The sequence below is a fragment of the Fonsecaea multimorphosa genome, assembly GCF_000836435.1.
Source record: "Fonsecaea multimorphosa CBS 102226 unplaced genomic scaffold supercont1.23, whole genome shotgun sequence".
NCBI lineage: Eukaryota > Fungi > Ascomycota > Eurotiomycetes > Chaetothyriales > Herpotrichiellaceae > Fonsecaea > Fonsecaea multimorphosa.
Genome location: NW_015971657.1, coordinates 1 through 505895, shown reverse-complemented (window position 1 = coordinate 505895; position 505895 = coordinate 1). Strand labels below are relative to the sequence as shown.

The following is a 505895-nucleotide window of genomic DNA, read 5'->3' as shown; positions in this document are numbered from 1 at the left end:
AGTGCATTAGGTGTAGTTGTCAACATCGCTGTCGAATTAGTCCTCCCTTCTCAGGCCTTTGCAGAGACTAAAATTGCAGTGCAGTTCAAAGGCACCAGTACTTTTGGATATCTAGATGGGCCGAAGCCCGAGGATGAGGCTTCAGCCTTGTTTGTCTGATAGCGGGGCTGAAAAGAGTCAAAGTTGGGTTTTGCACTGCACTTTTAGTCTGTATGAGCAACCACGACCAAGCCGCTTGTGCTTGCCCACCTAGGAGGGTGATCTCGACCGCCACTGCACTGCATTTTTAGTCTCTATGAGCAGACGAGGAACGAACTCACCACGACGCACTCTTCTCGTTACCGTCCACCCTTGGTCCGCTCTGGGGAGGAGCAAGCAATACATGTCCCTAGGTATGTATTATCAATGATGGGACGGCCAGGCAGGTTGGGTGTTTTCGGCCAAGGCTCTCAGTCAGTCTCTCACTCACTAATTCTCTCGTGTCAGGCTACGCAGCGTGGCGTAGTAGAGCCGACTCTCTCTCTCTGGTTCAGGTGGTACGAGGTACAGCATCATGGGGGCGGTGGCCCGTCCAGGAGCCATGGAGACTAAAAATGCAGTGCAGAGTTCCAATCAGACACCCGCAGAGTTCCAAGAACTTGAAACCCTTTACTTCTGTGTTCGCCTTCTGCCGAGGTTTCCGACCTGGCGGGCAGCAAGCCAAGGCTCCGCCGTGTCTTAGGCGACTCCTCGTGGACCTCGCAGAGACTAAAAATGCAGTGCCGCGCAATCAACTGACTGGCACCGCAGAGCCTCATCGTCCTTGTTTCGTTAGAGACCAACAACGCAGTCAGTGCATGTTGTCTTACCGTGGGGTTTGTGCAGGTCTACATGGCGGCCAAGGCGAAACCTGAATCCCTTGGTCCTCGTCGACTCGCAGAGACTAAAAGTGCAGTGCAATGCGTAGTGCTTTGGGCCGAGTCCCGGCGGGCCACTCATTGTCCAGGGCGAACCCTCAACGCTATATCCTCATCGACTCGTAGGGACTCAAAATGCAGTGCATGCCGACATAGCGGGCTCACCTCGTGACCAAGGCGAACTCTTGAACGCCCCATACCAGTGCACCGTCCGTGTCGACTCACAGAGACTAAAAGTGCAGTGCTTGTAACGCTGCCCACAATCCTGGCCCGACGCCTGTCCAGGGCGAACTCTGACCGCCGGGTGTTGGTCACTCGTAAAGACTAAAATTGCAGTGCAGAAGAAAAGGATTGCACGGTCGGACGGTTGAGGTGGACGAAAAGTGCACTTCAACGAACGTTCAAGTTATGAGGAAAACCTACTTGTTTTGGCCCTGGCGCTGGCCCTTGGTCCAGGGGCCTCTGTCTGAACACCTAGGCTAAGAATGCAGTGCAGTAGAAAGGCAATTTGCCTGGATTTGTCCTGGTCTCTTCCCTACTGTCTGTGACGGGCTAAATTGCAGTGCAGACAGTCCTGACCTTTCTATTCGGCACCTACCCTAGGTAGGTACTCATACTGATCTCCACAGTCAGAGAGCGAGGAACAGTCTTGCCTGCGCAAGTCGAGCGTGAAATACATGTCGGCCCACCATGCCATCTCATTCATTCAGCTACAAAGCTCCCAGATGCCCAGACGTCCCACACTCTCGCCGGCGTTGCGCACAATACAGAGCCTCTTCTGCCTGTCCTTCTGCTTTTCACTCACGCCGTCATCCTGCATGGTGTCTTCTTGCCATCCCTCAATCACCCGCTGGGCCCAAATGCTCCCCACGGCCGTGCCCCGACCTTCGGCCAGATTGTACCCACCACTCGTGACAAACCCGATGAGGTCGTGCGGGTCGGGACAGGGCACATGTTTATCCCATTCTGTCGGTTCGTTGAATGGGTCGATCAAAAGGGGAGCAAGGTCTCCCACATCGTCAGGTACGTTATCGAGAGGTTCTGCCAGTACTTCGTCATCCTCTAAGTGAGCGCCTGCCTTCTTCTCCTTTCCCTTCTCCTTGCCCCTTGCCTTGCCCTTGTTCTTTGCCTTTGGAGGCGGCGGCTCCTCCTTGGGCACCTCCCCATCTCCTCGCCCAAAAGCACTGTTCGGTCCATAGTTCTTCACTATCTCTTCAGGCGCATTCTTGGGCAGCACATTGATCTTCGCGAGCGATTCACGTGGGTAGCTGACTTGGTGACGGGGTATGGAGAATTTGTTGGCCTTGATCTTCGAAAGTCGTGAATGGCTGGTTTGCGTGTGGGCGTCGGAACGTTTGTCGAGAGCAAGCCAGCGGGAGCGAAGATCGCGAGCAGTGCTCATTGACGACGTTGATGATTGCGTCAGGCTTGTTGCAGGTGGACGTTGCCCGGGCGGCGGCCCATCAGAGTTCCAGCTCTGTGGCTGGCTCTCCTGAGACTTGTCCGTCCCGTCTGCATTTGGTTCGGTAGAACTAAGTACTACCCGTGGCTTTCGATTTGACGGCAGGCGATAGATTCGAGCTGCCGGAGACGGCGTCCCTTTATCGAGCAAAGTGATGCGGACTGTGACCAGAACAGGAACTGGTGGCAGACTGATGTTTGACGACTGCTTCAACAACGACACGCTCTGCGCCGGCAATAGTTGGGTGTATTTGACTTCTTCTACAAGTTCCGGTACAATCTCCGGCTCTCCTTCACTTTCCGGACTGGATGTATTGCGCCGACGGGCTGGATCTTTCTTCTCATCTTCTCGGACCGCTTGAGCTTTCGCTGCTTTTCGCTGTCGCTGAGTGAGCAGGGGGGCCGCCGTCGTCTGCGTTGCAGTGCTTTTGGCAAGCTCCGCGTTGGGCGTGGCTTCGGCAGGAGCTGGATCTTTGGTAGTCTCAAACAAGTACTCCCAGTCGCAAGACCAACCTCTCCCGATCTCGCCACGCCTTCCTAGCCCCAGGTCCAAAGTGTCCCAGGCAACTCTGTGCTTGGGAGGTCGCCTGATCCATGAATCAAACCTCGTTTCGCTTTCTGAGCGCTCCCACGCCTTACCCGCCTCGGTGCCGGCCAAATCACCTGGGAACCAGGGCGCTTTTTGCTCAAACGACAGCTGCTGTTTCTGGCTTAGACCCCCGAAACGTGGCGTGCCACCGGATGACAACGGATAGAACATCAATGAGCGCCACACTGGGTCGACGCATGTCCAGGGAAGCAAAGCAGTCCATGTCCCCTGCGAGTTTTTCGATGCATTACTCTCCGCTCTCGACGCAAGAAGGACCACAGGGATTTGGGGATCTTTAGCCGTGACTGATGGTGTATGGCCCGGTGGCGCAAGGGCTCTTCGTCGATTGATTGCTTTTTGGGAAGGCAGGGTGTTGCTGATCCGCCAGCGTGCCTTGTGCGAGAGTAGTGCGGAGGACGTCAACCTTTTGTCGGGCGCCCAGGAAACGAGGGTCTCATCCAGGAGAGAGGCTTCCGAGGGGCTTGGGATCTTAATCCGCTTGGGCGGATGATTGAGCCTGGGATCGACCGTATCAAACGCGAGCATGGCGTTCTGCGGGAGGACACTGGGGTTGTTGAGTCCAGCAAGAGACGCCCACAACGACGACATCGAATCGGCAGCTTCAACATGGGTCGGAAAAGGACGAAGCACACCCAGTAAGGCTTCCGTTGAGCCTGGACCTTGGATTTCGATGCTCCCGATCTCAAATCGCAGATCTTCAATCAGAACCTGCGGTTTCTGCAATTTGGCGACTTTCAACAACTCCTGCCAGCACTGATAGAAAGCAGATGGGTGGACTCGGAGGAGGATTTGGTGACTAAGTTTCGTCTTCCGTTTCCCCGTCTTCTTGGTAATCTTCGGAAATGCAGACTGAGCTCCTTCGCCTTCCTCGACTCCCATCTGGTCTTTGCCAGCGTCAACTTGAGACCGATCGTCTTGGTCAACTTCCATCTTGTCTTCGCCCTGGCCATCTTCCGGGTTCGCTGTCTTGTTCTGCTGGCGCTGGACCCAGATCACCGTCACTGGCGCAATAGGACGCTTCTCGTTGTCCCGTTCCGAGACCCATCCACGAGCAAACCGGGTCCCAGCCTTCCACTTCTTATGCATAGCCGGCGAGAGCCCCTGTGGGCTGAAAGAGAGTGCCTTCAGCATGCTGTCAAGTGCCGTCTCTGTCCCCAAGCAGGCAACCGTAGACATATAGCTGGTATCCCAGGCTATGCAACCCTGATTACCAGCAGCTCGATGGCTTGGTCTGTAACTCTTTTCCGTAGGGCTCAGCGGGATGGACATCCTCCACAACGGCTCCGTGGGCCGAGTCATATGCGCGCGTTTCGTATGCCACAGGTGCGTTGGCAGCCATGTCTTGTTGACTTGCCTCCTCTTGTATTTCGTCGTCGCTTTCGGAGGCTCGGCCAATTTGTTCTTCTTCAACCGTGGCACACGCGCCGTTAGGACGTGGTTTGCAGGGTCAGGTTGCCGAGCATTGTCCTTGGCCTCTTTCTTCCTCTGGCGCACCGTCTTGTGCTTCTGGGTGAGCTTCTTGAGGGCTTTGGCCGTCTCCAACCGCAATCTCAACCTCCGTGAGGGCGTTCGCGTTCGCTTCGTGACAGTCGGTGTGTTGTCGTCTTTCATCTATAGTCCTCCTGGTCAGCGCCCTGTCAGTACGCGCTGGCATCTCGTGCACGAGTTAAAACTTCGGGGTGGGGTGGGAACTAACCTCACGTTCTGCCCTCCTCCGCAGCCTTCGCGGCACATTTTTGGCATTGTGACTGGCAGTTCTCCGTCTCATGTGCCTGGGGACCTGTTGAAACGCTCGGGTAGACAGTTGCTTCTTTGCCCTGCGCATGCTCTTCTCGAGAGCCCCGATCTCGAACTCTCGGGCCTTGATGAAGGATGCCACATTGAGTTCCCCACCCGCAGACACGACTGCCTCGGGGCGCTGCACGGGAATGGCTCGAGCATCGTGGTTTTTCTGCCGCTTGCGCGCCGCCGATGACTGGCCAGACTGGTCAAAGGCGACTTTGCGCTTTTGCCCGGCCTTTTGTGTTGGCGGAGCCATAGAGGGGTTGGACAAAGCCACACCACGTCGCGGTGCGCGCTCAAGTTCGAAATTTGGGGAAATGGGGAACGATTTTATTTTTGCCGGTTAAAGCGGCAACACGGACTCGAGATCAAGAAGCCGCGAAAATGTCCCAACGTGTGTAATTTACAGCATCCGAACCTCTGTTAGGTATGTATCTAATGTCAACATGGGTGGTAGAGTGACAACTGCATGGTCCCTTATAGTTTCCTGTAGGCTTTCATCGTTCGCTTTTCCGCCGGGCGAGCTTACGGGACCAGGTTTCCGGCTTCCTGTGATGCCCATCGAGTCTGTCACGGCCAGCGACGAAGTCCTGGCTGGTTCTTTCTCATATTTGTTCAAGGCTTGTAGCCAGCTGCTTCTCAATCCGTCTGCGAGCGGCTCATACCAGAAGAAGAAACGCATTGCAGACTCCACGGTGTCCCAGGATCTTGCTTCTGGGTACTGTGCAAAGAAGCTCCGACCCAGAGCTATTGCTTGAGCAGCAAACGGAAGCTCTAAGCCCCAGGATCTGATGGCAATCATCATAATCCAAATCAAGCAGGCTCTCTCTTCTGGATTCTGCGCCTGCGTAAAGGGAAGTGACCGAGTCAACTCTTGCCTCGAGCCGCGGTACGCCGTAACTCGGGAAAACGATCCATTAGGGTTATGCATGTCGAAACCGAAGATAATCACCGCAAGGATCAAGTTCTTCTCCAAGCTATGCTCGGTGCGAGCAGATGATTGGAGACAGGCACAAACTTCGAAAAGGTCAGGGTAATCCTGGTCATCTGAAACAGGATCCTCCTCAATTGGACGTGGGAGCTTGGCAATCTTAGATTTAAGAGAAGTGCTTACTCTTGAGAGGATTCGAATGATATCCAGGCCGAAGGTTCCCCGTCGAGCGATTGCGGCAAACCCTGGGGGTAGTGTCGAAAGGAGTAAAAGAAGATCGTCTCTGAATGGCCGTTGAGGATATGCTCTGCGACTGTTGCGCTTCGTGAAGGGAAAAATGGTCCCGGCACCGGTCTCGAGCATCCAGAAGTAGTCAGATTGAACAAGAAAAGCTTTGACGAGTCCACGCAGCCCGAGGTTGTCAAGTCCTCCCTTCAATGCCACGATAAGTGCCAGTCCCTTGCGATTGGCAATTCTGTCTTTCCTGTACAGAACATCAAGGTATGCCAAAGCCAGCACAGTCATCAGCATACCATCCTCTGGTGGACCCCGAAGATCGGCAAGTTGGTCACACAGGATTGACGCAGCTTTTCTCTGATGGAACGTGACTTCCGATGATGCTTGGCCGGTCGGTGCTCGAGTTTTTTCTAGATACGCCAGGGACAAAGCCACAGCTCCATGGTAAGCACCTTCGTGCGACAGGACTAAAGGATACATCCAGACCATCAATGGATTCGCCATCTTGATCGTCAGAAACAACGGCTCCAAAAGGGGCGAGATCGCCTGCGTATAGTAGTCGAGGGCCTCGGCCACACAAGGTGTTTCTTGACCTGGCAAGGATCTGAATGGGTCCGTCCGTAGGCCGTTGAAGCTGACTTCGAGTGGAGAAGGGGCGCGAGCCCATCGGGAATGTGGCGATTCGTGAGATCCGAATGAGGTTTGTGCCCTTTTGCGTCTGGATTTGAGGAGTTTGTCCTCCTCTTCGCTATTCCTGGTTTGGTGTGGTAGGGCGTAGCGAGGCTGAGCCTGCTGGCGGATGGCGGCCCGGTACTTGCTTGAGATATGCGACTTGACCAACCTTCGGTGCGTAGCGCTATGGTCGGGGTGGTCGTAATTTAGGAAGGTGAAAGCATTGGCATCCTTATGTCTGGCAGCAGGCATGATGGAGCCTCGCGTATCATGCTGGAGGGTGGCAAGGGGAACCAACGCCGGTCGTCGACGTCCAGACTAACGCTGTAACACAGCGGTGGTGGAGGCTTGGGGCCAACCATTCATGGACGTCTTTTTGCGAGGCCAAATACCGCTTGCCCGCAGGCTGTGACAGATAGGGGTGAAGACGTTGTTGACAAGGTTGCCAGTGCCACGGATCAACTATTGGCACCGCTTTGCAGGACGTCGTCGGATGGTCCGACGGCCAGACTTTTCGTCGTCCGTGGTCGTCTTACGCCGAATGCTGACTTAGTAAGCCGCCCTGTCCTTGCTGTGGTTCGTGCAATGTTGTGCATACAAGGGAGTCGTGGTGCCGTGAAGGGCAAAAAGATCCAATCTGCTGCAGCGCTAAGGGGCTCGCAAGGTGATACCCTTTGCTAGAGTGAGTGGGGGAGGTACGGAGGAGTAGGGATCTCGGGAGGCTCAGAAGGTGCTTTTGGAGTTTCGCGAGCCAAGAAGGTTGGACTTGATGATAGCCATTTGGGGCTTAGCGTCACCGAAGCTCACTAAGCCTTTCGAAAGAGGGAAAAGGTGGGTCACGAGAAAGTCATTAAAACGGGACTAACGCGTGGGGGCAGTTCGCTAACGACCACCGTTGGAACTCCAAGCGCCGTGACAACATGATTCCTGGATCTCTACATCGAAGTTTTGAGGGCCGCGGGAGTATTGCTTCCTGGGACTGCTGGTAAGCCTCAGTATATTAGGTTGCGCTTCGAGACTCCCTGGTTCATGCTCCGAGTATTGGAAAAAGGGGGTTCTAGAGTCTGACCTCCCTACTGTACGCCGGCTAACTCCATACATGTGCACCTCGCGAAATGACTGATTTGCATTGTCTGGGTAGCCTCCGTCGTCTCTAAATGGCAAGAGCATCAACGTCACAGCCAGGGGAGTAGTTTCAATATGGATACGCTTCAGAGGGTACCTAGGATGTAGGTAGCCCTCGCTACTCGGCGGTGAAGCATCCAAACCCCCAATAGCAATGTTATATAGGGCGTCTCTCAACATCCCCAATTATTAATGGGCTTCCTCTTTGGGCTATAACCATCAACCACCTTTATTCTCTACAGACATACTCGGATGGCGAATGCCCTTTTCTCGTCGGTCTGAAGCTTCACCGGTGGCTGCTGGGTCCACTGCATTCAGCCTTGGCCACGATATCTCGGGGCCGAACAGCGGAGGTGTGTGCCTTAGCTGGATACCGTGTCCCTCGCCAAAATCCATCCAAGTGATGCACGGGTCAGTATTTGATAATGGGAGTGTCAGCGCCAAACCATTTTGTTTTCATAACACACGTGATAATGGGTTCACCAAATATAACATACCTACTGGTACTTACATACACAGTTTCATTTTCGGAGGATGGGGGCCGATTCAAAGAAGGAACATAGTCGTTGAATTTCCACAGGTTGCTTTCGCGGGGGCTTAATAACGCCATCTGGGTCTTCTCGGCTTGAATCCTTTGTCGCACGGTTTCCTGCCTTGAACCCCTGAGCCTTGTAAGCCTCCAATGGCCCCAATACCAAACCTAAACCTAAACCTCAGCTTCAATGCATGCGCCCGCGCACGATCATCTTGCAGCGGCAACGGAAAATGGCCGTCGTCGTTGTCGTCGTAGGTTCACGCACCGATGCATGTGGATGCTTACTTGAGAGAGAATGGAAATCTTGGTGTCTTCCAATCACAAGCAAGCCGGCGTCTTTGTCAGTATCGGCATCCCCGCCTTTGAGCATGCCAAGCTTCTTACAAAGAAAGCGAGTTGGTCCTTAGTTCAGCCCCTCGGGGTGCCTTCGGAATCGGCGAAACAGCCTGAAATCGCTCAGAAAAGCCGTCTGGAATTCTCTTTCTCGACTTGTTGTGATATAGAGGGACTCTCTCTCCTGGTGCAGCATTCCAGCTACTCACAGCTTTTCCCTTTTCCTTTTTTTCCCACAACCCCCACTGCGCAAGAACGTGGTTGAGAGAAGAACTAATACGGCACGGCCCCTAGCTCTTTTCAGCAGCGCACCGAGCCTCGTCTATTGGGCAATCTCATGACCAAGACGTAGGAAGCCACGAAGCAGAGACATCCGGGGGATACGGCACAATTACTAGAACTTATTCCCACTGCGATCCACGCACCCCCTCGACATCAGGCACCAATCAGACCCTTGACTCAGCTTTATGTAAACCAACAACACCCTCCCTCGTCTTCCCGGATTGGCTTATCTCCCCGGTTCTGCGTTGATCTGTCTGCAGTCGGCAATCCATACCGTAAGATACCTCAACAATCCACTGCTGCGGTGGCATTTGCAACATAAAGTGCAGGCCCACCCTCAATCCTCTGCTATTGTCCCGGCCGACCAACTATCAGGATTTCAAAGACCATCATCGAGTGAAGACAGCTTTGACAACAATGGACTACTTCGCTGCGCCTGCAGCTCCTCGTGGCTCATACTTTGAATCTCTTGTGGATGCCGATTCATCCAGCTCGAGCTCTCCTGATGTATGTTTTCGAACCACAGCGCTCCTTTTCAGCCATCTGCGTCGCCGAAGGGGATATTGACCATTTTGCTCAACACAGAATATGGCAGACGTGTTTCGATATGGCAGTATTGAGTCTGACATGTTTCCCCCCGGCCACGGCTGGGACCCAGCTGATCTCGACACGCTCGACACCTTCACCCACTTCAAACCGGACACCACCAGACATGCCAGTGCTCAGTCGTCTACAGACTCCGAACAAACGGTTGTCCCACCCTCGAAAGTGGTGAGGCAATTCCTCACCGATGAGGCCCGAGCAACCGCTAACGAGCAGGGCCAGCGTCGGAGAGCACAGAACCGGGCTTCGCAACGAGCCTTCCGCGAGCGTAAAGAGAAACACCTCAAGGGCCTGGAATACCAACTGGAAACCCTCAACGAAAAACACCAGGACCTTCTGTGCTCGTACAACAAGCAGAGCGACAGCATCATCAGACTGAATCGCAAAATCGCCCAGCTACAAGCCGACCTGGAGGCTTTTCGCTTCACCGCTGCAATGGCGGACCCTCCCACTTCCCAGCCCTGCCAACGTCGCAAATGGCACGGCCCAAACCCAAAGGTGATGCCAGACAAATTCGACGCATTCTCAAACGCCGCCAATTTTGGGCCCGTGCTTTATGACGGCTACGAGCTAGGTCCAGATGGAACAGTCGTCAACACTGTCGATACCCAAAACGCTAGGCAGGCGACGAGGACCGGACGAAGGTTACCAGAGTTTGAAGATCTGCTGCGCATGCAGTGATCGTTTTGGTCCCAGACTTGCAATTTTTCGTCAGTATTATTTTCAGCAAGATCTTTTGAGTTCAAAGAATCAACTTCATCAGATTCCAGACTTAGACCAAATCAGCGAAAGCGTCAAATATGAAATATGGCCGACAACAGCGAATTGTATCTATATCTATCTTGATCTACTTCGTTCCCGGACGCAGTCCAGTGCAGACGTTGAAGCAGACTTGACTAGAAACCTGATTTCTCAAAGTTTGTCTGAATTGTATAGTGCGAGCCCGGGACGTCTTCTCTCCGACCGATTCTACATAGGGGTGCCGGTGGTGATCATTGCTAGCACTAAGCGCGTCGATCGGTGAAGGTGTTTTGCTTAGCAGCTTAGGTCATAGTTTAGCAAGCACAGCTGCGGCTCCGGAAACCTAGAAGGTAGATAGCCTTGTCAGCTCCACGCCAGAGGACTGCGCGAGGGACGGAGAGCATTTTTGCCACATCCACAGCAAAATGGCAAATAAAAGGATATATGGACTAGTGAGGTTGTGGCCGGAAAGTCACCGGCCTCTCGTATCTGGGGAGAAGGGCGTTGTGAAAGGTCCAATCGCGAACTGCAGGATAGATACGAATACAGGGTTTGAAAGCTCACTGTAATGTCCCGTCCAGGTTCCTTCTCTGCGTAAACGACCTTGCCGTGGTCGATAATAATGGCGTACCGTGCGGTTCGCTCACCAAGGGTCCAGCCGATGGATTTCGAGAATTTGGTTTCCGGGTCGGAGAGGAATAGCTTGCACGCGGAAACGATTAGTGAAGGTGATCTTCGGACACCGCAAAAAGTCATCACATGCTGTCGTGGGCTCGTGACGGTAGCCCTGTCTCTCCTCCTGTCTCATTCTCAAGCACGGACTTTGGCCCATCCTCTTCCGAGAAAGATTCCAATCCAAATATATGGAAAAGAGATGGGGACTCACAATCTCATCCTTGATGCCATTTGCCTTCCCCCAGGCGCTCATAACAAAAGCGTCGTTATACGCCAAAACGGCCACTATATCCACCTTCTTTCCCTTGATATCTTGAAGGGCGTCAATGTAACCGGGAAGGTGCCTCACGCTGCAACCCGGAGTAAAAGCGCCGGGCACGGCGAAGAGGACTACCTTTTTGTCTGCCCATTCTTTGGACGCATTGTAGTTTTGTGGGATTCCACAACTGGTGATGTCCGCGCTTTCGGGGGTATATGGGATGTAGCTGCAGGTAGCGAGAAAGGTGTCAGAATACAGGTTGAGAGAGCTTCCAGAGAGAAACTGCAGGAGGAGAACGCGGCGACTCACGAGAAGACAACATCCGGAGGAAATTGGTCCCCTTCTTTCAGCCCGGCCATGGTGGATAGTGATCTGTGGTTCAAATAGCTCGGATGAGAACAGGCTTCTATCAAGTGTCTGGAGAAACTCAACGTTGAAACAGAGTTGATTTGTGCGTTCGTATGTAGCGTTCTGGTAGAAGTGTGCAGTGACCGCTGACCGCAGGAGCCCCTCATTGACAACCCAATTTGGAGGAACCGCGGCACCCGGCGGCGGTCGCTGCCCCGCGCAATGATTACACACCTGCCTACCTACCTAGCCTACCTAGGTAGGTACCTAGGTAGTTTGAAGAGAGCCAGATTAGGCTCCCTTCCTCGGCCCAGGGAGTTGCTCAGCCACGCTTATCGCATGCCCAAAGGCTCAGCCTACTAAACCAACGTCGGACACTCAAGTACACTTCCGCAACTCATCAGGTATATGGACTAACTGGTCATCTAGCTGAAGAGTTGACTGAGAATTCGTTATGGGCGAACCTGCCCCTTTTCCACATGTCCTCCCCATGCAAGACTATACCAAGAAATCTTATCCATGTACAGCGACAAGCGAGTTTCTAAGACACAGGCTGAAAAACGCGATGGGCAAGGATAAGTGTGGAGCAACAAGGGAAGAAGCGATGAGTGTGCCATGAGGAACTTTAAACGAGCATTTTGAAAACTCGATGTCGGTGGCATTTGCACTTAAGCCGAGCCTAATACCTATAAATCAGAGATGCAGCGTGCAAGATTGACCCTGTCTATTTTGGTCCATTTTGTCTATGAAACTGAGATGTTCCCCTGTGTCAAGTCGTTGGACCTCGAAAAGAAAACACGGTATTTGGAAAAGGCTATCCTGAGCGGAGACAAAAAGGTTTATTTAGTTGTTTGAAGCTGCAAAGTCACACAATTCTGATGTTCTGAACATTTTCATGAATGGCGTAGCGATCACCTAGGATCTCTCCCTGCATATGATGCGGATTCTAAAACAGATATATTACACAACGGCAGACTCCAGAGTAGATGGTCCCGTAGTATATGGTCAATCTTGTGCATTAGCTTGACCTGTGCCACTCTCTGCTCTCCGTGAGGTATTCATGCTCTCACGTCTTGCCCAGACTAATGACCAGCCGGTTGCTTATTCGACTTGAGTAGAGTAAAACCTTAGAGAATTCCGCTCTAGCCATGCCACTGAAGATGAATTTGGCCGCTTTTGCGGGGTCTTCCTGCCATCCTTGACGCTCCCATTGCTAAGCCCTGACACAAGATATGCAGTTGTGTTTGACCGCTAATAATTCAGACTTGTGGTCGGTTGACCCTGTATCATCAGGAGAAGACAGAAATATTGATCCTAGGCAAGCCAGAATAATTGCGCTTTTGGTTCCCACTGAGTCTCTGCCACGTCGAGCTATCCATCTCATTACTTAGCACTGCGGCGGAATAGCTGTGGATAGATCCTCACCGCATCTGATCAATAGCGCGGCAGCCTTTCTGTTTTCGTCCAGACAGTCTCAATATCAAGGCGAATCGAGGAATCCGAATCCAACATTTGACATGTCAGAGAATGTGCATGCTCTTGTGGAGCATTTCCCGGGGTACAAATGTCACTGAGTGTCTGCATGAACGACCCATACTCGGTTGCAATGTTGCACGAGCACTTTTCGTCCGTTCTCTCGAAGGAAGTCCACAGGGTGTTCAGAGCTGGCGTTCCGCCTCTTGCCACAGAAAGTAGCATTGCAAAGCAGCATCCTAATTGCCAAATGTCTGCTTTCAGGCTGCTTTCCTCACATCTCAACTGCTCGGGGGAAAGGTATTGGTATGAGCTGTTGATATAGTCGGTGTTCGAACCATGTCGGAAGACCTTGCTAGTCCCTACATCCGTAATGACAGGAATGAGACCGCCGATGTGATCATGGTGCAAGAGTATATTGTCGGGTTTGATGTCTTTGTGCTTGATGGAAAGACGGTGGAGATAACGAATGGCATCGACGATATCATGCATCATACGATACACAAAAATGTCTGATGTCGGCAGATCTGGCTCAAACCAGGGACATTTCCTCTTCCTGTGGGTATCGGAACCGCGAAGGAACTGTAACAAGGTGTATGGGGCCCAAGGGGCGATGACAAAATGGATATTGTGTGGCTCCTCGTCAATATTGTAGGCATTGATGAGTTGGATGATATTCCGATGGAAACACAGTTCCAGAACTCCAAGCTCCTTGAGAACCTTTTTGCGATCCACGACCGAGAAAACATTTTGAAACGTCTTCTGAGCGAACACTTCTTGTGTCTGGCAATCAACAATCTTTCTCACAATCCCATAGCTGCCTGAAATCGGAATAGCCGAATTGTCAACGATGTAAGGCACATCACGCGCAGTGTCGTATGTGTGGATATATCTGGGGCTGAATGTGGCGATCGTTCTCTCAAGGAGGCAAGAGATCTCTGGCCTGAAGCAGACGCCTGTGAGCTCAAAATCCCATGACGGTCCAAAGTAGTGACGGGGACTTACACTAAGACTTCGAGAACATCTGACTGGGGCCTGGGCCCGTGGCCCCACCACCAGTTGCGTGATGATGCTTCAGGACCAAACCATGGAGACAAAGTCTGATACCATTCTTGATTGGAACGAGAAATGCGATCCTTCAAATAGCGGACCTTTGCTACATCCACATTGCTGTCGTTCAAAATAAGGAGAGACGCATATAATGCGTTCAGCGCACCATCGTCGCCATCCTTTTCCACTGCAGAGCAAAAGTCCAACAAAGTCAACGATTCAAAGAGCAGTGTTCTGACAGACTGCAAGCTGTCAAGAATTCCACGATCTGCCTCAAAGTCCCCCTGGCGTTCAGGATGACTGAAGAGTTTGCCGAGGCACTGAGCCCTGCCGGAGAGTTTTGCGATGTGTTTTAGGACTTGAGCTATCAGGGGCGAGTCTGTACGCGCCTGGGCCAATTCGCTCAGGCGAGCACAGACTTCAAGGATTTGCGGTATGTAAGCGGCAGCGTCTTGTGACTCGTTGGGTTTCGTGGGCTGCATATTTTCATATTTGTGAATGAACAAAGGGAGATATGAAAGGCCTTCGTTGACGTTCGGACTGGAACGTCCTCTGGACACGATTTCTACGCACCGATGGCACCTGTCACACAGGACGCGCTCAGACGCTCAGACGCGTCAAGATTCCACTCTCAGCCAAAGCCTTGGCGTGCTCGGTCGAGTACTGGTCCCGGCGGAACACAACGCGGAGGACACGCTTCCGGCCGGTGAAACATATTTCCGTATGGTCTGGCCAAAAGCCACAGCGAATTCTCCCTTCGCCAGATTACCAAACAGTCCGATTCTTCGCTTTGCGATCTCAAATGCGCCGGCAGATGCCTGGATGGCGGACCTCTTGCCGCAGGATCCCGTCCCTCCTGCTGCTTTCCTTCGACCCCAGACCTCGATCCTAGACCTCAACGCCTAGAGCTTGCGTAGCCTACCGGAGGCCAGACTTCGTCAGGCTTCCTTTCTCGCTATTTTCGAGGTCTTGCCGCTGGAACCCTTCCCCCTTGCTGCTTTTCCTTGACCCCAGATCTCAAAGCCAGCTAGGAAGGCGCGGAAGGAAGAGCTTGCGTGGCCTATAGGACACTAGACCTTGTCAGGCTTCCTTCCTTGCTGTTTTTCTCGGGTCGCGCCGCTTAATGGATCTGACGGAGCCTCTCGGGACAAACATACCTGTACGTTTACCGTCGGGTTAAGGCTCAGGTATCCATAATCGTCTGGAAGGGCCGCAGAAGAGCTGCAAAGGCTGCTTTTGGAAGGTCTTCATCGCCTCCTCCAGCATGGGTGGGACGTCTTGGTGGGACGAATTGTCCTGCAGCCTTTGTCATGGGTCTATCGAGTCCCTGACGGATCTGTCGGGTCTGGTAGGCCGTATGTTGTCCTGGTTGGGTGAACTTGACAAGGCTGAGTGCAAAGGAGGAGGACCCTTGGAGCTGGGACCTTACTCAGAGGGCGGGCTGAACGAATACACAGTAGACTCTGGGGGCAGAGTGGAACTCAATGTTTGAGCGGATCGTGTCCTCCATTGACTTTCGCTGGAGAGTCTATAGGTATATTAGGGCTTCCTTCGTCCACTCTTGCTCTCAGAATCCAACTTCTCTTCCGGCATCTCGCACAGACCATCCTTCAAAGGCAGCGTTTGCTCGTCCTCTTTGCTGGTCTTCTCCCTGAACACATCACTCCCTCAAGCTCATTTCCCTCAGATCCAGCAAGCAAAGTCCCTGCTATACAAAATGGCCGCCCTCCGCCCTCCGTACACATTGCAGACCGCACAGGAAAAAGTCAAATTCGCCCAAAACATGTGGAATAGTTGCAATCCAGTTCAAGTCTCCAACGGGTATACAAGTAACTGCATTTGGCGGAACCGCGCCTCCTTCATCCGCGGCACGGCCCAGATTGTCGACCTGCTCACCAAGAAGTGGGATAAGGAAAGGTCTTACCGTCTCCGAAAAGAGTTGTTCGCCTTCACGGATGATAAGATTGCTGTGCAGTTCTGGTATGAGTATCAGGATAAATACGATGGCATGAAGTGGAAGAGGTGTTACGGCTTGGAGGATTGGACCTTTGACCGGGAAAGTGGAAAGATGAGGAAGAGACATATGAGTGGCAATGATATCGTGCTGGGAAGGGATGGGGATGGCGTTGCGGTGCCAGAAGAGGGTATTGAAGGGAGATGGTTTGTCGACGGCGTGGATGTTGACGATGACAGCGTCACGGCGAAGATTACGGAGGCTCACTGGTGACCCAAAAAGCGACAGGACAGGATGGCAATAATGAGATGGAAAATACGGGCTTCGACTTGCTGGTTAGATTGTGTCACCCTTTTGAAATTCAATATCAGTGTTATGATCAAGACCCCAATAATGATCGTCGGTCATCAAGCATAAACCAACCGCAGCAAGGGCTGGACTCTGTCCACCTGAAACCTGTACAAATATTATGCTCTTGACAGCCTTTTTTCCTCCGACAGTCAACAGTTTTCACCGTTATAGCTCAGGGTTTTCCTCAGCCCACTCGCTTTCTTCTGGCTCTACAAAAGGTGCCAGCCTTGACTTAAACTCATCGAGATCCATATTATCTTCGGCGACCGCCATTCCACCAGGAGTCTTGGGTGGTATGAGGACGTTAGGAACAACGTGAATCACGCCATCAGCTGCAATACCGTCTAGGACGGCAACTCGACTAAAACCATTGATCTTCATAGTGATCAGTCGACCAAATCGAGCAATGTCAATGCTCAAGCTCTTGCCTTCGAGGCCGGTTGGAAGATCCACATGAATGAATCCTTTGGGCACCTTGTGATGAGGTGGCGAGCTGGCATCCGCGTCGAGCTTGTAGATGGCATCGGAGTAGAGAGTGATATTGTCACCAGCATGGTACAAGATGAGAGCCTTGAGATACTTGAGGCCAAACTTGCTGAAAAGAAAGGCATTGATTCTTGGACCAAGTCGTTTGAAGGCAAAGTTTGAAGGTGCAAACAAGGTGCCTCCCTTGTGGCTTGATGTGTCGTTAAAAGCGGGATACAGGCCAGTCTTCTCCAGAGCGAGGTCGAGAGTGCTGAATTCACCAGGGAGGGCAGAGATTATATCGACAGCCTTCGGCGGGGGAAGAAGAATGCTGTCGATGCCATGGATGACACCGTTGGTTGCAAAGATATCGATGGCGACGATGCGAGAGTAGAAGTTGACAGTTAGGCCTCTCAACGAGACTTGAGTTGAAAGCCGCTGGGGAACCTTTCCGATGAACTTGGCTTCCAGAGCGGTCGGGATGGTCCGACTGACCAGGATGCGGGGAGCAGGGTAGAATTCAGGCGAGACATGGTATGTAAGGAGCTTCTCCAAGAACTCTTTGGGTGGCTTTGGAGCATGCTTGGGGATCTTTTCGAATGCTCGATCTGTCGGAGCAAAGACGGTGTGGTTTGATTTAGTGCTATTCAGGAGCTCGACGAGATCCGGAAACTCCTTGACGGCAGCGCTGAGCTTTGTCGTATATTTGCTCTTCGAGATTAGCTCCCAGATAGTCTGATTTGGGCGATGGTGAGGATGATGCGGGCGGCGAGGCTTCTTGCCAGGAGGGCCATGGTGAGGCGGATGGTGCGGTGGGCCATGATGAGGAGGCTCTTCGAATAGGTCCAAATCGTACTCTGCAGTGTCTAGCCAGGCTTCACCAGCAAAGGCGTCCTGGAAATCTTCGCCATAGCTGACGACTGTGTCGTGTGGAAAATCAACGATCTCTGCAAATGCGCGTTTGGCCGAGTCAGCAGCCTTTGTAAACTCCTCTTCAAGATCTTCCCAAAAGGTTTCGGCTCGGTGCTCGTGGTTCCAGAAAGGATGCTCGGCAGGGTGGTCGGTCTCCTGGTTCTCAATGGAAAGGGACTCGAAAGTAACCTGGTCTGGAATCACGAAGGCAGCAGCAATAGCTGCCGCCGAGAGGAAAGAGACGCATCTCATGGTGAACTCAGGTAGGGATGGTCAACTGCGATGGTTCTCAGACGTTGAACAGAGGGAATTGGAAGAGGTGACAGAGATTGAATAAGTTCGAATTCATCCAAACAGGCAGAAGCGAAAAGGCGTTGTACCGACCACACACGTTCCTCCTCACTCGGGACACGCCATGATCTATGACATGCAGAAAGGAGATGGTGATGCGAGGTGGGAGGGAGCATCTGAGAGGGCGACGTAAGATGCATGCACCCATGAAAGCTTGTGCTCGATATGACTGGTTGGTATTCGATCTCTGGGCCTAATGGGCCGTTTCCGGGCCTGACTAGGGGCTCACTAGGCTGTCATCGTAAGCTCCTCGGGTACCGACTGGGTGCTTCCCCTCCCTAACAACTCCTTGTATGGGCCCGAGCCAGCTCCCCCAGGCTCAGGAGCTTCTCATCACCCCACCATTGGTGGCCACTAAATATTGGCATGAGGTGATGACGGCGGAGGACCGCCACGCACTCGTAAGCTCCTAGTCGGCGAATTGCCAGCTCCGTTCCGAGGCAGGGAGGCACCCACAAGACCTAAATAGCAATAGGGTTCAATAGATACCTGGTACTTTGCTACGTACACGGTTCTCCCGTACCTTATTTTCAATCGTGGTCCTGTGCGAGGATGTGATCTGCCATCAACAACCGACGAGATCATCACAACAATGCTGATTCTGCGTTAGGGAAACCAGTGGGAAGCATGTTGAGCTGCAAAAAGGTTTGATAAATCGCCGCCGCAAAGCTGAATGGTGGAAAGCAGTCGTTCACTGACGCGCCGTGAAGGTTTTTGACGAGATAGTCCTGCCGATTGCCATGTGAAATGGTCATACCAATCATGATACCCATGGCGCGGGTTGCTCCTGGTGTCAAGATGAAAAAGAATGTCGAGCACGTCGGCAGAGTATCTTCAAGAGGTGTAGTTGGCAGCTGCGATCCAGAGGAATGCGATGCGCCTCCCAATCCACCACAGTTGCCAACTTCTGTTGCAGAATGCCTCCTTTTGTTCTCTATAGCGAGTGCGAACAAATTCATTTCCATTGAGACCCTGTTGGCGCTCTCAAGTCGTTCTTTTTTGGATGCTTCCCCTCCCATTTTGGTTCTCGCTTCTTGGTTCTCTTTTTGGACTCACCTAGAACATTTCGCATTGTCCAATGCGCCCACTGCGCCAGCATTCCTCAGCCTGACCCAATCATATTTCAAGCCTGACATCAACAGTCTCCTGGTTCTGGCCAAAACAAAACATATTGCACATCGACTTGAGTGGAAGACAAGCACAATCGCGTGGACGTGAAGAGAAGGGAACAGGGAAGAATTGTGGTTGAGGTTGTGCGAGCTACGCAGTTAACCAGGACGCGGAATTCACATCAGAGGACTGGCAGAATTCTGCCTATGTCCAAATACGACGCTTTGTTGACATCCAGCCCTCGCATGTGATCTCGCGGCTCGTGAACCATATCATTTTTTGCTCACCTCAAATTGGCGGCCCTAACGCGGTCAGATACATACGTTCGTTCACCAACTGAAGCGCTTTCTGCTCATAGCTAACCCTTTATTAGGCGCGTTGGATGGAGACAGCAGCTTTGCAGGCTTGAGTTCGTCGATCAAAAGGGCGCGCTCATGATGTCGTCCTCACTTAAGACTTCAGCTCGACCCGGAGGACCCGCTACGCTTCAGTCCAAGACGGAAAGACCATCTGCAAAGAGGAATGTTCTGGCTGAAATCCAACCTAGAGCGCAGCCTGCACCTGTCTCGCCTTACAGTCGTGCCCAAGCCCCTGCAAGCTCGTCGCCCCGACTACCACACCACGAGTCACTTAAACCTGAAGGCAATTTATCCATTCGTGAGAAGACTGCCGGGAAACGCCCCGCCATCGAAAACAAGCGGCTCTCCACTGTAGCGGATGATATTGCCACAGAGAGTAAGAGGGACTCGCAAGTCTCAACAACGTCAGCAGTATCTGCTACTACCAAGGGGAAAAGAAAGACCCATGTTGGGCCATGGCAACTAGGAAAGACCCTGGGAAAGGGTGCAACAGGGCGAGTCCGTCTGGCAAAACATGCAGTAACTGGCCAAACCGCAGCGGTCAAGATTGTCTCCAAGAAGTCTGCCGCACTTGTCCAAAGTGCGAGTATGGCTCGCATGGACGACGAAGAGACGCTTTCGATGATTGCGGCGGGTCCACGAACAATGCCATTTGGTATCGAACGCGAAGTTGTCATCATGAAGTTGATTGAGCACCCCAACATCATCAATCTTTACGACATCTGGGAGAACCGTGGTGAGCTTTACTTGGTCCTCGAATATGTTGCGGGGGGTGAGCTGTTCGACTACGTTTCGGGCAACGGATCTCTACCTGAAGATGAAGCAGTGAGACTGTTCCGCCAGATCATCGCTGGTCTTTCATATTGTCATCGTTTCAACATCTGTCACCGCGATCTCAAGCCAGAGAACATCCTCCTCGATGGCAACCGAAATATCAAGTTGGCAGACTTTGGCATGGCAGCTCTGCAGCCCGATGGCACATGGCTCAATACATCATGCGGTAGCCCGCACTATGCCGCGCCTGAGATCATCCAAGGCAACCAGTACCGTGGCGACAGGGCTGACATCTGGAGCACAGGGATCATCTTGTACGCAATGCTCAACGGCTTTCTACCTTTTGATGGTGGATCACTGGTTAACACTTTACGTTTGGTCAAGAAAGGAGAGTACTTTATCCCTCCAAATTTGAGTCCTGAAGCTGCGGATCTTATACAACGTATCCTGCAAAAGCGACCAGAAAAGCGAATCACAATGGATGAGATCTGGGAACACAGACTTCTCAAGAAGTACGAGAAGTATCATGCAAGCTTGGTGGCACCCGAACCACTCATTGGAGTAGCTCCGCCTTTGAGTATCGAGTCACAAGGCCGACGCGTCGTCAAACGTTCCGAAATCGATGCCGAAATTTTGAGGAATCTTTCGACCCTGTGGCATGGCAAAAAGCCAGACGAACTGATCAAACAACTGACGAGCGATGAGCCAAACCATGAGAAACTTTTCTATTGGGCACTGGTAAAGTTTCGAGATGATCAGCTTGAGAATTACCCGGGCGACCCTCTTCATTACTCTGCAAGTGACTATCACCATGTTAGCAAACCGAAACCTAAACCCAAACGTGCTCCTAATGGTCGCGGACACAATCGACGAGGTTCTCAATTCTCCATTGTCAGCGACGACAACAATAGGCGAGACGGGTACTATAAGAATCCCGGCACCGCGGCAAGCAAGGCAACTCAGAGCAGCTATGACCCTTACCGTGCGTCGAGGACGCCAATTGCTGGAGATACCTTAGAGCCGCCCACAGTCGTTGTTCGTCATCGGCCAACCACTCCAGGTGGTCGATCTGTGAGCTCAGCGAGCAGCGCACGACACAAGGCCGTGGATCGACTGAGGCCAGACGTTCCCGCTCTCCCGAGTTTCACATCCGAAGAGCTTGAGAAACTCATCCAGAAGAAGCGTGCCTCGTATTCCACAGCAACATCCAAAAGCTCCCTGTCTAGCACAAGGCGCGTTCATGGTATCCGGAAGTCGATGAGCTACAAGCGACAAGTCAGCTTCCAACACCGTCGACAGAATTCATCCGGTACCACAAACCCTCGTGCTCGAACGTTGTTGTCAGACAATCATCTCGCAGACCGTCCTGCCACTCGAGGGACTACGAACGGAAGATCTGAGACACAGAGCAATCCGAGTCTACCAACACCTTCCCAAGCCTATCGTCCGCGCAAATCCAGCTCCGAGATCGACGTCAAGAAGCCACGCGTGGCCAGCTCTTACTGGAAAGATGAAACACGTAAGGTCAGTGCTGAACTCGGCAAGATTTGTGAAGAAGCGTTCAATCGATCGTCGGTGTCTACAGTTAGCGAAGTCAGCCCAGCTCCGCCAATGGATTCATCGGCAACATCAATGGCAGCACATGCTTATAAAATGCCAGAGAGCATCCGTGATCGACCCCTTCCTGCAACACCAATCCTTCAAGAATTGACGGAACGTCGACAGAAGATCATTGAGACCTGGGGTGACGCTGACCCAAATGTTTTAGCTGACATGCTGGCTGCTGTTGACAAGCGTATCGATGCCGAGTTGGGCAAAGAGGGAAGATTTGACATGCGAGCGGCTTCTGATCCGACACATGGGGCTGGACCAAGCAGATATCATCGTCCTATGTTGCCGGTCGATACTATGGAAGACTTGAAGCGCAATCGTGAGGATAGCTCTAGAGCAGCATCGGATCCCGTCAAATTGAAGACCCCCCAGGTGCAAAAGGACACCACAATTCGCCTCGTGACTCCGGACCCAACTTCGCCCTTCGCTCGAATAGAGCCCCTTCGAGTCAAAATGAACAAGGCTGCGCCAATCAACTCTCTCAGGGGCGGCCCAGCCGAAACCTACGAGCGTGTTGGGTACGACCCGCGGCTATATGCCAAACGGGAACTTGACACGATTGATGAGAACCCTGGGTCGCCAAAGAAGAAAACTTTCCCAGCATCGTCTAACGCCGCACGAAAATGGTCATGGCTTGGGAAACGTGGGTCTGGTCCTCAGGAACCCCTAGATTCTAACAAGTCTTCCGAGGAGACTGGTCAAGAGACTGTTTCCAACACCTCTCAGATTGTCCAACCAAGCGAATCCGGCAACTCTTCTACCCTCTCGACAACAAAAGCGAGTGAGCCACAATCGGGTGATATTGAGTTGCATATCGAGAAGAAGAGAAAATGGTTCCAGAAGATGTTCGGGAGACCATCGAAGCCTAAGGACGACGTCTCGGCACTCCCGATTGGACATCGCATTGTGCGAGACCTATCGGATGGAACAGACACCAACGAACCAAATCGCGAGGTCAACGCTAATGATAGAGTCAGAGTTCAGAAGTCTTACCCTCCGGCGACCAGTGTCGATGCCGCCATGGCAGCCGCAGCAGTTGGGCCTATTGAAATCAATCAGAATTGGTTCGCAAAGTTTTTCCATGTGAAACCCGCGACTCGTGTGATCTGTCTTCAAATCAGCAAGGCCAAAGCGAAGAAAGAGCTTGTCAAGATTTTGAAAGAGTGGCGCAAGTACGGATTGAGAGATGTGGTTTCCGAACGACGAGGAGGCAGTGATGTTGTACGAGGGCGCGTTGATGCTTCAAATTGTAAGTGTCCATTTGTTTTTCGCCATCACCGAAGCTGACTTTTTTGTGAAACAGACCTACAACTCAAGCCTGTCCATTTCCATGCCTATCTGTATTCCGTGCTTGAACACGGTCGAAAAGCCAATTTGAGCATTATGAAATTTACTCAAGAGAAGGGAGCAGCGAGCAGTTTTTACAAAGTTGTTGATACCCTTGAGACTGTCTTGAAGGAGCGGAACTTGTTGGTGCTCGATGCGCAGCGCAAGAAGGCCATTGAGCGTAGTCTTAAGGACGCAGGTTTGTGAAGCAAAAGCATCATAAGCAAGTTGGATCACTAGCGGTTTTTGGGGACAAAGCATAATTGGGGGCTTGGAAAGCAAAGCCTGTTTGCTTTGAGCCCTGTGTACATTCCTTTGCAAAGACAATTGGATTGTTGGAGCCTTGGAGAGCAAGGGAAGAGTCTCTGCTGGTTAGGATACATATGGTTGTTTGGTGCCTGGACAAAGGGCACATGCATTGATCTCAGGAGCTTCTGCAGGAATATTCAAATGCCAATGGAACGCCGAACCACAGAGGAAAGGCCAATTGTACGATCCCAACCTCTCAAGCCTACGACTCCCTAGATGATGAATGTTTCTCAAACTTGACGTACCACGCCCCAGTCCCCGGGCCGAAATATGGGCGAAGTTTGTTAATCTCTTCGAAGAACAGAGACGTGGTTGCGTATTCTTGATGGTGCTGCGCATGTGTTTGGTCAGCTGTAATGTCCTCCCATGTACAAGAAGGTGGGCCATGGGGGGCCAAAGACGACGATGGTGGTGGTGATGGTGGTTGTGGTGAAGAAGACACTGACCTCGACACCATCCCAGCCCAGGTAATAACACGCAAGCCTGCGCTCGTCTGGGGCGATCATCTCCTCGAGGGCCGCCGTGGCTGTGCCGTATGTCTCGTTCGTGTTCAGCGCGTACGACCAATTGCCTCCCCTGAAGCCTGCGGCTCCGTAGCAGTCCGTGTACGTCTTGTGCATGGACTTGATGAACCCGGGGTCTGACTCTGCTCTGGGATGGTTTGGGGTGAGGTTGATGATTGCCTGTTTTTTTTCCCACGTTTGTTGGCTCACGGGCGATAGGCAGGGGAGGAAGGGATATCGGGGAAAATAAAATGAGATTATAAAAATCGACGAAAGGCAGAGTTTGACCTCTCTCTCTTTTTTTGGAGGGGAGGATTTCCATTGGACTTACGAATTCGCAGACTGGGGCTTCGAGTGCCTTGTTCAACTCCGGGACCTGGGAGTCTTCGAATTGGAAGAGCAGGGATGTCGCTCCTCCTCCTGTTCCGTCATCGTTGCTGCTGGTGGGCTCTGATGTGAGCTCTTTCAGTTGAGCTCTCAGCTCTGCAATCTGAGCGTGGTGGCGAGTGCCCTGTGGCCATTCTGGCTTGATTCGTCCACGCGTATTATATCAGCGAATCTTCCCCCTTTTCCTCACATCTGGTTGTTGGACTATCCATCCATACGGCTGATTCATTGAGAGTGTGGAGTGAAAAAAGAAAAGGAGAAGACTAACGAATGACCCAACACATCTCATTCTCTTTCACCAGCAAGTGCGAGGATTTGACTGGGGTGATATACCCACAGTACTGGTCGTGCACGTTGTAGGATCGTGAAATGTGTTGTCGCAGCTTGAGAAACTCGGTCAATTTGACTTTGGTGGGTGGAAGGACGAAGCGGACGATTTCTGAGAGGATGGCCATTCTTAGAGAGGCAGGTCGTAGTTTTTTTGATCTCACAACAACTCTGTTTTCTTCAGTGTAGCGTTCGTTGGGATGCGGCTTCGATGTATATTGATTGAGGTATATATATGCCCTATCAGGAGCATACAGCGTATTCAATGCTTTGCCTGATATGGCAGGTCTGATTGGTCCGAAGTGTCTGTGGCTTTGATGTGCTCAGCCCACAAAATGGAACCGGAGCGACTCGGCCGAAGAATCGACGGCTGCCGTGAGCCCGCGACTGGCTTATGGTAACCACATGTTGCATGACTTTGGCGGCTGAGAAATACTAGTCGCCCATTCAAATGGGGAGTTTGGTTGAGCCATGGACAGGAGACATCAGCAACACAGAATTTGCTTTATGACAAGGGTCAAGAGGGTCCCAGGCGTTAATGGTATTCTGAGTGACCCGATTTTGTCAAGGTCGAGACATGTTCAGCAACTGCAGGCTGCTCATCGTGGTGCGGATACCTCAGCATACCAGCTTGCAGCTTTTGTTCGAGCCTGAGTTCAGCGCGCCTGCCTGTGCATGTCAGGAGATGATCGACTGTGTTCATGATGCCCTGCCCACTTATCCTAGTTGTTCGCGTTCTTTGTCAGTAACGAGTAAACCTCCTTTCGCAAAGCGGACAGACGGAGTGCTAGAAGGTCTTTGCTGGAATGATGAGTTGATGGATCCTCCTGTCAGGATAATGACCATAGCCATAGACGAAACTGGGATATGCGAACAATGACCGTTGCTCGTAATTCTGGAGCTGAGTAGCCTTTGTCGGCGCATTGATTGGACTGTGCTTGGAGAGCCCTCCTCCGCGCATTTTGGTTTCAGTTTGTGCCGTGTGAGGTTTTACGCTCGCCATAACCATGCTGAACGAGGCTTTGCGCTCTCCCCTACCGACTGCCCCAACGCAATAGTGGTCGATATATCAAATAAAATCTGCAGATTTGGTCTCGATTGGAATGATCAGCCTGGGATGACGAGAAGAAGTTCTTACAAGACATTGTTTTACAGCCGTACTCCACCACAGTATGTGTATATATATACACATATATATACACACATACATATCTGGCCTCGGTGTAATGAGCATGATGACATATTCAGATAGCTGACTGGGCCTCGGATCAATTTCTTTTTTAAGTTGATGCCAGTGTGGACAGGGGGTTCGTTCCTGGGAAGGGTAGGGGTTTTCGTACTTCAGTCTTACAGCGTGGGCAGAAGTCGCGGCCTCGTTGTTGACCGCCTGAAGCCCCCATGATTGCTTCAAAATGTCTGAATTTGATGGACGCGTTGTAAATCTGTGAGAGTCATTGGGCCTGGTCCTTGACAGTGCCCAATGCTGTCAGCTCGATCACGGCCTGCCTCTGCTGCACAGTATCTGCATCATGCACAAATCTTGATCAATGGCAGATTTGGTAGGTCTTTGTCGGTGTCCATGGGAACTAGAAAGAAACAAGATTCCTTTCTCCATACCACACTTGTCGAGAAAAGGCAAACAGCGCTGGATCTGGAGTGATCGTGGACACACTTCGAAGGCAAGGAACAAGCCTCCTACTCACAGCATGCTGTGTCGTAGGGCCCTGCGCCAGCCCGCATTCGGACGACGGACGATCCATGTCTTGGAAAATTTGAGGTGCCAGTATTATGAGCGATATGAAGATGATTCGTGAAGCTGCCCTGAGTGCAGCTGTTACGGCAGAATATTATGACCAGAAATTAGATGCTCCACCGTATCGATGGTCAAAGAAGAACAGAGCAATGATATCGGGGTGAATGAAAACATGACTGTGGCCCACTAGCGCCTCGTACGCCTTTTGCAGAATTATGGTTAAGTTGCGAGATACCGCTCCTTATAGGTTACGCCTGGTGGGACCCGGCGTCTGGATCGATAGTGTCATGAATAGCTGTGTCTCTTGTTTCCTTCGCGAGCTCCCTTCTACGGCAGCTTGCTATAGCCGTTGCGTCGGACGTTTCTCCGCGATCTTGAGATACGCAGCCTGCCCAGGACAGGGTCGAAAAAGGTGTAGTAAATCCAGTAGCACAAACTCAGTGGCCCGAAAATCGACATCGGGAGCGCGTTGAGTAAAATGTGTCCTGGATAAACTCGCACAGTCAGTGGCGTTGTACAATGAAGAATGAGATCGCAACGACGAGCGAACACATTTGGGAAAGGCGCCCTGTGGTAGTTAGATGTTGAGAGAGAACTCACCCCAGACAAATGGTCGCCTCTTGATCAGTTCCCACAGCTCTCCCTTCATCTGTTCTTTGGCCCCTTCCCACCGCCATGGGCCAACCAGTCGGAATTTAGTGTTCATGTTTGCACCGCATGCCCACACGATGAAGACTTTCCACCCATGCTTCAGCACCTGGGTTATGGATGGTGCCGAGCCGATGTCGAGGGCGAGTTGGTATGCGTAGGATTCATGATCCACTCCGTGGTGTACCCGTGCTTCAGGCTTTGGCTTCAGTCTCCACCACTCTTCCGCATCGAGATCCAATGGTGGAGACAATGATCGTAGGTTTGCCTTTGGAAGAAGGTTGAGGATCCGAAGAACCCACAGCTGGGCTTGGAACTCGGCTAGAGGTGGAATTGCTCCTGAGAGTCGTTCGATGTTAGCATTTAAGAGATCACCAAGATAGATAGATCGACGCATGAGAGCAATGCGGGACCTTACCGAGCTGTGGCCGAATGAAGCCTATAAAACCAACGGTCTCATCACCATCCTTCCAGAGGGCACGGACATCGGCATCGTTAGAGTGAGGATATCCTTCACTCAGGAATGGGAATGTCAAGTGACGGTAGCCGGTTGCATAGATCACAACGTCCGGTTTGATTTTCAAGGTTTCGATGTGCTTCGACTCCTGTGTATCATTCTTCTGGAAATGAATAACACCTTCATCATCAACGTATTCTGGAAATGGGGCAAAATCGACGGTGTGGCCCTTTGTGTCGACTCGCGGCAGGTCAATGATCCTTCTCATAAATCGTTCTAATCTACTGTCTTTGATATAACGCCTGTTGAAGTACGGCTGGACTTTGGTGGACTTGACAAAGAGCACTGGCGGGATAATTGTTATCCTGGAACGCTTTACGGGAGTAAGAAACTCACCCTCAGACATGTGATAACCCTTGATGATTCCCGCATGCTGACCGTACCCATATCGACTATTGTTCAGGAGAATCCAAGCGCCTTTCGTCCACCAGTCATAGAACAACCACTGCCACCGGGAATTCCTCAGTTTTGGGTGTGCATAGGCAGTGTCAAAGAGACAGTTCCAATTGGTGTCAATTGGCGACGGATTGTACTCGTCCTCCCTCTTGCCCATAACAACGAAGCGCTCAACATGCTAGAAGTGCCACAGGTTAACATGGAGAGGTCTTGTGCGTGCTTAATATATCTTACCTTGGGTGCCAGGACGAATCCATTGCGGTGGCAAAGCGTCACCGAATTGGTGGGAGAAGTCACTGCGAAATATGCCATGTCCATTGCCGTTTCTCCTACACCGAGGATCACGACATTGCTGCCTTCGGTGAATATCTCCCGACCTTTGTATTGGGAGGAGTGAATGACAGTGGGCACTTTCTCGATGCCGGGAATGCTGGGCGCAACGGTATCCACGTGCAACCCTGAACACACTGCAACGGCATCGCAAGCCCATTCCGCACTGGTTCCGTCGGTGGATGAATAGGTCACGATGTGGCCTTTGCCATCCTTGCTGCGTCGTACATTAGTGACTGCAGTGTTGAGCTCGATATGTGGTCGCAATTTAAAGTGATCGCAGTAGCCTTCGAGGTACTCGACGTATTGATCGAGAGTGAGAAAGTCACCGCAATCAGTGCGCTCTGCCGGTATCCTGAAGTCTGAGAAACAGGTCAAGTACTTGGAAGACACCATCTGTTTCGAATCAGCCCTGCCACTATTTGAGCGTTGGATAAAAGTCCAGTTTTTACCTCGCCCTCTGGATAGGTGCGATAGCGAAATGTGCCTCCAATGCCATCTTTAGCTTCAAAGAGTCTGGCCTCAACGGGCTCAATGTTGAAGTTCTGATTAGCTTGGAGGAGGTACTTCAGCGTGACCAGACCTCCTGGCCCGGCGCCGATGATGGCAACACGCATTTTCAGCAAAGCTCACAGGAAGACATATGCTTGATGGTCGAGGACAGGCAAGGTTCAAGGTTACACAGCAGGGGGGAGGTCTTCATGACCCAGAAGATTGGGAGGTCTCGGCTTCGCTTGCATGATTTCCCCCACTTCCACGTTGAAATGTACCGAGTAACGACTGCTTCAGGGTGTGTGCAGCAAGCTGACGAGGGAGCGTTGTCCACGTATCAAGTGGAACTGCTAGTCTCCTCGGGTACATCTCATTTCGGCCTTTGCCGTGAAGATTCCACAGGTTCTTGACTAGACCCCGACGGCCCGGTGATAGCTGCGTCGCAAGCGGGAGATATGAAAGGTTCCGGCTAGAAGGAACGAGACATGAGGAAAAGCAGAAAGCGAGTGGTTGAGGGCAACCTGTTGGTATTGGGGTCAATGGGACCTTAAAGCGGCAGTTGTGACAAGTGCGTGCCGGAAGACCTCAGCGAAAGTTTTGGCGGTGCTGGGGTCCGCCAAGAGTTTTATTTCCGCAGCTGGCGCAGTTGTTGGAGCTTCAGTTGCCGGCAGCGACAGCAAGGTCCAGTCTGTCACGACCTCTACCCTGTGAGCAGAGCACACTGAATCCAGGGTATGTCACAGTAAGGTCGTCACAGAGTTATCCAACTGTTCAAACTCCCGAACCAGCCGCGACGATGGGCGCAGGTCAATCCAAGCCCGACGAGTCAACCAAGCATGTTTTTGCAAGCGATACACCTATTCAATTTTCCCAAGAGTAAGATCCGGAGGCCATTATCGCGTACTTTGCACATATTGCCAGAGGAAGCACGACTGACACCCGTTCCAGGCTGATAGATTCCCTCCAAGCATCCTCAGAAGTATGTCTACTCTCCTCGCGGTCCGGAAGAACGGTTTTCACTACAATGCGCGGAGGAGGTTATGCTCACAGCTCGTTCTTGATATAGACAAACTCGACCCGCGCAAAGACGCTAGAGCTGCACATCGCACAACGCGTCGCCGCCGAGCTAGAGAAGATTCGGAACCAGGAAGCCTCGGCCCTCGAGGAAGCACGGAAGAAGATTGCTGCAAGTGGAGAGGCTGGCTCAGAAGACTCATCTCTACTTCAACTTTCGCCGATATCACCAAAGGACCTCCTTCCGGGCTCTGACACCGATGAGAGCAAGAAAGCCCCGTCGAGCCAGAGAGTGCAACAAGAAATCGAGAAACTGAAGCAGACACTGGGCCAGCGGAAAACGTTAAGAGAAGTGCCAAAGGAGGTGGAGAACGCGTAAGTTGGACTTTGTCGAGCATCGTGTATTCGGCTTCAGACCTCGTGCTCAAGCTAACAACTGGCAACCAGGAGACAAGATGTCATCTCCTGCCTGCGGATAAACGATCGGAAACCGCTCGACTGCTGGAAAGAAGTGGAGATCTTCAAGCGGGAAGTACGGAAGATGGAGGAGAACTATGTCTCCTCTGTACTGTAAAGCCATGTTTACACATCGGAAAGCTTGCATTCCGCTCGAGGCTCCGGATCCAATGTATATAGGTAAAAACAGGGTACCACATGGGAATGGAACAAAAAAGATTGCTGAGAAGCCTATCGCTTGTATGCAAAATATCGGTCCATTTTGAAGCTCCGCCAGCCCTCCTGACATTCGAGCCAGCATTGAACTATTCTCTCTCGCGTCGCTCGAGAACATTTCGGAGGTCGTCAACAGAAGTTGAAGACGAGTATCTCTCAAGTTGTGACCTTCTTCCCCAGATATCTCCAGGTACTGGGTGTTTGCGAGATATTCAATGCTATTACTGCATCGTATGCCGTGTGATCTTCAAAAGCTCAATCCTGACTTGAACTCTTGCGAAAGTAATTGCTCGAATTGCGCCCTTCAAGTAGGTGTTTGCGGATTTGATTGTGGCAATTGCTCCAGTTTGTTGGACATCACAGCACCTTCACAAGCCGACGTTGACTTTTGTACTGTCTTGGAGTTTCGGAGGCATCCAGGGCCAGAATAGACAACGTGTTTGCCGAGTTTTGACCGGAGCCGCACTCCAAGAACTGCTTGCAACGCGGTCTTCCACATACATACTTCAAGAGTACCTAGGTACTGTGCTCACATATCCATGAATAACTCTTTGCACATGCAGCGCACGAAGCAAGGGTGGAGCTGTTATTTCTGATCAATTGAGCGGTCACAACCGATTCGCAGTGGCTTAAATCGCACAATGGATAAACCCGTTGCGTGACAGCCAAAATGTCTTTTGGATCTGGCATAGAAGTCAGGTTCTCTCCAGGTCTCTCCTAACAATCCAAGCACCGCTCGGTCGCAGCCTTCTGTAATATTGCTCAACAAGCATGACGCGCTTGAAGCCGCGTTTGGCATACCACTCCAGCGCGTCCTCGTTCTGCTCCCACACATGTGCGTATACGCACACTGTGTCCGCAGCTTGAGCAATAGCCGAGGATAAGATTGTGTCCAGCAGGAGCGTTGCGAGGCCGAGACCACGGTAGGGCGAGAGGAGAGCTAGGGCTTGGATATAAATCTGAGAAGGTGGAGGGTGTGGCTGCGTGATGAGATAATGATTTGGCGAGCATGGCTCTAAGCGGCAGCGGATCCAGCCAACAGGCTGTGACGCGTATAGGACGACGCGAGATAGTTGGTTGACCATTGGATCAGTCACTGTGTTGGTAAAGAACGCATCGCCATACCGGACAGGGAGGATTGTAGCTGTAAGACGCCGAATTCCCGCAATGTGCTGTTCTGCAATTGGTGCAACAAGGGCTTCAGGGAGATGAGGAATAGAAGCGCCATCAAAATGCTGTAGGCGGTCCCTTGATAGATCCTCGGCTTCCAACCTCACCCGTTTGGGCTCTTGGGAGACATCATCAGATCTCCTGCTTTCGACTTGGCCTTCTTCCGCGTTTAGATTGCAAACAGTTGGTTTGGTCGTTTTCTGAGACGCCTGTTTTCGTGCTGCTTCGATGATCCCCAACCCACGGCTTTCAGAGACACGCAGACACCCATGATGGTCGGTCGTAATAGCATCTGTCTCTCTGGCAGTTGGCGGGATGGAAGGGGCTGGGGTCACCGATTTCGAGAAATAGGAAAGAAGAGTAGCTTGAGGCATGATGGTCTAGCATCCTTCAAGTTCATTGGTACACCGCTCCACGCTGAAGCTGGTACACTGCTCTCAAGAACCGCGAGTGCGCGACTACGAGAAACGATAGCGCGATATGCGCGTGGTGAATGCCCCAAAATACCCGGTGCAGCGGCGATCGGGGCGGCAGTTACCGGCGCTAAAAAGAAGGTTATCGATGCTTATTGAGGCATGTTAGCGAACCCTAAGCAGAGCCCCAGAATCCGGCCTTTTTTCATTTCTGCGTCCTGCATCATCGTTGCTCGCCTGCACAGCCGCTGCTAACCCACACACGACATCTTGTGTCCTGTTGACATAGTTGTATCCGGTCGCTGTTGGAGCACTTCTCAAGCGTGTCTTTGCCTTTAGACCCCAGACTTCCGGACACCAAGGTGTGCCTTTAACGAGCACGAGCCTCCTCGAGTCTGCCCGAGATCCCTCCCCCAGAGTGCGTGCGCCCCCTTCCGTCCGCCATCAGCCTTCTCCAGCGCGAGACAATACAAACAGAGTGGCACAATAAAAAGATTCATGGCCGCTATTGAATGAATAGGAGGTTGTTGGGTGCGGCAGGGTGTGAAGGTGTTTGAATAGGCAGAGTGTACCGGCGCAGAAGTTTCCTTCACACATCACAAGATCAGTAAGTGAATACACTGCCGGACAATAGTGTGCAACACTGTGAATTATGGTATTGTCTGTTATTGTCTGGTTGTCAATGGAGCGTCTGGCTTCTGCTTCGATGCTTTTTCTCTTAAACATCCCCTTCCCTCTTCCCTCGGAACTTTACACGACGAAGACAAACGCACCTTTCTCCTCATATCCCTGTCCTTTCAAACTGTCAAAGCTGCTGGTCGGCTTTTGCATATCTGCTTGTGTTTGTTGGCCCAATATGGCTCCCAGAAGACCATACGTCTCCTTGTTCCCCAACAGCATTCTCGACGTCGACTTGTGGATGCGCTTCATGGAAGATGAGGAAATCACAGCTGACTGTCCGCCACCAGTCAAGGACGTTCTTGACATGGCTTCCACGAAACTATCCAGTTCCAAGACTTCCAATGTCAGCTTGACTGTGTCTGATCAAGAACAAGCGGTTAGTTGGCCAGAAAAGCTTGCTTCATGCCCCTTCCACTGACTGGAACTAGATCACGTATCTCTTGGAACATTCAATCGAAAGCATCCTTCACGATCTTCTTCTCGACATTCACCAAGATGAAAAGATCGCTCGGATGCAGACTGCCGTCCTTGAAGTCGAACAGAGAGCTGAGAAACTGAAATCCAAGGCCTCCCAAGATGCAGAAACCACCGACAATACTGAACATGAAGCTGTCGAGACTGACGCTGCTGTGCTCAAGTCCGGCCAGGTTCAGCTCAAAGGAAATCCGATGAAGACAGTCAAACACATCAGATGCCCGAACTGTCGTCTCCGCCGCTTGCTGTACCCTCGCGTTGGTTATAATGCTCGTCCTGTCCCAGATGCCAATGAACAGTACTGCAAAACTGAACCGATGATTGTTCTTGACAAACATGATGTCCATGGCCAACGCAAGAAAGGTGTCAAAGTTAAAGGTGCGGCCAAAGGCAAGAACAAGAAGAAGAAGGATGACCCAAGCTCACCGGCTGCATCTGAGAACTCCGATCCACTGACTCCATCTTCGTCCATGCCCACCGAATCATTTGAATTCAAAGAGATCGACTATCCAGCTGCCAAATGCCCGAACCGCGAATCTCACCTTGGTGACCACTGGAAATCTGTCAATGTCTTCGCCACACATCTCAACGGAAGCTGCTACCTCAAGAAAGATCGTGCGGCCGGCCGCGAAGCCAATGCAAAGATTGGTGGCACTCCGCGTGACAGCAGGGCCAATTCACCCAAACCAACCGCCAACGGCGGGGTCAAGAGAAAGGCGGAGGACGACGACAAGGAGAAGGGCCTCGGCCCAAAGAACAAGAAGCAGAGGACAGGTGGAGACGGGAAGAGGGGGGACAAGAAGGCTCCTCCGAGCAAGTTGAAGGAAGTCAACAATGTTGACGATGGCAAGCCGGGCGAGAGCCCATTGAAAGAGGCCAACGGCGACGCGCCTCAAGCGACGCCAACCAAGGCGGCAAGAGACGCGAGCTCTGAGCCGCAAATCAAGCTCAAGCTCAAGGCGGGCGTGGGCGCTGGTGCTGGTGGAGAGGGGGCCGCTCGCAAGAAGCCGGGCAAGGCCAGCAAGAAGGAGAGATGAAATGTGTAAAAATAATTCACATGGGCATAGCGAGGGCGGTTTCTTGTGCTTGTTTTTTCTGTCGGCGTTTGAAAGGGAGTGTGCCGCTGTGGCGGCACCCACCTGTGCGTAAAGACAGGTGATAGAGAATGTTTATGAAATTTGTAAACTGTGCTTCTGCGTGACACGGCTTTCTCGTATCTATTTCATGTCTCTCGTGATGGTTGGTTTCAAGCGAGCACCTCTTGCTTTCATCACAAGACGGCACGTTTAGTTGTAGCTGGAGCGTATATATCCCGCAAGCCTGTCATTCCCTTCACTCCTCACGATTCAACGAATCTATCTATATACATGTATGTATCTTGGATTCAGCGACCGCTGAAATCCAGGTTCATATCATGCACATGTCCTCGGCATTAGAAATAGCCTTGAAGGGGAGGGATGTCAAGAACAACGTCAAGTACCGCTCCACCTCCGTTTTCAAAGCGAAACCCAAGAAGCCGCTGCTGGTGTTTGGGGATGCTTGGATCGTGGCTATTGAATCGCGACCACGACCACCACAGACCCATACGACTTGAACGGCCTAGGAGGTCGCCGCCGCCGGTGGTAACATGGCCTCGACGATGTTGCCCGTGGCGCCGCCCTCGCGACTGTGCCAGATCTTGACCATCTTTAAGCCGGCGGCCTCGAGCAGCTTGTTGAACCCCTCGGCGGTCCTCTCCTTGCCGCCCATGACCATGACGACGTTGTCCATGGCGGCCGCGGGCAGGTCGGCCTCGTACACGCGCTGGGGCATGACCATGTCGGCGATGAGGACTTTGCTGTCGGGGGACATGGCGTCGCGCAGGTGGGAGAGGATCAGGACGCAGTTGGCGTCTGAGTAGTCGTGCATGACGCGGCGGAGGAAGTATGCCTTGGCTCCCTTTACGGGTTGCGGGGTCCAGAAGTCGTGCACCATGGCCGTTACCCCGTCGGGGAGGAGCTTCGAGTCCTTGCCCTGCGCGATGGGTTCGGGCAGGTCTTGGAGAACCATGCGGTCGGGGCGGAGGGACGGGAACGCCTGTAGGATCTGGATGATGGACTGGCCCTGGCCGCCGCCCACATCCACAAGAGTGGCCCGGTCCCCGTCGTGCTCCGGGTCGTAGAGCGCAGAGAAGTCGTAGAAGCCGATGATCGGGACAGAGTCCTCCTGAGACATGAAGCCCAGTTGAAACGCGCGGAGCCGGTCGGGAAACTGTGCCATGATCTCCCACACGGGATGTCCATCCATGCCATGGCGGTGAGTGTATGGGTTGCGAAGAGGGTCATCGGGCTCCTGCACGGGCTTGCCGTCCTGGGCGGCTCGTTCTTTCACGTACTTGTGGAAATGGACCATGGTGGAGAGGCATTCGTCGTTGATGAACTGGAAAAAGTTTCCCGGCCCCGGAACCTGGATGTATGCTCGGGAGAACTTTGTGTGCACGTAGTCATAGTCGGGGGTTTGCTCGAGGAATTTGGTGCCGACGAGTAATCGAAGTTGTCGTTCTTTTTTGACAGGTTATGATCAGTCAGTTGCATCCGGAAAACGTTTGCGGGAAGAAAAAAAAAGCCCCAATACCTAGCAGTGAGTCCTGGACGCCAGTGACTTTTGACAGCTCGGCCAGAGAGATGGAGCCGTCCACTGGGATCTTTTCAAACACGCCCAGCCCCATCAAGGTTCGAATACTGACAATCTCCAGCATCTGCCATTGGTTAGCACTCCTGTCAAATCCCTCGGAGCCCCCAGTGTCATCAAAGCGTGTGCACGGACATTGACCGAGTGGTGCATTGACATGTCCGACGGTGCCATCACGAGACGGACAATGTCCTTGGCTATACCGGCGACATTGGTTCTGGCAATGTAGCCCTTGCTGCCTGGCGCGTAGTCACAGGCTTTGGCGGCTTCGGTGAGTTGCTGGATCAGCTCCTGCAGCTGGGCAGCTTGGTCTTGTTCTGAGGGGGACGACATCGTGATCTTCACCGCCTCCCGTGTTCTCGTCACTTGCAAGGCACAGAGACAGAATGAGGCTTCCTTGGCAGTCAAAAGGACACTGTCTCAAAGGTTGGGGAGGAACAGGTGAGCGGACGGAGGGGTAGACTGATGGATCGACAGGAACATATTTCCGCTTGCTCGAAGCAATGTGAGGGGCATTGTGGGCCAAATGACCAGCTCCTCAATCCTTGTTGCAAAGGTCCGAGTTGCAAGGAGCTAGGTTCTCGCTTGTGGTCTGTCCCAGAACGACTCGTTTACATTGGTGGCTGTGGGTGGCTTGAGTGCGGCACCCGCGGCAGCTTGCCAACTGCTGCTCTTCCTAGAGAGTTTTAGGCGAAGTCCATGCACGAAATGCACGGTTACTTACAACACGTGGAAAAGGGACCCTTGTGGGCTCACTAGCTAATCGTATTGACAGCCCCCTCTTGGGTGCCTCTGCCCTCTGCCCATGTTCGCGTGGTCCACCTGGTCACATTGCCCGAGCAGCTTGACCAGTCAACGGGCGAGCGGGACCAAGGAAATGAATTCCCCAACAATCAGCCATGAAGCTTACTCTTGCGTCCACTGGGTCTCCGAGTCCATCGGTATCCCTCGCGGTCCTTGAAAAGAAGGCCACCCTCTCCTCCCTCATCCTTCATTGTGGAAACTTCTCATCCTTGACCTGCACCTTCCGGGCACGCGACCATTCCACTCTGACTTCCTTCCTCATGGAGCCTGATGAGAACACCGATTTCGTTGACGAAGGCTATGCCAGCACTTCGGCAAACAGCAGCTATGTGACGAGGTGAGGCTCGACTTCTCACTTGGGGTGGGAAATCCTGACCACGAGAACAGTATAGCAACCGAGATCCGTGAGGGGATCGAAGAGTATGGCTGACAGGATTGAACCCAGCTACAACGTGTCTGGCCGAAAACCGGGGCCGCCGGGATAGACTGTCCGTCCTTGGTGACCAAGCAGGCCAACAATCTTTTGTCGACGCCCGAACACATACCGAGTACTAGCAGGTTGATGCATCAGTGCGGCGTTTCACCCAACTGAAGTGTATCTGCTCAAAGCAGCCAGCCTGCGAGGTGAATTGAGGACTGACATGGTCTCTGTCGAAAGCTTTCAACCACAAAGCCCATGAGATGATGCACCCGTGCGCTCAGCAGGCCATGAGACAGCTCCGGAACAGCCCTTCACAAATTTCCAGACGGACATGTGAATTTCTGCTTACCTTTCAGCCATCATTCCGTTCGGCGCACTCCAGGCTTCCAGCCCATCAGGTCACGGCAGTTTTTCCGGTGTACACAGAGCCATTACTAGGCCTGCGGTACGAGACCTAAATCCCTCGACGGGTGCTGCAATATTAATGAAAGAGCTGGGGATCTTGAGGCTACATCCGTGTTACAACTTACAAGGGACTGTGTTTAGCGTTTCGCCCACGTGTACTCGGTATTCGGTAGTACATCCGCGCGTCATGGTGGGTTGGTTGGTGGTTCAACCGCATGCGCGAGGCTGTCGGTTTCCATTGCCTAAACATCGGCATAATTGAAGCCTAGTAACCAGTGACGGGCGGCTGATCTGCGCCCGATCCACCCCGTTAAATGGCATGGAAATTGCTCTGAGGCTGTGTTGCTTCCTAAGTCCCGACACCCCTTCCAATATTCCATCCTGCTCTTGTTGGGCTCTGTTTGACTTGTAATGAACTGCACCAGATGATGCTGTCACTACCTGGGTGCCCAATTGTCCCAAGGGTTGCTTGCTTCAGTCTAGATTAAGCCGAGTCAACTCCTGGATTGAAGCACTTGACTTTGGCCTCCTCTGATGGCACAGCACCTACATGCTGCTAAGCATCATAGAGGTTGCGGATTACCGTGAGCGGTCACCTGGCGAAGAACCGATGACCCGCACTTCGATTGATCATCTGCCGTGTATGGACAGAGATCACCCCAAGATGACCTCCCTGGCCGCTGCGAAAATATCCCGAGGGCTATTCTGCAGGGTGGCAGCAGCCTTGGTGTTCTTGATCCTCCTTTTAGGGGCTCTAGCAGGATGGTATGTATCTGAGATTCATTCCAAGATATTCAACCCGAGGGCTCACACAGTGTGCAGGATGTTTCCAAACAAACCCCCGTCCGTCGTTGGACGCCAGCCGTACGGCGGAGAGCTTCTCGCCAAATATCCGTCAGTTTCTCTTATGGCCAAGATCCGCCTGGCGCCCATGCCCTGAGATACGTCCATCTGACTCGAGAGGAACAGGACGCAGAACTTCACCATGCCCGTTGACCATTTCCACAACATATCCCGCTACGAACCCCACACGAATACCACTTTCCAACAGCACTACTGGCTCGACATCAGCAACTATGTTCCAGGAGGCCCAGTGATCATCCATGCCATCGGCGAAGACAACGCCAACTACGACCTCGAATGGCTGCAGAAAGGACTCCTGCACGAAATAGCCAACGCGACCGGTGGTGTCGCCGTTCTCTGGGGCCAAAGGTAGACGGCCCTCTTATTGGGCAGCAAGACCACCTGATTTCTGATTCCATATTTTACAGATACTATCCTGGCGGCTACGACATCGTCCCAGACCACCGGTGGACCCGAGAAACCCTCCGCTTCCACAGCACCGAACAAGCCCTCGCAGATCTCGCCTACTTTGCCCAGCGAGCAACGTTCTCGGGCTTGGAGGACAGGGATCTCACGGCGCCAGGCACACCCTGGATCATCCTCGGCGGCTCGTACGGCGGTGTGATCTCCGCGTTGACTCGAATCCAATACCCGGACCTCTTCTGGGGTCATCATCGAGGGCGGTTTCCACGAGTGGGACTTCCCGGGCCTGTTCGCCAACGAAACATCCAAAATCGACATGCCTCAGGCCGTCAAGCGGGCCAAGACCAGGGAGGTCGCGGCCGTGGTGGCGTGGTTGAGGGAGTGGAATGCCACGCATTGATGCTGATGGAGGACGGGGAAATTTCCATTGGAAAGTCAAAGATTTTGGATGGTAGATACTCATATATATATATATATATATATCTTATATGTACTCGGCTATGTTGCACGAGACTGTACAAACCCACTCTTTGTCTCCACGATAGTGTAAAGCAAGACCGGCCGAACGGGGACAGGAGTGTTAGGCTCGGAACCCGCTTCCAAGAGGGGAAATTTCTCTTTCCATGTATAGACGGATATATGTATATGTATATCTGGAGACCGAATTAATTACGTATGTACACGTTGTTTTCGTGTTTTTTATTTTCAATTGCACCACCTTGCGACTTTTCGTCTCTACTTTCATCAACACGGTTCCTCTGGTTCGTCAATGCATTCAAAGGCTATCCTCTCCGGTATTCTAACCCCTCTCTCTCTGTGTGGCTTGGGTATTGTTTCCCCCGGTGTCTGCAGGTGGGGGACTTGGAGCGGACTCCGCCCAGAGAGAGAGGTCCAACTTCCTCCCCTCAAGGGCGGCAGGAACTACGTACAACTCAATAATGGCCCGGCCCCTTCAGCCCCATGCAGTTGGCATAGTAGGTGACGGTGGCGGACCAGTCGGAGAACATGGCCTTGACGCCGATCTGGCGGCCCAGGACGTCGAGGGCCTCGTACTCTTGGCCATCGTAGGAAATGATGTCCGCGATCGAGGACCAGTAGTAGTCGCCGTTGGCGCGGACTTTGGACAGAGGGCCCGAGCGCTCAAAGGACCACGCGATGATGTCCAGGCCGGCTTCCATGGCCGTGGTGGCGTAGATGGACGGCACGATGGTGTCGTTGTTGGGCCCTCCACGAGAAAGGAGGTATGAGTATGGGGGCGCGATAATGTTTACGCCGCTGGCCTTGAGCGCGGGCAGTCGGTTGACCGCCGTGGTGAAGTTGGACGCCACGTCGCCGTCCTCGTCCAAAAACACCGCCTGCGCCCCCCACGCCGGGTACTCGTTCAGCCACAGGTAGATGTCGGCCGGGTTGAACGACTGCGGCCACACGCGCTCGTGCGCAATGCCCTTCTTGATGAACATGTCGATCATGTCCCGCGCGTACTGCGCCTGCGTGTAGCCGTGGAACGGCATCGGCACTTGTGACGGCGGCGTCTTCAGCTCGGGCGTGAAGTTGCGGAACCCCGGCAGCGAGTCCACAAGGTCAATGTAGCTTTCGAGCGTCATCACCTGCGCGCAGTTGTTGTACAGGTCGGTTCGGAACGCCGGCGTGCCGTGCTGGTAGTCCTCCGGAGTGGCGGCCGAGGCGTTGAAGCCGTCCATCTTGCTGCAGAGCGTCGTGTACTCGGCCATGGTGATGTCGCTGGTGCAACAAAGCGCGTTGGCGTCGGCCGTCTCGTTCGCCGGTGTGAACGGTACCGTGCACTTTGCCGCGAGCTCCGGCCGGAGCAAGATGTCGGTCGTCGTGTGCAGGTCGCACAGCGAGTGTCTGCAGACCAGCCCCAGATCCGCCGTGAAAGACACGTCGCATTCGAGGATCCCGGCGCCCATACGGGCACCAGCCATGGTGGATTCGACAGACTCTTCCGGAATCTGCAGGGTGCCGCCGCCTCGATGGCCGATGCTCCAGGTCGTGACTTCAAAGGGTCCGTTGTAACAGGATTCGAGCTTCTGCTTGAGGGGGCCGTCGGTCATGTTCTGGATGAGGTAGTAAGGGCGAGGCCCCAGGGAGATGTAGTAGGGGTCGTCGTGTGCTGGTTGTTGCCATCGAGGCTTGTTAACAGGGACCGCGCCAGCAATGTCCGCTGCCAAGGCAATCAAGGCCACACAACCCGGTGTTGCGCGCATTTTCTAGAGGAGATGGGAAATTGTGCCAGAAGCTCAGAGATCTGCCTGCAGCTACCTGGAAAAAGAGAAGACAGACGAAAAGGATCGTGAATAAGATGGCGGGCACGAACCTTTTGTACCTCCCGCCGACCTGGAAAGCCATCCAGGAAGCTATCCAGCAAGCCCATAGCTTTCTGCTCCATCAACTGCATGCTTTGTCTGCGTCATGACCGCACGTGGTAGATTCGAGGGACAGCACGTCCTCCGATCTGGGAATCTTTGTGAGCTTCCTCCAGCTTGGTGAAGCTTAGCAAGAGCGAAATCCGCCTCTCTGCACAAGTCGTACCACCACCGTGGTGCCTGTGGTATGGGATCGAGCAAATAACATCCCTCATCAAGCAACGTGGACTGTGGTACCTGCATTCTGCGGTCTGGGTTTCGACGGATTGCCCGGCTGGTGCTGGTGGTACATGGGTGACTGAAGCTGTTTGCTAGACTGAAAAGCGATATCTGCACCTGCACCCCGCTCATGGAGGTGGTTCGATCAACGGTGCTGACCATGGCTGAAGCCTTGGCTGCATATAGACTACCGTCTTGGCCGCCCTGCTTCCCAATGAGAAGACAATCTCCTCTTACACGAATGCCACAGCATCGCCGTAGCTCCTTGGCACGCCGGGGCGGAATGCCACTCCGCCCAGGAAGGAATCTCGTGAGAGGGTTAGAGTTGCCCTCCCGGAGCTGGACTGTAAGCACGCCCCTGTGCCTGTCTGAGCTTGGCAACTCCGCTCGGAGCTGTCCAATGGAGCTTGAGGTTGTTATCATGTTTTTGAACTTGTGATCGTCATTGGATGTACACTGCAAGACTCCCATCATGATCTGTAGGAACCAGACTGGGGAGACGCTGAGGCAATTGTGAGATACAAATCGACAGACAGAAACAAGGTCAGTGACCAAGGGCGTCCGTGGCCAATTGGCAAAACAAACTTAAGAGGTGCAAATAAATGTGTCGTGGCTGTTGACCAGCATCGTCCGGAATTTCACCCAGCCTTGCAACTCAGGCGGCTCGGGCGATCCTATGGAGCACCGTTCTGCTTTCTCTACTGTAAATCCTTCCATAAGTGGCGTAGTTGCTGGAAATATATAGGAGGATAGTGTATGAGACTTCGTGAGCGATGGGCTGCCGTGCATGAGCTAGCCCTTGCTGGGAGAGTGTGGTCTGCGTGAAGTTATTTGACAGTATCCGGAGAGCTCCCAAAAGAGGTGAATGGGTCAACGTCACCGGTTGATCTGGAGCGTTCCAACCAAAATGGCGGAATGGCCGGTGGTGCAATCATCGTGGCGACCCCGTGCTCAGAATCGATCGGTACGTTTGCCGGCATTGATGGGCGTTTGTCTCCATTCATCACGGTCAGCATCTCCTTGTTCTGTCTCTTGGATGACAGATACCAAGCGAGAAAGACCACAAAGGTGCAACCCCCGGTCAAGGCGAAGTAGAGCCATATCCACTTCGAAACGACTTGGTTGGATTGTCCAGGCAGAAAGTTGAAGAAGCCGGAGCTGAAGAGTGTCGCCATCTTTCGACCCCGAGAAGTCAGTGTCACAAGATCAAAAGCGAATTCGAGATGAAAGACCCGGGTCCTGCCAAGTGGGCTCCGGCGAAGGCTGGGGAGACAGCGAGAATCTGTCTGGAACCGTAACTTACAAAAGTACCTGGAAGAAACAGGAGCGTTACCACTGCGATGATGCGCATGTCGGTGCTGTCCTTGCGGGTGAGTATGGCAACATTCCTCGAATCTTCGGCCATGTCCTTCATGGCGTTGCTATGAAATAGGCCTATTTCGGCGATCCTCTGGGAAGTCGCCGCGGTCTCGATGTTGAGCTTATTGTCTTTTTGACCGATCATACTGTAGACCTGTACGAGCAGATCAGCTAGTTGACAAGCAGGGGAGATAGTCGAGGCTCCTCATACCGTCTGGACCTGAGCCCGTGTCCGTGCTGATAATACCTCTCCGTGAACTTGAGCTCCAACGATCAATTCTCGCAGATATGAAATCCTCGTATCAAGGCTGTTCTGGAGGTTCAAGCCAGCGTTATCCAGACGCATATTCAGATGGCTGTTGAATCGATTCCGGACGGCACAGACGATGTCCAAAGCTCTAAGGCTCGAAGCAAATGTCATGTCGCAGAACGACAAAGTTCCAGTGACGCCTGTCAGCTGCAGATTGCTGTCAGCATGTGCCGATAATGACAAACAGACAGTACCTTCTGAGTGATTTCGTCGAAGTCGAGCTCTTTCAGGAGCTTCTCTCGTTCCCGATTTCTTTCTGCGTTCCGTTCCGGATTTGAAGAGAAGCCATGTCTCATGCCAGTTCTATACTCAATATTCTCGATACCTTGCGCACGCTTTTCAAGAAGCACAGCGAAATAGTGGACCTTGGCCTCTAGCAGGAATACTGGGAGCAGCATTGGGTCTTGCAGATATTTTGTGGACTGGCGAAGACATTTGAGCATCAGATCGGTTTCATCAGCTTGCATGCCGTTCACGATACCAGAGACGACTTTTGTTTCCTCGTTGTAGACGAGTCCAAGACAAAAATTCCAATCTCTCGATCTCGCGCTGCGCACCATAAGGCCCGTTATTGCTTGTCCTGCGGAATTCTTGGTTTGGAACTCTGTGGCTATAGGTAGCGTGCTCAGCATCATGCGCAGCAGTTCCGTGGGCAGACTCCACGTGGTTCTGATTGTCTCGAAGGTGTTGCGAGATATTGGCAGCGCCAGAATCTGTGCATCGCTTTTGTGCTGCTCCGGGCTTCCAATCAAAAGCTGGAGTCGGAGACGACCTTTGGTGAGATTCTTGTCGAGCGCCCTGTCTGCCGGTAAAGTTATATGGACACCAATCTGGTCTGAAATGTCGGACTCGGCAATTTCGCCATCAAGCAACACCAGCTCGCCGCCAGCCTATGACATGTCAATTGATGTATTGGTGGGGACCCTTGAAGCGGTAGCTAACATCAGGCTCCCACACCTCGACCCATCTGTTACCCGCCCGAGGTTCAAATTTGGAGGAGTCGTTGAGGAGTTTGGTGTAGTAGAAGTCATACATAGTGCAGGCCACTCATCCGATAAGGACTTGGGCAACGATGTCTGCTGTCGAGCAATCTGCCTGTAGAACGCACAAGCACGAACAGTCACAGGGCATATAGCACATAGGTTGACTCGCAGTGGTGGGCTGACACGCCTTTATGAGGCTGAGTATGCCAGCCGAAGTCTGCCTTGCCCTGCAAGGTACTTTGTCGGGCCATGCAGCCAGCCTCTTCCAAAGCAAGACAGGCAAAAACCTCCATGTAGACGCCCCACATCCATGGAGCTCTGTGCATCTTGCAGCGACATCAGTTCAGATGAATACGATGACATGTCTCAAAGTGGTGAACAGAAAGTGCACGGCCAGACCAGGCACCAAGGAGAGAGGAAGCACCAAGTGTCAAACTGCGCCGCCGAAGAGGCTCATTTGGGCGTTAGCAGTTTGTCCTCCCTGGTGCTGCCTACCCATTTCTAAAATAATGTTATCAGCTAATTGATTTCCGAACCTAGGGGTACTCCTGTCTAGGCTTTATGAAAAGCCCTTCCTATCTTGTCACACGCAGATCCGTAGCGACAGTCCATTGACGCAGTATCTCATGCAGACAGTCACAGCTAGGGTACTGGCATGAGGGACAAGTCATCTACTTCAAGCACGTCTGGGGCGCCTCGGACGCCTCAATTCCGTCACATTGGCTAACTCAGGGGACCCGACTGGCCTCCTTACGAGGAGAGCCTCCTAGCCACCAATTCCAGCCGACACGGGCCCAATCGATGGCTCCATATCGGTAAAAACGCCTGGTCCCCAGACTGCGTGATATCCCGGCACTTCCGCCCGCGCTGCTCTGGCATGAGTGTCCAGGAATGATACCTCGTACTCAAAAAAAAAGCAACGCAGATATACACCCCGAGCCTGATCCCCTCTTCGACTAATGTTCTTTATCTTGAAAAGAGACGACAACACCATGATCTCCCCTCCGGAAAATGCTCACGAAAAAGGGGGGGCCCGAAAAAGACCTGACAGATTGACTCGATCGACCTTTACTCGGTATTCCCGCCCACCCAGAAATTCGTCCCTTACCTCCCTGCTCCGGAAATCTTCGCTAACATTGCACTCGGCTTCTCTTCCGCGGCCCTCGTCAAAATCCACCCACCCCCCTCTAGCGAGTCCTCAGGAACGCTTTCGCTTGCTTTTTGCCGGTGGGAGGGGGAGGAGGGGCGATCTGGCTTGGGATCTACCCGCCCGCTCGTGCTCCGTAGGTACACACAAATCCTATCCGACAGATCCGTGGACCCGTGGGAGAGCAGAGCCGGGCATGCATGTCCCATAAGGCTAGCGAGGGTCCCCCATGTATTGCATGCCTAAGCTTTCTTCGCAAGCTTGTCTACAAACAAGCTTTGCCCAGCGCACGGGTAGCTCGGAGGTCATATCCGAGGCTGTGTTTTTTTTCCCTTCCCTTTTTTTCCTTTTCTCCTTGCGGGCCCTACTGATTCGTGAAGCTCCTCGTCCACCAGTCGGGCCCCTGCACGAGAGAGCTACTAATCATCCCGTCAGCGATCACCAGTGTGCTGTCTTGCTCATGATCCATGCCAACTTAACTGGATGGAGTAGGTGATCGACAATATGCACGAAATACTCGGTAGAGCTGCAGGTTAGACCTCTTCGCGGGTGCCACATCCAGACGCATCCTAATTGAACGTCAAGAAACGTCCTTTGCAGGTAAGATAACAAGTGATCCTACTAGAGGACGAGAATATTAGACAGGAAGCCAGGAGTTATGGATCAAGTTCAATAGTAATGTATTAATCTACACAGACCTCCATTATTCATTCATGGTGGCTGCCACTAGAAACGGAAGTTTTGTGCGTATGGAGACAACGACTTCTAGACAGGAAGAAAACTCGTTCAAACAGCCTTGTCGTTCGAAACAACACCTTCACTGGTAGGCTCGGCGACATATGACTCCCTGCGGTGGCCAGCAGTCTCCGGGTCGTAGTTCTTGGTGCCCGGCACTTCACCAGCCAGCTCTTCGAGCGTCTTGCGCTTGGTCTCAGGAATGAGGAGGGTGGTGAAGCAGCCGCAAAGCATAAAGAGGGCGAAGATTTCCATAACATGGTTGAGCCATGGAGACGGGTTCTTAGATGTAGGATGTCCCTTGGTTCGGAGAGGTCCAAAGACAGTCTGGGCGACAATGGCTCCGACTTTGCCGGAGGCGGCCGAAATACCGTGCGAAGTAGATCGGTAGCGGGTTGGGAAACACTCGCCCGGCACGATGAAGGTGGTGGCGTTAGGTCCGAAGTTGAAGAAGAACTGGGCGAGGACGTAGAGCGCTAGAAGACCACCTTCGTGAAGATGGCTGTAAGCGAAACCGATGATGATGAAGATGATGGTGAGGATGGTGAAGCCCATCAGCTGAATGGTCTTGCGACCGATGGTATCAACGGTTGCAACCGTCACCCAGTACCCAGGAATAGCACCTGCGCAGACAATGATCAGGTTGCCAACAGCAGTGTTGTAGAAAATCTCATAGACGTTGTTACCCTTGGCGTAGCCAATGGCTTGGAGAATAATTGAGTTGTTGAGACCCAGGCCGTAGAAAGCGACATCCAGGAAGAACCACGAGCCAGCAGTCCCAAGAAGAACCTTGCCATGCTTCCATTGGCTGTAGTGTCGCCAGAAGTCGCTCCAGCTGGCCTTGGGAGTCTCGAGGCGCTGGCGGGAGTCTTGCAAGACAGCGGCGCGGCTGACTTCATCGGGCTTGCCCTCGTGTTGACCAGATTGGTAGGCCTTGACGTCCGCGACGGCCTTCTCAGAGTCACGAGCAACATCGAAGGTATAACGAGGAGTCTCGGGAATGGTGAGACGGAAGTACAAGGCAATGCAGCCTGGAACGGCGCCAAATCCAATAATAACACGCCACATCTTGTCAACTGCAAGTTGGCAGACACCATCACAGAGAGCAACGGTTTTGGCAGTCTTGAGAGACTGGTGGAAGCCAGAGACGACGATCAGAGCAATGATAGCAGCGGAGAATTGGCCGATACCCTGCATAGCAAAGACGGCACCCATCATGGCGCCTCTCCATTTGGTGGTGGCGAACCTGGGAATAATCAGCCTCGTCCCCTTCAAATATACAGGAGATCAAAGTAGAGTAACTCACTCAGAAGTGATGATGGAAGAAAGAGGATAATCACCTCCAATACCGATACCCATCATAACTCGCCAGAAGATGATGATACCAACAATGGAGATGGAAGGAGAGTCGGAGGAAAGCGCCTGAGCCAGAGTTGCGAAGATGATCAAGATCAATTCGAGACCGTACATCCGCTTGCGACCAACGATATCGGCGAGCCAACCAAAGCCGACTTGACCAATGACAGTACCGCCAGAAGTTGCAACTTTGATGGCAGTGTCCGAGTTGGAAGGAATCTTTCCAGCGTTCTTTGGGTTGGGGGCATCCTGCCAGTAGACGACACCCAACATGGCCGTCACCAAGTTGATGGCGAAGATATCATATGCGTCGGTGAAGAAACCAATACCGGCGACGACAATGGCACGGACATGGTACCAGCCAAAGGGAGCCTTGTCGATCTCGGCAAGAGCAAGTCGTCGTCGCTCGTTGGGGTCCTGGATATGGGCAAAGTCGTTGTGGAAGTTGTGGAAGGCGGCGTTTCCGCCAGCAGTCTTCGTCGCCATGGCGGGCAGGGTCTTTCAATAGAAGGCGGACGTCTTCCAAGAGTCTAAGGGAAAGTCAAGACTAGACAAGCAGTGGAGGAAGGCTTGCTGGAGAGACAAGACAAGAACCGAGCGTACGAGTCCAAGCAGGCAGGGAGCTGTGCTACATATACCTTTCGCAAGATAGGTCACATCGCGTCTGTACCAAGGCTCTGGGCAGGCCGCAGGCGAACTGAATCTGAAAAGTTCGACAAGGTGGAGTGCCAGTGGACCGACAAGGCGAGTTGCCAGCGTCAAAGACTATACCATGACACTTTCCCCACTTGGACTGTCTCCCTTGACAGCATCGAGGAGGGCGCCGTGAGAGCCAATAGATAAAGGCCACTAGGACACGCCATGAGCAGAAAGAAATAGGATTTTCAGTGAGCAGGCGCATCGAGATGAATCTATCGAGGACGCCGCGGATCAGCAGAAGCAACAGTGGAGGGAGATGCGAGGCAGAGCGGGTGGTCACAGGTGTGCACCCTGGCGTTCTCCGCTTCGCCACCAATAAGATCTGTGGGCCGGGATCGGAATGCCCTAGCTTCGTAAGGTGTTCTCTCGTACCGGTTTCCCACTGTCCTGAGGTCCTCGACGACCCATTGGATGTCCAAAGCATCACGATTCCTCTCGCTTCAGATAGCCACTTTGTTCGAGAAGCCTTGAAACTGTCTTCTGGGCGCCAAGCAGGCCAGTGGAACAGTCTCCCTCGGAAAGTGCCCCAAACCTACGCTGAAAGAGCAAACCACGAGCTGAGCGCTTGGAACGTGGCCGCGGTGCTGTCGAATTTTGATATCAGGACGCTTGGCTCTGATTTCATGGCTCTCCATTGTGATCCAACAGACACAGACACCAGTGGTGAGTTGAACGATCAGCAATCTCCCTGGACAGACTTCAGACGATGAATTCTGGCGTCAACCGATCATGTTTGGTCAAGAGCCCGTTGGCAGAGTCAAGACCCATCCAGGCTCATTGAGACAGGTACCTAGGCAGGTAGGCCAGACCAACATGGCCGTAGCAATCTCACTGGCAACGGTTAATCAGACCATGGTATTGTGTTTTGGGTGTTGTGTTTTCGCGTTTCCACTTCAGCTTTAGCTCAGCCAAACTGCAGGCTCGGGTTAATGGCTGGTTCGAGAGCTTGCAGGGATTTTAGCGGGCCATATGCAGGCAACAACCAGGGGTGAGGATTGTCATGGTGGACAGCGAGTGGCTGGAGGAAACGAGCCTGAAAGGGTCTGGAGCTAGGAGGAGGCTCAGTTACCCAGTGGACGTTTTGGTCAACGGGCGTTTGGTGGCGGGCGTCGGGCGACAGTCTGGGCGCAGCCCTGCAGAAATTTCACCTGTGACCTGAAGCCACCGAGGATTTCAGGAAGCGGTCCAAAAGGGTGGGAAAGAAAGGGAGTTGGATGGGGAGGAGGGGCGGGGCGGGCAGCTTCCCTGAAAGAGGCCCTCCGAAGCGGCTGCCAAGCCACACCAAGCCACACGTGCCAGCTAGTCACGGTGCTTGAATCGACCACGTTTCTTGTTGATTGGTGAGAACACAACCTGCGCCCAGCTGCCCGCCAAGGCTCCGTCGTTGATTGATCTCGACGCTGGCGAGGCTTGGAGTGACACTTTGAAGCCTCAGAGAATGCCGAGTCTTTTGCGTCTTTCTTTCCTCGTAATTGATCACCCAACGCTGCCCACGATGAAATTCCCATGCAGCCAAGCACGCCAGAGGCAATATACCGGCCACACCCATGGTGACTACGGTGACTAGGTACGGTGGTAGTTGTGTCTGACTCCTTGGCCATCAAACTCAAATCAAAGGGATGGAAGCGAGGGCGAGGGAAGAAAAAAAAAGGAAGATCTCCATACAAGCTTCCAGCGTAGCAAGCTACCGAGTACCGAGTACGTATTGTATTGCTCGCCTTCCAAATACGGCGAGCAGCACTGCGCATTTGTCAACTCCGTCCGCAGGCAGACCCCGAGTCAGGTAAAACGCATCGTCTTGAGTTTATCGAGATCAAACGAGAAGTCATACTATCATCATATGATGTTAGTCCCCTCTAAGATCAGCAGTTTCAAGCGGGCTCGGAGATAGTGGTGAATTCGACACATCCATACAGAAGAGAACAAGAGTGGAAGGTGTCTCCGCTGATGATGAAAGGATATGCGCAAGGACAACAGTCTGCAGCTCCACCATATCTCGATCTGGCTTCTGGGTTGTCGACATATGCTCAAACTTGTCAACGACATCAAGAGGGTCATCGGCGTCTGGGCTGAATGAAGCAATTCGATCGTCTCTGGGCATACCTCAGAAATGCTGGGCACACCTCAGAATCGTCTCAAGGTAAGGTGGAACAGGGGGGGAGCGATATCACCCTGTCAGCTCCAGGTGGTGCTGGGTCAAGGTCTAATGGGGTACGAGTATGCAGCATGCTACCTGTGTCCGGGACGAGGAGTCCGTCCAGATGCTTCACCTGATGGTTTATTTTGCCCTTGCCTTTGTGGCTTTAGTGCCTCAGTTTCAATATCTCTCAACCGGTCGCCGTGGCCAGCACGCCCCCTTTCCTAAAGTCATACGAGTAATCCTGCAATTGGTGTAAAGAGAAATAGACCAAGGGTGTCTGGTGTGAGACATTCAAACGCATGGATTTCGACGCGATGGTAACCTTGCTATGGCCTGAGTGATGCTCCTTTCTCTCCGGCCCATTACCCCATGTCACTTGTCCCCCTGGTCCCCTAGTCGCAAGACTGCCTGCCGCTTCAATCCCTGCTAGCGGCCTGCACGAGAAGCAGGAGAGAACATTCCTTCGACTTTCCTGATTTAGAACAGGGACCAATGGCGGTCTCGGCCTCGACTCAAGCCAACCCTGGCATGCCTTGGTCACAAGGAATCCTTCTTGTCGCTGTAGTCTGACTTTTCTTCTGCCGCAAGGGGGTGCCTTCCATGCGAATGTCAGCAGACTGGCTGCAGAGGCCGTTGACCGTCGAGGCGCAATGTTTCCAGGTTGTCGCATTCTGTCCCGGGGGCGCAGTGCTGCCGTGTGAGAATGGCAGGCCTTTTAGCTGGGGGCCGAGCGGCAAGGCAGATTACCGAACCTGCCGTCGTGATTGAGGTTCGCCAACTTCAGGTCATGCACTTTGCTCTATGACTCAGTGACTTCTGGAGGTGTTCCATGGTTCCCTGTGAATCGCTCATCTATTTCATCTTGACAGTGCGCAAAGAGGCAAGGGCATGGCATAGCCTCATGGAGGACCCAGCTCAGGATTCGCAAGCCCATGCTCGGCCGTGTCAAGGTGAATTGCAAGGCCATTCTACAACTACGACCTTGCGAGGCTGACTCGAGGCCGCCTGTCAGGCTGGGATCTGCTTGGACGTGGATATGTCAGGGTACACGAGCGCCGGAGCCAACGACCAAGTGAGATATTTTTGAAGAGGAGGTGACGAGTTATAGAGCCAACCTCCACAGGCTCCTCTCGGTCGTGACAGCAGGTCTGTTATCTCTGCTTACAGTGTCATTCTCAAGGGTCAATACGCAACCACGGCGACAAAAAGGCACCCTGTCACAGCAATTGTGTCCGCATATTCTTGTGCCCATCCCCGCCTCCAGAGTTCCGTTCACGCACAAGTCTCTTCTTCAACAAGCAATTCTGATGCAAAAGAACATCCTGAGCTCTAAGACTTCACGCCAGAGCGAGTCACGCAAGACTGTGCCAATCGAGACGCATTGACCAGCCTCCCATCAGGCAAGACGGACGGACGCACAAAAGACACAAGAAGGTTGTTGACGGACTTCGAAGAAAGAGGATGGGGTAGTCAGACTTTTCCAAGAATGCCCCAGCGCCAGATTCGTGCCTCGTCCCTCCTACGACTGTGGTAGGTGCAACGGCCAGCAATAGAATGAACATTCAGCACGAGCACGACGCCCTTGACGCACGCTTCTTCTACCAACGACAGACAAACCTGTGTCTGTGTCGAAGAGAACCTCGTGCTGAGGACTCTTTCCGCGGACCACAGTCCTGCCTCCCTATCCCTGAAAAGTGTTCCGAGTAGAGACGATTGATCGTTCCCAACGACCAGATACATACCTAGCGAACTGAACTTTTCCGACCTCAGCATTACGATACGATAGGTTAGGGCAAGATGTGATATCCCCCGTCAGAGCATCCTTGTCCTGCAGAACCCGCTCGATGAGAACGATGCCTCTCGCGGATCTTCTATCCCCCCCAAATTTCGACACACCAACTAGTTCTGCACACCGATAGCCTCTTCCTCTTTCCAAACAACAAAGCTTTAACACGATCGAAAACGGAGCATCCACCCAGACAGACTCGCCCGGGTAGGTTCCTGTACCGATGGCGAGGAGTCGTACGAACGGGCGACATCTCGATCTGGTGTCGTCGAAGTACTTCTGGCTGTTAAAGGGAAAGGTAGGCACCACTATCTGGAGGCAGAGGGGACATATCTGCGCGTCCACCAAGGCTATAGATTGCATACCTCGTACTCGGGACTGAAACCGCCCTGTATGGTATAGCTAGATACTCTCAGCTACCTAGGTATGTACAGCCATATTAAAACCACATTTGCCATACAGGATAGATCAATCTCGACCTGAACAGGTTGATCTGTACAAGTTACGTCTACATGTATTGATCACTCCACATGGTCTGTTCAACCGTTGCCCTTTGCCTTCCAATTCGTAGTCTTTTTCTGGTTTTTGAAGCGAGAAAACCTCCATTTCATACCTGTCAACTCCTCCTTCCAGAGGACTTCAGGTGTCCTCGTCAAAACCAGCACCTTCGAAGGCATGACTTCATCGACCGGAGCTGCCAACATTCGCATCGTGTTTGTCATTCTCCACTTGGCCCATTCAGCGCAATGCATGCCCATTCATTGCTTCCCCGTTCTCCTTCCTGAGGACATTCCCGCTTTTGAGGTGTTCTTTCCCAGCTTGCAGCGCTCCTTGAAGCCCAAATTGCTGCCTCACTCCCTCAATACGGTGGGTTGAGTTGATGTTCTTGACCAAGACAATTTGGAAACAAGTCGCGGAACCTTGTCGAGAGATGATGGTGCTCCAGGCCAAGAAAAATTCCCAGATTCTGTACCATCTCACGCCATACTTCGCCTTGACCTTTTCAGCGTTGCCGAGCCAGTTCCTGTACCATCGCCAGAGCGTCGCACTGTAGTGCACACCGATTGTGTCCACGGATTTGACTTCGAAACCGGCACCTTCAAGTTTATCGATGACGAATCCCAGAGGAGTCGATGCGTCGGCGCCAGGAAAGATGTACTTGTTCATGAAAAGCCCCCAAATGAGGTCTTCGTACTGCCAGTACTTCCTCAGGCCGGCGATCTGCAAGAAGAAAACACCGTCGTCGTCCAATAGATCGTTGACTTGGCGGAGGAAGCTCGAGAAGTGTCTGACTCCCACGTGCTCGGCCATTTCAAGACAAGTGATCTTGTTGTACTTCTCGTTAGATCTGTTGGGAGGGGAATGGGGGATGTCACGGTAATCCATGCAGAGAATTCGAGACTGGGACTCTGGGATGTTCAACTTCCGAAGACCGTTGTTTCCCCATTTTGTCTGGTTCCGGCCCAGTGTGATGCCAGTTGCGTGTGCGCCATAGTTGGCACTGGCATATTTCGCCAGGGTTCCCCAGCCACAGCCGATATCAAGGAGCGTCTCGCCCTGTTGAAGTCCGATCTTCTCACACACCACGGCGAGTTTGTTGTCTTGCAGCTCCTCCAAAGACTCTTCGCGGTTGATGTCGGAGATGATTCCCGAAGTGTAAATCATCCGCGGGCCGAGAAACCATCCGTAAAAGTCGTCACCACGGTCGTAGTGATCACGGACTTGTTCTTCATCCTGGGAGCGGGTGTGCATAATAACTTCAGGAATCATACCGGTGAAAAAGAACCGGAACAGCGAGAGTGTGAAACGGAAACTTGCCCAGTCGTGGCGATACTCCATGGCTTCCAGGCAATCACCCTTGAACGAGACCTTTTGGTCAAAGTACATCTCGTGGAATGTCTCCATTGGGATTTTGTTTTTTCCATGGTATCTTGCTTTATCCTCCTCACTGTGGAAGTCGAGGTAGTGTTCGACCGGACGGCCCGGGTACGTTGCCTTCTCATTTATCCGAGGCGAGATGGTTGAGGCGACGGACCAGAAAAGCATGAGGATGGGAATGCTGGTCAAGACAGCCATGAAGAGTGTGGTGTAGAACCCGCCATGCAGTTGGCGGGCAATGTACCATGGCACGGCAATGAGCAGACCAATGAGCAGGAGGTTGTTGAAGGAGTCACCTCCTGCGGCGTCGGCAGGGAGAGGGGCATTCTTGATTGAAGGATACTAGAGGAGGCAATCATAAGTCTGGGGAGCACAGAGAGCTTCCATTGAGCTACACAACGTACAGAAGTCACTCGGACACCACAGTTTGAAGAAGGTTGCTCCGGAGGTGCACGAGGTGTCTGGATGAATTCAAAGTCCTCAGGGGACTCTGGATGTTTGCTGGTCATAGCGACTGCGGTTGAGACGGGGGTTATGTGGAAGAAGCGAAGTGCAATGCGGTGAACATTTCGAGGTGTGGGAGAGGAGCATGTGCGGGCCGGAGCTTGGTGGTACCTGCATATCGAAAAGTGGAGATGCGCCAATCCTTTGGATATCACCAGCTACAGCCAGGCAACATTGCACCATTGAAACAGAGTATACATAGTACTCCTGTCAATCTTCGTCTATCTTTCCAGCGAACTCTCCAAGGAGTATATCGTCTGTGGCAGGGCCCCGGTTGTTTCTTACCCACTCCGTCTCAACCCTGAAAAAGATCCACATCCATCGCCTCAACACCTCCAAGAACTCCATGAGAAAAATCCCGCCCTCCAGGTCATTAAAGTGATCCAAGTGTGGCGAAAGCTTGAAACTCCAGGTACAACGCAGTAGAAAGTCTATGACAATGGCACTATAATACACCTCTTTGGGATGGAAGTACCGGTGACGTCGCAAACCCCAGGGGTATTCGGGGTTGTTTCTCTCGCGGCTGGAAGAGAGAAGCGAAAGGTCCCAATCTTTGGCCACATCCCAGTAGAAAGAATAGAAGGAGTTGACAAACACGAAAAACAGCCTGTAAATCGTCAGAGCAACGCAGCATGTGAGCGACAGCTTGTGCTCACCATAGTCTGAAGAGCCCAGCCTCGCTCAGATAGAATTTGCTAGGGTCGTAACCTCGTTGCAAAGCACTCAAGATGATGACGGGAAATGCGCTGGAATATTTCAATGCATTGGCCAGGTGTTGGCCACCCCAACCCGAAGAAGTCGATCGATTCCTGCGAACCCGATAGTACTCAATGAGACACTGCCTCAATCGAATCATGCTCGGGATGCTGATGATCAGAGGCACGAGGTATGCGCCTCCACATCCGCGATTTGGCCTCGCCGTACTGGTTGTCTTCGAGTCAAGGAGCATGCAAGTCGAAACGAACAGATCACCCAGGACTTTTGCGTAACTCGTGAGAACGTCGGCCAGTAAGATATCCCCGAACTTTCCATCCTGGACTTCTGCCAAACCTCCCAAGCCGATTCTCTTTAAGGATCTTAGAAAGTGTAGCCGACCAGACCGTGACATGCGTTTGAGTGGTAGGAGAAAGCACACGGCGAGAAGCACGAGGTAGGACTGCGGGAGAATCTGCCATCGTAGAACCGCGCGCTGGTCGCCCCGGGTGACCGCCCAGAAGAGAAGAAGGGAGGCAATCAAGGGAATAGTGAGGAAAGAGGCAAACCGATACGTCGAGTAGTGGTGGTGCTGGGCTTGTCGAGGAGGATACCGAATTAGTGCGGGTACATCCTGCGCCGGTCAGCTCGGTACCGATGAAGGTAGTCTCAACAATAAACTTACAATCTTGATGAGATGCAAATAGTGTAGATTGAGACCCCATGCCCAAATGCCTAGGAGCTGCATTAGATCATGAACAAATGGTGCCCGTCCGGCGGCATACCAAGAACAACTATAATTGCGACTCTGTAAGGGAGCGGCAGAACCAGGCTGAAAGAGTCGACCTCAGGCTCCACGGCGACGTCTCCGTCCATATTGATCTGAGCATATCATGCTTTTTATGACTATAAAGAGTCTGGGAGAAAGAGTAAAGAGCGAGAAAAGAATAATATCGAAAGAAGGAGGCGGATAGTCCAAGCCACGCACTCAAGGCGCAAAAGTTGGGGATCTGGCTCTGCGAATTGATACTTGCGCCTCGTTGGTGATTAACTTCCGGAGCAGCCTAATTAGGCAGACTTCCACCGCCGTTTTACGACTCAACGCAGGGTGCAGGGATATCTCCCGCCGTAGTTGGCCGCTAGTGCCGCCGCTTTTGGGGGACCTTCCTTCTCTCAATGCCAAGATCGCTGTCTGCTGCGGACCAGAAACAGGGGAAGGGATCTTCCAACTCTTCGCTACCCTGACTGTCGCTTTTGAGAACCTCGAGGGACGGTCCTTCCGGTTTTCTTCTCCGCCACCAAGAGGACATTGCCTGACCTTCTCAAGATCGACTCTAACCGTCTTATCTCTCATCCCCTCTCATATATTCCAGCGGCTCTATCGGCACCACATAAGGCTTCAGCAACAGAGAACGCAGTCTGGCGGCGATATAGATAAAGCCATATTTCCAGCACGCTCGGGCTCTGGCGACACTAAGGTGGCCATTGAGAAAAAAGGTTCCATTCTTTGTGACACTAAGGTTCCTATACAAGAGGGCCGACATCGAGGTAATCAAGAGTACGGAGGTTGCAAGAATAAGAGCAAAAACCGACGTTCAAGAGAAATAAAACCTATCCAATTTTAGTGAGCATGAGTTCTATCCTGCATAGCTATCTGAGCGGAAGGCTCTCAATCCGTACGGAGCTACAAAGCTTCCCCCCTACGATTGAACTTTGCCAATTGAAGCTTCGACTTGCCCTGAATATCTTGTGCTGCTGATGACAGCTCTCTGAGATGTTAGACCGCCTTTCCTTTTGAGACAGAGCTGACCATCCATTGGATTTGGACGAAGGCTGAATCGCCGATGGCAAGCCTATCATGTTCGATGGCCTGACATGTTGCTGCCCAATGCGCCCTATTTGGCTGCGCGAATCCAAGCCAAAGACATAATTTCGTCTTTCGTGCCAGGCTCCCACGGAATTGCAGACTGTATCATCACGCCGCGATTGAGGTGTCGCAGGTAAAGGACCACTAGCGAGCCGCATCAGGCCTTCCAACTGCGCCCGGAAATGCAGTGTAGTGCAAAGCTCTGGCCGAAATATGGAAAGAGATGACCACAGCACCTGCGCTGGGATTGCACCCCAGGTAATTGAGATGCCAGTACCGTCCTGCGCTCCCTTCTCCAACACTTTCTCAATTCATTTGATATAAGGTACAATCATCTGAAAGCCCGGCGCCACAGTTTCAACTATGTCTTTCGGTGCAAGTCCCAGCGACCTTGTCATGCTTCTCACGGCTCTCGATCGGCTGGCCCGGACTCTCCTCAAAGAGGCAGTCGAAAGCTTCGTGCGGTGCGCAAGAGTGTATGAGACTTTTTCTAAATTCGCAAGACATCTTGACAGCTGTGAGGCAAGTCACGGCATTCAGAGCAGCGACCTGTTTAGACATTCTCAAGGGGAAATCGCGAGGCTGCTGCAAGAATTCTTCGGCAAGATCAAGGACTTTGAACCTTTTCTCGGTTGCAATCGTCATCGAAATTCGCTCCGAGGTGCTATCGCCAAAATCCAATGGTCACAACATGCAAAGGCCTTGGAAGACCTTCGTCAAGACCTCGAGACCCAGATGAACACTATCACCTTTGCGATTCTAGTACCTGCGAGGTAAGTCATCGCCGTCACACAGGGTTTTATTTGGCATTCTTTGCTATATCAATCATCAGCTAACGCAGAAAACTCAAGGCCAAACTTCCTCACGCAGGTTCTGCCGGGTTTTCCGGGACCAGAGTCTATCCCTCGCCTGCCCATCGGTGATCACTTCACCTTCGAAGATGCACGTCGTGTGGTTCGTTTGATCTCCTTCAGGGATATACCAAATTGGGAGGTTAGTGGCATCGAACAAGATAGGAGATTGACCTACCAACAAAGAGCTCTTAACTAAGAGATTTACTAGCATTTCCACGAGTTCCTTCTTCGAGTATTCCCCCACGGTCGCCGAGGTCACAGCGCCATTGCGGCAAGATCCTACGTTCTACATAACGCCGATACTGGAAAAGGCATTCTACCAAGCAGCCCCTGCGTGAAGGTCTTTCGAGAGTTCATCTCGCCGGATGAACGCATCGAGATGAGCATCATCTTCCCCTATGAGGACTCTTACACTACGATTTGTCCTAAGTGTAAGACTAGGCGCAGGGACACTACGAACGTAGCTGTAACGTGGTATGTTAAATTTACTCGACACTAAAAGGCTTCTGATGTATCCCCAGCCAGCTAACATTGAATAGTCGTAAATGCGGTCTCTTTGTTCGCTTTCAAGACTCATTTAGGGACGCAATAGATCCCCTTACCCAACTTGCAATCGACGACGTTCGCGGAAGCGGCTTACGCGCGTTTATCAACGACTTCGTTGATGAGGCCGAGAGGAACGGCTATTTCAACGCGAATCACAACAAGCACCAGCTAAAGGACTTGATCGGTAACAATTTCCCAGATTCGAGGATCCATTATGCGAGAGGAGCGTACAAAGAACATTCGGAAATCCAAGATTTTCTGCGAGTGACGGTCTACATCCCGCAATGGCCAAGCTTTGAGCAAGTTTCGACCTTCAGGAATGCTGAGAGGCTCTTAGCCAAAGTCATGAAAGGCTTACAACGCAGACTTGAGCTTCTCCAGACTGCCACAGACTCGCCTTTGGCTATTGTCGGGAGGGCAATAGGCTCCCGAGCCCTCGGTGGCCGCCCTGAATCGACTGTGGAATTTTTGAGATTAGCCTGGTCGATGTACGATTTCCGGACACAAGGAAAGCGCAAATCTGTGCAAATTATTCGTGTCCTAGCAGCCTACTATCAATGCGCCAAGGAATCCAGGTACCAATTCCACCCTTCGGTCGTTAAGGCACGATGTCTTCTCTGGACGTTTGCACAAGTCCTTGCACTCGAGAGAAAGCTCCTCCTCAGCTGCGCGGAAGCCCTCAATCCCTGGTGCAAGCCAGAAGGAACGACATACGAGGAAAGCTCCACATTCCACAAGCTCTTTTCAGTTCTCTTCATACCTCATGTTATAGTAATCAGATGTACTTTCGACGTCCTTCAAGATGCGGGATCATTCTTGTTTGGCACGAGTCAACCTCCAGAAGTCCTCTGGGCAATTTTTCAGATAATTAAGGACTCGAGAAATATTTGTCTTTGGTTTTGCTCAGATGGACACTTAGGAAACTACGACCTGGATCTCACACCGTCGCACCTCTTCACTGGAACAACATTCACAAGAGAGTTTCACCGAGCGAATTCGCCCGCCCGGGGTTACTTGGAGTCGATCTTGAGGTCAGGAAGTGAAACTTTAAAGGCCGACATGCTCAGATGGATTTTTGATGCCTACTAGGGGTGCTATGGTTCCACTAGACGAACATGAAGGACTAGTTGGCCGGTTGGTATAGAAAGTGCATGCTTAAAAACAAGTGAAAGAACTAGTGCTAGATACCATCCTAACACACTCCGTGTTTTCCCTTCTCCCATAAGGCCGCAGTTCTAAGCTTTCTCATTTACCGAGTTCATACCCCCCCCTATATATACTTATCTCCTGGCGTTTCTGGGGTCCATTGTGGCGAGGAGGGAGAAGCCGATCACAGCGACGAAGTGAAGTAGGGTCTGCCGCCGACTCGCCATAAGAGAAACGAGCGACGGGCATTCCTACGGTGGTATTGACCACGGCGATAACGGTCCCGAGAATGAGAGAACGGCACTGGGCTTTGGCTCATTCTTCAGGGTCCTCACGATTTAGTTACGATGAGAAGATCCCTGAAGGAACGAAATGGAGACGGAGACTTTTAGTGAGTTATCTTAACGATCCCACAGTTCCGCTTGAAATTATTAGTTCACCGTTTAAGTACAGGGTTGCCTACTGTTAAGTTCATCGCATAGAACAGAGAATCGACGTCTGTGTTTGTTCGAGCGAAATCATGTCTGGTGAATCCCACTTCTCCCCATTCATAGCGCCGTTCGCAACAATTCCGCCAACAGTCGTGAATCTTTCCCATACCTACACACATGAAGTATATAGTCTTCACTTCGATACTCTGTGTGCGATATCGCTAACAATCCCGAATCAAGCTACCAAATCACCGGTAGCGACTGTCCATCCATTGCGCATCCTTCAAGACGTCTTGACATAATCGGGTTTGAAAGTGGTCGTCTTCACCTCCGCGACCAAACTTTCCCCAAATTCTCCCTCGTACCCGTGAGCGGCAAGGTATTCTCTGAACTTGGCGTCCTCGCTCTCAAGTTCTCGATCTCGGTTAGGGATGAATACCCACGAGATAATGCCACCAGCTGCGGCGAATCCAGCACCGATAAGGAAGACTGCCTGAGTACCCTTTTGCACGTCGCTAAAGGAATCCTGGATAGGCGTGAAAACTTGGGTCCCAATCGCAGCACCAGCTTTGCCCACCGCAGCGGCGAACCCCATAAAGTGGCCGCGCAGAGGAGTCGGAAAGCTTTCAGCTGCTGTCAAGAAAGTGCAAACTCCAGGTCCCATCTCTCCCAAACTGTTGAAAATGCCATAGAGAACGACAAACAGGGGGAACACCGATTGAATAGGGTTCAACGCGCCTCCCAGGATGAATCCCAAGAGTGCCCACAACCCAAAACCGAGAGTCATGGTCTGCTTGCGGCCGATTCTATCCATTAATACCCCGCCAACAACACAGCCAGGAAGGTAAAAACTGTTAATTAGAGTACCATATCCGATGTTCTGGATCAAGGTGTTGTTAGGATTGAGTTGACCGATGATGGTGGAGCTGAAAATTCCAAATGGGTAGGTGACACTGCCGACGGATCAGCGAAATCAAGGAGTGGCTAGGATGGTGTCCAACTTACAAATCATACATGAACCACGCGAGGGAAGTTCCCACCATGGGCTTCCAATATCGCTTGATGATCAACCAATAGGGTACGTTTCGCTTGATAGCATGTTTGCGATACTGACTGGATTCGACCATGCGGATTCGGAAGAAGAAAAGTGTCACCGGAAGGACGAAGCCCAACCCGAAGCAGACGCGCCAGATTCCGCTTGAGATCTTATCGTTGTAGCATTCGATGACGATCAGCGCGACGATACCCGCAATCACGAACCCTAAGTCAATGGAAAAATCCGTGGCCATGGCGACAAGGATGCCTCGTCTGCGGCGGACATATTCACTCTCGTCTGACGCCTCGGCGCTACCGGTTCCGCAGGTTGGGTACTCGCCTGTATCCAGTTGTTAGACCCTTGACTGGGACCTGGGCTTTCAAATTGTACTCACCTCCGGCACCGAACCCAGCAACACCGCGAGCAACGATCATCATCCAGAACATGCCCAGCTGAGTGACGCCATGAGCAGCCGTGGCCAAGACGATACCAAGAACAAGGAAGAAGGTGGCGAAGACAATGCCGGTACGACGCCCTATCTTATCGATGAGGAAGCCAAAGAAGAGCATGCCGAAGATTTCGCCAATGAGGTATGCGTTGGACAACCGGGTCTTGATGATGCTGGACATGCCGTCTTTGTACAGTTCCGTGAACAGGGGCTCCATATACCTGCAAGGGGATCGTGTAAGCATTTCGTTCCAATTCAGCAGCGACATGGCATATACCCAATGATTTGCGCATTGTATCCATCAGAGAACAGAGCAAGACCGGCAACCAGAACGGTAATAACAGACGAGACCTTGGTGATCCTAGCGACTTCTACGTGGCTGAGTCTTCTATCCCCAACCTCAACGTCCTGTCCATTGGATTGACCTCTATGGGACTCATCACGCGTGATTTCATAAGAAGGCTGGTACTTCTCGGCTGCCATTGCTGCTGGTGGGAGGTTGTCCGTAGGGCCTGGCGCGAAAGGCTTAAACATTGGTCGGGAGGGTGGACGTAGATATCTATATATGCATCTTCAATTAGGCCGTTGAGGAAGTTCTTTCTTCTACCGCCTCAAATTTCTCATCTTGATAGACCCCTTCAACCTCGAAAGCGCCATCTCGCCGTGACTCCGTCAAATCAGTGGCAAACTCCATCGCCATCGGCTTGAAGAACAGAACGGGGAACACGAAGAGGAAATCCCTGCATGGTAACTGCCTGCCAGTTGTGTGGGAACGTGCAGAACGTGGCATATACCTGGTCGTCCAAAATTGCTAAAGATATGCGGCGAGGGACGTTCAGCCTTGATTGAAGTTCTCCTCAAAAAGCTCCCTTTCGGGACAAAGCCTGCCAGGGCTTGACCCACGTGCCAAGGTCAAACAAGATGATTCGGATCTGCAAGACCTGGCAGGATGGCGATCGTTATGCAATGCCAAATAGAGAGCCATCGAACGGTTCGTCAACGTCGCATCTTTCTGCAGCCACTCGGTTCGAAGTGCGATGTTGCAGTGTCTGACAACAAGGAAATCCTTCTCGAACGGTAGGATTGTTTGCGCGTGGCCACGCATTGAAATCCGGTGCCCGGGTCTGACAAAGTGGAGCTGGGATCGCACTGTCGACAATCGACACTTGCCGCTTTCGATCGCAGAGAGTGCATTCCATTGGAAGCTCTTTCGATTGGCTACTGAGTGAGAGAAAACCAAGGAAAGCATATAAGTGGTCCAGGTCAGGTTGATAGCAGAGGCAGCGAGGCAGTTCTGGAATATCTAACCAAAAATCTCCAGACATCGTATGTTCGTGCATTGGCGCAAGGAATAGGCAAGATGTCGGTGCCCGAAGAGCAGATGCAGTTCTTTCGCAAGAATGGCTACTTGATTCTTCGTAATGTCCTATCCGAAGAAGAGACCAAGGATCTCCAGCGATGGGCGCAGGAAGTCCATGACTGGCCAACAGACGCAAACAGTCCCTGGATGCCGTACGAGGTATATGCTTTGTGGAGGCACCAGCAATGAATCGCTGAAGATCTGGCAGGAAATCAATGCTCAAGGGCAGACCGTGTTGTGCCGGACAGAAAACTATGCAAATTCCCATGCAGGCCTGAATGGCCTCCTTCGTGGACAGAAGTTGTTGAATCTACTCAAACAACTGTCGGGCGAGGACATGTTGCTGTTCAAGGAGAAGATCAACTACAAGCTCGCAGGGAGCGGTATGACCTTTTCACATAAAGTTGATAGCGGCCTCTTGCTCACCAACGCGTAGGCGGATTTGCGCCCCATGTTGACTCGACAGCATACACTCACATCAAAAACATCAAACACCTCGCTATCCTTCTGGCTGTTGACCCATCGGATATGTCCAACGGTGGGCTGGAGGTCGTTGAAGGGAGCCACGAAATGAACGTACCCATTGGTGAAGACAACTGCATCGAGCCGGACTGGGTTAAGCAGCAGAAATGGACCCCAGTGGAGCTCAAAGCAGGTGAGTAGAGCTAAAAGCCTTCTCTCAAAAAGTGGTGCTTTCAAGTCCCACCAGTGTGCAGGGTGCTCTGTTCCAAATGCTGACCTGATTTGTAGGGCAAGTTCTTGTTTTTGGCTCATATCTTGCACACCGGAGTGGCGCCAACCATAGTAATCAGGACCGAAAAGCACTTTATGCCACATACAACTGTGCGAGAGAAGGCGATCTGCATGACGAGTATTATGCGCATAGAAAAGTTGTATGGCCACCTGCACAACTGCGGAAAAAGGGCGAGGAATATAAGGTAGGAGCACTGGTGTATGGCTTTGGAAGCCCTATGCTCAGTGTGGATGCTGGGAAGCAACTCGAGGTATGGGCCGAACTGATTGCCGTTGCTAAAAATCATCCTTCGAGGGCGGTTGCTGACTTTTTTCTCACCAGTTCGATGAAGAAGAGTGGAAGTCTAAACCCAGAGCTGCAAAGGCTGCGTCCCGCATTATCGACATTCTCAACCAGTATGGGAATAGCGACTACATCGGCGAACCGATATCGCAGATCGAACATTCGTTACAGTGCGCCTATCTTGCCGCTCAGAATATGGCGGACCCTCAGACAGTTGCTGCCGCTTTGCTCCATGACATTGGGCAAATCATCCCGGAAAGAGATGCTGAGCACATCCTGGGTGGAGCTCAGGTACGGAGCATGCGTCAAAATAGCGGGATCGGCGCAGATTCGAGGAGCTCAGATAGCGTGGGCAGGGTTTCCCATGAGACATTGGGGGCTCAGTATCTGCTGGCGTTAGGTTTTCCAGCCAAAGTGGCTGAACTCGTCGAGGCTCACGTTCCTGCAAAGCGTTACCTCTGTGCCACAGAAAAGGGTTACTATAGCACCCTGAGCGATGCAAGCAAGGAGAGTTTGCGATTCCAGGGCGGCCCGATGAGCCCAGATGAAGTGCGACTATGGCAGGAAGGCAGCTGGGCGGACGAGAAAGCCAATCTGAGGAGATGGGATGACGGAGCCAAGGTGGTTGGCTTGACTGTACCTGGGTTAGAGACATATCGACCAGTTTTAGAGCAGGTCTTGAGTTCTTGAACATGGGGAGCCAATTGGGCTGGTTTTGAAAAGAGCGAGTGTGCGGCCATGTTGAATGACTAGTGAAATGTGATTCCCAATGCCAGAGATGGTGTGTTTGCGAGAGAGAGCAAGTCGAACATCGAAGGTCTACCGACCTCGCGACCTAGGTACCTAGGCACATGTAGGAGTGAGAGGTGCCAGGACCAGACTGAGAAAGTTTGCCGGGGCTACATACGGCACTGCGCCAAATTCATCCTATTTCATCTCGACGCCGCTCAATGTGAAACAAACCAGACCATTACCTTCCCCTACACAAGTTCCGGCGAGCAGGATGAGGTGGTATGGAGCAGCCTCCATATTGTCGACTCTGTTCTGGCCGGCTTGTGCCATCTTCGCCGACGATGCCTTCCACATAGACTTCCACCATGCGCTTCTTGGAAGCCCGCAACCTCATACTACCTTTTTCCACAAGCCACATTCGAACACCAACGCCTCTCTTCTCTACACCGTCTCCGACAAAGCTGTCCTGGGCGCCGTTAACCCGAAGGATGGGTCAGCGCTGTGGCGTCAACCTCTGGCAGGACAACCCATTGACAATGCATCGAGTTCGTATCTGATTGCGGGCGAAAGAGACGGCCAGCTAGTGAGCGGATATGATAGGACTGTGGCATGCTGGGACGCTCTCGATGGAAGACTCATCTGGGACTTCACTCTGCCACAGGGGACTGTAATAGGTGGACTGCAGGCCATTCCCCTCCAAGGCTCTGTCACCGACGGAGTTACGCAAGACTTCGTGGTCCTGGCTATTCCGACGGACTCTCAAACACATATTTCAGTCAGTCGGATTGCTGGCGATGGCAGCGGACAAAGATGGCAGTATGTGGACTCAAGCACCGCGCATGGCTCCTTCGCGTCAATAGCAACGTCGTCTAAGCATATTTACTATGTCACAACATCTCACGGTTTGTTGACGAGCAACAAGGCGAAAGTTGTCACCCTGGATAGCGCAGCAGGGCACGAAGTCAGCCAAACCAGCATTGCCGTCGACTCAGAGCCCTTGGCAGCCGGTACTCGACATGCAGCGGCAGCCTGCTCCAACCTTCCGTTCCTGATCTCCGCTGAGAGACCGTTTAACTCGCTCAAGTTCACCCTCCTCAATAACCCGAAAGTATCCTCCCTCACTTTGGACGAGAAAGGTGAAGAAATTGAGGACGTTACTGTCCATGCTCTTTGTAACCAAGCTGCAGCTACTCATTTTCTCCTGCACATTAAAGGAAAGAAACGACAGTGGGCCGAGGTTTATCATGTAAACACGAAATCCGGGCATGCGTCGAAGGCCTACTCGCTGCCTGCTACCGAAGAACAGAGCGTCTTTTCTGCGAGCAGCTACGAGGGGGCTACCTTCTTCATTCGTTCCACTGAGTCGGAAGTCTTTCTGTATTCTTCGGAATCTCACGGACAACTAGGGAGATGGAAAAAGACAAACTTCAAAACCAGCCCTGGAAGCTTCCGCTCGCACGCGACCGCCGAGGTTGCGAGCAGAGGGAAGGCTAGCTACGCTGTTCGAGTTGCTGAGTTCTCCACGAGTGGAGATTGGTCCCTGATCCGCAATGGGGAGTTGCAATGGAGCAGGCCCGAGATGCTGGCCTACGCCCACCTTGCTGCGTGGGACGAAAATGGTGCTCCAGACGCCTTGGCTGAGGAACTCGATCTTGAGTCTTCAGTCAACCCCTGGATGGCCTACATCCATCGTATCAAGCGGCATATTCATGATCTTGCATCACTTCCTGAGTATTTGCGCAGCCTTCCCGACACCATTTTCAAATCTACTCCCGACGCTGATGCGATCACACGCCAAAATCTGGTAGGGACAAAAGTTGTGATTGTGGCCACTACTCGAAAAGAAGTAATCGCGCTCGATGCCACCACTCCAGGCGTTCTCAGGTGGCAATCAGATCTTTCCTCCCATATCCCGGAAGACGCCGAAATGAAAGCTGTTACAGTTAGTGATGGAAGGGTTTCAGTCTATCTCTCCAATGGATCCTTGATCGTTTTGAATGCGAGTAATGGAGATCTAATCGAAAACAAACCCGGCACCATCCCCATATCACACCTCATTCACATCCCTGGCAGCCCTGCACCAGCAGTCATCAAAGTTGGATCCGATGGTGTACCTCACCCTTCCGAGGACTTTGTCCCCGGTACTGCCCTGGAAGGCAACGTTGTGGTAACAATAAGCCCAGAAGGAAAGGCAATAGGCTGGACCGTTGGTCGCAGTGTCGAGAAGACGTGGATCCTAAAACCACAAGAGGGCATGAAGATTGTGCGTGCTGTCGCTCGGGCAGAGCACGATCCAGTTGCCTCGATAGGCCGTGTTCTAGGAGACAGATCTGTGCTGTACAAATATCTCTCGCCAAACGTTGCCCTTCTGCTGGCCACCTCGGACACCGGAGCATTGACAGTGTACTTGATCGATGCAGTGACGGGAGCTGTTCTACATACTGCAGCTCATTCCGGCGTGCTCTACTCAGACATCCCTGCTGTGATATCCGAGAACTGGTATGCCTACACCTTCACCGCTCGAGACCCATTGACCTCCGGCCTTTCCAACCAACTCGTCATTTCCGAACTCTATGAGTCCTCGGTGCCAAACGATCGGGGCCTTTTGTCCTCGCGAACGAATTATTCCGTCTTCTCCGTTGACGGCGCCGCGGCCAAACCCCACGTGATTTCTCAGTCATTCACTGTGGCTGAACCGATTTCTCATTTGGCTGTTTCGCAAACGGCGCAGGGGATAACTACACGTCTGCTGCTCGCGACATTACCCGACAGTAATGCAATAGTCGGTATCCCCCGCGAGATCCTCGACCCTCGCCGTCCCGTCGAGCGGGATCCCAATGCCACGGAGCGAGAGGAAGGCCTCACCCGCTACGTCCCGAACCTAGACTTTGATCCAAAATACTACCTTACACACTCTCGCGAGGTGTTGGGCATCAAAGAGGTCCTTTCTTCCCCTTCCCTCCTGGAGTCCACGTCGATGGTCTTCGCCTTTGGCCACGATGTGTTTGGCACGACGACCACGCCCAGTATGGCCTTCGATGTGCTGGGGAAGGGTTTTAACAAGGTGCAGCTAGTTCTCACTGTCGTGGCGTTGTTTGCGGGTGTGGGCGCCCTACGACCACTGGTGAGAAAGAAGACGGTTGAGGGCCGGTGGAAGTAGGGATCTAGTTGGAGCGATATATCCAGCTTCACTTCTGCGGAAGAGATTGTGTTGACGAGTTCTACCCCGGCCAGGAGAGGTGCAACGACATGCATGAAAGTGATCAAAACCGTCTGATCAGACAGGTTACCTTGCTCCCGCGGTGGACCTGATTGCAGTGGACTGCCGCAGCGAGAGCAGAAGAGCTGTTCGTTTCTGTGCTGGAACATCCTACGAAATGAAGATAAGAAAAGGGCACAGTCCGTGGGGAGGCAAGACCTTGGAATAGGATCTTCTTTGCTCATTAGCTATACTGTACCTCTTTATATAGAAAGAACGTCGGTGGCTTGCCAGACTCCCGTGTCTCTCTTGCTTTGCACCTTGCATTCCCTGTAGGACTCGCACCGTTACATTGCCTCCGCCAGTTGAGGGGCTAAGAGTTCCATGAAATGTTCGGCGTCCGCGATTATTCAAACACTCGTACGGTCGCGTGGTATTTGCATGAGCGCCTAGGTGGATGGGCACATCCCCGAGACCCTGGCCATAGAACAAAGCTATGCTTCGGCCGTAGACACGTGGCAAGGTCCCGACTAATTCTTTCCGCACCTTTCTAGCTTCCTCTCGCTCTCCGAACCCATTGCTTGCGGTGCTCTTGACGTCCTGGAGGATCGTGCTGGCGTGCCTTGTGGGGGCTGCGGGGGACTGCCGTCCGTAGGTACCATTGATCTGTTTGGGAAAATGGGGCGGTTTCGGATGTAGAACCGTCTCCCATGACTTTGATGTTTCCTGTTTTGCCGGATGACGGTGCCGCCTTGTGGAAAAGGGGGAGTAGGCCATCCCGAAATGTAGCGGCCGCCGGCCGGAGCTCCTGGAACTTAGGCGTTGTTTCGGATCCGGTCTATTGCTGCAGGTCCAGGGTCAAGCATATGCTGTCGCAGCTATCTTCAACTTGACGGAAGACGGGTTTGCCACGTGCCATTACCGTATGTGGTGCCGAGTACAATTTAGGATCGAGATCTCTCGACCGGTCAATGACCGGTTCCTCATCCGAAGGACTTCCGCCAAATACTCAACAAAGCTGGGAAGCCACTCTCAAGTAGGAATACATACCCGGGGTTTCACAGACACTTCACGACATCCATCATGCCAGCTGAGACTGCCGAGCGCCACGAAACTGCCGCAGCTTCTCATTTCAGAACTCGATCAGTTTCCTCAAACTGTCGTCCTGCAGCCGGGGGTAATAAAGATAATTATCCATCAGAAATGTTGTCACGTCGTCAAAGCTGCCAAATTCGAGGTTTGCCGCAACCAAATAGCTGAACCGGGTGCTGAAAAAGCGTCTCTGCGGCAGCACCGGATCCTCCTTCTTGGAGAGTTCTGGACGCATGAAAACGTCTTCGACGTACGATCCAATGGAATAGATCCACAGCAAGTCTTGGGTGTGGTCACTTGGGACGACAGAAAAGTCTTCGGCCGCAGGCCGCAGGGCTTCCATAACCGCAGTCATTTCCGCGTGGTAACGTTTGGCCTCACGGTAGACGCCGCCAGGTTGATAGTGCTCTTCGAAGATGCATCGGTCAAAACAGCGCATAGCAAGGCATAATGCGACCTCGAAATCAAAAGCGACTTGCGATGGCACGCTGCCAGGCGCGTAGATTGTGGTCATGGGCTTACCATCCTTCTTCGCTGCTTCAAGCAAGTCGCACCAATAGTGCAGGGAGCGAGCTCGGACTGCGACTTTGCGAGCATGAGACCAGCGGAAAATCTCCGAAGCGCCCGGGGATTTCGAGGTCGCATATTTGAATTTCAGCTCTTCGATTGCCAGAAGTTCCCTGATGTCAGCGAATATCGCTCTTAGGGTCGGGGAAACAGTGGTCGGGCCAGAAATTGCAGGTGGAGCAGTTTCAGGGAAAGCGTTCTCCACGTCTTGCAGCAAGGCGGGCGAGTCTTTCAACTTGGTCGCCCAGTTGTGTGAACGCCACGGCCCGGGGTCGAAGTCGCCAATATCCAACACCGGGCGAGAACGTATGGCTGTAGCAAGGAGAACGACCGCACCAAGCAGAACTTCCTTCTCCATGCGCCCGACAACTGACCAGCCACCCAAGGAATCGACGATTTTCTTTGAGGCAGTCAAATGAACAATTGCGGCATGAATGTTGCCGCTGAGCATCTCGGCTGCTCCAAGCCAGCAGCAGGAACTAAAAATTTTCCACAACTTTGCCGTGTCTCCAGCCTGTGACTGTGACTCAACAGACTTTTGCAACTCTCTGAGGGCCTGGAATTTGTGTTTCTCTGCGTGTACCAATGTCTGCTCAAACGGCTGGCCGCGGACCCTCAGCCTGCTGCCGCTGCTGTAATAGGCGTGGGAGATGATTGCATGACTAGAAGCTTTGTCGGAGACGAAAGCTGGCATTTTCTTCAAGGATTCGGCCGTGAGCGCACCGTGATTGTGACGTAGGGCTATCTCGGAGGGCCAGGTGTTCAACATGGATTGTGCTCGAGCCTGTTGAAGTAACAGGTGCTCAAGCGCACTGACCGGTATGACCGTTGTATTGAATGGATCAGTGTTTCCTTTGAAGATGGGGATGGAACTCTGTGGAACCACTTGCAACTGATTTCCATCTCGCCTGGCTTGAACCTCCCTTCTCTTGCGTCCGACATTGGCTTCTCTGCTGGAGTTTCCTCTACTTCTCTGCGTGACGATGCGATATCTGTGGAAGAGTTGGCCGTGCTGGTCGAATTTCTGCCGGGATTTAGCACTTTGTCGAGAGGATTTCTGAGCAGACGGGGCGTCAGTGTTGCGCGTTGGTGGAAGGGGGTTTGCTTCTATGCTCGAAGCTGGCTCTGAAGAATCAGGGAGAGCTGCACCACTGGATTCGTCGTCTGTATGCTCAGCAGCCTGCTTTCTGTATTTTGGGTGGGACACAGTTGCAGCATGAGACCGGGCTGCAGATTGAATCAGCTCCTGTTCCCGCTTGCTGGAGGGGAAAGGGTGAGAGTCGACGAAGCGGACCGCAGTTTCCTTGTTGGGCGGCATCTAGTCCTGCTGTTATCGATTAATCGTAGTTGCCAAGTGCGCAGACATGCTGACAAGGAGGATTAATTCCCTGGACCCCGATCGATATCCTATCCGGCCGTACGCGGATGGAATTGGTGACTCGAAATCTGCTCGGATCCGGGTCTCTTGGTAAGTAACCGAAAGACAGTTAGAAGCGGGGCGCCAATACCACAACACAGGATGAGTAAATGGCACAAGCTATGGACGTCTTAATAGACGGGCCGGATGGTCTTATAACGGGATCGGGGCAAAGCGGCGATAGTGGATGTTGTCGGACAGACACAGGCAGCAGGACGACAATTCCAAGCGGCATTGGTTCGCCGCCTGCAGCAAAGTCGACCGAGGTGTGTCTCTCTAGCAGCAAAACTTCCTGCTTGCGAAAACGCTGGACTGTTTTGGGAAGGTCATTGATTGGCGAGTGACAAACAGGGAGCCAAACGAAACTTCGATTTGAAGATATGGCGTCCTCTCAAGTGTCGAGGGGAAGTGCATTATTGAACGTGTCTGCAGGAGCGTGGCATCGAGAAAGACTCTTTGCCACCGTTGACATCCTCCTATTGTTGCTTGTTTCACCTCGAAGATATCCTGGTACCATCTGCAACGGCCGGAGTGGTGATATGCAGTAAGACTCGATGCAGAAGCTCCGAAGCTGGGAGTGCTATCTCCATTGGTGAAAAGCACTGCCCATATTCAGCTTAGTCTGGTCCCTGGTTTCTCACCCTCTCTGCGCTCGTAAAGCCCGTCGGGGAGATTCTGTTGCCCGAAACTTAGGGGCTGGTGGGCATAACTAGGGCCTCCCAGTGGGCAATGACTCGCCATCGCTTGCATGGGCTGAAGTGCACCAAAACGCGTATACGATGTGGCGATTGCTTGGCTTTGCTGATGCGACCGAAAGGCAATTCGCAACGCCTTCTTTGTGGAACAGGCTGAATGCCTTGTAATACGCATGCCACTAACCTTTGGTGCCAATTCAGGAAGGTTCAGAGCCCCCAATGAAGGATAGTTTTTGTGGGGAAGTCCTGAGGCGTTCGTGGCCGTTGCACGAGTACAAATCGAGTATTCCGTAACGTCCACACCATCAATTTCCCTGGGATACCTAACTGCAACGTGAACAGTTCCATAAGTAGCGGTGGTAAACGGGAGCAGGCAGGAGCGCCATAGATGTCGAAGTCTGTGAGAAGACAGTCGCAGTCATCTGTAGTGACGGGTGAATTTTGATGGACAATGGGGAGGCTGCTGGGCCGACCTTCTGGAACGAGCATAACTTGGCATTGTCACCGCGACAAAAGAAGGATATCGAGTCATCGAGGATGACAGAGTGCAAAGGGTGGTTTCGAGACGTGGAATTGATTGTCAGCGGCCGTGGAGTAGAGACATACCTAGGTAGACATGCCTATGAAGTACGGCGTATGTACTAGGAGATCACGAGTACAGTCGTTGTAGACAATAAGACGCACTTCCCTAAGATGACCTTGCGTCTTGGGGTCAAAGTATCAGGGATTCGATACAATGAAGTCGTGATAACCTTTTTCTCGGGGGATGTTGTCGCCATTTATTGAACGGTCTGTTGCAAGTGTGTTGAATTTTTCCTGCTTAGTCGGCGATTACACAAGGCTGCAGCCCCGGGGCTCGTCTTACCTACAGCCTCCCGTACTTTTGGGCATTGGGGGCCGCCTACAAGGGACTAGTAGGCTATTAGAGGCGCCCCCATCAGCCTTGTGTGGAGTGAGCTTCAGCCTCGTAGCCTCGCCCCAATAGAAGCTTCTCGCACCTTCTGTGGTTGGATCCACGCACCGCCCCGTGCGTCATTCGTCCAGCGTCACTGTGTCCAGGCTTCCAGCTGCCCGTCCTGCCGTCTTTCTTTTCTCTTCCAGCAGCACGAGGACCTTGTTCAGGCTATGCAAAGATTGCTCTGAGATCAGCCCATACCTAGGTGTCTCAATGCCCTAGTCTCCCCTCGACCACACGCCTGTCAAAAGTTCTGCACTCCATTTCTATTGGGTTCTGCCCGATCATTCCATTGACTCCACTGGCACGAGCCCAAAATCCCGCAGCCCGGATCCTGTTTGCCCTGCCAGCCTCGTCATTCCCTACCTTTCGATTTTATTTCTTCCCTCTCACTTGTCCTACCTCTTCTCGTTCAGAGCAGAAACCAACTTTCAACATCACACACACTAATATTCAACCAATCACACCCTTAACATCACCATGGTAACAGAGACAAAACTCTACGATGCCCTCTCCATCTCCCCTTCGGCGTCCCAGGATGAAATCAAGAAAGCATATCGAAAAGCAGCCCTGAAATGGCATCCCGATAAGAACAAAGACAACCCCAATGCCGCTGAGAAGTTCAAAGAGGTCTCTCAAGCATATGAGATCCTGTCGGACCCGGAGAAGAGAAAGGTGTACGATCAATATGGCTTGGAGTTCCTTCTGAGAGGTGGCCAGGCTCCTCCACCGGGCGCTGAGATGCCTGATGGTATGCCTGGCGGTGGTTTCGGTGGCATGCCAGGAGGTTTTAGTTTTGGAGGCATGCCTGGTGGTGGTGGAGGCGGTACACGGACGTTCCATTTCTCCACTGGCGGTGGTCCTGGAGGCTTCAGCTTCTCGGATCCTAACGACATATTCGCACAGTTTGCCCGAAGCGGTGCTGGCGGACCTGGCGGCGCCGGTGGTGCCGGTGGTGGTGACGACGCCGACGATATTTTCAACTTGTTCAGTAATCTAGGCGGAGGTGCTAGAGGGGCCGGGAGTCGACGAGGCACAGGCAACTTTACCCGCCAACATGCCAGACCACAGACTCCCGAAGTCACTGTCATTGAGCGGCCCCTGCCAGTTACCCTGGAGGAGCTCTATAAGGGGGCGCACAAGAAGATGAAGATCAAGAGAAAGACATTTAACCCCCAGGGACAACGGGTGACTGAAGATAAGATCTTGGAGATGGACATCAAGCCAGGTCTAAAGGCCGGCTCTAAAATCAAATTCTCCGGGGTCGGAGATCAGGAAGAGGGCGGCACGCAGGACATGCATTTTATCGTCGCCGAAAAGCCTCACGCGACTCTTACCCGCGATGGCGACAATCTGGTAACAACGATCGAGCTGGACTTGAAAGAGGCGCTCACAGGCTGGAAGCGGACTGTCACCACGATCGATGGAAAGCAACTGAATGTTTCGGGCGCGGGTCCAACTCAACCTGGCTATGAAGAGAGATTTCCAAACCTGGGCATGCCGATCAGCAAGAAACCTGGCGAGAGAGGCGACTTCATTGTCAGAGTCAAGGTCAACTTCCCCAGGTCGTTAACTGCTGCCCAGAAAGCCAAAATCAAGGAGGCCCTTCCATAAGCGCCCGTCACAAAAAGGCATACCGGTACGACACCTTGAGATGTTGCCCGCTCAGTTGTGAAGGCCGAGGGCGAAGACAGATTTAACAGCAACAAAGGAGATGCGTGGTGCATTGCGTGCTGGTATCAAAAGTCCAAATGAACAACGGAAGAGTGTGGAGGTTATGCAGGTCCACACCTCCGAGGGAGACGCAGGATGCAGCAGCAAAGATTGTCTCCTCATCGGAGGAGCTGAAAAAGCGGCTGCTTGATGTGTGACAGTCAGTCTCAGGAGATGACGTTTAGCATCACGCACGAGGTCACGCCCCGCCTAGGGCCAGACTCCCAAGGACGTGGTAACAGGAATGAATGAGGCTCTGCGCCCCGGAGTGAAAGGCGCATTTATGAGAGACGAAATGGATTCAGTGACGACTTGCATACAAATGGCCTCTCTCACATTGCATAAGGTTTCTTTCTCTTTTCCTGGGAGGAACGGCTTATGATCCATGAAGGGCGGCGCAGGTCAGTAATTACGGCGTTAGAATGAGCGATATGGATTGTTGTCGCCTCGCCTTTTTCTTGGTAGATAGTTACAATTCTTGTCTTGTTTCAAATAACATTGGACTTTGCTGTCCACTTCTTTTCCAGCCATCTTTCATTCACTTTGTGCTAGGCTTCTGGCAGTGCTGTGTCGTTCATCTCACTACATTCTTTCCTCATACTCAACGCTCATTGCCCAAATTCACCATCTTGCTCTGTGCTTCTGATTTTCCGAAAGTCTCGGCATGCTCCTCCTGATCGACCACTCAATTCATTCTCGCGAGCCAATCCCAAATCCACCCGATCGAGGTCACAACTTTTCCACTGGCGCATCCACGTCCACCTCGGCGACCTGGTCGATGCCCTGATAGTGGGGCACATCCAGGCCATACTTGTTCGCGACATCCTGGCTCAAGAAGCGGCCACCAATGAAATGTCTCTTGCCCTTGAAGAACTTGACGCTCGGCTTCGCGGCCGTGAGACTGATCAGGTAGTCGGGCATGAAGTCGTGTCCGATCTGCCCTTGTTCCGGCGGACCGGACGCCACGTCCCACGACGAAGGGATATCGACGGCCAAGACGGGCTTTTTGGACTCGATCATGGCCTGCAGGACCGTGTCGAAGGGAGCGCGGACGGGCGGTTTGAATGAGAAGCCGAACAGGGCGTCGATGATGAGGTCGGCCTTTTTTAGGGAGGAATTGTACTCCTCGGTCGTGGTGAGGAAGGGGATATGTAGGTGCCGGAGTTGCTTCTGGAGGCCCGTGAAGATGGGCGCATTGGTGGGTTTTGGGTAGTAGATTTCTGGGTGGTAGCCATAGTGGTATAAGTGGCGGGCGCAGACGAGGCCGTCTCCTCCTGCGAAAGATTAATGAGTTGGTTATGATGAGTACTAGAACTCGTAGGATCTTGGTGGTAACAGAGATATAGAGAAAATCCAAGGACGTACCATTGTTCCCAGGTCCACAGGCTATGAGGATACTCTTTCCTTTGGATGGCGGGTGGACTTTGTAGACTTTGACCAGAAGAGCAAATATCAGCTTCTGCCTCACCCCTAACGATCGTCATCCGTTGCCCGCTTGTAGCTTACCTGCCTGTGAAACGCTCAACCCGGCCAGTTCCATCAATTGATCAATAGTGAACCCTCCCTCCTCGCTCATGAGCTCTTTATCCAGCTCTGCCGCTTTCTCTGGGCCAAGAGTCTATCCACAACGACGGTCAGCGGTCTCCAGCACAGAAGCGTACGTAAACGTATCGAATAACCCAAGGAAAATGCATATGACGCTGGATATATTGAGGCTCACCTTGAGCGCCATCTTGGAGAATCTCCTTGCTGTCAAAATCGGTCGAAGAGCCCTTTTGGGAAGACAATTCCGGATCATAAGAAGTATACCTCGCAATAAGGTTCTATACAAATGATATTATCTGATAAATATCATCCGGATGCAGTGGGATGTTCAATATGGTGAGGATCAACCAACACCATCAATATCTCGTCATAGTTCGGCGTCACTCCCCCATTCCGCCAATCAGAAGCTCGACCAAATTCCGCACGAGGCTACGAGGCTGAGCTGCGCATCTCCCTAAAACTTCCTCAATTGAATTTCTTCGTTGAGTTAGACCTTTCAATTCCCGCCAGCCCACATCCACGCCACCTATTTCCACGCACCGCAGCTGTAATATCACCCCCAGATCGTCCTGCAAACAGCATTTCCATCCTCCTAGGATACCGGATAGAGAAAGCCGGCAGCTATGGTCCTCCGAATCCGCCTAGCCCGCTTCGGCACGAAACGAAAACCAATCTACAATATCGTCCTCGCGCAAGCCAAATCTGGGCGAGACAACAAGCCCATGGAGGTGCTGGGGACGTACAATCCAATCCCACAAGCGCCTCTGGCAACCCCGGATACACCAGAGCTCCTGGAGAGTGGGGAGAAATACGTGCCGAAGAAAATGAAGGATATACAATTAGATACAGCAAGGACGAGGTATTGGCTTGGTGTTGGGGCACAGCCGACAGAACCGGTTGGCAAGCTGCTGAGATTGGTGAGTCATGCTTTGTTCCTTGCCGCTTTCTTGAGGGAGCATTGCCTTTGCAGATGGAATAGGACGAAGTTCCGAAGGATGCTCTACATACTTCCGCATTGCTTTGTTTCTCTATGCTCAAACCTTGCCTCGGCGCGCAAAGCAACCCCAACTAACAAATTATCCTCTCCGCGCACAGATTGGCATGCTCGAAGAGAAACCCTCCAAGGTCAAGAGATTCCCGACACAGCCATACAAACCAGAAGCACAGCCACCACCAGACACCGAGTCCGCAAAGCAATAAAGTTGACTGCACCACTAAAGATCCACACTTTAACGGCGCTTTTGTACGAAGATTCGACACAAGGTCTGGGGGAGGCGTCCAGTCTACATACCATTAGCGGGAGCATAGTTATTGGCGTTTATGAAAGAGGACCATTGGAGCTCGAGAGCATGTGGCGGCATGAGAGGAACACGACCTCTGTCCGACTTGACGGTGACAAATGGTTACAGTGAAGGACAAACCCTGTACACTACATTGGCCTTATTACAATATTCTAGCTTTGGACGAGGAAGCTCACACCATCGATTGCGGAAAGCATATCAAAAAACATATGACTACCAAAATTATCCGGTTTACGAGCCATACTTGTCCTACCACAGCAGCTCGCTCTCCACTTCGCTGCAGTCCATCAACTACAGCAGGGTCTCAGGGGACAAATCTTTCACACTGACAGATGCATCTATCTTGGGAATCATCTCCCGCTCGATCCATGCTGAAATCCGAAGGCCAACTCAGCTGCGTGCGGAAAGACTATGGGACCCCATAAACATTGCCGCTCTCACTTTGTCCGTTCTCCCTTACACGATCCATCCATGTCCCATCAGTGCTATCACATACCATGCATTATGGTTTGGGGTACGATAAATATCTCCTAAGTCAGCTTTCCGTGCGACACCCCGCTTTCACCAAATGTCCCGCTGACAGGGTTTGAATGTTGGAAATCCGACATCTGTCCTCGCTCGAGGAAGTTAGCTGCATATTTCTGTTGACAGACCACCCTCCTTTCACAGCTCGTCCCTCCTCAACTCGCCGTTCCGCGACCCGACCGCGACGATCCTCGACTTCCCCTCCGGGCCGTCCAGGAGTCGCAGAGGACCTTCAACCCACTTGGTGAACAAGCTGCTGCTCAACACCTCGGCGTCCGGGCTGAGGTTGGGGAACGCTCCAAACTCCCAATCGAGGTCGCCGCCGAAGCGTTTGGGCAGGTTCTCGGCGCCCAGGTCCCGGCGCAGGATCTGGGCGCTCTCGTGGTGGCCGAGGACGAATATTTTGCGCGTCGTCTCCTTTTCGAACCACATGGTGATGAATTTCCAGATCTGAGGGAAGAACGCGGGAGCCCCGACGACCTGTCACAGAGGCATATCAGTAGCTGTCGTGATTCAATAAAACGATCCTCAGGGAACCTCATGTTCTGGGGAAACCGCGTCGCTCTGCGAGTGAACGGGCGTACATATATCCTCTTGACTGTCTCGGGATAGTGTGCTGTGGCCATGGTGCTAGCGGCGTTGAGCAGTCTCCTCAATCTCCAGAACGTGGGGATCCCGACATGGGACAGGTCGATGATGTTGCTGTCGAGTCGAGAACCTGTCAGTACCTTACTGACGGGTGGGTTGAAAGGTTCCTTGACCGGTTGCGCCAGATTAAGGAGGAACAAACTTACATTGATTTGCTCGTCCGCCGATGCTGGAGTTTGCCGCACAAAGGCTGGACAAACTGAGTCACATACTCGGCAGCAAGGAAGACGCTCGACAATGCCGGGTCCATCTTGTGCAAGGCGAGGATGTCTTCGGGCTTCACCTGGGCGACGACATAGACCATGATGGGGACGCCCGTGTCATCTCGCCGGCCTGTCCATTGGGGTTGCTAGAAGGAGCATTCGGCCGATGAATAGAGCTGCGTCTCGTGAAAGGGGAAAAATAGATTGTTGACTTACCAGCCTCCGGATGGTCTCGAACTTTGCAATGTCGACATCGTCGTACGTCTTCTCCAGCTGGATCTCGTGGCGCCATTTGGCCGACGCCGCATACTGCTTGAACGCGGCGTGAACATCGTACTTCCGCGCGACCAGATATCGCCTGCGCTCATGTTTAGATACTTTCAAACTCCACCGTCCCCCTAACCCATCCACCTCAGGCACCAGGTCCTTGTAGAGCATTACTTGATGCACTTACAAGAGATTAGAATCCTCGTTGCCGTCAGCGTGTTCCGAGGAATCGCCGGCACCAGCCGCCACCAGCTCGCTCTTGGGCCACGACACGTTGTTCTTGCGGCACAACTCCCTAAGCTCCGTGAGTGCCTTGTGCTCGCGCTCGACCGCCGAGTCCGTGCGTGTGACCGATCTCGCGGAGAGACTGGTCCGCCGCCTGGCCAGGGAGCCATGGGTGTTTGTCCTGAACATTGCCCTTTTTGTCCCAAACAAGTCGGAATTGTGTACTTCGTATTGTCACTCGTGGGGCCCTTCAGGTCGGGAAAAAAACAACAACAAAGTCTTTGGGCTCTCACAACCAACCAGATTGTCAACAATTGGAATTGTGTCCTGCGGAGAGACAGTGTGTGTGTGATATTTTATTCCATCGCCAGGGGATGCAAGAATGCGAAGAAGCCGCGTGAGACGGTGATCAGGTGGGTCTGCAAATGTCCACCCCAGGAGGGATACACTCGTATAAATACGATACGAGAACAACAGCCTTATCATATCAGATATGATCGGCGAGCAAAGGGGAGATCGATATCTCAAGGGGTTTACATTCCAACCCGGAAAAGAGTCGTGGTGGCTGGGTCAGATCGAGATGAAGGAAGAGCACCAACCAACACACAGAACCCGTCTCTGTACCGCCCCCCCGAATCCTTGATCGTGGCAAATGACAGACATTGGACTCCAACCTACAACATCCCCTTTTGGGACTCGGCGGCAGCGAGTAGGCTGGGAACGATATCCTGGGGGAGTGATGGGACAGGCACGAAGGACGAGATAAATATAGCCAAAAACGCGCGCCTCTTTCACGGCCTGTCACCGGAACGCCGCCTTCTTTTCCATTGCCTTTAGGCGGGAGGACTCCGCGGCGAGTGCTGCGCCCGCCACTACATACAGTATGTATTCTGAGGGAGGCCGCAGCAAGGTAGGCGGCTGTGATAACCTTTCCCTTTGACAGATATTGTATCAAAACTCCCCGCGACGACAGGTCAGAAGCCCCATGGCAATGCGGCCCTTTCTTTTTTGCAGAACGCCTCGGACGTCTATCAAGGCGATGTTGAACAGCCGTTCTCCCAGTCCAGGAGGAATCGATGAGGATGGACGACCAAGACTTCCCTTGTGTCCACACGAGGATACCCGACGCTCTGCCAGGGCTGATCCGTCTTGTCTCCTCCGCGCTTCTTTTGGGTAGTTTTCTTGTGGAAGTTGTGGGAGTATTGGTGGATGGAAGGGGTAGGTGCTCTAACTGTCAAGTTCGAAGCTCAAGCGCCGCCAGGACGATCTGGTTACGGTTGGCACGACTATCTACGGCGACTCCAAGGGATTGAAGGGAAGCGCAACATCCAACAGGTAGGTCATCAGTAGAAGAGGACAAGGCATTCATTCAATCAATGCATGATTCACATTCTTCATCGAAGGCGTCATTGGTCCGCTAAGAGCCCCTCTAGTATTCTTCCTCTGGATCCCACTTTTTCTTTTGCCCAAACCGCTATGCAATGCAGTCATATCAATGGTGTCTTGTACCAAACCCGCCACACATCATCTCAAGGCGCCCTCAATCTCTCCAACAACAGTTTTGAACCTTGGTTCGTCCAAATACTTGCCCTCCTTCAACTTCCTCAACGCCACAGGGACCTCGAAAATCTCCTTCGCCGCAGACTTGACCTCTGCGCGCGGAATTCCGACCAGAATGGTCCCCAGAGCCACCAGTGAGCGATACGCCGGTTCCGTGGATTGCGAAGCAGGGTTGCCGGATGCGGCAGAGTGATTTACCGCGGGGAAAGAAGAGAGAAGTTTGGAAAGTTCACCCAATAGGTCGAGCGCGTGGTTCGCATTGTTGTCGGCGTCGCTGGCAGTTGTGGCAGTGGTAATGAGGACGGCAATGTTGAGATACAGCGTTGTAAGAGCTATTGCCACAGAAACATCGGAAGAGGCGAACGGTGTGAGTGGTTTGAGGCTCTCAATGATGTTGTCGACGTTTTCTTTCACAAGTTCCCTTCCCGCAGGCGATCCGTACAGCAGATTGGAAAAGAAACGCATGGCAATCATACCCAATTTGTTGTTTGTGCGAACAAAGGAGTCATCGAAGATACCACTCCCGAGGATACCCGCGACCACGTCCAAGCCATCGACATCTTCGGTCGGAAATTCTTTTGCTGCTGCTGCAATAAAGCGGAGAAGATCCAGACCAGCGAGTCGGTTAGATGGCGGTTGCCATTGCGTGGCTATCTTCGTCAGCGCCGCAATGGAGAATTTGAGGGAGGGGGAGCTAGATAATGATGGACGGCCTGAGAAGTTGTACTTCTCGAGCTGTTGGGCGACATCTGTTAGTGCTTGAAGTTCCTCGGACTGAAGGGCCATTTCGCTGCCAGCGTATTCGGTGTTTTTCTTGGAGATTTGCCCCATGGCCGCCGAGGGCTTCCCAATCACGACAGGAAGGTACTCCTTCTGGGGTAGTGTCCGCTTAACAGGCGGGGATGGTGCTGGTGGTTGATATGACGAGGATGTGGCATCGCCAGGTCTGTATCGATTCTCGGTACCCCACGGATCAGCTCCCACTGGCGCTGACTGTCCAATAGTGGCACCTTGGGTGTTCTTGATGATGAAATTGGCTGTTTCTTCAAGATAGGACATGGGAAGTTCGTGGTCTTGCAGGAATTTTGTGGCTGCATCGTAAGGATTTTGTGTGACGTTGTATGGCAGCTTGAGTGGAGGTTTACCGTCCTCAATGTCAATGTCGAACACATAGTCGTATTCTTTTCCATTGTACGCCGTCTTCCCACTCGAGGCAGTTGAATCCACGACCTGTCCGATCTTGATCCATTGCTGCTGAGACATTGACCACTGATACAGACAGGCACTTCCATCGTCTTCCTTGATGATCTGATTCTGGCCTTCTTTGGTGCCGACCTTTCGTTTGAGGAAGTCAGGCCCAGGGAGATCTGTCATATTGATTTGCCCCACAGTTTGCTGGGGAATGCTGGATGCTTGGACTGACTCTTCGAAAGCTGCGAGCGTCTCGGCATCGGCCACTCTGTCTTGGTCGCGTGTGAATATGCGGGCCATTTTGTCGCTTGAACCAACAATGATATCGCCACTTGGAGAAGTAGACACAGACCAGATGGAGATGGCTGGTAACGTAATGACCTGGACGCAATTCTGCCCCTCCCAAATGCGGACAGATCGATCTTCTCCAGAACTGACAATTTGGCCCGAAGGAAGGACAGCCAGGGAGTATATGAAGGATTCATGGCCAACTAAGGAGGCAATAAGCTCGCCCTTCAGAGTCCATAGACGGATGATGCCGTCATTTGTTGCGGCAGCAATTTCAGCACCGGTGTAATGACCTTCAGGCAGCTTCGCAAGAGCGCGAACAATGTCCTGACCGTCCCAAGAATTCACCATCTTGCCCCGGACGTCAAAGACTCGGATCGCACGGTCGGCACAGCCAGTGACGACTGTGTCCCTGCTGAAAGCAAGTACCGCCCAAACCGTGGCTGTGTGATTTGGCAGGTCGAAAGCAACTTCCCATCTGCCGATCTCCCAAACTTTTGCCGTAGCATCCCAGCTGCCACTCACAAAGTAGTTTGCCGGTGCACACACGTCTATCGAGCAAACTTGGTTGCTGTGGCCCACCATGAAAGCGTCTGCGTTCATGTCCGTTGTTGACGATGGTTGTCGAGCCTCAATGAGCGCATCCTGGCCAGACGAGAGAACGAGGCCGTCCTCATATTCTTTTGAAGGAGGAATATAAGCAAGACAGGTCTTGAATTGTGCGCCATGGGATGATTCCGTATCTTCGTAGATCGGTGGGGAAGTGGATGTTCGTTTCCAGACTCTGGTTGAGCCGTCGCGAGATGCCGTCACGGCAAAGGAGGGATCAGGAAGGAGGACGGCGCGAACCTGTAGTCTAATATCAGCGTGTGCGGTGGTGGACCTGCTCCGAGATGCCTACATCGCTCTTGTGACCGCTCAGGACCGCGCTCAGCTTGAAATCTGTCGTCGCGCCGCTCATTTTGGTCATTGACTAGATGCAGTGGTCATTTGGAAGCGAGCAACAAACAAAAATAAATATGTGCGGCTCTGCAGTGACAGGTGAGTTAATCGATCACACAATCACATGTTCACTCACTGGTGTCACTAGGTGCAAATTCACTATCCAATTCTCACAGCCTTGCGGTGGGTGATGTATGACGTAATAGTGTTCAGCCTTGTCAGGTGGGTGTCAGGCGTGCCAGACTCGGAGTTCAACACCATCCGCGAGTATATCATGCAGGCTGACAAAATCATGTGCTGGCATATATTTTGTAGATCGATATAAAGGTTACGAGAGCTCTTGCTGCGCAGTACTTTCCCCCACAACTTCGGGCGAAGTGTAAGACTGAAATGCCCCAAACTTATACACAAGGTGTGGGCTGGAAGCAATCCTCTCAAACAATGCCAGATACATCCCGACCTGGTAGAAAGAAGCGCTGGCACCATAAAGACTTCAACGGGTGCATGAAGTGCAAACAGAGGCGCGTCAAGTGTGGGTTGGAAAAGCCAGCCTGTCTCAGATGCCAAAAGCTGGGAGTTCTCTGCCCGGGCTATCGGCCATTACAGATCCGGATTTTTGAGCTCACACGCCGGCGCGACGATTTCCAGTGCGAAGAGGACGTGGCCAACTTTGATTACTTCGTCGAATCCGGATCAAAGATTGTGGCCCTGTCTCAGACAACCTCTCAACCCTTCTGGTCAAGATTCGTCCTCCAACTGGCCGAGACCAATGCGATTATCAAGCACGGACTGATCGCCTTGGGCGCTCTTCTACGGCCTCTACATGCAATCCCTTCCTCTCAGAAGTATGACACTATTTGCCCACCGCAAGCTGCTACGAAGCATTCAGCAGCAATGTATCAGTTGAAGTCAGCAGCCTTGGGCGCTCTACCGCCAGAAGCGGCCATAGCATGTTGTCTCGTCTCCGCCGAGCTTGATAGATGGACGGAGAAAAGCACCTCTCCTGTCCTTCAAATCATGTTAGCATACCGTCTCCTGGAAGGGAGAAGCAGGGCAAATGCAGCGGCACCAAGCACGACCAAAGACGATTGCCAGCAACTATTCGAGCCTATGGTTGATGAATTACTCGTCGATGCGTGCAGTAGTGCCGACAACTTTCCGACCCTGACTTCTGGGCTAATGTCCAACTATCAGCTTGCCAGTGGCCTCAACAGGGTCGAGTCCATCACAACTTACATGGACGCCCTTCATAGTGTTGCGTCTCTGCTGAAAGCGGCTTTCCGTTCAACTTGCCCCTACATCGTTGCCACCGCTGCTGAGATGGATAAGATTTCCCTGACCATGGACACCCTCGGTCACAAATTGCAGCATTTTCATGCTGTTGGTGAGGTGCCGGTGGAATATCAACTTCTCCAAGTCCACCATCAAGTTGCCCGGATCATGTTCTACACACTGGGCAGGGACGATGAATGGATATACGATGCTTTCCTGCCGAATTTTGCATCCATCGTCGAACAAATGCAACATATCACGTCATCTTTGAAAATGATGAGAGCACAATCTGCCATCGCACCGACTTTGGGCTTGATCCCCCCGCTGTTCCTGGTGGCGACGAAGTGCCGCCACCCCGAAGTTCGGCAGAAAGCGTTGCACCTCCTCCATGGCGTGCTGCGGAGTGAAAGAGGCTGGACGAGCTGTATGTCGGCTGCGATCAGTCAGTTTGTGATCCGAGAAGAAACAAAAGAAGGAGAAGAGCAACCCCAGCCCTGCGCCGGGACACTACAGAATCACCCCGACAATCTGTATGGAAACTCTCTCCCTGAGCGGCGCCCTCGGAGGAGAATCAGACTCGACGAAGTGGAATTCTCCAGCCGTGAAAACAAGATCTACCTCGCCTACACCGTCTACTCCTCCAATCCCAACAACTCGCCGGGGTCAAAGCGCATCGCAAGCATACCATATCTGTCTCACCCGTCACTCGAGACCAACAACAGCACGACGACATGCCAAATGTCAAGAAAAGTCCTACGACACTGCGGATATACAGGCGTTGTTTTGTTCTCGCCACAGATTGAATGTCACTGCGTCGTTCGAAGCGATAGCAGCCCTTCGGTGAGGAACAGAGTGGATGAAGTCAGACTTCAGGATCTATGGCACCGAATCGTTTGAGCGAGATCACCAATAAAGTTCATTGATAGGGATTGCTCTAGGAAGACTCCATCTATGAGAGTCAACGGGACAAACGCGATTGGGATACCGTAAGCAAGCTACGCGGTGCTGAAGAGTTGGTTTGATGGCGGAGACTTATTCATATTTTGTAGGTGATGCCTGAGAGCATTGGATTAAGACGAGTTACGATTATCTAGATGTTCCGAGCAGTCCATTAACCTTGCCGTCGTATTAGCGCTCCTTGGAGCTGCATACACGGTCGTATAGGATACAACGTGAAGCATTTTGCAACGTCCCATCATCACAGTCACCCTCGACCACAGCTACATAACAACGGTCTAGCAAATATTCAACCTCGCGACACTTGGATCGTGATCTGACTTCTGATCCGCGTACGTCACCCACGTATTCACATGCACATGTTTGATATCGGGCGTGGCCCCCGGAGCGTCGGCGATCTTGGGACTCACGTACATGTGGTCCAGCTCCTCACAGCTGTCGTCGAATATATAGGTGTATCTCTCGGTGGCCGCGATGCCCGCAGCATCGTCCACATTCACGAGCCCCGAGACTGCGGCGAACGTCTCCAGCGGCTCCACGAAGGTGTATTCATTGAAGTCTCCCGCAACGATGACGGCGGCCTGGGGATCCTCCGCCAGGATCTGGGAGACGAATGTCCCCGTCACATTTGCTTGGGCGTTGCGCTGGTCTACGCCAAGGTTGACCGGTGGGCGCGGGTCGCCCTCGATCGAGGAGCTGCCGTCCTTGGATGTGAAGTGCACGACCACCGTGAAAAGCGTAGACTTGTCCTTGACCGTTTCCCACTCGGCGGCCAGGGGTTTGCGACTGTCCTGCCAGGCTGCATTTGTGGGGTCGATGCGGCCGGGATTGTACTTCAATGAAGGACCCGGGAGTACTTCATTGGCGTCGAGCGAGGAGCCTGGGTTGGGATTCTTGAGGTTTAGGACGGCTGGATTGTAGAGGTAGGCGACGCGGATGTTGCCGCCAGGTTCGCCACCGTCTTCGTCGTTGATGGGGTCAATATCGACGTAACTGTACGACACTCCGCCAACGTCTTCGATCGCCGTCGCAAGCGTCTCCAATGTGACGTTCGCGCTAACGACGCCGTCATCAGTAGGGCCACTATTATCTTGAATTTCCTGCAAGAATACAATGTCCGGGGAGTTGAGGAAGTAGGCGATATCATAAGCGATGCCCGGGAGGGTGGTGGAGTTGGAAGCAAAGTTGTCAACATTGTACTGGCCGATAGTAATCTTCTTGCAGCTCCCTTTCGAGTTCCAGGTGATCGGATCTGGCAAAGCCGGCTGCTTCGAGTCGATGACGGAAAGTGCTGTCAATGGAAGGATGTAGTAGGCGCCAAATTCTTGGTACACGACACCGGTGATGTCTTCAAGGTCATCACCCAGCTTGATGTCGTCTGGGTTGACGGTCCCATCAAGGGGGGCACCGACAATAATGGCTTCAGGGTTTCCGTCTCCCGGAGTCAAAGTCAGGCCTCCTCTGTTGTTCTTGGAGGTCTTTCTCCAGTTCCCAACAACCCATGTCTCATTGTACTGGTTCGGTTTGGCAACAGCATTGGGGCTCTTGACGGTGACCAGCTCACCCATAAGGCTCTCCCAGAAGTCAAGACCGTAGGACCACGGCTGAAGCACAGGGTTCACCACAGAGACCAGGCTGACATTGTTCGGTACGCCAAAGACATCGCCGTTATCGAGATACGTGAACTGCTCCGTGGGAGGGCTGGTGTCTTGTTTTCCCAGAACCACTGGGTTCACCGCATTCCCCCGGGATAGAAGCTTGACGTTGGTAGGCCGGGAAATCTCTGTCATGTAAAGATACGCTGAGCTGGAGCGGTACTCAGAAACAATCCCATCGAGCACAATGATGTCTCCCGAAGTCAACGTAACATTGGTGGAGATCCGGCCGAAAACATAGACTGACTCTGAGGTACGAATGTCCGAGTCTGGTGTGGTAGAGCGAATCCACAGCCCATCTGGGCCGACGGCAGTGACTAATCCTGTGACATTGTAGACATTCTGGTTGCGGTAGGGCGAGATGAACCGGATACCATTGATCTGGGCAATAGTTTGTGCCGACGCAAAGGAGAATGAAAGAGAGGCTGCGCCGAGGCGTAAAAGAGCATCAATGAACTTCATGGTGGACGAATCGAAGGGCGAAAACGAGAGGACGGCTCGGAGCCAAGATGTTGGACAGTGGCCTGCTCAAACAACATGATGTCTTGCTGGAGGGGACAGCGTTTCTATTTGAGAGTCTCGGATCACGCAGGGCTCCTGAACAGCATCTGGGGGATGTAGCAAAACCCAATATCGCATCACCGTTGCTTTTGCACGAACCAGTTGTATCTTCTGCAGGTGTCTAGATTGGCAAAAGGACTGAAGTGAAGCTGAAGTCAAATCTGGTCGACAGAAGATGATGGTTGAGATGGCGATGATTGGCGGGGAAGACGAGATTCCTGCTGGTGGTGCGAGATTGCGCCTCCGGCCAGGGCGGCGGTGGGGGCGGAGCGCAATCTCCTGCTGCACATCTCTGCATGAGTAGCACTCTCATTTCCTTTGGCAGCAGACACGTGTGGTACGTCCGGTCAATGGATGGCTTATATGATAATACCCTGGCAGTGTAACTTACTTTTGTACCATGGGCTTTTGCGCCGGTGTCTCATGAATCCCATGCGAAAAGAGCGCATTTGCCGCTCCACAGACCTACCGACCAATACAATGACCGGTCGAAGGGTATCTCTGTACTCGTATATGCTCCTGGTCAATATCAAGAGCAGACTACCGGGTACAAGCAACATAGTAATGGAGACAGCCAAGAAGAGTCGGCTTGGAGTGAAAATATCCTTCTGGCTGTTGCTGTTGCGCTATACTGGTTCACAGGCAATGCAACAACAATACAAGTACATTCAAAATTCCACATGGCCTCTATCGTTTATCACGTGTCCTGGGTATGATAGCTCATGGGTAGATGTCCGCATGTAATGAAGACCATCCCTGTTGTTGACGTGCCGATCGACGAGGCTGTTCATTCATCTCAATCACCCTTGCAGCGCTGGACTTCCCGCTCGCTAGTATCGAGGTGAGCCCCCGCAGGTTCGTGCGTCCGAACTATCGAACCCGAGTACAGGAGAGGGATCCTGCTAAGGCCGAAGAAGTAATGGTATCGTTGCACCTAAGATCAATCTCATATCCGTGCAAGGCAAAGACGACATCTCGAAAAGGTCCTGGCTTCCGCGGCCCTTCATCTAGATCTTCCCCGCCAGCAGACTACCAACCATCTTTTGCCCTGTCAACCACACCGTACGGGCAAATTCCTGAAAATCCAAGGTAGAAAACATCGTATCGGCCAGCCCGAACGGAAGCATAGGTGGAATCCAACCTTGGGCGAGTTCAAGGGCAAAACAGCCGCGGTGCATTTTGTATTGCTTGACATTGCCCCTACGGAGATGGTGCATAGTCCCTTTCGGATAGCGTTCAAGAGCCAAGGAATGTGCTGGGTACGCCCATTGCTCGCCCTCAAGGATGAAAAAGTAGTCGTCTGCGGTATGGCGGCCGGTGTGCCCTTCGGTCCCAAGAGCTGTGCCGAAGACGATCAGATACTCGGTGATGCTTGCGTGGATAATGTACATGCTTCCCATGGCACCGCCAGCATTGCTCCATAGCCATTGCGAGGCATAGGGGGAGATGGGTGAAATGTCCGTGGTATTCTCGCTAGCATGAGGGAACGGATCTTCGCTGATGAGAGTAGATCCATATTGTTCTCGGAGGGTTGTAACAATGTTGTGCACCACCCCCGCAGTCGATTCCGGGTAGCGTTCGATGCTTTCGTCGACCAGCTTCTGCAGTGCCACGGGATCAAAAATGTACCATTTGGACTGTAAGGTGATAAGATCAGTATGTGTAATGGCATGGAGGACAATTCACTGCTGTGCGTACTTTGACCGAATCTGCCCAAGTGTACACGCTTGTCAAAAGGCCGACAATAAGCAGCCCAATCGACAATTTCCAAGGGAAGGTTGACTTTTCTTTCCGCGCAGGATCCATCTTCAGCCACTCAAACTTTTCCTGGTCTGTTACTGTACGGGTTGACTTAATTGTGATACAAATGCCTGCCTAGTATAGCCAGGGTTGTGTTGACCATGTACACACATATATATAATCCGATCGATATATGCCTGCATTCCAAGACTGGAGGCGTGATCCGGATGGTCGGATGCCGTAAAACGAACATAATAATACGCAATACGATCAGTCGGAAGTGTAGCTACACGTCGGGCCAATCTGAGCAAGGACGGAATCCTTCATAAATACTTTGTAATTACATACCTGCTCGGGGTTCATAATAGCATACTCGATGTAACTAATATACCTAGGTAGGCGAGGTGGCCACTCTGTCAAGATATCGCCAAGGTATGTGTAAACGACAAGAGCACTGCTATCCCTCTCGCCCTTACTGACAATAAAGGTCCCCTCAATCTAGGTACTGACGACCATGCTCTCCTTTGCCATCCACGGCCCCCAGTCAGACACGACGCCGCCAATGTTCCAGCTCGGCTGCTAGCGTCAAGTTGTTCCAGTTCCACTGCCACAATCTACGCAGCGTATCACAAATACCGAGTACAGATCGTAAACCTAGCCTAAAGTGGCGTCAACGAAATGTACGGATACGAGGAAGTCGGCTGTTTCTCAGGCGTCCAGCGTCAATGATACAAAGGGTGGCAGATCGAATTGACATTCTTCTACCTAAGTGTTCACACTTCGACTTGCCAACCACAGTACGAGGTGGTTCTGCCCACCCCCAGCTTCCAGAGCTATGGAGCTTCTCTGGAGCCTGTTACTCTCTGCTCTCGGCTTGTTCCTGTTTGCATATCTCTACCACGTGAATCGAGCAATCTCAACACTTCCAGACGAAGTTGAGAAGTTGGCCGGCAAGCCATGGACGGAAGAAGTGGTTCAAGCAGCATATGAGAAGTGCCGCAGAGACAGGCCGGATTTCAGGAAGTATCTACCGGCAAAGCAGGACAGACGATATGTCGTGTTCGGAGGATCAGGTACATACCGAGGGTGGCTAATAAATAACTCTAGGCCCACAGTTCTGACAACGTACAGGTCTCGTTGGCGGCTGGATCGTCGAACATTTAATTATGCGAGGAGAAAACCCTTCTGCAATACGCATCGCAGACCTCCAAGCACCTCGACGAGAACACGCAGTGAAGCAGCACGTGCCATACTTGAAGGCCGACGTCACAGACCCGGCTTCTGTGTCCAAAGTCTTCACAACCCCCTGGCCGGCAGACCATGCGGAGTTGCCACTGACAGTCTTTCATACCGTCGCCTTCATCCACGCCGGCTATCGCAAGGCAGACTTCCTCGGCAAGTATATGAAGGTCAACGTCGAGGGCACAGAGAACGTCCTCGAAGCAGCGAAAGCCGCAGGCTGCGACGTCTTTATCGCAACTTCCTCTTCCAGCGTGGCCATTAGGCCTGTCAATTTCTTCATTGCACCATGGGAGAAGCATCCAAGGAATATAGTGCAGTTGTCGGACAACGCCGATCCGCCACCCTTGAACCTGGAGAACTTCGCAGGTTGTTACGCCTATACGAAGGCACTGGCAGAGAAACTGGTGCGCGATGCGGACAGCAAGAAGGACTCGTTCAGGACTGGCGCTATCCGACCAGGTCACACCATCTACGGCCATGGAGACGAGAACAGAAGCAGCATAGTCTGGGACTACTTACGACGTGAGTTGAGGCCTTGAACTGATTGCACAAGTGGGATGATGATTACAAACTAACTATGAAAACAACTAGGGGGAGGACTCCAAACGTTGGTCCCTTCTTTCATCGCTTCCTGCGGAGCATCGAGAAAGCTGACAGTGTGAATGCCTCACAAACAGATGGCTGGCCCCTTTCGTCCTGCAATACGTGTCCGCACAGAATGTCTCTCTTGCCCACCTCCTGTACGAAAAGCGCCTGCTCTCGGGTCATGATATCGGCGGCAACGCCTACGCAGTGTGCGATCCTGGGCCACCGTTCCGCTACAGTGACTTCTACCGCCTTGCCTCGACACTTGCACACCCTAGCACGCCCATGAAATGGCCCAAGATCCCGTTTGCCTTTGTCCTTCTCGTCTCCTACCTGGTCGAAGGGTACACGCTCCTCCAACGCCGCTACCTCAGCTTCTTACCCGAGATCACCAACTTTGACCTCACGATGCTTCAGCGCGCCATGCTCAATTACTCCACTCTGGTCATCATCTACGACGACTCGCGTGCTAGGAAAGAATTGGGATATAATCCAGGCCACGACACGCTGGAGGGACTGTGCTTACACATGATCGAGTGGAACGAGAAGGTGGAAGCGAGTCTGAAGGCGAAAGGTGAGGTGGAGGAAGAGGCGTCAATCCTGGAGAAGACCATTCCTGTAGTGCCCAAGTCGGCTTGAGCAGGAGGGTGGGGTTTTGAGGGGCTTCGTCTACACCAACGGCCATGAGACTTGTGTTGCAGTCGGCAACTGAAGAGAATGAGGTTCCACTACCATAGAGCCAAATTCTGTCGTATCAAGCAAGAAGAGCTTCCTCTGGCGCAAGCTATCATGAAGTCCACGAGCAATCAGATAGTAGAGACAGGAGAGGCGGAGTCTCTGCAGACTCCCGCTTCTGCGACGGCTCCCATTACGTCCACACCAACTCCAAACGTCCACCCTCGCAGGACCTGCTCATACCACGGGATATCCTTATAATTACCCAGCACCTAGGTCGCAACTACGTCAGCCGGGATGATTCCTGACTTGTAAGGTCCCAGCACAGGCTCCTTGATCGTAGCCTGGTTCACGGTGGCAATCATGGGGAAGACATTATCACCGGGCTGCAAGAGGACGTCTTGTATGGGACAAGTGGCTGCGGGGACGTCCGCGACGGACATATTTACGTTGATGCTGCCCGTTTCGTAGGTCGAGGAAGACGGATTGGAAATCGAGACCGTGACCTGGACATTGGATCCATCTGGGAGCGGCGGGCTGATGGGCTGGAACCAAATCACATTGAAACCTTTCGAGGCCGTTGAGCGCTGGAATCCTCTTCGTTTCAGTCGACCGGGTCAATATGAAGGGTATATATATACTGCTTTGTGGAAGACAAATCCACCTTCCAGACTGACGTTCTTGTCATAGGTCACCGTGACAGAGAGAAGTCTACTCTTGTGCAACGCTCCAGACTCTTGCAAGAAGACATTATACTCGCCATCAAGGGGTGCCATCCAGGTATACTTGTCGAGCTCGCCCATGTTGGCAATCCGCATTCCCTGGATCTGCACCTCTGTGCCACTGACGGCTTTGCTCTCAGGGACTGTGATCTGTGCAACAAGGTAGTTGCATTGCGGTTCGACATACAGATCCGTCACCCAGTCTGCACCTGCAGTTCGAGTTTTGTTAGAGAAGAGCATGGGATAAGCAAGACCGGGGTTGGCTTAAGACTTTTGGCCTGAGGATACCCAGGTGCTTGCCAGGTACCCACCGAGCCAGGCACAATCTGACAGGGAATAGGAGTTCCATTGTAACTTTTCAACCATTTAGTTCAAAGGTAATTCTTCACTTATAAGTGTATTTAGTCTACCCTTTCGGCTTGGCGGTTTCCTTTCTCTTCTTAACAATGTTTGCGATATCTAAAAAGGCAATCCCGCCCTCGCTATTGAGCAATATAGCATTATACGAGGCTCCGAGCACTATCGGGTATCTGACGTTGGCTCCGAGGCCAACGGTTTTGCTGTCAATGCTCTTCCGCAGACCTTTCAGCATGTGATGAGCTCTGATGCTGGAATCGCATCCTTAACGGCACCAATTCCGCGGACAATTTGGATACCTGGTCCGCAGCATCCGTCAGCTAGAAGGACCCAAAGCCCCCCACACCATCCTCTATCCCGTATTCCCTGCGGAGTTTGAAAAGTACTCTGCTTCGGGTGCTCTCAAACAGGGCAGCGACAACGGTTGTTCGTACGAGTGGCAGATGATGGAGTTACAGTATTCCGGGGGTTTCTGAGGAGGCATTCGAGGACTTCGTCAGCGCTGGCAACTCCTCGTGACACAAGATTGCTCTTTTCCCAAGTCGTCCGGACACCGCAAGAGAGCCTGCCCTCCCTGAAACAGTATCTATGGGCAGCAAGCCAATTGGATACGGCGATATCACCCTTTCCACGCCCGGTTTCATGCGCATGTTTCGAGATCACTATACATTCTCTCATTAGCACGCTGGTATCTACCCGCATTACGCGGGTCGTCGCTTTTGGATGTTGGCCTACATTCGACTACAGCACAGGCAGCACCGAAAGTCGGCCCCGAGCATTTTGGCGCGCTGACTCGCTACGCATTGGTGACCCTCGACAAATGCGCTGACTCAGGTACGAAAGCGCTATGATCTGTTACCATGTATGGCAACGTGTCGACATTGCCACACTACTTTATTGGCTAGCTTTCCAATGGCGCGAGTGGCGGAAGGATAGTAGCTGACTCAAGCTCTCCCCTTGTTCGAACGACCTTTTGTCTATCTTGCTCTTTTGCTGATAAGGCCAGGTCTAACCATCATCACCTGGTGTCCCATATCAAAATGTATATTATATCCGCTACAACCACCTATCTCCGTGTTGAGGTTACTGAAAAGCCGATGTCACAAGCAGGAGTAGGGTAGTAGGGTAAACCACCCGTGATGCTTTGGTGGATGTCAAGACTCCTTTAGGCTGAAGCTCACGAGTCTATCGTGAAGACGTCCGCAGCAGCCAAAACATCACGAAGTTGATGTCAACTTGAAAGCCATCTCAAGCTTGGGCACATCGACATGCTGTGCATTCTCCTGGAAAAGCACGCCTGTTTGACCCATTTTTGCGATGGTTGCAATCACCTTCATTCAGCACGATCCTGCTCAAGGCTCACCACGACAGAAACACCTCGACTCCGCACGCGCAAGAGCCCATGCTGCCCGCGTCTCTCATGATCGGAGACGTAGCGACAGCCGCCTGCCATCGCCACCGCAAAGTCCAAAACTAGATTTCAAAGGCGAAAGTGGTGACGAGGAACGGCTCTTGACAGTTGCAGCTTTTGAGGGCAACTCAGATCCCTTCCGATGCGCTGCGATTGAAATCACTCCCGAACTGAACCGCATTCTCACCTTCACCAGAGAGGTTGGCTTGCGCGCCCACTTCTCGCCTCTCGCGGTAAGGAAAATATCGCGTGAGATCGCTGGAAACTTCGAGCAGCCTTATGTCCTGGGTGCATGGGCCGATATCGCAGCAAGTTTGCGCGATGAAGGCACTGCGCTCGCTCGCTTGGTGACATACAGCTCATACTTGTGTCGCTGTCTGCCGAACGCGAAGGAAACGAGGATCCTGGTCCATCAGATGCGGAAGCGCAGCCTGCAGCTATTGCGTGAAAAGGTGGAGAGACACACAAACTCATCCTCAATTGAAGACAAAACCGCCTTGCAGCACCACATATATGCGCTATTTGACGCAGAATGCTTTTGTGGAAACACAGAGGCAGCAATCGTCCACGGCACAGCCCTGCAGAAGCTGATAAACGAGAGCAACACATTCGATGCGCCAATGGCACAACGATTGCTGTATATCACATGTCATTCGGCAGCCACCAGTGGGCAGCGAATCCTTCCATCCATTGGCAAGTGGATCATCGAAAGGTCTGAAGCCTTCCTGGAAGAGGAGGTTCCGCCGCATCCCCTTGGAGCACCGGAAAACCACGATCTCCATGCAAGCATCACTTTCCCCGAGCTGCAAGCGTGCTTTTCACGCTGCTGGTACCTGGGAGACGCCAGCAAACCAACATCACCAACAGAAAGTCCCACAGCTGCCGAGCCCGTCAAGGACAAGAAGGCCGCTTACATATATGTCACCGTCTCAGCCTTCAGTAACCTATGTCGCCTCAATGACATGTTCTATGATCTCGTCGAAGCGGTCTGGATGGCTGGAATCAGCAAATCCGAGAGATACACCCAGGCAGCTCTATCCGTTGCACTCAATTACCTTGCGCGAGAGATGTTTGCTGATTTGACCATCAGTGGAGTCAACATTCGGGATTGCTCAACCATGCTGATGGGCCAGCTGAGGTTCACATTCATGAGAGCCTATCAGTCTAGCACAGTTAGCGACCGCACGGACTTCGCAGCCGCATACCTCTGGATCCTCTACGTGGGAGCTCTCTGCGAACACAGAAGGAGAGACGACATTCTGATGGTTGACCTACTTAATGAATTCTGGTTTAGCCCACTGTTGGCTCTCCAGGCTCATTTGATGGGCGTCACGACTTGGCCGGATATGTGCGTTGTGGCTAAGCAGTTCTTTTACTCGGACATAGTCGAACCCGATGGCGCAATCTGGTTTGATGTTCTTCTCAAGAGGTACAATCACGAATCTCGCCAAAAGAAGTTATCACTGGCCAAAAGATACACCTGGTTCTTCGAGACCCGAAAATGAAGCTTCTTCGGCCAGAGAAATTGACCCTGTTCTCAGTTGCATCCACCAAAGCACCTTCGTGGCTCATCTTCACAAAGCTGTTTGGGGCTGGGGACTCCTAAGGCGAGGATACCTCAACATGCAGCGCCACCCATTGTTCCTAGTTGGCGCGTTTCAGTGTCTATCTCTTTCTTGTATTGTATTATATGTGTCTCTCAATCCTACCGTCCTTTGATCAATGTCTAAGCGAGTGAGAGAAACTGGGGGCGAGCAGGATACCCTACAGTGGGGGCGTTAAATGTCTACAGGAAGTCTGCGGTGACTTTCATCTGGATAAATGCCGTTCAAAGTGTCATGGGGGTGCATATCTCTTGAGTTTCCAGAAGACGGTGGAGCGGGAAAGCAGGGCTCTTGCTATTGAACTTGGAAGGGTCTCGTCAGAATGAAGTGACGAGTCGTCATGTGGGATTCAGACGCAGCTGCGAATCAAGAAAGACGTGGTGTGGAAATGAAAGTGAAGGCAGGCGCCCATTCACCTCTTACATTTCTATTCCCTCTCACACGACTTCACTTTTACTAACCTCGAACCAAGTCTTTGATCTCCCTCACCCCTCAGCTACCCAATTCCACTTTGAATCAACTGTCCAGTGTCCGATCTACTGCGCCCCAAGCGTCGCTCTCTCGCTTGACTAGACAGGAGAGATCCTCACTTCGTGCTCACCGGCCTTCCTCTCTCCTCACACAGAATATCTCCCAAGCCAATTCCGAAGACTCTCCACAATGGCAGGGCCATCTCTACCTCCAGACATGGTCCTCACCTACAAGCAGTACAAGCATGACACCGAGATCGTGGCGGGATGGCTTGCTGAGAAGTCCGCTGCAGCCGGCTACAAGTCAGAAACCGTCCCTGCTTTACGTGACAAACAACCCAAGCTGGGTGCAAAAGCTCGCAGAGTGCCTCGAAGCGCCGCCGAAAAGGCTCAACGGTCAAAAGCGCCCAAGCCCATGTACATCGTGAAGACTGTCGAGTTGGTCGAGATGGCCAAGTGCATCGCCAAAGCGCGGCCAAAGGTCCTCCTCAGTCGAGCCATGCAGACGGTCTGGGAACACACTATTCGAGCCAGGCGGGAATTTTCTCAGTGGTTTAGGAGCAAAGCTGCCACCGATATCATCGTCGATGAAAAGCACTCACACTTCGCTTCTCTCCTTGAACTTGCTCTCGAAACCCTTAGGCCCTGCTATGAACCAGTGAAGAAGGAGTCCAGATCCGCCTCTCGGAAGAAAGACACCGACAAAACAACACCTCTCCGCACGGTCACCAACATCTTTCAGCATCTTGAAGTTGAGGACGTCCTTTCCGAGGAAGAGCTGGATCAAGAAGGCACGACTGTGGTCATGGGTCCCCAAACCAAGGCCGAGGGTCCACGTGCTCGCATTGACTTTGATGAGACGGAGGCTGAGTCCGAATTCCTGTTCGGCATCTGGTCTTTCATGCAGGAGGTTTTTGCTGTACGAATCTTCGTTGCAACTACCTGGAGACTTTACGCTCTCGGAAACATCGAATTGATGCAGGCTGCCAGTGTCACCAATCTAGCTGTCGACCTGGTTCGAAGAGCTGAAGCCGACCTTGAAGCCAGCCTACAGCGCCCGTCAGCATACCCCGCGGCGAAATACCCAACCGGCTCCTTACCCCTTCTCATCTTCAAACTCCATTTACCGCCCTCACACCAATGCACAGTACCTTGTGATCCTGACCTGCCCATGGTGGTTATCATCTGTGGTTGCAAGATTTGTAATGTTCTTCTCTACATACCCTGGGTTATGGCCAAGTCGTACATTCACATACTCAAAGAGAACCCACCAACATTCCCGAGCTCGAACAATGATTTTCGCGTCCAAGTGCCGCCCTTTCCAGAGTGCAGCATTCGTGGTGCGGAATTCTATCATGCGCAGAACCCCAGCCAAAAGGCGCAGACAGAGTTGTCCGAGATCTTGCCAAACTTCTCCCTGCTTTCACTGATGCTCCGGGGGAAGTTCATTGAAGATGAGATATTGCACGCGGCCAGACATATCCTTGAGAACCACAACGTCCCAATTTGGGTCAGCTTGGCACTGCAAATTCAGCTTGACATTCAGAGAATTGGCGAGATCAAGACTATCCACGCTTTTGCGGATCTGAAACGAGCCTACGAAGTGACTAAGTTTCGAGCTGAGGAACATCAAAAGTGGCATGCATCGCTCGAGTTTGAAATATGGGACAAGTCATGGCACAACCACGTTCGCACGTTGGTCGAGGACTTTGGCGAATGGATCAACGGTAAGACTTGTGGCAAGTCGGACGGTGAAGAGGTGCTGCACTGGGTCGGCGCTGGATTCGATATCAAAGACGCTGTGAGAGCGAGTGGGAGGGTTCCATTGCTGGAGGACTTCCCTGTCACCTGCGGCACGTTGAAAACGGAGCTTCAGCTGGAGTGGCACACTTTGGGCTTGAAGCTCGTCAACCGAACAGCCCACGTCCCTATGCTCTGTCACCTTTATAACGCTCTGCGTATCGTGGATTCCAAGTCGCCCGTCTGGCCGGACATGGAACTTCTCATCCGCAACCAGAACCCAGGAAAAATCTTCGTTGGTGGTCGCCCTGGAACGCTCGTTCAAGCGCGTAACAGGTTTATGCTCAGCGTTGGAGTGTCCGCGGCAAGCTTGGCAAAAGATGCCCGCGGGATCCGATTCAGAAAGGACAACCCTGGATTACGAGAATATGAACAGTCACCGATTGCGAAGAACCTTTTCGATCGTTGGCTGGGTCAGGAGACGCGGAAGATCGACGAAGTTGCGTACCAGCTGCAGGAACTTCTTTTTAGTCGCAAGTACCGACAGGATCTTGAGCGCAATCTCTATGTGACGACCTCCTCCCCAGTACAAAAGAACCCTCACAGAACTCTTCCACTACTGCAGACCAAGATGGTGCGCACTCTGGCTAGGCTGTCTGAAGGTTTCGCGGCCGAGATGCCGGCGATCATTTTTGACTTTTTCTCCATGGAGCGACGATGCTTTGCCATGTTTGTACGTCTTATGCAAGATTACCAGGCGGCGACAGAAGGCAGTCGGCGCTCGACCAGCCTGGCCCGCAACCCCGCTGCCCACCCTATTGAAATCACATTCAAACTTTTCAATGACTCTGTGAACTCTGAGGAGATGGTGCACTGTCTTGCTTCAAAAAACCGGGCCGACAGCAGAGTCCACGGACCGGCAATGGCGAAGTACATGAAGTCGTTGATGCCCCAGCTCCAGGACGAAAATAGCCAGGCTTATTTCAAAGAGGCCTTGACACTCGTCCGCAACGGGCGCGTAGGCGATGTATTTGGAGAATACGCAGATCTATCTGAATACGCGACAGCATCGAGGCTTTTCAAACCAGTCCGTAAACAGATCGAGAGCGTCGTCAAGGAGCAAAAAGGGGATGCAGAACTTGTAAAATTGCGGAGACAGGTGGGAGACAAGGACTATGGGATTTTTCTGTTTTGCCGTCCAAGTCTGGAGGCATTATACGGCTCTGGGAAAGAGCAATGCTGGGAGGACATTGTGGTTTCGGAGAGTGTGATCAAAGAAGCAATGCCGCGCACCGCCGACAACCCGCGGGTGTGCTTGGCTACCTTACTATTTCTTCATCGGGAGAAGATCATGTGCGGGACGGGTGAAGATTCTTACGAGAAGAGCGGTCTGCGGTCTAACGATGTCAAAGATCTCGAACGGGAGATTCGAGAAAAGTGGTTCAGTGGAAAGCCGAGTACATGGGGGGATGCGGCTCAGAGGGACAAAGAAGACTGGGAGAAATGGGAAGGGATCTATGGGAGGGAAGGTCGACTGGCTTCTCAGCGGAGAAAAAAGTGACGCTCGAGGGCGAAAAGAAACGAGTATGAAGACGGAAGTGGTGACTGCATTGTGCAAGGACGGAATTGTTGGTGCTTTGTCGACACTCGTTCAGACTCCAACGAGATAGAGCATGTATTTGGACCCAGGGCCAGAATTAGAGCTTGTATCAATATCGACTTGTATTTACTATTATGCAATGTCATGTCAATGTCAAATGCACGCCCTTTCGGCTGAATGGATGTTCGGGACGGCCGCCTTCAATATTGTATACACATTCATGTTGCGAAGGCCAATCACAGCGGGACTGGTTCCAGAACCGGCGGCTATCCACGGCATCCCACAGGATGATCAAGAAAGGACTGTCGACCTCGCCGGTCCCTCGTCCATCCAGATTCAACCATGGACAGATCTCACTTTGGCACCATTGACAGCATCACGTCTCTCTGGAAAGCTCTAGGTCTTCCGGCCAAAGCGCTCACCGCCATCCACCTCCCAGATGTCGACACCATAGGGATACCCTCGTCATTCAAGATCGGACACTTGGCCCAAGCATCCATTGCGCTTACGGGCCTGCTGGCCGCACTGATCTACTCGGAGCGCCAGGGAAGCGAACATGTCCCGACGGTCACCGTCCCCCTCAAACATGCCCTGATCGAGTTCCGATCCGAGCGATTCTTCACACTCGGCGGCCAGCGCTTGCCATCACCATGGGGCCCTATCGGCGGCCTCCACAGGGCCTCGGACGGCTATGTACGCGTCCACGACTCGTTCCCCAATCACCGCGCCGGGGCGCTCGAGCTTCTGGGCCTACCCGAGGACGCGGACCGGAAAGCCGTAGGCGCGAAGATTGCGCCATGGCGGTGCGTGGACCTGGAGAACGCGGCGGTCGACGCGGGCGTGGTCATTGCCGCACTGAGGAGTTACGAGCAGTGGGACGTCCTCCCCCAGGCGAGGGCTATCAAGGATTTTCCCATCCAGATCAAGAAGATCGCCGGTGATGGTGATGCTGACTGTGGTGCTGGATGGTGGTCAGACAGTATGTCCATGTCCCACGACAATGGCAATGCCAGAGGCAGTGGCGCAGACAAGGCCAAGGACACGAAGGCTCTCCGCGGCCTCCGCGTGCTGGAAATGAGTCGCGTCATCGCGGCGCCCGTGGCGGGGAGGGCTCTCGCGGCCCACGGCGCCGATGTCCTCTGGATCACATCCCCGAACCTGCCGGACCAGCCGAGCCTAGACCGCGACACGGCGCGGGGGAAACGCACCGCGAGGCTCAACCTCGACCTCAGTCACAAGCCGGAGCATAATGACATGGAGACGCTGCTCTCGCTGCTGGACGACGCCGACGTCTTCCTCCAGGGCTATAGACCGGGCAGTCTCGCGGCGCGGGGCCTCTCGTGCGAGACGCTCGTCGCGCGACGCAGACAGAACGGGATCAAGAGGGGGATCATCTGCGCCAATCTCTCGGCCTATGGGCCCGACGGGCCATGGAGCCACAGACGCGGCTTCGACTCGCTCGTCCAGACGTGTTCGGGCATGAATGTGTCCGAGGCGGAACATTTTCGCACCGGCGATATCGACCAGGTGACCGCCGCCGACGACGACGATACCCCCCCGAAACCCACGCCGTGTCAAGCCCTCGACCACGCCTCGGGCTACTTCCTCGCCGCGGGGATAATGGCGGCGCTGTGCCGACAGGCCCACGAGGGAGGCTCGTACGAGGTCAGCGTCAGCCTGGCGGGGACGATGAAATACCTGCGCAGTCTGGGCCAGTACGAGGGACGGTCTGGGTTCGACCACCTGCAGTGCAAGGACCATTACGCCACCATCGAGGATATCCCCGAGGAGTTCCTCGAGGAGCACATGTCCGGATTCGGCCTGCTCAAGGCCGTCAGGCACGCCGCGTCCATCGACGGCGTGCCTGTGGGATGGGACCTTATGCCGAAACACCTGGGATCGGACGAGGCGCGATGGCTTGCACGATCCTGACCGACCGAGGAACCAACGAGCCGGCTTCAAAAATTAAGTGGCACACGTCTTACGAGAAGAGGATACGGCGGCAATAAAGTAGAAGTGGTTAACTATTAGCTATCAGATTATCTTCACTTACAAAGGGAATCCTATCTGCTCTTGAGTATTGCGGGATCCTTGTACTTATTACTAGATCCTAGCTGTCGCTAACTAGGTGGTCCCCTCGTCGTTATCCAGCACTCTGTGTCAGACTGTTGCCATTTATTTCTGAAGTCGGCTTGCGAGGTAATGTCTCTGCGAAAAGTGCAGCTAAAGGCGAATCCAAAAGGAAGTTTTGAATATCATTATCGTCAGAACATCCGGACTTGATTAGACATAGTGAGCCTTCTCAATTAGCCGCCTCATCGCATTTCCCGACATTGCGAAAATGCCTACTGTCGTTCGACCCTCGAACCTGTTCAACTCAGTCGGGGGAAGACGGCCGCTTTCGCACAAAGGTATGCTTGATAATATCACCTTCCCACATGTGCGACTCCCACTTGCCAATGCCATATTTCTCGGGAGCTCTTCGGACTCCGCGGCCACCGCCGCCGACAATGAGATTGCCCGGACGGTAAGTCGGGTCGGCTTGCATACGCCGGATGACGGAGATGTGGATTTGCGCATCGTCTGGAATATCTCGAGTTTCTCCCATAGGGAGTGGCCTTCAGCTCATGATGATTAGCCAGATTCTCCTCGAGAAAACTTTGCGAAAACAACTCCGACGTACCAGCGGATAGCTTTCCATTTCCCATCTTGCAAGTCCATTCTCCGAAACGGGAGGTATTCCATCAATTTCCAGAAACATACGGTGCCACGGGGCAAGCCGCCATTGTACGTGAGACAATCGTGCAGAGTGGAGGCGGCGTAGCAGTTCTCAAGGTTCTGCTGGAAGGATTGACGCGTAGTGGTGTCTTCGATCCTCTCGCCAAATTCGTCGACCGCATGGGGCGAGCATCCCAAACGAGCCATCTTTCTGTTGAAAAGTCAGCTTTCTGGTCAATGACGGTATTGGAAAGATCAGATATATACCCGGGGTCAAATTTCAATCCCGCATTCTCGGCCTCATGCACCATCCACACCAATGGCGTGTGGCTGAGCATCCAGTGCTCTTTGTCCCCCTTTTCCCAGCCTCCACCAATATCCCCGTGTCCACCTGCGAACCAGACCTCTTGCACATCTTGCGGCCGCTTCGGTTGGGACCATCGACGTCTAGTGCGCTTTCGTGGCGACTTTGCTCTCTCCCGGAGATGCTCAGTGGAAGGAGAATACATAGGAGCAGCGAGGCTCTCGGAGGAGCTTTGTGATGCAAGCTGGGCGGCTGGCACTGAGAGTTGGCCACCTGATGTGGTTGTCAGGGTAATCTTCGGGCCTCCCTGCCCTACATGTGCGCGTTCTCCTTCATCTGCCTGCGCTTTCTCGTTCATTTGCATCAGATCCGACTCGTAGCGACGCATGTCGTGGCGCCTTTGGTCCTCTGCTTGGCCTTGTGGTCCAGTGATCAGATCTTGACGGAATTTCGCCCGCCTTTCATCAATCGATACCGCATGCCTTATCACCTTGGCCGACGGACGAGCAGTGTAGGGGAATTTGCTTCGTTGCATCCAAGCCGACTCGAATCTCGGCACTGAATTCACCGTGTCGAACAAGCCAAGGAACCGAATTCGGCGAACTGGCCTGCTGCTGCCGTGGGTGTCAGAAAGCCTAGAGGTGATCCAAATACAACCAGCACGAGACTTACAATGTTTCCCTGAACCCCCTCATAAATTCATACTGCTCCTCCTCATCCATTTTGGCCTTGTCACTGCCATCGTTCTTTCTGGCAGCCCACTTGGCGTAGGTTTTCCAAGCAAACCTGATAAGCTCTTCGTTGCCAGCAGCTAGCAGACCAATATGATCTAGCATCTCGGCAAGGAAGCGAGCCGTATAGGCTCCACGACTGAAACCAAAGAAGTACAAGTCGTCCTCGCAGCTGTAGTAGCGCATGAGGAACTTGTAGCCACCCATTACGTGGTCTGCAAAAGATGTGCCCACAGCCTCATCTATGGCTTTCAGGTACCAGGATCGGATCCGGCCGAGTGTGGAGGTAGTTTGAATCTGTTTTGTAAGCATTTAGACGGTCCCAAGGGAGCTCCTGTTCCACACACCGAATGAGAGCTGACGTATGTCCCAATACCTGGCTGGTAAAATGTGTACATGTTCACATCAGTGCGGTCCAGCATACGGTAGAGTTTGAGGATGTTGCTGTCGGTGTCCTTGCCACTGAACTTGTTGCCCGTGCCCTTGGAAATGTGTCAACGGATGCCATCACAAGCTGATATCTGGGGGACGAACATCAAAACAAAGGACGAAGACACTCTTCTGGCGTGGCTGATCTGGATCTGGAGCGGCCATCGGGTGCAATACCTCGGAGCACGTCACCAATGTGTCTGCTAAGAATGACCAAAGATATCGGCTGAAACGAAGACGGCGGCGACAAAGACTAAGAACTTGTGGTCAAGTCGAGAAATGAGAGCAAAAACGCCTGAGACAAGTTTATTGAAAGAAGCTGCCCAACCTGGGTCCGTGCGTGATGTTTGCTCGTGGAGGTCTTTCCGCACGTCAAAGGTGCACATAACACAAGCAGGGCCCTCCCTATCACAGCAGTGGCCTTCATCGACATTGATTCGGCCCATCATCCTGGCCATCAGCAACAAGTTTGCATCTCACCGCCAGTATCCATGCAAAATCCGGAAATGATGGTCAACACCGCCAGTGTTTCTGCCGGGTAACTCCCGTAACGGCAGGGTGGGCATGGCGCTCGGACGCTCGGACGCACGGAAGCAGCTCTCATGAGGATGTGCAAGATGGTTTGGGGTTTGCGTGACGTTCAAGAGTCCTAGTCTCCATGTGCTGAATGTTGGAGTGTGAGAGGGGTTACACAGGTGCCCAAACATGCAGCCCTTCCTTGCTGCAGTGGAAGTGTCTCCGAGGGTGATCGCCCGCTTTGTGTCTTGAGTGGGACCGTGTATCTCTTTGTGTTTCACGGTAGGGATCATCGCTCGATAGGCATTCGGCAATCCCAAACAGGCCTCAACTTGACGACGCTGCTGTCTTGTTGAGGCAGACTAATCTGCAAGCGGAGGGGAAGTCTGCACAGAATCAGCCAGCAGACCAACCACCCCTTCCCTAATGTGCTCTATCGGTCAGTGGATTGGTGGTCGAGCCCAGCGATCGGCACTCGAATAACAAGCGAGCAAGATACACGAAGTGGCTCCCGATGCTTAGGAGTCAAGACGGAGGAGAATGGGGGAGGCGAGTGGGAGGTTGGCCTAACTCCCTCGCTCGCTCCCTCGAGGAGGGGCGGGTGGGCCCGTCTTCCGGTCCGGTCCGATCTAATTCGAGCGGATCTTAAAGCTATTCAACAGACTCCGCTTTGCCCAGGCTCCCATTTGGCTCTCTACCTCCTCCCCTTCCCCCTTTTTCTTGTATGTAGGTACTCTGTAATTACATCCCGACAGCTGTCAATTCCCCTTCGCGATCCACCGTCCTACCAAGACCTTCATGTTTGGCTCAATGATTGACCCACGAGTCACTGACAGCTCGGTGTTTGTGCGCCACCATGGGCCTTTCACGTAAAACAGGAACCTTCCACAGTCGACCCCGCCCAATGCTCGAGACAGGGCTTCCGAATATCTGCCCCATTGGCTGCGGCTCAGTCAGTGTGAAGCACACCTACCTACCTTAATCTCTCCGATCATGCCAGCATGCTCGAAGAATAAGGTTCAGTCTGACCGCTGGAGGACGTTGAGTCCGATCCGGCATCCGCGCACCGATCAACAATTATGGCCGCTGTAAGCAGAAGCATGACCTGTACAATAGGCAGAGAGGAGTCCGCTGTTTCAAGAGAGAAAACAGCCTTGGATATGAATGGAACGGCCTTTGATCTTCATATCCCATCCTGCTTAGCTGTGGCACAGGAGGACACCCGGTCAAGCTGTGTTAAACTTACTCCGGAAGAGCTTGTGCGAGGAAGATCTTTCAAGGAAGCTGTCCATCAAACTAGGCTTGGTTAACAGATCGACACTGTATCACGTACTGAAACTGGCAGAGCAGCAGTGACTCTCGACTGCTCGCCCCACATCGGACGTGGTGCATGCGACTTGATTGACCACAAACATCATATCTCTGATGCATGGAACTATCATTATACAAGGAAGTGGCATATGCAGCTTCAAGACCATCCTGTCCGCGCTCTTCTCCACTCTTCCGAAGACAAAGTCATTCACAGCTGAGCGCAGATCGCACCTTAATTGCTCAAGGTATGATGTCTTCGGCAATTCACCGTGCAAATGAAGATCTCATCAGCTTGGTCTGCGTCGTTGAAGGTTGGGGGCTCCCTTAGAACCCCCATGGGATCTTTTCTCTTTTCCATTCCTTCTTCCAGCTTGCTCTAAGGTATTTGTCCTTCTCAATCAAATTTACCTTCCTGAAAATCGAGAACTCAAGCAATGCCGCTGCTAAGAAGGCTTTCTTCCAGTTTCAAGAGGAACAAAAGTGCAAAGGCCAACGGCGTCAATGGTACTCTGAGTACTGTCGACGAGTCTAGGGCTCCATCTACTGCTGTGAATGGTGACCATGTCAATGGCACAAGCTCAAATGGTGCTTCTATCGGTCAGAGCCTTGAAAAGACAAAGGATGTTCAACGGCCTTCAGCGCCTACGCTGGCGACCACCTCGAATCCTCCGGAGCCGGTGAAAGAAGACGACAAGGCTGTGGCTTCACGAAAGGATGTCGAAAATGTCTTCACACAGTTCGCAGCACTCATCCACGCTTCGCAGCGTCCGCTCCCGACTCAATCGGGCGACGGTCAATATCTAGAGAAAGAGGAGCCGACAGGACTCTGGAATGATCTAAAACACTTGGGGATTAAGGACGCTGAAACAGCTTTGCACCTGGTTCAGGACAAACTCAGTGGCGGTCCCGTGGATGACCGCAAAATGCACATGGAGGAGGCTATTCAGCTGGTCGCCGCCCTTCCTGATCGCTCTGCAAATCGAGTCAAAATCACCAGTTCGCTTATTGACCTCCTCTGGAATTCCTTGCAACATCCGCCTCTTTCTTATCTTGGAGATAGCTACCAGTACCGTTCAGCTGACGGCTCAAACAACTCGTACATGTTTCCGAAACTTGGTGCGGCGAATACCCCTTACGCACGTTCGGTGCAGCCAAAGATTTCACAGCCAGGCGCGTTGCCCGATCCAGGACTCTTGTTTGACTCATTGTTGGCGAGAGAAGAGTTTATACCTCATCCTAACAACGTATCGAGCATATTCTTCAACTGGGCTTCGCTTGTCATCCATGGTATGATGTCTCAGAATATTTGTACTTGAATCACCCTGACTAGTTATAGATCTTTTCCAGACCGACCACCGTGATTTTAGCAATAGCAAGACTTCTAGCTACCTGGACCTGTCAATCTTGTATGGGGATGTTCAGGAAGATCAGGACATGATGAGGACATTCGAGAACGGCAAGATCAAGCCAGACTGCTTCGCAGAGGAAAGACTTCTGGCTTTCCCACCATCTTGCGGTGTGATGCTCATCATGTTGAACCGTTTCCACAATTATGTTGTCGAACAGCTGGCTTTGATTAACGAGAATGGCCGGTTCACGCAGCCCTCTACCAAGCTATCCGGAGACGCAGCAAAGGCGGCTTGGAAGAAATACGACAATGACCTCTTTCAAACAGGCCGACTGGTTACTTGTGGACTCTGGATTTCTATCGTGCTTAATGATTACCTCCGTACTATTATCAATTTGAACAGGACAAACAGCACATGGAGTTTGGACCCCCGCCTGGATAAACCAAAAACCGTTGGGGAGGACGGCACCCCGCGAGGAGTTGGCAACCAAGTGAGCGCCGAGTTCAGTCTCTCATATCGCTGGCACTCTTGTATCGGACAAATGGACGAAGCATGGACGGAGAAGGTCTACGATGAGCTCTTCGGAAAGAAGCCAAACGATGTGTCGCTGCAGGAGCTGATGATCGGGTTGGGGAAATACGACAAAGAGCTTCCCAAGGATCCACTTCAGCGGCCATTCGCCCACCTCAAACGGGATGCCAACGGCAAGTTTGATGACGGGGATCTTGCCAAAATCTTCCAAGCCGGTGTCGAGGAGGTGGCCGGCGCATTTGGTGCACGCAATATCCCCAAGTCACTTCGAGCCATCACGATACTAGGTATTATGCAGTCTCGGGCGTGGAACCTATGTACCCTCAATGAATACAGAAAGTTCTTCGGCCTGAAGACATACGACACATTCGAGGAAGTTAACCGAGACCCGTATGTGGCCGACCAGCTCAGACACCTGTACGAACATCCTGACTTCATCGAGCTTTACCCAGGCCTTGCGGTGGAAGAATACAAGGAGCCGATGGTGCCAGGAGTCGGTATCTGCCCGACACATACCATTTCACGGGTGGTGCTTTCCGATGCGGTCGCCTTGGTCCGTGGCGATAGATTCTACACCATCGACTATACTCCCAAAAACCTCACCAATTGGGGCTTCAACGAGGCGGCCTCTGATCCCAGCATCAATCAAGGCTGTGTCTTTTACAAGCTCCTCTTAAGGGCACTGCCAAATCATTTCACGCCCAACAGCATTTATGCTCACTGTGAGTAGTGTACCATGCTGCAGTACTTGGCAAGTATTCAGTTCTAACGCCGACCAGATCCGATGACTATCCCGAGCGAGAACGCCAAAATCATGAAGAATCTCGGCCGTTTTGAGGATTACGACTGGAAGACTCCGGAGTATATTCCTCCCCGCGTCACTTTGACGTCCTACGAGAGTCAAAATATCTCCTGGAGCGTCCTCAAGACTTTAAAGTCATGTGGAACGACGGCCTAGGGTTCGTGATGGGCAAGGGAGGCGAGAGGTTCTGTCTTGGAGGAGATACTATCTTCCATCGGAAACAGCGTCAGACGATGCAACAACTTATCTACCGCGACAAGTGGCACGAGCACATCAAGCACTTCTATGAGTACATCACGCTCCGGCTTCTGCACGAGAAAAGCTGCAAAATCGCCGGGATCAATCAGGTCGACATTACGCGAGACGTCGGCAATCTCGCGCACGTACACTTTGCAGCCAATATGTTCGATCTGCCTCTTAAGACGGCAGAGAACCCCAGGGGCATATTCTCGGAGCAAGAGCTGTGGATGGCCATGAGCGTGATTTTCACCGCCATCTTCTTCGACTTCGAGCCCACAAAGTCCTTTCCTCTCCGGATGGTGGCGAGGAAGCTGTCCAACTTGCTCGGCAAGCTCATTGAAGCCAACATCAAGTCTGTGACGGCTACGTCCTTTGCAGCCAAGTTCTTCGATGGCTGGAGAGAAAACAACAACGCGCTCGCCGACTATGGTATTCACATGATTCGTCGCCTGAGTGAGACCGGCATGAGCACCTACGACATGGCCTTCAGCCAGATCTTACCGACCGCTTGTGCCCAGGTGCCGAACCAGTCTCAAGTCTTCACACAGATCATCGACTACTACTTGAGCGACGAGGGTCTCAAATATCTCCCGGACATCCAACGGCTTGCCAGGATCGACAGCAAGGAATCCGACGACCAACTGCTCCACTACGTCAACGAGGGCATCCGCCTGAATGGCACCTTTGGCAGCTATCGCCGGAGCCAAGTCAACCACACTTTCCACGACGACGGGAAGCAGGTCACAGTCAAGCCCGACGACAAGGTCTTCTGCGGATTTGTGAAAGCCGCCCGGGATCCCGCCATCTTCCCGAACCCCAACGAGGTGCGCCTGGACCGACCTCTGGACTCGTATATCCACTACGGCATTGGAGAGCACGCCTGCCTTGGAAAGGACGCGAGTATGGTGGCTTTGACCGCCATGCTGAGGACGGTCGGCAAGCTGGAGAACCTGCGCCGCGCGCCAGGACCGCAAGGGCAATTGAAGAAGGTGAGTCTTGTTTCCCGTGACACAAATCCAGCATTCAAAATCTTGGTTCCTTTTTTTGAAAAAGAAAACCTGATTGACTGACCACTTCTTCTCTCTCTTGCAGATCCCACGTGATGGAGGTTTCTACGTCTACATGCGAGAAGACCATGGCTCCTACTTCGTCTTCCCATGCACGTTTAAGGTCCACTACGATGGGACGCTGCCTCCCTTGCCCAAGGCCGAGGCTGAGCATTGAGAGTTGTCCCGGATGTATGTTCATTATGCGATCGAAGCGGACGCAGGTCAAGTAATGACGATGAACGGTATTGGCAGTTGTAGTGGTAATGCCCCTTGAATGATATGTGATTAAAGCAAGCCTTGAAATTGCCTACATCATCGAGATCATCGTATCGTCTGTTTGATGCCAACCGAGCGCAAGATCTAATGAATAGGTCGGTCTTCCGAAAGTGCTCAATCTCAGCTTCCAGTTGTCTAGTTGTATAGTGCTCATATTCTATAGTGCTCATATATTTCCTAGTACGCACGGTAAGTGATTGAGTCGCCAAGCCAGCCCGGAGAATAAATTTCCTTGTCTTGACAAGGAGTTATCTGGCTATTCGCTAGTTGGGGAAGATGAACCTTCATTTCCATTCAGGGTTTTCCTTCCCATGGACGCAGCTGGCCCCCTCTCTCAACTTGATATGGATGAATTCTCTTTTGAGAACAAGCTGCTGTCTTCATCTCGTTCCATTATGGGGCTGAAGCAGCCGCCGACAACTGGGATTGACTCTAAATATCGACATTACTCTTACTGGTTTGCGGGAGCCGTCGATCGAGATTCAAGCATCAGGCCTCCTACGGCTTGACACGTCTCCGCATCCAGGCCGCGCTCGCAGTCGGGCTTGTGCTTGGCACGAAGATATTCTCCCATTGCTGGATGCCGATCAGGTTGATGGCCTGGAGGAAGCTGCACCTTCAGCGCGACGGTTCACAGTCGCTATGAGCAAGAAAGTTCGGCGACGACGCGCTGGCGCCGGGCGGATAAGAAGACAACCCTGTTTCTCCCCCGGAGGACGAGCAATGCACAGGCAGAACGGCCACTGCCTGCACCCCCGAGTGCGATGTGCAGGTGCATTCTCTTGTCGAGCTGGAGAAAACGCTAGGGAACGAGCGACTGGACCTGTAGGGACCAACTGCCGGGTTGCTATGGTCTCGATCGGTTGTGCTGCAAGAAAACCAGCCTCATGCCTAATGCAGATCATCAGCCTCGTTGCAACTCGATGTTGAAGCCATGACGTCGTTCTGTAACGCTCATTCCACCATACTCCAGGCTACGAAGCGAAGCCAAAACGGATTTGTCGACGACCTTGTGAGAGAGCAAATCAACACACGCCATGTGCCCGTCGTCCCAGGGCCGTACGCTTTATCTTCGCAACGCTTGACTTCCAGCAAACCCAAAAGGCCAGCTGGTTGGGCCACACATCGTTCACTAGCACAAGTCTTTCTGGTCTCCTCAATGCTTTGACCCTGGTGCGCTTCACCAAGGTATCGACCATGAGCTACTTGCCATTGAATTGAAAAGGTTAAATGCCCCTCCTTCACCAGGTATGTGTTGAACATCTCTGCATCAACGCATTCTGCTATCTAATATGGCTGGAAGAAACAGGTGTTCCACTTGCTTCCGCCTGCTGCTACTGTTGTATTTCTGCTCGTACTCTGGCTCTGTCATAGCAGCAGAAACAGACAGCAGTTCGAGATGGCTGATCCCTCGAACAAATATCACGGGACCGAACCCGGACGACTACCAGTGCCAGAGTGCTCGTGCGTCTGATTACTACGGAATTGGTGTTCGCCTGGTATGTTTTGCGCTCAACAACCATACATATATGCTCTGACGGACCTTCACTGCCTCCCTTGTGTTCGGAGCTTCATCACTCTCACAAGCCTAACTAACATGGTGTTGTAAAGGGGATATACTTTTCGTGGTTCACTGGATGGATCGTGAGTGCTTGTCACTCTCCCGTGTTTTACTTGTTTGCGCGGTCTCATTCTTATGTCCAGGCAAATTCATTTGTGCCCGGCGATATCGGTGGAGCTTTAGATACAAACGCCATTTTCCTCTTTGCCAATCTCGTGGCCATGGTGCGATGTACCATCACCAAAGTTCTGACACAGCTTGACTGCGTGATACTCATGCACTTGTCGGGAGGAACCATCTTTTCAGTGCTGAGCCTTTGGGGATACCGGACTTGTCACTATGTGCGCGAAGGCCCAAAGGGGATCCGCCACTTTGGAGGCTTTGGCACGCACCTTCGACTCCTGCTCTCGATGGCTGTGGCCGTGTACGGCCTGTGGTTCTGGTGGTTCGGTATCCAGCCAGACACGACCGTTATCAACGTGGATACTGGCCCATGCAAGACCGTCTATACTTTCATGTTCGCCAAGGTCCGCGCCGACGGTGGCGTGAGAATATTTTACATCATTGTCTGCATCGGCTGCGTCATCTACTTCGGCATCATGTTGCTGGTATCCTCCCTGGCTCTCTACGCGAGGGTTGCAAAGGCAGTCGGCATGGCCAAGAAAAAGAAATGGCGAACGAGCACTCGACTCCATTATGCCACAGGCCTCTACCAAAAAGAGTAAATCCTTTCTCCGGCCCGACTTTGAGGCTCAGGAGAGACCTTACTGACGCTTTGCGTTTTCAGACTACGCCGAATCTTGTACTTCCTCCGAGTCGGCAATTTCCTCTTCATTGTGTGGTCGATGATTCTGGTGGAGTGTACGCTCAACTTCAACCATGTCAAGGAAGTGCTGGGCCCTGGCGGCCGCATTTTCTTCCCGGACCAGCTGATTCCTATGATTATCGGCACCTTCAGTTTCCTCCGGTTGGGGTACAAAGTGCTCGAAAAGTGGCGAGATCCCGATGACGACCCGTCACTTCCAACGGAGCTTAAACCGTCCAAGACACAGCAAGACTTCCCGGGGCCGAAGCGAATCTTCAAACTCTTCGCACCGCCGACAAGCTCTGCCCACCCCCGGCCTCAAGCGCCGGAAGACATGCCGCCAGAGGACACGGATATCGATCAAATTGTACAAGACGAACCCATACGGTTGCGATACCTGGTCACCTGGCTTCCCTGGCTGTCGCTGCTACATTGGTGGACGGACGACGAGCAGCAGCAGCAGCGCCAAAATTCGCACAAGCGTGATGCCAGTAATATGGAAAAGGGCCGTGCCCGTGCCCACTCGCCGACATCCACTCTGCAGGGAACACCGACTAATTCGACGTTTGTGAACCCGTACGAACCACAGATCCCATGAAGACAACAAGAGCGTTGCGCAGCGTCGGTGTGTAATCAATCCTGTGCTAATGATATCACACAAAGTGAAGAGTAGGGAGATGGGGAGGAGATGAGTCTCAGATGGAGGGTGCTAGTTCGCAGGCAAGCTATGAGCCGTTCCTCATGTATGAACCTGTTCGATTTCACGGAGGACAACTGTACAACAAGATGCACGGAGTAGTCCCACCATGGGGCTTGGGAACACGGGGCCCTATCCCTGTGATTGTGTAACGTAATGCGGAGTGATATTGGCCTGACAATTTCATCCATTTCGGACATTTTCATCAATTGTTGACATTTTCATCTCGTCTCTCTGCGTCTCGCTCTCCCAGCCTCGTCGGTGCACATGATCACGTGAGCGCAAGGGGTTGCCAAGCCGAAGCCAGGGCGCCCCAATTGTCCGAGTTCCGACCCTCACGTGGTTGGGGGGCCGTTGTGTCACGTTTTGCAACTGTGCATACAAAAACTCTCCGCAGGCTGAAAATGGGCGGCGGCTCACCGTCGCAGCCCAAAGCGCCCACCAGCCTTAAATCTCGTTTTTGCTCGCTTTGCTCGCTTCCTTCCCCGCGAGATCATGTTGCGCTCCTCAATCTTGCCATGTTTTATCGATAGCTTGTGACGAACGCACATAGCGCCGTGCGAAGCGAGATGCGATGGCGGGCGTCATTTCTTCGAGAAGACCAAGTCAGCGGGCAGTGTTGGGCCTTTGACGCAAAAGGTCAACTGAGACATGGCTAACATCATGCAGCAAGGCCCATGATTGTCAAGTCCGTCCGGAACCTCTGAGCCGGACCGCTCCTGGCCCAACCCCAATAGCCCTTAACGAACCCTGTTGAGTGGACGGAGAAAGCGAGGGCGCTTTTCGCAGTGTGCCGCCTGTCACCTTTTTCTTGACGTGGCTTGCACCTCAAAAAGCCAGCTGAAGGGGCGTCAATTTAAAAGAACTTCCCACCAATCCCCCGGAAAATCGTCTACCAATGGACAGGGTGAGGGGGGCCTTTGTCCGAGTTGTAGGAGTAACACCATTTTCCACCCAATCTCGGCCTGGTTGACCCCCGTCCAGCCGGCGCGCAGCTAAGCTCCATCCTTGCCTGCTGTTTCTTGTTTTGTCGATCCAACCGGCCGGATTGGCCTCTCAAGCTCCAAAGTCGGCACGGTCGTCCGTCATGCATCCTAGGGTCCTAGACACGGCCTGGAACCTCACCGCAGAAATCATGCAGATAGCATGCAGGTCGACCTCATGCTTTTGTGGACAAAGTCGTTGTCGACGAGTCACTGCTGTCCTTGAGATAGGCTCAAGTTTCCGGCGAACACGTAACGTGGTCCTGGACAAATACTCCGCAATGGATGTCAAACCCTCCGATCTTGGTCGGCTGCTCGTGGCTGCTCCAGCCCTGTTTCTAACGCATAATTTCCCGGTCTTCGAATCCATGTCGCCGCTCACCCCAGGCGACAATGTGCAATGTGCCCCCTTAGCGGCTACTCTCCACGGGAGCTAGCTGGCACGTTTCCATTCTGCTCGTTCTGGCTTGCTTCTTTGATGACGATTTGGACAATCAAGAGCCCCTCACATCCCAAAAGGTACGCTCATGCGAGCATGTGGCTTGCATTGATCAAGGTCAATTTTGCTCTTAGCCCGCCTCGTTTCCCCCAGCTTCACGGCCTTTTGGTCCCGCCTCTGAAGCTCTTCCATTCTTCTTTTTCATTCTAACAAGAGTGTTGCCGTTGCCTGGTGGGGAGGAGTGTTCAACGTTGACAGTGTCTTACCTTTTCGCCTTGTTGCTGTGTCTGCTACACCGAGCTCGTGGGCTGAACTCAGATAGTCTCCGATTCAACGCCACGTCAATGGTAACTCAGCATCTTCGCCCCGGGAGCCGCACCGGTTGACGTGGAAGTGGTCACCGCCTGAAGAGATTCTTGAGGAGCTGAGATCCTGTGCGTCCGGCGGGAGTTCATTGTGAAGCTCACTTGCGCCCATCGAGTCTACTGAACAAGATGCATGCTTCTCAACTTCTGGCTTGGACGGTGCTGGGATGGGCTTTCGCCTCAGGAGTTTACGCTCAACCTGGACCGGGAATACAGAAGCGACAGGATAGTACCAACACCAACTTTCCGTCCCTTACGACCGGTTCCCCAAGTGCTTCGATAGGTTCTTCCGCCTCGACAAGCAACACGGCTACTTCATCTGTACCAACTTCGACGCAGGGCGTCCAGCAGTCTGGTCCAGCATCGACGACTTCGGCTGGGAGCTCACATTCGGATACCTCCTTGCCTACCACGAAGCATCTCTCCAGCACAAGCCCGGCCGTGCATACCGCTTCTAGCACTCCTTCCAGCAACTCGACGACCAGCTCCACCGACAAAGAATCGGATGCGCTGCCCATCCACCCTCGACTTACCCCGGCGTTTGGGATCGCTGGGGTGTTTCTCATTGTCCTGGGCGCGACTTATGCTCTGATTGGTGTCAAAACCAGATGGGTACAGATCTTTTTGTCATGCGCATTCCTGGCAAGCATAGCGACAACAGCACTGGTTGACTATGTGATGAACCCGCCGGTGACAGATGCTGTCCAAGGAGGCTTTTTCGTAGCGATTTTCATGACTGGTGCCGTGTTCGGAGGTGGTGCTCTGGTGTTCAAAGAAGTCACCGAAGGCTTTGCTTGTCTCTTGGGCGGGTTTTGCTTCAGCATGTGGTTGCTGACATTGCGAGCCGGTGGGCTAATCACCAGCTCAGGGGGAAAGGGGGCCTTTATCGGGATCTTCTGTGTGGTTTTCTGGGCGCTGTCTTGGACCAGCTACACTCGCCCTTACGCACTAATTGGGTCGATCTCATTTAGTGGAGCAACTGCTTTCGCCTTGGGCATCGACTGCTTCACCAGGGCCGGATTGAAGGAATTTTGGTTTTATATCTGGGATCTCAACGACAACCTCTTCCCTTTGAACACCACCACCTTTCCATTAACCAAGGGCATACGGGTCGAAATAGCCGTGATTGTGATCTGCACCATCATCGGGGTCCTTTCGCAGCTCAAGCTCTGGAAAGTCGTCAGTTCTAAGCAAAGAGAGAAAGGGCAGCTTGACGAAGAGGATTTTCGACAGAGGGAAGCAGTGGAAGCCGCCCTGGGGCGTCATCTTGAACGGCAGAACGAGCGCGACAAGTCTGAATGGGAAAGGCAGTATGGTGATCGACTCTCGAGTAAACGCAACACTGTCCTGTGGCAGAATGCTCATCCGGAAAAAAGATATTCGACAGTGTCAGTTGTTGCACTCGAGCAGGCGGCCGATTCGAGTTCTTCTGAAAGCGTAGAAATGAACGCTTTTGGCCCCAAGGGAGCCTCTTCAACATACGGATCAAAAAGCAAGCGGCAGAGCACCTTTGCAGTCGACGTGATTGAGGAGGTGGAAGAGGATGCGGAGGCTGTCGCCAACAAAGAACGACAGAAAGCACTCCAGGCCTTGGAAAACGCCCGAACTCCGCTTGGAACGGAGCGGAAAGGCAGTGGCGGTTCTTCTGCAGCTCAGAGTACTCGCAGCGCTTCGAAAGATGTGAGCCCCAACGAAGATGCCTTCAACGATCAGTCAGGCACAGTCGGTGGGTCGTCCAAGCTTAAACGAGGTTCTCAGCCGTCGCTATCTCGCCGGTCGAAATACTTGAGCGCGAATTATGGTAGCGGTAACTCTGAATCGCAAGAACATCTGATCGACGGTGAAAGACCCCTGAGTAGGGCTTCTTCAGCTGCAGCGACCATGGATGTGGACAATGAAGAGCTGGATGTGGATGCTTTGGACGTTGACCTCGGTCAAGATCCGTCATTGCCGCCAGAAATTGTCATCTCGCCCGTAGCTGGCCCATCAAGTGCGGTCCTGCGGTCATCAGAGAACCGGGAGAATGCCGCTACTGATGTGCAAGGTGCTGAAGGGTCAATTGTTGGTGGGAGCTTGGAGCTTGAACGCCTCCTTGTGGACCACGGTGGCCCCTCTGCTAATGGTGGTTCTAGCTTGGACGACGGACTGAAACCCGAGGGAAGCGATACGAAGACGGACACGGGGGATGTGAAGAAGTCCCAGTCGCAGACATCCGACGCTACCAACTCCAGCGCAGATACCCTGACCAAAACTGCTCTCGCCTCAGTTCCTAGCCAGCTGTCGAGCGTAGTGTTGTCATATCGGACCAATGAATGGGCAAAGCATATTACCATGGCCGACGAACCAATCTATGACGAGCCCGAGACCATTGAGGGAATTGACGACGAATTGCCAACCCAATTGGCATCGGTCACCACGCCCCCCAAGAAGGTTGCAGCAGAGCCTCCTGTGGAATTGCCGCCAACAACCATGTTACCACTCACGGTGAGAGCGGGTGGGTCTGGTGTGGGCGTTGCTTCCAAGCCGCTGTCAGGCAAACGGTCGGTCTCGGATCAAGAGCGCCGTCGCAGCACGGGCAGACTGCCGTCACAGTCGGCATCGACACAATCGTTGAAGCACTCCAACAGCCGAGGCGGGCGGAACTCTCTCAACCCAACAATGCAAAACTCACTTGTCTCGACACCGATCGATGAAGATGCCCCCATGGAATTCACAAACCCCAAGAGGGCGAGTCGACGCATGTCGGCCCCGTACCAGATGCCGCAGCGCAGCAACAGCGGAACGCGGCCGCATACTGCCTACGGTACTGCAAGCCCGCCTTCAGGTAGCGTGTACGACCTGCCTCAAATGATGCGGCCAACGAGCCAAGACAGCAACAGGGGTGGTATTTCGCTTGGGACTCGACTTGAATCATACAACTCGCACCAGCCGCCTCAGCGGGACCACAGGAGCGACGCACAGAAGCGAGAGTCTCTGCTTGCTGAATGGCGGCTGTCACAACAACATCGGGCTGCGAGCAAGGGCATTAATGGAGCGATGGCGGAATCAGGACATGCTAAAATGAAGGTAGAGAAAGAGAACCAGAGACTGATGGAAGAATATCAACGGAGCGTGCAGCAAAGGAAACAGTTGATGATGGATCAAGTCATGAGACGGCCGGACATGCAAGAGCTGCATCGTGAGGCGATGCGCAAGATGCAAGCAGGAGCTAATAAGAACCTGGGAGGTGGAAGAGGTTGAGGTAAGGCCCGGCGCTCCATCCATTCATTTGATATTTTCGGGCAAGTTCAGGAGTTCAACGGCAAGTTTTCAAAAAGCAATACGGGCAATGAAAGAGGGAAAGGGACACACTCATTACTGGGCAGGTGCATTGGCTCCCTTGAAAGCACGATTGCCTTTTGTTTTTCCAAACGGCAAATGACGAGAACATAGAGATGATACCCCTGAGCTGGACATATACGATAAAATAACATCTAATCAAGCTTATATTGATAATAGAGGAATTGATCCGTGGAGATGGGCAGGAGCCGGAATATATTTCGTGCTGATATTTTTGACGACGTTGCGTGGGCAGCGCTGTGGCCGCCACATGGTATGCAACGGCGTGACAGAGGCGACAGAAGCGAACAGATGGTTGCGTCAACTGTTTGGACCATCCGTTAAAGTTATTCTGGAAGATAACGACAATAAACGGCAAACGGTCGACACCGAGACGGAGAGAGGTTTTGTAGTGGTGACATAGATAGGGGGAACTGGAAAGTCTTTATCGCGTGGCTTGCGGGAAAACAGAGTTTCGGGGAAGTTGTTTCTTTATCGTCCAGGCGTCCATCGGGTGCCAACGGCGGCGTCGCTAGGGGCCTGACTTAGCACCTAGGTTCCAACTGTTTAATGGGGAGTCTAGGGCTCTTTCGGCTTTCTCCAGGGGCCCTGACGCCTATCTCGAGCCTCACACGTCTCACCAGCATGACTCGTCCCCCGCGAGCCCGCATTATTGTGCCTTCAACTCACAGTCCCCTGCGCAGAGTTCGTCCAGGGCCCTTGTCACCCTCTACAAAAGTAGCTGCTCGAACTTGTCGAACATTGTCGCTGAACCATCGTGGGGATAGCCTGTTCCTGTTGTGACGGCCTCCACCAGGCATCGAGACTCGACATTCGAGACTCGTTACCCAAATCGACGCTCGCACTTCAGAAACAGCCTGAAGGTTTGACGGGGATCCCTATTGTTGGTCTTGCAAGCTGCCCCATCAGGCTTCGTGTCCATTCCACGTAAATCCCCGGCCCCGGCTTCATCATACGACAGGGAAAGTGGCTTTCTAGGTTGGACCGGCGCCCCGTTAGTCCCACCCTGAACAAACCCGTTGCGGACTCGTTGGTGCGATAGGATCCCCGATGATGATGGGCAGGCAAGCATAGCGTTTCTTTTGCCTCTTTCCTTTACCTAGGTACCTGCTCCTCGTCGATCCCGCGTTACAGCTCAGCTTGAAGCCCTCGAGTTCACCCACCTCAACACCTCCCCCATCTCTCCCCCGGCACGAAATTCGCCATCCATTGATTGACCTTGTCGCTAGTCCGGCCGCCTCGCCTCCCGCTACAGCCCGTGGTGACCTTTCTTCCCCCAGGTGAAGCGAGCCCCCCAGGGCGTTTTCTTATCACTTGCTATCCCCTTCGTCCGCATGATATCTTTGCGTTGGTGAAACCGCTCCTTTTCTTTCTGGCAAACGCCTGTTCTTGTTCTCGCTCGACCTTGAAACGACCTGGATTCAACTCCGAAGAATCTCTCTTTCTATACAATCATGCCGACTTGGTCAGAAACCGCGATCGCACGACTTGACCAGCTGTCCCCGTGAAATCCATTTTCCGCCATATTTCGTCATTGCAACCATCCTCGAAAGCCGAGGGACATACAAGAAAACTACAGCAACAATGACCGCCTTTGTGGTGGAATCATGGATATGGTATTCGGTGACCATATGTATAGTTCTCTCGCGCATGTACGTGACATACCCTTCCAGCCAACAATGGCATGATCTAGGGCTCATAATGCTTTGTTCAGGGCATCGCGCCTGCTACTATTCAGATCCTTGCTACGACTACAGGTCGAGGACTACCTGATGATGTTCCTGACCGTAAGTCTCCTGGTGCGGCGCAACGATTTTTCCTACACGAACTAAAATGGAACCATCGCAGTGCCTATACACTATTCTGATCGTGTTTCTCAACATTGACCTGAATGTCTCAACGAATCTCATCGACCCAGCCCATCCGGTTGTCTTGACACCCGAAGAGATATCCCGCCGTACATGGGGATCTAAGACTATTCTCCTTGTCGAACAGTGCATGTGTGCTGTGCAATGGTAATTATTTTCTCTGAAACAAACTTGCTCCATGCCAGCGCAACCTAACAGAAGTCTTCAGGGGAACCAAGTGTTGTCTCCTTCTGCTCTACTGGCGCCTCACTCAGAATCTCAAGCAAGGCATGGTGGTCAAAATCGCAGCGGCATATGTAGCCATCACCTACATCGTCATGGAGATATGCTATTTCGGCGTTTGGTGTCGACCCTTCCACGACTATTGGCAGACTCCTACGAATAATGTGCAGTGCACCACCGCCTTGCACCACCTCATCATGAACCTAGTATTCAACCTGAGCAGCGATATCTTGATCTTGTCAATTCCCCTTCCGCTATTTGTCAAGGCGCATCTGGAGCCCAAGAAGAAGATTCTCCTGGTGTTCCCCTTCAGCCTGGGACTGTTTACAATGCTCTGTGCAATTCTAAGCAAGCGTCTGAGTTTCACTCATCCCTTCAGCTCCGAATGGGTGTACTGGTATTGCCGAGAAGCAAGCACGGCAATGATTGTCACCAACATGCCATACAGTTGGGCACTGATACGACGGATCTTCAATCTGCGATCCTTCTTTGGAGATTCGACCTCCGGCCATCTACAAGCAGGACAACCGAGAACGCTTCATGGATATAGTGCGGGAGCAATCGCCCTGGACAGTCAACCGCGATCGCGACAACCGAGTCACGTGGATGACGACCCTAGGAAGCCTTCGTGGCATCGCCTCAAACTTCACCGGACAAAAGAGGACAGCCCCTGGGCCCATGGTGACCTGGCCAAAGAAAAGGAAGTCGCTGTAGAAGCCACCACGGTATCGACCAGCACCAGTAGTGCCGGCTCTATTCGCAGACCACCGCCGGCAGCAGCAGCTAACACGGATTGGACCTTGGATCGTCTGTACCCCTTGGATGACGAAGAAATTATGGCCCCAGATGTAACGCACCGGCGATATGAGGGTGTGTGATGGGCGATCGTCCAGGTGCTTCCCAGGGGGGAATCATGAAAAGCAACTCCAAAGCATTTCGCCACCTCTCGCCCTGGCCCGCGCTAGGTGGACTCCGAGGCTTATCAGTCCAGGCAGCCCGCACTTCAGTTCGAGGCCCCACCAACCTTATCGAGCTGAACCGAGACTCGTCCAGCTGGAATCAACAAGTCCATTGTCTTCATCTTCACAGCGCTGGCCCTCGAAAACAGCCACAAGTCGGCTCGTTGTCAGTGCTGGGCATGGCACGTGCCAAGATCCCGAAACGGACATACTGGCAGCACGAGTCATTTTCTTGGCAGGCTAAACCCGATCGAGCTTTGCGCTGAAAAATGACGCAGGCGGGTTCGACTCACTTTTGATTTCCAAACCTGCGTCTTTGTCAATCCCGGGACTTTCTTTGTCAATTGACTCACAAAGGAGCTTCCGACAAACAAAAAGACCAACTCCCCGTCACTCATTTGCAACGAAGTAAGTGTTTCCCTCTTGTTCACGACGAAAGGACCTACGTCTGGACGGAAAAGAAAGGGGCAAGTCATGGCTGACCCGAGCCCGTCGCAGGCAACGCACGAGCAACACAATCCTTCGAGTTCCGAGGCCTCGTACAATCAGTACCACGATCCGACCCAAGATCTGTTCTGGCCTGAGCCTGTGGATGATTCTGCTTCCAATTCCTCTTTGCTCTCACAATCCGAGCCGCAGCCCCAGCCTCAACCTCCGCCTCTAAAACATGTTGTCAAGAGACGTCCCGTCAAACCCCTAAGTTCCCAATCCCCTCCGCCGTCCTCTGTCACGAATACCGAACCGGTTCTCTCACCTATAATCCCGTCTCCGCTGCGCATTCGTAAACCCAAGGTTTCGTCCCCGCAGCTGCCGATGCGCTCGGTACGCCTTCTCATCGCCTCTTTGGGCAACCCTCCCCCATATCATTCGACACGACATTCGGCAGGGCACATCCTCTTGAAACATCTTGCTGCGCACTTGCGCCTCCCGCCGCTCGCAAAGTCAAAGCTTCTCGGCTCCGGCCTTGTTAGTGCTGGTGCCGACGTGGGTCGCGATGAATACACCCTCTGGCAAAGCGGAAGCATGATGAATGTTTCTGGGCAGGGCACGTTAAAAGCATGGAAACAATTCAACAGTCTGCATCCTGCATCTGATGACACCGTGACAGCACTGGTCATCCTGCATGACGAGCTTGAGTCTTCATCTGGCACGATAAAGCTGCGCCGGGGTGAATCTTCACCCAAGGGCCATAACGGAATCAAATCAGTGCAGTCATCCTTGAAATCGGCCGGTTTGTTGCCGGCCATGGGCGACAGGTTCATCAAAATCGGCATCGGCATCGGGCGTCCGTTGTCGAGAGAGAAAGATGATGTGAGTGCGTGGGTGCTTGGACAACTGACACATGTGGAGAAAAGCAAGATTGAGGCAGCGGCGGAAAGTTTGGTTGCTGTGATGCAGAGTGAGATTCGGAGGCTGGAGAGCTCGTGAGTTTTGGGACACCTCCCGAAGTGAAGATCACAGTCCCCGTTCCACCTACGGCGTTGCAATTGGGTCTGGCTGCCCGGCTGATGTGGTCGGCTGCTACCTTGGGACGACCACTTCCGTCGCCATCGTGGCCTGCGTTGTACCAAACTTCCTACAGAATATAAGGATCTGACGGAACTGGATCCCTTCGGAAAGGGCTGTCCGGAGAAGGGTCGGGCTGTTTTTTTGATATGACCTGATTTGACTTGGCTTTCACGATACCCCATATAGCATGTCCCGGAGTGTTTCCCGGACTGGAGTTTGGTGGGATTTAGTGCTGAGCGCGGAGGACGCATGGACGTTGGGATCTTGTAAGATATCTTGACAGAGAGTAGCATCCCAAGCAAGCATGACGACAAGTGTCTATCATTCTCATTTGCCATCTGGCAGTTCCCACGGACGGAATGGAGGACCGGGTTTCTCAGTCCGTGCTGACGTGCTTGTGCTGTATGACTGGCATGGGGTGGCATGCTTGTATATATACCGAAGGATGGATCCGTGGGATGTATTACTATGTCTGTACCCACTCATAGGCAGGGTAGGTAGGTAGGTACATACGTATGTGTATATGCCTAGCAAGTATGCCTGGGTCAATAGCCAGTCTTACATGAGTTTCTACCGACCAGTACCTAGGTAGTCATCCCATGCCCTACGCCCTCTGTATGTCCATACCTAGAAATATATATATGTGGGCATATATATATATATCTATATATCCCTAAGCAGTATATCTCAATAGTTTATCTCGATTCGGCGTATGTCTGTTTGTACCTCGTATATATCTCTATATGAACATACCTGTGTATGGATCCTACATCCACACTCACGTACGTACGTATGTATATCCATGCATGTACTGCCCAGTCGACCACGGAATCTCCCATGGTGCGGCGTAAAAGCTAAGTTCTCTTATACACTTATATACATACCCATACCCAGCTAGTAGGTAACATGTATAGACCCTGTAGATCTGCAAAAGCAAGTATGCCTGGCGGGGGGATCAGTGAGCCATCATCACCTGAGGGCCTCGATCATCTTGCATGTCAGTTAACTCGTTACCTAGGACGGTGCTATGTCGGTGGGTTTCGGTAAGCAGTATATGTACGCCATTTGTATGGGACGTATGCGCGGATGGATGGATGGCTAGATAGATAGATTGGTTCGATGGATGTATGTAGTGCATGCTTGTCAGTTCTGTATGTCAGTTGTTCACCTGCTCGTGTGTGCGATGGGAGCTCGTAAGGGTGTGGGGGTGGGCATGTAATGCGTGACGGTGCATGGATGAACGTTTGAACCAACACGGTCGTGGATATCTTGTTGTTACTCCCTTGCTCCTTGCTCTTTGTTCCTTGTTCCTTGCTCATCATCCCTCTCCGTCCGTAGCGCAGCCCCGACGCGAAAGAGCGAGGACGGGAGCCAGAGCGAGGACGGGAGCCAGAGCGACCATGAGCGTGGGAACCAAGAGTGAGAATCAGACGACCTTGTCAACTCGTTAACCCCCGTCCTTCCATCTCTTACACGGATCCAACTCCCCACTGCTTCCCACCTGGGAGGGTCTCTTCCTGTCTACCTTTGTCCGTAGCCAGGATCGAGAGGAAAGAAGAGCGGAAGGAAGAAATTAGAGGGGCCGAGGAGTCGTCATCGAGGAATCAAGCCCGCGCTGAGGGTTATTGCCCCATACAGGTATGCATTCACGAATAGACAACCTCTTTCGTCAATTGAGGACTATGTAATAATAAGCGTCGGCGGTGGCAAAAGGACACAAAGGGCATTTTGAATGGGGGCGCCTTCGCTAAGTGGTTGACCGGGTATGGGGGAGAATTCAACAACCTACCTAGGTACCTAGGAGGCATGGTCGTTAATACGATGTACGTAGGTATGCATCTGCATTATGTCATATTGTGCTATTAATTAATTATTTTTCTTGTCTGGCTTGCTGGCTCAGCCTCAAATCCTCAGCTGTGGCCGTTTGCGCCAAATCCCGAATATCCTCAACCTCTTGTCCCTTTCCATTGCACTCATGAAGGGGGTACGCAATACGGCGTCCTGCATTATGATGTCTTGCATATTCCCACGGGCGGTTTCAGCTCAGCTCCGCTTCATCGTGCACCCAGCAAACAGGTTGACCTCTTGTCAAATTCCCGAGATATGATGGCCGTGGCAGAGTCCCTCCAGCCGTTTACGTCAAGAGTAAAAAGAATGCAAGTGGTCCCGTCAGCTTCAGCCAGTCTGTTTGGAGAACAAGAAAAATGGTCAAAGTCAGGCGTGCATGTGCCTCCAGGTTCTACCGCTGTTGTTGGCCGACGGTTCGGTATGCAGTCACCATATAGCGCCTTTTGCTGGTTTGCGACACCCCCCCTTTGAAGAAATTCGACAAGACAGTGGATCGGCGATGCCATGCTTGTGTCTCAAGTTGCTTGGTCATGAGATCGCATTTTCCCATATCTCCACAATCTCATCTGTGTGACATTGAGGACTATACTCTCTTTGAGGCCCATTTCCATATTGCTGTCCACAGAGTCGGGCCCATGCATCGGACGCCGAAACGAGGGGAATGTAAGACGGTGGTCCGCACGCGTAACAATAAGAAAGGCAATAGAAGACGATGCCGGCGCAGGGGCCAAGTGGTGGTATAGCGAGCGTATGCAGAGAGCAGCAAGATTCAATCAGGGCGGTTTTGATTTTGATGCGTTGTCGCACGACCTTGGGTGGGTTACGTCGGTGATGATGCCAGTCCCGAAGAAGGTTGAACAACTTGCGCACAGCTTGCTGGGCATGTTTATTGGCATGATGCGTTGTCCTCTGAGCCAAGCTGAATAGAATAGCCTTGTAGTTTGCTGTCCTAGTTGACCTGCCTGACTCGATGCTGACGAGGCGGTGACGGGCATCAATGGACCTTGGACGTCGGCTGAGAAGAACGTCCAGTCAAGTGGTAAGTGGTGATTGGCATTCCCATAGGGCACGTCGTCTGCTTGACATCTCCCATGCGCTTCGGAGAAGGTCGCTGAGGTCCCATCGGCTTGAGAATACCCGCAACATCGTAGTGGCCGCGACCCATGTTGATGGATGTGTCGAATGTATTGGAACCTGGAAGGCAACAAGGTCTACTGATGCAGTTACCTCTTGTACGGTCTCTTCGGGTTTGCTGTGTCGATGTATGGACGAGCTGAAATTTTGAGATGAGATGCTCAGATCAAAGGAAGGAGAGACACGCCCTTTTTATGCAGGTCCCAACGGGTAGCGGTAACACCCTGATGGAAGATGGTCGGAGACGGAAGTTCAGGATGAGGCGGAGGCATCAAACATGGAGGACCCAGTCAGGTACCGAGTACAATCGTACCTACCTAGTAGATGAGAGCTGATCAGTGTCGTTTCTGTCTGTGTGTTGGTATTCTGCGTCAGCTGTCAAAGATGCGGTGACTGTGTGGCGTTTTTGGTCATGTCCACCAGCCAGCGACCACAGCGAGACGTCTTCCCCTAGTTCCTTTTCGTATGCAGATGCAATGCAAGGCAAATGGAGGCGCATGTACTGGGTCAGGGCCCTTGAACCCGAAAATTCGGTGTCGCCTTTGGGGATGGTGTGGTTGTTGTTCTTGGGCGCCAGGCTCCGCTTGGGCTCCCACATCCTTGTGATGCTCCATCACATGAGTTTGTTGAGTTGAGCCCGGCACAAGAGGAATAAGTGCCCTCAGAGAGAAGAACCGGTGTAACCCAAAGCCGTATGTCTCGTTTGCTTCTTGGATGGGTGCTTTGAAAGAGAGGAAATCTGAGGTCCAGAAGGGCGGTGAAGGAGGCTGACGAGGCGCATAGCCCCCCAAGCCCCCCTGGTCCATCTAGTCCCAAGGGCCAAATGCACGATTTCTTTCCCCACGCTCTGTCCTGCGGCTAGTCTAGAGTCGCGATTGGCGTCAGGATTTAGCTACATCGCTTGGGTCAAGTTGCGCCATCTTCCGGCTTGGGGGTTGTACCTATACGAGGAGACTGGTGGGATGGGAGAGTCGGTGACACAAAGAAAAGAGGTGAAGAGTCCTCCAGCAGGTAGGCTACAAGCAGGAAGGGTATTAGCCATTTTTTCACTGGACTTTCTGCCTTCTTTTGCTGCTCAGACCCAGGGAAGTGGCCGTGGAGAGAGCCGGAGGTAAGAAAGAGCATCAACTTTGGGCAGGGAATCCAGGTGCATATCATGAACAGAAAAAATGACAGGGACACGGAAGTGGACAAGATCGACGCCAAAGAATAGTCTTGGATGTCTTCTCGAATGCCATCAATGGCTGTCCCTGGTACTTGCCGTCTGCCTGGCGCGCCAACTTTCTGCAGTAATCCCTCCATCCACTTTGGTGCTTCTACCAACATCCCCGGAGGTTATGGTCCCTCGTTCCATTATGGGCCGGTGCATGGGCTTGACCGTTGGAATACAAGGCCCACAGACCTCTCCTCTGGTGATCGACAGAGCGCTGGGAGAGTGCCGTAGGCCTTACAGGTCAACGCCCCCTTCCACCTCCACGCCCTGGATTTCGCCCTTGCGGAACTTGTTGGCCATTTCCTCAAAGGTACACCATTCCACCCCCTCGTGCTTGTTGATCCATTCAATGAGACGCTCATGCAAGAGGGTGATTTGAGGCTTGCCACTGACTTGAGGATGGATGCTGATGGGGAACACAAAATGCTCATATTCCCGGTAGCAGAAGTCGAAGTGCTCCTGCCAGAATCTCTCAATTTGATGCGGGTCGACAAAGCCGGCAGCGCCCTGGCCCCGCATGGTCTGAAAAGCAGGCCAATCGTCGACGTGCCAATTCGCCGGGACTTCGACCAGCGTCGACGGCCGAAGCGATGACATGGGAGTCATCCACTCCCCGGCCGACTGATTCTTGTAGTCGGTTTCCTTCCATGTGGCCGGTGGGTACGGAAGATAGTACAGTTGGGAGTCATGATGCATAAATGAGTGATCATACTCCAGCCCATACTCCTCCAAGAGCTTCACTGTCTGGGGTGAAGGTGTCCATGCAGGCGCCGTAAAGCCTCTGGGTTTCTTCCCCGTGAATGCAGTGACCACGTCAATGGACTTCTGCAGGACATCCCGCTCCTGTTGGGTTGAGAGCTGCGAGACAAATTCATGCGTATACCCATGGAGTCCACTGGGCGGCATATGCACCGCATCAGCAATCAGTCCCAACAAATCATTTCCGGAATTCACAGAGGGCGGTGACCAGGAGCTAAATGAAAACCAACCTACATTTCGTGTCCAGCATCCCGCACCTTAGCCATTTGTTTGGGAAATGACTCGATGGAATGACCCGGAGCAAACCAGGTCGCCTTGATGTTATACTTTTGGAACAGTGCCAGTAGTCTGTCAATGCCCACCGTGGCTCCAAAGACACCGCGCGATATGTTAGTCACATCAGCCGGCTGGCCGGTCTGAGTATTGATCCATCCGCTAACGGCGTCGACGTCTATGCCGTAACCAACAAGGACTTTTTTGACCATTTTGAGAGCAGATTGATTGTAGAGAGCAATGGATGTCCAGCAACTGCCAACGATATTGACGCGACGACGGGTGAAACAGATCCTTTTTCAACCCCGGAGACTTACCTGGTGAATCGAGAAACTCCGGAGATCATGGGAAGCTAATGGTATCTATTTGCGTTGACATATCTCAAGAATCGGAGATGGTCGACGAGAGCGAGTGAAGCAGCAATGAAATCTTTGTTGAGTTGCTTCTCCAAATGCCCTTCGAGCCTTTTCCCCGACAAATTAATTTCACGTGCTTGTCAGTGTCAGGCCCCGGCCACCAGGGCTTCTCTCCTTCCGCTTTCGTTCACAACCATTCCACATTCCCACCTCTGGAGCTGATCGATTGCAGGGACTTGGATAGCAGAGTCCTTGGACAGAACACCCACTAGACGACATGTCTGACCGATGCCACGTCTTCCTCCTGCCCTAATCCGCCAGGCAACCTCCCAAAATCCACTCCTTACACTGCTCCTCCGAGTATGTCGCGACCTTCCCTCTGCTCGCAACGAGCTTCGATGGCTCCAAGAGCACGCTCGCGGTGTCGTCAGTGTAAAGAGACAGGCTAGTCATGAGGCTGCGAACCTTCCTGAACAACCCGGGCTGGATCCAGCCGACCACACAGGCTCTTTCGACGGGCAAACCGCAAAACTCGATGATGTAAAGACCGAAGACACCCATGGACCTCGGAACCAGACACAACGGGACGTGCCCGTTAGCAAAACCGTTGGTGGGCGACCGATCAGAAATATCTCTACAGTTCCTACAGATACTGTCCTTTCGACGTCGACGACTCAAGAAAAATCAGTTCGATTTCGGAAGCACCAGGTTGGGGGATCCGCCCACCTAAAAGCAGAACTGCGAAAAGTCACGGTGCGCAAAGTCCAAATGCAAAGGCCCAGTATTCGAAAGGTCCAAGTGCAGAAAGAAGAGAACATTGTCCGTACCTCTAAATCTTCGAAAATCAGGTCCCCGCATGACGAGGGTGTCCGTGAGTTGGAGTTGCGGCGTCCGTCGGACGGGGACCTGGTCAACAGCGAGGCAGACGAACATGCCCAGGTGCAAGAGATTCTGACCGAAAATGTGGGCAAGAGATCAAAAGGCATGCCACTCCAGTACATCATCGGCAACCAGCCGTTTGGCAATCTCGACATCATATGCAAGCGCGGTGTCTTAATACCAAGGCCAGAGACAGAGATGTATACTGAAAAGGTCGGCAGCCTGCTGTTGTCGGCTCTTACTACGGATTCCGCGATTGATTTGGGGCCACAGAGTCGCAGGAAGTTCCGAATCTTGGATCTCTGTACAGGAACTGGGTGCATTGCCCTGCTTCTCCATTCGATACTCAAGCCGCCCGCGGCTAACTCCGGTTCCAACTTGGGTCTACCTCCAGGTATCAGTATTGAAATCCTCGGTATTGACAACAGCGAATACGCCGTTTCTCTGGCCCAGAAGAACCTGGTACACAACATTTCACAGAAGTTGCTGCATCCGGACGCGGCCAGCGATGTGTCCTTCCAGAACGTAGATGTTCTGGCTTTGGCCAAAAAGGGCGGTGACAGTGAGGGCCAGCAGCACCAAATCCGGAAGATCCTCAACGCCGCCGTGGCTGACGTCGATGAGAAAGAGGAGCGCAACTACTCTCCAAGTGCGTCGTGGGACATGATCATCTCCAATCCTCCATATATCGGTCCCAAGGATTACGAGCCTGGCGGAAAGACGGAGCCAAGTGTGCGTAAGTATGAGCCCAAGGAGGCACTTGTCCCCACCTTTGCTCGAGGAGAAGAAGGCTGGCAACGGTACAGATCCTCTTCGATCGTCTTGGCCGACCTGTTTTATTGGCCGCTGAGGCGCATCGCAAGAGCCGTCGGAGCCAAACTCCTGGTCATGGAAGTGGGCGACTCGGAACAGGCGTCTCGTGTGTGCAAGGAGTTCTTCGTCCACAACTACAGCTCGGCCACGGTCCTCGGGCAGCCCATGCCGAGGCTGGAAACGTGGAGAGATGACGGATCCGTGAGGATCGTGCCCACAGAAGCGTCTCCAACTTTCGACGTCGACTTCGAAGAAGCGACCGACCCGAACATCTCGGATCGGGCGGTCGTCGTGTGGGAGAAGGACATGGCCAATTGGCGTCGTGACACCCTCCCTGCTTCTGATCCTTAACTCGACAAGACACCTACCTACCTTGATTCCAACTCCTTTCCAATGGAACGAGACGCCACGCTGAGTCCACGGGTACCTACGAGCTCGAAGACAGAAGAAAAGTGGATGGCTATAAAAGGAGGCTTGGGTCTTCCATAAGGATAGATAAAAACTGTAACAATACTATTTCCCTCAGAAGATACTTCCCTATTAGCTCTGTAGGTAGCTCGCTGGAAGTCCCATCGAAAAGAGAATACACTCTCTTCCTTGCTGCTCTGCGACTCCCGCCCCCGAGGGACGCAAAGTTGAAAGTGTATGCACGAAGGTGACACTTGGGAGTTGCATTGCTAATGTTCACGTCCCATTTCTTCCTGATAATTGTCTGCTTTGGAGGGACTGTACTCGTTGATACATATATATATATATATATGTGTGTGTGTGTGTATATAGATGGATAACCCCCATCGTGGCTCGTTAAAATCTCGTCGTTGGTTCCCCAACGAATTCAAATCGCCTCCGCGTAAAAACACATATGTAAATGGATCGATAGACAGGTATATAGATAGGTAGGTAAATAGGTAGATAGCCGCCCCCCTTGGTATGCTCGTTTCGAGTAGGAGCCGAACCAAAAAGAAAAAAACAAAAAAACATCCCGTGTCCCATTTCCAGGCAAAACACGGGAGCGATGCGACCAGCCCAAAAGCAGATGAGAAACCCTCCTTCAATCCTCTCCCGAGTTTGGACGGCATGAAAAGCCAGCCCATTCGGCCGGCTGGGGGCCCAGATAATGGCAGGCGCTCAGATTTCCGCCCACAAAAGCCCAAGGGTAAAAACAAACGCTGCAGAATTCCAATCCGGTCGTTATAAAAAATGCAACAACAATGCGCAGCACTCTCGCTTCGGAAAATCTCTCGCGCCCAGTCCAGGCAGAGCAAAAAAAGCGAATCACCTCGCACTACCAGGCTTCCTCGCATAAACCACATTCATGCGATGGATTGCATGGACCCTGGGATTCCTCAGTTCATTCCTAACCGTGGCGCATAGAGCTCTGACTTCGTCCGCGGTCCACCCCAAGACACTCGTCAACAGCCTCAACGTCCAATTCTCCAGGCCGGTTTCGATATGCGCTCTGCACCACTGACCAAGTTGTTTAAGATTAGGATCCTTGGGCCAAGGTCCGATAGGCCACTTATACCGGCGTTCGGTGACGGATTCAAAGCCCGCATTGACCATGTGTTGACTCATGGACTCGAGGACCTGCAACTCACGATTGAGCTTTGCGTGACACTCAGGGCCGACCTTGTTCCACGCCGCAATGCCGCCGTCTGCAGGGATACTGTTGTCCTCGCAGGTGAATTTCGCAGAGTATTCTGCCTGCTCGAGCCACCCGCCGGGCTTCAAGCAGCGCATGCATTGCGCATACAAGGCGGGCCAGTCCTCTATGGTGCCATGGAGGCCGCGGATATGAATGAGATCGAAGCTATTGGGGTCGTAAGTCCATTCAGCTTCCATGTCGTCGATCTCGAAGCGGACGTTGGGCGGGACCCACGTGGGTTGAATGGGGGAGAGGTCTGTCCCGGTGACGACAGCCGAAGGGTATAGGTCAGCGACATCAATGGCCCATGCTCCGGTGCCAGTACCGAGATCAAGGATTTGAGATGGATTGGGATTGATAGGCGCAAGGAAGAGGCGGTTGTTGAGAGTTCTGAGATACAGGTTGTGTCCGATATCATGGTGTTGGTTGGCCTCTTCGTCGTTAGCGCCCCTGCAGCAGCAGTATCAGCAATGCAGGATAGGGGCCATGTATGCAGCAACAGCGTACCAGTACTTCCCATCCTTAAAGGCGTGGTAAGTCCGGCCATTCTCCACACGATAGTCCCTAATCCACGACGATATCGAGGTGGTTTCGGTTAAGCTAAGGCATGTCAACTCCCACGATAGTTAGAAACAGCTAAGGCATCACCTACGCTTCGTCCCCATATGCCGAGTCGTTATCATCATCCTCAAGGTCCTATCAGGATATTTCCATGTCAGGGGTGAGTCCGTCGAGGAAGGTGCAGGGGACTTTTTGGAACTTGACTCACAGGATCAGCAGTAATTCGACTGGAGCGCTGACTTTCAGTGTCTGTATTGTCGGCTCCTTCTGGGCACATAGTGCGAGGATGTAGCTCACAGAAGTGAGCTGGAGTAACGTCTTTTTCTTGAACTGGGATATAGGTAAGGTAGGTTGCTGGTGGACTGCTATGGGACAAGGGTATGTACGAGGGAAAAGCGGACCAAGACCCCGGATGGCGTAATGTGTGTTAAAAAATTGTAGAGTAAGATTATTGGCAACGGTCTCAGGCGCAAGGGGGTGTGGAACCCCGCGTCCCGTCTAGATTTGGCCAGATTGCGACGGCGAGACGTCTCTGCTTATTCCATTGAGTTTGAGAACATTGGCTGTTGAGCGGGCCGAACCGATATTGCTTTGGATATCGATAATGTGCTCAGCATGCTAGGGTAGCACATAGCAGAGGCCCTTTTAATGACGGGACGATGAAAGACGGTGAAGAAGACAGAGGTCGGCAGGGGCTGAACAGGATTTAATCAGTTTTCTGTGCTGGCAATCGTCGAATTCGACCTTGGGGCTTGTTGCGGGGCTAGACGTTGAGCTTCCGAAAGGGACCTTGGCTGCCGTAACAAAACAAATAAGAGATGCCCACATCCTCGACCCGTGCGTGGCTGGTCTCGACTCGTCGGAGTGGCTAGTAGATGCCGTCAGTAACTTTCGACTCAGAATCCTTCGCGAACTCTGCGAGACGTGTCTAGTCAGGCCATGAATTCGTTTTGATTTGTCTCCGGAGCCGTTCCACAGCCTCGCTAGAGCAGGGTGGAAGCGGGAAGCGGGATGGCGTGTGTGGACGGTCCAAGCCACAGCAACACCTCGGCACGTGCCAATGGAGAGAGAGAGAGGGCGTCGCGAGGCTAGGAAAACCGCCCGCAGGTTTATGAAGTTGGTGGGATGATGGATTGGTCGGGTGTGCTTGGCTGAACTGCCGGAGGATGCTGAACCCCAAGGAATTTCCCTGCCTGTGGGGAATTTCTCTGCTTGTCTGCTTGTCGCTACCCCAAGACGAATCTAGCTCCTTCAACGGCCCTCTCCATCATCTCGTGGGCAACAGCGAGGCTAGGGAAGGCATGGAAATAATGGGGAAGCCCCTCGTAATAATCGAGCTTGCTTTTGACCCCGCTCTCTTTGAGTCTGTAATCCAAGACCACTGCATCGTCTCGAAAACAGTCCTTCTCCGCATTGACGATATAGCAGGGGGGAAACTTGGACAGGTCATCTGCTAGGCCTATGAGGTGTCGTGGGCTGTCAAAGTCCAAGTCGAAATGAGCTGGCATGGAGTCAATGAAGATGCAACGCAGTGGAGCGAGCGGATGGACGTTACTCACACCACATGAACTCGGCGAGCTTCTGACCAAATACGGGAACCCCGGCGTGTCCATTGTCCTCCCACGAGGTGTACATATGCTTGTATTTTCCATTGTATTTCCAGGAAAGCGTTACGGCAAACAGCAGAACGCAGCCAGTAATAGACGTATGGTCGCCCTCGGCCATAAAGCGGTATGCCACTTCAGCTGCGAGCATTGCGCCAGCCGAACCGCCACACACAAGAGTATTGGAAGGGTCATCTCCTAGTTCTTTGGCTCTGTTGCGGCACTGTTTGAGTCAGAACTCCGAGATAGACAACGTAGCGCCTCTACTTACCCAAGGAACAGCCTGGCTAGCAAGGTTGATGATGTCGTCCAATTTGACTTTGGGAACCTTGGGATAGTTGACGCTGATGACCAGACAGGGCACTTTGGCGGCGAATATCCGGCAATGAGCGTCCTCGGTGTCAAGATTGCCAGCAATGAATCCTCCACCAGGAAAGTAGATCATGAGCGGCAACGATTTGTCCGAGGCCGGTTTGTAGATTCGGACCGGCAGATTACCATGTTGGCTATCTGTCTGTTCATCCCCTTAAGCAGTGCATGTCAGCGTCGAGCAAGTGTTGCTGGTGTCATTTGGGCTGGTACACTTACAGACTTTCAATTCTTCAGATAACGGTGGCCATTGTTTCGCAAGCCCGGCAAAGACTGCATCGTAGGTGGGGACATCAACAGCCCAATCGCCCGTCATGACATATCGGCCGCCAGATGCGTCTTCGAGCTGGAGGAATGTCAGTTGGCTTGAGGACAAAGATGGCGGGGTTTGCCTTGGGCGGGGATGTCATGTTTCTGGAAACCCAAGTCTCAAGGAAATGAGATGCTCACTGCAAGCCATTCCGGTCGGTAACCCTCTCGAGGCCAGGCCTTCTTAGGTTCCGCTGTCATGGTTCTAGGAGTCGCTGATTGCGTAGAATACGTGTGTAGCAGCCCGTCCAGCAGTGGAAGATTGGCAACAGCGGCGACAACGGCTCGAGCCGCGGGGGACAAAGCAGTATTTAGGACTCGGTACTTTCGAGTGGTGGACACCGTGCAAATAGCGACCTTCCAAAACTGGCTTCGAGCCATATCATTTAATCCATCAATACGGCGCATACCCAGGTACCCATCCATGGGGGCCATGAGATGCGAGACCGTAAACGAGTATTGCCATAGCGACGAATCACCAGTGTCTCGTGGTTCAGCAGCTGTATATCACAAGTATGTTGCTATCATCTAGCACTTGTCCGCTTGTCCCCGGGCAGGAACACATGAAGTAACTGTCGTACCTGCCGTGGGCTCGCCAATCCAAGTCTTTGTAAACGATGGCTTCCCGACACAAACACTTAACTCCCTCACAAACCATCAGCACAGCAGATCCGCACTCGGTCGCTATCCCTCTCCCTTAGCACGATCCTACCCCATCCACCTTTCCCTCATCTTGCCACGACCAGCAACACCCACCCCCATGAAGGAGGACACTTGGGGCCTTGTCTGGGGATTCGCCATTGTCGTCATTCTCTATTTGACCATCGCCTTTCCGTTCCTACTTTGTTCGTGGGGTTGCCTGCGTATCTTGCTGTGGGCCTTAAACCAGATGTGAAAGTACAATGTCGACCTTTGCAGACCAGAATGTCAATGCGCGGTCGATATCACGCAGGGTGGTGTCTGGCTCGGTGACATCCAACATCACATGTTGAGGAAGAAAGGGCAAGAGAAGAAGGAAATGCTTTGTGAGAGACAATATTTTGCACGAGTGTCAATACTACGCCACCGTACTATGCGACGCCACCAATTCTACAGAACCTCGGTACGTAGGGAGGCAAGGGAGGCTACCTGGTGGGTATGCTGCGAGGCTGGTACGTTACTTTCGATAGCCCGTCGTGCTTAGACATTATCAATTACAGACATTAACTCCAAGTCAAACGACGAGATGGCTAACCAGGCGCCGTCTAGCAGCTCCCCTCCTCCGCCTGTGTCTGCGCCCGCTCCCACTTCAGCAAATATGGAATATCCCTTCGCAACCTCGCCCGACATCCTCCGCACGCATCAGAAAGACGCCTACTTCTCAGGGAGCATCTCGTCACAAGCATCCACGATCCTGCGCGCCCTCCTCGGCGCTCGGTTTGCACACAAATACTCCGAAGCCACGAACCATCTCTCTGAACTCCTCTATCTCTGCATAACCACACTTCTGGGGAACAGGACCCTGGGTGAAGAATACTGCGACGTGATCCAAGTCGAGGACGACACACTGAGACTAGCGGGCCTCGGGAGAAGAGTCGGCTACATCGCCAGTGTGGTGTTTGCGCCCTGGATCCTGGGGAAGTCTCTGCCGGCGTTGAGGAGAAGGCTGAGGAGTAAACTCGAATGGAACATCGAACACGCAAAGCAGAAACAACAACAACACCACGGCAGCAGACATCCCCCCTCACCCCGGAGCCTTAAACTGCAAGAATACATCCTCAAACACCTCGACACCCTGACGTCCCCTCAACCCATCTACGCCGTCAGCCTTGCAATCTTCTATTTTACAGGCGCATACTACCACATCGCCAAGCGGCTGTTCGGATTGCGCTATGTGTTCACGAAACAGATCAAACCAAATGAAGAGCGGGTAGGATACGAGGTCCTGGGCGTGCTGCTCGTGCTGCAAATGGCCGTGCAGTCGGCCCTGCACATCCGAGACACATACATGGATGCAACAACCTCTACGACGACTGGAGCCGAAGCAAAGGGAGCCAGCACCGCAGCAATGCTGGCCAACGGCGTCGAGATCCCCATCTCATCCAGCCTCGAAACCTCCTCGGCGGGCCAGCTGCTCTCCGCCGTTCCCGTGCAGTCCTATCTGCCCCCGGGCCTTGGGGCGAACACGGCAACCCCGGTCCTCGACACTCCGCGCTATGCCCTCGAGGGCCACGACGAGATCATGGCCTGGATCCCCGCCGGCCACCAGCGGAAATGCACTCTGTGTCTTGAACCGTTCCGGGACCCGAGCGTGACGACCTGCGGGCACGTCTTTTGCTGGACCTGCGTGCAGGACTGGGTCAAGGAGAAGGCCGAGTGTCCGCTGTGTAGACAGAGCGTGCTTAGCCAGAAGATATTGCCGTTGAGAGGGTAGCGTGGATGTGTATATAGCAAGTCGGCGACGGGCACACTGGAGCTTATAGGTGATCCCGAGACGGCCACCAAGCCGACTTTGTCATGAATCCACTCGTTGGGGCAATCATTTCGCGCTCATTGTGGGCGAGGCGTTTCCATCAATGATGCGCCCCTGTGAAAATGCAAATCATGATAATTGTCTACCTTGGGTCCTTTTGAACTTGTTCCATGCCGAGACCTGTATATATATATATCCATCCCAATCCTACGCCGGCGTTCGAACTGTCCTTGCGGTGAAATAAGTTGCGCTCTTTCTCTTTCTCAGAGGTGGCTAATTAATGACTCTGGTGGTGAGGTGATATGATCTCTCAAGCCAATGCGACAGCGCCTTCCTTCTTTCCCGCGTCGTGGGGACTCTCCACATCATCCTCACCGTCCTCGCTGATCAGTCCCTCGAGCTCAAACTCCTCGGCGTCCCGGACCTGCTGGCTCGCCGAGCTCCTCTGGTGGCGGGCCCCCGGCAGCCTCGCGCTCCCGTTCACAGGGCCGTTCGTCTGGAGGTCTCCATTCATACCGATGGTGGAAACTTTCCTCGCATGGTGCCCGTGCCCACCACTTGGTCCCGCAGCAACACTCAGACTCCGGCCCGAACCCGAAGAACTGCCCGGGGGTGAGCGAACGCCGTTGCTCTCGTCGTCGGGCCACGCGTGGCTCGCGTAGACGTACAGCAGGATATTGACAAACAGGTAGAGCAAGAAGGCGACGCTGTAAAGGATCAGGATGTAGGAGACGTGGGTGACGTCGGCGTCGGACAAGAGGCGCATTTGTTCCTCGGTCGCGCCCATGAAGAGGAAGCCTGAAGCGTAGAGGAGCTATTTTTGTAACAATCATTGTCAGCTAAATGCGTAGACAATCAAAAACGTAAAAAGGGAAGTGGGGGGGAAACTCACGAATGGAGGCAAATGCTGCCAGCTGTTGACCTCGCCCGTGCCGCGGCTGTCCTTGAGCAAGAAGGAAATCTCGACGATCCGCGCCGCACCGGCGGCCATCAGGGTGTAGCCAAACACCGTGTGCACCATGGTGCTCAGAGGCAGATCTTGGGGATGGGCACTCATGGCCCAACCGGTCAGGAGGATGACCAGACCAGGGAGTATATTTCTTTTGGGCCGACCATTCCTCGATCTCGACAACCACACACCGAGTAAACCCGCGCACCACCACACAATGCCCATGCTGGTGTGCTGCAGATCGTTCTTGACCCAGGGATGGCCCCAGCGGTGTTCGGTAAAGGTGTTGACGCAGCCCCACGCCGCGATCACGCAGCTGTCGAAGAACTCCTGGCTGCGTCCCGTCCTTCGCAACCACGCCTGGCCCACAAGTAGGAGTAGAGTCATAATGACTCCGTACGCGATGAAGGCCGACCCCATGATGAAATGCGCCAGACACTGTCCCAGATGGTCACCACGACAGTACCCCATGGCGACGATGCCCCCAAAGAGGAATTGCGCCCATGAGACAATGGGCATAAGTTTCCCCAACCAGCCGTGAACCATGACCACACCTCTCCTTCCGCCCCTGCCAACTTTGCCCCCAAACACCCGACCAATCCATCCCTTTTTCTCCTCGAGATGTAGCTTCAACCCGACACCCAGCCCGACCTGAACGAGGAGCATCAACACCAAACTATTGGCGAAACTCGCGTGGATGTTCGGGTGGCGAAACTGCCGTCCTTTGTGCATATGTCCCAAGAAATACGCAACGGTTGCGATAATGGTGCCCACGACTTGCAAAGGAACGTGCCAACGACTCTTGATGATACCCAAAACCATGCCATAGGGGAAAATCATGCCGAAGGAGACGATCATGAGCAGTATGTGAACCCATAGTCGACTGTCCAGGGGATCCGGGGAGACGGCTTCTCCCTCGGGAATCTTGTCCGTGTGGCCGCCATGAGCTGAGACGGGGGTAGCGAGGAAGAGGAGAGCGGAGAGGCAGAGAAGAGAAGTCGGTTGCAGAATCGGTCGTAAGGGGAGTGGGAGAAACATCGCGCGCAAACGGACGGTGGTGCGAGACGAAGACTGCGGGAGACTCTCGATGAGGTTGACAAGGCAATTATTGCCAGCTATCGGCTGAAGGGCATTGTATGAGTTATGCTAGACTAGCAGAGGGATGACTTTGATGGCGACGATTGAGGAAATCATCGACTGATATGAGTGCTGATTCCGTCGCCCACGCTGCATGCGTCGTGAGGTGTCCTCTCGGGAAAAAGAGGTTGCATCCCCACAACTCGGATTCGCCGGTCACGCCGGTCGATCACGCTACCGTTGATCTCCACCGCAGGTCGTGATGCGGATTCAAGTTGTTTACCTCGTACCTCCATCTCGTCAACGTCCTCGAGAAAATACTTTCGAGCAAGAATAGCACGGCGAGAAAGCATCAAGAGGGAGACACTGCAACGTCCGGCGCACTACTGATAGTCCCAAGCCCTATATAAACTATTACAGCCGTCTTCGACACAAACTGATCCGGACCTTCACACCCACCACCAACCAAGTTCCTAGACCAATATATTCATGCTTGGCTGTTGACATAGAGGTACTTGGTTTCACAAGGTAGCTCGGATTGTCCGCAGGCTGAGCAGAAGAGGAATTGCATGCTGCAGATCATCTCCAACCTCTCGCACATCGTCTTGTCCGTCTGTGTTGAGTTTCTGCATTTCAAAGCATCTGTCTCACATTGGGCATTGCTGCTGAAGCATTCGTCCTTGTTGGTAAACCTCCGCATTTCTACACAGAAGTCCCTGTCCGAAACAACACAGCCTCCACTTGATATTGAGTCAACGCTGATCCAAGCCGGATCTCGATACCAGCGATCAGGTTCATCATTAAGACACTCTCCGACCGTGACAGCTAAACAGTCAGTGACGGTTTTCGATAAGCAGGGCAGAGCTGGCACGAACCTTTCCATCCTCGCCGGGAGATCACGTCGAGGACATACTTTGTGAGCTCAATGGCTGATGTGCGGATCGTATCGTGCTGGATCAGCAACATCCTGTTCAGTTGCTCATCCGGTCTCTGGAATACCTGATCGATCCTGTCGGTCATAGCTGTGAGATTGTTGGGAGTCATCCAGTCCCCACTGTCGAATGCGTATGAAATGACATGGTATCCCAGATCTCTCATGTCGTTCAAGCAACCGGTCTCGTTGTTACAATGAAGGTAAGGTGGACGCATGTACGCGGGGTACTTGCCTAGGATATTGACGAGTGCCCTCTCGTTTTTAGCCATGTCGAGGAGGCGAGCTTGAGATCCCATCTCGTTCATGTCCTCGTGAGACCAAGTATGAGAAGCGACTTGGTGCCCATCCATGACCATACGCCTGACCACGTCAGTCCAATTCTGCGTCGTGTCGATGGGTCCTTTGCCGTTGCTATTCCCTGTGATGAAAAAGGTTGCCTTTGCACCAGCTTCGTTGAGGATATCCAGCAGTTCCTCCGTGTTCTGTGATGGGCCATCGTCGTATGTAAGGGCGATAGTTCTAGGAACGTAGCAATTGGCGATGAATTGTCCGTATGCGATGTGGCCTCTCTCTCCTCTTGGGTCTCCTGACATATTGTACCCTGCCGGTGTCATATCAGAATCGCAAATGCCAAATTCCTCTTGGCAGTTCAAAGGAACGGAACAGAAATCGGGCCCAATCCCCTGCGCCATGTCAGCTAGGGAAGTAATCTTCCAAAGGACAACCACTGACACAGTAATCAGCATGAGAGCAACACTGAGGGAAGGGGCAGGTCCTGTTCCCGTTCGATACGCCACATCTCTCTTGGACGCAAGTTCCAAAAGCTGGTTGACACCCTTCGCCGCAGAAATCGTTGGATATGCCCTGCTTCGGTCAGAATCTCATTATTGCGTACTCCGACAACACCGACACATAAGCCGTCCGAAGAGCAACACTCGCCGGTGCTGCAATTCTGTCCGTTATAAGCGGGACCACAGAACTTGATAGTTGGAGCACGAATTATGACATCTCTTGAATCACACCTCCTGCAGCAATGTCAGACAAAGTGTCAGGAAGTCACCTTCGCCGGACTTGCCCATATTCCTTTTGACAGCCTTCGGCGGATTGTTGGGGCCCAGAGTCGAGACGGGAGGAAAAAAGCGAATCAACGGAAGACAGTACCGCTGCATCGGTCAAACAGACAAGTGCATGACAAACAGCGAACAGAAGGAAAGGAGGCTTCATCGTGTCGTATGAACGCGTTGAGTTGGAAGAGAGGCTGGGAGTTTGAATCAGAAAAGTCAAGACCTCGAGAGCAATAGTCCGTATGCATTAACGAATGCAGCCGTATGGATGCAGGCGAGCTCGACAAATTTTCCAAACGAAGGGTGATTTGCACGGTGATGGTGCACGTTGGATGAAAGAAGAAAAAAAGCAGAGTAGGATGTTGTTGAGTTGAACTGTCCAGTGTAGAGCCTACCTTGAAGTCGCGAGGCACCTGCTAAGGGATGATCTTTCCTTGCAACCAGAAGGGATGACCGCCATCAGATTCACCGGCATGGCAGCGCAACAGCAGGGGCAGAAAGTACGACTCTCACTCCAAAGCTAACGAATCAATTGCGGTGTCTTCGTCTCTCTTCAATGCGTGACCCACAGATTGCAAAGCATAGCAGCAACACAGATCGAAAGAACTCGCAACCATTAATTTATTTTTGACTCCATCTAATCCGGACGGCTCATTGAAAAGATCCTGGTATCTCATTAGGGTTCCCCTTTGACTCCTCAGTGGGCGTCACTGGTACGGAATGGAATGCAGAGTCAGTGGCTTCATGCGTGGAAGTTGGCGTCAGAACGTGGCCGCCCTCATGTTTTTCTTCGGCGTTGCCATTCAAGTCAATCTTGTCAAAGCCATCGACGGGCGTCTGTGTTTCTGAGGTAGGTGATGCTACCCGACCAGGATTCCGCGGTGGTAATGCTGGAGGAACACGCTTAGGAACTTCGACCATTCTCGCACGGGCCATGACTGGTACAGCTGTCGAGACCTCGACATCAGAATCCACGTCAGAAAAGGATTCTCTTCGCTCGTGTCGCTCTTCACCAATGTCATCCACGAGTTGGCTGTGTTTTCTCGAATGTTCAAGTCCCCTTAGAGAGTCTCTGTGAGGACTATTTCCGGCACTTTTCGCTTCGTCCTCATCGGTCTGGGTACCCCGATCGACACTAGCTAGGCTGTGAGTGCTTTCTCTCCACGTCCGGCTCCGAATTGAGCCATCGACGCTTCTGCGTGAGAAATGGGAATAGATTGGACTGGTGGGCGACGGCTTGAACTCAAAAGCATCAGCACTTGGCCTTTGGTGGGTTCCAGCCTCTCGGATATTCAATCCTTCAGCTTCCAAGGCTTTCACTCCATATGGATCTGGATCATCTTCGGCCGGGATGCCAAAGGTACCTCCTCCTGTAAGCAGTCAGTAATCCGGTCGCAACGCACTCGCCTGCTCTCACCTGGTGGAATGATCTCCATATCACTCGGAGCTGGTGCATCGGGCAGCAAACTCTCGTCTACTTCGTCACCTTGAGCCGCCTTTAAGGTGTCTAGAAGCACCTGGTACTGCTCGACTGGCGGATAGCGCACCTTGCCGACAAGGATATCTGTAACGCTAACCGGTTCTCCGTAGAATTTTGCATTTTCGTCAGTCCGCTCAATGACGAGGTTCCCTTCCAAGGCGACTCCGGCATAAAGACCGCGACTCTTCACGTATGACCAAATAGGAGCCTGGCGTTTTATCACCTCGCTGTCGAGAGCACCGCCGATTCCTACGGGGCCGGCTGCAACTCCGACCTCGGTTCCCAAGGTAGTCCTCCATTTTGTGAAAGCTCCCAGGGCTTCGTATGTATTGATGACCAGGACTGTATCATAGATGTCGACCCCTGCGAGAAAACCAAACGACAGATTTTGAGTCTGAATGCCACTAGGAGGGCTCCATTCTCTCGTCTCTGGGTGCCTTCCGACAATAACGCCAGCACCGCCAGAGCCACCAAATAGCCAGCCGGTTCGCATGGTTGTGAATATAGCCAAGCCGACGGCATTTTTGATGACACTGGCTGGAATCTTTTTTATTACCCGCTGTTTGCCCTGCGGGACACCCACGGCTGTCGCATTCCGGTCTTCCACCTTTTTAGCCTCCTTCTCTTCTATCTGCTCATAGAATCCGTCTTTGCAGAAGCCACGCAGAATACGAGCAGCCTTTTCTGATTCCTTGTCCAATGTGGTAGGCCAGAATGCTTCGGAGCCGATCTTATTCGACAAGCGATTGACAGGGGCTCCCAGCTTGTCAACAACTGCGTAGGCTTTGTTGAAGCCTGGTTTGAGGGCTTTCTCGTAGGCTGTACTGGAATATCCTTTGGTCTTTTCCCATAACGTCGAATTGCCAGATGATGTCTTGGTCGAAGTTTTGGTGGTCGCAGTGTCCAAAGCTAGACTGTCCGCCGGTTGCGCCATGGCACCCGGTCAGAATCTGCGATGTGACTGGACTGGGGACGCAGCCGCTTGGTGGTTAGGCTAGTGGTGCACACAATGTGATCTCACGGTGAGCTGGTTACTTGCAGAACAAGTCTAAGTGACTGCGAACGAAGAAATTAGATGGTTCAGTCGCGCGTAGCCGATCTCGAACTCTCGACGACGGCTTGGGCAGTTCAATCAGCCAGTAATCCGGTAGCAGCCGGAGTTCACGATTGAACGTTGCGATTCGGGCAGAGGCACCAACGGCATTAGGGACTTAGACGTCATTGGCTTCAGGCGCGCAGTGGCGGTAGAGAGATATCTTAGTCAGGACGCCTCCTCTGGATGGGCGGTGGTAAGGCAGCTCGGCAAGGTGTATTAGCACCTGGAACTGCCTGGTAAAGCCCTTGGGGTTGTCAGTGGGGGATCCGAGGGCAGAAGTGAGGGACAAACAAGGCCGGCGGTCTGACGATATCACAGCCCTAACAGAGCCTGCAAAGAGCTGCAATTTCCTTGTCAGACTGGAATCATTTTGCTTCCCGCGACAAGCTCTGAGGCGGAACGACATTCCTATCAGTGCAGAGCCGACTCGACTTGACCTCTCCTCTCAGTCACTACCAGCCCTCATATATCGCATAAGCACAAAACCTGACGCTTCAAGCATTCTGTCCTCATACCAGAAGAATTATACGGAGCAGTAGAGAGCGAGGAAAAGGACAGAGACTTCTGCGCCTCGGCTTGTCAGATAATCAGAAAACTGATTTCCGACTGGGTGCCGACTAATCACATGTGAACGCGGTCGACAAAGATATATTTCGAGTCGGTGTTCAATCGGCCGTCTACCTCTGGGAAACACCAGCGAACTTGTCAAACTCCTCCGAAAACGACCATCTGTCTCCTATTCACAGCCGACAATTCAAGATGCCACCGATCCCACCTCTTTTCGTGCTCCCAATCCCGCCGACCTTGGCTGCTGCTGGCTCAAGCGCTCAAGGCGAGCAAGGGACCTTCATATGCACCCAGGCTGCTCCTCAGGTCTATCTCCTGTCGTTCTCCTGTCCGCCTGATAATCGCCTTGTTCCGGCTTTCAACCAAACATTCCTGCTGGCGCTTGACATAATTGAGCACCGTCTCCCTCGAGGAGTGGTCATCACCACTTCATCCATCACCAAATTCTATTCCAATGGCCTGGACTTCGAGAACGCTATCAAAGATCCGACCTTCTTCCCAAACAGTCTTTACCCTTTGTGGCGGCGCCTGGCCACTTACCCGATGCCTACAGTAGCATTGTTAAATGGCCATGCCTTTGCAGGCGGCCTTATGACGGCCATGATGCACGACTACCGCATCATGAATCCTCACAAGGGATTCTTATGCCTCAACGAGCTGGATTTCGGCGCAGCTCTTCAACCGGCCATGGCGACCGTATTTCGGGTGAAGTTGAATATGACGACTTTCAGGAATATGGTCCTAGAGAGCAGGAGATATCCAGCCCTTGAGGCCTTGAAAGAGGGTATCATTGATGGCGTTGGGGGAGTCGATGAGACGCTCGCCTTTATTTCGGAGATGAAACTGACTCAGAAGGCTCAAGGAAAGTCTTATGGTCAGATCAAGGAGGAACTATATCGGGAGATAGTCAAAGACCTGGACGAGGCCGCTGACACCCGTGCGAAGCTTGCCGCGAGAGACCTGGACCGCAGTCGTCGGACACTGGAATCGAAGAGGAGGGTCGACGAGTATCAGGCTGTGGTACAGAGGGCAAAGCTCTGATCATGGGCAGGCATCAAGGGTAAGGCTTTTTTTGGTCTGAAGTGCCCGTGTAACAGGAATAGGAGTTGGTACACACCGATATTGGAGATGTCCCTGCTTGCAGGTTGCAGTAATCACCAGTGGGCTAGTTGGATTGATTTGACGCAAGGACTCGTATCCGTATCCGTGGTTATCGGGCTCTTTTCAAGTAGATATGCACTCCTCAAAGGTCGATATGGTTTCAGGAGACCAGCAGCCCTGGGCTGGTGATCAGGAGCCCAGTATCATTGTGAGAACCACCCATTACGTGACTGTGCACTTCGCATACTTTGGTACGATGGACAGGATCTAATAATACGAAGGTTGACATGTTTGCCGATTGGGGACACTCCGTATTATGGCCAAATAGAAGGGCTTGCACAAATGGGCCTTTATGAAGCGTTATGCAAGTCTCGAGAGTCGAGATGCCGAGCGGGAACTCATTAACCCTGACTGGTAAAAAATGCGGAATACGAGCCTTAAAAGCTCAGGGTGGCAACCGACTCGCCGACTCCCCCATCTTTTTCGTTAAGGAGAACCTCCAACTACGACCGCTCTGGGTGCCGTCTAGGGGTGACTGCCTCCTAGATGGCGCCCGTGGCGTAATCTTCGCAGGCATGAAGCATCGCTAGACGATCGCCAATTCGCACGCGAGAAAGGCCCCGATCCACAATCGCGGACACCCATCACCACAATCACCCCGTTCTTGTGATTCCTCCCCCGCCTGGCCAATTGGCCTCAGGCCGATACGCATTATTTTGGTTACCCGAGTCCGCCCTCCAAAATGTCCGGCTCACACTTCATGGATCCCCTTCTGATTGTTTTCGGGCCCGAGATTCTTTCCTGTTGCCTGTCTGCCCTGTACATATTATCGTCATTAACATATCGTCTGTTGTGTCTCTAACACGTCCCCTCCTTAGTCTATTGCACATAAGAACGAAAAGAATTGCAGCGGTCTACAGCCCGACCCTTTTGAATTCCGCGCTCAAACCCTCCACTTTGCTACCTACTCGTATTCACGTATTCTCACGGCCGCGAACTACCTAGTTGCATATCCTTCTTATTGTTCGGTTTCCCTCCTTCACCATGCTCTGCTAGCTGTTACGCGAAAAGTACTATCCTACGGTGGTGTGAGGAGGCCTCAATATGAATCCTGGTGGTCAGGGCGAATTGCCCGGTGGCGCAGCTGCCATTGAAGAAAACATTGAGGAGAAGGAAAGATCACAACTGGGCATTGTCACAGACCAGCAAACGGACACTGTGCCACTCTCTGAGAAGAGCCCTGCCTCCCCAGTCAGTCCTTCTACGCCCATCTCTGGCAACTTTAAGTCTCCCCCTACTGCTGTCTCGCCTAAGACGCCTACGTCGCAGTCCTCCGACTCGGATACTCGTCCCGACCTTACAAAGTTCGACTCGAAGATTGTTCAGGTTCGAGATGTACCAGAGGGCGATGCGGCGTTGGCCCACTTACCAGAGCATGAGAGGGCGGTCCTGAAAAAGCAGTTGGATGTCCCAGACGTGAAAGTCTCCTACTGGACGCTATACCGGTACGCGACCAAGTGGGACAAGGTCTTCATTGTCATAGCATGCCTCTGTGCAATCGGCGCCGGTGCCGTCATGCCTCTGATGACAGTCGTCTTTGGAAATCTCAGTGGTACATTCCAGGGTCTGGTGCTGGGGAATCTCTCATCAAGTTTCAACTCCATCCTCACACGATATGTTCTCTACTTTATTTACCTGGCTATTGGAGAGTTCTGTCTGGTATATATTTCAACCGTTCTCTTCATCTACACTGGCGAGCACATTACTTCCAAAGTCCGAGAGCAATATCTTAGGGCAATTTTGCGACAGAACATCGGATTTTTCGACAAATTGGGGGCTGGAGAGGTCACAACGCGTATCACTGCCGATACAAACCTTATCCAGGAGGCCATCAGTGAGAAGGTCGGGTTAACCCTCACGGGTGTCGCCACATTCTTCTCGGCATTCGTTATCGGTTTCGTCAAGTTCTGGAAACTCACATTGATTTGCACCTCCACCGTATTTGCTATTATCCTAGTCATGGGCTCCGGAGGCAAAAAGATGGCTGGATGGAACAAACAGGCATTAAGTTCATACGCAACGGGAGGCTCGGTGGCGGAAGAAGTCCTGGCCTCGATAAGAAACGCAGTCGCCTTCGGTACCCAGGATAAGCTCGCGAAGCAGTACAACGTCCACCTCCTGGAGGCTCGACGGTGGGGAATACGAAGCAAGAGCGCTCTGGCCTGCATGATAGGAGGCATGTTGTGTCTCCTTTTCTTGAATTACGGCCTCGCATTTTGGATGGGTTCGCGATTTCTGGTCGATGGCGAGACCACTCTTGCTCATATCTTGACCATTATCTTTGCCGTCATGATCGGTGCGTTCTCTTTCGGCAATGTTGGGCCTCATATGCAACATTTTGCTGCTGGTGTTGGTGCAGCCTCGAAGATCTACTCGACTATCGACCGAGTGTCCTCAATAGATCCCCTCTCTGATGATGGCAAAAGACTGGATCAGGTTGAGGGAACTCTCGAATTGCGAAATGTCAAGCATATCTACCCTTCACGAGCCGAAGTTGTGGTCATGGAAGACGTCAGTCTGGTCATACCCGCAGGCAAGACAACCGCGCTTGTCGGAGCTTCTGGGTCGGGTAAGTCGACTATTGTCGGCTTGGTAGAGCGGTTCTACGATCCAGTGGGCGGTGTGGTCCTCCTTGACGGCCACGACATCAGCACACTCAACGTTCATTGGCTTCGACAGCAAATTGCCCTCGTCCAACAAGAGCCGATTCTCTTTAGCCAGACCATCAAAGAAAATATCAGAAATGGTCTCGTCGGTTCCAAGTATGAGAACGAGTCAGAAGAACAGCAAATGCAACGTATAGTTGATGCCGCAAAACAAGCAAACGCACACGACTTCATTTCTTCACTTCCTGAAGGCTATGAAACGCACGTCGGCGAGCGCGGATTTCTACTGTCTGGCGGTCAAAAGCAACGTGTCGCCATCGCCAGAGCCATCGTCAGCGACCCCAAGATCTTACTACTGGACGAGGCTACAAGTGCCTTGGACACAAAAAGTGAAGTTTCGGTGCAACACGCGCTAGACGCTGCAGCGAAAGGCAGAACTACTATTATAATTGCTCATCGGTTGTCAACCATCAAAACTGCTGACAACATTGTGGTCATGCAAGAAGGTCGGATTGTGGAGCAAGGCACCCATGACGAGCTACTGGAACGAAAACAGGCTTACTTCAACTTGGTCTCTGCTCAGCGCATCGGCAGTAAGGAGGACGAGACGTCTGAGCAGGAGACCGGGGCCAGTGAAGCAGAACTTACCAAGATGCAGTCCACCAAATCTAGTAGTGCCGGCATGGTAGATCCTGACGACGAGAAGCTTGCATTGGGCCGGACGAGAAGTGGGAAATCCGTGTCCTCTAACGTCCTCGCAGAGAAGAAGGCGGAGAAGGAAGCTCATTATTCTCTCTGGACTCTCATAATGTTCATTGCACGCTTCAACAAGAAAGAATGGTGGATTATGTGTATCGGGTTCGTCTTCACGGCTATTGCAGGAGCCGCCCAGCCGGTTCAAGGAGTTTTTTTCGCCAAATGTATCGTGGCACTGTCCCAGCCGTTGACTCTCCGACATCGGATTCGACACGAAGTCGACTTCTGGTCGTTGATGTATCTGATGCTAGCATTCGTGGATCTGATCGCGATGTGCATACAAGGCATCGCCTTCGCCTACTGCAGTGAGAGCTTGATTCAGCGCGCACGAGACGGTGCATTCAGAAGATTCTTGAGGCAAGACATTGCCTTTTTCGACGAGGACGAAAACTCCACAGGCGCCCTTACGTCTTTCTTGTCGACGGAGACAACCCATCTTGCGTCTATCTCTGGGGCGACACTGGGGACCCTCATAAGCTGTTCATCCACTTTGGTTGTTGCGATTGTGGTGGCGCTCGCGATCGGCTGGAAGTTAGCACTTGTATGCATGTGCGCTTTGCCCGTCATCCTCGGGACGGGATTCCTCAGATTCTGGGTCCTCGCCAAGTTCAGCGCTGCAAACCGGAAACATTACGAAAAGTCTGCCGGATATGCTTGCGAACACACCAATGCCATCCGAACAGTTTCATCTTTGACGACCGAGCGAGAGATCTATAACGAGTACAAGCGCCAGCTTCGAGCTCAGCTACGCGACTCTCTCAAATCGAACCTGAAGCACGCCTCCCTGTACGCCGCATCGCAGTCCGCCATGTTTTTGGCATTTGCACTCGGCTTCTGGTACGGAGGCAAACTTTTGGTCCGAGGCGAGTACACTTTGTTTCAATTCTTCATTGTCTTTTCAGAAATCATCTTCGGTGCACAATCAGCAGGCACCGTTTTCTCGTTTGCTGGGGACATGTCCAAGGCGAAAAATTCAGCTGCTGAATTGAAGAAGCTCTACGATCGTCAGCCTTCCATTGACCCGTGGTCAGAAGACGGCGCACCAATCACTGAAGTTGATGGAACCATTGAATTCCGAGATGTGCATTTCCGATATCCCACGCGACCAGAGGTTCCCGTACTGCGAGGCCTCAACTTGACCGTCAAACCTGGACAGTATATTGCTCTTGTTGGCGCGTCCGGATGTGGCAAATCGACAACTATCGCACTGTTGGAGCGTTTCTATGACCCGCTCGCAGGCGGCATTTATGTCGACGGCAAAGAAATTTCAAGCCTCAACCTTAATGACTACCGCTCCCATCTTGCTCTGGTATCCCAAGAGCCAACACTATACCAAGGCACCATAAAGGACAACGTCCTCCTCGGAGTTGACAGAGGAGAAATAAGCGATGAGCAGATCATCCGAGCCTGCAAGGACGCGAATATTTATGAATTTATCATGTCTTTACCGGATGGCTTCGCCACTGACGTCGGCAGCAAAGCAGCCTTGCTCTCTGGCGGCCAGAAACAGCGCATTGCTATTGCTCGTGCCTTGCTCCGGGACCCTAAGATTTTGCTATTGGACGAGGTTAGTAACTAAGAGTTTTCCTATCACAAAGCTATCTATACTGACGGTCATCACAGGCCACAAGCGCTCTTGACAGTTCCAGTGAGAAGGTCGTGCAAGCAGCTCTGGACTTTGCTGCTAAGGGCAGGACCACCATAGCGGTGGCACACAGATTGAGCACGATTCAGAAGGCGGATATCATTTACGTATTCGACAAAGGTGTCATCGCAGAAAAAGGCACCCACCATGAACTGATGGCTTTGAGGGGAAAGTATAGAGAGTTGGTGAGTCTACAGAGTCTAGAAAAGCAGCGGTGATTCAAGACAGCTGTTTAAATTTCATTCATGTTGGTGTTGTTGGGATAGCTTTTGAACAGCAGGGTTGGGTAGCATGTGCATAGACACCTCACTCCTGTCCTATGGATGTTGTTATTACTAGACCTACATAGCTCAACCATGGAATGCGAGAGCGAAGCAGACAGAATATATGAGGTGTCCCCTGGGCGTCCAGGAGACAGGTTCCTCCTCGACCGATTCAGTCATCCTCGTCTATTCCCCGTTCGTCCATCACGTCCTTGAGCCTCCGGCCTTCCTTCTCCGCAATCAGGCTTAACATCCCCATGGCAATGTTCTTGATTTCGTTGTACGACTTCAAAAGCGAAATGTGGCTGTTGATGATGGAGTGAGCATGAGCGAGGGCCGCTTTATCGTCTTCGCTGAGCGTTGACGAAGAAACAAAAGAGTCTCGCTTCTTCTGAGCAGTTTCTGGAGCCGCACCTTGTCGGGAAGAGAATTGAGTTGATTCTTGGTTATCCTCGTTCGAGGTTGATGCCCGAAAGGACTTTAGTTGGGTGATTTCTCGGAGCTTCGTGGATAGAACAGCCTCTGTAGTGGAGATGCTGGATTTCAAATTCTCGATGGAGGCCAGGAGCTTGGCTTGCTTTGCGTGGGAAGAAGGTCTGTCGCTTTGATCTGGTTGTAATGGTATAGTCGGTACAGTGGAGCTGGATTGCATCACTTCTTCGTCTTCTTCTGGAAGCTGAGCGCGTTGAGTCCGGCAATGGACTGTTTCAGGAAGTTGTTGACCCGTTGATTGGTTTACTGAAGACGTATTGCCTTCCATGTCCGGCAGTATCTAGAGTCCTGTCGTGGAAAGACAGGAAGATCTTAGGACTATAGACTCAATTGTCGTGTGGTTGTCGCATTGAGAACTCGCAGTCTCACTGTGCTCGGAAACTAAATCAAAGACTTTGGTCCTCTTTGATGTGCATCAACTTGATAATATTCCATTGATGGACCCAGGCAATCATAAGGGTCTTCTTAAACAAGAGAAGAGATCGACTTTGTGATGGGAGCTAGATTGCTCCTTGCTCTCACAACTAAGGCGTGGTCGAAATGAGGGGCATCAGCCTCGCGGCGTAAAACACAGAGACTGACCTATGACCAGATCCCGCCGAGGTGAAAGACATAGAGGGAGCTCAACCTCTTGGCATGTTAGTCACAGGATGCGCAGCAGCAGTGGCAGAGACCCTGTAGCTATATTGAGTGGACGGTGATCTCTAGCTACCTGGTACTGGAATGCTCGCCTTCAGCGCAGCCTCGTTAATTCCTGTTCAACGCCGGGAGTATGTCAGACACGTCCAATTCATCAGACTGGGGGCTGGAGTGGCACGAGTGGGGCCGGATCGCCCCCAGCCATAAGCTTAATCCATCTGTCAGACAGAAATGATTTCTCACTCAACTTTGCTCCCACCCACGAACTGCGTTCACCTAGAGAAATCCTATGCGGTTCCTTCTTTTGACAAATTATATCCTCCGGTCGGTCGAGGACGCGCCGGCTTTGATGGAGACTCTCAGACTCTTTTTATACCCTTGATTAGAAGGCAATCTCGTCACGGACAACGCGCCGTCATGTTCACCATCACTCCTTTGCTCGGGGCGCAGAGCACGTCTCGAGCCTCGCAGTCAATCCTTGAGTTGGATGGCGGCATCAAAATCTTGGTGGATGTGGGATGGGATGAACGTTTCGACACTCGCCAGCTCGCCGAGATCGAAAAACATGCCTCTACTTTATCATTCATCCTCCTCACGCATGCCACGACTTCTCATATTGGCGCCTATGCGCACTGCTGCAAACACATCCCCGTCTTTACCCAGATCCCCGTCTACGCCACACCACCCGTCATTGCCTTTGGCCGCACCCTCCTCCAAGACCTCTACTCCTCCTCTCCTCTGGCAGCCACGTTCATCCCAGGCTCAGGCTCCCCTGAAGATGCAACTAGCGTTGACGACAAAACCCGCTCACATATCCTACGGCAGGCTCCGACATTTGAAGAGATTAATAAATATTTCACTTTGATCACGCCCCTCAAGTACTCACAACCTCACCAACCTACACCTTCCCCGTTTTCCGCGCCGATCGAGGGTCTCACGTTGACGGCCTATAATTCTGGTCACACACTGGGTGGCACAATATGGCACATACAACACGGGATGGAGTCAATAGTGTACGCTGTGGATTGGAATCAAGCCCGAGAGAATGTTATTGCAGGAGCAGCCTGGTTTGGGGGCGTTGGGGGTGCCGAAGTCATCGAACAATTGCGCAAGCCTACTGCCCTCGTCTGCAGCAGCATTGGCGCAACAAGAGCCGCGCTGTCTGGTGGTCGGAAGGCTCGTGATGAGGCTCTATTGACGCATATCAAGATCTGTGTTGCTAAGGGTGGTACAGTTCTCATCCCCACCGATTCAAGCGCGAGAGTTTTGGAATTGGCTTGGATCCTTGAAAAGGCGTGGTCCGATCCCTCAAATGCAACCTCTTTGAAAACTGCCAAAGTGTACCTGGCCAGTAGATCCGGCAATGCTACGCTTCGGCATGCCAGAAGCCTGCTTGAATGGATGGACGACAGCATTGTACGAGAATTTGAGGCCGAGGACGAGAAACAAGCGCCGGCGCAGACGCACAGGAGAGGTGGTGGCAGGCATGCAGATGGCACAGACGAACCTTCGCGCCCCTTTGAATTCAAAAACATCAAGATCGTGGAGCGGAGGAGCCAAATGGAAAAGCTCTTGAAGGCGGAAGGGGCTCGAGTCGTCCTTGCGAGTGATGTGACAATGGATTGGGGCTTTTCGCGCTCACTGTTGGAGCATGTGGTCCAGAGACCCGAGAATCTGGTGGTTTTGACCGAACGACTAAACATGCGTCCTGGGTCACAAAGCCCGAGTCAGATATTCTGGACTTGGTATGAAGACCGTCAGGATGGCGTTGCTCTCGAGAAAGGCCTCCCGACGGGCGAATGGCTGGAGCAGGTCCAAAGTGGAGGTAGAACGCTCAAGCTACGAAATTCAGAAAAAGCACCGTTGAACACGCAAGAAAATCAAAGATATCAACAATATATGGCGACTCAAAGACAGATTCAAGATTCTCTTACTTCAGCCAACGAGCGAGATAATGCTGGTGCGGACGATAATATCGATGATGAATCGAGCTCAACATCCTCGGATGAGTCAGATGACGAACAACAGGGTCGTGTTCTGAATGTTTCGGCCGCTCTAGGCCACGGAGCACGGAATAAGCTGGCACTGAGCGATGCGGATCTAGGAGTCAATATCCTCGTCCGCAAGAAAGGCGTGTATGATTACGATGTGCGGAACAAGAAGGGACGAAACGGTATCTTCCCATATACGCATTCACGAAGGCGCGGTGACGAGTTTGGAGACTTTATCAAACCTGAAGATTTCTTGAGAGAGGAGGAGAAAGAAGACCAAGACGCGGCAAATGACACCAAAGCTGGAGGTCAGCTCGGACAGAAGCGTAAGTGGGGCGAGGCAAACGATACCAGGCATACACAGCACAAGAGATCTCGAGGAGCACCCGTGCAAGCAACATCTGGCGAGTCCGCAGTTGATTCGGACGCAGAGGATTCCGATGAAGACGACCAAGTTGAGCGGGAAGGCTTCCAAGGCCCAGCAAAGGTGGTGTATTCGACCTCGGAAATCACGGTCAATGCCAGGCTGGCCTTTGTCGATTTTGCTGGATTACACGATCAGCGCAGTCTGCAAATGCTGATACCTTTGATTGGACCCAAGAAGTTGATCCTTGTTGGTGGAAATACTTCAGACACTGTCGCTCTGGCCACTGATTGCAAGGAGCTTCTTGGGATGAGAGTAGTGGGAGCTGGAGACGAAGCGTCCACGGAAATCTTTACTCCTACAGAAGGCCAAACCGTTGATGCAAGTGTCGACACAAACGCGTGGGTTGTCAAGCTCAGTCGTAACTTGGCAAAGACGCTCCACTGGCAGAACGTGAAGAATATGGGAGTGGTGACTATCCAGGGTCAGCTCAAGGGCGAGCCCTCAGGAGACAATCTGCAGGAAGATCCTCAGACCAAGAAGCAGAAATTTGACACCGAAGTGTCTCTTGCGGCGGACTTCGCGCCACCGCCTCCTGTCGAACCGGTTCTCGATGTCCTGCCCGCGAGCGTGGCCGCATCAACAAGATCCGTCTCCCATGCCATCCACGTCGGCGACCTGCGTCTGGCTGACCTGCGAAGGTTAATAGCACTGGATGGTCATGTTGCTGAATTCCGAGGTGAGGGCACACTGCTAGTCGACGGCATGATAGCCGTACGCAAGCTCGGCACAGGAAGGATCATATTAGAAGGTGTTCCGGTCAATGGAACTGCCATGACTCGGAACAAGATGGATGATTTCACGCGTGTGAAGCAGAAAATCTATGACGGACTCGCAGTTGTCGCGGCTAGTTGAGGGCGATCCGGGTGAAGACTCGGCAAAGGTCAACCTTTGTTTGCCGTTCTTCCCAGTCATTGTCTTGCTTATTTGTCACAGCATGATATCTCTGCGGCCGTCATTTACTGTTGCAAACAACAGGAAAGTCCTGGTCTTCGTGTTTTGTCTCGACGGGGGCGCTGCGTCTCTTCCAGCGGCTTAGATTGCAGAGCTCGCAGTCGGCATCCACCCCTCTCGATCGAGATAGGCATGCGATAGATATATGTGGTCCAGTCATAATAGATGGCCTCTTTCACTGCGTGGCAATACCGCCACCACTTGACTGCATTGCTTTGTCTCCACGGCACAGCCATGACACGAAACCGGTCAGGCCGTTTGCAATACCACAGTCAGAGCGTGTTGTTGATGCAGAATTGATGACAGAGGTTCATGGCAACTTGTTTATATATGTTCTGCTTGTCCCTCGTTCCTCGATTGCAATTTTCCAAACGGTATCTGGCACTGGCCCCAGCCTGTTGACTCGGTTTCTTGCTTAAAAGCTAACATCGTTGACGGCGGCCGCAAGAATGGCGTGTGTACCGCCTCCTTACTACCCAATTGCAATGCCTGTCCCAGCTCAAGGACCTGGCCTGATTGGCAAGACTGTCTATCATTACATGACCCGTGATGGAGGGCCACCGAACAAGGGCGCACCTCCAAGCGGACCACCATCATCTGCTGCTCCTCCGCCGTATTCTTTGATGCCCCCATGTCAAGGAGCGTTTTGTCCTCCTCCTCCGAGTCAACCTGGTCCATTCATCATTCCGCCAGGAAATGGATTCCCTGGAGCGGTGTGCGTGCCTAATGGGCCACCAGCGCCTCCTCCCTCTGCGCCGACATGGTATTCAGCACCACCACCACCGCCACCGCCTCCTCCGCCAGCGTCAGGATTCCCTCCTGCTCCTCCACCTCCTCCACCTCCACCACCAAGTGTCGCAGGAGCAGTCGCCCATGCCGCGTCTCAAGCGCCAGAACCACCAGTCAGTGGAAACCGAGTCAAAGACCGACTTCTCGTAGTCAAAGACAGTGGAGGCCATGGGCACGTCGCGTCCAAACACGTGGCGACATTCCATCTTTTTACCTACAACGTCATTGACAAGTATACGGTGAATGCCCACAACCAATTCTACATTCCACCGCATGCGTGCGAGCCGTTTCGTGTAATGACGGCAGCCTATTCCATGCCACTGGAGGAACTGATTGAACAGCTTGATTGCATCAAGATTGCAGGGTCAGCGTATCCACGCTATGCGATCGGACTTGCAGAGGCGTTTGATATTGGGAATGGATGGTTTCAAGTCGGCAGCAAGTTCCATCTGGACGAAGAGAAGTCGAAGCAGACCATCAAGGAGGCCTGGAGCAACAACATTGGCGAGGGGGGCGAATCACGGCCCAAGTATCTCATCCGGCTGCCGGGCAAGCGACCTGGGATGTGAGGACAATGCTCGCTATTGATCAAACACGCTGCAAACCGTTGTCATGGACCAAACCATCAACACGCGGACAGGACTGGTGCGGATTGGGCAATATCAACATGGACGGACATTTGCGGCATTGATACGAGACGCCCACTGGCTGTTCGGATGGTCTTGCCTTGTGCAGTTAAGGGACTTTGCTGTTGCACATATGAAGTCGAATGGAGAGCGCAATCCGGAAGGATTGGTCCTTGCGACCGAGCTCTCTTGCCTGTTTAGGGTCAAACGAGTCCTGCAAAGACCCATCGAGTGGCAAGCACAGCTGATGTATTGTGCTGTGGACCTCAGTCTCGAGCGAGCAGGGGAGCGTTGAGATCCCAGCTGGTTGGTGAGCGGGCTATTCTTCTCGGCTAAGCAAAGCAGGGCCATGATGGGCACCCAATGGGCCCTCCTCACATCTCACATCTCACAGGGTTCAACGGGTGGACCATTCAGATAAGGGCCTTGGGACTAATGAGGCCCATCATTTGCATTGGATATACTGAGTACATATCAATCATTTCTTCCTCTACTTTCTTTTCATTTCCCATCAACAGTTCCGTGTCTTTTTCATCCCTCCAGGTTGTTTCCAACATGGCAGCCGTCCCCCAAGACTTCTCTTCCCAGCCGTCGGCGGCCACTTATCCCGTCGCCCATCCACTATGCCCGCTCACGGCGGCGGAGATATCCACCACAGCCGAGCTGCTGAGATCGGTGTGGCCTTCCTCGATCGACCTGCGCTTCAAGGTCATCACGCTGGATGAACCCGCCAAGAAGTCCATGATCCCATATCTCGAAGCCGAGCACTCTGGGTCCCCGCTGCCTGAGATTCCACGAAAGGCCTTTGTGTCTTACTACATCCGAAACACGGTGAGTACCTAAACCCACCCAGCATAGTCACGTGTACGGGAGGATACCAGCAAGGCTCCGGAAGAGGTTGTGGTTATCTCTTTGCCTTTCGTGGGCGTGCGTTGTGGTTGAAAAATGGAGCTCAAAGTTTGGTCCTTTTCCTCCTTGTACACGGGAATTTTGGGGTGTATCTTCCATCGTCCCACATCATGCTTCCGAGCATAAGCTGACGAACCCGTCTTCTCGGGAGGGGAATAGGACCGCTTCCACGAAGCAGTAGTCAACCTTTCCGCCCGGACTGTGGAGAGCAATGTCCGGCTGGGTCCCAATCAGCATGGCAACGGCGACTACGACGAGATTCTGCAGGTGGAGAAGAACGCTTTGGAAGATGAACGCGTCAAGGAAGCCATCAAGAAGTTGAAGCTGCCCGAGGGGACGGTCGTGTGTGCAGACCCCTGGATCTACGGTAAGCCCCCAGGTTATCCCCCTTGTTATGCATGCTCTGGACCTGAGGTGGTAAAGGTGGAGAGATGATCGGGTTCACCATGAATATCCAATGCTCATGTCGTATGGTGGATAGGCTCTGACGGCATCAACGACGACGACCGCATGTACCAGGTCTTCCTGTATATGCGGGACCCGAGCAACCCTTCGGAGCTCGACAGCAACCACTACGCCTTCCCGCTCCCAATCTCGCCCGTGCTGGACTGCAATGAATATAAGGTCATCCGCATCGACTATCTTCCCACTGGGGCAGACAACACAATCCACGAACCCAGGCCGTATCAAGCCAAGCCGGCGAACGAGTATGTCAGCGAGTACCAGACGCTGCGCACGGATATGAAGCCTCTGCGAGTGATCCAGCCTGAGGGAGCGAGTTTCACGCTCACTCCCGTGGGCGAGACAGGCCATGTGCTGGCGTGGCAGAAATGGACCTTCCGCGTCGGCTACAACCAGCGTGAAGGCATGGTTCTGTACGACGTCCGCTACGACTCGCGGCCTTTGTTCTACCGTCTCAGCCTGAGCGACATGAACATCCCCTATGCGGATCCGCGACACCCTTTCCACAAGAAGTCGGCGTATGATCTGGGCGACGCCGGTGCCGGCGCCATGGCCAACAACCTGCAGCTCGGGTGTGACTGCCTGGGGCACATCCAATATCTCTCATCAGTCATCGCGGACGACAAGGGCACACCGACCCCGCTGGAGAACTGCGTGTGCGTCCACGAGCAAGACGCGGGCATTGGGTGGAAACACACCAACTACCGCACGGGTCGCGCCGCCGTGGTTCGTCAGCGAGAACTGGTCCTGCAGAGCATCATCACGGTCAGCAACTACGAATACATCCTGGCCTTCATGTTCAACCAGGCGGGCGAACTCATCTACGAAGTCCGCGCCACGGGCATCTTGTCCACCCAACCGATCGACCACGAGTTGGACAAAGTGGGCGTCCCCTTTGGCACCGTGGTCCACCCGGGCGTGCTGGCCGTGCATCACCAGCACATCTTCTCGCTGAGGGTGGACCCCATGATTGAAGGCCACAACAACCGACTCGTGTATGACGAGGCGCACGCGCTGCCTCTCTCCAAGGACTGGAACCCTCACGGGGTGGCATACGAGGTCGCGGAAACGGTGGTCGAACAAGCGCAGGGCTTGGACCTGAACCCGGAGGCGAACCGCGTGTTCAAGATCCAGAACACGAGCGTGCGCAACCCCGTCAACGGGAAACCCGTGGCGTACAAGATCCACGCACCGCCCTTCCAGAAGATGCTGTCTCTCCCGTCGTCCTACAACTGGAAGCGCGCCGAGTTCGCCGACCACAACATCTACGTGACCACACACCAGGACCGCGAACTGTACTCGGGCGGCTGGTACACAAACCAGTCCCGGGGCGGCACGGGCGTGCGCAGCTGGGCCTCCCGCAAGGACAACGTCGTCGACACCGACATCGTCGTGTGGATCCAGTTCGGCATCAACCACGTGCCCCGAATCGAGGATTTCCCCGTCATGCCCTGCGAGATCCTCAAGGTGTCGTTGAAACCTGTCAACTTCTTTGACAAGAACCCGGCCCTCGACGTGCCCCCCAGCGAACAGCACTTTAACCGCTCCACCTTGGTCAGCGAGATGCATCACCAGCCCACCACCGAGGCTGTGGTTGGCAAGGATGGCGAGTGCTGTGCCCCAGCGGCTGACAGTAAGAGCAAGTTGTAAAGATAAAAAGGAGGAAATATATGAAATGATCAGAACATATTTACCAAAAGAAAGAAAAAACCCCTTCCTTTTTTTGTGGGCTTCAAGCTGCAAAACTCTTCCTTTTGCTCACGTTTGCAGTCCTTCAGAGTGAATGGGAGATGTATCTGCTGAACTACCGGACGGGAATTTATGCCCGTGACGGACGATGATGATGTCGTTGTTCTCGACCAGGAAGAGGGGTATGGAGAGAACCAAGTGCGGATGCGGAACGGAGGCGCATTTGTCCATCAGCCTCGTATATGACTGCACGGCGACGACGACGCCGCCGACGCCGCCGACGAAGTGACATGGACATTCCAGCACGGGGGGGGGGGGGCCCAACTCTTGTCTTGTCTTGGTGGAGTTGAGGGCACGAGGGCAGACTATTCTATCTATCTATCTACATGTATCGGGGATTCACACTCTATGATCTACATAGAGTAGCCTAGCCGTACGCAGCAACCAGCATTATCATTCACCCTCCGCTCTTCTCTTTTAGGCACCTCTGTTCTTCTCCCGAATCTCATTCCGCGTGGGTGTGCGGCCATAGTATGGTCTGGATATGAACGGGCAAAGAAGAAATCCCAACGTAGGTGTGTGTGTTATATACCACATCATGGGCGGTAATTTTCGAGGGATATATAATGAATCAATAAATCAATCAAGACGGGGGATCGGGGGACCGGGGGACCAGGGGACGGGGGCGGGCCACACAAGGCACAAGGCACAAAGGAGCCAACGACCGACGCTCATTCTGATCAAACAATCAACAATTGAATCACTTCCAATACCATTCATTACCCCCCAGGTCGGCAACGACGTTCAGTTCGTTCAAAAGAGGAGATCAGGAATAAAAAATCCATGACGGAGCTGAAAACTCATCAGGTTCGTTTCATTGCATTTAATCCATGTTGCATATTTGCATATTTGCACATGCCCAAGGCTCCAAACCATACAAATCGCATATTGCATAACTGATCTTGTCATTAGAAGAATTCCCCGTTCCCTACCCCGTCTGGACCATCAGGTTTCCTCGTGTTTGGATCCGGACTCCTCGGAGGCGTCATGTATAATCTCCTGCTGTCTTGACCACCTCCCAAATGTGAACTCGGTTCTTCTCCTGTCCGCGATACAGGATACGGTACCGGCACCACGCCGCTCTCCTGATCCCCGGTTGACCCTTGATAAGGCGCATAGGGCTGCTGCGCTGGTGGATGACCGGGAGGAGGGTCGTACCGCCCGTTGTATTTATCATCATAGCTCGAGGCAAGTCCAATATCGCTCACATTGTTCGAGTCGTAAAAGTCATGACCCCCATCACTGCCAGCTCCAACAATCCGTGCTTGTGATGTTGCCATACCTGCGCTGTTGGCAAGCAGATTGGCGTTTTCTTCATCGCCGGCGTAATGAGGCGGTTTGGTCGCAGCCCCCGTGTAAGCGCTTGGGGTGTTCAGGGTGCTCAGTTTTTGGCCATGGGCGCCAAAATCACTTCCTTCGGTATCTTTCCTTGACAAATCATAACTAGCAGGGTCATCGTTGTGTCGATTCTTGCGTCCCTTAAACAGCCATCTCGCCGACCGACCCGTAGCTCTGAGCATGTCCATGCCATTGAAAGCATCAAAAATGGCCCTTTCACCCACAAAGCCTCCTTTGTATGAAGCCCGTGACGACCCCTCCCCGGCGACAGTCTCCGACATTTGTTCCTTGGAACCAATCACATATGGTTTCCAGCTAAAAGACCAGATGTGGAAAATGGAAAAGAAGGCCATCTCGATGCACAAAAGCAGCGCAGGGATGCCGACTTTGATATCGGGAGTTTGAATATGCTTCGTAGCCTTGATGAATCCAGCGCTGGTGAGGACAGAGATGACAATGGTCTGCCAGAAACTCAGGAATATGACCAATTTGATGGCAGTGATTTTCAGAAGGGGCTTATGCTGTCGAATGTCGTCCTTGATCTGAATGTAGAACTGGATCAAGCAGAACATGGCGGCAGTGATGGAGATGGTTTCAAAGACCATGACCCAGATGTGGGAGAAGGCGGGACTCAGCGATTCGAGGCAATACAAGTTGACGGCTTGCGTGATGACTGATACAATCGTGAAGAAGACGCGGATGAAACAGTACTGGAAAATCGCGACCCAAACCACCTTTTGACGCAAGTCAGTTTCTTATAGCAACACGAGAGGCAGAAACGGCACCTACATTGAACCATGTCAATCCGCTTTTCGGATTCCTCAACCAACCCTTGTCAGGACCCCCCGTACACTTTTGAAAGTACTTCATCGGCCAGACCCATTTCTTCGGGGTGATTGTTCGAAAGTAGATCTTTTGCTGGTGCAGGTCGGGAGCGAGGTATGCGCATAACAGGGAGAAAAAGGAGGCAATGGCGAAGGCTTCGTAGCAGTCTCTGATGACTTCAAAGTAGACGCTGTGCCGGTAGTAGTAGAAGGAGAGGAGGGAGACGGCGGCGTAGATGGGGATCATGAAAAGGATACGAATGATGTGCTTCTGTTCCCATGGTTTCAGGTAGTGCGTGGCGTGCATGACGATCAAGAAGAAGGAAACGATCAGGGCGATGATGGTGAAGATTGCGGCGACCCAGAGACCGATGGTATGAAAAGTATGGCCGTCCCATATAGGCGTCTCGGTGATCGATAAATCCTCATCGGTCGAATTGCACTGTGGCCAGCCCATCGTGGTTATTTCTTCGTGTGTGTGTGTATCGTGTGTCAAAGACTGAGTCGCATTCGCATCGCTGTTCGGCGCAGCTGAATAGGAGGGAGTGTACTCGGTAGTTTAGTGAGAGTGAGCCGACCTGCGAGAAGTGACAGGGTAGAGGCGCCTGCGTCGCAAAACGAGTGAGCGAGTGAATTCGGTCAATGTGAGGCCCTTCTTTCAGATCGAGGCAGAGGCAGAGGCGGGGAAATACGAGAATAGAGAGTGAAAGGAGGATTGTCGTTTTGCCTGGAATGGTTTCAAAGGGTTTCAAAGGACTACAAAGAGATGGAACTCTAAGGTGGACATTGAACAAAGTTTGGACGCAGCTCGGGAGGTTTTTGGACGTACCGGGATGGGTGCATTGGGTGGCCTGCTGCGCCGCAAATGCTGACAAGGAAGATGCAGGTCACTACTAGCAGTTAATTCGGCGGGGGGTTTGGCAAGAGCCTGATGGAGCCTGACCGCCCTGGGGGCCTCCGAGAAGGACGTGGAAGGTCACCTAAAGAGCCACCCCAGGGGCCCAGGCAAAGAGCCAAGTGGCTAGCGGCTCTGGCGCAAGCCCCAAAGTGGGAACGAGGCAACAAGCTGAAACGGATCTGCCTTGCATTATAATTATTCCCGTACTTGGCCTCACTGGCCGCACTGGCCGCACCGGATTTTGGCGCATCCATCCCTGTGGCTGGCTGGCCGATCTCGTCCTTCTGGTATATTCAAAAAGGTTGTTCACGGCTCGTGCTGAGTGGCTGGCTTAGGGAAATGGCCCTCGCGCCTTGACAGGAAGAAGCAGGATAGACACCACCTACAGAGTACCTACGTACCACTAAGGCCTCCTGCACCCGGATACCAAGGCTCCCACGCTCCTCCAAGCACCCCAAGGTTCGCCTGTAAGCTCGCACAGGCCCTTTATGCCAATTGTCACCTGCCTTCCTAAGTACTCGTGTCCAGCTCGCCGGCTAGCCATGTACCAGTACGACTTGCAGGTCCGATCTTCCTATCTCATCCATGGCCCCTACGGGTGTCTATATTTAATCTCCCCCAGAGCACGCGACCAACTAGTCCCAACGTGTTCCCTCTCTCGAGACATCCAATTGGTGGTACCTACCCAGGTAGTGATGTTGATTATGACGACGACGGTGCTGACAGCCCATTGTCCTCCCCCATAAGACATAGTCGTAGTCCGAATGAAGCGAAATGAAAAGTTGATCCTTCAGGACCATATCAATTGAACACAATTTTCCGTTGCATTTTCTATCTTCCTAGCCATCGTGCCCATGTCATATCCTAGGGGTATATTGTGAATGCAGTCATTCTGACTGACGACAATGATACATAATATATACAACCATAACCACAGCCCTGCCTCTGCGTGCCATCTCACCTTGGGGATCTGGCCAGAGTTGAACTGGTCCGGAATCCCTTTTGAGCCGCACCATGGTCTGACCGACTTACCAAGCAGTCAAGTCGCCGACCTCAGCCTCGCCAAACGTACTCGACTTGGTCATCTGACCCACCCCATCTTTGACCTCTCCGTCTGGACCGCCGATGCCCGGTTTATTCATAATGTCCGGCAGCACCTCTCTGAAGAAGCTCAACAGGTAGCTATTCACTTGCTCAAATTGCAACAAAAATGCATCGTGGCCCTCGGGACTGTCGATCTTCCCAAGTCGTCCGTTGGGGATGCAGTCAGCCAGCTCTTCTTGTTCCGCGATGGTGAACAGGCCGTCCGACTCAATCCCCAGTACTAATGCTGGTTGTTCGATTTGCGCGAGAGCTTCTTTGACGGTGGCTGCCCGGTCCCGCGAAACATCGTGTGTATCCAGCTTGCGAGTGATGGCGATGTAGCAATTTGCATCGAACCGGGTCACAAATTTGGTGCCTTGGTACCGCAGGTACGACTGTGCCGAGAAGTAATGATGTGTCGGTTTGGACGTTGTCTTCTCGACAACGGGCACAGGTATGACAAACTCGGTGGCCCCATTAAACTGAGGGTCTTTGAATGTCGCCGGCCGCTCCTCGCGGTCAGGTGAGTGTCGCTCTGAGGGTGGCTCGGACAGGGTGCCGTTGCGGGACGCAGGGCGAGAATCGCGGGATCCTTTGGCCCGCTTGTGCCCATCGTTGTGGATGCTCCAGTGCTCGTTCTGAACACCGTTGGTCCTCTGTCCTTGATTGATCGAGGGTTTCTTCGACAGGTCTGGGGTATTGCGACCAAAGCGAGCCTCAAACGAATCTCGACTTCGGTATGTGAGCAGAGCCGACATGCGGGCTGCACCCAAGCCCGCGGTAGGAGGGTCCTCAAACGAGTAGTACCCATCTTCATATTTGGGGTCCGAGTAGATCGCCTGCCGTTGAGCTTCTCCCCAGCTGATGCCCCAGGCGCTGTGAGTCGCCGACGTCGCTATGGGTGCAATGCTCCGCACGTAGTCCTTCCCAAAGTACGCATACTCCAGACTTAGCATGCCTCCCATAGACCCACCGACCACGCACGCGATCTGTCGAACGCCGAGATGATCGAGGACAATCTTATGTATCCTGTCATAAATCGTCAGTCTTCTAACTCAATTGCCTCACTCCGCTCTTTTCACTCACCGCACGTCATCTCTTATCGTGGTCAAAGGAAACTCTGGCCCGTATCTGCCTTGTGCCGGGTCGCCATTTTTGTTCGTCACTGGACTGGCACTACCATAGGGACTCCCCAGGCTGTTCAGGCAGACAACGAAGAATCTCGTCACGTCGAATGCTTGGCCCGGTCCTCCTAGTAAAGGTCCCCACCAGTCGGCCACATCCGCACTGCCGCTGAGGGCATGGCATATCACCAGGGCATTATCCCCGGCTTCTGAGAGTTGCCCACGGACGGTATATGCGACAGGGACGTTTTGGAGAACGACGCCGGATTCGAGTGTGAAAGAAGGAACAATGACGATATCTTGCTCGGTGACGAGTTTGGCGAAAGGGTTTTCAGGTTGTCCTTTGGCACTCTCTACGGGATTTAGTAGCCGGTCAATCATGATTTTGTGGGAGGGGGATCAGAGGCCCAGCAGCGGGAGGTCGGAAAGAAGAAGAGGAGGTATGGGGATACTGACGGAGTCGTGGAGAGGCTGTATGAGCCTCTCCATTGGTATCTGTATCCTTGGAGTCCATGGTGATCATCCAAACCCGCCTTGACTTGGAGAGGGCGAACTCGTGCTAAGGCAAGGTGTGATACGAAGAATGGCTGGCCTTTTCTGAACGGTGTCGCGAAGGAATCAACGAGCTGATGTGAGATCCATTGACTCAAGCGCTCTTGTCTTCGGCTCTCTCGTGTATATCTACCTAGGTAGGTAGTGGATCGAGGGCCAGCAGCAGCTGTAGTGAGTCAAAATGAAAAGCAGTCGAGGAAGAATTGACCGAAAAGTGGACACGGAGGGACAGTGTCCTATGTGCCTGGCAAAGTCCATGATTTTTTCGTTCGGCAGTGGGTTTGGGGATGCAGGGCGCGGAGGCCAGCGCAGGCAAAATGCCACCACCACCTGGAGGGGTCGGTGGCACCATCTCGCACCAATGGCGATGGACAACCCAGAGCCTCGGCAAACCCGACAAACTTAGGGCAGCTTTTCCGAAATGAGCCCCCAACACAGGTAAAGAAGTCCAAGGGAGTCCCAGGCGCAAGGCTGTGGGGGGGGGAACAACGGCGGGAAAACATTTTGGAACAACTGACAACCAGCTCGCCAGTCATATCCAGATCCAAATACGATGTAATATTCCCCAAATCTACCTGTTTATGCCGCTGCTTAAGCATCCAAGGTATATATCCCTGCAAATGCTTTCAGAGTTTTAGCTGGAATCTTGGATGGGTCCTGATCCTCTCGCCGTACTTCAAGAACACCCAGATCATCGGCGACATGCCCAAAGAGATGAATGCAAGTAAGCTGTTTCCCCATCCGAGCCCCAATGCATTGTACATTTGTCGCCCGGCCAGGGGGAGAAATGCACCCCCAAGGCTGCGGAGAACTGTATTGGCCGCCATCGCGCTCGCAGCGTAGAAAGTGTACGCACTGGGGTGAGGTCAGTCACTCTGTTCAGCTCGGGTGGAAAGGGACAATGCATACTCAACCAGATAAATGGACATTGACATAAATGTTCCGACCATCCCAAGGCCCAACAAAACCGTCCCCAGGATCGGCACTATCCAATGCACGTGGTACTGCGCACTCCAGCCATACAAGAAAAGACCAACAGGCACGGCGATCGCACCCGGCCAAAGCAATGGCAAGCGGTACTCGGGCTTCATCTCACCGTTCTTAGCCAGCTTTTTCAGCAACTTGTCGGAATACGCCCCGAACATCAACAGTCCAAGAAATTGACCCAATCCGATGCCCAAAAACACAAGGCCAACATTACTCGAACTGATGCCGTATTCATCATGGAAGATGAACGTCATGGTGGTGAACAACAGATAAAGATACCCATACACCACCGCAATGTATAGAGAAAGACCGAATATGATTGGTGACAGAAACAGCATTTTGGTTGGACGGACCACACTCAGGAAGAACAACTGTGACGGAGCCCTGGAAGATTGAAGCACCGATCGGAGCTTGTCGTTCCCTGTTTCTTTTCGGAGCCGTTTGACTTTTCTCTCGAGAAGAATGGGCGGGTATGTTTCTCTTTGGACGATGAGCGCCACGGCGAACATGGCTGCCGTCTGTGTCTGGTCAGCCCTGCAACGATATTGACAATGAGATGGGGATGGACGCATACACAAATAGCGAGAAGGTAAAAGTCCCATTGCCACCCAGCCGCTTCAGAGAGATATGACCCTACCACAGGACCCAAGCTTTTACTGGTCAGCAACCCCCCTAAGCGTCGTGCGCAGGAACATACACACCTTGGTCCGAAGAGGATTGGGAAAGTCCAAATACTCATGACCTTTCCGCGCTGGTCCTGTCGGAAAGTATCTGCGATGGAACCAGATCCGACAGTCAAGGGACAAGAACCCGCCAAACCCGCAAAGAATCGAAACACAATCATCGCGGACAAGTTTGGCGACTTGCCGCAGGCGAAAGTGAACACCATGAAGAGGAATGTGTTGACATGGTAGACCGGCAGTCGCCCGTACAACTCACTCATCGGAGCTCTGTCGGTGGATTAGCCGAAGCCGTTTGCTAACCAGGTCATCGACCCCCGTAATGGCCTGGTCTATCAATGAACAAGCACTCACATAACAAGTGGGCCGAAAGCATACCCGAGCACGTAGACAGATACCGAGAATGATGCCAGAGCATCGCTGTTGGAGTGGAAGTCTTGCATCACCTGAGGTACAGCCGGTGCAAACATAGACGAGCCAAAAGGCCTGAACAAGCGTCAGTATCAAGGATGCAAGGCCTTTCGAGCATTTGCTTTTCTTGGTCACCGACGTCAAAAGCGTAATAAAGGACAGCAGACCAATATTGGTCCATTTTTTCAGCGCAGGCCAATTCATTGGGTTTTCCGGGTCGTTGGGCCCATCCCAGCCGACAACGTCTGGGTCAGCCGTCGCTTCGACTGTGATAGTTTTGACATCCTTCTCCTCGAGCACTTCCAGCGCCTTTTCAACGTCTCCTTGGTCGCCTGGACACTTATTGCGGCTCCCCACAGAGCTGGACACGCTTGGGGTAATACGCTCAATGTCTGTGGGTTTCTCGTCGAGCGCCATCGTGCTGTCCACTTTCCTGGGCTTGGCTCCCTCACGACGCGTGTTGCCTAGCAAGGCTGGCTTGTTCAAGGTATGGCACCCATCGTGCTGGAGAGGAGCTAGCGAGATGAAAAGGTAGAAGTCCAATGAACGAGTGGCGTCGTTTAGTTATGTACTTGGTAGTCTTCTTGGGATGACCTTCCCATCGCGGCGAAGTCCCGCACCACCTCCATGGGCTTTGACCGAGGCGGGACGGCTCATGTGGAGATGAAGAACGGTCTTGATTGTCCGGGGCAAATGCATGTAAGTGTGTTGGTTTTGCTGGGGGAATCGCTCTCAGAATCGGCTGTTGCGGCACAGGATGCGGGGCTTGTCTGATGCTATGAACGGCCAGAGGACAACCGGGGGCTGCCCCAAAGGGATCACTCAAAACTCGGCCAGATCAGGGGAGCGAGCGACATGACAGATGGCGTTCTTGCAGCTGCGAGAAGCTTGGTGCGCATTCGCAAAAGTCCCATCGGAACGGTCCAGTCGACTGCGAGTCATGAAGCGGTGTGTGGCCATCTCGCATTCCCCTCCTCGCCGCCAGGTACGTCCATCCACACGCCTACCTACCTAGGTACCTAGGTAGGTAGGCAAGTTCTCGGTGTAAACCAACCTACTGCGACTCGCCTTGATAACGATATTCGAGATTGGTCCTCTCTCCAGTTCGTGGAACATCCTTTCTGCTGTGCTAGGTACAGAACAACTTGTCTCAATGTCAAGAGGCGAGCGGATTTCTTGGGAAAATACAACATTACTGGTCGCTGGACGGTCTCGTCCCAACATCCCGGGCATATCTGCATGGTTCACATCAGAATCCTACGCCAATCTTCACGTCCAGTATGGTGCCTTCAGTCCCGTCAAGTTACTCAAGATGCCCTCATGATCTCCCGTGTCTTCTTTCTTCCTTTGTCCACTCAGCTCCATCTGGATCGCCCGGTGTACATGGACGAGCCAGTCAACATAACTTTGAGCCTCGTTGTTCCGGTCCTCCACCAACATTCGGGCATATTCGAACTCCGAGCCATCTAGTCCCTGCCTTGCGAGCGTAAAGCTTGCGGCTTTGCTCCCACGCACAGTAGACATGTATTGCAACAGGTTCCGCACCTGGGCATTCAGATGGGTTTCCAAGACGGGCAACTCGTTCATCATGGGATCCAGATCCTGTAGGCTGGTTTTACCTTCCCCAAACAGATCCTCAAGCAAGTTTGGCGACACTTGGGCGTGGAGCCAGATAAGCACAACCTGTCCGTCGTCTACCAGATACACCCCGCCCTCCTCGACCCTCGCAAACGACGCGCGAACGGTTGGCGGGACCACCAATTGCATCGTCTCGGAATTGGCGAAACAATCCTCTGGACTCAGGTTGTGGAGGGCATATATTCGTGGATAAAGATATAATGCTGTCTCTGTCACCCCCGAAGATCTCATCAACCGAGCAGAATGGACCCTGCGATCGGTAGGCTCGATACCTCCTGCATCAAATGTCAGTGTTGGAGTGTCACAATGTGGCCCGTTGAAAACATACCTTTGAATGCCCGACTCTTGATCAAACCGAGCGTGTAGATGGCAAACTCCTTGAGGTGCTCTGGAAGCACGAGCTGCCCAGGCGGATGTGAGCCAGAGAAGTTCTTTCGGTAACCCGCCAGAATATCAATCGTCCTCTCCGTGATACCGGCACGAATGTCTTTCAGGGACTTTTCCGAAATTTTGGACGAGGCTTCTTTTGCAATGATGTTGACAACGGCGTCCTGATCGACCGTCCGCATGGTGTCGGTGGCGCCTTCGTTGACTGCGGCCACCACGTTGATGCACCTGACCCGCCTCTGGCCGGTTGCAGAAGTGTAAAGAAGGGCTGCCTGGAAGTGGGCATCCAGCTTGGCATCAAGTTTGCCATCGTAAGAAAAGGTGACACCAATGGCTTTGTCCGCGTCGACAGTCCCAATCTCAAGATCCGCTCCGAAGGAATGGTGGAGAAAGGAGCCGTAGTAAGCAGACACCTGCAGACCGTTCGAACACCGCACCTTCATCAAAGCTTGATAGCCTGTCTCTCGCCGCAGCGAGTTCTGGATTTCAAGACGCAGCTTGAGTGAATCGCGGGGAGCCACGAAGTTCGGATAAAAGAACATCTCACCACCCGTCAATCGCGACATGTGTCCTATTGTTGCTATGTCCATATATCCTCCCCCGGCGGCGGCAAGAAAAAAGTCCACTCCAATACCTGCGGTTACCATTGCACTAGCGGTCTTCTTCCAGCCCGGGTGTTCAGTAGTGAACAGACGTCGTTCCGCATCTGTGTCTCGGCCTTTGCCATCGTCCCTCAAATGCAGCCTCCCAGGACCCCAAGTGGGCAAGGTTGATAAGGAACATATAATTTTGCCGCCAGTGGCAGTCAGCGCGGCTAGGGCGGCGTTGAGCGCAGGTAGTAAAGCCGGCTCTGGATGTTTGATCGTGGAGAACATGGTAGGGATGGCTTTGAGGAGTGCTGTAACCACTTCTTTGGATTCTTGGGGGTCGACAAACAATCCGTCCGCCAAAGGCACAAAAGGGTCTTCGAGATCTGTCACCACCATCATTTGAGCAGTGTCTAGGCCGGGCGCAAGATTGTAGAATTGTATTTCCTTGTCGTACGTGACGATGCCAATCTTCGCTCCTGCTGGTAGTCCAACGAATGGTGAATCCTCATCTGAAGAAATCTCACTCTCGCGCCCATAAAGCGCGTCCAAAATGCCCTGACAGACAGAGTCAAGAAATCCCTTGTTTATAGATTCTTGGGTGATGTCGATCATGAATAACCACTGTATAGGAACTGGCACCTTCGTATAGTACTCTTTTGGCACCAAGAATTCCACAGTACCCATCATCAGCTCTGGCCGCTGCAACCGGTCAACCCTCACCCCAGCCGTGTCGGTAGGTGCAAAGTACTCGGGTGCCACATCGTTGGGGAAGCTGCACATATTGCACACTAGCTTATTGCCACCAGATCTGAAGGTCATAAAAGGGTTGATATATGTCCTGCATCTCCGGCATCGAGGAGGGCCGACTTCGCCAAAGTCTAGTACGGGAATAGGCTGTTCGCCTTCTTGGAGGGGTGCAAACGGCTGCAGGACAAGGCCGAGGGGAAGTCCAGTTGATGCGAGAGCCTCGGCCGTAGAAGGTATATTGTTAACCGTCAAACGCGCAAATTTGGGCGAAGAATTCCCCTGATCGTGGGCCACGAAGGGAATAGCCGCGGGAGGCGGAAGATGCTTCTCCATGGTTGGATAGACGTTGAGCTGGTAGTATTGTGTCGCAACGTCCCTTGATCTTGCCACGCTGGGGATTTGCTCTGGATTGACACGGCCTTGTGTGGCCACAGCCTCCTCGCCCATGCGCAGTTTATCCGCTGAGTTGACAAAGGCATTCTCTGCTGGCTGTCCTGCTATTGCCCCTGGCGCTACTTGTGACCCAACAGCCGGAAACTGCGATCCTCCAAATGACCCTGCAGATGCCGCAGCGCCCACAGACGCCGATGCCGGTGCTGAGCCGATGTCGTGATAAGCATGCCTCTCTTTCTTCCTATGAGATCGTGCGGGCGCAGCCGCCATGTCTAGTCCTCCCATTTGTGCTGCCAGGCCATTCATGGCATCTTGCTGTTGGGGTATAGGCCCTGCAGCCTGTCCAAGGTAGGGCGTTTGTTGTGCGTTGGCATAAACGTGCTGAGCGTTCGGATCAACACCATACTGCGCGTAGCCTGGCTGGGGGCTGACCGGGGGCTGGAAACTCGGAGGCCGTTGCTGCGCTTGAGGGTCGGCATATCTGGGATCCTGATTCGTTTGAAAGGGCTGGCCATGGCCACTACCATATTGAGAACCGTAACTTGCCATTTTCGAAGCATCGACACAAGGAACTTCAGGGAGTGGACGGCCGTCGCTTCATAGTGGTGGTGGAATGGGCTGATTTCGCATGTGAGAAGGTCCGTACACTATAGCGGTAGTGTCAAACAACAAGTGTTGGTTACTCCCCGAAGTGAACGATTGAGAACAGAAGGACAAGTGGCATCAGACAGTAGTTGGACGAGAAGCGTGATACCGCCAGAAGTGGGACGTCGAGACGCTCGACGTGTTCACTGGCAGCTTTTTTTTGGAGAGTTTTAACTCCGACCCCGTAATAACTTGTCGGCTCGCTGATTGCTTACCTAAGACAAAGCCTCGTCTCCTAGTCTACCACATGGAAGTTGTACGAATGCTAAACATTGATCTGCCCAGTCTCGACACTCTCCATCCTTCGACTAGACCGGAAATCATCCAGGGCGGTAATAACACATTTTGAATTGGAGAAACTAACTAAGCTGGCCTGACAAAGGCACAAATTCACTGTTGGCAGCTCGCCTCCATCATATTCAACACTTTCAATTCCCCAGCTTGCCGTCCAGACGGAGACGCGAGTATAGAAATTTCAAGTGCCCACGCCAGAGCACTTTCTTCAAGGCCCGCGTCGGACCCGCTTGCTTTCGCTCCCAACCCTTGAGCCACCTCTGCCTCCACCACTTCCATGGCTGGGAGCCCCGTAGTTGCTCGGTTCTTCCCCTCGACCATGTTTCCTCGAAGACGGATTGTCATCTCTTGAAGGAGCAGATCTTGAATACCCTGGTCTCCTATCATCAGCATCTGGCGGGTGATTTTCTCTCCTGCTCGGTCTTTCATCCCGTCTCGAAGAGTCGCCCGGCCCGTATCGATCTTCCTTTCCGTCACGACCATTTCGCTCGCTCCGATGTTCTCTATCCCCCCGTGATTCGTCATGCCGGCTTGAGTGCCGTGATGGTCTCCTCTCGGAACCTCGTTCTTCGTCGAGTTCGCTTCTACGGTCCCTGCTGCCGTCGTGGCGTGAAGAAGGAGGTCTGCTGCCCACTGGCACCTCGTTAGGGTTCGAGGAAGCAAACAAATCGTGTGATGGGTATCCATTGGGACTTTGACTGTGGCTCGCGGGAGGAGGGCCACCTGGCGGTGGAGGCGGTGGAGGAGGGGGCATATGCGGACCAAAACTCGTACCGCCCTGTCTCATATTACCTCGACCGCGGATGGAAGTACCAGCCTGAGCAAGCGTGTTGTTGACGGCTGTAAGCGCATTACGATTGTTTCGTCCACCACGCATGCTCCCGTCCCCAGCCTGTGGGCCGGAGGGCGGACCTCTACTTGTAGGCGAGGGCCTGGACGGAGCTCCAGGCGGAGCACTTCCTCTAGGACCTGCCGGTGGCTGAGTCTGCGGCGGAGGCTGTGTGGCCTGGCTTGGGCGCGACGTTTCCGAGGTTGCCGAATCGATCTGACCAAGACGAGAGGGGTGGACACCTGCCGCATCGGCAGCAGGAGTGGAAGGCGCAGATGAAGGCTCAGCATAGGAACTGGTGCGTCCATGTCGTCTCGAAGGTCCAGTTGGAGTGGGTCGATCAGCATTCGGTAGTGGCGACACTTGTGTATTGAGTGGAGGAGCTCTCATCCTCGATCCCCCTCCTGAAGTCGGTCGACCACGAGGGCCAGACGGTACATCAGACTCTTGACCACGATCTGGGTTTTGCGAGATTGCTGGATGTTGGGTCAACTCTTGCTCGAGCCTGCCGTGCTGCATGTCAATGGGTGGGGGCTGCCTAAGATCGCGCTGCTCTCTCTTGTACGAACTTGGTGCACTAGAACGAGGAGGAACGGCACCCGGCTCCGCAGGCGAAGGTGTATAAGAGGTTGGCCGTGTGGAGGGAGTTTCTGGCCTCGGCCGATCATCATCGCGACGGGGATATGCCCGTCGGTCGTCTTCTCTTCGCGGAGAGCTCGGCCGTGATGATCTTGACGGCTTCTCTGGTCCCTGGCCCCTCGAGCCCGGAAGTGATCTTCGCTCACTACCACTTTCCCCGATCAATGAAGCGCGCGCTGGATTAACAATAGGTTGAGGAGGCTCCGTGAGGCTCTCCTTCTGAGGAGGTTGAGATTCTGGTCTGGAGGATTCTGGAGCTGGAGGAGGTCTTGATCTTGAGGCTGGCTCACGACCTTCACGCTCACGCTCCACGGGTGGAGGGCGAATGGGTGGACGATCTCTCTCATGCGCAGGAGGTCGGTCGTATGGAGTTCGTCTGTCGTGCTCTCGACCGTACCCACGCTCCTCGCGGGAGCCATGGCCTGGGCCTTCGGGGCGTTCATATCTTCGGGAATGTCGGTCATAGTCATCGAAAGCTGAATCTGGTCGGTCCGGGCGGTCCGACCCTCGATATCCTAGCCTTGCATCTCGACTGCTTCGAACGTCGGGGGGCAGTCTCGGAGCGTCGACTTCCAATCGATTGGACAAACGCGGGCTGTCTCGATGACCATTTCTAGACTCCACAGGCTCTGGACGGTTTGGTAGGTTCGCAGGAGGTCGTGACGGAGGAGGAGTAAGCCGTCTAGGAAGTTCATGCGGCTTGGACGTTTCCGCACGGGGAGGCCTCGACTCTCGTTTGGCATTTGCCAAAGGCTCAGGGGCTTGTCGAGATGGTGTTGAAGCGCCATTGGTGTTCCCTGGTCTGGAACTTGCCCTAGGCACCGGTGTAGGAGGCCCGCTTGTGGGTTGGGGTTTCGTAGGCTTGGTAGGTTCTTCACCTTCTTTCCTTTCAGGTGCACCTTTGGCTTCTGGCTTCGATGGCGCGTCTGTCATTTCTGCGTCTTTGGCTTCGGCATCATCCTCCTTCTTGGTCGGCGCCACAGTTGTAGCCGGAGATTCTTGCGATGAAGAAATCTTCGGTTGGGAGACTTCACGCTCAGGCTCGCCGCTCTTTTCTGGTCCTTTGCGGAAAGTTTCTAGTCCCACCCACAACTTCTCCCGCCGATGTAAAGCACCCAGTAGTGCCTGAGACGAGACTTTAAGATCTTCTTTATCGGATTCGCGGAGTTTATCGACCGCCTTCTGCAACCCTGTACCGTGCCAGTTGACTGCTGGATAGACCCCTGAGATCGCGCGTAGAACAGAAATGGCGTTCCGGACGTGCATGTACTCCGGGGACGTCAGACACCTCTGAAGGGCCGTGTGCACATTCCCATGCCATTTGTAGAGCACCCTCTGAAAGCTTTCGAAATCCAGTAGGGCAACGACTTTGCCGGCTTCAACTTTCATAGCAAAGCCTGGTAGATTTTTCTTGATACCCCAGCCTTCCTTTTCGTAGATTGCTTTAGAACCATGCCAACGAGCAAGATCTTTTAGCACCTCGTTCAGGAATTTTCCCAGATTATCTGCTTCTTTAGAGGTGCACATAAATATCAGCGAGATAAGTCGGGACGGCTTGAAGAAAAGATCGTAAAAGCCGAGCGTTCTGAAGTTTGGCGTTCCAGCCGTATGGAGAAATTTGACAAATTTGAAGCAGAAATATGCATCCAGCGGCGAAGACAGCATCCGGGGGAGAAAGCAATGCTCAATAAGTGTGGTGTTCAATGCTTTGTCCATCCTCGCTTTCCCAAGGAACCACTGCTCTTTTTCGCGCTGTAGCCGGGCTTTACTCTCTGCAAAAGCTTTCAGGTGTTCTTTATTTTCCGCAAGGAGCTTATCGATGAGCTCCTGTATCTCCTTTTTCGCAAGGTCCTTCTTCTTTGTTCCAGAGACGCTGACATCTGTCCGGTCTGCCGAAATCGCGGCGATCTTTTTATGCTGTCTCGAGAGTTCATCTTCATACGATTTGCCGGGGATGGTGATGTCGTACAACGATAACTGCCAGAAGGTTGCGTAGAAGCCAGTTCCGACTAGTTCCACAACCTCTTTGGGCAGGTATGGCTCGATTGCAGTCATGAGATCCTTCATCACGGGATGCCAGCAATCATCTGTTGCTGCTTCCAATGGTCCAGGGGTCTTGCTGGCGTCGAGTTCGAGCGCCGGACCCATTGTGTCGCTTGCAGCAGGCGAGTCGTTCATCAGGTTTTCTGTTTCAACAGCCTCGCCATCCTCCTCTGAGCTGGCATTGATTTGGTCTGACATTTCAACGTCACCGTTGACCTCTTTGACTTCCTCCACTCGCTGATCTTTTGCATTTTCTTTGTCGTACTCGAGTATTTGCCTCGCGATGAGGGGCCGGCTGACCCAAAATGCGATTTCAGGACGAATCTCATAGTCAATGAGCAGACTCACCACGTCAGGGATCGTGGCCCGAAACTCTTCTGGGGTCAGGTTTGTCCTCAGCAAGTCAAGATACTGCACCATCACTCGATGTACCTCGTCGTACGTGTTGCCGATTGCTTTAAGAGGCACCTGCCCTTCCTCAAAAACACAGGCTTGTCGCTGTTGCGCCATGGAAATTAGAAACTTCGCTGCCAAACCTGTGTCTTGAAGCGACTTCATTAATCTCTCGGAGGTCTTTTTTGAGTCATGCCGTCGATCAAGCAGTTGAAGGATAGTTTGGGACTGCAAGAGTGGTCCTCCGCCCATTGCTTGTAGTTGTGCATCGTTGTAAGTCGTATCAGTTGCAATTCCAGCCATGGAAAGTACAATCTGTTCTAGCATCTTGAGATCCATTGTGTTACCGTGCTCAAGCTGTCCGGCGACATATTGCAAGATTGGACCAGGCTTCATCATGCCGTATCGCTTGTAAATCTTGCCGGCAAAAACTGCAAGCGCTTGAAGCCAACGACTCGCAAAGATACCGCCCTCCTGGGTACGGTTTCTTCCGGTCCTTGCCATTGAGCTTACAATCGCCCAAGTGAGAACATCGTACCCTAGATCGGTAAAATACCGTGCGCCTTCGACGAAGACCTCTGCGATGCTGTCATATACTTCGATCTGAGTGAGCGCAGTGGTAATCACGATATGCGGGTTGGCAAATGCGATCTTAGCCAGGGCCCGCGCCATCGGTCGTACATTGGTATTAGATATACGTTTAAGAATATCTTTTGTCTCGGCCCGAGCCTGATCAAACGCTGATTTGACGTCGGGATTGCGAGAGGTTCTCCCAGATGACCATTCGAGGTACATCAAATAGCGGACATTCACGGGAAAAGTGCTGACTAGCTCAAAGACTTCGTTAACCGCACCGGCATTCGATTTAGTCAAGCTCAGCGAAGGTAGGAGGGTACGTTTGACCAGATCCAACCATCGCGATCGGTTAGCCTCGCTTTTGTCAGTCTGTAGATTGTGCTTTCCAATTCGGGCAATCTTGAGGAGAAGACCTGGATCTTCGCCAATCTTGACACCAACGAGAGGCAGTAAGGTTTCGCACAGTGTGAAAACATCTTCGACAGTCCGACAGATTGGAATGTTGTCGTTCCACTCATCCCAGTAGAATCGATAATCAGTACCGTCGGGGCTGTCAGTTTTGTCTAGCTGAGCCCATCGCAGGACCTTTCTCTCAGTCGTTTCGACGACTTTGACTTGTCCTTTCGGCACGCCGGGTACATCGGTCTCATAGCTTGGTTCCTGGCTCCGAAGACTCGCACGATCTTGCAGAGGTTGGACTTCCCCATATACCTTGCTCAAAGAGTGATGCAGGATACGGTAGACATATTCTGGAAGATCAGGAATTAGGGCCATCAACCAGGGGAAGCGGCCGAGAATGAAGAGGGCTTCCGGAAGCGCCCCAATGGCGAGCAAGCTCTTGAGTAATAGAACTTTCTGGTCCGCGGGCTCATTCTCTTTCGGAGTCGGCTTCTCTGCCTCTGGTTCTTTCGATGGGGTGTTGGGCCGTGTGGTTGACTCTTTCAGCCGAGGTGGCGCCGGTAAGGTGTCGTCAATCAGCGCCCCAGCCGCTGTGAGAGCATTCCGTGCGCCTGCTCCTGGCCTTGCGGCTTTTTCCCGCTCTTGTTTTTCTCGTGTCTTTTGCTCTTTGAGTTCTTCCATCGCGTCATCCGTCCTCCAGATATGCGGGTACAGATCCTTGAGCGAGACAAATCCGATTTTGATGAGGAGAGCCGAAAGGTAGATGAGATTGTCTGGGAGGACATCTGTCTCATCCCGTGCTGGCGACGATGAATAGAAACGGAGTTTAAATCCCAGAAGCTGTGCGGCGTCGCGATTGCCGGAAGGCGGCAGGGTGCCAGTCTCTCGAATCCACTGCGTGAGAAGATCATCCCCGGAGGCTGAAGCTCGTTCACGGATCTCTTGTGGCGCTTGTGATCTCCCAAGGAGATAGAAAGCTTCGAGGCCTCGCTCTCGAGCCATGGGCCAGAAAGCCTCGTCACGAGCCCGGGTCTCGTCTGCGACAATTTGCTTTTGCTCCTCTGTGAGATGCCAATCAGGAGAACCGGGAAAGGCCCACTTTGGAAGCCCTGTCAGACTTGGGGTTTTCTTGACTGGTGTCGATGGCCGAGGCCACCACGGACTCGCGCGAAGGAATTTGACAAAGAATCGACACTGCTTGACCAGAACGGCACTAAAGACGTCGAGAACAACATCCAAGCTTCGACCCACATCCAGGTCAAATGCGCCGATCATAGCCTTAACCTTTTCAACCGTGTCCTCGACAGTTTCTGCAGTCGGAGCCTCATTACTGCTAGTAGTGAATAACTCCGTCATCAACTTCGCGAAGCCTTCAGATTCTTCCCGCATGAGGTTGAAGTTGGCCTGTCTGTAGAGAAGGTTTGTCTGCTTTCTGATGCCCATGCGATTGAACGTGTTCCTGATCAGATCCAATTTTTCGAGCAAAGGCGCGTCCAGCTCATGTCGTAGTAAGTCGTGAGGTATTCCGGTCGAAAGGATGAATGAGGAGAGGCGATCGAGCGGTATCAGAGGATTGCTCTCGTAGATGACGGAGATGGAATCTAGAAGGGCGGCTTGTAAGGCTGTGGGAGGTGGTATTTGTTGGTTGTCTTCATCTGGCATTTCGCTTTCATGCATTTGCTTAACAAGGTCTCCTGCTTCTGATGGACCAAGCCTGCCAAATACAACAGCCTGGACAAGCTCTTGCATGAATGCGATCAGCTGTGTCCCGTCCTCTTCCTGCATACCTTGCAGGCCGTGCCGCAAGGCATCTTCCCTTCCCCCGGTCTGCCATGACTCACAAACTGCGCTTGTCAAGTAGGTGTAATTGTAGGGTTGAGGTTCAGGTGGGGGACTGGATAAGTCAGGTATGTTCGGAGGGTTTTGCTGGGCCGCAGACATAGTGCCGTTTGCTGTGCTGGACTCGCGTTCGACTAACGGCGCCTTCGTCGCGGCAGGAGGCTTGTCTCCTTGAGCGTGAACTGGGCTAGATGCAGGATTGCCTCCGCGGCCTCCTCTGCTTGATCGTCGACCACCTCTTCCACGCAGTTGGCTATATTCACGATCATTTCCAGACGTGTGATAGGGCGTCGACTGAGCGAGACTGAGATTTCCCGGTCGATGTGGTGAAGGACGAGAGGGCGGCTGATCATCTGAATATGTACGCTCCGGTCGTTTCCTCTTAGCGCCAACTGGCAGGGGCATCACGTCCAGTCAAGTCCAGTCGTCAAGAACTGCTGCCCCGGCAAGGCTGTCTTCGAGAGGAATGTTCGCTTAGTTTTCATGAGGGAGGCTGCGACATCCGGTTGAAGAGAAGGCGGTCAGTTTTGATTCGATGAGCAGTGCTGGACAGCTTAGACTTTGTGTTTAAGCGTGAAGCCAGCAAGCTGGAGGTTGGTTTGCAGGAAGGGATCGTCGTATCGAGGAATGAGAAGATGATGGCTGTGCGGCCTTCGATGCGTCAAGTCAAAACGAGGGACCAGGCGAGCAGGGCAAAAGAAATCCATTTGTGGAAAAGCGTGAGATTACGGTGAATGTTTTGGACCCGCCATGCAGGTGGTGACTTCCAAACGTCACCTTGGTCACGGTCCTGACGACAGAGGAATTTCCAGACAGCGGGCTAGGAGGAATCAATCATCAAGTTCTTCCTCATCCCCTCTTGTAATGAATCTGCCTCTATCTCTACCCAACTGTAAATCATGGCTCCCAAGATCTTGCTGACTGGTACCACCGGCTATATTGGAGGCGACAGCCTGTATCTCATCTCCCAAAAGCACCCAGAGTGGGAACTCACATGCATGGTTCGGAACAGCGACAAAGGCGCCAAAGTTGCTGCTGTGTATCCAAAAGTGAGACTGGTTTACGGAGACCTGGATGCCGTCGAGTTGATAGAGGAAGAGGCTGCCAACTCCGACATCGTCTATCACTTTGCCAACTGCGACCATGAGCCATCCGCCCACGCTATTGCCAAAGGCCTCGCACGGAGGGATCGCGAGGGCCCTGGTTACTGGATCCATACATCTGGGACACTAATTCTAGGCTGGGAAACAATCGAACTCGCCGACTTTGGGAACAAGCTAGACAAAGTTTTCGACGATTGGGACAATGTGAACGAGTTGGTATCTCAGCCCGACCACGCTGCTCACAGAAATGTAAGTACTCGGAATCTGGACCTATTCAAAACCCGTGTTGGCGCAAAGAAGTGCTGCAGCAGGTTATCCGCAGGTGGTTTCTCCACTCTTCTTTCGTTGAAACGCATTTGGGTTTTACTGACGCCATCTTTTCCCAATAATTGCAGGTCGATAAGATTGTTCTAGCGGCGTCGTCTGACAAGGTAAAGACGGCGATTGTGTGTCCTCCAACAATATGGGGTCGGGGTCGAGGTCCAGACAACACACGTTCAGTCCAACTCTATAACGCGACGGAGAGCTTTCTGAAGCGCGGGAAAGCCTTCAAAGTCGGAAAGGGGGACAATATCTGGCACCAGGTCCACGTTCATGACTTGTCTGACCTTTACCTTCTCATCGGCGAGGCTGCAGTTAATGGCGGCTCACCAGCGACCTGGAATGATCAGGGCTATTATCTGGCTGAAAATGGTCCTTTCGTGTGGGGAGATGTCATCCAAGAGATTGCAAAGGTCGCACATAAAAAAGGGCTCTTGCCCGATGAAACTGTGGAAAGCCTGAGTCCGATGGAAGCTGAAAGATTTCTGCCGCTTGCGAAGTTTATAATTGGAACCAATTCAAGGGGAGTATCGATCCGAGGAAAGAAGCTGCTTGGATGGAAACCTACTATGCATGGAATTATGGACGAAATTCCGGAGTGCGTGGAAAGCGAGGCCCAGCTCCTCGGCCTGATCAAACGCCATGCCGCCAAAGTTGCAGAATAGACTGATCGACCTCACTCATCCACAGCTAGGCGGAATGCCGGCGGCGCAGCCAGTTTTGTACTTCACACTCGCGGAGTCCTTGTGGTCTTGGTAAAAGGACACGGTCCGGCTGTGGAGGCACGGAAGGGCCGCAGCATGGAGAACAGCACACCTCGAAGCGCCTTGGAGAGAATGGAACTATGGGACCAGTGTGGCGGTTCGGTCAATGTCCGTCCTCTTCCCTGCCACATCAGAGATGATTCATGGCATCGTAAAGTTATCTGCATTGGGAAGGCTCAATAGTCATTTCTTTGCTCCACTTCCATGATTATAGATTTGACATCCCAGCATCCTCCCTTAGACCCCTTCCTCAACTATCATCGAACAGAGGCAATCAAAAGTGTCCGGATTCCCCCTTGGAGGCGGAGCTGGAGATATAATACCGCAAGAGACTCAGCCTCCGTCGAGGCCATGAGCACAGGCCCAATGTTTGCCTGTTCTCCATTCGCAGACAATTCCACACCCAGGGCGGCTCGTAAAATTGACTCGATTAGGACCATTGCATCAATCGCGTGGACACGGTCACTGACCTCCGCATCAAGAATGCCATTCGATATGGTGGACTGGCTTCCAGCCGATCCAGCCTAACCTCGAATCGACTTCCATGACGGGCAATCAGCAATCTCATTGTGTCTCGTATCTTCTTGCACCGGCACCACCAGAAGTCACTAATTCACTAACTACCTACGTACATACCGATTTCCGTCTAGGATGTCGTCCCTTGGGGTCTCCATTGCGGCGGGCACTGCCCATTGTTAGACCCCTTGCCTGCCTCGTCATCCACGAGGGAACTCATGAGATGCTAGAGTAGGTAGGGTCATCATGTATAAGAGTCACGACACAGGACATTTATTCCTGATGAGCAAGCAATTTCACTGTCCGAAGCCAAATTTACATTTCTTATAGATAAAACAGACGCCCGTACCGATTCTTTCCATCGCAAGCGCAGCCGAGCACGGGAATTATCCATCAACATCTTCACGCCCGAGATAATATGTGCCTTTCAGGCTTTTTCCTAGTCCGAAGGCTGATGAGGAGCCGACAGTCGGACGAGCGCAATAATGGCTCTGCCTATTACGACAATCAGTCAAACTGGCAGCAGGGGCCAAACCAACCAAGACAAGGAGACAGCGGCCGAAGTTCTGCTCCGGGATATGGAGAATCGCGACAATAAGGACGATGTTCTGCCATTGCTCTGTACGAACCGACCGCCAGCCATACCTTCTGTGAGATGCTAACGAATACCTTGCAGACAGACCTTCAAAGCATGGAGAAAAGGTCGTCGTCCAAACAAGACAGGGTTTTCGAAGTGTGTCGGCCTGAAAAAGCTGCTGGGATACAGGGATTACCGACATACTGGGGGAGACTTGGCCAGGATGACGGTGAAGATATGATGTTGGTTTCTACACATCTAGAGCAACGTTTTGTTTTCGACGACCAATTCGCTGCCAGAGCATGCGTCGTTTAGCTTCTGCTGTATCGGTCTCATGCTTTATTTGTTCAGCATTCAGCGGTCAGCATTTAGCGAGAAGTACGGGGTATCCTGCATGCACCATCCATAGCCACAGCAATGAACAACGATAAACCATCTCCTTATCTTCCTCCTGCCTGAGCGTTGTGTACCCTTCAAGTTAAGTCGATACGAGAGTATTCCGGGGCAGAATTGGTGGGAGTATCTTGCTTCCTGTGGGCGGTTCTTTGTCCCAGATTCTTACCAATTGTTGTCCCCAAGACCGGCCCCGGCCCCGGCTCCATGCTCCCGCGGCGATTTACAATGCCAGATGAATCTTGTTGCGCGAGTGTGGAGATGAATCTGGCTTCATGTGTAGGCCGTGTCTAGCATTTTCACGGGAGCCTCTGTCCTTACAAACAGTATGACATCAATCTGTTGACAGAAGCAGGGTCTGGGGAAATTGATAGCGGAACCAACCAAAACCTCATTACAGCCCACCCATCAAGCTTTCTTTTTCTTGGTCCTGCTGCTACCTATCTCCCTTCGTCAGCGACTCAGTATTTAACGAATGTCGAGAACGCCTTTGCCGTCTCCTGTAATACACCCAAGCATCTTGATCCCTTCGGTTCCCATTCGCCTTCCCCTTTGGCATGATCAAAGGGAGTTGCGCCTGTGGGCGCGTTCAGTATGAGACTCAAGCTCAGCCCCTCGCCCTGACTGCCTGTCACTGCGTCACTTGTCAACGTGTCTCTGGTGGACCGTATATTGGCTTTGTGGGCATTCCCGCTTCAGCGGTGGAGTGGAAACAGCAGCCGGATATCTGGGTAGCAAGTGACATTGCCGAGCGCGGCCATTGTAAGTCCTGTGGCTCGGCGATGTTCATGCGGTACTTTTTCGAGGAAGACCGCACTGCAGTGACGCTGGGGACAGTGGTTGAGGCCGAGCCCGCGCTGCCACCGTTGAGTGCGCACATCTTTCTGAAAGACAAGGCATCGTATCTTGTTCTCGCAGATGACGGGGCAAGACGCAATGATGAGTTCTCAGAAGAGTTCAGCGAGAGAATCAAACAATGGAGAATCCGGCAGCAAAAGGAGGGAGAGGGCAAGACTGTAAGAATGAACCTGCAAGAAGCCTTTCGTTGACTGCGACTGAATCGTCTCAGAAATGAAGCCAAACAAGAGGCAGAGGGGAGCAAACCAAGCAGAAAACAACAAGAAGAGACAAAAGCAAATCAATCAGATCCAGTGAATTCTGCCTCACCGGCTCCAAGATGAAAGATATCTCCTGCCTTCACCTCTGCGTCTTGCCCCATTCTTGTCTGCGCCATCTGCACCACCTTCCTTCTCGCTGTAACCACCTCTTCCCCTCTACCGTTGAACCCTCATCATTGCTCCCATCTGGCGCGACGATGTCATCAGAAACGTCGTCGTCTTCAAAAGTGCCGCCGGGCGCTCCAACCGAGCCAAAGTCATTTCGTTTCTCGCGCATGGCCTCTCGTTCACGACTGCATCCCAACCTCAGTCGCTGGAATCGCGCCCCTTCCCCTTCAGTACCTCGTCACAGCAGCAGCCCCCTCGTCCATAGTCCTCTGCAGCAATCGTTCCCTGCTTATCAAGACCCTGCAAAGTCAGCACCCAATTCTCCAGGGAGCACGATCATGCAGCAGACCCCTTCTCGTCAGTCTCGCCCCGCTGAGCAAGATGTTCGTCCCCGAGGAGAATCGCGTTCGTCATCTGTGCCTACTGTCGTACGGACTCAACAATTTTCGGAAGCTGAAGGTGAAGGTTCAAGCCGACGCTCGATGCAATCCCGCGCTGGACCTAGTTCGCGGGCTACCTCACCAGGAGACAGCCGAGACAGCCACAACCGTCGCTCTGTGAAACACCTCACTTGCTTTTGGTGGTGGGAGAAGGGGGAATGCAAATACTCTGAAGAAGATTGCCGTGAGTTCATCCCACCAGGCGAATAGGCGTGCAGGAGCTTCCAGGGCGCAGCTTTTCAGTGCTAATATTGAATCAGTATACGCACACCACGACACAGGCCATTACACAGCTGCACCTCGCCAGGTGGTTCCAGGGGAACCGGCCAAGGCTGGGAGATCTCTAGAGCGAGCATTGAATAAGCTGGCTATATCAAATCGCTCGTCTGCTTCGGTGTCGTCTCTGGCAGGAGCTAATATTAACAATGTTGAGATTATCGGCAGTGGCAGCAGTGCAGTCTCCAGACCTGTTACTCCACTCATTAGCCACAGCCGGCCGAGCACTCCTTCTCCTCGCATGAGCATGGACCTTGGTCATGCCGCTCACCTCCAAACTGACAACGAGTTCCTCCGCAGCCTCGTCCAGCAAACGCAACGAGAGAAGCGCGCTTTGATGGACACAATTGAGACTCTTCAAGGAGAAAAATCTCAGTTGAATATGCAAATCGAAAACATGGGCCAGGAGCGTAACGCACTACTCACAGAGCGAGACATCTTACATGCTACAATCAAGAAGTTGCAATTCCCAGCTGGGGCCAACCCCTATGTCCAGGGTTATGGCCACAGTGGTCCGATGAGATCTCCAAGTGCAACCACCTTTCCAAGCAACAATCCCTGGGGTGCGATTGGAACCGGAAGTCGAGGAGCTGGAACCAGTCCAAACGGCACTCCTGTCGATAGTCCTGCCATGCAAGCACGCAGCTTCAGTTTCGCAGCACTCGGCGCCCTCGGTCCCGTGGGCAGCATGCCTACTCATCTCGCCGGCGGCACTGCGCGGACGAGCATGAAATCTTCCTCTGCTTCACCCTTGAACTCCGCTGTCCCAACTCATGGACCGGTCAACGGAAATGGCCTTGAGCGTGTAAATGTAACGGCGGATACACAACTCGACGATAACCTTCTCTCAAGCGACATGGAAGGGGAGAGACTCAAGTCTTTGCTGAGCAACTTGGGACCGGGTTTCTAAAACGTCGATCTCAGCCAAGACATTGCAACGCGACATGTTTCACCTGTCAAACACCAGTCTTCAGAACGATCGTTTCATCTAATAAATTTCATCCGAAATCGACTACAGGAGGCATGAGGCCTCGAAAGCTCATGACATACAGATCGAAAGACCTGGATACGTCTAAAGTAACGATATGATCGAAACGACAGGGCATGTGAGGAATAACCGGACACCTGGACCAACAACATGTGCATTACAATGCGAAAATGGCGTCATCAGGCTTCAACTTAATCTCTAATGTGTTCGAGTTTTATGGGAAAAATCAGCGATATCCAAGCAAAGAGGGGAAATGCCGATTATCTCAAAGTGCCATGCAGTGTCAAAAGCTACGGAGCGGATGGACGAGCTCGCAGGATGACGATAGGATGAGACAGAAAATTGGGGATGCAAGGTCTAGCGACGATAGCAAAAGAAAAGAAGAAAAGAAGAAAAAAGGAAAAGAAGAAAAAAAAGGAAAGAAACACACAGAAGGCTTGTTGAGTTGAGCTGGACAATGAGTGGCCTGGACAAGAGCGTCTCTTCGCCCGCAGTCCTGATGTTTGCAGAAGGTACAGTCCTATGCTGGAGGAGGCGATATTGACATGCTAACACTGCTGATTAGGGGATGCCTATACAGTAGCAATGAGCTTGGATAGATAGATCAACCTCTCTCACTCTCCCACGCCTGTTCCTTGATGTGATGCCTGTCATGTTCCCCCTTGCTGGATTCCCTTCGAGAAGTTCTCTTCCGGTATTCACTTTCGTTCCTGCTACTCAATGTCTTTGTTTAAGTCGCATCGCTATAGAAGATGACTCGGGCGATACTCATTCCCCCATCAAGGGCGCGCCGAGTCCGTCACAAGATATTGAGATTTGTTGGTTATCAGAACGTGCTCTGCGCCAACCGACTAGCTGCGTTTCTTGCGTCGACGCGATCCTCATCTTCGTCTTCCTTGACCCTCTCCAAACTGGCCCCAGTCGCGCTCCTCGGCCGTCCTCCCCCCTGCGCCACCCCCACCCCTGCACCGTTCGTCCCGCTGTTCTCACTCTCTTCTCCTGGGAGCGGAACACCCAGCGCTCCGGGCCCAAAACTTCCAGACATGCTTCTGGAAAGAGCGTCCCTGCTTCGCGGGACACCGGACCAAGCGTCACCTTTGGCGCCCTGGCTGCTGGCCATGCTAATCCTTCTTACGGTGGGATGATTCTCCCTTCCCAATCTACTCAAACCACCCGAGGCGTCAATCGCCCGGATATCCGGCCTGACGCTTTCGAGAGTCGCGAGCGTGCGGCGCTCGGCTTCGATTTGACGCAGGACATATTCGCGAAGGGAGAGCATGAATTCCGTGGACGTGCGATTGAACCAGCGTCGTTTCTCCAGCAGGAGGTTTGCCGTCACGCGTTGGGTTTTTGAGCGGAGGTAGTTTTCTTGCGAGATGGCCTCGTCGAGCGCGGAGATTGCTTCGTCGACTTTGTCTCTGCGCACGCTGGACGAGCTTTTCAGGCGTTGAACCGCATTTTCCTTGCTCCGGCGGGATGCCTCGGTCTGGAGCAGTTCCCGGAGGAGGATGTGTCGATTTGTCAAAGTTTCTTTGACGATGAAGGCGTCGGAGGAGTGGTATGCGAGCGCGTCCCCTAACGTCGTGGCTTCGGCGGTTCCTTGCGCGGCGTGGTAATCGCCGCACGTTTGAATGATGCGCCCGAGTTTGCGGTATGCGGTTGCTAGACCAGGGTGGGTCTCCTGGACATTCATTTGGGCAAGTTTTTCTCCAAGAGAGGATTCTGCAAGGCCGAGTGCTGCGAGAAATACATCAGACAAAGTAATTCAGGTGAGATCCCATCAAGACTCACCTCGTCTTGCCTTGACGACCTTCTCGAGTCTTTGGCTTGTGTCCAAAGAACTCAAGTAGAATGCCTTGACGATAGGCCTTGCCTCGTGCAGCTCAGGCGTATCGTCAGGCGGTGGTGCGAATTGTTTCAAGACTTTCCGTCTTACCCCCGTCGCCGGTTGCTTCATTCTCACCACGGGAGAGTACCCAAAATCACTCTCCACGAAAAACACCATCTCCTCATCGCGCATCAGTACATCATTGCCACAAACAGCATTCAACCATCTTTGAATTGCCGCCTTGACTCGAGCTTCATCCTCGTCGGTGCCCACACCAGCAGAAGTTTGAGCCGGGGGCACTGCCGGGACAAGCGCCTCTGGATTCGAAGATATGAGATGGTCGGCGAGTTTGACGAATTCAGAGTGCGTTCGACGGACGTCCCGGAATTGAGTAGTCCGGAACTTGGGAAGATTCGTCTTTCAAGGTGATTAGCTTAACTGCTTGTCATGGAACAAACCGCAACATACATAAACGTCAAACCTGATAACGGGATCCTTGCGCCCCGTTCGCTCCAGCGCAGTTACCTTGGCTTGCAGCTTATATTGCGGCACCGGCCTGTTCTGCCTTGCACTATGGTATCTTGCAGCACCCGGTCGTTGTTGCGGTTGACCAGTATATTGTTGCGCAGCCGCGGTTGCTTGGACATCCTGTGCATGTCCTGCAGCTGCCTGTGCTTGCGCAGAGACCTCTTCTGGATGTTGATTCTGTACGGGAGCGCCAGGCTCTCCCGTAATCCCAGCCTCTCTGGAAGCAGGCACACTGGACTGATTAGGTGGAGGTAGGTAAGGGCTCTCAGGAATGCTGTCTTGGGATTGATTGTAGGAATGCCCTCGAATTGGCTGCGGTGACTCTGGAGAATCCGGCGCAGCTTGGGCAAAGCCTCTGGGGGCACGGGGAGATGACGAACCCCAAGGAGAGGCGCCGTGAAGAGCATCGGCCTCGCTGGCAGCAGCAGAGTAGTCCATAGCTGCAAGGGGTGGCAGCGGAGAACTGCTCACGTTGTAGTGCGGTCAATCAAGCGGGCATTCGGCAAACACATGCAAGCAAGACCGGGCTTGCTGAAAAGGAGTTTCTGAAGTCGCCTGAATGTATGCGCGTAGTCGTGTGGAGTTTATTGAGTGATACCAAGGTGCAGCCTCGATTCAACAGTAATGTTCTGTCTATCACTGTCTTCACTGTCCGCGGTCGGCAAGTTGGAGAAAGAGTTGCAGCGGGAAAAAGGCGCTGCCAGGTGGCCGAAGATGGCTAGTCGAAGCTGCTGCTTTATGCCCAATAGTTCTATATTTTTTTCGAGCCTCATCAATACGTTCGAAAACACCCAACTAGTCATTCATTTCGGTTCTACTTTCATCTTCTTTTCAACTCTTGTGGCCTTTGAAGTCCTGGCGTACATTGCATGTTGGTGCGGTTGGCTAAGGCACTTGGATTTCTGATAGGGGATGAAAGGCCAACATGCGCGATTCATTCGACTCTCCGCTCTGATTGATTTATGTCGGTCTCGCTCTGCTTCTTCATTTCTTCGGATTCATTCAAGAAACATATGGTCATCATGTCCACGCACAGCACCTGCAACGTCGACATCTCAAAGCCTGAGGCCTTCGAGGACCAGAAATATTGGCATCATCGCCCATATCGATGCAGGCAAAACGACTACCACGGAGCGCATGCTCTATTATAGTGGTCATACTCGTCGGATAGGCGATGTCGATGAAGGTTCTACAGTCACCGACTTCCTTCCTGCTGAGCGGGCCCGAGGGATCACCATTCAATCCGCGGCCATCACCTTCGAATGGCCCCCAGCTCATGCTGCAACACCTCCAGGGGCCACCGATAATATTGAAGTTCAGCCTCGCGCACGGTTCTCGCATACCATCAATCTAATCGACACGCCGGGACATGCCGACTTCACTTTCGAAGTCCGCCGGTCCCTGCGCATCTTGGATGGTGCTGTTTGTATCCTAGACGGTGTTGCTGGTGTCGAAGCCCAGACTGAGCAGGTATGGGCCCAGGCTGGCGAGTGGAATATCCCGCGAATAGCATATATCAACAAGTTGGATCGGGACGGTGCTGCTTTCGGAAGAACAGTCCGCGAAATCGGCTCTCGCTTGGGTGGTTGGCCAGCAGTCTGTCAAATTCCCTGGTTTGAGGGCGGAAAGGGCCGTTTCACTGGCGTTGGAGATGTCATCAATCTGGAGGGATTGTTGTACGAGAGTGGCGGAGATGGTAAAGCGATAGAACGTTATACCTTCTCACGGCTAGAGCAAGAGCAGCCGGAATTTGCACAAGAATTGCAAAGAGCTAGGATGGCTTTGGTGGAACTACTCAGTGAACACGACGATCAACTCGTCGAAGCCTTTTTCGACGCCGAAGAAGACCATCTGAACGTGGCTCCTGCTCAGATTTGGGACAGTCTGCGAAGGTGTCTGCTCACACCGCATAGCATGATTATCCCAGTTTTTGCAGGCGCCAGCTTCCGCAATATCGGGGTACAGCCTCTCCTGGATGCCGTCAACAACCTCCTACCATCCCCAGAAGAGCGTCCGGATCCTGAGGTTGGTCTTGGGGTGGTTTCCGGAGGGCTTTCGCAGCTGATAAGAGGTGATCTGTCGCTGGAAAAACAGCCCTCAAAGTCCAAGAAGAAAGGCCCCGAATCGCTGCCGGCGGCAATCGGCAAGGCTTTGCAAGGCTGCGCATTAGCTTTCAAAGTGGTTAATGATCCACGCAAAGGTATGCTGGTGTACATCCGAGTCTACTCTGGAACGATCGAGCGCAATACCCTTCTTTTCAACACGAACCTTCAGAATTCGGAGAGGGCAACAACTTTACTCCGGATGTATGCTTCCGAGTCGGTACCTGTCCAGGCACTGCATGCTGGTGAGATAGGTGTTATTGCAGGCTCGAAGTTTGCTCGTACCGGTGACACGCTGATCTCATACGCGGGAAACAAGGCCACTCCACCAGATCCATTACAGAAGCTCCAACTGCGCCCTATTAGGGTGCCGCCGCCTGTGTTTTTCGCAGCCATTGAACCAAACAGCTTACGGGATGAGAAGGATATGCACGAAAAGCTGGCGCTGCTGCTGCGGGAAGATCCCAGTCTCCAGGTTTCGCAGGACGAAGATACAGGCCAAACGCAGATCAGTGGTATGGGCGAATTGCATCTTGAGATCGCCCAAGACAGACTTGTCAACGATTTGAAAGCAAAAGCACGCATGGGCAAGATTGCAATCGGTTATCGTGAAACACTGCCACAACCTTCAGCCATCGTCATAAAAGTTTTGGAAGGAGAACGTGCGGCCTCGAAAGGCAAAGCGGGTTGTATGGCTCTCGTGGAGCCTCTGGAAGGCGAACCTGCTGAACTCGTGAATGACTCTGAAGCTAGCTTCATTCATGAAGAGGACGGTAACCTGGTCATAATCGAGACACCAACCCTCGACCAACGAGGAAGAGCACTTGACAGTGACAAAGGGAGCTTGCCACCACACCTCTTGCTTCCCGAAATCCGAGTCGCATATCTCAATGGCGCATTGGCGGCTTTGAGCCGTGGTCCCTCATGGGGCTACCCGATGCGCAACACGAAAGTCACCTTGACACTTCGTCCAGATGAGCACATCTTTGGCACTGAAACGACTTATGGATCTCTGACGACCGCTGCTCGCCTGGCCACAATCGGGGCATTCAAGGATGCCACCAAGAGCAACCCGTGCTCTCTGATGGAACCTGTGATGAACGTTGACATCAACGTGGATGAAGCAAGCCTAGGCACTGTCATTCAGGACATCTCTTCCGGTCGGGGTGGGCATATTGTCTCCCTTGGTGACCATGAAGAAGAGCATTCGCAGACAGGCTTGGATCCCAGGAGAATTGACGTGCAGAAGATCTATGCTCCGAAGGATCCATTTGAATCCGGTTCATCGTTGGCAGGAGAGGACCATCAAAGGGTCAATTTCCAGAGAACTGTCAAGGCCAAAGTGCCTCTGAAAGAGATGGTTGGCTACCTCAAACATCTCCGCAGCATGACCGGAGGAAGAGGAACGTTTGTGATGAGTGTTGATCGATTCGAGAAGATCACGGGTCCTCGAGAGAAAGCACTTATTGCCGAACTACAGGGCGGACTGTGATTGATATATAGAATGTACTATATTGTATCCATGAGAAGTATTCGACTCGATAGAGTGTCAGACGTCAGCAGCCAATGCGGACCGTCGATCGTCGAACGCCAAATGGGGTCTGACTGGCACTGACTGGCCAGCCGCTCCCTTTGTGTACCAAGAACGTGGAACGCTCACTGCTTGAAATATATTTGGACCCACGTGTAGAAACATCTGAGGACCTACGCGTCAACGTATACTCTGTCCGCTGTATTGAATCTAGAGAGGGACTGTCTTCGAGCATGTATTTCTGGCCAAGCTGACCTGAGGAGTGCTGAGAAAAGTGAGCACACGAACAACTTCCCACCCCGCCGCGCTCAACGTTCCAAACACAAACCCTCCGAACAAGATGGCGGCCAAGGCGATGTGGGAGGTCGACCCGGAGACCAGAAGCAAGGTTCGCATTTCTTTTTGATCTGTCTCGTCTTGGAATATGAGTTCCTGATTCTTATCTTACAGCTTGCAGCGTTGGGCAAAAAGGAGGGCGCCGGCAACGACAAATGTTGTGACTGCGGCGCCCCTTCACCGCAATGGGTGAGTCCTTGCAGTCCTCCTGGCGAAAGCCTAGACTTTTGCCATTGTATTTCTCTTTCTGTTTCTAACCATTCAATTTACACTAGGCATCCCCCAAGTTTTCCACCTTCATCTGCCTCCAATGCGCCGGCGTGCACCGAGGACTCGGAGTCCACGTCTCCTTTGTGCGGTCCATATCCATGGATGCGTTCAAGCAGGCCGAGATACTCCGGATGCAGTACGGCGGCAACAAGGCCTGGCAAGACTTCTACAACAAAAACAGCCCCTCACTGCCGTTTGAGGAGGCAACGATCAAGGAGAGGTACGACTGCGAGGTCGGCGAGGAATGGAAGGAAAGGTTGTCCTGCCAAGTGGAGGAGAGAGAGTTTGATAAAGCTGCCTTCCAAAGGGAAAGACAGGCAATACTACAGAAGCAGGCAAGCCGGTCGGCCACGCCGGCTGGAGGAGCAAGAATCAACAATACGGCTGTGTCAAATAACAGCCGTCCAGGAAGTCGTACAGCGTCCCCAGCGCCCTCCAAGGCAGGAGGGCGCATAACAGCCGACCAAAAGGCCCAGAATGAAGCCTACTTCGCGCGCATGGGCGAGGCGAATTCCAGCAGACCAAACAACTTGCCGCCCAGTCAGGGCGGGAAGTACGGTGGCTTCGGCAGCGCGCCGCCGGAGCCCTCGCACCAGCAGGGTTCATCAGGCGGGATCCCGTTTGCGGATGATTTCTCCAAGGATCCCATGGCAGCCATCACGAAAAGTTTTGGCTGGTTTGGCGGCATGGTCAGCAAGCAGGCCAAGATGGTGAATGATTCCTACATTCAACCCACTGCACGAAATGTTGGTTTCTCCCCGTCACAACCCCCGGTATTCTTTTTCTTTTACCTCCCGAAAAAATCCTCCAATATCATGAGAAGAGGTCAGTATACTAACAGATCCTAATCTAGATCGCATCCTCCGACTTCGCGGCCCAAGCTCAAAAAGCCGCCGCTGCCGCGGGACAGGGTATCCAATCCGGCGCACGAGGCGCCGCCGAATCATTCAACAAATTCGTCGAAGGGCAGGACGAGAGGGCCGCTTCTTCCGCCTCCGCGGCCGGTTCTAAGCGGACGACAACAGAGCCGGAGAGGAAGGATTTCTGGGACAGTTTCGGCCAGAGTGGAAGCGGAGGGAACAGCAACAGCAGCATCGGGACGAGTGCGATGAAGAAACCGGCGTCGTCCAGCGCGACGGCGAACCCGGCCCGGAAGACCAAGGAGGACGGCTGGGGTGATGACTGGTAGAAAAGAACCCCCCGACTCGCTTCCCTGGTGAGCAAGACTGGAGAAGAGGGCGATCGATTTTGACACGGGCGAAAACCAGGAGCAGACCATCAGTACCGCATATTTTGCCATCTGTCGCATTTATATGGGGCATTGATAACACAAACGCAAGACCAGAACAAGACGAGACAAGGGACCAAGCTGAAAGAGACCCACTGCCATTTTGGATATGCTGGATGGGGGAACCTCGCCAGCTGAGGGGATTTTGCCATAGCAGCTCAATGCCAACGGGAAAAAAAGGCAAGTGAGGCCCGTGGAAGTGGATGGGCACTTAAGGCTTTGGCTTTGCCTCTACAATTGAGAATAGACACCATGGGCCTCTGCGATTTCCCTCGGGCGTCGATGCTTCCGTGGAGGAGAGAGTGGCGAAGTATATATATAGAGAGAGTAAGTGTGGAGGCAGCAGACACATGACATGCCTTTAAGGGCTCTCTCGAGGTCGTCATGGCTGAGAGAGTACACATTTTTGCGCATCTGGCCTACTTTCTATCGTGTCACATTCCTCACATCAGATAGTGTTTACTTCATTTTCAGGGATAGACAACATCCTGCCACTTGTTCTATCCTCTTAGCATCCTACAAAAGTAGTCCGTGACTTGCATCGAGTTCGGTCACCCGTAGACCCTGGTGTCACCGTCCACCGCCCCTCCATGAGTCGACCGCTCTGCCTCGATATCCTCCGCCTCCTCCCCTTCCTCTTCCACCCCCGGCCCCCACACCAACCAACCTCGACTGACCCTTGCGCCCGAATCCAAACTCGGGGCCTTTGTCGACCCACTCTTCTGCGCCCTTGTCCCGCTCAAACGAGAACCGCTTCATGCCTTCATCGCCACTGCGTCCCATCTCCTCCCACCCCGGGCGCAAGGCGCGGAACATGTCCAGCCGCTCGGTGGCAACGGACGACGGTACAGGTTTATAGTATAATTTGGGTTTAGTGGAGGTGGAGTCGAAAAGTTCGTCGAGCGCTTTGAAGCCTGTGCCGTTATTGCTTGAAGATGGGTTGTGGGGAGGACCACCGGCTGGAAGCTGCCCGCGCTGACGGTGGTCGCGATTGTGCTGATTGTCATGAGGGATCAAAGCCTCGCGGGATGGACGGACACCACCTGCGGAAAAAGATTCTGACTGCTGCTGCCTGTCAAAGGAAACGCCGCGACTTGGTTCGAAGGGCGGAGGGCGAGGTTTGCTGGTGTCGACTTCCTGGAAAATGGCCTCGATGCCACTACTCTCGCCTTGTTCGTAAACGACTTCAAAACGACGACCACTGCCGCCTCCTCGGCCAAACCCGCTGCCGGTTTCTTGGTCGATCCATGTTTGCACCTTGTTCGGGGGAACATAGTCGACAAAGAGTGGTTCTCTCAGAGGCTCATCGGGAAAACGTGATCCATGCATCGCAGAGCGGACCCGCGATGCCGCCGCGATTGAGGTGAATGACACAAAGGCATGCGTGCGAATACTGTCGAGGTAGAATGTGATGACGGGATCAGTATTCTCGGAGGAACGCGATTTTGCTATTGATGCAATATGAGCGCGAAGAGAAGGGATATGTAGAGGGCGCTTGAAGTTGCGGATGTAGATAGATGATGTTGCTGGGTGGATGGCGGGTGGAATGTCTCGATCTTCGAACGAAGCCGTTGATCTGGGCGGAGACGTAGACACTCTGGTGTCATTTGCTTCGGGTTGTCCTGGATTAGTTTCTTCGAGATTGGAAAGGGGCTCCCTGATGACGGCTCCATCGTCAGATGTCTTGACGACAACTTCAGCAGGCTCACGGTTCATAGGCTCTCCGGGACTCTCCTTCGCCTCCTCTACTTCTGCTTCCGTTGGCTCTGGAGCTTCTTCCGCCTTCACATCCTCTGCCTCTTCTGCTAACCGCGCTCTCTTGCGAGCTGCATCTTGCGTTGAGGGAACTGGGGTGGCACTTCGTTTTCTCCGCTTCCTCTGGTCTTCTGCAAGATCACTGGAAGGTATTTGCGAGGAGTGGGGTGTATTGGAGTCAGACTGATTTTCTGTTGACGGTGGTGTGGAGAGCACAGCAGTACTTTTGGTTTCGCCGCTCTGATCGATGGTTGTTGCTTCAGCTTTCGTTGGCTTCTCTGCGCGGTCAACTGCATCGTCACTTTGTTCAGGAGCCTCAGTCGTTTCCAGCTTCTCTTCAGTCTTCTTCGGAATGATTCCTGGTTCGTCCTTGGTCCCTATCTCATCAGGCTGGGGAGATGCTTCTGCGATAGGCTGTTCCTCGGTCTTGGTCAAGGCTTCAGCCTGACTATCCTCTTCTTGAATTGCTGAAGGCTTGTCTGCTCCACCTTCGTCTTCTCCGGCCGCAGGATGATTGCGTCTGCTGGCATCCTTCAGCCCCTCATCCTTTTCCGTATCATTTGTGCCGGGGTCGGGATGTGTGCCCTCTCCACTGTGTCCATTTTCCTGCGGCGGAGATTGTTCCTCGACTTCTTCTGAATCTTGTCCATTTTCCACCCCATTTTTAGTGGACTGGTCCTCGTTCTGCGCCTCGTACTCTTCAAGTTTATCGATGTATTGTTGTTTTAGTTTGAGGCCCGTCAGAGGGATATCACGCGACTTGCACTCCTCCTTGAGGTCGGCAACCTTTAACTTGCTCCAATCCGTCATGGTTGCAGCGAAGGACTTGATGCGATTGGCAGAAAAGGCCAGTGTTGTGATCAGCGAAGGAGTCAAGATGACCAGAGTGCGCCATCTACGGGATTGGATTGATCCATGTGTCGTTGAATCAATGGTTCGTTTGACTTTTGAAATGCGACGCGCCAACTCGCATGACAAAGTTCGACTCAAGATCCAGACCGTGACGGGAATGACGTCGCGCTTGGCGACGGTCACGTGACTCCATATTCCCTCCCAGCTGCCTCTGCCTTGCTGCCTCTGTTCCTCCGACTCACTTCAACCTCATCAATCTTACGGCAGCTTCACTTCGCACTTCTCACACTTCTACGGCGCCATGTACCGCCGATACCTTGCGAGTCACTCATTGTGTTGCGCACCACCTGGTTTGCCGGCTACGCCTTGACGACGCAACTTCCTCCCGAACCATTTAAAAAGACTCGGACCACCAGGCCTATCTTTGCTTGTCACTGTTCCACCAGGACCTTTTCCACTAAAACCCCCATATGTTTGTTGTTCTTGTTAAGCTACATCTGGGCTCCTTCGAGATGACGGGTTTGAGGTCTTCCCTGTCTGCCAGGTTTAGGGGTCTAACCGGTGCTTTTCTGATCCCGATAAGGTGCTTTCCTTGACCTCGGAAATCAAGAGACCTACCCCAGGACGCTCAGATGTTGACTCCTTGATCATTCCATCGATCGGTTCAATCATTTGCGTCCACTTTCCGGATCTTGGTTCATCCACGTGGGACTCGCTTCGGTCTCGATACAGCCGCGGAGGGACCAATGTGTCTCAACCCCTGAACCATGGTCAGCCTCGCCGGTTGAAACCGAAGTCCACACAACCTTTGCTTCAACCTAACGGCATGACAGACAATCGTCTTGGTCGGTGATCCACGTCCAATTTATCAATAACACACCCAGCTCTTTGGATTTATTCCTAAGACAACGAAGCAAACTTAATCAAAAAATACATGACGCTACCTTATAGCCCTCAGCACCTCGTGTAACGCCAAGTCGCCGTCCTACGCTCCGTCCTAACTTTGCGGGATTTCATCGAGCAATCCTCTACGTACTCGCCTTCAGAATGCTTGCTGTATCTCAAGTTGAATTTCCCTCCCAGATGCAGTGGAGCTCGCCTCCATTCAGGCCGGGACGACTTTCTGGCACGATGACTTAAAGGCAAAGCGCAATATAAATTGAGGTGAGTCCTCTAAAGATTGATGTTCCTTTAGCAGTGTGGTCAAACAATTCATCTTCGATATTCCTCAATCTTCAGCCGCTGGTCGGTACATTCGTTTCTTCGGCGAGCTAGTCTCTCTTTTACACAATTCGGACTCGCAGCACGATCTTTACTTGCTTTTCAGTATACCCACCTTCCTTTCAAACATGCTTTTCAAAACAACTGCGCTTGCCACACTCCTTGCCGTGGCTCAGGCCCGGTTCAATCAAGAACAGATTCCCATCCCAGCCATTGCAGCTGTCCAGGGCGGTGCTCCAGGAGTAGCTCAGACCATCGCTGGTGCTGCTGTAAGCGATCTCCTGGCAGCATCCAATGCCTGTGACAAGCTCAAGCGGGGTGACCAAATCATCGCTGAACTCGGCACCGGAGCTGATGCCGTTGCTGCTGCTATCGGCATTGTTGCTGCGGAGAAGAATTTCAACCCATTCGTTCAGTCGATCCCTACAATCTGCGATGACCCTACTTTGCCGGCTACGGATGTCCTCCGAGGTATCACGCCTCTTATAGATCCGGCAGTGGTTGGCTCAGATATCGCAAACGCATTGTCTGCTAAGACCAAGGTGACTCCGCTTGATGCCACTGGCAAAAGTGTTGCGGACCTGCTCGCTGAGAATGGGTTCACCAATTTTACTGGTCAATCTGCGGCCGGTGCTACAAGTGCTGCTCCAGCTGCATCCGGGAGCGCTTCTACCGATACCTCCAGCACCACTGCAGTTGCTGCCACTTCAGTAGCCAATGCCTGTGGCACCCTCGTGACATCCGGTCAGTCTCGCACCTCAAAATTTGGAGCATAGCAATACTCATAGTTCACAGTTGTAACCTCTGCAACCACCTCTGCCGCTGTCGAAACCACGACGGCTGCGGCAGCTACAGCAGGCAACGCCACCGAGACTTCGACAGTCAGCGGAGCCGACTTTGGTCTCTGTGTGCCAACCATGAAGTTCGAAGGCGGGCTCGATGGCCGGCCCGCCACCGAGTTTACTTTCCTGCCCATCGACCCGCTCTGTGCCCAAGGTCAGCAGGAGGCACTGAATCCGAGTACGTTTATCACACAACTATCTACGAGTCATCCAAGCCCTTAAATACTAACGGTATACCTCTAGATATCATCACCAACCGAATCTGCGATCAACTGACCAATGTTTGTGAAGCCAATGACGCAGCAAAAACATTGTGTCGAAGTGTCCAGGCTCAAATCCAGGCGCTAGGAACTAGAGACAAGTCGACCGCAGACACTTGGAACACCAACCTCGGGTTCGCTGGGGCGATCACGAATCCAGATGGTGGCCCTGCCGAGCCGCCTGCGAAGATGAGAGTTGTTCGATCTTACAAAGACTATTGAATCTTTTTGGCGAGGGCATTCAAGCCTTTGCAGACCTGATCTTCGTCTTTCTCGCAATTCTCAGTTCCAGGAGAGGGCTCGTTTCCAGCCTTGGTTGTCCTGAAGCACTTCTCAACATGCAAAATGGGCTAAAACTCATTTGCGTCCACTGCATGTATCATTGGAGTTGACGATGTACAAATAGAAATGCTCAATTGACGATCAAACTGGCTGTGCGCTTTTTGTCGCGAGTCGTCCTTTCTATTTTGGAAACATACATACATAGATACAGCATACCTTGCAGATTCCGACCAACGTCGCAAGGGCCGACCGAGCTGCAGCACTCGAGCTTTTTGGTCCATTTTCTCCCTTTTGGCAAAGTCCACATGTCCGATACATCTCCGTTACTCTTCGTCGGACCACCGCAACTGATTTATGCTCCCAGCTGGGGGTTAGTGTTTCAGGATGCCCGGGTCTTCTGGATCCACTCGATCGCGTCGAGGAGGTACGGCACCTACAATTCGCGGCAAACATGCTTAGCTCGAACAACTCCCACAAATCTCGAAGGAAAACAACAACATCGACGGGACGTGTGTCGACTCACGAATTTCCTGGGATCCTCCGTCGCCGGGAAATGGCCTAGCCCTTTCATGGCCTTGAAATTTGCGCCGTGGATCTTCTTCGCAGTGGTCTGGGACATCTCGGGAGTCGTGGACCAGTCGTATTCGCCGGTGAGGAAGTAGATGGGACACTTCTTGACGTCGATGGACGAGACGCGGTCACGGGCGTCGAAGCCGCCAAAGTAGAAATCCAGGTCGCCGTGGAAGATGCCGTACGCTTGGCCCGAGTATAGATGCTGGGATGGGAACAAAAATGGGTCAGCACAGAGCTAAAAAAGAGAAGTAGGGGGTCAAGGGGAAGATCACCACATACCCAGATGAGCAGCTTGTTGACCTTGGGGCTTTGAGGTGCCATCATGCCGTAGACTGTCAACGTGTGTCATTAGTCTCAAAAGTTCCAGCATCCTCGCAGAGATGGTATGTTTTCTTACCCCAGTCTGGGTTGAACAATGCTTGATTGCACACAGGGCTCTTGTCGTTGAACTGTCGATCCATGGTCAAATAGTCGCAACCCTGGAGAGGAATGGTGCCTCCGGCACCGACTTCCTCGGCTCTGATCGCGACAGCAACACATACTTGACCCGCCACTAGAGCACACAAGTAGAGTCAGTGAAGTCGCCTCAAAACGGAACTGTTTTGATCACCTGTTTCGGGGCATCTTCCGCTTCTGGAGTTACGGAGTTTGGGGAGTAAAAACATCAGACAGGAATCGGAGACTCACTACTGGCACCGCAAATGATGGGCTTGTCGAGTTTCAACGCCTTGACCATTTCCCTGATGGTACCAACATACGCGTCCTCGTTGTTCGTATGGTTTCCTGGGATGTGGTTGCTACCGGGAAAACTCCTCCCATGAGCGGGTAAGTCAAAGGCGATCATGGTGCATTTCTCGCGCATGCGCGCGTCGTTCATTACACCGTGATACTGCCTGCTGTCACTTCCTGCCGTATGCAGGAACACGATCTGCTGGGGGCCGGTGCCGGAAGTCTCATAAAAGACCTTTGTGCGGCCCCAGACGGGTGCGGTGATGTAGATATATTTGCCCGTTAGGTGGTCTTCATCGGTCTCGGGTTGTTCATCCTCCTTCGTGGGTCCGTTCTGGCCCTCTCGAAGGAGTTCGAGAAGACGGGTAGCCAGGTGGCAGTACTGAGCGAACTTGACTTGGTTTCCGTCGACGCCGACTCCTTCTTGCACGATATTCATGCCCTGGGGGTCGAGTTAGCTTTTTTTTCATGCTGGAGTTGTCTTCACGAGAGATTCGTTTCTTACCTGCAAGCCGACAAAGCTGGTATAGGGAGCGACGGGGTCAGCGGCAAAGAATTTCTCCCACTGTTCGGGTTGCGCTCGAAGAACAAAGTCTGCTTCGGAAGGAGACCCGGTTGAAGTTGTTGTTTTGGCACCGGGTGACACTGTGACGAGAATAGCCTCGTCTCCTCCGAGACTCTGCACGCCCATGGTCACCGTTTCAAAAATGGCCTTGGTGTCGATGAATGCTTGCCATTGAGGATCCTTGTCCAAGGACTTGTTCAGAGAGGACACCGCCTGGGACATTGCCTGAGGCAAAGACGTCCACGAATGGGTCTGGGATGTCATTAGTATTAGTGTCTGAACGGCCGTCCCAGGTGGAATGCAGGCTTGGAGTCGCGACAGGGGTTGTCGGTGACAAGACGTACGGTACCATTTGCGCCGTTCACAGGAGGCATCTTGACTAGCTGTGAGTTCTCGGAGTCGTCGCAGTCTGTAAAGTAGTGATAGAGCTTTTGAGTATAGCAAGTCGGTCTAGAGGTGAAATGTAAAACATTCCACGAGCCCCGACAGCGTTCTTTTTAAATCTGGCAGACAGCTCTTACTCCGCATGCTTGTCTTCGTGCTCCGAGTTGGGGATGCCATGTCGCAGCTTCGAAGAGGACGAATAGGCACAGCTTGCCGTGGCCCGAGACTGCTCTAGACCTCCACTTCAGCAGCAAACCATGATGTACCCGGAGACAAATTGGACCTTCAGGTGGAGGAACGCGCGGAGAATGACAGGAGCATCGAACCAAGGATCCATGGGCGATCCATCTCGGAACCGCAGTCGACCCAAGACCTCCTTTTGACAGAACCAATGGAGAACCAACGACCCCGCAAAGCAAACAACTTCGAGAGGAGAAAATGGTGAGGAGAGGCGTGAGAAGGACGGTAGATGAGGTAGTCCCTGCATTCCAGAGAAAAGGCGAGTGGGGGACGCTGTGGAACCAGAAAGGATCAGCCTCGATGCCGCAGCCAGATTGCAAAAGGAGCAGAAGAGAATATTGAGCAATCAAGTTGGCATGCAGGAAACAAATAACATTGTATGACATTTAGCCTTTTCCTATCAAGCGCGAGGTTTGTATGGGCATTTCGTCCTGCTCTGTCCATGGTGGCGGCAGTAGTGTTTTTGGGGACTCACTAGCCAGACCGCTGCCACTCAGACCGTCTCGCTTGTGGCACGCCATTGTCTGGTCCCAACTATACAGTGACGAGAGATATATGTACAGGTTGAAGCCATTCACATCTTTTAAGCAGTCAGCGAAAGCAATTGCTCCTCCTACCCGCAGAATCGCCCAAAACCCAGACATTGCGCCAGCCAGACCGAGTACATAGCAGAAATCTTATATGCACGTCAAGAATCATCAATCAGTCGCCTTTCCTGCCACGCTTTCTTTGCCAACTCATACAATGATTCGAAGTCGCCGCTTGTCTGACACATGGCTCGGAATTGACCATCTTCTTTGCGTATCAGCTCCCAGGGATCAGCATACTCGACCACTTCGCCTCGGTCGAGCACCAACACTCGATCGTAGTCAATGATGGTCTGCAGTCGGTGAGCGATGGTCAAAATGGTGTTGTTGTGGAGCTCTCGCAGAGTGTCTTGGATCTTCGAGTCGGTCGCATAGTCGATCGATGCCGTGGCTTCGTCCATTACCAGCACTTTTGGCGATTTCAATAATGCTCTAGCCAGACACAGAAGCTGTCGTTGACCCTGCGACAGGTTCGAGCCCGATTCAGCCACTGGGGACGACAAGTCCCGGAAGATGTTTTTATTTTCCTTGCTGTTGCTGGCAATCTGGACGAGGGTGGAGTCGGACTTCACCGTTCCTTTCCCGGACAACGAGACATGACTTTGGGACGGACTTGAACCCTCCCGAACTGTGGGTGATCGGCTCGAGGCCTCAAGCGGTGTCGTGTTCCCCGATCGCTCAGAGTCACTGTGTGCCCCTGAGATAAGTTGGACTCTTCTAAGTGCGGTGAAGATCTCTTCATCGGTGAAGAGTTCAAATGGATCCAGATTGCTCCTCAGCGTGCCGGAAAAGAGCGTGGGATCCTGGGGGACGATCGTGATGGCCTCGCGCAAGTCTTGGAGCCCGATGAGTCCGATATCAACATCATCAATCAAGATCTTGCCTTCCTCGGCCTCCAGGCCTCTAAATAGTGCCAGAGCGAGTGAGCTCTTGCCTGCGCCAGTCCTTCCAACGATCCCGACTTTGTGCCCTGCTTCAATCTTGAAGGTCACCTTTTTCAGCACAGGTTCCAGATCTGGGCGGTATCTCGTGCTGTACCCAATGAACTCGACAACTCCGTGACTGGGCCAATTTGCGGCAGGTTTGGTTTCCGGGATATTCGCAGGCGCTTCTTGCTCGACGTTGATGTATTCTTGTATTCGTTCGACGGCGTTCATGTTCTGCTCATTGGCAGCATACAGCCGCACCAACCACAGAACATTCTGGGTGAAGGTGATGGCATAGGATAGAGCCAACCCTGCAGCGCCGGGGTCAATGCGGCCAGCATTAGTGACCACAAACATGGCGGAAAAGAAAGAGACGAGTGCCCCAGCTAGGTCGATCCGAAACGCGAGCCATCGGTTAGTGGCCCACAAGTAGATGAATGGGCGGTTGTGTGTGTTAACCTTCAATTGGCTGTCCTCGATGAATCTCGACTCATCCCCATAGGCTCGAATCGTGACTACTCCACTCAACGTCTCCCCAAAATGTTGGAACAGAGGGCTTCGCTGGACTGCTTCGATCCGTTTCAAGTCGCGCGATGAGCGGATGTAGAGGAGACCGGTTAGAACGTACATGACGGTGATGAAAACACCAGGGATTAAGAAGCCGGGAGTGATAACCGAGATCAGCACAACAATCGTAAGGACGGCGGCAGCGCTGTGCAGCATGCCAATGGCTACAGGAGCAACTTCCTGGTCAAGAGCTTGAATGTCTTTAGAGAATCGATTGGTTAGTTGGCCCAGCGGCGTTGAATCGAAAAAGCGAAATTTGGCGCGAAGAATGCTTGTCAACAATCTCTCATGCAGACACCAAGACTGCAAATGCCCGTTAGCTTGACACATATTGAAGCTGCCCATTGACCAACAACTCTTGTGAAGGCTAGACCGGCTCTCTGAGAGAAGGAGAACTTACAGCGCGGCGAGAACCCCAGAACAATATGATTTCGCGGGAAACTAGAAGTGTCCTTTAGCTTGCATCGACCTCGAGGGGCAAATAAAAACGCTTTCGATCCGGAATGCTGTTGGAAAGGGGAGGACTCACAGCAAATAAACACATACAGAGCCCCAATTAGGGCATAAATCCCAAGGTAGTAGCCATCGTCGACATCATATAATGACTTAACAACCCAGGATACGGGGTGGGACGGTGCTGTTTGCGGCATTTGAACATACGAGCCTCCAAAATTCGAAGTTCCTCCCACCGATTTCACGTCCTGGAAAGCATTGACTGCTGCGTGTGTCGTGTGCACACCGCGGACGTGGTAGGCATTGGCCCACTGTCTGATCCACAGGTTTGTCGCGACCGAACCCAGTTGTGTGGCTATAAATCCCCACGCAGCGAAAATCCAGTAATACCATGGGCCCATAGCCTTAAGGTACATTTGGATTGTTGACCATTTCACGCTTCCTGTGGCTTTTGCTTCAAGCCGATGATCGATAAATTGTTTCTCGGGCTTGTTTGTCTTCGATCTGTCTCTGTTGCTGGCCTTCCCACCCGGGGTCGCTGTACCATTTGTGTTTCTTCCGGATAAATGTGATCGCTCCTCTTCGAGGTTGGACGGAGGGGGAGTGGGTGGTCTCGAGTTGGTTCTTGAAACAGGACGTGACTTGAACAACTCATCCCCAAGCGTGCCGCTTTCGATAATTTCTTGCGGCGTCCCCTGAGACATGATCTTACCATTGTCCAGGACGACCACCCAGCTGGCGAGTGGAACAGTCAGCGCCACATTGTGCGAGACCAGGATGCAAGTTCGGTGAGCCATCAGGTCTCCGGTCAGAGCCTCTTCGAAGATGTGCTTGGCGGTATGAGCGTCGACGGCACTAAGACAGTCATCAAGAAGTATATGCTTCGAATTCGAATAAATCGCTCGCGCAAGCGATATTCTCTGCTTTTGACCTCCTGACAAAGTGATTCCCTTTTCGCCAACCAGAGTCTGGTCACCAGCATCAAGTATCTCTAGATCACGTTCTAGAGCACAAATTGAAATGACTTCATGGTAGCGATCTTCGTCGTAAGGACTGGCAAAGAGAATATTCTCTTTGATTGTCGCATTGACCAGCCATGCCTGCTGTGCGCAATATGCCACACTCTCAGTCAGCCCCGTCACAGGATCAGGGCGCAGATCTTGTCGTACTGATCCGCCCGGGATGTAAACAGCACCGCTAAGCAGCTGCATTTCCCCCAGTAGAGCCATCAAAAGAGAAGACTTGCCAGATCCTGTCGGTCCAGCGATGACATTCAGCTGACCAATAGAAAACTCGACATTCATGTTGATAAGTCTGAATGCCTCAGTTGCATCCTCGTTGGTTGTTCCCCAAGATAAGGTGGCATTTTCAAGCGCAATGCGGGTTGTTGGGAGACTTCTTCGTCTGCTCTGGCGCAATTGCAGATATTTCTCCGTTTCTGCTTCCTCTAGAAACTGCTCCACTCGATCGACCGATACCTTTGACTCTTGAATGTGAGCCACCATATCGGCAAGCTGGTCCAACGGAATCCGCAGCAGAGAAAACATCGATAGAGCTGGGAACGCAATCGATGGCACCAGCGGTCGCTGCTCGACTCGCGTGTACATGAGAAAAGAAACAAAAGTGATCACGATTGGGACACCACTCCAGATCGTAGCTGCAGATGCCCACAGAACGTATTTGCGCCATAGAGCAGATAGCTCGATCTGTCTTTTCTCGTTCACATTGTTCTGGAAGCGCCGCTCCCAGGCGAAGTATTTGATGATTCTGATGTTTTGGAGAACTTCATTCGTGACGTGGATTCTGCCATCAGTGGCTGTCATGATTCTTTTCTGTGCTGCTTGAAACGAATGTGCAATGTAGAGGTTGAGTGGCAAAATGAGTATCATCACGAATATTCCGACGAAAGAGCTGAACCCAAGGACGTTGTACAGCAGGGCCACAGCCATAACCAACTGCACTGGTACTGCAGCCCAGAGGAAATGGAGATAGGCGCAGATTTCAGCGACTTTGAAGGAATCAATGGACATTAAGTTGATGATGGTGCCGTTGCTCGCGTAAGATCCGGTGGCCTTATTGGAACTGGTGTTAGAGGCATCTTTCTGCTGTTTCTGGCCTCTTCCCAGGCATAGTGAGCCGATCTTTGCCCAGAAACTTCCTTCCTTTCGAGTGGCTTCTTCTCCAAGGTTTGTATCAGTGGTTGCCGCCGCTTTTCGTCTCAAAGTCTTAGAGTATATTTCGCCAATGATAATAGCCCGCAACTGAATGCAGATTTTTCGACCAATCCACAGACCCTGCCCATCACCAATTGCTTGCACAGCTCCAGTAGCAAAAAGAAGTATGACATACAGCCATGCAGCGCTAACCGGGACTGTGTCTGTGTTTTCGAGATACTCCAGAACGGCCTTCAAAAGGAGTGTTGGAAGAAACATGAAGACACTGGCCAGCATACACCACGCACCTTGTATCAAGACTTGGGTCTTGAAGTGCAGGAGTAGCCGGACAGCCAGCGAGTGAGTTTTTCGAACCTGTCGGAACTGGGCTAGGACAATCTCTGCCTTATCCTCCAAAGCCAGATTCCACACATCAGCAAGCTCCAACGTCTTCTTGAATCCTTTCCATACGATGGGGTCGACCCACGTAAAGGTTGCCAGAGACAGGACGCTGGCAAGGGGTTCTCGCGACGGTTCAATGTCTCCTTCGTACTCCAACAAAACACCCTTGTTTCCCTTTCGAGCTGTGAGAGCAAGTACGACAAGCGTACACGTGATCGCAAACGACACTATTGTCAGGATCTGAATAGGTCGTCCAGGACGGTGGACAAGAACAGAACGGAATGCCCAAACTTGGCAAAGCCATTGGACCATGTATAGCGTTGAACTGTGATTCCAGAGACCTTTGAGAGGACACCGCCACTTTGTTGTTGACGAGATCAGACGTGCCCCAGCAACAACCAGGAGATATGCCCATACAGCGGTCTCTGCTGTCCAACTCCTTCTTTTCCGGCCCAGTGTATTCAAAAGGGCGACAACATTTACGGCAAGTTGTGCCGACAACAGTAGCAATTCCAACGTGACCATGAAAACTTCGCCAGTAGGTTTGTTTATATCCTTCGTTGAGTTGTCCCCATGAGAACATGTCTTTTGCAACGTCAGCCTGGCAAGGCTGTCCTCATCTTCATCGCTGGACTCATGTTCGTCTTCGCTAGTATCAACAAGAAGGTCTCGAGAGCGGTTGTGGGATCGTATCGTCCTTTGCCAAAGGAATTGTTGAAGTAGAAGCAAGAGAGATACCGCACACGCCAGCAATGGAAAGAGAGTCTGGAGATAGCTATTCGCACTCGATCAGAATACAACCTCAGTCGGAACATGCGAAATCACCTACTCGGCCTGGAAGCATGCAGACAAGTCGTCAACCCGCCATATCGGGCTGCTGCAATGCGCGAACATTGCCGCAGTTGATTATCCACAACAATCACCGCTCTTCAACCGATGCGGGGATGTCAAAAATCATGTCGACCGGGACAAGCGGTGCTGGAGAATACTGATAGGAGCGAGATTAAGAGCAGGTCAAGATGAAAAAGCAGCAGCTCAACTCCATAACTCAAACAAACGGACAGAGAAGGACCTCGATGGACATACTCGGGATCGTTGTTGTCGAAGTGGTCCCTCTCTCTGCGGTTAACACTCTCATTAAGCCTCTGACGCCACTAAACTCCGGTCAAACTTTCCCATGCTAATAATTACCTAGGTACCTAGGTAGGTAAGTAGGTACCTAGCAATTATTGCTTGGGGCATGACCGAACCGGGACAGAAGGCTGGAAGGTGAGTGGTTGTGCGGCACAAGACTTCCTTCGGGCGCTCTCGGGGGCGTCTCGGGGTACCCCGTACAGTGACTCAACAGTGATAGGGAATGCCGAAACCTCACCCTGCCCAAATGCCTGCCCAAAGGCGTAGCCGACAATCCGGCTGCGGACTCCCATTAGTCTGGAACGTCAACCGCTCGTCAACCGCTCTATCACATCATATAATAATCCCTGGCCTCATCTCACTCAAGATCTCGACCGCTATTTCTGACATCTGGAAATCCCTCTTTTCCTCCCTGATTGCTTCTCCTACGTGAATCCTGTGGCCTGCGCAGTTTTACTGTTTGCTATTTGGAGCTTTGCCACACCTCGTTCTGGCAACCAGATCCGGGAGATCCATTCTCTAAGACGACCAAGAACAATGTATAGTTGTCGGTGATAGTCACTTGTGGCGGCCGAATAACACCCTTCAAATACCTCATTCACCTTCAGGACAATCACTCCAAAGCTATTGTCCATCTTACCGCCTTCAACCCTTCCCGCCCATAAAGTTTGTCCCCCTTCCAACCTCCTTCACCAATCTTGGTCTCCGCCACCACGCGCCAACCTGTCTCGCAGCAACTTGGCCCAACATGTCTCAAGCGGTTCTTATGAAGGAATACAAGGCTTTGGCCAAAGAAAAATGGGTTCAGATCGAGGTGAGATGTGGCGCAGATTCCTCCGATACGTAAGACTAATCGAGCCAGATCGACGAAGAGAACATATATCACTGGAACCTAGCCCTGATGGTCATCAACCCTGACTCTCTATACTATGGCGGTTATTTCAAGGCTCAGATGAGCTTTCCAAGAGATTATCCTTACAAGCCACCGGGTCAGTATCTCGATCCGCCAGAGTTTGTTTGACACTGACCCCTGGCAGACTTCCGCTTTTCCAAACCACTATGGCATCCCAACATCTATGCCGACGGCCGACTTTGCATCTCCATTCTTCATGCACCAGGCGAGGACATCATGTCTGGCGAGAGCGCCGGTGAGCGCTGGTCCCCAGCTCAACGTGTTGAATCGGTGCTCATCTCCATTCTTTCCCTGCTGGACGACCCTGAAATATCTTCCCCAGCCAACGTCGATGCCAGCGTCATGTTTCGGGACGATAAGGAAGCATTCAAAGCAAGAGTCGGACAGGACGTTGAAGCCTCAAAGAAGGACATTCCCGAAGGATTCGTCATGCCTACGCACGAGACGACCAAGCCAGTCATCGAGAAGATTGATGATGATTTCTGGAACGATAGTGATGCGGAAGATGTGGATTTCGACGATTTCGACGACTTTGACGACGATGCAGCTAACGGAAGCGAATCGGATCAAGAGTTGAACAACGATTCGGAAGACGAGGAAAACTACGACGACGATGATGACGATGACGTGGAGCATGTTAAGGGCAAGGCTCGGGGAGACCGACTCGACTCTGACATGACGGAACCAGACGAGTGAAGAAAGCATCACATTCAGGATAGGGTCCGGAACCTGTGCAAGCAGCTTTTGATCTACGTACAGGTGTTTGCGACGGATTTTCTCTGACGGCGATCGTGATGAGAAGATTGAGGCCCAAGGTTCATGTTCATGGTCTGAGGGGATATTCATTTTCCAAGCCAGTCATTCGATTCGATTTCAGCGATGGCGTCTGGGGTTCGTGTGCATAGGAATCCTTCGTGAAATAAGGGGGAACTCTCAAACAATCCATACTGCATCTTGCATCTTATGGGACAGGACGTTGCACATATCGCTGCACAATTTTGCTTATGGTGTGATAGACAGAATTCAAAGTTGGTTTCTTAACGAAAACACAAGATCACAAGTCCTATTTCGGACCATCCATGCAGTAGTCTTTGTCGTCGTCGTTGTCGTCAAAGGGTTCTCATTGATACCGGCTGGCACCAACCCAGCCATGTAACCTCATTTAACCAACTGCAGAATCTCCTGCACGCACCTTTCTGGTTGTTCCTGATTCACCCAGTGCCCGGCTCCATCGACAAGCACGGTCCCTCTATACATTTGGTGGCGCACACTCTGACCAGTCTCCATTGCTTCCACGGCGCCAGGCTCCTGGAAGGTGCCCCAGTCTTTCGTGCCGCTCACGAGCACGGTTGGGACGGAGATCTTTGCGCCGGACCAGGCCTGCATGTCGGAGGCGATTTCCGGCTGCGTCTGGACGCGGTACCAATTCAGCCCGCCCTGGAAGGAGGTGCGGCCCCATTCTGCCACGTAGACGGCGAGTTCGTCGTCGGGCAGCCAGCGCGCCGCACGCGATGCGACGACTTGCGGATCTTCGTCGGCCATGTCTCGCGCCACGCTCTGGCGCATGTTGTCGGCCAGGTCCATGATGTAGTAGCGGGGCATCTTTTGCAACTCCGTCGCGGTCCATCCCCCGGCCAGTTTGTGCGGGTCGTTGCCGTCCCAGTCGGCGGACTTGAGGTGGAAGTAGCCGCGAAGAAATGTGTGCAGGGGTTGGCCCGTTGGGTTGGTCATTTCATCGTTTGAAGGTGGGGTACAGTAGTACCACTTGTAGTGTTTCCGGGGCCGGGGGAGTTGGGAGAGCGCCTTTTCCATGTCGACTGGAGGCGGAGGGGCTTGGGAGGCGGTGCCATAGGACGGAGAGGTGGCAAGGGGAGACTGGGGAGGGCCTTTGGTGGGATGGGACATCATCACGAGGCTCTGGAACATGTCAGGGCGGGCGAGGGCACAGACGCTTGCCGTGACTGCTCCGAAGTCGTGCCCTACCACACAGGACACGGAAGTATAGCCAAGAGCGTTCACCAGCGTGACCGTATCTTTGACGAGGTTCAGGGGCCGGAACGAAGATGCATCAAGTGGCTTGCGGGAGAAAGTCCGCCCATATCCTCGCTGGTCAAAAGCGACAGCATGGTAACCCTGTGCAGAGAGCAACGGAAGGATCTTGCGCCACGAGTAGGCGATTTCGGGGAACCCATGAAGCAGGAGGATCAGCTTCGGCTTTTCACCAGCAGGCGGTACCTCCGCTGGGAGGGATTCGAGGATGTGAAAGACGAGGCTGTGAGGGGAAGTGTCGACGAAGCGAGATCTGATACCGGCAGGCAGAGGAAGTGGAGCCAGTGTCGTGGGATCAACCGCATCAGCGGGAGAATCCTGGTGAGTATATGCCATGGTCCGCTAAGATTTGATCCAAGCAGTAGAATACGGTACCTAATGGTTTTGCTCGAGAAGTGAAAGGCAATCAGGTATCAAGAGAAGAGACTCTCTCGCTATATGTTTCTCCATATGCGGGGAAAGCGATGCTGACGGCGCCCTTCGAAAGTCGTGCAAAGTACATTTTCGTCGTTTTGATAAGGCATCATTCCCTCACTGGCATTGACCGAGGCAGTTTTTACCTTTCGATAGCCATCTTTGTCAATCTTGTAACTGAATCGTTGCTCTTCGTATGCAGCAAGGGAGCCTCTAGGTCGTCTTTGGAGGACGTCTTACCTTTTCGGGGACTTGTATGGTCCTCTTTCCAGCCCGGGCGACCGCTAACCTACCCCGAGTCTGGTAGCCTGGTGGGCCGAGGGATACAATTACGCAGTAGCCAGTAGCGTGGCATGATATCCACCCTCCGTGCATACGAAGAGGTATAGCAGACGGAGTACGGAGTACCTACCTATATGTACCTAGTATGCGACAAGTGGCTGGAGGACAAGCAAGCGGCTGGAAAGCAATCTGATCTCTCATCTCTCGTTAGTCATCACTTAGACTCGAAAAGGAATCTAGAGGGATCTGCAGGTTCCACTGCAGGACGGAGCACCCATAGGTACCCTTTTGAAGGATGCTGGGCTTGATTCAAGCACGTGGCTATACATTTCGGTTTGAAGAATACCCAAGTACCTAGGTACATATGAGGGATCTTGGCGTTGTGCTGTGACTTCTCGATCGATGAAGACTCGTTGTTCCAAGAAGAAAGTTTCGAGAGGGCATCATCAGCATCACCAAATGAGAAACATTAGTGACGTAAGGAATGTCACACATTGTGATTGGTATGCGGTCATCAGCCCCACCAACCCAACACCCTCGACCTTCCAGCTTCATTCAGTCACTGGCAGGAAAAGGCCAACACAGCCACAACTCGCGACCCTCACCAGCCAGCCGCCCACTCGGTGCAAACTACCACCCGCGGCCCCAGTAGTTCACTAGCCATCGAGCCCATCTCTACCTGCTACTACTCCATACAAACTCAGCGCTGGCTCGCACTGCTGGCTCCCTCTGTGCCTCTGGTGCGCTCTTGGGTGACTCTAGCCTTCTTTTCGCCCCATCTTTCCCATGGTTACGGAGCTTCCATCTTCCTCGCTTTCCCGCACCGATCCACGCCCCAAATCAATTACTCCGTACCTACCTTGCTCGCCTGGTATCCCAGAAAACAATCCATCATTCGCAAAAGCTTCTAACCACCTCTCCCTTTCCATCATCCTTTTCGCCCTTGTCAGGCGGGAGAGCTCAACCTGAAGCGACATGGGGCATGTCATCGTTCTTCAGCCCTCCGATAACCAGTTCAGCTAGCTGCTTGGTTTGATAACTCGCTTCTGGTTCTCCCGTCTGCGATACTGCATCGTTCGCCTTTGATCGCGCGACAATTACAGCACCACATCCTCCGGGGCCATCGCAACCATGAACTTCTTGCACAGACGGAGCAGGTCTGTGTCGGCCACTGTAAGTAATCACTTGCGGCGCCCCGTTCAGTCTCATTCTGCGCTTCGGTGCTGACGTTTGCTCAACTTCAGCGGCCCCAGACGCCTGCTTCAGCTTCTGCCCATATGGCGGCCACTCAGGCATTCCTCAATAGCCGAGCCTCGCAGGCAAATCTGTCAGCTTCCGCCGCCGCTCAAGCCCTGAGAACCATGTCTCCGACTCCGACCCCGGTGGATCAGGTTCAGACAAAGCGCATGATTCAAAGGCAAGCCTCTTCCGGTTCTCTTTCAAGTTCAGCCCGGGGTCGAGGAAGAGGCGGCTTGCAGAGGCACAACAGTGCTGGGTCCATGACTGAGAGGACGTTTAGAACTCCTTCGCCCTCGCCCTCGCGACAAGTCTCGCGCTCAGAACCCGAGGCCCCCCCGCTACCGACCATTCCGCAACAATTTGCTCCTCCCGCGGCCACGCCGTCCAAGAAGAAGAAGAAGAGAGCATCCAGTCAAGAAGCTCCTCCGCCTCGCGTACTCTCACCACCGCTAGTGCGACCATCAAACCGTGGCCAGAGTCTCGATAGGTACGGATCACCGCAGCAGCCACCGCCCAACTTTCAGAGAAATCCCAGCGTTCCACAAAGCAATGATCTTGAGCGGGTTGACAGCCGAAGTTCCATCAATTTTTCGAGACCGCTGTCGCCGCGACCCCAATCTCCCGTAGCGCAATCTCCAATGGCACAGTCTCCCGTACTCGTGAACGGTGATCGATCTCCTTCCAATGCTGTCGCAAAGGCGATCTCTCCGGCGCAAGCCGCAGATATTCAGGACGACCTAGTGCAAACCGCAAATCAGCCTGTCAAGAAGAAGAAGAAGAGGGTGGTCAACACCGCAGCAGAAGGTAGTCACCTGCAGAGTGGGACAATAGCGAGCAAACCAGTCGTCAATTCGCTGGAACCAAGTCCAGAGCCACAAACACAAACTTTCTCAGATCAGCAGCCTCCTACAAGGAGGAAGAAGAAAAAACCTTCGTTTTCCGAAGAGGGTCTTGATTCTTCTGCGACCGAGGCCTCGCGGACCGATTCAGACTCGGACTCGAATGTCGAGCGCAAGCGAGAAAGGAGGACGCAGAGAGCCTCGGGGATCTTACAGAAACAGCCATCTATCGTTCGGGAAGACTGGGAAGGCGAACAGCAGGAGCAAGACAGTCCACCGCATGCCCATCAAGCCGCAGACGCCAGTGTGAATTCTGTCCAAGAAGTGACTGCTCCGGATCTGGGAAAGAGACCTATGAATACCGCAGATATACCTAGGAAGATTGAATTCGCTCCCTCGCCATCCGCTCCCAATCAATCTCTTTCTCCAGAGACTGCGGCACTGGACGGTCGCGAGGAATCGCCAGCTCCAACGAGTCACCTCCAAGTCACTGAACCTCAGCCTGCTCGGGGTACTTCGCTCAGCCCCTCGCGATCCACTCGTTTCTCGGAAAGGTTATCTTCAGACCTTGCTGCAGGCCGAAAACACGAACCTCCTCCGCGATCGATATCGCCTGCTAAACCTGCGCTCAAGCATCACTCCCCGAATCCAGCCTTTTCCGGCGGCGAACCTCGTGGCGCTAGTGTTACCCCGAGTGAGTCGTCTGATATATCGAGTGCGTCGGTCGATGGTCCTCCAAAACGGAAGAAGTCTGTGCGAGTCAGCTTCGAGGCTCAGCCCGAAATTGTTGGAACTGCCGCAAGCGTTCAAAGTCCGGCGGAGAGTCCTGGCAGAGAGAAAAAGGGGTGGCTTGGCTTGGGAAAGGGCAAACCAATGCCGAACACCTTCTCGAACGATGACATGGAAGAGTTGATGAAGCCACGCCCTCAACTTCCGTCGTTTGGGAGCGTTCGTGGCCAAAAGTTTAGAGATATCAATGATTCCAACCACGCGCAAATGCCAAGGTCGCCTCCGGAAACTCGTGCGCCGCTCGCAGAGGGCAAGAATACTACTGCTTCGGGGACGTCTTCGGAGACGTCCAGTACCTCCACCCCCTATCCAGCCACAGGCGTATCAAGCGATCAAATTGTAGGAGCTTTATTGGCTCAAGAGGCCCGAAGGACCTCTGGGCAGGCTTCTGGACCTCCACTCAATGAGCCCCTTCCGCCCGAGGTGACGTCCGTCGAGGGCGCCGTGTCGTTTTCGGACGAAGAAAACGACATTTCGGAGGCTGAGGAGACGACGTCTGCACCACCTCCTCGTCCAGTCCGCGGTTCAGAACTACATACTGACGCAAAAGCCGACCTTGCGAAACCAATCAGCCAACCTGTGAGGTCTGGACCTCTCCAGACAGAGGTACCACTGGTATCCGTCTCACCGCCCACTCCCGCTGAAGAGCCGAAACCCAATGACCAATATCTGGTGGAAGTTCCAGGAGGCTTCCCAGTGTCTACGGAGGCCCTAAGCAGACTCGATGATGAGTCACGCAAGGCATCCCACGTCGTGAGTGGACCCCCTGACGTGAGTTCACGTACGGTCACGGAAGCCGTGGACGATGAAGTGTCGGACAACGATAGCATTTACAGCGATGCGGCGGAAGATCCCTCGGAGATGGAAGGGATGGGATTTGGTTCCATTGACGCCATTGTGGAGAGTCCTATTGTGACTCCGCCAGGACCTTTTACTGCCCCGGAGAGCCCACTTGCGCGACTATCATCTACCGTTCCTCAAGACGCGCTGGGTTCCGGATCTTGGGAGGAGGCACAGGCTCGTTGGAGTGGCATCGCAGAGCAGACGAGATCTTTGCCTGGTCAAAACATCAATGAAAGTCAACCAGCACCAGCGACCACTGTCCGCGAAGTGGAGCAAGCGAGGCAGGTCCCAGATCAGAGCCCCGTGCCCACAAAGACGCCGGAGGCTGCCACAAAAGTATACAACAAGATAACACAACCTGCACAACCTCGACCTACACGGGCTCCCGCGTCACAGTCCACTGCGCCACAACCTAGGCGCAAAAAGAAGTCGCCTGCTGCAATAGCTGCTGCTGCATCTGTGCCGGCAGCGGCAGCAGCGACACAAGGACAACCAGACTCGCCACTTCAAAAGAGGACGCAGCCTTCTGCATATCCAACGATCGAAACCCCCAGCCTCGGACATGCTGCGGCCGCCGCTGCACCTTTCCGACAGTCGATGAGAGCCAGCTCCCCGCCAGAGATCGAACCGGGATTCCGCAAGACCATGCGTAACGAGAATCGCAATTCAATGCCAGCCTCAACCGTTGCCCCGCCACAACAACGAATGAATCCTCAAATTCAACCCCGAGCAGCACTCCAGAAGAAGAATATTCCACTAGCGGCGGCTGCCGCTACCTCTGTGCCCGCGCCTCGGACGCAGCCCGTCCGGCCGCTTGTGTCAAATGACAGTGACTCGGAAAGCTCGTTTCGAAAGGCACGTCGCAGCAAGTCTACTACCGGTGGGAAACATACAATGCGCCGAAGCATGCGAGGTGCAGGCGAACCGACTCTGCGGGGAGATAGGCTCAACGGCGTGCGGTCGGTTTCACCTGTGGGCAGGCGACCCTTCACCGCACCAGATGGTTCTCACACCATGAGAACTACTATGAGAGGATCGATCGACAATGTACCTACACTCCGCGGGTCAACCGACGTCAGAAGATCATCTTCAATGTTTCGCCAACAGACAAATACAGCCACCGCCCATTCTTTGAGTATGATCGGGCAGAACAACCGGTCCCGCGTTTTGGACTCAGACGACGAGGACGAACAACCTCAGCGCAGCAAATGGCGCTCACGTTTCGCCGATGATAGTGACGACGAATCGGACGTGCCACAATTTGCTCCAGTCCGCGGCATTCCTCGTAGAACCACTGATGATGAATCTACAGACCTTGATGATAGCTCGGATGAGGAGCGAGCGTCACGACAAGCACAAGCTGCTCCCAAACTGCAAATTCCACAAAGTGATACGACTGGACTCCCTAGCAGTGGCGAAGCTTTGTCTCCAAACAGTGAGAAGAAGCGGGGACTACTTGGAATGTTTCGCAGCAAGAAGCCAAAGGATGACTCACCTTCGCCTGTGGTTGAATCCCCGCAAAAGCCCCCGAAGACCACAGACACGACTAAAGGGTCACGGCTCGGATTTGCTTCAACTGCCGAAAGGGATAAAGCCATTGCACAGGCAAGAGCCCAGCTGGAAGCAGCAAAAGAACAGCAGAACCCGGGGGGCCAACAGCATGGGCATGCCAAATTGCAACGTCGACACGCGCCTGAGCGAGTCATGAGTGATTCTTGGCCGCTGCCTCCCGCATCATCAAATGAAAATGCTCGACCGAGCACCATGGATGGGCCTCCGATGCGGAACGGAACGACGAGGCTGAACCAAGGCAGTATGCGCAAACCGCCAGATTTTGCCGAACCTGTTGGTCGCAGTGGGAAAAAGAAAAAGTTCCCCATGCTACGCAAAGCCTTTGGGCTGAAAGATTAATTGATTGTTTCTGATTTCCTTTTCAGTCTGATGCTTACTCGAGGACAATGATACCACTCTCTGTCTCACGATGTGTTTCACGCACTTCTTTTGTGATTGGAATAGGCACGAGCTGGAAGGTTAGTTGTGGGGATGGCAAATACGCAGGATCTCAAAAAAGGCATCTAGAGGGGTCAGAAATCCGAATACATGGGCTGGATTTCTGCTTTGTGAGACGATGGAGATACAGAACATAATCAGGTCATTCCACCTTTATAGCCTGATAATCAGTAATATACCTTTGACGTTAAGGACCAAGCACAAAGAGACCGGGAGATGTGACGATCAGCTTGCCGGAGCACATGCACCTTAGTAACGCCTACACAGACCACGATCGTGGATGCAGGTCAGGGTATCCGACACGCCCCGAGACGTTTTCCTAGCAAAGTTCAGTAGCATGACGCGACAGCTTTTGCTGATGCAATTCTGGAGTAATATCTTTCTTGGAGCGAGTAATATAGCAGTATAGTCCCAATCACACACCCCAGCAGGCAGGCATCGCTGGAACGGCGGATGTTTCTTCCATGCGACGCCGCTTCCCGCGAACCGGCCGGGGTTCTGCATTGAGGCAATGGAGACCGGGGTGTGTATCGCCGGTCGGCGATAGTTTGTTCAACGCACAAACGCTGAGTCAGGATATAAGGTTGAGGTAAGCCGCTCTCAGGTGATGATTTGATGGATACTATGTAGGTATTGAGAGGGTGGTACCGCATGGCGCGGGCATGGCAGGCAAGGTTGAACTCAGAGCTTGAGCGACCTGGCTTCGAGAGCATGTTCAGCTGGTGCTGCTGCCAAAAGGTTATGTCAGCCTGTCTACAAATGGGGAGTGGGAAAGAAATGAAGATCAACATGGAGGCGAAAAGCAAGATCTCGATTTTTTTTTTTCGGAGAGCCGGAGTTGTTTCTTGGACCGTGCAAAAGAATACGTGGGGTTTGGACGTTGGGACATGGCGCGAAGCGCTGGGGATTTCGAAAAATCTGAAGAGACTGACTGGAATCCCGTTTCGAGGAAGCCGCCCGACGATTTCCGTCCTTACAGGGGCGCGCATGGGCCAGCACCCGTGGCTTTAGGCGGTTTCTCGTAGGCGGGCTTGGTACCTAAGGGAAGGAGGGGTGCCAGTTGCCCTGTGCCCCACCTCTGGATCGCAAACCTCAGGCTCTGGAAGCTAGCTGGTGGCGCCCCTCCATGTCACGGCTTCGTCACAAGCCCGTCAGGACCAGAGACGCATTTGCTTAAAACCATACAGGCAGCCCGTTTGATCTCAGAAGATTTTTTTCCCTCTTGTCTCGATCAATTCGAACTCCTGCTTCATAACTCGCTTCTCTGTTCTCTTATCCAAAGGACCCAGCAGATAATCACACCCACTACAATCATGACTTCCTCTCTCGACCAACTCAAAGCCACTGGCACCGTACGTTCCCACCTCCGCTGTTTCCCGCCATCCGCCAATATGGCAAAGTTCGTTGGGATACTAAACAAGCTCAATAGACTGTCGTCTGCGACTCTGGTGACTTTCACAGTACGCTCCCGCTCACCCCGTCGCGTCAGCCTGGGATACGTGCTAACCTGGGTCGCAGCAATTGAAAAGTACAAGCCACAAGATGCTACCACCAACCCCTCGCTCATCCTCGCCGCATCCAAGAAACCCGAATATGCCAAGTTGATCGACCCTGCGGTTGAATATGGCAAGCAGCATGTATGTCGGACTCACCTCGTGTCTTTTGCAAAATATCCATACTGAACAAGATCGCGCTAGGGCAAAACAATCGACGAGCAGGTTGATGCCACTCTTGACAGACTCCTGGTCGAATTCGGCAATGAGATTCTCAAGATTGTTCCGGGAAAAGTCTCGACCGAGGTGGACGCTCGATTCTCCTTTGATACGCAGGCTTCGGTCGAAAAGGCCCGTCACATCATTGAGGTAAGTGTCCCAAGTTGCTTCTGTTGGGACCTCATCAGCTCACAAGCACGCAAGCTCTACAAATCGATTGGTGTTGACAAGTCCCGTATTTTGATCAAAGTTGCTTCCACTTGGGAGGGTATCAAGGCTGCGGAGATCCTCCAGAAGGAAGGCATCAACTGCAACTTGACCTTGATGTTCTCCCTGGTCCAAGCCGTCGCAGCCGCCGAAGCTGGCGCCTTCCTCATTTCCCCCTTCGTCGGCCGTATCCTCGATTGGTACAAAGCTGCGATGAAGAAGGACTTCCCTGCCAACGAAGACCCAGGTGTCAAAAGCGTGCAGTCCATCTTCAACTACTACAAGAAATACGGCTACAATACCATTGTCATGGGTGCCTCGTTCCGAAATGTTGGCGAGATCACCGAGCTTGCTGGCTGCGACTACTTGACCATTTCGCCCAACTTGCTGGAGGATCTGTACAACTCGACCGACCCGGTGCCCCAGAAGCTGAAGGCCGAGGAGGCTAAGACGCTGGACATTCCCAGACGCAGCTACATCAACGATGAGTCCTTGTTCCGTTTTGACTTCAATGAGGAGCAAATGGCGGTGGAGAAGTTGCGGGAAGGTATCAGTAAATTTGCCGCCGATGCGGTCACCTTGAAGGGCATTTTGAGGGAGAAGATTGAAAAGGCTTGAGCGAATTTGTGCAGACTCTCGTGAAAGTTGTTGAATTGAGTGGCTATTGAACTTTTAGGGGACAGTTTCCAGGAATAATTCCCATCCATCGGACCTCTTTAGATTTGTGGACAAGGATAACTTGCCAAAGAAGAAAAGAAAGCCAATGCAGCATGTGTTGACCAAGTTCTGTTTGTTGGATTCCGATAGCTCGCCATGTTTGCTGACGCCACTAAATCCAATACCAGCTCGGCACACTTTCCGGATGTGCACTCAGCCTCACTTGCCTCGTCATTTCCAACGTCGGCGGTCGATGTGACGACAACACAACAACCAATATCGTTACGCAGTAAAGGCGAACTTTGCACTTGAGCGCCCCTGGGTGCAAACAGTCGACTCAATGGCTCACAATATACAGTTGCGGTGACAGCAACATGCTTGTTCTTGATTGAGATTGTAATTTGTCCCTACCCTCTCCTGTCCCCTCCATACCGCCGCCCGTCACCATGAAGACTATGCGGCCAGGGGAAGCCAACAAACGAGGGAATGTGGTGACAGCACGAATCATCCCAGTCTTCCTTCTTGGAATCATCGGATACTCGTCATGGGTGCTCACGGATCTCGTGGGCGTCAAGTACCTCATCCACCCTAAACAGTCGCTATTCGTCCGTCGCGAGACCGGTTCTGCGATCGCCATCCTCGTTATATTCTACCTTCTCCTGCTTGTCACGCTGACATGCTTCGGCCGCCTGGCCCAAACGATCCTGACAAACCCGGGCCTCGTTCCGCGCGGAGAGCAGTACTGGATTGAGAAAGAACGCAAGCGGCGGAAAGAGAGGAGGAGTGCGACCCATAAGGAGGAGGCACTTGAGTATGATTCAACCGAGGGATATACGCCCCGGAACCTCCGCCGAAAACAGGATAAGGAGGCTCAGCAGGGCTTCCGCGCTCAAGATTTCTGGCACAAGGACGTCTTCGTCTGCGGCTGGGACGGCCGCCCGCCATTCTGCTCGACATGCTACAATTACAAGCCCGACCGGGCACACCACTGCAGCGAACTCGGCCGCTGCGTGCTGAAGATGGACCACTTCTGTCCCTGGGTGGGCGGAATCGTGTCGGAAACGTCGTTCAAGTACTTCATACAGTTCACCGGCTGGGCAGCCCTTTTTTGCCTACATACACTGGTTGTCATGGCGTATTATTTCGCCAGACGCCGGAGTGAAGGACCCGGAAATTTCCTCAACGTGCATTGGATCCTGGTCTTGATCTTTGCGGGATTGTTTTTCATCTTTACCGCTGGCATGTGTGGGTCGAGTCTGCAGTTCGCGTTCCTGAATTCCTCCACCATCGAGAATTTCACCCGCAAGACCAAGATCTGGTATCTGGCGGTATATTTACCACCTAGAATCTTGGAGAATTATCAGAAATCGAACAGGACGGATCTGAGGTTGATCACGTATCCCCGCCCCCCAGAAGAGCAGTTTCAGATTCTCAAGCAGCACGGCGCAAGTATGGGGGACAATGAGGAGAACGTGGCGGCGCAATCAAGGAATGCGAATGCGCCAACCCCAACGCCGCCACAACAGACCTATGATCCGCAGTCGACTACAACATTTCCCCCCGCTCCGGCCCTGCCATCACAAGAGACACCAAACACTACTCCCTCCTCGTCTGATTCGCAGCCGACCATTCCGATACCCCCGACTCCTTCAAATGTGGAAACACGTGTGTTCGCTATCCTCGAATCCCCACCTGGTGGTAATCCTTTCGACATTGGTGCAGGGGGAAACTTCAGAGAAGTCATGGGGTATACAGTGTTTGATTGGTTTTTCCCACTGAGGGCAAGTCCCCTCACTGATCATAGCGATCCAGTGAGTATGTATAAAGTAGGGTCTGTGGTAGAGAGGATGAAGAGGAAGGCGGGCATCCAAGAGGGAGAGGCTGGCCTTCAACATGGAAGGCAAGGTGCAGATACGACTGGCGAAAAGAGAAAAGGAAAGACCAAGGGAATTAAGGGTACAAGTAGGCAAGTGCGGAAGAAGAATAGGAGACGCAGCCATTCACACTCGGCCACGGACGGAAACTCTCGGGTTGATCGTTGAGAAGATGCTATCCAAAGGGAAGCTGAATCCGACGTTCCAGAGTCGGTGGACAATCCGATATTCCTTTGCTGGCGAGGCTCGAGCGTCTTTGCTTGGTACGTCAGTGTCGAGGTTCTGAGGTTGCAATCAGTGGAGTTGAAGCCGCCATGGAACCCAAGATGTCGACGAAAAGGCTTTGGAGCTTACTCCAACGAGTCTCTCCTTGACCGTCAAGGCCTCAAAAGAGCAAGGCATGGATTGCCCACGCAGTCAGAGCTCGTCTGTTCGACGTCGTCTACCATACTCCGACGCAACTAAGTCATGGCAACAACATACGACTCGACGCCAAACATGTCGATAGGTACACTCTCCCACACAACTCAAGAGCGATGAAATAGTATTGACGGGATTTTTTTTCAAAGCAGCAGCGTTGGCGTTCAGGATCCCTTGGAAAAGGGACATGTCTAGTCCGAGGTGAATGGAGTTCTGTACATTGTATATATGTCTGCAAATGTTCCAGCTCCTTGGACACTCCTGGGCGTGTAAAAACTTCACGCACATGTCCCGATTTGCACTTCGATCTATGCGGGAGCGCTTCGACTCGGAGCTTCAGAGGGTTATGAGCACAGCGAGGCGACCGTCGGTGTTGTCCACACATGTCGAGCACACATACATACCTATATACATACCCATGTATATATAATGTATGAATGTAATATTTCTTTTCAATATCCACGTGGAGACAAATGAAAACAGTCTATTTCTGTTTTTTTCCCTTTTGGAGAACTAATAACCCTAAAAGAAAAGAGACGTCGCTTCATGGATCTAGGGTTTCCATCCACACGTCGCTTTCATGGGAATCTCGGTCCGCTTCACAATTCTATGGGGTATCAAGTAGCATAGATAGGAAAGGGACGGGTCCGATGGGTCTATCCTGTGGTGGTACGGAAAAGGAAGGAGAGGAAGGAGAGGAAGAGGGAGAGAAAATAAGAATCCTATTCATTAACGATAGTTTCCTCCTAATCTAACTCTAGGACCTATTCTTTCTCTTGACTGGAACGGAGGGGGGATGTACTAATAACAACCATCTGAAGTAGGAAAAAAAGAGGGTATGATTAGAAAAGTTGGCCATAGATATGGAATTCGTACCCAAGCAAAGTCTCTGGGGGGTTCTGGTTCGTGATGCTCCCTGATAAGAGATGAAATTGGGGAAGAAGAGTGATATCGAAAAGTGGTAACGACAAATGGAGAATTTGGAGACTTTGAGAAGTGGCAAGAACGAGCGAAGCACCTGAGTGATTAGAGGAATGTATAGGCTCGACGGCGCGTACTGCTGGTGGTGGTGATGGTGGTGGTTGGTGCTGAGAACAAAAGAAAAACCGGACAGGTCGAGAAGTGGGCTGTTTCCGAATCAACGAGACTGAGTACTCTGGATGGTGTTCGTGCTGGGTCCTGTGTGTCCCACCAGATGGGACCGTTCCATTGAGAAAGGGCCGCTGACAAAGAAATGGAATGCTCGGTAAAGACTGGCGGAAGATATTGCTGCTGAGGCCATTGTGTCGGTCCGGAGGGTTGTTTTCGTCGAATGGCGCCTAATGAGTGAAAAGCCCAGTAGTGCCAGAGAGTGAACGTGTCTTTGGTTTGAAGCCCGACCAGAGGTCTTTCCATATGACCAGGCTAGGTTGCGTCACAGGCCTCCGGTAGGTCGCAAGGAGCGTGGAGATTCGTTGGGTTGAAGCTAAAGATGAGGCTGCAGCAAGGCTGAGAGATAATGGGGGTTATTCTGTCAATTTCCGTGCTGAGACGCCTTTGGTTGCTCAACGTCTCCGGATATGCCCATTCCTGGTCGTAACACAATTAAGCATCGGTACAGTTGTCACACTTGGTGTGGCTACATTCTGCGCATTTCTCTGGGGCCAGTGCTTTTTTGTTGAGGTGGTTGTTTTCACAGCAATACCAATAGTCTCCTGCAGCTGGTTGACTTCTGAGCCGGAGGTTCCGTCCGTTTGACACACTAGTGGGATGCCGAGCGATGTGAATGGCTTCAGAAAATGCCTGGAGTGTAGCTTGGACTCGAGGGTCACAGGAAGTCTTTGGCTGACAATGACTGAAGTGATTGTAGGCACGCACACCTTTTGTGTTTACCGCACGGTCAATATTGTTGTCTGTCTTGCAAAAGTCGCAGCGTTCGTGACCACAGATACATTTCGGGTTAATGGCCACTATCATAGGTCCGTTGTTGCATTGGCAACATTGCCACAACATTGGCCTGTTCATGTTCGCGACGCAGCCGGGCAACGATAGGGGAGCGGCGGGGGGAAAGAGGACAAATTGGCAACTAAGAGCGCGTGATCTGGGTGCGGACAGCAAGCAACAGCCAACAGCCAGATCGGAGACTAGATGCTCCAAAGATAGCACTGGAGAAGCAAGTCTTTGTTCGAAGCGGTCGGATCGAAAAGGAGCGATATCGAAAAGGTGGGAGAATGAACGGACAGAAGAAGGAGATCGGCTGTTCTGAAACAATTGACAGTGTAGACTGACGAAGACAGAACGAATATAACATACCTTGATGAGCGGTATAGTATTTTTATATTGCAATGGGAGCGGTTGACGGCACAAGGGATAATGTGCTTTAGACACCATTTTCGCCTTGACAATGCGTGGTATTGATGAAGGAAGACAATTGTACCACGCTGTCGAATGGTGCATCTCATCCGATGGCAGTCCTGAGCATCAGCCCCTTTTGCCAACCATCGCCTGCTCGCCTGTCGATGCGGAGGTCATTGCAATTCGACGACAAAACAATGCACTCGATGGAGGTTCAGACGGGGTAACCTCTTGATTGGAACACCTTTGGCCCTCACTTTGGTATCTTGGATGTATCGAGGCGGAGGTCTGTCATCTGACCAGTCCCGGGTACATGGATGCTTGCTTTGACAACTTCAACTTCCAGAATCACGCCTTGTTCTGAGACGAGGCTGGCCTGTTCAGGGGTGAAATCAAATCTACCTTGCAGTGGCTGTGGTAGGCGTCGGAAGGCCATGACGGCCTCATTTCTGCTGAGCTGAGCAGCCAGGCGTGGGTTCTTTCAATTGATGTACGCTGCATTATGATCCTGCGCTCAGATATCCGAGGTGAGAAAGCCCTGGAAATATGAGCCCAAGTGTAGATTGCCGAGGAGGCTGTGTCCACACTGTCTGCCAAAACTACGATACCTCATAGAGCGCACCTGGTGGGCCACGTAACCCCAGCGGTCGTTCCAGGAACAAGTAAGAGCCATTAGCCTCAAGTATGACAGCCTTGCAGCCCGCTGCAAGGCCGTGATCGGTAGGAGAAGGAGAAGGCAGCTGCCATCAGTGGCAGAGAGGTTTTGCTGCGGCTTACCCAGGCAGCCAGACATCACTGCGAACATTGAGGAGCGGAATTGCACCGCATCAACCATTCATGAAACGTTAAGGGACACGGTAGATGGAAGGCAGGCATGAGCAAGCTTGTGGGACATGAGTTTAAACTCTGAAATGTAGATTCTTACCTTAGCCCTGCGCCCGAATACAGTCTGCAAAGCTTCTGATCACGAGTCGTCTGCGACGAGGGTGACGATGATGGGTCGTGCTGCGTCGATATGTCAGGTGTTGGACTATCGCTCCTTAAACAACAGAGCATCGATGTCAGTAGACAAGTGTCGTAGTTTTGTCCACCCAGTTGAACTTTGGATGGCGAGGCCAGTGCAGGCTCCTCAAGCTCCAAACAGGACCCAACCGCTCACGGGGATTTTGCAGCCTTCCTTGACAGAGTATAGTGACACGAAGTCAAGTCCTTGGAACCCGGATCTCGGAAGAGATGACATGGTTTTGCTGAGGGCGGGTGGGGTGGCTCGACGACGCCCGACTTGTGAGAGAGGCGGAAACGATGAGGATGCAACTCTGCACTTGGCCACCAGAACGCCTGAAAAGGTAAGAGGGACAAGGCAGATGCGGCTTTTGATGAAGACTGAGCTGCACCCGCATCGTGGTTTGTCGGATATACATGACTATCACGGGGTTCACCAGGGTGAAGCGATGGGAAGAAACTCCCAGAGCTAGAGTATGGAGCCACTTGAGGGCGGTGGTCCACAAGAAATTAGATTGGGCAGCAGCTCTCTGATCGACGTACATTTGGTAGCAAACGGGTAACTTTGCGGTCACATTGATTGGGTCTCAACGGTAGTACTGTCCTAGTTTCGAGGAAAGGCAGCGACTTTGGGACGGAGTGATGCCTGAGATAACTAAAAGCGACCGAAGAGGAGAAGGTGAAATTTGAGGCGGAAGAGGGGCAAGCACCGGAACAGGGTGAGTCATTGCAGGTGATCAAGCATCTGGGACAGCAAAGAGGAGGAGAATGAGAGACGGTAGAGGAGGGAGAGAATAGGGAGATACAGATACAGATACAGAGAATGTATATGTGTGCAGCGCAGACAGTGTAGGTAAGGGAGGAGAGGACGAGTGAACCTGGAAGTTGCCAGTACCTAGGTAGGTACCTAGGTAGGTACCTAGGTAGGTACCTAGTGGCAGTACTCGGCATGTACCGAGTAGATACTCCTCCGAGCGGACCTCATCGTCCCCAAGAACTTGTAGGTGCCTTTGGGCACTTGGACAGACCGCCGTGACAGGCTCGCAGGCTGACAGCCAGCAGTTCGGAGAATACCTAGTACCTTGACGAGTTTGCATGGCGCCATTCCATGACGTCGGGCTTCAACTTCAACTCCCATTCCCATTTCTATTCCCATTCCTATTCCCATTCCCACTGTGGTGACCGGTGACTGGCACCCATCTGGCATATTCCACACCCATTATCCAGCAAACACAGTCAGTGCCGCTGGGTTGCACACTCGGGCTGCTAGGCTGCTAGGCTGCTAGGCTGCTGCTCGTACATAACGCATTCTGTCGCTCCGAGCGACTTGTTTATATTCTCTATCTCAAATCACCACCCTCCTCATCCACTTAATTCTGTCCGCGAATGTTTCGTTCTAGAAGCTAACAATCCCACTTTTGTGTGCGGTGAGCCCAAATCCCCCCTCCCCTCGGCCCAACCCTGCTTGATTCAATGAATCCATCATTCCTGTTGGCCCCCAAGGATTTGCCAATCCTTGCCCTCCTAACCACTCACCATCCGCCCACTGACATTGGGTGGTTATGCAAATACAGCGCTGCGCTGCGCTGCCTTGACCCTGACATCAGATCTTTGGTCTTTTTCTTGACGCTGCGACAGCCGCCCCCCTGATATGCAATCTTACTGACCTTGAGCCTGTTCAGGGTAGAACCCTTCATATTATTACATTACCAACCCAATCTTGTCTCCATTTGTCTGGGACCAGCCTCCCCTTCGGTTCTGGCTGCCAACGTCCGATGCCTGGGGAAAAGATTCTCTACAGCAGTGGCCAGCCAACATCCTCACCATGACCGAAAACCGCTACCGTCCCAGCTCCCCGCCTGGGCGGCGCTACGCTGACCCTCGTGCCTCGACGGGCATGGTCATATCCTCCTCCTTCGACCCTCGATACTCCTCCTCCTCCCAGCCTCGCAGCGCCATTGATACTTTCCCCGTCACGCGACACGGGGGCGTCTACACTACTCAAGGCATTGCAAGGAAGACGGTCCTCGACGATCCCCATTCTGGCGGAGGATCAATAGTGAGGACCGAATATGCCGTGCGTCCAAGGGGCAATTCTACACTGGAGACTCGCAGGCCTGTGAGCACATTTACCGAGCGCCGTTCTTCCCCACCTCGAGTACGACCGGCCATCATCAGTGGTTCCTCTCGTGACGATCCAAGAAGCCCGGTCCTGGCCTCGAGAGAGGACCGGTACCTTGTTCCCGCTGCCTCGGGTGGTCGGAATCACCATCGTCATTCGAGCGCAACCCGTGCCGAGCAAGACCGTCTACTGCCCGCGCGAGTGAGCCGACAACCCGAGTACCATCGCCGAGGTGGTTACAATACATATCCGTACTCTTCAACCCGAGGTCCGCTTCAGGATGAAGGGTTCTCTTACACTACTCCCAAAGAGCAGTTTTTGCAGGAGTCATCTCGGCCTCCGCAGAGGCGGGAGAGCTACAGCAGACGAGAACGACCCGTAAGCATAGCTGGGCTGCAAGAGTACAAAGTGCCTGCAAGGCGGGACACACGGGATGGACCACCGCCTTCGTCTGCCCGCGTCCTCGATCGAATCGAGAGAAACGAACCTCTTCGATACGCAGGCGGCCGCACAAGCGACACTGAAGATCGAGGAGATATCCCCCGACGTCGTCACTCCACAAGAGCACCGGTTTTGCATCACTATCCCGACGAGGGTTACACGTCGGCACGTGAAGAACGCGATATTCGACCCTTGCCTAGGTCCCGTCATGATCGTCCCGAGGACGATGATAAACCTCCTAAGCACAGGCATCGTGATGAGCGCGAGAGAGAGGTATTGCGCGAGCTTCCACGTGAGTCTGAACGAGTCCGCGAGCGGGATCGGGACAGAGACCGTGAGAGAGACAAGGATCGAGATCGGGATCGTGAGAGAGACAGAGATAGAGAAAGAGACAGGCATCGAGACGTTGATAAGCCCGGCAAGCCTCGAAGTCGCGACAGCAGCCCGGAGCATTCGGGACTGCGTAAAGGACTCGCCGCCGCCGCGGGTCTAGGCGCGGTAAGCGCTGCTGCTGGGGCAGCTCTGAAGAGCAATCGCAACAAGGAGGACAATGAGTCGGAAACTGATGATCGTAAAGAGCGAAAGCACCGAAGAAGACGACACCATGATGAATCGAGTCCAGACGAACTTGCCGGACGCGTTGAGCGTGATCTCAAGTTGACCAATGGAGATCGCGATATGCGCCGACGAGACGAGGACCGTGTTGTTGACGACATGGGTGATCATGACGACCGCCACGAAAGACGGAGGCACCATCGTCACAGGAAGCACCGAGATCGGGCTGACCGTGGGACTGAGTCAGACACCACCGAGGATTATGACGGTAAGGACTCCAGGCAACGACTTCCCCGAGAGCGAGCGTCTTCTCGTGACGAGGATCAAGATGTTCCGCCGGCTCTGGAACAAAGAACAATATCCCCAGGTGAAGACGAAGATAACCGTCCTCGAAAAGTGCAATTGGTGGAGCCCGCTGAAAAGAAAGAGGAGTTCAAACCAAAGGGTATCCTCAAGCCGCCCCGAGAAGTTCCATTTCCTGAAGATCCAAATCCCACACGAGAAGGGGTTGCGCCATTAAAAGACGCCCATAAAGATGGCATACCACCAAATGCAAGGTGGACCAAAATTAGTCGAGCCCTAGTGAATCCCGAGGCCCTAGAAAAGGCTCATGAGAGGTTCGAAGAGAGAGACGACTACGTGATTGTCTTGAGAGTGGTCTCAAGGGAAGAGATCACGAAGCTGGCGGAGAAGACAAAGGAGATCAGAGGTACGTATACGGTCCGCCTTTGAGAGGGGAAGCTGTAGCTAACACGGACCAAAAGAGGCTAGAGAGCGCAAATGGCAAGCCGAGCTCGAAGAGAAGCGCCGTCGGCGAGTGGAAAGAGGCGAGTACAGTGACGAAAGCAGCGACGACGAATACAGCGGGGATGACCGACGTCCGTTGCGTGCTATAGAGCAGCCGCCTCCTTCTCAAGGTTTACAAGGTGATCCCAGAGCGTACTTCGCGCAGCAGCAGCAGCCACCACAACAGCAACAGAGAGTGGAAGCTCCTGTCGTTGCTAATGCTATCCCAGGACAACCTGGTGTCGCATTGGCCCAGCAGCCGCCATCATTGGCTGGAGCATATCCTCCACCAATCCAGCAGCAGCAGGGATTGCCTGTGCCAGATATAAGGGTTGAGCCCACTGCCGGTAACTATTCGACAAATGTATGAAAGGATGGATGAGCATGAGAGATGAGTGAATGTATGATGAAGGCATGGTTATGTTTAGAAAGGGGGTTTCAGTAGGAGGGGTGGGCGTTCAGTTTGTCGTTCGAATTTGACACATTATTTTTGGAACGTAGTAGGAGATCAACTGTCAGAGTTTGACTAAGTCATTTGAGAGCGGCTTCAGCTTTACAAGAGGGATGCGAAATTGCGAAAGAGGCCAGGTCTTTGAAGCGACGCGCAGTTGGAAGTGGATCGAGATTCTGGGCATTGGCACCTTGAGAGCGATGGAGGTGTTGCTCTAGCCTTCGCAGTGGATTAGGACATTTTACTTCTGTACCTATGAATGGAATTTCAGCACAGTTTCCCATGTGATTAACGACGTGTATAAATGGCTTTCTACCAGCGAGCCAGGTAGGTTGGTAGTATCTGGCGACGGGGAAGTAATCACGTGGCAATGTATGGAGTCACGTGTTACGTCAAGCCACATCTGACCAAATTCTCTTTTCTGTCAGACGGCTGAATTTGGCGCTTCCCTCCCGGCTGCAGTTTCCCTAACATCACATCTACCACTCGCTACGTCTCCCGCCCTCAGCCCACCATCCTCGCTTTCACACCATCTGTCCTTCTGACATGATTGCACTCCCTGAACGGCTCTTCAGGGGTGCGACGGAAACCTTCACTCGCTACCGGCCCTGTCAACATCAATCATCGTTCCAGGCGTTGACTTGTCATCGGCCGAATGCCATTCGCACAGTTCTACACCTCGTTTCGAGAATTGGCTGGCTTCCCGAGCGATCCTCCACCGAGCCCTGTTATCTATTGAACGGTGTCCTCGCCTTTCCGTCTCCCCGGCTCCGTGCTACCACCCTCCCCAAAGCTAGTACCTGAAGATCTTTCCCGCCAGCCGAGCCAACCCTGGCCAGTCCGGCTGTCCATGGCCTCCCCTCCTTGATAGCTCTTCTCGTGGCAAGAAACTCGTGGAAAAGCGTGGTTGATCGACATGGCACGTTGTCTGCCATGAGCTATCAGCCAAGCAGGGTCCTACATACCACGTTATCTGTCAATCAAGAATCCGAGGACGTAAGCTCCAACAATCGATCCAACAGCCCCTTTGTAAGAGGATATATGCCACTACAAACGACCCAAGCGGGGCATCGCTGGCCGCAAGCGAGAAAGGGCATCAGCAGCGTTACTCACGCAAATGCGTTTGGGAGGCAGTCCAGCTGAATGACCCTGTTGCCCAACCAGTAAGGATGCGACCCATAGCACAGGACTGCAGATGTCCGAAACCCGCAGAAAAAGGTCTTGTGACAAAGATGATTTCTCTGGATCCGACGCCGTGGACCATCTACCTCTTAGTTCCACCACACATATCGCCAATGTTGCACCGTGATCAAGACATGTATGCTGATCGCTGCTGATCGGTACCCAACGTATTTGTTCAATTGGGCCCTGATGCCTCGGTTCGCAGCCGATTTCTATCACAAGATCTTGAGTGAATGAGGGTGCAGCTGGGCTCTGTCATTTCTTTTGTGCGATCCCCAATCGTTTCGGCCTGTTTGGTTGCCCCCCCTTGAATCTGCAGCGATCGCCGCCAGGAAGTTAGACCCGGAGCAAGGGCAGCGAATCGCCCGCGAGCCGAAAATCTGTGCAAGGAAGGTGATCTGCATTAATAATTGCAACGCCCAATTTTTCCTGCCGGTGTCATTTCTGTCAAGCCAAAAGCAAATCGTCAATCCGCGTGCCCACAACGCTCCATACTGGAAGGACCTCAAAGAAAATAAAGCACCTTCTCGGCGCCGAGCTAGGATCTACAGTATGTCTCTTCTGCGGCTGTTCATTATCCAAGATCAAATGCTGTCTGTAGCAAGGCAGAATTCCGATAGTCGGTTTTTTGCCACCCCAATTCGATGATCCCGCCCACATCAGGGAGAGTAAGACGCGCACACACCGTTGATTTCCAACCATCCTGAGACACCAGCATGTCTTTTCATTTTCTGTGTAGTGTCAGTTCTTGTTGTGAGCTGCATACTAGTTATCGACTCGTAGTGGACTTGGAGAATTAAAGTCACGTAGTCTTGCCCAGTGCAGCTGAAATCGATGTTTTAGTCAAATGGTATTATCCATACATGAGCTGAGAGGGATTGCATTTCCGCCGCTGCCGGTTGCAAATTTGAACCCACAACTGCATTGTCCGCCACGACGCGATAAGTCTTGGTGATATGCAGGTGGCAGGGGGAGCATAGCGTGCGCAGGTAGAGAAACGGTCTACCAAGGAACAGCCCTAGATTCTTCTGCGGCTCGGTTTGCTGTGAACCATGGTATGAAAAGAAGGGCCAAGGGCATATCCAAGGGCAATCCGAAGATCTCTGGGAATGTCGTCGGTCTTTCTTGAAGATTCGTGTAGACAAGCAGTGTAGGTCAAACTGTCAGCCCTGCAGAATGCTCTCCGACGGACAAGTATCAAGGGCGACAGCTGATCTCGCTTCTGCATCATCTGAAGCTGGACACGGCATTAAATTAAACCTACAACGAATTCTGACCTCGTTGTTTGAAGAGGCATCCGGGCGGCGGCCGTGGTGAATTTGCGCCACACGACGCTCTTTTGAGATGGCAACCTGTCTACCTCGTGCGAAGTACGAGTATCATTATTGCAGGTCCACAGCGGCAACTTAGGAGCACGAGCATTACCCACGATCAGGAGCAAGTACAGGTGCTATATGGCCAGCTTGACAAGCTGATTTCATGCGATAGTGGCCCATGGATGAGGCGGCACGCTAACACAGCAATCACGTAAAAGAGCTCCATGCTTTCGTGATGACGGCAACCTTTTTGGAGGGCCACAAGTGCGAGTGCTAACGCACCAGGGGAAGAAAGCTTGGTAGGCGTCAGTCGTGCTTGTTTGCCTAGAGCAGGACTGGTAATAGGGTCTGGCACCATCTGGTGGGGCGTCGTTGCTTTTGTTCAAGATACGAGAAGCTAAGGTTTGCTGCAGTTTGCTGCATTTCCTCCAACTCAAAGGTGGCTTGCCTAATGGCTTGAACCGCCAGATGAGCAACCAATTCCCCCCTTTGAATCAAAAATGTTGGGCCATTTCATGCATCCCGAGGGCTTAGTTGCGGAGAGCAAAGCTGATAGCTTTGAGATTGGTCTCATGTAGGTCTGGAACGTGAGACGCTGGTCAATCAAACATACATGAAAACGGACGACAGACAGGTGAGTCTCTACATGTCCACCATTGACCCTGCAATTAGTTGCATTGGAAGAAGCCGAGTAGCTGGCTGATTTCCCCGTGATGATGTTGGGATATAGTACTACCCAAGCACCAGGCAAAGGAAACTCACGGGCTCCATCTCAGCTCACGAGTCACCGGATCCATCCTGAATCCGCGGATACTTTCGTCACCATAGCTTTGCAGCAGCTATCAGAAGTGTCCAACGACATGACATGAGATCATGAAATTCAGGACTGCGAACTCAGCCGCGGGGGGTATCAACCGCACGCCCCATGCATATCGTCCTTCGCTTTGGCGGTATGACTCCAGAGACGGCCTGCCGTGACGGGGTCTTCTCTTTGCAGCCATTCACATCAAGGTTGATAGCTGCTCCTTGGGAGGATCCTTCTCGCAGCCAGGGAACACGGTTCTAACTGGCATCAATAACGCGCTTTGTCCACGAAACACCGCTGGGAGCACAAAACCGCAGGTTATCTATCGGGCTTCGGGAGGTGCCTACTCATATACTATCTTTATGGTTGAATCCTAGCGGGTGACACAGACACGGCACTCGACCAGAGCCGTGCGAGAAGCGGTCACTCCCTCAGTCAGCCGTTTAGTGGGAAAAGACCCTTTCAATGGAGAGGCGACTTCTATTATTAATGCTTCCCTGAGCCGAGTTCGCAATCCGTACCACTGATCTGATGTATATAAACTGGCCCGAGACCAACCCGAGAGCATTCCTCTGGCCCCAATGAGCACCAGACCAGAGTCTATTCATGTCATCGGCATCTTGAACAAGGCTGAGCAAACTGCATGTATGTACGAGGTATCATGAATCATTTGAAGGACGTCGTGAAGAGTTGCCTTTTCATGCAGTCCAACAGGGGTTGTTGAATAGACTTTCTCATGCCTGCCAGTGCCAGGAGATGAGAGCCGGGGGGTTGGCAGCGCGAGAGGCAGGAGCATGACGGGCACCAGCTAACACCCCGGTCAGCGTCCGCTCGAGCGATGGCAATTCGCCACCACGGCGTCCCTGGGGCTGCCGGGGTGATTATTGTCATCCTGACGGACATTATTGGCCATTGCGGTCGCGACATTTTGGATGCTCTTGGAAATGCTGATTTGCCCCGGTCTTTTCTGCAAAGGGAAGCTACGATGCTATGTTCCAGCTGCTATTCTGAGTCGGTGTAGCTCTGGCAAGAGGCGCTATCAATGCGCAGGCGCAGAGGACCAATGGCAGCGCCTACCGCCACGGACAGACACACCTACGTTGCGTAAGCGACGCATCACAAAAATTCCACTTGTTCAATCATTTATTCTAAAAGTACCTGTTCGGGCAATTCGGTCATGGGGGAGTGGGCGGCATTGGTGGATGAATGGGGCGTCCGTCTGCCACCGAGATCGACGCTGCTAATAGCCAGAACCAGGATCAACGCCGGGCCACACATGGCAGTTCGTGCTCACAGGTCGTATTGCAGAGCCGGCCTAGGGCTAGTTCCGGAATAGCTTGAGGAATGGCCACAAAGCATGTCTCGCCACTTGAAAGCGGAGACACTGGGGACGCTTTGGAGGTGAGAGCTGTTGAAGGAGGCAAGACCCAAGAAAGTGATAGAGGTCGAGAAGCAGCGTCCCAGAGGAGAATGAATTCCAGGGATCCGGGGTTGAGAAACCGTCGTTGGGTTGGCTGTCATGACAGCTACTCGTAGGTCCTTTTACTCGTACCTCTGCGCAAGCTAACGTTGAAACAGGCAGAAAGGAGACTACTACTCCTCTTTTCCATTTTACGATTTCCCGTGAGAAATGATAGACGCGTCGAGGGCAGCCCATGTGGATCTGGCCTTTGTTCCTTTTGCCATTAACCGCCCCAAGATCGATTTTGACGGTTCCAAGGGCTTGATGACGAGAGTAGCAGAAGCTGCGATCTCTGTTAATCTCCGCAGCAGGACGTGATTCGAGAGGCATCGCAGGAGGGCTCTTGGAGGCGTTGGTAAGTCTGTTGCAGATGTCGATTGAGGGGCGGAGGAGGATGAAGTGTGTGCCATCTCTGACCGGGGGTGTTTGAGTGGTGACTGGGCAGGTAGTCGACTTGGGGACTCCAGACCTGCGAGCATGCAGAACTGTGTTGCGTGTTGCATAGAGCATAACCTATTGCGGCCAAGGTTGCATGCTGCGCTGCAGTCAGAGCCACTAGGCCACTAGCGTCATGATCGCCGGAGCGCCGTTGATGACCTCTAGGCGTTTCGAGTTCAGACTCTGATGCGGGTCGCTGGGTGTGGTTTGGGGCAATCAGACCCCGGTAAGACCCAGCTGGTAGGCGGGTCGAGGGGGCTTCTGCTGGAAATTGCAGGGATTCCCGGGAGACGCGAGAGGTCAATGCGCTGCTCCCTTTCCACTTCCCCCCATAGAACACCCTGGGAGACCCTCCGGAAGTTTATTCGAGGAGCGAGTGAAAGACACCATGGTCCATGGGGGCGAGGGGGGTGTTAATTGAATTACCCGCATCCGAAGTATTGAACGAGTACAGCGTAACCACCTCTAGGTACAAGAAACATGAGCTGCTACCTGTGGAGATACCTATAGGTATACAGGCGTAGTACTGCTTTTGTCGTCACGCACCTCCCTCAGCAACCAATGCCTGCTGCTTCTCTCCTGAGCATCGCCTGCCAGCTGACGCGGACTCGCGAGTATACACCGTCCTCTCTGTTGATAGTAGTTGTCCTGTCTGCGCTCACCGATATTCCCTTCGGGCGAGCGGTGTCTTTGGAACTCTCAGCTGAGGAACGAGGGACGAACTATTACAGCAGCAGAGAAAGAGCGGCAGCTACTTCCATGGTTGTCAGACAGTACCTAGTAGTCCATTTCTTTATTTTGTCTTCTCCCATCGTGCTTCCCGTTAGCTCGCTAGGTGATGGTCGATACAAGACAATGCTGCTCCTTGTGGGTGAGCATCCCACCCTATAGATACGAGTAATCAGTTCCAGTCATTCCCGTGGGCCTTACCGTTTTCTCGAATTGCGATTTTCTTCGACCACCACCTCAAGATCATCATTCTGTCGTGACTTGCTGGTCTTGTTCCTTGCTCTCTCTTTCCACCTGGGACCCCGGCCCAGCCCTGTACTAGTATCCAGCCGCTTCATCCCTACGAGTACAACTTCTGTCGCCTCTCCTCCTCCTCTTTCCCTCATCTCCCCCCACCCGGCGACCCATCAGTTGCAGCCCTTGATGCGACAAGCGCTCGCCTCTCTTCAACCTCGAAGCCTCATTCCTTGAACAGCCCCTCCAGCTCCAAGCTCCAACTCCAAGCTCCAAGCTCCCCCCTCCTTCCTTCCTCCTCTAATCAGCGCGCCCTACCGAGCACTTCCGATCTCCCTCAGAAAGCGACATCCGAGACGAACCCAAACCCTGACCTCGGCCACCCGGTCAAATCTTGAACTCAGTCAAAACCCCCTTCTCACTTTCCTTTGCTACGCCTGGTCCCCCGCCGCGCGCCATGGCGCCCACCCAGAGCAAAAAGTACGCCGTTGCTTCGGAGAAATCATCTGGCCCTGCCAATTTGAACCTCAATGTTGCCAGTCTGGGTAATTCGCCCATGCTTCAAGCCTCCGCGCACCATCATGCCCAACAAGCGCATCACTTGGCGAACGCGCGCAACGCCTTCAAGAACAGCACTCGTCATTCTCACTCTCAGCAACAACCTCTGCACAACCTCCCACACGCGGTCGCACCAACCAAAGCCCCCGATCCAGCACCTGGTCCTGGCCCAGTTCCTGGCCCGGGTTCGGGCGTCGGATCTGCTCAAATTCATGGCGCTGGCGATGCTAAATTGCACGTAAGTCATACTCGTTCATCCAGGCTCTGCTTCCTGCTTCAACGTTTTCCTTTCTTCTTTCCGCTTTCCGCTTTTCGCACCATGTCAATCACCTGTCATGAGTGCACTTTCTCCCCCTCGTCAAGGGCACATCCTGGTCTGACCGTTGAAGCCCATCTGGGCCAATGCCGGTCCTCCAATGTGCGGTTAACCAACCACTCCCACCTACAATCTCTGCTTCCTTGGCTGCTACCCTGGTCCTGGTTTCTGGGCCACCTTGACCCCGGTCATCGTTTTCTCCTTTGCTCTATTTTCCGGGCCCTGGTCTGCATCTGCCCAGCCAGGATCCTGACCGAGACCGCGACTGGCTTGATCTCTCTCGGGTCCTGTTTGGCCCTCGGAGAGCTATGATTAGCCCGCTTGTGGCCCCCCTTCCCCCTCCGACCGGCTCTTCAAGCACCAAAAGTGCCAGAAGGACGCCAGCGGTCGACGCTTGGACCAGGGCTCCAGTCCACTCGGTGCAGTGCTCCAATGCTCCTCTCGCTCCCGACTCCACTATTGGCAGGTCTTCCTCCCCAGGACCCAAGGACCAAGCATCCACGCATCCAACCACCGTGGCCAGGTTCTCAAGTCGCCTGCCCGTGCCCCTACTCTTAAGCTCCCGCGCCATCGATCCACTTGATTTGCACGCTACAAGTTTCGAAAGCACGGATCCACACCATCGACTTGCTCTCCTCCATCGTCTTTTACAACGCCCTTGCCCCTCGGCTTTTTTGGCATCATTCCATCTCTTTTACTCTCGCCAAAACTTGTTCTTTCCATTACCCTCCCTCCCCCTATGACCTTGCACCGCCACGTCTGACGCCCACACTTCTTGCGTTTGCCCTTTCCGACAGTCAAAACAACAACCACTGCGTTACATGTCCTGGTTACTTTACAGAGCAACACCGTATTCCTGCCATCCCAGTCTTTCCACCACACACAAGCTTCGACTCCTTGGGCTCAGTTAACGGCGACAATCTCAGTACATGGTATGCTGGTTTCCGGAGACTACAACCCCCCTGCCTGCCCACAATCCCTGGTGGCTGCCCTATCCGTTATCACATGCCCGCCACAACCCCTCCCACACTATTCATTCACCGTTTCGAATCTCCATCATATCCACACCCTGGGCATACCTCAACAACCTCGATCCAGCCTTAAAGCTTTGCCTGTTCGCTGCATGCTATCCTGGTTCTATCTTGTTGCGCGACAAAGCCCTTTGTCCTCTCGTTAAACATCCCCTGGCACCTTGGCCCATGCCCATGCCCTACCTGACTGCTGCTGGCACTGCTTCTACAGGTATGAAAAAATTGTATCAACGGCCAGTGGTCCGCGTCTTCTGAGGCGCGTGTCTCGTGTGCTCCAAGCCTCTCTTCCTTCGCAAACCTCAGGATCCTCGCTTCTTGCCGAAGAGACATTCAAGGATCTATTGAGGTCCCTTGACTCTCCACTATGAACCGGGGGGAATGAGGCTCATTCCACTCACCCACACATCCCCTGGTCTTGGTCAATCAAAATTCGTTGATTTCGACCGGGTTGTGACCGTTATCTGATCATTTTCGTTCTGGCCTCTGTCAAAAAGGCGTTTCCCCTGCTCAAAACATTGTCGCGAATCTGCCCTGTTGCGCTTTGTCGTTGTTTTTCCGCCTCCCGGAGTTGTGCTGACATATGGATTCTCTATGCAGCATCGCACAACACAGCCATATTCAAGCGTTGCTCCATTGCATCACATTCCGCAACAGTCGCAAACAAGGACATTGAGTGGAAGTCAAAGCACGCAGCAACCCTACCCGTCGCCGAATATCTACACGCCTCAACCCAGTCTCCAGTCGCCGTTTCTCAATAGCCAGGCTCAATTCCAAGCGCAACCCGCCCCTGCCGACCCACCGAATTTCTACCCTCCTACGCAAAGCCCACGAAGCCAGCATAGCGGTGCTGGAGCTTATTATCCTCCAGGTGAGTCTGAGACGCGGCCGAAATCGCTGTAGTCAGTGAATTGATCCAGGTCCAGAAAAACCCGATTCTATGGCAGCAACCGCGACCATGCAGAGGCCCTACCCTCCAATTTATCACACTCCGCAGTCGAACTCGCCAGCTTCAGTCACTTCGCCCCAGACTCATGATCCTGCGCGGCCCATGTATGCTCAGCCAGGCTCTCAGTTGAGCCAGCCGCTTTATGGCTATCAGTATGGGATGAATTCGGTACACCAGCCAAACTACGGACAGCATCATGCAACTCCCCAACAACACCAGATCAACTCCCAATCAATGCTACCATATCAATCTACAACTCCGCAGATTGCTCCACCACAGGTTGCGTCACACCATTCCACCATTTCCAGCAGCCCAAGGCTAAAGTCGGAGCCGAACCAGCATTATCAACAGTCTTCCCAGGCGCGGCCGGGAATGCTTCAACAACAGCAACAACATCCAACTCCTGGTTCCCAACCCTCCGCCCTGCCGCAGCAACAAGCACAACAGCAATCCACTCACCAGCAGCAGCAACAGCAACAGCAACAGCAACAGCAGCAGCAGCAGCAGCAGCAAATGTCACAGCAACAGCAGCAGCAACAGCAACAACAACAGCAGCAGTCACAACAAATGCCGCCAAATCTACAGCAGGCAAACGCAAATGCCGCGCCTGGACCTATCCCTGCCACGACACCTTTGAAGGTGCGACAAGATGGGAACGGGGTCCAGTGGATAGCGTTTGAGTACTCCAGAGACCGCGTCAAAATGGAGTATACTATCAGGTGTGACGTTGAGTCAGTGGATGCCACTGTTTTGTCGCAGGAATTCAAGTCCGAAAATTGTGTCTATCCGCGAGCTTGTGTGCCAAAAGAACAGTATAAAGGAAATCGATTGACCTATGAAACAGACTGCAACCACGTGGGTTGGGCGTTGGCAGAGCTGAATCCGTGTCTACGAGGCAAGAGAGGACTGATCCAACGGGCTGTGGATAGCTGGAGAAACAGCAACCAAGATCCGCGATTGCGAAGTCGCCGCGTCCGTCGACAAGCCAAGATGAACAGATCCAAAATGACACCTTCATCCTTGGGCAAGGTGCCTGGATCGAGTGGCGCCGTGTCGACAGGGCTTCCCGGTCCAAACTCAATGGCAGCTCCCCCAACTAGGGCCCCTGGATCTCTGCCCAGTACACAGTCTCAGATACTCCATCACGCCCAGGATGTGTCTCCTACCGGCCATGAGAATGTTGGAGGTAGGTGAATGTTAAAGCCAACGACGGCGCTGCCCCCTCCCTTGACCACGCCCCACACGCAGACACGTCCAAAGTGGACTTTCACATAAAGTTCAACTTTCAGCTAACGTTCCAGCAGCTCCTACCTATAATCCCGCACAACAGACTTATCGACAAACCCCCGTGACCCCGCAAATGACGAGTCCAAACGACTTGCGACAAAGTCATGTTTTCACAGGCTATCCAAGCTACCCAGCTTCTCTAGCTCCTTCTATGGGCCCGTCCATGGCTCCATCAATGCAAGGAGGTCTCCACCATCTCGGACGGCCTGGAGGAACAGCGGCCATGGTTTCAAAAGAACAAGAGGAGAGGAATGAGGAAGACAATGCCTTGTTCGGAGAGCTGCCTGAAGGCAAACGCCGAAAGTTCATTCTGGTGGAGGATACGCAGAAGAATGCCCGCGTGCGAGTCAAGGTTACTTTGGATCAGATCGAGATGAGTGAGATCCCGGACTCTTACCGCAAGCAGAACTCTGTCTTTCCTCGAGCATACTTCCCGGTTCAGATGCAGACTGGTTCCGAGTCGACCCCAGGCGCTCGTTTCGTCGAAGAAGGGGACGAAGTTGATAGTGGTGTGCCAACGATTGGGAAAACATCTGTCTCTGTTCCAACCACAGATGGTGAAGCCGAGGTTTCTGTTCCCCTGATCTCGAGAAGCAAAAGAGGCCGGGAGCAGAAGATCAATGAACTGGGATATCGCATGGCCTGGGGACAGGGCCGAGTCTTTTCGGGCAGACCAATCTTCCTTGCTCGAGCTCGTGAGTGTTTCGCAGGTCGTTAAGGCACTGAAATATTGACGGTTTGCACAGTCGACGCCTATCGCAGCAAGCAACGAAGTGCACTCCTTGCATCCGGTTCCGATCCATCACAAATCCCTGCTCACCTCGAAAGTCGACCTGGCAAGAGGAAGTGGCTCGAACGAACCAGAGCTACGGCGCAAGCACCAACACCGCCAGCCCCCGCTTTGGACTAAACAAGTGACTGCGACTTGGCGAAGCATACCCGCATATTTGTTTTGCACCGTCTAATGATACCCCAGAGTACAGTTTTGTGGACTTGTACATTATTTCAATTCACCCAGGCGATAAACTATGTAATCACGCCGCCGGGCGAGACACGAAAAGTCGGATCCTTGACTCTGTGCGCAATGAGTTCGAAACTTACATGAAGGTGCTGTTTTGTTTGTCATTGGCGGCTCATATGTCGCGATTCGCTTTGCGACCTTTTTCGTTTCGAGAAGAGTTACAGCGAGATCTATCACTTTTGCACATTACGGTTGAGATCCTTCAGGGGAGGAAGAATGGGATACGTCTCATTCCGCACGGACCTGGCTTTAGCACCTTATCATATGAGAGAGCCTGTGGTTTTGGGGGAGAAAAGATGCACGTTGCGTATACCCTTTTGCTTTTTTTTGCTTCTACGAGTCTGTTGCCGGTGACAGGCGGAGGTTGGTTTTCGTGTTTGTCTTATTGCAGAAAGCATACTCAACCAAGCAAGGCATCGACAACGAGTGCGCAGTTTGTTGCCGCCTCCCTGTCACCTGCATTGAGAATGATGCATGGAGCTGGCAGGATGCCTGAGGTGATGGCTTGGGAATGTACTGGGACTGGCACTGGGAAATGAAGGGTGAGCGATTTGCAGCAACGGCCGATATCCCATTTGTTACTTTGATGTCCAGCCTGGTTCTGCCAGTGCAAAGACGGGCGATCCGCAAACGACGATCGGCATTCAATTGGAGGGGCCAGTATCTTGTGGATGCACGCAGCCAGCGATTGAATGGATGGGATTTTGGGAGGCGAGAGCAGCCTTTGTTCATTTGGATGCATTTATGATACCTTTTTCTTCTTTGTTGTTTTGAATACTTTATATTCATCTGGGCGGATTCATTGACTTTTGGGAATTTTGGCCTGGCATGGCCGCGAAGGATGGAAACTTGGGAACAAGAATGGCCATGGAATTGAGTTGGGAACAGGAATATGGTACAAGGGCCATAGGGGAGCGAATCATGACGGGCTTCTGATTGTAGTCCGTGTCTGGAGCTCCAAATGCGCAGGAAGGATAGGCAAGCCAAGGCAAGGCAATGGAAAGGAAAGGCAAGGCAAGGGAAGGGAAGGGCAAGGGTAAGGATGAATCAGTTCAACCTGGAGGAGGAACTTCCGCCAATCACGGATCTTTTTGTTAGGGAGAATTTGGATGGCTGCGAGGTACCCACGAGGGAAGGGAGGATCTGAACCAGGGACAGGGAGAGGGGAGAGGATGGAATATACTATCTACCTAGGTATTGTTCTTGTGTTTGTTGATCGTGTCTTGAATCTGTTCGCGAGCTGTGTACCGAGTATCCCCTTTTCTCGTCCAGAGCCTTATCCGCTAGTTACACTTGTCATGTCCCTTTTTACAGCTGCCTACCTAAGGTGCCTAGGTATCTACTGTAGATACTCGTACAGCAAGTAGTCCTACCTACCAAGGTAGCTACCTAGGTACATACCCCAGCAGGATGTAATAGTATCTCAGACTGTTCTCGGCAAGAATTTTTTCCCAAACCTCCCCTCCCCTCCCACAAAATGTGAAAATTGAAACCAGGCCAAGATATCAAAATACTACTATTGTACAGCCATCTCATTCTTCATATACAGTAGAAGACTATACCCCAGTGACCTCCACTGGTTTTATCCTGTACGGTTTCCATAGACCCTTTGTTGCCAATAATGTACATCCCATTGTGCCTTGGCCCGTGGCTTTTTCCCTTACATCCAAAGACCCAGACATGATTCTTTCAACCGCGTGCCGTGTATACTGTCCGCGTCATCCCATTTATCCGTAACAACCTCTGTCCCTTGCGCCCAGATTGCCGAGCAAATTCCGAAGGCAAGTGCGTATAGCAATGCCGCTCCCGACCGCACATGTCAAGGTGTCCTCCCAATAAAATATACCTAAACCACTGCGAGGCGGATGTCATGCTGCGTAAGACCGTGTCCAACTCGGGCCAGAAAAAAGACCGGTTTATGAGGCGACTTAGCCAACGTCGATCCCCAAAATCCCAAGCCTGCGCCGTCCAAATTTGCATCAAGAGCCAACAGTCTTCCCGCCACAGTCAGGGATTTTCAGGCCCGGCTTCAAATTCCTGCCTGGATCCATGAGACCCCACTTGTCTTCCCACTGTTGGCTGGCGGTATTGTAGATGATCTTCCAAGGCTCGTCAAATGCCTCAAACCTATCGTTCCAGTGTCAGCCCCCATGACCGCCACCACACTCTGGCAGGATGCAACTTACCAAAAATACTCAGTTCCGTTTGCTAATGCTTGGCATACCCAATTGTCCATAAATGTATTCATGCCATCAACGCCAGCGACAGATCCACTCTGCCCCGGCGCGCATGATCCGTCAGTGCCTCCACAGTCCTCTCCACCTCCGCTGGGCCAACCAGTCTCGCTGATGAGTTGCTGGACATTTGGCATCCCTTCAGTCAAGACGGCATCGTGAGTTTGCCAGAAATCCCATGTCCAACTAGCCGCGACCTCTGGCGTGACACCAGCGAAAAAGGGATGGATATTCGACATCACATAATCCACGGCTGTCACAAGTTGGGCGTTCCAGTTGTCTCCGAGATCGGATGTTGCAATGGGGAGATCATAGCCGAGAGACTTGAACTTCGTCCTGACACCGTCCAGAATGGTGATGAGCTGCTGCTCTGACTGTGCTTTGTCCACACCTGCACGATAGAGAGCTTCGTTGCCGACAATGACGCCCTTGAACACTGAGAGGTCTTTAGCTTCCGCCAAAATCTCGTACATTTGATCCAACTGGCGATCAGTGGTCGTCTGATTGGTGTCAATCCAGACACCCATCCAGAGTTTCATATCGGTGAGTTCAAGACGATCGATGGCGTGGAGCACCATCTCGGTCTGATTGCAGTCAGTGCCATAGAGTCGGACGACATTCGTGAGCTGCGACAAGACGGCCATGTCACGTGTGACGTTGTTCTGGGACGGAGGATAGGTGAAGCACAGAGGATATTGTGTCCCCCATGGCGTGTAATCCATGCCTGGGAAGACCTTGTGGAGGTTTGGGTTGTTCATGAGCGCCTTAATCTCTGCCGAATTCTTGTCGAGATCTCCGTTCGCCTCGGTGTCTGAGGCTGCATTGTTGGTGTCGCCGCTGGACGAGCTGGAACTGCCCGAGCTTTTCGAACCTAAAACACCACCCAGAATCCCGCCGATGATGGCTATGACGATAACGAGGCCAATGGCAACACCCACCCACAATTTCATCTTTCTTTTCCCTCTGGTCTGCTCTGACAACCATTCACTTCTCTCGGGTTTAGGAGCTGCACCCACCGCATCGTAGGTCCCGCTAGGGGTATGGTTCTTTGATTTGCGGCCGAACAAACCACCTAGTAAGCCGGCAGTTCCTGCGGCAGCCGCAGTGGTAGCGGCGCTTTTTCCGATGCCTCTTTGCCCGCCAGCTGGTGGCATGCCTTCATCACCGTCGTCGAGGATATTTTCTGGGTTGATACTAGCTTGGGTCATGAAGTCGCCAGGCTTGCTTGGCTGATAGGGAAGATCGTGGTAGCTAGGGTAGGACTGTGACTGGTGGAAGTTAGGTTGATATTCTTCCAAGGGAATGCTTCTGCCAGAGTAGCCAGAGGATCTGGGCCCGGGAGAAGGAGAAGGAGTGATGCTGCCGGGGGTGGCAGCGCCACGGGCAAGAGCGAATGTCGAGCCGTATGAGGTTCGGTCAGGGAACCGTGAGGAGGGTTGTGGTTGTTGGTATGGAGAATAGGACTGAGGAAATGAGCGAACAGGTTCAAGCCCGCCATCGTGAGCATGTGCGACCGGGTTGAATCCCCCTCCTGCTACCCCATTGCCAGAATAGTCCATTCCTGCGGTCGCTTCTGGGTAGGGGTTGGTGGTCAGGGAATCGCCTCTTGAGAGTCTGTTCGGACTAGACCTATGAGGTGGAGGGGGAGGGGGAGGAGGCTCAACGTCGTCGTAGTCTGCAGGAGCTGGCCGTCGTGAAAGCGCTCGAGGAGGCGAAAGGTCGGTGAGGAGATGAGTGTCTTGAGGGACAGGACGTCGACGAGGGGATGTGGGAGGAGAGCGTTGTTGGTTGCGACTCGGGGAGGTAGAGGCGTATCTGGGAGGAGGAGAGACAAGATCCCTGGGTGGAGTGTCATGGTATGGGTGTTGCTGGTAGGGTATGTAAGACAGATGCCCGTGTTCCTGTTCCTGTTCCTGGGCCTGAGCGGCATGTCCGAGCGGGCTCAAAGTGTTGTCATCTTGGGGCTCGAAGGAGAAGTTCCTTCCGCCAGCCGACATTCTCGATCACAGCACAGCGGCTTCCCGAGAAACCACGGAGCAAAGAGGGTCCTCTGTGTCTGAGGTGATATCGCCGGCGGTACACAAGAGTTTGCGGGAGGAATCAATTCAGCGCTTGAATGAGCGCCGAACATGAACGACTGAGGAGTATGTCTGATAGAGTACCGAGAAGGGATTCTAAATTAGCAACAGATGGGTCTTTGAAGCACCTATACCAGAGTGAACCAAGTTGCTGAAGCCGGGCTGAGGACGGGCGCAGCAGTCTGCCCGCAGTTCGTGGTACTCTGCACCGTTTTGGCGGGTACGGAGTATTTGGTAGGTGAAGGGGGGGCGCAGCCAAACAGACACACCGACAAGACACACAAGACAGGCTAACTCGACGTGCAGCTGAAACAGGGAATCGTGGTCAGCCGGAGTGCGGACCACTCGAAAACAGTTAAGATCAATGGTTCGGCCAGCAACAAGGATGCCTCAGCGAGAAGAATAGAAAGACGGGGAAGCTGAGCATTACGAGCACTAATTATTACAATGAATCAATGATTGAATTCATATCCATTTGACCGTTAAAAGTGAGAGCGAACTCCGGCCACGGCCCTGGAACCCGTTGCCTTGTGAACCATCCAAGCCCCCCAAGCCTCAGCCTCACTAGCAGCAACTCTGAAGCCAACTCTTGCTCCTTCTCCAATCAAGATACCGCGATTGTTGGAGCCCCATGCTCCGCTTCGGACAATAAATAACCTTGCTGGTGCTTGAATGCCATGGACGGGGTAACAAGCACATCTGCACGAATGAATCCACCCCTGGTCCATATTTGCCTGCTCCAGTTCTGGTCCTCAGCCCTTGCCTTCAAAATCTGCCTTTACAAGCTGCAACTGTTCGATGGCTGCGTCGGTCTCTGGCTCTCGGTTGTTCGACGCAGGCTCGAGCTGCAGAAAGTTTGCTACCCGCGCCTTATCCCCGAGCTTTGGCACCATACTGAGGTTGTCGGCTGATGCGTTGACTTTTGCCGGCCCTGGCCTTCTCAGTGTCTTCTTTTCCTTCGATGCCGTTGCCTTGCCTCTTTTGCTTGCTCCACGACGCTTTCGCCGAGGCACGTCAGAGTCGCTCGTTGTGTCAGAGGCCGATCCTTCTTCCTCGCTTGACGAGTACCTGGCCAAGTCCAACTCGCCCTGCTTGGCCTGCTCTCGCTCAAGGCCCCTAACACGCTTCGATTGACCGAGTCGTGAGTCATGCCCGCTAGACGATATTGCCAAGGGTTGGCCAACGGCATCGTTCTGGCGACGCTCAATCGGTTCTCCTTTGGTATTGCATAACCCAAGGTTCACAAGTTTGGCGATGTCCATGTATTGGAACTTGGCTTTGCATAGAAATGCCTCGTCTTCTCGGTACCGGCGGTATCTGCAGGTGACCATGCTGACGCGTTGCTCTTGATCCTTATCGATGGTGATATCGTGTGTCTTGCCGTCGTCATCTTTGGGAGACTCCTCTTTGCCTCGCTTCCAGTATGCATCCGAGCACACGCCGCCAGCATCCACCACTCTGACAATCTTAACCTCGATCTCTCCTCGCTTCTCTTCGGCCGCTCCATACAAGCTGTCCTTGCTCATTGCTTGAGTAAGGTCAGCCAATTCCTGCTCCATTGCTGTTGACGGGATATCAGGATCTGCCGTGGAGATGTCCATGCGACCCATCAGAACATCGATCCCTCTCTCTGAAAACACCCATGGAGAGATCGATATGTTTGTCGTCGAGTCCTCGTCCGACCGATCCTGGGTCGTGGCATCATCCGCCAGAGAGTAGCGGCCGTCAAGCAAGCAACCTTTACTACTGTATCCACTGTCCTCGGGATCCACGACGATAACACTTGTGCACTCGGGTTTCTTGTTGCCATCCACATGCACGTAAGCGACATAAACGACTTCGTCCGCAGCTGCTCTTGATGATTCATAGTCCATGCCGTCTCTTCCACCTGCTACCTCAGCTGGTGGCGCGGAACTCCTCAGGTTGTACCTGCTTCTGCCGAGGGGTGCATTGTCCGGGTCAGGGAACGGAGCTTGCGGTTTGATTCGAATGTTGAATCTCACACCGTTTTTGGCTTGAATCTTGGTGGAAATAATCCTCGGGCCCAAAGACCTAGTACCATAATTAGTAAAGGGCACACCGTCGACACCTTCAATCAAGAACTCGAAGCCTTGCGTGATAGGCATCTTGAGGAGGGAGATGAGTTGTGATTTGGGTTGTATGAGGCGTTGTTTGCTGTCGATCAAAAGTGAAAAGTCGAAAGGCGTCGAGTCGAGAAGAGGCGATGCTAAAGTTGTTACTTACGAGGTTCGGTAGAAAAGTACAGGTTCACACCTTTTAACGTAGGTCACTCTCCCAATGTCGCGCTCGGTGCTTTTGCCAACGACACCAAATGATACTGCGCTGCACGGATACGCCACTGCTCAAGCCCTGGTCGCCTTTGTCGAAGACACGACTGCCTAAGCAAATCCTTTCAATGGTTGACCAGGTCTTTGTTGACAGTCGAAGGCATTGGAGCGCCCCTATGGCCGATAGAATGCCTTTTGTCTCTGCCTGCCAACTCATTGTTTGGGACCAACAAAGAAAGTGTAGCTTGCTCTAGGGGCTGTCTTGAACCTGGCCGGATGAAAGTACCTTTGATAGTGCTCATCGGCCGGGAGCTATTTCATAGCCCAAAAGCACCTCGGTCGAGGCACCTTCCCAACCCCGGTTACCCCCAGCAGACAGCATAAACCGACACGCCGGATCAAGATACAGATGTGACACAACCCCAGTCCGATGGCCGGGCACGATCAAGAAGGGGACGGTTGATCGTTGAGACTGTGACTCCTTCAGATCATATAATCGTAATATATCATAGGAAGCGCAGATTAGGTGGCGTCCGTTGGGCATAGCCTTGACTGATGTGACTGCACCACTTCCATTTGGGAATCGGAAAACTCGTTCAGGCCCCTTAAGTCCCTTCCGCAGGTCGTACTCTTCCACAGTGTTGTTTCGCCGTCCTGCATAGATGAAGTTACCGTCAGGAGACCAACAAGCGCTCAGACACCAAGGAGGTGTGTTCCGTGGTAGAATGCGCGCGACTGGTTTGGACTGTCTTCGATCCCAGACGCGGATTGCCCCGTCAATAGATGTCGCAAGAAAAGTGGAGTCAGATGCAGTCGGGGCTTCACTATCCTGCGTATCGTTCTGGGTGTCGTCCTCCTTTTCGAGGTCCTCCGCATGTGGCAAGCCGTTGACGAGCGGCTGCTCAACGGTGTTCGGCTCGCCATTGGCCACTTCGGGGGCGTTTTCAGGGGCATTCGAGTCGTCTTGAGCGGGAGCTGTGGTATCATGAGCAGCCTGCTCCGCAGAATCCAGCATGGGATGATCGACTAGTTCTTCTGGTTGCGGACCGTTTGCCATTGCGCGCGCCATTTCATCATCCTCTTCGCCGAAGGCGCCGTTGAGGTCAGTACCATTACCCATGACTCCTCCTGCTCCGCCTCCGAAGAGGTCGTCGTCATCATCCCCAAATAGAGAATCTGGAGTAGCAACTGCGGGATGGTCTTGGGTATCGCGACTCGGGGGCTCGTTTTTGACACCATTAGTAAGTGGTTTACTGTCGTTGGATGAGAAGGTCCCATTAGTTACAACGACCTCTCCTGATTCGACGGGGACAGGAACCGATGACAGTGGACGAGCTTCGATGGAGGATATCTGGCTGGCGCTGGAGGCGAATGTGGTTCGCACTTGGCCCGTGTTTAAATCCCAGTCCAAGACCGTCTTATCCCAACTTCCGGATAGTAAACTTTTCTCGTCGGAGGAGATTGTAAGAACTGAGACCGCGGACGTGTGTTTCTGCAGCAAGGCGATCTCCCTTCCCTCATCGTGTCTGATTGATTGCAGCCTGATGGGACCTGATGCAGTACCGGATAGCAGCCATAGCGCTTGGCTATGACAAGCAAGGGAGTATACAGGAGATAGCGTCTGAGTGGTATTTGGTCGAGCGTCCCAATTCTCCCAATATGTCATTAGGACCCCGGCTTTGACCACACTGTCGACGAAGGGATGCCGTTGAGCCACCGTAAGGGCGAGTTTGAAGTTGACCGAATCAACCCAATTGAACTTGCGAATATAACCATCAGAGCCCCCAGTAAAGACCCATCGCATGTCTGCAGTAGTGGTGACAGCATTGATAGATGTGCTGTGAGGGGCGGCGATGGTTGGGACGATATCATACGTTAGTGCTTCGAGATATTCTGAGGAGATATTGGATCCGGTTGCCGCTCCTCGGGACGAGTCAACCTGTGTGGACGAAGCCAGTTGAGTACTTTCTTGGGTTGCGTTCTGTTCTCCAGAAGCATCCTCGTTGTCAGATTGCTCGGACTGGCTCTCCGCGTCTTCATCCTCGTCGCCCTCGCCCTCGCCCTCAGCCTCGCCCTCGCCCTCAGCCTCGGCCTCTGCATCAGCCTCAACGTCAGCGTCAGCGTCACCGTCTAGATCTCCATCTCCATCCCCATCGCCATCCACATCTTGATCCCCATCTGCATCGCCATCACCGTCAGCATCTGCTTCCGCATCATCCAGATCTTGCATTGTCTCATCGTTGTCATTGTCGAAACTGCCATCCTGGGATCGGTCGTCGTCTTCGTCAAATGCGGGCATTATGCTGACTCATGGCCTGACAGTGGCAGTGTGGAATGGCCAGGTACTGCTAGAAGCTGCATCCAAGGAACAGTCGTTGAGGCGCATAGATTGAGACTATGAGATGATCTTGAGCTCCGACTCTTGGGGAACTGAATCTCAAAGCAACGGGTTCTCGCGTTTGCACCATTCCATCCAAGGATTAGCGTCTTCGGATAAAAGATTCTCCGATCCGGCGAGCCAGATTGTCAAGCAAGCAAGCAAGTAAACAGTTGCCAACATTGAAAGACTTCAAAGTTCATCATATCTCATATCTGTGCTAGTCGTCCTTTCTGTGAGCCCTTGTTGTTCCCATAATATCGTGTCTCCCCAGTTTTGTATGGGTAATTTGGATCATTGCTAGACTTCTTTGCTCAGTATCAATGCATCTGACGCAGGCACAGCACCAGTACTAAGACTTCTTTTTGCGTCCAGCATCAGCTCAACTCATTGTAATACTACCCTGAGCGGGCAGCTTGTATCCTTTGTTCAATTTTGTTTGACACTCTGAAAGACACTACCTATCTCAATCAGCACAACGGGGTGGCGCAGAACGACTAGACTTCCTCCCGGAACACTTCTCTGACAAGGACAGTTAGCGCGACATATCTGCTTGGGTTTGATGTCTGGGTTGGTGCCTTCTTCCAACTACTAGCATGAAACCTCTCTCCATCAAGCCTCACATGCTCAGGAATCTCCAGATTCTAGACAAGCTTTAGGCTCCCTCTTGCCTTCGAACCGACCTGACACAAAGCCAGCCTGCACATCTCTTTGACGCAAGTCTTCCTCATTGCACACTAGCCTCCTGGATCCATGTATTGGCCACTGTCGACTGTCCACGTTCGGCCTACTTCCTCGCTGGAAGACGAAACCATCTTTTCATTCCACTTCTAAATATTCTCAACAGCTAGCAGATATTGACTCTATCGTGTCTCGAGCACGCCCACGCCCACGCTGACGGCTTCGAAACCATGGCGCCAGGACGGCAATCAACCCACAGTGGACGTGTTCGAGGGAATCACCCCCATGGGAGGAGAAGTGCTGCTGGTATGGCCAACCCGAACCACGGGCCGTTCTCACACCTCAATCACCCTGGCTCCTTCATTCTTCACCGATGACTGACACGCTGTCCAAACAGACAACAACAATTCTTTTGGCTTTCTTGAGAGTGGAGGTGAGTTCAAGACCACAATCAAGCCCCAGCACCACAAAGTTTCCCTTTCCTCTTATTCCCACGCAATTGGAACTTTCTTCAATCCAGCTTGATGGAATAAAACTTGCTGACAACTTTCCAGAAATGAATGCAGAGCTGTCAGAGCGCTTCAAAAGTGCTCGCCGCTATCCAAACACCCACCATGCTCTGAGCAATCCACGTAATGACGGACCCAATCCCACTCTCTGTTTGGACATTCGGGAGTATCACATCAAGCAAGGACAGATCCAGTCCACTTCAGAGAAGGATGCTTGGCTTTCTCAGGACGAGATCCCGACAACGCAGGAGCTGGCAGCTGGCGAAGCCACTCTTCTTCCTAACAAGATTGACAGCCCTTTCAAGAGCAAGGACAGGTACCTGAAAACTCACTATGCACTACTTCGAGAGGACGCCGTCGGTAGCCTTCGTGATGCTATCCAGGATTTCCGTCAGGACCCCGCGACTGGTGACACTACCAAGTTCTCAGTATATGACCAAGTCTACATTGTCGGATTTACTTTTGCGCGTCGAGGAGTGGCTGCCAGGATCAAGTTTACAACGCGTCGGGCAGGAAGACGCATCAAATGGGAGAGCAGTAAAAGACTTGTCAGCGGCAGTATTGTCGCACTCATCCCAGCCAAAAACAAAGTCATGGATTTGAATGACATAGTTGTGGCTGTCATCGCAGCAAGGCCGATGGCCGGGTTGATGTGTGAACCTCCGGAGATCGACATCTACTTCGCTCGCCCGGAAGAAATCCAACTCGACCCCCAAAAAGAGTGGCTCATGATTGAAGCAAAGCAAGGATATTTTGAAGCGTACCGCCACACATTGAAAGCCTTGCAAAAGCTAAGCCAAGAGACGTAGGGTCTTTTGACGCAAAATTGGCCTCACTTGCGCTAACATCTCCTAGATTCCCCATGTGCGATCACATCTGCCATCTTTCCCCCTGTGTCCAAGCACCTACCTACATTGATGAGAATCCCACTCTCGACCTGAGCGTAGCTGCAATCCCAGCGCAGAAGCAAGAATACTCCAAAGTCGACGTCACCAAAGATTGGCCTTCAGCTCCCGCCCAATCACTGGATGCTACGCAATGGGAGGCTTTGAAAGAGATTCTGACCAAGCGCCTAGCCATTGTCCAGGGACCACCTGGGACAGGAAAGACATATGTCTCGAGAATAGCACTTGAGATTCTGCATGCGAATCGAAAGACCGCATCAGACCCACCCATAGTCATTGCTGCTCAGACCAATCACGCTCTAGATCAGCTTTTGCAGCATATCTCGGTCTTTGAACCCAATTATGTTCGACTGGGGGGCCGTTCTACGAACCCAGAGGTGCAGAAGCGGGCTTTGTTCGCAATTCGGACTGCCGAACGACTGAAGGCGATTCCGGGTGGAATGTTAGGCAAAACCAACAACCTGCTCACCAAACAAACAAACACCATGATTGGGATCTTGGAACCTTTTGTTATGTCGGGAGCAGACCCATGGTCCACGGACCAGATTTCTGGTCCCAAGACCCTCGAAAATCTAGGAGCTATCAGCGCTCAGCAAGCCCAGTCACTGGAAGATGGCGCGTCTCAATGGGTCTCGGCAACCACCACAGTAGAAGGCCCCATACAATTATGGTTGGACAAAGCGCTCGTGCCATTCGAGGTCAACTACACAAAAGAGAATTATGGCTTCGAGGAAATTGAGGATAACGATCTCGAATTCGAACAGCTCAGAGAAAATGAAGACTCTACTGGAGTCAATGATGAGGAGGACATCGAACTGCTAAAGGGTCCGTGGAAAGAGCTTCGTGACAGGTTCACCGTTCAGCCTCCGTCGCCAGCGGATCTTAACAGAGCCACAAAGTTGCTGGATACGGTTTCGGACTTGTGGAAGATCCCGTCCTCCTGGCGTGGTCCTGTTTACCATGTCATCCAGTCACGAGCGAAGGACGCAATTGCAGCCAAGTTCCGGAAGGAAGCTGCGGTCTACGCCCAACTCGTGAAAGAGAATCTTGTTGGAAAATGGGAACAAGATATCGTCTATCTCCAAAGAGCCTCTATTATCGGCATGACAACCACTGGTTTGAGCAAATATAGACCTCTCGTTTCAGCTCTTAAACCAAAGATTATCCTCATCGAAGAGGCGGCCGAGGTGCTGGAAGCTCCTGTCACGGTCGCATGCGTGGAAAGCCTTGAACATCTCATCCTTGTCGGAGATCATCAACAGCTTCAAGGTCACTGCAGCGTCAGAGACCTTGAAGGCGAACCTTTCTATCTGAACGTCTCACTGTTTGAAAGACTTGTACGGAACAATATGCCGTTCAAAATGCTGCTTCAGCAGCGTCGAATGATGCCCGAATTTCGCCGACTCATCTCCGTCCTATATCCACAACTGATGGATCATCCTAGTGTCGTCGACCGCGCCGTTAAGTCATGGGGCATGGGCAAGATCACATCATTCTTCTTCAACCATGAATGGTGGGAGGCCAAAGACGAATCTCTCTCGACATACAACTCGGAAGAGGCCAAATTTATTTCTGGGTTCTACCGTTACCTTTGCAGAAATGGCATCAGCCCTTCGCAGATCACCGTGCTGACCTTTTACAACGGACAACGCAAACGCCTACTTGTTGAGTTGAAGGCCTTCCCTGAACTTCAGAGTGCCGGTAAGATCAACGTGAAAACGGTCGATTCGTGTAAGTAGGATTCCCGTACAGCCTCGCTTTTGCTCTCCAGTCTATGTTTTGGTGTTTTTTTTGGGATGATAGAGGCTGGGTTTGGGCACTTGTGGCCTGTCACCCGGGGCCCATCAAACTTTAAAACCACTGACTTCATCGGTGGCTTGATTCTGACATACTATAGACCAGGGAGAAGAGAACGACATCGTCATCCTGTCTCTGGCCCGAAACAATGAGGAGGGTAAGATCGGCTTCTTGTCCAACGTCAACAGAATCTGTGTAGCTCTTTCACGGGCAAAATTCGGCTTCTACCTTTTTGGAAACGCTAGAATACTCATGAATGGGAGTGTTCAGTGGCAGACCGTTCTCACATTGCTGGAATCAAATCCCAAGCGACGGGGCGATGTTCTCCCTATTCAGTGCAAGCGCCATGGCAGGACAACCTTGATGAAATATCCGGCAGACTGGGAGAGCAACGAAGGGGGTTGCATGCAGCCTTGTGAGACAATCCTACGTTGCGGTCACCGTTGCCCTCATCTCTGTCATCAAGAACCTCACGACGAAGTCCAATGCACACGCGATTGTCACAAGACGCTGCTATGTGGCCACGGGTGTAGCGGCCAATGTTCTCAAGAATGCTTTTGCGTTTGTGAAGTGTTTGCCAACTCCAATCAAGCCGAAGCGATGGCAGATGGGCATGTTGGATTTTTGCCCAACCCGACTGGCGAGAGGGGCCACAAACACGAGGAGATATTGGGTTCACACATCAATGGTCAGAAGCTCACCCTTAACAGCAGCGCGTCTTGCTTACCTCTACAGGGTCTTCCGATCGAGACTAGAAATGGTATTGACCCACGCCGTACCTTAGCATTGGCCCCTTCCATTGCATCATCGCCACCGACGTGGCCTGGACAGTGGAAAACCGGTGACCGAGGAAGCGCAGCTTGGGGTCTGGCATCACAAAAGACTCCTAGGACTAATTCTTCATCTCCGCGAAAGCAGGGTGGGCTTCGGGAGGGCTGGAAAGACTTTGCTAAGGGAGGTTTTATCGCTGATGACGAACGTCTAGATTTACTCACGTCGCAAACATTGCCTGACCAGCAGCGAAGCGGATCTCTCGGAGTCGACACGGCTCTATCTCCAAGAGCCCGATGTGAGCCTCAGGGAAGCTTTCAGGGGTTGTCAATCAAGGAAGAAGCTGTTGTCGCCATAGAAAACGGCAGGACAAGATACCTGCACAAATTCCAGCCGCAATCGGCCCACAGCAGAGATTTGTTGCACACCGGGGCTCTCGGCAGTCAATTCAAAAACGACATCCGCACTGTCGAACAAATGTACCCATCCTCAGATAATCAAGGCGTGGCAGGACTAAGCATTGCCACGGGGCGCAAAGAACCGAGCACTCCAGGACCGAAACAGCAATCGACAGAGCATACCAGACAAGCGAAGACGGCGAACGATATTCTCAACGACTTGAAAGAGATTGATGTGTATTTCCAGAAACCTTGAACCTTGATGTGTCGGCAATGACAAGGCCATTGTCCCATGGGGTTTGTTGTTGGAGTAGACGCGGACGACGCTGCAAGATCTTCATGGACAGGGGCGTTGCAGGGGGTTCGGGACTGGCGAGCGCGGCAGACTAAGAACATGTCCCTCGCAGTCAGTGGACAATATCCAAGGAAGAGGGCATAAACTGTCGTTCATTGTGTTTTGAGATGAGATATGAACGACTGAGCAGGAAAAAAGTAATCATGCTTGCCCATGGCATTGAGCGATGGAGTATCAGCAGGAAAAGTCTAGACTTGTATGCGAATACATGCTTTAATTTCATTCGTATTGGCTTTCATCAAATCATGGAGCTGAATTTGACAAGTAAATCTACATGGGTATTAAAGAGTCTTCGACACGCTTGCTTTGTGCAATTGCGCTGACCTAGACAAAAGGGGTCCGTCCCCCTTTCCCCAACAGCAGGCACGCACGCGGGAGACGACAACAGTTTCAGACGTGACGTCCATTTCGACACAGCTGGACATCAAAAAGCAGATAAATGCTTTGAGTTTTGCTTCACAGAAATTGGTGCGTGCCCCAGTGACGAAAGCTGGGATATGGTTTCGTTTCGTCGTGACCACCCGGACCAGGAACCCGAACTCCCTCTGCCATCCCGACAGCCAGATCCGATCATTCCCGCCTTCCTGGTCGCTGTAAATGCGCGCTAAGATGTAGGAAATAATCATCATTCCATTCGTCTGCTGTGGCAGCCTCGGATGCCGTCAGCCCCTGGGCTGAGGTCGCGACTTTGAGTGAACGATGCCTTTGACCTTCAATTCCGACTCCAATGCTGTAGGAGAGCGGTGGATGCGTACGCTCTTTGTGATCGTCCTGGGTGGTCCTGGCGAAGTAAGAGGCTACCTCGCTATTCCCACCCGCCAACCCCGATATTTTTTTGGTTTTTTGGAGCCTCCTCAAAGTCACAGTAAGAGCAGCCCTAACGTCACGGCCAGTGCAGTGCTCAAGTAGCTATATCGGCTGGTTGACAGTTCTATCGAGTCAGATGTCAAGGAAGAGGTTGTAAAGATCAGATCGCTCGTAATCTGACTCGAGTTGAAGCAATTGCTTGCATTGACCTCGGGGACGTCTTCGGGTTCGGCAAAGGTAATGTCGACACAGTTGTACAGTGCGGCGCCATGAACGGCAGCCTCGATGAGCTGGATTGTTGCATTGTCTCCGACGTTGACGGTGACGTTGGCAGGGAGAGGGACTTGGGGGAAGCAGAAGGTCCCTGGGTATGGATCTTTGGTGGGCCCGATGATTTGGACTCCGTTGAGCATGACGAAGGACATATTTGGCGGGGTTGTCCCCAGACCGAGATTGATGTAGATAAAGGCCGTTCCGTGGCCTGGGAACCAGCCTGGCTGGAATGCGACTGCCCCGCCTTTTACCGGCCATTTGGTACGATTTTGAGAGGAGGGCATACCGCCGCCTGTAAGAGCAAGTCAGGTCAGAAAACGCTGGGGACGAGGGTGAAATTGTCAGGAAATACATACAGGGATACATCCATTGCATTCCATAAGGGTAAAGATAGTCTTGTTCTGCCGTAGAACCTCCAATTGCATATTGTCCCAACCCATGTGTCTCTACTGTCGTGCCATTCGACTTCAGATTGTCTCCCCTCCAACCAGGATATGTGATAACCGTGTGCGCAGAGACGAGGCTGAGAAGCGAGAGGAGAACAAGTGCCATTCTCGAGGTCGATCTGCAAGGCATCCTGACAAGGTCCGTCTTTTGACGTCGGCTTACTTCTTGGGAGTGCAGTAGGGACGATGTCGAGACGAAGATTGCACAATCAAGTGTTCTTCAAGTGTTGCTGACTTGGTGGCCGATATGGTCGGGAAGGATCTTGAAAGGCAAGGCCAACTGAGGTCGCAGGTGGGGAGCTTTCTGTCGAGATGGAAGACCATCGAGGAGCCATGATTGTCGAGCGCATCGGATTGTTATTTAGGTCTTTTCCCCTGTGGCCAGGTCGGCAGGTAGGGATGGGGAAATGCAGGGCATGATTAGGCCAGACGGGCAACCGCCCAGAGAAACGCCGTGACTGGGCTCTTGGGAGGTGAGAATTGTCGGTATGGCGAGCTGTGAGTGGTTTGTGAGGACGGGTGGCACTTTTCGGAGCGTGTCAAAGGGAGGATAGCAGGGTTGACAGGTCTGGAACAAGTGTGATGGCGGATCTGATTCGAAGAGAGCAGCAGCTGGTAAAGGTGCGTCGGTAGGCATCGATTGGCCAGCAGTGGACCGAGTGGGCAAGTGGTGGACAGAGCCACCCAAGAGCTGGATAGAAATCAACTTTGCTAAGCGCCGAGATGTGACAGGGATATGGAGATGCAGGTGTTGGTGTTGGTGGCAGGGGGTGGGCACCCTAGGCACCACGGGCACCAGGCCACCAGGCCACCAGGCCACAGGGAGCTATCATGCCCTATCATGCCATCACCGGCGGTGTTTCCCTTCCCCGCCTAGGTACCAAGTCAACCATCAAGTCAACCACTTTCGGAGTCTCGCCTCGGCTGATCAGCACAGGCACCGTGACACACAGGTGACTCTCCCTTATCTCAACACCAACACAGCTCAGGCGGTTGCACAGATTGCACTGCACTGTGCCAGTCAAGACTCAGGAGACAGACTTTGGCAAGCCGCCACCAGTCAGTCACTTCGACCCGAAGGTGGGAAAACAGCTTTTCTTAGGTCTTACTCTGGACCAGCTTTACCAAATGGTGGGCCTGACGCTGGTGCTTCCGCACGTCAATCGATCCTCGTGTTGCCAAATGTTCCTTGGTTAGTAATAAGTGAGTTTTTGCTCGTCTTCGCAGTTGCTGCCGAGTCCGACTTTGCTACATTTGGACTGTGCCTTGATTCTCTATGGAATCTCCTTCCCTCCGTCCTGACGAGGCTACCACGCTCTTTGTGACCACCCCATTCAGCCTCGCCTTCGCCGTCCAACGTGATGATCAACAGAAATCCTTGATACGGGTCGTTGACTCGGGTTTCTGAGTGCCTTCGGGATCCATTTCATCACTGAACATCGCTTTTAGTCCGCTTCTCTTCGTTTTTGGCGATATGGCTCAAGTAAGCCAGTTCGAATGCCTCCGGACGACTGCAATGCCGACCTTCGCCGTGTTGCTTGTAAACAAACTGATGTAAATTGGTCCTGGCTTACAAATAGACAATTCCGCTGGAAACTTCGAGTGTGCAAACCTGTCTATATATTGTGTTGACTCGATCGCAGGAGGTTGCTGTGAACAACAATCATCAATCGGCCATCTCAGCAACATCACCTCGACACCAGAACTTCCGAGAACAGACACTAGGCAACAAATCTGCAAACTCTTCTAGATCAACATGCCATCTTACTTGGTGACAGGCGCCAACCGTGGCCTTGGAGTAAGTCAGAAACCAAAACATTCAGACCGACATTACTGACTCCTCTGCAGTATGGTTTTGTGAAGTATCTGGCCAAAACTCCAGAGAATGTCATCATCGGGCTTGTCCGAGACAAAGCTGCCGCAGATAAGTCTGTTGCTGCAGATGGCCTCAAGAACGTCACCATGATCCAGGCCGAAATCGCCGACCACAAGTCGCTGTTGACCGCCAGAGAAAAAGTGGCTCAAATCACCGGTGGCTCCCTTGACTATTTGATCAACAACGCGGCGCTCATCGACACAACAACTCAGGGCAGAGGACTCGACGACTTCGAAGATGCACCCGAAGTCCTGGACAAAGGCCTAGTCGACTCGTTCAACGTCAATGTCGTGGCAGTGATCCACACCATCAACGTCTTCCTCCCGCTCATCAAAAAAGGATCTGCAAAAAAGGTGGTCCTCATCTCCAGTGGAATGGCTGATCCAGATCTTGTCAACTCAGGGGTCTTTGCCGATGGGCCTTACACCATCAGCAAGGCTGCAGCAAATATGGCGATATTCAAATACAACGCCAAGTACAAGAAGGAAGGCATTTTGTTCTTTGCCATCTCGCCCGGCGTCGTAGCAACCTGGCCGGAGGGAACACCAGAGCCTCCAGTGATCGAATCATTCAGGCAGGGGAATCCGGGTTGGAAAGGACCTCTGACTCCTCTGGAATCGGCCGAGGCTTGTCTGAAGGTGATACATGATTTCAACGCCGAAGAAAATGGTGGCGCTTTTGTGTCTCACTGGGGCAACAAGCAGTGGTTGTGAGGTTGTGGGACAATACCTCGTAGTTTGAACAAAATAGACACAAGCCTCATTCCTGAGCCTTGCCGGTTGATCTTCGGAAATACCCTTGATAATTTCCTTGAATTCATGCACCAAGTAATATCTCTGTCCAGGATGTAGAAATGTTCCACAGGTCTGTACAATTCTCTGGCACGAGACCAGATCCACTCGATATGCAAGCGTGGTCTTTGCAGTCAGGAAACCATATGCAGCCCTCTTTAGACCGGCCCAGCCTGCACTCACCCAGAGATTCCCTTCCCGCGCTTTGCTGCCCACGAGGCCACTTCATCGGACTCCCACCTTGAGGTTCAGCTCATAGGCGTCGCTGACGCAATGCCTCACACAAGCCGCAAGAAAAAGGGTCACCACAGCAAGAGGAGGGAAATTGTGGACAATGATGGATGGACGAGAATCACCTCCAGTTCTTCAACGCCTCTAACAATCGAGCTAGACCCAACCAAGAGCGAGCCAGAGCAGGTCCCAAAAGGGAGTACTTGCGCACCCAGTCTTGCGATGGACCTTCCAGTGCTCCCGCCTCCAATGCCAGCTGCCAAAGGGTCGACGCTTGAGACTATGCGAGCGCAGTTCGCCAGGATTGAGGCGAGATGGCGAGAAACAGACCTATGCAAAAAGCTTGAAGAAATGCTCAGATACAAGATCTTGACCGGCGGCTGTAACATCTCTTACTGTGCTGTCTTTGGGACAGGCAGCTTCTGCGGTGACGCGGTTCATTGGATTGACAGACACGAGTCGGCCTATTTCCAACTGGCGGCTTTCCAGACTGTGGTCAAGTCGATAGAACGAATGCAGGGGCATGTTCTGCAAGTTTATGCCCAGGAACCGTACTATAACGAGCTCGATGCTCTTTTCCTGGCCGGCTTCAATATCACGAAAGTTGATCACCCAAAAGGTTTCGAACTGCTTGATCGGGATTCGTTCGCCTACTCCCCGGCTGCGGAGGCAGAGGTGGAGCGCCAGATCATATCTCGCGCTCCACAGATATGGCTACATAGGTCGATCGACCACTCCCTTGAAGGGGACAAGAGCACAAGCTCTGAAACGAGAGACCAATTCAAAATGAGCCATGAGCACGCGGTTCTGCCTGAGCTGGACCTCAAAAACTTCCCGTTCCATGGCTCGGTGCTCTGGTGGCGCAGGAATGATGACAGGGATGAGTCTATGCAGGCTTCATGAGACCTTCTATCCATTCATACCCGAACTATTTGATGTCTGCGCTTTGGACAACTGTTCCAAAAGCATCGTTCAACTCCCTTAATACTGTCTCGGTGACCTCGGCTCCGCTCAACCCGGGTATCTAGACAGAGATTAGAGATGATGTTGGACGAACAGGAAGGCAGCCTGGGTGAAAGGCCACAAGGAAAGGATTGGATCCCAAGAACAAACTTACGTCTCGGTCACCAATGGCATCACTGGCCAAGAGGACGTTGTATCCCAAATCGTTACCAGCTCGGGCTGTGGTGCTCACACAGACATGTGCCATGTAACCCGTCATGACCGTCTTCTTGCCCCTCTCCCCCAGACTCGTCAAGTACTCGTGCAAATCCGTGCCGGCAAAGCTGGAAATAGCTTCCTTCCAGACGACCTTCTCGCCGGGACGGGGTTTCAACTCGTCGAATTCCTCGGCCAGAGGCGTGTTGGGTGTAAATATCGGGGCACCCTCTGGAGCCTTGTGGACGACGTGCACAATGTTCTTCCCATCACCTGCCGCACGGTACTTCTCCAGCAGAGAGGCAATGGCCTTGCGGCTTCGCTCTGCGTCGACCACCTTCAGATTGCCTTGGCCGTATCTGAGCCAGCCAAAAGTCAGGATGTCAGACCCGTGCCGGAGGGAAAGAAAAGTAGATGGGGCTGTTAGAATTGGGGGTTCAGTGGGTTTGCAGGGAGGTGATTGTTCAAGCATACTCCTTTTGCGCATCGATGATGATCAGCGTGCTGTCGCTGGGGGACGCAGTGGCGGGCGCAGCGCCGGTGATCTCCCTGAGAGATTTGACTTGAGTCGCTGAGGCCATGGTGAAATGCTGACTTCTGGACCTGGAATTGTGTTTAAGAAGATGGCCCAGTAATTAGTCGACGGTCGTCGCAGACAAAGAAGTGATGGTTCAATAGTTGTCTGCCAACGCAAGAGGAAGGGAGCTACGGCCAATGGTGTTTATATATTACATTCTCCGTCCGCCCGTCGAATCATGGGGATTGGAATATCGTAATAAAGATCCTACAAAGTTTGCCCTTTCGTTCGCTCCACTTTTGGATTCCTAAATTCTGGGGGGTTTTACCATCGTCCCTTTCTCCACGCTCGCTTGTACTCCGGAGGACAATTGGCACCCCTCCTCCCTCACACCGTCATTGTCATCGTCCTCGGTGGACGTGCTGTAATAACTGACTAATTAATTATCAGGTAAGTTTCCTACTCGGTAGTTGATATAGTTATTAATGTATCATCTTGTTGCAGGTGAGATTTAGAGCAATGCGGCCGAGTTGGGCTTCGGACCGAGTACAAAGTCCGGTTATGTACCAGCTCGCCAGATTTGCAGTACGAGATACGAAACAGATCGTGGGGGTTGGTTCGTGTTCGGCGCTTAAAGGTCTGATTCGCTCCCCTCGCTGAATTGGCCTTCCTCATGCAGACCTCGATGCTTCAGGTACGGAGTTTCTTCACAGGTCGTCTACCCCAGCCTGTTGGACAAACGAAAACCTCAATTGCCGTTTACGATTTGATCATAGAGACCTGGCAGGACTCTAACGGGGTCACTGTAAACCTTGACCCAGCGCTCCCTAGACCGCACACGGAGTTACGACGTCAAAGGTTCCCAAGCTGGCCCCCAAAGTGACCGGCTCCCCCTGTCTCTTAGCCAGGCACCAGTCGCAGGTTGGTCCGCCATCCTTCGGGAACCTGGTACAAACTCGAAAGGTACCTAGGTGTCAAACGAGTAGGCGCCGAAAGAAGCGCCACTTTTGCCTCAAAGGCTACCTTCTTTGACCCGGATAGCAATCTGCCCTCGCCTATCTGAGAGTACAAGAGAAACCAGCGCGCCAGGGCCTCCTTGTGCCTGTCCTGCAGCTACAAAGGTGGGCAAGAGGGTGAGCGCCATATCAAAGCTGATAATCGCAGCGCGGGCGAGATGACTCTTTGACACAGGGGCCAACATTTTCAGACACCAATTCCACGCATTCAAGACACCATGATGCCTGGTCCATGGGCCGTGGGCCATGACCTGGGGACATGGCGGCCGTTGTCGTCGCATCCAGCAAGGTGCAACACTTGGCCGCTCGAACGCCTTGCCGCTGCCTGGATTTTGTTTCCGTGCCCAATTCCGCAATCCTACGAGGCCGAATTCCTTGTGCTACCATGACCTTTATGATGATCTCCTCGTGTCCTACCGATTTTATGTCCTCTTGATTGCACTTTTCTGGCTGCTCGTTGTTCATTCAGGCGTTGTTCCTCTCTGTTCACCTATACTGTTTGCTCACCAATTCTTGGTCAGTGACATGGTCAGGGAAATTCGGCAGATGGGTATTCCCATGTTAACCTCAGTATGTACATCTCCGAGTCTCCCTGGTACTGTAACTGACAGGGAGTAGCCAAATTTGTATTTCCTGAGCACCAAGCTGTGGCGCAATTTCTTAAGCAAAGCGAGCGGCTTCATTCGACTGCCAGATCCTTCTGTCATTTTGCACCTGTCCGCTTTGATAGCGTCTTCGATCTTGATTGGGCTTAATATTGCTCAATACTTCATCGGCAAAGAGCTCCAAGGCAATATCAATCAGGATGGCACAAAGATGCTGGCATTGCAAATTACAGCAAAGGTCCACGAGTTGCTCATGCTTGCCTCGCTCAGTAAAATCCTTTGGTCCTTTGTGCTGGATCATCTTATTACGTCCTCTGGCCTACCACTTTGTACCCTCTCGGCAGGAGATCGGTTCGGCGACATCTCATATTTATGGTCACGGGAATTTCGGACCGCCCTGAGAGCTTCTTTCCGGGGCAAAAACATCATTCTTCCTCTCGCCGTTGTTTGCACAATTCTTGGTATCATTGTGGGACCTGCTTCCGCAACAGCAATGGCTCCCAACCTTCAGGATTGGCCCGCTGGACAAATTACTATTCCGTTGAACCTTTCCCGAGATAGAGTGTCCCCCATGATTCTCGATCAAGACTCAATGCCCGATATGAAGTGCACAGAATTATGGCAAGATTGCAACCCCAGTAGGACATGGTCCCCATTGACAACCAACTTCTTCTCCTTCTGGGGTCAGACGGGGTTTGACCGTCTCCAGGGTATGCCTGAGTTGGTCAATCTACCCGGTAGTCAAGCAGTCCGAACATTGCGAGCGCGCTTCCGTGGACCCTTCAGCCTTTACCAGCCCCAGTATACTTCAGCCACCGTGCAGCCAGTCTGGGCCGCTAACAAGGTGAATGGCCTCAGGTTATTATGGTTTCGCAACAATGATACAAAGTGCCATCGAAGATATGGGGGATATTGCAATTACAAAGACATCACATGGGCGATCCCGATTCTACAGCCAGTGGTGCGGACATTGTGCGCCCGTGCCCACAATATCTCAGAGCTTCTATTTCCTATTATGGTTGAGGATGTCAATGTTCAAGCAGGAAGCTCTCTGAATACACGGCCTCTTGGTCAACTCACTACACCACCGTTTCAACTGACCGCGGTTGGCAACAACTCATCCTCTCAGACGTCTGTCGGAGCACTCGTGCAAGTATCAAACCCGAACGGCACCGACCCATTGTTTTATACATGCAGTATCCATGCCGATTGGGCGACATCCAGCGTCTCGACTACATTTTTAGGCTCGCCATTCGTGGTCGATGGTTATCCTCCAGACTTTTTCGAGCCAAACTCAGAAGGCAGTACATATTCTGGCACGCGGATCCAAATCAACCCATCATGGGGTGCGGCGTTGAATCCAGTTGTTGACAGCATCTCGAATAAAACAGCCTTTGACGTCCTCTACTCTGCCGGGTATATGCCTATAACCAGTGCCGATGCGCAGTCGAAAATCGAGGCCATTCTAGCCGTGCTCATCGCCGAAGGCATGTCATGGATCGGGTCAGAAGCAGACGTCGGCACCGGAATCTCCGAAAACAACTTGGCCTCAATGACGTGGGATAAGCTTCCTCAGCTCGAGTCTGTCCCCGATGCCCACAGATTCACCTTTGCGACCTCTGTTCTCGGCTACGGCTATGGGCTGCGCTCTGGTGAAACTTACTCCGTTGGCAGACTGCTGTCTTTGCTGACACTGGCCCTCTACTGTACAGTTGTCACAGCGTATTTGATCATGCAAGTCGCAGGTAGCCGGCCACGTACGCCGGTCTGGGACAATATGCTTCAGATGGTGTCGCTTGCGTTGCAGAGCCCATTAGCCACCACTAGCCCGTCGAGTATAGGAGACTCGAAAGGGAGGGCCCTCCTGAGAAGAAAAGTGAGGATAATCTTGCGCAACGGTCATGCTGGAATGGTGGTGGAAGGACATCAAGGGCAAGGCTGCACGACCAAGTGAGAGAGCAGACGGGGAGGGTTCACATTTCGTTGGCCACCAATTTTGAATAATACCATCGGTACAGCGACGTGGATTTGTATAGATTGTATATAACTTACGGACCACTATGTATATGTGTATATATATACCTAGGTATATAATATCGCCGTGTTCAAGTGTCGTCATAGACAAAGCCTCGAAGAGCCACAAGTGCCACACTAATCCTTATTCTTTGGACGGATGTGTTCCGAGCCCCATAATTATTACCGCAAGAGACACATTCTCCCTTCTTTAGATTGCTACATATGCAAGGAGTTACTGGAGTCTTGATGAGCACCCCTGTCTCTGCGACCACAGAGGTAAGTCCCATGACCAAGTGACATGAACAAGTGACATGAGATGAAAGCACAATTCACTTCCCATTTTCCTCGTCCTTTTTTTCTTTCTCCCCACTTCCAAAACTATTCTTCTCCCTTGGTGTTATGAAAGAGAAAGCCCGCCCAGATGCCCCCCCTGCCCGTGACAATGCGCAACAGAAAATCCGTCCTTTGCGCCGTGGGCGTGCTTACCATGCTTTTATACATTTTGTATCATACGTGGACTTCCTCACCGCGCGGCGGCGTCTTGCCGCCCATGCCAGGGACGTACCAATACTTTCACGAGATCAACTTCGAGTACCACACGCACAGTTTCGGCGCCATCAGTCATTGCGATCCGAGATTCGCCCCGTCAGAGCCGCCGGGCGTAGACGAGACGAAAAACTCGCTTTTCGCCTTGATGGAGACCTATGCGCGCACAATGACGCATCTTCGCGCCGAGACTTGGATCGCCCACGGGACCCTACTTGGGTGGCACTGGAACCAGAAGTTCTTGCCCTGGGACAATGACATTGACGTGCAGATGTCGTTAGAGACACTGGCGGCGTTGGATCCTTACAATATGACCGAATACCGGTATCCGGTTGCTGGGGAAGACTCTCCAAGGACCTATCTTCTGGACATCAACCCACACTACGCCATCGCGTCGACGCGGGATGTTGCAAACAAAATCGACGGACGTTGGATCGACACCACGAATGGGAAATACATCGACATCACTGCCGTGCACGTCAGTCCTGGCAAAACGGAACACACACCCTTCGATCAGGGCGTGGTCTTTTCCAAAGACGGCCATCGATATCGGGTACGTAGCAAAAAGTCCTCTTTCTTCCAGGCAAAAACTGTTGATGAAAAATTGCAATCTTGCTGCTAACCTGTCTGAGGCTTTACAGAGGGAGGATCTGTTCCCATTACAAGATGCGACTTTTGAAGGCATCGCCGTCAAAGTGCCGCACGACTCGGTCCAGATTCTCGCCCAAGAGTACGGCAAGAAGTCCCTCACCAAAACCCGGTTTCACTGGCACCGATTCAACAAGGTGACGAAACTGTGGGAATTCGAGTAGTTCATTGTCAAGGGCCGCCGGCGGGGTCAATCCACACCACCCGATGCAAAGCTTTCCATCAAACACAATGCATGAAGCTCGATAGTTTGCCAAACGGAGCACGCGTGCAGGTGTCGGTGCATGCCAGCAACTGGCGACCTCAAGCAAATTTGGATGATGGGAAATCATGGCGAGCCCATCCAGGCGACACACATGCCTGCCTACACTGCAATCCTTCCAGCGAACAGCGCAACGTGTGTCAATTTGCGTTGCTCAAGCGCGTCACACAGGTGCCCGTCTCGATGCAGGACTTTCTCCTCTGAACAACTTTTTTCGGATGCTGTACAAATCACAAACACGACTACTATACAGAGATCAGGTCCGAAATGGCTCTCGTCTCCCTAAGGGACCTGCAGGATACATCATGGCGCGGACAATACTTGATCAAACCCCTTCCCCTCTGTCAGCCATACGCTTGGTCCACGCGGACAAGTTGCCCCAGCGCCGGCCGCCGGGCGCGAACACTGCCTCGACCGATCAGACTTTTTCGTTGGAGCCCGTTCTACGACGCCGCGGCAGCACTCTGACTCGCTCGAGAGACGGGCCTGGGAGAGAGGAACTGGTCCCAAGGCAGGCCTTGGAATCGGGATTACCTCGCCATGTCCACGGGCTGTCGCGCCACAGGCCGCTGGAGCTGGGTGTTGTCTGGGTTTCCTGGCTCAATGGATGTCTGATAGACTGGGGGAGCGCTTCAAAACATTTCCAGAATGGGGGTAGCCCGTGCAAGGATCAGATGTGAACCGTAAGAGTCTACCGAGTACCCAACCACATAATATTATCTAGGTTTCCCAGTGGGAGCGATCATGTATGTTGAACGCCTTCTTGATATGAACATGACCACCTGCAGTGATTTGAGTAGGTGCATACGCGTGCATGCATGTACCCTACAGTACAGACGCGATTCTTCTCCAGAGGATGGTCAATGTCGAAGCACAGAAACGAAGCGACGGGGCATGTTCGTCTACCAGAACGCAATCCCATTGCGCCTATCCTTTCCTACCTAGCCTACCTACCTACCCTATCCATACCTGTCTCGGCACGTTCGGGAAGGCAGCTAACTACATACTCTTCCCTCAGCCAAGTCGAATAAGACGTCTTGCTGCCATGTACACAACAGATTTGTCCAAGCATATGCACATGAATATATTTGGTAAACCTAGTCCAGATGACGACCCATCAACTTCGATATTACCACATGCTTGTCCTCCTTCCCTCAGCTCACCACCTCCTCTTTCCAATCGACTCCGACACTACAATCTCGAACCGTGGATGATCTTCATATCCACAATCAACTCCCGCCCACCATCATTGATGACCAACACCCGGACGCTTCCTCGGCCATCGGCGAACGCTCGGTCGATTCGTTTGAACAGACCGCCCTGATCGACGACAGACAATCCCTGCTTGACATCACCAGTCTCGGTCATGCAGACGATCAAGCCGTCCTCACGGATATCCAAGACACGGTATTGCTTGAAGACCGGGCCGAGCATGGTCTGCACAACGACCGAGGGGGCGGGATTGCTGATGAAGGAGCTCTCTTCGTGCAATTGGCGGGTGAACAGGTCAACACCTAGGTAGCGGTACTGGCCAGTTTGAGAAGACATGCTGATACGGATGACCTGCGAGGGACGGCCCTGGAGAAGGAGAATGTCGCCGATGCGGATGAAGTGACATTGGATTGGCACACCCCGGCCTGAGAAACGAGGCTCGACATAGCGCACTTGCTCCACGGCGCCGTCACGAACGCGGGCTGGGCCGGTGGTTTCTCTGGTCTCTGACACGATCACCTCCTCACGGCCACCATCATGATGGTGATGGTGGGAGAAGGGATGCAGGATGCGGTCGGCAGCACGCTCCACCCCGCGGCGGAAGCTGTGGTAGTTGCCATCGTCGTCGTAGTAACCCATGTCTCTTCTAACTGGTTGATCGACCTTGATCTCTTCCTTTTGGACTGTGACGTCGGCTTGTACGGGACGGCGACGTTCGTATTCAACGTCGTAGGTGGGATTGACGCGGCGACGGTACTCTCGCTCGGTGACGTCTAGCTGAGACTCCAAAGACTTGTCGTAGACCTGACGACGGTCGTAGTCAACTTCAACGTGGTCGCGAGTGTCTCGACGATCGATTTCGATGTCGACGTTGGTAGCACGAGTGTCTCGGCGGTCACCGCGGGTGTCTCGACGGTCAACTTCGATGTCAACGTTGGTTTGCCTGTAATCAGTGGGTCCTCGGTACCTATGGGGCGCGGAGACGGGTGAGTTAGCAAGGAAGACTGGGGGGTCAATGCGTTAGAAGCACAGGCAAAAATCCAAGTACCAGGGGGCGCATGGAGGCACGTACTTCTCACGTGTGAGGTCTACCTCCGGGTATCTTCGATCACGCTCCTCGTAGACACGCACGTCCTCCCGTTGATATTGATCGCGGCGTGGACGGCTGTCTCTGTAGGAGATGTCGACTTCTTCCTTGGAAAATCGAGTATCTTCCCGTCCGACGCGCGAGGAGGTTCTGGGTAGTTGGACTTCCCCTTCTACCTTTGTGACGGTAGTTTCTTGGGCAGAAGCGTCCACGCTCCTGTACGTAGACGGGAAGACACTGATTGGGATGGGGACTCGAGCGTCAAAGTCCAGGTTGCCAGCTCTGAAGGGCGCCTCAACTCTCTTCTCCCTTGCGGCAGTCGAGAGTCAAGACTGTCTTTGGGGGAAACTAGGTTTCGGGAGAGAGAGGTGGAGCGAAGAAGAGTCTTGCAACGAGGAAGTCAACAATGCACGCTGAGCAAAAAGGAGCAAATGCTTGCGAAGAGTTGGTAGCAAAAAAAGACCAAATGTGTACAGGGTGTGTGTTTGTATGAAGAGAGAAAGGGGAAAAGGAAGAAGAGCAGGGACCATCAGCAACAAGAGACCTTTTTAAGGAGGAGTCTCCAAGAGTAGTGGAGATTGGGCCCAGCGAGGGCAATTCATCTGTACCCAGTCAAGCCAGTGGGTGCCAGTCAAGCCCGTCGACTGCCTCTGCCTGCGCCCGCAACACACAGCAACCGACACGCTTGTTGATCCTTGTTGATGCCGGTTGGCACGGTAGCCAAAACGCGAAATCCCAATTCAGTTTAGCCGCCTCTCGGCTCATCCATCGCCGATTTTGGGTGCTGCAGCATTTGTGCCTGCGCCCTACAAACACATTTCATCTCTACTCAGTTTCTTCGTTCTTATGGAAAGCGACAGAGAGCGTGATACTTCTTACTGACGAATGTCCGGGGAGAGGGCACAGCAGATCCTTTGCCCACACCTTCTGGAGGGTGTGCCACACCTGCAAGCTCCGCACTGACCTCGTTCTGTCCGCAGACCCAGCACTTCCCGTCCTGTCTCTCTCTCTCGCCCAAAGACACGGGAATCATCGTGTATCCTGATCATTGGCCTGGTGTTACCTTCATGCCTCACCAACGCAGCCAAAGAACCCTCGTATGCACACCCTTCCACAGCTTCCGGAACCCGTGCATCACACCTTAGACTCATCTACCACTTGACGTGAAGAGGCGGACATGTTTGACGCGTGGACGAGCACGGCTTGGGTCTTCTGCCTGCAGCTCTTCAGCTGGCATCCCTCGAGCTAGCTGCATTGGCGCATATGCACCCGCTTCCGCCTCTCATGCAGCTCGCAAACTCCCTCACCAACCATGGGCCACACCTACAGGGATGTAGATGCAGAAAAGAACGTATCCCAGAGACCTCTGTAGTCAGACTGATGCATGTGGAATTTTGTTACAATAGCTTAGATCTTTTTCTCGTCGTTCCATCCCACGGGCAACGGGATCCGTGCGGTTTGTGTCTATGCTATCTATCCAACTTTTTACCAGAACAGGCCCTTATTCTAGATGCTCTGAAAACATAGTAAACCAGCCAATTCGAGCCAACATAGGTCAGTCAGTGCTCGTATTCAAAATCAGCCCACCCCCAACTGAAAAGTGCGCCTTGCTATGCCTTTCTAACTCACAATTGGTGTACCCTGCACACCTCCCCCAGAGCACTGCCCGCAAAGCATATTCTGCGTTAGTGCCTCTGCACACAGTTCCATTCATACTGCATTCGTGATTAGCCAAAGCTCGTTGCAACTCAGCATATCAAGTCGGAGGAACTCACCACTCGCCCGTCTTCATCCCCGGTGTAGACAACTTGGGGCATTGGGAGGATGCAGCTGATCCCTGCATTCACATTTGCTCCATCATCCCGGCTGCCGTCAGCATGGTTGAGCTGCCGAATGAGCTCCAACTCAAACCGCCCGTCGCGGACCACTTTGCTCCAGATGCGCACCTGGCCCCTCTTGTGGCCGGTGAAGACCAGGTCTCGTTCCAGCCACTCGTTGCCCGCTCCCTCGTAGCACGCGCACGAGACAATGCTCTCCTGCGAGCGGTCTCCAGAGTCCTGTCGCAGGAGCAGATCGCCGTTCAGGGTATACATGCTGATCTCATGCCCGTGACAGAGGACAATATTTCCGCTAACGTCGTTGATGGCCGCACATTGCACGCCCAGCTCCACATCCAACTTGCGGATGAACTCGCTGCGGTTGAGATCCCAGAGCATCACCTGGCCATCTGTCGAAGCTGACAATAACGCATTGAACGACTTGGATATAGCCAAAGAACTCACCGGCTTGCGGTGGCCGAAAAGTGTGGCGCGCGGATGCAGTTCCACACTCTTCCCGCTCTCGACGACTGTCCACACAGCCACGGTGCAATCTGTTCCAGCAGTGATCAATGTTTTCGAATCCGCAAACAGCGCACAAGACAACTGCCCAATATGCAAATGCTCAAAGAGTCCGATCTGCTTCCTGCTTTCCGTCGAGTAGAAACGGACGCTGTTGTCGGAAAAGCCCCATTCAAGGTACATGTCGTAATCCGGAGGGATGTTCAGTCTGAAGGGCCCCGAGCACAGCAACCGATCAGACTTCCAGGAGTATCTGAGCGAAGCCACTCTTTCCCCGGTCTCCAGGAGAGTCGAAGGAATGCGAGTCAACGATTCTGCGGCAGTGTCAAGCCGCTTATAGCGATGCCGGATCTGTTCCCGCGCGGGATGCGGTTTGGCAAAAACCTGATATGGTGTCTGGCCGAAATTGTGAATGATTCCAATTGTAGCAAGCCGTTCCAATGGGTCGCTGATGGCGTCCAGATCCTTCGCACCTTGATATGAGAGGTAATGAAACACGTTCACGGCTTCCACGGCGGCTTCGCCCTTCTGTTTACTACCAAATATCAGGTCAATCCATTTATGTAGATTGCGGCTGACATGGGGACTCTCGAGCGCCTCACGCTGCTTGGCAATGAAGATGCGAGGGTCTCCCTTTGCCCACGGTGGGAGCTCAACATTTCCAATTGACTGCGAGGTTTGCCTGGTGCCGAAGTCAAAGTCGTTGACGTTGACCAGAAACTCTGGCAGGTAATAAAACTCAGGGGTCAATTCGCGGACGTCGGTCATGTTCATTCGGGCCGCTGACCTCCAAGCCCCTTCTATCGAGAAGAACATGCGATCGGGGTGATCAAATGTGCCGCCCTGCAAGAGGAGGTATGACTTGACGAAGGGTTGCAGGCGAATCAAGTAAGATGTCACAATCATTGCTGAGGAATAATGCGTCCCGTAATGAAAAGCCGGGGTGTTGTTGTCGCCCATTTCCGCGAATGTTTGGTATCGTTCTCTGAACTCTCTCTCGCGTTCCATCGTCTGACAGCCCATGGGTTTGGAAAGATCGCGAAACGTTCTCGGATCTGTGAGGTCCAGTTCTTCACTGGTGTAATCTGCGATAACCCACGGGAATACGGGATACTGTGTCAAGTCATTGTATGTTCTTCCTGCCATGGTGTTGATCAGCATGAGATAGTGGAAGTTCGACATTTCCCCCTTTTGCCATTTGCGAGTTGCAGCTAGAGAGCTCGACTGCTGACCGAACACATTCGCAAACTTGGACCCCAAGGTCTGCGGTTCGTCGTCCACGCTCCTCAAAGTCTCATAGCGCCAGGCCGTTTCTGAATGATTGCCCAGTCCATTGGGTGAAGGAGCTTTGGCGCTGATGAGACTGTGCAAGTCGTTCCGGATCTGAGGCGAGATCACAGTCAACAAGTAGCTTCTACCATCGCCGAAGAAGATCTCGATCGCAACATCGCGGAAAAGGAAGCGCCGCTTCGAAACGCTGATAATGTCAGACCACTTCCAGCTTCGAGTGCCATGTTCGTCACTCCGGGGGACGATTTTGCGTTCTGTGACATCTCGCCCAGAGATCATTCGTACATAAGGATCTCGCTCTTCCTGTGGTGCTTGCCAAACATTCACAATCTCGCCATCAGAACGTTGAAAGAAATTGTCGAGAATATAAATATAGTCCTTGCCCAAGATGAGCAGGCCCTCGACCGCTTCGAGTCCCAGAATGCGCGAAATGTTGGCAACGTGCTTGACCTGGTCTCCGCGGTGAAGGCTGCGCATCACCTTCCGATTCTTGTCTTCGAACTCATCCATCTCAGCATTTGGATCTTCAACCAATTCGAAACTCTCCTCGCCTTCCATGGCTTCGCTTTGGGTGTCATTTTCTGCCGCCTGATCGAGAGTCTGGTCACTGCTTTCTTGAAGCGCAGGGAATGGCTCAGTCCCGCTGTTCACGCGCTTGGGAGTATCGACGACTGGCGTTGCTCCGCCTGGTGTAACGCCTATCGATTCTGCCGTGGACATTTTGGTATTTCTAGTATCAAGCCGCAGTGGCATGTCAGATCCTTTCCTCTTTGGTTGCTGATCATCTTCTGTATAGGTGTAGTCCTCGTGCAATCGCATACGCATTCGATTGCGCCCTTCCGTTTGATCCAATCTCCATTTTCTGGGTTTATTGGTAGCAAACAGCCCGGCGGGTTTACTGGTATCCCTTTGCATCCGATTGAAGCTGGCTTCGGTGTACACCAGGTCATCCTGCTGGTCTTGGAGCAGTCTCTGGTGCTTGAGGTATTCGGAGGAATAGATATTGGAAGTCCAATTTTCGAAAGCAATTTCATGGCGACGAATCAAATCATCACGGTCGGCCTCTTCTCGTGCCCATTGCTTGACCTTCTCTCGCCGGCGCGCTATCCTCATCCGGCCATTTTCCTCCGTTCTCTTGTTTTCTGAGGTGACGAACGTATTCCACTGCTTTGAAAGGGTATCAAAAAACAAAGAATCCAGCTCACTGCGGTGCTCGTCGACCCAGTAAAGGAAAGTCTCATTGTCAAGTTCGACCAGCTTCGAAAAGCCGCCAGCCAAGCCTTGCTGCTCCGTCGTGTCTGTTTGCCCGAAAATTGCCGCTGCTTCGTCGGGCTTCTGAACTAATATTATCCTCCATAAATTGGCCGCCGCTTGCCGTACAGCGTCGGTGGAGGAGATGAGGTTGGCATACAGAAGGTAACAAATAAGCTGCAGATTGGCTGATTGAGTGTCTTCGCCTGAGAGCAGGACCGTCTGCCAGTATGTCAACTTTTCCAAAAAGGGTAACGAATCGCTGTCGTGGATTGATGAGAGACTAAGGAGGACTGTCCGGAAAACAACAGCGCGGATGATGGCAACTGTTTGCGCACACAGCCGCACGCTCTTCAGTTTTGCAATATCAGGACGTTGAAGATATTCTAGTATAGATCCTGATAAGTCGAGTACCGGATCGGCACCGCCAATGAACCATCCTTCGAAAAGAGCTTCTTCAAGATGTCCGAAGAGGCGGGCTAGGTTGATCAAAACCCTTGGCTCCGTCAGGATTGTTTGATTTAGAGCTATATGGTTCGCGAGCTGCGAGACGGTATTCCTCAAGATCCACGTTTCGAAGTAAGATTGGTGTTCGATGAAGCCAGGTGGCGTCTTCAGGAAAAGGCCGAGTCCTGGAAATTCTTTCCGAACGAGAATCTGATCCATGAAAACAGATATGACTATCTCGAGCAGACCCTGAACGATAGAATGACCATCGTGAAGTTCAGGCACCTTTCCTATAGCAAGGTTCGAGCCGCTCGAAGCTGAAATTGCTGTAGTGGTGACCGAACTATTCTGGCGGGCATGGTCCTTCGTGACGAGGACAAAAGACGAGCCTCTCCGAAGAGTCTTACCTCTGGTCGCCGTAGATGAGTTTTCTGCATCTATAGTCCGGATGACGGGAGGAGTGGTCGAGAGTGGATGAATAACGACGTCTCCGCCGTCGAATGTCAGCGTTGAATCCCGGGCATCCAACTCCGTCTTTGCTTCAACCACGTCAGAGCCGACCACAACAGGGAAGAGGACGGCAAGGAGATCCTGAATATACGAAGACGTGGCTGCAAAGTCTCGGAACTTCTGCGACCTAGTGTGGAGGTCTGCAAGAAATTTGACGACAGTGTTGAATGTTTCGATGTGTTGGCTTGTGACAATAGTGAGCAGCGGATTCGGTGGTGCCATTGTTGACATGGAAAGTCGTTCAGGAGGTCCACTCAGCTCTTCCAGTGGCGGAGCCAGGAACGAAGCAGCTTGATGCCTTTTTGATGACACAATTGTTTTCAGACCGCTTTGCAACATGCCTGTAATGACTTCGAGGATTTCTGGATAGAAAACTGAGAGCTCCTTTTTATTGGCAAAGAGGTCGATGAATCCGTACAGGTCGAAGTTTCTGTCCAGATCCAGATTTGCAACATCAAGATCAAACAACACGGCAAACAAAGCAGGCCATAATGCTGGAAGATGCCACCATCTCTTCAGACGATGCGTCATGATGGTAAAGCCAGAGGTCTTGGACGTGTCCTTGAATTTCTTGACATAGGCGTCGCCGTGTACGACGAGCAATCTCGCCAAAATCCTCATCGACAGTACCACAACTTCTGGTGACGTCTCGGACAGCAGATACAGAAGCCACTTGTTTGTCACTGTTTTAGCAAATTTCTTGATCAGGGTATCGTCATCTTTGCGGCACAACATCTCCGAATAGAGGCGGAGAACCTCCATTCCGATCTCGAAATGTGACAAAGTCGCCGTGGCTTCGTCCTTGGGACCATGAGATGATCCAGCTGACGAACTTCTTTGTCGTGCTTCCCTGCGGATGGTTTTCCGCGCTGGCAACCCCAAATTTCGTTTGTTGACGGAGAATGTTATGAACAGGGCGAGTGAACGTAAAGTTTCCGCGGATAAAGTTTGAGGTAACAGGACTTTGATTGCGGCCATATACTGTGGCATGATGGGCCGCATCACGGGCTCCGATTTCAGAGCCTCCATCAGTCGTTTAAGCACTCTCATTCTGGTTAGTCTCTTCAAGTTGAAGCGTTTGTATTCACTTTGTTCCCCCAACACCACGAATTGGTCAAAGTATAGTTGTTGCACAGGAAGTGGTCCACATCTCCAGAGGCTGGTGTCTGCTACTAAGACTTTGTAGGCCAAAGGATTGTTGATGACAGATTTTGTCAAGTCCTCGGAATTATAGCCGGTGAAAGAAAGGATGGCGGCCAACACCCTCATGCTCAACCCGGTCCTATCAAGTCTTGATGTTGGAATTGCCCAAGCGACTTTGGCAGCTTCGCCGTTGTTCTGGGAGGGGAGGCTGAGCTTTTCCTTCAAGAGCATCGCTAGAATTGCGTAACCACCATCTCTCTCCATGACTTCGCTGTTTCTCCAACTATGTCGGACGGTTTCCAGGAGGATGTCTACCGCGAGAGCAACGTCTTCTGTCGTCCGTGCGCGTTGAACGAGTCCTAGTCCGACCGCGCCACAACCACCCAAACGCCAGCTGGCATCGTCTAGTGATTGCGGAACGGTCACCGTAGGATCACCCATGAGCAGGAAAACGCCTCTAGCTTGTGTCAAAGCATCATTGATTGAAGGCACTGCGCCGTTGATCGCCACAGCACTTGTGCCGGAGCGCGTGTAGGCCACCAGATTTTTGGCTGCCAGTTTTGACAGTGACTTGACCAGTTGAGTCTCATCAATGTTGTTTCGATCATCATTATCAAGGATTGTCGCAGGGGAAACATTGATCAATATTTTGTCTTCGCGGATAAGACTGCTTGCCTTCTGTCGGATCGCCATAATGAGTTCTGACTGTTCCTCCTTTCCGGGATGTAACATCTCGTTTCGCAAATTCAGCGCTGCCGAGGCTTCATAGGTCTGGAAAGAACCAAGGCAATCCTGGAAATTACCATGATATTTTGGACCGAGATAGTAGAAGACGGCGATCAAGTCATCGCTCATGGCGTCTTGAAACAGAATTGCAGAACCAAGTGACCACTTTGACAGACAAGCTACTCCGGCAGAAGTCGGGGATAAATCTTGGGGTGTACCGAAGAACGCTTGGACCTTGACGTTGTTTTGGCCTCGATCATTTGGAGGTGCAGAAGGATAATTTGCCTTTTGCTGCTCAACGAAGTCCCCATCTACAAACAGCAAAGCCTTGGAAGAAGATGTCGTGCGTGGTCGCCTGTGCACCACACAGATGTGATACCATTGATCTGGCTGAAAAGCAACTGACTTGAATCTGACACTGGGCTTGTTGCCTTGGATCGCGGTCTGTAAGATAAGGTGATGAGTGTCTTTCTCGAGGTAGGCTAGAACGAAACAACTTTGAGTCCTGTCGAAAGCGCCAAAGAGTGTGGTGTGGGCTTGAGTGTCGAAAGTATCGAACCGTGCCCAGAGGCTCAGAGTATATCCAGCATTGTCGAGAGGCGGGAAGGGTCTACCAAGAGTAGCTAGTTCTGTGGATGCATAGCCATGCTGGGACAAGTCAAATTGCAGACTCGGTGGCTGTCGCGAAACAATGATCGCATCATGCAGGAATGAAGCTGCATCAAAAGACGTACTGGCCTGTTTGAACAAAAAATGGGCATCGTCCAGGTTGGATACGCCCTCTTGGCACAAAAGTATAGCCACTTCCTTCATCAGAACCCTTTCAATCGAAGAAAGTTGCTCTTCAAAGATCAGCTTGAGCACGGCAGTGAAAGTGCCGGCTGTGTGTGCGGAGACAACATTCTGCCGTGATGTCGACAGTATCTCCTTGAAGCTGAGTGGCAGTGCAACTCTCAGAAGCCGTTGCGGAATCTTCTCAGCCTTGATACCCGTTGTCCATAGCCCAAGCATCTCAGTTAGCAGCTCCGGTACTGCCAACTCACCAACATTTGCCAATGATTTAACAAGGCCTGCACGTGCGGAAGTGATCGTTTCTTCTGAGAAGAGCCCGCCGTCTTGTAAGGTTGTGGACCGATCCAGAGCAGTGTATATGTCCTCTATTATTTCCACGCCAGTAGCCGTCGCAAAGAGGATCCCAAAGAAATGTTCTAAGTGAAGGTCGTCACCTGTCTGACAATATAAGATGGTGAAAAACTGTTCCAAGGTGCATTGCAGAGAGTCCCAACCACCACTGTCCACTTTTGTTCTGAAGTACCTTTGGTTTCCCTCGTGCCCTTCCAAGGCCGCACCGAGCACGCCGAACCATTGTGAAAGAAACTGGAGGAATGACTTGGTGGTAGCAGGAGGATCGGTCGGCACAGAGTACTTGTCAACGAGCGAGCGAAGCAGACGGAGTAACGCTTGGAAGCCACCGGCTCGTCGAAAACCACTGTGTGCCCCGTGGACATCACTATCATCTTTCAGGAAGTGCCGCAATTGTTGCAGGCAGGTTGCCTGATCAAGACTGTTTTGCAGAGCATTGTAGGAGCTGTAATCGAGAGCTTCCAGGCTCTTGACGAGTTGCGCAATGTCCTTGTCTTCCGGACGCAGAATGTCCGCGGTGGAAACGGCCCGCGAACGAGTGTGAGTGTTAACGGTGAGGCCCATGTCTTTGTACCACTCGGGCCCACCTCTTTTTTGGCCTTAGCACCGTAGATGAGATTCGCTGCGACGGCATAGGGAGAAGTGAAGGCGTGACAAAGGGCGTTGAGCTAGGGAGAGTCTGGGGCTCCAGTCAGGGACCGATCCAACACGCGGCGGGACATCGAACGGTGAGCATCGAGAAATGCCCTTTGCTCACGCAGCGGGGAAGGACTGGAGTTCTTTCAGAGACTGCGAAGAAGCAAGTGGGTGTGGAAGAAGGAGTGGATAGCAGTATAAGACTCCAATTTCATACGCTAGACTTGGTACAGAGGACAATACCTAGGTAGTCACTGTTTGTATGTGCCGTGGGGAGCATTCCACCGCAGATGAAGGGGGGTTCTTTGTGAAGATGGAAAACTGCGGGTGACGTTGGAGGCCGCACTTTGTCGGAAACGCTAGATCTCGATTATGGCCCCCGAACATCACCTCAGCCACCAACGATGAAGTGACAAATGGGTACCTCGTACAGGTAACTCGATAACACTCTTAGAGCGAAGATATCACATCGCGACGGAAATCCCGGTCAATGGTTCACAGATCATAACTCCTTCGCGTTAGCCTTCAGTACATCAATATTGAGGCATTTCCCAAATAGCGCAGCCTGATCTCGTAACCAGGAAGCCGGATCAGTCTCGTCACGGTCGTGCGGCTCGCACTGGAAGTGACATTCAGCCTAGCCCCAGGCTACAAAGTTGAGGCTGGTGCGGCCTCAGATGAGTGGCACGCTGTGTTGCAGGCCCGCCCTCTAACACCCGACGGAGTACTCGATTTGGGGATGCCGGACATCAAAGAGTCGGACAGGAAACCCTGAAAGATATTGGGCTCGAGAAAGCATCTTCTCATTCTGATCGTCCAAGCATCCAAAGGCTAGAATGCGTAGCTTACTTCATTCCATGTTCCGTCCTGCTTTTCTCCACCTCGCCATTCAAGCGCTTGACAACCTCTCTGCTATTCAAACGCCCCATCCACTCGTTGTACTTTGTATACTTGTCTAAACGCTCTCTCCTGCCCCAGTTCCCTCAACAAGCCCATTGCCAGAAACGCCCATGTCACGAACGACAGATCTGCATATGTGCATTTATCTCCCACGAGATAAGCCTGCTTGGTGGTGGTGAGATGGGTATCGAGCACGGAAGTAACTCGCTCGATCTCATCCAAATAGCGATTGATGGCGCTTGGCAGCTTTTCGTGATGGTAGCGTGCGAACCAGACGGCTTGGCCAAAGTACGGTCCTTGCCCTATTCGAAAGCTAGTCAGATGCTGTTCATGTAGTGATGTGGAAGAGCCTGGTAACGACACAAAATGGTCCTGGACTGAGAACGCCTACCTGAGACCTGGAACATCAACCACTGCTGCAAGAGGTACTTTTCGGGAGCGGTCTTGTAGGACAGCTTTCCCTCTTTGTCATACTCTTCGATCAGATACAAGACGATCGCACCAGACTCCCACAGCGTTATGCCAGTGTTTGGATCCACGATCGCAGGCAACCGGCCATTCGCATTGATCTTCGTATATTCCTCGGATTTGACCTCGTGGATTTCGATGACATGCCACTCAAAAGGAATGTTAAGTTCTTCGAGGATGATTTTTATCTTGTAGGGATTGGGCGCTCCCCAGTGGCCGTAGACAGTCAAGGGTTTCAATGTATTGGTAGCCATGTTGGTGAGTGAGAATCTAGGCTTCTGGTGGCTTTGGTTTTGAGAGTACTCAAGAAAGACTTGTCACAGAAGGCGAATGATGTTGCTGGCACCCGGATTGATGGATTGGTTGAGTTGGCCGAATGATCCTGTCTCAGGTTCGAGGAAGTAGGCAATCAGCCTTCATCTTTATAGCCCAGCACCTGGTGAGCTTCGCGCGAAGCGATTTCGAGTCTCGGAGATTGTCCTGGCAAGCTGCATTGCAAATATCGTCGCATCCTTCTTTGATCACGCTAAATTTCCCACAATGACTGCGTAGCCGTTCAGTTCCAATTTGATTTCGTCCGAACAGTACCTGACCAGTGGGCTGACAAGGTCGATGAAAGGAAAAGCAGAGACCCAGTGAATTTTGGCTTAGAAACCATGACACTAGTGGTATAACCCAAACAGGATTGGTCTGGGATAGCCGGGTTCCTCCTCCCTGATGTCAAGCTACATTCAACATCACTCCTCCGAAAAACATGAACTTGAGAGGAACACCTGGCCCGCTACAATAACAGGGGCTGGCAAAATCCACTCTGGCCACATCAGGATCTCGTCCGAGACGGAGGACGGAATGGTCTCGCGCAAAGCTTTCAATCGCATTGCTCGGAGTTTGGATGCGCACATGATTTCCACCTTCGACAGACACCTCCAATTCTCCCCTTCGATGTGACCTTTCTAAGTTGGGGTGGTCCATTCGACACCAGCGATGGAGAAAAACGACTACCTCTTCGTCCATTTGACATCGTCTCCTAAAGATCGAACGTCGCAACAACTTCAGTATGCTGCATGCAAGGCCCATATATCTCGAAAAGTCCACCGAAACCGCCGCCAAAAGCTGAAGAAGCAGGACGAGGATACCTGCAGGAACCACAGTTCAGAGTCGACTCCTAACACAGCCCTGCTGCCCGTGATATTCAGGGGAAACTCTGATCCTTTCAGTTGCCAGATGATTACGGTGACGCCCATTGTGAATCACGCGGTCTCATTCGTTCGATTCCATCTTAGTCGGTGCTGGTCGCCAACCTACATGGCCCGGTTTGAGGATATCAACCCGGTAGACTGTCCCATTTTTGGAATCAGCAGCACGATCGGCATGATGGCGGCTAAATGGGTCTGGTCCTTTTTTGTTGCGGATGTTGGGACATTCTGGTCTGCTGTGGCAAGTGTACTGCCACTGATGACTCGCTTCGTTCCGCCGGCGAGTGTACGTGAACTCGAACGAGTCTCTCTGGAGCTCAAGGCAAAAGTCCTGGCAGGTCTGAGAAGAGCTCTGCAGGACGGGCCACTGAAACATCAGCCTAGCATGACTCTGATCTACCAAGTCAAAGCGCTATTCCGAGAGGCCACGACGAGCGGAGATACCCATAGCGCCAGCATCCACGCGAAAGTCCTGTTATCGCTTGCCGAGCAACTACCCGTCCAAGAATGCCAAGGTGGTGAAGATGTCCTAGGCATAGCTCTGTGGGGAGACAGCCTCTCAGCTCTATTTCAACTGCGTCGACCGATCCTCAATTACCTCAATTGGATGCCTCAGATAGTCGCCACCACGTGGACTTCGGCGGAATCTCTGCTCCCCGTACCTCATATAAGCGATCTCTCTGTCCCTGAAAGCGTGATCAGTCCACAGCTTCGACAGGCGTTCAGCCACATCCGTCGAGTCCTGAACATCGGCAAGGTTCTGATGCCTCTTGACGGCGACGACCATCTCAGACGCGCCCAGCTGATCTTCCATTGGCTTACCACCAAGTCTGAGTATCACATAAGTAGCTTGCTGGACCTGTATTTCGACCTCACCGAGGCAGAGACATCCCGTGGGTCGAGCGAAGGTGGTAGACACACCGAGGCAGCTCTCGCACTGGCTCTATTGTACGTTTTTCAAAAGAGCTTTAGCGACACCTCGCAATCTGACTGCATCGATATTCACGACAGCACAGCCGTGGTTCATCCGGCACTCCTCGCCAGAATGAAGACTGCACTTTTGATCTGCTCGCAGCAAGAACGCGTTTTGTACAAAGATGTACATTTCTGGATACTCTTCATAGGCTCGTTTTGCGAAGAGCGCTTACAGACCATAAGCCCACGAGATCACAATATGCTCGGGGAGTGGTTCCATCAGCAGCTCGCCGAGCAAGCTCTTGAAGCGGGACTCAGCAACTGGGTTGACGCTAGATCTGTACTGGCGAGATTCGTCGTCAACGACTTCCTCATGCCTCCTGCGCAGAAGTGGTATGGACAGACAATATCTCATTATAGCAGTGTGTGAACACACCAATATATGCCTTGCCTCGGTAGCGACGGTAGCCACGTGAGGCAAAAACGTAGGATACGCCCTTGCTATCGTAAGCCCTCGACGAAGAAGGATGGTCGACAGCAGGAGGCTGATATTGAGGACCACGGGTCTTATGGAAAAAATACCCGCTGATGTGTTGGGATGGAGAAATGGCGAAACGGGGCGGGTGACGGGGAATGCAGCGAATGCAGCCAATCTGAGCTCGGGGATAAGTACAGGGTCGGCCGGGGTCCGCAACCGGCCAAAGTGCCTTGCCGTGCCTTGGTCCAGCGGTCACTGGGACACTGGAAACCCCCAGTGACCCCCAAGCTCCCAGTGGGTGCCAGTGGCTCCCCGGCAACAACTGGGTCTAGCCCCAAGCTGCCGAGCTGCGTAAGTGGCAGCCTGGTTCAGGCGTTAGTAGCAGCAAGCAGTCATGCGTCCACTTGTGGCTGTGGCATCATCCAGCCAGCACTATTATCTTCTTATCCCGTCTGCTGCTCTTGCTTCCTTAAAGATACCATCCTTCCCATCACTCCCATCATCACCTTCGACTCCTTGCACTTTCTTCATCTCCCGTGCAGCTTGATCCATCCAGGCTCGCACTTCTGTTGCCCTTCTTGCTGTATCCCTCGTCTTCCCATCGTTGTCAACCTGCTCTGCATCATGAAGGGCTACGCATTCGCCTTATCGCTCCTCCCACTGTTGGCGGCAGGTTCGCCAGTCCTCGTGGACACCATCCACAACAATGCTGCTCCTGTCATCTCCTCTTCTAACGCAAAGGAGATTCCTGACTCCTACATGGTTATCTTCAAGAAGCATGTCAGCGAGCGGGATGCTACCGCCCATCACTCCTGGGTTCAAGAGGCCCATGTGTCACACGAGTCCCGCAAGCTGGAGCTTCGGAAACGTAGCCAGTTTCCTATGTCAGATGATACGGTCTTTGAAGGATTGAGACACACATACAACATTCCTGGCGGCCTTTTGGGCTATGCTGGTCATTTCGATGAAGGAGTTATCGAGATGGTCCGCAGGCACCCAGATGTAAGTTCCTACTCGTTTTGTCTCAACTCTTTGGTCTTTCAGTCAGCTTCCATTCGTCATACGGCATCGAGATGATGGCTCCACGATGCTCCTCTGCATCCCCAGAACATTACATATTTTATCCTGCTTCCTCGTCTTCGCTGTCGTCTCAGCTCTAAAGCTCACGTGCCCGATTGCTTAGGTTGAATACATCGAACGTGACTCCGAGGTCCGAACCATGAACCACACTCCGGCGCTCGAGAAGAACGCTCCTTGGGGCCTGGCCCGTATCTCCCACCGCGAAGCCTTGGGCTTTGGAAATTTCAACAAATACCTCTACTCCACGGATGGCGGTGAGGGCGTCGACGCCTACGTCATTGACACCGGTACCAATATCGACCACGTTGACTTCGAAGGCCGCGCCAGCTGGGGCAAGACAATCCCGGTTGGCGATGAAGATGTGGATGGTAACGGACACGGCACACACTGCTCTGGCACAATCGCAGGCAAGAAGTTCGGTGTCGCTAAGAAGGCAAACGTCTACGCTGTCAAGGTCCTCAAGTCGAATGGCTCTGGCACCATGTCCGATGTTGTCAAAGGCGTCGAATGGGCTGCCAACGCTCATTCTGAGTCCGTAAGTGCTGCGAAGAAGGGCAAGAAGAAGGGCTTCAAGGGCAGTGTTGCCAACATGAGCTTGGGTGGTGGCAAGTCCAGAGTCCTAGATCTTGCCGTCAACGCCGCCGTGGACGCTGGTCTTCACTTTGCCGTCGCTGCTGGAAACGACAATGCCGATTCTTGCAACTATTCGCCTGCTGCTGCTGAGAAGGCCATCACTGTCGGTGCCTCTACCTTGGCTGATGAACGTGCTTACTTCTCCAACTACGGTACTTGCAACGACATCTTTGCTCCCGGTCTCAACATCCTCTCCGCCTGGATTGGCAGCAAGTATGCCACCAACATCATCTCTGGTACCTCGATGGCATCTCCTCACATCTGCGGTCTCCTTGCATACTTCTTGTCTCTTCAACCGTCGAACGATTCCGCCTATGCCGTTGCCGAAATCACCCCCAAGCAGATGAAGGCGAACATGATCTCCATCGCTACTGAGGGCGCTCTTTCCAACGTCCCGGCTGACACTGCCAACATCCTCGCATGGAACGGCGGTGGCAAGTCCAACTATACTGAAATCATTGGTGATGGTGGCTACACCTTCAGCCAATCCGCTGATTCGTATCTCTCTGAGAAGGCCTCCGAGCTGAAGGCCGAGCTGAAGCAAATTGCCGCCGAACTTGAGGCTCTTATTGAGAAGTCTTAGGAGGCTCGTGAGCTGGCGGGATCTTAGTCGTGCAATTCAGCCATTCGTTGAATGACACAGGCATATCGTACAGGCATAAGGGATCGGGGCGGGGATAGGTGGTTTCATCCTAGATTTGGGCGGACTGGTAACCATGGCTCCCCCTGTTCTCGTGGGATGCTGGGCTCATGTATATGAGATACATTGGCATTGTTGATCTACAATCATATCGCATATCAACAGAATATGTCCCAGTAGATGTGATGTTTCTAGAGTGGCTGAATGGCCCGCGGCGTGAGCAATGTGCATGGATTCATGACAGCGTATGTGTGCGGCAGCCCCATTCCTCACCATGTGAATGCCTACCGTGTAGTCGTCCTGCCTAGCAGAGGCGCGGTCTCCTCATGGGCATCCAGTTTCTTTTGCTTCTTCACCCTTTCTCGCCGTTCCCTGCCTTGACTCGCGCTGTCCTCTCCGTTCTCCACAATCTCCTCTTCTTCCTCGACCTCCTTTTGCGGCAGGACCTTGAACTCGCCGTCCACGACTCTGCTCACGACCCACGACCCCGTTTCCGCGGCGGCGGCCTTGAAGAACTCCTGGTTCTCCTCGAACGTCCTGTTGCCCGATTCGGGACAGTACAGGTACGTCCACAGACCGGCAAAGGCGTTTGTGGCGGCAAACACCAGGAACAGGTAGTACTCGAGGTGGTCGAAGCCGATTGGAGTCAAAAGCGTGACGGCGAAGTTGGCCAGGCCCCAGACGATGACGCTGACGGCGGCGCCTTGGGCGCGGGCCGTCGACGGGTAGATCTCCGTGGGGATCAGCCAGGGCGGCACCAACCAGCAGATCCCAAACACCGCGGTCGCCAGGTATAGGAAGATGATTCCGGGGATGCCCGTGGCGAGTAAAGGGATCGAGAGGCGGAGGCGGTTGAACGCCAGCCCGCCCAGAAGGGTGAGCAGGGCGAAGGAGATGGCGAGCCAAAGGGCCCCCGCGACCATGAGCTTTCGTCGGCCGATGCGGTCGATCAGGACCCACGCGACGGTCATCATGGCCAAGTAGAAGACGTAGTTCCCCAGCGTGATGTACTCGGCCGTGTTGACCCCGAATCCCAACAGTTGGAATATCTGCGCGCCGAAGACCGACACGGCTCCATACCCGGTCAGGGCCTGGTTGACTTGGCCCATGACGGTCACGACGGTCGGGTGGAACTGCGAGCCCGTGGGCGAGAGCATGTCCCAGTATCCTACAGTGCCTTCCTCCTGCTCCCGTTTGTGCGCCTCGGTCAGCTCCGTGATCCGGTCGTCGACCTGGTCCTTGCCAAAGACCCGGGCGATGCTCCGTTTCGCCCGCTCGTTGTCGCCGTGCAGCACGCACCACCTCGGTGTTTCGGGCAACAGATTCGCGACGGCCAGGAGGAGGAGAGGGTAGATCTGCATGACGATGATGGGCACGCGCCACGCCCACTGGTTCCATTTCCCCAGGCCGTGCGTGACCCCGACGTTGAGGATGTACGCCATGTTCAATCCAAAGATGTTGGCTTGGAATTCCTGCGCCAAAGCCGTGCCGCGGGCGTCGTCTTCTTGTAGCTCCGAACTGTACACGGGTACAACTGCGTCGATGCCTCCTATACATACCCCCCCCAAAAAAAGGGGCGCGGTGTCAAAAACAGAAGTGCCACAATACATATGTATGAGGGGTTATGGAGATGGTGCGGACCTACCGACTCCAAGTCCCATGACGACCCTCCCACAGAGCATCGTCGCCAGGGCGCCCTGTTGACTGGTGCCACCGCCCATGCCCGCGACGAACATGAGCAGATTCCCCAGACTGGCTGTCACCAGGCACGCGAAGATGCCCGGCTTGCGGCCTTTGGCATCTGCGAACCGTGATGCCACCACCGCCCCCACGGCACAGCCCAGGTAGTAGACCGAGACGACCAGCCCGACCAGAGCAGAGTTTCCGGCAATGCCCATGGTATAGAGATAGTTGTAGTTTGTGTTGATCAGAGACATCATGCCTGGCAGTAGCAGAGCAGCAGAGATCAGTCATGGTCCTCTTTTTTTCCAGAAATTCATGTTGGGTATCTCACCTTGATCATACCCGTACAGGGCAATCGCCGTGGAACTGAACACGACCACCTGGGTCTGCTTGTCCATGATTTTCCTCAGACTGTACTTTCCCATCTTGCCGCCGCGGACGAGTCTCGTAGATCGAAATAGGTCCCTGCGATGATTTACTCTCGTTCACAGTTTGTCCCTCCACGAAAGCATCAAAAAGTCATCAATAACGTCAACAACGTAGTAGGACAAATACTGCGAGGGATCCGGATGGTGGGGCAGCCAGGTCGAAGCTCATCGGCATGGTGTCTGCAACTGTTGGCTGAACTGGGCTGGTTTGACTGCTTCGATAGAAAGGGTGGGGGGAGGAGAGTGGCCTACAACTCGCCAGCCAGACCTTGATTTATGTACATGTGTACTCGGTAGACGATTGACAGACAGGTATATACCCGCTGGTAGCTAGAAAGAAGTGGTGATGACGTCTTTCTGCTGCTAGCTATGGTGGCGGCTTGACCAAAGCTCTCCCCGCGTCTTGCTCGTTCAATGGGGCCACTCTGCGCACAAGTGGGATCGGCTGATCTTGCATTCCTGTAACAACTGCATACAATACCCATTGACATGAGTCTACCGAGGCCATGTGACTACGTGCAGGAAGACGGGGAACATCGGCGCGCTCTCGCCAGAGAATCAAACCGGCCAGCGAAATCTTCATCTTCGAAATTCCTTGTTCTGCTGATATTGTTACATTGTAACGCTCGGGCTGTGTCCGACACACCGACTTGGGCGTGGATAAATGTCATAAACTCATAGACCGCCGTTTGCGCCGCCTTTGCAACAGCTGATCTACCCGCTCCTCCTCTATGGATTGTCTATCAGGTACGAGCCCATCATACCGGCCAGCCGGCATGGGACCTTGCCCACCAAATCCTTCTCTCTCATCCAGGATATCGACGTGCCTGATGACATCGCCGTCAATCTCGTTTCGGAAGGCAAAGTCGGGACCCGGCTCTCTCCACCCGTATTTCACCCTCAGCTCCGCCAGTTCTTCCGCGATCTCTTTGCCGGTCAGCAAACAGCCATTGTCGCCCAGTTTCTCGACAATGGGACGTAGCAGTCGTGCAGTGCCCAGGAAGCTGTCGTCCCGAATGATGGCCGAGTTGGCCCAGGATATGACACCTATCAACGCCACCAGCTGAAAGAACGGTAGCAGTCCCAATATTGAAGCCGCCCATCGCCACTGTACAGTCACCTTTTGCGAAGGAACTGCATACCAGCCTAGTACATTCCGCCGTGGACCGTTGTAGTCGATTGCTGCCACTGCTTCAATGCCGAACTCCATGATTCGTTCAGATATCATGGTTGCGTTTGCAGGGACATTGGGGCTCCACCAGGTCTCCGTGTTGTATCGGACATATTGATACATATCATCCGGCGTGTAGTTGAACCCAGACCATCCAATCGCCCCAGCAATGATCTTTGCTTGCTGATTGGGCATCTCATATGACGCAGCCGGTTCTCCGTTGTTCAGGTATTCCTGGATTCCTTGCACCTCCGATATTCTGCTTTGGCACTTGAAGAAAGCTGCTTGTGGGATTGTATCGCCATTGGCGCTTTGCAGCGCCATCACTTCTGTGCATCGTGGCCCACAGGTCGAATTGAGCACACCGATATACGTCATTGCTCCCGGTCCCACATGCACGACGTCGAGGGTGGTTTTCTCTCCAGTCTCATCACGGTAAGTAACGTGCGCGTTGGTTCCGTTGCCGCCTGCGATGACTTGCAGCTGTTGGCAGGTGGCGGTTGTACTGATATTGCGGTGAGAGACCAAGGTGAGCTGAGGGTTTTGGATATTCTGATCTTGAAATACATATGTCATGACGCTCCAAGCAGGGTTGCCGTAGATGGTGGGAGTGCCGGGCGTCCCAAAGCTCGGAACTTTTCCCTGCCCGGGAGGATTGCCTTCAAGGAAGAGATAATCCTGGCCTTGAATGCCAAAAAAATTGGCAGAACCCAATTGCGCATCAAACTCGGGATCTTTGGCTCCCCAGACGTCACGGATGACGGTCAGATCAGCGATACTCATGTTACCGAATCGGCGTTCTGGAAAGCTGGAGGTGTTGAGGTTGTACGTCAACCCAAGCAAGGCCACAAGAACTTGCAAGAGGACGTTCAGTGACAGCCAGAAAGCACAAAGCCACTGTGTCGTGTTGAACCAGAACCACACGCCTCCAGGAGTCCTTGCTGCCCAAAATAGCCGCATGACCTTCCGCAGACTGTCGCAGCGCAACAACAAATCGAACTCGTTCAGCGGGCGGTATTTCGAAGCCAATATTCTCCACCGCATCATGGTTGCGTATTCTCGTAGCGAGCTTGTCAGATTGTTCCCGAGAAGGAGGGAGAGGAGCACGATGAGGGCATTGAAGGCTTTGACCTGTGTTACTGTCATCCACAAGAGGTTTCCGAAGGCTCCAAGGCATGCAGCCAAGAGGCCACAAAGCAGCGACGTGATGAACCATTGCCAGATGCACACAGTGAACAGCCGGCGACGTTGACGGTCAGGTTTGAACTCTCTGGTTGTCCGCGATTCCAACCCATAGCCTCCGGTTGAGACTGAGTGCCTCCATGGTTGTCGTAGTCGAGGAGGAGCGAACTTGGGGTAGGAGGAGCGATTGCTATCTGGCGAAGGGAGGCTATTGCTCCAGGTTAAAGACTCGGATAGGGATTCTGAAATCGGCTGAAGAGGTGGCTTCTCCATAGGAAAGTGTCGCAGGCATTATCTGAATGGCGTCTGGGATGATTGTAGGCGGTTTGATAGGAGTGAAAGAGGAGGTGTTTGTGGCATTGAGCCATCGGTGCTCGACAAGTGACCCATTAGAGTTTTTTCTTCTCGCGGAGTGACGGAGGGGGGCGAGGATCTTGTCTTTGGATTAGTGGCCAAGTCACTCCAATGTACCAAGCGGGCAAGATATCGAGATGGAGGGTGGCGAGTCCACTCGTGGTCCAGACTCGCAACGGAGAAAGAGAGCGGCTGAGAACAAGAATCAACATTGGGAAGCGGAGCGGCTGCACTTCCTCGTTCAGGCCAAGTGGGCAGAGGACGAGGCAATTGAGTCAATTGAGGGGGCTGAATGGGTGAGACTTCCCTTTAGCTTCTCGCTCTCGTCGCCTGTTGATCCGAAGTTTGTCGAGGAGTGGAGGAGTGGAGGAGTGGAGGAGTGGAGGAATGGGTGTTCCTGTTTCTCCCACCTCGTACAAAGTTCATGATTCATCTTCACATGTTCTCAGCTTTGTTCCTTGGGTCGTTTGAAGCTCGAAGTGCTGTTGCGCCATGGCCGTCACGGCCCACCACTGGGCTACCTACTAAGCACCCTCTAACACTTACACCTTTACCACTGAATCTACCACAGCGCCTATACCACAGCATTACAACACAGTACTACCTAGGTACTCAGCTAAAGTTGCGGGGCGAACGCCGCCTGCGATGACTGACTCGCTCACTTGACCTGCTTACCTAGGTAGCCAGCTCGGGCTACTAGGCCAAGCACCCCACGGAGCTCCCCTAAGCAAGGATTGAATGTCATCGCCGTCGACTTCTCCACGCCTTATCGATCCATCATCGTCTGTGCACTACATACTCGTACATCAGCTCTGTCTATCAACGCTACCAGCGCCAGTCGGAACTCTTTTGTTGCGAAGTTGTTCATCTATTCCATCATGGCCCAGGCCCTCAATCCCGCAAGACCACGCAAGCGACCCAGGGCGCTACAAGCGTGTCTATTTTGCCGCACCCGGAAAAATAAATGTAACGAGGAGATGCCGTGCTCCTTTTGCGTCGGTCAGCCATCCAACACCCTTCATGGCACGAAGCTCCGCTGATAGCCTCGGAAGCCCATGAGGTGGAATGTGTCTATTCCAGACCGTTGCCACCCCAAGAAGCAAAGTGGGCGTCCTGCCCTCCTAGATCTGCTCCTTGAATATCAAGCTCACATGAGGATTCCCAGAACGGTGGAAACGTTAGAGAGGAGGATAGAGGAGCTAACCCTCAAATTGAAACAAGCCGAAGAGGCTCTTTCTCATTCAAGGCAGAGCAGTCATCCGGCTCAACAATCGGCCCTAATGCCTGACTCAATGCCTTTGACCGAAGCCTTCCGAACTCATGACAGCCTCGCCTCAAAGGACGGCAGGACCATCAATCCAGTCCCTGCCGCTCCCGGGGCCGATGAGTCCACGGCCCAACGGGAAGGCTCTTGCACTCCGGACGGCGCAGATCTCAATGTTCACACACAGGGCTGGGAGTACTACGGCCCGTCTTCACCCGTCGCGTTTCTTCGCAAAATCCCCGGCCTGTCAGAGGAGCGGTCTGAATACTATGCTGAACAACCCTCCAGAACTTTCCTCGCTTCGCTTCTTCATAACAACATGTTCCCTCTGACACCGGCGGAAGGGGCTCTGACCCACACGGATCCGGAGACCTTTGCTCGCGAGCGACTTTACTTTAGAGTATCCAGGAAATTCATTGATGCCTATTTTGATAACCTCCATCACATACAGCCAGCCCTGAATCAAGAGAGATTCATGACTCGTTGCGAGGAATTGTGGTTCGGCCACCAAGTCACTTACCCATCCACATTCATCGCTCTGTATTATAGCGTTCTTTCCCTTGGAGCGCTCCTTGCGCATCCGAAACGCAGCAAGTTTCATGGTCTGGAGCATTTCGAGTGGAGCCGGATATTATTCAGAGAGGCATGTGAGGCCATGTTGCGCCTTGGGCATTATACCAACTTGGATATGGTTCAGTGCTATTACATGATGGTAATATCTCTTGAAAGCCATGTTGATATTACTGACACATTTTTCAGGCCAAAATTGCCCAGCACGAGCTGAACCCCCATAGTACGCTTCGAACTCCTTGACCATGTAGTCTCGGGACTGATGGTGATAGTCACGTACTTGTACACCGGTCAAGCTATCCGAATAGCTCTGAGTATCGGACTGAACCGCGCGTCCCAGGCTCCAGGGAACGCCCTTGAAAGGCACTCGACAGAATCAAGCCAAACCTGGTGGTCGGTATCGAAATCCGCTTGGCAAAGATCTTTGCTGACTCTGATCCAGGTCCCTTTACTGCCTAGACGTGTAAGCTAGCAGAGTTTATCTCAATCTCCAAAGCGGTCATTGACGATAACTAGCCAGACCAGCTTCGCTCTCGGTAGACCCGATGGCTTGGGCCCGGATGCATTTCATACTTGTTCCATTCCTGGTTCGTCAAGTGGTACTCCACAAGACGCCGGAAGCAACGACGATGCAAGCATTCAAATTCTGCCGACAATGGTAGCGTTTTCAAGAGTCATGCGACGTGTCGGCTCCGATCTCTACGCAACTCACTATCCATTGGTTACCAGACTTCAAAAGGCCGTTGACCTGGCTCGTGAGCTTGAACACTGGCTAGCAGAACTGCCGCCACGATATCAGGAGTCTAGTGATAGTATCACTCGCGCTTTGAAATCGACTTTGTCGGTGAGCTGCGAGGAAAAGCAAAGGATCGTCGTTTGGCTCCGTCCGTCACCCACAACCTCGTTATTCATGCTTTGTACTGACATTCCGACCAGGATATCACAATCTCCGGATGGTGATACATAGTTCAGTCATCGGCAATGTTCCAGAGAAGGATCTCAGAACCTGTGCGCAAGAGCATTGGGAACTGTGCATAAATTCGGCAATGAGGACCATTCAAATCATCCACGAAACCTTTCTTAAGTACAACTTCTTCCAGACGTGGTATGTAGGCTCGCTTCTGACTCATCGGTGGCGGCTGACTTTTGGTCTAGGTCTTACAATTCGACATACATCCTTTTTGCTGTAACAATCCTCTTCATTGGAGTGTTCCATCCTCTGTGTTGTGTCGACTCAGACCTGATTTTGGCCCATGTCAACCAGGCCATTGTTGTTCTTGATGCTGTGGAAGAAACGGTTGTGACCCGGAAAGCGATTGCCATCATCACCGAAACTCTCGCACGAGCAAAGGATCATTGCCGCCATGCTGTGACCCTGAAACCTTCAAATGCTATGCCTACAACGTCCCCGGCGGCAGTGAGCAATGCTTCTCCCAGTACAATCCTCAATTTCGCCAATGGCGCAGGTTCCTCTGCGATTGCACCATCGCATGCACTCTTCAATCAGGGTCTGCAGCCCCTAGGAGTAAATGGTCTGAACTACATGCAGGGAGGTTATGACTTTGAGACTTCATCCTTTTGGACTGAATGGGCACAAAGTTTAGGTGGCGTGACTGACATGAACTATGGATGCCCATGAGAACAGCCCCCGAGTCTACTCGACAAATATCACTGTCCCAACCTGAATCTGAGCGCACGGGGCAGCCCTCGCGGGAGGCAGCTCACGCAGACCCTAGAGTCGCCTTCGCTCCTTGACTCTGGATATATGCGAGCAGCGTCCACCCGACCTTCACTCAGAATGGAGCTATGCCTTGCCTCACACTCTTGAGGACGACGTGTCCTCTCTCAGACGGAGAGAACTCGTATGGATAAATCGATCACATTGCGTGACCAGCGAGCCACCAGAATTCGCGCGAGGGTACATCGATCTGAAATCGTCTCAACACTCGTGATCGTCAAGCTCGAAGATACCGCCACACTCCCAACGTGCAATGGCTTTGCGGTCAACTATTTCCACCCGTCGAAAGCAGACCATGGAGGACGGTATCAGTGCTTCCAATATCATGCATGGATAATGAGCACCTTGAAGCCCAATGTTCCACTGCTTCGGCAATTCGGATGCCATCGGCAAATGATGCGGCCATTTCCAAAATGCTGCCTTTTACCCAGTGTCCTCGTCGACCTTTCATTTCATCCAGCCCCCTTGCAAACGCTTCACTTGCCTCCTACTACACCGACTTCTACAAGGTGTGAATCCTACGATATTACTAATGGCTGCGGGAAATTGGCTAAAAGCTCCGACTGCGGAGTGAGTGAATACAGCAGCCACATCCACAGGACACTATGATCTCCGGTTTATGTGGTGGATTGTCGTCATCTTCCTGCGACCTTGTATGCATGCGAGCGAGAAAAAGATGGAGTTGAGCGAAAATACCTGGTTAGACTGCCCCAGAGCCGGTGGCAGGTCGGAGAATGGCCGCCGGTTAAAATACCACATATGAAAACACCCCGGGTAAAAGACGATCTGGGGCCTTTGACAATCCGTACGGGGCGATGCAGGTGGGTGCGGGGAGACCAAAAAGTACAAAGTACATATGTTGTACCTGCATGGGAACTTGTTTGGCCAGAGGATCGTCGACAAGATCAAGGGAGCCAAAAATGAGGAACCTCGTTGTCGCTGCTTTGGCCGCTGGCGTCTCTGCGTGGACCTATGCACCAAACACTACATACTCGGCGGCAATCTCGATCAATGCATTACAAACGTATCAGACCATGATCGGGGGTGGATGCTCAGGTGCATTTGGCATCGCCTGTCAGCAGTTTGGCTCCGTGGGCCTGTCTCCAGCGAATCAGGAAATTGTCACTCAGATCCTCTTCGACGAGAACATTGGAGGACTGTCCATCGTTCGCAACGACATCGGGTCGACTCCAGGCCATGTCCCTGGGGACGTTGCATCCATCCTGCCAGTCTGTCCGCCGACGCCAGAAGGGCCGTTCAACTATGTCTGGGATGGAAATGACACATGTCAACTGCAGCTTACGCAGACGGCACTCAAGTACAACCCCAACATCTTTGTGTATGCCGATGCGTGGTCTGCTCCTGGCTGTATGAAGACCGTGGGCACCGAGGACGAAGGCGGCCTCATCTGCGGCGTCAGAGGCAGTAGCAACTGTAGCGGCGACTGGAGACAAGCATATGCCGACTACCTGGTGCAATACGTCAAATTCTACGAGCAGGAAGGTATCGAAGTCTCGCTGCTGGGTGCTTACAACGAACCGGACTTCAACCCCGTCACCTACGCCTGCATGGAGTCGGACGGCTACCAAGCCAAAGATTTCCTGGAGATCTTGTACCCGACCGCGAAAGCGGCCTTTCCCAACATTAGTGTTGCGTGTTGCGACGCCACTGGCGCTCGCCAAGAGAGGAACATTTTGTACGAGCTGCAGCAAGCCGGAGGCGCAGATTTGTTTGACGTTGCTGTGAGTTCGCCACGGGTGGAGGGAAGCCCAAGGAGCAAAGCTGATGGATGCAGACATGGCACAACTACCAGAGCAATCCCGAGAGACCGTTCAACTCGAATGGAAAGCCAAACCTGATGACCGAGTGGGCCGATGTAGATCAAATCCCTCCCTCCCAGCCCTATCCAAGACTGACTGACAATCTGACACAGGGCTCGGGACCGTGGAATGCCAACTGGGATGTGTCCGGACAGCTCGCGTAAGGGACACCCACTCTACCCTGCATCCCTCCCCTGGATCTCGGTCACTAACTATTTTGCCAGCGAGGGATTCCAATGGGCCATGTACATGCACAACGCCTTTGTGAACTCGGACACGTCGGGCTACACGCACTGGTGGTGCGCGCAGAACACGACGGGCGACAACGCCCTGATCCGGCTCGACTACGACAACTACTTTGTGTCGGCGCGGCTGTGGGCGTTTGCGTCGTACTTCCGGTTCGCGCGCCCGGGCGCCGTGCGCGTCGAGGCCACGAGCAGCGCCGAGAACGTCTACGTCAGCGCCTACGTCAACACCAACGGCACCGTGGCCATCCCCGTCATCAACGAGGCCCATTTCCCCTACCAGCTGACCATCAACTTGGGCGCCGGCGGCATCAATGCCTCCACGGCCACGGCGTATTTGACCGACAACGCGCACAATGTCACCATGGTGGGACAGACGCAGATTGGCAGTGGCGGCGTGTTGGAGGCCACCATAGAGCCCAGGGCCGTGAAGACCTTCTTCTTGAGCTAGGTCCACCTCGGCTCCGGACCGTCCCTGCACTGGACAGCGACGATAATGATGTCTAATAACGCGAATTAAAAAAGGGGGGGACTGTAGAAATACTGGTGTTTAGTAGCACGTAGCCGTTGTAAATATGCGTTACAACATAACCAGACTACGTGAGAGACCACCCGGTGGTCTGCCGAGCGTCGCTCCCCTCCTCACACTCCTGGTATTCCCCAGCCTCGTCCTAGATCCCGATAGAACTATTGTCACTATTATTATAGCAAACAACGGCAAATCTCAATTACAACAACCATTTCCGACATGCGCGCTTCCATTCGTCAACACAGACGAGTCATTCTTTGTCGATGGGACGTCGATAGCCGGGTTCTCGGTGAAAAAGTCCGTGGGCTTGATGTGCAGCTGGTGGATTTCAACCGGCCTGATACCAACGTCAGTTACCTGGTAGTTTTGACACTTTACGGAACGATTTCGAAAAATGGATGGGACAAACTTACATGACGGGCCAATCCTCCACTCGGGGATTATGGGTCAGTCCAAAGACATTCCACACCACGACGTCCTCATCCTCGACCAGCTCGTTGCGCTTCACGGCGTCGGCAACACCGCCGATTTCATTTTGACTCTGCAACGTATATCTGCCGCCGGCGTACAGCTCGCCGTCGAGGTGTTTGGTCACCCAGACGTGATGCTGTGCGAATAGCGCCCGCTTGGATTGGACGGAATCGGGGTCCGCAAGGAGCAGTTGCGTCGCCGCCGGTGTGAACTTGTACCCGACCGGTTTGCCACTGATGGGGTTGGTCTTGCTCCTATTGACCATCTTGATGACCCGGTTGTACTGCGGGGCGGCGTCTAGGCAGGAACTTTTGTCGATGACCGTCTGTCGGACTTCGTAAAAGTTCCCTTGCGGATTGGTCGTTTTGTTGATCGGCACGCGATGTGACTCCTCTGCGAGGACGGTGTTTTTGTACCCGTCGATGGCCGGGTCGATGCGAACACAGAAAACATGCTGATGGTTCTGTGCCAGCGCGCCGGGTGACACGACATTTCCGTATGGGCTGGTCTTTCCTGGATCGATGTTGACGACTGACACAATACCCGTCGCGCGAGTTTCAACGGTGATTCCACCTGCCTGGTCAAATTTGTAGGCGAAGATGTATTCATAATTGGCTAGGGTGATGATGAACTGGACAACCAGCTCACGATACCGTGTGACGACAGCACGTCCCGTCCGCCAATTCGTGTGCTTCCACCCAATACCATTGTCTTGTTCGTGCAGACAGATGACGTTGGGGGCGATTTTGGCGGTGCCATCTGGACCGGTAACGATACCATCGAAGTATTTGATGACTCCAAGGCAGTCACAGCCCAGGGAGAGGTTGTTGGCACAGTTTCCTGCTCCGCCATCACCGAAGTCGAAGGCCTGCTTCCGAGGGAAAGGCCCCCGAGGATCCGCATAAGGTACAGTCATTTCGCTAATGCTCAGCCTGTGGATCACGCTTCTGCCGCCAAAATGAACGTCGTGTACCACCGCGCCTTCTCGCGGGTTGAAACTGACACGGAATCTCCAGTTTTGCCATTCAATCAGCCCTCCGTCTACCGAGAAGGAAGGACCTTCTGGTTGCAGCACGTTGAGAGGCTTGAGGTTCTTCCGGGTGCCATTTCTCAGGAGCTCGGGCACATATTCGGAGGTCTTGCAATGGTCGATGATATTCTTGGCGTGCGTCTTTGCATCCAGCGCATCGCCTTTGCCACCGGTTGCAAGTCGGTCGATTCGGATGATTTCTCTTTTGTGCGCGTCCATGACAGGTATGAAAGGCAAAGGATAGGCGTAAAAATTCGAGTCAGGGTTGCCAGGTCTTGTGTCTCGAGCAAAGCACAGACCCTGGAAGTAGCGTCGGTTTTCCTCGTCTGGAGACAAGCCACCATACGGCCATGGTTCGACGATGACCTCGAATCCCTCTGGCAGTGTGAACTCGGCACAGATGTCTTTGAACATTTGAGAGGCCTTGCAGACCTCGACGAGTACGTCAAATTCCGAGCTGACGTTGTCGTTAGCAATGTTTCCAAGCATCACATCCAAAGCATACGTACAGCGTCAAGCTTGCATGCTGAGACTTGTCGACTACAACATGTGAGACCCTTTTTTGTTCATCGAGATCGACAATGGCTTCGTGGAACTGGGGGACCCTATCGGCCCCGATGACATCGTACTGCACCAGAGCACGTCGAGGTAGGGGAGCAGCATTCCTCCCAGAGTGCTCTGCCAACAAATATTGAATGAGCTGCTCTTTTGGCGGTTCATCCAAGTATATCTCACGAAAGCTCAGCACAGCGTCGGGATGGAGACCAAGAATGAGGTCACGAGCACTGTTGGTCTCCTCTGCTGAGAGGATGTCTAAGGGGTGAGGTGCCATTGTGAAGAATAGAGAAGCAAGTGAAGAGTGATGGAAAATACATGATAGTCATAATCACGAAGGAGCCGGCTTTTATAGGCCCAAGCAATCCTGACACGGGAGACGGGGGAACTTAGGACTCAGAACTTTCCCTTACTTGCAGAACGAGGTCCCTTGAGGTCAGAACCCTGCTCTCACTGACACCCCTTGGACATCAAGAAAGGAATGAGCAATAGTGGATGTCGTTCGAGCATTCCCTGCACAATAGATGAAGCATTTCGGCTGCGGTTTCCTAATTCGAGGGGTCCAGGGAGTGCATCATCAATACATGGTAAGCCACGGAAGAAAACCAGCCGCCGACGTGGCAAACTGGGCGCGTATATGTCTGGCGGGAAAGTGAGCAAGCCACTCGCGTCGCCGCGTCGACACAGAGAGTAGGCAACCGCGAGCTCATTAGATTGGTTGAGGATCAGAGGTGCATAGCATAGCAGAATTTGAAAACGAAGTTGGAAAGAGAGGGCGGAGAGATTTCCAGGCCGGCACCAGCGGTGCATTTAAAGTATGCGCAATTCGACCTGATTGGCTATATACTCGATACTGTGGGCCATTCCCCAGCCATGGCGGAATCGCCCTCCGCGCTCCTCCACGGATCATCCTCCTCCACCCTGTCTTTCCTGTTCCGCTACGATGGGTACGCAACGTCTTCCAGGCTCGGAGTTGCCCAGGTACCCCTACTGCCATGCCATGGGCTCTGCCACAGAACTGCAAAGGCCGTCAAGCTACGTAACGCTCTGTAATGCTACTGGCCGGCTGTGTGATGAGTGTGGCCGCAAGCCAACCTGTTCTCCGCGGTGGGGACTACCCCGGGAAAGGAGGTTCAGAGATGCTGAAACACCTCACCAATGGTGCTCTGGCTTCCGGGGAGGATTAAGTGCTGTGGGAAAGCATTTAAGAATGCCTCGGCGCCCATGTGGTGGTGCAGTGTCAATCCAAGGCATCCCAAACGCTCGCAAACATGGACGTTGAAAAGCTGCCACAGGAGATGGAGGAAGTGGAGACTGCGCAACCCGTCAACAGGCGGTCGCTGAATGACGAACAATTGCTCGCCGCCCTCGGCCACAAGCAGGAGTTGCAGCGGGACTTTTCAGTATGGTCGCTGGGTTGCTTGTGTCTCTGTCTCATGGCGACATGGGAAGCACTGTCGTCCGTTGTTGCTGCTGCCTTGATCAGTGGTGGCGCACCGTGTCTCTTCTACAACTAGTATGGTCCTGCGGATGAGCCTCGATACTACTTCCTCCGCTTTACTGACGGCGTAACAGCATCATATCTTTCGTGGGAACCGTGGCAATTGCTCTCTCACTTGCGGAAATCTCGAGCATATGGCCCACGGCGGGAGGTAAGAAAGAGTTCCATCCCCCATATACTCGAGCCTCGACTGATACCCCGTCAGGTCAATACCATTGGGTCGCTGTCCTCGCGCCACCAAATTCCAGGGTTGTTGCGTCCTGGTTCACCGGATGGATCTCTGTTGGGGGTCAAATCGTCCTGACAGCTTCCGCAGCCTTTGCTGCCGGCCTCCAGTTTCAAGCCTTGATTACACTGAATCACCCCAATACATATATTCCCGAAAGATGGCAGGGCATGCTCTTTTACTGGCTTGTTCTACTCTATGCTGCCGCCGTAAATATCTTCGGCTCGAAGGTCTTGCCGCACACTAATCTTGTTTCTGGTGAGCATGAAGATAATAACCCTCTCCTTTTCCACTTCTAATTATCCCCAGGGATCCTGCATATCGTTGGGTTTCTCGTCATCTTCATTGTCCTTGGGGTCATGGCACCCAAGCACTCTGCCGACTACGTGTTTGTCCGAGTGTCGAATTCTAGTGGCTGGGGCAGTGATGGTATTGCATGGCTCGTCGGGCTCCTCAGTTCGGTTTATCCATTCCTCGGGTACGTCTAGTCGCCTTGTTCTCGAGTTGCAACTAAGCATGTGGTGCAGGTATGATGCCGCTGCACATCTTTCAGAAGAGATGCCCAGGCCGAGTCGCAATGTGCCAATCGCCATGATCGGTTCGGTCGTTGCCAACGGCATTATCGGTTTCGCTTACTGCCTGATGCTCTTGTTCTCCCTTGGTGATCTACCAAGTCTTCTCGAATCACCCACTGGCTTTCCCTTCATGCAGCTATACCTCAATGTCACCAAGTCCCCTGCCGGAGCCACCGTTCTGTCGCTGATAATATGCTTGATCGCCACTGCTGCAAACGCGGCAGGGCTGACATCAACAAGCCGCACATTCTGGGCCTTTGCACGAGACGAGGCGACCCCTTTTGCAAAGTACTTCGCTCATGTCGACGGTGCGCTCAAAGTCCCGGTGCGAATGATCGTTCTCGTCTCGGTCCTCCAAGCTTTGCTAGGATTTATATATCTGGGAAACACGACAGCTTTTAATGCAGTCCTTTCTATGGCGATTATCGGCATGTATCTGTCTTATCTGCTGCCAATTGTTTACATGGTCATCTACGGACGGTCGAAGCTCTCCAGAGATGACTATGGGCCTTTCAAGCTCGGCAAGGCGGCAGGTGTTCTCGTCAATATAGTCGCGATCGTATGGCTCATTTTTGCCATGATCTTCAGCACATTTCCAAACTTTCAGCCGGTGACCGCCCAGAACATGAATTATTCGACAGTGGTGCTTGCTGGTTGGGTCGGAGGAGGCGCTGTCTATTACTTTTTGAAAGCAAGGAATGTGTACACTGGGCCTGTGATTGAGATGGAGGCATCGAGCTTGACCGTGATGGGATCAAAATGAAAAGGTACTTAGACCCGGCGATGCATTACTGATGCACTTCGATGGGCCTCTAAAACCACCCAAGTTCCGTCAAACTGTGCGAACTTGATGGTGATATGCTCTCGTTGAGAACGACAGTTGTAACCTTCCAGTCATAAGGATGAGTAGTCTGATGCAACAACATGTATTGTGGTTGATGTTCTGAGATCGAGTTCAGGCGGAAGGCGATGTCGACAGATGCCACTTTCCGCGGCCGATCTCCGACGCAAGGCACCCCAGAAATCTTCCTATATTATCAACAAACCCGTCATATCCCTCTTTTCCTCACTAGCATTCAAGTTGTCCAGGATCAACACTATCATGGAATGAGCCCCAACCACTCCGTCGAGACTGTCTGCTTGCAAACCAAAATGTGGGGTAAAGGTTGAATAAGGGTCATCGAGTACGGGGTCGTTTTTCTCTTCCTCACAAACAGACCCTTTGCAGGGCTGACAGCATAACTGAAATGAGATCTGCGGTTACATCCCAGAAGCACCGTCTTCACTTCGGGAGAGATGCTCAATCAGCAGGTACCGATGACCCAGGGGGCCCGTTCGAATGCGAATTGGGGAAATGCCAACACCAAACCGATTTTCCCCAAAAACCCATCTGCTTCAGGGATGCCGACAAGCCCCACCATCAGGCTGGCGCAAAGCGGAGTCGAATACAATCGAGTCTGGACTGCCTGCGAGGCGGCGACGAATTTTTGGTCGAGGTTTCAAATACGAGGCTTCGAGACGGTTAGAAAATACTTCGTTCTGGGGACATTTTAGAGGGCGCTGACAGCATCTCTTATTACTCCCTGCGACGAGATCTCAACATGGCTGAGTTGTTCCCGTGGTCGTTTTGTGCGCAGCATCCCGTCTTGGGGATTGCTTTGCTGGGCGCTTTGGTCCTCGTTACAGTCTGGAGACTGAAGGAAATTGTCAAGGCTCGAAAGTACAAGTTACCACCGCGTATCCCGGGAGTACCAATATTCGGCAATACCTTTCAACTACCTCCTCTAAAGCAAGGGGTCTGGGGCATGGAAATGGCAAAGAAATACGGCGAGATGTAAGACTAAACCGCCACTGTTTGCATGAGAATGATTGAGAACAAGGCTGAGGCTCTGAGTCCCCTGATCACAGGTTCACTTGCAGCATTGGCGGCAAGACGTGGGTGTTTCTGAACTCGTCCCGCACCGTCAACGACCTGATGGAGAAGCGGTCGTCCATCTACTCGTCGCGTCAATACATGCCCATGGCGTCGGGCGTCCTGTCGGGCGACAACCGGATCCTGCTCATGCCCTACGGCGAGCGATGGCGGATGATCCGGCGCATCATGCACTCGATCCTCAACAAGCAGAATTCCCCAATCTTTGCGCCCTTCCAGGACGTCGAGTCCAAGCATCTCCTCTACGACTTCCTCCACCACCCGGAGCTGTGGTACTCGGCCACACAGCGCTTCGCCAACTCGGTCATCATGAGTGTCGTCTTCGGCAAGCGCATGGAGCTGGAGGACCCCAAGATCCGCGAACTCTTCGAGACGTCCAATGCCATCATAGAGGCCATCCAGCCTTCGGCTAACCTTGTGGATTCGCTGACCTTTCTTGAAAAACTCCCGAAGCCCTTGCAATGGTGGCGGCCGAGGGGGGAGGCCATGTTCCAAAAGACTGTCAAGTAAAGCCCGCTTCCCCTTAAAAAAAGTTACTACCGCTGACCCCAAGGATGTAGCATCTACAAGCGGGAGGTGGAGGAATTGGAGCAGAAAATGAAAAACGGCACCGCGAGGGACTGCTTCGCGACCAGATTCCTTAGGGACCCGGAAACGAAGAGCTACGGACCGACGCAGACGTATTTCGCCCTGGGCTCGCTCATGGAGGCCGGCAGTGACACGTCGCGCATGACCATCAGCCAGGTCATGGCCGCTGCAGTGCTCGACAAGCGGTGGGTGGTCACGGCGCGGGAAGCCCTCGACAGAGTCTGCGGGAGCAACGCAGAGCGCCTGCCGACCTTCGACGACCGGATCGATCTACCCTACATCACCGCGACGGTCAAGGAGGCGTTCCGCTGGCGCCCGTTTGCCGAGATCGGTGTACCGCACATGCTCATCCAGGACGACGAGTACGAGGGCTACAAGTTCCCCGCGGGGACGTTGTTCACGTGGAATGCGACGGCCATCGCCATGGACCCGCGCGAATACGAGCAGCCCGAGCGGTTCTGGCCCGAGAGATTCCTCAACGACGACCTCGATCATGTCTTGAAAGGGCATTGGAGCTTTGGTCCAGGTATGTGATTCCTTCCCCCTCCTGGGCCCTTTTGGACAGAGAGAGAAACGTGTGGAAACGATGTTAACACATCCCTTATGGGAAATCCAGGTCGGCGCGTATGCTCGGGATACAATGTGGGAGAGACGAACGTCTGGATCGTGGTGGCGCGGTTGCTGTACTGTTTCGACTTTGAGGGTGTTCCCGTGAGTCTGGCCCCTGGGACCTTGGAGCCCTTTGCCTTTGCGCTCCTAGTCCTTTTCACACTAACAAATGCTCACTACAGGGAAAGCCTTTTGACTCGTTTCAGGTCAACTGGGGGGAACATCGCTTCGCCCCATTCGACGTGTCAATCAGAGTTCGCAGCCCTCAGCACGCGGCCTTGATCGAAAGAGAGGGAAGGGCGGCGGTGGACACCAAGTACTGAGTGATCGGGCGTACCTCACACGTTGCATAGGTAGTCGTGAGTTGGAGCAGGATGCATAGACACCATCCTCCATAGCCCATATGGCTTACCTAGGTATACTGTAGCTAATGCGGTTGAGCGTGCCACCCTTGATTACCCCACATATTCCGTATTTCCTATTTCCTATTTCACACTCGTTGCGGACTCCCACTGTGGAGAGGAACAAAACCCCACTCAACCCCCCAGGAAACCATTTGTATCGTGAAGGGTAAGGGTGGACAAGGCACTGTCCGGGGGCCATACTTGTATCGCCGAAAAACAAAACCATTACTCTCCCTGAAATCCAACGAACAGTTTGGAGTAAATCAAGAACATCTGACACATCGAGGTCCTTCCTCTGTCCAGCGTTTGATTCCGTTGTTGTCGCAAAACAGGTCTGGACCAATCGTCCGCTTGGGCCCCCTTGCCTTCGTCCGTTTCCTTTTTCCCATATTCTGTGGGGCTTTTTGTGTGTTTTTGCAGCCTCGGTGGTGCCACCTTGTTTTGGAGCATTTCCCAGAGCAATATTATACGTCTCTTGAGTCCGGGGATAAAAAAAGGTATATTCACAGGTTCCCTTTCCCATAGCGTCCCGTCCCAACATCACAATAAAAAAAACGAGTGTCTGGTACGGTGAAAGTGGATCATTCAAGAAATCGGAAAATGGGGAAGCAAACGCCTGTTAACAAGGTGGGTAGTTCACTCTCCCCACAGCAGGAGCAGCAGGAGCAGCAGTAAGGCTTGGATACATATCCTGACAAGCATATCTAGATGATCATCGTGGGCGCTGGCCCGTCGGGCCTACTGCTGGGTATCCTTCTGGCCAAGCAAGGGGTCAAGGTTTCAATCCTCGAGGCAGCAGGCGAACTGGACAAGAATCCCCGAGCGGCTCACTATGCCCCTTCAGCCGTCTACGAGTTGAATCGGGCGGGCGTTCTCGACGAGGTCAAGAAACAGGGGATCCATCCCGATGCCGTCTGCTGGCGCCACCCGGACGGCACGTTCATCGCGGGCATCCGGAGTCGGTTCGACATCGAATTCCCCATGGTCTGCCTGCCCCTGGATCAACTCGACGTCATCCTCCTCCAGCATTTTCTGGCGCAACCGGGCACCGAGATCTTGTGGCACCACAAGGTCGTCTCGATCGACCAGGACGAAAACGAGGCGAGGGTCCACGTCGAGACTCCCGAGGGGAACAAGACGTTCGGCGCCGACTACATCGTCGGATGTGACGGGGCAAACAGCCAGATCAGGCGGTCGCTCTTTGGTGACCTGAACTATCCCGGGGAGACGTTGCAGAAGCAGATCATTGCCACCAATGTAAAGCCCTCCCTCCCTCGGCTGGGACAAAATGGGCCAAAAAAGGAAAAAGAAAACTGAAACTGACGGGGGTCCTCAGGTATATTACGACTTCCACAAATTCGGGTACTGGGACTCGAATTTCATCATCGACGAAAATGACTGGTACATGGCAGCAAGGATCACCCAAGATGGCCTGTGGAGAGTAACGTACGGTGATGTATGGGGCCTGTCGAACGAGGAGTATCTGGCAAGACAGCCCGAACGGTACGAGAAAATCCTGCCTGGGCATCCGAAGCCGGGAGATTATAAGCTCGTCAGCGCCAGTCCGTACAAGCTACATCAACGATGCGCAGATTCGTTTCGAGTGGGGAGATTTTTGCTCGCCGCCGACGCTGCTCATTTGTGCAACCCCTTGTAAGTCCTCCGGCGTGGTGAAATGACTCAGGCTGACATGCCCGGCTCTAGCGGTGGGCTGGGTCTAACTGGCGGAATCGCCGACGTAGGGAGCTTGTTTGATGCTCTCGTGGCGTTGAAAGAGGGAAAGGCGGACGACAGCATTCTGGACAAGTACAGCGAAGTCCGGCGCAAGAAATGGGCCGAAATTATCGACCCTATGTCTCGAGCGAATTTCCGGCGTGTCTGTCTAGACGAAGCCGAGTCGGAGAGACAAGAGTTCTGGAATCTTTGCAAAAAGATGGAAGAGGATGACGAACTGGCGCGCCAGATGGCACAGGTGAGAGAGATACATATGTGCTTTAGTAGGGGTTCACAACCGCGCTGACGTCCTTTCCAGGGAACGAATATTTTGCGAGAAGATTTTCGGGAGTATGTGACGGCTGGTGCAGCGTAGGCAGAGTTGACGGGGAGGACGGATTTGTCTGGCATCATTGGATTTGTTGATGATGACACTTCAGTCTCTAGATCATCACAAGAAGTCGTATTCCTTGAACTACTAGCAAACAACGTAGCCAGAGCATATTGAGTGAAAGACTTCACCCCTTCTCTTGACAATCAAGAACATTGTTGAGAGAGGCAACTTCAGACACAGATGTTCTCTCTGGTTATGTACCACCCAAGGGGTATTTCTCCAGGATAATCATCGTACACAAAGTGTTGACCTGCCTGAGCATTGCTGAGTTCCTGTGTGACCTGGGGAGAAGCCAGCATTGGCTGGAAAAGGGACCCGGCGAACATCTGGAGCCGCAAAAAGAGCGTCGTGGGTTCAGCGACAAGAACACATCGAGGTATCCTCTGAGAACCGATGATGTCGTGAAAGCTGCAGTCGAAGGAGGGCAATGTCCTCTTTATATAAGGGGATGCGAGGAATGAAAGACAATATATACCAAGGACGATGTTGATTCTATGGTCGAATTCAACTTGTCGTCATGGCTTGGCGGAGATGGACTTCCCCCTCAGAATCGATCCCTCGATCCATCGAGTGGAGTTCCCAAGGTTGCTTGTAAAGAGGCTGCCTGCAACCTCTCATTCGTCCTGCAACACAAATCCGGGTCGTGGGATATCGTCGAATCTTGTCATTGTTGTTCTCCTCTGTATCGTTTTGCGCTCTAGCGAAGAAGCATTCGATGTCTGCGGACTGAGCGTCGCTCTCATCTCCGCAGTTCTCGCGCGTCCAATCCTACACCGACATCGATGACAGTGCTATCTCAATCGAGCTCATCACGATCCGGTTTCAATCCCGACCTCAGCGACGACGAGCCAACCTCATTTTCTCACCCATCGTACTTGCTGCACCCGAATTTGACAGCGTTTTCGAGATTGAAGTTCGTGCGCCTTTTCGCCGAGTCCTCATTCCAAAGTCGGTCGGCAAATCTATCCGGACCGCTATAGTTCCCAAGCAAGAGCTGGCATACACTCCTTTTGGTGGCGGGATAGGGGAGGATGGCGGACTTTAGCCTTGTGCCCGGTGGGCACGGTAGCAATTATACTGGCATGCTCACAAGGAGCATCGTCTTCTCGGGAGCGCTTTTCGTCTTCCTTGCAGGTATGCACATCTCACTCTGTTGACACAGCGACCGAGGTGACTGACCATTTGTCTAGCGTCAGGGATGACTATAGCATCAATCGCCATTCCCGACTGGATATCCTTCGACGGGAGCACAGTGAGTGGACATGCCGGGGTATACGGTGACAGCTGACAGCGAGAACAGAATCACGGGACTTCGATACGCTACAGTTACGGACTACATCGAAGATGTTCGAATACGAACCTGCCTCCTTCAAACATCTCGTATACCACTGCCTCCAATTGGCATTGCACACAGTTCCCCCGGTATGAAGATTGCCGGGGTGATGACCGATACTTCTGCAGCATGTGGAGATCAGTGGGCTTTTTAATGTCCTTTGCAGTGGTGCTGGAGGGCATGACACTTGCCGCATTTGCAGTCCTGCTCGTTGGCGGGAAGCAGAAAAGAGAACAAGGTTGGGGCGTCCTCACAATATTGGTGGCATTGGCAGCGTTTGTGCAGGCCGTTGGAATGGCGTTGATGGTAAGAAGTGGCCCACTCCATGGCGCGAGTTACAACTGACCCCCACAACAGGCATATTTGTACGAGAACGACGAGCGATTTTTCTCCGGCTGGTATCTTGACAAGAGTTGGACCATGTGTACAGTTTCATGGAGTTTTGAAGCCTTATGTGCGGTTGCCATTACTCTGGCAGCAGTGACGCTGCCGAGTGAAGGAGGATACGAATTGATTCCAGACCATGGCTAATCCGGGTTCCAAATGATTTGAATACGCCACATATTGAGTTATATTTGAAGATGTGATGGCTTTGTACCCTCGGCGCTGGCAGGGCTGGAGCAGGGTGTCGCTTTGGCTGCAAATGTTTGATGTTGTGAGCTTAGTTTGCATCCATGGGAATATACACGGGTCCCTAGAAGGCTATTAGCTAGCGGCTGTAATATAAAGTGAGAATGATGTCGATTGATGTCATCGCAGAGACTGTGTTTGAGTGGTTGAGGGCCTTTGTGAGCATAAGGCGGTGTTGCGAATACTCGGTTGTAGGCCGGCTATCGCTGGTAATCCGGAGTATCAACATGTGAAGATTCGGCCCGAAGGGAGAGAGTATAATACTGAGAATGCGGCATAGCCTCCCGCTGCCTTTCACCTCCATTCCACTGCACGTGATGGTCCAATCAAAGTCTCTGCTTTATTGGGCTAGGCTTAGGGGCCTTGTTAAAGCGCCGAACTCCAATATCCGTCTCTCGTAAAGCTTGCGAGCTTAGCTTAGTCAAAAGTTGAGTAAATGCTGGGCACCCACTGGGGGTAGTGTTGGCGTACAGCGTCTCGTGTCTCGTATCTCGCTGGCAACTCCGGCCACAGCACGCAAAGTTATTACCGAAGGTGGTCAACGCTCAGACTGGCTCGTGCTTCATTCGAAACCGTCCTGCCTGATAGCTGACGGGTGTGTGCCGACTATGAATATTATACCTAGGGATCGTCCAGTTGGCGGGCCGATAATCCCTCCGGTTCCTGAATCCCTCTGTGTCACATCTTCGACTGTTGTCCCGCGGTCAGGTCAGTGCAGCTTCACCGATCACCTTTTCCACGAAAGGCAATTGCTGCCCTTAGTCAACCGTGGGACGTGGGACGGACCTGCTCATCATGTCAACTGTTGCGAAACGTCAGATGTCAACATCAAAACCTCAACGGCTGAAGCCAAGCCGGAAAGTCAATAAGAACGACATGCCAACTGCCCAGCTCGAGCTCCATCGACTTCCAGTGTGCTTAAATACCTTTGTCCCCCCGATTTCACTTCATTCTCAATCTGCCCACCCCTAAATTTGCTCGATTGTGGTACATTACTACCCTCCCCCTACTGTCGACAACCGTTCAGAGATCGACAACATGTCGACCCCAATTCCTTCGCCTCCCGGCATCCCAATTTTGGGCAACGTCTTGGACATTGACCCAAACAACGCCAATCAGAGTCTCCGTCATCTGGCCGACAAATATGGTGGGTATCTCGATGCCCTTGGCGCCGATGCAGACCGATCATGTTGCTAACATTCGCATCGAAGGCCCCATCTTCAAGTTGAGCGTCTTTGGTGCCGACAGATACATCATCAGCTCGGTCGAATTGCTCAATGAGATTTGTGATGAAAAACGCTTTCACAAGGCGGTGTCTGGTGCACTAGACCAGGTCCGCAACGGAGTAGGAAGTGGCCTTTTCACTGCCTACCATGGCGAGCACGATTGGGAGGTCGCTCATCGAACCCTTGTGCCTGCCTTTGGTCCGATCGGCATTCACGATATGTGTATGGTTTCTCTCCCCACGCGAATCAATGCAGCCGCTGATGTTTCTAGACGACGAGATGTACGACATTGCAACCCAGTTGGTAGCAAAGTGGGCGCGCGTTGGGCCCGAGCAGAAGATTGCAGTCACAGACGACTTCACGCGATTGACCCTGGACTCCATCGCGCTGTGTGTCATGGGCAAGCGCTTCAATTCCTTCTACTCGGAGAAATTGCACCCCTTCGTCGATGCAATGGTGGGATTCTTGCTGGAATCTGGGCGCCGGTCTCAACGTACGAGAATTGGATCACTTCTCAGCCGATCGGCCGACCGCCAGTACTTCGAGGACATCAACACAATGAGGACCGTCGCCAAGGAAATGGTTGAGTACCGCAGAGCCAATCCGGTCGACAAGAAGGATTTGCTCAATGCGATGCTTTTCGGAAAGGACCCGAAGACAGGAGAGAAGATGACAGAGGACAGTATCATCAACAATATCATCACTTTCCTCATCGCCGGGCACGAAACAACATCGGGGCTGCTTTCCTTTGCCTTCTACCAGCTTTGCAAGAACCCTGATGCAATGCTAAAGGCTCAGCAGGAGGTGGACTCTGTGGTTGGTAAGGGCCCGGTGACGGTGCAGCACGTGACCAAGCTGCCCTATATCGAGGCAGTCATGAGAGAAACCCTCCGACTCAACCCCACAGCCCCTGGGTTCACTGTGAAGCCATTGGAGACTGTCGCTGGACCTGTGGTCCTTGCTGGAAAATATACCATTCCTCCCGGCCGCCCCATCATTGCTATGCTATCAAAATGCGGACGTGATCCGCTCGTCTATGGTGCGGACGCCGAAGAGTTCAAGCCCGAGAGAATGTATGGAGAGAATTTTGCAAAACTGCCACCCAATGCTTGGAAGGTAAAGTCGAACCCAAATGATTGAATGGTGGATTCATTATTAACTGATTGCCAGCCTTTCGGGAATGGCGCTCGTGGATGCATTGGCCGTCCTTTTGCCTGGCAAGAAGCGATCCTGGCCATTGCTCTTATCCTTCAAAACTTCAACGTCAGATTGGACGACCCATCGTATCAACTGCAGATCAGACAGACCTTGACCGTCAAGCCAGACAACTTGTTCCTACGAGCCACTTTGCGCGAAGGCATCGATCCTCTGAAGTTGGAGAGGAAGATGTATGCAGGTCTTGAAACCGAAGACGCTCATCACAAGGAACGCAGTTCTTTGGCCAAGAAAGTTGGTGACGCGGGAAAGCCGATGCTGATCCTTTACGGTTCCAACTCAGGCACTTGTGAAGGGCTGGCGCAGGGTCTTGCTGGTGGTGCGGCTAATCGGGGCTTCAGTGCTACCGTGAAGTCTCTGGACGCTGCTGTCGACCAGCTCCCAAGCAATCAGCCTGTCGTCGTCATCACCGCGAGCTACGAAGGCAATCCTCCTGACAACGCCGGAGGGTTCGTTGAATGGCTCAAGACGGTGGATGCTGAAAAGGTTAAGAATGTGCAATTTGCTGTCTTTGGCTGTGGCCATCACGACTGGGTCACGACTTTTCAGAAAATCCCCAAACTGATCGACTCCGAGTTGGCCGCGAAAGGGGCGAAGCAAATTGTGGAGCGCGGACAATCCGACGTCGCCGAGGGAAAGGTGTTTGACGACTTTGACGAGTGGCAGGACGGCAAACTGTGGCCTGCTCTATCTGTTGGTGGTGGAGCTGACGAAATCCCGGAAGCTTTAGACATGGAGATCAGCACCACCGCTCGTGCTTCCCACCTCCGGCATAATGTGCAGGAGGCATTGGTCCTGGAGAACGAGCTGTTGACTGATCCCTCAATCCCAGAGAAGCGCCACACCGAGTTCAAATTACCAACCAACATGACGTACGAAGCCGGAGATTATCTTGCTCTGCTACCAGTCAACAATGTGCGGACAATCTCGAGGGTCCTCAGCCGATTCGGACTGCCTTGGGACGCATTCATGACACTGGCCAAAGGCGCACATACCACCATCCCAACGGAAACACCCATTGCAATCACAGCGGTACTTGGAGCGTATGTGGAATTGAACCATCCAGCCAGCCGCAAACACATTGCGGCTCTGAGCAAATACACCAAAGACGAATCTGTTCGCAAGCAAGTCGCAGAAATCACTGAGCCCTTGTCCGTTCTGGAAATCATGGAGAAATATCCCAGCATCGAGCTGCCTTTTGCCGTCTACCTCTCCATGCTCACACCCATGCGCATCCGCCAATATTCCATCTCGTCCTCGCCACTGCAGGACCCGACCAAGGTCAGCATCACATACACTGTAGTCGGCGCGGGCACGAGCCATATTGGCGTTGCGACGAACTACCTCAAATCCCTGCAGCCGGGCTTCGCAGCGCAGCTGATGATTAAGAAGTCCCATCCGAGCTTCCACCTCCCACTGGACACAAAGACTCCCATCATCATGGTCTGCGCCGGTACGGGTCTGGCGCCATTCTTGGGGTTCGTCCAGGAACGCGCCGTGCGCATGGCCGCCCTCGGCGAAAGCGGAAACCGCGACAATGCCTTTGGCGAGGCACTCTTGTTCATCGGTTGCCGCTACCACGACAAGGACCGGTTGCAGGCGCAGCAGATCGACGAATGGGCCAAGCAGGGCGCGGTGAAAGTGTTTTATGCCTTCAGTCGCGAGCTCGAGCGCTCCGAGGGGTGCAAGTACGCGCAAGACCGGCTCTGGCGCGAGCGCGAGACAGTCTTGAACCTGTTCAGTGAAGGTGCCAGGGCGTATATCTGCGGCAGCGCGGCATTGGGCAAGGGCGTCGCGGACGTCGCTGCAAAGATCGCCGTGGAGGACGCCGAGAAGAAAGGAAAGGACATGTCTCATGAAAAGGCCTTGAAGTGGTGGGAAGATCTGAGGGGTGAGCGCTATGCGGTCGATGTCTTTGACTGAGTGTGGTGATGGGTGGTGATGGGTTGGAATCGATTGTGCGGACCTCGAATGGGAGGACACTCAAATTGTCAAAGCAAGGCTTAATTAGGAGAACTAGACCGGGGGGGGGGAGCTGAGGGAGTCTCTTTCCGGTAATGGAGAATGATTTTTGTTACAGATTTCCTTTTCTCTAATAAAATAAGGATAAGCCACCAAAATCCGCTATGCTTAGCCCTGTACAAAAGTCTCGTCTCTACCACAATACATGCTGCCGTTGCGTGGTGACGGGCCGATCGGGCAAATGCACCCACATCTTCTTGCCAAGTCTTTTCTTCAGCGCCCTCGCCTCCTTCTCGGCCTTTTCCCTCGTCCTGGTCTTCTCTTCCTTCAACAGCACGGTGATCCCGGTGTGTGGTGGTCTCATGATATTCACTCGTCCTCGGGCGCGGTAGTCCGGTTCCATACCGTAGGGCCCACGGTTGGTCCAGGCCTGGGCGACGTACATGTCGGTCGGATCAGGCGCGACGCCCTTTTTGTACGTCTTCAGTGGTGTCTGGTGAGGTAGTGGCGGTGTCTCGCTCGGGTCCGACTGGAGTAGCTCTGCGTTTTGATTCTCCTCCCCGGCACGACCCAGACCCATGCCCTTGACGACGATGGCCTCGTTCCGGGCTTGGATGAGGTGCTGGCGCACATCCTGAGCTACCTTTTTGTTGGAAAACCTCATCTGGAGGATTGCCTCGTCGATGGGTTTGCCGGCGATCTGGCGGGCGAGCGGGGCCAGCTTTTTCATCGAAGTCTTGAAGAAATGAGATCGGGACATGTGGCTGCGCTCGGTCCTAGCTATGGTCACCGTCTTGTTCAACCGGCCGCGGTGTCTGATCTCTCGAATGACCATCTTACGTTGCCATCGTAAGCGGGCTTCGGGACGCGGATTGAGAGCCTGTTCCATGTTCGAGGGATTCCGCTTCTCAAAGGCATCTTCGACGAGAAGGCCGGTCGGTTGGAAGGCTTTGCGCTTCAATTCTCCACCGAAGGCGCTGGAAGGGGCGAGGCCTCCTTGAGAGGCCATTCCCTCGAACTCTTTGCGTTGCTCGTTCAACTTGTCTTGGGCTCTTCGCTGTGCTGCCTTCATTCTCTCCAGGGGTGTCATTGGTTTTGCTTTTGGTTCCGTCGCCTTGCCAGGAGCTTGTTTTGCTGCAGACCCTTCTGAATCTGTGGGGGCGCGTCGGACATTCGAGGAATGAAGGGATCTTCTGGACGAGAGATGGAGAGAGGTCGTTAGACGACACAGCTCAATCAAGGGCGAAGGGTCTGTTCGTGATTGGCAAGCTTCAATGCAGTCAGTCAGTCTGTATGGAACCGAGGGCAACAGGAGACTTGCCTCGGCAGATATGTCGTAGAGACATCTGTTGAGTGTTCATTATGACGGGCTTCAGCTCAGGCTGAGCTCCGTCGCCGCGTTAGCTGCTGTATCGTTGCGATTGAACAAAGCGACCAGTTCTCGCAGGCTCTCCAGATGGAGTGGAGGATTGGAAGGGTGAATGCTTGGCAGCGGAACAATATAAACCCTGCTCCGAGGCCGCTCCGTTTTTTGGGAAGAGCCTTTTCTTCTGTGATATGCCGACTGATGCACGACATAGACTCGTTCAATCTCCTGCCAGGTTTGAGATTTATTGTAAGCCTCGTGCCCGTCATGATTCTAGGCTCTGTGTCACAACGTCTTTGAATTTCTACAGATCAACGGCGAGCGCAGCTCTAGAAGGAAGATGAGACCACTACTGGCATGAGCATGGAAACAGGCCTTTGCATATATCAAAGGAATCTAAAGTGGCCAGTTGATAATGGTCGGATAATGGTCGCTGGCTCAAATCTGGCAGCATTTTACAAAAGAGTCCGTCCTGCAGAAGGTGAAAAGGCTCGATCAACAAGGCTCTCATGTCGATTGACCTGGGACCTTGAGTCTGAGATCGACGAACAAGATACCGCAAAAGGCCATTGGACGGAAGCTTTGGGTGGTGGACGACGTGGCCGCACCGGAAGCGTGACATTGCTCTATATAATTACCTTCCAGGTTGGTTGTGAAGAGTGACCTTTGGTACAGCATTGTATCTGGCTCGGTGGTGCATCAGCCCCTGCACCCCATCCGCCCCGGACCGTTTGGTGGTTACAACTTGGCAGAGGACGTCACCAGGGCACGTTGGGCGCCGGAGAAAGGCCGCAGTCGGGCACGGGCTCTTGCGGTTGGGTTTTAGTAAGCATGAGCGATCGTCAGGGCCACCCAAGGGCAACCCAGGCCACCTAGGGGCCACCTAAGGGCCACTAGAAGCGACACTAAAGGGCTGGAAGCCCCCAAGAGCATGAGCTCCCAGCCAAGAGAAAGAGCCCGGCCTCGAACCTGGTGATCAGCATGCGACCCTCTCGGCTGCCTCTCTCGTGCAGTCTCTGCCTGTTCGCCGTCTACCCGGAGTTTTTATCCAGCTCATTGCGCCCGAGGTTTACCAAAATATTGCTTGCTCTTCTCGCTCTCTGACCTTCGTCATTCTTGAACTTTCTACACTTCCTGCGCCTCGTGTGGCCTCTGGTAACCCGCGCCCACACCTTTCCGCTTCCTCGTCTACAGCAACACGCATAATTCTGAATGCCCTCGGTCCTAGTTCCTGCCCCTCCGCAATAAACTGTATACCCTTATCTGAGGTCTATCGAGTCCTCGTCGAAGGAGGAGCATGGCCTCGTCAGTAGGCCGGGGAATCATCACGTTGGAAAGAGTTGGAGCAGGGCCATTCATTGCTTTAAGTTAAAGTTATACCAGAGAGTATATCGGTGCGACCATGGACATCAATTCACTTCTTTCTCCCTCCGACAATACTCGCGCCAGTTCGCTCACTCCTTCAACTGGCACCCCCAGTCTGACGCATTCGAATTCGAATTCGAATTCGCTCTCGCAGTCGCAGTCACAGCCACAGTCGCCATTCAGACATGTTCAGAGAACGCAGTCTGGGACCGCAGGTTTGGTGAATTCGCCCTTAGGTCGTTCTGTTCAACCACCATCGAGCATTCCCGCCCATGTCAGAAGTCCGGCCCAGCAGACTCCGCACTCGTCGCCGCTCATCAGCCCCGTCCCTGCCGGCACCGCATCTGCTCATTTGCCTCGATCCTCTTCCACACCCACCATGGAGAGCCTGGCGGACTTCAATGCATCCAAGCCCAGTCTAACCAGCCGCGAATCAACCGACAGCCAAAAATCATCGTCGGGTCTCTTCCCTCACCTCACATCAGCCGGAGCGACCTCAAAACCTCGCGCATCCATAGACATTAACATGGTTGAGACCCCGCAAACAGTAATAAGAGCAGACTACACTGATACTTCTCTCCCCGTGGAGGCGCAACAAAGACTGGCTGTGCTGGCTGCACACATTCAAGAAACCCCGTCGTCGTATGAAGCCCACAAGGAGATCATCAAAATCTTGCATCAAGGCTTTGTCGACCACATCTATCCCTCCTCCAGTCCGAACGCTCATGGAGATCCTCGAAAATATGACCTCCTTGCTGACCTTCGGCGAGCTCGTGAGAACTTGGACAAGCTCTTTGCGGTTGGCGAGGAACAGTGGCTGGATTGGCTTCAAGATGAGAGTATTCTTGCACAAACGGCGGACGAGCGAGTGGCGGTCGTGGACAAGTGTCGGCGGGCAGTCACGGAGGAGTACGGCAGCACACGACTGTGGCTGACTTACGGAGACTGGGTCTCGTACTGCCACAAATGGGCCCTCGACTCAACTGGAGACGCGCAGGGCGATGTCGACACCGAACGTTTGATTGGCCGCGAAGTTTTCGACTGGAGTATTGTCTTGGATACATGGTCTGAAGCCGTCGAACGGACAAAGCATGACATGAGCCGTAGTCACGAAGTTTGGGACAAGTACCTGGCTGTCCGGTTTGGCGACGTCAGCCAAAAATTGCCATCACGCGATGCCACCACTGTTCTTGAACTGTTCGAATCCCGTTTACGCATACCACATGCTGAATGGCAGCAGACTTTCCAGGCATTCTCAAGTTTTGTCTCTGCCAATATACCAGCAGATCAATACGAGGAAATCATGGCGTCCAACCTCAGAGACTCAGCCGACGCCAAAAAGATATGGAATGACAGAGATACATTAGAGATGAGTTTGCTGGAACCCCAAACCGCTGGGGACACTGCTACTGAATACCAAGTTTTCTCGAAATATATCGAGTGGGAGCGTGCGGAGGAGAACAAGCCACAGACACAACGAAAAGGTAGAGGCAAAAAAGCGCAGGAGGTTCGAAATCCGTACTTCGATCTGGTCGACGCTCTTTACGAACGTGCGGAACTTCGCTTCCCTTCAGTGCCTGCGATCTGGGAAGAGCACATCGATTATCTGATCGAGAAGTCGAAGGCGGGCTTGTTGGACGTCCTGGCTCGAGCCACAAAACACTGCCCGTGGTCTGGGTCGCTGTGGAAACAGTACATGTTGACCTCCGAACTTGCGGAAGAGCCATTCGATGAAACCGAGAAGATCAAGCACAAGGCCACCAGCACCGGACTTTTGGACGCTGCCGGCATCGAGGAGGCTCTCGTCGTCCACGATGCGTGGTGTGGATATCTCCTACGGCGGACTAAACGTCCTGATGCTATTGAAGAAGATGCTGATGTCGCGGAAATGGGAATCCGGTCGTCCATCGAGGCAGTGCATAGCCTTGCTTCGAAGTTGGGAATTGGAAGCGCATATGATCCTTCCTTCCGGCTACAACGAAAATATGTCGAATATCTTAAGTCCCAGAACCGACTCGACAATGCAGGGGCCCAATTCAACGATGCAGTGGCTGACTACGGCAAGTATTACAAATTCTGGCTGCGATATTATGAGTTTGAAATGCAGAAATCCATGCAAGTTGCGCTACTCCAACGATCAAGGCCCGACCGACTGGACACTCTGTCTTCTGCCCCTTTCGCTGTGGGAGTTCTAAAGCAGGGGCTTCAGCAACCTGGTCTAGACTACCCAGAACCACTCATGGAAGCGTTGTTGAATCACTGCGAGGACTATGAGGATGCAGATGAACTGCAGAGCGCCATAAGCTTGGTACGGAAAGTCCAGAAGGAGCTCACGGCGCGGCGACAACGAGAAGTCCTTCAAGCAGCAGAGGTCGCGGCGCAAAAAGAACAAGCCGAAGAAGAAGTCGCTAGTCGGACACAAGAGGTCGCTAATGGTCTTCACATTGGGAAGCGCAAACGAGACGAAGAGTCGGAAGAAGAAGAGGCAAAGAAAAGGCAGCGGAATGAAGAGACTGCAGCACCGTCAATTGAACCCGATCGGCCTCCAGCCGAAGAACTGAAACGCGATCGGGAGCACGCCAGCGTGCTTGTGCAGAACATACCACCCAACGTCACTGAAACCAAGATCCGGCAGTATTTCAGCAGTTGCGGAAGCGTCAAGCAGGTGAAGCTTTTACAGGACGAGGAGAACAGTGTCATTGTGGAATTTGAAGATGCCGATGCCGCTTCTTTCGCCCTCTCCCGAGATGGGCGCGAATTTGAAGGCGCTGAGCTCTCCATTATTCTCAACACTGGATCGACGTTGTTTGTCACGAATTACCTTGCTGCCGCCGACGAGTCGTACATCCGCAACCTGTTCCGATCCTACGGGGAGATTGTTAACGTTCGCTTCCCTTCTCTTCAACGCAACAAGAAACGAAGGTTCTGTTACGTCGAGTTCAAGCGGCCTTCGGAAGCGCAGGCTGCGACCGAGCTCGACAACAAAGACATTGACGGGCTGAAATTGGTCGCAAAAATCTCCAATCCGACAGTACGGCAGCCAAGAAAGGAGCGGAGTAGCGATGGACGAACGATCTTTGTTGGTCACCTACCATTCAAGGCGACCGCCGAGGATGTCGAAAAGCATTTCACCAAGTATGGAGCCATCGAGCAGCTCAGACTACCCAAGGATCAGAAAAACAGCTCTCGAAACCGGGGCATTGCTTTTCTGACATTCGCCAATGCAGGGGAGGCACAGGCTGCCTTGTCCATGCACGGCGTGGAGTTCCAGGGCCGGAAACTCACCGTCAATATATCTGAAGGTGACAGCCGACCAGCCAAAAGCATCAACGGGCGGTCGAAATCTCCCTCACTGCCGCCGGACACCGCATCTGATACCACAAGTGTAACAAAAACTGTGGATCAGGACACCATAGAGAGCCGGCGTCAACGGACTGTTGTCATTTGCGACGTGCCTGATATTGTGAATGAAAGCCGTATCAAGGCCGTGGCAGAGAAGATCGCCCCGGTGCGCAAGGTGATCCTCAAGACCAACCACCAAGGGGCTTTTATTGAGTTTGAGAGTATCCCAGACGCTGGGCGAGCGATGATAGAGCTCGACAACCTGGAAATTACCCCCGGCCGCCACATCCGTGTCACCACCGAGAAGGACATGTTGCAGCAAGAGCGGGAGCACAAGACAGATCAATTTGCCCGACGCCCTGCTCCGAACGCTGTTACGCCTGCCAATGGGCCGGTCCGACGTCCTGCACAGCCAGGTGTTCGGAGAAAGGGAGGACATCTGGGTCAGAGGTCAAGCGCTTTGCACGGGTCGAATGAGAAGGAGAGCTCGAGTGCCGACACAGAGAAAGAAAGCGGAAAGAAGACGAACGAAGACTTCCGGAACATGATCAACCCGAGTTAATGGGGCGTCGGTTCTTCTCGAGACATAGTAATTAGCATGTCAAAGGCATGACAGCTGCGTGAGCCCTGGCTTCCCAAATGCGACATTTTTTGACCTGTATTATAGAAAATTAGCTAGGCAACCTCACTAATGGTGTGTGTATGACAAGAGATAGCTGTCCTGATGGCATGAAGGACTTGAAGGTCAGATGAAAGATGTGTTGTCTTGTACTAAGAAGTATTCTTGGGGCATTGATAGGCTTAGTTGTGAACTCCGCCGAATGACTCGGGCTGAATAATAGGATCTCATGACTGTAGAGTCGTAACACAACAGAAGAAGATGTGCCCAGTTGTGGACAGCATGACTGCGCGTGACTGTGCCGGTGGTTGTTTCTGAGATGCACGAGATGCACAGTGGCAGCCTCGTCAGCTACCAAGTTGCGGGCTCTAATAATTCGCTTATGCAGGGTTTGCTCGATCTTTCATCCATCGTTTATCCGCGGGCACCAACCCTAAGCACCTTGAACAACCTCTGGGACCACATCATCTGTCCTCCCCCCACGCTGACTATTTGTATCCTTTCGACGTTTTCTTTTCCTTGCCCAGGTGCCCTTCTTTTTCACGACCTACAAGCTGAACAGGGCATGAAGTTATCTTCGCAACCAAAACCATGATGAGCCAGGCCCGCCTGCGGCACCTCGCCGTCCACAACTGGTCGACATTCCGCCGACAGCCATGGAACGAGATCTCGGGCTCTCTGGGTGACCTGGGCACGTTCCTACCGATTGTCATTGCCTTGACCGAAGGCCACCAAATTTCCTTGACGACTACCCTCATCTTGACCGGTCTGTACAACATCCTCACCGGTGCCTGCTTCGGGATCCCGCTGCCGGTCCAGCCGATGAAAGCGATCGCAGCCGTCGCGATTCTCAAATCCCTGACGGCCGGGGAGACGGCAGCAGCCGGAATCTTCGTCTCGAGCTGCATTCTGCTCTTCAGCGTGACAGGCCTCCTGTCGTGGTTCACAAAGGTCATTCCGATCCCCGTGGTGAAAGGAATCCAGGTCGGCGCCGGGTTGAGTTTGACCATCGCTGCGGGCACCAAAGCACTCTCGTCCCTGTCATGGGCGACGCCGTCCTGGGCGGACAACTACCAATGGATGATAGTGGCCTTCGTTGCCCTTTTTGCCATCAATCTCCGCCCACGAACGCCGTATGCCCTGATCCTGTTCCTCGTCGGCGTGGTGTTCGCGTTGATCCAAATTACGGCCCATGACAAGCACCATCTTCCAGGATTCCAGATTTGGCGTCCGTACACTCGAGCACCGTCGGGAAGCGAGTGGAAGACAGGAATACTCGACGCTGGTATTGGCCAACTACCGCTAACTACGCTCAACTCCATCATCGCCGTCACCCACCTAGCCGCTGATCTCCTGCCCGACATTGAAACTCCTTCCGTTACGGCAATTGGCATCAGTGTTGCAGGCATGAATCTCTTCGGATGCTGGTTCGGGGCTATGCCCGTGTGCCATGGTTCCGGAGGATTGGCGGCCCAATATCGGTTTGGCGCTCGCTCGGGTGCCAGCATCATATTCCTTGGGCTCCTCAAGCTCCTACTGGGCATCCTGTTTGGCGAAAGCCTTACCGACGTCCTCCATCGATTCCCTCTGGCCTTCCTTTCGGTCATGATCATCGCAGCCGGACTGGAACTTGCCAGTGTTGGAGAAAGTCTAAACACGCGCCGCGCTCGAGACCTGAGCAAGGAAGGCTCCGGCGTGAGACGCACGGAAATCACGGACGAAGAGAAGAAGCAGAGATGGACAGTGATGCTCGTGACGGCTGGTCTGCTGATTGCGTTCAAGAACGACGCCATCGGCTTCGCCGCCGGCATGTGCTGCCATTGGAGCTTTCAACTGTCCAGCTATCTAACGCAAAGAGCAACAAGAAGACGACACATTGAGACTCCCGAAGATGCTGAAGAGAGCGCGAACCTCCTCCCATGAGAAAACCTTTACCAAGGTATTTCACTGCCCGACCTCGAATACGTCCCTGTCACCCCGTCGGGCCCTTGAGCAACCAACTCAGACACCCTCACAGCTCCCAACTTCGGATGTCTGTCCTCACTCAGTTCTGCATTGTTCAACCCCGTCGCACGATATCCTGGACACACGCTGTTGACCTTCCATTTGGGGTACTGCTTGGCATAGTACACGGCGAGCGCGTTCACGGCGGATTTGCTCGTGTTATACCAGGGACCATTATACATGATTCCACGGTCCAATGTGGTCTGTAAGGATCCCAAGGTGGAGGATATGAAGATGACTTTGGGCAACGCGGACTTTTCGAGCAGTGGCACCAGTTTGTCGGTGAGGACGGCGGTCGAGGTGACGTTGACGCTCATGCAGAGGTCGTATTTTTGCCGCAGGGTGGCGTCCGGGGGCAGAGTCTGCGCGGCGGTTCCGGCGTTGTTGACCAGGATGTCCAATCTGCCGAAATGCTGCTGGATGGCTAGAAAACAGTGCTCGATGGACTCGTCGTCGGTGATGTCGAGTTGGATGGGGTTGACGTTGATGGGGGCGCCCATGCTCGCCACGGCTTCTTCACCCTTGTGCGTGTCGCGGCATCCCATCAACACCTGGTTGTTGGGGTTGTCGCTGGCGAGTCGCTTGACGATCTCGTAGCCGATGCCTGTGTTGCCGCCGCTGACGAGGATGATTGTCTTGCGCTGTGCGACGACGCTGGAGGGGCGGGTTTGGAGTTGTGGTCGGGACATGTTGAGAGGAGGAGAGAGGAGGGCACACAAGCACCTGGCAGAGATGTGCTGAATTGGCTGGGCACAGCAGAGCAGATGTGCGTTGTATGGAGGAGACGGTAGAGTAAAACTCCGCGTACCCAATTGAAGAGATTTACCGAGTCGTTGGTTATTCACTTGAAGAACAACCACCCATGAGTTTTAAATGTTAATATATGATTTGTAGATACGTCACCAACTCAATGGGCCCTAGCGGGCGAAACTGGCGAGCTGGGAAGCGGGAAGGGGTAAAAGGTCGGGTATATTATTTCCTCCCTCCCGAGCGGCCCCCGCGAGCGAAATACGCTGCGTATCGGATTGTTTTATTTGGGATTTATCTACCTAGGTAAGGTAAGTTAAGGCACCACGATCCCTACCTACCTACCTAGTACCGAGAGGGGGAAGAATATTTTCTTTTATCTCCGAAATGACAAAGAAAGAATTGCTTGCCAAGAGATGGTTGAATGTTTTTGGGCCGTCAACCTACATACCTACCTAGGTAAGGTTCTTGGTACATAGTACTCGGTATTCCTTACCTTGTCATTAATAATAATTCATTTGCCGTATGGGTCAGTTGGTCGGTCGGTTCGGTCGGTCGGTCGGTCAATACCCAGCCGGGTGGGCGAAGAGGGAACGAGGCTGTCGGCCGATAATGTCTACAGGTACCTACGCATCCACATTCGCCGGGGCGAGAGATGGGAGCGGAGATGATGAGGATAAGCATCCACGCATGTATGTAGGTAGGTACGCATTGTATGGATACGCCTTGGTCAGGGATGGGTTGGTTTGGTTTCATTTACATGTTCATGTTCATGTACAAGCTCGAGTGCTATAGGAGAACTTTGGTAGTTCGTTAGACAATGGGGAAGAAGCAGAATGGAAAGTGAAAAGAAAAAGGCCAGACACTCGAGGAGGAGATCATACGGGGAGGATCTGGATTTCTCCCTCTCCTCTCATTTCTAACAAGTATGTACTTCCCTCCCTTTCTATTCTCCGCCTACCTGCCTGAGCTATACCTTCCCATCCAGCCTCGTAAACGCCTGCGGTCCGCCGGGAATCTGTAACCAGTTCTTGTCGTCGTAGGTTTCCTCGCCCTCGATCAGGTGGAACGTGTAGATGATGCGGCCCTTTTGGGACGTGTTCTTCTCGGATTTGTGCAGGATGTTGCCGTGGATGAGGACCAGACTGCCGGCCTCGACTTCACCGAGGACGTATTCCTCCTCCTCATCCTTCTCCCCCACGTCCGCCTCGTGCTCAAAGTCTCGCGGCCACCGCCCTTCCTCCGTGGGCACGCTTTCAAACGTCGTCCCCTCCGACCCGTCGGGCTGCTTGCGCACGAACCGGTCGCGAATAGGTGCACGCCGGTGGCTGCCCGGCGCGAAAGAAAGACACCCGTTTTCGACGGTGGCGTCCTCCAACGCGATCCAGAACCCCACGGCCGAGGGGGGTGAGGTGTACAGGAACGAACTGTCCTGGTGCGGCGGCACCGCTCCGCCAATCTCGGGCTGCTTGCAAATCACCATGCTCTGCAATAGCCGCGGGTCTTTGTATCCCAAGTCGCGCGCGATCTGCGCGTTGCGCCTTCCAATCTCGCCCGTGTGCGACACTTGCGCAAACTCGGGCACCAGGCCGTGCAGGTTGTGTCCGATCTTGTTGATGGCCTTTTCTTTCGGCTTGTTCAGCGTGCCACTCTCCGGATCAAAGGCGTCCTCCTCGAAGAAGAAGCGCACTTTGTCCCCCGACGTCAAAAAGTAGTCGTCCCCCACGTGCTTTTTCTCTGTCGGCTTGCCCGTCGAGTCCGTCCCCGTGGTGAACCGGGTCATCGGGTGCTCCTCCAGGGGGAACTCGGTGAGTAGTTGATGTGTTCTGGAGAGAAGGGTCTGGCATGTCTCGCGTGAGAGGTATGAGGGTATTATTAGGTAGCCATCGCGCTGGAATGAGGCGACCTGTTTGGGCGTGAGACCAATACTGGGTGTTTCTGTGGGCGGGTCTGGCGAGATTCTTGAGGGCGCCATCTTGGATTCAGCGGTATATCAGAGCTGGGTAGATTTCAGTAGCAATCCGTTGAACCTGAGTATTATCAGTGATGTAGGTGTATTTAAAGAACGATAGAATTGCTTGCACCTGCAGTCAATACAATATTTCACTTCCACAAGCGGAGAACAGCGCGGGGTATGCATGTCTATCGCCCATGCTCCTTCAGGTTACTATTGGTGTCCACCATGTGACCCGCGCTAATGTAGAATGCAAGTGTAGAGTAACCCTTTTACGCCTGGAATCCCAACTCCTTGCACCCTCAACAACTATCTCAATCTAACCGTCGTTCCACAAGCTTAGGAAGAAAGTCTTTCACCAAGTCGCTATTCCCGAGCAAGTTGATAAACTCTGCGTTGTGCACAATCTTTTCAATGTGGCAGACCAGGTAGTCAGAGACTAGGTTGCGCAATTTGTCAATCTTCCCATCATAGGCCGGCGTGTTCTCGTAGGTGTAGTTCAACAATTCGACAACGTCGCCGACTCGTTGTGGATGCAGCTTGAAGCTCGATAGCGTGAGACGAAGCTTCTGAAGGACGAGTTCCTCGAGCGGCTCAATGAAGTACTTGTCGGAGAAGACGTAGAGTCTGGCGTGACATAGAAAGACAGGCGTGTAATCCTGGCGAGGATCCTCATTGACTTCCGGCTCCCATGATACCTTCGGCACTGTGTGTGCTTTAATCTTAAAAGCATCCCACGACTGTTCCGCCTTAAAACCCCTGCTCTCACCCCAGGCATCCTCAAGCTTCCTGCCTTTCTTTGGATAGGACAAGGCATTCCCACTAAACGGACCCCAGCCATCATCTTCAACTGGCTCTGCGGGGGCGGGTTCGTCGACAGGATATGGCTCTGCGGGTGGTGGAGATGATGGCTCATGGCTCAAGTGATTGGACGGGTTCTCGACATCGTTCGGTTGAGGGGGAACAAAATCTGGCTCGGCAACAGCATAGTCACCCGTGTATGCGAACTCAATGACTCGAATAAAGGTGTCCTCATCTGTGTCGTCGATCACTGCACGTCGTCTCTTTGCTTCAATCATACCACCATCTACTAGAGCGGCCATGGTGCGAGATAGCCTCGAAGCAAGTCCGGCGTGCATGTACAAGGGCGTGGCTAGTTTGCCAACGAGGAATTCGAAAGGCGCCGAGCCGGCAAAGCTATACAATATGAGCACAATCATTTCCGACAGGGAGCAGACATTGAGAAGTTACCTATGATAGGGAATATCCATGGCTATGGCGCGACCTGTAGATCCAGACACTGCTGCTGGACCAAAGATGGAGGAGGAATGTCCACAGAAGACTCACCGGGTCAAACCACGATATACATAACATCTTGGGCATGCAGGCAGCATGGTAAGATACCGTAGGTAGAGGGTCTTTCATTTCGGGCACGGCAAACTGCATCAAAGAACGAATGATTTTGAAACTCTTAAGCGACACGACATGAAGTGACGTGTGCAACCAAGCCAACTCGATGAGGGATGGTCCTCTCTCTGTGGTGTTTTATCATTTGCCAGCCTTACTGTACAACATCAATGATAGTGGGAGGTGGGCATGTTGTTTTGGTGGGAGAAGTTGAATAGAACGTGGCTCAGGCTGAGGAGATGCCAACCTTGAAGGTATCACTACGAACCTGTAAGGAGTACCAGAGTATACCTACTTTGGTACCTAGGTAGGTGCCCAGGTAGACTGGTAGGCACTCTGAAATAGCTTCTGGGTCAGCTTTAGCAATGGCGGGCGAAGAGTTCAGGTACCAAGGGAAGCCCCGAGCCCCGCCATCCACCGCCCACTGGCACGCTCCTACCCACCCCACCATGCCACCATGCCACCAAACCCTGGAACTCCCAATCCGTGACCGCCTATCGCAGGTAGCCTCCAGTGGCCCCGCACCTCCAGAAGCTTTACTGGACCCCCTGCTCCCCACCAGCCGATTCGTTGCCCGCGCCCATCTTCAAGCCCACTAGCCCCGCCTACAAGGATAACCATCCTGCCCCTCGTCCCCAAAAAGCTTCCAGCCGCCTGCATTTGATCCAAAACAGAACAAGAGGAGGCTGGTTGAACAAGCCCGCCGCAATCGTCATGCAGTAGGCGAAGAACACCATTTCTGATGCCAACCATGGCACACATGCATGATGCGTGCGTGTCTCAGAACCGAGGGCCGTTCGTTCAGCTCTGGGCGCGCTCGATCCAGCCAACTGAATAATACCAACTCACTCAAACCCTACCCGCGTTGGAACTGCAGGTTTGGCTGTTTTCGCTTTTCCTTTCTCAGACCTTGTTCAGCTTCGCTCTCAATGCTGTCACCCTGCGCAGATGCGATTTCAACTGCGTGAACATCAGCATCATCCCGTTGCTCCCGCTCTACCTTCTCCATCTCCATGCCGCTGATCGAGCTGCGGTCGCCAGGCGGGGAATCAGTGTGGCCAGCCGTCGTGGAATCGACAACAACCACACAGGACCAGTGGCTAAGTTACACGAGCACCACCAGCGAGCAGGAATGGACCACCACGTCGACGCCAGAAGAGGGATGGACCACGACGGGCTACACGACGCAGACCGGCTGGATCACGAGCTACACCACGACGACGGACTGCGACTGTGAATGGGAATCCTCAACCACTTCCACCTCGTCATGGTGTCCGACGCCCATCATCGTCACGCCCACCACGACGAATCCGTACCCGATTGTCACCACCACGCCCGCCGGCGTCATTGTCGTCGATGACCACCACCATCACGGTCTCGCCCCAGGCGTCGTGGGCGGCATCGTTCTCGGCGTCTTCTTCGGCGTTTTGTTACTTATCCTCCTGTGCATCTGCTGCTTCCGCAGTTATCGCACCCGACCATACTACGCCGGCTCCTCGTCCTCGTCCTCCAGCCACTCCCCCCGGCGGCGTAAGCCACCCGTGGTCGTCATTGACCCTTACCCCAACAGACGCGACGCGAATCTCACTTTCGTCGGCGGTGGGAATTACCCCGGGACCAGGGTCATGGTCACCAAAACTCAAAAGATCTTTATCAGACCTCCGCCTGTCAGGCAGGTCAGGACGGTGAGGGAGACGAGGAGAGCCGAGAAGATTGTAGTCGTGGAGGATGACGATTGAGGCAAAACGACGGCCGTATCTCGATTGGAGCAGAAGGGGTAACGAGTGTATACGATCCTACATGACTACGCGATGAAGAGATGGGGATGGTGGGAACACTTTTGACATTAACGAGCGCAATGACGGTATACACATATGGGGGAGGGCTGATTTGATAATGGTTTTTTGTTCTGTTTATATTTACCCAGGCCAGCGGAACGAAAGGGAAAGGAGGTGTTGAAAAGAGAAAGCATGCCGATTTGGAAACTACATATATCAAGTCGATGAATGACAATAGTGGATACAATATCATGGCCAGAAAGCTTCTTGCGGTGAGCATTTCCAAAAATTGCCAAAGGGATCAGCTATACCCTATGAAAGTCACTTGTATACCCGTCCACAGAAGTAAGGCAGAACCAATGTGGAAAAAGCCGTGAACCTTTTCGCCCAAGCGCCCGCTTGTAAATCTCCAACTCAGAAAAATCAGAAACAGGTCGAAAATCCAGGGACATTTGCCAAGGTCCATCTCACCCCTAGAAAAGTCCCTCACAGGCTCAGTGGCGTGGTTGCATTGTACCAACTGTACGACAAGCTTCTCGCATTACCTCGCGACATGGGCTGAGACATGGACGCTGGGTGCATCGGAGGAGGCATCGTCCCGTAGTGATCGTACCTAGGCATCGAATAATAGGGGGCTCTCGGTTCAGCGCTGGGCATGGAAGGAGGACGTCTGGCTTGGACACCTGCAGGTGGAGCTGGTCTGTGGTATGACTTGGTCGAAGGCGCACTGGACACGCTAGACGCGCTGGATCTCGAGCTCGCGGCGCTTGACCTGGAGCTAGAACTGGAACTGGAGCTGGCGCTGACATGGGAGTGGCGGTCGTCGTTGTCGTGATGTTGTCGTGATGATGTTCTCGATTTCGGACTCGACCTGGATTTGGCCTTTGATTTTGGTGACGGTGGCGGAGGGGATCGCATCTCTGGTCCAAGGAATTCGTGCATGTCGTCGTCGTGGTCGCTTGGGTGAAGACCGCCGTGCATGATGGGAGCCGAAAAGCTCCTCTCCGCCTTTGCGTGGGCATTTGCCTCGCCTTGCCGTCTCAACTTCTCCGGGCTCGCACTCAGGTCATAGGGATAATCAGCCCTGCCTTTGACGTTCCCGCCGCCACCAACGTTGATCTTAGGTGGGCTCCTCTGGCAAGCCAAGTACGCCAATGGTCCTCGAAGAGCGGCAGCAGGGTCGTGGTTTACTGCTCGTTTGCGAGGAGGAGGGGGTGCAACTTTGACCCATCCTTGCGGAGTGAGGATTGTGGGCATTATGGATTGTGATGTGAGAGAAGGCGAGATGAGTGAGGTATGGAGTTTTGTGTCAATGAGATGAAGGACTTAGTGGTATGGGCTTTAGTGTGGGAAGAGAAAAGGGCTCGAGCAGTCGTGAGTAGGAAGTCAGACCCAGGGAACAGTTGCTTGGTGATCGTTGTACTCGGTAGGTCGAGTCTACTGAGACAATTTTGGAGATTTGAACTCCCAGCCACATGGAGTCGACCAGGGGCTGACGAGGCTGGGAGATTAGGAGCCTGGATCACGTCGGGACCGCCACCCCGTGTTCAATCAGTGCTATTGCAGTCATTAGACCGAGACAGAGAATGACAAGTCCAAGTCATCAGCAGCAAATACAAACCCAACGCCACGTCAGAACAGACCTGTTGTTGTTATGAAGTTGCAGGCTAATGCGTAACGCTGTCCAGCCGTGCCCCAGCCTCGTGGGTTTGTATGGTGGAGAATTTCATCACGTGAGGTCCACCCAAGGTCCACACAGCTTGTGACGGTAGGGCCGAGGCTGAACTAAATGCATGGCTGTGCCTCTTGAGAGGATTCACTGCTGACTTGTCGTGATGTCAATGGTGTCGTCTGGTGGTCGACTTAAAGCGCCTGTCTCGCTGTCGCGGTCTAGAATCAATGTCAAGGCGCCAAGGTACCTGGTCTGTGAAAGCTGGGATCTTGGACAAATGTGACCAAGATGAATACTTGGGGAGTTCAACTTCTAGACCCAAATGTATTCAGTAGGCGGACATTCTGGCCTGTTTCGAAACACGTCCTTCATTTACTGATGTCCTCCCTGAATACCTTTGATATTCCCACAAATATGGGAAGCGGCAGATCTTTCGAGGTATTCGGCCAACTTCCCGTTGTCGATTTGTCGCCACAGGTTCGATTCGGTTTCGACGATTTGCGGGAAGAGACCTGACACATCGCTAGGAAGAGAGTCTTCGCGCATGACCATACTCTGTTCTGGGCGAAGGCCGATCCAGAAAGTTTCAAAGTCTTGGTCTACCGGCCTTATCCCAGAGCGAATAACCCTGATCTTGATCACATCTGGGGAGGAGACGCCGTAAACCCTGCCATCGTCAGTCAGGCATGAAAGCCGCGACGTGAGTGTGGGCTTACATTCGGAAGCGTTCGCTTCTCTTATCGTACAAGAGAAAATTGCATGCGAGGAGCTGAAGTCGACTGTGTTCAGGTATATCATGACAGCTGGGGAAATCGTTGGTAGCGCTATCTGTTTCTTCGAGGGTCACGATGAATTCTGCAAGGTCGGCTGCCACTGTGTTTTGCCAAATGCCTTCTAACCTGGGATGAGATCGCATCAAACCAATTGCGCCCCTGCGGATGACGGACTCTCGACAACGCAAAGCGATGAAGGCTGCCACGGCAAGGTATTCTACCGGGAAGCCCAGGCAAGCATCAGCACCAGCAGCCTCTTCCATATCGAGCATGTCCGCGAGCCGTGTAGTCATGTCAAGTAGAGCTTGGAATTCAGATAAATGGCTGTCGAACACCATTTCAGATCGATATATCGTTGACTCCAGCCGGATTATGGCCGCCCAGAATTGCATTTGAAGATAGCAGGCTCCAACTTCGAAGTGGCAAGGAGACGAATGAGTGGAGCAAAGGTGGACGTTATGTCTCACCTCGCCAAGAAACTTGGTGAATGAATTATACCATGCCCACAGCACTACCCGCCCGTCGTGAATGATGCTTTGATCACCATAAGGCCATGTGTCTCGTTCGTGGACGTGTTGGAGGCTGCTGCAAAGACCATGAACTATCTTGTTGAAGTAGAAGTGGCTCTCTTGGAGAGATTGAAAACATTCTGGCGGATCAGTTGAGGTTATCTTCAGCCGGTCTGGTCGTATCGGCATCAGGGTGGCAGCCAAGTCCTGGAGATGACCTAAAATGGGCGCAAGATGCTCTTCAACAAACCGAGTGGAGGGCTTGACCTTGTCCCAAGATCCGTGCAAAGATCGCCATTCGGTAAGAACCCGTAATCCTGCGTGGAGGTGGACCAGAGCATTTGACAACATCCCTCGAACGTTTTCAAAAAAGGTGAACAAAATCGACGCCAACAAGACGTCCTCAATATCACCATGAATTCCAGCATCGAGTAGGCTCTTGATGGCCTTGTTGTATTGCCAAATTGCGAAGCGCTGGCGATCCAGCTGCCGAAAATGGTCAGGATTGTCGACACTCTCGTGATAAGAGGCAATTGCGACCAGCGCGTGCCGAACAATACCACGAGAATAGCCGGCTTGTATGACCAGGCGGTTCCAGAAATCGTGACGGGAAAGACTGAGGAGTTGCTTCGAAGTCCTATCCCGAAAGTAGTAGAAACCCCATCGTTCGTCCTTGTCTTGAGGTATTTCGAAGAGAAGAGGCTTCAAGACGACGTACCCATCACATCGGCGGCCCGTCGAGGTACACCTCTCGCAGCTTGGCTTCTTTTCATCACAGCGGATCTTTCTGACTTTGCAAGTGACACATCCTGTGCGAACTTTGGGAGCATGGCGCCTTGACCGCTTCTGCGTGACGGTGCATTCAAGCAAGTTTGCCATTGTTTGCAATCTTGTCCACGATCATTACTATGAGTCCGGGCTTCGTAGCTCTAGCGTGACAGTGAGTTGGTCTTACGGGGCCCGGTTGGGGGGGAAGGCCGGATCTTTAAGGCTGGACATTGAGGCATTGGAATAGTATGCATGCGTAGATCGACAGCCGCATCTGCGAGTCACAGGGGTCCCTTGCAGCGATACGGGACAATCGTGTCGGTCAGCACTGGATGCCTGATGATGGTGGTGAGGCCCGAAGGGACGCCAGGATGCTCAATGGAAGCACCGGCTGCGCTTTCCAGGAATAGATATTCTCCACCGTAGGATCTACGGTAGATCACAGATTGGCAACCTGCTCGCCTGCTATTGGAATCCCAACTACGAGGTAATGTCGCGACCGTGATGCTGAAGCTTTCCCCCTTGAACATCACGATCTCTCTACCATCCATCCCGACATACCTCTGGATCAATGTCTTCCCCTGCCACCGACTCGGCATCTCCGACGCCTTCTCCGTTCAACTATATTCTCTCTTTCCTGCTTGTCGGCATCTGCTGGGGCTTCACGACACCGTTCATCCGCAAGGCCGCCGTCAACTACGCAGCTCCATCCCATCCATCTATCACCGACCCAAACCGATCTTGGATCTCGCGACAGATTGCGAAAGCCTTTTTCACCGTTGTGGGACTATTGAAAACTCCTACATATGCTCTTCCGTTGCTTCTAAATCTGACGGGCAGTGTCTGGTTCTTTCTGTTAGTTGGGCAAGCCGGTATGTACACAGCGCCCGAGTAACATCGCCATCAGTTACTACCCTCGAGCCAAGCATGTCGATCTTGTCTGTCATATTTGTTTCACTGAGGGCGAGGCGTTATCTAACGTTCTCTCAACTGACTGGTGAGCACAGAACTGTCTCTCACGGTACCCATCACCAATTCTCTGGCATTTCTCTTCACGGTATTGGGCGAATGGTACGCTGAGGGCAAACTCATATCGAGAGACACTTGGCTTGGGATGATCTTGGTATGTGGTGGCATTGGGCTCTGTGTCTGGTCAAAGACTTGATCTGGGCACGATGTAGGGATTCAACTTTGGGCTGAGATCGCCTGGAATATAGACAACTATAGACCAAAGAGAGAACATAGAAAGCGGTAAAGAGGGTGAGCAAGCAATAAACAACCCATCCCTGTCATGGACGCAGGAATGACCACTATCTATTCAAGGTTTTCTTGTCCGAGTCATTGACCAAGTCATCAGGGACTCCTAGTGTTCAAAACGCTCATCCGATTTCTTTGGGGTATCTCGCCATTATGAAGTATCATCGTTGCCCAATGTATATATACAGAGTACCTTTTGAAACGCCCAACAGTCGTGCACTTGATTCAAGTCGTCATCCAAAATGGCGCTAGTGTCTCATCGTGTCTGGGAGCTTTTCGTGAAATCATACACCGCGGAACTGCGTGAAGTTAGCCAGAGAACGCACGAATGATTTCGATCAACTTACCAATCGCACAATCAAGAACCAGCACGCGCCAGTGAACCTGAAGAGCGACAAACCCGCCACCGACCACAGAATGACTGCCAAATAAATAGTCGAGTTCTGCTGTTCAGTGTCTTCCGTATCGATTCTCTCGAAGCCGGAGATGTTCAGGACGGCAGCCACCAGAATGAAGTTCGTGATCATCCAAGCAGTGACCACATTGCTTCGGAAAGACTTATAGTAGTCCTCTTGTTTATCTGCTGGACTCTGCTTCTTGACCTCCTTCTCGGCCTTGGTCGCAAATCGCTTCAGTTCTGCATCGTATTGGGCATTCAAGTCACCGTCATCTTGAGGAATCATCACATCAACCATCCCGCCAGGCTTGACATTTGCACTTGGAAGTTTTTCGGCCTTGTCGTCTCCTTTGGTGCCCCACGTGATGTCATGGGTGTTGCAGAATGCGTAGATGTTGAGAACGTTGATGTAAGTGGGAGTGAGGACAATATATTGGAGGAAGCATGTGAACATGTGCCAAGGGTCGAAGAATAAAAAGCTTGCCACGAACCAGAGGACGTACGTGCTGGCAAGCGACACAATCAGGCCGAAGAAGGTGCTATTGTTGAAAATGGTCGAGAAGCTGAAGTCCTTTTGGTTAACCTCGGTCTGAATCGACTTCACGGTCAAAAATATAGATGCAAAGGTCAACCAAATCATGAGTATCGACCAAAAGATAACCATTGCCAGGTAAGACTTCTTGGAACCTTGAGGCCTGTTACCCATGGACAAGATGAAGCAATAAAGCAGTGTGCCCAGGTAGATGAACTCAAAGATAACTCCCAAAACAGTGCCAGTTTTGCCCAGTGGACCTGGTGAGCCAAGGGAGGCCGTCAAGAGTCGGAAAACCAGGAAGAAGTTGCCAATTGCAAACCAGGCGAAAAGCATGTTGATGGTCTGGTACGTGAATTCGATCAGGAACATGAATTTGCGTATGGCGCTGTGGTTGCTGCGCCAGAGCTGGTAGACATGTGCCACGGCATAGACTGCCGCAAAGAAGGACCCGTTCAACCAACGTCTGCGCTGAAGAATAAACTCGGCGATCCCATCAGGGACATCGGTCTCGCCTGTGGCCGACTTGACGTATTGAAGAATCCATTGGCAGTTGCGCTTGCTGACGAGCTCGAAACACAGGATTCGATCTTCGGCAAGATACATGTTCGCAGTGAACACTCCAGCGTCTGCGTGCATAGTTTCGCCCTTAAAGTACTTCTCGAGAGGCCCCTCGCCATTCTTGTCGTTCTGCAAGGCTACAAAACGATAAGCCGAAAAGGCGCCAGGGAGCACCGAAATGAAGCCGAATGCAGACTCCAATGGTTTGTCCAAGATGTTCGACATTTTGTATTCGAAATTCTGCGTGGCGACCAAAGGGTTGTAGAGGTTTCTGCCCTTGTTCAACATGACCTTGATTTCACCGCAAGCGCCACCACACATGGGTTCCAGGTCGAAAGCTTTCCACAACTGGTAGATGGAGTCTTTGCCAGGTTTGGTCCCTGCGTCAATGAGGACGCAAATGTTGGGCTCCAGTACCCGACCGAAGGCTTGAAAGAACCATCGATGTGAGTTGATCTTCTTCTGGTTCTTCTCCTTGAGGCAAAATAACAGTTGAACGGGAGTTGCGGATCGCGGCTTCAAAGACACCTCCTTGCCTTTTAGTTCTAGACCAACCTGAGTAGTGTATTCGTAGATATGAGCGGTGACGTCTTTGCCATTGACTTGTTGTTTGGCAATGCCGTCTTGATAGACACCTAGACCAGCAAGGACTGCCCTCGTTCTGGGGTTGATTTTGGCACGGCCGTCGCTAACAATGCAGACGACAATCTTCTTCCAGGCCTCCTTTCCCCAGGTTTTGCTGCTGTTGCGATTGCACATGAATTCAATGTTCTTGAAGACACCGATCATGGTTCGCGCGAACAGGAATTCGTCCTCGTTGTACATGGTGACGACGATGAACAGTTCCGTCTCTCGTGGCTTTGCGAACAGCCGCTGTCTCAGCGTGAACCGCTCATTGTAGAACTCCGAGGGGTCGCATGTGGCGGCTGAGTATCTCATATGCGTAAACTCGTCTCTCTCCGGCGGCTTCGCATGAGGCACATTAGCCAATAGTTTAGGTGGAACCGGGCAATCAAGCACTAAATTGCCATTGAACAGCTGGACCTCTTTTACGGTCTTCCACCTCCGTATGGGTGCCGGAGACGGCGTAGGACGCTGCTCGTCATGGTAACCGTCGTAACCAATTTCTTCCTGAGCATGCGGATCTGGGCCGTATGCAGTATCAGACTGGAGGATGGGAATGTTGTCGTTGTCCATCCGATATGCCTGATCCGGTGTGGGATAAGGATCTAGGGCATAATCGCCCTGGGGATGAGGTGAATATGATTGTGTATAATAAGCGTCATGATGTTCCTCCGGTGAAACAATGTAGTCATTTCTCCCATAGCCGATGTCTCCCCCAGGTCCACCAGGCAGCTGTTGTTCATACTGCTGGTTATGCCCATGAGAATGCGGGATATTCTCTACCGAGTAAGTGGGTTGCATGGCTAGGCGATCATTGGAAGCGGTGGGCATCTGAAGATGTAGCTGTTGTCTCGAGTGGGCTTCGTCTGGGTGAGCGTAGGGCTGCAGCGGTCGGCCAGGAGAGGGGGACCGAGAATCGTAGTGAGGGTTGATAGCAGGAGAATAAGGACCGTCGCGCTGGGGATCGCCTGAGGACTGGAGTCAGCATACCCTTCGAGACCAAGTAGAGAGAGGTCTCAGTGTCTCACCGATGCGATTGTAGGCCATGATGGGCCAGAACAGGGAGAGCGGCGCAGAGAGAAAGTGGTCTGTGTTCGGGCACAGGAATGTGAGGATGAAGCGAAGACGATCCTTGTGTCAGGATTTAGGACAGTGAATGGTCGGACAGCGTACGCAAGAAGGATCCTGGCATGCGATCTGATCTTGGTGGAGTACTGGGTATAAATGGAGTATTGTTTACTCTTCTATTACTGGATCTGACTCTGGGGCGCAGTCGTAGGAGATATAAGAAGTCGACGCCGGACGCCTTCAAGGGTGTGCAGTGCACCTTGGGGAGGTCGCACAGGATGAAAGAATGAAGAGAGAGATAGTCTGTCAGGGCGATGGTATCCTGGTACATGTGAGATGAAAAGAGTGTCCTCCTGTTTGTTCTCAGCTATGCCTCTCAGCTGAGCGCAATAAGTCCAGGCTTCGACTATGCTGCCGCGCCTCAGCTCTTTCTGTTCTGGGCACCACGGGCATCAGACCCGCCAGCCCGCTGATTGGCATTGGCTCCCTGTCACTTAACGAACGGGCGCCAAAAGCCCCGGACGACCTCCAGCCAGTTAAAGCCACACCTAGAAGTCATCGCCGCAGAAACGCGCCACTGCCCTGCAGAAAGATGGATGCGCCCACGTTTCTTGGTTACTGCAGTTTCCGCCTGTCATCATCATCAAGCCCCTTGGGCCTCGGGAGCCCCTCGCGCCCCTTGTTTCTATTTATTCACGACCAGATTTGGGATCTACCATCGATTGGCAGTCTGTTTTGCCTTGAATCGCCTTCCTTGTTGGACTCTCGTATCGAGTGATCATCAACGTGGGCTTGTTCTTCTGCATAGTCGGCTTGGTGAACGCTTTCCCTGATGCCTAATAAATTAATAATGCATGGTGCGCAATCTCCCTCAAGGCGAACTGCAGATTCTAGCGCCTTGTGGCTGTGCAGAGAATTGTTTCATGCTTCCCCAGAGTGACCCTGCAAGTCCATCGAGAGGCGCATTAGGCTGACGAGGCTTCACATGGCAAGGCTGCGTTCTTCAACTGCACAGCCTTGCATCTCCATGGCTTCCCCCACCTTCCAATCAGGCCCAACGCCTCCGAGTCTTTCCCTCCAGCCCACACGTTCGTTTCAACGAAGTCCACATCAATACTTGCGTTCAGGTTCTATGCAAACCCCAGTCGTCTACCACGAGTGTCTCTAAAACTGCTCTACGACTGTTGCGTTCAATATTCTCTTGGCGTCATTGTTCTCACTGCGGCTGGCTGTCGGTGAGCGGCTTCCACGCAATCTTCCACGGAAGTGTCGACTGCGCCATTCCAGATACCCCACAATGACGGATTCCTCGACCAGAATCTCAGTCCTCTTTGTCTGCCTTGGGAACATATGTACAGTTCTGCCTCACTATTGCTCTGTGTATGTCAGCTGATTAGCCATCTATAGGTCGGTCGCCAATGGCCGAAGGCGTCTTTCGGTCTCTGGCGAAATCCCATCCTCGCATTGGCGACATCGACTCAGCTGGTACTGGCGCCTATCACACTCTTAATCCACCTGATGACAGAACACTGGATACCCTTCGGAGACATGGCATCACAGATTATGACCATGGTGCCCGTCAGGTGCGCTCGAAGGACTTCGACGAGTTCGATTACATTTTCGCAATGGATGCCTATAACTTCAACGATTTGCACCGAATGCAGCGAAGACTTGAGAGCAAGGGACACAAAACAAAGGCTAAGCTCATGATGTTTGGCGATTTTGGAGGAAGAAAGAAAGGCGAGGAGGTCATTGATCCTTATTATGGCGCCGACAGAGGATTCGAAGAAGTCTACGAGCAGGTCACTCGATTCTCAAAGAACTTCCTGGAACAGGTTGTCTCCACTGCTGCCTGAACATGTTATCAAGCGCACAGGGCCCCAACGGTGCTTCTTCGTCGGCAAACATATCATCTTGGACCATTACCGGCAAACGAGCTTCGACGCCGACCGCCATACCTCTAGTTTGCGGCTTTTCCAGCGACTTTGGATGATGCCAGTGCGAAGCAAGCATAGCAGACGCTCAGACAACGCTGATTTGTCTTCGATTGCCATTGGTGCGCTTGACATTAGTCTTCTTGACGCTTGAAGGTGGAGTCCGGCACATCCTACTAGGAGCCTCGAAAGGTAGTAGGCGAGCGCTTTGTCCCATGCTGTCTTGGGTCCAGTTCTGCTTAGGTGTTGATCATTCGCTGATCTACTTGAAAGCATCCTTGAAGCAAGGTTGACGCATCATTTGAATCTTGCGAAGGACACCTTTTCCCGGCGGAATATAGTGAAACTTGGAAAGAAGTACTTGAGAAAGGCACTCGCGAAGATGCCTAGCTCAGAGGTGTGTTCGTTTTCGTCGTCATCGTGTCAATCGGTCCCTATACCTCGGGAGATCAACGCTGGTCATGCTAGGGCATGGCCAAGCACATCCCATGAGCCAACACCGGCAATCTCGACGGCTCCAGATCAATGCCTAAGAGGAGGTTCGTGTCGGGGTTAGCGACTTTGCTCACTCTTGTTTAGTATATACTGCGTTTAATCGGCGAAAGATTTCGAGCTCCCCCAAGAAGGTGTTCCCCTCTCGATCCCTATCACACGTTACTTTTACGCTTGATCTGGCGTTGCTGCCATCTCTTAGTGAGGGGATCTCCTGCGGACTTCGATGTTGCTTTCTGGCAGAGAGGCGGCGCGGCCCTTTTTCGATATCCCGGATACCGGTTCTCCTAGCAGCTTTAGACCATAAGATTATCATTTTGACGAATAGTGACCCTTAGCTAAGGATATCAAAATGCGTGGCCATTCAAGGCCACCCTGTATTCATCGGAAGCGAGATCTTCGAAGAGATCTCCATTGTTTCTGAAGCCACCTAAGACTAGGTCTCGAGACAAATGTACTTTTCTGCGCTCGTCCCACCCGAGCCATGTCTTAATGCCCCTCACTGGACTCATCTCAGCAAACTAACATCGGCTTGAAGCTGCTATCCCCACCCCACTGCCAGAATCATCAACCGATTTACACGCGAGGATCGGCTCATATACCTAGTACTTCAAGGCCAGCAACGGAGCTGACTAAGCGTGGGGGACGGCTAGAAAGATTAAGGCAGGTCGAATGCATTGTCAATTCAAGGCTTGTAGAGTCTGAAGGTTAGTGCTTCGCGTTGTCGTCTATAAACCGTGAACCAACTTAAACTTCCACCTGAATCACTCCACACTTCATCATTCGACAACACCATAGAGCCTGGAGCGAGTCCCCAGCAGAGCAATATGGAGACTCAGCCATGCATTCTTTACTACGACCGGCGTTCCATATGCTCTTCGATGGTACGGTATACTCTTGCCAATGCGGGGTTGCCGGACAATTGCTTGCCACTCTCTGTGGAGCTTCGAGAAATCGACATTTATACCGGCGCACAGTTATCCGAAGCATATCTATGCGAGGTGAACCCTAAAGGGCAGGTAAGAGAGGCCTTCTAGAAGTCCATGGTCGATAGTTGTCTCCAGAAGAGGACGACACTGACGCTTCGAACAGGTTCCGGTTCTGTTGTGCCCTGGTCTCCTCGAAAAGCCGATTACGGACAGTCTTGACATTACCTTCTGGCTATGCGAGAGACATCCTGGCCTGAGACCTCCGGAATATGCAGGTGATATCAACAGACTGCTTCGCGATCTGCATGCCATCAACTTTTTCTCGCTTTCGATGAGGAGAAATCCGCAGAGAGCAGAAATGCAGGAAGCGAAGATCCTCGCTCAGATGAACAAGCCAGACATTTCAGCTAGACACAAGAAAGCCCTGGAGTACAAGTTGACCGTGTAAGCACTGGCCCCCATTGCAGAGAATTTATTGATGATGCTGACCATGTTCTCACAGAAACAGTTCAGAGAAGGTCGAGGGAGTGCGCCCCGAAGTCATCAAGGAGGAGATTGAACGTGCGCGTGCTCTTCTCAATGACATTGACGGGATGAGACGCGCACATAACGAAAAGAACTTGACGGCAGATGCGTGGATCTTTGGTACGGAGGTTCCAACAGCGCTGGACACGACTTTGATTTGTTTACTGGCCAGGTTGATGGATGTCCAGTTGGAAGAGATCATCCCGTCGGCTCTGTTGGAGATGGGGCGGGCGGTCAGGGCGACGACCAAGTTCAAAGAGATCTGGTTTTCGTTGTAATCCACAGAGCTCCAGACATGCTTATGGAGCTGGGGGGGACACGGAAATGAGTCCGTTGCGCGACTGGTGCGAATTATTCATACATTCCGCTTTGCTGATGCCCTGATCCTGAGGGGTCTGCAAGCCAACCCGTAACACGATGCCGACGGAGATGTGCCGACAACGGCGTCTCCTCCGAGCCCCTGGTCCCCTCAGCCTTGCGCAGCCTTGTAACCCTCTTGCTTCCCCTTGCGGCTTGCCTTCCCCCTTCCCACTGGCAGTCCAACCATTATCCCAAGAAAACAAAGAAGGAAAATTTACTCCGTACTAGCAGTTCAAAGATACCTAGGTACCTAGGTACTCAGTATCCACGTCCACCTTAGTAAACCCTATGATTCTCTCTCGCCATAGGTATGGCGAAATGGTTTCCACAGTACGCGAATCTCACATCCACTGCCCACTCGGCTGAATTTAGGCGGATTTGTCGGTCGGTCAGGCCGGCCGGTCGGTCGGGGCGCGCTGCTTTGCTGCCCTTCTGCCGGTTTGCATCATCCAGCATTGGACGAGCTCCTCACAAAATGAGGCTCCAAAGGATTCCCCCAAGTCTTGGGCGCATCTTTCCGCTCTCCGCGCCGTCACACCTTGCCAAATTTGTCAGCGCCCACGCGTTCTTGATATACATCCCGTGCTGTGCGGTGCATTGCGTTCCACTCCAGCGCGCGTCATTGAGGATGGGGCTATGATAATAACAGTAAGAATGAAGATGTTGATGATTGGGAGAATATTAATTCACTACCTACTATGAAAGGTTCCCAGTGAAAATTGAGAATTGACAGTTACCCGTGTTTTCTCTTGAAAATCAGTGCCGCCACGAAAAGGGGAGGAGATACACAGGCAAGGAAAAAGAGTGGGAGAGAAAAAAAAAAGACTGAAAAAAGGGAAACAGACCCTGACAAAGAGGATGGCGAAGAGGATCCTCGTCACCGGCGCAACTGGGAATCAAGGTATACCCAGACTCACACACATATCCCAGATATCCTATACACTATCCCCCTTCATTTACCCAAAGTCCGTAGAGAAACACGCTCGCTAACCCATCCTCCACCATGCCACAGGCGGCTCCGTAGCCAAGCTCCTCCTACAATACCCAACGCAGTACAGAGTGCGCGTCCTGACGCGGAATCCGGACTCTGATGCTGCGAAGCAGCTGGCCAGCCGGGGCGCCGAAGTCGTCAAGGGGGATCTGACGGATGCGTCGACGCTGGACGCTGCATTTGAGGGGTGCTGGGGCGCGTTTGTTGTGACGAATTTTTATGATGCGGTAAGTTACCTACCCTACCCACCTACCTAGGTAGTAAGCATGTGTTCATACATACATATTATCACCGTGACCCGGGGGTGTTTGATTGATCAACTGACTCCGATCGATAATCGGTATGCGGGTATGCCATAGACAATCAAAGACGATCCCGCAAGTGAAGAACACCAAGGCCGTAACGCCGCGCTGGCCGCCCAACGCGCCGGCGTGTCCTGCTTCATCTGGTCGACACTACCCTCGTCAGTCGCCATTTCCAAGGGTGAAGTGTGCTGTGAGATCTACGAGGGCAAGTACCGCGTCGACCGCTTTATTCGGGACGAGCTCAAATTCGACGCCGCCGTGTTTGTCTACACGGGCAACTTTTACGAGAACATGGTGCTGAGGGGTCATGTGGTTAAGACGGACGGTGGGAAGGGGCTTGAGTTTCGTCAGCCGATCATCCAGGAGGATACGACCCGTGAGTGTCTTTCCACCTCCTCTCTTCGCGGAAGCTTTTCTTTGCTGGTGGTCACGCATGGCCAAAAGCGTGGCCAACAGCTGATTAAAATTTGTGTTATTCTAGTCCATATGGTCTGGGTCGAAAAGGACCTGGCCGGGGTGGCAAAGGCCGTCTTTGACCACTGGGACCAGCGCAAGGAGCAGCTGAGATTTCGCTATCTCTACGCCATGGATGCCATCCACACCCCTCGTGAGATCTGCGAGGTGATCCAGCGCGGTAAGCCCCCACAGCCCAACCTAGCCCATCTATTGCCTGAACGTTGGGGAGCCAGCCTCAAACAAGCACGTAAGCAAGCTAAACTGACGGTATGAGAAAAAACAGTTACCGGCCTGCCGACGAAATACGTCGTGCTGCCCACGACCGGCAACGAACAGAGAGACATCATGTTCACCCTGTACAACAAGACGGGCACTTACCCGGGGGTGGTGCTGCCGGACCAGAACGTACTCGATCTTGGGGTGGAACTGCACGGGCTGGAGCAGTTTGTCAAAGAGAGGCTCGTGCCACACTTGGGATTGGGATGAAATGGCGAATTCAGACACTCCAGGACTGCCTCCAACATGGATGAAAGCCTTGCTGCGCCATGCGGAGAAGAGACAGGGATACAGTGCTCGTGGCCAGTCTCTTAGTCTTCGCTCCAATTCCTAAGCTGAACTACTTTTTCTCGTAGTGGAAGCTGGTAATGACTCGAAAACTCCTCCGTCGCGTCCAAGGGATGTCACCAATATTTGAAGCATTAGGAAACATCACCATGGCTGCCCATGCGCGCCCAGACCCAACACGTTCGGCGTTGGACGGAGAGCAAATCAGGTGAATACTACCTCCCAAAATTCCACAATCCAGCTCGCAGTCGCGCCACCAGCGAATCGTCATGGCTCATATTCAACTTCGTTAACCAAAGGGGTTCGATGGCGGCTGCCGTCCTGGCCACGCAGCGTCTTGACTCGGTGCCTCTCCGAATGTTCTCCCACACACTCTTGAGTAGTATTTGCTCAGTGCATAACAGACGTAGTTGTCCGCATTGTAAATAGGCTTCCATTCGAGATAGTCATGGTCTCGGGGAAGATATCTCTTGACTTCCGCGGCATTGTAAGACCCATATCCATTTTTCGGCCAGTCTCCATAGAAGTCTGAGATGAAGTGCGGGGTGTTCTCATCGTATGTAGTCACAATGTTCGCGTCGTAGTCTGGGACGTCTGAGAACAGACCAGGGAAATGCATCAGTTCATGCAACATGATAGCCCCGGTGCTGCGCTGCCAACTAGTGTCAATATCTCCCAGGTTTTGACACCCATATCCGTCATAGTACTGTGGTCCATTCGATTGATCCTTTGATGGGTCGATTGCCCAGTTTGGTGCCTTTTCTACGTCTTGAAGCATGGGCTCCTGCTGGTACAGTAGCCTGCAGACGGACATCAATGCCGAAGCGCCGCCAGATGTGGGAACCACATAGCCCAACCACGGGAAGGACCCTTCGCAGTCCATGGTGGTTGCTGGAACCCCAGGTTGTTTCAATCCTGGATGGTTCCCGAGAAAATAAATCGACAAACGGGTAAACTTTTCGCTGTATGTCAGAGGTTCGTCCGCCAGCTGTTGGACAGTCTCTAGATTAGAGAGATCCAGATCGAAATCAATGTTGGCTATCGCACGGAAGATGTTCTTCACGAACTCGGCGTCTCCTGGCTCGAAATAACGGGTGAAGGTCTATAGCCATCAGTGGCAAATCGGGTTGAGGGACCCTCGAATCAAGCAATACAGCTACTCACTTCGTCGTTAGCAGCATCACAAGGCCAGTAGAGAGCGGTGTGGCGAGCCAGATAGATGGCATCTTGAAATGTGCGGTAAAAGATAGCGACTTGATTATCTGTCAATCCTGGAGGGCCACCAATAACAGGCGTGTTGGGAGGGCGCACAATATCTTCAAGAGCCTGAATGAGAGAGCTGAGAAGCAAAAGAGCGAAAAAGGCAATGCAAGAACGAATGAGGAGGGACGTAGCCATTTTTTGCTGAAAGGAAAACTTGAAAGGGTGAGAAAAGGAGCGCCTGCAGAATGAAGAGAAGCTCTAGGCTTGTCGAAGCGATGGAAGCAGTTCTAAAACACTTTCAAAGCTTTAAGATCCATGAGACTAACATTCTGAAATCTACCGTTCTTGACTGTGAATGCGAGAAGCCAGCTTTAAATCTTCATTACTGGATGAAAGGGTGACACCGACTTGTTGGCGCAAAACATGGGTAGAAGGCTGCGATGGAAAGAGTGAAGACGAGATAGTGAAGAATTCCATATGTCAACGAGGCTACCTTCATGATAACTGCGTGAGAAGAGTGACAAGTTCTTTAGCTGTGAATGTCTGCAATTGTATCACGACTATTCGAGGCTTCTAGGTTCGTGGGTAAGAAGAAGGAATCTGTGCGGAGGATGCCTAGTAGTGGGTGTTGACGACGGTGTGCATCAAAGGGAGTTGACAACGATGGCACAAGTGAGAAAATCAGAGCTTGCGGCTGTGGTAGGAGATGCGAGGTGTTTTGTGGTCATCCATGACATAATTAACGAATCTCCCACTGATCGCAATATCCCCAATAATCTCGCAGTGCCACCGCCATGCAAGTGGCTTGCATGGGTGACCATCCCTGCTCGCTGCCAGTGGGCGAACGATGACACAGGAACCGCTAAGGGCCAAGTCAGTCATTGTTTTGTGCTGAGTTCATCTTCAATGCACGGCTTCTTCGGCTCCATTACAATACAACATCCATAGGGGCGACTAGGCGGCAATCTCGCATCGTTGGGGTTCATAATCAGCGTATTCGGTCTTCCATTTTCTTTTCCTGCCTCTGGTCATAGATGCGACGCAGCTGTTGTCAGCGCCTGCTGCCCTTGAGTCCATCACCCTTCATCTCGAGCCTCTTCCCCTCCGCAGCTCGGAGAGGGGCGCGTTCACTCTCCCACAAATTCCATCCGATTTTTCGCCCGCAGACCAGGCCTCACTTCTCTCCCACTCACCCTATTGTTGCTACGAGATCTGTTCGACGACTTGTTGCGCCTGTCGAATCTTCCGTCTCTTCGTATATTCTCTTCTTTGGCGTCGCCTGTGGAGTCGCAATCCTTTTCGAGATCCTCGTGCGTCATCAACCCCCGGAGGCACACGACAAGGAGGAACACACTGCGAGAAGCCAATCCCCTACTCCCACCGCTTCAGATCCCTACGATCCTTTCCGTCTCGACATGCCTGCTCCTCCAGGCCACCTGGGCAACTTGACGCCAGAGCAAGAAGCCAAATTGCGCGAGTTCTGGGCCGTGACTCTGAAAGTCTTCGGCGTGGACGACCCCCAACACGCCAGTGGAATAGATACGCCACTAACCGAAGATGCTGCATCAGAAGTCGATGTCAAGGACAAAGAGAAGAGCAAAAGGCGACTGGGTATATTCAAGAGACACAAGGATAAGGAGTCAAGTAATGGATCGGCCACGCCGACCAAAGATCCGAGCCATCATGCGGATTCCGACGACAAGTATGGCCAGGTCAAGGAATATCAGCAGATACTAGCCACACAGTCTCCAGAATCCCTGCGCGCCACGTTTTGGAGCATGGTCAAGGCCGATCATCCGGATGCACTATTGCTGCGGTTTCTAAGAGCCCGGAAATGGGATGTCGACAAGGCATTAGTCATGCTGGTCTCTACGATGCGATGGCGAAGTCAGGAACAACATGTCGATGATGATGTCGTCCTGCGGGGGGAAGGCGGAGCTTTGGAGGACTCCAAATCCAGTGATCCCGCCGTGAAGCGAGAAGGAGAAGATTTCCTGGCGCAACTCAGGTTAGGAAAGAGTTTCCTGCATGGGACCGATAAAGAAGGCAGACCGCTATGTTTTGTACGCGTACGGTTGCATAGAGGTGGCGACCAGACTGAGCGCGCTCTTGAACGGTATACGGTTTATGTGATTGAGACGGCTAGACTTGCTCTGAGGCCGCCAGTAGAAACCGCTGTGAGTGTTGCCCCATCCCAGATTGAAGCACCGCTGACATTCCTCTTTCAGTGTATAGTTTTCGACATGACCAATTTCACCATGGCCAATATGGATTATACCCCCGTCAAGTTTATGATCAAGATCTTTGAAGCCAATTATCCCGAGTCGCTCGGTGCCGTCCTCGTCCACAAGGCACCATGGATTTTCCAAGGCATATGGAAGATCATTCGGGGCTGGCTCGATCCCGTCGTCGCAGGCAAAGTGCACTTTACGTCCGGGGTGGAGGACCTCGAGAAATTTATCCCTAGATCACAGATTATCAAGGAGTTGGATGGAGACGAGAATTGGGAATATAAGTATGCAGAGCCCGTACCTGGGGAGAACGACGCGATGAAGGAAGAAGCGCCCCGGAACGCTCTCCACGCCGAGCGGGACACCCATGTCCGCGAGTACCAGAATAAAACCTATGAATGGATATCAAAAGGAACGGGCCCGGATGTGGACAAGATCAAAGAAGAGAGGCATACCTTGGCCAAGCAGTTGAATGAAAACTATTGGAAACTGGACAAGTATGTGCGGGCCAGGACATATTACGATCGCACGGGCATGATCGGGCCCGACGGCAAGATCAACTTTTACCCGCCGCCGCCAGGAAAGGGAGAGAACGCGGATCTCAAACCGACCTCGACGGAGACTGTGCCGGATGCACCAAAGATCGAAACCTCTGCCGATGATATCGACTGAATTTTGGAGGTGGGAGAAGCAAGAATTAGCGACGCCTTACCGATATCTGATACTTCGATCTTTGGACCTTCGAGAGAAGAACCAAACAGCAACAGGATATACGCTCCGGCCAGATCCTAGACGGAGATTGATCGACTCCGAGTATGTGCAAGGGTACATAGCGCTGTGTGAGAAGACATATACTATTAATGATTTAATCTCTGGTAGGTGTCGTGATGGGTTGTCACACAGCTTCGACTGTGAATGTTTGTCCTCGTGCTTGACCTGGTCAATCTGTGCATCAGACGAGAAGTACGAGATGGGTAGTGTATCCTGCCCGCGCGAGTTCGCAAAGCAGCCCAGTTGTGCAGGCTGATGAGGACGACAAGACCGATTGACTGGGCTTGGGCAGCACTGCAGTTAGTTTGTGGGAAGAGAAGGACGAAAACGAGAAGATTTTGACGAGACGATCTTCAGGAGAGGAATGCCACGAACAACACAACACATATCCACACCCACACCGGAGGACTTCTCCCACACTATCCACACATCATTGCGGATATACGGATGGCGGTTGAACAAGATCACACGTTCCTGGGGCCAGAACTCACCCTGGGTTTCCCTCTTCAAGAAACGCATCAACTGACTGGCACTTACGAATGCTATCCGCACTTCCTCCTGGGTCGAGTCCATCACCTCATCCATTGGAGGGGACTCCACAGGAGCTCTGCACCGTCGTGCAAATGGTAAGGCGCGGACCGTCGTTCTCCATTCGGTGTCACGGGTCTCGTTTGCTCTGTTCCCACCCCATTCACTGCTTGTCTTCTCCCCGTATCGAAGCCCACCCCCTGTTTGGATTGGTCTCTTCTGCTGTCACCGCTACTGCTTTGCTTCTGGGCGCCTGCAGATTTATGCCAATCTGAGGTAAGACCTGGCGCTCAGAATACGAAAGCACATACATATTTCAGGACAGATTCTCCTCTAAACAAGTTGGGGCGTTGCGTCATGGACCCGGAGCAGATATTGCTCCATGCATGTGGTCGATGTCGTGTTCAGGGTTTGTATGGACTAGGGAGGCCCCGTCTTGCATATCTTCCAAGCCCAGGTCGGCTCAACGCGGTGCGGGCGAGGCACGTCGATTCTCGTCCTTGATTTACCCCGGGAAACGCGTCGACGCCAGTGGTCAGGCTGATGTGCTGCAGATTGTGGATGGACGGCTTTTTCTCGTGATCTTGCGCCAACTGCAGACACTGCCGGTCTGTTGTGGTCACTCGTTTCGAGTTGAAGGGCATGGGGCGAGGCAGCTGGCAAGGCTCGCCGACTCGTTCGACTCGACCGTGGAAGGATCGGCACGAGCTTTCACAGAAGGTAACTGCCATGGCAAAACGGCGTCCATATTCTTCGACAACGTTTCCACTCTTTCTCCCTCCCATCTATCTCTGTGGGACGTATCTCCCAACCCCCCCGACAAACATTGCAAAGGCCGCCCAACATGTCCTGGTGTGTCTCTTCCCCTCTGCCCTTCTCTGAGTCGGGTGTTAATTATGTGTAACGCAAAACAGGCTTCAACTCGGGTACCACTACCTCGTGCTATGACATGATTGCGCCCCCAAACCTTGAGGTGCCGATATCCATCAATGGACCGGTCCAGAACCTCTGGCAGAGGCCAATGGTGCCATTTCTTGAAGCCACCAAATCTTGCAACGCTCCACTCTCCAAGCTGACTCGCATAAGCAGTATCCAGTCGGGTGATCCAACCAGCACACTTGCCGGCATCAGCATTCCATGCGAGAACCTCCTGTGGTTAAATTGATACGACAGGCCGCCCCGTCGTCATTCTTCTGGTGGAAAAATAAAATCCGACGGTTCAAGAAGCTCGGCTGCAGACTGAAACCCCTGCTCTCAAGGGATTCTCTTTCATGCACAGTTACGTCGGTGGCCCGTTTGTTCAGATATCTCGTTTTTTTGTTCCGCATATCAGGTTTCCTAACTACATTTGGGGTGGTCCCTTTCTCGAGACTCCGATACATGGATGCATTATTGCATTGCATTGATTATGGCTGGCCAGGGACGCACTACGAGTTGTGGCGGCTGGGAGTCCGGAATGCTCTGGCTAGGGAGTGCCTTTGTTCTTTCTTTCTTCCGTTCAGGCATCGATGCTTGACGATCTCTTTATTCCATTTCTACCTGCCAATCCTCCCCGTCTGGGTTAAAGGTCGTTGTTGTCCTCTTGGACCATATCCTATTGCCTGTTCGGAACAGATCCTCTCTCCCGATCCATTGGCCGCGACTTTGCCGTGGGCGGTGTGTGGGTAAGTAGGAGGGGGAAGGATAAGGCGAAAGTTGTCGTTGTATGGATGCCCGGAAAAAGATGCATATGCGCGATGCTGATCATTCTGCTCTGGGCGGCTGCCCACGTAGTCTAGGGGAGCTATCTGCATACTCGTGGGTAGTCTTACCTCTGCGGCTTGTGTTCCTCCTCTATCTCCCTCCCTCCCTCCCGTCTCGTCTTGTCTTCGGCCACCAGGGGGAAACGGCACGCGCTCGGCCCTTGGGCTGGCTGGCAGATACAACCCCATCCAATGCGGCAAATGGACAGAGTCCACACGCACATACACACACATATACATATAGACGCGCAAAAAAAGTGGAAACTCTGGGTCAACATCAAATAACAATTTCCCTTCCCGTGGGATTTTGATCTGCTCTCTTGCAAGTTTTTTTCCCTCGGGCAGGGGTCGACCGACATGAGCGAATAAGAGTTCGAACTCTCTCTCTTGCTCTTGCTCTCTTAAGAGTGTCCTCAAAAAGCCTGCCCAACGTACATGTATTATATCTGATATAATATGCCTGGGTGATTGGAGACGGGGGCCAAGGGGGAAGGCTTGCATATTGTATTGAATCATCATGCACTTTCTCGCGCAGATCAGTATTAGGTATCCTTTGGTATAGGATAGGAAGAAAGTCCTACTCCTTCATTCCCGCTCCCATAGTCCGCCTCCCTTGGACCTCGACCTCCTTCTGCAAAACAGGGCACCTCGTCTTCGTTACATCCTGTCCCACCCAGGCGGAAAACGAATACCACCTCTTTCTTTTTTCACGTTCACCCCTTCGAATTCCTTGGAGCCAGGACGAGAACGGAATCAAAGGAACATGAACACAAGCAAACAACGATAGAAGGAAGGCAAAGGGAAAGAAAACAACGGTGCACCACAAAGTCATCCATCCACCCAAACGGTCTTTTTCTGAGATTATCAAATCCCCAAACCAAAAAGCACCTTCCCAGCAACTTGACTCAACCCAGCGAACGGACGACGGCCCAAATGGCGCCTACCAGCGCCAACGCCAGTGCCGAACAAGACCTCTCGCCCCAAGACTCGACCTTCCTCTTCATCAGCACGCTGCAGGAACAGCTGGCAAAGTCCGAGTTCGTGACCAGCATCAACAGCAGCAAGCCTGCAGCAGACTCACAGTCACAGTCGCTCAGCGAATCGACGCCGTCGAGACCGAATAAGGATAAAGAGAGCAGTCGGACATCGGTGGTTGCGTCCTCGTCGTCATCATCAATGCCGACAACGACGGCGTCATCGTCGTCGACAACGAAACCCATTGTGCCCAAGTGGACAGACAAGGATAGCCAGGGAGCGAGGATCACGAGGTTGAAACCGCCCAGGCAGGCCAAGTAGTGTTCACTGTTGAGTTGAATGGCTCCAGGTGTCAGGTACTGGTCTGGCACAGAGGCTCGACATCAACGCCACCCTTTTTTTCTCTCTGTTTCTCTGGCTTGCCCTTTGGGCCATGAGCTTTCGGTGATGATGACGACGATGACATGCATGACAAGAGACGACATCTTTCTCAGCATTTCACCCATTTTCAAACCCATGTTACATAGTTTCAGCTTCATCTTCTTTTGCATTTTCCTATAAAATCTCAGCGATGACACTTTTCAAAAAGGGAAAGCAGAAACGGAAGGAGCATCTAAGACCCGAAGAGATGGCTTCTTCAAACTAGAGATTTGGCGAATGGTCTTTTGACCACCACGACGAGGACAAATTGACCAGGTTAGACGGGGAAGGGAATGAACATGCGTGCGATGACAAGTACAATCACGACGACGGGTCCTTTGAGTGCTGCGACGGGCCCTTCGCCATGATGGCCCCATCGACATCGACTTTTGGGCATTGAAAGGAAAACAGCACCGTGGCCGTGGAACTTTGCTCCTATCGTCGGTCCGGTCCAGCCTGGTCTGGTGAAAGCCCAGACTTGTCTTTGGGTCTTGTTGCTGTTGTTGCTGTTGTTGCCGCTCCTTCTGCTGGAAGGGCCTTGGGTCGGCCAGAAAGCCAAGATGATCGATACCTACACAAATGAATGGGATATGATCCAAAGGCCAACGGCCTCGTGGGCGATAATTCTGCTTTTCTCCCTTCCTGTCCGATATTCACCCATCAAGATCGAACTGGTTGGAGCATATCAAGCGCTTTGTACACTGCGTCCGTAGGTAGTCCTAGAGGCCGTGTCTTGTACCCACCCACGCACACGCTTCTCTTCTGTCTGTACGCATCCCATCGCACCACACGCACACACAATCTCTCTCCCTCCCTCCTCTTGTCACCACTCATCCCATACCCTCCCCCCAATTGGCCCCTCTTTCTTTCTCCCTGTTCTATCCACAACCGTCTCTCCCCCCTCCCTCCCCGGGTGTCCTCTCCCCTTATGCCCGCTCCTCTACATCTTCGCCTTAACCTCCTCATACAACCTCTTGAGATCGTCCATCTCGACCTTCTTCGCGGGCCACCCGATGCCCAGTCCCTCGGCGTCGTTCGGCTTCGGGATCAAGTGGAAATGCACGTGGTCGACCTCCTGGTGCGCCAGCCGCCCGTTGTTCTGCAGCACGTTGTAGTTCTCGGCGCCCGTGGCCACGGCGATCTTTTTCAGCACCCGCAGAATGTCCGTCAGCGAGTCGTCGGGGATGTCGGTCAGTTTTGTGCCGTGGTGTTTGGGGATTACGAGCTAAACCCCCCAAAGAAAGGGGACGGAGGGGTTAGTTAGGAATTGGTTTCACGGGGGGAGGGGATTGGAATCGTGTGTGTGTGCTCGGGTTTGCGCGTGTATCGGTTCGGGTGAGGATGCACGACCAAAGGAGAAGACAAGGGGTACGTACAGCGTGGCCCCGACTCAGCGGCTGGATATCAAGAAAGGCCAGCACCTTGTCGGACTCGAAGAGCTTGAACGAAGGGATCTCTCCTGCAATCAACCAAGACAGATTAGCACTCCTCCTTCTCCAACATAAGTAGACGATCTTCTTTGGCCGTGTTTCGCGTCCATGTTGTCGACGGACGACAAAGTATGGCCATCCCCATTTAATTGAAGGGGCCCGTTGCCTCACTCGCCTTTGACAATCTTGCAAAAGATGCATGCGGCCATCTTGTTCATCCGCGGCTTGACCCCACTCAGAGCGATAAATCCAAGGAAAAAATAAGAATCTCGACAAGGGAAGTGAGTCACTCCAGAGCAACGTTCGTCAATTATCTAAATGCCGGCAGGACCTTTTTCAGGATGCAAATTCACGCAGTACATATTACGGATTGAAAGGTCGGGGAAAACCATTTGCCTGCGTCTTGCAATTTAATACGTATTATTACTGCCCCCCAATGTACCTAGGTAGCTTTGGATGCGGGGAAGACAAGAGCTCCAAGAGGGGCCAGCGCACGTGATGCCACTGCTTGAAAAATCAGATGAATATATATTTAAGCCTCAAAATAAATCAGTTGGAGTGGGACGAGCTATTGCAGAATCCATTTCTTGCCTTTTACCAGAGATGGCCGTGGCTACGCCCAAAATACTCCATTTCTCAATCTTTGGACTCAACTTTCCTGTGTAATGCAGGAGCTGCTTTTTGCTTTTTGCTCAATCGGATAATATCGCCAGTTCGAACTCATTCCTTTTTGGATTTTTTGTGCTTCAAATTCCTGTTGTGTGCGTCCCGCTTTTCGCTTTTGCCACCTCTGTGATTATCCCCTACTACATAACATTCGGTCTTGTCCACCGTCTAAAACTCGCAACCTGAAGTATTTGTTCAGGTGCTCGCTCATTCGTCCAGCTCGAAAGGCTCCCACGAGGGACGATTCCAGGCACTCAAGCATTTGATCTGACCTGGTGGCTTTCGTTGCCAGTCAATCTTGCCCAACTCATCAGGTGCTTTAGATGCCACAGATGCCACCCAACCATGCGCTTCTTTGGCTTTTCTCGTGTCGTCCACCGAATACCCAACGTTGACACTGGGGATGACAGCGATCTTTCCAAGGCCGAGCTTCCACAGATCCTTGGCCAGGTGGACCGGTTCTCCAAGGTGGCACTCGTCCTCCACTTCAGTCCTGAACCGGATCTTACCCTCCAAGAAAGGTTTGGCAGTGAGAGCCACGGCGCCGTTCCAACAAGAGAATACTTGTACGGGCTGCCCCAGCGAGTATCGTGACTTGCTTGTCTCATGGTTCCAGAAGAGATTCTTGGAGAAATCCCATGACGTGCTCTGAGGTACCTCGAAGAAGAGCTCCCCGTTCATCTGTCTTCCGATCCATGAGTCGTAGAAGGTGCCGCCTTCGTCGTCCAGATTGTACCAATCCATCCCGCAAGTCATGTCTGCTTTCAGCAGCGTTCGCTGATAGATCAGTTCCAAGATGTCCTCCGCACATGGTGCAATGTCGTTCAGGAAGATAATCGTGGTTGATGGATCATACGATTGTGCATGTTGGGTCAAAGGCCAGAGAGCTCTGTTCCGCAGTTCAGCAAGAGTGGAGATACGTTCCATCCCTTCTCCGCCGGGCTCCAGCTCATTACAAGACAGGAAGTAGGACACTCCAAGATGTTCCATCTCTTTTGCCAAGCTCTTCAAGATCTCGAACGTCCCGTCTGTTGATCGGCCCTCGACCACAGAGATGACGCAGGCTTCGGGACCGAGAAACCGAACGACCTCAAAAATGGCTCCAAGCAGCTGTGCAATAATGTGTACCGACTGATGAAGGTTCATGGCAAAGAAAAATCTCGGGTTCTGGGCGGACAAGGTGGGATCGTGAAGCCCGAGGTATCTGCTGGCGTTCAACGGAGAGCATTCCAGCTGTGACACATCCCCGTCACTACAGTTCATGATTGAGTGGACGTAGTCTCTAGCCGTGTTGAATGCATCACGGTTCGCTACTCTGTCTTTGCAGTCGATCTGGAGCACCTGCGTTGCGGTGTCAGCACGGAGGGGCCTCGGAGTCAAGCGATTGGCTTCCTCAAATCGCTGGGCTCCGGCTTGCATCAAAGTCGAGGTGAGAAATGGCAGCTTGGAGCTAAAGGTGGAGGACGATGGTTGAACTGGTTCACTCGAGATGTTCATCGTAGGACGTGTTCGATTGAGTCCATTGGTGGCCAGACGTAGGCTGTCATGCAGCTTGTCGATCACAGGCTGCTTGTGTACTTCCTGGATTATGAGGAGAACAAAGAGGGTCAGCAGGAGAAAGGTTTGTCCTAATGAGCCTGCTAGTTTCCTCATTGTGGACGGTCATATAGAACGGAAAAATTAGACAATGAATGGACGGAAAACTCGAAGAAAACTACAATTTATTTGAAAAGTACCAGGCTAGGTCATCACAGGAAGGAACGCCCAGTCACCCTTTCCGCCAGCCTATCCATCTGGACGTTTCTGCAGCTTGCCCTACACACCAGAATCTCCCGGTCTTGGACTCAGGCATCCAGTTGCAGCGGACGCAATGACAGAGCGAATGACTAGGTTGAGTGGACTATTCATACAAGTGGAATTCTGCCTCAATGCGTCTCAACGACAACGGGAATATGGATATCGTGTAGGTATGCCACCCTCACAAACACCCGGCACCTCCATCACCAGTGCAATTGCGTTCAAAAAGCTTGCAGTCCCAAGCAGCAAAGCTAGAAGGCAATCTTTCGACCAGGGTTAACCCTCTGGACGACCCCGAATTGCTTCTTCCCAGCATCAAAGACCTATGTTTCGTTAGTGAACCGAGCGAATGTTCAAGGCCAGACACCACTTACCGCGTAAACACATTTCAGAAAGGTATCGCCGTAGACGTTGTAGGGCAATCCACCTCGACCTTGAATACCGCCATATACCATGCCGGACTTTGGAATCGGGGCGAATGCAATCTGTTCTTTGTCAATAACAATCTCCACGTCACCAACCGCGAAAGCGACATCAGGGATCTTGTCAGAAGGAGTATTGGAAGGGATCAGCCAGCCTTGCTGAGATTTATCGTATACCGCACCCGGAATAGCAGAGTAAATCTTCTCGACGAGATCATCATCAATGATCATCAAGGTGGTGGCAGTGTCAGCAATGGCGGTGTTTCCTGGCAATAGGGTCTTCTGTCCATTGATGACAACGAATTCCGAAGCGAACTCCCAGAATCCGTTACTATCATTGACCGGTGTGTAGGAGATTTCTCTGCCACTTGCGTGGACTACGTCACTGTCAATCTTTCCGAAGGTAAAGAATGAGGTGCCATTGTCTGGGTCTTTGGCGTCTTTGTAAGAACCCATGTAGCAGGTGAAGACCTCTTGGTCCTTGGGAATGTCTTCCTGCGCAATCATGTTGTCAAGAGGTGTCTTGACCGGCACGGGGCTGACGTTGTTGATATTGCCGAATGCCAACCCTAAAATCCCCTGCGAACCAGTCTCGGTAGCGAGATCGGGGGAGATATCTGTGGCTATCTCGACTGGTTGACCAAGAATCTTGATGTCTCCAACCTGCAGGACGTCTGTGGTCACAATTCCTGATGCCGAAGAGCCATCTCCATACCGGATCTGCCAGGAGCTTCCAGTCATGGGCTTTTGCGTGGAGGATTTGGTGGGATCATAGATGGTACCACCTGATGCGCTTCCAGCCTTCTTGGTGCTTTCAGGGAGGTAACTGGACCAGACCTGGAGACGCTTAGTTCAACGGTGTCATAAGATGTGTGAAGGAAGACGTACCCAAAAGTCAGCGGAACCAGAATCGAAGGTCTGTGGATTGTCAGTACGAGTCTCCTTGAGGGATTCATCTCTTGACGTACCACATCAAGTTGTTGACCAGGAGTGCCAATGGTGACCGGGCAAGTATAGTAGCTGTCATTTTGCTGATCTTCTGCGGTGCTTTTCCCACTAGATCAGCAAAAGGGAGAAGGCCGACACGGAATGGCTTACACCTCGGCGGAGGAACCATCTTCCTGACGTTTCATGAGGCGATTCTTCTCGTCACGATGATACCGACCCGGTCTGGTGGGGGTAATGTTATACTTGTTGTAAAGCCAGACAAGGGACTTGGTGCCGTTGGCCTTGTAGTTGGCATTGCGGTGAACAGGGACACGGGTGACGTCGGAGAGAGCCATGGAGGTGATAATGAAAAGGGATAAAACGATGGTACAGCTGTAGAGTGACCTAGTGTCAGGAATGATTGCCAGCATAAGAAAATGAAGCGACTGGGATGAAGTACTGTAGACAGAGGACGGAGACAGAGCCGAGGGAAGATGAGGCCACGGAAGCTGGAGCACAAAGCTCGCAAGAACAGCAGGTGCGTGTTGGCCTTAAGAAGGTGCTCAGAGACTCACCGCAACAGCATGATGACTGGCAGTTGCACTTCCTGGCCAGTGAGATATCCAAGGACGCAGAAGGCCTAAGGACAACTTAGAACCTATCCAGGTGGGTAGGTCTGAGATACAGCTGGACGGAGGGGAAAATTCCATATCGCACCGTCGAGCGGGCCAAAAAAAAAAGGAACTTTGAAGGAGGATGGTAGAGGGCTGTGTGAAGGAGGAGGATGCGTCCACGGTGGATATGGACAAAGGAGGACATGTAATGTGCGTCTCGCCACCTCCGTTTGATTTTTGTTTGTCCTCGATACATTGTCCTACACAGATATCAAATCTTCATCTTGTACCTCCAGCAACTCTGTTGAAGTCTTCATCTCGGTTCGGGCAGGGACAACCAGCTGACTTGTAGGCTTGTACCTTGTTGTGTTGTTCAAGGGTGTGTACCTTCTTTCATCCCCCAAATATACATTAGGCATCAATGCCGTAGACGTGGAGTTAGTTCGAGATTCGCTTTCTTTTCATGTTCCAATCACGTCCATGGCACACATTTCCATGACGAGCTTGTCACGCCCCTGTAGGCCAGATCGGAGTCATTGAAGGCCAAAGCTTGCAAAGCTCTTGGCTGCTCGTTTCCCCGAAAAATGTTGTGGTAATAAGACGCCAACAAATATAAGGATTCCATAACGAGTTGCTGGGGTAGGGAGCAGAATGCACGACATGGAGACTGGAGGATTGAACTCTCGAGTCTGGCATCAAGTCTAACGCGCCGACAGCCGTCTTCAGCAATGTAAAGGCAATATACACTCTTAGATTCACAACAGGCAGTAGATGGGAGAAAAGACAATAAATTACCCAGTTGTGGAGTCGAGAACGAAAGGAACGTCAACTCCGAGATAAGATTAGATTCGCGTGCCACCCGTTGGAGAAAAATTCACCTGCGCCAACAAAAAACCACGATAGTATTATTTAGACACGACAGCAACACCACCCAGGTCCAAATAACTCCTCCGGGTAGCAACAAGCACAATGGCTGCGGACGTCCAGCCAATTGCTCAGGTCAAGTTGCCTGCTCGTCCCTCTTCTCTGACGCCGGAGCAGACGTACTGGCGGTCGTTCAAATCTCCTCTGAACATTGTCTCTCCGACAAAGCACGCCGTAACACATATTTCCCAACCACAGCCAGTCACTCCAGGCCAGAATCCTTCCGACTTCTTTGTTGTCACGACTGGTGCGCGGGTGCAGCTTTATTCTCTCAAAACCCGAAAACTCCTCAAGACCATTACACGATTTGACGATATTGCCTACGGCGGTGAAGCTCGATATGATGGACGAGTCCTCGCGGCAGGTGACGAGACTGGTGCGATCCAGGTATTTGATGTCAATTCAAGAGCTATTTTGAAGACGTGGAAGGAGCAGAAACAACCCGTCCACACGGTCAGATGGAGTCCCAAGGAGACTACGGCGTTGATGAGCTGCGGAGACGACAGAACTGTCAGGCTGTGGGATCTTCCCAGTGAGAGCAGTATTGAGACGTTCCGCGGCCACCAGGACTACGTGCGGACTGGTGGGTTTCTCCCAGGACAGTCAGGTAATCTGTTTGTTTCGGGCAGTTATGATCAGACCATCAGGCTCTGGGATCCGCGCACGCCGAATGCAGCGGTTATGACGTTCAAACACATTGCCGCCGTAGAAGATGTCTTGTGCATGCCATCAGGGACCACTATCTTGGCGTCAGCCGAGAACCAGATTGCAGTACTGGACATTGTGGCGGGAAGACCGTTGCAGATGATCAAGAATCACCAAAAGACCGTCACTTCGTTGTGCCTGGCGTCCAATGGATCAAGGGTAGTCAGCAGCGGCCTTGACGGACATCTAAAAGTCTTTGAAACTACGGGATGGAACGTCGTTGCAGGTTCCAAATACCCAGCTGGCATCCTTTCACTATCGGTGATTGCGGCCGGAACCCCCCGAGAAGACAAACATGTGGTGGTGGGAATGTCCACCGGTCAGCTGAGCATCAGGACGCGACTCTCTGGGGAGCAAAAGGTGAAAGAGCGGGAAAGGCAAAAACAAATGGAAGCACTGATTGCAGGCACGATCGATGCATACGACAAGAAGCAGGCCAAGAAACGTCCGAGGGGAGTCGAAAAACGCCTGAGAGGGCGCGACTACGCTGGCGAAGATGCTGATATCATCGTGGAAGGAAATGTGCGACCGAAGCAGAAAAGGCTGGCTCTGTGGGAAAAGGAGCTGCACAAAGGCAGATATCGCGAGGCACTGGACATTGCCCTGCATGGTGCAGACAGGCTGACGATAGTCACCTTGTTGAACACTCTCCGCTATCGATCTGCATTGCGTGCCGCTCTCGAAGATCGCACCGAAGCAGACCTGCAGCCCATCATGCACTGGATATGGAAGAACATCTCCAACACGGCATTCGTTTCCTTGTGCGTGGAGGTCTCGATGAACATCATGGACCTGTACTCAAAGCACTTGTCCGAAAGTGAGGATCTTGCAAAGCACCTCAAGAAGCTGCGAGACCGAGTACACGAAGAGACGGATCGAGCAGAGCAAGCGGGAATAACTAGGGGGATGTTGGAGCTTTTGGCGGCACAGCAGACTGGCTGAGCCGACATTATCGGTGATTCACTCTACCTGGAGGATCCGAAAAGACCATCACTTCATGGAATCTCGACCATAACACCAACATTGTATCGAAGGCCTCAGGAGCCACGGGACGGTCAGTCTCGGTCCAAAATTAGGCCGAGAGTTCCGTGGCTATCAATTGCATCATTCGATACGCGGGGCTTTGGTACACATTGACTTGCAGGATAAAATTCTGCACTTGTGTCATTCCTCTACTAGTCGGCGAGAAGCATAACTTCAAAATTGACAACATGGCTCCCACAACGATACGATGGGGCATATTGGGCAAGTGCTGCTGGATCCTGGTTCGGAGTACAGCCGGCTAACAATGGCTCAGCTACCGGAGGTATTGCCATAACGTTCACCAAAGACCTTCTGGTTGATCCCGCAACGCGCGACGTGCACGATATCCGACACACCGTTGTCGCTGCGGCCAGTAGTTCTAGCGCTTCCCGCGCACAAGAGTTCCTGAAAGAGGTCAAGGCCCCGTCCACCGCTCAGGCGTATGGCTCATACGAGGAGCTGGTGCAAAACCCAGAAATCGACATTGTCTACATCGCTACGCCTCATTCCCACCACTACCAGAACGCACTGCTCTGCCTCGAAGCTGGCAAGAATGTCCTCTGCGAAAAGGCCTTTACCGTCAACGCTGCCCAAGCAAAGATACTTGTCCAAAAGGCGCGAGAGAAAAACCTGTTCCTGATGGAGGCCGTGTGGACCCGCTATTTTCCCCTCTCTGTTTATGTACGCGAGGCAATCAGCTCGGGGAAATTGGGTCAGGTAGTGAGGGTATCTGCCGACAATTCTCGTGCTTCTGATCCAGAGAAGACTTGGCCCGACGGCAAACACAGGATGGTGAATCCAGAATTGGCGGGCGGCGCTCTTCTGGACCTGGGGATTTACAGTCTTACGTGGGTCTTTCAGACTTTGTACACCACGCAAGCGCCCGAAAGCCGCCAATCACCAAAGGTCGTGTCCAGCATGGTGAAGTATCCACCAACAGGCGTTGACGAGACGACCACCATCCTGCTCACGTTCCCTCGCGACCCCGAGCAAGGAGGCGACATGCACGCTGTTGCCACCACGGGTATGCGCACGTCAAGCAACACCGATGGAAAGGGCACGTCCGGTCCTGCGGTCCGGATCCAAGGCACGAAGGGAGAAATGCAAGTCTGGCCACCAGCATTTCGGCCAACCAAGACAAGGCTGATACTCATGGATGGCACCACAGAGGACAAGGATTGGTCGCAACCTGGACCAGGGAAAGGGAGCGGGTGGTTCAACGGCTTTGGAAATACAATGAATGCAGAGGGCGAGGGTCATGGTATGTTTTGGGAGGCAGATGAAGCGGGGAGAGCGATAGTGGAGGGGCGCAAAGAGGGCAAATATGAGAGCTTGGACGAGAGTGTGTTGATTATGGAGGTGATGGATGAGGTGAGACGACAACACGGCTTCAGATATCCCGAGAAGATTGAGACGACCGAAAGAGTCGAACTGTGAGGCGAGCCATTCAATTATCATCTCAATTGAGAAGAAGAAGCCAAACAGATCAGCAGAGGGACAGCTCAAGCTAGCCATAAATGGAATGGTGTGGATGCTTCGAGGCTTGGCGGTTCCAAGATCGACGTCATCTCCAAAACAATGGGACTCGACATGATTGGCTGGAGCTGCTGCCTTCTGCGGTACGACGGCAGCGGGACTGACAGCTCACACCGTCGACCATCATTTGATCAAGCACAGGAATCAATTTACTATTATGCACGCAAGGCGGAGTAATTAATACTCGGTACAGGACATTGCGTGTCTCATTCATTATTACTATGAGCCCGTCCGAGTCTGTCGCTTAATGTCGACGCAGTTTCCGGCTCGGAAGTTCCCAGCCTTCTGCAAAACTGCACGCGTAAATTCCCGTGGCTGGCGCCTTGTCTGCATTCAAGTCCCAATGCCCCCTCATCAGCAAACTCAATCCTGTCCTTCGTTCAGTCCATTTCCAAAGCTTCGCCAGACACATCTGCCGGAGCTCATAATTCGATAGCTCCTCGGAAACCTATAACGTCTTTTTCGACCCGGCAACTGGCACCATGTGGCCTTGACAGATCACGACCACCATCTCTTCCACGAATGTTGCAGCCTTCACAACAACCTCACCACTTCACCGTCAACACCGCAGGCCGGTAGCTACCCCCTCCATCTCTTCAGCATGGCCTCCAAAACAAGAGCCCTCAATGCTGCCCATGCTGCGGGGATTTTCGCAGACATGACTCTCGACGGCCCCGAGATCGGCACCCTCGTCGCCGTAGTCGACAGGGCCAAAAACCTGCCGAACCGGAAGACCATGGGCAAGCAAGACCCATATTGTGCTATGAGACTGGGAAAAGAAGCCAAGAAGACGGAAACGGACAAGAGAGGCGGGCAAACACCCAGATGGTAAGGAACTTCCGGGAAGAACGCAGGCATGTCGCTAACATGCAGTAGGGATCAAGAACTGCGATTTACCGTCCACGACTCCCCCGACTATTACAAATTGAAATGCTCCATTTTCAACGATGACAAGAAGACCGACCTCATTGGCGAAGCCTGGATCGATCTAACAGAGGTCATCATTCCCGGCGGCGGACAGAGTGATCAATGGCGTCAATTGAACTTCAAGGGCAAATATGCAGGAGACATCCGGATTGAGTTGACATATTACGATACAAGACCCAAGCCAGAGCTCCTAGCAGAGAAGCAAAAACAAAGAGACAAATTTCATTCGACCGTCAGTGACGCCCCGAGCATAATTTCTGGCCCTCGCCAACTCGGTCCTCGTGAGATCAAGAGAAGGCCACTCCCACCTGGTCCGGGTGGAAACTTCTCAGCTCTTTCGACCGCTCAGACTTCCGAACGATGGCCCCGGGAAGACTCGCCGGATACAATTCCTGGCCATGGATATACGAACGGCAACCCTCCACCTCGTCCACCAAAACAAAGGTTCGTTCCAGAGACTCCTGACGATGTTGGATATGATCTGAACCCTCAATTCGGCCCCGACTCTTACGAACCGCCTCAAAACTTTAGTCCATATCATCACCAAAGTCAATCACCAAGCAAGTACTACGATGACTACGACGATCCTATGGCGGTATATGGGGAGCAAGACCCATATGCCATGGATTCCTACCAACAAGCAGGCCTTCTGCCGCAAACCCAACCACCACAGGCTGTGCCAGGGGTCCTACCACCAGACCATCATTCCTCATCGGCTCCGCATTCGCCATACGATCTACCAGATCAGCCTCCCTATCATTCCTCCCCTCCTCGAATAACGCCGCAGCGCACGCCACCAGGGGGTGCGCAGATTCAGCATTGGAACGGCAGGACCAGCACATCTCCGGTCAAGTATGCCGCATACAGGGATAGTCCACTCCGCCAATCTATCAGTCCACATGATATGCCTGAAGCGATTTCGACCTCTTCCGATCCACGGTTCGATCAAGATGGATTACCACCGCCCCCTCCTGCTCACCGAGGTACCATGACAAGGGTGCCGGCATCTTCGTCGAGTCACAGAGACTCGTATGGAGAACCTTCGCCACGCACCCCAGCGAAATTCAACAGCGTCGAGGGTAGGAGCCCTCTTCAAAGGCTCGAGCGTGATTATGATCCGTTTCAGGCAACCCCCCCTTCCCGAGATATACAGCGCCAAGTTCCATCACCGCAGTCTTATGAACCAAGCCCGCCACCGCCAGTCGACCATGACCGATATCCCATGTTTCCATCTGATAAGCGAAAATCCTACAATAATGATATAAATCAGCTTCAACCAATAGGCACTGAGAATGAAGTGCCCCCTCCTGAAAGGATCAGCGATCGCATGTTCGCTCAGCGTCATGACGGAGAAAATATTCAAGAGAATTTCAGGCGTTCTACAGGCAATGAACTGCCGCGGCGGGCGCAGACATTTGACAACTTTGAATTGTACGATGAGAGACACGTCCGAAGTTCTGCTCCGGTCGTTGTCCGGCCTCGTCCAATTACTCCCAATTCTAATCATACCATTCCTCGGAAATCAATTACCCCGACGTTCACAACGAGCGATGATCGCACCCAGATGTCTAGTGTTCCGTTTGGACCTGGCTCGTACGATGTGTTGAACCCCGGCACGAGCTCAACACCGGTTGAGGGTGCATTCAACTCCCCAGAAGATGCGTTCGAGGTGGCTCGACAGAAGGAGGTCGACAAAATTCGGGAACAAGGTCCAATTATCGGGAACGATGGAAGAGTGATTGATCCATCGGACCATCTTCCTTCTGACACGTGGGCGCCAGAACCTGAAAGAAAACAACGCAAGCCAGAGCATGTCATTAGAATTCGCACAAGAGAAGAAGCACGAAATCAAAATCGGGCAGGATCGTCGCCAGCCTCCGCTCGACCACACTCGATTGCGGCGACGCCTTATCAGGCCTCCCCAAGCGTTCCGGTGTCTTCACCGTACCAGACGTCAACCCCTCCAGCGACGGCTCCGGTTTCGCCTCAAGCCGAACCATCCAGCGGCCGGAACAGGCTGAAGAAACCAATGCCAAATCGACCACTCCCGACGCAACCGTACCCGAGCCCTCAGGCAGGCCCATCTGTGCAAAATAGCGCCTCAATCGAGCGACCTAGTCCCTCGAACCAACGTTATACTATTCACTCTTCTCCCATCAGCGGATCACCTCAGCGATCTCCGTTTTCGGAATATCAAGTTCCGTCTGGGAACAGTTACAGCCCGCGCGGTGGTTATGGGCCACCAGCAGGGCCTCAGAATCAGTTGGAGTATTCTCCATCACCGACCAATCCACCAATTGAGAGGTCGATGCCGGAGAATCCCGGTTACGGCGGTGGCCCGTCGTATGATGTAGAGGATTCCCTGGCGCTTGAATTGAGCAGAATTGACATAGGGCCGTCGAGGATGCCCAGGACGGCGTTACGGCCTCAGAAAGCATACGGCGCGTACTAGCATACATGTTACATAGAAGATGTCGAGTTTTGGCAGGCGTTGTGAGCGGCGCTGTATTTGGATTGATCTCTGGAGCAGGTCGATGTATAACGCGTCAGGGCAGTAACCAGCCTGATCAACACAAAATGAACGGTACAATCGTGGGATGGGAATGTACATTGGCATCATGCCGCGGCAGCAGGCCTCATAATAAAATCATATGTCCAAGAGGACGGAGTACACAGAAGGAATGGGGATCAATTAGACTAATCATCACCATGCATTTCCAAGTCCTGAGTCCCGTCACCTCTGTCACGTTTTCCTCCGTAACCTGACCCTTATCGGCCCCGTAACGTCCTCCATGCGCCTCTCCCCGCTAACCAGCTCTCCACGCTGCAACACATCCACCTCGTCGCGATCCCGGGCTTCGAACGCCATCTCGCGTAGCCGCGGCATGAGATCGCGCCAGTGACTGACGCCCAGCGCGGAGAGGTCTGATGGGGACAGCGAGCGCGCGACTTCCGAGGGGCAGAGCGTCTTGGGGTATGTGCGTGAGTGCAGGAGGGTGTGGAATTGTTGTTGCAGGAGGGATGGAGCAGGAGAATTAGAACGAGAAGAAGACATGATGGGTTTGGTTTTGATCGGGGAGGAAGTTGACTGTGGGTAATATAGACGTGGATGTAGAATGGTATGGTATGAGAGGAGAGGAGATGGAGAGGGGAGTTTTAACGTCAATGACACTATCAAAGGCAAGGCACAAGGCTGAGCGAGAACTTCCCCGCAAGGCTGCGAACTCCTGGCTCCGGCGATGTACCGGAGAAATATTGATCCCTCCCAATGGGTTCCTCAGCTTCACAACAACTTCGCGAACAGCTTCTCATCGTCTACCACGAACAATGCTGACGAGTAACATTCTCGGATTCGTAGAGAGGCCGAGGCATAGCTCAAAGGTGGGAATACTTGTTCTCAGAACTTTCTTGGTCCAGCTAGGTCTTACGCCTCAATCATGATCTTTGCCCAAGAACATTCTGACGACCAGGCATTCATCTCCTCCTGCCTGTTGCTTCGAATCATGCCGATACGGCGCTATAGGGCTTGGATTGCTAGTGTGGAAGTCTTCGACCAGAAATGATCCTCAATGGCGCGTCTCAGCTTGGCTGGTCGGGCCACCTTGAACTGAAACGAACCTCCCCTAAACATGGGCTCGTGCGTGTCACAGCTTTCTCCTTGTTCCCTTCAACTTGGCCTCTGCGCAAACTTCAACTCTCAGATGTCAATTGCCGCTAAATGTCCGTCTATTCCTCAACCATAGACTCATCAGAAAGACAGCCTGAAAGCTGCTATAGCTGGAAACTCTGCCGCAAGGCGAGGGATACGACTACTCGGCCTCTGATACTCTCTGCAGGTTTTGCAGCTCGCTGTTGTGCCTATGCCCTTATTGAAGTGTCAACGCGGACAGTGGAGACGCAATACGTGCATTGATACTGCTAAGGAGATATCGCGTCTTGCACACTCACTGTCCACATTCCACAGCCTTGTTAGGAAGGTCACCACACATTCTGACCATTGAGGACGAACCTCTGCCGCCATGACGATTCCAACAACTACACAAGCCACAACATGGTCAATGTCCGCGAAGATTGCCGTCAGGGCTTTCACCCCTTCCTGAGAAGATGGACGGGTTATAAAATCGCAAAGTTGCTACAGCTTCTCATCATTTTCCCTCTTCATGTACTGGCACACTATACACTCGTTTATCTGATCTTGGAGGGGCGTAATTACTTACCGCAAACATGTATGTCCTCACGCAGTCTTTCGTTGTCCTGACCACTGTCGTTGCTCTCGCCCTCGGCCAGGATGCTGGCGTCACGACGTCTACCTCAACTCGGATTTACACGGCATACGGGACATCTCCAACCTCGAGCGTGTACACAAGCCACGTCACTATCTACGGCGACACGACTACCCTGACCAGCACTTCGAGGGTCACCACAACAAGTCCCATTCGGTTCACAACGATCATTCCTTATACTTTTCTGTCGACTCTCAACGTTACTAGCACATATCGCGCAACGTAGGTCCCCATGTTCTTCGGTGGTAGACGTCCATGCCAATAAAGAGATCCAGTACCGATGTCTTCACTAGCACTACCACAAGCACACAGTATAACATGCTAAACACCACTTCAACCTCGTATATCAATGTCACTGCTGCCGCGAACACCACACTCGTTACAGAAAGTATTGTCACCATCCCCACGCCGAGCGGCTTTGTCCCGGTAGACGAGTCTTCTGGGGATGAAAACTACAATGGAACCATGAAGCGACGGGATGCAGAACTCGAAAGAGATGTTCCTCTGCAACCCCGACAGGCTGCTGTCACCACAACGGCCGATGCTTGTTATATCTCTATCATTTCTGTTGTCACGCGGTTGGCTCCACAAACCACTTCTACAACGACTGTGACTTCGACGAAAACAAGCACTCAGCGACCACCGCGGACCGTGACTCAGTCGACGACCCTTACTGTGACCAACACAGTGGGCGTCCCTGACGTCCCAGTGCTCTCTGTAAGTCCTGACCCCAAAACAGACCTCGGTTCTTTCGGTTGCCACATCTTGTATTCCAGCATCTCGAATTTCTTCCCCCGCAAGCGTAAAAGTATGTGTCCAGTCGGGGACTGATCATGGACAGACCTTGGTAGTGACAGTGCCCGCCACCACGAACCTGACCCAGGTCATCGTGGTACAGACAGAAACAACAGTCGGCACCCTCACAAGCACCTTCACCTCCTACACCGCGACCCGAACCGCCCATCTCGCCTGCGGCACCGACAACCAGCTAGGCCCGCGGATCGAGGACGGCACCTACATCGCCGCCGTCGTGGACAACACGCGCGCCAACGTCGGCACAGGCACCAACGCGACATCCAGCTACGACTGCTGCGCCATCTGCCAGGACGCCGCGGGTTTCTGTGACTTTGCATACTACGACACGCAGGCCGCCGGTTCGGGGAGTAACAACAACAGCAGCAGCGGCAACAACTGCATGCTGTACATGGCGAATGCGCCCAAGAAGGCCCAGGGAGGAGGAGGAGGCAATGCCACGTGCTCGCATGCCCAGGCTGGGTTCTACAATACGAATAAAAAGACCACGAATAGGTGGGTCGTCATCAACGGGCCGTGTGGCCAGCTTGTCCATGGCAATCCCACCCCGAAGGCGAGCTCGACGACTGCTGCTGCCGTGTCTACGAGCTCGTCTGCGGCCGTGCCTACCTAGGTCCTCAGTGGGAGGTTACTAATACACTCGGCTGCCATGTGCTGTTTACACGGCGGCGGGTGTAGTGACGCAGGTCGTCTGGAGGGTGTGCACTGGATCAGGTGGCAAGAGGGACGATGGATGGATGGATGGTGGATGGAGGTTGGAAGAGGAAATGGTTATGAACTTGTCCCCTTCTTGTAGAGCGGATCGAGAACCAGGGTGTATCCGCCTCTCGTGGAATCCGCCCTTCTCTATCGCGCACAGACATACATTTCATATATAGTGCACGGTTTACTACCACTTCTTTTACTAGGTAGTGGATCGCAGTCTGGATCTTTTCAGATGAGAACCTTTTTTTACTTCTTCTTCTCCTCTCTCCTTTCTTCTCTTTTAAACGTTCCCATCTTCAAACCAGCTCCTTATCAACCACACAGACAGCCTTCCCCTTCACCTTGCCCGCCTCAAGCAGCTCAAACATTTTCGGCACCTCGTCGAGGCCGTGAAAGACCTGAGTCTCGGCCACGATGCCATGGGTAGCGACGGTCTGGAGCATCTCATCGGCGACTCCCGGCCCGCCGTGCATGGTTCCCTTGATGGTGATGTCGCGCAGCACGATCTCCTGGAACGGCACCGTGACCTCGACGGGCTGGGCGGCTTGGACGACGGTGCCGTGCGAGCGGGTGATGGAGGCCGAGAGAGCGGCTGTGGACGGGTGGTCGCTGACGTTGACGGTGGCGTCGACGCCTCCCCGGGGGGACGTTAGAGCCCGCACACGCTCGGCGACTTTGTCCTTGCCCTCGCGGGCGTCGAGGACGTGGTCGGCGCCGTACTTCTTCGCGATCTCGATCCCGTCGTCCCGCGCCTCGACCGCGATGACCTTCATCCCCGCGGCCTTTGCGAACTGCACGCCAAAATGCCCCAATCCGCCCCCGCCGCCCACGATCGCGACCCATCCGCCCGCCCCGACGCCGCTGACTTTTAACCCGCGGTAGACGGTGACGCCCGCGCACGCCAGCGGCGCCGCGGTCAGGAAACTCACCCGCTCGGGCACTTTGCAGCTCATGCGCGCGTCGACCACGTGGTACTCTGCAAACGCGCCGTCCGTCACCACGCCCAGCGCCCCGTCGTTGTCGAAGCAGTACTGTTTCCAGTCCCTGTCCGGGGGAGCCTGGCAGTTCTCGCAGCGCCCGCAGCCGTGGAACGTGATGCCCGACATGACCCGGTCGCCCGGTTTGAACGATTCCTGGGCTGAGGCTCCTGCTGCGACCACCACGCCTGTACCCTCGTGCGACAGCGTCATGGGCAGCCCATGCTTGAGCGGCATGAATCCCGCCTGCACCATCAGGTCTGTATGGCATAGACTGGCCACGGCGGTCCGGAGGAGCAAGTCATAGGGACCCAAGTCGGACGCTGTGGGGGCTCTGGTCTTCTGCACCACTGGGGGGGACTTGAATTCGACCAGTTGAGCCGCGAGCATCTCGCTTGGGGTTTCTGGGGCTGTTGCTGTGGCTGCCATGGTGTGTGGTGGGATGTTGGCGTCACGGATTGGCTCGAAGGTGAACGGCCAAAAAAATCAGAAGACCTAACTCTCCTGTCTCTACTCTGCTGGACCAGAGACGGTATAACCGATCGAAGTTCAACGTGGGGTCAAAGTTTGTAGTCTGTATAGGAAAGGGTCCTAGCACCTATCTCCCCTCAACAATTCAAAATTTGTACGAGAAGAAGAAAAAGGGGCCTCAAAAAGCCAGACAGTTTCCCCGGTATGCCCAGTGCTTGGTGCCGTTGAGAGTCTATGATGAAACTTGTGAAGGTGAGAAGAGCCCGACGACGACGACAAAGGCACTGACTGTATCGAGGCACGGTCGACGAGCTGGAAAATCCACAGACGGCTATGATTTATACATACCTAGGTAGGTATATGAACCCCTCTCGGGAGTTGTAAGGGTCCCCTTCATTGAGCCCCACTTGAACAGCACATCGCACGGGCTTATCGTCCAATGCTCGGACAGGACAGAGCCATGGTATGCATGAAAGGAGGCGGGCGAATGGGAAATCGGTAGGAATAGGTGTCATTGACGCCCCGGATTCACAATGGGAGAGAATGGATTTCCTTCTTCTTCACCTGGTATATCGGGTATGGTGGGCAAGGACACTCCCGACTACTAAGTAGGCACAGGAACGGGGAATGGACAAGGATGGATCCACGGCTTCTCCCTACTACTTGATCGCAACTACTTCATTGATGGGTGCAGCAGGCCTCTCTGTTGGGGAGAGATTTTTGGATATTTCAAGACACTCCCTCTCGGATTTCATCCGGCGTCCGTAAGCCCTCTCGAGTGCGCCTGGACGACTACCTTGTCACTCGCTGGTCAAGAAATATGGATTGATGTTGGGTTCTCCCTTAGCAAGGCTGGTCATCGGAGGAAGACACTTGTCAGATGAGAGACGGAAACTGCACGAGTCCAAAGACCTGTGGCTGCAATGCGCCGTTGACTCTAGATCAAAGCTAACAGTGCTCCACCGGTCAGAAATTGTCGTCTGCAGTCCTCTCACGCCTTTGCGGCACCGGCCTTGATGAGAATGATGTCGCCATCCTCCACAACTGTGCACAGATATCGTTAGCCACAACTTCCATCTACACTCGAGACTCCATCAGGGACTGACAGAGATGAGACAACTTACCATAATCTTTCCCTTTGGTCATGACTTTCCCTGCCGCTCTCACAGCATTTTCGTCACCGTATTCCCTCAAAGTCTCATAATTATACACGATACACTGAATAAACGTCTTCTCAAAATCCGTGTGGATCACGCCCGCTGCTTGTGGTGCCTTGGTGCCTTTCCTGATCGTCCACTGCCTCACCTCATCCGTGCCAGTGGTGAAAAAGCTTGCGAGATTGAGTGCTTGTCTCATCGTCACGACGACTTTCGGCAAAGCGGACTTGGTGTTGAGATTTTTGCATTCTTCGGCGGCTTCCTCGTCGGACATGGCGGCGAGGCGTTCTTCAAATGAGACAGAGATGGGTAAGACGGGGTCGCCTGGAGAGTTGGTCTTGAGCCACTCCATCACTTTGGGCAGGTATTTGTTCTTTTGACGGAGGTAGTCCTTCTCAGAGAGATTGATGAGATAGACTACGGGTTTGGCCGTGAGAAGGAAGAGAGGATTGATAACCTCGATCTGTTTGCCGTCTCGTTAGTCTGCAAAGTGTATAAACAGAAATGGTAGGGAGCAGCTTGATCCAGAGAAAAACTTGTGTCAGGGTTGGACTTCCTCTCATAACAGCCTCTAAACGTGAGATTTTGGGTGAGACTGCTGTCGACGAGCTGGGATTATGTCGAGCTTGTAGCTCTTCTTCATCATGAAAAGGCAAGGGACACCGGAATGGAAATGTCAGATGACTTACCTCTTTAGGCCCCCAATCAGCCTTCCTCACATCCTTGCCATCTTTCAGATGTTGCAGGATTTTGTCAACGGTCGCTTCCTCCTCTTTCAACTTCTTCATCTCTAAACTCTGACCACCTCTCCTGGTCTGCTTGGACAGGTTTTCCTTGGCCTTCTCCACAAACTCGATGTCTTTTAACCGCAGCTCCTCGGAGATAATGTCCAAATCTCTCGTGGGGTTGACGTCGCCCTCGACGTGAATGATCTCTGCATCGTCGAAACAACGCACGACTTGGAAGATGGCATCAACCGCTCGGATGTGCGACAGGAAGGAGTTGCCCAGACCGGCACCAGTTGAAGACCCTCGAGTAAGACCCGCGATATCGTACACCGTCAAGTTAGCGGGGACTTGAGATTTGGGTTTATAGTGTTCGCAGAGCCAATCGTATCGTGCGTCAGGGACAATGACTCGGGCCTCTTCAGGTTCGATGGTTGCATAAGGGAAGTTGGCAGGGTTGCCTAGTGAGCATTTCGTGATGGCTTGGAAGAGTGTCGATTTGCCGACATTAGCAAGACCAACCTAGCGCAAAGGACAGTCAGTCACTGGTGTGGTCAAGGAAAGTTGAACCATTCTTGTGCGGGATCTGCCTACATACGATACCGCTCTTCAAGTTGTTCCCGGGCCTGCCTAGCAGGATCTTCTTCTCTTCCACGGGCTTTTTGGGAGGCATTTTCTTCTTGGCGTAATTGCGTGTCTGTAAGACCTGAACAACGGAGAGAGAGGCTGTATTCCGAAGAATCGGGTGCGAGCAAGGCTCAAGTGCAGAACCGGCTGCAAAGATTGAAATGCGAAGTGGAGAAGTGAAGGGGGAGGTGAAGTAAGTAAGGGAGACCGTGTTGTCGAAGCAGGAAGTTAGAGACTCGAGGGCTGATTCTGCGCTCGAGATCTCTACAACAAACGGTTTGTTAATGGGTGCATCGATGGGTGCATCGAGAAGGCTGATTTGCGCCAACTTGACTTTTTTTCTGCTACGCAGTGGGTTGAGGCTGCGGCTGCTGCATTCACGTGGCAGACAGACCGAGCACGTGATGCCAAGACTTGTAATGACGGTGGTGCTTCGGTCATTCAAGTTGCTGACTTCCACGCTGCGTCTCTATCTCAGCCTCGCATCTCAGCCTGCTCCCTCCCCTTCCTCCTTCAAAGATCGATATCAAGGGTCGAATAGGCCACGTGCTGCATGGACCTCGCGACTAGCCCTGCATTTCTGGTATATTGTTATCTCCTAGAGGTGGGTGACAAACTCAGGATCGGAACGAATTTGCACCGACCCACGATGCACAAGAGCCGTGGCGGAGTTTGCTGGGTAAAATCCGACCCACTCGTGCTACAGCTGGCATGCACCTCGAATTCTTTTCCAATGTCAGTGACGAACAATCTCGCAGGGTTTTTCCTCGCGAGGTTTAGCGTCGAGCATTCTGTGCAGCCTTCCCAGAACCTTGAGAGCCCCTTCTCATAGCTCTTCCCAGCCAGTGTCCAGGAAACGCGGCTTGTCTTTGACGGCAGAATTTGGTCCGAGTGTCTTGGTGACGTCCATGCAGTAGCACCGGGATTAATTACTTTCCCATTTCCGTGGACAAATGCTGCTGGAGATTGATATAAAATGCTTGATGGTGGGCGAGCATCTCGACCTTGGAGTCTGCTCTCGAACACACAGTAAGAGCCATTCCACACTGTTAGACTGACCCTCCCATACCTCTCTTGTGCGAATAGTCTGCTCAGCTCTCTTTTGTTGCCAAAATGGGATTTCTCTACTCTCAGTTCTTCATCAAACCAGCTTATCCGAAGAGATCTTTTGCTGGAGAGACCGTCATTGTGACTGGAAGCAATACTGGCCTAGGAAAGGAAGCAGCTCGACATTTCGCTCGACTGGGCGCCTCCAAACTGATCCTCGCTGTGCGAAACACCAAGGCGGGAGAAGCTGCCAAAAAGGACATTGAAAACACCACCAAATGCAGCCCCAACGTGATTGAGGTTTGGGAGCTCGACCTTGCCTCGTTCGACTCGGTCAAAGCCTTCGCCGACCGCGCATCTAAACTCCCTCGCATCGACGTGCTGCTTGAGAACGCGGGCATCGCTACCAGGAAATACAGTCAAGCCGAGGGACACGAACGCACCATCACAGTCAATGTCATCAGCACTTTCTTCCTGGCGTTGCTTTTGCTGCCAAAACTGAAGTCCACCGCCAAGGAATTCAAGGTCAATCCGCGTCTCACCATCGTGTCCAGCGAAGTGCACGCCTGGACCAAATTCGAGGAACGGAATGTGCCTCGCATCTTTGAGACTCTCGACAACGAGAAGACAGCCAAGATGGACGAACGATACCAGACCAGTAAACTACTGGAAGTCCTCAGCGTTCGCCAGATCGCGCCCAAACTTGCCGGGTCCGGGGTCATCTTGAACATGCTCAATCCTGGATTGTGCCACTCGGAGCTTGCCCGAGAGGCGTCGTTCGTGTTGACGCTATTGAAGTTCTTCCTTGCCCGCTCGACAGAGGTGGGCAGTCGGACCTTGGTGGCAGCGGCCGAGGCAGGGATGGAGTCGCATGGCAAGTACATGTCGGATGGCAAGGTTGCAGACGACAATCTGTCACCATTTGCGAGGAGCAAGGATGGCGAAGTGGCTGGTAAGAAGGTGTGGAGTGAGCTGAGCGACATCCTGGAGAAGATTCAGCCTGGGATTACCCAGAATATCTGATGACTCTCAGGACTTATACCCCCAAATGGATTTCGGAAAGTTGCGCCTCTGAGTTTTAAAGTATCTAGTTGCTGATATGAATGCTTCACTTCCTCTGCCTTTCGCAAACCATTTAAGCCAGTAATGTCCAGAACATCCACAACAAATGCCCTTCTGGCTTTTGACGATGCTTGACCATAATTTTGATTTGCTCTGAATAATAGCTTCTTCTACTAGACAATACAATGGCTTTGCGAAAAATGAGATAAAATTGATTGACCTGGGCAAATAGGCTTTTTGAAGGGGGGAGACGTCTTCGAAGCACAAGCAGAAAACTTCTCACAAATCGCTCTGCGCATGGAGCCTCCCCTGAGGTCTGGACAACATCCATCGTACTGGCGATGCCAAGCGCAGTCACCGTTCCCATTGCGAACTGCGCCCAGATATAACTTTCACAAGACCGTCGACTCGGCTACTAAGTCATGTGGCTGAGTTCGAGTGGGTCCGTCCATCACTGTATGCCCGCAGAATGATAGCTCCTGGTGGGCTGGCCAAAGACCGCTAGTGTCGTTCTGGGAAAACCGGCGTGGTAGAAGAGGCCATGTAGAAGAGGATAACCAGCGGGTGTCTGATCGCCAGGCTGCTTGCGCACATGTTCAACGGACGAGATCCAGATAGAAGTCCTCGACGAAGAATTGGTGGTTACAGATCTCGAAAAGTGGACAAAGGGTACACCTAGGGCGTCAATGAGACGTTCTGAGAAACAAAGGCGCCAGAGACACTGGATGAGACAAAGGCTGAGAAGGACCAGCGCGTTGTCTCCAATGTTTGCTGGCTTTCGACAGGGCTGCAAATGTGAATGTGGCCGCAGTTGGGTGATGGCAGTCAGACAGCGCTTGTTCCACCCTTTCTCATTAGGGCGCCGAGGTCGACGCGCTTCTTTGAGGATCTTCTCCGATCTGAATAGAGAGAAGCCATTTCTGCCTCTTTCAGCCATCCTCCATTTCTTCCCCTTCTCCGAGATCTTCTTCCCCGCTTTCACGATCGAGCTCTGCCTCCTTCTTCTCCCACTTTTTCATCGCCGCATCCCCGTCCTTTCCCTGCCTTTTCGCTTCAAAATATGCTTCTCTCTTCTTCAACGCCAACTCATCTCGCTTGGTCATTCTTGTAAGCTTCCTGTCCCTTCGACTTGCTTCCAGGTTGTGCAGGACGGCGAGCTGCTGCTTCAACTTGGAGACTTCCTCTTCGAGTCTTTCTGATTTGGATATCTCGGTCGCATCTGGCGGGAGCGAGATTTGCGAAGAGGCGTTCCCCAATTCCAATGAGCGGACGGCCGCGTCCAGCATAGATTGGGAGAATCCCGGACCTGCAAGAGCTTGTTCGAACTCGTCATGTTCGGATGGGTTCCTTGGAGCAGTGATCGTGACATGGAGACCGTACTTCGCGGGGACACCGCAGGTACCCTTGTCCTTCGACGAGGTCAACTCAAGATTGGGCTTCACAATGCTTGAGATAGTATACTTGGGTCTTTTCGCGTTCGGAAAGCCTTCAGGTTTGAGCATCTCGATATTGGTAATTGGTTGGCTGAAATTTGTGATCTCTTGCAGGATTCGACGCTTAGCAACATCCCACCGGATGACAGTTCCATTCACGTGGCCGGAGAGTAGCGATGTCCCGTCATACGATAGTGTGACACAATTTGCCGTTCCAACGTTGGTGGATGGGGCTTTCCAACTGTCCTTGTCCATAAGTTGTATGGCCGGCCTAGTTGAAGGGCCAGATGATGAAATGCTGTATCTTGGGGATTGCTGAAAGATGTCCCAGGAATGGATCCTCCCATCATGACATCCGAAATATATAGCTCTGTCCGCGGGGTCAAGTGCGATGGAAACGGCATGGGAGGGCAACAATAGAGTCTGCAAGACTTGACATGATTCGATATGCCAGATGTGGCAAGTCCCATCGTTGGAAGCCGAAACTGCAAAATTGGTGGTGATGCTAGAGTGGCCACAGATCAATGCACTGAGAGCCGTTCGATGCCTGGAGAAGGCCTTGACAGGGGCATTTGACGTGCCGTCGTCCTCATAGCTATCTGAAGGTGGCGCGAAGGAAACTAGTTTTGCTAGCGACCAAACGTGAATACTCGAGTCAGCAGAACCAGAAATAATGTATTCGTTCCTAGGAGTGATGCAAAGACACGAAACTGCTTGAAGATGAGAGGCTGCTGAGTTTGTTACTCTGCCCGTTGCCACTTCCCACAGAATCAATCTTCCTCCTTCGGTCCCTAGAACCAAGATTTCTGCCCCATTAGCATAGGCGAGACTCGATACCCGCTCGGGGAATGGGACAGTGGCTTCTTGATTGACCCTTTCTCGACTATAGACATTCACCACTGCTTTGTCTGCCTGAGCCGCGAAGATGTGCGAATCACTGATTGCCACACAGCCTGGTTGAGTTGAACTCTTCTTGAAGCCTTGCCGAAAGACACGCTGAGGTTGAAACTCGTGAAGGAAAATGCCTACATCTTTCAAGGCGGCGCTGGCATGTGCTGCAGCTTTATTCGCAGTCAGAGTCGCTGCAATGAAGCTTTCTGTGAGCATTTCTCAAGGTTGACGTCCGTCGGCAGGCATTGTGGTGGTTTGCTTGATGGGCAGCAAATAACGGAGAAACTTTTTCTGCACCAAAAATGTTCTTTTGGGGACCTTCGCATGACTAAGCAGGGCTCTCCACGTGAATCAGAATTTCTTGCCAAGGATTGATGTCTTGGCATGCGCACGACGGAAACCAAAGCGCATCTACACAATTCATTGACTCAATCTCCGGCCTTTGACGAACTCAACCAACAACCACGTCCTCGCCCAACTTGCGAATCTTTTCCCATACGACTTCTTGCAGGTGATTGACAGCGAGATGTCGACCTTCGAGCCCGTCGTAAGTCCTTCCCCGGCTCATACTGCGCCTGCAGCATCGACCAGATGAACCAGACCAAAAGTTTGCTGATACGGAACTCTTTTCTTGCTTCAGGTTGTCATCGACGGCAAGGGACACTTGCTCGGTCGTCTCGCCAGTACAGTCGCAAAGCAACTCTTGAATGGCCAGAAAATCGTCGTCGTGAGATGCGAGGCGCTCAACATCTCTGGCGAATTCTTCCGTGCTAAGCGTACGCCCTCTTCCCCCTCGTTCTGCTCGACCACATCCATCTGTCGACGTTGAAAAGGTGTATTGGGACTAACACAAGCTTTTTCCTGCCTCGAACAGTCAAGTACCATGCCTACCTCCGCAAAATCACTCGTTACAACCCAACTCGAGGTGGCCCTTTCCACTTCCGCGCCCCCGCTCGCATCTTCTACAAGACCGTCCGAGGCATGATCCCGCACAAGACCGCCCGAGGTGCTGCCGCAATGGAGAGGCTGAAGGTCTTTGAGGGCATCCCCCCGCCATACGACAAGAAGCAACGCATGGTTGTTCCTCAGGCACTGAGGGTCCTCAGATTAAAGCCCGGAAGGAAGTACTGTACGGTGGGCCGATTGGCGCATGAGGTGGGATGGAAATACCAAGATGTGGTCGCAAGGTACGTTAGATGTTCTGTCCTCAATACACAAATGGACATTCGGTGGCGGCTGGATTTATTTGTGGAAAATGAGGGTTTCGGCTGACAATGTGACAACAACAGACTCGAGGAAAGAAGAAAAGTCAAGGGCGCCGCGTACTACGAGCGAAAGAAGGCTCAACGAAGACACCTCGTCGAGGCGACCAAGTCGACTGCCGATGGGGAGGCGAAGAAGAAGTTGGCCGAGCTGGGCTACTAAGCCATCCACCGTTACCACTTTCTTGTCGAATACCCTGTCGCGCCTCGTCGCCCGTTTCAACGCCTGCAGTCCTTTATCTACAGTCTTCTATCAACGATCAAGGCGTGTGGCTGGGCTATGTTGAGCATAGACACACCAGAGGGAAGAGAATTCGGACAGTGGGGGGAAATGGAGGCGAAGCGTACCTGACAGAGCGGTTGGTTGGCACGATGGACAGATTTCTTTAATCGAAAATCCCGAGGATCAACAACGGCCCACGCTCGATGCAGGATTTTCAGCTAGCATTGCTGCGTGCATTCAAGGCCTGTTGGGCGGTGGCAGAGGAAGAGAGCAACCATGGTGCTTTGAACGCCACCCAGGAGTTGTGAGCTTTTCGTGGCTTTTGAAAGTGCTTCAGCTACGGATTTTTTCATGAGCACCAAAAAGAAAGAAACTGATGATAAAACACATCGCTGCCTGAGAAGTCTCATTCCCGGAACCAATCATCCAGAAGATCTAGGACCTGATCACTGTGTCTGACTAGCATTCGATGTGCAATGTCATCTGCAAACCGAGCGTAGCTGGTTTCTCCATCTCCAACCAGATTTGTGTCCCGTGCAAACCCAGAAAAGCATCTCGAGTGTTGAATGTATTGTGGAATCCCCAGCTCTCAGGTCCATCATGCTGTGACATCTCGCAAGACCCAGAATTCAATCCCCCATATCATGAGCAAGACAGCCCGTCGTATGCTCGGACCGTAGGAATTCACAACTCCATGTTGCGTCATTCGGGTGAGAAGAAAGGTTGACCGAGTATGAGCAGCATGCCCGACCGTCTCCATCATCACCACCACCGCGCCACACTCGTCAATTAAGGCAGACCGAAATGAGAGGTCCTCAATCAACCCGTTACTTAGCCGACCCGGACTAATAACGCTTTTTGCAATCGTTAGCCAGTACGAACTTATGACCCTGGAGACAGCCCGAACAGATCCAAACACCATCTGTCAAAGCCGGAGTACTTGCATGGTGGCATTGAGGACACTTCTTCTCCGCGGCACCAGCCTCGGAACACGCCTTGGAAGACTCCGACTTGAAAGGTTTCCCCGTGGTGATGTCGATCGGAGGAGGCGGAGGAGGAGCGTCGGGCGGTGGGCTGATAGGGTGGGGATAGTAACCGGAATCCAGGCGAAGATGAGGGTTGAGGATCGTTGAGCGCGTCTCCTGAGGATGGCTCAGATACTCATGGGTTGGCATGATCGTCTCAACTCCGTGGATGGTGGTCGAGATGTGCCCTTTGAAGGCTCTCGTGAAACCGGTGTTCGAAGCATACTGCCCAGGGTGCAGGTAGGAGACTTGGCCTTGAGAAGAGTTGGTTTGAGTCCTCCACGAAGGGCATCAGGGAATGAGATATTAGCACTGACCATAATGCTGAACGGGGCCAAACGAAATATTCGGGGAAGAGTTGACTTCCGATTCTGATGGAGATGGTCCTGTCAGTAGCTTTGCCTGGACAGAGTTTCTTGCGCACTTTGGCTTCCAAGGTCGGAATCGATGCAGGAAAGTGCCTGCAGTCCCTTTCCCCAGGATGCCCTTTCTAGACTCACCCTTGGTAGAGGCCTCTTGCTTTTCTGACGACATGATGGAAAGGGGATCGACTTGTAGAGTGGACTGGTGAGACTTTCGTGGGTGGTTGGGGAACAAAGACTTCTTGAGCAACCGAGATTTCGAGAATTTATATCCCGGTTCGTTTGTTATTAGTGACTTGCACAATCACCGATGAATCGGACATGTCGTCGGGGCGAGAAGAAATGAGTCAGCGGCATTAGTGTAGTGAAGCTTGCGCAGCCTCAGTCGTGCACAATGCTTGGTGCTCGAGGAGGTCGTACTATTCACCAAAGACGCCGGGTCGACTCATTTCGACTTTTTGGCTTCAGCATTCTGGGTATCTTCCACGTAAGGGTGCTTGATTGTGAGGCACCAGATATCCAAGTAGTCACAGATTGTGGTTATGACATCGTGAACAAAGCTTCCGTACACTCCCAGCGCAAGACCCAGTGACAGGAACACAAACGCCACTTGGTAGACATCATCACCCAGCGCACTCGGCCACAGACCGAGTGTCGGGCCGAGGCTATCAACAATGGCACAAGCCAGCGGAACGATTAGGACGTTTTGGTAGGGGAATTTATCCTTGACCAAATGAGCCACAATCATTTGTCCGACGGAATAGGCATTCACAATGCCTGCGAAGATGATGAATGGAACCAGATGGCGGTGCAGAATGACCGGATTAAGCCAGAGATAGGCAGGTATCAAGGTCCATGTGATGGTGAAAGGAGCCAGACCCAGGAGTGCCTTGTAAGGATCCTGACCTCTTTGCCGCCGGGCGTCCATGACGTTCAATGCGCTGCTGACGGTGTTGAAGACCAAGACCAGCCCGCCATAAACCATGTACCATTCGTTCCAGGCCATTTGGTAAAGAGAGGCCGGCATGAGATCACTCTTAGGCAGACCGAGACTGGGCAACATCGGCTGTTGCCAATAACTCGCACCACCTTTGAGGAAGGTGATAAAGTACACAACAACCAAGGTCAGGATTCCTTCAACAGGGCCAGAAACTATACCCAACGTCAAGGTGTGAGTATGATATTCCTCCCAGGTCTGGATGTAGAAAGTGAGGATTGTGCCGAAGAGAGTTAGGACCGTGTTCCAAGACTGGCCAAGATTCATGGAGGCAGCGAAAAGGAGCACCTCAAGGCTAGTATTGCACGCATCGACACCTGCTGCCCGTTAGCAGTGCCCGCTACGTCGCAAGACTGGATCTAACCATGGTCAAATAACTCGCCCAACGGGCCGCTTTGGTGTGTTCGACGAGCCTGTGTACCATCCACGGCGTCGAAAGTCTGATATAAGAACAAACCAATGGCCCAGGTCAAATAGACCCATGGAGGGCAGTCGGTGTCGAGCGTTGGGTTATACCACAGCATTGTGAGGACATTGACAATCACAAAACTGAATCCTGTCAAGGTAATCTGCTTTCGCGTCAGAGGAAGCTCTTACAGTTGGGGCTGGAGTTGTCGCACAAGATTGGGTCTGGAAGCTGTCTCAGTATCAAGTTGCTAACAGGGAAAGAAGCGCTGTACTCACGCCATTGACATGGGAAAGCATTTGATGACAACATTAGTGTAGAACGGCTTGAGGACATATCTGGACACTAGAGATTTATCCACCCCGGAGTATTTGTACTCGTGGAGCTTCTCCAGGTTTCGCTGCCTGATATACACCATCTTGAATTGCTTTGACAAAGCCAACACGCGTTGAAATCAACGTGCAGAGAAGAGAAAACCGCAGTAAGAGTGATCAGACGCGAAAATCTAGAACAAAACGCGAGGAATTGTTGACCGAGTCTATGCATAGAACGAAAAAGAAACATTCGATGAGAACCGGGAACTGAGGATGAAATTGTTGTTGCCCAGAACGTCATTCTGCAGCCGAATGCACGTGATCGCACGTGATGCCTCGAGATGTCACATGAGATCACATGAAATCACATGGTCAGGCTATCCCTTTCGCACTTGGTCGACCTCGAGGACATCAAGCAACCTCACTCTACTCGGTACCAATAATACCATGTTTTGTTCTTTCATACATCCACACAGCTCGATGAACTCTCCAGAGGACTGAAGTTCTCTGGCGGTTGTTCACTATGGCAATGCCCGTGGCCAAGGCTTCCAGGTTCTTCTGGTCCCTGCGCTCTGAAAAACATTCAAGTAATACCTGGCTCAAACCGTAGTCTTACCTTGAGAGGTTTGATTGACTGGGGAAGTGGCTTCATTTACAGCCTGTATATGAAACAAACTCAGTGACTCTTACCAAGATCTTATGTGGCGAAGGTTTTCTCGAACCGCTGGTCGACCAACTCTATGGTGACACAAGGTTTCACCCAGTCATTTCAAGGTACTAAGGTCTCTTTTGACAGAGGCGGTGGTTGGTGACATGCCTCGATTATTATGCAGGTGAAGTCCTTCTATTGCCTATTATCCTCCCATTCATGAATGCCGTGGTATGCCCAGTGAAGCTGCGGCATTCACTAGATGTCTATTCACCACCAGTAACTGCAGTTTGTCTCTCCATTGTCCACTATTCATTGCTTGTGGGTGTTGAATGTTTTCCTATTGTTTGCTAATTCTATGGGTCCTCATATATCTTTCCAAGGTTGCCACCTGCTAACCAATATTTTGGAAACTTTAACAACCACTGTCCCTGCTCTCTTGCAAACTATATATATGAGGCTGTGACTCCCTATTCTTCCAGATCCCAGATCCCAGATCACAAATTTGACACACCATCCCACTCATCTCGACACCTCTCGACGTCTTACACCCACATACTCAACACGCTCTTGCCATATTCCCCACGCTTTACACCTCGACTCCGTTACCACGACAGATCCGCTCTCAGCTCGACTTTCTCAACAGCATCTCCTCAACAAAATGGCTTCCCTTACTGACAAGCCCCTTGAACCTGCCTCGATCAGCCCCGACGAGTTCCGTTTCCTCTCAAAACAACCCGACTACAACAAGGTTCTTATCGACGCCGAGGAACTCAGACGCCGAATTTGGCTCAGCAGCCCTCAGAGCTGGGCCACCAGAAGAAGCCAGCGCACAAGAAGAAGCCAGCAAACCTCAGGCCTAGGCGATCTCGACAAACTCCCCCTCGAACTTCAAATGTGTATCTTTGCCGCAACGCCCGTCAGCAGCCTAATCAACCTCCGAGCAACCAATTCTCATGCCAAGCAGCTCATTGAGCAATGGGAGCCTTTCAGGGTCGTCATGATGCACGGCCCCGATGCAATCCGTGCGCTTCTGGCGACTGGCGCCGGTTGCGTATGGACAGTGCCCCAAGTGGTCGACGTCCTCTTCACGTCCAAATGCGAGTTCTGTGGCGAGCATGGTGAGATACTACACCTGCTGCAGCTCAAGCGGTGTTGCTTTCGGTGCCTTTCCCAAGAGCGTGAACTATTAGCCGTCAATCTTGGCTACGCTCAGAACACCATGGGGCTTTCACAGGCCCAGCTGCGGAAGCTTCCACAGCTGGTGACTGTGCCGCAGAACTGCTTCTGGGGGTTTCCAGGCCAGAAAGGTCACCTTTTTGACTACAAGGCTGCCATGGACGTCCTCCGACAGCAAGGACCATTGGCATCAACCGCTGCGGATCAGGCGGATTCGACGCCTTGCCAAATCCCTCTGATGCCCACTGGGCTCGAGTTAACTGCAGAACAACGCAGTATCCAACCACGGCCCAGGTCGCCGATCCAAGCCCGCCGTCACCAAACGCCTCTACGTCTACTGAAAGAGGAAATCTCTCCGCCGGAAACGACCTACGCACAACACGCCTGTGCGATCCGATGTCCCCCCCTAAGACGCCAGACTACGCGCAAGCGCCTTCGAGATGGCTCGCTCCAGACGACCATGTCAAAGATTGAGGCGGTCCACTGTGCTGGATGTGCCTACTTCTGGAACTACCATTCGCCGTTGCCGTGGCAGTTCCACCGGCTCTATCCACATCAGCCGGGAGAGGCGGACACAGAGTTCAACAGACATCTGAAACACTGCGTTTATGCCCGAATGCAGTGGAGGTGGTTATACGGTCCGTGGCGTCGCTGGCCAAGGGAGCGTGTCGAGTATGTCCTGAGGAACTTCAGGCTGTCGTATCGCTCAAGACATGGCGCTTTTAACGTCGCCGAGGAGAACGCCTTGTTTGAGAAGATGACAGGCGATGCTGCAATGCTGATGCACACCAGCGACAGCGATTTCACCACCTTTTCCCCTCAGTATACCTGGCCGGACTTCAACAATGGCGACGAGGATATCACTGGCCGACAATCGCAGGCCATTATCCATCAGCTTGCAAGGATGAGAGCCATTGCCAACCGCCACCCGATCGACAAGCGAGACTACTACTGGGACAGCCTGGTGAGCCAAGAAGCAGTTAGCCAGGCGAACTGGGCGTGTGCAAACGCCCTCAGCGGCAAAGTCTCTCTCTTCCGCGGGCCGGTTACAATTCTAGCAGAGAAGAAACAACTATATGACAAAAAGTTCCGATCGGGGCGAACGTCATCCGGGAGACTGCCGGAATGGGGATTCGGTCACTTCTATCTCTGATGCCTCCAGCAAAGAGGCGAAGACCTTGCTTTACCTGAGACCAAGCGAAAGAGCGTCGTTCACACCAGTCACAAGACACAATTCGACAATCATCTAGACAATTCGACTGCGATAGCAACAAACCTGAAAGCCAATGGACCTGAAACGAAAGAAGGTGGCAAAACCTAGAAGCTGAATCGGCAAAAGCAATCTCTGCCTCAACAATTCAAGACACACACAAACCGGCCATATCAAAAGCAGAAGTGAACACTGCAAATCAACTGGCCGCAAGTGACCGCCAGCGAAGCTGGACATTCGGACGACCAGCGCAAGAGAACCAAACGCCATCTCATGGAAGACACATGTCGAAAGCATCTAATTGTGACGCAAATGGAAAGCAGAAATCAGGATACCTGGCTGAGGGACAGAAGTGCACCAACCTCATTCCCAACTCCACAGAGAAGATACCCCACACGACCAACCTGCGTGGTTGGAACTAGGACTGGACCATTGCAGAAGACGACAGGACACGGATTGCGAACGACAACAACCAATTTATATTACCAACACAAAGGCTGTGCACACTATTACAATAATTCGATCCAATCTACATGATGACACTGGACGATGGCCCTATTTGGACATTCCACCCAATCTGATGGATTTGAAAGTGCAAGTTTCAGGGATTGATCAGAGACGGCGATGAATGACGGCGTTGGATGAATGGAAATGGAAATGGAAGTGGAAATGGGAAGGGGAAGACCGGTGCTTGAGATAGGATTCGGAACCAGGAGCAGGACCAAAATGCACAATGCGCAAAACTGGAAAGAAGAATCCTTCTCGTTCGACCACACGAGAATAAGAATCAACAGGAGAATCATTGAAAGTTGGATATGGAAGATCAGGTCGGACACGACGTGGAGGGAAATGGAATTGATAATGCACAAGTGGAAATATAGGGCGCTGGCTTATCTGTGAACCCAGCTCGGGATAGCTCTGTATCATAGATCCTCGACAGGGGAGGTTGTACTAGGAGGGGATTCGACATGAAGGGAGGTCATGAAGGAGATGGATAGACAATATGCATGGCATGGCATGGCATGGCATGGCAGGACAGGACACTAGGTACTTTATCTGGTACGGATGGATGATACATACACGGAAATGCACAGAAGAACTCCCTCGACAAAGACAAAGGAAGCTGTTACACTGCATTGAACAATCTTCACACCACTTCCTCAAAGTGTAGACGTTGGACGAATCGATGACTGTGAATAAGGCCTTCTTTGTAACGAAACAAGCTTGTGTAAAGACATCTTGGAAAACCGATACCAAACCCATCCCTAGATTCATCCCTCACTCCCTGTTTCCCTCTCTCTTGCTTTCTCTCCCTCTAACTTCTCAGCTCAACAAGCCTCCTTTGGACCCTCTTTTTCTTTCTCGTCCAGATCCGCCCCCGTCTCACCGGATGGAAAAAAAAAAGACCAGGGCTCATCAGTCCATCAGTACCATCTCGGCCGATACTCGGGCCACACACTCAATTCCTTCCGAAACCTCTCGAGGGCCTTGCTATTGCCGTCAAAGTCGACGCCGGCGCTGCGCAGCTTCTTATGGTCGACCTCGCCGTCGACCCAGTCGGCGGCAAAGGCCATGTCGTCGCTCCAGCTCTCGACCATGTCCTTGACCTCGACGGGCAGCTTGATCTTGCTGCGGCCCTGCCACCAGGCCGGGCTGGCGACGAAGGCGAGCATGATGCGCGGGTCGTCGGTCAGGTTGGGCATGCCGGCGTGCCAGAGGCGCAGGTCGCGCAGGATCAGGCTGCCCTTTGTGGTGGAAACCTGCACGGGCGGCGAGTGCTTGCGGCGCTGCTCCAGATGCGCGGGCTTGATGGTCAGCAGGCCCTCGCCCTCGGTGCCCTCGCTCGCTTCATCCTCTGCCTCCTCGGAGCGCCGGTTGTGCGCCTCGTGCACCGACACCTGGTGGCTGCCGACCCACACCTCGGTCCCGCCGTTCTGGGGCGTCACGTCGACGAGGTTGATGTTGATGACGTACGCGAACGGGAAATACGCCGGGTGCGCGAACTCGCAGTCTGAATGCACCGGTTGGCGACCGTGCGGGGGGGCTTTGAGCGCCGTGTTGCCGTTGGCGTAGTGGATGACCGGTCGCGGACCCAGGACCGCCGCCAGGATGGCCGCCGCGAACGGGTTGCACCATATGTCCTTGAACATCAGGTCCCGGGTGGGAGGCGGCGCTTGGTCCATGTTTCGTGTGTGCTTGCCAAAGTTGAAGTGGTGGTCTGGGTCGGCCGCGATCTCGAGCGCTTCCGGCGCCAATTTGGCATTGAGTGTGTCGAGGTGCTCCGGGTCGATGGCGTTGTCCAGCACGATGATACCATCCTTGTGCAAGAACGCCGCGCCCTCGGCGATGAGCTCAAGCGTTGGTTTGCCTGACTTGCGCACTTCTTCGGGGATATGGATGGTATGGACCTCCTGGTCGTGAAGGGGAGTATACGACCCCATTTTCGAATGGCAATTCCCAAGATCCCTCCCTTCAAAAACACAGAAGTGTGACCTCTGGTACGTGACGATGTCTTCAAGAGCCCCCGCCTGCTGGGAGTGGAGGATGATATCTTCGTGGCACGTTTTAATCAACCCATGTCCACGAAACACCCGCGGTCACCAGAACAGAAGCGAGTCAGTCCCACCCTACCTCGCATGGGATCACCACCTGTCAAGCCAAGCCCATGCGATCTAGACTGCAGAATGGGAGCGCCATGGACTCTGCTGCCTCTAGGGTGGGTGCTTATCAGCGATCTGCCACCACGTTGCATTGTCCATGATGAGGGGTATGCGCATTGCCAGGCAATAGCCAAAGGGGAAAACGGTCTGGAGAGATAAAGTTGGGGAGTGCGGAAATGACCGTTTCGCCCTTTGTACCGAGTACGGTGAGTCAATCGACCGGATGCGATGTATACAAATATCGGCATAAGAGCATTCGTGGACAAGTGTAAGACTGGGACGCCTCAACGGCATTCACACAGTTGTCCGAGATGGGTATAAGATTGCCTGTTTGGGATTCCTACTTCACGCTCAGTCGCCATGGCTCGTCTTCCTGCACTGATATGATAATCAGGATTGAGGATCGAGCTTGGCCACTTACAGGATTGTTCTCCCCTGAATGGTGTTGGTATTTTTGCTTTGGTGTTTTCGACGCAGCAGCAGTATTGAGGCTCTTGAATGTAATCGGCATTTCCGTTCTTGGCCTGAACGAGCAGCCATATTACATCCCCTCGTAATTCAAAAGGTGTAACGGCCATTCGGGATGCGAGTAGCGCGGAAAACCCCTGTGAGGAGGCAGGTATAAATACGTCCAAAAGCCTGTCAGCCAGATTAGTATCTGCTGACGAGTCCCCTTATGCTCTCTTGCACTGTGCCCTATACAAGTCCGACGACCTGTTCCCGTCAAAAGTAATATATATATCGATATATATATTTTGACAAGATGTCAACAGCTCAAACAGCCATCACTCAATACGTGGACGCCGCAAATGGAGTCCGCTTTGCCTATCGACGTATTGGAGAAAAGGACGGCGTTCCCTTGCTCATGCACATCCACTACCGCGCCAATATGGACCTGTGGGATCCCCTGTTTGTCAACACGCTCGCCAAAGCCCGAACCGTGATACTCTTCGACAATGCCGGGGTTGGCCGCAGCTCCGGCCAAGTTCCAGAAACGTTCCAGGGGTGGGCAGATGACTTGATTTGCTTTGCCCAAGCCCTCGGACTCGACAAGGTCGATCTTTTGGGTTTCTCCATGGGCGGCTATTGCGCGCAAATGGCTGCGTTGACCGCGCCACAACTCATCCGCAAGTTGATACTGAGTGGGACCGGCTCGTCAATACCATCAGCAGATCATGTTGCTGGCGTCGTATGGCCACGGGAGGATCCTTCAGCGGAAGCGTTGAGGGTGCTCGCAGAGGCAGAAACAAGTGAGCAGGGTCCTAAAGCGCTGGCGTTCTCCTTGTTCAACGACGACGACCAAGGGCGCGGCGCCTTCCATCGATACTGGGAAAGGGTACAAGAGAGAACGGCAGAGCCTCTCATCCTGGACCTGCTGGATCGGTATGGTGCAGCCCAGAGGCAGTTGGAGGCTGCGCTGGATTCGTTCAAGAAAAATCCTCGAGCAGCCTTCGACCGGCTGGGTGAGCTCAAGATGCCCGTTCTCGTCGCCAATGGCGACAATGACATGGTCATCCCCACAAGTCGAAGCTGGGAGCTCTATCATGAAATCCCAAACGCGCAGCTCATCATCTACCCGCGTGCGAGTCATGGGTTTTTGTGGCAGTATGCGAAGCTTTACGCAACCCACATCAACATGTTTCTTGATGGGGATGACTTTGATCCATATCTGTCCAAGCTGTAATCGAATCGCTTGGTACGTGGAGAGGTGCGTCGATAATTTGCCAGAGGCTCAATCCGTAGTCTCCTTGAAGGCTGTCGATCCAGAATACTTTCCGAAGCTGATATTTGACATTTTCCCAAGTGAGAAAATCATGGTGTATACTCTGAAAATACATCAACCGTGCCTGGAACCAGTAGCACTCGTCTGTGTTGACAGATACTAGTCCTCCCATGAAAAGAATCCAAAAATGCAACTCATCGGGCAATGCCTTGGGCTCGACAGCAAGGCAGGCTGTTTTCAGCTCCCGGGAAATATGGCCAGAGTAAAGTCTAGTAAATGGGACCTCGCGGGTGAGCGTCTGTATGAAAATCAGTGCTGCGATCACGCACACTCTTTCGACAACTCCCTGCTGGGAGTTCTGTGACCGTAGCAAGTCGTGCTGGATACAGGTCACATCCTCGTCGAATGCAAGAGGGTCAACCGGTATTTGCTCATCAGCGGCGTGACTGAGAGCGTGGCATAAGTGTGCTAGTTCGGTAAGAGCATTCGATACGGTCGGGGTCAAATCAAGGTCCAGAATAGGCAATTTGGTAGGCGTCAAACCTGAATTAAGCACCACTGCACTGTAAAGCGATTCAGTCGTTTTGACCGGACGCGGGAAATGAGGATGTGAGAGCGTATCGACAGCGCCAATCGTATCAGGCCGATAGATCTTCATGTGCAACACATCTTTGACAGCCCCAAAACCACCTCGTGCTCTTACCATCTCGGACATTCCAGCAGCGTGCATTGCCCAGCTTTGGTGATTTCCCAGGTAGTTCTCATTTAGCGCCAGGCACGATACAGCGCTAATAGTAAGGTCCGAGTATGTCCCATCGTGCAATCTGCGGTTGAGTCGATTGAGAATTACCTTCATCATCAGGTCCGAATCCTTGAACGATTGATGTCCGGACATGCGGAAGAAGTGCATGGCGCATGAGAATAGAGTGGCGTGCAGCGAGACCTGGTCTGTCACGACGACGGGCAGCCATATTGTCTCAATGGGGTTGTAGGTGAGTCGGACCTTTCTGCTGATTGGATACATTGATGCAGCAAGGCGTGTAGGATCTTCGCTCGCATCAGTCGCGGAGTGGTCATGAATCATTGGGGGGAGACATACAGTAGCTCACGAACTCCTGGAAAGAGCTCACTTCAGGGTCGATCATCGCGTACAGGGCAGTGGCTGTTCCAGGAAGTGCCCACTTGGGGAAGAATATATCTTTCCTGGCTACCACAGACTTGGTGCTAGGAATAGAAGATTGATTATCCGCGTCGGTTGTTTCTCTTACAACCTCTTTCTGCTTTTCGTGCTTCTTCGATTTGCCATGGTGCCTCTGTTTGCCCGCTGAGGGGTTGTAGGCCCGAAACTGTACTTGATTGGGCTCCTTTGCATGGGCTTTTGCTTGCCTCTCAGTGTCTTTAGCCCTGGGTGGCGACGCTTGTCTCATCTCGGCCGGCCCGTTCGCGACCTTGATGGTGACCTCAGGAACGCGCGAGCTCTGAAGATCAATTTCCTGAGAGAAAGCATCATTCTTCACCTTTTTGCGCCGTTGCCAACTTCTGTCCACCATGAAAAGCGGCTGAGACGGGAAGATCACCGCTTCCTCGAACATGATGAATGGTCCGCGATGTTCTTTGCCAACGTCTTCTTGAAAAGGCTCATATTTCATAAGATTCAATCACAACTTGGAAGTCATCCGGAAGGCCTAAAGTGATACAAGACAGCTGACTAATCGGCAATACCCCGCGAGCCTGGATATCACAGCCTCGTCTGCTTCAATGCCAGCCACTTTTCATCTGAAGCCTCGGCCGTAGATGTGAAGCAGCCTTGACAAGGTTTCGGCGCCCTCGGCCGAGACCCCTGTCCATTTGCAGGATAGCTACAATCTGTAGGCAGCAACATTCCTGATTTCCACAGGCTGGATTGATCTGATTGATAGAACCTGGTCATTGGAGAAGATATTCGTCTTCGTTTAACAGCAAGACGACTCGAGATGAAAGCAATTCTGACGGGGTCCACGGGATTCATTGGGGGAGAAATCCTCAACCAATGTATTGCACATCCACAAATCACGTCGATTGTGGCCCTGTCTCGCCGTGCCCTGCCTGAGCCAGCTGCGAGTAGCTCGAAGGTCAAAGTTGTTATTCTTCAGGACTTCACGAACTATCCAGATTCGGTCCTGGACGAGCTCAGAGACGCGGACTTTTGCATATGGTAAATTCCACTTTTGCTTTTCGAGCGGGCTTTGATGACCGACGCGTTTGCTAGGGCGCTGGGCACATATACCGGCGGTGCAGAGGTCGAAGCTGGCTATCCACTAGCATTTTGCGAGGCGATTGCCAAAGCCCGCATTGGAACGACCACCAAGATGTTTCGAATGGTCTATCTGAGCGGCATGTTCGTGATCAATGACCAGAATGCTTCGCTGTGGTTTTTCACCACAACTCGCAAGGCCAAGGTACTGCTTGCCACGGATATTCTACGAGACTTCACTCTCTGATAGTCTACTCAGGGACTCGCCGAGACAAGGCTGCTGGCCTTTTCCGACGAGCAGAAACAGAACAACCAAAACTGGGAATCATATGTAGTCAGGCCCGGTGGTGTGCTACACAAGCAGACAGCTGGTCTGAACACAGCCACCTACGGAAACAGACTCGTGATCGGCGTCAGTGTGCTCGCGGTGGCACTGATCGAGACAGCTTTGGAGGGGAACCCTGAAAACAAGATATTTCATGGCGCCCTGGTCGAGAAGGGAAGATCTGCGCTCCAAAAGGCCAAGTGATTCATTCCAGGACGGGATCAATCATTTATTTTATGTTTCGTAGCTGCGGGCGGAGTGTAAATGCGAGTTTCGTAAGACAGGAAATAAAGTCGCATATTTCCCACATTGACAATCTGTACGACTGCGCCGCTGTGCGGAAAAATGCATCGTCCATCTCAAGTCTGTTGAGCCAGTTGGTTCCTAGACATAGTACCTCACATGCTCCTCGCTCCAAGCCCAGAGCTCTTCGGCAATCCCACTCCCTCCGTCCGCTTTGCTCTTACCCGCCTCCTCAATGTCCGGTCTCAATTTCCCGATGCGTCCCCAAGGCATCAGCCATGCCCCCGTTTTCTCGAGTGTGATCTTTGGGGAGAGACCGCCAAACAGCTCGGTATACGCGCCATAGACAGGATCGTATTGCAGGGCTCGCATGAGGATCTGTCCCCATCTAGAAACATGACGCGGCAGATCTGAACGCAGGTTCCCGGGGTTGCCGCTCTGAATAGATCAATTTGTTAGCTAGGACTGCGAGACGTAGCAGGGCGGACAAGCTGGACCTACCACAGCGATGATTCCATCTTCTCTGTGCAGTTTTGCGAAATGTAGAGCATACAGTGCATTTGCCGCCTTGCTCACGCCATACATATACGTTGGATCTTTTTCGCTAGCATCCCTCAGACGAAGCATTTCCACTCCTCCTGTCGGCGCAAAGAGGTATGTAGCAGACGAGCCCACAAACATCACTCTGACTGATCCTGGCGGAGAGATCTTGGCCGTAGCCAACATCGTCGGCGTCAAAAGCTTGGTGAACAGGAACGGTGCCAGACAATTGACACCAAGCTGTAAGTCCAGCCCCTGTTTAGTCTTCGAGCCAGCCGGCGGCATTAGAACTGCGGCATTATTCCAGAGAACATCGAGGCGGCTTTCTTTTGAGAGAAACTCTTGTGCTGCTGCTTTGACGCTACCCAGGTCCTCGAGGTCCATTTTGAGATAAATGAGCTTTCCCGTGGACTCCGGGTTCTGGGTTTTGATATCTGCGTTGACTTCGAGGGCACGCTCTTGGTTCCTGGCCGCGGTGTAGACCGTCGCATTTTTTGAGTAGAGTATGCCGGTCAGGGCTTTACCCACTCCACTTGTGGTTCCGGTGATGATGAATACCTGAACTCTTGCTTAGCATGGTACGGGCAGATTGAGTGGCTTTCACTCACCTTGCCTGTCTGATCGCCCAGTTCCTTGTCTGTGAATTCGGGGCGCGGCGGCCATGATTCTTTGAAGAACTGAAACCAGTTGTTCATCGTGATAGTATTCCTGCGCCTTCTCCTATGTGGTATCCCTCATATTAATCCTTGACAATGAAAGCGGGACAGCAATCAAGGATGACCAGATACATGTCTTTGTCGACGCATTCATGAATCTTTATATTATGGTCACGCAACCCAGGACCACAATAGAAATTCCAGGCTTCTGAGGACCCTAAAGTTATTGTTCTCTGCATCAACCAATGGGCAACTAGCGACAGGTTGCCTGAATGTCATTTCTATGCACATGAGTGGGGTTTCGACACTGATGGCTCGGCCGAGCAGGTCTCAGCCCCCAACAAGAGAGTGCTTTTCATCTTCTCTCATTCCTTTGGTCCATCTGAAGAGTTTGACAGCGTCTTTATCTTGAAAGCAGCCGCTGTTGCCTGGTTACAGGGAGAGATTCGTTGTCATCCCAGCATTGCTATCCGCCCTTGCTATGATCAGACCGGACTTTTTGCCTCAGCTGTCCCAGTCCGGAACATCCCACAAGCTGAACGAACCACCCCATGCGGGAATCGTGTCAAAGTCCCACGCTTGCAAAGGGGGGATCCAACCGGAGTCGGGTATGTTTGCCTGCTCAAATGACAGATGGTGACTATGAACAGGTCCGGTAGAGATACCACTGAATTGCGGTCCGCTATGAACCTTGTTTGACCGGAGCAAAGACTCGATGGGATCGACTTCGTCGACAGCGTCCGGCACCGTTGTAACTGGTGTGGGACCACCTGGGGTCTGGTTTCGCGATATAACGATAGGACCAAAGAAAGGTATAGTAAATCGCAGGGTGTCGCTTGTGTTGCGATCTCTGGCGCCGTTTAATGCTAAAAGTGCCTTCATAACCTCGACCCCTTGGCGGGCCATGAACTCTCGTGGTCCACGAGAGACCGTTCGCATGGATTCGACGACTTCAGAGACCAATTTCATGTCTTTCTCCCCATCAGACGTGGCAGTATCTCGTGTTGCGGATTCAACTCGATTAAGGATCAGCGTCACGGCCGCAATGACGGTACCGAAGTCAACAACACGAGCGGTGTTTTGAGTATTGTTTGTGTCTCGGAGAGCAAGGTATCGGCGGAGATGCTCTCGCGACGCGTTCAGGCAAGCGAATCTGCTATACTCATATTTGCTGTCAGTGAACGCTCGCAGCATCCACGGTATGTGCAAGATTATGGTGAGTTGATAGAACCATATTTGGCTCAGGACCAATTTGAAAGGGCTTTCTCCGACTGAGGAGTGAGGTGAGGCATTTAAAGGTGGGATCTTCGTCAGGATATCGCCCATATCTTTTGCAAGCTTTTCAAGTCTTTCGTCAATGTCCAGCGTTGTGGTGTATCCAGGAGCCGGTTCTTTTTGGTTACGGGCAGCAATCAACCCGGAAACCACGCAAATTCTGCGCTCAAAAACATCAAGGAAATCGATGATGGGCACCATGACACCCTCTTCACCAAAGCAGTCATTGCCAACGCCGCATGGAAGCCCAAGGATAGGCGCCAGAAAGCGATCAAGCATGACGGTTCTGACCCACATCAAGGCACTGGCTCTCTGGCTGGTCCCATCGTTGTCTTCACTCCGGGTACACCTGAGATAGCTTTTTTGCAAACCTAAAAACTGGGCGGCGGATAGAGCTCGACGAGCAGCCAGCCAGGCTCTGCGCAGGTTACCATCGTTGATGTAGAATATACTCTGGAGGAGGAGGCATTCCAAGCCCTCCACTGTACAAGCAAAATCATCTTTCGACGTAACGAGGTCGGCTACGTAGTACAGGTACTTCTGTAGCACAGTTTCGATGGGCGAGTGGAAGTGGAGTCTCGAGGTGTCGAATTCAGGAGGCATTTGTTGGATGCGAATTGCAAAATGCATCAGTGCGCGTGCTATAGTTAGCGGTGAGCCTTTCGACAAAGTGGTTATCTCGAAATCTGGCATTGACGTCCTTTCGTTGGCAGCGTCGACCAAATTCAAATGGCCGAGGCCCCAGGCGTTCTTCAGAGATTCATCAGCAGTGTCATTCTGCACGATGCTTCCAGCACTCACGGTGGACCCAGTGATCAGATCTGCATCTTCTTGCGTGGGGAGGAGTGCGCTAAGTACCAGGCGCAGCTTTTCCAGCTTAGCATTCTGGGGCCCTCCGAAACCTTGGGATGGGCTGCGATGCTCCGGCCCGTTTGACGGCGTAGACTGCTCTTGATGACCAAACTATAACCGTAAGCCATTTACGACGAAGACGAAGATTGATTAGCTTGACCAACGTACAACGGCGTTGTCGAACAGAGATATAAGAGGAGGAAGATTGTGCCCTTCAATCGGTGCGGTTATTGATCCATCTCCCGCCCCCACATTCAAGGCAGCCTCGACAGCGTCCAAGGATTCAACGTCTGTCAACTTCTCAAGGAGAGATTCAACACGGCGCAGTCTTGCACTAAGTTCGAGATTGGACGAGTCGAGGCAACCAGCCGAATCTTCCCATTTCTCGCAAGCAATACTGCGAGCGGTACAGGCAGAACATTTGTCTGATGCATTGGAGGTTAAGTCGCACCGAATTTTTCGCCTTCTGCCTGCAGCGTGTCAGTGGCAATGGTTGAAGTCGGGATCCAAACCCAGAGAACTTACATTCGAGACAACTATTCACTACCCGCCGAATCTTCTTCCGGGGAGGCTCCATCTTGTTGTTTCATGACGCCAGACGAGCTCAAGTGTCACCTTGTTAGCAGAAAGTTGGTTTGTCCATAGTTCCACATTACGTAATCTGATATTGCGTCTTGATGCTCAATGGCTGACCGTATTACGCCTCCGCTCCCTCTGGCCGATCGTGGTCGATTCGCTTCCCTAGACACTCACTGACACTCCCACTTCTCCTCCTCTTTCCAATGTAACGATAACATCTTTGAACCTATCTATCGCAGATCCCCGCCTTTAGTTGGTGGCCACCACTGGCTCTTAGGGTCTCGGCCTGCTTCTCTTGTCTATGCAACAGTGCAATCGCATGATTTTGCCCCGACGATCCTGGCAGCGGCCTGACCTTCTTCGCTTCCATCTGGGCCGAGTCAGACATCAAGATGGACGCTATCGACGAGCCGGACGAGCAGCAGCCGCTTCTGGCAGGTCGGTCAAATCAGATGTCCTCGGCAATTCAAGTTGATAGCGAAGGTGAGGCTTTACCCTCAAGGCAATGATTTCCAACCACGCGAGGGGACATCAATCCAGTCCAGACCCTGGCCACTTCCCTGGGGCTACTGTATCTCGCTACCGTCAGGAGGGGTCAAGTCGAGCGGCAAAGACTGATGAACACACTGGTTCTCATGCTCTTATCGTCCTTTGATAACGCGGACCTATTTGGGAGCGTTTATCAGTTGACCATCGCCCGTCAGCTGGCCCTCCTTGTGCCCTCTACTTCTTCCAACTTCCAAAGGACCTGATCAGTGTCGCTCACGGCGGGAATCGCAGATATGGACAAGGATATTGAGATCAGAAAAGAGCCTGCGGGCCTCATTGCAACCGCGTCTATCGACGACATCAATGCCGAAGCACGCACAGCCACTGACAAAGAGCATAATTATTCTTTCTGGGAAGCTGTGAGGTTGTACCCAGCAGCTGTCGGATGGTCTCTCTTCTTCTCACTGGGTGTTATAATGTGAGTGACGGTCATGACAGAGCATTCGCACGGGTTGATAACAGGTGGACGTTCAGGTGTGCCTTTGATCCGCAACTTTTAGGTCAGCTGTATGCGACGCCAGCATTTCAGCGTGACTTCGGTTACCTCTACGATGGGAGCTATATTGTCTCAGCTCCATGGCAGACTGGCCTGAGCATGGGCTCGCCCATCGGCCAAGTCGTTGGAGCTTTTTTCGCGGCTTACCCAATGGAGTGGTTCGGCCGCAAAAAGACCTTCGGAGCTTGTGTCATTCTCACCACCGGTTTTGTCTTTATCCAGTTCTTTGCGAGATCGCTTCCTGTTCTACTCGTTGGTGAATTGCTCGGAGGTTTAGTCTTGGGAAGCTATGCTGTGATCGCCCCGGCGTATGCCTCAGAGGTGTGCCCTTTGGCCCTTAGAGGTGTTTTGACATCTTGCACGAACATCTGCTTCGTGACAGGCCAATTGATTGCAAATGGTGTCATCGCTGGGACACATGTACTTGACAGCCACTGGGCTTATAGCGCGCCGTTCGCAGTCCAGTGGCTTTGGCCGCTGGTCATTCTGATTGGTTTGCCGTTTGCTCCTGAAAGGTCAGAGCCCTTGGGTTCCTTCACCTGCATCCCCGTGCTAACTTGGGTGTAGCCCGTGGTGGCTGCAACGACAAGGTCGTTTTGAGGACGCTGAAAAGGCTCTCAAGCGACTGGCCTCACCAAAAGTCGACGTCCGACCTACACTGGCCATGATCATCGAGACGGACCGACTGGAGAGGGAAATTGAAGCTGGCTCCACTGTAAGTCCCTCTGTTCTTGTGCCATTACCTCTTACTAGAGCCGCTGGTAGTTGGCAGTCTGGCAAGCTGGCTTCACAAACTGACGGCTAGCTTAGTACCGGGATTGTTTCAAGAAGATCAACATCCGCCGAACAGAGATTGCCGTCGGTGTTTACACTATCCAAGTTCTTTCTGGCATCTACCTTGTCGGCTATGCCACTTATTTCTTCACCCGTGAGTGAAATGAACCTCTCTCCATTTTTCCATCTCGTTGCTCACACAAGATCAGTCGCTGGCCTACCCTCCGACCAAGCATTCAACATGGGCGTGGGCTTCCTCGCCATCGGCTTCGTGGGTACTTGTCTCTCCTGGATATTGTTGATCTACTTTGGCCGCCGAACCATCTACAACACGGGCCTGGCTCTCCTGGCTGTCCTCCAGATAATCATCGGAATCCTCGATTGCGCGCCCAACTACGACAACAGGCCATCCATTTCTTGGGCCCAGAGCGTGCTGATGCTGATCTGGAACTTCATCTACGACCTGTCCATTGGACCCGTGTGCTTCGTCCTCCTCTGCGAAGTGTCGGCCACCAGAGTCCGCGGAAAGACCATCGCCATCGCCACCGCGGTTCAGGCCATGGCCGGTATAGTCATGACCGTAGCCATTCCCTACATGATCAATCCCGATCAAGCGGACATGCGAGGGAAACTCGGCTTCTTCTTCGGTGGACTGGCAGCGCTGTGCCTGACTTGGTCATACTTCCGAGTTCCTGAATTGTGAGTTTACCGCTCTTGTCGCCATTGGCATATCCCATGGCGTAGTCGCTGTTACTGACTTTGTTACCCCATCACAGGAAAGGGAGAACTTTCCAGGAAGTCGACATCATGTTCGAGCGCAACATCAAGACAAGAGACTTCAAGCACTATGTGGTGGCTTAAGATGTAAGACGAGCAGTATCGACGAAATACTCACCATGTCTGTGATCATATAAGATTGGGTGAGTGCGTAACAGTTCTCAGTGGGATTATTTGGACTGGACCACTCTATGTACAGAGCTAGTATAAGTACTGATCTGTGTTTCTCATCATGGGACTACGAAGCCAGCAATTTTGAGGTTGATTGATCCTTAAATTGAAAGTCTTGAGAAGTCAAATCCATCTAATTAACTTTTGATAAACAACGCCCCCTGCGCCGGACCAACAGTCCCGACTAGCCTCTAGGGTGAAAGGGATGGCTCACAACGTCAAACGCCGGGTATCATGATCGCATGAGCTTCGTCCAGGACGTATGTAATCATCACAGCGGACCAATTCAATCCAAATCCATCTCCTCTTCCGTCCCTCCACCAACAAGCATCTTCCTCTTTTTCTTCTGCCGAAGCCTCTCCTCCCCAAGCACCCTGCTGGCCTCGTTATCTCTCTTGAGCTGGTCGACCATGGGCTCCATCTCCGCTCTCGCCGCCTCGAGGTCGGCCAACTCCTTCTTGATCAAATGCTCGCCCTGGGCCACGACCTTGAGATCTTGTCTGCGTCGTGCATCTCTCTGCGCCTTGCCACTCAATCTTCGCCTTGTGTATACTCTCTCCCTCCGTGCTCGAATCTCCTCAATTCTCTCCATGGCCTTCATGGTGGCCTGGATCAGGTTCCTGTCATATTTCACGGGCGCATTGCGCCTCTTGGCGAACTGCGAGAGCAGCAGGTTTTGGTCGACAATCATTTCTTTCCCGCGGAGAGCGCGGTGCGTCTTCGTCCACTTGAGTTTGCGAGGTTGACGCTTCATCTTGAAGTTCTTGTGGCATTTTGACCGGCAGAACCGAAACACTTTGGCATCATTGCGCACAAAGGTGATGCCCTTGGACGGGTAGACGGGGCGGGAGCAGAGATGACAGGTTTCGATCCTGGAAGACACCAGCCGTTAGCACGAATATATGTCAATGGTATAGGAGGAAGATCGGGGTCTGGCGAACCTCATGGTGGTAGAGGCGAGTTGTAGATGGTAAAGAGCGGCAGAATTTGAAAGGTTTTCGATTAAAGAGGTGGCGTCTAAGAAATCTCAGCTCCGGCAAAGAGACAATCGCTGCAATGGCCCTGCTATTACTCCGCCTGTCCGCAGACTGGCTATTTGAACCGGGTGTGTTAGTACCGCCTTCGAGGAAAGATCTTGAATGCGGAAAATCTTTGCCAAGGCGTGGAAAAACCTGGCACGTGACTACTTGGAGTTTCCCCTGATCCGCCTCTTTGCCTCTTTTGGAATAGGCTGATACCGCTCTGTGCGGGCAACTACTAAGTATGAGTGACGTCATTAAAGAGAATCACGTGCGCCTTTCCAACGCGCGCTAGAGGTCGCAGATATGCTCGAGTGGAACGTCCTCTACAACATCAGAGGGGGGCACGTCCGTATCCGATCGTTGAATTTTCGTATCGACCAAATGTCGACTTCCCATTTCTTTCTCTTTCTGAAAGATCCACCCAATTGTGAATACGCTGGGGATGATCTTTGGCACCGACGCCACCGACGCAACCCTGCCACCCTGCCACCCTGGACCACATTGAGACCAAATTAAGCCACGCACATTCCTACCCAAGTAACGGAGGCCAGTGAGCCAGTAAGCCGAATTCGTTGTGGAATGGAGGCTGTCACTCCGGCCTCGAGCTCGGGTCCGTCTCGGCGCAAAGCCTCAACAGCCTGTTTCAGCTGCAAGATCCGGAAATCTAAGGTGGAATCGTATCTCCGCAGTGTTCTGGGTCATGGTGTACTGACTTTCGCTTCCCGACCAGTGCTCCGGAGGCAATCCTTGTAGTGCTTGCAGTCGATCGGGACTCAAATGCACATACGATGCCTCCCTTGACAAGCGACGCAAAATCCATTGGGAGCGAGCCGAGACCGAATCCGCGCTGCAAAAGGAGATGCTGCAGCGACTCCTCCAACTGATCCACTCCGGAGACGACGAGACTCGAAGGCAGTTCGAAGATGACGCTCGGATTCGAATTCTCTCGCAAAGGCTCGGCATGGACGTGCCCGAACACGCTGCCACATCGTCGGATCCCGACCGACAAGAGTCCTGGGCTTCAACCCAGGCTCGAAGGACAAACCTCGACCAATTTTGGGAGGACGTGAGCCAGAAGGAACAGTTGACACGGCGACGAGGGGTCCAATTAGGGGGAGTCCATGATGTTGCGGCTAAAGCAGATCCCTCAAGCGTGTTGACCAGTCCAGCAGGTTCACATGACGAGCAGTGGAGGCCAATCCCATCGGACGCCGCTGTGCAGGGACCTGAAAAAAATGACCCTAGAGACCAATTCCGAATCTTTTGTTTCAGAGACCACGACGTTCCCAGCATCGAGTCAATCAGCATATTCGGCGACTCCTCATTCCTGTCATCCAAAATCAGGGCCAGTCAGGTTTTGACCCTGCAGCGCCAGCAGACGCTCAACTTTGACATTCCCGAGTACCTCATCCAGCCGATGCTGTTCGAGGGAGAGCGATGTCCAATGGCCGCTGTATATACTGATTTCCGCGATTATGGACGACGACAACTGGCCGCAGGGTTTCCAACCGAATTTGTCCTGGGGTCTTCACAGGTCGACCTCGCTCTCTATTTTCGCGAGCGCAGGCCCGAAGATCCCCACACACCGGCGACCTGGGCCTGCGAATATATGAGACTGCTGAAAAACTTCGATATATATGTGGCTCTGGCATGGATTTTCACCTATGCACATTTCATGCGCGTCAGTTTCATGGCAGAGAATCTGGGAAGAAAAACACTCAATTGACGACCTGACAGTGGACAATTGCTCCTTCAGCAGAGACATACGCATTGCTCCCCGAGGCAATGAGGCCAACGCCCCTTCAACGACTAGTCCGCCATCATCCCGGTGTGGATCTGCCAATTTTGTGAGTCTGCCTTCCTGTATCAAAGCTTTAAATACTGAGCCTGGCACGCGGTGCCCGCCAGCCCTGAAATGCGCGACGGACTAATTCCAGATATGCGCGACTACATCGTGGCCATCCAGACCCTTGGATGTAGCGTCAATTGGGAACATGGGCTGGATGCAGCGATCGACACCGAACCCGAGACCGGGACCATGACTCTGTCAGACCACTTCGCAACGCATATCTGTAGTCTCTCGCACTGGTCCATCAGCCAAAAGTTTGCCGACGTCTTTCCCGAGATGCAAGGCTATTACCAAGTGGTCGAACAGGACACGATACCGGCTTGTGAGGTTGATGTCGACGAATTTCTCAGACAAAGGGCGGAAAAGCGCCCTGGATTCGAGCACGCTGGCGAGGCATGAATGGTATGAGGGCGACGGTGTTATGAGGAAAAGAGAAAGATTGAAGACAGATCGATGGAGGGGACAATAGGACCACACTAAGCTTGTTGCTAAGGGATTCGCTCGTCCGGCTGTGTTTTCCAGGCTGAGGCCCAGGAATCCGCCGATCCGGATGCTTTATCCACGACACATTGGGGAGGCTGGGAGCTAATAGTAATACACACAGGGCTGATTTGGAGGGACTGATCATGCTCCCAAATGACCTTTCATCTGTACTCCGCCACTTTGCCCTGACAACGCATATTATTTCCCCAGGAGCACCGAGTCACATACGCGGTACGTCTCCACGGTACGGGCCAACAGTTTTCCCAATCACATAGCCCTCCCTTGACCTAACCCTGTTGGCTCTACCTGCGGCTGCACGGAATGCTTGGGCGAGCAGCTCTCCGATAGCCGCGTGTCCCGGGTGTCTCACGTGTTGATGCCCGTGAGCCCAGACGGAAAAGAAGCGCAAGAGCTGCATGACCAGGGGGCAAGCGGCCTTGGTTGGTTAGTGACGCTGCTTTGGTAGAAAACATGTCGGGGATGGTGAGGCTGCAAGAACAAGGGGCAATCTGTGCTACAGTACCGAGTGCATACCCAGCTTACAGGGGGGCTGTGCTTCTCCCTCTCTTTCTTTCTTTTCCTCTTCTTTTTGGAATAACGACTAACCGGCATGACTTGAGGCAATGTCTCTCTGTTCGACGACTTTCTCCTGTCAGATATATAGATACATATTTCCCCCCATCGCTGGATCCTTCAGGATACAATCGCGTTCCCAAGTGGTAAGTCCGGCCGACCATCTGCCTCGAGGGCCTTTGCTGCTTCAGCATTCACATCATAAGCGAACAGCCACTCTCGGATGTTGTTCCTGTCGTTGGCGCGGGGCAAGTCTTGTGGCTTGGCCACTTTGATCAATTCTGCCCACATGATGCTCACGGCATCCTCGAAATACGGACAATGGCTGATGAGCTGCACGGCCGAAGCTCTCGGGTGCCTCAGGTTGAAGAACAGATCCAACCTCTCTGTGATGTCCTCGATCCTGCTTCCATGCATGTCGGTAAACAGGCCGCTCAACGCGCCGGCGTCCTCGATGCACATACCAGCACCTTGGCCCTGGTTCGGGAGCATCGGGTGAGCCGCGTCGCCCACCACGACGAGTCGGCCTTTGGACCACGTCGGCAGCGGCGGTCTCTCCGCAAGCTTCCACACGGGCAGAATCTCGCTCGTCTTGTCCGCCAGCTTCCCAATGTCCGGGTGGAAGCCTTCGAGTTCCCGATGCAGACTCTCGCGGTTGCATTTGAACCGCTGCACCTGCTCGGTGACCTGTTCATTGGCTGTTATCCGTGAGTACATGCCATAGTTGATCTCGCTGTTGTCGCGGACGGGATATTGCAGGAGCCAGCGGTTGCGGTCCGGGTGGACGAACCAGGTGAACTGCCCTGGCGAGGAGATGAGATGTGCGGTCTGTGGGTCGGCGAGGATGGCCGAGGCGGGAAGCATGAACCGGATGATGGTGGTGCCTGTGTGCGAGATGTCGTAGGCGGCGGCGGCATCCGACCCTCCAAGCAAATAGTGCGGCGCAAGCGAGTGCACGCCGTCTGAAGCCACCACCAAATCCGCCTGGTACCTTGAACCATCTTTGAGCGTGATGCTCCCTTCCTCCGGGTCATAGGCGGCCACATCAGCAGAGTAGGTGATGGTAACGGGCGTTCCGGGTGCATTTTGGTCAGTGGCCAGACCCAGCAGAGCCTGTTGGAGATCGATTCGATGGGCGTAATATTGACGACTCCCACCCGCGAGCGTCTCGTACAGGCCCGGTGGGAAACTCATCATCTCCTCCAACGTGTCGCCCTTGACCATCTTGAACGTCTCGGCCGGGTTGATGTTATACTTTGCATAGTCCAGCCCCCACGACGTGAGCACCTTGGAGGCGTTGTAGCCGATCACGACCCCGGCGCCAAAGGCCGTGGCTGTCTCGGTGCGTTCAAAGAGGTGCACATGGTGGCCCGCGCGACGCAGTCCAATAGCTGTACACAGCCCGGCGATGCCGCCACCGACGACAATCACCTTGAGAGAAGTCGAGGCTGAAGACATGAACACTTAAAAGCCAGGTGAAGAAATAGGAGAGGAGAGGAAGAGAGAGGCAGGTCCTGGGCTGCTGATTAGTGATAGAACCCCCAGACCTGCTCCTGGATCAACCCGCGATTTTTATATCTCGTATATTAGCGGCAGATCCCAACAAGGGGGGAGAGATCCCTGAAAGACAGAGACGACAACTTCTCCAGAGCGATCATCGTGTCTCCCAAAGACCCCAAGTATACCCCAGATTACAGAGCGCGCCTAGGCATTTACCCCAGATTATTATTTGCGGCGCATATTCCTCGATGCCTCGGTTGGACCCATTTCCAGGCTCTTGGCCAACGCGAAGACGAAGCATGAGCGACTTGAGTTGTCTCGTCGTTCCTTTTTGCTTCGTTTGTTCTATTTCTTTGGCAAAGAAACGGCTATACAAGGCCCACTTCGACATATTTCTGGATTACTGAGCATCAATGTTGTGACTTGCCTAGGCCTCCTATATAGATGGCCGTCTGTCTGGCAAGATCTCCGGTTGTTGGCGGTATCACAACGGTTGTGCCCTGTTTCAGCCCACGAATGGGAAGAAAAGGAAAGGGGGGTGTTAGCCGGCCTTTAGCCTCTGCAGCGAGAGGTGTGGTGGTATTCTTGGGAGCGTCAACGATGGGAACAAAATGATGACGAGCAATAGGGCGCCGAAAAGAGTGGCTTATGCGCAAATATGAAGATCCCGGGCGCACATTCCAACGCAACAAGCCAACCACAGAAGGGCAGCGCGCCTCAAATCGAGAGCCGGAGAGACTAGCATGCGAGGGCGAGGATCTGCATGCTAACGCGAAGTGAGGGTGTAATATTCGACAATAGCTTGCATTCTCGCTTGTTCATACGTGGAGTCTCTGTGGTGGTCTAGCATGGACTCTGGACCAGGGAGGAAGATTCACGCAACGAAATTCGGAGCTGGTGGTGTGGCACCCATGCAGGACCTCAGAGACCAAAGGTGCTTCTCCGGAAACCACAGGGGGTTCGATCTGGATCCAAGGCCCACGGATCCGTTATCAATTGTGGAGAATGGACCAAAGACGTTGGAAGGGCGTGTAATACCTTGTTGACCCGACTACTTGGGTCATCGCATCAGTTCAGATCTTTGCGATTCTTCAGGCTGAAGCACTTTGAGACCAGATTGCAATTGGCTGCAGAGCTTCGACAACTAGATGGTCAGCCTCTCGCGTTCCAACACCAGTTTCGATATATATTTCACGACTCCTCCTCCAGGCAACCGTCCTGTAAGCTTGCTATCTCTGCCAGGTCAGTCAGGGTGGTCATCATCAACAAGCGTTCTTGCTGGATAGAACTCGGAAACTTCCTTCAGAACCACGTCTCAGCGAGATGGGGGGAAGCCCAAGGCAAGGGCGTTGGCGTGGGGATGTCCTAGCCTTTGATACTCAGCCACGGCACTCGGCTAGAAGAGCACGAGAGCATTAATGGCTGTATCCCATTCGAAACGAAGAGGGACCATGCAGCTAGCTCGCAGAATATGGGGCCACCTTTTCAGATGTTTCCAAAACCACGTGGTGGCAGCAGTGACCGTGGCGTTGGGACAGCGACCATGTCCGCAGGCTGTTTCGTATAAAGCTAGCTACTAGCTGACAACTCGCACTGCAAGCGAGATTATTGACACGGCAATTGGCGAGGGCAGTCGAGGAATCCGACCGTTGACAGTTGACAGCTTCCGTCTCGCCGTTCGAATGGGTTAAGATTTCCCTGGCACGAGTAAGCTTCCTGCTGGCCTCTGGCGGCCTGGGGGTTTATTTTGGCGTTTGCTCGATGGCCGATGCTATCTGCGCGCTTTTCCTGGTGAAACAGAAATGATTTGTGGCATCCATCTGAGATGGTTATCTCAAGGCTGGCTGGCAACTCTCAAATCAATTGGTTGACAAAGGCCCCCTGCGGACAAGTCCCGACATCCTTATCTTTCAACTGCCCAGGTGCTTACCACGATGAGCAGGTACCAAAGCTTACATTTCTAGTGGTCGTTGAGGCCTGCATCATTCTCCGAGAATGAATGGGTGAATGCTTAGGTCTAGACTGTGTGGCAATTTCATCTTTGACCTTGGGAGACTTTGATATTATATTTGATCAAGTCCGCCTTGTGCCCTTGGCCCTTCGCTGCACTAACATCTCTAGTTGTTCTCTTCATTTTTCTGTCTGCACCTAGGAACATGGCGACTATGGACGAAATCTCCCCCAAGAAAGAAGGGCTATACTCGGCCGATGCGGTCGGCAGTGAGGAGAGCAGCGATGCCATCGACCAAGATGAAAAAGATATGGCCAGGATGGGCAAGACGCAGGAGTTCAGCCGCAACTTCAACTGGATCAGCAGTGTCGGCTTCACCTCCTGCACCATGGGCACCTGATACGTCTTCCCCTGTTCTTCTTTGCCACCTGCTCTCGTACTGACAACCTGCTGCACGGAGTTTGTCGCCTTGAACAATTTCCAAATGCTTGTCGACGGCGGCACGGCGGGCATGTTCTGGAGTTATACGTGGGTTATCACGGGTCAATTCTTCATTGTCCTCAGCCTCGCCGAGATGGCTTCAATGGCGCCCACGGCAGGCGGACAGTACCACTGGGTCAGCGAGTTTGCCTCGAGGAAGTACCAAAAGGCTCTCAGTTATACCTCAGGCTGGCTCAGCTCTCTCTGTTGGCAATCCTTCGTTGCGTCCGACTGCATGTTCGCCGCCCAGCTCGTCATGGCCCTGGTCCAACTCGGAAACCCAGACTTTGACATCAAGAACTGGTACACTGCTCTCCTGAGCATCCTGATCGGCAGCCTGGTCACTGCAATCAATGTCTGGGGTGCAAAGAAGCTGGCCCTGCTGGAGAATGTGTTTGTGGCCTTGCATGTGGCCGCATTTTTTGTGGTGCTCATTACCATCGCCGTTGCCTCTCCCAAGAACGACGCGAAGGAAGTCTTTACCACTTTTACGGACAATGGCGGCAATTTCCCTCTGCGTACGTTTTGACCCTCGCACCGAACAGCCCTGTTCCTTTTTCTTCAACCTTCACAAACCTCCCTTACTTGAGTCAAAGCTCCCTATACTGACCTGGACTCTGCAGTGGGTCTCGCCGTCATGGTCGGCCAAGTCCCTGCCATGTGGAACGTCCTGGCCTCGGATGCCGTCGCTCATCTGTGTAAGTACACTGGGTCGCAGGTTGTAAGCAGCCACTGACGGGCAGCGCAGCGGAAGAAGTCAAAAACGCCAGCGTGGTGACGCCCAAGACCATGTTCTGGGCATACATGTTCAACATCCCTCTCGCCTTCGCCATGTTGATTGTGTTCCTGTTTGGCATGACCGACGTCGCCACTGCGACCACTGAAGCATTCCCATTTGTGTGGCTGTTGCAAAACTCTCTCAGCACGGCGGGTGCTCAAGCCATCACATCCATCATGTTTGTAAGTTCCAAACCGCAAATGTGCTCCTCTCGCCACGATTTTGCTAAGTCGCTACCCCTCAGATCCTGGTGTTTATGATCGCCACCAGCTGCTTCGCATCGACCTCGCGCCAGCTATTCGCCTTCGCCCGCGACGACGGAATGCCGTTCCCGACCTGGATGAAGAAAGTCAACAAGCAATGGAACGTCGCGGCCAACGCATGCTTTGTCACCTGGGGCTACACGGTGGTCATGAGTCTGATCTACCTCGGCAGTGTCGTCGCCTTCAACGCGATCATCAGTCTGGCCATCGTGGCCCTGATGGCCACCTACGCCATCAGCATTGCCTGCGTGCTGTGGCGCCGCATCAAGCTCCCAGAGACACTGCCACCAGTGTACTGGAGCCTGGGCAAGTGGGGGATCCTGGTCAACGGGATCGGCCTGACATATGCCATCTTCGCCTTCTTCTGGGCCTTCTGGCCCATCTACTGGAATCCTACTGCGGAAGAGGTACGTAATTTTGTAAACCCGTTTCCCCCGGCTCCCCGTGTTTGCTTTTAGTATTTGCCCCCGCGGACCATTGGAAAAGCAGCTAACGCGCATACCTTTCGGCACAGATGAACTGGGCCATCGTCCTGTTCGCGGGAGTCATGTTCATCTCCGCGGTCAACTGGGTCCTCAGTGCCCGGAAAATGTACCTCGGCCCTGTGGCGACGTGTGAAGGTCGTCAGCAAGGTTGAACGGATGCAGACCATGCTATAAAATCTCGTCGCGCGACCGTGGATATATTCCCCTTATGTATCCTTGTGGTTACTTTCTAACTAGCTGATCCGGAATCTCGAACTGGACCTGGCGCCTCCCTTTGTCAGAGTCCAGCAATCTGGCTCGAACAAAAACCTGTCTGTCTCTCTCTGCGAAAGGCGCTGGAGCTGGTACTATAAGAGACTCAAGAAGATGCTGTCAACATAGCTCGAATGGGAATAGAAATAGAAATAGAGTATCAGTGTTCGGCCTCTCTCTCTCTCTCTCTCTCTCTCTTGCAGATGTTATATATACCCAGAGCTACAACGGACGGACCCTTTGCCACCTCAAACCCTAGCCTGTCTCATCTATCCTATCCTATCCTATCCTGCCCCTTCTATCCTACCTAGGATGAAGCGCGAATACGAGCAAGACAACCTCCCTCCCTCCCTCCCTCCCCCGCCCGCATGGCGCGCGTATACCTTCTTGGGCTGGGCACGATCGAGACGACCGAGACGACCATTTCCAGCATATTTACGGGCTCACCGTTTTCCCCTATTGGGATCGAAGTCGTGCTCGTGCTCGTGCTCGTGCTCGTGCTCTGTGCTCAACAATCTTTCCCTGCCCGCTCGTTATCCCGGAGCTAACCCGTTTTTGCCCTATAAACACCTCCTTACCCGTCCCAACTCCTTCCGTCGAGGAGGTTCGTATGGAGCATGACATTCAGTCATAGACATCAGGCATGGGCACTAACGTGAGCATGAGAATGAACTTGGCTGTGGCTATGGCTATCTCGGCAACGTCATCGTGGGTATTCGCTTGGTATCGTTTCGGACTTGGCAGGGCTTGTAAATAGATCGATAGATAGATATATATACCTAGGTAGGTAATAGGTATATATTATGTACTAGATCCTTAGGTAGTGTAATCTGACGTAGGAATATGTTTTCGAGGTGGTGGGCCACCCACCTGCATTCGCGCGCCGTGGACGGGATGTCACACAGTGTCAGCTTAGGGCCCTCAGGCGTCCTGATCTCGCCGCGAGGGTGAGATGGAAGTGTGATATAAAACCCGACCCCCTTGGGCGTTTGCGGCGCGGAGTGTTGACGACTATTTCCAGAACAAAAAGGGGGTGTAATAAGAAAATATTTAGAATAGGATAGGATAGGAAAGGATAGGATAGAAGAGGACGACAAGGGACTTGCTACTGGGTTACCAGGTATTCCAAGGTACAAGGCCTGCGTGGGCGTGACGCTGTTGTATACTTTGTATCCCCTAAGGTACACGACACCTCGGGAAGCTACATTATTGCGTCTTGCCGACATGTCACTCACCACCACGGCCACGACAACAGCAACCGCCTCTGCCTCCGCCCCGGCTGTTGTCGAGGCCATCTTCCGGTACGAAGAGCCTGACCGATCCGTGCCGGCCTCGGAGCGGAGTCTGTTCTCCTCGCCAGCGCCTCACAACCTGCGGGAGGAGAAATTGCCGCTCCACGATTACCGGTCTTCCACGACGCTGGCCAAGGGCGCCGAGGGTCTGCACAAGCACGGCTTCACGGTCGTCGAGCACCACGTCGACCCCAGCGCGTGGGCCACCGAGAGGGACGTCCTTGACACATACATCCCCGTGGTGCAAGACCTGGTCAAGAGCGTGACGGGCTGCAAGACGGCCATCGTCAACAATGTCGCCTTCCGTCGCAAGCTGGCCAACAAATATGACGCCAACAAGATGTTTTTCCACCCCCGCGATGGGGAATTGGATAAAGTGATCGGCGCGCTCCCATCGGACCGTCCCATGGGTTTGTTTTTTGTCTTCCCCGTCTTCGTTCCTCGTCATACAGCTGGAAGCACAAAGCTGATTCTGCTTTCGGGTTGTAGTTTCTCCGCAAGAGGCGGACAAATCCCTAGAGCCCGCGCGGGCCATGCACGTCGACTACACGCTCAAGGGACTCCGCGACACGATCAAACACTGTCGCGCCGATATGGTCGAAGCGGGCGCCGAGGCGATCAGGGCGCACGAGGCTGGGGAGAGTCGAGGTCCGCGCGTGGCCGCGTACAGCGTGTGGAGGCCGCTCAAGACAGTCAAGAGAGACCCCATCGCCGTGCTGGATTGGAAGTCTCCGGGCAACATCCAGGACGACCTTCATGCCTTTGACTACCGTGCCAAGGGCTATCAGGGAGAGTATCTGCTGGAGGCGTACACCATCTCGCGACCGACAAACCTCGACGACCACAAATGGTACTATGTCTCGGAGCAGAAGCCGCACGAGGTGATGATGATCAAGTTTGCCGACACGGACAGCGTGCATGATAAGGATATTGCTGCCGCTGGGGGTCACGGCAGTCCTTTCGTCGTGGGCACGGAGGATGAGGAGCCCAGAGAGAGTATTGAAGCGAGGGTGATAGCATTCTGGTAGTCTAGTTCTGGAAGGTCAGGCAGAATCGCATACTATGTAGTGTTGAATTTCCGATAGGTCATTGCTCATAGGGCATGAGTCCGCTGTCGTGTCCATGGGCTGCTAGTTAGAGGTGTAACTCAGAAACTCAGAAGACTTGGTCTGGTATATGGCAGATAATGAACCCAAGTATCATGACTGTCGCCTTTGCTCCTGCTTTCGGGGCTCGCAAGAGCATGAGCCCTCCTGTAATGGAGAAATCAGTAGCTGAATGTACCTCGTACAGAAGAACAGTGAGTGAACAGGTCGCTTGAGCGTCTTGTCTCTAAAGCTGATGTACAGTGGAGCATAGACACTTTTAGCCATCCTGCGCGAGTCACGCCAAATGATCCGCCCTAATCCGCCTCGCTGCACTTGTCGCATTCGGAGAAATCGCGGGCTTCGGTACTGCCGCAAATGGCAATCCAGCCGGCTCCATGGAAAGCGAATCTTTTTCATTCCGCAACGACCTGGAGGTGTCGTCGTCGCAGACCTCTGCACCTAATAATACAGACCTTGCTGCTCAGCGCTCCTTCTCGACACGACAGAACCGCGACCCCGACTCAGTTCCCTGGCCACCAGCATCTCCATATTCTGTAAAGGCGTCCTTTCAAATACAGAGAAAGCCTTCACTACCGACTTTTCCGACCGCAAACAAGCATGGCCTCGACACTCGCCATCGGCGTAGGCATTGCCGCCGCCGCATTCTTTGTACGTCCCCCTTCTCCCCCCCATCGACTCCCTCCCTCCTAGTATCTCTCTGCTCCGTTCAGCGTAACTAACTAACGATTTACATCGCAGGGCCGCGCTGGCCTGGTCGCATTCCGCCGCTGGCGCAACCCCAACGGTCTAAACGCCCTCGGTCGACCCTTCTACAAAGGCGGGTTCGAGCCCAAGATGACGAAGCGCGAGGCGTCGCTCATCCTGGACCTCAGCGAGAGAACGCTCACCAAGGACAAGATCAGGAAAAACCATCGGGCACTGATGCTCTCGAATCACCCGGACAGGGGCGGCAGTCCTTACCTGGCCAGCAAAGTCAATGAGGCCAAGGAGTTTTTGGAAAGGAACGGATGATTCTGTGCCACCCAGCTGATACGGGGAGGGGTCATCGTGAAAATTCCCACAGGCGTCTCAATTTTCTGGGGAGGAGAGAGAGAGGTCTAATTTGTGGTGCCTTTTGCGGAGCATAGCGCGGGCGTTTAGAGACGGGATGGATACATCGGGACAAGAGCACGGCGTTATTTGTGGTATTGCAACGTGAATCTCACATCTGCAGTGACGAATCTTATTTGTCTGGTCGCTGTCAGCTGTATATCCAGGAAGCGGAAGACTTGTACAACAGAGATTTATGTATATATCTCCGCTCGATAAGGAGGGCCGGTGCAGGATGAGAAAGTCTGTATATTTGACCAGAGAGCATGATGAAGGCTGTGGACATTCCAAAGACGGAGAGAATCTCGGGTTCTGGTTGTCTTCTTTGCTCCACTGTTCTGTTCTCTTGATCACTGCCTCACGTCGTCTCTTCATCATCTTGTTGTAAGGCGCCACCTCGTATGGTAAAAGCCTGCCAATGCACCACTCGACGCTCGCTGGTTATGTAATTTGTCGACGCATCAACTCAAATATTCTATTTGGAGGTTTGGAGAGTCGAAGGGACGCTCTTGCTTGCCATCCTCTCCTGTCTCATGCGGTATTATCAGATTCTGTACTCCTTTCCGTGCGGTTGTAGTTGTAGGGCATGTGTATATCTGCTCTAAACCCGGTCCTGGGTTCCGTGGACTGGTCCCTGAACACTCACTTCCACAACGGAGCCGGGGTTCCCAAAAAAACGCCTCGGAAAATGCGATGTGGGTTCACGATGCCATGTTGGTGCACGTGTCGAACCGCTCCTCCAGGAAGCGATTGAACTCGTCTTCGACCTCCCATACAAGAACGTGCCCCTTGCCCTCCCAGACCCTGAACGCGCAGGATCCGTCGGACCCCTCAGGGTGGCCTTCGCAGAGCTCTTCCTTCAGCATCTCAAAGTGGTGGAAATCGATCATGCGGTCAATAGTGCCGTGCACGACTGCGATCCTGGGCCGGCCGACAACGTCACCCATGGTCTTGATCTGATGGGCTGACTTGTGATGCCACCCGGCCGCGATGGCCTGGAGCATGAATCCCTTCTTGGTGAATCCCGTGTGGTCCAGCCTCTTCTGCAGCTCGCCGGCGGCGAAGCGGTCGCGGTTCGTGGGGAAGTTGTGCACCGGGTGCTCCGTGTCGGGAAGGGCCAAGAACTCGTCCGAGAACAGACGGTGCGCAATCTCTTCCAGTTGGACGTCGATGTCGCGCGGGATGAACATGTTGATGCGCTGGCGGAGGTTCTGGACAAAGGGCACCGTGCGTACGATGCGCGGCGCCGTCGAGATTAAGGAGAGCGAGGCCAGATGTTGTGGGATGAGGAGCGCGAGTTCTTGGGCGATCATCCCGCCCATGCTGACGCCTACGACGTGCAGGTCTCGTTTTGGAGAAGTGGGAGTCTTCGTGCTGGTTGATGTGTTGTCGGAGAGTGCTGGATGATTGGGTGGAGAGGCCGACGACGACGGTAGCCATCCGACATGTTCGAGCATGTCAATCACATCGCGGGCCATCTCAGACGTCGAATACATCCATGACGGCTTGTCGCTAAGGCCCATCCCACGGTTGTCAAACACAAAGCACGAGTACTGGTCCGACCGGTCGTGGCCGAAGTACTTGGTCTGTCGTTTCCAGGCGGTGCGGTAGGCGGCGAGGCCCATTATCCACTGTAAATATAGACGGTGTCAGAATCATCCTTGGTCGAGGAAAAGGATGATGAAGCAGGTCACAAAAGACTTTGCGGTTCCAAGACAGACCATCGGCTCCTCCTCCCAGGGGCCTGACTTCTGTTCCCCAGAAAGGACGGACGTCTATACATAACGAACAGACCCAGTTGACTCTCTGCGACATCCCTATATACACCTCCCTTCATCATCATCATGCCAGGGAGGTCCAACCAACATCCAAGTAAGGGACATTCTCAGCTTAATCGACCCGAGAACCAAACCCCAAAGAAAAACGAAGGGCGCACAGAAAGAGAGATTTGGGGGCCACGTACCACCAACTTGACCTCGCCCTTGCCATGAATTTCCCAGTAGAGTTTAAATGGACCTCCATGTCTGGTCTTAGCCGCCTCGCAGTAGCCGGACTTCGAGGGCTCCAAGTGCCAGTCGACGGTATCATAGGCTGGATGGGCGAGGATTTCGGCCGCTGTGAGTGGCATTTTTGGTTGCAAGCGTAGGACTTGGTGCCACAGGGAGCGGAAGAAGAAGACTAAAAGATCGGATTGAAATAATGGCAATTATGGCAGAGAGTGTAGGATGAAGATGGGTGGAAGATGATATACTCGATGAGTCGATAGTCAGTGCGGTCACTAATACTGGGACGGCGGCACGATAATGCGTGTCGGGCTTTATCTAGCCGATTCAGGACATGGATGCGAACACAACCATATACTCGTACTATAGCATATAGCACATACTGATCCCATCTGACAACAATCAGCACTGATGCTGGTCAGCTCATTTTCGACCATGTCAGGTCGTTACATTGACCTCGGTTCAGTCGATCGTGTTCTTTGAATGCAGATCCTCCGATTCCCGACCGGAAACCACCCTCAAGGCAAGGATTATCGTTTCTGTAGCGAGCGCGACCGACGGCTGATGCTGTTCCCCGCCCAACAGAACTGCCTCAATCACCATCGCTAGCTGGCCATAGCAGACTACACGGCCATGGTTGTTGAAACATTCAGGCCTAGGTTGGCTGGAATGCTGACTCTGAAAAGCGGGCAGAAGTGAGCGAACCGTCCGTATCTACTGCGGTCATCTGTGTAGAAGTAGCACAGTCCCACAAGACGAGCGGCTGATCAGCCAGTCCTCATGCATGACATAGTCATAGCACTAGAATCCTCCGAGACCAGGTAGACGCAAAGACACAAGATAGGGGCATCTCGAGATCTTCACCGTCTCCAGGGGGTCCCCCATCCTTCGGTTCCTCCAAAGTTAGTTGCCCCTGATCAGCGATGACCACACCGTGACATGCATCTGCACATCGAGCCTCACTAGCCCATCGTCAATCACAATACTATGCGAATTAGTAAAGGTCAATCCTGCCGATCAAAAACGCGGGGTTGTTTTGAAATGCTTTAAAAAGTGTGTGAATGCTGGTGGCATCTGCTTAACACCAGCAAACCTACTGTTCGCCCCTGGAAATAGTGTTGCCCCAACCAGTAGAGTTTCTCACATCACAAGAGTTCCCAAAATCGAGACAAGCAAACAACAATTCTGCCCTAAGTCCTGGTTCGAGACATAAAGGGGAAAGGGTGTAAGGCTCGCCATGCCATACCTGGTGATGCACACAAAGAAATCCATTTCGTTATAGCAATATTGTATCCTGCTCAACGCATCGTGCAGGACAGTCCCACTCACTTTAACCTCGTCGACTTCGTAGCGTCTGCAAGAGCCGACTCATCGGTGTTTTGAGGATCTGTCTGCGGAGCATGGAAGTTATATAGTTTTCTTCTCCAAACAATGGGAAAAAGTATAATAGTTCCAGTAGCTTTCGCCTCCAATGTTTTCGTCACCTTGAACATCTCCTCCAGTGGCGCAACCAAGAATCATCGGCTTCCTGTCGTTATCTGTCCTAGCAGTTGGTTGGGCGTTGCGCACTGGATGGTGTCCCACGACAAGTCCAGACGGAGATGTTATCTGTTTTATGTTGCAATCAAATACGTACAATTGAGAAAGGCAGTGCCCCAAGGATGTGGCCAAATCAGAATAGGCAAAAAAACTCGTCAAAAGGAGTGGACAGATGTGATCAGCTCGCAGGATTTGCTCCACGGCAGCGCGTTATTGATCCATCCTGAACATCTCTTCATCGTCCATCTGGACGTCTCGGTCGTCACTTCCGTCCCGATAGTTGCGCTCGTCGGATAGCTTTTGCGTCAAGGCAGGAGGGTGCAACTGCAACAACGGATTATATATAGCTGTCAATGTACTGTCAGATGATTTGCTGTTGAAAGATTGATATTGTTGTGGCAATGGTGGTACAGGTGGCACATCGGCGCCGAGATAGGATGGCTTCGTACGAGGAGTTCCGCTGCTGAACGTGAGACCAGCTGTCGCGGCCGCCAACGTGCCATCATCAGTCCCCGACGTGCTGGGTCGGAAGTCTGCTCCAGAGAGTCGATGAGGTGGCAATCCCGGAGAATGAAAGCTCTCGGCGTAAGAGCTGGACGGGATAGATCTGTACGAACGCGAGAAACCAGTGCTGCCAGTGCTGAACCTTTTTGAGTCAGGCACTGGGTACGATGCTTCACTCATGGGAGGAGGAGTCGTCTCGACTGAGCTGAGCTCGTCTTGCATTTCGGACGAGGAGAACCCTGGAGAGGCAGATGAATCTTCACTTGGATCGATCGCGGAGGTTTCGATCTCAGATTGGCCGGCTGCTAAATTCTCCGTGGTCATGTTACACAACACCGACGCAGCCTCAAGCAACTGAACTTGCTGATGTTTGGAGATGAGCAGCTTGGACGTAATGGCCCATGCTGGATCATGTTCCCAGCTAAGATCGCCTGCGTCAGCTCAGGTAAGGAGAGGCAAGGGAGTTACATACAGATGCTTGGTGAGACAGCTGCTGTGCTTGTAGCCCTTGCCGCAGGTATCGCAACGCAATTCAATGGCCGACTTTTTACCCTCGCCTTTGATGAGATGTGAGCCTTCGCTTGCTCGTCTGTTACGATTCTTGAGGTTCTTGGACGAAGCTGGGCCATCCTCGTCATGGGAATTGTCCTCGACGGCATCGTTGTCACCGGCAGCAGCCGTGCCAGGGGGGCCATTGAAGTACGAGTGCATACTAGGCCGAGCACTCATCGAGTGTGATTCCGTCATCTTTCTTGAGCTCGCGCTTCGGCGGTGGCTTTGGGCCGGGGCCCCAGGTAGATCACCCTGGTCCCTCAATGCTGCAGCAATCGCAGCCTGAGCAGTTGTCGAAGCCCCTGCGTTCACGCTCTTCCTCCGGTTGACTCGATGAGAAAGGTTCGTAGCCGAGAGCGAAATGGAATGAGAGTGTTGTCTTGCAGAGGTAGAAGGGTGCCGGGAGGAAAAGCTGCCAGAGACAGGACGAGAAGTCGGTTGTTCCTTTGTTTTTTGACTCGAGTCAGCACGAGCACCGGGTCAAGTGATGGGCCGCGTCTGTCACTCACCTTGGAAGAGGCCATGTTGAAGTAAGTGTAGAGTCCTTGAGATCAGACGACTCTCGAGCTCAAAACTGTAGGCAGTTTTGAGACTTGAGAGTCGTCAAGAAAGAACAGCAGCCAAAGTAAGTGAGGGTGGTGTTGTGTGTTGTGGGGTCGGAATGCCCGAGACTCAGAGGATGGAGGAGCGCGAGGGGACGAACTACTCTTGCGGGCAACTGCAGCTGGGCTCAAAATATCCACGTTGAGTCGGCAGTGCTGTAGCCGTCAGGGTGGACTGTATTGAGAAAAGAAAAAGTCTATCGAAACAATCCGTCAATGGAATGGGTGGTGGAAGTCTGGTACAGAAAGTAAAGTGGTGGGAAAATGTGTGGCCTGGACCGTGGAGTGAACCGTGGGAATGGCAGGCGTGGAACGATGGGCGGAAAATAGTTCTTGTTCGCAGTTGGCACCCAGTCGGCACCCAGTTGGCACCCAGTTGGGGCACTTTTTATTAGGAATTAGGAATTCAGGTTCTCGGGATTTGCTTGCGGGTGGATTCGTGGTTCGTCGATCGAGGATCGCAGGCTGTGGAGTTCAATAACTCAGGTCGACAGGACTCCCAGCGTGTTGGCAGCCAGACTCAGAGCCCAGCCAGACTTAGCTGGGATCAAAAAATATCCAAGGGCATTTACAGGTCAGATAATAGTAATCTGGAAAAGAGGTTTCACTTTGGATGGAGAGTACGAGGTACAGTATTATGGTCAAGGTCAGGCAGACAGCCGACACTTCTTTTTTTTTTCTCCTCTCTGACGGATCTGCTGATCGTGCCGATTTGAGCATCCTCGCATCCTCGTGCTGATACTATTCTTTGGGTTTCTCCTCTCCTGGCCTTTTGTTTGACTGGCTGACCGCGTTCCTTGCTTCTGCCACACTTTGCTGGCTGCTGCGGGGTCGCCCGTGCCTGGGCCTAAGTGTCTCAAGCTCGCCGCAGGAAATTAATCGCACCGAGCTCCAGACCAGTTCACTGGCATCTGTTTCAGCAGCACGGGCGGTAGAAGAAATTGTCCCCTCAGGCGCGCTCTCTACGGATCCACGCTACGCGTTACCGAAACGAAAAACACATCAAAGGCAGAGGGCGAGATTTCATCTCAGAAAAAAGAGCAAGGGAGACGGGAAGGGGACAACGGCAACCATAACTTTTGGGAATTGATCAGCTCTCTGCGATTGATGCCGACAAGATCACACACTGCGGGCATGGGGCATGGGCATGGGAGCCATGAAAAAGATGGGGCAAGAAGCTGAAAAGAGCATGGTCCTGATCAAGTCATGCACTACTCAAGGTCATGGGTCAGGCAGGCCAGGGCTGATGGGCTAAAATGCGCCATCAGACTCCTCGCTGCCGTACCTGACTAAAAATTGACTGGCTTCAACCCCCAAGCGCCAGTGGGTGCCAGACGCCGCAGCCCTCCTCATTCCCCCCCTTCGAACTCTCCAAAGCTCTGGGCCGACCAGAAAGGGTCCAAACAGCGACCCACTGCGACTGCGAATCAAGGAGACGGCAAAAGAGGGGGATAAAACGGACCTCCCCTGGATGCGTGAGGAGAATGAGTTGGAGGATGCCCGTCAGGAATATCCTGGGGGACTCGTACTTGGGTGCTGTTCAAAAACATACCTAGAGACTATGGACGCCCCAGGCAGTGATGGGCGCTTCCCAGCATCCGCTCGACGGGCGACTTGTAGCTGCAACTCCGCGAATCAACATGTCCGCTTCACGGCATGGAAAGAGTTGCTGATTGGCGTGGCCCCTACAAGCACAGCCATTGTGCCCACGGCCCAGGTTGGCGACAGGATCCTCATTGGGCGTGATAGCTGGTGGAACACGGACAGCAACTAGCAAGCAATAGGCACATCGCCGGCAAGGCACCATGCTTCTTGGAGAGCCTGTGGGGAACCGAGACCAGAAATTGTCGAACCAGCGATAAGATCGAAGTCCCAGCAGCCATGCCCAAAACTGCCAAACAGCCATGCGAACTGGTGCACAACAAGCAGGTGCCAGGTACGAGTTGCCCTCTGACAGGCCAGTTCCTTGGACGACTGGCGACAGTGGCGAGCCGTCAGGCGAGGTCGTCTGATGCCAATGGTGCAAGGCAACAAAATCACGCACCATCTGAATCCTGGATGCCGTCATCGGCTGAGACTTGGCTATGGTTTGCAATGCATGCCTTGCGCAAGATACGGCTTCGTCCCGTGGCCCCGTGGCCCTTTTCGTCAAAGTTGGACGTTTCCTTGATCCACGAGGTCAGCAGCGTCACTGTTCAGGCAAGTTTCGTCATCATTGAGAAGATCTGGAAACGGCACGGACGCGGGAACCATGGGCGGCCAAACGAGTTAGTCTCGCATGCCCTGGGCTTCTATACGCGGACCAAGCTCATGTACCAAAGTATACTGGACAACCATTTCTTGGGTTGTCTGCGGCCCAGACTACTTGTACTCGGACAAATGAGAATGCCGCTCAATGGTCCATGTCCATCCGCGTGGCACCGACATTATTTGTCGATCAATGATGGTGCTGATCTTTCGACTGTCCCCAATCGGACAATTCAATAGGTGACCGACTATGAGACAACCCGCAAAGATCGTCCTAATAACCAACACACGTTCTCCGAGTTCTGCTTGTAGGCACTTCGGCAATCAGGCAGGCGGAAGGAGATATCAGGAATCCGTCAAACCCGATTTTCCCGGAGACAACACCCATCCTTGTGCCTTTAGGCTGAGCTGACGCCTCCAGCCAAAGCAGAGCGAGGTAGCGGGGTTCTACCTAGGGGAGCCTCGGCTGAACTGGGTTAGGGGCTTAGCTTGCCCCAGCTTTTCGATCCCGTTGCCGTCGAGGTCAACCGAGACCCGAGTTTGAGGGGCTCTGGAATGCTGTTGAGCGAACAGCCCCTCCCGGAAGGACGCGAGGTCAAGAGGAGGGAGGCTGCTCGGATCCAGCAATAGAGATGATACCCCCCATACAGAGGCTTTCACTATACGAGGTAACCGAACATATATCCATGGGTCCACTGTCCATGGGTCCGAAATCGGCGAATATAGGTAAGTCGAAGCTTGAAGACCCCAGCGAGCATTTGCTGATAACGGATGACCAGCATCGCTTGCCCTATCTAACCAGTGGCTCCCTTATCGCACAATCACAAATCCAGACCCAATGCGACCAAGGGCAAAGAGGAGCAAACAGGACTCCCAACTGTTTGTCTGATTTGATATGGCAATTGACAGGTGTTGTGCTCTGCTCCTGGACTAGCTCACCTCGCAGCAGGCTTTACCGAATACTACCTGCGAGAGGGGAACTCATGGAGAGGAGTAATACTCGGTTCGTGTTTGTCTGCATTGCCGGTCGAGCCCCGCGTTACAGATGGGCAAAAAGGGGTTGTCAGCCGAAAAAGATTCTCCCCAACATGCCGTGGCCATGGAAAACCCGCATGCTGTATTGTGATCATTGCAGATGCACAGAGTCGCTGCACAGAGTCTTCAGTCCTGCATGACCTCGAGTGCGTCGGCTACGCAGAATGCCCCTGAGGAGTTGAGGTGAGGCTTGCCAGATGGAGAGAATATATTACTCCGTACAAGCACGAGGAAGGCAGCGTGTCGGCGGCTCGGATAAGCCAACAAATTTATCCACACAGACGGCCAAAGTCCGCGTGTGTCTCTGATTCATTTGCCCGCCGTTGGGCGAGGCTGAATGGGCTTATTCGTGTGTGTCGGGCGTTGTGTCTCTGCCTGCGATTGGAAGCTGAGTCCGTTAACTAGCCGCATTGCCACGCATCGTCGTCTCAGTGCGCTCAGGCATCGTCTCTGTCTAGTTATCCTATCCCTAGCTTGATGGTCGGACATTGACCTGAGGCAATGGGCGGCATAGCCAAGTAATATTAATGGTTTCCGTCTTGTTTGTGGCTGCTCGATTTCATCTCGCCTCGACCGTATTCGGATCTACTAGCCAGACCTCAGCTAGCTCTGCCGTTGCCAGTTGCTTCTTCCTCCCCTTTTGTCGTCGCTCCGGCGCCACGGACCTTTGAGCTCGTCAATGGGCTTCTAGGTAATAATCATACAAAGTTGAGTGCTGATCACACTTTATTGCCTCCTCCTTGGCTGCCTACAACCTTTGTGGTTGTCGTTTGCTTGGAGCGAATCTTTCAGAAGATTGGGCTTTCACGCTGTGTTGTTTGTTTTGTTGTTGGAGCGTTCGGGTCCTTAGATCTGAAGTCAAAAAAAAGCAGATCCCCCACCTTTTCCTGCCGAGATCCTGATCCTGATTCCTTTGCAGTTTTGACTGCGGCTGTTAATGCGTCATTGCTGAAAAACAACAAACACAACACAAAGGCATTGTTAGAGCCACGTCTCCTTGAGTGAAGATGACCTCGACAACGCAGTCCTGGGCGGCTGCTACACAATCATGGGCGTCGTGGTTGCTCGATTCCTACGCCTCATCGGTGTCGCCTATGGCCACTGACACCTCCTTTCGACATCACGAAGACTCCAATTCCACATCGGAGTACTCCTCCCATGACGATGGCCAGTCGTCTGTATCTTCCGTCTCCATGTCCTCTGCCTATGGTCCCTATGTGAAGACTGGCCGTGGGGGCGCGGGCAACTTCAATTGGCAGTCTGAGGTCCAGCTCGCTCCGCGATCAACCTCGCCCGTTGACCTCGAGGCGAGTCGACCACCACAACCACACACGTCGCTCGCGGAGCGCCGCAAAGCAGGGGCCAGGCTGGAAAGCATCAATACCCATGATATCAGGCCCTTGCGCCAGAACTCCGCCCAGTATCTGTCCGCCGGCCGCGGCGGAGCCGGAAATTATGTTCTCGCTGACATGAAATCTATTCAGCGAAGCCCGAGTCTACCGGCAAGTTTCTCATCTCCCGTTCCAGGGAAACCTCCCAGTCCACAAGGTCCAAATCCATATCCCGCCGGAAATGCTGGAAGAGGAGGAGCGGGCAACTACGCAGCCGCCGCGGAGGCCAAGGGGCGGGTAGAATCAGAGAAGGAACAAGAAGAGAGACTCGCTGCCGAACAAAGGAGAGGCCAGATCGCCGAAGAGGTGGGCGGATTGCTGCAACCTCCTCCGGGCGCTTGGCTTGGTGGTGGACGCAGGAAGAGTGAGTCGATGTATGAAGATGTTTGAGATCCCTGCAAGGTTCCTCTGGAAACGAAATTTTTGAGGGATTCATCGGCTGGCGGATCTTACATGCTTCCTGGGCGCCTTACGAGTACCTCGTACATCGACTCTCACAGTCGGTAAGACGGAAGACCGGAGTCAGCGGTGCCTATCCTCCGATATACCTTCCTGGGCGCTGCAGGCGGCACGACAATGGATACGACTTCCAAAACAAGAATCAAACCGCCCTCTTACGAGCTAGACCTCCTTTGAAGAGCCCTTGGGATCCAAAGATTGGCAGTTGAATATGCAGCTTTCCGGCCGAGTTCAACAAGCAACAGGTCGACATGAGCCTCGTGCACCGATGACAAACGTCGCCTTCGACGCGCATTTTTGGGATTCGCGCCATTTGGCCAGGACGACGTTTCGACCCGAAGATCTGTATATGCGACATGAATGCGTGTCCACCTCAGTCATGCATCGCCCTGTTCACCACGAAATGCACGGTGACACGAGAGCCTCGATTCCTACCATATTTCTGAGGTAGAATCCTCCTTTACGGACAACATGGATAGGAACAGCTGAGGCACTTCCCACGCCATGAGATTTCCTCAATGTGACGGGTTGAGACAGCTGCTGTGAAGATCATTCTGGCCCAGATATCGGAGCTTCTTCCTATAGAAGTTCTGAGGACCTTTGGGGTGTAATGAGACCGGGAATTGGTTAACCCGAATTTAATGGGTCTCATGAAGATACCAGATATCTTCTTCCATCTAGTGTGGTTCGTGACAGACGAAGCACGACATGTGGATGTTGCACCCCTGTCGACTCGTCCTCAGGGTCCTGAAGAAAAAGGAGGACCAACTTCTCCGCCTGAATGACACAAGTGGATGAGGAATTGTCTCCTATGAAATGACCACGAATATGAAAGGCCCTTGGCCCAAGACGTCCGTCGGCTGGATTGCACATGGGCCGTATATATGTTTTCAGGGAAGAAGGAGGTGGAAATCTCTTCCCTGGCTTGCCCAATGTATTGATATATCGTAGTGTCTCTCACAAATCTTCCTACCCCGTAACAATTCGTTCGTTAAGTCGCTCAACCTCTCCTTACATCAGAGCTCTATCGTCTGGACTGTGTGAAGACTTTGGAGACCCAGAAGCACACCGTAGACCAACGGCATTCCGGGGGAAATCCTTCACGAGTAATACTTTATTTGTCTCGGGGTTCCTTTTGGCCCCTTTCCCTCGCCCACTCCCATTGCTTTCGGATAGTCAGAGACTCTAACTGAAGATCTTGTCAAAGTATTTCATGAACGTGTTCCTGCGATGTCTTCAGGTCAACACAGCACAGCACAGCATAACTGAACGCAACACGTCTCCAGACCCATAACTCACCTAGGCGGCCTGGGCACATAATTCCTCTCATACTCGGCAATCTCCTCCATATCCCTCGCGAGATCGACCTCGTGCGGCTCCATCCACTTGGTCTTCTTATACAGCTTCCAAAACACAAACAAGACCGGAAACACGCCGATCATGGTGTAACTGAAGAAGAAAGTGGGCACGTCCCAGAACCCGGGTAAAAAAACCGTGTAGCCGCCCACAAAGGTCATGATGAAGCAGCCCGTCAGCGCGTAGTAGGCCGAGAAGGGCTGCCACCACGACTTGTAGGGTAGAGTGTTGCGGTCGATGCCTTGGGCCTCGAGGGCGCGTTTGAATTTGAGGAATGTGAAGGCCATGACGGAGAAGTTTATTAGTTGGGATGCGGTCACCTGTATTGTCATGATATGGATGTTAGCGTTGGTGGAATGGGGAGAGGACATGGTTCGGACTGAGGAATGGGTGGAAATTGAAGAAGATGAAGACGGAAATAGCACGGGCTTCGAACGCACCAGATTGACAAACCAGCTCAACACCACGGCGGCATCATTGCTGACTTGCAAAAAGCTCAGCAGACTGATCAGCAGAACGAGCGCCACGCAGTATACCGGCACGCCATTCCTCGTGCAGCGGGTGAAAATCTTGGGCGCTTTCCCCTCGAGCGCCAGCCCAAACAGGCTGCGACTGGCGCAGTAGACGTAGCTGTTTCCCGCCGAGAACGCGCTGCCGAGAACCATGGCGTTGACGATATGCGGGAGGACCTTGATGCGCAGCCTGTTCATGGACACGACGTAAGGCGACGCCGCGGCGCCGGGCTTCCCCGTCGAAAAGGCCTCGGTGAGTTCCGCGTCGTTGTACGGCACGAGGATGCCGACGCAGAGCGAGCCGAGCATGAAGAAGGCCGTCAGGCGGTAGAAGACGGCCTTGTACGCCTTGGGGAGGACCTTGCGGGGATTCTCAGCCTCGCCGGCCGCCATGGAGACGTAGTCCGGTCCGGCGATGGTGAAGGACGCCTGGATCAGACACTGCAGGAACCCCAAAAACCGGCCCAGTGAGCCGTCATAGTAGAGCTCGGTGAAAGAGCCCGGGTCGTTCCAGTATCGAAACCCAAATCGGTCACCCAGGGGGTTGCCGCCCAGCATGGCGATAAACGTGTATATGATCAGCCCCACGATCAGGAGCACTTTGCCCAGCGCGAGCCAGAACTCGGTCTCGCCGTACCATTTCACCGCAAACAGATTGACCAGCGCGTAGCAGACGATCACGATCGCGATGATCCCGCCGGCGGGGACGATGTCGCTCCAGAAGTGGATGATGACGTTGCATGCCACGATTTCAAAGGGGACCAGCATCGCTTCAAAGACGAAGAAGTTGTAGCCCGCGGCGACGCCAAAGGCTTCGTCGACGTAGCGGCCTGCGAATCGGATGAAGGGCGAAGAAATGGGGAGATAGGTGACCATCTCGGCCATGCAGTTTGTGACGCAGAGAATGAATGTACACCTATGAATGCACATGTTCAGTGAGTACATAAAGCTCCACGAGTTTGAGCACTTCATCCTGCAACCTCTTCGGGTCTTGAAAAGGGAATATTCTTGAGAATGGCCGGGATGAGCTGTAACAGATGTTCTGCAGGGACAAAACTCGTGCTTTCAGCCTCAGCGCCACTCTTCTGCTTTCTGTATCTAACGGAAGATCGGAACCCGTGGCCTTCATGATAGTACAAGCAAGAGAAATATACAGATCCCCTACTTACCAGATGGTAAAAGCCAGAAACAGACTCCCAGGTCCACCATTGAGCAAACCCCTCCCAATCTGCACGTACAGCGCCGTGCCAATTGTTCCGCCAATGCCTATCAGCTGAATATGTCTCGGTTTCAATTTTCGATGGGTGCTATCATATCCCACTTCGATACTGCCGGGGTAACTGGGTGTTTCGGCCAGACCGTAGTTGGCCTTGATGGACGCTACGACGGACTGCTTGCGTGAGCCACGTCTCACAGCATGCTCCTCGTCGTTGTCGCCGTCGCTGTGGGACCGGGTACGCACGCCCCGCGCGATCGGGGTTTCGTCCATCGCATGAGGAGGCATGCCATGTTCTTTCTCACCGTAGCCATAGTCGTGCGCAGAAGACATTGCGGGGGGCTCGGGGTCAGAAAAGGGGACAATTTGATAGCGGAAACCAAAAGACTTTGGTACAGACAAAAAGGGCCTGGGGAGAGCTTTGGGAAGAAACCGCAGGATATATCACGACGTAGCAGCCGAAGTTATCGCCAGAAAGCATACTTCATCATCTCGAAGCTCTGGCCTGGTCCCAGTTGGCTTCTTCAGATAGCATGCTCGGGGCATAATCGATGCTCTTGCATTGGACATCTTGTAACCAAGATCTTGGTCCTGTGGGCTTCGAGGCTCGGCGAGGTCTTAGCCCGTGGATCATTTACCTGGGAGCTGGAAAAAATTCGCCGTCGAGGAGAGTTGCAGAGAGTTGCAGAGAGTTGCCGTGAAGTAGTAACAGCGATTGCAACGACGAACAACGACAAAGACGGAGTTGAGTGGAGAAGAGTTTCAACGAAGCGTCTGGGCTGACGACTGTTTGGATCTCTTGGGGAGCTTCGGGCCTCTTGGCTGGGCGTTAGGGGGCGGAGCTGTGCTTGGAGACGCCTGGAGTTGGTTAAAGGACCCGATGGCCGGTAAGTGCCTAGGGGGTTGGAGGAAGGCATTAGGTACTCCTCCAGCCTCCTACCGAGGCTAGTGGGCCCCCTCCCGCCGGCCTGGTTGCCAATCGTCAAGCCTAATGGCCCAAGAGCCTTACCCGGGTGCTCTACCTACCTGGGCAGCTATGGGTGAGCACCAATTCATGGCCCACTAGTAGGCCGGTTTCTCTTCGTGGGCACCTGCCAAAGACAAGCAGTGTTTGACTCTGACTTCCAGGTTTCCTTATCTTGCTTCTCAATGAATCGTCTTCGCAGCACATTGCTGAGGGAAGCAAACGTCTGAAAACTCACCTGAAATGGTATTCTGACCCTGACACTCAGTATCTCGAGCGGCACTCGGAATGGCCCCGCGATAATTCATTTCTAGCCTCAAATCAACGTCGACTCTCGTACCTTTACCTTCAAATCAGTACTGCGAGATACTTACAAGCTTCCAAGAGCTCTGATAAGACCACATCGCAGTCATGTTGAACTCTTGGACCTTGCCGCTGTTCCTCCTTCCAGCTTCCTCGATAGCTCGGGATATTGTGTTCCCACCAGTATCACCACTCCAGGCAAACCTTGGAGGCCCTGATGGCCAATATCGGTCGCCCATCGCCTCGGGCAAGGATCCTTTGGCCGAGTTTGAGAAATACTCGGGACTCAGTACCTTTGCAAATCTCCCTTGGGTACATTGCTTATCGCCAGATGACAATGTAGACAAGTATGATATTGCCTTTTTGGGGGCCCCTTTTGACACAGGCACTACCGCTCGCCCAGGATCGCGGTTTGGTCCTAGTGGAATCAGATGGTAAGATCAAGCACGAGGGCATTTCCACCTGGAACTTGCAGCCTTTGCTACCTGGACCAACGACGTTCTGACCCGACTTGAGCAGGGGTTCTAGACGAATGCAAGCTGCGGCTGGATGGGACCCGTATACCCACGAAAACACATTCCTGGGTTGGGCACGCATTGTAGATTGCGGCGACGCACCGCTCACTTTCCTGGACAACACCGTAGCCTTGCAGCAACTTGAAAAGGCGCACAAAGTGGTATCGGGCCGGGCAACCAATACCACAGAAGTGGCCGACGTTCCTAGAATCATCACCTTGGGAGGTGACCACACAACAACCTTGGCGGCGTTGCGCTCGACCGTTAACCACTGGGGTCCTGTCAGTGTCATACATTTTGACAGCCACATAGATACCTGGGGTATGCTCGCAGCGATTCCTGTGCTCTCACGGTCATGCGATTGATGAGGGCCCCAGCTTGTCCAGAGCAATTGCCCGGTGCTTGGTTGACCGTTGCTGAGAACAGTGAACTCGGTGCTGACTTTTGATTCTGCGCAGATCCAAAAGTTCTCGGTGGAGGGATATCCCACTATGCCGGGCTCAATCATGGCACTTTCCTTCACATTGCCCATGAAGAAGGCCTCATTCTCAACTCTTCCGCACACGCAGGCATCCGAGCCCCGGTCTTCAACAAAAAGTATGACTGGAAAAACGACAAACGGTGCGGTTTCGAGATCATAACCGCCAGGGATATTGACAAAATTGGTGTTTTGGGGATCATCGAAAAGCTCAAAGCCCGAGTGGGAGACACGAACGTCTACATCTCGGTTGACATTGACGTCTTGGATCCAGCATATGCTCCGGCCACGGGCACGGCGGAAGTAGGTGGCTGGACGACTAGAGAGCTCCTCAGCATCCTGGATGGCCTTGAGGGTCTGAAGGTCATTGGGGCTGACGTGGTGGAGGTTGCTCCGATATATGACAATCCTGGAGAAACCACTGTCCTCGCAGCGGGAGAGGTGGCCCACCGACTCATGGGCCTGATGGTCGAGACCCCAGTGAAGTCATTAAGGAGGAAAGGAGCCAGGCCTGGTGGAGAAGAAGAGTAAAAGTCCTGGAAGTGTCCATAGACATAAAACTGAACATAACCCACGCTCTCACCTAGATTCTGCCAGGGGAACGCGAGCACACGCTGTCGCCAGGCGGAAATGACCAAAGTGGGCATGATATATACCTATGTCAATACCTGTTCTGCACAACCACGGTAGAAGGCACGAACACCGATGGTGGTCGTGTCTGCGGCCGGGGCAGTTCTGCGATGGGCAGCCACCAAAGTCCTCGGTATGGATCAAGGCGTCATATACCTGTGCTGCGCCACTGAGGACCATGATCTCACCCATACCTGTTCAACAGCGATTAACTCGCTGAAGCTCGTCAGTCAGTGCCGGATTTAATTTGCGAGCCGAGACTTGACAGCATCGGCAGCACCAGCGGGGACGGGGGAATGAAATCCCATGGAGGGGCAGCCCAAGAGGGGCATCTTCTTCGCCTGCCTGCGTCCGCTTTATGCTGTACCCTAGGTAGGATTGCTTCAGACCGACCAGGGATCGAAACACTATCAGCCGATTGCCCTCGTGTTGCCGCGACCGACAAGCCTACCAAACCCTACCTACCTAGGCACCGTTACCCCAAGTCCCAATCAAGTCAAACATTCAGACTGGAGGAGTTCCGCTTTCCTAAGCTGTGGGAAGAGTATGTAATCAGCCCTTGCACACACTTTCGCAAGGTCACAGGGGCAGTGCACTTCATTTGGTGCGGTGGCACGATTTCGCCTTGTCACCTTTGGGAACTCCAAAAGTCCGGAAAACTGACCTCTTGTTCATTCTCTCGTCCCTCTACACAGTGACCGACACGAATCGAGGTTTGTTTGTTAAAGCACATCATCATGACTGATCCAACCTCACCGAGCCCTTATTCAGAGAACAAGAAATTCGAACCCAAGGTTCCTGTCGAATTGGAACCGCCCAAGAACCAAGAGATCTCGTTGGAGGAGCTGAGTCAATGCGATGGTACGCAGAGAGACCCGTGCCGCGTGTGCAGCACACATAGCTTCTGTGAGGGGGGGAAAGGGCAACATGCTGAGACTGCGACTTTTCTTGCGATAGGGACAAATCCGGATAAGCCTACGTGGGTTGCGATAAAGGGAACTGTCTTCGACGTCTCCAAGAACAAGGCCTATGGCGAGAAGGGTCAATATCATGGTACGGGCCTGCCCCTCCCTCACTTTGGTGTTTCCGCATGCTTGCGCCACATCCCGAACTAACCAAATGCTTTCACTTTTTGCAGTCTTTGCCGGAAAGGATCCTTCTCGCGCCCTCGCCCTCTCCAGCCTGAAGCCCGAAGATTGCGTGCCGGAATGGGACGATCTGGACGATAAGTACAAGACGGTTCTCGATGAGTGGTACACCTTCTTCAGCAAGCGATATAACATCGTGGGCAAGGTCAGTATATCCAAGATACAGAAACTGTGAGGAGGGAGAACACAAGAACTGTCCTAAAGTCGCCTGCACGGGCTGGGCGGGGGGGAAAGGTTCAGAATGTGCAGACGACTTGAGAACTGGGCAAGAGAAGGCCATACAATATCTCGGGATAGGTGCTGACTCCCCTTTGCCTCTACCTCTAGGTCGCGGGTGCTCAGAATATTGGGTGAGAAAACGACGGTTAGCAGGGAGATATCGATATATTGTGACGGCCAGGCAGATACCCCGGACGGAAGAAGTAGGAGACACAGTCCTTCGCCTTGACTAGCACATTGGTGCCGCTCATTGTTCAATGCTCAACTGCAGACTGATTGCGACTCAAACATTCAGTCAATCCATCACCCTTTCCGTACTTTCCTGGCCTGGCGCTTCTTTGCGATGATGCGATTCCTCTTTGCAACGCGATTCTTCTCCTCCGGCTCAAGCGCCTCCGGGACTTTCGATGTCTTTGAAGATGATCCATCATTGTCCTTGTCTCCGCGCTTCCGCTTCTTGCTGACCCTTCCGCCATTCTCCGACTTTTCTTGCTTGTTGTCCTTGAACCTTTTCCCACCACCTTCCCTGGCCTTTTGTTCTCTTTCGTTCCTTCGCTGGATGACCTGGGCGTTCTCAATGGCAAACTCTACGATCAAGCGTTTCCCTCTTTCAGAACCAGCATTCTGGGGTTTGACCATGTGCCCATTGAGCCAACGCAGGCCGGCCAGAGCATTCCGATGGCCAACATATTCGATGAAGCCATAGCCTCGACTTCGACCAGCGCCTTCCTTGACCTTGCTTCCTTCCTTGTCTTCAAACACCACTTTTGCCTGTTTGACGATCCCTTTGCCAGATAGCTTGCGTCGGCGCTCAGCTTCTTGCATCTCGCTGCCGCCTCGCCGTAGCTCTTCCTTGCTCAGAGGCTGTCGGAGGCCAGCTTTGACGTCCTTGGCAAATCCGACCACCGCTTCGCGAGCCAGCGCCTTCAATTCCTTGCTGCCGATACCTCGGGGAAGATTTCTGACGCTTAGTCGGGTCAGACTCAGGCATAGATTCGGATTGGTTTTGATCAATCGCTGCCGTTGGCGAGCACTGCTCTCTCTGATGTCGATCTCGGCTTTGCCTAGTTGCTCGTAGAGCTTTGATCCTTTCGAGATGGAACCTTCCGAAAGCAGATATAGGCGTCGTTTATCTCGATCTCGGGCGTCTCTTTTTTCACTGGCCTCACTTGCTCGGCGTTCTGCATCTTCCCTGCTGAGAGCCCGGGAAACCTGGAGAACGCGGCCCTCGAGTGTATAGCGACCCGACGGGTCTGCTGCTTCGTTCTCAAGGATAGAGTGCTTCAATGCTTCCCTTTGTTTTTTGTTGTCATTGTTCGTATGTTCAAGTGGCATATCGCGCTTGGGAGCATTTTTGACGCAGGCCTTTGCGTCGTCAATATTGAAAAAACAGACGAAACCTGTGCCTTTGGAGCGCTCAGTCTCTGGGTCGTAGACAACCCGTGCATATCGGATCGGTCCAAAAGTCGAAAAGTGTTCCCGAAGAAGGTCGTCGTCCGTTGTGTAGGGTAGATTTCTTACAAAGACAGAGGTGTCATTTTTGTTGTCACCTGCCTCAGGGCCCGGGGTTGTGCTCTCCGTTTCCGATTGTATGTCCTCTTCGTCGCTTTCAGCATCCAAATCCTCGAGCGACTCTTCCTCGGAATCTTCAACCAAGTCACTAGCATCTGCGACAACTTCGTCATCATCCTGCGCCTCGTTGTCAGACTCCGCACCGTCGTCTACATCGCCATCCGTTCTGGTGTCACCCTCGTCATGGTCGTCCGCAATCGGCTCGTCTTGGGCTGGTTGTGCAGTCTCTGGACGAGTGTGTTGCAACTCTTCCCAAGTCTTCTTGTCGACGGCCCAGTCCACGGCTAAAGTGCGCCCATCGACTTCTTTCCCATTGACCCCCGCAAGTGCCCTCTCAGCGTTCTTTTTCCCCCGAAGCACAACAATGCCAAAACCGTACTGCTCCTTAGGTCCCTTCTTGGGTACGACCGCATGCTTGACCTTGCCATAACTTCGGAACAACAGGGAGAGATCCTCAGCCGTCTTGATACTCCATGGCAGGTTTCTGACAATCAACTTCGGGGGCTGAGTCTCTGCTTGGTTCTTCTCTCGCTGTGCTCGAAGTTGTAGCGCCGTGGTATTGACGCTGCTCTTGGCTCCGATATCTGCATCACGGTGTCTTGCTTCAGCCAGCTCAACTTTGATCTTCCTCCCATCTAGCACTGAGTTGTTGAACTGTGCAACTGCAGCCTGCGCGTCCTCTGCATCGGCAAAGGTGACGAAGCCGAATCCTCGAGAGATCTTTGTCTCGGGGTCTAGGACGACTGTGGCATGCTTGAGAGGGAAGGACTCTGAGAAGTACTGCGTAAGTCGCTCTGTGGTCACGGAAGCGGGTAGAGAGCGGACGAAGAGCGAGCGTCTCTGCTCCTTGGATTTGGGGCTTGGTTCTTGGGTTGGGTGGTCAGCGTCTGAAGTGACCACTTCATAGCTGCCACTAGAGAGTTTGCGCCTCTTGCTACTCTGGTCCATGGTCGAGGTGCCACCAATATTCGCGGCCTTGTCGAGTTGGTGGGAAAATTGAACTTTTCGCAGCCCAAAAAATTTCTCCAATTCGAAGTGGAGTTGCACTTTGCATTTAGCGCATATAAAGTCCGCCGTATGGATTTTCTACGTCAAAGCATAAGGAAGATATAGAATTTCCTGGATCCGGAGTGACAATTCCTTTCAGTTGGCAACTCTCAAACCTTTCTTTGAAGTGACTGCGAGGAGTGAGAGAGTATGCTGTTTAAAAACTCGAAAGGCGAAGCCTCATATAAGACAGTACTGGAAGCACCGATGAATGAAAGACCGATAAGTGCATATCTCCCATCTCTGAAAATCTAGGACAAGGCCCGAGCGCAACACAATGGCCGAAGAGTTCGACAATGTCGACTTCCTATCACAAGAGGCAGCGGTTGAGCGATCATCTGGCCCGCAACGAACAGCAAGCCCAGCTACTGCCAACGCACCCGCAAAAGTGGTTCAGCCAAAGCCTCAAGCACTGCCTGGAAGACAGGGACCATCGGCAATCCTTGTATCAACTCGACAAAAGGGCAATCCTATTCTGAAACATGTTACACAGCTCCCGTGGGAATATTCTGACATACCATGCGACTACGTGCTCGGTGCAACAACATGCGCGCTGTTCCTGTCTCTCAAATACCATCGCTTGCATCCAGAATACATCTATAGCCGCATCCGCCAGCTGGGAAAGCTTTACAACCTCCGAATCCTGTTGACCATGGTGGACATCACGAATCACGAAGAGGCTCTGAAGGAGCTATCCAAGACCTCGATGATCAACAATCTGACGTTGATCCTGTGCTGGTCCTCCCAAGAGGCGGGCCGCTATCTAGAACTCTTCAAATCATATGAGCACGCCTCCTCTGCATCAATTCGAGCGCACCAAGCAGAGACTTACCAGGAGAGCCTCACTGAGTTCGTTACGACGCCACGAAATATCAACAAGACCGACGCTGCCAGTCTGATCATGAACTTTGGGTCTCTTCGAGCAGCTGTGAATGCGGAACCAGAAGAACTGGCTCTGGTGCCAGGATGGGGTGAGAAGAAAGTCAAAGCTTGGTATTCTACTGTCCGGGAACCATTCCGCGTCAGAAGAGCCGCCAAATCCAATGCAGCACTGCTGAGGCAAGAGACCTCGTTGTTCTCTGAAGATGCAAGCACTCCGGAGTCAAGGCCAGGAAGCGGACACACGCCTATTCCCATTGGCAGTGTACCCAGCCTTAGCAGGCAGGGATCAGCTGCTGTTGCGATACAGAATACAGCTGAGGCGGGCCCCAGCCACAAGCGTCCTCGGTTGGAAGAAGTTACCATGGACGATTTGGACGAGGAGGAAGAAGCTGCGCTCCTTGCCCTTGCTGATGTTGAAGCGGCAAAAGCAGAGGCACAAGCCTCACGACCGCCCCAGCCACAGAGTCGCAAAGAACCTGAGTTGAGCGCAGGTGTTGCGGCGGCACTAGCAAAGCTACGACAAAATGGTTGAAGGAGGAATTTTCAATTTTACAATCCTCACCATGTTCTGGTCGATGCCCAGGGTATCGTGCTACTGCAGCACGGCTTGATGCGTCCCTTCGACCTTGTGGTACGCAGCACATGCATAGCCACACTTTTCGGCGACCACAACCCAATTAGGAGAACCCATTTTGATCTGAGGAAGCCATTTCAGTATTCAGTTCATCTGCCAAATGAGAATACCTTACCACGGGGGATTTTCATCCGATCCCAAAAGGCATTAGTCGCTAAAGCTGAGGGGTATTAACTCATGTTCTGTCTTCCCCACAGCTTCTGCATGACCACCAATCGTCACCATCAAGGCAGACACTAAGGCTATCAAAGAGGCATAAGAGAGCAAGGACATCGCACTAAGTTGGAGGCAGTGCACACTGGTGATCATCCTTTTTCCCGTTCATGATGAAAGCGTTTGAGCCTGTGGTTTTATATTACTGCCAGAATCATATCAATCTGATTCTGCCTTTTCAGTCACCGTAACTTTTAGCAACCTCAAACGCCAGAAAGAAAGCAAAAAGCTCCCATTAAGTATGGGAGGGTGGGATGCAGTCGCCGCTTCAGTGAGCGGCGTCAACCCTAGCGCCTATGGGTTTCAAGGAGGACCCATGTACCGTCCCGTCCTCAAGCCTACTGAGTACACCGACGACACGCTGATGACAGTGCCAGTGCTCGACCCAGAAATTCTACGAGGAAGACGCGACGGACTCAAGGATGAGGGAGCATTGGGTGTACATTCTAAGAAAGAAGGCAACTTCGGAGGTCGCCCGGGACTCTTCCGCCATAATCCATCAAGTTCTCAATCTTCTTCCCACGGAAAAGTCAACGTCAGCATTCGCCAGGTCACAAGGACAGAATATCTCAAGCATTACGCGAAGGACGAGCTGGGCCGGTATGTCGGCACAGAAGATCCCGCAGAAGACTGCATTCTGAATGGAGAAGACTCCAGTCGGTGGAGAGGGCGAGAGGCAGGATCGGGGATGGCTGCAGGAGAAGGCGAGTCGACATCAGCTGAAGGAGGCCAACTAGGCCAGACGGAAATGGTTGATGTGGCCCAAGATGAAGCTGTCGGGAAAGGAAACAGGCCCGGCAGGCCGTCGAAAAGGGAAGAGAAATCAAGTACAGGAGGCAATGGAGCTGTCGAGGTGGACGGTGCTTATATCGTTCCAGATCCAGTGGGTGCTCCCATGAGGGTTGTCAATGGCGGTAGGAATAAGAGCAGGTTCAGTCTCTTCAAGGGCCTGCGAGGAGGTGATGGAGGCGGTGGAGTCATACGTTGACCACGACCCTGCTACAGACGCCTCTCGACATGACAAGCTCGAATTCATTGCTTCTTCGACCATTTTTTGTCTAATATATCCTGCTGTTCGTGGCTGTTTGGAAGTGTTGCGTCTTTCCGTTCATATTGCGACCACCCCAGGAAATGATGAGACACATCGGCGCTAAAAAGCCCTCAGCAACACCGACCCTGACGCCCTCTTACTCCTACGTTTCCTTCCCAGGGTATGGAACTTCTATCATCTTCTTCCCTGGGAGGGGTCTTACCTTACATTTTCCTCTCTGATCTGGTACCCCAGCCAAATACTAAGACCTCTTCTGGCTATACGGTGCTTCCATCTATACTTTAATATCTCCAGCGCATCCTTCTCATCATACCCACATTCTTCAATCCACTTCAACTCTTCCTCACCTTTCAAACCCATTCATTCTTTTTTTTTGGATCGGTAAATCTCTCCCGTACGTGATAGTGTCTCATCACAGGGATTGCAGCCACGACTTTGCCTTTTTTGCGCTGACGAGGTCTATGCTACAGCTGGACTCTTTTCTTCGCTTGGCAGGAGCCATTGGAGGAGTTCCAGAACTCGGTTCTGCGTGCAGATCTCGTTCTTCCTCCTCACTGGACGAGGAGTCGGATGAGATGAAAGAATCGGACTCTATCGTATCTTCTTCCTCTTCGTCTATGGGCACGTCGATTCCCACGTCACGAAATGCCTTTGCGGCCCTTTTCTCGAAGTCTGCCCGTCCTCCATTCCGTATCTCTTCAAGACATTGGTTGACTTTTTCGATGAGCTCGTCATTTAACGGGACCGTCCATTTGAACTCATCCGAGTCTGGTCCACGGGTGAGCTGGAAGCTAGGCTGATTAAAAATTCGATCAGGGTTCACGTCGGCCGTAAGGGGCTCGGGAGTTATTTTGCCATCTTTAGCTCTTTCTTGCGCTCGCCTCTTTGAAGACGGGGCGTTGTCGGCGTCCTTGGCGGAAAGGCTTTTATACCCAGCTCTCCGGTACGCCTTCGGTAGCTGGAAGCGCGGCTTGCTGCCAAACCATTTACCGCTGGCATACGCTTCCTGGAGATATTGAAATCCAGCGTTCGTGGGACTCATGCCAACCCAGTTGGCCACAAGCGGGTTAAGATATTTCAAATCTTTGATCGCCAGAACAGGAAGCATGGTGGCGTCGCCCAAGGGCGACTCAGTAATTCCGAGAATGGGATCGCTGACAGACAACGCGCCGGTCTTGAGGGTCTTTACGGACTCATGGAGCTTGAGCAGGTCTTCTGTTGCCGACCTTGATTCCGTCTCTTGCCGTAGAAGTGAACGAAGCAGTGGGCCGGGAGATTTGTCCGGATTCCAAAGATGGCGGACCTTTGTTTCCAGATGAAACATGCGACCGAGGTGTGTGTCTGTGCCAAATATGGCACTGATCGGGGTGTCCGGGTCACCAATGGGGCCTCTGTGCGGTATGCCTAGACGAAACACATCCTGGATTGATAAGTTTGCAAGCGGATCGTGGTCGTTCATTTCGTAGCCCTCATCTCGACCGTCCTCCTTCATCTGAAGGTCGCGAAGCTTCTCTCCTGCAGCATCGTAGCTGGCTTGTAACTCATCTCTCCAAGTACCTGTGCCACTGGGCCCCAGAGGCATATCTTCTCGAAGCGAGTCACAGAAATCTTTCCCGTACTGGACTGTGCCAAGCTGGTCACACATGACATCCCAGTAGCAATCGTTCAGGTACTTCCCGATGCGCTGCGATCGATCGTCTTTCGACCCACCCTCGGGAAACGCGTCGATCATGGTTTGCCAAAGCTCTGCTACAGACGTGCTGTCATCGATAGATTTAAAATCCTTGGTTCGCAGATGGTCTTTCCATTTATCAGTCAGCTTCCCGTCTACATAGGGTCGTTGAAGGATCCACGTGCTCCACCTCGTTAGAACTTCTCTAGACTCGGCGTGCGACACGGCAAACCATTCTCGATGATCCTTGCAGCATCTTGGGCAAGACTGAATTTTTCGACAAGACTGGAGCTCCGTGTGGATGATCGATTCTAGTCTCCTCGCATGCGGCACCAAGGGAGTGTGGCTGACCACTTCCGGTCGCGCCAGACATCGAGCAAGTTCGTGTGCTCGATGCTCTGGGTGGAACTTTGAAAACCCAATCTTCAACAAGGCCATGGTGCTAGGACCCATCTGGGAGCGTAGGACATATACGTAGCCCATTCCATGCCCTTGCTGTTCGCTCGGGCTCAGGGGGGTATTCAATATCCGGACAAGGTCTTCGCTGACACTCCTCTTGGTGAGACTGCCAGTTTTGAAAGGTCGGAGTCCAAAATCTCGCTGGTCCGAACCATAGTCGCGGGCGTGGTCTGATTCGCATAACTCCGATAACTGGACGGCCAAACTGCGAATCCAGAACCTGAATTCCTCGGCATCGTCGAATTGCTGATTTGCCTGCGGCGTGCAGAGTCGTTTGGCTTGTTCAATCTTCTCGGCACTGCTGATAACGAAACGGGCCGTGAAATGGTCCGATGGTAGCAACCCACGTATAAGGTCCTTGATGTTGTGCCCTGGGTGAAGGCCACTCAGCTGGTGGCAACTACATGGTATTTTCGAGGGAGTTGACTCCGTTAGTTTATCTCGAAATGACGGGCTGAAGGTCGATTTCGGAAAGAAAACTCGTAAGGTGACTATGGTGAGCCAACCCCCGTCGTTGGTGGTCTGGGGTTCCTTCGACATCACGTGGTGTTGGGGACCAGCCGGGGTTTCAAGAACTTTGTAGGAAGAAGTGAAATGAGGTGGGAAGAGAAGGATTCCCAAAGGTCGGTCAGTGCAGTACTTTAGTATTCGTAGCATTCACTGCGCCACTATAGAGCTAAGGAGGCAGTGCACAGTCGGACAGTCATTCTTTGCGCCGGCCACAGGGCCGCACCTGGACAGAGGCGATTCGGTCCGGGAACAAGTTGTTCGCTTCAAGTTCGATCATGCGAGGCCAGACCCAGGAACTCTGTCCACGGCAGATGGCATTGAGAGAGCACGAATATGCTTAAATGCCGAAACTGCGCAGATAGTGAGCTCGGTGATGTCCTCTGGAGGGTCCATACAATCTGTACGAGGTGCTCGGTAGACGCTGTGTGCTTGCCAAATGATTGGCCCCCACACCATCTGCACGAACTCCACTACCGCAATAGGCAGAAGTTGGTTACAAGCAGGCCTAGCGCGAAGTGCGCCAATAGGCAACCATGAGAGAACGGCTGCTGGGTTCCATCGAGGCCTCCTAGTAGTGACCAAGTACGTAGCGGTCCCATCCGCTGCCTGTGTCGGGCTATGCCCATGGATAGGTGCGGCGTGCCCAGGGCTGAGCGGGTGCTCTGCCTGGAATCGGAGCGGGACGCGGGAGTGGACTTTCGTGAGGGTTGTTTTGACCATTGTGTAGAGGGCTAATCAGCTTCCGACACTCGAAATCCATATTGAGAGGGTTTTGGTCGAGAGGGGTAACAGCCTTTGGTTATCAAAATTGCTTGCCCATTCGAGCGGCCCATGATCAGCTGTTCTTCCGGCCGCAGAAGCTTCGACCGCCATTTTCCGCTAGCGACTTCCAGCCAGAGGACCGGCCTGAGTCACGGCGTTGCAGCCTGATACAAGGCTGCAGGCTAGAGCGCATTATTCTCTCGCAACTCGCCGAGGAGCGGGCCGAGGATCGACTTGGGATCAGGGTCAGGCTCGTGACTATAGAGCATCCCATTCAAGGAGCCCAAACAAGCCCATTGTGAGCAAATAAGATCTACTCAGTATCAAATACGCAAGATCAACTCCTCAGTGAATAGAGGCTCAACCCTCAAGGTTCTGCAATTTTCTAATGCAGAAAGATACAGATCGGCGAGGGTTATCGGCAAAAGAGAGAGAGTAATTCTTTTCTAACAGGAAAGTAGGCTAAGCTTTAATTAATATAGGCCGAGTCGGGTCGGGTTAGGCTTAGGAACTCGGTGGTGGGTCCTGCAGCCACAGGAGCCGCCATCGAGTTCCATAGTTACCAGGTACCTACCTAGGTAGGTATCCTTCCAGCACTGCTGGACATGCTTCCAGGACGCATCAGCGTTGAGAATCCATCAAAGAAACCACGTTCCTAACGTGACACTGACCTCCATTGACAGTGCGCACTGTAGCAAGAGGTATGTAGACACTTCTTGTTTAATATTCCTCCGGCCGGTGTCCGTACAACTTCGAATGCCAACATTGCTGAGTCACATAATGTGACTCACATTTCTGTTAGGACGACGTAACACCCTCTAGTGGCATCACCCACGATCTTTACCCATACCTTTCAGACAAGGGAGAGGTGAGAGAGCGTTGTCTTCAAGCCTCGTCAGACCGAACCGCAGGATCACAAGTGGGCCCTCAGACTATTGAGGATCCAGAGCCCGCTCTAAGGAGCCTCGTAGACTAGTCAAACTTGTGCGAAATAAGGCCGCTGAATTTGTAAAGTCAAAGTCCTCAGAAAAGAGAGGTTTGAACCTCATATTCTGAAGCGCTTCATGGCGGTTCGATGGGAAGAAGTGCAGACCGATCTTGCCTGGCCTCAAGGAAGAAGCACGTCCTATTAATAGCTGAAATCTCCAGACTATCCAAGAATCCTAACTGAGGGTGCGTAAGTGCCATGAATGAATTCCATCCTCGATTCGACGGTTATAATTGGATCTCATGCAGCTCCATAGCGGCCTTCTAGCAACCGGGTCCAAAACAAAGGCACAGGGATGAAACGAGGACAAATCTACATATACTGCCAAAGGTTAAGAAGAGTGCACGTGTCCTCAACAGCTGACTTCCTTGTTTTGCTTCATTCTGGCTTGACTTGGAACCGGCTTGTAAGTGAACGTCTAGAGGATCACAGAATCTCAGTGCTGTCAAGAACCATAGGAAATGCCTACGGGACTGTCAGACACTCGCATCAAACAGAGGGTAGATGCTTACCTCCATCTACAATCATGGCTTGCCCGGTGATGTTTCGCGCACCCGGACCTGCCATGAAGCTTACCATGGCAGCGATATCATCGGGGACCTGTCGAGAGTCAGCAGACCATTGTTGAGTACGGAGTTGAGGACCGAACGTGCCGAGGGTCTCTTCAAGCCACATCGAGCCTGGACGGATCTTGCAAACGCTTCACCCTTGGCCAGACCTTGTCCCTTGGCCAAAGCTTCATCGATCTGATCCCACATCTATGATTTAGATAGGTGACATGTTAGCCTTTCACTCATCGCCTCGGGCGGCAGTGTACTCACCGGAGTATCAACCGGCCCCGGGCAGTATGCTTCGGATGGAATGTCAGTGCAAGCGATATTGGGGGAATTGAAATACGTCTACCGTACCATTGACCTATGCGCGGTAGAAAGGTTCAGCCAGTACATCCGCTCAGCGCCGTTTGCTGGGGAGTCTTACGTTGATGTCGTGTTCCGCCAAGTCGTAGGCCATACTCTGAGTCAGTCCACGAACCGCCCACTTACTGGCTGCATAGGGGGTCGATCCGTGGGACTTTTGTTGTGGAAGAAGAGACAGTGTTAGCAGAAATCGGGCAAGGAATTGCCATGCAAGCACGCGGCCCCTCACATACCGGTCGGTAGGCTGCCAGAGATGAGGCTCCGATGATGCGTCCTCCTTTACCCTGTTTGATCATCTGACGAGCTGAGCCACCGTTAGACTCGACCGTGCCGGACAAATATACCCGACTTGCCTGCCTCGCGGTAACAAATGAATGTGCCGATGACGTTGACCTAGGCGCGTCAGTGTTGACTCTCTTGTTGAACTCAAGAATCTCCCATACGTTTAAGACGAGACTGAACTCGCCTAAGTCGGTATCCATCATTGACATGGGCATGATGATGCCGGCATTGGCCACCATAACCTGAAATGCAGCCAGAATGAGTCGTTTGACCATAAAGGCCTGTGATGGCTGTGAAAGAGACGAGCTCACCGTGAGATCTCCCATAGCCTTGACAGTCTGTGTCACCATGTCTCGCACTTGATTTTCGTCGGTAATGTCGGCGGCAAAACACAGACATTTTCGACCTGAATTAGGACTTTTTAAACAAAGTTGATGATGGTGTGATTTGAGCCAGACCGACCACTGAGACTGAGCCCCTTACGCACCTTTCTGCTCGACCTGCGACCTGACTTCTTCAAGAAGGGTTGCCTGGTTGTCGAGGTCATTGATCTGCCGCAAAGTTAGAGCGCATACATCCGAGATTTCCTACAACCCTGAGAGAAGCACACCGTAATATCCATGCCATCGTCTGCAAGTCTGAGAGCAATGGCCCTCCCTATTCCTCTCGAAGCTCCAGTGACGATAGCAACAGGCATGGCCACCCAAGTATACGATTGTCTGATGAATCAGCATCGAGCGAAGCAACGCTGGAGAAGGGGACTTTCTACACCATTGCACGCAAAAGGATTTCAGGCCAATACCCACGAGTTGCTACCTCATCGATAAATGGACGGTTGAGGTGTGGTTGTTGCTGAGACTCGCCCATTTAGCCGCGGGCGTGATTGGTTATTGATTGATTCATCGATTCGTTCCATTCTCGTCCCATACTTTAGCCGCGGAGCGAAACCATCAACTAGCACAAACTCGGCAACGGAAAAAGATGGGCAGCGTCTTCAGTGTACCGAGTTGCCACGGGGATCTGGAAATCCCTTGCTATCTGCATACTGTACGAGAAGTGCTTGCATCGGTACCTTTGTCACCTCCGCCACCATCGATCTAGCTATGCCAGTCAATCCTGGAAGGCAGATAGATTGGAGACACACTGGCAACGGTTCTCGGAATATGGATAAATGAAATCTGAAGGATCCCAGAGGTCATGCAGCAGGTATTGCTTCTGACCAGACTCGTTGAAGTTATCTTGCCGTGGCGTGGACCCTGCAGCCTGATTGTCGATTCACCATCGCAACCAATCCATCCATCCATCGCGGAATCATTCATCTTCTGGACTCCTCGATTTTCGCTCTCTCACCAACCAAAGTATGTCGGCCGGTAATCGAACACAGTCCCAACCTGTGGACAAACTAGCTCTTGGCCGCCAGATGGTGAGGAAATTTGTAGGAGACAAACACGTCGATGCAGTCGCGGCAAGCATGGTCAGTCCGATACCGTCACTCTGCCGACACATTCCCTCGTACTACTTATCCAAAATTTCCCACACGCGGAGCGTCATGGCTAACTGGCTCGCCGTCCGTCACTAATGTCTGCAGAAAAGGGACTATTTCTCAGCCGTGAGCGAAGAATTCATCTCCGAGGTCTGCTGGTCCGGATACGCTCGGCCGGGCTTGGAGTTCAAGGAGCGCGCGCTGATGAACATCGCCATGTTGACGGCGTTAGGCAGAGGGCCCGAGTTGCGCATCCACATACGATGCGCCGTCTACAATGGTTTCACGGAGGAAAAGGTTGCTGAGGCATGCCGCCATGCCATGGTGTACTGCGGTGTTCCCGCCGGCCGAGATGCGCTTATCATCGCCAGCGAGGTCTTTCAGGAATTGAGGGAGTCTGGGGATTATCTGCCCAAATCAGACACAGATCCCTAGCGCATGGGTGTGTAGAATAGTGACACTATATCTCTATCAGATGATGTGTACCTACAGCCTGCAATACTCTTCAGCCAAGCACGTCTTCTAGTCGCTGGATAATGTGTCAGTCTTCTCGGTTTCACTGTGTCTGGTTCATCCTGCGGTAGGATCTCAACGAAACAGGTTGCCTTCCAGATCGTCTGTCAGTGTATGGCACAGTCGTCTACTGTAAGCCGGAGGCCAGCGAGGTCTGAGACCACGATGCTACGTATGCAAACATCTGACAGGAACTCAGTACCAAGACTAGATCTCATGCATTTAGATAGGGAGGCGACACCTTAGGGGCTGATGGACATTAATCCCGGTCTTCAGTACTCCTAGAGAAGCCCTGACACCTCAGAAAGTGCTCTATGGGCTGCGACATCACGGTTCAGCCTAATCCATTCACTTTGGTGGAACGTATCTATTCAGAGCGGATATCTCCAATCTGGATGATAATCACAGAGGGTCTCGAAGTCGCCAATGTCGGTGGGCAGTGGTGGTGCAGATCCGTTACGACGGGCTTCAGCAGCGGCATCACGCTTGCGGTTCTCGTTTCTCAACCAAAAATAAAGGATCGCAGTTGAAGAGAAGGCGACGGCGAAGATGCCCAGCAAGATGCCGTTGCCTTTATAGAACTTGGGCGGGGTGTCGAAGACCTGGGTGGCCATGATGATGAAGCTGTTGATGAAGACCTGCTGGATGCCGTAGACGGTACTTCTCTTGGTGTAGCCGCCGTGAATGGTGCTGATCCAGGCTACCGCGATAGGGTTGCCCGGATACGTACCTGCGGCAACGAAACAGGTGCCTACCATAGATACAGTCGGGTTGGGCGAAGCCAAGATGATGATGATGCCGATGAGACAGCTGCCGAGACAGATCGCCATCGCCAGTCCGCGTTGCTGGTAACGGTCCGAGAGCCAGCAGGCCACGGGCATCGACACCACGGCGAAGCTGTAAGGGATGATGGTGTAGAGTTGCGATGTAAGCCGGTCGAACCCAAACGCGTTTATGAAGGTCGGGAGGAAAACGGCAAATGCGGCGGCGCTCAAGCCCACGGCCGAGAGCATCAGAGAGCCTAGGTATGTCTTAGGATCTTTGAACGCAATCCAAATCTGGCGGGGCACCACCTTGGCACCTGCGGTGTTCTGGCCTAGGAGAGCAGTTTGTCAGTTGCTGCAACTGTATGCGCAAAGAAAACACTCTGACAAGAGTCAACACGTACTGGCCCTGGTACGCGCAAGGAGTAGTTCGTTCTCGGAGCGACTGAACAGGAAATGCCCCTTAGCGACCACCTTGTCTGGATAGGGAGGCAAGAAGATGATGATGGCCAGTCCCACGGCGAATGTCGGGACCCCTTCCACGATGAACAACCACTGCCAGCTTCGAAGGCCGTGTGCATTGTGGATGTTCTTCTCGACCCCATAAGCAATCAAACCACCAGCAAAGCTGGCGACACTAGTCGACCAATAGATCAAGCCTGTGGGATCACCGTATGTTAGTTCCTGTCGTGCGTCAGACGAGAGATGACCAGGGCATAGCACTCACAGCCTCTTAGCGCCAGCTCGTCATGCTTGTACCACATGCTAATGTACAAGAACGACAGCGGCACGATGGCCTCTCCGAAGCCCAGAAGTAGACGAAGACCGATGAGATCGGCAAAATTACGCGCCTTGGAGAACAGTGCGGCAACAAGACCAAACATGGCGATGGACCCGCCGAGAACCCAGCGAGGAGCCAGGATCTTCATTAGAAGAGCCGCTGGAGTTTGAAGGACTAGGAAACCGATATCTGGAGAGAAAGAGAGGCAACCGTGTCAGTTCATCTATGATGACCCCGAGCCAGCATGCATGAATAGTGCCGAGTATCGACTCACAAGTCACCATCAGAACTTGGAAGTACTGATGATTGCTCAAATTAAGATCTTTCTGAATACCCATGAGACGAGCATTGCCGATATTGCTTCGATCCTGCATGTCCAAGAGTCAGAATCGAAGAGCGCCGGAGAGGGGAGGATCTCTTCCGTACCAACACCCCCATCATATAGCCAATGCCGAGCAGAGGAAGAATGATCATATCCTGTTTGCGGACGAGTTTTCTCTCGGCCTTTCGATTGATGGTCGGAGTAGCATCCTCAACAAAGACCTCGTCGGTCTTATCGGCCGAATGCTGAGATTCGACAATGGCATTATCTTGCACGTCGATAGGCGATTTGACGCTCGAGTCGACAGCGGCGGCAGCGTTGGTGGCGTTATGCATGTTGATAGACAGAAAGGACAAAAGAACAAGCCAGAAATTGTAGACTCACGTCTATCGAGGGCCAATTGTGCTGGTGACGGAGCGGGAGGAGCGCTAAATCCCTTAATATAGTGTCATGAGTCTGATATATTGGTCAAATCTAGACCAGGCCCTTGTCCTCGTCTCCCCGCGGCCTCCACGAGAAGTCTGAAATCCTGGGGAAGCGAAAATGGGGTTCACAGCGCCGAAAAGCTTCTCTGGCCTTGGTGGCTTCCTCGGATGGTTGTTAAAGAGCCATGGGCGTATTTCCCACTCCCTAACTCCTCATTCGATTTTACCCCCGGTAGAATGCACGAATATACCGATTCCAAAGTTTGTAATGTGGGTGCGCCCCTATAAATTCCGATTGGACGGTAGTTCACATCACGCGTGCTAGCCGAGACCGAGCCATTCATGATGAAACTAGAAGAAGCATAGATTGAGAACCCGCGGGTAAGTCACTTATATGTAAGATTCTCGTGGATGTTAATTGAGGGGTTCGAAGAAGGTTCTCGGCGTCGGCAACAGGAGCAAGTGGGCCTTCCAGCCATAGCCATCAGGAGGAGGATTGTCGAGCTACCTTGAAGACCGATCACGCTAGAAGTATTGAAAGAATTAGATCAAGAGACGAACTTGATCGAGAGATGAGGCGTATTCAACATCTTGTTGCCATCCAGCGTGCATCGCATCAATACCATTGAACCTCTAGCTCTCAGGATGAAAGGCGCCGGCGTCAGTGGCGCCCATGTCGATTGCCATTCTCACACCAAAATTGACCTCGAACCTCTCCTTGGTAAAGCCCCAGCGTGGACTCCACGGAAGAAGATCAGAGTCGTCACGGTGGGCGCAGGATTTTCCGGGCTCATGTTTGCACACAAGCTACAACATCAACATCCCGACGTGGGAGCAATGGTAGACCACCGTATCTTTGAGGCGAGGCATGACGTTGGAGGAACCTGGTTGGTCAACACATACCCAGGCATTCAGTGTGACGTGCCGGCTCATATCTATGTCCGTAGCCAACCATTCTGGCATTCCTCCTTGACAGGACAAGACTGACCAGGGCCTCAGGCATTCCCATTTGATCCCAAGCCGGATTGGAACAACTTCTACGCCTCCGGGGCCGAGATCCAAGCATACATCCGGAGTACCGTCGAGAAATGGGACTTGGCGCGTGACGTGAAGTTCAATCATCGAGTCACCGAGGCCATCTGGCAGGAGGAAACGGGTCAGTGGAAACTGACGGTGGAGAAGAATGGCCAGGAAACGTTGACTGAATACGCCGACGTCCTGGTTTCCGGGCAAGGCGTGCTCAACAAGTGGCGATGGCCCGACATCCCGGGACTGATTGACCGGTTCCAGGGCCACAAGTGTCATTCAGCGGCGTGGGACTCTGGGTACGACTATGCCAACAAGCGCATCGCCGTCATCGGCAACGGCTCCTCGGGCGTCCAGATTGTGCCCAAGCTAGCTCAACTGCCAGGGACGCGGATCACGGCCGTCCAACGAAGTGCCAACTACGTATATATGCCGCTGCCGCCGGCGACGCTGCTGGGTCGAGAGGGCGACACTCGAGCGAACCCACCCTTTACCGACGAGGACAAGAAACGCTTCCGCGAGGACCCGTCCTTCCACCGTGACTACCGCCGGAAGATCATCCACCAGATCAACACCGCATTCAAGATGTATCTCAAAGATTCGGTCGCGAACAAGGCTGCGACCGAGATCGCGCGGCAGCAAATGGCGAGCAAACTCCAGCACGATCCGGACCTGTGCTCCAAGCTGATTCCGTCGTGGCCCTTGGGTTGCAAACGTATCACGCCGGCCGAGGGGTTCCTCGAGTCTCTCTTACGCCCTAACGTCCAGCTAGTTAGTAGCCCCGTCACTGCGGTAACCGAGGACTCGATTATGACCGCCGACGGACAGTCTTTCCAAGTCGATGTGATTGTCTGCGCCACGGGGTTCGACGTCTCGTTACGACCGCAATGGCGCATGATCGGTCGCCACGGCGTCGACCTAGCGCAGGAGTGGGCGGTGGATCCAGAGTCCTATCTCTCTATAGGGGCGCGAGATATGCCCAACTTCTTCATGTTTCTTGGGCCCAACGCTGTCATCGCCCACGGCTCTCTACTAGAGGCCATCAATTGGACCGGCGACTATATCGTGAAGTGGCTTCGAAAGATCGCCACCGAGGATATCAAGGCTGTCACGCCCAAGTCGCGAACAGTGGACAACTTGATCCGGTACGGGGACAGCGTCCATAAATCTTTAGTCTGGTCGGAAGGCTGTTCGAGTTGGTTCAAGCGCAACACGGTGGACGGAAGGGTTACGGCGGCCTTTGCGGGAAGTGCCTTGGTCTTCCGGCAGTTGATCTCGGAGATCCGAGCCGAAGATTTTGATATCGAGTACCACGATGACAACCAGTGGGCCTTTTTGGGCAATGGATTTACCGAGTATGAGCTGAATCCGGCTAACAGTCTGTCATGGTACATTGAAAACTAGGCAGTGGTTTTTGGATACACGCATATAGCCAGACATATATCAATACATGTATATCGGTCTGAGACTAAGCCGCACTAGGCATACCCACCCACATGTCAGTCAAGTTGGAGAAATCTAGATTGAATATATCATCATCCGGCAAATTGAACACGGATCCCATCACGGAGTCCCCGAAGTCGGAGAGACCAACGCCCGACCCCTGACGTGTCTGCGTCTGCATTTCCAAGGGGCGGGCATCGGTCCAGTCTTGTGTCGCGGGTTCGTGAGTTCCGGCTGCATTGGTGTCGCTGCCGGTTAAGACAGGCGTGGCGGCATGTTGCATCTTTCTCGACACCGTCCTCGCTAATCCACCATCCGGTGGAAGGGGTTGCACCTGTCGTCTCTTGAACAGACGACTGACGTGCGACGCCGCAAAGGTCAAGAATCCGATCGCCCATTCAGCTGCGACATTGGTCTCCACGAGCTCTCGGAGAGCCAGTTTGCATTCTTCGAACCGCCGGGCCCCTTCTCGACGACGTTCGTCACTCGCCGATTGCAGATCAAAAACGTGGCTCCAGCTGACGGTCAGGATGCACGAAATGCTCGTTCCCGGTAAGCGGCGCATGAGGTCGGCCCGGTACAAATCCATCACGATCTTGTTGAGATCTGCCGCCGCCGCACGCATCGATCTTTGCGAAGCCCGCATCTGATCATGGCCTGCCCCTAAGCCCATACGATCAGCCAAGGCACGCGGACGGTGCAAGCAGAACTGCGCAACCAGATACATCATCGCCAGCATCGCACGGTGTATGACCACGGCTTCATCGGCGGACGAAGTGATCGTAGGGACGGGATATTGGTGCAGTAGATCGTCCGACACTTGGTCGCGCCACCTCTGTAGGTCTCGTTCGCACATCTCGAGCTTTTCGAGATCGTCCAAGCGCGGGGGCTGCGTGTGGTTGTCGTCCTGTTTCGGATAGAGGATGCCGTTGTGACCGATTGGATTTTCGGCGTAGAATAGATCAACAATCGTGCTCAGGATCCTGCAGATCTTTGTTGACGCGAAAAAGATTGAAGTGAGTTTGAATTTGTGCGGCTCATTCGCATAGACACCACTGTCGGAGCAGGACATATCCTCCAACGTGAGCGGAGCCACGGTGAAGTCGTCAGGTCGAACTCTCGGTGCTCGATTGGTGCCCAGAGAAGTGAAGGCGTCGCGACTCAGACAGCACCACCAGATCCGTCGACGAAGTCTGCGAACTGGCGCCGGCAGGCCTTCGCTATGCGCGTCTCGATGGAGACCAATCGATTTGGCTACGGCCAGCGCCACGCTGCACCAGTAATACCCGTCCTTTTGTTCGGTAGGTGAAACCCACCAGGTGGTAAGCAGAACCAGGGATTGCACAATGGCGATGCGATCTCGCTCGCAGTTAAAGTCATAAAGCAACTGTCCTCAATGAGTCAAGGCAGTGTGGGTCAAGGTGGCACGGATTCAAACCTTAGTCTTAAGGTAGTATGCCCGGCGCATCGCATCTCGAGTCAGGAAACCTGCTCGGCGTACTAGCTTCACGTCTGCCCAGGCTGTAGCAGAGTACATGATAGCCTGCAGGAGCAGCAGGCTGATTTGGCCATGCCGTGCTGGATTTTCGATGCTGGCTTGAAACGAATCTAGGTCGATGAGGGGCAGGAAATAGTGGGCGAGCTCAACATAATTTTTGAGTAAATCATCGCGCAATTCTGGATTGGGAAGTGTCAAAGCACCCCTCTGGCGCAGATAGATCAAATCTTCGACAGCCAAGTCCGATGGCATTGGTTTTACAAATGGTAGACGGTCTTGATCTTGGGCGTCCGGTAGGGTATTCGGCGGGTGAACCGAGACATTCGACCGCGGGACCGTGTCGTCAGGAGATATGGGGGACGTCAGACTCTGCGTCGCGGCCTCATACCAGTCGAAATTGCGGTCGGGTGCAACAGTCTCGTCGATGTCCCACGATTTGTCCCCATCCAAAGTACGGTGGGGATGCTCAGGTTGAATGGCACAGGGCGACCGAGATCCGTTGGCTTCGGCATCGCGAGGGAGGTCGGGTGTGATCTCAGACCACGTGCTTGCAGGGCCATCAGGTGGCTTAGTTGATGAGTTGGAAAGTATGTCAACCATGAGCTGCGAGCTGGCAGACGGCTTTTGAGCCTTGGGTTTGCCGCGTGGCCGGCGGTGTGGCAGGATACATTCGACCTCCTCCACGATGCAGTTGTAACAAGGATGGCCGCTGACGACACTGCATCTCACTTTGCGAAAGCGACAGTGATTACACGCGACGGTGGCTCGATGCCTTCTGACTGAAGATCGATTGATAATCCTCGGGTGTCCCAATCCCGTGGCCGATGTTAACGGCGATTCTGGGATTGGACGCGACTCTCTCGACACGTCGTCGCCCATCTTATGCTTGTTTATCTGTTCGCGAGAAGGACGTTTGTTTACGTCCTGGTCGTGAGGAAGTAGAAACTTTTATCCAAACGCCCTGGAAGTCTTGGTGGCGGGCCCTTTTCTGGGGGAGGTTGAGGGAGGGACTTAGTTTGAGGGGGCCTGCGCCGAGCGCCAACCCAACAACACTTTCCCCCACTCCTTCGTGCCCCCGCCTTCCCTGACTTCAACCTTACAGGCACCTCGTCTCGCCCCATTTCCCCTTCCCCCTTTAGCTTGTGTTGCAAGCAGCGACCTTTTCTTATTAAAATAGCGTTCCAAGCCGCGCCTCGACCACAGATTTTGCCATTGGGACCGCCTGGGATACAGGCAAGAGCTTCGATGAGGGAAAAACTAAAGCGGGCCAATATTCTTTTACTCTTGGTTTCCAAGACTCATTGGTCAGTGCCCAGCCCTTCACCGTTTGTCGTCCTGCCGCATCGTCCGAGGTCCTTGTCGACGCAGGAGGGTTTTCCAGTTGGAAATATCCTTCTCCAATCGGATCAAATCTAGCAGAACAATTAAGGTTAAATGCTTCGATCCTCGGATGAAAGAACATGAGAAGGGTGCCTAGGTACACAAGGACTAGGGACTAGACTTCAGCCGGAAATGATTGGCCCCCTTGCCCGCCTTGACACCATACTTGCTGGAGATTTCGGTCCCGTGGTATATACCTCATACCTGGTCGTCTCTTATGTTTGACCTACTTAGGTTAGCGTGATACTGCTTTAAGTTAGTATATGTCTAATATCAAAAGAACAATAAAGCACGTGACTAGAGCTTTTTTTGCTTAGTAATATTAAGAGCGTTAACACTAGCTACGCAAGGTTATCTTAAGGTAGTATAGCACAGCAAGACTATACTATATTAGACAGTATACATACATGAGCCCTTGGACTCTCGAGCATAGACAATCAATTATCCACCAAACCACTTTCCCTGCCACGAATCCCATCAGTTTCTCTGTACAGCCTCCAGATTGGAGGGCTGGGGATGGCAAGGAGAGTGTTTCGACAACGTGGTCGGAAAGCTTTGACAAGGGTTCCCTTTGCAATACTTCTGTGCCCCGTAAGGTAGGGCAGCTTTCCAATCAAGTCTGATCAGGTCATGGTCCAATTACGAGACTGATAAACAATCTACTGATTTGCCACACCAAGGGGAACCCCTCCACGAGCAAGGCACAATAGTCATGGCGACCCGAGAGCCTGTTGCGCATCGAGCGCAGGCTTAAAGTCTCTAACAAAATCCCATAACATCTTGCTTTTCCAACCTTTCTTCTTCCATTCATTAGCCTTAAGCGGGAAGAGGTCTGCATAGTGTTCGACTGCCTTAGAATGGGCATAGATGAACAAGACGTTTTCATCGGCGTCGGCTTCCTGCGCCTTGGTGATCGTTTTCATCGTCTCCTCCGCATCGAAACAAAAGCTTGGATTTGGGATGAAGAAGGGCTCGTCGCCTGCGCGGGAGCGATTCTGGTTGAGTCGCTCGAGTGCCGAACCGGGGCAGACCCACGGCGCCATTTGATCCGGAAGCTCGACGTGGATCTCTTTGGGTAGATGAATGTGTTTGGATGGACGGATCTCACCGCCGTGGTGACAGAGGTCGCCGCCGCAGAAGATGAAGGTATCTGGGTTTGAGGTCGTCCGTACCAACCCGGCGAGGTGGCCAACCGCGTGACCTGGCGCGTCGAGAAGATAGAACGACCCATCTCCGAAAAAGTCCAACGCCCTGAAGTGCCCAATTTTGATTCCAGGATCATCATCGAAATGAATTTCTCTCGTTGTCCGGCCTCTGTTGTCAGAAACCACTGTCAGTCTGGTGAAGGGTCCACTCAGCTAAGAAAGGGGCAAACTGACGCAAAATCGGATTCTCGTACAGGCGCATCTCCGATAGCCGGGTACCCTGGATAGAACTTCTCCTTGAAACCAGGGCCGACAACCAGCTCTGTTGTTCCAGGGAAGGTCGAAGGATCTCCAATATGGTCGAAATGCCAATGACTAAGATGATGCGGTTAGTACAGAACCAGCAGAGGCCATGAGGTCTGAAGGGACTCGATACTAACCTCCAAATAATGGAATTGATCGAAGCAGGGTCGATCTGGCTCTCCCTAAGAATGTCCGCCACATGTTTCTCGGAGCGAATTTCCCAGGCCGGATTTCTCAGCTGCTCTTGATTGACTGGCGAAAAGTCGAGAAAGTTTGGTGGCACCCCTAGGTCGAACAAGGCCTTCTTGCCCGTCGGGCTCTCAATGAGGAAAGCCCAGGTTGGGATGTCGGGCATATAATCCATACCGCTTAGAGGGGGTTCCATCAACAAGCTGACCGGTAGCCTGATGATCCTCGAGGTGCAGTCGATGATGCGGACGTCGGCCACTGCACCAGGTGGTACGTTGAAGAGGTCTAGTGCGCTCAAGGCCATTTTGTAAGTCAACTTGTGTATGGTAGTTGTGTAACGAGTGACAAGGCTGTACTCAGTTACAAATTTCCAAAGACGAAGTGCTTCTCGAGTATAGTCTCTATATTCAAACTGGAACAGAGTCGAACCAGCCACTATTGTACCGCCTACATCCAACTTCGTCTCATATAGCGCCCCGCAAATCAGTGACCTCGTAGCTCCATAAAATGCATCAGAAAATCACGAAGGATACAGAGGACCGATGCCGAGACTTCGATACCGGAATGTTGCTTGGTTAGCAATGATCGATACCTAGGTAAAGCGATGGCGCCGGCCTGTGGGACAAGTCAAACTGAAAATGTACCACAACTCTTCCGTGGCTAAAGTGCTTAAACTCCTAGGATCTCCACGAGTCGCTCAACGGCGTCAGATTTGGCGAACTTGGACTTACTTTGAGATCGGAATCTAATTATGGACCGGAAACGCTCTGCCTTGGGAAATTCCACCTGCGATTATGCGGAAAGCTAGAACATTGAAAAGCCTGTCCTGTCCAACGATGCAAGGACGGGGGAACGATCATCGACTTGAGATCCCCTTTAGGGCGGCCTGTGGCTCGAATGTTGTTGCAAACTGTCTACCGACTGACGTCGCGAACCGGGTTCGATGGTCTGGAATCTTTCCAAGAACCAGTTCCCACGGCCAGCAAGCATGATATACTCATCAAGGTGTGCAGTGTGGCCTTGAACTTCCGAGACATTGCCATTGCCACCGGCACTTATCCGGTCCCGGTCAAGGACAATGTAGTTCCTTGCTCGGACATGGCAGGTGAGGTTGTGCAAGTGGGTGACGAGGTGAAGGGTTTCGCTGTGGGTGACTTGGTTATCGCACCTGTCAGCCTAGATACGTTGTACGGCCCAGTCAAGGAGCAGGCCGGTAGCCTCGGTGGCTCTGAGGATGGGGTACTCCGACAGTATCTCACGCTGCAGGGAAACACTGCCATCAAACTACCGAAGTCTAATCACAGCCTTGATGAATGGGCGGCCACAGTGACGGCCGTGTATACGGTATGGAATGCCTTTTACGGCGCTATGCCGCTCAAGCCTGGGGACACAGTTCTGGCTCTGGGTATGTGGATGATGATATACCTGTAATTAAGAAATCCTACTGACGCCCAACGATAGGAACCGGAGGGGTCTCCATTGTTGCTGTCATCCTTGCCAAAGCCGCCGGGGCGACGACCATCATCACCTCTTCCAGTGACGAGAAACTGGGGCAAGTCAAGTTGCAGTACGGAGTCGACCACACCATCAACTACAAGACATACCCGAAATGGGCCGAAGAGGTTATGAAAATCACAGGTGGCCGAGGCGTAGATCAGGTTATCGAGGTCGGTGGGGTGGGCACCATTGAACAGAGCATCGCGTCGGTGGCAAACGGCGGCACCATCTCCGTCATTGGATTCCTGGCTTCACTCCCCGATGACAAGATGCCCAATGTCACGTTACAGACCCTCCTCAAGGGCGCCAACCTTCGTGGCGTCTTGGGAGGTTCGAAGCAACAACTCGAGGAGGCAGTCCGTTTCATCGCCGCGCGGAACTTACCCATGCCCGTCACAAAGACATTTCCATTCACCAAAGAGGGTATTCTCTCCGCTTTCCAGTACGTTGCTTCAGGTCAACATATGGGAAAGGTATGCATCAGCTTGGGCTGAGAAAATCACGAGCATGTATCCGGTGAGATCGACAAATCCAGTGCAGCAGACTGCGGCAGTCAGGTAACCCGGTTTCAACAAGTGCAGAGAAGATCAGGAGATGGCCTAATTAGTCTCGGAGCTTCGGCGAATGTTCGAAGACTGTTGTTGAATAGCTCACACCTGAACGCTGCGGATGCCAATGCTCTCATGCATCCGTACCTAAATTCCTACATCCAGAACTTCCTTCCTCAAGACGAAAAAAAATCCCTCCGGGCGGGATGGGACTCATACGATAATACAGACCTACAAAGCTCTCAGCACCCGACCTCCACAAGGCCCCACATCCCAGAAACACACGACCTGAGCCCAGGCAGCAGCGCATAGAGAGATTCCAACCTAGTCATCTAACTCTGCAGCGTTGTCAGGATTCCAATCTCATGAGATAAAACCTCTGGAGGTCGTATTTGGGAGACTTGGTAGACAAGAAGAAGTCGAGGGTCGGACACCAGTAAAGGGTGGAGAATTGGAAATGGAGACTAGCTTCCGGAATCGAATTGATGCTATCGATGCTCTCGATGCTATTACTATTGCTACTGCTATTTCGTGTATGGGTTGATCTGGAAGCGAATGACATTGCGCCCCAATTGCTGCAAGACTGTCCATCACAAAGGAATGACCGTGGCCTTGCTCACGACAGAAAACTCCGTCCACTCTTCGTCGACCTTAAGTTTTACTCTTCGCATGACCAGGGGCATCAACCCGAGGCATACCACACGCTCCTTGGATTCGTCGTCGTCGTCGTCGGCACCGGAACCAGGAGCTCTTCGCATTCGATTTTCCTGGCGCTCATAGGGTTGCAAGAATCGAGGCCAGGTGATCAAGTAGTCTTCATTCAGCTGCTTCGACATAACGATTTGGAATTCCAATCCCTCTTTGAATATCTTGGCGAGACTTCGACGCAACGTCGCCCGTTCCAAAGACTCTTTCAAGCGCGGTGAGGGGTCGCTGGTCTGGGGCGGCTCCTGGTCTGATTCGTCCATCTGTAGACGATAGACATTACGGTCTTCCAAGCGTCTTATTTCTCCAGGGTCGTTAGGGATGACCATGTCGATATATGCAAGCATCATAGATGCCATGTGGTGCGCTTCTGAGTCGATGGTGCGAATCACTTTTCTGCTCAAATGCTCGTCCCATAGTCGTTGCCATACATGGGCTTGGACTTCAGGCGTAAATGCTGCAGAGAAGACTGTTAGCTTCACGCGTTAATTCTAACGCCCAGTAGGAAAGACTGACTCTGTTTGATGACAGTATTGACGGTTCCTCCACCAAGCTCGCGGAAGTAAATTCCCGGCTTCTCTCGATGAAAAAAACACCAATGCACCACAGCGATGCCGACAAACGACTTGAGAAACTCGCACAGTCTGATTTTGCTTTGCTGGAAAGCGAGGAGCTTCTCAGAGCTGCGACCTGCGCCCCTAAAGCTAGATAATCCGAGTATGTCTGCAAAAAGAGCGCGGCATTCGTCAGGATATAGAAGTCTTGTGTCAACGGTCATCAGTTGCATATCCGGCATATCCAACGCTGCCATATATATGGTGATGGCAGAGGCGATTTCGTGCTCAAGAGATTCCATAGCCGACACTATGACTTTGGTCGGAAGTGTATCCCCGAGGTTGCGATAGAAAAACTGGTCAAGGAGGCTTGGCTCGAACAACGGACCCTCGCTTTCTCCATTGTCCACACCATCCCTCATATTTACGGGAATTGTGCGTTCTGGTCCACTTCTCGGCGATTCTTCCTGTTGGGTCGGTGGCAAATCATTGGTGGGCATGTTAGGAGTCGCATCCTTCCCGAATGTCGTTGGTCCGATAGCCCTGTGGCACCCAAGGTGGCAGAGAATGATCAGCATGTGCCCAGCGTACAACTTGGAAATAGAGCTTGAGGTGAGGACAGTGGTCCTTGAAATTACCCAGGAATACTAACCTCGAACTTTGGTCGGGACGAGAAGAACCATCGACTTGAGACTCTGACTCCTTTTCCAAACCATTCGAAGGGCTCTTTCGCGTCCTTCCCTCTTGTCGCTGGCCCTTGCCCTCAGATCGATTCTCGGAGCCATTATCCGTTCGACGACGTTTATCAGCCTGGGTGGGCTCTTCTGTGTCACTTGCCCCGGATGCATTGGTCGCTCTGCTTGAGCTTTGAACGCTTTTTCCTCTCAAAGATGCAATCTCTTCCTTTGTGTACGCTCGAGCGACAGGCTTGCGGCTAAGCTTGTCCCAGTCGAGCACGAAGGTGCCGTTTCTGTAGAAGTCCTCCAACGCCGATGATTGGAAATCGTCGCGTCTGTCTTTCCAAAGATAATTGATCCTTTGTTCGACTTGGGGTCGTGAGATCCCTTTGGAGAACGATGCGTTGTCTCGAAACCTCTTCTGCAGGCTTGTCGTCAGGTCTGCGATGGCTGAATCATAGTTTTGGATCAATGCGCTTTGAGACCCCTTGTGATCGTCAATCCATTCGAGGAGCGCTCGCTGAGCGAGAGGCGGCCAATTGATGGACCTCGTCATTTTGGATATTCGGAGAGACGAGGATTCTGCAGATGTGCGAGAATAGATAAGAACAGGGCCGGGGTTCAGGATGGCTGAGATATATATCTCAAAATGTGAGTGGCATCCATTTCATTGTTTGTTTGTGGTACCCTGCCACATTCCAGGCACATTTGTCTTTGGCATGCCGGCTCAATGCTTTGGTATGTCGGCCAAATGCTTGGTAGATTACCCGAGAGCAAACTTTCCTTCAGCCTTTATCTTTGTTTTGGGGATTACCGTCCGCCACTTTGTCTCGGAAGGCATGGAAGCAGTGAAATGTTCAGGAGCTGAGGCGATTGAATTAGTGGCTGCTGGGTAAGCCACAGGCTGTTCCAACATCGTAGGAAACAGAGAGGCCGATGTGGTGAGTCCAGCCGCCAGACGCGCCGTTGCGAAAAATGAATACCAAACGTGAAGCCACTGCCCTGCCCAATTCACCTCTTCTACTGCGGCGATATCTGCCTCCATTAGTAGGAACACAGAATTGCGGAGAGCCAAGCTTGACAGGTATTGTTTGCTGTTAGATGTCAAGAGCTCAAGCTATACGCATAGCAAATGCTCTTCTCATCTCCACAAAGGAAGCCAAGTCTTTGATGGCAAACATCTAACAAGATCAACATAAACAAGTTAAAGGTACCACTTACTCTCAACCGGGTGTGGCCAAACGCTCTACCTCTTCAGTGTTACAAATTCGCCTCTTTCCCACGGAAACTGCAGTGCCTATTCTGTGACTTCCTTCATTTGCTTTCCACTGGCATTCAAACAGAATGGCTGCCACAGCTCGCCGACAGGGTTCGAATCCCTCCAACGAGCCAGAGCTTTTTGAAACGTTGCGACAGATGATCGACAAGTATCCCTGGGGCCTTGAGTCAGGCATGACGTTTCTCATCGGAGTAGACTTTGGGACCATCCATTCCACCGCGGTGGTGCGTCTGGCCCAGAGGCCACAGGAATTCATACGAGGCAACGTCCCTGGCGACAACGGAAATATATTTGTGGGCAGGCGACAGCAGCTCTCCTACCGTATTCCCTCCAAGGTAGCCATCGCAGCCCAGTACCCTGAAGCACTTGGGCTGCCGGACCGATGTGCTATGTTATTTGGCCACTCCGTCGATCAGGCTCTCGAAGAACGCACAGTCAGCGATGAAGATGTGGTCGATCTGTTGAAGTTGTTCCTGTTCCCCGAATATACCGCTGATGATAACGGAGCTGTCGGCCAGCTCATGAGGCAAACCCGTGTGCAGCACGATGCCTTGGTCAACAAAATCGGGAACAGACATGAGTACAAGGTCTTGTACAAGGAAAAGTTGCAGGATCGCGAATGGGGTTCAGGAGAAGTCAAAAAGATGGAAGATGTCGTCGTCGCTTACTTGAAATTCATTCTGCACAACACTCTGTTGGAGATTGCTCACGAGATGGGCGTTGCGGCCAAGGAGAATGACGGGACATTCGTGAAACTTCGTCAGATTTTTGAACAAGAGTCGCATGTGGCAGTATCTGTGCCCACGATGTGGTCACGGACAACCCGAGACAATTTCTTGAAGCTCTTGCATGGCGCCGGTTTCCCAAGTTCAACTGCACTCGTTCCCGAAGCAGTGTCGGCAGCGGTAGGCCACTTCAACCGTACCTCGAACTTGAGGGACGACAAACGCGAGCCGGTCAACATGATCCTCGTGGATATTGGTGTAAGAGCCCCCGATCGAACAGCCAGATTGGCAGATGTTTCCAGACTTGTTTTTACCGAAGGGAGTCGATGGAGAGCTAACGAGAAAGTAGGGTGCCACTTTTGATGTGGCTGGAGTCAGAAAATACTTTCAGAGTGGATCGGCGCGATTTGGAGAGATCGTGAAACAGAAGGGCTCTTTCCATGGCTCGATCAGACTCAACCAGCTTATGGTCAGGCACGTCGCCCAAATCTTTGGAAGAAGCCGCTTGAGGTCTGTCCTCGACAGCCTAGGCTGGACAGCAGAAGAATGGTCCCAGAATATCAAAGACGGCTTCGAAATCACAAAGAGATCATTCGACAACACCGAGGACACATACGTCATCGGACTTCCAGGTTTAGCTCAAGCACAAGATATGGGCGGTGCCGTGGGCGGTGCCGTGGGCGGTGCCGTGGGTAGTGCTGCGCTTCAAGAATGCGAACTCAGACCTGATGGGCTCGTCGTCGGCAGAGAAGTGGTAAAAGCAGTCTTTGACAAGTGGCTGGTCGAAATCATCAAGATTATCCGACAATCTCAGGACGAGTTCGAGAACAAATACCCGAATGCCCTCGCTCCTCTTCTCACACTGTGCGGGTGGGGATCTCTACCACCGTATGTTTTGCAGAAATGCAATGAAGAGTTCCGTGGCAACAATGTCACTCTCATCGAAAAAAAGAAGGTCCCTCTCATTGCCCAGGGAAATGTCGTGACCTTGCTTCGCGCAGACTTGTTCTTTGATGTACCAGCCCGGTACAGCTACGGCATAAGAATTGACATGCTATGGGAAGACGTCGATGTGGAGCATCAAACAAATCAAGAGTTAGTCGATGCGCAGACGGAGGATGGGTACTTCCTTCCCGACCGCGCTCTATGGGTGGTGAGAAAGGGTGAAAGTCTCATCGGTCCGAAAGGGCTGTTTTTTAAGGAGGGTCACACACGCGTGACAGCGAGAAGCATCCGCCGGACATTTCCTTTCCTCTGGGAGATTGATGTTCTTAGCAGCAGCCATGTTGAGGTGCACGGCAGCGACAAATATGGGGCTGTCTCAAGAGCAATAGAGGCCGGTAGAATTAGGGTTGTTAAGCGGGACTCTATGGCCATCGACAAGAAAAGTTGCAAGATCAAACCTCACCCAGCCTGCATGCGTTTCAATGATCCGGCCTACATCGAATTCGACTTTCGGATGAGAGTGGACTTCAACACCATTTGCCCAAAGGTGATCATCTCCATCCCTGCAGAGGGAGGAGAGTTCAAAGAGCCCCTAGATGAGAACTGGACAGAAGAGTCAGAAGATTGTCACCTTGTGGGGATCGAATTAGGGCTTCTCCATGATCACACGGCGTTTCAAGGCAATAAAGATGCCAAGCTTGATGCAAATCCAGACATGGACGATGAGGATGAGGAATCTGGGACAGAGAATGATTGATGGCTGGAGGATCCAGGGAGCAGCAAGTGCAATATTGGGTGGGCAAAGTGGAGAGGACGACAGACGGAACACACCAGGCAGGAATTCGGGTGAGCCGACTTCGAAAACGGTCTTAGGAGAAGAGGGTGCGACCGCAACAAAGTAGAAGTGATCAAATATGAGCTGTCTCGGTATCTTCAAACACAAGGACTTCCTGTCTGCGGCTTGCTCCTATACTTGAATTTGGAAGAAGCCGAGAGCCAAGAGCCATTGCATATTCGATGGATACCCAGCGACCTGAAAAGGCACCGAACGGAGTACTGTGTATTGATTTTGATACAAATGCAGATGGTGTGCGGCGACATCTGATATCCCCAATCAGGAAAAAAGACGTATGCTATATTATTGCCGGCCGGCCTTTTGGCGTGTAGATTTGCTCCCACTGTAGCTGAATAATGTGACTTTGCTCACTAAACGGAACTATCCCTCCTTCATCAGACACGTCTGGCTGGGACGAGATAACGCATCTCTTCTTCAGTGTAACACGATTCCAAGGAAGGCCATTCTTGTCCTATTCATTCCATTCTTCCCTCATCGGCCAGCATACAACCAACAGGATTTTCGCCCACACTTGCGATGGGGCGAAGAAACAAAGGCGTAAAACGTCGCTCGTGCCAAGGATCAGCAAAGCACAACAACATGCGTCCAGAGCGTGACACGCAGGTAGATTACATCTCCCACAGATACACCATGCGGCGACCGTGCCCACTTGAGGCCGAGAAGCCAGTATTTCATCTCCTTTTACATCTTGGTGGATCAGATCTGGAATCGTTTGTACCCTTCCACCAGTCCGTCCGCTCTCTTGCTAATTGCTGCCCACGCTGGGACATAATGCATCACCTCATCAAATGCAGGTATTACACCATTCATGTTCACGTCGCTCCATAGACATACCACTCGGCCAGACAACGTGCTGTTAGCGATTGAAATCGTATGAGCATTAGGATCCTCGGGGTCGCTTGATCTCTTAGAACTGGCAGCCGGAATATCCCAATTGACGTCCACGGTCCAAGCTCTTGCCCACGTGCGGCTCCATAGTCTGATCTCCTGACTGCCACCATCGGGCACCGGGGGAAATCGCGTGTCCCTCGGCGCCTGCCCGGCGACATGGAAGCTCGTAATATTGGCTGTCTCAAAGACAAGTTTGCAGGCACGGGTGTTCTTCCCGAAGAGCACGAAGCGGGCTTTGTATTCGCTATCACTATAATTCAAGCGAGTGAGGTTGAAAGTGAGCCAGCTGTCGTACTGTTTTCTAGGAGGGACAGAGATAGAGGAAGAGTGGGCAACGGTCGGCGGGATACCGGCCCACGAACAGGTTTGCATGTTGCCGGAAACTGAAGGGCTTGCAGGTGTGCAGATGATGTCCTGCCCGGCGGAACTGGGTATAAAGTCGACTGCATGGCGGGTGTACGGTGATGCGCCGGTCAAAAAGACGGTGTTGTTCCCTCCCTCAAGGTCCACTTGCTGCTGGAAAAAAAGCTTCAACCTGTTGTCCATGGAGAAAGGGAATGCAGTAAGGTTGTAAACCATGGTGCCGATACAGACGAGCAGAAGGAAGACAGGTATCTGCCAAGTGAACCGGTGCAGGATGGGCACAAGTGGGGAGAAGAGAAGTATTGTGCAGGCAGCCACCATGATGTACAACAGAAACATAGAACTTCCGTCCTGTCCTGTCTGGTGCAGACCTTCAGTCAGTAATAGGCCAATCTGACCGACGACGACGACATTAATGGGGATAAGGACGAGCATCTGCAACAGCCACAACCACGACCATTGGGATTTGCTCCAATTTGGTTCTTCGACGGCGTCAGCTTTATCCTCGCTGCCTTTTCTGTCAGGGTCCGGTTCTTCTCTCTCTTGACGGTATCCCCTCCTTAGGAGACTTGACCTCTCCGTAGGCTCATCATCATTGGAATCGGCATGGTCCTCAACTTCTTCGTGTTGAGCTCCCAAAGCGGCATTCTGGTGAGATGGGTCGTCTTCACCAATGAAACCCTGGCAATACACCGACTTCCTGGGCAGGGAAAACAACTCTAGGTAGGCCAACCACGTGGCCAGCCACACGAGAGCGGCGTAAACAAGAACAAAGTATAAACCGACAAGGTGTAGATGTTCTTCAGACACCGTTGCAACGACAAGGAGCACCCACCATGCTCCCCACATCCATGAGAACCCGTAGACACGGGTAAGTGAAGAGGGCCGTGTATAGTCCGCCGCTCGACAGAAGAACCACGCAACAAAGACGAAGGAGCTAATCATCATGGCCCACACGGCCCATTCACTGCTGTGGGCAATATACTGATTTTCTTTGAAAATCAGGTATGCCAGAGCAATTGGGACCGCACACGCTACAAGCAAGATGAGTGGGAAACGGAAAAAGCCACGCCATCCATAGAGCTTGATCTTCTCGTCTCCATTCGCGTGGTGAAGGGGTCGTGACCCCGAGAAAAGATAAAACTTGTCGACTCGGTATAGCAGGGCAACAGTGAGGAGAAGTATCACAGGTCCAACAACAAGCAGTGTGACAGATAGAGCGAAAAAAGTGTGCGCTTTCAAGACGGCAAATGTGCGGCCGAAGACATCGAACCAGAGTGACGGACTCCCTGGATTGTTCAGCGGGTCCAAATTTGTCGTCAGCGAGGCCGATGTCAAAGCTTCCGTTGTAGCCACTGCTGCGGAGAGCATGTGCCAAAGAGAACCTTTTCCTGTGTGCCGTGAATCGTCTTGATCAGTATGGTATCTCGCTCGCGGTCCAATGAAAGCAACATCCAACCCACGATAACCCAGCTTGCCATTGAATACGACATAATCCGTCTGACTCCTGACCAGTCCTCGATTGAAGCCATCCGCTGAGGTGGACGAGCCAAAGGGGTACTTGGAGTGAGCGTAGGCTTTTGTGACTGCATCGTCGGTGCTTCGAAACAGAGCAGCTCTGCCCCCGGCACCAGCTCCCTCTAGATTTAGGAATGAGCTCACAATCATGGACATGGGATGTTGGCTGAAAACATTCGCTCCATTCAAAAAGTCTTCTTCGCCATTGTTCAAGAGGAGGACCACTCCGTTTTTTGGCTTGCTCTTAGGTGTCGTAAAGTATCTGAGGAGCTGCAAAACACAGACAACTCCGACGCCGTCATCTGTAGAGCCGAAACCAGTTGATACACTATCATAGTGTGCATTCACGAGGACTGCGTTCCGACTTGATGGTTTTCCGTCCGAGTCAAGCCACCATTTTGTTTCATCATCCTCTTTTCCCGGGATGTACACGATAAGGTTGGTCCCTTCGAAGTAGACAGACACGCCGGGTCCAGAGACTACTCCGCCCGAAGAAAAGGTAAGATTGGAGGTATTGTCTTCGAAAATATAGGGGGAAGCGTCGTTCTCTTTTGCTATGGAATTGATCCGTTCGAGGAGCCACTCGTGGACTTGGTCGTTGCGACGGCTGTTGTAAGGACGGTAGGACGCAGTCAGAAGCTGTAGGTCCAGCCAGGCTTCCGTGAGATTAAGGCCGCGAATAGGAGTTGGCGAAGCTGGAGGAGAAGGGACAGTCGTATGGACGATGAGGAGAGCAACAATAATAACGAGGTAAACAGCGGACGTGATGACGGTGACGGGCCAGCGAGTGAAGGCGAAAGGATTGGAGAGCCTCGCCATGGCAGAGGGACGCAACTCAAGCGTCAAGGCATTAGGGGAGAGTCAAGGAAGCATTTATGAAGTGTGGGAGTGAGCAGGTAGGCAAATGACTCGAAGATCACTGAGGGTCAACGTAGAATGAGAAACCTTGAGATTCTTGCTGCTCCCCCGCGCCATTACGCAGTGACAAGCTCTGCACATGCACATCATTCTCGCATGTGCAGCTGCAGCACCCAATAGGAGACTGTCCGAGCGCCGAGCCACCTTGCCATATCCGGTACTTCTTGGCGTCAAATTTAGTGCTGTATACTCCACCCTTTTGATACAGCGGAGCACTCACCGGCCTCATGTCGCTTCTTCTCGTCAGTGTCTCTACTTGCACTTCCACTGTTTGTCAATCCATCGCCGTCAACACAGGCTCAGCTGGCTGATCTATATTTTCACCATGATTTTCGCGGCACTCCAGCATTGGGTCTGCATGATCTCAAGAGCCGTTCGACCCTTTTCAAGTGTGTTCTATTATGGCAGTCGCTCTGCTCAGTGTTCTATGCCGATGTATACGGGTCTTGGATTGCCGATAGCTTAATTGGAGAAGGAGCACAATACACTGGATTTTGAAATCTAGTGATCAACAACAATCCGATTATGTATCAGACGCAGGAGCAGACCCTTAGAGAGACAAAGACATTGTGCTTCAAGGGACCTTCGTTATCTCGATGCAAGGTAGCTGAAGGCGATATAATTATGGGTATATAACAGAACCCACTCAAAATATCGACCTACCATCAGAAGTTGGTTGTCTTTCTTCCCGCATGTCCCCACTCTAGACATGGATCATGTCCTCCATCTCGATTACTCTCAGGCTCCGACCCACCAATCTCCAACAGTTGCCAGACCCGGTAGCCTTTAGTAGTCCACGATTTCCGACTGCATCCTCTCGACCGCCTCCTCAAGATGCTTTGCGGGAACAAGCACATCGCGTAGCTCTCAGCCTACAGGTGGACCTGAAGAAGCGAACGAAGCTGCCGAGCTAATTGCTGTGAAGAATTTCTCCCAAGTCTGCGAGGAGAACTGTGTTCTGCCCATATGGCGTAGGTAGTCAATGAGAAGATCACCATTGCTTACTCTTGTTTCGAAGTACTTAGGGTCACATGCGGCGTCGACTGTTTTATCGTCCGTGAAGATATCAACCTGTCGTGAGTGAGGAGCTTGGCGTCGCAGGTCAGTACAGTATTTGCATTCGCATGTCTTTGTTCGAGAAGCGGGAAGAGTCTGAATACTGATGGCGAGGCGAGTATGGCTATGTGCTGCCTCGAGGAGGAATAAGGTGGTTCGAGCAGAGACTCCAACTCTACGCTCCTCGCCTTGTTTCGCAGCCCGAAGAGAAACTTGATCCAAGATGGAAACCGATACACTCTGCAGATGAGGAAGACTAGGTCATGAAACATGACAGAACCCAAGAATGAACGGAGTCAACGGACCTGGGCACAACGACATCGACAGGACGACACCGCTTTGTGTGAAACCGTCACCAACCATTGCAAAATCCCTCGCGCGGTGCTTGTGGTCGAAGATAGAAACATGTCTCTGATCTGCAACACGGGCAGGGTCAAATATAGAAGCACATCTTCTTTTGCTTTTGCAGTGAGGGTATAGACGGAATGCGCGAGCGTCACAAGCACTGTGGCTTCCGGCTTCGGCCTTGTGGACTGGTCCTTGACTGGCGGAGGTCCGGAGCTGGAATCCATTGATGCATGATGTGTCGTGTGTGGTATGAAAGAGCCGTCTAGGTATCTGTGAAGCGAGGAGCCCGTCTCACGGGAGCCTTGCCGCGCAGCATGATACCTCGGTTGAGCGTCCCGAAATGGAGCGAGGACGTGAGCTTGGCAACGTCGTTATGTTCTATCGGAGGCGCTCCCGAGTATGCAAGCCGCGTTCCGAAGTATAGGTGGCACGGATCAATTCGACGGCTTGGACAGCTCGTGCCTTGAAGACTCCGCCTCAAACCCACGGAGTCCGTTTCAGTGATAGTCGCAACTCAGGCTGCCTATCATTGCATCCAGCATAGCAAGCAGACGACATTAGGAAAACCACATGCTGCAGGCACGCTTGTGCTCCCAAAATAGCTCGGCCTGAATGCTGAAGAAAGCAATCCACAAACCTCTAGCGCCACCTGGAGTACATCCTTGCCATGGATCCCGGCATTCAGCCGAAGCAAAGGAGCGGCACACGCCCTGCGCAGCCTTGCTCCCACAGTCGCGCGGAATGGAGAGGCGAGCATGGAGATCGTTCCCTAAAGGTGGAATGTCTGGGGGAAATCGATAGAATTGGGAACATCTCCCGCGCTCTGCAGTTCAATTTGCGGTCAGCGTTGTCATTGTTCGATCCACAGCAATGTGTGCTCAATCCGGAATTTGAGCACTGGAGCAAGTCCGTGACTGCCACGTATGTCGCGAGCGAAAGGATTCAGACGATATTCAGAGGGTTGTCCTGTTGCTGGGACCCAACCAGGCATCGAAGTGTCTGTAATATGTCCTCGATTAATATTGCTGCTTTCACGAAGGCACGACAACATAGCAGCCGAAGCAGAACATTGACAGCCCATGCGTGAGTGGGGTGGGCCGATGGACCAATCTGACAAGATGCTATATATACCTACAGGGTATGGCGGCAAATGGATGGGCAGTTTTGCATGGCGCTGGGAATGACTGTGCTGCTCGATGCGCTCTGTCATCACTGAATAGTAATGGATGGCAGGAATGGCCACTCGCTGAATGGCCGTGGCCAAGTTGCAGCGAGCAATAGACGTCCTCAAGAAGTAGGTACCTACCTTAGGTAGTGATCAGGGAAGAGGGGCACCCAAGGGGTTAGGGGGGTTGAGGGAAGAAGGGCAGAAGGAGCGGAAGGGTGAGAGAAGCCCGGAGAAATTCTAGTGTCGGGCGGGAAATCCCCGAACCTCCGACATGCCGATGGTCTCTAGCGAGCTAGTACCTACTAGGTATGGGTGCCTATGGTCCGCACACAGCGAGCGCAGTTTTCCCTGCGTCTGTCTGCCTTGATGGACCATGGCCTCGTCTCTACCAATCCATCTCCCCGTCTCTCCATCCAATCCATCCATGCATCAAGCATCGACCATCGAGCTTCAAGCCTCAAGCCTTGGCATCCGTAAAACACTTTGCGTTTAGCCTCCTCCCCCTTCAGCTCTCCCCCTTATCAGATCATAGACCAGGTTCTCTGTTGCCACTCGAATTCGTCCGTACGGCCACCAGGCATCAGTCCACTCACCAAGCTGCTCTCAAGCGGAGACCAAACGTTGATGCATCCTAGCCTATGGCTTCCATCTGGCTCACCCAACCGCGCGTCTCCGTCAAGCCTTATTCCGTCTTCGGTAGCTGAGGACCACCCTCTAGGGTGATCTGAAGCTCTTCACCTTAACAGTCTTGCTTCAAATCCACGCAAAATGGAAAGTCAGTGCGATACGCGTCATTCCCTGACCACTCTGCTTCGTCCTTGCCCGGTCCTGTCTCCTCCAACGAGCCTTGGTCGGAGTCTTGGGGTTGTGAACCACCGATGGAAAGAAAGGAAAAAGTATAAAGGTAGTTGTGAGAAGTTGTCACTCGTGCACATGCTCTTCAGGCATTCGACCCGACTGTGACTCCCAAGTGAAAACCTCGTGGCACATTCTATTCTCCTGCTTCCTCGTATTCGTGTCCAAGACTTACTCAGATCTCTATCTCATCAACAACAATCCCTCAAGAACAAAGCCAACAGAAACATGGCCCTACACATGCCAACACTCTGGGCGCCCAATCTCTTCTATGTGGCCTCTTCCATCCTGATTGGCTCCACCATCGTGACATATCTCCTGAAATTCATCAAATTCGACCTGAAGCCCTTTCTCTCCACGAAGCCTGGCAAAGCCCTCGAGGCCACCGTCCAAACAGCCTTGGAACGCTTCCTCAACATCCTGTCCGTCTCGGACCCTCTCAGTCCCCCCTCGAGCCCAGCCACCATGGCTTCGCGAGGCTACTTGGAAACCGTCCCCTACCGCCGTGGCTCTCGCCCTGAGGTCGAAGGCATCAGCAGCCCTATTCAGAAGACGCAACTACCCCCGTGGGAACAAAAGGATGTGGAAGACCGCCTCCGCAACCTCATCATTGACATCCCGGCTCGATATCCGCAGTCCACCTACCTAGGCCGCTCGACCTTTGAGCCCGAGTCTCCAACCTCTCTATACGCCCGGCACCGCGCCTTCAATGAGACTAAGTACTATGGAGAGATCCTCAGTGCCAACACCGAAGACGGCTTCATCCACTCAACGCTCCACCCCAGTGATGTCAAGACCGTTATCGAGAAGGGCTGGGGTCAAAGACATCCTCTCTCCGGCCGAGTCGGGTCTCGACTCATGCGCCTGTTTAACGCCAACCAGCCGAGTCCTGTCGAGGGCTCTCAGGTTCTGCTCTACGCGCCCCGCAACCAGGAAGACTTGGAAGTCATCAAAGACATCATCAACGCTGCAGTTTGGTGGGTCGGAGGCATCGACAACAGAGTCGACGACGAGAACTTCTGAGCCCATGTATGACTGCTACTACATGCATGCATCCTTGCTCATGGACTGCTACGACTTAACTTACGACAGGGTGGGATCTTTTCAGTCGGGAGGTGTGTGTTCGTGTGGGGATGTGTATTGTTTTATGGTACTGAGCAAGCTTACTTTATTCGAAGGGCGACGAATGGCGCAAGGCCAGGGCACGAAACTGAATGGAATGGAACGGAACTGTACTACAGCCAACAACATGATTACTGAAGAAACTTGAGCTCAAAGAGCACGGAGCCATCCGGCGTGTATGCCAGCAACGAATAAAAAAAGGAAGAGAAGAAATAGATAGCTAGAAGAAATTATCAACATTGCCTCTCACGGCTCAACAACGGAGACAACTTCTCGAACCATCTATCCATCCATCCATCGCTCTGACGCCTATACATTTGCGTGCCAAAAGAGCCAGAGAGGCCGTGGATCAGGGGGGGATTCTAAACATAGGTAGCCCTGCAGCGCCAAGAGAATCTGTGCAATCCTTCCCACTGCACTGCACGACCACATGCATTCTGAGCCGCAAATCGCGCTTTCTTTCCTCCATTCCTGTCCTGTCCGTTCCGTTGGCTTCTTCTACCCTTTGGAGTCCCCCATATGTGGGCGCTTTATTTGTGTCCGTCCGTCTATCTATCTGTGTGTACTTCTGCGCATCGGGTCTTGTTTGGTGGCTGCGTGACTCGCGTGGGTCGACCGCGTTCCAGGACTCCCCCAGTTTTCCCCGGTGCATGCCCGTCTGGGCACACACGTACCTAGCGACATTTCTGGTGTGTTTCCGTATTGAGTAGCGGGACCTAGGTAGGTATATTACCCTGCATTTTGAGCGGGAAGGGCTCTCGAAGCGAAATAAGGAAAAGGAGAGGTACATTGTCATTTGTTCATTTGTCGTCGACTGCATCGGCGGTCTTCGTTGGTCCTCGCCGATTTTCTGCAGTTTACTCTCTCCCTCAATCCCATCCCCGAGAACGCGGGGATGCAGAATTTCATCTCCTTCCATATCCGGGGATATGGTGCGACGGACTGCAGGTGGTTGGGGTGCAGGATAGGAAGGTCAGGGAACTTCTTTTGCGTTTGGTCCTGGTCCTCTGCGTTCGTTCGTTCGGTCGTTCATTCGTGCAGTCTGAGTCTCTCGCGGGGGTTTCATACCATTCATATCATGTGATATCCTCCCAATCAACCGACGATGTATTAAACTCCTCCATACCTTATCATATTACCAAACCACACTATCCCATTTCCAACCCATATTGTCACGGGATTCCACACCATTTCACACCGAAAAGACATCCCGTCCCATCCTGCTTAACTCCGTGCTATGCATATGATTGCAGACCAGATCTCGTCCGCTCAGTAGTATGTGGCATATTGGGAGGTGCCGTTCAACACCTGGACGAAGTTTCGTGCGATGATTCGGTCGGTTTGTTCGCTAGGATGCAACTCGTCAAACCACAGATACCCATCGGGATTCGTGCCGTTCTGTCTCTTGACACACGTCTTCTGATCCACCGTGCAGTGGTTCTCGTATCCCCAGACGCATTCACCGCCCTTGACCACGCCCGTGCCGTTCAGGTACTTTGCGGGGCTGTTGTAGATGTCGGTGATGAGAGAGTGGGTGTCGAATAAGGCGAAGTGGGCGCCCGGGTAGCGGTTCGCCACCAGGAGCTCATAGGGCGTCTGGTACTTGAAGACGTTGTTGACCGTGGTGGTAAACTGCTGCATGGTGTACGCGATCTCGGTGTGGTTCGCCGTCTTGTTGGCCCAGTACTGATTGGCGCCGATGCCGTGCAGCGAGTCGTTGGCGTACAGGGGCGCCAGGTTCAAGGGAACGGTGTTCATGAGCACGAAGTGCCGACCGCCGCTGGCGTAGAGCTTGTCGAAGACGCTGTAGATGCAGTCCGTGTAGTCGGAGAGCACCTTGCCGGGGACTTGCGAGTCGGTGAGAAACGTGTACACGCCGAGGTCGTTGGTGCCGATCCACAGGGCGTAAACAGAGTCCTGAGCCGTCAACTTCGGCGTGAAGAGTTGTACGGCTGGAGTGGAGTTGACCCGTGTCGCCGGGATGTCAGCCACGAAGGCCGGCACCTCGTACTCCAGAACGGAGGGGAAGAACGCGTCAATCGCTGGGAACCATCTAGAGGGAGTGTCTCGTCAGAATGGCTTTTCCGAAGGCAAGAAAAGTGGGCGTATAGTGGGACGAGCCTTGGGGTGACGTTGTTGGAGCATACAGCTCCTGAGACAGCATAGTCATACAGAGTCATCTGAGGAGTCCATTTGCCCTGCACAGTAGCCCCGGTGTACTGCACCACGTATCTGGACCAAGTCCGCCCGCCGCCAGGCGCAGCGAATGTTTCTGGCAACAGAGTACCGGCAGGTGGAGCGGAGCCATTGTGAGTGATGAAATAGCCCAGTCGAGACTCATCTGTGTAGCTGTCACCAAACGTGATGAGAGAGTTGAAGTTCTTAATCGACCATGGCTGGCTGCTGCTCTGGCGAGGGACGGCTGTGCTGGTGGTCGATGAGACGAACAAAGAGGCACCGAGGGCGAGAGGCCCCGCGAAGGAGGAGAGCTTCATCTTGAGAGAGCGATTCCGTCTATATCAACAATGGCTTTCCCGGTGGCGGGGTTTGACAGGGTCGAGAGAGCAGCCGAACCCTTTTTATACCATTTTGAACGCGGAGGAGCCGCTCCTTTTTGCCTTTTTTCCTTCCATCCTTTCGCAGAGCCAAAACCAGCGCAGTGTGGGCTCGACTCGATTTATCATTACGGGGGAATTCCCAGACTCTTCCAAATCCAACGCGGAGCATTGTCGGTAGGACAAGGTAGCCCAAGAAGGGAGAAGCCTTCGACCCGGCCCAATGACGATAGATGGTGAACAGAAAACCCATCATGTGCGCGGCGGTTGAGCGGTGCTGGGGAAGGTTGGAACAAATGAAAGGCTCGATCCCACGCGTCATTGACGCTGAAAGCTCGACGGATTGGGAAGCTCATATTGACGGCTTCACGCATGGCGAGTTTGAGATATGCCGGAATTCAGCCTGAAAGCATGCGTGGATCATCGCCTCGTCCCTCGCAAACTTTCTGGGCAAGTGGAGGTAACGAGGATTACAAAACCGGACTGGAGTTGTGGCCGTTTTCGTGCGTTCTTTGTGATTCAATTGTTTGACGTCGGCTTGTTAGATGTACCGACTACTTGTGGTGCCTGAGGGAGTGAAGGCGGAGGGGTCGGACGAAAAGGAGGCAACGAGGCTGTCAGCCTCGCAAAGTCTTGGCTTCCCACACCACCAAGACGCAAGACACATGTCTTGAGAGATGAGGGGAGAGACAAACGAGAATTCATTCATGCTTTCATGAGAGAGTCAAAAGCCGTTGTTTATTCTACTACCGATCGGTTGTTCTAGAGGCATGGGCTGGCCAGCGCAGCCACTCAGTCCAGGCCGATATCCAAGCATCCTAGCGCAGCTACAGCAACACCCCTCCCCATATCCGCTTGGCCTGTCTTTATATTGGAGACTTTGGATATTTGGATTCTCTCGTCCATGTCGGCTCACTCCGTCTCAGCCAGCCTCCGGGCTCGGTCGGCCGTGATGCGCTCTCCCGTCTTGTCGTAGTGTTTCGCAGCCAGCATGTGCCATTTCTTCTTGTCGTATTCGTCAGCCCATTCTTTGAGACTGTGAGGTGATGAGCTGGGTTTCCTGGCTTTGCTATCTGACTTTGCCCATTTGCTGTCGTTGTCCTGAGTCCAGTTAGTCCAGTCAACAGGTGGCCAATGTACTCTTCCCTCTGAGCTTACATTTTTGTCAGATTTGGTGCTATATTCCGCCTTCGGTTCCTCCGCATTATTTTCCTCCTCTTGCCTTTTGGCTCGAGCAGCTTCTCTTTCGGCTTTCCTCCTCAGGCCTTCCTCACGATGTCTCTTGATTCTCTCCTCTCTGTCAGGATCCTTGTCCTTCCTACCCTCCTTAGATTCGTGCTTGCTCTCCGCTTCGAGCCTGTGGCTGATGTGCTTCCAGCGTGCCTTCAGCTCGCCCACGTGCTTGAAGTTGGTGGTCTCGGCGAGGATGTCCTTCCATTGTGCTTGTTGATTCTCGCCCTTCATGCGTAGAATGATCCGATCGTCCTCGGTAAGGTCAGAGTCATCGTGCTTGTCTTTTCCCTTTGCGTCATTCTCGCCTTTTTTGTTGTTGTCCTTGTTTTTTGCGTCTTTCTTATCTTCAAACTTGCTATCCTCCAGAAGCTTTTGTTTTCTTGGCTTCCTGTCCGGAACACCCTTCATGGCGTCCCATATCGACATTTTGATTGGGATTCTTCTGCCGTCAGGCTTGGTGTACACCACTGTAAAGGACATTATAACTGCTGCAGAGGCACTGTCGGATCGAAGCACTAGTGTTGCAGCCTTTGGGTTGACGATGAAGACGAATATGAGAAATGTATAGAAGGGATTGCATTGGGGGAAAAAAGGCATGAAGGGGCAGTCTACGCCTAGTGGTATCTCATTGTCACATGTGTCCGGTAAATTCCTGGTAGTGAATGAGATGTCATGTTGAAAATACGATGCCATCGAGATGACCCGACAGAAAACTTGCAGTTAGAGGTCAGAAAACACAGCCGATAGTTACAATCGACCGCCAAGCCAAGTTAAAGACCATCATGTTATTCTTTTGCCTGCCAGTGGCAGTATGGTATCATCGCCTTGCTTCACTTCAAAATTCATATGCGAAGTTGATCACTTAAGCGGCAATGGCCAGGAATGAGAGGCGCATGAACTCGTCGCGAGTGTTAATCCATCCATATTTGCCAAGCACAATCCCCATTGGCCAGCGTCAAAACCCCTGGATGTCAGGGACAAAAACTGCGGAGTTCAAGTCCATGTCGCTTGAGGACACTTTTATTTGGCTGTGGTGTATCTCAATTGTCCCCTGTTCAATCCGCCGTTGACGCCTCTCCGGACACCTCCCGTCCTAATACTCGTCTCCCATCGCCGCCCGAGAGATTTATTTCACCAGACTCGAAAAGAATGCGGTTTGGCAAAGCCGCGGCATGTGCCGCGTTTGCGAGTTGGATAGGGGCAGGCCTGGCACACAATATCGCTTTGAAAGCACACACAAGAGAATGTTTCCACGAAGAACTACACAAGGATGATAAGATGACGGTGACTTTTCAAGTGGGAGACCGCGAATTTGGGGGTGCAGGGAATCTGGAGATTGATTTCTACGTATGCGATACCCATCTGCGACGGTTCTTGCCCATCGCAATGTTGAGAACTCCAACGACTGACCACTGGCGGTGCATGCATCCAGATCACCGATCCTGCAGGCTCTTATGAAACACAACTCAACTCCGTCTCGTCGGGCGACTACTCGTTCGACGCCCGCATGGATGGGAAATACGTATACTGCTTCAGCAACGAGCATTGGTCTGCCAACAGCAAGGAAGTCTCCTTTAACGTCCACGGCATTGTCTATGTCCCTGAATCTGAGGCACCCCAAGATCCGCTGGAAACTGAAGGTTCGTCCCAACTTCCGCCTCGTTGGCCTAGACAGCCAAGAGACTAACAATTCTGTGCTTAGTCCGCCAACTCTCCGATCTCCTGGCCCAAGTGAAAGACGAGCAAGCTTACATTGTCGTCCGGGAGCGAACGCACCGAAACACCGCCGAAAGCACAAATTCAAGAGTCAAATGGTGGTCGATATTCCAACTGGGGGTGTTGATAGGAGAAGGAGTGTTCCAGGTGTGGTGGTTGAAGCGTTTCTTCGAGGTGAATAGCCGACCCCTTCCGTGATCCCATGGTTTCGTGCCTTCTGTGAATCCGGTGGTATTTGTTGGCGGGGATGATTGTCTGCATTTGCATCTGGCTGGACCAAAAACACAAAAGTGGGAACTTTGGCTGACGGCTGTCTACGTCACAGGTCAAGCGCGTTGTATAATAGTTATGAGGTCTCACGAGATGGCAAAAAGTTCTCGGCCAATATCATTTCACTGTCTTTCATCACCGTCAAGGCTCGTCACTGGGCGCACGACTTATTCGAACATGGAGCTAAATGCAGATATGACATGGTGGAATCGAAGGACGGCTTCGCTATGCTCGGTCTCACAAATGTGTTTAGGGTCACCAGCTCGTGGCAACAGTCAGTTACAAAGCATCATGGATAGACATGCATATCAATCCCAGCCACTGGCTCTCGATGATGCAGGCTCGACAAGCAGACCAGGGCACTGATGGCCAAAGCAATCAGGGCTGGAGATGCATGTGGAAGAAGTTGCAATCTCCAATACATGCACCAGAAGACATGTATGACAAGAAGTAGCAGAACGAATTAACTTTTCCGGGTGAGCCAGCTTTCAGGCACACGCGCACACACAGACAAACTCCCTTTCCACACACAACACAAAAACAAAAACAAAACAAAAAACCTTCACTGTGGGAAACAAAAACTCGCAACTCGAACCCTGCAAGTGATACGGGTTCGAATCCGAGAAACCCCTCCGGGCCAGGCACAAGGCCTTACCACAGAAGGTTTTTTAGGATATGGGAATGTTCGTTGAACTGTGTTGGTAGATAGGTAGGTAGTAAGATAAGAATAAGTAGTCTCTCGTAACAAGTCACACCCTTTCTCTCTGCCTTCATCTCCTCCATTGGGGAAGGAGAGAGGGGACAGATGCTGGAAGATCAGATGATATTAAGACAAGCCGATGTTACCACCGCCTTCGACCTGCGATTTGTGCAATCCTGAGTCTGAAAGTTAGCAGGATTTCTGGGCTTGAAAAAAATATCAGTGGATTTCACTTTTTTTTTCCTTCGAAAGTGAATACGGGAAAGAGTTCGGGCATCAGGCAGAGACTGGCAGGCAGGCACATGATGTCCATACTCCTCTCATCGCACCAACATCTCTCTCGATGTGTCTCCCTCACCAACAAGTTAATTTCTCTGGTCGCGCTCCAATGCGCTTCTCTCTTGCTCATGAAGCAGATTGCATGTGGACATCGTCTCTATAAAAGAGTCGTAGTTCAATTTAACTACCCGCAAGGCCTCCCCCCTTAATGATCTCACCGCAGTCATGCTGATGGCGCCAGTGCTCGCCGCAGCCGCAGCCGCACAAACAGGGGCCCCAGCGGTCAATCATCGCCTAATTGATCCCGAAATACGAAGCGCGCCATCGTGAGCTTTACCCGATTGAAGCACTGCATCGAGCGATGGCTTGACCTCGGCTTCGCTTACAGGCTCTTCGTGTCGTTCGCCCACCACCTCCTCCATTTCTCCTCCCATCACACGACTACGAGTACTATAGCCGGGACTGGCATGGTTTACGAATCTTGGAAGAATGGGCCACTCGTTCGAGGGCAATACTCTCATCGCATCGCAAGCGAGCCCTGTTAGCTGGCTCTGCTGGGCCGCTCATTTCCTTGGCCTTGGAGGATCGCTCCGTACCATTGGCTTGCTGGCGTTGATGTCCCATCGAACGGCGTCGAAGCTTGACTTGTCCATCTTTGGTCCCTTGCCGAAGTCACTCATGGTACCTTCTATGGCCGGATAGTCTTCTTTCCGAGAGAAGCTCGTGGACGATCGGAAATGTCGTGATCTTTCCCCAGGGTTGCTCATGATTTTCTTGATGTCGGATGTTTCGCATTCTTGTTATCGCGGTATGCATTTATTTGCCGTTGTATGGGCAAGGCGTGTTCTTGAGCCCTATCCCGCTACATTTCTGAGTGAAATTCTCCGCTAATAACAGCTCCCGCAATCTTCCACGGTCGCGAGATGAGGCTCCCTTGGTCAAAAGCCCCAGAGGTGGACAAGCCGTCAGACTCGGGTGTCCAAGAGAGCGATCCCAGCACTTCATCGGAACAGCCACTCTCAACAGAGATCCTAGACCCCGAGAAGAGGTCACTTCCTGCTGATTCTAACGGCGCAGAGGCTGCTTCACATGAACCACCGTCAAACCCGGTTACCGCGTCTGAGGAAGAAGTTCCCGATTCAGCGCCGCCTGATGAAAAGTCTGTGTTACACACAAAAGAAGAACTATCCAGGAGAGATTCAACAGCAACCTCAGATGCAGGCGAACCCGGAGAAGATGATGAGTCCAAGTATGCCAAGGGTTTACCGTTACACCTTTTGACGTTCGGCCTGACTCTATCCACCTTCGTCATTGCTCTCGACAACACCATCATCGCAACCGCCATTCCCAGGATAACCACAGTCTTCAACTCCCTGGATGATGTAGGCTGGTATGGATCGTCGTATCTGCTCACGACCACCTCGCTGCAGCCGTCTTTCGGCAAGATATATACCTATTTCAACGTCAAGTGGACCTACATGCTTGCGCTGTTCATCTTCGAAGTCGGCTCTGTACTGTGCGGTGCGGCAAGAAACTCGACTATGCTGATCGTGGGCCGTGCCGTCGCTGGAGTTGGCGCTGCTGCAATTTTCTCCGGTGGCATGACGATTGTTGCATATTCTGTACCCCTGCGGAAGAGGCCGCTCTATATTGGTCTGTTGAGCTCCATGTTCGGCATTGCATCCGTTGTTGGGCCAATTCTGGGAGGAGCCTTCACTGACCGTGAGTGCACCGGTTGAACCATCCAATGAGGCATCTCTTGCTGACCTCGTTTCTAATATAGGCGTATCGTGGCGCTGGTGCTTCTACATCAACCTCCCCATTGGCGCGATCGCCATCACTGCCGTGTTTTTCTTTTTCAAAAACCCTGAGCGCAGACACAGCAACATGACCTCGAGGCAGAAGATTGGCCAGATCGACCTTATCGGCGCGTTCTTCCTGATTTGCGCCATCGTCTGCCTCTTGCTGGCGCTGCAATGGGGCGGCACCACGTACGCGTGGTCCAACTCAAAAGTCTGGGGCTGCATCCTGGGGTTTGGCCTATTGATAATCGTCTTCACCGGCATCCAGTTGTGGAAGGGCGACCTGGCCACTCTCCCGCCGCGGATCCTGCTCAGGCAACGCACCGTGTTCGTGTGCGCCTTCTTTTCGGCCTTTCTCGCCATGGCGCTGTATAGCCACATTTTTTTCTTACCGTTTTATTACCAAGCTATAAAGTCCACCTCCGCGGAACAATCAGGGATCCGCACGATCCCTTACCTGGTCAGCATCACCATCTCATCCATTGTAGTGGGTGGCAGCATCACCACTCTGGGGCCGTACGTCCCCTTCACGTGGTTCGGATCAGCCATCTTCACGGTCGGGTCCGGTATGCTGTACACCCTGAAGGTGCACTCGCCGGCGGGGACGTGGATCGGGTACCAGATCCTGGCTGGGGCCGGGGCGGGAGCGTGCGTGCAGATCCCCTTCATCGCGGTGCAGGTGGTGCTGAAGAAGAAGGACATGCCGGTCGGCAACGCCGTGGCCATCTTTTTCAACTCGCTGGGGGGTGCCATCTCCATCTCCATCGCCCAGAACATCTTCTCCAACACCCTGGTCCAGGAGATCCCAAAGTACACCCACGGCGTCGACCCGCAGACCATCATCATGGCCGGCGCCACCCACATCCGCGAGGTCACTCCGCCGGCCCAGCTTGCTGGCGTGCTGTTCGCGTACAATATCGCCGTGACGCACGTGTTTATCCTGTCCATTGCGTGTGCAGGCATCGCGTTTGTGTTTTCGCTGGGCTTTGAATGGAAGAGCGTGAAGGGGAAGAAGATTGAGATGGGCGGGGCCGCATAGACTCTGAGGGTGGGGAGAAAAGAGCAGAAAAGATACGGCGTCACGATGAGAAACTCTTGAAGAAGGGAAGAAAGAAAGTGGACAATATAAATACATTCCTAGTCACAGGGCACAACCCAGCGAAATCAAGAGATCAACCTAGATCAAAGCCTGCCGGGAGAGTGAATGCCGGGTCCTCCTCGTTCCAAAATGCCATAAAGTCAAATCTCAGCACGGTATCGAGCAGTCCGGTCTGCAAGGGTTGTCAGCTAGTTCTGGATGTACTCACCCTTAAACAGGGAGGAGGCCAAGAGGATGGAACTCACTGCATGTGAAGACGTCTGGGGTGGGGACGGAACAGGCCAGAAGCACGCTTGGGTTGAAAGGGCGGTATGCTCGAACGGAACACTGCTTTTGTCTTCGTTTCCATCATGGCCACCGCTAGAAGTGCGGTAAGGATGGCGGGTGAAGCGCAAAAGATACGAGCCTGTGCCGGCACTGTCAAAGCCCACGTCGACCAGTCTGATGCGGTTCGCGGGGGGAACGTCGGAGGATACGATCGGTGCAACGAGGCCGGACTCCTCGAGGCGGACGACACGGAGAGCGATCTTGGCGAGGACCTGCCCATCCAGGCCGCACTGGCGGAGCATGTCGATGGCCCTGCGGCGGAAGCTGGCGTTGCGGTAGCGCGTGGCGACCAGGAACAGCATAGGCATGAGCCTTGCGCGCCGGCGCCGCATCAGGAGGCTGCAGCTCACGACGACGTGCTCAAGCGTTCCCGGGTACGCATCGAAGGCGGCTTCTCCTCCCTGCCTGAAGGGCGCGCACCGCGACAGCACGTGCAGGCACAGGTGGTACGTCGTTAGCAGGTGCAGGTCCGTGAGCATTGCAGACGTGAGGTACGCGTGCATGCTGGACTCGAAGGCCGCGAGCTTGTCGAGCCACGTGTTGAGCTTCGCCGTCAGGTCGGGAACGATCTGGAACCTCGTCTGTGGAGGCGGCCCGTCGAGTTGCAGCGCCATGCATTCAAAGCCGATTTCTTGAAGGGCCCGCGCGGCATCTTCAATGAGTGTCCAGAGCTGTCTCGGGTCTAGTGACGGGTAGTATAGCGGGAAGTTGTCCGTGGTGACAACAGCGGATTCTCCCTTACAGAATGACGGCCACCAAGACCTCGACTGCGGTCTGGACATGGTGTAGAGCTCGCTAGTGTGCAGCTCGAGCCTGGAGAAGATCTGGTCGAGTTCCACGATGGCTGCAGCGTTGCTGCCGGTGCTGCGCTGGGTTGAGGGCGAAAGGCCTGTGAGCCGGTATGCCGCGAGGATCTTCCGACCAGCGATGACATGCTGAATGGCCGCGAACGGGTTCTCCTGGAACTCGTCGCACAGGACCAAGAGCAGGCAGGCCATGAGCAGGAAGCCCGGATCCGGGTTCTTGCTTCGGCTGAGTAGCTTCAGCGCTTTGCCATAGTGCCAGAGAAAGACGGTGTCCTGATCCGAAGGGGCCTGCCTGCAGGGCTGCTGCTGCTGCTGAAACATTCGATACTTTCCCAGTCTGGAGGCAGCGATGGTGAGATGCTTGATGCTCTCGTCAACATGGCAGGCTTGTAGCACCTGCTCGTTCCAGAAGTAGTAGCTCCCGTAGTTCAGCATGCCCGGGGCACAGAATTGAACGAAGAATTTGAATGCCGTCACGGCTTCACGGTCGCATTGCGAGCTAACAAGCCCAGGAGAGTTGATCACCACCAGAAGGGCCGCGGGAGGTGGATCTTGTCTCTTTCCCGGGAGCGCTGGGTAGCCATCGCATTTACGTCCTGTGCTGAGGCACCTGTTGCAGGATGGGGTGGCATAGTCACACTTTACACGCCTGATTCGACAAGTAATACAAGCCCTGGCGCGCCGCCTCAGCCCCTTCGGACCGTTCTTCGTTTCGCTTTGCGCAGGAGGATCCGGGAACTCGACCATCTTCTCGTTTTCAACCGCGTTAACAGGACGACTGGCACCGTTACCGGATCAGCCTTTGAGGACAAATTGTGAAGGAATCGGAGGGCAAGTAGGGGAGGTTGTGACTTCCAGGTTGTGACATGACAAAGACATGTTTGGCAGCTGCCGGGCCTTCTGGAAGCAGATCAGGCCGGTCATAGATAGAGTTCAAATTTCAGGCCCATGTTGCCACACGCAGAACCACCAAATGCGGGAGAATCGATCTGAATAAAATCCGCATCTTAAGCCCGTGAGTTGCGATTCGTCCGCTCGCGAACTAGACGTTAGCTGCATATGGCGCCTCACTATCCCCAGAGTCTCAACTCCATTGTTTCGCAACCGATGTATCACCGTGAGTCGCGAGGCTCGGCAAAGGCCAGATGATTTCAAAGAATTCAAAAATGCAGTGACGATTCAAGGGAGAGGTTGTTGAAGTGCAGCGGACGCGGTACAATAGCCAGTCCGATGGGGACACCAGCAGAGGCCAGGTGCAGAGTATAAATGGTGGAATCAACCTCTCAACGAACAAGGCAACCGTGACCTTGATTTTCTCTACTCAGACTCTATACCGCCAGCATGTCGTCAGTCACAGCAGACCACACTATCGTCCTGATCACAGGCGCAAACCAGGGTATTGGCTTTGAGTGCGTCAAGAAGCTGGCCGCCGAACAAGCCAACTATCACATCCTGCTCGGCTCGCGAAGTTTAGAAAGGGGGAAGGAGGCAGCCAGCAGCATCACAGATCTGGCCCGAGGCACTGCCGTCGAAGCTCTCGAGCTCGACGTCGACGACGACGAGTCCATTGCCAAAGCGGCCAAATACGTCGAGGAGAAGTTCGGACGGCTCGACGTCCTACTCAACAACGCCGGAATCAGCCAGGTCAAGGACGTGAGTTTCCGCGAGAACATGACTCGTGTGCTGCAGACCAACACCATCAGCGCCGCCTGCGTTACGGAAGCGTTCATCCCACTGATGCGAAAGGCCCCCGTCCCGCGCCTCCTCTTCATGTCCTCTGGGCTCGGTTCCGTCACCCTCACTCTGGACCCTTCGTTCCAATATTACGGGCTGGGAAATGCAACGGCAATCAAGGGATACATAGTCTCCAAATGCGCAGAGAATATGGTCGGGGCGCTGTATGCGGTTCAACTGGGCAAGGAAGGTTTCAAGGTCAACATGACCTGCCCGGGCCACAGAGCCACCAACTTGAACGGGTATAACGAGCACGCCGGGCCGGCTGCCGACGGGGCGATCGAGGCATGTCGACTCATTGTTGACACAGACAAGAATGGTCAACATGCCACTTTCACCACCTCGCCAGAGAAACAGTATCCGTGGTGAGAGGATTTTGGGTTCCATTGCGCCAATGAAGTGAAGGACCAAGGAGGAGCTCTGGTAGCACCGTCGGCCACGGCGATAGCATTCAATTACAGATCTCGTGTCAGAAACAGCTTGAGTCGGGCTAATCACATCAGACAAAGTCGGTCGCATCCTGGGCAGATAATTCTGGGAGCATTAGAAACGTATATCCTGTATCCAAAGTTTCCAGAGGTAGGGTTCAACACAAGTGTGCATTGTAAGTTTACACTGGGCGAGAGTAGCGGTGAAAGAGGGCGGTCCCTGGAGCGAATCCACCAACCAATCAATACTAGCTGGCCTTTCGAACGCCCCCCGGGAGGCTCCATATGGCGGGTTTCCATAATCCATTTTTTATTTTATATATAAATTATAATAGCCAAATTGTCCTCTAGTTGACTGTCGTAGACGCGATGGCCGAGCGGTTAAGGCGTGTGACTAGAACTTGCTCTACTAGGCTATCACATCTCTTCGGAGGCGTAGGTTCAAATCCTGCTCGCGTCGTTCAAGTCATACTCAACCTGTACTGGGGATAACCTGGTATAGTTAATTTTTTTTTTTTGTGTTTTTTGTGTTCTTGGTGAGGAGAGGTGCATTGAAAGGATGGTATTTTGTGGTGTGGGTGTGCGCGCGCGCCGAGAAGCACTATTTTCTTGGCGTAGTGGGAACCTCGTTTGAGCTGCAGTGATGGACGATCGAAAATAGCCGTTGACCTCTCGTCAGGTCATCGAACTCTTTCAATTTCATGATCTTTCTGCCTTGTAAGGGTGTATTCGTCTGCATTATCATAAAGCCGCTTTGAATCTGCTGAAGATCACCAATTCTGCCTTGTGGAAAGATGGATGACTTGTGTCTCTGCCTTGTCAAGCCACGCCGACCACAACCATAGGTTCTGCCCACCTCAACAACGTTGGATTACTTTCTGGCTACAGACAAAAGCTACTCGCACCTGCTCTGCAACCAGGCCCGTTCCCCTGTGTAACACTGTAACCTGAGTTCTCCTCCGAACGTTGCACGAAAGACAACAAACAAGGGACCATAATAGGCATGCAAACCCCGTGTGAAAAAAGAATGCTGTTCAAAGGTGCCTTGGATAGAAATGCCCTTGGACAAAGGACGTTGGCGCCCCCCCCCCCCCCCTCCCTTTGTGCAACTAATCTCTATCTCGAACACTCCGACCTCCCAACGGTTTCCGTTTGCCAACGAAAAGCCTTTTTGATTGTTTATCGACTGTTTGATACTTCCCCCTTTGCTTTTTTTGTTCACGGCCAGCAAATTCTAGATACAAAGCTGGCTGGCGTCCCCAGGGGTACTTGCAACCAGAGTACCACGCACAGCAATTGCAAGGCACGCGAGTACCCTGCTGCGAATTTCTCTCGATCCGGTCAGAACAGAACGGCACTTTAGTGGCTTCCACGACGACCAGACACCCGATCAAATCATGGAGGTCTGGCGCTACCACCCGGATGGCTGGCACGAACCGCTCCTCTTCACACGCGGGCGTGGACGCAGATGTGACGAAGCCATTTACTTGGGACATGGCATCGGCGCCACCTTCCACGTTCCTCCCTACTCACGCCGCTGCGGACGTCGACGCCCACCGCCACCACCACCACCACCTGTACCTTGGGACTATGACGACGACTCCGACTATTGGTAAGAAGCATCCGATCTTGAAGGCAACTAGGTAGGAGGGTTTGTAGCAGGGCTAATTGGTGTCCCTCAACTCGGCAAAATAAAATAGGTCCGACGACTCCGACTACAGATACCGAAGAGGAATCAACATCAACAACCGCAACCGCAACCGCAACAGCGCCACTGCTATGGCCCGTGCGCTCGCCAGCAATCGAGTCGTCGTCAACAACATCTACCGGCCATCGAGGCGGATTTTCTAAGGAAGACGGTGTTTGCGCCCGCAAATGTAGGGGTGGTTTCGGACGTCGTTCAGCTGACGGGAAGGGTTTATCAAGATGACGCAACAGGGGGAGAGTGCTGGCGAGGTCGATTTGGCACTGGTGGGAAGGTGAATTCTGGGTTGAGACACACGGGTTGAAAAACACACAATGAATCTATCAGAAATCTTCAGCTTGTTCTTGACCCAGCACGACTTTATTCTCGGGTGGGGCGCCTTCCTCATCGCCCTTGACATCTCTCCTGTGACTGAGCATCCACCGATACAGGTCCGGATTGTTGTACGTCGGAGTCCAGCTATCGTGCATCAGATCCGGATATCGCTTGAAGTTGACTTCCTTTGCATCTGTCTTCTGCAAAGCAGTGACCATCTGGATCGACGCCCGTACAGGGATGATGTCGTCGCGATCGCCATGGAAAACCCTGCCCTGGAATTAGCAACCCCGGACACTGACACTGCATCAACGACGCGATACTTACCAGTGCGGCACATGCTTGATATGACTGACCCGCAGGTGATCCCCTCCGCCACAGATCGGGGCCAGCGTGGCGAACCGATGCGGCGAATGCAAGGCCAGATCCCAGGTGCCATACCCGCCCATGCTGAAGCCCGTGACATGGATCCTGTCCAGGTCGACGCGAAAGCGATCGACCATCTCATCGAGCAGGGCCGACAGGATGGCCGCGTTCCATCCGTACCCGTTGTCCATGTTCAAGGACGGAGTGACGGTGATGAAGTTCTCAGCTAACAATTCGCAGGTCTCCCTGGGCACAGGCTCCGTGGACCGATCGCCCTGCTGTGTCTGCTTGCTTCTCCGCAGTCGCGGGGCCAGGGGAATATCGATCGAGGGCGTCTCATTCGTCGGATCGGACTTCAGCTTGTCGTAGCAGAGAATGACCTTTGGCACGCCATGGCGGATGGAAGCGTAGGACTCGTGCTCACCGCGCTGCGACTCGCCCGCTCCATGCAGGAAGAGAACCAGCGGCCACGTCCTGTTCCGGTCTTCATCGTACGCCGGCGGGAGCGAGACGAAGTGCTCGTACCCAAAGGGGGCATTGGAGACGCGCTGGTCGAAGTATTCGAACCTGATGTGTCGCGTGCGCGCGTAGGCATGGCCTGGATCCTTGGGCGCGCTCTCGCTGTGGGCAGCTCCGCTAGTGTTACTTGTACTCGACACCGCGGGCGTGGACATGACGACTGCTGGGATGTTCTTGGGCCCTCGTTTGGCCGTGTGGAAGTTGTGTAGCGAATTTGGATTCGTTTCTGGGTCGTCGCGAACCACAGGGCCAGTAGCCACGGTATTGCTGGGCCGCCGTGGTGGTTCGAGTGGCGATGTCGCTGGCGCTGGCGTCATATTGACGTTTTTCCCTTTTCCATTCGACGTTTGGAAGCGAGGTCGGAAATTGTGTCCGATCTTTGAGGTTCGCTAGGATAGAAAATGAGACTTTTGGGGATGGATCACAGTAGGGTGTATATTTCATCGATTGTTGGCATGGAGAGACAAAGTGTCCAGCGTGTGGCGAGATGATATTCCAGGGGAGCCTTGTCAGGATTGGGAGAGACGGTTGTAGATCTCTCCTCTTGTGACTATGCGATCAAACGATCAAACGGGAAAGACTTAGCAGAACGGATCATTGGGGTCGGGTCTACATAAGTATATTGATCTTTTGGGGATTGGGCATTGCGTTGATTAACACTGTTTCATTCTCTTGGGCATCTCTAGTTGGGACGTGGTATTACTCTGTTTTTGGTAGATCGTCTGGGTATAATCACCGTGTGCCCCAAGGTTGTCCTAGGAGCAATGTTGAATGGCATTGCATTTCACTCAAAACACATGCTTCAGGAATCTCTCGTTGCTAGGAGAAAGAATGCGGGTGTCACTGTCACTGTCGCGGTTGTGGGAAATAGATTTTGGTTCTTTAGGTGAAATGAAGGCTGCAGAATTGCATCTGGTACGCGGCGCTTTGGCTGCCCGCACTGGACTAACCCAAACGAGCGACTCCTTGGGAATTACGTAGTTCCGCATCCGAGATAGCAGACCAGCAGGATGCCCGTTTTCTGATCGACCTCACCAAATACCTATGTATACAAGGTTTCTTGTCGAGATCTCAGGAGCGCTTTGAGCGTGCAAGACAGACTGAAGACCGCGCGCCACAGGCGGCCATGCGGCAACCATGGGAAACTCTCAAAGCGCGCACAAAATCTCGGCGCAGGATAGGTAAAGTGACTGATTGATCGCTGCGAGACACACACGTACAATCCAGCTTGCTCTGTTCCAACAAGCTAACCTGTTGTCTCTGTTTCTTCCCACAGGGCTATTCTGGATATGAAAAACCAGCGGGACAAACTGCGCCAGTACCAAAAACGAATCACCGTCATCACGACCCGCGAAACCGAGATCGCAAAGGAATGCCTGGCCAAGGGCGACAAGGCGAGAGCGCTCCTCGCGCTGCGCCGGAAGAAATACCAAGAGTCGCTCCTCTCCAAGACGGACGCGCAGCTGGAGCAGCTGGAGAAACTGACCAGCAGCGTCGAGTTTGCGCTGGTGCAAAAGGACGTGCTGTTCGGCCTGCAGCAGGGAACGCAGGTGTTGAACATGATCCACAAGGAGATGGGCGGGCTGGAGGGCGTGGAGAAGATGATGGGCGAGACCGAGGAGGCGCGCCGGTATCAGCAGGAGATCAGCGAGGCGTTGGCCGGCCAGATGTCAAACGAGGACGAGGATGAGGTCGAGGATGAATTGGAAGCGATGGAGAGAGAGGTCGTTGGCCTCCCTGACGCGCCGAACAAGACGATAGTGGGCGAGGGGACCCTGCCCGAAGTGCCCAAAACGGAGTTGGAACTGGAACAGGAGAAGATACAAAAGCAGAAAGAGAGAGCGCGGCAGAGAAGAGTCGCCTTGGAGGCGTAATGATTTAGAATTACATACTTCATGATTGCCGTCGTGGTAGTACACTTAACGATGCATTTTAGCGTCCGGTAAATCACATGCTTTTTGGAACTCTCAGGGACTTTTCGGTTTTTCAAACCCTCGCTGATGCTCTCTCACTGACCCGGCATGGACTGGTTGGTGTTGATCAACCCCTGGATCAACTTATGATCTTGAGGATTTGCCGCCGCTTCGTACAGCACGTGGACTGGTTCGCGGTTCAGTGCCATGAAGTCTCCTTTGAACCCAAGGTAGCTGATGCGAGAGACATCCTCCGCTCCGTCGGAATGGTTGTCCTCGAAGAAGAGGTCGATCGAGGTCGTGCCGTTCCACAGAGCACGGTTCAGGGGTATCTCGGCCACGTCATTGCTTTTCGGGAGGGTCAGCTTTTGAGTGGGCTTCAGGTCGGATGCGAGGTTGAAGTCCATGTCGTCTCTGTTCCGAAACAGTTTGAGGGTCTGTGGTGCCGAGTCCGTGTCTGATGTGCGGACGATGATGGAATACAGCTTGCACGATCCAGCAAAAGGCACATGCATTAGCAACTGTTCGTCTGCATCGCTTTCGAGGACGGGGTGGTCATTGAGGCGTTCATCCCATGTCTTCTGGACAATCGCCGCCCCCGAGCGCGGTTCAGCCTCGTTGAGCGTGGTGATGCCTTCGAAGTTGATTTGTTTGTAGAGGTTCGATTGGAGTGCTGGCTCGAGGTCGTGGGAATGATCGTGTTCGTGACCAGCACCATGGCCGTGGCCGTGGCCATGATCATGGTGGTGATCGTGAGAGGACATTTTGCATTTGACTCTGCCGTCGTTCTGTCGCGGTCGCAGTGTTGGAGTGCTTCTGGATGGCTGCTGTTGGATCAATGAATTAATGGTCTTTTGGATTGCCTACCATGTATCGAGACAGCACTGCACCAGTACCTCGTTCAATAGAGGCCAGGACAAGACTTCGATGTCTCTTTCGGATTGTCATCGAATGTTCCAGGATGCAGGATGATGGTGATGGGTCCCTTTGCCGTTGGCCCAAGAGGGAAAAGCGGCGCTGGGGGGATTGTCTTCGCCGCTCAAACGAACTTGAAGTACTAGTCCCGAGTAGAAGCTGCTCGACGCCGCTTTAAACACGATCCGGCCTCTTCTCACCTTCCTCTCCCTCACGTTATCCATATAGACAAATGTCAACATAGTGTCGACCCAGCGATTCCATCCTCCTCTTTATCTCATCCGACCTCCTTTGTCCCCCTATTACCGAACTATCTGTGTCCCATGCTTATCACATGATGCATAAATATCTCAGTCCTGATTAGGATTAGCTGGCCTTGAAGCATACAGCTCGAACCGCCAGCCTGCAATTGCTAAACTTGTGTATTTCCATCGTATCAGAGTTTGAGCCTATTGATGGCCATCGCGAAGAGTCAGTGAGTTACTTGAGAAGCGGTTGAGGATTCATCTGCCATTGGTTCTTTGCTCCATTTCCAACAGTGTGTTTGTGTGACGAAAACTATGCCTAGCCAGCCGTTTCCAAGTTGCTGCCAGGCAGCTTAAATCTCCCAATGCGAACTTGGTTATCACCTGGATGAGCTCCGAACCCCTATGCTTAGCACGAAAGAGCTGTTGCAACAGTGCAGAAACCGCATTATGTCTTTCTCGGCTCATCAGCACTCGATCCTCTTGAGCAGCTTCCTACCGTCAGAGATACGTCAAGGAGAGTTTTGTCCTGATTCGAATCGATCCTCGCTGGCCCCGGAACATTATCTTTTCGCAGTTTTCCTATTCCCGGTAATGATAGTAGTCTCGGTGGCGTCGAAGTTCGTGCTCTTCAATGTTTCGTTCTCTCATTACTGTTGTTTCTGTAAGCGTTCTTTGCTTTTGCCCTTTGCTTTTGCCCTTTGCTTTTGCCCTTTGTCCTATTTGCTGGTGCGATACATGCATCTAAAGATGATGCTGCATTCATTCCTGTCCTACAGTCAACACTCATTATATCTGTCCTTGCACGAACAGGATTCTTGATCAGGGACATTGGGAGTCGTCGATAAACCTTGAACGCACCACTTGTTAGTGAGAACTTGGGGATGTCAGTAGGTCATTCTGACCGTCGCTGCCTCAACATCTCTATATGTTTCTGACAGTCCGCACCTGCGAATCATCCTGTACATCCGTGGCGGATATCCAAGACCATGAATGCAAAGGATGATCATTGACTCATTCTATGCATCGAGGGGGTGCCCTTTTTCCGAACTACGTCGCCTAATCGGACCGCCAGTGGGAAGCAAGTATAACGGACTCCTGTATTCTCTACCCAAAGAGTTCGTTCGACAGTGGTAGCTCGTTATTATCACAGCGATTGCTCCCTCTTGGATCTGCCCATAAAGCACGTTGACAAAGTTGACGGCGCTTAACGTGTTAACGTGCACAGGCCAGTCTCGCTCTATCCCCAACGCGGCGCCAGATCTTGGCACCGCTTGGTTGGATTTCCCGGCGCGACCCTTGACCTTTTCCTTGTCCTTTCTTCGTTATTCACTTTGTTCAGACCATGCAACAACCTGTAGTCAGCCTTCTCTTGGATGCCCACGATCATCTCACCAGCTTGATGATCAGTGGGTGGACCTGACAATACCCAACGTGTCCGTTGTTGCACACTTCTGATGGCAGCAACAGCCTAGACAATGACATGAAAGAAGAAGCCATTAGCACCTCAGGATTCAGAACTCATCACCCCGGACCAAGCCTGGCTCAACCGGTTTTCGCCTCTAGTATGACACGACACCCGCTGCAAAAAGACAGGATGGAGACTTGGAACTGGTCAGGGAGCTCAGTGGAGACGCTGTCATGCTGTCTCAGGAATCCAGCTATACACAGAGGCGGCTAGGAGTTGACTGTTGCAAGTGCAATAAAGAAATAGCGAGGCAAGACGGGAACAACTGGGCAATTCAAAAAAAGAGGTTCCTTGCCCATGTCCCAAAGATGCCTCCATGCTGCGGCCTACCTGTTCGATCAGGAGCTGGGCAGCCAATGCTGTTATTCCCCAGGGCATAGGGGTGAGCCCTAGTACCAACGGTGGGTATATTCTAATTTTTTCTTTTGCAGGCTGGACAAACCAAGTCGATGCATGATCATTGACGTATACACACTCAAACAAGAAGGTCGGAGGGCTTTGTCGACCAGCCTTTGCTGCAGTGATGGACTGTCGGATCTTCTCCAGTTGAACTAAGCCGTTCGCTCGTCTCTGCAGGTCTTATCTCCCGATACGGGAGATTGAGAGTACGCGAATGTCTCTCGTAACGCTCAGTGACAAGGCTGTGAAGTCATGGGATCGCCTACCTGCATTATCCTGGCTTCTCAATGCACGATTTTGGCACCGACGACAGCAAAGGTCTGTTGATTCCCTTTTCTGGTCAAAGCAGGAAGATAGGAAGACAGGAAGAGTGTCTACCTTCCTTCGAGGCGTGAATACAGATCACTCAGCCAGGAAAAGCAGGTCAACCGAGTAGTATTCACGTTTGTGCCGCCAAGTCGAGGCCGTGAATTCGCTGCCGCCCCTATACAAAACCCACTGTCTGTGAGGCTGCGGTGTTTTGATTTCATCCCAAAAACATCTCTCTTCATCCATCACCTTTCCATCCGTTCATCATCTCACACTCGTTCTGTACGCCCTTCATTCGTTCAAACATCTCTTCTATCGCCAATCATGGCTACCACTACTACCTGGGACGCGATAGTCTTCGTCGTCACCTACGCTTGCGCCGTCTTCCTCACCATTGTCGACGCTCAGTCTTGTGGAAACATGACCACAACTGTTTCAGTCGTCAAGACCATCACCGAGACCGTTCCCTGGATCTCTGGGCCCTTGACTGTTACCATGACTGAGTCCATCGTCGATGGCTTCAATTTCACTCACGTCTCTGGCACTACCTTTCCTGGAGTCATTCCGGCTATAGCCACGGTTACAGACACAATCACTGTCGGAAATGATACCAGCGCTCAGTCTACCTCAGGTATGTAACTTACAACCATCAAAGTCCCGTCAGGAGCACTTTGCTAATTTGTTGCGCAGTTGTTGAGTCTCCTCGCTCAGGTTCTGCCATTACGTTGACAAGTACCACCAAGTTCACATCTTATGGTAAGAGAGCAAAAGACACCTTGAGACGCGTCAGGATGGGAAAACTTACACAAGCAATAGTCAACAATACCGCCTCTGCTACCGTCCCTGCTGTCTCCAGTGGTGCGAGTGGGAACTTCACGCGTGGTGAGTGACTCAAATTGCGCACCTGCGCTGCCTCTCTTTTCCGTTGCATATAACTAACGAACGCAGCATCTGTCCCTGGCTCACTCACTCTGACATTCCCAATCACTACTGCCAGTCCAGCCTGCGCTTTCGGTCTTCCAAATGGAACATGCGGTGGTGGCAGCTTCATCTCAGCCACCGAGCCTTCGACTCTCAACTTGACTTCCACTCTCACCATCACCAGCACCACGCATCTTGACACTATCACGTCGGTTGCTCTGCCCACGACTGCGGTGAACACCCCGAGGCCGTTCTTCGTCAACAGCACTTTCGAGACCAGCTTCCCCTCTACGGCCCTACCGTTGTCGTCTGCCATGAGTGTCCCAACCTCTGCCAGCGATAGCATCACTGTAAATCATACTGGTAGCAGCACCAGCACCAGAACCACCACGACTTTGACCACGGTCACACTGTCAAAGACTTCTGCCGCTGTTAGCGCTATCAACTCCACACTGGATAGTGACACACTGATGCTCGCTACAACGACCACCACCTCAACTGTTGAGCCAATCGTCTCGGTCTTGAGCATAGCATCCTCCTTCCTCGGTAATGCTTCCTCGGTGATCGCAACCAAGACAGTTGGTACTACAACCACTGCCACACCTCTTGAGACAGTTCTCAGCGCTGCTTCTTCCATCCTGGGTGAGGCCACATCAGAAATTGCAAGCAAGACTGCAGGCGCAGATATCACAACCACCACAGTTTACACGACTATTGAGGCAACCGAGACTGCGAGCAGTTCTGGTATGACCTTTACTGAGACTGTCTCAGTGTATGTCGATACAACTACCACCTCTGTCGTCGTTGATAATACTGGGGCTGCGATTGACCTCTCCAGTACCACGACCATCTCAAGCATGGATTCAGCAACTACAATTTTGCCCTCCATGACCACTGTTGGCGTGCCTTTGTCGTCAGTTGTCATGGCTAGTGAGAGCCTCAACGCTAGCACCTTCACCACTCCAAGCAACGAGTCAATTTCACTTCCCGTGGTGTCCGCGTCGTCGGCATCCGGGTTTCAAGCGTCAGCGTCAATCTCGCTCTACACTCCCACCATGACCGGCGCAGCATCCTCCTTGCGTGCACCCCGTGTCTTTGGTCTGGTCGCCCGCTTCTTGATGGTCCTCGACCTCGTCAAGCCGCAGACCCTAGTCAGAGCCGCCGTGCCTGGACTCCCTCAGCCTGAACCCGAAACTGCCCCGCTTCCACCTTCCCTGACAATCACTCCTAACGTTTCGGCCTCAGTCTCTGTGTCCTTCACGACTCTCCCATGCAACTGCACCGCATACTTGAATGAAACTGCTAGCATTCTGGGAGCAGCAAACTCTACGATCTGGTTGACCACCACTGTGCAGAGAACCTTGACCGTCATCACCACCCTGACCACCCAGGTCCCTGGTGCGCATCCTGCCAACTCATCATCAACAGCAATTCCTGCTACCGCCACGGTGCTTCCTGCGCCTGCGCCCGCGCCCACTGTTGTCTCTGGCACGAGTTCTCTCACTGAAAAACCCAGTACCACTGATGTTGTTGGTGTGACGATCACTACTCCTGCCTCTCTCGTCGGGAACATCACCATCACCTTGGGTACTCCCAACACCACGATCATCCCTGCAGTTGAGTCTATGCCCGTGCCCGTGCACACCACTGCCATGTCGATCCCGTTCCCCAACAGCACGACCATCAGCATGGCCAACGTCAACGCCAGCATCGCCAACGCGACAACCATGACCGTCAACAGCAGCACGACCGTGCACCCCACCGTGACGAGCTTCTTCCCGAGCAGCCATGTGACCAACAACCCCACCGGCATCGAGACACGCACAACCCGCACCACATTCACCGCCACCCCATCCACCGTCACGACGTCTTCCTCGTCCGAGGTGACCCGTCTGACCGTCCACACCGTGACTGCGTTGTTGCTCGTGGCCGTCACCGCCTGGTTCGTCTTGTGAGGACCTCAATTAGGTAACACGTCGTCATCGGACCTGATCCTGACTTGACCCTGTCCTTGACGGGTCCCCTTTGCGGTCGGCCTGATATGGTTTCCAGCACCCTTCGTTCAAAGCGAGTGGATAGTGGATCTCAGAGTCCGGTGCGGAATCGTCGTCACCTACGATTCAGGATAATTCTCATGCATGGATTGTCGTCGGATGGATATCAAGAGCTTTTCACACACAGATGGACATGAGTGATCATCAACAATGGTGATGACAACGATACGACACAAGAAGTGTCACAGCATAATGAAAATGGAAAAGAAATCACAGTGCTTTCAATCTTGCCCATGCCTTTTTATCTCTCTGTTTCCTCTATCGCCGACACTTGCAGTGCAGTAGTTCCAAACAGCTAACCCATAGTCCACTAACTCATACGAATTACCTCTGCTGCAAAGTATGCCCTGCCCGTGTCTAATTAGCCCTTGACTGAGGCTATTGTGTTGACATCCAATCGCTCCTCACTGTGATCCATACCCTCGATCTTGCGGATAAGCGCCTCTGTGACTGTCTCGTGTTCCCTCCCAAGTTGCCGTTCGAAATCGACAGTGCTGTCCCTCAACTCCTCGCTTTGCACACTGTCGCTGGTGAGATGCCGATCATACAATCGATGGGGACCGTCCCCGAGACCACCGAATTTCAGGTCGGGATCGCTTCTCAAGGCTGAGAGACTCCCAACACAATCTTGATACATACGAGTCCAAGGTTGAGTATCCAAAGGTTCAAAGGAGCGATCATGCAAACGATTTACCACTTGACGGTCTTGGAGGTGGTCGGTTTCAGCAGGTCCATCCATATCCGGTCGCCGGTCGAACACCTCACAGGCACCAATCCGACGTTCATCACCATCCCCGGCGATAACTTCAAGCTCCGGATATTCGACACTGGCGCCCACACTTATGCTACTCCGATGTCCATGGGTGAGCGCGTATGCTCTGAGTTCAGCACTGCTGCTGCGGTACAGTCTTTTCCATCTCCCTGCGAGTCCTTTGCGGCTCTTCTTGTGCCGCACCACCAGGGACTGCGTGCCTCGTATACTCTTGTTTCTGGCTTTGTCTCCACCGTCTTTCTTGACAAGGTGCAGCATCTTCCAAGATCCAGGGGTGTGCAGACCTCGTGTCGTCATGGATCCGGCCCAAGGCGACCGTGGCGTTAGGGATGAAGGCGTATTTTCATCCTGATAGTCTAGAGCAAAGTCTCGTATGGCAACACCGTCTTTTGGCCCTGCAGAGCCGCACCTATCCTCTCTTGTGTGGCTGGGGAAGCGTCCCCAGTGACCGAAGAGATCCTTTAGTGGTGTGCTCGCACCTGAAGCCTTCTCACTTTCGTTAGAGGCTCCGATGACCGTGAACCGTCTACCAATATCCAATATGCTCTTTTTCCTCGAAGTTTTCTTGCCCGACCTAGTATTAGGCGTCGGGTTTCCTGCATCGATGTTGGCAGTGCTTCGTCTGGGGTGCACGGTTGGTAGGGGATCAGGTTTCTTTATACAGACCTGAAGACGACGCCGCTCTTCGGGCCTTGGTGATTCATTCCGGATTTGGATCTCTTGCAAGGAGTCCAAGTCAAGTTCTGCGTCCGAGTCGCGGTGGCTGTGATGAGATGATTGTACCGCACTGATACTCGACCTCATACTTCTCGGCCTGCCGTCACGGTCAAATTTTGGGGATGTGAGAAAACCGCCTATTGTGTCCTTTTCAGGCTCTTCCAAAGCTTGTCTGAGAGATCTCTGCCACATGTTGGTGGCAGACTCTTGGGATTTGTTGGGGCCCCGAGGTTCAATTTCGCTCATCCTTTCATTGTGTATGTCACGAATGGCTTGGGCACTGATTTCCGTCAACTGTTCTTTCCTAGCGTCTTGTAAGTGATCGGTGCTGATTTCGCTCATTGCTTCATTTTCTTCGGTTGATTTCTGAAGCCGCCGCCACGGTACAGCTAGATGTGGCCAGGAATCAGGATTACTTCGATCTGGCATACTGACACTTCTATTCCTCTGAGAGGGTTCGTGGAATCCGCTCTTTTGTTCAATCACCTGTTTCTGCTGTGGAGACTTTCTGCTAAACCAGGCACCCTCCTCTGCAACTGACATATTACCAATGCTGGCACTAGAAGACCCTATGGGTATGCTGATAGATTCTGATCTCCCACCGATTGCAATGCTGTTTGGATTTGTCTTGTGTGTTCTTCGCCTAGACGGTCCGACATCGTCGCATTCACCGTCACTCCAGTAGAATGATGACGCATCTTCGGTGCAAGAAAGGGGCATAGGGTTTCCAAACGCGGTAGTGTGGCCTGGTGAAGTCCCCGGTCTCCGACTAGAGGATGCCCGCCGTCTAGCCAAGTCGCCTTCGAAGAGTCGTTTCGTTTCTGGATCCGAGGGTCTTCTGTTGTGCTCAACAGTGATAAGACCTCCGATCTTGCTAGCCATGGATATCTGCCTGGTCGAGGGACTGGAATCTGGAGAAGTCTCTCGTGGCGGCTGAATTGTTGTGTGGCTTGTGTTCGGTCTGGAGGAAGCAGCAACGAAGGATGGACTGGCGAGGCGTTGAGAGATTCGCATGTTGTACAGATGAACTGAGTTTCGGTCAGAACCAGAGAGCGAAGAAGGATCCTTTCTGGATATGCCTTCCCTTCTGAGTATTGACGCGTTAGCAGGATCCATGTTGGCCGTGACCAATGGATCCGATTTGACCACGAATGCAGCGGCATTGCCATCAGATGTCCTTCCTGAAATCTCAGCCGATGGCCGTTCGCCATTTGTCGAGATGAAATCGAGCAGGTTCGGATCCAACTGTGACACCAAACTGGCCCGTGGATTTGTCGCATTGGAGATCTGGCTCTCTCTTTTGGCCCGGGAAACATTATCGCCCAGCATCTTGAGCACTCCAGCAAAGTCTTTGCAATCACGTTTAGACAATGCACCGTCTTTTAATGGAGAACTGGTGAAGGGATCATGCTCTTGAATCTCAGAAGCGACGAAGGCGGGCGCCGCCCTAAGGGCGGATGCCTCTGCCAGCTCGATGATACCATCCACTTCTCGATCGGTGACATGTTTCGGGGCTTCTAGAGGCAACTCATGTTTCCCAGACTGGACAACTCTTGTAGAGGAAGCATTCAATGAAGCGGATGGAGTGGAAGGTGTGGAACCTTGTTTTGGGTGATCAGCTTCAATTTGAGGGGCCTCGGGAGCATGAGTGTCTGTCGGTGATGGCGGCGGAGGGCCGTCGGTGGCAATGGGTTGAATGTCAGCCGGTGAAGATAGGCTCAGCATTCTTTGTGGACTCAACTTGATTGTGCCATCGCTCGCCTTCAGCGCAGCTGTCTGGATACTTTTTGCGTCGCTATCATAGCCACCCTCACTAGCAGTCCGCGACATGAGAAGTTCAAGGAGACCAGTGGATCGCTGGCTCAGCGTGCCCCCAGGGGCACTCATTCCCAACTGTGCATTGTCACGTCCTGTCGAATCGTGAAGGGCATTTTCAGATGCTATTTGAGGTTTGGAGCTGCTCTTGCTCAGTCTCGACTCTGAGAGCTTTTGCTTAATGTGATTGCCCAATTGCTCTAACCGGCTGGGCTGTTTCCGAGGTTGACATTGTGACCCAAGCTTAAGATCAGTGTCCAAGGACGGCTCTCTTCGGAGATTCGATCCTGATGGTAGAGAGGCAGTTCGGTAGCCACGGACTGAAGAAGAGGACCGGAAAAGTTCGCGGAGGGCTTCTGTGTCTGCGGTTTGTGAACCAGGTTGGCTGACAGCGTGTGGGATCTGCGAAGCAGGTAGTTGCACCGAAAGAGCTGAAGGGAGGGTCTGGAGGTCAGATGCTGTATGGTCTTCAGAAGGACGGATGCCAAAGCAGCAAAGAAAAGGCGAAAGGAGGCGCTTCAGGGTACACATGCTCGATAGCAAAAAGCAGGTCACGCCAAAGGAATGAAAATGCGAACATATGTAGGGGTGGTAACTTTTGTGCCACGAAACGACGGCAAAACATCTGGAGCATCAAAACGGTAAAGAGACAAGTTGTGTATGGGTCAAGTGCCAATGACTCTGACATGTTGAACGACAAACTCAGAAAGCCGAATGCCCAACTGCGGACCAGGAGGAGGATGGAAAGAGCAACGGCCGGCCTCGAGAAGGAGCAACAAAAGCCTCTCCAGGTCTCAGGCTGGTCCGGCCTCCGGTACTAGTCTTGCTTGTCTGAGATCAATCAGGCTTGTGTTGAGCAGAAAACACAGTTACCCTGGCGTCTGGAAAGGAAATGCCTTCTCCTAAGCACTGGTGCAGCCAGTCAAGGACATAAGCTAGACGGTCCAAACATTGGCTCCCAGGCTTCAATCCAGCGATTGAGCACGGGCATTTTACCAACATTCACCGCAGTCACGCTGAGATGGTTACCCAGGTACAGAGCGGACGCATGGAGAGCAGTCGGTCTACGAAGCGCTGGGTCGAAGTACTATTAATAATAATAGTAGGAAGAGCACGGAAGATGCTTTCGAAGTCTGATCGCGTCGCTTGACGCAAGTCAAGTCACTCGTGATTCGCAGTAGACGCCGTACGGTGAATCAAGACGTCCACTCTTCTCCTTTCTCAACTCGAACAAGCAGCCACTAATACCCTTCATCTCACGTTGGAAGCATTGAGCTCAGCTACACTGTTTGGCTCTAGAAGCAGAGAAGAGGCCCGTCGCATATGCCTTTCATGCCTTTCATCCCTTCGGCATTTGTGTCAACGCGGAATCAAGCTGCTCTCTTTTATGCCCGAGGACCTTCCGTCTGACTCCCGAAGCAATGGCCAAACGATCAGGGCGAGATCTAGAGGTCCAGGACTTAGATCCAGAAGGCCATACAACAGTTACATTCAGATATGATCCCACAACTCAGAAGTTTCAGGTTCATCGTCCCCAGCGAATGTTGTCGCCCAAGTCATCTTTGCTCACGAAATGCATGGCGCCCTTCCTGCCAGCAGGATATCCCTCATCTGTCCGAGCGGATTATACTCCCTACCAGATCTACGATTCCATCCAGGCATTTGCCTCTACCATTGCAGGATTGCTAGCCTCACGCGCCGTCTTCGTTGGAATGGGTGTCGGGTCTGAGGATGCCTCGCTCGTGACCACCATGTTATTGTACATTGCGCAAGAAACCATTGGGCGGGTTGCCACTATTTTATTCGCCTACCAGTTTTCGCAGAAGATTGAAGCAGAAGTCAAGTTCTATCGCTTCTTTGCCGACATTGTCAACGATATGGCCTTCATTCTGGACTGCCTGAGCCCAGGTCTGCCACTTTTGGGGCGAATCTGCACACTCTGTGTCAGCAATGCGTGCAGAGCCATCTGCGGAGTCGCTGGTGGGAGCAGCAAGGCAATCTTAAGCTCCCATTTTGCAAAGGAAGGCAATATCGGAGAACTCAATGCCAAAGACGGCAGTCAAGAGACTGTTGTCAGCTTGGTCGGAATGTGGGCTGGAGGTTTGCTTGTCAGCAAGGTGCAGGGCACTTTCGAGACTTGGTGCTGCTTGATACCCTTGCTAGCAATGCACCTGTGGGCGAACTGGAAAGCTGTGAAGAGTGTGCGTCTGACTTCACTCAACAAAGACAGAGCCACTATGCTATTCAGCGCGCTTCTTCAGGGCAGGGTCAAAGGTCTAAATGAGATCGGCGAAGAGGAACCGATCTTGGGGCTCGGAAAGATACTACGTGCCTTCACTGACCAGAACGCCTTCCAAGTCGGTGTTAGCGTCAACAAGTTCCTGCAACACTTACCTGGAGATGTCAATAATTCCCCGCGAAAATACAACCATTTCGCTCAGCTGCTGAGCGTGTTCCAGGGAGAAGATTATCTGCTCTGGTACGATGTGCAATCAAACCAAGGATTCGTGCTGCTGAAAGAATCAGCCAAGGGCGATACCCAGGCAAAAGCACTCTGCCACCTGCTTCGAATATCAATGCAACTGAAAGCAACCACAAAACCTGCGATCTTATCACAGCAGCATGACCTTGCCCAAACCCATCAAGACGTCTTCGGAGCCACACCGAGTCATGACAGTCCTGAGGAGAAGCTCAACATCCAGGATCAGTCCTTGCACTCGTACGATGAACTTGACCCAACCGTTCACCTAATTGTTGAGACACTCCGTGAGCATCGGCAAGAATGGCAAAATATGCAGGACCTCGTCCAGCGCACTGGCTGGGAGCTCAATCTCACAAATCTCGTCAGGGGGGATTGTCACCGCATCCGAATGGGCGGAGCTTCGCCTGAGAACAAAAAAGACAAATGAGGAAGTCAGTCCTGGTGAAAATTCTGCCACAGTATCACCGACGGAGACAGTCTGTCCTCGCCTGTCACTGTGACCTAGGTACGACCATGTGGCCAACCAGGGGCGGATCAAACACAGCCTGAATTGTAACGTTCACGGCGGAGCAGGGTGACGTTGGAAGGCAGGCCCCAAAGCCCATGTCACGACGGTGATTTTCTACGGGGGCGCCGTTGAGTACGAGGATGTTGCTGGCTTGCGATCATCCTGGCGCGAACAATCGTCCGTCTCTGGACGATGGCCATGGCGCCGGTGGACCGAAGCAGCGCCGTCAATGGATTGCTGTAGCATCAAGATGCCCACGTGTGTGCACGCGCCCGGATGTCACCCCAAATGCGGAAGAAGGCGCCGGATGGGTAGATTTCTCGTCTAGGCAAGTTTCCAGAAAAATAGAAGAAGCCCGCAACCGAGGTTCGCCGTCGCCACGATCTAATTTTCCGGAGTGCTGGAGAGACCAGATGTTTTCCGCACGAAAGGAGATGAGTGGTTGCTGGACGTATATTCTTTAGAGTCCTGTGGAGTCGAAGGGAAATCTCAAACAAAAAGGATCACCCCAGCGATTTTACTTACTCGTTGGTGTTACTCCGTCCATCACCGGCCTCCCTCTTCCAGAAGTGGAGCAATGACTTCAATATTCGTCGCCGATTGTGGCTTGGCATTCAATCGAAATGTGACCGGATTAGGTCGTCAGGAAGAGATCTGCAGTGCAATTAGTGAGAAACCAGTATACGCACCGACAAGTGGGAAGACAGCTCGAATAGGCAGACAGCCTTTTGTCCGTGACCGCATCTTCTGCTGCTCCTTTCCAATCGCCCGCAACTTGTGTCAGGGGAAATTCGGTGGCCGCTATTCGGGGATACAACTTCCACAAATGATAGCCGTCGCCACTTGCCAAAAGTAAACACGTTGCAGCTGACCCATCGAGCCATCTTTCTAATGGCCACCCTGCGCAATTTGTGAGATTGGTATTCCAGCAATGGCAAGCCTCCGGAAAATGTGGATGGACGAGGGGATTAATATATCTCTCGTACGTCGGTATTTGCTGTCAATTGCATTAATAGACGGCATTTCGGTTGGTCTATCTGGATTATACGGCGAGACGGCTAGAGTGCGCGGGGAGGCGTTGGGTAAGCCCAAGCGAGAAAAGGCGCACAGCGGCAACCCGTATGTAGAGAAGGATCAGGCGAGTTTGGCTGGCATCGTTGATATCCGGGCCGTGGGAGAGATGGATGTTAGGGGATGCTGGGTGGGTGCTGGGTACCAAAGTCGCCAACCATCGGGGCAGCGCAGCCCAGCAGCGGCAATAGCCCTGAAACAGACTTGAACCATCCCTGTAAGGGAGAGACTTTCCCCAAATAAGAGTCGCAATAATTGCGTGCGACTTTAATGATTGTCGCCGTTGCCCAGGTTTCCAGACGTGGAATTTGTGTTGTGGCGGGGCAGAGGAGACATTTTTTTTCATCTTTGCTTCTGAATGGGGGTACTGGAAGGCGATGCGAAATGATCAGGTTTTCCAATAGCCCAGTGGCGCGCACAGAAAGTGGGCGGTAGTCAGTGGGCAGAGGGCAGGTGACTTACTGAGGTCGGAGGACGGAGTTCTGGAAAACGCGTAGAAGACCGAGGGAACAGAGTGGAAAGATAATAGAAGCCGGGAAGAAAGCGTGTGGAATGAGCGTAGAAGCCTGAGCGAATTGCTAGAAGCCAGCGAAGGCCGCCTAGAAACCAATCGGGCGGGGGCGATCGGGAACTGGCTCACAGGGAGAAAACAGGTACGTAAGAGCAAAGGACATGAGCGCATCGTCCCCCTGGAGGCATTGTGTGATCGGTTTCTTGCCCAAACCCATGCCTAGCGAGCCCTCGCAGCCTTATGAGTTGGAATAGCTGGGCGCCGTGGTCAGCAACGTTTAGGGGACGTATGGGTGCGTAGGGGGCATATGGCAGCCGCAATCTCTCAAGTCGTTGCCCGGGATCCCTGACATCTTGGTTTGTTTGCCTTAGGGGTGGTAGGGGCCCCTCCCCGTGGGAATTCATTTGATCATCATCCCATCATAATGTGGCCCCTGCAGCCAATCCGCAAGCTGGGACCGGGGCCCATTAAGCTGCAGGCCTGATTTAGCCCAGGCAACTAGTGGTGCTTAAGGCAAGGCTCCTTGGGGCTAACGAACAGCGTTGCAGCAGCTGGGCCGAACCTCTGGTTCTTTCTGTACCTCGTACTCGTCCTCTACTGCTGATGGTCACTGAACTGCGTCTTTCAGGCTTGGTTTTTGCCTGTGCCTGCGCCCTCGCCTGCGCCCTGTGCCCTTGTCGTCTTTGAGTCTATTACGCTCTGGTTGCCTGTTGTCTACCTGCCCAAGGTATGCGCGTATTCTCATCCCTCATGTTTCAAATGCACGTCGCCTCCCATTTCGTCAACCTCTTCCCACCCCTGACTGGATACTCTGGGTCCTGAATGTCCGTGACTGCCCAAGAGGAGAAATACAGCAGCCTGTCAAGCCTGACACGAAAGGACCACTAGCAAAAGACTAAAACCCCCCCATACCACGTCGATTGAGACCAGCCGACCCAGAATCTTCCGGGTATCGACTCTTTTCCTCATCTAACCCACCCATCATCGTCTTGCCTCCGCCTGCGCCTGCGCTCCGCTGCGCTGAAAAGAAAACCTCGACACTCCGCGACAAGAGAGTATGACTCTTAGCTAAACCTTCCACGAAGCATCCTTTCGCCTCTCCACTTTCCGGATTCCTTCTGGTCACCCAGCATCCTGGACACCCACATCTATCCTCCACCTCACTGTTACCTCTTACCATTGTCCTCATTCCACCGCCCCGTCGTGCCCGTCACTATGACTGTGCCCGGGCCTTGATCTCACTAAGCCCAGAGGCAAAAGATTCAGACAACGCTTCCAACCACTCATACGGGCGCTATTTTCTTCTTCAGCTTCCTTTGGAGTATTCCAACGCATCTTGGAAGTCAGATGTTTGTGCTGAATTGGCATTGCGGCTGCGCTGTTCCTCCTTCTCCTGTCGCTCTTTAGGATCTTCAGATTGTTGAAATATTGTCTTACCCGCACGACTAATTACATCCTCACCGTCTGGCGCCTGTTTGCATCTCGCCGGCCTTCAATTCAATTGGACACTTTGATCGCCTCGTTAACATCTTCCCAAACGGACACCAACCGAGCACACGACGCACCCGACGCACACCCTTCCGCCACGTCGACACCCACACAAGTCGTTTCAACCAGCCAGATTCCACACCTTCTCATCGCATCGAAGGCCACGTTCCAGCCCGGCATTTGGCGCTTCACAAGTCGAAATTCCTACAGATCCCCTGTCGTGGTTGCACAGCGTTCTTCTGTGACACAGAGCGAAGCTTGCTGGCGGGAAGAGTCTCGGATATACACAGTGGGACAGCCTTCTATCTCGCAGCGTCCCTGTACTGCTCACGCCTGCTCTCTTTTGGCTCATTGCCGTGGACAAGACACTGGCGGACGGAGAATTGAGAGAAGTGACTTTGTCCAAGGCCATATTCCGAGATCCCGAGTCCAGACTGCCCATAACCATTTCTTGGAACAGAGGACACTCTTCTGGCAGGATTGAGTATCAGGCGTGCAACATAACACCTCGGTCTTGGTATCTTCGGTCCAGCAGCAGTCAAGTCAGGGCGAAGTCCAGCGCAATGGTTAGGAAGAAATCGACCTCAATAGCGTGGCCATATACACCTGAACCTTCACCCCGTCTTGAACCATTGGTTTACCCGTTGGTAGATATTCCCGAGGAGTTCAGCATGTCCGAGGAAGAGCTGCCGCGGGCAAGGCCCATCAGTGTGGCAGCTCGAAAAGAAGGTGTGCTGTCGCCCGGAGGCAGACCGACTTTGGAGGATGTGCTCAACAACAAGGCGCCGTCACCATATACCCTAGCCGCGTACACAGCATTTCTCTCGCAGCAACACTGTCTAGAAACGCTCGAATTCACCACAGAGGCCAAGAGATACTCGGACAAATACGATGAGGCATCAGCCAGCATGGGAGGCATGCCACTCACAGTAGAAACGCAGGAAGGATGGGAATTGATACAGGACTGGACACGGCTCCTCGAAATCTATGTCAAGCCAGGTGCTCCGCGAGAAATCAATTTGCCGGCAGAGGAACGAGATGATTTGATCGAACGATCCTACGACTTCAGACCTCCTCGGCCTGACTATCTGGACGCTGCTGTCAAACGCATGTACGATTTGATGTCGGATTCGATCTTCATTCCATTCTGCAACAGCCTGAAACAACTCCACGCCCAGACATATTCGGCTATGTCGGACTACGCGGACATGGCTGAACTTGAACCTTCACGGCTGACATATGATGAGCGAAGCATGCATCGCCGGATGCCATCCCGCCGACGGCGGTCTCCTCCACATACCTCAGCGGTGTCGTTTGAAGCTACTCGATCTCCTCCGCAACAGCATCGGCCTACACAATCCTCGTCATTATCCTCGGCATTAGGGCGGCAGAGTGGGGCGCGCTTGTCGACGCACGTGTCGCATTCATCTGCAGTCTCAGAAAGCGCACTGACTGACAGCAGCGGAGGTCCGGATAGTCCGCCTGTGGGTGATCTTCTAGAAGTTGAATCAGTCATAACCCCGCCGACAACGCCGCCAACGAGCGAGTTGGGTGGGACTATAAGTCATGGAAGTGGAAGTGGAATGGCAACCGTCAAGTCACATCGAAGTGAAAGCGGCGGCTGGAAGAAGGCCATGAAGATCTTCAGCGGCGGCAAGAGGAAGAATGGAAGCAGCGAGCAGGACTGACATGCAATAGAGGGGTCCTTTGTGACTTCTCGAATCACGATGGTTCACTCGCCGAAGGGATTGTGCCTGATTAGGTGATAATGTGGTTTTTTTGCAACGGGATTACGAATGGATTTGGGTATGGGTGTGTGCCAACCGGGGACAAAAGCCGGCAGCATTTCGGATCATGGGATGGTAATGGAGTTCGCAATGCGACTACGAGATATGATTTGGCATGATGGCGTCGGATGATGGATATTTGACTGGAAATATCCGAAAGGTTTCAGCATTTTCTTCTTCTCTCTGGCGATGTTCTTTGACTGCTCCGGTCAAGAGGCCGGATCGTCTCTTCTTCCAAGATTCATTGATGCTGGGGGCTAGTAGAGCACGATATGAGCTGGAATACCTGGAGGCAGGGATACGAGGCGAGCGGAGTCTGCCAGTCCGGGAACGGAGCTGGACAGAATTGGGTATTTCTCAATGTACACAACAAGTAGTGGGGACGATGTTGGTGATACGGCTTAGTGGATGCTGATGATATGGGATAATCAGGATTCAGGAGCAATGAGTGAGTACCTCGTGTCGAAGTACTGCCCGCGAAAATGAAGCATATCTCGTGAGCTTCATGAAATACTACCTGACCATGATCCCTCTCGCTTTGGATTCCTCCATGTGCAAGTACCGAGTACATTGACTGCCTTTCTCTATCCCAAGACCAGAGAAACCCAATGCGTCTTGAGTGTGGTACAGGAAGGAATACGCCAGGCCATTCGTGGGTCGACAAGCGACATGGATGAGAATGATCTGCCGGGGGATACGGCGGTCCCAACCTCGCATCCTCTCTCGAATGAATGAAAGACTTACCCATATGGAGGCTTGAAGGGCCGATGCCGCCCGGATACCCTGCTTGGGATCGTGGTAAGGGCGGTCACTGATGGTCACTGGCGGTCAATTGAATGATATGCCGGCAGTGGACGGGTGCTGCCCTGATTCCCTTCCATCGCTCCTCCTGATCGACCACCGCTCGGGGCTTCTTGTTGGATGTCACCGTCAGCCATCATCCGCTTTTCACCAAGCTGTTTCCATTGTCAGTCAACTCAATCATCATCACCCGCCATCCATCCAGACACCAGCACATGAAAAGCATGCTAATCAGGCGAGTAAAGAGCTCTCAACCCTCCACCGACCAACTACAATGTCATGCGTGGTACTGAATTTGTCCATCCGCCCACCCCCTCGTCAATCAATCCATCTGCATTGGTGCCACCATTTAGGCTCGTGTCAAGAACCGGCCTAAGCCCAAGAGCAGGGATGATGACGAACGACGATGACGATGTGGTGCCCCTCAGCGGCACAGTAAGAATGCCTCGGGTACACCTTTGTGGCCACTGGCCAGGAAGCTTGCGAAATCAAGACATGAAACACGCCCTGGGTGCGCCCTCGCATGGCATGGTCAGGACCTTGGTCTCGCTGCGCCAACCCAATCAGCAACTCCTCCCAGCAGCCATCCGCCAAAAGGGGCCAGCGAGCCGGAGGATAGAGTTCGATCGGGCTTTTCACTCGTTCTTCTGTCCATCTTCCCTCGCTCGACAACCAATCACCAATGCGCCAATCCCTCGCCTACGAGGACCAAGTGCCAAAAGGCCCCCTTCTCCGCCACAAGAGATCCATCTTAAACTCGTATCCCACATGGCCGCCTGTCCTCAGCAAAAGCCCCCTCTCAGAAGCAGTTGCCACGATGAGAATCAGAGACCCTGATTTCAAGTTCGGTGTCAATCAGCATTTCATCAAGCATTGATGGGCACTGACTTGTCCCTGGAGAGGTGGGCTCCAGCCCGATGATCAGACCTTGATCATCTGGCATGTGTTCCTGGACCTCCGCTTATTACGTGCTACCTGTTCCCACTCCTCGCCTCCTCATCAATCTATGTCACCGAGCGATCCTGGGGTTGACCACAGCATATTGTTTTGCGTGTGCTCAGTCAATGGACGTGAGATCATACAGCCATGATATTTCTGGAAGTGCAGTCTCTTCTCTGTATCTACCCTCACTCACCCTTCCATTGGTCTTGCGCACGCCACAATCCTAAGAGTTTGACATAAAAGCCGGAGCCGTCAACCTAAACACGGATTCATCCGAAGTTTGCTGCCCCGGCTGGTGGTTGTTTTCCGCGAGGTAACCCCATTCTTCTGTCTCTCTGGTACAGACCCCTTTCTTTTTCAATCAACTCGAGGGTACTCGTTGTGTACCATGTCTTTAGGCAACATCAATGCCGAGTAAATACTCGCACAGCGTCGTCCTGGCCAGTTACTCCCGTCGGGGTATCATCAGCCTGCCAAACGATGAGAAAGTGGAAAGCCGGAAGGGGCGCCAGGCTCCACGGATTCTTGCCGGGAAACCACCACCACTTCATGAATCTGTTTTCACGGTGAAGCCTGGGGGAAGGGCTTCTTCTAGATCCTCATATCACGCTCGTTGGTCGACATTGCAGCCGACGTTTCCAACACACAGCCAGCAGAACCCAAAGGAAGAAGTGTCCAACAATGTTAGGTCAAAAGGTGCGATCCATGGCATTCGTCCATCTACCAACGAACGAAAGGTAATCCTGGACTCGGAGAGTGAAGAGATTGCGAATGGCACTGCAGACGACTTCTGCCTTCGCTCCTCTGGCCCATCCAACGGAAAGCCTCCAACTTCTTCCCGCCTATCCACACCCTTTGATCCCTATATTGAAAGTCAAGAGCTCACCCTTGAACGAGATCCATCCGGAGCAAACGCAAAACCGGCAAATCATATCAGCAATGGTACCTTGGCACGTGGCAAGAAGCTTCCGTTGCCCGTTGCCGCACAGAAGGATGAGTCAAGCAGAGGGTTCAGAGGTGCAGCCCAACCTACAGACAGAGATGGTCTACAATTACATCGACGACCACGACCTCGACCGCACGGTGATACTGAGATGCTCTTTTCAGCTCGGGACCCTGTCGCCCCGTCGCCGCAAATTGCGGAAGTGGAGGACGCGGTTCATTCCAGGAAACAGTTTACTATTCCTCGAAAAGCGGTCCCGCACAATGATACCATCCGCCACGCACCCGTGATTGAAGCTGCGGACCAAATTCCAAAGCTCCAAAAACCACGCCGGCCTTCACTCAGCCGAGCCAACACCAGCTTTATTGATCTGTCCGATGATGAGATCAGCGTCAAATCCCGTGGACACACCCCTCACACGTCACTGGGTAAATCGCCGTCTACACATACCTTGATCTCAGATGTCGAAGTACAAGGTTCGACAACCTCGAATCTAGCAGACGACCTCCGTGACCTTCACGATGGAGTTGCTTTTCGCGCAAGGCAGGGGAGAGGGGACAAATTGGGAAATGCAGCGACATGGAAAGGTGGTCTGACAGAGCCAAAAGTTCGACGACGGCCTGTGAGTCTGGGTAGCGGCTATATTGCGACCCTGCCTGTACAGAAACGCGCTCCACTCCGCAGAAGACAGACTGAGGAACCCATGCGACATTCGATCTCACGCAGTCCAGTCCTAGAGTCACAAAATCTATCGTGGTTGCTGCTAGACGTGGGATTGAACAACCAAATGAAAGAGGATAGTCGCGACGAGGCCCCAGCCTTTCCACAAATTACCTTACAATTGCCAAAGTCCGAAGTCCGTGCAGAGGTCATCCTAGGATCTAGTGCCGCACAGCCTAGCCTCCCAAGGCTCGAACCTGTCGAGGCTGACTTCTTCAAACCTACTGACAGCAACGAGAACGGAAAGCCCCACGATCTCCAGGATAGTGCTACGACAAATACCTATTTTCACGGACACAGTGACTCGGTCCACAGGTATCCCCCACATCATGGCACCACACGAAAGATGCCACCACCGTTAAGCCCCTCATTGTCCAGCCGGAGAGGAGAGGAATCATTATGGTCACCTATCTCAGCGAGATCAGAGCCAACGTCTGTGGAGAGCGGTAGGCGTCATCAGCATACATTCTCCAACATCAGTTCGTGTTCCGTGGCGCCGGAAACCCAACCGCAGGCAGGCATGAACAGTTTAGCATCTTCTGGGAAAGCCAGATTAAAGCCTAAGTTGAAGTCAGAAGAAGAAATGAGGATGAAGATCCCCACGCCTATCCCATCCCCTGCGCTGCCTGCAATGTCCCCGAAAATATCAGGTAGAAGAATCGCCAGGTCATCATCCGGATCGGCGCATCAGGCGTCAAGGCCTACAGCCATGCCGGAATTTGGTATGCCCTCTGTCGTGCGGTATGATGACGAATCCACACACATTGATGAACACAGTAAGCCGAGACCTGCCTCTCGACTGGGAGCAGGCACCCCGCAGCAACAGAAAGCCGGTTCTGAAACGATACGGGATCTGGCCTCAGTTCCGCGGTTTCCCAGGATGGCAAGTACACCACGACAGGGCAAGGACGCTACGCCTGCCAGTGCTACGGAGAGCTATCAACAAGACAATGACGATTGGATGTTTCCGTATGTCCCTGTCTCAAAGAAAGCTGCTTCAAGGGCCAGTCTCCTGGAGTCACTGGTAGCAAGTGTGGAAGCTGAATCGAGGCTCGAATCCAAAGGATTGGGTACCTGGCATGCGAATTCTTCGAATCTCAGCAGCCAGTTCCAAAATGTGACTAGTCAGACGCGACGCAGCGGCGATATGGATGATATTATTTCTCTTTTCTCTAATGACCATGAGATCCCTGTTGACGTTCGAGACGACTATGCGCAAGACCTAAACGCTGCGGGAGACGAAATAGAAGACCCAGACGCAGCTCTCCCCCCACCAGACATCTCACGCCACCGGGCCGACCGCAGCAGCTCCCGGAACGGGCAGTATCGTCGTTCGCAATCCTCTCTCACCGCACTTCCTTACATAGTAAGTGCAAACATAAGCAGAAAACGACTGTCCCGCGCTAAATGGGAGGATGCGACGAAACCGATGCCCTGGGCTTGGAATGTCAATCCAGCTGCACCTATGCCTGCCAGAGCCGAAATCTCACTTGGAGATCAGGAGAAAAGACCCAGGATGAGGACGGGAATGAAAGCGCTCTGGGGACGATTGAGGCGATGCATTGAGAGTTGAGAGTACTGGTTGTTTCCCTTTTTTTTTTCTGCCCCAGTGTTTTATGAAGCCCTTGTACTTTTCTCTGCTTTTGATTTTTCTTCCACCCTCAAAGACTGGGCCTGCAACTCGGGATAAAGTTCAAAGGTACGCAGGACAATGTGACGAATATAAAAGGTCCGGCGGACAGGACAAGGGATGCAGGATCATCCCAGGCGGTTTGGCGCAATACTCGCGACGTGCACTATCTGTATGTTTTCTAACTGTTTTCTGACTACATATACACCGGGATATACATGGCGATTGGATGGTGGCACGAGAGTACGTGACGCTGGTGAGTCACATGTATGGGTATGATCATCTGAGCTATACGAAAAGACATGTATGTATATGACATATGATATGGACGAGTGGATGAACATAGGGAACATATTATCAAATGTGTTGAATTGGGAAAAGCCTAGGAAGTGTTAAGAATATGTATTCACGGGCTCTACCGCGCCTGGCGCTGGTGGTGCTTGCTGCCTGTGCCAGACGCCATCTGTCTGTGCTGTACACGAAAAGATTACTGTTGAGTGCTGTAGGATGATGGGCCTGTTGCCCTTGTGGTCGCCCTGGCCTTTTTGCCAGAATGCTGTCGTCGAAGAGGCTGGCGAGGCTGGCGAGGCTGGCCTTGGTGCTGTGCGTCGTGTCTCTTAACACTTTCTCTCAGACGTCGACCCAAGCCACGCTTCATTCGAGATCCTCTGCCACCCAGAAGCTCCACAAACCCTCGGGGGAAATCAGAAAGGCAAATAATGATAAAAAGGGGCGCGACACGGGATCGAAAGCTCCACCGGTTTTCTATACACAGGAAGCGGCCTTCTTTGATAAAAATCTTTGCAAAAAATCCATCGCTCAAGAGAATCCCGAATTCGCTTATTTACTCGCCTTCTCGCCTTCTCGCCGTTTCAAGCAAACATGCTGGCTCCCGCACTATCCACCGCCTCGATCTCCTCTTCCGACCAGGCCTTCCGGCGGAATCGGGCTGGCAGCTCGTCTCTGTCGAAGAATTCTCCCTGCTTGGGCTTGACCGACCCCAGTGCTCTTCCTGGCGAGCCTCCGATGGCACCGTAGGACATTGCCGAGCCCGAAGAAGCTGCGGCAGTATATGAGGATGACGGCACACCGCCGCCGCCGCCGTTGTTGCCGCCGCTGCCTCGTAGGGGACCGTGCTGTTGGGCTTTGGAGCGGTAGGTCGCGAAGCTCTCGGGGAGGCTGTGCGTGGGCGAGGCCGGGTGGGCGTGAGGAGTGTGGTCTACTGATTCTGCGGGGGGGGGGAAGATGAGTGAGTTAGTAGGCTAGCATCAAGTGCTATCGGGGGGATAGGGAGAGAATGTACTGGGTGGTGAGCGTTTTCCAATGAATTTTATGAGGGGGGTGCGCTGGTGCGCAGCGCGGAGGATCAGGGAGGGGCGCATCGTGGGTTTGTGGTCGTAGAGCTCAGATGTCGAGACT

The 505895-nt window shown here is 52.8% G+C and overlaps 192 protein-coding genes and 1 non-coding gene across 193 annotated transcripts; 101 read left to right on the top strand and 92 right to left on the bottom strand.

The window, feature by feature from the left end:
• Positions 1-1602: 1602 nt before the first annotated feature.
• Positions 1603-5005, bottom strand: Z520_09392 (uncharacterized protein; the record flags this gene model as incomplete). Its single annotated transcript, XM_016779886.1, has 2 exons — positions 1603-4578; positions 4664-5005. 2 exons carry the CDS (start codon positions 5003-5005, stop codon positions 1603-1605), a joined length of 3318 nt encoding a protein of 1105 aa, XP_016629205.1.
• Positions 5006-5152: 147 nt separating this feature from the next.
• On the bottom strand, positions 5153-6841 carry Z520_09391 (uncharacterized protein; the record flags this gene model as incomplete). Its single annotated transcript, XM_016779885.1, has 1 exon — positions 5153-6841. One exon carries the CDS (start codon positions 6839-6841, stop codon positions 5153-5155), a length of 1689 nt encoding a protein of 562 aa, XP_016629204.1.
• Positions 6842-9281: 2440 nt separating this feature from the next.
• Z520_09390 (uncharacterized protein) lies at positions 9282-10148 on the top strand (the record flags this gene model as incomplete). The annotated part of the gene is made up of 2 exons (XM_016779884.1): positions 9282-9371; positions 9450-10148. 2 exons carry the CDS (start codon positions 9282-9284, stop codon positions 10146-10148), a joined length of 789 nt encoding a protein of 262 aa, XP_016629203.1.
• Positions 10149-10851: 703 nt separating this feature from the next.
• On the bottom strand, positions 10852-11501 carry Z520_09389 (uncharacterized protein; the record flags this gene model as incomplete). Its single annotated transcript, XM_016779883.1, has 2 exons — positions 10852-11368; positions 11452-11501. The coding sequence occupies 2 exons, from the start codon at positions 11499-11501 to the stop codon at positions 10852-10854; spliced, it is 567 nt and encodes a 188-aa protein (XP_016629202.1).
• Positions 11502-12924: 1423 nt separating this feature from the next.
• Z520_09388 (uncharacterized protein) lies at positions 12925-14495 on the bottom strand (the record flags this gene model as incomplete). The annotated part of the gene is made up of 2 exons (XM_016779882.1): positions 12925-13906; positions 13969-14495. 2 exons carry the CDS (start codon positions 14493-14495, stop codon positions 12925-12927), a joined length of 1509 nt encoding a protein of 502 aa, XP_016629201.1.
• A 1235-nt stretch (positions 14496-15730) lies between these two features.
• On the top strand, positions 15731-16240 carry Z520_09387 (uncharacterized protein; the record flags this gene model as incomplete). The annotated part of the gene is made up of 1 exon (XM_016779881.1): positions 15731-16240. One exon carries the CDS (start codon positions 15731-15733, stop codon positions 16238-16240), a length of 510 nt encoding a protein of 169 aa, XP_016629200.1.
• A 243-nt stretch (positions 16241-16483) lies between these two features.
• Z520_09386 (uncharacterized protein) lies at positions 16484-17947 on the bottom strand (the record flags this gene model as incomplete). The annotated part of the gene is made up of 1 exon (XM_016779880.1): positions 16484-17947. The coding sequence occupies one exon, from the start codon at positions 17945-17947 to the stop codon at positions 16484-16486; it is 1464 nt and encodes a 487-aa protein (XP_016629199.1).
• A 1646-nt stretch (positions 17948-19593) lies between these two features.
• Z520_09385 (uncharacterized protein) lies at positions 19594-23433 on the top strand (the record flags this gene model as incomplete). The annotated part of the gene is made up of 2 exons (XM_016779879.1): positions 19594-23149; positions 23204-23433. 2 exons carry the CDS (start codon positions 19594-19596, stop codon positions 23431-23433), a joined length of 3786 nt encoding a protein of 1261 aa, XP_016629198.1.
• A 304-nt stretch (positions 23434-23737) lies between these two features.
• On the bottom strand, positions 23738-24155 carry Z520_09384 (uncharacterized protein; the record flags this gene model as incomplete). The annotated part of the gene is made up of 2 exons (XM_016779878.1): positions 23738-23866; positions 23982-24155. 2 exons carry the CDS (start codon positions 24153-24155, stop codon positions 23738-23740), a joined length of 303 nt encoding a protein of 100 aa, XP_016629197.1.
• A 2677-nt stretch (positions 24156-26832) lies between these two features.
• Z520_09383 (uncharacterized protein) lies at positions 26833-29013 on the bottom strand (the record flags this gene model as incomplete). The annotated part of the gene is made up of 6 exons (XM_016779877.1): positions 26833-26990; positions 27106-27492; positions 27572-27955; positions 28007-28244; positions 28301-28792; positions 28849-29013. The coding sequence occupies 6 exons, from the start codon at positions 29011-29013 to the stop codon at positions 26833-26835; spliced, it is 1824 nt and encodes a 607-aa protein (XP_016629196.1).
• A 671-nt stretch (positions 29014-29684) lies between these two features.
• Positions 29685-30476, top strand: Z520_09382 (uncharacterized protein; the record flags this gene model as incomplete). Its single annotated transcript, XM_016779876.1, has 4 exons — positions 29685-29764; positions 29837-29867; positions 29955-30277; positions 30350-30476. 4 exons carry the CDS (start codon positions 29685-29687, stop codon positions 30474-30476), a joined length of 561 nt encoding a protein of 186 aa, XP_016629195.1.
• Positions 30477-31269: 793 nt separating this feature from the next.
• Z520_09381 (uncharacterized protein) lies at positions 31270-32118 on the bottom strand (the record flags this gene model as incomplete). The annotated part of the gene is made up of 1 exon (XM_016779875.1): positions 31270-32118. The coding sequence occupies one exon, from the start codon at positions 32116-32118 to the stop codon at positions 31270-31272; it is 849 nt and encodes a 282-aa protein (XP_016629194.1).
• An 895-nt stretch (positions 32119-33013) lies between these two features.
• Positions 33014-34349, top strand: Z520_09380 (uncharacterized protein; the record flags this gene model as incomplete). The annotated part of the gene is made up of 2 exons (XM_016779874.1): positions 33014-33214; positions 33267-34349. The coding sequence occupies 2 exons, from the start codon at positions 33014-33016 to the stop codon at positions 34347-34349; spliced, it is 1284 nt and encodes a 427-aa protein (XP_016629193.1).
• Positions 34350-34911: 562 nt separating this feature from the next.
• Z520_09379 (uncharacterized protein) lies at positions 34912-36315 on the bottom strand (the record flags this gene model as incomplete). Its single annotated transcript, XM_016779873.1, has 3 exons — positions 34912-35852; positions 35926-36049; positions 36118-36315. The coding sequence occupies 3 exons, from the start codon at positions 36313-36315 to the stop codon at positions 34912-34914; spliced, it is 1263 nt and encodes a 420-aa protein (XP_016629192.1).
• A 566-nt stretch (positions 36316-36881) lies between these two features.
• Positions 36882-37216, top strand: Z520_09378 (uncharacterized protein; the record flags this gene model as incomplete). The annotated part of the gene is made up of 2 exons (XM_016779872.1): positions 36882-37123; positions 37174-37216. 2 exons carry the CDS (start codon positions 36882-36884, stop codon positions 37214-37216), a joined length of 285 nt encoding a protein of 94 aa, XP_016629191.1.
• Positions 37217-38597: 1381 nt separating this feature from the next.
• Positions 38598-39278, top strand: Z520_09377 (uncharacterized protein; the record flags this gene model as incomplete). The annotated part of the gene is made up of 3 exons (XM_016779871.1): positions 38598-38824; positions 38884-39148; positions 39204-39278. The coding sequence occupies 3 exons, from the start codon at positions 38598-38600 to the stop codon at positions 39276-39278; spliced, it is 567 nt and encodes a 188-aa protein (XP_016629190.1).
• A 532-nt stretch (positions 39279-39810) lies between these two features.
• Z520_09376 (uncharacterized protein) lies at positions 39811-41103 on the bottom strand (the record flags this gene model as incomplete). The annotated part of the gene is made up of 1 exon (XM_016779870.1): positions 39811-41103. The coding sequence occupies one exon, from the start codon at positions 41101-41103 to the stop codon at positions 39811-39813; it is 1293 nt and encodes a 430-aa protein (XP_016629189.1).
• A 1205-nt stretch (positions 41104-42308) lies between these two features.
• Positions 42309-44185, bottom strand: Z520_09375 (uncharacterized protein; the record flags this gene model as incomplete). The annotated part of the gene is made up of 5 exons (XM_016779869.1): positions 42309-42656; positions 42785-42994; positions 43052-43297; positions 43345-44040; positions 44093-44185. 5 exons carry the CDS (start codon positions 44183-44185, stop codon positions 42309-42311), a joined length of 1593 nt encoding a protein of 530 aa, XP_016629188.1.
• A 1881-nt stretch (positions 44186-46066) lies between these two features.
• Z520_09374 (uncharacterized protein) lies at positions 46067-47857 on the bottom strand (the record flags this gene model as incomplete). Its single annotated transcript, XM_016779868.1, has 2 exons — positions 46067-47261; positions 47322-47857. The coding sequence occupies 2 exons, from the start codon at positions 47855-47857 to the stop codon at positions 46067-46069; spliced, it is 1731 nt and encodes a 576-aa protein (XP_016629187.1).
• Positions 47858-52734: 4877 nt separating this feature from the next.
• Z520_09373 (uncharacterized protein) lies at positions 52735-54383 on the bottom strand (the record flags this gene model as incomplete). Its single annotated transcript, XM_016779867.1, has 2 exons — positions 52735-54216; positions 54279-54383. The coding sequence occupies 2 exons, from the start codon at positions 54381-54383 to the stop codon at positions 52735-52737; spliced, it is 1587 nt and encodes a 528-aa protein (XP_016629186.1).
• A 205-nt stretch (positions 54384-54588) lies between these two features.
• On the bottom strand, positions 54589-55947 carry Z520_09372 (uncharacterized protein; the record flags this gene model as incomplete). The annotated part of the gene is made up of 4 exons (XM_016779866.1): positions 54589-54985; positions 55035-55705; positions 55757-55806; positions 55857-55947. The coding sequence occupies 4 exons, from the start codon at positions 55945-55947 to the stop codon at positions 54589-54591; spliced, it is 1209 nt and encodes a 402-aa protein (XP_016629185.1).
• A 1354-nt stretch (positions 55948-57301) lies between these two features.
• Positions 57302-59427, top strand: Z520_09371 (uncharacterized protein; the record flags this gene model as incomplete). Its single annotated transcript, XM_016779865.1, has 4 exons — positions 57302-57711; positions 57790-57931; positions 58001-58266; positions 58332-59427. 4 exons carry the CDS (start codon positions 57302-57304, stop codon positions 59425-59427), a joined length of 1914 nt encoding a protein of 637 aa, XP_016629184.1.
• Positions 59428-60198: 771 nt separating this feature from the next.
• Positions 60199-61882, bottom strand: Z520_09370 (uncharacterized protein; the record flags this gene model as incomplete). The annotated part of the gene is made up of 4 exons (XM_016779864.1): positions 60199-60868; positions 60921-61290; positions 61346-61620; positions 61677-61882. The coding sequence occupies 4 exons, from the start codon at positions 61880-61882 to the stop codon at positions 60199-60201; spliced, it is 1521 nt and encodes a 506-aa protein (XP_016629183.1).
• Positions 61883-62759: 877 nt separating this feature from the next.
• On the top strand, positions 62760-64485 carry Z520_09369 (uncharacterized protein; the record flags this gene model as incomplete). The annotated part of the gene is made up of 5 exons (XM_016779863.1): positions 62760-62918; positions 62968-63142; positions 63196-63414; positions 63510-63763; positions 63835-64485. 5 exons carry the CDS (start codon positions 62760-62762, stop codon positions 64483-64485), a joined length of 1458 nt encoding a protein of 485 aa, XP_016629182.1.
• A 313-nt stretch (positions 64486-64798) lies between these two features.
• On the top strand, positions 64799-67687 carry Z520_09368 (uncharacterized protein; the record flags this gene model as incomplete). The annotated part of the gene is made up of 1 exon (XM_016779862.1): positions 64799-67687. The coding sequence occupies one exon, from the start codon at positions 64799-64801 to the stop codon at positions 67685-67687; it is 2889 nt and encodes a 962-aa protein (XP_016629181.1).
• A 1171-nt stretch (positions 67688-68858) lies between these two features.
• On the bottom strand, positions 68859-70703 carry Z520_09367 (uncharacterized protein; the record flags this gene model as incomplete). The annotated part of the gene is made up of 1 exon (XM_016779861.1): positions 68859-70703. One exon carries the CDS (start codon positions 70701-70703, stop codon positions 68859-68861), a length of 1845 nt encoding a protein of 614 aa, XP_016629180.1.
• Positions 70704-72932: 2229 nt separating this feature from the next.
• Z520_09366 (uncharacterized protein) lies at positions 72933-74066 on the top strand (the record flags this gene model as incomplete). Its single annotated transcript, XM_016779860.1, has 1 exon — positions 72933-74066. One exon carries the CDS (start codon positions 72933-72935, stop codon positions 74064-74066), a length of 1134 nt encoding a protein of 377 aa, XP_016629179.1.
• Positions 74067-74894: 828 nt separating this feature from the next.
• Positions 74895-75897, bottom strand: Z520_09365 (uncharacterized protein; the record flags this gene model as incomplete). The annotated part of the gene is made up of 4 exons (XM_016779859.1): positions 74895-75439; positions 75531-75596; positions 75672-75783; positions 75886-75897. 4 exons carry the CDS (start codon positions 75895-75897, stop codon positions 74895-74897), a joined length of 735 nt encoding a protein of 244 aa, XP_016629178.1.
• Positions 75898-76333: 436 nt separating this feature from the next.
• On the top strand, positions 76334-76910 carry Z520_09364 (uncharacterized protein; the record flags this gene model as incomplete). Its single annotated transcript, XM_016779858.1, has 2 exons — positions 76334-76627; positions 76806-76910. The coding sequence occupies 2 exons, from the start codon at positions 76334-76336 to the stop codon at positions 76908-76910; spliced, it is 399 nt and encodes a 132-aa protein (XP_016629177.1).
• A 764-nt stretch (positions 76911-77674) lies between these two features.
• On the bottom strand, positions 77675-79068 carry Z520_09363 (uncharacterized protein; the record flags this gene model as incomplete). The annotated part of the gene is made up of 5 exons (XM_016779857.1): positions 77675-78016; positions 78121-78238; positions 78331-78533; positions 78604-78745; positions 78842-79068. The coding sequence occupies 5 exons, from the start codon at positions 79066-79068 to the stop codon at positions 77675-77677; spliced, it is 1032 nt and encodes a 343-aa protein (XP_016629176.1).
• Positions 79069-80403: 1335 nt separating this feature from the next.
• Positions 80404-82879, bottom strand: Z520_09362 (uncharacterized protein; the record flags this gene model as incomplete). Its single annotated transcript, XM_016779856.1, has 2 exons — positions 80404-82767; positions 82820-82879. The coding sequence occupies 2 exons, from the start codon at positions 82877-82879 to the stop codon at positions 80404-80406; spliced, it is 2424 nt and encodes an 807-aa protein (XP_016629175.1).
• Positions 82880-83301: 422 nt separating this feature from the next.
• On the top strand, positions 83302-85029 carry Z520_09361 (uncharacterized protein; the record flags this gene model as incomplete). Its single annotated transcript, XM_016779855.1, has 1 exon — positions 83302-85029. One exon carries the CDS (start codon positions 83302-83304, stop codon positions 85027-85029), a length of 1728 nt encoding a protein of 575 aa, XP_016629174.1.
• A 338-nt stretch (positions 85030-85367) lies between these two features.
• On the bottom strand, positions 85368-87206 carry Z520_09360 (uncharacterized protein; the record flags this gene model as incomplete). The annotated part of the gene is made up of 1 exon (XM_016779854.1): positions 85368-87206. The coding sequence occupies one exon, from the start codon at positions 87204-87206 to the stop codon at positions 85368-85370; it is 1839 nt and encodes a 612-aa protein (XP_016629173.1).
• A 1106-nt stretch (positions 87207-88312) lies between these two features.
• Positions 88313-89111, bottom strand: Z520_09359 (uncharacterized protein; the record flags this gene model as incomplete). Its single annotated transcript, XM_016779853.1, has 2 exons — positions 88313-88942; positions 89004-89111. The coding sequence occupies 2 exons, from the start codon at positions 89109-89111 to the stop codon at positions 88313-88315; spliced, it is 738 nt and encodes a 245-aa protein (XP_016629172.1).
• A 769-nt stretch (positions 89112-89880) lies between these two features.
• Positions 89881-91511, top strand: Z520_09358 (uncharacterized protein; the record flags this gene model as incomplete). The annotated part of the gene is made up of 3 exons (XM_016779852.1): positions 89881-90118; positions 90177-90813; positions 90965-91511. 3 exons carry the CDS (start codon positions 89881-89883, stop codon positions 91509-91511), a joined length of 1422 nt encoding a protein of 473 aa, XP_016629171.1.
• A 308-nt stretch (positions 91512-91819) lies between these two features.
• Z520_09357 (uncharacterized protein) lies at positions 91820-92509 on the bottom strand (the record flags this gene model as incomplete). The annotated part of the gene is made up of 2 exons (XM_016779851.1): positions 91820-92134; positions 92189-92509. The coding sequence occupies 2 exons, from the start codon at positions 92507-92509 to the stop codon at positions 91820-91822; spliced, it is 636 nt and encodes a 211-aa protein (XP_016629170.1).
• Positions 92510-93943: 1434 nt separating this feature from the next.
• Z520_09356 (uncharacterized protein) lies at positions 93944-95542 on the top strand (the record flags this gene model as incomplete). The annotated part of the gene is made up of 1 exon (XM_016779850.1): positions 93944-95542. One exon carries the CDS (start codon positions 93944-93946, stop codon positions 95540-95542), a length of 1599 nt encoding a protein of 532 aa, XP_016629169.1.
• Positions 95543-96301: 759 nt separating this feature from the next.
• Z520_09355 (uncharacterized protein) lies at positions 96302-99412 on the top strand (the record flags this gene model as incomplete). The annotated part of the gene is made up of 1 exon (XM_016779849.1): positions 96302-99412. The coding sequence occupies one exon, from the start codon at positions 96302-96304 to the stop codon at positions 99410-99412; it is 3111 nt and encodes a 1036-aa protein (XP_016629168.1).
• Positions 99413-99793: 381 nt separating this feature from the next.
• Positions 99794-101383, top strand: Z520_09354 (uncharacterized protein; the record flags this gene model as incomplete). The annotated part of the gene is made up of 1 exon (XM_016779848.1): positions 99794-101383. The coding sequence occupies one exon, from the start codon at positions 99794-99796 to the stop codon at positions 101381-101383; it is 1590 nt and encodes a 529-aa protein (XP_016629167.1).
• Positions 101384-101828: 445 nt separating this feature from the next.
• Positions 101829-103798, bottom strand: Z520_09353 (uncharacterized protein; the record flags this gene model as incomplete). Its single annotated transcript, XM_016779847.1, has 6 exons — positions 101829-102069; positions 102135-102380; positions 102437-103087; positions 103146-103501; positions 103552-103686; positions 103739-103798. 6 exons carry the CDS (start codon positions 103796-103798, stop codon positions 101829-101831), a joined length of 1689 nt encoding a protein of 562 aa, XP_016629166.1.
• A 2096-nt stretch (positions 103799-105894) lies between these two features.
• Z520_09352 (uncharacterized protein) lies at positions 105895-108298 on the top strand (the record flags this gene model as incomplete). Its single annotated transcript, XM_016779846.1, has 3 exons — positions 105895-106747; positions 106791-108062; positions 108120-108298. 3 exons carry the CDS (start codon positions 105895-105897, stop codon positions 108296-108298), a joined length of 2304 nt encoding a protein of 767 aa, XP_016629165.1.
• An 8-nt stretch (positions 108299-108306) lies between these two features.
• Z520_09351 (uncharacterized protein) lies at positions 108307-109606 on the top strand (the record flags this gene model as incomplete). Its single annotated transcript, XM_016779845.1, has 2 exons — positions 108307-109371; positions 109475-109606. 2 exons carry the CDS (start codon positions 108307-108309, stop codon positions 109604-109606), a joined length of 1197 nt encoding a protein of 398 aa, XP_016629164.1.
• A 1393-nt stretch (positions 109607-110999) lies between these two features.
• On the top strand, positions 111000-112671 carry Z520_09350 (uncharacterized protein; the record flags this gene model as incomplete). Its single annotated transcript, XM_016779844.1, has 4 exons — positions 111000-111206; positions 111319-111351; positions 111412-111989; positions 112056-112671. The coding sequence occupies 4 exons, from the start codon at positions 111000-111002 to the stop codon at positions 112669-112671; spliced, it is 1434 nt and encodes a 477-aa protein (XP_016629163.1).
• A 2015-nt stretch (positions 112672-114686) lies between these two features.
• Z520_09349 (uncharacterized protein) lies at positions 114687-117797 on the top strand (the record flags this gene model as incomplete). Its single annotated transcript, XM_016779843.1, has 1 exon — positions 114687-117797. One exon carries the CDS (start codon positions 114687-114689, stop codon positions 117795-117797), a length of 3111 nt encoding a protein of 1036 aa, XP_016629162.1.
• A 1683-nt stretch (positions 117798-119480) lies between these two features.
• Z520_09348 (uncharacterized protein) lies at positions 119481-120864 on the top strand (the record flags this gene model as incomplete). The annotated part of the gene is made up of 4 exons (XM_016779842.1): positions 119481-119548; positions 119611-119683; positions 119745-119911; positions 119973-120864. The coding sequence occupies 4 exons, from the start codon at positions 119481-119483 to the stop codon at positions 120862-120864; spliced, it is 1200 nt and encodes a 399-aa protein (XP_016629161.1).
• Positions 120865-121419: 555 nt separating this feature from the next.
• Positions 121420-122373, top strand: Z520_09347 (uncharacterized protein; the record flags this gene model as incomplete). Its single annotated transcript, XM_016779841.1, has 1 exon — positions 121420-122373. The coding sequence occupies one exon, from the start codon at positions 121420-121422 to the stop codon at positions 122371-122373; it is 954 nt and encodes a 317-aa protein (XP_016629160.1).
• Positions 122374-126883: 4510 nt separating this feature from the next.
• Z520_09346 (uncharacterized protein) lies at positions 126884-127893 on the bottom strand (the record flags this gene model as incomplete). Its single annotated transcript, XM_016779840.1, has 2 exons — positions 126884-127544; positions 127643-127893. 2 exons carry the CDS (start codon positions 127891-127893, stop codon positions 126884-126886), a joined length of 912 nt encoding a protein of 303 aa, XP_016629159.1.
• A 432-nt stretch (positions 127894-128325) lies between these two features.
• Positions 128326-130080, top strand: Z520_09345 (uncharacterized protein; the record flags this gene model as incomplete). The annotated part of the gene is made up of 1 exon (XM_016779839.1): positions 128326-130080. One exon carries the CDS (start codon positions 128326-128328, stop codon positions 130078-130080), a length of 1755 nt encoding a protein of 584 aa, XP_016629158.1.
• A 924-nt stretch (positions 130081-131004) lies between these two features.
• On the bottom strand, positions 131005-132212 carry Z520_09344 (uncharacterized protein; the record flags this gene model as incomplete). Its single annotated transcript, XM_016779838.1, has 4 exons — positions 131005-131824; positions 131882-131974; positions 132027-132070; positions 132144-132212. The coding sequence occupies 4 exons, from the start codon at positions 132210-132212 to the stop codon at positions 131005-131007; spliced, it is 1026 nt and encodes a 341-aa protein (XP_016629157.1).
• A 949-nt stretch (positions 132213-133161) lies between these two features.
• On the bottom strand, positions 133162-134643 carry Z520_09343 (uncharacterized protein; the record flags this gene model as incomplete). Its single annotated transcript, XM_016779837.1, has 5 exons — positions 133162-133436; positions 133495-133762; positions 133811-134064; positions 134128-134254; positions 134359-134643. The coding sequence occupies 5 exons, from the start codon at positions 134641-134643 to the stop codon at positions 133162-133164; spliced, it is 1209 nt and encodes a 402-aa protein (XP_016629156.1).
• Positions 134644-135442: 799 nt separating this feature from the next.
• Positions 135443-136630, top strand: Z520_09342 (uncharacterized protein; the record flags this gene model as incomplete). The annotated part of the gene is made up of 1 exon (XM_016779836.1): positions 135443-136630. One exon carries the CDS (start codon positions 135443-135445, stop codon positions 136628-136630), a length of 1188 nt encoding a protein of 395 aa, XP_016629155.1.
• Positions 136631-136979: 349 nt separating this feature from the next.
• Z520_09341 (uncharacterized protein) lies at positions 136980-138656 on the bottom strand (the record flags this gene model as incomplete). Its single annotated transcript, XM_016779835.1, has 2 exons — positions 136980-137483; positions 137562-138656. 2 exons carry the CDS (start codon positions 138654-138656, stop codon positions 136980-136982), a joined length of 1599 nt encoding a protein of 532 aa, XP_016629154.1.
• A 526-nt stretch (positions 138657-139182) lies between these two features.
• Positions 139183-140321, bottom strand: Z520_09340 (uncharacterized protein; the record flags this gene model as incomplete). Its single annotated transcript, XM_016779834.1, has 2 exons — positions 139183-139520; positions 139571-140321. The coding sequence occupies 2 exons, from the start codon at positions 140319-140321 to the stop codon at positions 139183-139185; spliced, it is 1089 nt and encodes a 362-aa protein (XP_016629153.1).
• A 1023-nt stretch (positions 140322-141344) lies between these two features.
• On the bottom strand, positions 141345-143107 carry Z520_09339 (uncharacterized protein; the record flags this gene model as incomplete). Its single annotated transcript, XM_016779833.1, has 2 exons — positions 141345-142063; positions 142111-143107. The coding sequence occupies 2 exons, from the start codon at positions 143105-143107 to the stop codon at positions 141345-141347; spliced, it is 1716 nt and encodes a 571-aa protein (XP_016629152.1).
• A 921-nt stretch (positions 143108-144028) lies between these two features.
• On the top strand, positions 144029-144877 carry Z520_09338 (uncharacterized protein; the record flags this gene model as incomplete). The annotated part of the gene is made up of 1 exon (XM_016779832.1): positions 144029-144877. The coding sequence occupies one exon, from the start codon at positions 144029-144031 to the stop codon at positions 144875-144877; it is 849 nt and encodes a 282-aa protein (XP_016629151.1).
• A 1164-nt stretch (positions 144878-146041) lies between these two features.
• On the top strand, positions 146042-150222 carry Z520_09337 (uncharacterized protein; the record flags this gene model as incomplete). The annotated part of the gene is made up of 2 exons (XM_016779831.1): positions 146042-149926; positions 149983-150222. 2 exons carry the CDS (start codon positions 146042-146044, stop codon positions 150220-150222), a joined length of 4125 nt encoding a protein of 1374 aa, XP_016629150.1.
• A 217-nt stretch (positions 150223-150439) lies between these two features.
• Positions 150440-151027, bottom strand: Z520_09336 (uncharacterized protein; the record flags this gene model as incomplete). Its single annotated transcript, XM_016779830.1, has 1 exon — positions 150440-151027. One exon carries the CDS (start codon positions 151025-151027, stop codon positions 150440-150442), a length of 588 nt encoding a protein of 195 aa, XP_016629149.1.
• Positions 151028-151815: 788 nt separating this feature from the next.
• Positions 151816-154668, top strand: Z520_09335 (uncharacterized protein; the record flags this gene model as incomplete). The annotated part of the gene is made up of 1 exon (XM_016779829.1): positions 151816-154668. One exon carries the CDS (start codon positions 151816-151818, stop codon positions 154666-154668), a length of 2853 nt encoding a protein of 950 aa, XP_016629148.1.
• A 548-nt stretch (positions 154669-155216) lies between these two features.
• Z520_09334 (uncharacterized protein) lies at positions 155217-156125 on the top strand (the record flags this gene model as incomplete). Its single annotated transcript, XM_016779828.1, has 1 exon — positions 155217-156125. One exon carries the CDS (start codon positions 155217-155219, stop codon positions 156123-156125), a length of 909 nt encoding a protein of 302 aa, XP_016629147.1.
• A 612-nt stretch (positions 156126-156737) lies between these two features.
• Positions 156738-159203, top strand: Z520_09333 (uncharacterized protein; the record flags this gene model as incomplete). The annotated part of the gene is made up of 3 exons (XM_016779827.1): positions 156738-157013; positions 157251-157458; positions 157573-159203. The coding sequence occupies 3 exons, from the start codon at positions 156738-156740 to the stop codon at positions 159201-159203; spliced, it is 2115 nt and encodes a 704-aa protein (XP_016629146.1).
• A 1007-nt stretch (positions 159204-160210) lies between these two features.
• Positions 160211-161921, bottom strand: Z520_09332 (uncharacterized protein; the record flags this gene model as incomplete). Its single annotated transcript, XM_016779826.1, has 2 exons — positions 160211-161374; positions 161430-161921. 2 exons carry the CDS (start codon positions 161919-161921, stop codon positions 160211-160213), a joined length of 1656 nt encoding a protein of 551 aa, XP_016629145.1.
• A 1469-nt stretch (positions 161922-163390) lies between these two features.
• On the bottom strand, positions 163391-164950 carry Z520_09331 (homoserine O-acetyltransferase; the record flags this gene model as incomplete). Its single annotated transcript, XM_016779825.1, has 2 exons — positions 163391-164474; positions 164532-164950. The coding sequence occupies 2 exons, from the start codon at positions 164948-164950 to the stop codon at positions 163391-163393; spliced, it is 1503 nt and encodes a 500-aa protein (XP_016629144.1).
• Positions 164951-165747: 797 nt separating this feature from the next.
• Z520_09330 (uncharacterized protein) lies at positions 165748-167616 on the bottom strand (the record flags this gene model as incomplete). The annotated part of the gene is made up of 6 exons (XM_016779824.1): positions 165748-165976; positions 166031-166626; positions 166683-166758; positions 166810-167058; positions 167143-167274; positions 167339-167616. 6 exons carry the CDS (start codon positions 167614-167616, stop codon positions 165748-165750), a joined length of 1560 nt encoding a protein of 519 aa, XP_016629143.1.
• An 852-nt stretch (positions 167617-168468) lies between these two features.
• Positions 168469-171503, bottom strand: Z520_09329 (uncharacterized protein; the record flags this gene model as incomplete). The annotated part of the gene is made up of 2 exons (XM_016779823.1): positions 168469-169112; positions 169166-171503. The coding sequence occupies 2 exons, from the start codon at positions 171501-171503 to the stop codon at positions 168469-168471; spliced, it is 2982 nt and encodes a 993-aa protein (XP_016629142.1).
• Positions 171504-172101: 598 nt separating this feature from the next.
• On the bottom strand, positions 172102-179016 carry Z520_09328 (uncharacterized protein; the record flags this gene model as incomplete). The annotated part of the gene is made up of 1 exon (XM_016779822.1): positions 172102-179016. One exon carries the CDS (start codon positions 179014-179016, stop codon positions 172102-172104), a length of 6915 nt encoding a protein of 2304 aa, XP_016629141.1.
• Positions 179017-179510: 494 nt separating this feature from the next.
• Z520_09327 (uncharacterized protein) lies at positions 179511-180700 on the top strand (the record flags this gene model as incomplete). Its single annotated transcript, XM_016779821.1, has 2 exons — positions 179511-179963; positions 180110-180700. 2 exons carry the CDS (start codon positions 179511-179513, stop codon positions 180698-180700), a joined length of 1044 nt encoding a protein of 347 aa, XP_016629140.1.
• Positions 180701-181800: 1100 nt separating this feature from the next.
• Z520_09326 (uncharacterized protein) lies at positions 181801-182207 on the top strand (the record flags this gene model as incomplete). Its single annotated transcript, XM_016779820.1, has 2 exons — positions 181801-181936; positions 181996-182207. The coding sequence occupies 2 exons, from the start codon at positions 181801-181803 to the stop codon at positions 182205-182207; spliced, it is 348 nt and encodes a 115-aa protein (XP_016629139.1).
• An 860-nt stretch (positions 182208-183067) lies between these two features.
• Z520_09325 (uncharacterized protein) lies at positions 183068-183334 on the top strand (the record flags this gene model as incomplete). Its single annotated transcript, XM_016779819.1, has 1 exon — positions 183068-183334. The coding sequence occupies one exon, from the start codon at positions 183068-183070 to the stop codon at positions 183332-183334; it is 267 nt and encodes an 88-aa protein (XP_016629138.1).
• A 266-nt stretch (positions 183335-183600) lies between these two features.
• On the top strand, positions 183601-185137 carry Z520_09324 (uncharacterized protein; the record flags this gene model as incomplete). Its single annotated transcript, XM_016779818.1, has 2 exons — positions 183601-184135; positions 184212-185137. The coding sequence occupies 2 exons, from the start codon at positions 183601-183603 to the stop codon at positions 185135-185137; spliced, it is 1461 nt and encodes a 486-aa protein (XP_016629137.1).
• A 904-nt stretch (positions 185138-186041) lies between these two features.
• Z520_09323 (uncharacterized protein) lies at positions 186042-188009 on the bottom strand (the record flags this gene model as incomplete). Its single annotated transcript, XM_016779817.1, has 3 exons — positions 186042-186952; positions 187007-187460; positions 187512-188009. 3 exons carry the CDS (start codon positions 188007-188009, stop codon positions 186042-186044), a joined length of 1863 nt encoding a protein of 620 aa, XP_016629136.1.
• Positions 188010-188483: 474 nt separating this feature from the next.
• Positions 188484-191165, top strand: Z520_09322 (uncharacterized protein; the record flags this gene model as incomplete). Its single annotated transcript, XM_016779816.1, has 1 exon — positions 188484-191165. The coding sequence occupies one exon, from the start codon at positions 188484-188486 to the stop codon at positions 191163-191165; it is 2682 nt and encodes an 893-aa protein (XP_016629135.1).
• A 379-nt stretch (positions 191166-191544) lies between these two features.
• On the top strand, positions 191545-192999 carry Z520_09321 (uncharacterized protein; the record flags this gene model as incomplete). Its single annotated transcript, XM_016779815.1, has 4 exons — positions 191545-191592; positions 191655-191729; positions 191816-192556; positions 192664-192999. 4 exons carry the CDS (start codon positions 191545-191547, stop codon positions 192997-192999), a joined length of 1200 nt encoding a protein of 399 aa, XP_016629134.1.
• A 669-nt stretch (positions 193000-193668) lies between these two features.
• Z520_09320 (uncharacterized protein) lies at positions 193669-195663 on the bottom strand (the record flags this gene model as incomplete). The annotated part of the gene is made up of 1 exon (XM_016779814.1): positions 193669-195663. The coding sequence occupies one exon, from the start codon at positions 195661-195663 to the stop codon at positions 193669-193671; it is 1995 nt and encodes a 664-aa protein (XP_016629133.1).
• A 1391-nt stretch (positions 195664-197054) lies between these two features.
• Positions 197055-198250, top strand: Z520_09319 (uncharacterized protein; the record flags this gene model as incomplete). Its single annotated transcript, XM_016779813.1, has 3 exons — positions 197055-197670; positions 197722-197946; positions 198012-198250. The coding sequence occupies 3 exons, from the start codon at positions 197055-197057 to the stop codon at positions 198248-198250; spliced, it is 1080 nt and encodes a 359-aa protein (XP_016629132.1).
• Positions 198251-198689: 439 nt separating this feature from the next.
• On the bottom strand, positions 198690-200551 carry Z520_09318 (uncharacterized protein; the record flags this gene model as incomplete). Its single annotated transcript, XM_016779812.1, has 7 exons — positions 198690-198743; positions 198834-199085; positions 199163-199215; positions 199281-199436; positions 199571-200054; positions 200118-200429; positions 200522-200551. 7 exons carry the CDS (start codon positions 200549-200551, stop codon positions 198690-198692), a joined length of 1341 nt encoding a protein of 446 aa, XP_016629131.1.
• Positions 200552-201489: 938 nt separating this feature from the next.
• Z520_09317 (uncharacterized protein) lies at positions 201490-206414 on the bottom strand (the record flags this gene model as incomplete). The annotated part of the gene is made up of 3 exons (XM_016779811.1): positions 201490-203184; positions 203282-203322; positions 203411-206414. 3 exons carry the CDS (start codon positions 206412-206414, stop codon positions 201490-201492), a joined length of 4740 nt encoding a protein of 1579 aa, XP_016629130.1.
• Positions 206415-207771: 1357 nt separating this feature from the next.
• Positions 207772-208632, top strand: Z520_09316 (uncharacterized protein; the record flags this gene model as incomplete). Its single annotated transcript, XM_016779810.1, has 3 exons — positions 207772-207837; positions 207886-208012; positions 208061-208632. The coding sequence occupies 3 exons, from the start codon at positions 207772-207774 to the stop codon at positions 208630-208632; spliced, it is 765 nt and encodes a 254-aa protein (XP_016629129.1).
• Positions 208633-209094: 462 nt separating this feature from the next.
• Z520_09315 (uncharacterized protein) lies at positions 209095-210321 on the bottom strand (the record flags this gene model as incomplete). Its single annotated transcript, XM_016779809.1, has 1 exon — positions 209095-210321. One exon carries the CDS (start codon positions 210319-210321, stop codon positions 209095-209097), a length of 1227 nt encoding a protein of 408 aa, XP_016629128.1.
• A 1491-nt stretch (positions 210322-211812) lies between these two features.
• Positions 211813-216302, top strand: Z520_09314 (uncharacterized protein; the record flags this gene model as incomplete). Its single annotated transcript, XM_016779808.1, has 2 exons — positions 211813-211854; positions 211926-216302. The coding sequence occupies 2 exons, from the start codon at positions 211813-211815 to the stop codon at positions 216300-216302; spliced, it is 4419 nt and encodes a 1472-aa protein (XP_016629127.1).
• A 1412-nt stretch (positions 216303-217714) lies between these two features.
• Z520_09313 (uncharacterized protein) lies at positions 217715-218938 on the top strand (the record flags this gene model as incomplete). The annotated part of the gene is made up of 5 exons (XM_016779807.1): positions 217715-217753; positions 217831-217861; positions 217920-218038; positions 218099-218263; positions 218318-218938. The coding sequence occupies 5 exons, from the start codon at positions 217715-217717 to the stop codon at positions 218936-218938; spliced, it is 975 nt and encodes a 324-aa protein (XP_016629126.1).
• A 485-nt stretch (positions 218939-219423) lies between these two features.
• Z520_09312 (uncharacterized protein) lies at positions 219424-221019 on the top strand (the record flags this gene model as incomplete). Its single annotated transcript, XM_016779806.1, has 1 exon — positions 219424-221019. One exon carries the CDS (start codon positions 219424-219426, stop codon positions 221017-221019), a length of 1596 nt encoding a protein of 531 aa, XP_016629125.1.
• Positions 221020-226432: 5413 nt separating this feature from the next.
• Positions 226433-228881, top strand: Z520_09311 (uncharacterized protein; the record flags this gene model as incomplete). Its single annotated transcript, XM_016779805.1, has 2 exons — positions 226433-228434; positions 228490-228881. The coding sequence occupies 2 exons, from the start codon at positions 226433-226435 to the stop codon at positions 228879-228881; spliced, it is 2394 nt and encodes a 797-aa protein (XP_016629124.1).
• A 6704-nt stretch (positions 228882-235585) lies between these two features.
• On the top strand, positions 235586-236025 carry Z520_09310 (uncharacterized protein; the record flags this gene model as incomplete). Its single annotated transcript, XM_016779804.1, has 2 exons — positions 235586-235924; positions 235948-236025. The coding sequence occupies 2 exons, from the start codon at positions 235586-235588 to the stop codon at positions 236023-236025; spliced, it is 417 nt and encodes a 138-aa protein (XP_016629123.1).
• Positions 236026-237624: 1599 nt separating this feature from the next.
• On the top strand, positions 237625-240176 carry Z520_09309 (uncharacterized protein; the record flags this gene model as incomplete). Its single annotated transcript, XM_016779803.1, has 4 exons — positions 237625-237901; positions 237957-239165; positions 239281-239961; positions 240013-240176. The coding sequence occupies 4 exons, from the start codon at positions 237625-237627 to the stop codon at positions 240174-240176; spliced, it is 2331 nt and encodes a 776-aa protein (XP_016629122.1).
• Positions 240177-242266: 2090 nt separating this feature from the next.
• Z520_09308 (uncharacterized protein) lies at positions 242267-244518 on the bottom strand (the record flags this gene model as incomplete). Its single annotated transcript, XM_016779802.1, has 2 exons — positions 242267-242414; positions 242474-244518. 2 exons carry the CDS (start codon positions 244516-244518, stop codon positions 242267-242269), a joined length of 2193 nt encoding a protein of 730 aa, XP_016629121.1.
• An 833-nt stretch (positions 244519-245351) lies between these two features.
• Positions 245352-246725, bottom strand: Z520_09307 (uncharacterized protein; the record flags this gene model as incomplete). Its single annotated transcript, XM_016779801.1, has 1 exon — positions 245352-246725. One exon carries the CDS (start codon positions 246723-246725, stop codon positions 245352-245354), a length of 1374 nt encoding a protein of 457 aa, XP_016629120.1.
• Positions 246726-247185: 460 nt separating this feature from the next.
• Z520_09306 (uncharacterized protein) lies at positions 247186-249186 on the bottom strand (the record flags this gene model as incomplete). The annotated part of the gene is made up of 1 exon (XM_016779800.1): positions 247186-249186. One exon carries the CDS (start codon positions 249184-249186, stop codon positions 247186-247188), a length of 2001 nt encoding a protein of 666 aa, XP_016629119.1.
• A 1315-nt stretch (positions 249187-250501) lies between these two features.
• On the top strand, positions 250502-254581 carry Z520_09305 (uncharacterized protein; the record flags this gene model as incomplete). The annotated part of the gene is made up of 3 exons (XM_016779799.1): positions 250502-251259; positions 251310-253090; positions 253257-254581. 3 exons carry the CDS (start codon positions 250502-250504, stop codon positions 254579-254581), a joined length of 3864 nt encoding a protein of 1287 aa, XP_016629118.1.
• A 959-nt stretch (positions 254582-255540) lies between these two features.
• Z520_09304 (uncharacterized protein) lies at positions 255541-256312 on the bottom strand (the record flags this gene model as incomplete). The annotated part of the gene is made up of 2 exons (XM_016779798.1): positions 255541-256052; positions 256117-256312. 2 exons carry the CDS (start codon positions 256310-256312, stop codon positions 255541-255543), a joined length of 708 nt encoding a protein of 235 aa, XP_016629117.1.
• Positions 256313-257962: 1650 nt separating this feature from the next.
• Z520_09303 (uncharacterized protein) lies at positions 257963-258795 on the top strand (the record flags this gene model as incomplete). Its single annotated transcript, XM_016779797.1, has 2 exons — positions 257963-258004; positions 258055-258795. 2 exons carry the CDS (start codon positions 257963-257965, stop codon positions 258793-258795), a joined length of 783 nt encoding a protein of 260 aa, XP_016629116.1.
• Positions 258796-259146: 351 nt separating this feature from the next.
• Positions 259147-260007, top strand: Z520_09302 (uncharacterized protein; the record flags this gene model as incomplete). Its single annotated transcript, XM_016779796.1, has 1 exon — positions 259147-260007. One exon carries the CDS (start codon positions 259147-259149, stop codon positions 260005-260007), a length of 861 nt encoding a protein of 286 aa, XP_016629115.1.
• A 25-nt stretch (positions 260008-260032) lies between these two features.
• Z520_09301 (uncharacterized protein) lies at positions 260033-260843 on the bottom strand (the record flags this gene model as incomplete). Its single annotated transcript, XM_016779795.1, has 3 exons — positions 260033-260128; positions 260222-260621; positions 260737-260843. 3 exons carry the CDS (start codon positions 260841-260843, stop codon positions 260033-260035), a joined length of 603 nt encoding a protein of 200 aa, XP_016629114.1.
• A 1477-nt stretch (positions 260844-262320) lies between these two features.
• Z520_09300 (uncharacterized protein) lies at positions 262321-264354 on the top strand (the record flags this gene model as incomplete). The annotated part of the gene is made up of 2 exons (XM_016779794.1): positions 262321-262365; positions 262414-264354. The coding sequence occupies 2 exons, from the start codon at positions 262321-262323 to the stop codon at positions 264352-264354; spliced, it is 1986 nt and encodes a 661-aa protein (XP_016629113.1).
• A 504-nt stretch (positions 264355-264858) lies between these two features.
• On the top strand, positions 264859-265774 carry Z520_09299 (uncharacterized protein; the record flags this gene model as incomplete). The annotated part of the gene is made up of 2 exons (XM_016779793.1): positions 264859-265515; positions 265604-265774. The coding sequence occupies 2 exons, from the start codon at positions 264859-264861 to the stop codon at positions 265772-265774; spliced, it is 828 nt and encodes a 275-aa protein (XP_016629112.1).
• Positions 265775-267063: 1289 nt separating this feature from the next.
• On the bottom strand, positions 267064-268701 carry Z520_09298 (woronin body major protein; the record flags this gene model as incomplete). The annotated part of the gene is made up of 3 exons (XM_016779792.1): positions 267064-268051; positions 268157-268480; positions 268646-268701. The coding sequence occupies 3 exons, from the start codon at positions 268699-268701 to the stop codon at positions 267064-267066; spliced, it is 1368 nt and encodes a 455-aa protein (XP_016629111.1).
• Positions 268702-269856: 1155 nt separating this feature from the next.
• Positions 269857-277584, bottom strand: Z520_09297 (uncharacterized protein; the record flags this gene model as incomplete). Its single annotated transcript, XM_016779791.1, has 2 exons — positions 269857-269886; positions 269947-277584. 2 exons carry the CDS (start codon positions 277582-277584, stop codon positions 269857-269859), a joined length of 7668 nt encoding a protein of 2555 aa, XP_016629110.1.
• Positions 277585-278568: 984 nt separating this feature from the next.
• Positions 278569-279278, bottom strand: Z520_09296 (uncharacterized protein; the record flags this gene model as incomplete). The annotated part of the gene is made up of 2 exons (XM_016779790.1): positions 278569-278858; positions 278948-279278. 2 exons carry the CDS (start codon positions 279276-279278, stop codon positions 278569-278571), a joined length of 621 nt encoding a protein of 206 aa, XP_016629109.1.
• A 730-nt stretch (positions 279279-280008) lies between these two features.
• Positions 280009-281565, top strand: Z520_09295 (uncharacterized protein; the record flags this gene model as incomplete). The annotated part of the gene is made up of 1 exon (XM_016779789.1): positions 280009-281565. One exon carries the CDS (start codon positions 280009-280011, stop codon positions 281563-281565), a length of 1557 nt encoding a protein of 518 aa, XP_016629108.1.
• Positions 281566-282237: 672 nt separating this feature from the next.
• Positions 282238-283909, top strand: Z520_09294 (subtilisin-like protease; the record flags this gene model as incomplete). Its single annotated transcript, XM_016779788.1, has 2 exons — positions 282238-282615; positions 282797-283909. The coding sequence occupies 2 exons, from the start codon at positions 282238-282240 to the stop codon at positions 283907-283909; spliced, it is 1491 nt and encodes a 496-aa protein (XP_016629107.1).
• A 341-nt stretch (positions 283910-284250) lies between these two features.
• On the bottom strand, positions 284251-286074 carry Z520_09293 (uncharacterized protein; the record flags this gene model as incomplete). Its single annotated transcript, XM_016779787.1, has 3 exons — positions 284251-285515; positions 285612-285908; positions 285981-286074. 3 exons carry the CDS (start codon positions 286072-286074, stop codon positions 284251-284253), a joined length of 1656 nt encoding a protein of 551 aa, XP_016629106.1.
• A 670-nt stretch (positions 286075-286744) lies between these two features.
• Positions 286745-288703, bottom strand: Z520_09292 (uncharacterized protein; the record flags this gene model as incomplete). The annotated part of the gene is made up of 1 exon (XM_016779786.1): positions 286745-288703. One exon carries the CDS (start codon positions 288701-288703, stop codon positions 286745-286747), a length of 1959 nt encoding a protein of 652 aa, XP_016629105.1.
• A 1232-nt stretch (positions 288704-289935) lies between these two features.
• Positions 289936-292257, top strand: Z520_09291 (uncharacterized protein; the record flags this gene model as incomplete). Its single annotated transcript, XM_016779785.1, has 6 exons — positions 289936-290760; positions 290808-290841; positions 290891-291015; positions 291115-291502; positions 291555-291723; positions 291774-292257. The coding sequence occupies 6 exons, from the start codon at positions 289936-289938 to the stop codon at positions 292255-292257; spliced, it is 2025 nt and encodes a 674-aa protein (XP_016629104.1).
• Positions 292258-293276: 1019 nt separating this feature from the next.
• Positions 293277-294872, top strand: Z520_09290 (uncharacterized protein; the record flags this gene model as incomplete). The annotated part of the gene is made up of 4 exons (XM_016779784.1): positions 293277-294098; positions 294152-294232; positions 294290-294336; positions 294401-294872. 4 exons carry the CDS (start codon positions 293277-293279, stop codon positions 294870-294872), a joined length of 1422 nt encoding a protein of 473 aa, XP_016629103.1.
• Positions 294873-295145: 273 nt separating this feature from the next.
• Z520_09289 (copper amine oxidase 1) lies at positions 295146-297283 on the bottom strand (the record flags this gene model as incomplete). Its single annotated transcript, XM_016779783.1, has 3 exons — positions 295146-295287; positions 295364-296908; positions 296961-297283. The coding sequence occupies 3 exons, from the start codon at positions 297281-297283 to the stop codon at positions 295146-295148; spliced, it is 2010 nt and encodes a 669-aa protein (XP_016629102.1).
• A 994-nt stretch (positions 297284-298277) lies between these two features.
• Z520_09288 (uncharacterized protein) lies at positions 298278-300071 on the top strand (the record flags this gene model as incomplete). Its single annotated transcript, XM_016779782.1, has 5 exons — positions 298278-298522; positions 298582-298658; positions 298713-298991; positions 299043-299211; positions 299261-300071. 5 exons carry the CDS (start codon positions 298278-298280, stop codon positions 300069-300071), a joined length of 1581 nt encoding a protein of 526 aa, XP_016629101.1.
• An 838-nt stretch (positions 300072-300909) lies between these two features.
• Positions 300910-302761, top strand: Z520_09287 (uncharacterized protein; the record flags this gene model as incomplete). Its single annotated transcript, XM_016779781.1, has 5 exons — positions 300910-301142; positions 301217-301747; positions 301802-302355; positions 302446-302540; positions 302621-302761. 5 exons carry the CDS (start codon positions 300910-300912, stop codon positions 302759-302761), a joined length of 1554 nt encoding a protein of 517 aa, XP_016629100.1.
• A 789-nt stretch (positions 302762-303550) lies between these two features.
• On the top strand, positions 303551-304931 carry Z520_09286 (uncharacterized protein; the record flags this gene model as incomplete). Its single annotated transcript, XM_016779780.1, has 4 exons — positions 303551-304099; positions 304179-304495; positions 304547-304814; positions 304875-304931. The coding sequence occupies 4 exons, from the start codon at positions 303551-303553 to the stop codon at positions 304929-304931; spliced, it is 1191 nt and encodes a 396-aa protein (XP_016629099.1).
• A 1049-nt stretch (positions 304932-305980) lies between these two features.
• Z520_09285 (uncharacterized protein) lies at positions 305981-306813 on the top strand (the record flags this gene model as incomplete). The annotated part of the gene is made up of 4 exons (XM_016779779.1): positions 305981-306083; positions 306140-306201; positions 306250-306588; positions 306640-306813. 4 exons carry the CDS (start codon positions 305981-305983, stop codon positions 306811-306813), a joined length of 678 nt encoding a protein of 225 aa, XP_016629098.1.
• A 1137-nt stretch (positions 306814-307950) lies between these two features.
• On the top strand, positions 307951-311276 carry Z520_09284 (uncharacterized protein; the record flags this gene model as incomplete). The annotated part of the gene is made up of 4 exons (XM_016779778.1): positions 307951-308059; positions 308124-308360; positions 308410-309254; positions 309309-311276. The coding sequence occupies 4 exons, from the start codon at positions 307951-307953 to the stop codon at positions 311274-311276; spliced, it is 3159 nt and encodes a 1052-aa protein (XP_016629097.1).
• Positions 311277-311508: 232 nt separating this feature from the next.
• Z520_09283 (uncharacterized protein) lies at positions 311509-312405 on the bottom strand (the record flags this gene model as incomplete). The annotated part of the gene is made up of 1 exon (XM_016779777.1): positions 311509-312405. The coding sequence occupies one exon, from the start codon at positions 312403-312405 to the stop codon at positions 311509-311511; it is 897 nt and encodes a 298-aa protein (XP_016629096.1).
• Positions 312406-314083: 1678 nt separating this feature from the next.
• On the top strand, positions 314084-317950 carry Z520_09282 (uncharacterized protein; the record flags this gene model as incomplete). The annotated part of the gene is made up of 1 exon (XM_016779776.1): positions 314084-317950. The coding sequence occupies one exon, from the start codon at positions 314084-314086 to the stop codon at positions 317948-317950; it is 3867 nt and encodes a 1288-aa protein (XP_016629095.1).
• A 648-nt stretch (positions 317951-318598) lies between these two features.
• Z520_09281 (uncharacterized protein) lies at positions 318599-319930 on the top strand (the record flags this gene model as incomplete). The annotated part of the gene is made up of 1 exon (XM_016779775.1): positions 318599-319930. The coding sequence occupies one exon, from the start codon at positions 318599-318601 to the stop codon at positions 319928-319930; it is 1332 nt and encodes a 443-aa protein (XP_016629094.1).
• Positions 319931-319938: 8 nt separating this feature from the next.
• Z520_09280 (uncharacterized protein) lies at positions 319939-320700 on the bottom strand (the record flags this gene model as incomplete). Its single annotated transcript, XM_016779774.1, has 1 exon — positions 319939-320700. The coding sequence occupies one exon, from the start codon at positions 320698-320700 to the stop codon at positions 319939-319941; it is 762 nt and encodes a 253-aa protein (XP_016629093.1).
• Positions 320701-321728: 1028 nt separating this feature from the next.
• Positions 321729-322733, bottom strand: Z520_09279 (uncharacterized protein; the record flags this gene model as incomplete). Its single annotated transcript, XM_016779773.1, has 1 exon — positions 321729-322733. One exon carries the CDS (start codon positions 322731-322733, stop codon positions 321729-321731), a length of 1005 nt encoding a protein of 334 aa, XP_016629092.1.
• A 293-nt stretch (positions 322734-323026) lies between these two features.
• Z520_09278 (uncharacterized protein) lies at positions 323027-323983 on the bottom strand (the record flags this gene model as incomplete). The annotated part of the gene is made up of 2 exons (XM_016779772.1): positions 323027-323909; positions 323964-323983. The coding sequence occupies 2 exons, from the start codon at positions 323981-323983 to the stop codon at positions 323027-323029; spliced, it is 903 nt and encodes a 300-aa protein (XP_016629091.1).
• A 1149-nt stretch (positions 323984-325132) lies between these two features.
• Z520_09277 (uncharacterized protein) lies at positions 325133-325858 on the top strand (the record flags this gene model as incomplete). Its single annotated transcript, XM_016779771.1, has 1 exon — positions 325133-325858. One exon carries the CDS (start codon positions 325133-325135, stop codon positions 325856-325858), a length of 726 nt encoding a protein of 241 aa, XP_016629090.1.
• A 525-nt stretch (positions 325859-326383) lies between these two features.
• Positions 326384-327154, bottom strand: Z520_09276 (uncharacterized protein; the record flags this gene model as incomplete). The annotated part of the gene is made up of 1 exon (XM_016779770.1): positions 326384-327154. One exon carries the CDS (start codon positions 327152-327154, stop codon positions 326384-326386), a length of 771 nt encoding a protein of 256 aa, XP_016629089.1.
• Positions 327155-327941: 787 nt separating this feature from the next.
• Positions 327942-329730, bottom strand: Z520_09275 (uncharacterized protein; the record flags this gene model as incomplete). Its single annotated transcript, XM_016779769.1, has 2 exons — positions 327942-328236; positions 328286-329730. 2 exons carry the CDS (start codon positions 329728-329730, stop codon positions 327942-327944), a joined length of 1740 nt encoding a protein of 579 aa, XP_016629088.1.
• A 460-nt stretch (positions 329731-330190) lies between these two features.
• Z520_09274 (uncharacterized protein) lies at positions 330191-330836 on the top strand (the record flags this gene model as incomplete). Its single annotated transcript, XM_016779768.1, has 3 exons — positions 330191-330491; positions 330627-330742; positions 330801-330836. The coding sequence occupies 3 exons, from the start codon at positions 330191-330193 to the stop codon at positions 330834-330836; spliced, it is 453 nt and encodes a 150-aa protein (XP_016629087.1).
• A 324-nt stretch (positions 330837-331160) lies between these two features.
• Z520_09273 (chitin synthase 2) lies at positions 331161-334037 on the bottom strand (the record flags this gene model as incomplete). The annotated part of the gene is made up of 3 exons (XM_016779767.1): positions 331161-331175; positions 331224-333958; positions 334019-334037. 3 exons carry the CDS (start codon positions 334035-334037, stop codon positions 331161-331163), a joined length of 2769 nt encoding a protein of 922 aa, XP_016629086.1.
• A 1318-nt stretch (positions 334038-335355) lies between these two features.
• Positions 335356-335914, top strand: Z520_09272 (uncharacterized protein; the record flags this gene model as incomplete). Its single annotated transcript, XM_016779766.1, has 2 exons — positions 335356-335410; positions 335466-335914. The coding sequence occupies 2 exons, from the start codon at positions 335356-335358 to the stop codon at positions 335912-335914; spliced, it is 504 nt and encodes a 167-aa protein (XP_016629085.1).
• Positions 335915-337311: 1397 nt separating this feature from the next.
• Positions 337312-338216, top strand: Z520_09271 (uncharacterized protein; the record flags this gene model as incomplete). Its single annotated transcript, XM_016779765.1, has 3 exons — positions 337312-337503; positions 337577-337857; positions 337916-338216. The coding sequence occupies 3 exons, from the start codon at positions 337312-337314 to the stop codon at positions 338214-338216; spliced, it is 774 nt and encodes a 257-aa protein (XP_016629084.1).
• A 940-nt stretch (positions 338217-339156) lies between these two features.
• Z520_09270 (uncharacterized protein) lies at positions 339157-340536 on the top strand (the record flags this gene model as incomplete). The annotated part of the gene is made up of 5 exons (XM_016779764.1): positions 339157-339199; positions 339311-339516; positions 339649-339970; positions 340076-340228; positions 340334-340536. The coding sequence occupies 5 exons, from the start codon at positions 339157-339159 to the stop codon at positions 340534-340536; spliced, it is 927 nt and encodes a 308-aa protein (XP_016629083.1).
• A 367-nt stretch (positions 340537-340903) lies between these two features.
• Positions 340904-342012, bottom strand: Z520_09269 (uncharacterized protein; the record flags this gene model as incomplete). The annotated part of the gene is made up of 2 exons (XM_016779763.1): positions 340904-341716; positions 341779-342012. 2 exons carry the CDS (start codon positions 342010-342012, stop codon positions 340904-340906), a joined length of 1047 nt encoding a protein of 348 aa, XP_016629082.1.
• A 1220-nt stretch (positions 342013-343232) lies between these two features.
• Z520_09268 (uncharacterized protein) lies at positions 343233-344720 on the top strand (the record flags this gene model as incomplete). Its single annotated transcript, XM_016779762.1, has 2 exons — positions 343233-343994; positions 344046-344720. The coding sequence occupies 2 exons, from the start codon at positions 343233-343235 to the stop codon at positions 344718-344720; spliced, it is 1437 nt and encodes a 478-aa protein (XP_016629081.1).
• Positions 344721-348022: 3302 nt separating this feature from the next.
• On the top strand, positions 348023-348385 carry Z520_09267 (uncharacterized protein; the record flags this gene model as incomplete). The annotated part of the gene is made up of 1 exon (XM_016779761.1): positions 348023-348385. The coding sequence occupies one exon, from the start codon at positions 348023-348025 to the stop codon at positions 348383-348385; it is 363 nt and encodes a 120-aa protein (XP_016629080.1).
• A 1039-nt stretch (positions 348386-349424) lies between these two features.
• On the bottom strand, positions 349425-350115 carry Z520_09266 (uncharacterized protein; the record flags this gene model as incomplete). Its single annotated transcript, XM_016779760.1, has 2 exons — positions 349425-349709; positions 349861-350115. 2 exons carry the CDS (start codon positions 350113-350115, stop codon positions 349425-349427), a joined length of 540 nt encoding a protein of 179 aa, XP_016629079.1.
• Positions 350116-350787: 672 nt separating this feature from the next.
• Z520_09265 (uncharacterized protein) lies at positions 350788-352233 on the bottom strand (the record flags this gene model as incomplete). Its single annotated transcript, XM_016779759.1, has 1 exon — positions 350788-352233. The coding sequence occupies one exon, from the start codon at positions 352231-352233 to the stop codon at positions 350788-350790; it is 1446 nt and encodes a 481-aa protein (XP_016629078.1).
• A 395-nt stretch (positions 352234-352628) lies between these two features.
• On the bottom strand, positions 352629-354082 carry Z520_09264 (uncharacterized protein; the record flags this gene model as incomplete). The annotated part of the gene is made up of 5 exons (XM_016779758.1): positions 352629-352700; positions 352752-353636; positions 353688-353717; positions 353768-353846; positions 353898-354082. 5 exons carry the CDS (start codon positions 354080-354082, stop codon positions 352629-352631), a joined length of 1251 nt encoding a protein of 416 aa, XP_016629077.1.
• A 1227-nt stretch (positions 354083-355309) lies between these two features.
• On the top strand, positions 355310-356911 carry Z520_09263 (uncharacterized protein; the record flags this gene model as incomplete). The annotated part of the gene is made up of 1 exon (XM_016779757.1): positions 355310-356911. One exon carries the CDS (start codon positions 355310-355312, stop codon positions 356909-356911), a length of 1602 nt encoding a protein of 533 aa, XP_016629076.1.
• A 269-nt stretch (positions 356912-357180) lies between these two features.
• Z520_09262 (uncharacterized protein) lies at positions 357181-358429 on the top strand (the record flags this gene model as incomplete). The annotated part of the gene is made up of 2 exons (XM_016779756.1): positions 357181-357241; positions 357267-358429. The coding sequence occupies 2 exons, from the start codon at positions 357181-357183 to the stop codon at positions 358427-358429; spliced, it is 1224 nt and encodes a 407-aa protein (XP_016629075.1).
• A 700-nt stretch (positions 358430-359129) lies between these two features.
• On the top strand, positions 359130-361907 carry Z520_09261 (uncharacterized protein; the record flags this gene model as incomplete). The annotated part of the gene is made up of 2 exons (XM_016779755.1): positions 359130-359356; positions 359405-361907. The coding sequence occupies 2 exons, from the start codon at positions 359130-359132 to the stop codon at positions 361905-361907; spliced, it is 2730 nt and encodes a 909-aa protein (XP_016629074.1).
• Positions 361908-362198: 291 nt separating this feature from the next.
• On the bottom strand, positions 362199-362510 carry Z520_09260 (uncharacterized protein; the record flags this gene model as incomplete). The annotated part of the gene is made up of 1 exon (XM_016779754.1): positions 362199-362510. One exon carries the CDS (start codon positions 362508-362510, stop codon positions 362199-362201), a length of 312 nt encoding a protein of 103 aa, XP_016629073.1.
• A 1169-nt stretch (positions 362511-363679) lies between these two features.
• On the top strand, positions 363680-365164 carry Z520_09259 (uncharacterized protein; the record flags this gene model as incomplete). Its single annotated transcript, XM_016779753.1, has 3 exons — positions 363680-363960; positions 364014-364455; positions 364580-365164. The coding sequence occupies 3 exons, from the start codon at positions 363680-363682 to the stop codon at positions 365162-365164; spliced, it is 1308 nt and encodes a 435-aa protein (XP_016629072.1).
• A 388-nt stretch (positions 365165-365552) lies between these two features.
• On the bottom strand, positions 365553-366662 carry Z520_09258 (uncharacterized protein; the record flags this gene model as incomplete). The annotated part of the gene is made up of 1 exon (XM_016779752.1): positions 365553-366662. One exon carries the CDS (start codon positions 366660-366662, stop codon positions 365553-365555), a length of 1110 nt encoding a protein of 369 aa, XP_016629071.1.
• A 1033-nt stretch (positions 366663-367695) lies between these two features.
• On the bottom strand, positions 367696-369259 carry Z520_09257 (uncharacterized protein; the record flags this gene model as incomplete). The annotated part of the gene is made up of 4 exons (XM_016779751.1): positions 367696-367748; positions 367829-368324; positions 368551-369108; positions 369185-369259. The coding sequence occupies 4 exons, from the start codon at positions 369257-369259 to the stop codon at positions 367696-367698; spliced, it is 1182 nt and encodes a 393-aa protein (XP_016629070.1).
• A 1067-nt stretch (positions 369260-370326) lies between these two features.
• Z520_09256 (uncharacterized protein) lies at positions 370327-371283 on the top strand (the record flags this gene model as incomplete). The annotated part of the gene is made up of 1 exon (XM_016779750.1): positions 370327-371283. The coding sequence occupies one exon, from the start codon at positions 370327-370329 to the stop codon at positions 371281-371283; it is 957 nt and encodes a 318-aa protein (XP_016629069.1).
• Positions 371284-372251: 968 nt separating this feature from the next.
• On the bottom strand, positions 372252-373862 carry Z520_09255 (uncharacterized protein; the record flags this gene model as incomplete). Its single annotated transcript, XM_016779749.1, has 1 exon — positions 372252-373862. One exon carries the CDS (start codon positions 373860-373862, stop codon positions 372252-372254), a length of 1611 nt encoding a protein of 536 aa, XP_016629068.1.
• Positions 373863-374172: 310 nt separating this feature from the next.
• On the top strand, positions 374173-375071 carry Z520_09254 (60S ribosomal protein L16; the record flags this gene model as incomplete). The annotated part of the gene is made up of 4 exons (XM_016779748.1): positions 374173-374193; positions 374287-374422; positions 374521-374833; positions 374936-375071. The coding sequence occupies 4 exons, from the start codon at positions 374173-374175 to the stop codon at positions 375069-375071; spliced, it is 606 nt and encodes a 201-aa protein (XP_016629067.1).
• Positions 375072-375962: 891 nt separating this feature from the next.
• Z520_09253 (uncharacterized protein) lies at positions 375963-376690 on the bottom strand (the record flags this gene model as incomplete). Its single annotated transcript, XM_016779747.1, has 3 exons — positions 375963-375985; positions 376039-376410; positions 376474-376690. The coding sequence occupies 3 exons, from the start codon at positions 376688-376690 to the stop codon at positions 375963-375965; spliced, it is 612 nt and encodes a 203-aa protein (XP_016629066.1).
• A 273-nt stretch (positions 376691-376963) lies between these two features.
• Positions 376964-378339, bottom strand: Z520_09252 (uncharacterized protein; the record flags this gene model as incomplete). Its single annotated transcript, XM_016779746.1, has 4 exons — positions 376964-377832; positions 377880-378084; positions 378136-378145; positions 378200-378339. The coding sequence occupies 4 exons, from the start codon at positions 378337-378339 to the stop codon at positions 376964-376966; spliced, it is 1224 nt and encodes a 407-aa protein (XP_016629065.1).
• Positions 378340-379545: 1206 nt separating this feature from the next.
• Z520_09251 (uncharacterized protein) lies at positions 379546-381216 on the top strand (the record flags this gene model as incomplete). The annotated part of the gene is made up of 1 exon (XM_016779745.1): positions 379546-381216. The coding sequence occupies one exon, from the start codon at positions 379546-379548 to the stop codon at positions 381214-381216; it is 1671 nt and encodes a 556-aa protein (XP_016629064.1).
• Positions 381217-382697: 1481 nt separating this feature from the next.
• Z520_09250 (uncharacterized protein) lies at positions 382698-383714 on the bottom strand (the record flags this gene model as incomplete). The annotated part of the gene is made up of 1 exon (XM_016779744.1): positions 382698-383714. The coding sequence occupies one exon, from the start codon at positions 383712-383714 to the stop codon at positions 382698-382700; it is 1017 nt and encodes a 338-aa protein (XP_016629063.1).
• A 982-nt stretch (positions 383715-384696) lies between these two features.
• Z520_09249 (uncharacterized protein) lies at positions 384697-385617 on the top strand (the record flags this gene model as incomplete). The annotated part of the gene is made up of 1 exon (XM_016779743.1): positions 384697-385617. One exon carries the CDS (start codon positions 384697-384699, stop codon positions 385615-385617), a length of 921 nt encoding a protein of 306 aa, XP_016629062.1.
• A 233-nt stretch (positions 385618-385850) lies between these two features.
• On the bottom strand, positions 385851-387248 carry Z520_09248 (uncharacterized protein; the record flags this gene model as incomplete). Its single annotated transcript, XM_016779742.1, has 3 exons — positions 385851-385887; positions 385986-386703; positions 386756-387248. 3 exons carry the CDS (start codon positions 387246-387248, stop codon positions 385851-385853), a joined length of 1248 nt encoding a protein of 415 aa, XP_016629061.1.
• A 381-nt stretch (positions 387249-387629) lies between these two features.
• Positions 387630-388418, top strand: Z520_09247 (uncharacterized protein; the record flags this gene model as incomplete). The annotated part of the gene is made up of 3 exons (XM_016779741.1): positions 387630-387850; positions 387905-388094; positions 388149-388418. 3 exons carry the CDS (start codon positions 387630-387632, stop codon positions 388416-388418), a joined length of 681 nt encoding a protein of 226 aa, XP_016629060.1.
• Positions 388419-388598: 180 nt separating this feature from the next.
• Z520_09246 (uncharacterized protein) lies at positions 388599-389692 on the bottom strand (the record flags this gene model as incomplete). The annotated part of the gene is made up of 3 exons (XM_016779740.1): positions 388599-388895; positions 388959-389555; positions 389606-389692. 3 exons carry the CDS (start codon positions 389690-389692, stop codon positions 388599-388601), a joined length of 981 nt encoding a protein of 326 aa, XP_016629059.1.
• Positions 389693-390157: 465 nt separating this feature from the next.
• Z520_09245 (uncharacterized protein) lies at positions 390158-392357 on the bottom strand (the record flags this gene model as incomplete). The annotated part of the gene is made up of 3 exons (XM_016779739.1): positions 390158-391891; positions 391949-392250; positions 392306-392357. The coding sequence occupies 3 exons, from the start codon at positions 392355-392357 to the stop codon at positions 390158-390160; spliced, it is 2088 nt and encodes a 695-aa protein (XP_016629058.1).
• Positions 392358-393141: 784 nt separating this feature from the next.
• Positions 393142-395039, top strand: Z520_09244 (uncharacterized protein; the record flags this gene model as incomplete). Its single annotated transcript, XM_016779738.1, has 6 exons — positions 393142-393326; positions 393383-393919; positions 393972-394119; positions 394215-394332; positions 394388-394877; positions 394955-395039. The coding sequence occupies 6 exons, from the start codon at positions 393142-393144 to the stop codon at positions 395037-395039; spliced, it is 1563 nt and encodes a 520-aa protein (XP_016629057.1).
• Positions 395040-395412: 373 nt separating this feature from the next.
• On the bottom strand, positions 395413-396072 carry Z520_09243 (uncharacterized protein; the record flags this gene model as incomplete). The annotated part of the gene is made up of 2 exons (XM_016779737.1): positions 395413-395998; positions 396068-396072. The coding sequence occupies 2 exons, from the start codon at positions 396070-396072 to the stop codon at positions 395413-395415; spliced, it is 591 nt and encodes a 196-aa protein (XP_016629056.1).
• A 935-nt stretch (positions 396073-397007) lies between these two features.
• Z520_09242 (uncharacterized protein) lies at positions 397008-398396 on the top strand (the record flags this gene model as incomplete). The annotated part of the gene is made up of 3 exons (XM_016779736.1): positions 397008-397829; positions 397886-397995; positions 398057-398396. The coding sequence occupies 3 exons, from the start codon at positions 397008-397010 to the stop codon at positions 398394-398396; spliced, it is 1272 nt and encodes a 423-aa protein (XP_016629055.1).
• A 777-nt stretch (positions 398397-399173) lies between these two features.
• On the bottom strand, positions 399174-400511 carry Z520_09241 (uncharacterized protein; the record flags this gene model as incomplete). The annotated part of the gene is made up of 1 exon (XM_016779735.1): positions 399174-400511. The coding sequence occupies one exon, from the start codon at positions 400509-400511 to the stop codon at positions 399174-399176; it is 1338 nt and encodes a 445-aa protein (XP_016629054.1).
• Positions 400512-402709: 2198 nt separating this feature from the next.
• Positions 402710-404662, top strand: Z520_09240 (uncharacterized protein; the record flags this gene model as incomplete). The annotated part of the gene is made up of 6 exons (XM_016779734.1): positions 402710-402871; positions 402965-403502; positions 403608-403682; positions 403733-403944; positions 404007-404432; positions 404540-404662. The coding sequence occupies 6 exons, from the start codon at positions 402710-402712 to the stop codon at positions 404660-404662; spliced, it is 1536 nt and encodes a 511-aa protein (XP_016629053.1).
• Positions 404663-405986: 1324 nt separating this feature from the next.
• Positions 405987-407082, top strand: Z520_09239 (uncharacterized protein; the record flags this gene model as incomplete). The annotated part of the gene is made up of 2 exons (XM_016779733.1): positions 405987-406464; positions 406544-407082. The coding sequence occupies 2 exons, from the start codon at positions 405987-405989 to the stop codon at positions 407080-407082; spliced, it is 1017 nt and encodes a 338-aa protein (XP_016629052.1).
• A 678-nt stretch (positions 407083-407760) lies between these two features.
• Z520_09238 (mitochondrial import inner membrane translocase subunit tim14) lies at positions 407761-408174 on the top strand (the record flags this gene model as incomplete). Its single annotated transcript, XM_016779732.1, has 2 exons — positions 407761-407811; positions 407902-408174. The coding sequence occupies 2 exons, from the start codon at positions 407761-407763 to the stop codon at positions 408172-408174; spliced, it is 324 nt and encodes a 107-aa protein (XP_016629051.1).
• A 779-nt stretch (positions 408175-408953) lies between these two features.
• On the bottom strand, positions 408954-410380 carry Z520_09237 (uncharacterized protein; the record flags this gene model as incomplete). The annotated part of the gene is made up of 2 exons (XM_016779731.1): positions 408954-409883; positions 410216-410380. 2 exons carry the CDS (start codon positions 410378-410380, stop codon positions 408954-408956), a joined length of 1095 nt encoding a protein of 364 aa, XP_016629050.1.
• Positions 410381-412004: 1624 nt separating this feature from the next.
• Positions 412005-413374, bottom strand: Z520_09236 (uncharacterized protein; the record flags this gene model as incomplete). Its single annotated transcript, XM_016779730.1, has 3 exons — positions 412005-412719; positions 412771-413294; positions 413360-413374. The coding sequence occupies 3 exons, from the start codon at positions 413372-413374 to the stop codon at positions 412005-412007; spliced, it is 1254 nt and encodes a 417-aa protein (XP_016629049.1).
• Positions 413375-417741: 4367 nt separating this feature from the next.
• On the top strand, positions 417742-418515 carry Z520_09235 (uncharacterized protein; the record flags this gene model as incomplete). The annotated part of the gene is made up of 1 exon (XM_016779729.1): positions 417742-418515. One exon carries the CDS (start codon positions 417742-417744, stop codon positions 418513-418515), a length of 774 nt encoding a protein of 257 aa, XP_016629048.1.
• A 1254-nt stretch (positions 418516-419769) lies between these two features.
• Z520_09234 (uncharacterized protein) lies at positions 419770-422001 on the bottom strand (the record flags this gene model as incomplete). The annotated part of the gene is made up of 4 exons (XM_016779728.1): positions 419770-419809; positions 419884-420260; positions 420381-421368; positions 421622-422001. 4 exons carry the CDS (start codon positions 421999-422001, stop codon positions 419770-419772), a joined length of 1785 nt encoding a protein of 594 aa, XP_016629047.1.
• A 1042-nt stretch (positions 422002-423043) lies between these two features.
• Positions 423044-424459, top strand: Z520_09233 (uncharacterized protein; the record flags this gene model as incomplete). The annotated part of the gene is made up of 3 exons (XM_016779727.1): positions 423044-423369; positions 423455-423771; positions 423909-424459. The coding sequence occupies 3 exons, from the start codon at positions 423044-423046 to the stop codon at positions 424457-424459; spliced, it is 1194 nt and encodes a 397-aa protein (XP_016629046.1).
• An 836-nt stretch (positions 424460-425295) lies between these two features.
• Positions 425296-425881, top strand: Z520_09232 (uncharacterized protein; the record flags this gene model as incomplete). Its single annotated transcript, XM_016779726.1, has 3 exons — positions 425296-425419; positions 425516-425611; positions 425697-425881. The coding sequence occupies 3 exons, from the start codon at positions 425296-425298 to the stop codon at positions 425879-425881; spliced, it is 405 nt and encodes a 134-aa protein (XP_016629045.1).
• A 347-nt stretch (positions 425882-426228) lies between these two features.
• On the bottom strand, positions 426229-428445 carry Z520_09231 (uncharacterized protein; the record flags this gene model as incomplete). Its single annotated transcript, XM_016779725.1, has 1 exon — positions 426229-428445. The coding sequence occupies one exon, from the start codon at positions 428443-428445 to the stop codon at positions 426229-426231; it is 2217 nt and encodes a 738-aa protein (XP_016629044.1).
• Positions 428446-428821: 376 nt separating this feature from the next.
• On the top strand, positions 428822-429958 carry Z520_09230 (uncharacterized protein; the record flags this gene model as incomplete). Its single annotated transcript, XM_016779724.1, has 1 exon — positions 428822-429958. One exon carries the CDS (start codon positions 428822-428824, stop codon positions 429956-429958), a length of 1137 nt encoding a protein of 378 aa, XP_016629043.1.
• Positions 429959-430514: 556 nt separating this feature from the next.
• On the top strand, positions 430515-431261 carry Z520_09229 (uncharacterized protein; the record flags this gene model as incomplete). The annotated part of the gene is made up of 1 exon (XM_016779723.1): positions 430515-431261. One exon carries the CDS (start codon positions 430515-430517, stop codon positions 431259-431261), a length of 747 nt encoding a protein of 248 aa, XP_016629042.1.
• A 475-nt stretch (positions 431262-431736) lies between these two features.
• Z520_09228 (uncharacterized protein) lies at positions 431737-433995 on the bottom strand (the record flags this gene model as incomplete). The annotated part of the gene is made up of 1 exon (XM_016779722.1): positions 431737-433995. One exon carries the CDS (start codon positions 433993-433995, stop codon positions 431737-431739), a length of 2259 nt encoding a protein of 752 aa, XP_016629041.1.
• Positions 433996-436204: 2209 nt separating this feature from the next.
• Positions 436205-437611, bottom strand: Z520_09227 (uncharacterized protein; the record flags this gene model as incomplete). Its single annotated transcript, XM_016779721.1, has 10 exons — positions 436205-436315; positions 436360-436473; positions 436537-436565; positions 436624-436630; positions 436694-436786; positions 436866-436985; positions 437085-437156; positions 437226-437320; positions 437402-437465; positions 437525-437611. 10 exons carry the CDS (start codon positions 437609-437611, stop codon positions 436205-436207), a joined length of 792 nt encoding a protein of 263 aa, XP_016629040.1.
• A 663-nt stretch (positions 437612-438274) lies between these two features.
• On the top strand, positions 438275-438832 carry Z520_09226 (uncharacterized protein; the record flags this gene model as incomplete). Its single annotated transcript, XM_016779720.1, has 2 exons — positions 438275-438388; positions 438503-438832. 2 exons carry the CDS (start codon positions 438275-438277, stop codon positions 438830-438832), a joined length of 444 nt encoding a protein of 147 aa, XP_016629039.1.
• Positions 438833-439281: 449 nt separating this feature from the next.
• On the bottom strand, positions 439282-441112 carry Z520_09225 (uncharacterized protein; the record flags this gene model as incomplete). Its single annotated transcript, XM_016779719.1, has 5 exons — positions 439282-440006; positions 440079-440333; positions 440402-440644; positions 440730-440823; positions 440882-441112. 5 exons carry the CDS (start codon positions 441110-441112, stop codon positions 439282-439284), a joined length of 1548 nt encoding a protein of 515 aa, XP_016629038.1.
• Positions 441113-441847: 735 nt separating this feature from the next.
• Z520_09224 (uncharacterized protein) lies at positions 441848-443632 on the top strand (the record flags this gene model as incomplete). The annotated part of the gene is made up of 2 exons (XM_016779718.1): positions 441848-442141; positions 442202-443632. 2 exons carry the CDS (start codon positions 441848-441850, stop codon positions 443630-443632), a joined length of 1725 nt encoding a protein of 574 aa, XP_016629037.1.
• A 64-nt stretch (positions 443633-443696) lies between these two features.
• Z520_09223 (uncharacterized protein) lies at positions 443697-446048 on the bottom strand (the record flags this gene model as incomplete). The annotated part of the gene is made up of 2 exons (XM_016779717.1): positions 443697-445058; positions 445110-446048. The coding sequence occupies 2 exons, from the start codon at positions 446046-446048 to the stop codon at positions 443697-443699; spliced, it is 2301 nt and encodes a 766-aa protein (XP_016629036.1).
• A 1211-nt stretch (positions 446049-447259) lies between these two features.
• Z520_09222 (uncharacterized protein) lies at positions 447260-448490 on the bottom strand (the record flags this gene model as incomplete). The annotated part of the gene is made up of 3 exons (XM_016779716.1): positions 447260-447863; positions 447929-448069; positions 448135-448490. 3 exons carry the CDS (start codon positions 448488-448490, stop codon positions 447260-447262), a joined length of 1101 nt encoding a protein of 366 aa, XP_016629035.1.
• A 593-nt stretch (positions 448491-449083) lies between these two features.
• Positions 449084-450177, top strand: Z520_09221 (uncharacterized protein; the record flags this gene model as incomplete). Its single annotated transcript, XM_016779715.1, has 2 exons — positions 449084-449591; positions 449648-450177. The coding sequence occupies 2 exons, from the start codon at positions 449084-449086 to the stop codon at positions 450175-450177; spliced, it is 1038 nt and encodes a 345-aa protein (XP_016629034.1).
• Positions 450178-450821: 644 nt separating this feature from the next.
• Positions 450822-452723, bottom strand: Z520_09220 (uncharacterized protein; the record flags this gene model as incomplete). Its single annotated transcript, XM_016779714.1, has 3 exons — positions 450822-451393; positions 451453-452033; positions 452143-452723. 3 exons carry the CDS (start codon positions 452721-452723, stop codon positions 450822-450824), a joined length of 1734 nt encoding a protein of 577 aa, XP_016629033.1.
• Positions 452724-453511: 788 nt separating this feature from the next.
• On the top strand, positions 453512-455873 carry Z520_09219 (uncharacterized protein; the record flags this gene model as incomplete). Its single annotated transcript, XM_016779713.1, has 2 exons — positions 453512-454429; positions 454521-455873. The coding sequence occupies 2 exons, from the start codon at positions 453512-453514 to the stop codon at positions 455871-455873; spliced, it is 2271 nt and encodes a 756-aa protein (XP_016629032.1).
• Positions 455874-456668: 795 nt separating this feature from the next.
• Z520_09218 (uncharacterized protein) lies at positions 456669-459563 on the bottom strand (the record flags this gene model as incomplete). The annotated part of the gene is made up of 1 exon (XM_016779712.1): positions 456669-459563. The coding sequence occupies one exon, from the start codon at positions 459561-459563 to the stop codon at positions 456669-456671; it is 2895 nt and encodes a 964-aa protein (XP_016629031.1).
• Positions 459564-463317: 3754 nt separating this feature from the next.
• Positions 463318-464112, top strand: Z520_09217 (uncharacterized protein; the record flags this gene model as incomplete). The annotated part of the gene is made up of 1 exon (XM_016779711.1): positions 463318-464112. One exon carries the CDS (start codon positions 463318-463320, stop codon positions 464110-464112), a length of 795 nt encoding a protein of 264 aa, XP_016629030.1.
• A 1368-nt stretch (positions 464113-465480) lies between these two features.
• Positions 465481-466706, bottom strand: Z520_09216 (uncharacterized protein; the record flags this gene model as incomplete). The annotated part of the gene is made up of 2 exons (XM_016779710.1): positions 465481-466264; positions 466384-466706. 2 exons carry the CDS (start codon positions 466704-466706, stop codon positions 465481-465483), a joined length of 1107 nt encoding a protein of 368 aa, XP_016629029.1.
• Positions 466707-467678: 972 nt separating this feature from the next.
• On the bottom strand, positions 467679-468425 carry Z520_09215 (uncharacterized protein; the record flags this gene model as incomplete). The annotated part of the gene is made up of 2 exons (XM_016779709.1): positions 467679-467867; positions 467925-468425. The coding sequence occupies 2 exons, from the start codon at positions 468423-468425 to the stop codon at positions 467679-467681; spliced, it is 690 nt and encodes a 229-aa protein (XP_016629028.1).
• A 723-nt stretch (positions 468426-469148) lies between these two features.
• On the top strand, positions 469149-469913 carry Z520_09214 (uncharacterized protein; the record flags this gene model as incomplete). Its single annotated transcript, XM_016779708.1, has 3 exons — positions 469149-469346; positions 469432-469639; positions 469702-469913. 3 exons carry the CDS (start codon positions 469149-469151, stop codon positions 469911-469913), a joined length of 618 nt encoding a protein of 205 aa, XP_016629027.1.
• Positions 469914-471887: 1974 nt separating this feature from the next.
• On the top strand, positions 471888-473805 carry Z520_09213 (uncharacterized protein; the record flags this gene model as incomplete). The annotated part of the gene is made up of 2 exons (XM_016779707.1): positions 471888-472686; positions 472748-473805. The coding sequence occupies 2 exons, from the start codon at positions 471888-471890 to the stop codon at positions 473803-473805; spliced, it is 1857 nt and encodes a 618-aa protein (XP_016629026.1).
• A 133-nt stretch (positions 473806-473938) lies between these two features.
• Positions 473939-475745, bottom strand: Z520_09212 (uncharacterized protein; the record flags this gene model as incomplete). Its single annotated transcript, XM_016779706.1, has 2 exons — positions 473939-474037; positions 474111-475745. 2 exons carry the CDS (start codon positions 475743-475745, stop codon positions 473939-473941), a joined length of 1734 nt encoding a protein of 577 aa, XP_016629025.1.
• A 594-nt stretch (positions 475746-476339) lies between these two features.
• On the top strand, positions 476340-477101 carry Z520_09211 (uncharacterized protein; the record flags this gene model as incomplete). The annotated part of the gene is made up of 1 exon (XM_016779705.1): positions 476340-477101. One exon carries the CDS (start codon positions 476340-476342, stop codon positions 477099-477101), a length of 762 nt encoding a protein of 253 aa, XP_016629024.1.
• Positions 477102-477523: 422 nt separating this feature from the next.
• On the top strand, positions 477524-477620 carry Z520_09210. The gene has a single exon. It is a non-coding gene; the product is annotated as a tRNA-Ser (tRNA).
• A 937-nt stretch (positions 477621-478557) lies between these two features.
• Positions 478558-479011, top strand: Z520_09209 (uncharacterized protein; the record flags this gene model as incomplete). The annotated part of the gene is made up of 2 exons (XM_016779704.1): positions 478558-478772; positions 478861-479011. 2 exons carry the CDS (start codon positions 478558-478560, stop codon positions 479009-479011), a joined length of 366 nt encoding a protein of 121 aa, XP_016629023.1.
• Positions 479012-479188: 177 nt separating this feature from the next.
• Z520_09208 (uncharacterized protein) lies at positions 479189-480382 on the bottom strand (the record flags this gene model as incomplete). The annotated part of the gene is made up of 2 exons (XM_016779703.1): positions 479189-479450; positions 479508-480382. 2 exons carry the CDS (start codon positions 480380-480382, stop codon positions 479189-479191), a joined length of 1137 nt encoding a protein of 378 aa, XP_016629022.1.
• An 820-nt stretch (positions 480383-481202) lies between these two features.
• Positions 481203-481939, top strand: Z520_09207 (uncharacterized protein; the record flags this gene model as incomplete). Its single annotated transcript, XM_016779702.1, has 2 exons — positions 481203-481246; positions 481342-481939. The coding sequence occupies 2 exons, from the start codon at positions 481203-481205 to the stop codon at positions 481937-481939; spliced, it is 642 nt and encodes a 213-aa protein (XP_016629021.1).
• A 134-nt stretch (positions 481940-482073) lies between these two features.
• On the bottom strand, positions 482074-482742 carry Z520_09206 (uncharacterized protein; the record flags this gene model as incomplete). Its single annotated transcript, XM_016779701.1, has 1 exon — positions 482074-482742. One exon carries the CDS (start codon positions 482740-482742, stop codon positions 482074-482076), a length of 669 nt encoding a protein of 222 aa, XP_016629020.1.
• Positions 482743-485638: 2896 nt separating this feature from the next.
• Z520_09205 (uncharacterized protein) lies at positions 485639-488190 on the top strand (the record flags this gene model as incomplete). Its single annotated transcript, XM_016779700.1, has 4 exons — positions 485639-485945; positions 486005-486070; positions 486131-486196; positions 486263-488190. The coding sequence occupies 4 exons, from the start codon at positions 485639-485641 to the stop codon at positions 488188-488190; spliced, it is 2367 nt and encodes a 788-aa protein (XP_016629019.1).
• A 460-nt stretch (positions 488191-488650) lies between these two features.
• Z520_09204 (uncharacterized protein) lies at positions 488651-492124 on the bottom strand (the record flags this gene model as incomplete). Its single annotated transcript, XM_016779699.1, has 1 exon — positions 488651-492124. The coding sequence occupies one exon, from the start codon at positions 492122-492124 to the stop codon at positions 488651-488653; it is 3474 nt and encodes a 1157-aa protein (XP_016629018.1).
• An 890-nt stretch (positions 492125-493014) lies between these two features.
• On the top strand, positions 493015-494502 carry Z520_09203 (uncharacterized protein; the record flags this gene model as incomplete). The annotated part of the gene is made up of 1 exon (XM_016779698.1): positions 493015-494502. One exon carries the CDS (start codon positions 493015-493017, stop codon positions 494500-494502), a length of 1488 nt encoding a protein of 495 aa, XP_016629017.1.
• Positions 494503-498216: 3714 nt separating this feature from the next.
• Z520_09202 (uncharacterized protein) lies at positions 498217-499341 on the top strand (the record flags this gene model as incomplete). The annotated part of the gene is made up of 1 exon (XM_016779697.1): positions 498217-499341. The coding sequence occupies one exon, from the start codon at positions 498217-498219 to the stop codon at positions 499339-499341; it is 1125 nt and encodes a 374-aa protein (XP_016629016.1).
• A 2249-nt stretch (positions 499342-501590) lies between these two features.
• Z520_09201 (uncharacterized protein) lies at positions 501591-504419 on the top strand (the record flags this gene model as incomplete). Its single annotated transcript, XM_016779696.1, has 1 exon — positions 501591-504419. The coding sequence occupies one exon, from the start codon at positions 501591-501593 to the stop codon at positions 504417-504419; it is 2829 nt and encodes a 942-aa protein (XP_016629015.1).
• Positions 504420-505348: 929 nt separating this feature from the next.
• On the bottom strand, positions 505349-505858 carry Z520_09200 (uncharacterized protein; the record flags this gene model as incomplete). The annotated part of the gene is made up of 2 exons (XM_016779695.1): positions 505349-505704; positions 505780-505858. The coding sequence occupies 2 exons, from the start codon at positions 505856-505858 to the stop codon at positions 505349-505351; spliced, it is 435 nt and encodes a 144-aa protein (XP_016629014.1).
• Between the last annotated feature and the right edge of the window lie 37 nt (positions 505859-505895).